This window comes from Lactuca virosa, chromosome 4 (genome assembly GCF_052849685.1).
Source record: "Lactuca virosa cultivar CGN04683 chromosome 4, Lactuca_virosa_CGN04683_v6, whole genome shotgun sequence".
Lineage (NCBI taxonomy): Eukaryota > Viridiplantae > Streptophyta > Magnoliopsida > Asterales > Asteraceae > Lactuca > Lactuca virosa.
Genome location: NC_136429.1, coordinates 243,646,115 through 244,222,830, shown reverse-complemented (window position 1 = coordinate 244,222,830; position 576,716 = coordinate 243,646,115). Strand labels below are relative to the sequence as shown.

Sequence of the window (576,716 nt, the reverse complement as noted above, 5' to 3'; positions counted from 1 at the left end):
TATATATATATATATATATATATATATATATATATATATATATATATATATATATATAATTTATTGTGTTCTAACTAATTATTGTGTGGATGTAAGGATGAATATGAACCAATCATTTTAGATATTTTGAAAAAATGATTTATATATAATATTATATTAAAGGAAAATAGAATAATACCATTTAATTAAAAAAGAGCAATATTATACATTTGCATTGCCTTAAAATTAGGAAACACAAATTTATAAAAAAAAATATTTCGGATTTTAAAGGATATTTAATTATCTTAATTTTAAATTCTGATTTTCTTTAATTAATTCAATTTATATAATTCTAACATAATTTTTTATCATACCCGATTTTATTATGTCTGAATGACATTCTTTTATAATGATATTCTATGAAAATGCAAACCGTAAACAAATAAAAGAGTATTACTTCTCGATGAATAACAAATTTTTGAATACAAGTTTAGTTTTTTCTGTCACATTCTTAAAAAATAAAAAACTTTATATTCAATTCTACGATAATGAAACACTCACTAATATAAAAACAAACATAATTTATAGATCATTCTACAAGAATATACCATTACATATAGTTTTATCATTCTATTGTATATTGTTCTGCCAGAATATAATGATGAATAGTTCTTTCTTTGGTGACCATTGTTCATCTCCATTACACACATCATCATCCAACCTTGGTGTCCTTGATCACCATGTTCCCTTCACGCATTCTATGAGAATAACTTCTATGAAATCAAATTATGTAATAATAATATTCTGTCAGAATGTTTTTTTTATAATAGATAATAAAACCAGCTTTAGTAATTCTAATAGAATGCATACCACATGGTCAGATACAATACTTTCTACCATAATATAATACTTTCTACAAATAACTAAATTCTAATAGAAGAATACATTGGCTGCAGAATATTCTTAAAGAACAGAACCCTTGTTGATGAAATGCAACACACAGAGAAAGAAAAAAGGAGTTGATGGTACCCAAATCAAAAATCCTAAAATTTTAGAGCTGAATTTATCAATAAAACCCACAGATCAAACAAAAATCAGAATAAGAAATAGAATAAACAGAAATTTTGATGAACCTTGAGAGTCTTATGATGCAACAATAATTCAATAACATTTCTATGTAGATGAAGGGCATCCCTAGAAATAAAGTGCAATTACAAACACAAAAATCTAATCAAACAAACAACAAATAACGTGTCGACTAACCTTTTAACCAAAAAGACTATACTAGATTTTCTATTAATACAAATTTTCTCAGTAGGAATCAACGAAACAAAATTCACTAGAAATTTAACATGTAGAAACCAATAACCCTAATGCTAAAACTGATCAAAATACCAAATTTACCCTAAACTAAAGATCAGTTAAACAAAAGAGCATGACTAAAAGCATAGAGAGAAACTACAAAAAATCAAAGATATCATAAAATACCCAATTCTTATTAACGACTATCAGAAATTCATGATCTTTAAACGAAACGATTTCAGAAAATCGAAGATTTCAGAAAATAAGATAAGACAAACTTACCGAAAGTCCTTTGTAGAAGACATTGCTGGAGGTGGAAGAGGACGTTAGTGATCCATGCTCCAAATCTAGTGAGCTATAAATAATCAAACAAAACTCCAAAAAGTAATAATTTCAATGGATAAATAATTTAAAAGCATCCACATGATAAGAAAAGTACTGATTTTTGTTACGTCCAAAATCAAAGAGTAAACAAAATACTTGCACTGATTTTGATTAATGCTAAAAATAACCTACGAGTAAATAAAATACATCTAAAATAGATAACTAGATAAAAGAAAGGAGGTTAATTGATGATTATTCCTAACCTTTATCATAGTGGTATGCTGAAATTGCCTGTGTGTACTAAAATTATGGAATAATAGCCAAAGTGGCTGGGGTATGCAACAAAATCTCAGAGAGATCTCGATGATGATGAAGGTCAATCAACAATTTGATGGTGGTAGAATCGCCACTTGCTGCTGATTTGGTCGACAAAGATGACCACCAAGCACAAAGAAGTCGGAACAAACTTGTATGCAAAAGGTCCACATGGTCGAGTGTTTCTGATCTTATTATCAGGGTTGGGGAAATAAGCCTAATTCTCTTGCGGTGGGGTAGAATAGCAAACGAAGGAAGCTGGCGAATTCTTTGTCGGCAGACTATGAGGTGGAGATTATGACGATGCAGTAGGTGATTTGTAGGGTTTTAAACTAAATTCTATTCAAACCGGATATTAAATGTTTTCAATATTTACTAAAACTAAAAAGAGCAGAGATTACTATTATACCCTTTAAATTATTTATTAAATATTTAATTTTTAAAATTTTTTTGATTGATCCACAATTTATCCTACATTCACACAACAGATAGTTAGAATAAATGGACCTACATCTCTCTCTCTCTCTCTTTCTACATATATATATATATATATATATATATATATATATATATATATATATATATATATATATATATATATATATATATAGGTAGGTTCCGTTGAGATTCAAAATAAAATAGATATCTTCAGATTCAACCTCAGCCACATATTTCATATCTGCCGTTCTAAACTCTGGCGTACTGGCGTGGAGGGTCCGTTATAATCATAAATGATTATATAGCGTCGTCCGTTCCTTTCTCCTCCACCACCACAATTGTCACCGCCACCACCACTACCACCACCTCTGCCACCAGCTGACCCCACCACTGACACCTCCACCACTTATACCACCGCCACATCTGCCACCACCACCTCTTATGCCACCAACTGTCATAATAATATATGAGTACTCAATCTGTGAACATACATATATGTATAATCATTGATCGCAACCCATTGCAGTCAAAGGGTTGTGTACAACTTTGGAATGAGATACAATGCGATTCTCGGAAGTATTTCTATTGTGATTCTTAGAGTGGTGTAGCTTGGTTCCGATGGGATGTTATTTGGTGTTGGATCCGATGGGTTATTTGTTGTTGGGATTGGACGTGAAAGCCACTACTAGATCCGAACGACTTCAGAACAATTGCGATTGCGATTCTCGGAAGCCATATGCGAATCTTAGAAGTCAATTGCGAATGTCGGAAGTCTGCTGTGATCCTAGGATGTAAAAGTTGCTTGGTGGGATCTATGGGTCAATGGGAATGCTAGATAACTTGGAAAGGAAGATTCTAGATTGAATATTCCAGATTCTACTTTATTTTTAGAAATGATTTTCTTTTATTTTATTTTTATCATTTAATAAGTAGTTTCTTTTTATTTCATATTGTAACGTTCTATTTTCACAAAAAAAAAATTCATTTTTATTAAGCTAAACCTTCCCAATTATGAATTCATTGTAAGAAAACCATTTATTCTCGATTACATTGTTTGATAATCAGTGTATTATATTAAGCGCGGAATCCTCAATGTTGTTGATGAGTGTGTACAATATCGCCTTCGCCTTTCCATAGTCACCGATGATACCTGAAACAATAAACAACTGAGTAAGCATAAAGCTTAGTGAGTTTCCCCCAAAATACCCCATACGATAAACATACAAGCATGCATAACGACCCATAACCTCCCGGTTGGAATGCCCAAGCCCAATTAGTCCTCGGACTGGAATGCCAACATGCAACAGGTCCAATAAGCCATCAGGCTGGAATACCCACAGTTTGTTGGCCTACCGCCTCAACCCAACCGCTCTTCCCGAGCCTCCATGCCTACGACTTACAACCGGCCAACACCGAGTATCTTGGCCTATAGCATAAAGTAGGACCGCCTCAACCCACTACTACCAATCAAGGATGAAGTAGGCACATAATATAGGCAAACAAAAATCATACATCTCACTACCGCCTACTAGTCCTCACACAACATACTGTCTCGCTACCAGCTAACCTCCATGAAATGTGTAACCATAAGTAATCAGTAGTGAGATAGCCATTTGAACATATGATCCTACTCTAGAGCTATAACCAAACAAGGAACATGCAAGAAAGCCTAGATCAAGAGTTCTCAAGCTATTCTACATGACTACATACATCCCCCAGGGCACTCCACTGGATGATAACCAGTCTAGTACGAGTAGTCATACAGATCTACAGATCACTACCGCATAGCAACATCCTATATATCAGGATACAAATCTAACAGATCACTATAGCATAGCAATATCCTGAATACCAAGATACAGATCTAACAAATCACTACAACATAGCAACATCCTAAATACCAGGATACAGATCTAACAGATGACTACAACATAACAACATCTCAAACACCAGGATACATATCTAACAGATCACTACAACATAGCAACATCCTAAATACTAGGATACAGATCTAACAGATCACTACAACACAACAACATACCATATACCAACAATCCAAGGAATGCATAACCGTATATACTCATAGGTGAGATAGACACCCGGAGATGTGATCCTACTCTAGAGCCATAACCAAACAAGGAACAGGCAAGAAAGCCCAGATCAAGAGTCCTCAGTCTATCCAACCTGACTACATGCAATCCCTATGGAATCCTTCTACTAAAAGATAACCAAAACTAGTGGGCCGACAGTGGTGCCTTCGACCCACGAGTACAATGAGGCAAAAAACTCACCAGAATCGAAGAACCTTGAAACACTGTGATATGCTCCTTTTTGCACTGCTTGCTCCCGTGAATCAACTAACACCAGAACCAGATAAAATCTTCATCAATAGCCCCAAATCCTCAAGTTTGACCCAATGTCAAACTTGGTAAAAAAGTCAACGATCAACGGAAGTCAACAAAATTCAAAATCCAAGGCAGTTGAGTACGCCCATCATACGCAGCCTGATACCACTCCTTCATTAAACACTTAATCCCGTAAGGACTTTTCACCCACACTCAGATCTAGCCTCAAAACATTGTCTTAAGTCATAAAGTTTCCACCTTTATGACTTTCCATGGCCAGGGAAGGTCCAAAAGTTAAAACCTTAACTTATTAATCCATTAAGACATCACAACTCTTGCATGGAAGGGATAGAAGGACCAAGATCACATTTTTATGGTTCCTAATAGCTCCATAATGGATAAAGTTTCCGACTATATACATTAGAATGGTTCAATTAACCAAGATCTAGTCTTTTAAGCTCAATGGGACTAAAAATGCATCTTTCTTACTTAATCCATTAAGTCCAAGTTTCCAACCTTTATATCTGAATCAAAATGATGTTTAGATGGATAAAGTTTCGAACTTTATCCATAACAAGGTCACAAACTTTCAAGATCTAAACTTCATGCACTAAAGTGAACAAAAGCTCATAACATTCAAAACTAGCTAGATCTAACAAATGCATCATCAAGATTCAAGCTTTATACCTCCAAAAGAAAGATCAAGGTGAACAAGATATGGATCTACAAGCTTCAATGCAACCAACGCTTCTTCAATGAGTTCCTTCTTCTCCAAGGTGCACCAAGAACACTCCAAAGCAGTCAAGAACACCTTATTTTGTTCACAAGGCTCAAACTAGGGTTATGGTTTCAAGGGAGGGTGTTGGAGAGGTGGAGTATGAGAATGGAATGAGTTTAGGGAAGTTAAGGAGCTTAAATAGGGATCAAACCACGAAAATAGGGGTTAGGTTCTGATCGCGTACACCCATCGTACTCAATTTACACCCAATGTACCAGACTAAACCCAAAACCTTCTTAACTTCTAACGGTCATAACTTCTTCGTTTAAACTCCGATTTCGATGATCTTTATATCTACGAAAAGGTATTAAAGAGCCCCACAATATTATCTAAATTTCTTGGACTAATAAATTCTCATACAAAAATCCATATTTCAAGCAAGAACCTAGCTATGACTTTTCACGTTCTACCCTTCGGCCCAAAACACAATTCAAAGATTTAGATCTCATAACCATCATTGCCTCATTCCAAAAGGTCTAAACATTACCTCCTTAAGGCCTAAAGCCTTTACGCAATCGACTTCCGGGCCACGACCGTGAAATAAGAAATGACAGGATATAGGATGTTACAAATATTTTCCTTTTTGTAAGCATCTGTAAGGCTATAAATAGTCCCATCGTTGAACACTACTGATACAAATGATTGAAGTTAAATTTTGAACGTTTGTTCTTGTTTTCTTGAATTATTGTATATAATTCGGATTGTCATCATTTTTAGGTATGCATTTCTCATTCGTGACTCGATTTCAAGCCAATAGGTCTTGGCTTGTCGTCACATATCATTTGACGGATGATTTCCTAATCTTGATAAGAATTCAAGTTAATAGGTCTTAACTTATGTTCACCCGATATTCAATCTATAGGTCTAGGTTGTCTATCAAATCTATCATTTTTTGTTATTTTCTTTTTGTTCTTGTTCTTGTTCTTATTTTCCGATGCATTCATAAAATCAGAAAATCCAAAAAGAAATCAACACCCCCCCTCCGTACACGTATCAATATATATATATATATATATATATATATATATATATATATATATACACACACACACACACACACACACTAATCGTTTACTTGCGCCAAGCGATAGGTGTACATTGTTCTTTTAGAAATTAGTTTCTAGAGGCAATTATATATATATATATATATATATATATATATATATATATATATATTGCGTAAATAGTTGACTACATCTAAACAATTATCAATAGTGTAATGCTAGCATAAATATAATCAATAAGAATTAAAAATGAAAAGTTAAGATATATTATAAATGTATATGAACACATGATTGATTGTACATTATTAATCATTTAACACTTTTTTATACACCACATTTGATGTATGACTTCACTCATGTTAAATTGTTAATCAAGTTTCTCTAATACATTTGTATTGACACGTAATATTCCTCTGATTAATTTCAAATAAAGTTGGTCATGCGAGAAAATCGATTATGAAACATAAATACCTACCTAATATCATAAATTAATATTATGATAAATAATTTATTATTTATTTTTTTATTTTAGAATTTAAGGGTCTTGACTCAAATAAAAGTGATAGATGATAAAGAAGAGTATGTCATGATCGTCATTTTATGTGTATTTAACTCTAGTATTTATGTTGGATAGATGAGCCGAGAGTCATCAAAATTTATTTATAACTTAAAAAATAAATAATGAATTTTCACAAAATTATTGACTTTTACTTTAGTAATATTGTTTTGTAATAATATGTAATATATTAAAAGTATTAAGTACATATACGATTAAAAATTATCAAATCTGCAAAACAAATTTGACATTACCCAATTTGCCATATAAGTTTTTAGGTCGATAAGCCACCTTTTTTAATTAGTTTTTAAGTAACTTTGTGTAATATAATTAGAAATTTTATTAAAAAGTCTACCTTAATATATATATATATATATATATATATATATATATATATATATATATATATATATATATAGGGTCCGGTTCCGGTGAGTACTCTCTTTTCGGTGAGGACTCGTGAGTACACCTTAAAAAATTAAAAAAAAAATACAAATCATAAAATCGAGCATAGTACTGTATCCGGGAGAAAAAAAATTGAAATTTTTTTTTGCATCTTTAAAATTGAATCATGGATCATAAAAATGATCTATGCTTCAATTTTAATGATCCAATTTTTTTTACAATTTTTTTCTCTCTGATGTAATACGATGCTCGATTTTATGATTTGTATTTTTTTTCAATTTTTTTAAGGTGTCTTCACGAGTCCTCACTTTAAAAAGAGTAGTCACCCGATCTTATCTCTTTCTCTCTCTCTCTCTCTCTATATATATATATATATATATATATATATATATATATATATATATATATAACCGTCATTACGCACAATGAAACTACAGGAATTCCAACTACATGTGTCCACAACGCTTGATAAATTTTTTTTTTGTTAGAAACATTAGGCTTATCGTTTATCTCTTTATACTACTAATAGTTTGACCTGTTGTTGTTGCTTTTGGCTGAATCCCTAGCTAGCTCTTGGAGTGTGAATTGCATGAATTAGGCAAGTACCGAGAAAAAAAAATGCAATTATACAAAATAACATTAAAGTGGAAAAGAATTGTTATTTAACTCACAAAGCTCAGACTGAAAAACTGTTTAGGTATGTGTGAGCTATATAGACAACCTTAAACTTGCATTATCGAAATGTTTACCAGGTTCCTTGTTAAATTGGATGCAATAGTTATAAGATTTAATTTTTGATACACATACCAAACAATAGCAAACGTACAATAGGTAAAGTTAAAAAAAAATGCTATATTTGGGTATTCAAAAAGAAAAATACGATTATTTGAATATTTTTGTATTTATTTTTATTTATTTCATTTTTCTTATTAATTTGAAGTACAAGACTATAATTGGGTATATAAAAATGAAAAGTACTTTGTTGTTCTAGAATTTAATCTAAATCTAAATAAATTGGGGTGGTGTACCTAGTCGGATTGTAGTGTAGTAAAGTACCTACTAGTTTTAAATTTATATCCTAACTAACTTAACTAACTAATATGCACCCAGGCAGTGTACCTAGTCGGATTGTAGTGTAGTAAAGTAAGTTGGGGTCGAACACAGGGAACATATTTAATTAACTAAAATAATTACTTTAAATTAATCTAAAATCAAACAATAATTTAAAAGGTTTTTATCTGATTTTGCAAGTTCAGACAAACTTAATTACTAAACAAAGGTTCAATCAATTACTAAAAGCACTCCCGTTTAGCTCGAATCCACTTCTTTTTTATGGTTAGCTAACAATTATAGATTATCAAAGTTGGTTACCTAATATTATATTATTTGTAATTTAAGTCCAAATTTACTAATATTTAACTAATTCATGTAAAACTATGCATTGTCACACACAATCAAACACAAAATCAGTTATGGATTATGAATAGGCTATGTAAGATTTATTATGCAAATATAATTATGGTCATAATTTATGTTCTCCAGCATAGCTAAATTCAATTACTTTAATCACTTATCTAAGATTGGGTCGATACTAGCTCTAGCAATTTAATATTCACTAAATCACTAGGTGTCAAGTTCATGTAATTTAATAATCACTAAGTTACACAAAACATTAATTCAAGCAACTAAACAACCAAATATTAGCATGCTAGGTATTAACAATAAAACACAAGCACAATACCAACAATTCAAATCCATAATTAATTAAACTAATCCATAAGTTGAAGCTTCATCTAGCTAAACAGGAGTAGCTAAATTCAGCTACTCATGGTAGAAATCAAACACAAAAACTCAATAGAGATAAATCTAAACATGATCAAACCGAATAAATTGATGTTTTCGTCTAGATCTCTTCAAATCTTGAGCTCCAATCGTTTCCTCCTCTTCTAAGGGTTTTCCAGAGGTTATTTTTCGTAATGCTTCTCCAGAAAGTCACCTCCAAGTCTCTCAATTCGTCATAATGTTCGGATATATATACTTACCTAAAATCTGGCCACCACGACGTGGTAATGGCACCACGTCGTAGTCCTCGTGTTTATCTAGTATTCTCCAAGCCAACGTCAAAAATCACGAAGATTCCATTCACCACGTCGTGGTGAGATCACCACGTCGTGGTGGTTATAAATCCGACTTTTCTCAAAACTTGAAAGTCGTCCAAAATTGTGTCTAGTTTTCAGATCATTTTGAATCACCTTAATCGGAGTTACGAGTCATGAGATATGGTCAAAATACTGACGAGGGGTCAAACTGTCCAACAACATCTTTCTTGTGTCTTCTTCTTGTCTAAGCTCGTATTTTCCTGCTTCCAGCTTCCATATTGCTCCCGAGAATGACTATATGCTACATAACAGATATTAAGCATAATAAGTACCTTTTTTCTATAATAAGCATAAATATAGCATAAAATATTAAGATATGATGTAAAATATATATATAGATATGCACATATCAAAATACCCCATACTTATCTTTTGCTTGCCCTCAAGCAAAACTAATTAATTTTAATTCAAACCTTCATCACCACCATCATATAGAACAAGCCATTTTGAACTCAGCCATTATACCAAGACCTCAATGCGCATATTTGTGTCTAAAATCCTAACAACTTCCCAATCCTAAATACTCACAATCCTTATGAACTTTCACCCCTTAGCTTATACGAAACTCATTTCTGCAACCCTCCGAATCAATCCTCAGAAATCTTTCTTAACCTCAATGTATTTTTGGTTAAGCTACCCAATCATACATAATCTAGAAATTACAACTTTAGAGACCAAATTGAAGCTCTTGGAATTCTTCACTTCTTTGATATTTGATCTTTGATTTCTTTGAATTCACCACCTTTATGATTTTCGGTGTCTTCAACTTTTTGAATTTCTTCAGAATTTTTGATCTTTGATCTTCATATTTTATACTTTGAATGCTCCAAAAAAATTTCAACTTTTTCACTTTTTGGTAATTTCTCTCCTTTTTACATGTAACTCACTTTTTTTCACTCAAAACCTACATGCTTAAGCTAGGGAGCTTAACTTCAACCTTTATTGGTTAGAGGTATTAGTCTAAGTGCAATGACTACATAAGCTCTCCTGGATAGATTTTAGGTACAGACTGCAAAACATATTATGCCATATAAACTACCAGATTACCTTTCATATCTCATGACTTTTCACTAAGACTTAGGAAGCCACAAATATACTATAACATATGTTGGCTCAATTAAACATTTACGCTCGTATTAGATCACCTCATATAATACTAGCAACTTAAGTTAAAACTATTACTAGATTCAATTTTTTAGATTATTATTTCAAATCTATTAAATTTTTTCTAAATTTTAAATTTTAATTTTTTTAGCAATTTACTTAAAAAATTTCTAGCAATTTACTTTTTCGACCCCCTACCCCACACTTATTACATACAATGCACTCATTATATGCAAAAAAAATAATAATAATATAAAGCAATAAAAAGGAGAAAAATGAACAGACTCCCCTGGGGTAGTTGTGGCGAGATCGATTCGGAACGTGTGTGGAAAACTTGAACATCTTGATTATGTGACTGGAACTTGGACTTCATCGATATGTGTGAATGTGCCGAAAAAATGTGAATCAACAACTTGAATCTTCAAAAAGTGTGGTGCATACGCCACATTGTAAAGTTGAAAGAGTAGAATAAAAACGCCATTTTTACTGCTCTCGACGTGGTAAGAATGGGCACGACGTGGTGTCGAAGTAAATCGATTTCTGAATCTTGATGGCATCGAGCTCATGACGTGAGGAGTGAAGGCTCACTTCGTGAGAACTGGGTCTTCACAGATTGCAATTGTGCAATAATTTTTCTATCCAAGTGAAATGAAATTGAACTTCTTAACGGATTAAGACTCTTCTAAAACCTCTATTTTTCTGGACCCTCTCTTTCTCTAATCTCTTTTCGCACACGAAATTCACTCCACACTTATCAAAAATTATGGGCTTCGATTCTTATCTCTAACGCTCACGACTTCTTTCTCTTGACATTCTAATAATTCTGCGAACAAAACAAACCATTGGTTGTAACAAGAAAACAAACATCTACCATCCGGTTACATGTCTTTTAAAACAAAATAAAAATAAAAATAAACACACAGATTAAACACACCAAAAATAAACTAAGAAAATAAAAAATAAAAATAAAAGGATATAAATTCTTCACACATCGGGTTGCCTCCCGATAAGCGCTTCTTTTTGTGCAAGTCTTGAGCTGGACTCCCAACTTAATAAATTGTCAATCCGCTCGTTATTAATCCACGCGTTTCATCGAATACTCTCTTCATACCAACTTGTAAAATTTGACCTCTCGTTTCAATTTGTGGCCAAACCAGCGAGCATCTATTTAGTCCAAGAAAATTAAAAACGATGGGGACCGGTTGGTCGCTTGTCAGAAAAGGATCGTTCTTCAAAACCTTCTTCAAATATGGAACTTTCACCCCATGCATTGAAACAAAAAACCGAACTATCATGAGCTCGTGTCGTAGTAATGATCATATCATGACGTTGTTCTTGAAAGACTAGTTGTCCTCGTGTTTATCCCGTCGTGGTCCTCGTGTTTATCCCGTATTCTCCAAGCCAGCGTCAAAAATCGCGAAGATTCCATTCACCACGTCGTGGTGGTTAGAAATCCGACTTTTCTCAAAACACAAAAGTCGTCCGAAATTGTGTCTAGTTTTCAGATCATTTTGAATCACCTTAATCAGAGTTACGAGTAATGAGATATGGTCAAAATACTGATGAGGGGTCAAGCTGTCCAGCAACATCTTTCTTGTGTCTTCTTGTCTAAGCTCGTATTTTCCTGCTTCCAGCTTCCATATTGCTCCCGAGAATGTCTATATGATACATAACAGATATTAAGCATAATAATTACATTTTGTTCTTTAATAAACATAAATATAGCATAAAATATTAAGATATGATGTAAAATATATATGTAGATATGCACATATCAGCTGTGAACCACTTCTATAAGCAAATACCGTAGAAAACAGCCCACAAAAATACCACTTGCCCACTTTTTTCTTATTCCATAGATACACATACACACGTACATAAATATGCACACATGGATACACAAGATACACACAAACACAAACCTTATTATCTGCACATATAATGGTGTTTTTTTCAAGGTTTTCGCGGTTGATTCGTTCCAGATTTTGGAACCTAGTAGAAAATCGAACATTTTAGAATGAGATATGGCGACAAAATACATTAAATTAAACACTTATTTGGGGGGGGGGGTGAGGTGATATGTTGTGTTAGTTCATTGTGGTGAACAACGCAGGGAGGCGGATGTTAGGGCTTTTGTTGTCGTGAAGGTGGTGATGTGAAGATCGTTTAAATCCACGTTCTTAGCAAAGGAGACCACACCTAAACCCCTAAAACGTTGTGGAGAACATGAAAACCACACTCAAGGAAAAAAGCAGAGTATAAGATAGAATGACGAGGGAGACCAAGAGAGCGAAGTGTACTTTGTTTCTTTATACATAAGTGACGATGGTGATGTTGGGTTTTAATTATATAAGCTCATACTTTGACTAAGTCTACCAGTTCAAATTATCAATAATCGTTTAACTTTAACTAAAAATCGGGAATGTCGAGATGTTGCGTAAGTCAAGATAGTCAAATATTGTTTTCTAAATCTAATCTTTGGACTACTTAACAATATCTCCTTATATCATGGAATTTTTTGACCTTTTCCTTTGTTGACCGGATAAGATTCACTATTTTTTAAATGCATAAAGTGATTGTAAATATTTTACTAAATGCTTGTACGACTTAATTTTTAGCGTTTGACAAAATATATATATTAAGGTATCTACCCTAACTAATAAAAGAATAGTTTTATGTCCACATGTCTTCATATGGTTAACCCAATTTTTGTTATGTCCACGTGTCTTCATGTGGCTAACTCAATTTTTTGTTTTCCCACTTAAATATATTAGACCTCCATCTATACTCGGATTCCATTTAATTTTTCTTAAAATCAGCCTTCAAAATCAAAGACTATTATTGTAATCCCAATAAATCAGGTATTATCTTCTTTCAGTTTTGAATCAGATAGCGTAGTCCGTTGATTTCATATGGACCTCCATCGCTATCGATTTCAAGAGTATTCTCATTGATTCATCTCTCCCGTTCCCAATTTTTGAGACATCAACCTTCATTTGGTATGTTTTTCAATCCTCTTTGAAATTTCTCCATTCAATTTTTTTGTATCATCCTCTTTCTCTCAATGTAATCGACAGTGACCTAATACCTAAATCAGTCTCCAGTTCTTTAACCTCGAAAATCTATGACGCCACCAACACTTGAACAAGTAAGCATTTTCCTATCATTTTTTTGTTTGCTTATGGTTTCTTTTTATTGCTTCTATTCAATATAAAAGACCGAGACATTTTATATTTTTAAACTCTTCTTGTTTGATTTTACATGTTCTAGTTTTGATTTTGTTCCCATCATCGCTCCAAAGCCCTAAGAATTTTACAAGTATGTACTCATTAATTCTATTTTTGATTTTTGTTATCTCGGATTTGCTTAAAACATGTTTTCTTTTATATATTTTTTTAATTTCTCTCTTATTTGCTCAAGATCTTTAATTATTTGACATTTATGGTATTCATTTTTAGGTGTGTGTGTGTAATCATGGTTTTTGAAACTTGGAAGTGCATTTCAAGTTTTTTAGTTTCTTCATAATCTGTTTCCCATAACCCAAATATTTTGTTCTATTTTTTCATTGTTCATCGACCTAGTCTGATTCATGGGAAGTTGCTAGACCGAGATGTCTACAAGTTGTGAGTATGTTTGTAACATCCCAAAATTCAAGACCAAAAATTTCGTTTTTAATTACGTGATTATAAAACCAATAGTCTGAAAACATTCATAATGTCATTCCATTTCAAAACCAATATGTCAATAATCAAAACATGTCATGATAAAACAACATCAGAGTATAACTCCCAAAGATCTCATGTGCGGAAATCATGGTGTGATGCGCTGCGATCATGCCGGCTCCTTTTCCTTTCGAAGAAGAAGTAACTGAAGCCAAAACTGAAAACCGTAAGCAAGAAGTTTAGTGAGTTCCCCCATCATACCACATACCATACATACATAACAACCAAGCATATCTGGGTGCTTGTAGCCCCTTCGATCTATTTCAACCGGTACTAGGTATATTTCAAATCCGTTGTTCTCTTTCAACCGGTACTGGGTATGTCTCAACCCCTTCGGTCTCTTTCAACCGGTACTGGGTATGTCTCAACCCCTTCGGTCTCTTTCAACCGGTACTGCCGAGCATATGTGGGTGCTGGCCTACCCCTTCGGTCTCTTTCAACCGGTTACGAGGTCTATTTCACCCATACCACTACCACATAATATCCTCGCCTATAAGCACATAAATCACATACTGCCTAGCATATCTGGGTGTTGGCCTACCCCTTCGGTCTCTTTCGACTAGTTACAGGGTCTACTTTACCCCCTACCATTACCACGTAATAACATAGAATACAAGCACATAAATCTCAACAGATAATGGCAAACCAGACAATTATCACAGCGACAATCATCTCTACTGTAAACAACTACTAGTGGGCCGGCATTGGTGCCTTCGACCCACTTATACAGGGAAGGTAACTCACCTCACACTGTTGAAGTCCCGCGGATAAAACTCTAGCTGCTGGATGACAGATTCCCGGACTGTCAACATCAAAACAACACCCAATTAATAATTGGGTTCCAATACATAACTATAAGTCCATATTTGGGGTAAAAATTCTACTTTACCCCGAACCTAGCTTGATTCAAATCCAAAGCCCAAACTCACACTCCAAAGGCCCAAAAGTCAAACAATGAACCAAAGCCCAACATATGGCCCAATTTTCCAAATTGGGCCCAAACCCTTCACATGAGCCTCGCCCTAAAGCCCATCTAAATTCCTTAGTCCATATACTTGTTATTAGTTGGCCCATCAAGAATCTAAACATCTAGTCCCAACTCAAAACCCAACACAATTAGGGTTTTCACATAAAATGACGATTAGTGTTAATTAGAAACACTTAACCCATTAAGGACTTAATCCATTAAGTCCATCATTCTACTAGGTCAATCATACAATGTGATCAGGCTTAATTCATAATTCCAATCCAATGGTCCAAAATGCGGGTCCCGACAATTCCAAGACCAACATATCCAAAATTAGGGTTTTCTAAACCCTAATTAGGGTTTCCAACCCAATCGCGTGCCAATCAGTCCATTGGTTAAGTTTTTAGGTTAATTAATGTTAATTAAGTCGGGCACCACCCACTACCACCTTGGGTAGTGGTGGTCAACGGCGGCTCACGGCGGCGGCCACCACCTCGTGGTGGTGGTTATGATTTTAGTCTAAAATATGTTCAAGCATCCCAAATAACAATCACACACACAAATGCACACAACCACCTAAGGTGGCGGCAGAATGGCGGCGTGAGGTGGCAGCCACCACCTCACGGTGGTGGTGACGGGTTGTTTCCTTGAATAATCTAGCCAAAACAAAACATTGTACAACATAATAACCAAAAGAAATACACGCGCAATATAACACACACACACACGCTCAACCACCCTTGTGGCGGCGATGGTGGTCGGAGGTGATAGCCACCACGGTGGTGGTGGAGGCTTTTCTCATAAAGTCCGGCCAAGCAAACAAACGTACGGCATGCACACTAGTAGCTGAAGCACACACACCCGCCTTAGCTCGAAATTTGAACATAGCCACCCACCTGGTGGCGTACGGCGACGGCAGCGACGAGGCCCAACAACAACAAGTTCGACCGGTCTCCTCATGACCACAGTATCGGCTCACACTCTCGCCTTCGTCGACAGTGAGAGTAATGGAGGTGATGCGTCATTAGAAAGAAAGGGAAGAAAGAGGAACGATCGAAACAGCAACAACGACAGCAACCCGACCAACTGTGGCTCCGTTTTCAACAGAAGCGGCACAGCGGCAGCTGAAGGTGAGAAACCGACAACATCTGAAGGTTGCCCGCTATCCCTCGTCGGTCTGCGTATCTCCGGTCGTAGTAGATGTCGTCGGTGATCTTTGCTGGTTGGAAAACGATAGACTAGGGGTGGTGGCGGCTGGTGTACTCCAAGTGGCGGCTGAAAGAACTTCTTAGGGTTATGGTTACGGACAAAGGTGACGGGTTATATGCACCCGTCCAATCTCAAACATTTGTCCATATTGACGCTTTCAACCCCTCCCTCTCTTTTCCTTTCAATTTAAATCCAATATCTACCAAACACCCCCTGCCTTCTGAAAATCTATACAAAACCAATCCGGATTTACACTTTTAATCCCCAAAATCTCAATTATGACATATTCAGTCCTTCGTTCTCTAACCACTACCATCAAAATCCCCATTTTACTCTTTAGTCCTTGCTTCCCACAATTTATTACAATTCAAGTCCAAATATTACAGTGAAGATCCCAATTTCCAGAAATTATGTCATTTAGCTCCTTATGACTAACACTGATAATTTACTACAGATTTCGGGTTACTATTCGTTTATTAATTTTTATCCATTTATTCATTTAATAAACAGGATGTTACAACTCTCCCCCACTTAAATTCGATTTCGTCCTCGAAATCATTCCTTACCATTCCTGACACGCCAGACAACTTGAGCAACTCGACCACAGTGCTTAGCATACCACAACCTTCCCAAGGCAACCAGAACCAACCCTCGCAGGGCTCTACGCCACAACGATGAACGAATTTCTCGTGGCATAAACGCATTTACTCAATCTGAAATCTGCAGTCTCGAGATGGCCTGACTCCCTAACAGACCGCTCATACTGAATCATTATTGTTAAATCCAGTCCACTTATCTCCCAATTGACTACTCAACTTTTGGTAACTTGAGGTTCCCACTAGAAATAGAATCACATACCCAATGTCCCTGCAGAACACTTGTACTTGACAGAAGGCTCAGATAATCCTTCGATTAGAAGACTCATCCCTGCAACGGTTAGACTCAGACGAGAGCTGCGCAACAGGGTCAAATCATTTACTCTGAGATTATTTAATCTCGTTGTGAGTGACTTAGCATTACCCAAACAATCAGTTACCCATCCATACATGAAATCCTACAACACGAAAACTATCAAGAACATCTAGGTGTTGGCCTCCCCTTCGGTCTATTTCAATCGGATACTGCCAAGCATATCTGGGTGCTTGACCTACCCCTGCGGTTTATTTCAACCGGATACTGCCAAGCATATCTGGGTGCTCGACCTACCCATTCGGTCTAACCCGACTGGATATTGCCCGAAACACTGGAATTGTCTGAAACAGCATGTTGCCTCCTAGCTGCTTTCCAAAATCCATCGAGACCTCCCTGGTCTCAATTCGTCTACCAGTCATCTAAAATACTGGGTCCCTGCCCGGCTGCTAAGCCAGAGAACATCCCCACAGTCACTGTACGCGACTTCCGAAAGAAATATTCGGCCGGCAATAGCTACCCGAACCCTATCAGCACCAAACGTGGTGCTAAGCTGAACGCTACGGAACCAACTGTAGTCTTACCTCATACCCGGTCTCTCATGACCTATCAATCCGTGACTCTAAACATGTTGTGGCCCTCCCACAATCTTGCAAACAATCCACATTGGCCTAAACCATCCAAAGAAATCCGTGAGCAAGTCATAGGTTCACTGAAGTCTTACAACACTTCCATGCTACCACATCCGCCGCCCACTGTCTTACGACTAATCTATTTATCCGAACACCTTGCAGATTCTAACTCACGCTTGACCCACTCCCAACCGAACTTAAATTTTGATTGGAACCCCAACATGAGTCCCCGAAGCCTGCTATCCGATGCCAAGAAAATGGCGCGAACCAAATGTTTGAAAGTTTTTCGAACTCTCAACTCACCTCAATCTAGATGGCCACTCGCCCGCCTTCCTCCCTGAAGGCTATGTGAAACTCATCCTAGTTTCACACCTATATTTGCTCCTGAATACATGATCGATTCTCCCCCACTTAGATTCGACTAAGTCTTCACGGCACATGAGAATTGAAGGATTCCCGATCCTTCTTACCCTCTAAATCCAACTATTAACAACCTGTGCTTACCAATGCTAGCAATCAATTACCAGTTAAACCCTAAGATCGTCCATCCTCTGAAATCTTGAAGATTACTCTTGAAATCTAGTCTAGTCCGATACCTCAACCCACCTCTCATGACACTATACCAACTCCTTGAGTTCCCATGCTGGCGACTAGAAGCCTTAACCTTTACTCTTGCTGAAGAATCCTTGCAGAACCACTGAACTCTAATCGAACACAACCCATGCGAAAATACAATTCCCTTGGAACATCCAATGGTCAATCAACCTATGCGACTAACACCAGTATCTTTCTGCTACCGCCCCTCTCCTAGAAACGGTAGTTCTAGAACCTAGAAGTTCTCCCATAGGCCACCGCTGATTATACCACAACAGATGATGAAACCACTATACCCCATCGATACAAGAGGACTAGCTCGATGAAGCTAACCACAGACCTTCCATATAATACCCCTGAGCCGACTTCGACCATAACCCATGATAACACTGAACACTCTCAATCCGCAAAGAGGGAAACAACCTTTTACTAACCCCTAATAATTCACGGTATGCAATTGGCATATGACATCTCTTGAAAATATAATCCCAAACATAAGCAGAGAAATAACCCAAATATACATTTACCCCATCCGATGCAAGATTCTAGAATAACATACATACTGATAAAACCATGAAGAAAGCAATATACAACATCCTCGCAATGCCGCCTGCTGGAGTCTTGACCTCCTCTGTCTGACACGGAAAAGCCTGACTCCTTTCTGCTAGGCTCCTACCCTACCCTCTCGTCCATCCATGATCCTCAAAGTAGCCAGAGCAGGCGTGCTCACTGCTCCTCCCCTCAACATCGGACAGTCGGCCTCCTCGTGGCCCGCCTGATCGCAGAGGAAACATAACAAGCTTACCCCATGAGGACAATCCCTGCTAACATGACCAAACCTGCCAAACTTGTAGCAGCCCAAACCTCTGGAACAACAAGTCCCCTCGTGCAGTTTCCCTCATGTGCTGCACAGGTTTCGGCCATGCTGGCCTTTCATGCGCTGGTCAGAAATCTTGGGTCTCTTCCCGGGACCCTCCAATGTATGTACCTGATCTAATCCCCCCTCTTACCAATGTGCTCCAAATCTATCTCCCACTTATAGGCTCTAGTAGTCATATCATTTAGGGCCTCGCACCCCGAAATACTCACGAACTCCCTGATAACATTCGCAGCATATCATGATTCCTCACTTTCTTCATCTACTCATCTGCTGTATACTGTGGTACCGACAAAGTCCTCTCCCGAGACTTAGCAGTGACCTCTGCCACAGTCTCAGTAGTCTGGAGGACACCCATAAGCTCTCGCGCCAACTGCTGTACCCCAATTGCTGGTGAAAACTCCGATAGAAACCCGGTCGAAAAATCATCCCATGACACAGCATCAACCGCATCATCACCCAACTCACTACCAATCTCTTCCCACCAATCACATGCCTGGTCCTTCAACATGTAGGAAGCATATCTGACCTTCACCTCCTTGGGGCAGAAAATCGTCCTAAACGTGTTAGCCATATCCGCTAACCACCTCCTGCTGAGAATGGGGTCCCCAACCCCATGATAGTCTGGAGCTCCACAAGCTCGGAACTCCCGAAACGTCATCACGCGCGTCCCTATTATAGTCATCACCTCATAGCGAAATGCGCTCATCCTGTCATAGACAAACATAGATCCAAGGTTTTCTAGGGTTGCATGTACACTTAGGAGTGTTAGAATGCTCAAAACCCATCAGTGGTATCAGAGCCTAGGCTTGTTTGTTTGATAGTTGATGCAAAATTGTGGAAAAAACTTGTTTTTATGCATTCTGAAGCATGAACTCGCCAAGTCCATGGGGGGACTCGACGAGTCCATGAGTAAACTCATCCTACTCGTCGAGTAGGTTCTTGCACTCGACGAGTAGGAGCCCCTGAGTGCAGTTTTTCGAGTTTTGCTGCTGGAAATGGACTAGAAACATTACCGTAAACTGTTTTGGTGTTTTAAAACATGTTTTAGATGGTGTAATGATTGTTCTAATCCATTTACAATGGCTAATATCAAAATTACATGATTATATGTGTTCATATGTTCTTGAAATTTTGATATGATTATTCATGTTCTTATGAGTTCTTGATAGATCATAGGAATTACTTGTTTAATGCTGAATTCATGATCTTTATGTGTTTTAATGGAGTCCATAACTTGTCCTCAAGTTATGGATAACCAAAAGTCACTTTGTATTAAATCCATTAAAAGAACACATAAGTTACAAAAATGAAGAGTCTTCATTTTAATAACTCATAAGTTATGAATTGAAAGGTTTTGTAAAGTTACAAAACTTGCCCTCAAGTTTTGGAACATGTAAAGTCATCTAGTAAACTTTAGTTCCAACCCCTAGAATTTTAAAAGTTAAAATTCAACACTTATACTTTATAATATTAAAATATATATATATATATATATATATATATATATATATATATATATATATATATATATATATATATAATGACAGCTTAATGGGTGTCCACTCTTACCCACCGATTCCTTGGCAGGTGGAGGGTCGTTAGCCGAACGGGTAGGACAATGACTTAAAATTTTCATTAAAAGTATAATGATTATTATAAAGTAACTAAATGTTTTTATAAATTCCCAATCTTAGTTACTTTAGGAAAATGTGAATAAGGTGCTAACCCACGGAATTACACTTTGCACTTTGATTAAGTCGTTAGTGGAGCGTGTGTGGTTAACCGGCACACTAACTTGGACTTAACAAGGTAGGCAAAGGGTGACTTAAGGTTTTTCATAGGTCGATGGAGCACGTGTGGTTAACCGGCACATCGATTAAGTGAAAAACATTAAGGGTACCAAGTAATTTGCATGGTTACTTCACACCTTGTTTTGTGATCCTCGGTATCCCAGTCACAAAACATGAAGGGCACACTCGAGATTGAAACATGCCATTGAAAAGTTCAATGAATCTCAAAAGAATCTAGGAGTTTCTAAAAACCTAATACTTATATATTTCGTTTTTCATGGTGGAAATTGGTGAATCGTCATTCACCTACCTTTCAAATATGTTTTAGCTTAGATTACGGCATCCCTCTTCTAAGTTATAATATATTGTGATTGGATCCTAGCCTTAATATTACATTTGGGTGTTTTATTAAGGATTATCTTTATATCTAAACTAAACTTGTTTTTTCTTCTTTTCAGATGTCTTCCAACAATGCTGCTTCTGGCTCAAACCCTACCGGCTCCTTCTCTCTCATGAACCTTTGTGGGAGAGTCATATTTGATGGATCCAACTTTACAGATTGGATCAGGAACATCAGGATGGTCACTCGGTATGAGAACAAATAATATGTTCTCGACAAGGAGCTTAAGGTACCCGAGCCGACTGCTAATCCTGAGGAGTTTGCTGAATATGAGGCACATCAAATAGATGCTACCAAAGTGGCATGCATCATGATGGCCACTATTACAGTCGAGCTCCAAAAGTCCTATGAGTACTACTATCCTTTTGAGATGCACCAGGATTTGATGGACCGCTACCATCAGAGTGCTCGTCAAGAGCGATATGAAATCATCTCCTCTATCATAACAACCCGAATGAAAGATGGTGAACCCATCACGGGCCACATGCAGAAAATGCAGAGGTATGTGGACCGTTTGATGAAGTTGAATGTGAACTTCCTTGAGGAGTTAGCAATAGATATCATTTTGCACTCCTTACCATCGTGTTATGATCAATTCCGCATGACATACCACATGAACAAGGAAGAAGTCACCCTCAGCAAACTTCAAGGACTCTTGAAGACCGCCAAAAGTGGTCTTAAAGGTAAGTCGGTTGTTACCACTCCTAATCCTACTCCAAACTCCGCACCTGTCCTGGCAATCGGGAAAGGTAGTGGGAAAAAGAGGAAGAACCCTTCGAAGGGTACCAAGGGTAAGACCCTTGATGGCTCCTCTACAAGTGGAACCAAGAAAGGTTTCGTTACTCCTTCTTCTGATCCAAAAGAGGCTGAATGCTTCTATTGCCATGAAAAGGCGCACTGGAAGCGGAACTGCCCAAAGTACCAGCAAGAGTTGAAGGATGGGAAAGTAAAACCCAACCATGCAGGTATTTACACTATATTATCTAATAACCCAGCCTACTCTAACTCTTGGGTCCTTGATACCGGCTGTGGTATTCATATTTGTTCTGATTTGCAGGGACTAAGAAGAAGTGAGAATGTGGAGCATGGAAAGATAAACTTGATCATGGGAAATAGGAAAGTTGTCACCAAGATTGGAGTTTATTCTTTATTGCTAAGTAGTGGGTTTACTTTAGATTTGAATAAATGTTGTTACTCGCCTGAAATGGCAAGAAATATTATTTCCTTTCATGCTTTGTACAAACAAGGGTTTACCTTTTCTTTTGATAATGAAGTTGGTGGAATAAATGCTTTCTTTAATAATGTGTTTTATTTTAAAGCATTACCTTGTGATGGTGTGTATGAAGCTGTATCTATTGTAGATAACTTAGGAAATAATATGTTATGTATTGATTCTACAAATGATAATAACTTGGATAAAGCATCATTATGGCATTGTCGTCTTGGACATGTAAGCAAGAAACGCATAGGCCAACTCCAAAAGGATGGAGTCTTGGAGTCATTTGACCTAAAGTCAGATGATAGTTGTGAATCATGCTTACTTGGAAAAATGAAAAAGTTACCCTTCACAGGTTCGTGTGCTAGGGGTGAAGGTTTGGTGGATCTAGTATACACAGATGTGTGTGGACCCTTCAAAACTGCCACAAGGGATGCTAATCGTTATTATGTGACTTTTACAGATGATTATAGTAGATATGGATATGTCTACTTAATTAAGCATAAGTCAGAGACTTTCGAAAGGTTTAAAGAGTTTAAACAGGAAGTCGAGAATCAATTGGGTAGGAACATTAAGATGCTTCGATCCGATCGAGGTGGTGAGTATCTTAGTACAGAGTTCCTCGACTATCTTAGGGAATGTGGGACTGTCTCACAATTGACACCTCCCAGGACACCACAGTTGAATGGTGTAGCTGAGAGGCGTAATCGAACCTTGTTGGACATGGTTCGTTCCATGATGAGTCGAGCTTCGCTACCAATCTCATTCTGGGGATATGCCTTAGAGACTGCCGCCTATATCCTTAATCTGGTCCCTACAAAGAAGGTTGCCAAAAGACCTCACGAGATGTGGAGTGGAAAAGTTCCTAATCTATCCCACATCAAGATTTGGGGTTGCGAAGCTTTCGTGAGACGCGAGACTCATGATAAGCTTGAACCTCGAAGTGAGAGGTGTATTTTCATCGGCTACCCACATAAATCCTTTGGTTACCTCTTCTACAGACCTAGTAAGAATGTGGTCTTTGTAGCAAGGAGGGGTGTCTTTCGAGAGAGAGAGAGAGAGAGTTCGTAAGCCAAGGAAACAGTGGGAGGCAAATTGACCTTGAAGAAATTCAAGAGTCAAGTGGTGAAGGAACCTCAAACCCTAGCAGTCAACTTCAGGAGGAAACTCATGTTGATCCAATTGACAAGTCTGTGCCTCTGAGGCGTTCCACAAGGGTTAGGAATGCACCTGAGCACTACTATGGTTTCCATATTACTGCGGAAGGTGAGACACTTATCAGTGATGAGACACTGGTAAGTCTGGATGAACCTAACAGCTATGCGGAAGCCATGGCAGGCCCCGAGTCTGCTAAATGGAAAGAGGCAATAGACAACGAGATATAGTCCATGTATGACAATCAAGTTTGGAACTTGGTTGACAATGTACCAGGTCGTAAGACAGTTGGGTGCAAATGGATCTTCAAGAAGAAGACCGACATGGATGGTAATGTACACACTTATAAGGCGCGACTGGTTGCAAAGGGCTTTTCTCAAACTCCAGGAGTTGATTATGATGAGACCTTTTCACCAGTAGCTAAGATTAAGTCTATTAGGGTATTGTTAGCCATTGCTGCATTTCATGACTATGAAATATGGTAAACGGATGTCAAAACCGCTTTCCTTAATGGGAAGTTGGTTGAGGATGTTTACATGAGTCAGCCTGAGGGTTTTGTTAGTACAGAGAACCCTAATAGAGTGTGTAAGCTTGAGAAATCCATCTATGGATTGAAACAAGCACATCGTAGATGGAATCTTTGTTTCGATGAGAAAGTCAAAGAGTTTGGCTTTTCGAGGAGTGAAGATGAATCTTATGTATATGTCAAGGCTAGTGGGAGTATAATTAGCTTTTTGGTACTGTATGTGGATGATATACTACTCATAGGAAATGACATCCCAACCTTGCAGGAAGTGAAGTCCTGGCTTGGGAAGTGTTTCGCTATGAAAGACCTAGGAGAAGCTGCCTATATTCTAGGGATAAGGATTCTGAGAGACCGGAGTAAAAGACTAATTGGACTTAGTCAGAGTATCTACTTGGACAAGGTGCTGAAGAGGTTCAGCATGCAAGATTCCAAGAAAGGAGAGTTACCCATCCAGAGTAACGCCATATTGAGTAAAACTCAGAGTCCGAGTACAGAGGCTGAGATAGCTGAGATGAGTCGAGTACCTTATGCTTCTGTTTTAGGCTCGATCATGTATGCTATGACTTGTACTCGTCCTGATGTGACCTTTGCCTTGAGCATGGTCAGCAGATATCAGGGGAACCCTGGCAAGGCTCGCTGGACTGCGGTAAAGAACATTCTCAAGTACCTGCGGAGGACTAAGGACTGGGTCCTTACCCTTGGTGGGAGTGATGACTTGAGAGTTGTAGGGTATAGTGATGCTAGCTTCCAGACTTATAGGGATAATTTCCGCTCTCAGTCGGTTGGGTCTTTACCTTAAACAGAGGAGCAATTACTTGGAAAAGTTCCAAGTAGGAGACAGTGGCTGATTCAACTTGCGAATCAGAGTATATAGCGGCAAGCGAGGCAGCAAAGGAGGCAATATGGCTGAAGAACTTCATTGGAGACCTTGGAGTAGTACCAGCTATAAAGGAGCCTATGAAAATTTTCTGTGATAGTGAAAGTGTAGTTGCATTAGCCAAGGAACCAAGGGATCACGGGAGATCCAGACACATTGACAGAAAATAACGTTTCATCAGACATCGAATAGATGAAGGACTCCTCGTGGAAAAGTGGGTATCATCGGATGAGAACCCAGAAGATCCCCTCACGAAGGGACTGAGTAGGGCAAGCATCTCCAACACGCAAGGAGCATAGGGCTGAAGGATGATATTAGTTTTAGTAGTTAGATAGCCTTGAAATTTTTAAAGTGTAATTGACATTTGATGATGAATAAAAGTTGTGTTTATTTATGAGTAAAGTGTTGCTATCTTCTGTCAATCGTTTACTATTATTTCTTTTGCATGTTTTGACTTCCAGAATATTTATGTTGTGTTTTGTCACACCCTAAAACCGGAACGGCGGAATCGTTCGGGGGTGGAGGACGTCATGTACAGTATCACAACAATGCATAGTAGTAAACAAGCAACAACATCATCCATCGCATTAATAATATAATTTAATACAAGTGTGTTCTGTCAAGTTTAATAGACACCAAAAATATAAATCAAAATGAAAGATGAGTCTTGAACGAGCTCCATCTTCTAAAAACCTGGCATCGGTAGCTGTCTACTGGTGACCTGAGAATACAAGTTATTTTGAAAGGGAGTATCAGCTTTAAAGCTGGTGAGATCATAAGTATTTTAGTTTCTGTGTTTGTATGAAAGTGTTTGTAAGTATGTGACGTGTAAGTTTGTAAACGTTTGTGTGAGTTTGTAAAATGTTTGAATCTCCTAGAAAACCGTATGTTTTACTACTAAAAGTAGCCTTCTACCAAGGCATCAAGTGTTTGTATGTGTGTCTCTTGTAAGAGTATGTATTTTCCCAAATCTGACTATCATTAACCAAAAATATAGTTTTTACATTACCGTTCATTGTGTGAAGATCACAAAGTGAATGCAATGGGAAAATAAAATAGTACTGTAGTGTTGTATTAAGTGACTACTGCTGTACTAACTACCTTAAACCAATTGTTATTTAAAGTATCATGTGATCGGCCTGTACCATACTACCGACTAGTAACACGACGATGTAAGACGTCGGAAGGAATGACGTTTGGCACCCGTAGACTTGCAAGTCCCACTGTAGCGAGCAGCAAGGTGTAGGATAGTCAATCCAGTATAGATCTATACACAAACTCAACGCTCTCCATTTAAGGAGATTCTGGATACAAAACGAGCCATGACAGGTGATGCCATGCCCTGTTACGTGGCTCACATAACTGTGTAATATACTTGTATATGTATTGTATGTACTAGTTGTATTGTGTGTTCTCTCCTTGTCTAGTATGTATGTATGTTCTCTCTGCTTTTCACAATAGTATGTTCCCTAGTATAATGTATAGTATGTACTAGCTGTATTGTAATGTATAGTGTGTACTAGCTGTATTGTAATGTATAGTATGTACTAGCTGTATTGTGTGTTCTCTCTCTGTCTATTATGTATGTATGAACTGATTCCTTGTATGTTTCATTGTTCTAGTAATAGTATTAGTAACTTTCTAAACTATGCCTATTATAGTTTATGTGACAACCGTCAATTTTGGCCAAGTCAAAGTTAACTAAAGTCAACAAGTCAAACCGGTCAACTCATCTAACCCTTGTATATTAGGGTTTCCATTATGTTCTTATCGAACAACTCGCAATCTTAATACAAAGTATCATTTGGAATTTTCACATGTTCGGAAACTCTAAACCCTAATCAGGGCAAGTGATGAAACTACTCGATAAAACATTATTCCTTAACCCTCGAGGGCATATAACAATCATAACAAGACTTAACGAGGTTTACAAACCTTGAATTACGGAGCCAAACACTCAAAAAGGTCACAAAAGAAGTCTCTCCCAATCTCTTCCACTCTAACTCTCCCAAATCTCTCTCTGTATGAGAAATCTCTCCAAGAATGTGAAATCTCTCCCAAATCTCTCTCTGTATGAGAAATCTCTCCAAGAAGGTGAAATCTCTCCCAAATCTCTCTCTGTATGAGAAATCTCTCCAAGAATGTGAAATCTCTCCCAAATCTCTCTCTGTATGAGAAATCTCTCCAAGAATGTGAAATCTCTCCCAAATCTCTCTCTGTATGAGAAATCTCTCCAAGAATGTGAAATCTCTCCCAAATCTCTCCTAGTATGTGAAATCTCTCCAAGTATGTCAAATCTCTCCCAAATCTCTCTCAAAACCTCTTTTGATCTTTTTGTAATCATTTGGGGCATCCCGACACTTGACTTGGTGAAAAACCATGCGAAACGGGAAGATACCTTGGAAAATAGCCTCTTAGGGCTGAAGTCCCTCTATAGGGACCAAACCCTCCTTGAGCCGAAGCCCAAGAACCCAGATCGGAGTCTCCTTGAGTAGCCGCAGCCATCAAGCCGCAGCCATCAAGCCGCAGCCATCTAGCCGCAACCATCGGACTTGGAGCGCCGCATCCGAACTCCTCCTGAGGAGCCGCCTGCGGTACCTGCTCGGACCGCAGTCCCTTTTCCTTTCGGATCCACTTCAGCGACCAAACCCCACTTCGGACCTAAGGCTGTTAAGACCGGAATCACCCTCCTGACTTCGGATTTGCCACTTTCCACCCGGTTTTCGACCACGACTCCGTTTTAAGCCCGTTTTTAATTATTTTAACGAGAGATTTTCACCCAAACTTATATTTTGACATATAAGACCCCATATATTCATAAATTCAGCATATTTTTAGGGAAAACATTATTTAAGAATAAAATCTATTAAGTAAGATCTTGAGGTAGAGTGTTGACTTTACTTTAATTTATGACACAAGTAACCACCTATACCCACTCCATGACCAGCCATTGTCCTCCCCACCATACCTAGTCACTTCCTTGTACTTTTCCATCAATCTCCAGCCATTCCCACGTCCTAAGAGCTGGACAACCCACCCTCTCTCCTCACACTTCCTTCATTCTCTCATTTTTCCTCCAAGGATCACACTCCAAATTCTCTCACCATTCTCTCTCAATTTTGAGACTTCCAAGGCTGATCACCAAGCTTTCTTCCACTCTTGGTAAGTATAATTCATTCTTCTTATGATTATTACACATCCTTCTACTTAAAATCATAGGAATCTTACACAAACATCGTCACCTTCATGTTAGGTTCTCGATTCATCAAGGCATCTTCTAAGTGTTCTTGAGTTGAACACTTCTCTTCTCCAACATCCATCCTCTAAGAACACATAAGGTGAGTTCATACCCCCATCTTTTCATGTTTTTCTTAAGTTTTAAGGGGGGGGGGGGGGGGAATACAAGTTAAAACACCAAGAACACAACTAAACTCATTTAACACCCTTCATCAGAAACGTTCAACTCTATTCACGGACTGTTTTGGTCAACTTAAACATTTTAGTTTTCAAAACTGTATTAGGTGAAAATAGTTCAGGTTCATACCTTTAAAATGACTATTTGCATATCTCCATACGATGTTTCTACGATTTATGATGATTTTTACAAAACTGCCTATCATTTCAGAAACAAATTCGGACCAGTCTGTGAATATGAACATTTTAACACAAGTTAAAGACTTGTAAAAATCATAATAAAAATTATGAATAAACTAGACACATTTTGTGAACTCTCAGAATTTACGGAATCAGTTTTTGACTTCGTATGATTTTTCTAGGATTTTTCTAAAACAGTGTAGAAAGGTAAAAATCTAGATAACAGCTTATAACTTTCATCACACTTTGTAACTTGTTGAGCAAAGTGTTAATAGTTGAAGATTTCATATTTTACATGTGTTTCTTGTTGTGGTATATTTATATAACAGAAAATACTCACTGAATTGTAAGAATCCTCCATTATTACCATTAGTACTAAAATAAGGCATGATAACACATAGTTATATTTTGCTATACATTTGACTTACATAGAAAAGGGTCCTTATACATCACAAACAAACATGCTAGAACTATAATAGGTATAGTTTGGGTTCACTACCACTACCACCGTTTGATAAACTATAATATGCATAATTCAGGTTCACTATTACTACCACTATTTGGTGAATTATGATATGTATAGTTTATGTTCACCACCACTACCACTATTTGATAAACTATAATATGCATAATTCATGATCACTATCACTACCACTATTTGGTGAATTATGATATATATAGTTTATGTCCACTACCACCACTTGATGAATTATGATAAGCATAGTCTCGGTCTTTGGTTTTTAAGACTACATTCTATCTAGCATTGTTAGTTTTCAGCCATAATTACTAAGTGTATATGCTAGAGTTATATAGAATTTAGTCATGATCGACTTAGAATTGGTGGGTCCGGTTTATTTCCTGTTCCTTGTTTGGTTGTGGGCCTAGGGCAGACCCATTACATTCGACGGTCTATTTAACTTAAATTTTATATAGCTTATATACACTTAGAGATTATAGAAGGAAACTATAGGAAATTCTAGGATGCACTATTTATTAATATAGAAACTTACGACTCACTCTTTAAGGAAAATATCAGATTTTCTTTGGAAATAGATCTCTATTAAAAATACATTACGTCTAGAATTGTTAGGCTTCAGTTATAATTGCTAAGTGTATATGCTAGAGTTATATAAGAATCTAGTCACAATCGACTTAGAATTGGTGGGCCCGCCTCATCTCCTGTTCCTTGTTTGGTTGTGGACCTAGGGCAGACCCATTATATTCAATGGTTTATTTAACTTAAATCTTATATAACTTATATTCGCTGGGCGATTATAGAAGGAATCTATGGGTCTTTCTAGGGTTCATTATCACATAACATAGGAACATTCTTTTCACACTTAACTAAGAAAATATTGGATTTTCTGGAAATCAAACTCTATCGCTTTTACAAGGAAAACAGTTTCTTCCTCAAACAAAACTCTTATGAACTCACCAACTTAATTGTTGACACTTTTTCAAAACTACTTGTATTCTCAGGAAATCAGTGAAACAGGAAAACATCAGCACTTTGAGGATGGGACGTTAAATCGTCAAACAGTTTATTTTGGCATCCTAATGTAATTGATTTTGAAACATGTAAACATATACTATGGTGTAACCTTTTCAATTATATTTATGATGGTTGTATTTACTTTGAGCACTATTATACTCGTTGTTGTGATACTTTACATGAAGTCCTCCACCCCCGGACGTTTCCGCCATCCTTGGTTTGGGGGTGTGACAGTTTACTAGTAATGTTGTTTGTATGTACGAACATGTTTGTATGCCTTTGATACCCAAAGGTATTGAATAGAAAGAAGGAACTTTTATATCTATATATATATACATGATATATAACTAGAATTCAAACGACCTTCGGACAAACAACCGATACCCTAAGTCCACAACCAAACGAGGAACAGGAGGTAGGGTGAGCTATCAGTCCTAAGTCCTTTCAATCCTACTTATATAACTATATCTATATAGATACACAATTAAAAGAATATAAGTTTAAAAGAGTTTAATAAAAGTATTTGACATGTAAAAGAGTTTGTAAAACAGTTTGAAGTAGTTTGTTTGATAACTCAGTTTGAAAAGTAAGAAATCCACTTGTTTGGTAGTTATTAATCACATGTGATTGATATAATAACTATAGTAGTTCAACTTGTATTTCCCCCCATAAAAGCATTTAAAATCATTTAAAAGGTTGATTAAGGGGTATGAACTCACCTGTAGTGAGTGGTTTGGATGAACGGATGTTATAGGATGCTAAGTGTCAAGTGAAGACTTGAGCACACACAAGGATCCTAGTTAACATATAATAACACATATATGTATCCAATTAGTCATTAAACAACTAATTAACCAAGTTAATACATCCTAGGACATGAAAAACACTTGATTCAAGTGCTATAAGTACCAAGGATTGCATCTAAGGGTTGTAGGGCTTGGCTTTTGAGTTTATGGTCTAAGGGTAAACTCTTTTGGAGTTTACGGTTTTGGGTTTACGGTCCCAATGGGTTTACGGCCGTAAACCCATGGTAACTTCTACCATTTTGTGTTTTAAGGTCTTATAAGTCATAAAGAAGCATCCTAACTTCAAGTCTAAGCCTTAGGAAGTGATTGTGGCACAATTGCACCAACCTATAGAGTTTACGGCCCATGGACCATTTCTCCATGAGTTTATGGCCGTAAACTCTAATGGTTCTTGGTCTTTTTGATGTTTAAGGTCCTAAACACTTCCAGGATGTGATCTAGACTAGTATCCAAGGCTTGGTAAGGGACTAGGGCTCACAATGGCCCTTTCATTAGGGTTTACGGTCCAAGAACATGTCTTGACCATAAACACCTTTGATCTTGTGTTTCTTTGTGATTTCTAGTTGATTAAGATGTGAAACAAGCCTTATAACACACTAGGGTAAGAGTACTTACAATATAGGAGCTTGTAAGGGTGTTTAAAGTCCAAGAACACTAGTGTGTGTTCTTGGTGTTCTTGGTGGAATGAAGAACACTTGAAGATCTACACAAATGGAATGATTTCATGGATGAAATCATGTAAGATCACTAGTTTAAGGAAGATATCAACTAATTAAGGCAAGAAACACTTACAAAGTTGAAGATCAAGAAGGAAAATCGGATGATACTTGAGAGGATTTTGATGTTCTAGTCTTGAAAATGTGAAAAAGTGATAAAAATGACTAAGTGTCATATTTATACTCCTTAGAGTTTATGGCCGTAAACACCATGTTTGGTCCGTAAACTCCAAACTCCAAACTCCTGGAGTTTTGAGACTTTATTGATGCACAATAAACCCTAGGGTATCCTTTCTCCAGTTATCTGTTGAAGTACTAAGCTTTAAAACACTCAAACTGACTCCAAAAAGCTTAAAAGTTAGCAGAAACAATTATGACTTCTATTGAAGTGAGTGGTTGTACAGAATAGAAATTTCGGGTTGTCACATGTTTTACATATTATTCAAATTATCCACAGTCGGTCATATGTTGGAAGTAGATATGAATTAAGACTGTCATGAGTTGGTTGTAGAGGTCTAAGATGTTAGACATGGCCTCAACACTCATGAGTGCTCATAAGTTCTGAGTATTGGATTCAACCCACACTCGCTGGTATCTCTTCATGGAATTTATCTCGAGTGATCGCGATACGGTAATATCATATAAGTCTTCAAACCTAGAGATATGACTTGTTGTCTATGAGTTGGTTATGCATTGATCGTGCGAAAACGCATTGGTAACTCGATGTTATAAAACGTGCCTTTGTGTGTGATTTAACAAGTAGTAGAACAAGCATATGAGTCGAAGTTTATCTGTTCCTTATTGGATTAGAAGCGATATCTGGGCCCCTCGATGATTTTGTTTTGACCTATGTATCGGGCCCGGCCAGAACTAAGTTGATGTGTTCAATTAAGTTCTATGTCAAACAAATCGGAAATCGGGAAACAAACTGCTGGACAATAAGTAATGCATTGTTCCATGTATTTGTCCGGCTGATATCTAGAACAGAGAATTGTATGATCACTTATCTTAATGGCGTATCATCATCTTCTCAGTTTCGAAAGACCTTGAAAAGAGCTACGATTGCTGATCGGTTCCTGAAGTCATACTTGCAGTTATAGTTATTAGACTTATCAAAGTGGGAGACTGTTGGATAAGGTGTCTAAGTCCATAACTATTTCTGGTATGTACTTGACCCTACCTGGCATGGTCCATTTGGGTTGCATGACATCATGCAATTGGATAGACTAAAATGAGAGAAATAACACTTATGGTTTATTAATATATTATAAGTTCTAATATATTAATAATATTATTTAATTAGTATTGATCAAGAATTAATCTAGAATTAATTAAGTGATCAAAAAGGAGACTAATTAAATATATGGGTTGATTGTGTAAATCATCCATACTTGTATAGTGGGCTAGATGCTCCATGGATTATCTAGTTGGGCTAAGGTCCATAGGATGCTCCATGGGAGTTACAAACCCATGGGTCATGGAAATGAAGAGCCATGTTACATTAGGGTTTACATGGTGTAACCCTAATGCAACATAATATATAAGCATACTTATAGCAACCAAAATCGGCTACACTAGTGAGACAAGAGGGCAAGGCCGATTTCAAGTGTTATACAATTCTCTCAAAGTTTAATCCAAGAGCATTTGGTGTTATGTGAAACATTTGAGGCATCACACTTGAGGTGCTAGGCTCTCAAGGTTTTCAAGGAATCAAATCAACTACAAGGTATGTAATTCTAGCCATCTTTTATGTTTAAAGTTCCCCATGTATGCTAGATAGGATTATGAACCTTGGAAAAAGTATTTTGCATGTATTCTAGACAAACATAGATCCAAGGTTTTCTACGGTTTCATGTACACTTAGGGGTGTTAGAATGCTCAAAACCCATCAATAACAACCATTCGAATACTCATCCAATATCGAGGGATCACACACAGTACAAGTTTCTTGGTCTTATCGCAGCCATTCTTGAATCGAGTATGGATCCTCTGCTTTCAGTAGTACGGGCCTATACTACCTTCCACATCTATCTGTACTTTCCTCAAGAATTGCCTTGACTCCACCAAGTTCCTTTCACTAATACCGCTCCCAACACTAATCTCATCCTAGGCTTACCCTAGGGTAATCTCCGACCCACTCTTCACCATCAGCTGCATAAGAAGCCCCTCCTAACTCTCCCTAACTAGCTCGCGAATACCATTACATATTACTAAGACCAGATAATTCTTCGAATGAGAGGTCCTACCCTACAACGGTTGGACTCAGACGAGAGCTGCAAAATAAGGCTAGACCAAACCTTCTAAAGTTATTTAGTCCTTGTAATATGTAACTTAACGTATTCGTTTACTAGTTAATTAAAGATAACTATAACTCCTAAAAGCACAAAGTAACCATCATTCGAGTATTGAGTAACCAAACCAGGCATATCCTAAAGATGCCATCATATCACTGACTAATCAGTACTAGCATGTAGTTCAATAAGCACATAGAGTATGCATACAAGGCATCCTTCCTAGATCCTTAGCCCTAATCTAACATGCAGTTCACACATTCACACTTCATATCATAATATAACATGTATAGGTATCTTGGGGAAAACCTACTTGAGCCCGGCCGATTGCATGTATCACACTCCTTGTTCTTTATAAAACCCTTAATCTCAATTTTAGAAAAACTATTATTTTTTTTCTTGTAAAAATCTCTCCAACCCTCGATTTGAGTCCAGACACCCCCGAAGGTGTGTCCGAATCCCTCAAACCAAGGCTCTGGTACCAACTTGTAACATCCCAAAATTCAAGACCAAAAATTTCATTTTTAATTAAGTAATTATAAAACCAATAGTCTGAAAACATTCATAATGTCATTCCATTTCAAAACCAATATGTCAATAATCAAAACATGTCATGATAAAACAACATCAGAGTATAACTCCCAAAGATCTCATGTGCGGAAATCATGGTGTGATGCGCTGTGATAATGTCGGCTCATTTCGTTTCGAAGAAGAAGTACCTGAAACCAAAACTGAAAACCGTAAGCACAAAGCTTAGTGAGTTCCCCCATCATACCACATACCATACATACATAACAACGAATCATATATGGGTGTTTGCAGCCCCTTCGGTCTATTTCAATCGGTACTAGGTATATTTCAACCCCTTTGGTCTCTTTCAACCGGTACTGGGTATGTCTCAACCCCTTCGGTCTCTTTCAACCTGTAATAGGTATGTCTCAATCCCTTCGGTCTCTTTCAACCGGCACTAGGTATGTCTCAACCCCTTCGGTCTCTTTCAACCGGTTATGGGGTCTATTTCACCCCTACCACTACTACATAATATCCTAGCATAGAAGCACATAAATCACATACTGCCTAGCATATATGGGTGCTGGCCTACCCCTTCGGCATCTTTCGACCGGTTACGGGGTCTACTTCACCCCTACCACTACCACGTAATAACATAGCATACAAGCACATAAATCTCAATAGATAGTGGCAAACCAGACAATTATCACAAAGACAATCATCTCTACTGTAAACAACTACTAGTGGGCCGACATTGGTGCCTTCGACCCACTCATACAGGGAAGGTAACTCACCTCACATTGCTGAAGTCCCGCAGACAAAACTCTAGCTGTTGGATGACAGATTCCCGAACTGTCAACATCAAAACAACACCCAATTAATAATTGGGTTCCAATACATAACCATAAGTCCATACTTGGGGTAAAAAGGATACTTTACCCCGAACCTAGCTTGATGCAAATCCAAAGCCCCAACTCACTCTCCAAAGGCCCAAAATTCAAACAATGAACCAAAGCCCAACATATGGCACAATTTTCCAAATTGGGCCTAAACCCTTCACATGGGCCTTACCCTAAAGCCCATCCAAATTCCTTATTCCATATACTTTTTATTAGTTGGCCCATCAAGAATCCAAACATCTAGGCCCAACAGAAAGGCCCAACTCAAAACTCAAAACAATTAGGGTTTTCACATAAAATGACGATTAGTGTTAATTAGAAACACTTAACCCATTAAGTCCATCATTCTACTAGGTCAATCATACAATGTGATCGGGCATAATTCATAATTCAAATCCAATGGTCCAAAATGCGGGTCCCGACAATTCCAAGACAAACAAATCCAAAATTTGGGTTTTCTAAACCCTAATTAGGGTTTCCAACCCAATCGCGTGCCAATCAGTCCATTTGTTAAGTTTTTAGGTTAATTAATGTTAATTAAGTCAGTCACCACCCACTACCACCTCGGGTAGTGGTGGTCAACGGCAGCTCACGGCGGTGGCCACCACCTCGTGGTGGTGTTTATGATTTTAGTCTAAAATATATTCAAGCATCCCAAATAACAATCACACACACAAATGAACACAGCCACCCAAGGTGGCGGCTGGTGGCGGCAGAAGGGCAGCGTGTGGTGGTGGTGACGTGTTGTTTCCTTGAATAATCCGGCCAAAACAATACATTGTACAACATAATAACCAAAAGAAACACACGCAAAATATAACACACACACACACGCTCAGCCATCCTTGTGGCGGCAGGCGGTGGTCAGAGGTGATAGCCACCACCTCATGGTGGTGGTGGTGGCTTTTCTCATGAAGTTCGGCCAAGAAAACACACGTACGACATGCAGACTAGTAGCAGAAGCACACACACCCACCTTAGCTCGAACTCTGAACATAGCCACCCACCTGGTGGCGTATGGCGACGGCAGCGACGAGACCTAACAACAGCAAGTTCGACCGGTCTCCCCACGACCACAGTATCGGCTCGACCTCTCGCCTTCGCCGACAATGAGAGTAGCGGCGGTGATGCGTTAGTAGAAAGAAAGGGAAGAAAAGGGAATGATCGGAACATCAACAACAACAGCCACACGTCCAACTGTGGCTCCGTCTTCAACAGAAGCGGCGCAACGGCGGCTGAAGGTGAGAACCCGACAACATCCGAAGGTCGCCCCCTATCCTTCGTCGGTCTCGGTATCTCCGGTCGTAGTAGATGCTGTCGATGATCTTTGCTGGTCAGAAAACGAGACAAAAGGGGTGGTGGCGGCTGGTGTACTCCAAGTAGCGGCTGAAAGAACTTCTTAGGGTTAGGGTTATGGGCAAAGGTGACGGGTTATATGCACCCGTCCAATCTCAAACATTTGTCCATATTGACGCTTTCAGCCCCTCCCTCTCTTTTCCTTTCAATTTAAATCTAATATCTACCAAACACCCCTGCCTTCTGAAAATCTTTACAAAACCAATCTGGATTTACACTTTTAATCCCCAAAATCTCAATTATGACATATTTAGCCCTTCCTTCTCTAATCATTACCATCTAAATCCCCATTTTACTCTTTAGCCCAAGCTTCCCACAATTTATTACAATTCAAGTCCAAATAGTTTAATAAAGATCCTAATTTCCAGAAATTATGTCATTTAGCTCCTTACGACTAACACTGATAACTTACTACGGATTTAGGGCTACTATTCGTTTATTAATTTTTATCCATTTATTTAATAAACGGGATGTTACAATGTTGCTTCCTTTGAATTTTTTGGTTGTCTTGTTTTAAGAATTGATATGATTTAAATTAAGATGTTTATAATTTTTTGATACTGCACTCTAAGTGTTTGATAAAATGTCCACGAGAATTGATGTATTAAAATAAAATCTCTCTTTTCTTCACTGGAGCTTTTTTTTATATTTTGGAAATTTGTGTGTGTTACATAGATATGTGAGGTTCATGGCCAAAAACTGACAATATATACAAACTCAGGCATTTTTGTGATAAAATTTGTGTTTTGTTCCTAAAATTTTGTAGTTTCAAATAAAGTTGATTGACTTTTACCAATTATTTTTAAGGATTTTATGCATATACCCTTGTATTAAACTTATAAGGGATTTTATATACTTAATTATGTTTGCATCTAGACTATAACATGTGTATAAAAATATTTAACAGTGATATAACTTTTTTACCTAGAAGCTATATAATAAAAACTTGCATTCATTATTGGACATAATGAGAAATCAAGTAACTATTCCTTTTAATCTGGTTGAAGGAGATGAAGTTAAATAAATATGTGAAACCATGAGTAAGAGCAGATCTTGTAACAGAGTCACCATTCTTCAACTTTGTGCAGACATGAAAAGATGATGAAATTTTGCGTGGGGATGGAATTGTTCTTTGGGTATGCGTTTTCACTTCCATCTTTTTCGAAATCAAATAATTTGGGAATTTTTCTAACATGTCATAATTTATTTTGATTTATAGTTTGTGTTTGACTTTGACACACTACAGCTAAAAAAGTACAAAAGATAGGTTCTATTAAGAATTGAATGTGTAAACAAATATACTTGGATAATATGAATATTTTTGTGTGGTTCCATTGAGATTTAAAAAAAAATAAAGATCTTGAGATTCAAGCTCAACAACATATTTCTCATATGCCGCTTTAGCACTCAGATGTATCGGCGTGGTGGGAGAATTATATTCGTAAATGATTATGTTGCGTTACCGTTCCTTTTTCTCCCGCCACCTTCCCTACGCCACTACCGCTACCACCACCACCACCACCACCACCTCTACAATTGCCACCTCTTCCACCACCACCCATCTGTCACTAACTACCATAATCATATATGATTAATTACTTTGTGCACAAACATATATGTATAATCATTTATGATTAGGCATATCCCGCCACGTCGATACATTGGAGCGTCAAAGCGGCAGATGAGAAGTATGTAACTAAGGTTAAACCTCAAGATCTCTATTCTTTTCAGAATCTCAAATAAACTGTCATATATATATATATATATATATATATATATATATATATATATATATATATATATATATATATATATATATATATATATATATATATATATATATATATATAGACACACACACACACACTTAGTAAGATACTGAATTTTATTCATATTCAATTCATTAGGCCAACATGAAACTAAGAAAGATAGATGTGCCTAAGGTGTACGCAAACTATGCATGCTAAACGAAGAGGATAGTGAAGGTTTGTATCGATCGGATATACTTCAAGTGTGAATAACAAACGTAAAACTAATCTAAGCAAAATAATAAACAGAAAGTAAATAACAAAGAAATTCTCCAAATTATTCTTTCACCAAGAAAGACTTTTGTCTTCACTAAGAAGACGGGTTTGTTATAAAGACAATTGACACAAAGCCACGATCACAACATTAGGGTTCGCCCTAATGTTGTATATATACTAATCTGCACATGTATATCCCCTGATTGAAGGGATTACGTCTAATCTATACTAAGAACCGATCTTATCACAAATATATCGGATTTGTGATCTATTCTATACTTATCTATATCATTACCTAATATACAAAAGATTACAATCAGATAACTGAACTGTAAAATGACGCTAATAAGCTTGATTCGTTGGTGCTATAGATGTAGTAGACGTTGATGCTAATCTATCAGCGTGTCGTGTGTTTGACTCATCAGCTCATAAGGTGTGACCTTACAATCTCCTTCTATCTGAAGATGTCAAAACTAAACTTATTTTGTATATAAGCGGAATGATTTTGGCTCGTGCTCTCCCTGAGAGTAAGTATGAAATCTTGACTCTTGTAGTTTTAACAAATGCTCCCCATGAGAAGATGAATGCCTTATCAAACATTTATGAATTGCAGCAGATGACGGACGAATAGATAGTGACCTTGAGCTGAGCTGAGAACGTTGGCATCAGCTTGACTCGACTCCCCCTGAGAATGTGCTTTTTTGTAGTTCTAGTAGCGAGATTTTCAGCTTTACCAAGATTTTCTCCCCCTTTTTGACATCAGTAGCTAACGTCGAGCAAAATAGAGTTTCAACTTGTAGTCTAGTAAGATTGTGATGTCTCCTAATAGCATGGGCTTAAGCTACCATTTACTGACATAGTTTTGCGAGATCTCATCAGTGTGTGGTTTCATATGTTGAATCATAAATCTCTTTTATTATAAGAAAAAGGGCAAGAGTGGAAATGTGCGTGTAGTATATCACAGACAATAATATACCCATCGTCATAGATTTTTCAAACCCTCATCAGTGTATGACATATTACACAAAATCATAAAGTTTTAAAGAAGAATATCAGGGCAGGAATAGGTTAGTGCATGTGATAGCCTACGGTACATAGACTAACCATCGACACAAAGTTTCAAACTTTCATGAGTGTGAGGTATATCATAGTGAATCGTTAAGCTTTATTAAGAAAATAAAGGAGAGAATGGATTGTTTCATTCACGCTGAGGTGAAATCAGCGTGAATCATTAACAGTTTAACACATCAACAAGAAGTTGTTTAAAGCTTCCGTATCATAGAGTAAGTTGCAATATAGAATCAAAGATTCACCGTGAATTCATAATGGTACCATGTGGTACCTCAAACTTGGAGGTCAGGGAGATAAACAACTCTTTGTCATTTAAGGACCAGACAAGTAACTCTTACGCTCATGACTATGCAATCAAGGTAAGCCATTGGGTTATGCTGAATGTTTCAGCAAAACATGAGACTTAATGCATACGGCAAGCATGCTTCCAGGGACAAGGTCAGGTAAAGATGATTAAATTAAAAATAAACACCTCAGCCTTTTTATCAATATTTTTTTATTTAGATCAGGAAATCTCACTTTGAGAGTTTATACAATGCTATACAATCATCGTGAGAAGGTGAGTCAATGTTCTCAGCAGATGGTCTCGCTGATGAGAAACTTAGAGAAATTTTGTCACATATAACAGCATGCTTCTAGGTACGATGATGTTTCAAAATTTGCATACTAGGCTCAAAATTGCCACCATCGGATTCCTTTTCAAAATAGTACAAAAGAATAAACAATATAAGAATACTAACAACAAAGTTAGTCAAACAAGAAAATAGTTTAAACAGTGAAATATGTGCAGCCTTTTCAGAAAGGTGATAAAGACTCGTTCCATCAAATCTTTGGAATTGAATGGTCATTAATGCACTTTTATTTTCCGAGATATCTACCACTTGAAATTTCAGTTATAAAAGAGAACAAACAAGACTAACCATATCACACAAAAACAACACAATATCACAAGTGACGTAGCCTTTTATTATTGAAGCATTACAGAATGATTCCAAGCTTCATGTTCATTAGGAGCAAGAGAATAAATGAAGATCAGTCTTTGTAACCAATGAGTTAACTGGCTCGAATCCATAAAACCATCATGTCTTCAAGATCAACATGAGGGCATTCGAGGTTTTATAGGATCATGAGTAATTAGATGAAAACAAAACTTACTGCATTGATGGTTGCTCTTCGCATCCATAATAGTGAGTGAAGGAGAAAGAAAGTATCCTCAAGAAGAAGAGGACATGATGCCACTCTTTTTCATAACACCAAGAGCATTGAGATCTTTCATGAAAGCTCCAGTCCTTACAAATTCTGAAGCAAGAAGATGCAGATAAATCTTAGATAGGCTTGAAAGAAAATACATGTAAATACCAAATGTAAGATTTTGCATTCATAATAAAAGAAACACTTGTTTTTTGAGTTTTGCATAAGATAGAAAATAAGTAAGACATTGAAAGCACACCAAGATCTCTGTTCAAACTCTTTTAGTCTAATGCCTTGATGAAGATGTCATCCAACTGATCAGTAGATGGAATATAGAACAATTCCACTTTTCCCTTTTGAACTATGTCCCCGATGAAATAATGATCGACGTCGATGTGCTTTATCATGGAATGTTGCACTGGATTTTATATCATTTGAACGGCACTGGTGTTATCACAGCAGATGGGTGTCTTCGAGAAGTTTAGACCATAATCCAAGAGTTGATTCTAAATCCATAGAGTATGAGCACAACACCTTCCAACGGTAACATATTCAACCTCAACAGTATAACAAGCCACTGATGTCTGCTTTTTGCTGAACCAGCTTACCAATCTATTTCAAAGCATTTGAGCTCCTTTTGAAGTGCTTTTATGATCAATACCATACCCGCCAGGATCGAAGTTAGTGTATCCCACCAGCTTGAACTCAGAGTCATGAGGATACCATAACCCAAGATTGGGTGTATGTTTTAAGTACCAAAAAATCCTTTTGACAGCGTGACGATGAGATTCCTTAGGACTGGCTTGATAGTAAGCACATGATATGGTGTCAAACATAATGTCAAGGTGACTGGCTGTAAGATAGAGTAGAGAGCCTATCATTCCTTGGAACAGAGTTGCATTCACATCAATGCCACTTGGATCAGTGCCAATAGATGTCGTTGATGAAGACATTAGAGTCTTTGTCGGTTTGCAACCAGAGAAACCATACTTCTTCAGCATATCTGCAATATATTTAGCTTGACAAACAAAAATACCATCAATTACTTGTTTGAACTGCAAGCCCAAAAAGAAAGTTTATTCACCCATCATGCTCATCTCGAATTTCTTGTCCATGACCTCGGTGAATTCTAAACTTAGATTTTCATCAGTGGATCCGAAGATGATATCGACCACATACACTTCAGCAAGAATGATATGAGATCCTGATTGCTTTATGAACAAAGTTTTATCTATCTTTCCTCATTTGTATCCACTTGAGAGAAGATACATTGACAACGCGTCATACCATGCCCTAGGAGCTTGCTTTAAGCCATAGACAGCTTTATCAAGACGACACACATGATCTAGAAACTCTTCATTTTCAAACCCTGGAGGTTGTTTTAGAAAGACTTCTTCTTGAAGATCTCCATATAGAAAGGCACTCTTGATGTCCATTTGGTAGACTTTGAAGTTTTTGAAAGAGGCAAAATCTAGAAACAGAAGAATTACTTCAACTCTTGCAACTAGAGCAAATGTTTCATCATAGTCTAACCCTTCAAGCTGACAAAAACCTTGAGCTACAAGCCTAGCTTTATTTCTTATGACAATGCCATTTTCATCCATTTTGTTCCTGAAAACCCAACGAGTTCCAATGATAGTCTTTCCTTGAGATTTAGGAACAAGAGTCCACACACGATGACGTTCGAAATCATTTAGCTCATCCTGCATGGTCTTAATCCAGTCAGCTTCGTTCAAGGCATCAATAATATTCTTTGGTTTGATAATTGAGACGAAGTTTACAAACATGCAGAAGTTGTTGATGACTCGGCTACAAGTGAGAATCCCAAAATTTACATCTCCAATGATTTGAGATTCACGATGATCTCGAAGGATTCTTGGATTAGAACTTTCATTTTTATTGCTATGGGCAGAGACATCCTAATTTGATGATTCAGCTTCTTCAGGGACAACAGGCCGATCTTTAGAGATAAGTTGAGAACTGATTAATTGATCAACATTGGTAATAATGGGATCAACGTCATTTGACAAGAGCTCAGGAACATGGTCTGAAGGATTATAAGTAAGTTCATTCAGAATTGACGAGGGGTGATCAAATCGATCATGAATGAATGAGTCCTCATCAAAGGTGACATGAATTGTTTCTTCAACAATTTGCCTTGAAAGATTAAATACTATGAAAGCCTTGGATACACTGGAGTATCCTAGGAACACTCCTTCATCAACTTTAGCCTCAAACTTTGAAAACTGATCTCTTTGATTCAAGATGTAACAAACACATCAAAACACATGAAAAATAAGAGATGTCTGGTTTCCTTCCTTTTAGTAGCTCATAAGTAGTTTTCTCATGACGTTTAACAATAATAGATTGGTTTTGGGTATAACACGCTGTATTGACAGTTTCAGCCCAAAATGACAATAAAAGTCCAGCTTCAACAACCATAGTTCTTCTAGGTTCAATGAGAGCTCTATTTCTTCTTTCTGCAATACCATTTTGTTGGGGAGTTCTAACTGCCGAAAAGTTCTAAGAGATTCCTGAGACTGCGCAAAAATCTTCTAGAGAGGAGTTTCTAAATTGAGTTCCATGATCACTACGTAATTGCTTTACCTTGTGATCATAGAGGACTTCCCACTACTTAATGAGAGAAATGATTTCATCAGCGACATGACTATTCTTTCTTAAAAAGACTACCCACGTAAACCATGAGAATTCATCCACAATGACAAGATTATAATTATTCCCAGCTCTTGACTTAATTGGAACTGGTCCAAAAAGGTCCATATGAAGGAGATGAAGAGGTTTGATGATTGAAGAGCAGGACTTTGGCTTGAACGAAGACTTGGTTTTCTTCCCTTTTTCACACGCTGAGCAAGTTTGTCCTTGGCAAATTGCATCTTAGGAATTCCTCTCACAAGCTGATTCCTTGCAATCCTTGAGATGTTCTTGAAGTTCGGATGTGATAGCTTTTTGTACCACATCCAATTTAGATGAGAATGATCACGAGAGAAAAAGCAACGATGAAGAGAGTTGTCAGAAGAAAACATATCCAGAACATAAATGTCATTTTGTCGATTTGCAGTAAGAACAGTGATGCTTGTTTGATCAACAACTTTTCCTTCTCACTTGTTAAAGAGAACTTCATAGCCAGAGTCACACAGTTGACGGATAGAAATGAGATTATGTTGAAGACCTTTTACATAAGAGACATTCTTGAAAACAACATAATTGCACTTGGTGTATCCATATCCCTTTGAAGCTCCCTTGCCATTATCTCCATTTATAACTGCCGGACCATCCTTCTTTATGAAATCTTCTAGGAGAGACTTGAATCATGTCATATGTCTTGAGCAGCCGCTGTCTAGATACCAAAAATACTCTTTACCCTGAAACTAAGATGTACAATAAGTCCCAAAAAAATGTACACTAGATATACACTGAAAATACATGACCCGTTTGCAAAGGATCACTAAGAAAAGATGTTATAACAATCATCAGGGAGAAAGTTCAACAAGTTTTCCTTTTTTATCAACTTATCATTTTGAGTCATGATATTATCAGCGCGAACAATGTTCTTTTCAAAAGTGCACTCTCTGACTTTGTGAGGGATGTCACCACATCGATAATATACTTTCACTTCAGGATTCTTTCCTTTAGCATTAGATTTTGATTTCTTTTCAACTGTTGAATCTGAAGAACTTTGATTATTTGAATTAAGAGTTCTTGATTTAGTTCTAGAATAAGGAATGTTATCAATGGTATGCTCATATACTACCTTTTCATGAGACTCATGATCCTTTGAAGAGTTATCAGGAGTAGAAGGCTTTGATTGATCTTCAGGTTCAGAATTGCTAACTGAGCATTGAGGAAACATGCTAAGAATTTCATTTACAAAATTAACTTCACCATTACATATAGGAAACTTTAGCAAAATCTTAGTTGAGGGAAGAACATATTGTCGATGAGAAGGTTGGAGAGAAGGATCAATGGCAGATAATTTAGAAACACATTTAGTAATGCCATTAGAATCAGTAGAGCAGTGAGTATTGATTAAAGTTTGATTTATAAAATAAAAACGCACAAATCTACTCTTAAAGTCTTATTTTAAGTCGCCAGCTTTATAAAATATTTTTTTAGTTTGGTTAAAGAAACAACACCTTCTATATCACCTCCAAGAATTTTCTTATACTAATCTGGAATCTGAGCATTAATGATTCTTGTGACATTAAAGTGAGAGGACGCCCAATAATTCAAAATAAGTTGAGTGCGATTAGCATGATCAACAACTTTTTTTTGGTGTGAAGAAAATTATTAAACAAGCCGATGGTGATCTCACTTTCAAAAGAGAATAGAAAGTGTACTGACTCTGACTGCTATCTACGATGCGATCAGGGGGAATAGCGCAAGGGCTTAAGTCCTCGATTCAAATCCTATCTTTTTTTTGGTATGCCTCCACGAGCAAGGAGCGAATGACAAAGATATATAATAAAATCATGGATTCCTTTTTGGTTTCATTTTAAGTCCTTCTTATTTTTGTCGTCCTATCTGATAGAGCGGGCAATGCTTAAATTATTTTTTTTCATATTTGGGGTTGACGCCGAGAAAGACTAAAGACGGGAGAGCACGCACAGACATCCTCGGGAAATCACTAATGAACTACGCCATCCCTGACACTTATGCGGTGAGATACCAACCATGGTTAGCGAGATACAAGTGTTTTACTTTTTTAAAACAGATAGAGATTTTTCTAGAGAGGAGAGTTTTTCTTTGAGAATATTTAGCTCAAGACTAAGAGAAGATTTTTCTTTATTTGAGATCAATAAATCGAAACGTAATAGATCAATGGTCTCATCTTTTTCGATATTATCAATAAAGGAAAGATTAACATGATTTTTGACCTGATATGCTAACGTATCGTCTCATTCTGACTTGAGGTCTTTAGCAGTGTGAGGAGAATCAGCGTTAAGGATCCCAACACAGTCATGTGAAGTGTCAATGTGAGATTCAACAATCTGAGCCATGAGACACTTAACTTCATCGTATGAAGAGTTTTCCTTTTCAAAAGCGGATGATAGAGTCGTCATCATCTCTTGAGCAGTTGAGCAGTTTTGGAACAAACGATGGACATAAAAAGGGAGTGGGTTTCCAATAGCAATTCTAGCCTTTACATCGAGATTCAACATCCTTTTCTCTTCCTTGTTATAACCGGGAACAGATTTCCTTTTCAGCTTACTACCAGATGCACCATCATTAGATGATTGATGCATAGCAACTATGGGACCTCTGTTGACGATGTCGAGCATATTGAAATCCATGAACTCTAAAACTTCCATGGCCTTTTATTTCCAATCAGAGAAGTTGTGTTTGTCAAACGGATGGATCTTGTTATAGACAGTTGACTTTGGAATGAAAGAAGTCGACATGATTACTTAAGTGTATCACAAGCCCGCTCTGATACCAATTGAAGGTTTGTATCAATCAGATACACTTCAAGTATGAATAACAAACGTAAAACTAATCTAAGAAAGATAATAAACAGAAAGTAAATAACACAGATGTTGCACCCCCAAACCAGAACGGCAGAAACGTCTGGGGGCGGATGGAGTGACTTCATGTATAGTATCATAACAACTGAATAGTAATGAAACATAGCAACACAAAATTCATAAAATGATAACACAAGATTACATTGTTTACAACACTTTGTTTGTTCAAAAGTTAAATATAAATAATTGAGATGTAGATAAACATGAGATGACGACGCCGACCCTCAGGAGGGGTTGAGTACCTGTCTACGGGGTTCCTGAGAATACAAGTGATTTTGTAAAGTGTCAACAATTAAGTTGGTGAGTTCATAAGCATTTTTGCATAAAAGGGGTTTATAACTGTTTTTGCGAAAAGATGGTTTCGTATAGTTCCAGAAAATCCGATATTTTCTGAAGTATAAACTGAAATCGTAAGTAATTCCTTTGTATCTTTTCCTTATAAAGTAATAAAGTATCTTTCCAGAAAATCCAGTATTTTCTTAATATGAACTGAAGTTGAAAGTAATTCCTTTGTAGCTTTTCCTTGTAAAGTAATAATGTATATTTCCAGAAAATCCAATATTTTCTTAAAGGTGAACCGGGTCTTAAACCCTAAGACCAAGATGGAAGTGAATATCATACATAAAATAGTTTATAATTTCATTTCTTTCAATAAAAATAATGTAGTATAAGCTTCCCGTAAACCAAAATCATTTTGTTAATCCATACGTGAGTCGCTATAACCATGCTTGATACAACTAAATGCCTGTCATGACGTTCTTCAGGCGTCAGTTTCGGTAAGATATATGTCACCCTAGACTGGCCCCGTCTAGCTGTAGCGAACAGCTCAGGTGTGGGGGTGTCAACCGCGTATATATCTATACACAATTACACCGCTCTCCCTCCAGGAGACTCTGGTTATAACTACAGGACTTACGGTGTACACTAGGTAGGTACGACGAAGGGAAGTCTCACAAGAGCATTAACAGATTTATGTGAACTATGACTCCTTTTACTTGCAAAATAAGATAATTATACCTTTAAATAATTATATGTATCTTCGGAAGGTGCGATTTGTGACTTCCAAAGTACACTAAATATAGTTTATCTTGTTTGTTTGAAACTATTTATATAATCTTTTATATAAATATAAATGTGTATTCTAGTATGAAAATATGAAATCAAAACATAATAATTTGGGGTTAAAACCCACTAGATTTTCCAAATATAACCATATTTTGTTATTAAAGCTATCTTTCGTAAAAGTTTCCAAAAACCATGTACTTTTACAACCATAAATTTTCTTATGATTTCATAACATAAGTATGTTTGTTTTAATAATATGCATATCACAAATATTTAAACCAAAACTAGTAATAATCCATAACTTGTGCAAATAATATTGTATCTTTAACATAAAGGTGAAAACATGTAATTATTTGTGGGATAAACAAAGTTTTACTTGTATTCCCCCCTAAAACATGGAAAAGCTTGAAAATATGTGGGTATGAACTCACCTTGAGTGGTTGATGTGTGTAGTTTGAAGTAGTGAGATGAAGATTTCGAGCCTAGGATCTTAGATGGAGATGATGAACTTTCTTGGAGATGGCTTTATCCTAAGCGTTTAACACATTTTAATGTAAATAGACTGAAATCAACATAAAATGTATAAATTTACCAGGAATCTTGAAAATACTTACAAAGATCTAAGGATGTCTTGAAACAGTTTTGAACTTGCAAACTTGGAAAGTTTGCTCTTGAGAGGAAATGAGGTTTTAATGGAAGTTTAATATTGCAAATAAGGAAGATCCTAAGTGTGATTTTGTTTATTATAAAGAAAGGTGGTGATAGGACATTTACTTGGAAGTATGGAGGTTAAAGCATAGATATATGATGGGTAATACGTGGGTTGCTGTGATTGTGTTGGAAATGGGGGATTACATTAAGTCATAAAGTCAAACCCTCTTATCTACTTTATTTGGCCAAATCACTTTATGATTTAAAATAATATCTTTATAAATTTTAAATATTATTTTATGTAAATATGTTTTAAATATTCAAATTTGGCATAAAATATGGGTTTAAGGGGTCTAGGTTATGAAAAATACGAGTTTGGTGGGATTCCCGATGTCAAAATCTCTTAAAATGAAGAGAAGGTCCGAAATGGACAAAAATACGGAGTGGACTCCTGAATCTGCGAGGGTCCGAAGTGGGTCAGGAAGTTCTGGATTCAATCAGAAGCTTCCGCAATGGCTGGTGCTTCCGAGAGGTTTCGGTTCCGGAGTGCCTTCTTCCGAGATGCGAAGGAATCCGGGTGCGAGATGGTTCCATGGCTGATCCTTTCGGAGTGATGCGAAGCTTTCCGAAGTCAGAAGTTCCGGATCAGCAAATGTACGGAGCGAGATTGTCCGAGTGAGAGGGTCCGAAGTCAACTCAAAAGGTTCCGAAATAGGAGGTGTTCCGGACCAAGAAGAGGGGCTCCAAGAATAAATAGTGTATTCCGAAATGGGCTTGTTCTTTTGAGTTTTCTCCTTCCGTTTTGAGCTGTTTTTTACTAAGGGAGAGATTGGGTGGTACGGGCGTTTATGAAAAGTTGAGAGAGATTTGGGATACATAGAGAGATTGGGGAGAGATTTGAGATAGAGAGAGATATTTAGGAGAGATTTGAGATAAAGAGAGATATTTGGGAGAGATTTGAGATAGAGAGATATATTTGGGAGAGATTTGAGATAGAGAGAGATATTTGGGAGAGATTTGAGATAGAGAGAGATATTTGGGAGAGATTTGAGGTAGAGAGATATATATATACTTTGTTTTATAATTGTAAGACATACATCAGGAAACAAAGTTCTAAACCTTAATGTATTAGTACAAGTCGAGATTCAATCCATGTATGTTGTTATTTGGTTTTTAATATGCTTCGCGCTTACCACCCTCAATAGTGAGAATCACTATTGGAATAGTGTCCAAGGTCATTAACTATTAGTCATATTTCTAATAATAACAGGGTCCTTTTGGGTTGCCCTCAAGACCCAAATTGAGTAGAATAAATAAAGGAGAAATTGGTTTATTAATTATTATGGTTAATAATTAATTAGAAACTAATTGGAAATATATTTTGGAAATATATATTGGAAATTAATTAACAGTTTAATTAATTAAAGGGTTGAATGTTGATTAATCGATAGTTGGTTAATCAGGAATGTTCAAGAACCTTATGGAATTAGGGTTGGATGAAAATCACTCCATCCCACATGGGAAAGGAGTGAAATTTCGTGGTTAGGCCTCCATCCCACATGGGAAGGAGTACTAAACCCTAGGAGGCATCCAAGGCTATAAATAGGGCCTTAGGGATTTCATTCCTCCTTGCACCTTGGCTTGAAGTTTCGTCATCCCTTCTTCCTCCCCCTCTTAGGGACGATTTCTAACCCCTTTGGGTTTGTGAAATTGACCATTCTCCTAGTTATTTTTATTCCACTCTTTGGTGTCATTGGGTGTGATACCATTAGAGGGATTCTGGTTTGGATCCTTTCATCCAAGCAACTTCATGGAAGTTCAAGATCTCAAGCATGGAGATCAAGGGCTACATAAGAGGTATGTTTTCTTACTTATGTTTTAGTTTTCTAGGGTTGATGTAATTAGCATGAAGCCATAGATCCATAGGTTGCATGTACACTTAGGTATATCGTTGTTTCGATTTTTCCGCTACCTAGTTTTAGAGTGTATTTGATGCGTAGAAAACCCAACAGTGGTATCAGAGCCATTGGTTCATGATTATGTTCACCCTAGATCCATGTTTTCTATAAAACTTTGTTTGAAATTGAATGGTAGAAGGATTATTGAAAAATTCGTAATTGATAATACCTTAGTCGCAGCTCACGACGTGAGAGCTTAGAGCTCACGACGTGAGCTCAGCAGAATTAGGGTTTTCAGATTTTTTCCATTTTTCAAATATGAAGCTTTATCAAATATGGATAATTACCAAATTTTAAAATGTTTTAAATCTGGAAATTGATAAATATTATTTAAATGTTTTATTTGAATTTGAATATTTATTAATAGATAAATATTGTTTAAATATGTTTATTTGAATTTGAATATTTATGTGTTTATTTGAATTTGAATATTTATTAATAGATAAATATTGTTTAAATATGTTTATTTGAATTTGAATATTTATGTGTTTATTTGAATTTGAATATTTATTAATAGATAAATATTGTTTAAATATGTTTATTTGAATTTGAATATTTATGTGTTTATTTGAATTTGAATATTTATCTATTATTTAAATAGTGAATTTAAATATTTAATATTATTTATAAAAGAGATTTATAAATTTGAATATTACCCCCTTCTGATTTATTAATTGTTACATTGCGTCCTCGCAATTAACTAGAATTAATAATAGACAACTAAATTTAAAGAGTTTTAAATTTACCCCTTATATTTATATATATTAGAATTGTGTCTATTATATGTATAAGAAAGTTACAACATGCGCCCTCGCGTGTTTAAATATTGACATTGTCAGTCTTACATCGACTAGGCTCACCCGTTCTAATGTAGGGGTTTAAGGAGGTCTCTTTGATTCCTAATGAGGTCGGTTTTTAATATGCTTCGCGCTTACCACCCTCACCGCCCAATTGCATTTTGTGAATGGAGTTACCGATAGGGTTTGATAGTGATAATGGTCAATCTAAAAGTATTTTAAATACAAGTATAAAACAAAATCCCGTTTTATTAATAGAATGTGAGTTTATATTATCCATGAAAATTGCACATTCTCTTTATATTATGTTGATGGAGCTCGTGTGGTTAACCGGCACATCAATATACGGTATAGTTGAGAATGATATGGAACTCGCAAGAGTCGGGGACCATGCGATTTTGCAAGGTTAATTCTCAATCTATTTAATGTGAATTTTATGTTATCCATAAAAGTTGCACATTCTCTTTATAACTTGTTGATGGAGCTCGCGTGGTTAACCGGCACGTCAATTGGAGAGTATAAGTAGAGAATGATGTGGAACTCGCGAATCTCAAGCGTAACTTGAGCCGGGGACCATGCGGTTTTGTATGGTCGATTCACCATCTGTTCAATGATCCGCGGCGACCCCGTCATTGAATTTGAGATGAACATAATTCGAGATTAACATGCCATTGATAGTCAATGAATCTCAAAGATCTAGGAATTTCGTGGTGATCGAAATTGGCAAAGGGCTTTGCCTACCTAAATAACTTTATGGTGTGTTTACGGCATCCCTTTACACATCATGGAGCCAAATATGGATCCTAGCCTTAAAAAATAATTTTATTTAGGGTGATTATTTTCTAAGGATAAGTAAAACAAACTATAATGGAATTTGTTATTGAATGATGTCTATAACCTTTTCCACTAAAATCTACTGCTATAAAACCTTTGAAAGGATTAGCTATGAGGATGATCAATCTTGTCAAATTCGTAGTTTGGGAGTAGTTCTCATAAACGAAAAGAAAGATCATGCCTTTGTTAAAGCTATTCCTTAGTTACTTCAAACATTGCATTCTAAAGTGTTAGAAAGAGCAATTGTCAAATGTACGTTGTAAAATGACATATTGAAGTAAAATGGAATTTCCTTGAGTTAGGAGTTGACTAGGATTAATCGACTAGCTGACATGTACATATAATCAATTCATTTTGATTTTGATATGAACAACTTGGAATGACAATGAAGGAGTTGTGGAGCATGTTAAAGTTTCCTTTTGGAATTAACATGGCAGTCATAGAAACTCAAACTTCAAAACACTCCCATATTTTACTATCATTAATAGAAGTGTCAAGAAGAAGAAAGCCAATTGCACACGGTTTAAAAGGCGATTAGTGTGGGTATACCTAATCTAGGCCCTAATACCTAGGACAAAGGAAGGCTTATTCTAAGACATGTTCTGATAGTTGCTCGTTTCCAAAACAAGAAAAGGACTAAGAAATCAAACTTGCCCAAATGTATATTTGAGGTGAAAGGACTGGAACATGAAGAAGTTAAATTTGATCATGGATCACGAGCCCGTGCTACTTTCCATTGGACCAAAAGATAACTAGTTCTTTCATGTTTGTTATTCAAAAAAAATATATGAATTTATAATGCCATCAAAACATTACTTCTAAACCTTGACTATTTTACTGAGGATTAGTACTGACATTTGCAAGAATGTGCAGTTACTAAAATGAAGTAAGAAGACTAGAACATGGAGAAGATAATTTGATCATGAATGCCAAGCCCTTGCTACATTCATGGGATCAAATGACAATTCTCCTCAAGAGTTTAGTCTATGGTAATATAACTAAAATTTTTTATACTATAATTCATGAGATAGTTCTGACTTATTTAAATGTAGAGCATTCTAACATGTTAAAAGAAAGTCATGAAATCTATGAAGCTAGTATAGTAGCAATCGTTCAAAATTGATTCGAACATTTAAATAAGGTGTATTATTGTGAATATATGTTGATGTTAGTTCAACTAATGGATCGTTCAGAATGACCACAATATGTACTGATTCAAATACATCCAAAGTTTTGGGTGAAATGTATTTGTGGAATCATAGTCTTGGATACATAAACGAGAAATGCATTACCAAGTATCCAGTTGGATCGGATTTTGGATAGCATTTGACCTCGAGTCTCATGATAAATGCAAATCTTGTTTATCAAGATAGATGATGAATGTTTCACTGGTTGATGTGAGTATCTGTTGGAATTAGTTTACACTAATGGACCGTTCAGATTAATCGCAATACATGGTGATACCAACTTCGTATGAATGTGAGTCTGAAACCTTTCAGGTGTTCAGAGCTCTCATAAAGTGAAGTTGAGAATCAATTGGGCAATAGGATGAGAGACTCATAGTGAGAATCTCAGTGCAAACTTTATCGATCATCTAAGTAATTGTGAAAGAGTTTCATGATCTGTCTCCTCCCAAAACACTGCCACTAGGAAGTGTTAGTTGGATAGAGAAACAAATCGTTCATTGATTTTGTACTAGATGAGTCGCACTGTATTTGCTAAGAAATCGTGGATTGTACCATGAATAGTGTTACAAGAAGTCCTTTGGTCTTGTGCCAACTAAGTAGGTTCTTGAAACACTCTATGGTATATGAAGTGGGATTCTACCCTCACTGCCATATATGGAAGTCAACGATTATGAGGCTTACGCTCGTCGTGAAGCGCTCGACAATCTAGGACTTTGAATAGAGATGTGTTATCCTCGTTGGAGAACTCATCAAGCATTTTGGATAATTGTTTAAGAATCCTTCTAAGAACAAAGTGTATGTTGCTCGAAGGGCACTCTTCCATGAGAGGGAGCTGATTTCCAAAAGGGCTAGTGGGAGCCACATTGATCTTGATAAGATTCGAGATCCAACCAACGAAGAGCCTAAAGTTGGACATAACATTCAATTTGGAACTGAAAGAGCTATTAAGGAAACTGACAAATTTCCATTTTTCCTTATAGATCTGATAGAAGACGTCATGGACCTAGTTATATAAGAGTTTATATTGCTAAGGTATTTGAGTCACTGGTAGATAGCAATCAGAGTGTAGCTATCGGAAGCTATGGTAGGCCCTAAAGGCAACAATATAGAAAGAGGAATTGGAAAGCAAGATTCAATCCATGTATGTTGTTATTTGGTAGACCTAGCACTTGACCTTAACCGTTAGGTGCAAGCGGATCTTCAAGTAGAGACAATCATGGATAGGAACAAACACATAATTAAATCAAGATAGGTTTTGAAAGATGTGTAAGCTTAACAAGTTCATTTATGGACCGAAATAAGCATCTCGCAAGATGGATCATTATTTCAATGAGAAAGTTCAAAGTGTATGAATTTCGAGAAATAAAGATGAGCCATACATATGTCAAAGCTAGTGGGAGTAATTGGAATCTTTGTTTCAATGAGAAAAGTTCAAGGAGTTTGAATTTCGAGAAACATAGATGAGCCATACATATGTCAAAGCTAGTGGGAGTAATTGGAATCTTTGTTTCAATGAGAAAAGTTCAAGGAGTTTGAATTTCGAGAAACATAGATAAGCCATATATATGTCAGTTAGTGGGAGCACTGTAGTCACCCTTGTATTGTACATAGACAATGTACGATTTATAGGAAACTATATTCTAACTTAGCAGGTGTAAAAGCTTGGCTTGGTATGAGAACTGTTTCGCTATGATATACATGGGAGATACAAGACACGTGCATAATAAGGATCTATGGAGATAGATCAAAGTGATTCATTGGATTAAGCCAAAGTACATTGAATGTTGAGGAAACTCGACATGCAAAACTCAAAAAGGAGTTTAGGCTGGCATGAAATTGAGCAAATGCTAATATCCTAGTTCTACTATTGAGCTAAAGCAAATGAGTCGTGTCCCACATGCTTCTGCTATGGGATCGATCATAAATGCCATGACATGTACTTGATCTAATGACTCGTATGCCTTGAGCATGACAAGTTTGATTAGATCAATTTGGCAAGAATCAATGAATCAAGATCAAGAACATTCTTAAGTGTCCTTGGGGGACAGAAGAGATGATCTTGATAGTATGGAAGAGATCATTGTAAGAGTTACATTGATGCTAAGTTCCGCACTAATAAAGGCATTTCCGTTCGCAGTCGGAATTCGTGCTTTTACTGAATGGTGATATATTAGCTTGAAAGAGTACCAGGTAATACACCATAGTGGATTTAACATACTTAGAGTATATTGCAGTTGGTTAAATTGCAAAGTGGACAATGTGACTGAAAGAGATTCATTAGTGACATCTTTATTGAAATTCAATCATTGATGGTCCTTATGAAGTTTCTTGTGACTTTGGGTGAACTTACCTCGAGTATGGATCCCAAGTCACACGAGCTCACATGAAACATACTCAGTAAGTACCAACACATTTGATAGTGATTCAAATGTAAAGACATCATAGTCAATGATTCATATCGAAAGATAGTCTTGTCGATCCATTCCATAAGCCAATGTCATTGACCATGCCTGACAGTCAGACAAAGTTTAGAGGCATTAGATTTGTAAATGAATTGGCTTAAACACTCTTAGTTTGGTTTGTTTTAAAAACCCGAGAACTTTAAGCGGTATAAGTTTAATTTGATTTGGCGATTATTAAGTGGTGATCTTAATATATGATGGAGTTCGGTCATTTCAATGAGCTTATCACTGCGTTCTCACTTTTGCATGTTTGGAACCCACTTCCCGAGTATTAATTTACTCAAACGTCCACAGTCGGTCATACTCTTGGAAGTAAGTAGTGATTCAAGACTGTCATGAGTATTGGTGGATTGTTCATATTGATTAGACATAGCATAGTGATTGCGCTAACACTCATGAGTGCTTAATAGAGATTTAAGTATTGGACCAACCCACGCTTAGAGATTACTTCATGGATTCAGTCACAAGTAATTCTAAGACGATAATATCTTCTATTCTTCAAACCTAGATACATGTGGGGTTTTTCTCTATGATTCTGTTATGCATTGGTCTACTCCAACGCTAACCGTAACTGGTAGTTATAAAGGGTATGTCCACGTGTGACATGATGAAATAAAAAAAACTATGTGGTCGAAGTTTATTCGTTCCTTCTGCCTCAATAGGAGAAGCGATATCTATGGGCCCCTCGATGATTTGGTGCTGACATCTAAAGTGCTTGGCCGAGCCCTGACTGGAATTGATGTGTTCGATTTAGTAGTCAGATGCATTCGTCACAAATCTATATCGGGAAACATAATTTTGAATTTTAAGATTGACCATTATCCATGTCTCGAATTCATACAGATATCATAGAATGAAGGGATAGTTGATCACTTATCTAAGGGCTGAATCTTGATTAGATCAAGAGTTCGGTAGTTGCATTGGATGGCTAACTCTCTGTTGATTATTGAGAAATATTGGTCCTCATATAGTTGATAACTTGTCCAAGTGGGAGACTATTGGAATAGTGTCCAAGGTCATTAACTATTAGTCATATTTCTAATAATAGCAGGGTCCTTTTGGGTTGCCCTCAAGACCCAAATTGAGTAGAATAAATAAAGGAGAAATTGGTTTATTAATTATTATGGTTAATAATTAATTAGAAACTAATTGGAAATATATTTTGGAAATATATATTGGAAATTAATTAACAGTTTAATTAATTAAAGGGTTGAATGTTGATTAATCGATAGTTGGTTAATCAGGAATGTTCCAGAACCTTATGGAATTAGGGTTGGATGAAAATCACTCCATCCCACATGGGAAAGGAGTGAAATTTTGTGGTTAGGCCTCCATCCCACATGGGAAGGAGTACTAAACCCTAGGAGGCATCCAAGGCTATAAATAGGGCCTTAGGGATTTCATTCCTCCTTGCACCTTGGCTTGAAGTTTCACCATCCCTTCTTCCTCCCCCTCTTAGGGACGATTTCTAACCCCTTTGGGTTTGTGAAATTGACCCTTCTCCTAGTTATTTTTATTCCACTCTTTGGTGTCATTGGGTGTGATACCATTAGAGGGATTCTGGTTTGGATCCTTTCATCCAAGCAACTTCATGGAGGTTCAAGATCTCAAGCATGGAGATCAAGGGCTACATAAGAGGTATGTTTTCTTACTTATGTTTTAGTTTTCTAGGGTTGATGTAATTAGCATGAAGCCATAGATCTATAGGTTGCATGTACACTTAGGTATATCGTTGTTTCGATTTTTCCGCTACCTAGTTTTTGAGTGTATTTGATGCGTAGAAAACCCAACAGAGTTGACCATTTGACTTGTTGACTTTGTTTGACCTAAAATTTTGACGGTTGTCACAACAAAAGTTCTCCAAATTGTTCTTTCACCAAGAAAGAGTTTTGTCTTCACCAAGAAGACGGGTTTGTCAAAAAGACGATTAACATAAAGACACGATCAAAACATTAGGGTTTGCCCTAATGTTGTATATATATACTAATCTATACATGTATATCCCTTGATTGAAGGGATTGCGTCTAATCTATACTAAGAACCGATCTTATCACAAAGATACTAGATCTGTGATCTATTCTATACTTATCTATATCATCACCTAATATATAAAAGATTACAATCGGATAACTAAACTGTAAGTTGACGCTGATAAGCTTGATACGCTGGCGCTATAGATGTAGTAAACGTTGACGTTGATCTATCACTGTGTAGTGTGTTTGAATCATCAGATCATAAGGTGTGACCTTACAGAGAGATGTTCGCAATAACTATCACACGAAAAGATGAATCCTCTCTCTAAAAGGGCCTGTCACTTTATGAATACCTTATTGTCTTAGTCTTTCAACTTCACTAACTTTACGGGCTTGCTGCCTTTTTAAAGTAGAAACTAAGCGCTTGAAAAGTGCACTAAGAATGGCTGCTTTTGGTTGCCTTTATATGGAATAATCCACCAATAGCAGAAGATCTTATTACCGTACATACAAGTGTCTTCTAGTTCTTACGAAGACTATTTCTTACCAATCAAGTAGTACAACATCTATCTCTTACATTTTACTCCGCTTATCTTATAGCCCGACACAACAGGTCACCTTTTTAGTTCTGTAAATAGAAGAAAGTATTAGATAAGGAGTAGCTTAGTGAGTCCTCGCTGACCTAAGAGATTTCGATCACCTACCAGGTCTTTTCTTTGGTAGGTAACATAGCCAAATCATATTATCATATTTGATTACGAAGGAAGGAACTCGACAAAAGATCGATCTGTAATAAAGGCTGACTTATCCATGGGTTCGTTGACAAAACCGTCATATGAATGGAGACCTTTCAATAGAGAGGAGACGAACTGATCAATGAGAAAGAGTCCCTACTCATTACAAAGGAATACACCACAAGTTTGAACTACACTCATGTCTCTCCCACATTAATTTGACCACCAGACTAGAGCTATGTAACATGTTGAAGAAGACCTCCAAACTAAGAGTTCGGTCAGTACAAGAGACTACTTTGTCTCCTCAGAATAAGAATAGTACTGCTCTTTCGCCGACTGATCTCGTTGATCAAACTGGTAGGGAACCTGTCACATTAGAGGTGACAATAAGAGGTTTCCTCTAATCACTACGATGAGCTGGTGCCTATTTTAGTAGACTCGTCTATGAATATTCATGAAAACGTGAATGCATTTTTCATAGCTTGTGGTCCTCCTTTGATTTTGGCTTCAATTGGATGAATCTATCATGTCAAGGTCAACGTACATGGCAGCAAGGATGGTGCATCACCTATTTCGTGTTCTCGCTTGGAAGTCAAAATGAAGATGCCTTCTACCTACTGTATTGGAACTTAGACCAGACATTCTACCTTTGTTGAATCAGAACCAATAACACTGCATTATGCTCGAATAGTTGAGCGGTCAGCTGCCCTTTTGGGCATAAATATAGATTCATTCTTCATCCTTGGTCTAGCCTCACAACCCTTCGCGGGTTGGTAAGAATTCAGTCTTATTTGGTAAGACGAATTTTCACAAAGAAAAGAGAGTGATCGCCCCAACCAATAAAGACCATAATTACATAGATAACTGCTCCTCCCATTCTCCATCTTTAAGGATTTAAGGCGGACTATATGGCGGTTGGAAATAAATATGACCTCATCTTATAGATAGTGTTAGTGAGAGCCATTTTAGTACCCTCCCCATGTTGACATTTTTTGTAGATAGAATCTTAAATGAGTGGAAACAAGCAACCTTACTAAGCTAAGAAAGTTTGTAGGTTCCCATTTTGTCGATTGGATCGGTGCGGAAGATATTACCAAGAAGACAATCGTGTATGAACATGATGAACAAGATATGTGAGTAAAACTGTAGTGAATAGATAGAGAGATATAAAATATTACAAGAACACTCATGGGTTGGGAGAGAGATAACTCTCCCTTGGTGGGAGAGATCCCACCACACTCTCTCTAAACTAAATGTCTACATAGTGAACACTAATGAAATAAAATGACTATCACATCCACTTTGTATACTAGTGGAGGGAATATGCTTTTCATACAAGGGAATATTCTAACCTAATAAACACTCAACATTGTAGAGCATTTTCATGCTCCAACAATCTCCCCCTAAATGCTCGGAAATGGTGAGGGTAAAGCAGTGATAAAAGGTAGAACATTCGACGGGCAGGTCTGGAAAATCTGGTGGTGAAGCGTCTCGGAAATGCTGAAGTTGTCGTGATCTCGGAATCTGGCAATGGAATCTCTATCATCAAAGAACATACACAGAAACCCCAATCTCTGAATAAAAGTATGAAATCCCAATCTTCGAATGTGATTAGTCCCCAACAACTAATCATGTTCACAGTCTCCCCCTCGACTGTAGAACCGAAGAGCACAATGTCGAATCACACAACGTCTTCAATATTCCGAAATCGAATGATAATGCACCAAATAATCTCTGAAGAATAAACTGCTGAAAATGTGAAGCATCCAAAAATAAAGTCTGAATGATAAATAATGTAAATCCGAAGACATGGTCTAGCAATGCCAAAAATTTGATCCGAAGATCAAAAATAAGTGCCACGCCGCATCGCCAAAATAATATTGTCTTCAAAATATCGCAAATCCAAACTCGAGCAATCATAAGATCTGAACCGGATGCAAATACAAATGAGACATCCCAAAATGTAGAGTCTGAAGATAAATAATCATAATCCGAAGAACATCAAGTAATGCCAAATATTTGATCTGTAAAGATCAAAAATCGGTGCCACATCACACTACTAAATGAATCTTCGTCTTCAAATGTCTTTAACGTCAAAACTCCAATAATAAACCAGAATGGATGCTCATGATTCTCCCCCTATTTTTGATCGACCATGCATTAATGATCAAAAATAATCATGAAACCGGGCAAGAGAATATGTCGGATATGATGGAGCATCGCACGCTCCCCCTTGATGTGAGCATCTACCCGTAAAAACGAGGATATTATTCTCGGTCATGAGTAGACTTGGTGATGTATTTCCGAACTGAACAAACACTGTAGAATATGTATAATAAACCCATTGCTGAAGAATCATAATGCTGAACCGAAGTGATGTTGAAAACCGAAATGCAAACCCGAACTCCCAAATAATGGTCTGAGACCATATGTAAATAGTCCGAAGGGAGTAAAAATGCGAACATCGGAAATGATTAGTCTCTGAAGTACATAAATATGAGGCGGAAAATGCGAGTTGCTCGGTAGAGGTGAGACACAAATAATAATCTCTGAACCAACCGTGTCTCCACTCATAATCAGCAAGAAAAATGAAGTCATGAACCATGAGGCTAAAATTGGTGTTTAAAAAAATAATTGGTTTTAATAATAAAAAAATTGGTTTTAATAAAAATAATTGATATTAAAAAAATAATTGGTTTTAAATAAAAAGAAATTGGTTTTAATAAAAAATAAATTGGTATTAAAAAAATAATTGGTTTTAATAAAAAAAAGGTTTTAAACAAAAAAAAATAATAAATAAATAAAATAAATGAAATTGATTAAAAATGGATCCAAATAAAATGTTGTATTCTCTGAAATGGTGTTTGGCGTTCCACCATCTCTCTTTGAACACATTAAGCTGTGTAAATCTGCCAAAGAGATTTGGAGCACTCTTCAAGATTTGATCGGTGGTTTTGAAAATATGAAAGACAAGCGTCTGACATCTGTTGTAAACGAGTTTGACACCTTTACAACAACTCATGGTGAATCAGTTGCCTCAACCTCCAATCGATACCGAATCGTAGTCAACAATATGACTGCTCATGGGATTGTCCGAAATCCTTTGGAGTACAATCTCAAGTTCATAAATAGCCTTGGTAAAGGATGGGGAAACGTGAAGTCTTGTCTTCAAAGCAATGGATCTGTAAATAAGTTGAAGCTTTATCAACTCTTTGATGAACTACAAGGTCATGAATCGAACGTTGCTCAGACATTAAGAGAACTCTCCGGAGGTCCCATTGCTCTTGTCAGTTCCTTTGAACCATCTGTACCAAACCCATCCATCTCAGACCCTCTCAAATCCATTGTTCTACCTGTTCAACCATCCTTACCTATCATATCCACTCAAAGCTATCCTATTGATGGTACTCTTGATTCCGAAGTCCTGGACTCTGAACTCCGTTTTCAGCAGGGGTTCGCACTGCTCTCTATGAAATACAAACGTCCATTCAATCCATCTCATAAACCCTATCATAATCGTTTTCATGCTCCTCATCAAAACAATCCTTAACCTTACTCTCCGCAACAACAAACCTCTTCGAAAAAGCCACCAGTCTACAAACCAAACATCTCTAAACCCAACTCCACTCCGGAACCTCAGCAGATTCCGAAATTAGACAAACCAAAAATTGTGTGTCATAAGTGTGGACATACAAACCATTTTGCAAAGGATTGTATGGCTGATATTCCACAAAAACCAAAAATCAAGGATTCTGCTTACTATGTCCGAAAAGCACAAGAGATGGCTGAAAGTGAAAAGGCATTTGTCACTACTGTGTCTAGAGATGTGGAAGGATATTGTTCATCCGGGGATGATGATGATATGACTAATGGAAGAAACATGTGTTTGATGGAGAGACAAACCATTGAGTGTGATGAAGGCTATTGGTCCTCAGTGTCAGAAGATGAAGATGAAGAAAATGTTGCTGAACCAAACTACTGCTACATGGCCACCAACGACCCACCAGGTCGAAGCATCGTGCCACAGCTAACATCTATGATTACTGATAATAATTTTGATATGACTCTTTGTGAATCTTATCTGACCCAGATCCAAACAGATATGAACGCCATCTATAGAGCCTATGAGTCAGCCATAGAAGCCAGTGAGAAGAAGGACTGTGAATTGAGTCTTCTTAGGTTACGTTTCGAGGATAAGAAATTAAAAATAGCATCTTTAGAGTGAGAACTGAACCTGTTACTTCTGAGTTTGTATGGGCATCGTTAGATGATATCGTTGAAACTACAAGCAATGTCTCCTCTGATTCTTGTGAATCAAATTCTTTGGTAACCTCAAAAACAACCTTGGTGCCTATCAAGCCCAAGTTTGGCAATCCTTCAAATGGACAAACTTCCAAGTCAACATCTAACCAAAGGAAGAAACCCTTCTTGAACCGAAAAGATGTCATTAGTCCTAAACAAGAAGCCAAAAACGCTCTCAAAAAGGAAGTTAAGTCAAGACAAAATTCTAGATTCCTTGAGAACTCCAAAATGAGTGTATCTCGGAATTATCATTCTTCAACTCCCAATCGAAACTCCTTCACACCCACTAAGATTCTCAAGAGGCCTTCCAATCCTCCTACTCCTATAGAACAAAAGAAAGTGGCCAGTCCCATCCTAAAAAAGGCTAGTGTGACCACCACATCTGTCCAAAACAACTTACCTCAGACTGTTTCACCCGTTTTCATTGCTAAAGCTGATGGCTCAATTTTTAAACCTCAATCGACAAAACCAAACGTGTCATCAATCAAAGCTAAAAGTGTTAAGAAAACAATTTTTCCAAAATCTTCAAAACAAAACCTTGTTTGGAAAGTTAAAACACACAAAGATGTGACAACTCCGGAAGATACAGTAGTCACGACTACTCCGGAAGTTCAAACTCTGAAGAAAGTTGTTTCAAACTTTCATGTCATTGAGTATGACTACTAGATAAATGAAAGGACCATGACCTTCTGTTTGTTTCCTAAGGGATCTAGGAACAAATCTTCCAAACCATCTGTCTCTCAAAAGTCACTAATAAAACCCATGACTCGTGCCTTTGTCCCAAAACCTAACTTGGAGCCTAAAACTCCACATCTCACTAATTTTTGCAGGCACTTTGTGCTTCGGAGCAAGAGACAATATGGTATATTGATAGTGCTTGCTCCATGCACATGATGGGGCATAAAGACTTTCTGCGAGATCTCAAACTTTCTCCAAATGCTGGTTACGTGACATATGGCAACAACTCCAACTCATAAATTCGTGGTTATGGAATCCTCATCAACAGAAACTTCTCTATTTCAAATGTAGCCTACGTAGCTGACCTGAAGCATAACCTGGTAAGTGTAGCTCAACTTACCGACTCAAATCGGCGCGTTGAGTTTTTCAAGAAACATAGCTATGTAATCACTGAAGACAGAAAAGAATGCTTGATTAAGTCAAATCGCAACAAGAACATGTACACGCTCGACATCAACATGATCATAGGCAAACCTCAACTGTGCCTTCTTTCCAAAGCTATTCCTGACGTCAGCTGGTTATGGCACCGAAGGCTTCTCATCTGAACTTTCTCTACATGAATGATCTTGTGTCTGGTGAAATGGTGAGAGGACTACCGCTCCTCAAGTTCGAAAATGATCACTTGTTTGTTGCATGTGAGTGTGGTAAGCAGTCAAAGAAGGGTCATTCTGTCATCATTGAAAAATCAATCTCAGGACCATTGGAACTTCTTCACATTGACTTATGTGGACCCTCAACTGTAGAGAGTCTTCATCACAAGAAATACATCCTTGTGATTGTTGATGACTTTACAAGGTTCACTTGGGTCTTCTTCCTTAGGCTGAAGCTGAAACAGCCTCTGAACTCATCAATTTCTTCAAAGGAATATAAGTTCTCATCAAGCTTCCGGTTAGAAGAATCCGAAGTGATAATGGTTCGGAATTCACCAATGGAACCATTGAGAAATTCCTCACTGAGAAAGGAATTGATCACAACTTCTCTGCTCCTTACACTCCACAACAGAACGGTGTTGTCGAAAAACGCAACAGAACACTTGTTGAAGCTGCTCGATCTATGCTCAACTTTGCAAATCTTCCACTGTATCTTTGGGCTGAAGCTGTCTCTACGACATGTTTTACTCAGAATAGAAGCATCATCAATCGACGCCTCAACATGACACCGTATGAAGCCATGAATGGTCGAAAGCCTAGCATCTCTTTTCTTCACGTCTTTGGATGTCGATGCTTCATAAAAAACAATCGTGATCAGCTTACAAAGTTTCAACCCAAAGCCGATGAAGCAATTTTTCTTGGTTAATTTGCAAAATCCAAGGCATATCGAGTACTTAATCGTCGTACTCGAGTTATAGAAGAAAGCTTTGATGTGACCTTTGATAACAATTTCGTTCGGAATTCTGACCCAACTCATGTTACAACTCACATCATGGAGTCCGATGCTCCAGCACCAGAATGTCCAAACCTACAAACAATATTTGAAGTTGACTTTGAAACACTCTTCAGACCCTCATAAACAGCTCTTGATTTAGAATCTCAATCAAAACCAACCACATCCGAAGCTCCGGTCTCCCAAAACATCTCCGGTCCTACTCTTAGTCTTCCTCCATTTGATTCTGAACCGTTTCAACCTTCTCAGGTTGAGGGGGAGAATGGTCACTCTTCCCTCGAATCAAATGTGGATGGATTTCAAGATGCAGTTGCTGATTTTGATGACTCCAATCCTATCAACATCGATGATGATGCAAACTTCTTTGAATTCCCACCTGAAGATGACGTCAACCTATCCGGATCAGAAGTTCAGGGGGAGCATCATCCAAATGTTCATACTATTCAGGGGGAGCAATACAGCCCCATTGTTGATATTGGATCGTCTGCTTCACAAGAACTTCCAACGTTACATGTTTGGACCAAGGATCATCCTCCGAATCAAGTTATCGGAAACTTAAACGTTGGTGTACAAACTCGCTCTGCCACAAGTGTTCAAAACGAATGTCATTTCTCAGCATTTATTTCAATGGTTGAACCCAAATCCATCAAAGAAGCACTTGAACATGCTGATTGGATTACAGCCATGCAAGAAGAATTGGCAGAATTTGATAGAAATGAAGTCTGGACTCTCGTCCCTCCTCCTCAGAATCATCCCCTTGTTGGTACTAGATGGGTGTTTCGAAATATGTTAGATGATGTAGTAGTTATCATTTGAAACAAAGCAAGATTGGTAGCTAAAGGATTTACACAGATTGAAGGGCTTGACTACGATGATACCTTTTCTCCTATTGCATGTCTTGAAGCTATCATAATCTTTCTTGCTTATGCTGCTCATAAAGGCTTCAAGGTGTACCAAATGGATGTCAAAAGCGCTTTTCTAAATGGTGAACTTGATACTGAAGTATATGTCACACCCCCAAACCAGAACGGCAGAAACGTTCGGGGGCGGAGGACGTCATGCTCAGTATCATAACCATAGTGAAGAAAGTAAACACAACCATCATAAATATAATTTAAAAGGTTACATCGTTTCAAAAGTACATGTTTCCAAATAAATTACATATGATGTCAAAATATAGCAAAAGAATCTACGCCTTAGCGTCTTGACTTCAGAAATCTTAAGATTACCTGTTTTACTGATTATCTGAGAATACTAGTTGTTTTGAAAAAGTGTATCAGCATAAAGCTGGTGAGTTCATAAGCAAATTTAAGAATGAAAAATGAATGGTGTTCCTTTTTGTTTGTTACAAGTTTGTTTCCAGAAAATCCAATATTTTCTAAAAGGTTTGTTGTAGTCTTAACGGAACCAAGACTTAGTTCATGTAAGTAAATCATCATACTCATGTGTGTGGTTTTATATTTAAATAAAACTCTTTAAATTCCCGTGAACTGAGTATTTTGTTAATTTCTCATGTGAGTTGTTATAACCATGCTAAAACTCGAAGACCTCGTATTCGACATTCTTCAGGCGTCGGAATGTTATGACACTTGTCACCACAGACCTGCCGGTCTAGCTATTGCAAGCAGCTTAGGTGCGGGTTTGTCAGACCCAATATAGATCTATACACAACTATCACGCTCTCCCTCCAGGGGATTCCGATTATAACTACAGGACTTAACTGTGGTACTAAAGAGTACCCCGAAGGAGAATGTCTCACAAATTTATTTATTAACAAGTTCACGTAATGCGTAATGAAATACTTGTTTTGTAAGTCGATTGAGTTGTTGTTTTCCTTGTCAAACGAAGTTCTCAAACTATACCTATTATAGTTTATCAAAAGTATTGTGTGTTTGAATGAAACCTTGTTATGCATGCCTTTGTATTTCCATAAAATGACATTTAAAATACTAAGTGTAAATCATACACACCTTGCTCAGCATGTTACAAGGTGTGAATAACTCTTAAACATGTATTTGACAGTTTTACCCTTAACGGTCACTGTTTTAGAATATTTATAGAAAAATCATCGTAAGTCGAAAACTGAATCCGTAAACTCTGAGTATTTGGAAAAAGAGTGTACTATATTCATAAATTTTCCTATAATTTTTGGTGGTCTCAAAACAGGGTGGAGATATTCATCTTCACAACCTGGACTACATGCATATTAAATAGTTTTGAAAAATATTAAGTTTAAGTTGGGTAAAACAGTTCGTGAACAAGTCACAACTTTTCTGTTGTAAGCTGTCAAGTTAAGTTTCAAATATGTTTTGGTGTTTTAGCTTGTATTCCCCCCCTCCCCCCCTCTGAAAACTAAAGAAAACGGGAAAATGTATGGGTATGAACTCACCTTGAGTGATTTCTTGAAGAATGGAAGGTTGAAGACAAGGAGTATCAAGTCAAGAACACTTGATGAACACGTGAAAGCATGGATGATCCTAAGAACGATTTTCGGTGTTAAGATATGAGTCGATGATCCAAGAGTGTTATGAAATTATGGAATAACACTTGAGTTTAGATGGAATACTTACCAAAAAGTGCAGTAGTAGCTCAAGAACACTTTCACAAAGTGGTGGGAAGTAGAGAGAAAATGAGGCTCTTTTGGTGTTTTGAGAAATGTAAGTGTTTGAAATGATCAAGTAAGCCAAGAAATCCTCCAGGGATTTCTATATATATTGAAGGTTGCTGGAGCAACTTGTAAGTTTGAAGTGATGTTTGCCTTGGTTTGTGTGATGTGGATAAGGTTGGCTAATGAGAGGATGGCACATGGAGGCAAGTGGGCACACTTGACCCACTTGTGGGGTAGAATACTCCTCTTATTATAAAATACTGATTTTTAATTAATAATCCTTGAAAAATAAATAAAATATGAGTTTTGGGGGTTAAAAATGGTAAAAATATGAATTTGGTGAAAAAAATCCCGTCAAAAACGTCAAAAACGGGCTTAGGAGGCGAAAGTAGTAAAAAATCGGACATTATGGACCGAATCTGCGAGGTTCGGCTCTTGGAGGTGCTGAGGACCGAAGGCAGGGAAGGAACCGAGAGAAGGGAGAAGGGACTGAAGGTGGGGGTCTCGGTCCGAAGTGGCGAGGGAAGCGAAATAGACCGAGCCCTCGGTCTATTTCGGTTGTATCAGGGCTCGGTTCGGCTGCATGCATGTTCGGTCTACTGAGCTTCGGTCCGAGAAGGTGGGTTCGGTTCTGACAAGTTCGCTTCTGACAAGTTCGGCTCTAATAGGAGGGTTCGGCTCCTAAGGGGTTCGGTTCCTAAGAGGTTCGGTTCCTAAGAAGGGTTTCGGCCCTAATTAGCTGTTTTTCGATATAACTCTCCGTTTCAAGCGGTTTTTGGCCAAGTTAAGGGTCGGGATGACTATAAAAAGTTGAGAGAGATTTGGGAGAGATTTCACATAATTATACTTGGAGAGATTTGGGAGAGATTTCACATACTTGGAGAGATTTCACATACTTGGAGAGATTTGGGAGAGATTTCACATACTTGGAGAGATTTCACATACTTGGAGAGATTTGGGATATATTTCATATACTTGGAGAGATTTGGGAGAGATTTCACATACGTGGAGAGATTTGGGAGAGATTTCACATACTTGGAGAGATTTGGGAGAGATTTCACATACTTGGTGAGATTTTACATACTTGGAGAGATTCGGGAGAGATTTCACATACTTGGAGAGATTTGGGAGAGATTTAATCTTAGCCATTATTATCGTATAATCTCGTAATGCAAGGTTCGTGAACCCCGTTATGCTTCGTTTATGATTGTTTTAAGTCCCTGAAAGGGTCCTTATTCGTGTTTTGATGCGTTTAACTCCCTTTTTAGGGTTTTTACATGGCTAAATACATAGATTCTTTGAGACACTTGAATTCTTGACATACAAATACACATTTTTATACATAGAATAACTTTTAGCATACAAGTACTAATTAAGTTTGACCGGTTTGACTTTGACTTATTGACTTTGACTTTGACTTGAGTTTGACGGTTGTCACAGTATATCTTCAACAACCTCCCGCTTTTGTCAACCTATCATATCCTAACCACTGCTACAAACTCCGGAAAGCTGTCTATGGCCTTAAGCAAGCTCCTCGCGCATGGTACGAGACCCTCACTGACTTTCTCAAGCGTTCAGGCTGTCAAAGAGGAATTCTAGATCCCACTCTGTATAGTAGATCAAATGGAAAACATCTCATGCTGGTCCAAACTTATGTCGAATATATCATTTTCGGATCCACCGATTCTTCAATGGTTGCTGACTTTGCTAAGTTAATGGTCAGTAGGTTTCAAATGAGTATGAATCATGAATTAAGCTTCATTCTTGGTCTCCACGTCAAACAGACCAACAGAGGAATTTTCATTCACCAAGAGAAGTACATTTCGGAACTCCTCAAAGAGTACTCAATGGACACTTGTGCCTCAGCCAAGGTACCAATGGGTTTCGGACACAAGATCTTTTCGGATCCTTCAGGTGTAGCAGTCGATGAAAAGAAGTATAGAGGAATGATTGGATCCGTACTATATCTCACAGCAAGTCGTCCGGACATTATGTTTTCTACATGTTTGTGTGCTAGATTTCAAGTCAATCCAAAGATGTCTCATCTTTTGGTTGTTAAGCAAATATTCTGATACCTCAAAGGTACAAAGAATCTCGGAATCTGGTACCCAACAAATGAGAGTTTCCTACTTCAAGCATATTCAGATTCAAACTAAGGTGGTCTGCAATTGGACAGAAAAAGCACATATGGTGGTTGTCAATTTTTAGGTGGTCGATTAGTTAGTTGATCATCCAAGAAGCAGAACTGTATTGCACTCTCTACAGCCGAAGCAGAATACATTGCTGCTGCCAGCTGTACTTCTCGAGTTCTCTGGATGAAGTCTCAACTTTTGGATTATGGTTAACGCTTTCAATGCATCCCGATCTATTGAGATCTCAAAGTGCAATTACGATATCGCATAATCCAAATCAGCACTCCATGAAGAAGCACATTGATATACGGTACCATTTTATAAAAGATTATGTCTTAAACGGTAATATTGAACTCATTTTTGTTCCATCTAAAGATGAAATTGCTGATGTTTTTACTAAGGCATTAGACGAAACCAAGTTCAATGGTTTTCTGAACAAAAATGGGTATGATGATTCCTGATCCTCAATTCTTTCAGGAGGCATGTACTCTCTGATATCAACTTCAGTAAGTATAGTTGGTTCCAAAACAAAATCTTTTTACATTTCAGAACTATTGCCTCTCGGAATAATCAGGATCATTTTATGTATTTTTATCTAATCACCACTTGAGTTTAAGTTGTACAGCTCCCAAGTCTTTTGAAGTTCAAAGACCAATAGTCACATGTGTCTCAGTCTTGTCTCGGAACTTACTTCATAAAGTGTCTCCGGAATTCAATTCCGGAACGGTAAGGATTTCTCCAGATCTTTTGCTCCGAAATTTTAATTTATTTTAAAAAGACTTTGACTCCGGAATTTTCAAAATCTTTGCTCCAGAATGTTTCTTCATTTTGTTCCGGAACTCTTTTCTTTAAATTTTTTCATTTCGGAATGATGTCTCAAAACTTTCTCCGGAATTTTTTAAAGTATTTTGCTCCGGAATTCTAAAGTTTTTGGCTCCGGAACCTCAAATCCTTCAACAGAATCTCAAAGTTTCTCTCCGGATTTTTTTTATTTCAAAAGCATTCCGGACCTCTTTTTTACAAGATCGCCCTGTTCCGGAATACTACCCTCCAGTTCTCAAACTATCCGCAATCAATCATCCGGAAGTTCAAAGGTTTTTAAGGTGATACTTTTTCAAACGGTTACTTTTAAAAATGCTTATCGTGTTCCTTGAAATCCGTGCCACGTTTGCACGTCCTTTAAAGTAAACATCCCATCGTCGTTTGACGATTTCTATTCATCACTTCATTCCATAGAAACCTTTCATTATCATGAGTCAACTCATCCCCAAAACGACAACATAATAAATGCGACCCATTTCCATTTCGGATCCTCAACATTACCCTTTCTAACCCGATCTGTTTCCATCACCTATATAAGCCTTGTTAAACCCCCAATTATCCCTTTACGCGCTCAAACTATCCAAAACCCCCAAATTTCTTCTGTGTTCTTGAGTTCTTCAAGCATTCATCTCACCTGCAACAATGACGTCTCCTTCATCTCCTCCAAAAGTCGATCAAACTGCTCCTTCAACAAATAAACCTGTTACTAAGAAGAAATCATCCAAAGGATCGGCATCTTCAATGTCGACTGAACCATTCCTCAGAGATACCACACAACTTTTCTCCGTAAATCCCATGGATTTCGATGAACCTATACGAGTGATGATTGAGTTCATTGCTCATCATCCAATCTCCATTTCCCTCACTAAAATCCCAGAACCATCTCTTCCACTCTCTCTTTTGCATACAACGTTTTCACGAATTAAGATCCAAGATGGGGTTCAAGAAACCAAAATCACCGGTGACAGAATCATGCCTATCTACAAATCAACGTTTCTCAAGGCTATAGGCGTCAAAGAAAACCCCAAGGGTTTTAAAGTTCAATAACCAACCAACGAAGAATTTCAAAAATTCTTGAATCACATCGGCTACGATCAGGAGTACAAAGCTAAAGAATTCAAGAAGTCGGTGGTATCAGGTCTCTGGACCGTGTTGATGCATTTTGTCATCCGAGGATTGTCCGACAAGCATGGTGGTACAAACACATTGAGCAAAGATTGGCTGTATGTGGTATACAACATCTTCTCCGAACGCAACGATACTGTAGATCATCCTGAGGTTCTTTAGCAAGATTTCCGAAAATTTGCCATCAAACGGAAGAGCAATGAGATTTCAAGCCCTAGGTTTTGGGCCCTGACGATCCAAGAGCTTTACAGAGAAAGGTCCGAACCAATCCCAGTTTCTACAATTCCAAAAGAGGTATATGTTTCTTTTAAAACTGTTAAACATTACCGCATTCCGGACCAATCTTCTTTTGGACCTGTAAGACGTCTACCGGAACATATGTTGACCTTAATACCTTCCAGATCAATTTATTTGAAACACCACCTGGAGACTTCGGTTGTGTTCGACCCAACACAACCTGCCCCATTCCCCGTTGAGCCTATTCCGGAAGAGGCCAATCCCACTGTGTCCGGAGGAAAAATAAAAAATTATGCCAAAAGGAAGACTTCTCCATCTAAGTCAAAGCCTAAAAAGAGAACCAAAGTCATCTCTTCCTCTCAATAGGAAGGAGCTCATGACATTCAGGCTGACTCTGGCCGACCGAACACCCCACCTACCCACTCTTTTGAAGTACCCTTCGGAGTTTCAATAGCACATGCACCCACTCACGGGGAGTCTACACAAAAACCACCCTCACCTTCCCAAAAAGGTGTTGTAGGTGTTGAACAAAGTTCCTTGCCCCCCAGGAACACACTCACGTGTCACTTTTGATATCCCTGTTCCTTCATCACAACCACGGTCTGAAACCCTTGTTCCAGACCCCAAGCATTCCGAGGCTGGAGTAGTCCCTCCAACCTCAGGTGCCTCAACTGGTCTGATACGCGGTAAGGGTACATGACGACCAGGCGTTAATGATCCTTTGTGGGAATATTTTTTTAACAGGGCACATTCGAGGCATCCGGAACTCACTCGATCTCAAGTTGAAGCTACCCTGATCGCAATAAGGAACAAAGCCATTCAAAGCAATCAGCCCTATGTTGCTCCCTCAGACGATGTTACATATCTCGAGTTCACTTCCGGAGAAACTACCAAGACTCCACCTCATGCTTCCGTTCATTCCACTTCGGATGACGAACTTTCCGAAGAAGTGCTACTGACCGACGATGGTGCAAATGTTGCTGATACTCATGTGCTTCCTTCTGTTCGTTTTCACTCCAAGCCATCCTCATCCAAGTCTGCTTTCTATTTCGGATCCTCCTCATCTACTCATGACAATGACTCCGAATCCACTCAGAAACTTCATGATGATGTTGCTACCAACAAACCTGGTCCTTTGGTTACTCCAGTCAATCCGGATTCTCACAAAAACAAGCCTCATCATTCCAATTCAGACACCGGATCTTCCGCAGGAAACTACATTGATCCGTTTGCTCTTATTGACATCCAAACCAATGTATCAGACACCAAGAAGAAGGTCGATACCCTTGAAGCTTCCGTAACAGAGCTTAACTCCAAGATTGATGAGAAAGTCTCCGGACTGGATTCAAAGCTAGATGTCATCCTTCAATCATTGTCCGAAGCCAATAAGTCCGGACCCACGGTTGCTGAACGTCAAGCTCAACTCGACCATCTTATCTCTCTCCAGCTCAAACACACCATAGAAGAGGTTGAACAAAAGTATGATGCCTCTGTTGATCATTACTTGGATACCATTACACAGATGCTGAAGGTTCATTATGACCTAGTTGCTGCCACCAATGACCTGATCAAGAAAACTCATGTTCGTCATGAGAAACAGATTCAGCGACTGGAGAAAAAGATCCGGAAGAAGGACAAAATGAACCTGATTATGCAATAAATTCTCCTTAATCTTCTCCGAGCCTGCTGGAACATTGTGGATGTTCCGAACAATAAGTTCGATGAGATGATCTCTATTCTCTCCAACTTGTTCAACCACCTCAAAGCCCAGGCCCCCACTGTTGAAGCATATGACACTCTCACCCTTCAACTCAACACCAGCTTTCAGAAGGTGTTTGAGAAATTTTCTGATTTGAAGGAGTCTATTGCACTTGCACCAGTTGTCAAGCCTACCGTTGCAAGAGAGGGAGAAGGTCCAAGTCAACCATGGAAAACTGCCTCGGAATATAAGCTCTGAGATGAAGATGAAAATTCTGATGATGAAGTCCAAGTTCTTTCCGGACTTCTAGGAAATGATGATGATGATGATGGAAGTGATGAAGAGGAAGTTGAGTATGTCACCAACGCTATAGTTGGACTCTAAGCTCCAAAGAAATTTCCTGCCAAGGTGCTTGCGGAGGAAGAGAACAAAATCTAGTCCGCAATCTCATGGCCATCCACTCTGTCGGATGTGTTTCAAAGAAGTATTCAAATAGCCAACGCTCAAACCATGTTAATGGTTGACACTTTCCGGGCCACACCATCCATGTTGCCTCTAATTCCTGCTCCAAGGATTTCTTCGATTGATGAAGGTTCTCCCTCTCTGGACTCCCGATGACATTCCGAAAGAACCTCTTGAAACTTCTCCTCCAAAATTCTCCATTGATGAAAACATGAAGCATGTCATCTCGGTTCTCAACAAAGATAAGGGTAAGAAGCCCATCACGGAAAGTCATCAAGCCCACTACTCCGGTCCTCCACCAAAGCAAAAATTTGGATGGTCTCAGGAGGAGATCAACAAAGCCCTAGAGGATAGCATCCGGATCCAGGAACTTAAAGATAATCCTGATTCGATGAGAGGTATCTCTCCTCTATGTCGAGAAGGAGTCCTTCATGATTCGGACATAGTACCCTTCATGTACTATGACATTCCTACCAACGATTCGGAACAACTTGATCTGCCTCTCTCTCTCTCCGTACAACAAGTTCTACATCAAGTTTGCTCCTCTCCACCCCAATGACAATCCGGATACGATCATCCAGACTGAGAGTGAAAGACTAAAAACCTTTTATTCCAAGAATGCCCAACCTCAAAAGGAAGTGTGGACAAGGAAGAGGATAACAACTATTTCTGGGTTCAGAAGGAAAATCTTGACAAAATTTGAACTTAACTGCACACTGTTTCGATATCACATCATCCGTAACAAACCAGTATACCGCACCATTACTGATGCTGATTTCCCTGCAATCAATCCGAACGACATTCTGACCATTGCTGCTCATCTCCGGAGTCTCCAAAAAGATGATATCAGCATGGGTGCTTATCATGCAGCCTTAAGTTTCCTTAAGGATTATGTTGCCGAATTTTGTCGATGCGACTATGAGTTGGCACACCTGTTCGGAACTGAAAGCTTTCTTGCCAAAATCGACTACGTGCTACCAGAAGTCGAGCTGCTAGCAGAAGGACCCATTGATGATCCGGTTCTAGGGTTTGTTTACAAAACAAAGAAGACAAACAAGAAGGACTTCTTTCGAGTCCTTGACAAACACCTAGTTCCTACTAGGGCTCCTCAAAAGTTTATTAGCCGTGCATCCAGGTTTGATGCTCCTGAACATGTGAAAGCAAAGTTTGTGAGTCAATTGCGATGGTATATCGAAGTCAGAGATTGGTTGTTCAGAGTGTAAGGGTCGAAGACCTGTTGTAATATGTCGAAGAATTAAGTTTATTTTACAAGGCATATATGTAACGAAGCTTAGATGTTTAGTCCTTGTAATTTTTTGTGTGCTTTCATGTTTCCTATAAATAGGAACATTACTTAGAGTTAGATAAGAGTCTTTTGTATGAACTTGTCTACATAATCTCTGTAATAGTTGAAAGCATAATAGAGCTGAAACCAGATCATATTTACATCGTGTGTTCAATCTATATTGGTATAACTCTGATTTGATTCGTACTTGATTCTACACTTCATCAGTTGGTATCAGAGCAAGAATCATGATCTGAGATCTAATTTTCACTCTGATTCAAAAGGTTTTTGAATCAAATTTCTGGTTCAAAAAGTTCTGCACCTTTTGACGTGAAAAAGTGTTCTAGATCTTCAGTTGTGATTTGATTCTGCAACTGATTTGTTGAATCGAGTATTCTACTTGATATTTCTATTCAATTCAGCAATTTGCTTTCAAATTCACTTTGATTTCTCAAAAATTCTCAAAAATCTTCTTCCGTACATGAATGGCGAACTTCAATCTCAACTCGATGACTTCATACTCTCATCTGCTAGGATCTTCAACTAAGATTCCTATGCTCATTCCGGAATACTATGATCAGTGGTCTGATCGTATGCAAGAGTACTTGAATGGAATCGATGAAGAACTTTGGTCTTTCATCTCAGGGAATGTTACTCTTCCGACGAATCTTCAACCAATTGGATCGTCGTCTGGTACTACGAGTGTGGAAGATCAAACTGTTCGAATGAAGAAACTTGAAAAACAATGCATAAGGGAGTTACGTGGTGCATTGCCTCTAGTTGTGTATAACTATGTCAGAAGTTGTACAACTGCAAAAGACATCTGGAATAGTCTCAAGGAAAAGTTTCAAGGTAGCAAGAAGACGAAAATCAATCCAGTTAAGCACTGTTTGATTGAATTGAAGGATTTCAAGCAAAAAGATGGTGAAACGATTGAAAGTTACTATGACAGGCTGAACGAGCTGATTTACAAATGCAATCATTATGGAATCATGAGGTCTGCCATGGAATTCAATCTCACCTTTGTTAGGGGACTCCGTAAAGAATGGAGGAGCGTTAGCATGATGGTGAAAAATCAACAGAGTTTCGATACATCTTCGTGAATGATTTGTACAATCAACTGAAAACTCACGAAAGTGAAGTGAACGAAATGGCAGAAGAGTCGAAGCTTAGTATGGGAGGTCCATTAGCACTTGTCTCTAAAGTGTATGAAAAGGAAGCAATCGAAAAAGATGATTCTGATGATGAAGAGGGGTTTATCATGAATTCGGATGATGAGGCAATAACTTCTTATTCAAACAACCGAGTCAAAACGTTTTTCAAGAAATCGTTTAATCCAAAGGTGAAGCAAAGTGAGGGAAAAGGAAGTTTTGTGAACAAGGCTGCAGGAGAAGAGACGAAGAAGTATAAGAAGAATGATGGGAGGGGTGCTGAGGAGAAGAAAGAGAAGAAACTGAAAGGAGATTTTGGTATGGATTGTCATTATTGCAATGGAGCAAATCATCTAGCAAATGATTGCATGCTTCGAAAGAAGGATGAGAAAAAGAATAGATTAAAGGATGAAGCGTATTATATGGGCAGATTCGAAGAGGTGCGTACGAAGGCGAAAAAATTCTCTTTGGTGGCTCAAGGTAAACAGGAGAATGATGGCACATATCAAATTTGGTCTCCGGGCTCCGATGATGAAGAAATGTGTAATCCTACGCATGGAGCCATGTATGCGAAGCTGGAGGAAGATTCAGACGAAGAGGTAACGGGCCGATGCTTTGTGTCAAAGTCTGCTGATAAGTCTCCAATGACAACTAAGGTACGTAATATTATTCAATCTTTCAATATTCCTTTGAGTGCATATGATTCTGAAATTGTTGCTTTTGATGATACTGTTGCTTATTTTGATAATTTGGTTGTTTCTGCTAGCAATGAAGCTAAGAAATTAAGCAATCAGTTGTTAGAGACACAGAAGAAGTTAGATTCGAAAGTTGTCAAGATAGAATGTTTAGAATTGCAAATAACAAACATTATGTGTGATCGAGATTCGTTGTCTAGTGATGTAAAACTCTTATTAGCTCTACGAAATATCTACTGCAATTCTGCTAAACGTCTATATGGCAAGTTAACTGCATTCCATCATTCGTTTGAAATTAGCAAGGAACAACATAGGAAATTATTACCTTTTCTAGCATATGAGAGAGCGAAGGTTGATAATATTTCGTATGATTGTGAGAAAAAAATTGTTGAGTTTGACAAAATTCTTGATGATAGATATGCTTATGGAATTGTCAAAATTGACGAATGTCTTGATTCAAATGAATTAGTTAGAATTGTGAATGATACTTTGACAAAATCAGAACAAATCAAAATTTTGAAAAAGACTGAGAATTCAACATCTGATTCTCAATCCAATTTTGCCGATATTGAAGATAAATCTAACAATATTAGCGAAATTAGTGAAATTGAGGATGTTGATTGTTCTTAGTTGTCTGTCATTAATGTTACATCAAAATCTAAAGGAAAAGAAAAACTTAAGGATTTGATGGTTAAGATTGACACTGACAAACCTTCAACTTCGAAAGTTTGCGATTCCGAGTTTGTGGATATACGAGACAGTCAAACGGATAGCAGTGATGATGAAAATGATGAAGACGATTCGCACACAAAGGTCTCATCAAACAAAGATTTGAAAGAAACTGAAATTCCGCGTGTTGTTGTTTATCAAGTGTTTGGAAACACTGACAACTTCGATAAAGTGTTGTCTAAAAAAGGAGCCCATTATTTGGAAACAAATCAAGTGGTGTATCCAAATTTCAAGTGTACTGATAATGTTGTATTTCCAAATCAAGTGTTTGTCACTACTGGAAATTATGAGAACATTAAACCAGAATTCAACAAAATGGTCGAAGATGACAACAAGAAAACAACAGACGAAGGATTCTTCTCAAATCAAAGCACTGTCAAAAATAATCTAACAAAGAATTCATATGTTTTTCAAAGACAAAAACCACAACGCAAATGGGTTGAAAAATTGAAAATTGTGAAAGAAGTTACAAAAGAGGTTGTTGTGGACAATGAAACTGTTGTCAAATTAAATTCCAAAGAATTTAAAGAACAAATTGACAAGTTTTCAAAAGAAAATGCAATTTCAAAAAGACAAGCTCGAAAGAAGATTTTTTTGGCAAACCGTGGAGTTTCGAAAACAACAAAATGGTTTGACATTGAAAACAACTGAAAACACAAAGACTAAATCTGTTGAGAACAAGTCTTCTCATTCAGAAATTCATTCGGATCAAAAGATAAATCGTGCTCAAACAAATAAAACTAAATCTGAATTTTATCCAAAAATAAATCTTCGAAAGTTCAAAATCAACCATCAACACAACGATTTTCTTCTAATCAACAAACAAGGTTTTCTCAAAAACAAAAATTTCAAAATCGATTTTCTCAAAATATAAGTGTTGGAAACAATGATGGAAGTCGATACGCAATGGCATTTCGACCTAAATCAAATATTGATTTCTTCCCACAAAAACCGAATTTTCCAAATCCTACAGGTTTCTGTTCCCAAACTAACAAAGACTTATGTTTCTGTTCCTTTAAATAATGATGTGGACTTAATTGATAGTCTCAAAACTAAAGTTTGTGATTGGGTTAAAAGTTCTTCATTTCATTCTGTTTTCAAAACTAATTTCCAAGGACCCAAACAGCCTTGGGTACCTAAATTCTTTCATTGATTGCAGGTATTATGTGACGAGCAATATGATGAGAAATGGTATATCGATAGTGGTTGCTCACGTCACATGACTGGACGAAAAGAAAATCTGAGAGATTTTCGAAGCATGGAAAATGCAGGAGTTGTGAAGTTCGGCAATAATCACAAGTCCCAGGTGAAAGGATATGGCAAAGTCACGAATGGAAAGTTCACTGTTAATTGTGTTGCTTATGTCGAAGGTCTTCAACATAACTTGATAAGTGTTTCACAACTTGTTGTGGGCACTGGCAATCAAGTGGTGTTTAACGAAGAAGGCATCATCATTTCGAATGTTGAAACTAACGAAATTTTGCTCAAGTCCAAACGACATGGTGACATGTTTACTCTTGATATCAAACCAATCATCAGCAAACCCTCAGTGTGCTTACTTTCGAAAGCTTCCTCCGACATCAGCTGGCTATGGCATCGACGTTTATCGCATTTAAACTTTCGAAATTTGAACAAATTGGTTGTTGATGATCTTGTTCGAGGTTTACCTGTACTAAAGTTTGACAATGATACCTTGTGTGCAGCTTGTGAACAAGGGAAACAACACAGGAAAGGACATCCAATTGTGATAGATTCGAAAATTGTGGAACCGTTGGAACTTCTTCACATTGACCTTTGTGGACCATCAACTGTTGAAACTCTCAACAAGAAACGGTACATTTTGGTTATTGTTGATGATTTTTCACGATTTACTTGGGTATATTTTCTCAGGTTAAAATCTGAGGTTGCTCAAACAATGATCGAGTTTATAAAGAAGATTGAGATAATTCTGCAGAAAAATGTTCGAAAGATCAAAAGTGATAATGGATCTGAGTTTAAGAACAAAGTGTTGGATTCGTACTTAACCGAAAAAGGAACTTCGCATAACTTCTCTTCGCCCTATACACCTCAGCAAAATGGTGTCGTTGAAAGACGAAATAGGTCACTTTGCGAAGCAGCGAGAACTATGTTGACATATGCGAATCTTCCTCAATATCTATGGGCTGAAGCAGTTTCGACAACATGTTTCACTCAAAATCGATCTTTCATTCATCGTCGATTCAATATCACTCCGTATGAACTCGTCAATAACCGAAAACCTAATGTCAAATTCTTTCATGTTTTTGGTTGCAGGTGTTTTGTAATGAATCTTAAAGATAGCCTTTCAAAATTTCAAGCTAAGGCTGACGAAGGCATATTTTTGGGATATTCGCACAATTCGGTTGCATACAGAGTGTTAAATAAGCGCACACGAAAAGTCGAAGAGACATTCAATCTTACTTTTGATGATTATTATGTCAAACAAGTTGAAAAGCAATTTGAACAAAAACCAATTATTAATGAATCATCTGATGAAACTGAAGAATCAAATTCATCTGACTTTGATTATGATTTAATTTTTGGTATTCCTGACAGGGCTGTGGATGCTGAAGTTCATGCGAATGATAATCATCACTCTGAATCTTCGAAGCATACTGATGACTTAGAAATTCCTCAAACTATTGTAGATGTTAATTCAACAACGAATTCTCCAGGAGTTGGCGAAAGTATGCATAATAATCCAGTGGAGGGAGAGCACTTGGATTCGAATACTCTGGTTGAGGGGGAGCATTCTTTCGAGGGGAAGAATGGGAGAATGGATGAAGTTGTTGAGGGGGGGCATCTAGTTGAGGGGGAGCATCTAGTTGAGGGGGAGCATAAAAATGATAATCATGTTGAGGAGGAACATGAAGAAACTGATACAATAAATATTAATCAAAATGATGATTTTCATGATCTAAATGATAATGTTTCTGTTGTAGGATCTGAAAATGAAGAGATGTACGAAGATGCACCTTTGGAATTTGATCCGGCATATCCACCGTTAGAGAAATGGACAAGGACTCATCTGAAAGATCAAGTCATTGGGAATCCTCAAGATGGAGTATTAACAAGAGCTCAAATTCGTGCAAAGAATGAGGTATTAAATACTCATCGAGAATTTTGCATGTTCAATGTTTTCATCTCGAAAATTGAACCAAAAACAGTTAAGGTTGCAATGGAACACTCAGATTGGGTTGTTGCAACGCAATCTGAACTGGCTGAATTCCATAGGAACAAGGTATGGAGATTAATTCCAAAACATGAAAATGTTTCGATTGTCGGGTTAAAATGGATTTTCAAAAACAAAACCGACAAGGATGGAAATATTGTACGAAATAAAGCACGACTAGTTGTAAAAGGATATTCGCAACAAGAAGGGATTGATTATGAAGAAACCTTTGCCCCTGTCGTAAGACTTGAGGCTGTTCGAATATTTTTAGCTTATGCAGCACATAAGGATTTCGATGTCTATCAAATGGATGTGAAATGTGCTTTTCTCAATGGTGAACTTGAAGAAACTGTTTACGTTGAACAACCTCCAGGTTTCGTAAATAAAATGCATCCTGATCATGTGTACATTTTAGATAAAGCAGTTTATGGGTTAAAACAAGCACCAAGAGCATGGTATGTGTGACAACCGTCAAAATTCGAGTCGGTTCTAGATTTGAATAAACTTAGTTGCACATATAGGCATGACACATAATAGACTTAGTAACTAGAAGCTAAGTTATAACCTACTAGAAACTTGGAAACAAGTAGGATCGGATGATAGTGTACTTAGATTTCACATTGATATGTGAATTCTACTACTACTTAACTGTAGTGACTATCCATATTTGGGTCACTCTTTGACTCAAACACCTTTTCATGAATCATATACACACATTATGCACTTGACCTAGCAGTAGAAATTAGGTTGGAGCCTCATAGAAACTTAAGTCAGAGTTGAAAACTATGACTAGTATACTTGATTCCTCAATTTCGTTTGAATCTCGAAACTACTACATAGAATGCCAATAAACCGATAAAATAAGTTACAAATATTATTTATAACTATAAAAGAGTTATAATACCATAAGATAAATTGAAGTCTCAAAGATTCTATTGGTTTTGATATCTAAAGATTTATTAATTCTCAAAACCCTAAAACCTAAATTTTATAAAATTTGACATCAAGAATTCTATAAAAATAGTTATGAAACTCATAATATTATCCTAAAACAATTAAATTCAGGGAAATATAATCAAGGAAAATAAAATTTAACTCATTAACATTTACCCTTAATTTATAAATCAAAAATCAAGGTTTTATGAATAAAAAATTGATTTTAGTGCACATTTTATATAAAAATTGAGATATTTTATAAAAGAACTTAAATTTTATAAAAGAAAATAAATGAGAAAGGGGTATTATACTAAAAAAATTCAGATCCCTCTCTCCCCATATCTCTCTCTCACACTCTCATTCTCCAACACACACACATCTCTCTTCTTTCTCTCTCTAGAAAACTCTCTCTACCTTCTCTCTAATTTTTCTCTCCAAACACCACTCCATTCTCTCTTCCTCCCTCTAAGAACCATGAAATTTCCAGAAAACAAACCCAAGAACACTCCTCAAACTTGAAATCTTCATCATCTTGTGGTATTCTTGAAGGTAAAATCGATTTCTACTTCACTTTTCCTTCAAGTTTTGCTCTTTTTCTTACACTTTCTCCTTCTTCATCTTCTTCAAACTTGTTTTATTTTTGTTAAAATAGTTTTTAGAACATGATGGATGTGTTTTAACACCATGCATGTATGATAAACAAGGTTGCATGTTCATGATCTTAGTGCAAAAATCGATTTTAAGGATTAAAACATCAAACTCAAGTTAAGAGTTTTTGAGAAACAAAATTTTGTTCATAAATGCATGTATACATTTTGATAAGTTTTAATCTTTTGATCTCTGGAAACATGACTAAAATATGAGTTTATCATGATATATTTAAAATACTTCAAAAGACTTACTCAAGGAAATGATGAAAACTCACTTTTCTAACCAATCATCATGCATGCAATCTGCCAGATTTCTTTACCTGACTTTAAACTGTCATATCTCACTCATTTCTTAACCAAAATTCGTGATTCTTTTTCTGCAATATAATATTTTGAGTTAGCTTTCAAACTCATCTGACCTCACTGGAAAATTCCAATATTTCGAGTTTTACCAATTTTTACAAAACTGTTGCTCAAACAGCACTTTCCTTATGAACATTTGTTTTGTGTTGCATGTTCAAAGGACTTATTCATCACTAAAAGTCATTCAAAAATTATTTTGAACTCTTAATATCATGTATTAATAGGTACAAAAAGATCTTGATTCAAAAGTCTTTGTAACATGTTGCAAAAATTGTCATAGTAACATCAATAGTCTTTACATAAATCACAAGAACCAAGTTTTCTCTATAATTTATTGAGCCTTTAGGCATGGTTTTCAACATCAAAAATACGAAAACAATTTTTTATTGTTATTAAATTGTATGAAGATGCATTCTGGAAATTTTCAGCTCAATATATATTTTCTTTATTTTTATATGAAAATAATAAGAAAATAGAGTGTTAAATCATATAAAATACTTACACTAGTAAATAAGTTCTGGAAAAATTCTTGGATGATCCTTTAAGTTAATAAACATTCCCCATGAAGTTTCAATGACTTTTGTTACTGTTTAGTATGGTTTTTACTTTTCTTTTTATTTAGCTCTAATAAATCATAAAACCACTTTATGGAATGTGGAAATATTATTTCTTATTTTTCACAGCTTGTACCCTGCATTTAAGACTCAGAAAAATATTTTGGGAATTTTTCAAAATGTATATCTATTTTTCCATGATTTTTGTGTTTATAATGGATTAAAAACAGGAAAAATAGTTTTACTCATCCAAAATTAATAAAAATTTTCCAGAAACTCTTATAATATGTTAGGATGATAAATAAAAATTTTGATGATTTTTATCTTCTGTATGCTATTTTTCTTCTATTTTCCCAAGATTTAATACACTTAAATGTACAAAAATCATAAAAATTGTGTTAAACTTTTTGAAAACACATATTAATAATTTTCCCAGATTATGTACACTGTAAAACAGTTACACAAAAATTATAAGAATTTTTCATGATAATTTACTATTTTTCCATGATTTTATGATTATTCAAGGAATTAAATGGTGAAAAATAGTTAGACAAATCAAAAATTCAAGAAAATTTATCTTAAGGTCTTTGACTTCAATTAAAACTGAAATACAAAGTTTGGGAAATTTAGAACTAAATTGATTTAGTTTTTGAATATTTAATCATTAGAACACTTCTTAAAATGTTAAATATTAACATTTCAATAATGAGAATTTTCCACTTAAATTGTTATATAACAATTGATCCATTGAAATTTAATTTTCACAGAAAAATGTTTGTAACTTATCAATATTAAATTTTGACACAATATTGGCATAATTCTATTGTAGAAGTAAGTATACTAGTATTAGATTTCGATTAGAGACTCACTAGCGAATACCATTATTGTAGGAATCGGTAGTGGTACTCGTGGAACGTAGTTCAAGGCACGATTTGCATCATCTAAATGCATTGTGAGTATTCACGCACTCCCTTATTTTCGGTTTTTATGTTTTGGGGTGGAAAAGCATGTCCTAAACTATTTATGTTCGTTATATTTAGTTGACTCGTATAAACTTGATTACTATATTTTGCATATTGTGAGTATTCACGCACTCCCCTATTTTCAGTTTTTTTTTTACGTTTTGGGGTGGAAAAGCATGTCCCGAAAAACTATTATTTGAATGTTGTATTTAAATTGATTTGTATCAAACATGATTGCTATTTTATTGCTATGTCTCTCTATGTATGTCTATGCAACACGGAACATGAGAACTTATCGTACTAAGGCCCTTCCCTTATCTCTAACCATTAACTCTTTGAGCCAATGGTCATTATGGATAACGCTATTAGGAATTGACAACTCCTCACTCGCCCTATTGCTGGAGTGCATGATACCATATTCATCTATGGAACGATAACCATAGATCTTGATAGGGCTTTAGTCATAGGTTTGGTTGAGACTCATTGTTTGCTCATACACATACAAACTCGTTTCTCGTTATAGCAATAAACTTGTTATTAATTATAGCAATGAACTTTGTTTCTCATTACAACAACGAACTTTTATTACTGAAAACTTATATACATGTTTTAGCAATGAAATTGTTTGCTCATTGTAGCAACGAAATTGATTGCTCATTTTAAGCAATGAAACTTGTTTACTCGTTTGAGTAACGAACTTTATCTTCCATGAGAATATGAATGTTGCATCTTATTTGGGCAACATACTTTATCTCTCATGATGACAAAGAACTCTGTTTTTTTTTTACAAACTTATTTACTCATTTTAACAATATACTTTTATTATTGGAAACTTTTATCAAAACTTTGATTTCAATTCATGGAACCAATATTATTTTGTTTATTTGTGAGTACTCACCAACTATTTTTATAGTTGACGCTCGTTTTACATGCTTTTTTCAGGAATCATCGAGTAAGTGGCACTTAGGGACACTTCACTTTTAGGAGCATTCGCATGTGTTGTATTTCAATTTACATTGTAATTTCTTTTAAAAGTTGTTCAAACCCATTGTAAAATTGTAATGATTTTTAATACTATGGTTGGTGTAGTCTTTTAACTTTTTCTATGAAACCCTTTATACTGCCACGCCTCGTGTTTTCGCTTTAGCGGGGTGTGACAGTATGCAACTCATACCAGTTTCTTAAAACAGTCGAAATTTAAACAAGGATCAGTTGATCCCACATTATTTCGAAAGAAAGTTGGGAATCATCTAATTCTTGTTCAAATTTAGGGTGACGATATTATTATTGGCTCTACTGACCCTGCTTTGTCTAGTGAATTCGAAAATTTGATGAAAAGCCAATTCGAAATGAGCATGATGGGTAAAATAAATAATTTTCTTGGCTTAAACATTCATCAAAGCAGAGAAGGCATTTTCATCAATCAGGAAAAGTATACAAGGAATTTTCTTGAAATATTTGGAATGACAAATAGCACGAAGCTAAGAGTACCAATGGCAGTTGGAACAAGGCTATCCCCTTTCGTTAGAAACGCCTGCGGTTGATCTTACCTTATACAGGAGCATGATAGGTTCATTGCTTTATCTTACTGAATGTAGACCTGATATCATGTTTTCTGTATGTAATTGTGCTAGGTATCAAGCAAATCCACGAGAACCACATTTAATTGCTGCGAAGAATATCTTTCGTTATCTAAAGGGAACAATTTCGTTAGGATTGTGGTATCCTTCGAAAATAGGATTTTTCATTCAGGCATTTTCAGATGCAGATCTAGGAGGATGTACTTTGGATCGAAAAAGCACAAGTGGTGGTTGTCAATTTTTGGATGGAAAGTTGGTTAGTTGGCAGTCGAAGAAGCAGACGTGTGTTTCGATTTCTACTGCTGAAGCTGAATATGTTGCAGCTGCTACTTGTACTTCACAAATTATTTGGATTCAGAGTCAGTTGAGAGATTATGCTGTTAATATGAAAAAGATTTCATTGTATTGTGATTCACAAAGTGCTATACGCATTTGACATAATCCAGTACTGTAAGGGTCGAAGACCTGTTGTAATATGTCGAAGACCTAAGTTTATTTTACAAGGCATTTATGTAACGAAGCGTACTTGTTTTAGTCCTTGTAATTTTTTGTGTGCTTTCATGTTTCCTATAAATAGGGACATTACTTAGAGTTAGATAAGAGTCTTTCTATGAACTTGTCTATTTTCTCTCTGTAACATTGAAAGCATAATAGAGCTGAAACCAGATCATATTTACATCGTGTGTTCAATCTATATTCTGATTACTCTGATTTGATTCATACTTGATTCCACACTTCATCAATTGGTATCAGAGCAGGAATCATGATCTGAGATCTAATTTTCACTCTGTTTCAAAAGGTTTTTGAATCAAATTTCTGGTTCAAAAAGTTCCGTATCTTTTGACTTGAAAAAGCTTTTAGATCTTCAGTTGTGATTTGATTCTGCAAATGATTTGTTGAATCGAGTATTCTACTTCATATTTCTGATCAATTCAGGAATTTGCTTTCAAATTCTCTTTGATTTCTCAAAAAATTTATTCCGAACATCAATGGCGAACTTCAATCTCAACTCGATGACTTCATACTCTCATCTGCTAGGATCTTCAACTAAGATTCCTATGCTCATTCCTAAATACTATGATCAGTGGTCTGATCGTATGCAGGATTACTTGAATGGACTCGATGAAGAGCGTTGGTCTTGCATCTAAGTGAATGTTACTCTTCCGACGAACCTTCAACCAATTGGATCATCATCTTGTACTACGAGTGTGGAAAATCAAACTGATCGAATGAAGAAACTTGAAAAACGATGCATAAGGGAGTTACGTGGTGCATTGCCTCCAGTTGTGTATAACTATGTCAGAAGTAGTACAACTGCAAAGGACATCTGGAATACTCTCAAAGAAAAGTTTCAAGGCAGCGAGAAGACGAAAATCAATTCAGTTAAGCAATGTTTGATTGAATTGAAGGATTTCAAGCAAAAAGACGGTGAAATGATTGAAAGTTACTATGATAGGCTGAACGAGCTGATTTACAAATGTAATCGTTATGGAATCACGAGGTCTTCGATGGAATTCAATCTCACCTTTGTTATGGGACTCCGTAAAGAATGGAGGAGTGTTAGCATGATGGTGAAAAATCAACAGAGTTTCGACACATCTTCTTTGAATGATTTGTACAATCAACTGAAAACTCATGAAAGTGAAGTGAATGAAATGGCAGAAGAGTCGAAGCTTAGTCTGGGAGGTCGATTAGCACTTGTCTCTAAAGTGTCTGAAAAGGAAACAGTCGAAAAAGATGATTCTGATGATGAAGAGGGGTTTCTCATGAATTCGGATGATGAGGCAATTGCTTTTTACTCAAACAACTGAGTCAAAAAGTTTTTCAAGAAACCGTTTAATTCAAAGATGAAACAAAGTGAGGGAAAAGGAAGTTTCGTGAACAAGGTTGCAGGAGAAGAGAAGAAGAAGTATGAGAAGAATGATGCGAAGGGTGCTGAGGAGAAGAAAGAGAAGAAATTGAAAGGAGATTCTGGTATGGATTGTCATTATTGAAATGGAGCCAATCATCTAGCAAATGTTTGCATTCTTCGAAAGAAAGGTGAGAAAAAGAATAGAGTGAAGGATGAGGCAAATTATGTGGAGAGGTTGGAGGAAGTGCGTACAAAGGCGAAAAATTTGTCTTTGGTGGCTCAAGGTGAACAGGAGAATGATGGCACATATCAAATCTGGTCTTCGGGCTCCGATGATGAGGAAATGCGTAATCTTACGCATGGGGCCATGTATGCGAAGCTGGAGGAAGATTCAGACGAAGAGCTCAAGGGTCGTTGCTTTGTGTCAAAGTCTGGTGATAAGTCTCCAATGACAACAAAGGTACGTAATATTCTTCAATCTTTCAATATTTTTTTAAGTGCATATGATTCTGAAATTGTTGCTTTTGATGATACTGTTGCTTATTTGGATAATTTGGTTGTTTTGCTAACAATGAAGCTAAGAAATTAAGCAATCAGTTGTTAGAGACACAGAAGAAGTTAGATTTGAAAGTTGTCAAGATAGAATGTTTAGAATTGCAAATAACAAACATAATGTGTGATAAAGATTCGTTATCTAGTGATGTAAAACTTATGTTAGCTCAACGAAATATCTACTGCAATTCTGCAAAACGTCTATATGGAAAATCAACTGCATTGCATCATTCGAGTGATATTAGCAAGGAATAACATAGGAAATTATTACCTTTTTTAGCATATGAGAGAGCGAAGGTTGATAATATTTCGTATGATTGTGAGAAAAATATTGCTGAGTTTGACAAAATTCTTGATGATAGATATACTTATGGAATTGTCAAAATTGACGAATGTCTTGATTCAAATGAATTAGTTAACATTGTGAATGATACTTTGACAAAATCAGAACAAATCAAAATTTTGAAAAAGACTGAGAATTCAACATCTGATTCTCAATCCAATTTTGCCGATATTGAAGATAACTCTGACAATATTAGTGAAATTAGTGAAATTGAGGATGTTGATTGTTCTCAGTTGTCTGTCATTAATATTGCATCAAAATCTAAAGGAAAAGAAAGACTTAAGGATTTGATGGTTAAGATTGACACTGACAAACCTTCAACTTCGAAAGTTTGTGATTCTGAGTTTGTGGATATCCGATATAGTCAAACGGATAGCAGTGATGATGAAAATGATGAAGACGATTCGCACACAAAGGTCTCATCAAACAAAGATTTGAAAGAAACTGAAATTCCGCGTGTTGTTGTTGATCAAGTGTTTGGAAACACTGACAACTTCGATAAAGTGTTGTCTGAAAAAAGAGCCCATTATTTGGAAACAAATCAAGTGGTGTATCCAAATTTCAAGTGTACTGATGATGTTGTTTTTCCAAATCAAGTGTTTGTTACCACTGGAAATGTTGAGAACATTAAACCAGAATTCAACAAAATTGTCGAAGATGAAAACAAAAAAACAACAAACGAAGGGTTCTTTTCAAATCAAAGCACAATCGAAAACAATCTCACAAAGAATTCATATGTTTTTCAAAGACAAAAACCACAATGCAAATGGATTGAAAAATCGAAAATTGTGAAAGAAGTTGCAAAAGAGGTTGTTGTGGAAAATGAAACAATTGTCAAATTAAATTCCAAAGAATTTAAAGAACAAATTGACAAGTTTTCAAAAGAAAATGAAATTTCAAAAAGACAAGCTCGAAAGAAAATTTTTGGCAAACCATGGAGCTTCAAAAACAACAAAATGTTTTGACATTGAAAACAACTGAAAACATAAAGACTAAATCTGTAAAGAACAAGTCTTCTCATTCAGAAATTCATTCAGATCAAAGGATAAATCCCGCTAAAACATATAAAGCTAAATCTGAAATTCATCTAAAAACAAATTCTTCAAAAGTTTCAAACTCATCATTTTCAAAAGATAACAAACATACCTCAAAGAATGTTCAAAATTAACCATCACAACAACAATTTGCTTCTAATCAACAAACAAGGTTTTCTCAAAAACAAAAATCTCCAAATCGATTTTCTCAAAATCGAAGTGTTGGAAACAATGATGGAAGTCGATACGCCATGGCATTTCGACCTAAATCAAATGTTGATTTCTTCCCTCAAAAACCGAATTTTCCAAATCCTACAGGAAAACAAACCTTAAAATTTTCGTACACAAAAGGGTTGTCTCGTGACAAAAGCATCGATCATTGGCTTGAAGGAAAAGGACGAAAATATCAATCAAGGAAATATTCTCAACAACAAATTCACGAAGCCTATGAGACTTATGTGAATACTTCGTCAACTGAAAGCTCAACTTCAAAAGATTCGAATGTTTCGGTAAAAACTTGGCAACCGGTTTCGAGAGAAAAACATGATCATACACAATCTAAAAATACGAAGGCATGTGTCAGTGACAATCCCAAACTAACAAAGACTTATGTTTCTGTTCCTTTAAATAATGATGTGGACTTAATTGATAGTCTCAAAACTAAAGTTTGTGATAGGGTTAAAAGTTCTTCATTTCATTCTGTTTTCAAAACTAATTTCCAAGGACCCAAACAACCTTGGGTACCTAAATTCTTTCATTAATCGCAGGTACTATGTGACGAGAAATATGATGAAAAATGGTATAACGATAGTGGTTGCTCACGTCACATGACAGGATGAAAGGAAAATCTGAGAGATTTTCGAAGCTTGGAAAATGCAGGAGTTGTGAAGTTTGGCAATAATCACAAGTGCCAAGTGAAAGGTTATGGCAAAGTCACGAATGGAAAGTTCACTGTTAATCGTGTTTCTTATGTCGAAGGTCTTCAACATAACTTGATAAGTGTTTCACAACTTGTTGTGGGCACTGGAAATCAAGTGGTGTTTAACGAAGAAGGCAGTATGATTTCGAATGTTGAAACTAATGAAGTTTTGCTCAAGTCTAAACGACATGGTGACATGTTTACTCTTGATATCAAACCAATCATCGACAAACCCTCAGTGTGCTTACTTTCGAAAGCTTCCTCTGATATCAGCTGGTTATGGCATCGACGTTTATCACATCCAAACTTTCGAAAAATGAATAAATTGGTTGTTGATGATCTTGTTCGAGGTTTACCTGTACTAAAATTTGGCAATGATACTTTATGTGCAGCTTGTGAGCAAGGGAAACAACACAGGAAAGGACATCCAATTGTGATAGATTCGAAAATTGTGGAACCGTTAGAACTTCTTCACATTGACCTTTGTGGACCATCGACTGTTGAAACTCTCAACAAGAAACGGTACATTTTGGTTATTGTTGATGATTTTTCATGATTTACTTGGGTATATTTTCTCAGGTTAAAATATGAGGTTGCTCAAACAATGATCGAGTTTATAAAGAAGATTGAGATGAGTTTGAAGAAAAATGTTCGAAAGATCAAAAGTGATAATGGATCTGAGTTTAAGAACAAAGTGTTGGATTCGTACTTAACAGAAAAAGGAATTTCGCATAACTTCTCTTCGCCATATATACCTCAGCAAAATGGTGTTGTTGAAAGACGAAATAGGTCACTTTGCGAAGCAGCGAGAACTATGTTGACATATGCGAATCTTCCTCAATATCTATGGGCTGAAGCAGTTTCGACATAAATAACCGAAAACCTAATGTCAAATTCTTTCATGTTTTTGGTTGCAGGTTTTTTATAATGAATCTTAAAGATAGTCTTTCAAAATTTCAAGCTAAAGCTGACGAAGGCATATTTTTGGGATATTCGCACAATTCGGTTGCATACAGAGTGTTAATAAGCGAACAAGAAAAGTCGAAGAGACATTCAATCTTACTTTCGATGATTACTATGTCAAACAAGGTGAAAAGCAATTTGAACAAAAACCAATTATTAATGAATCATCTGATGAAACTGAAGAATCAAATTCATCTGACTTTGATTATGATTTAATTTTTGGTATTCCTGACAGGGCTGTGGATGCTGAAGTTCATGCAAATGATAATCATCACTCTGAATCTTCGAAGCATAATGATGACTTGGACATTCCTCAAAATATTGTAGATGTTAATTCAACAACAAATTCTCCAGGAGATGGCGAAAGTATGCATAATAATCCAGTGGAAGGAGAGCACTTGGATTCGAATACTCTGGTTGAGGAGGAGCATTATTTCGAGGGGGAGAATGGGAGAATGGATGAAGTTGTTGAGGGGGAGCATCAAAATGATAATCGTGTTGAGGAGGAAAATGATACAATAAATTTTAATCAAAACGATGATTTTCATGATCTAAATGATGATATTTCTGTTGCAGGATCTGAAAATGAAGAGATGTACAAAGATGCACCTTTGGAATTTGATCCGGCATATCCACCATTAGAGAAATGGACAAAGACTCATCCGATAGATCAAGTCATTGGGAATCCTCAAGATGGAGTACTAACAAGAGCTCAGATTCGTGCAAAGAATGAGGTATTAAATACTCATCAAGAATTTTGCATGTTCAATGTTTTCATCTCGAAAATAGAACCAAAAACAGTTAAGGTTGCAATGGAACACTCAGATTGGGTTGGTCCAATGCAATCTGAACTGGCTGAATTCGATAGAAACAAGGTTTGGCGATTAATTCCTAAACCTGAAAATGTTTCGATTGTCGGGTTAAAATGGATTTTCAAAAACAAAACCGACAAAGATGGAAATATTGTACAAATAAAGCACGTCTAGTTGTAAAGGGATATTCGCAACAAGAAGGGATTGATTATGAAGAAACCTTTGCCCCTGTCGCAAGACTCGAGGCTGTTCGAATATTTCTAGCTTATGCAACTCATAAGGATTTCGATGTATATCAAATGGATGTGAAATGTGCTTTTCTCAATGGTGAACTTGAAGAAACTGTTTACGTTGAACAACCTCCAGGTTTCATTAATGAAATGCATCCTGATCATGTGTACATTTTAGATAAAGCAGTTTATGGGTTAAAACAAGCACCAAGATTATGGTATGCAACTCTTACCAATTTCTTAAAACAGTCAAAATTTAAACAAGGATCAGTTGACCCCACATTATTTCGAAAGAAAGTTGGGAATCATCTAATGCTTGTTCAAATTTATGTTGACGATATTATTTTTGGTTCTACTGACCCTGCTTTGTCTAGTGAATTTGAAAATTTGATGAAAAGCCAATTCGAAATGTGCATGATGGGTAAAATCAATAATTTTCTTGGCTTAAACATTCATCAAAGCAAAGAAGGCATTTTCATCAATCAGGAAAAGTATACAAGGAATTTGCTCAAAATATTTGGAATGAAAAATAGCACGAAGCTAAGAGTACCAATGGCTGTTGGAACAAGGCTAGCCCCTTTCGTTAGAAACGCCTGCGGTTGATCTTACCTTATACAGGAGCATGATAGGTTCATTACTTTATCTTACTGCAAGTAGACCTGATATCATGTTTTCTGTATGTAATTGTGCTAGGTATCAAGCAAATCCACGAGAACCACATTTAATTGCTGTGAAGAATATCTTTCGTTATCTCAAGGGAACAATTTCGTTAGGATTGTGGTATCCTTCGAAAACAGGGTTTTTCATTCAGGCATTTTCAAATGCAGATCTTGGAGGGTGTACTTTGGATCGAAAAAGCACAAGTGGTGGTTGTCAATTTTTAGATGGAAAGTTGGTTAGTTGGCAGTCGAAGAAACAGATGTGTGTTTCAATTTCTACAGCTGAAGCTGAATACGGTGCAGCTGTTGCTTGTACATCTCAAATTATTTGGATTCAAAGTCAGTTGAGAGATTATGCCGTGAATATGAAAAAGATTCCATTGTATTGTGATTCACAAAGTGTTATACGCATTTGTCATAATCCAGTACAACATTCGAAAACAAAACATATTGCTCTTCGTTATCACTTTATCAAAGATCATGTGGAAGATGGCAATATAGAAGTCCATTTTGTAAAAACAACGGATAAGCTTGCTGATGTTTTTACAAAGCTTTGGATGAAAAATCTTTTGTTCGAATTTTGACAGGATTGGGAATGATCGAAGCAAGTTCAGTTCCAGGAATGATATTGCATGTATAACAACGAAGTGTTATATAAAAATGTCGATTCAGAGGTCATCATGATTCATTCAGAGGCTGATAGTATTAACCATTCAGTGGTTACTGTTCATAGTCAACGCTTCGACATGCTTCAACTTCGTTACATTGAGCATTTTGGTTTGGTGTAACTCTTTTCGTTAGATTTCCAAATTTCTTTTGTATCTTAGTTTTATTTTCGAAAAACCAAAAACTACAAAAAGATTTTATCTTTGTTTTGTCATTTTATTTTCGAAAAACCAAAAACTACAAAAAGATTTTTTGATTGGTCATTTTATTTTCGAAAAATAACAAAATCCAAAAAGATTTTCTTTTGTTTGTTAATTGTTTCTTTTAAAGAAAAATCAAAAACATCAAAAAGATTTTTGTTATTTTGTTCTTTATCTTTTGTGTGTACAGATTTCACGAAGGCAATACAAGGGTCATGCTTATGTTTCTCTGGGAAGGTACAATTTCGACAACTTTGTACTAGTTAGATTGTCCCTAGAAGCATGTTGGAGCATGTCGACCCAAGCCTCCATAGACTCAATGTGTGTTTATGAAAGCCTTAATGAAATTTTTCTTACGAAAATATCTTCCCAAGTCAGGCTTATATTCACATTAGTCGAATGAGCTACCTTACTCTTCTCAAATGAGTTGAGTTGTCTGTTTGGTCCAATCATAACAGAGGTACAAGTGTTTTCGTCAACCAATCTTTTTCATCACCAAATTTCTTACACTTGCACACACGAAGACATATGTCCAAAAGATCTTTGATTCAACCAATGAAGATTTAGACATATCTAAATTTTGTGTTAATGATCTGACATCATGAGGCCGTGATGAAAGTGAAACCCAACATTCTATCTTCGTAAGGAATTGACGGAGAACTATGTTCCAGTTTTGACGAAACATTTGTTTCAGTACCACTTTTCGAAACTCCAAATCATATTCATTTCTTATGAGTAATCTTGATCAAACTATCGAAGCCCACGATGTTTGTTACCCAACAGGATTTAGTATTAATTTTTTCATGAATATGATTTCCGTGTGAGTTTCATTTGCTTTCGAAGTCAATTTCAAAATAATTCAAAGCATACTTGTCACTGACTACACCGGTTAAACAAGTAATTTGGGTTACAATTACTCACCTTATGTTAAGGTTGATATGTAACGAAATTGTAAACTACCCATGAAGCCTTATAAAATAAGCCCTTCGATACTTCTCTATAAGTATTCGATTGAAATTCACGGGAACATACACAAGCAGTTGATTATCTCTCTTGATGATTAACGAAGTAACCTTTGCCTGGGGTTTATTTGCTTTTGTGTCAAATTGAATTGACATCACCTATCCAAATTTTTGTTTAATTGTTTCTTATCTTATCTTTGGATCACTACACTCACGAAATCCTTGAGGTTCTGAGTAATACCAACTCATGCTGATGATTTCAAACATCTGGCATATGACTTCGCTTTTTATCCCAAAAGTGAACGAGCCTTACTTTCATCCGAAGATCAGTGACAGTTACAATTCAATTGAGATATATAATCAGACTGTTTGAAAAGACGTTTTGTATTCAGTCCAGGTTTCTAGGTGATGTGACAGCTACTTTTTGACGCATGGCTACTTTATCGGCAGTATGGTGCGAGATTGAAGGTGCCACGTCGGATCTCATTTAATGCCAATCCCGCTTCAAATTCAAACACTAGGGTTACATATAAAAAGGGGAATCAAAGCGTGTTCTTAGTTTACGCTTCCAAAAGAAAAATTCCTACTTTCTCTGAAACTTTCCGATTGTTCTTCAAAGCTTTCAAAAACCCTAATCATGGCCAATTCTGCTGAAGTTGTTGTTCAATCCCAAAACACAGAAGACATAACTTCCCAACCAATCATGAAGATTCAAGGAACAAACTATCACGTTGAAGATAATGTTTCTTTATACCCAGATGAATTGAAGATGTTGGTAGTCTCCTTGAAGAGTTCTGTTCTTTCCACTGCCATGTTCAATTCGTTTTCAGTTCCTCTTTCATGGCTTTCTCAAGCAGGATCCACTGCTACGTACAGCAAAGCAATGGATATCATCACTTTTCAACTGGTGAATGATAAGAAGATTCGATTGTCCAAGAACATTTTCTGTCAAATTCTTGATATCCCAAATTCTCCAATCTATACTGATCTTTCATCTGCACAAATCATCCATATGTTCAATGAGATGGGTTATCAACCCCCACTCACCAAGATCAATGATTTTAAGAAATCAGGACTTCCAACTGTTTGGAATTTTCTCTTTGGAATCTTTTTACGCTGCTTGACTGGTCGCAGTGTAGGGTTGGACAAAGGTCGAATGGAGGTGTATGCAATGGTGGCAGGGTTGTATTATGACATTACTGTGGATTATTCTACCCAACTATGGAAGGAATTTCAAAAGACTGTCGAAAACACGAATGTCGTTCAACGAATTCCGTGTGCTAGGTATTGGAGTTTAATCCTTCGATAATTTTATGCTAAAGAGGGGATTGAGGTGCCTACTGATGAGGAGACTGCTGAGTTCATAAAGTATCAATTTTCGAAGGAGGTTTCGAATGATGTTGAGATATTTACACACATTGCAAGAATTCCATATGCAATGTTACAAAGGGTTGATCCAACGAATTTGGTTCTAATGGAGTACTTAGAAACAATCAATCCGGATGATGGCTCTGGGAAGTTGTTACCAAAAGAAACAGCTGGTCCTTCGAAGAAGTCTTGTAATTCGAAGAAGGATGTAACAATTACTCCTGAGAAACCAGTACAAGAGCCAAAGAAAACGAAATCACCAAAACAGACGAACCAGATGCACAAGTTTCGACTGTTGTGGTTGAACCGGTGGAGCCTGTTGCTGATACTCAAGAAAAGGAGACAATGCCTTCAAAATCAGGCATTTTACGAAGAGTTAAGAAAAAGTCTCGACGATCACGAAAGCTTTCTGATGGTTCATTCAAGTTTCTTCGATGGTTCGTAAACCATATTTGAATCACCAGGGAATTCTCATTCGAGAGGTTCCAGCTCATGTTTCTCCTTCTTCCAAGAAACGAAGAGCTGAAGATGTTGCAGCACATATTTCGAAGAAGAAGCTGAAGAAAAGAAAGTTGGTTCTTCAAGCAGAATCATCCGAAGGGGAGAAAGTTCCTGAAACTCCTGAAGCTACAATTCTTTAATCAACTTCTATTCCTGAGAAGACGACGGTCACACCACCCGAAGTTTCGTTAACTGAATCAATTCTTGACGTGGTTCAAAACTTCAGACATCAATACACACGTATCCGATATGGATGTAAATGTCAATATGGGTGAAGGAAATACGAATAAAGAACTTGTTGTTTCGACTCAATGTATTCCTGCATCCTCTGCTACATTTGTTTCTTTACCACCATTCATCATCCCTATATTGAACACTACAAACTCACCCACCTTTAAAACCATACTCACCCAACCCATCACTACATTGTTCTCATCGCAAACCACTGATCCACTTCAAACTACTGAAGATACTGATGTTGACGAAGGGGGTTTTGGGGGAACGTTTGAAGAGATGAAATTTGACGAAGAAGAAGAAACTTACCCCGACAACATGTTAATGACAATGAAGCAATTCAAGATTTTGAATAAGAAGATGAATTCTATTATTCAATCTCAAGCTGACATGGGGGGAATTCAATCTCTTTCGAGTTTGGAATTGGATGTTATGCTTAAAGCATTCGAAGCCAGAATGGTTAACAAAGTGTCTGGAATGCTTCAAGATTCTGAGTCTAAAATCTTGGAGAAGGTGGATCAAAGTGATAAGTGTAACGAACTGCGGGTGAAGTCTCAGTCTTCGAACTTTGTGAGTGAAGTTAAAGACTTACGAAGGGTGGCTAAAGAAAGACATGTCTTATTCATTAAAGATGTGAAGCAAGTTCGTGAAGATGTCAATCTCAAGCTTCAAGAACTTCGTGAAGACATGGTCAAAGAGATTTCTAGTGCTAAACAAGACTATGCATCTCTAAATCAAAAAGTGGATGTTATTTGTGAGGATGTCACAAAATATGTCAAGTTGTATGAAGGCTTGAGTCCTCAAGTTACTCAAATTTCAACAGATAACAGTCGAAGCTTTGTGCATCTTACTTCTTTGTTGAATGAGTTAAAAGATTTGTCTACCACACCTGTTGCCTTTTCGATAATAACTCCAGAATTCTTGTCTCAGAAGTTTTCTCAGTTCGAGGCTGTGTTGCACAAACAGTTAGCACCATTATCCAAGTTCTCCAGTTTGCTACCAACAGATGCCCCACCTGTTGTCACAGGGGTGCAAGGGGGAGAGAAGAAGGTTGGTAATGCGAAAGTTAGTGAAGGTTCGCATGAAACTGTGAAAACTGTTGGGAATATTTTTCAAACAACAATTCCAGTGTCAAAGCCAATTATCTCAACTGCTGGCCCTATTACTTCGACAGTTGTGACAACAATGCCAATTTCAACGAAGCCAATTCCAAGACCAATTTCTAAAGGGATTGTGATTGGGGAAGGTGGCAGCAGTTCGAAGCCCAAGGAAGTTGTTGATAATTCCTCAGTCAAAGACAAAGGCAAAACAATCTTTGTTGAAAAGTCGAAAGAAGAAAAAAAAGCTGAAACTGATGCTGAGCTTGAGAAATTGAGGGTTGTACAACGCATTTTAAGTCTTCGTGCAAGTGACCCACCTGGAATGAACAAGGGTGATCCTGAAAAGCATTAAAACTATGAAACAATCGAAGCTAAAGTTGCATATAACCATATATATGCTTTTGAGAAGAATCTGAAGCAGAGCTATGCAGTTGTAAATACGGATATGAGACAACTGGATTTCCCAATCAACGAAATGATGTTCATCATGGCTCAGTACAAAATTGCTGAGAAGTTCGACAATGATGATGATTACACATACATGAAGCTCAGATTTCATGTTGTGTTAGGGAAGCTTCCAGAGGAGATTTGGTCACTGGTGAAGATCAAGAAGGTGATCAGTATTCAAAAGGATGTTCTTTTCGAAGACATGATGCAGAACCTTCGATTTTACGTTGCAAGGGCAAATGGTCAGGAGTGTAATTTCTCGATTGCTGATTTTCCATTAATGAACTTGTATGACCTTATACAAGTTGCATTACTTCTGAAAGACAAAGATGCTTCGTATCTTCGAGAGACTGATCCAAAAGTGTTTCGTCTTGGTCTAGCTCACATCAAAATATTCATAGATAACTACTATGAGTGTTTGGCCCTAAAAGATGTGGAGTTAGCTACTGTGAAGGGGTTGGAAGCTAAAGTACCCATGGAACCAACGAAGACTCAACCTAAGTTGAAAAAGTATGATGATGGGGAAATTTGTTTGAACCCTTTTGGCATGGTCTTCGCAGGAAAAGACAAAAATGGAAAAGCTATGAGATTCTTGTTCCAGGCTTGTGAAGTGGAGAGATACACAATGTCCCAGTATACGAACTTCATTGTTCGTATGAATAGCTGCAAGAAGAATAACGAAGGGGACAAGAAGGAATTGAAGAAGATCATTTCTTGGTATTCTGAAATTCGAAGAGTGATGTTGTATGCTATACAGATTCTTTTGAACTGAAGATGGTCGACATGATTACAAAGGGGGAGAATGTAAGGGTCAAAGACCTGTTGTAATATGTCGAAGACCTAAGTTTATTTTACAAGGCATTTATGTAACGAAGCGTACTTATTTTAGTCCTTGTATTTTTTTTTGTGTGCTTTCATGTTTCCTATGAATAGGGACATTACTTAGAGTTAGATAAGAGTCTTTGTATGAACTTGTCTATTTTCTCTCTGTAATATTGAAAGCATAATAGAGCTGAAACCAGATCATATTTACATCGTGTGTTCAATCTATATTCTGATTACTCTGATTTGATTCATACTTGATTCCACACTTCATCAAGTACAACATTCGAAAACAAAACATATATCTTTTCGTTATCATTTTATCAAAGATCATGTGGAAGATGGCAATATAGAAGTCCATTTTGCAAAAACAACGGATCAACTTGTTGGTATTTTTACAAAAGCTTTGGATGAAAAATCATTTGTTCGAATTTTGACAGGATTGGGAATGATCGAAGCAAGTTCAGTTACAGGAATGATTTCGAATGTATAACAACGAAGTGTTATATAAATATGACAATTCAGAGGTCATCATGATTCATTCAGAGGCTGATAGTATTAACCATTCAGAGGTTACTGTTCATAGTCAACGCTTCGACATGCTTCGTCTTCGTTACATTGAGCATTTTGGTTTGGAGTAACACTGTTCGTTAGATTTCCAAATTTCTTTTGTATCTTAGTTTTATTTTCGAAAAATCAAAAACTACAAAAAGATTTTATTTCTGTTTTGTCATTTTATTTTCGAAAAATCAAAAACTACAAAAAGATTTTATTTCTGTTTTGTCATTTTATTTTCGAAAAATCACAAAATCCAAAAAGATTTTTTTTGTTAATTGTTTCTTTTAGAAAAATCAAAAATATCAAAAAGATTTTTGTTATTTTGTTCTTTATTTTTTGTATGTACATATTTCACGAAGATTATACAAGGGTCATGCTTATGTTTCTCTGGGAAGGTACAATTTCGACAACTTTGTACTAGTTAGACTGTCCCTAGAAGCATGTTGCAGCATGTTGACCCAAGCCTCCATAGACTCAATGTGTGTTTATGAAAGCCTTAATGAAATTTTTCATACGAACATTTCTTCCCAAGTTAGGCTTATATTCACATTAGTCAAATGAGCTACCTTACTCTTCTCAAATGAGTTAAGAGTTGTCTGTTTGGTCCAATGATAACAGAGGTACAAGTGTTTTCGAGAATCAATCTTTTTCATCACCAAATTTCTTACACTTTCACACACGAAGACATATGTCCAAGAGATCTTTGATTCAACCCATCAAGATTTAGACATGTCAAAATTCTGTCTTAATGATCTGACATCATGAGGCCGTGATGAAAGTGAAACCCAACATTTTATCTTCATAAGGAATTGACGGGGAACTATGTTCCAGTTTTGACGAAACATATGTTTCAGTACCACTTTTCGAAACTCCAAATCATATTCATTCCATATGAGTGGTCTTGATCAAACTATCGAAGCCCACGATGTTTGTTACCCAACAGGATTCAATATCAATTTTTTTATGAATATGATTTCCGTGTGAGTTTCATTTGCTTTCGAAGTCACTTTCAAAATAATTCAAAGCATACTTGTCACTGACTACACCGGTCAAACAAGTAATTTCGGTTACAATTACTCACCTTATGTTTAGGTTGATATGTAACGAAATTGTAAACTACCCATGAAGCCTTATAAAAGAAGCCCTTCGATACTTCTCTATAAGTATTCGGTTGTAATTCACAGGAACATACACAAGCAGTTGGTTATCTCTCTTGATAATTAACGAAGTAACCTTTGCCTGGGGTTTATCTGCTTTTGTGTCGAATTTTTTTTATGACATCACAGATCCAAATTTTTGTTAATTTGCTTCTTATCTTTTCTTTGGCACACTGCACTCACGAAATCCTTGAGGTTCTGAGTAATACCAACTCAGGCTGATGATTTCAAACATCTGGCACATGACTTCGCTTTTTATCCCAAAAGTGAAAGAGCCTTACCTCCATCCAAAGATTGGTGACGGTTACAATTCAATTGAGATAAACGATCAGACTGTTTGAAAAGACGTTCTGTATTCAGTCCGGGATTCTAGGTGATGTGACAGCTACTTTTTGACGCATGGCTACTTTATCGGCAGAATGGTGCGAGATTCAAGGTGCCACGTCGGATCTCATTTAATGAAAGTCCCGCTTCAAATTCAAACACTAGGGTTACATATAAAAGGGGAATCAAAGGGTTATATCACTTTACGCTTTCAAACGTAAAATTCCCAACTTTTCTCTGAAAATTTCCGATTGTTCTTCAAAGCTTCAACAAATCCTAATCATGGCCAATTCTGGTGATGTCATTGTTCAATCAGAAAACACTGAAGATGTTACTTCCTAACCAATAATGAAGATTCAAGGCACGAACTATCAAGTTGAAGATGATGTTTCTCTTTATCCATACGAATTGAAGATGTTGGTAGTTGCATTGAAAAGCTCTGTTCTTTCAACTGCCATGTTCAATTCCTTTGCAGTTCCACTTTCATGGCTTTCACAAGCAGGATCCTGTGACAACCCGAAATTTCTATCTCGTACAGCACTTAAACTCAATCAAATTCAGGCTTGTATCTGCTATCTTCTAACACTATTTAGAGTCTATTTGAGTGTTCTAATCCTAGTACATCCAAGGAATTAGTGATAGGAAGTGTCTGTTGAAGTTCAAACCATCAATCAAGCCATAAACCCCTTTCATGAGGAGTTTACGGCCAGGACACATGAGTTTACGACCATAAACTCATGGTGGCCGTAAACTCTTGGCTATATATGTGATACTTGGCCATTTTTCAACACTTTTACCATTCATAACTCAAGAACTCAATTTTTGCTCTCAACTATCATCAAGTTCTTCACTTAAATCTTCAAAAATTTAAGTGTTTCCATCCCTTGATTAGTGATACATCTTCTTAACTAGCATAACCCATTGATTCCATCCATTAACATCATCTTTTGGGTTAGATCTTCAAGAACACACACTAGTGTTTTGGGCCGAAATCAACCTTTTTAGCTTCTATATCGTAAGTATCACTTCCCTATGCTCGATATCTAGTTGAAACACATGTTAAACACCTTGAAAACGTCCATTTCCCCAAGAACAATAGGTGTTTACGGCCTAGAGCATCTCCCTTGGCCGTAAACCCTAGTTAGAGGTGCACATGAACCATAAATCCTTCCTAAGGCTTGGTCTTGAGTCTAGAACACTTCCTTGTAGTTTGTAAGACCTTCGAACACCTTTTGGCACAAATCATCATGAGTTTACGGCCGTAAACTCATGAGGCTGTAAACCCTATGGCCGTGAACTCCTAAGGCCGTAAACACTTGGCCGCAAACACCAAGTGTAGCCGTAAACTCCCCTTATACACAATCATTTTTGATTTATACCTTTCCAATAAAGTGTATCCTAGTCCCTAAGGTGTTTCCCCTACCCGATTTGTTGTATAAATACTAATTACATACTTATATGGGTCATTATATGCTAATTAGGATCCTTGTTTGTGCTCAAGTCTTCACTTGACACTTAGCATTCTATACCACTCTTTCATCCGAACTACTCACTACAGGTGAGTTCATACCCCCTTAACTTACCTTTTAAATGATTTTAAATGCTTTTATGGGAGGGGATACAAGTTGAACTATTATAGTTATTATATCAATCACATGTGATTAATATCTATCAAACAAGTGGATTTCTTATATTTCAAACTATGTTATCAATCAAACTGCTTCAAATCGTATTATAAACTCTTTTACATGTTAAATTCTTTCTATTAAACTCTTTCAAATATATACTTTGTCAAAATCATATCTATATAGGTATAGTTATATAAATAGGGTTGAAAGGACTTAGGACTGATAACTCGCCTTACTTCCTGTTCCTTGTTTGGTTGTGGACTTAGGGTATCGGTTGTTTGTCCGAAGGTCGTTTGAATCTTAATTATATATTATGTTTATGTATATAGATATAAAAGTTCATCCTTCAATTCAATACCTTTGGGTAGCAAAGGTGTGCAAACATGTTCATTCATACAAACAACATTGCTAGTAAACTATAATAGGTATAGTTTAGGAAGTTACTAATACTATTACAAGAACAATGAAACATACAAAGAGTCAGTTCATACATGAGTCAATACTCACTATAAAGAGAAACAGACAGAGAATACTATAACAAGAAACAATACTCACTATAAAGAGAAACAGATAGAGCATACTATAACGAGAATCAATACATACTACACACAATACACTAGAGAACATACTACATACTAGACAGAGAGAACATACACTACACTAGTACATACTATACAAATACAAGAATACTATAATATTAATGTGACATACTACTTCATGGCTCGGCATATACTGCTGTGTCACGTTTTGTACCCAGAGTCTCCTGGAGGGAGAGCGTGAATTTGTGTATAGATCTATACGGGACTGACCCTCCTACACCTTGCTGCTAGCTATAGTGGGACCTGCAGGTCTGCGGGTGACGAATGTCATATCATTTCGACATCTCGAACGTCGTGTATTACTGGTCGATCAAGTATGGTTACAATCATATCACATTTTACCTTAATTAATTAACAAGTTAAAGGTAGTTAGTACATTGTTAGTTACCTAGATAAAACTACAGTACATCTTTATTTTCCCAATTCATTCACATTGTGATCTTCTCACATAAACGGTAATGAGAAACTATATTTTGGTAATGATAGTCATACTTTGGGAAAACTCACACTTTTACAAAAGAACAAACATAGAGAACAGTTGAGTCTTGGTAGAAGACTACTTTAGTAGAAAATATAGGATTTTCTAGGAAGTTTACATACATTTACATCAAACACTTACAAACTTTTACATCAAACATTTACAAATACATTCTTCAAACTTATGCAAACAATGACACTAAAATACTTATGAACTCACCAGATTTAATGCTGATCTACGCTTTCAAAATAACTTGTATTCTCAGGTCGCCAGTAGACTGGTACCGATGGCCAGGTTTTGAGAAGACGGAGCACATTCAAGACTCATCTTTTATTTTGATTATACATTTTGGTGTCTTATAAACTTCAGAACACACTTGTATTAAAATTATTACTATTAATGCAATGGATGATGTTGTTGCTTGTTTACTATTATGCATTGTTGTGATACTGTACATGACGTCCTCCGCCCCCGAACGTTTCCGCCGTTTCGGTTTTGGGGTGTGACAGATTGGTATCAGAGCATTGTTTATAGTGAATTGAGTATATCAACCCATAAAAGATATACAACTATAAACACAACGGGATTAAAATACTCTGACCAAGAGTTTATACTTTTAAATAATAAAATATTTAACCTAAGTATACATACCTACATTCATACTAAAATCAGTGTCACTAGGACAGAACAAAAGTATTACGATTGGTGGACGTCACAAGTAGACTTGGGGACATATAATCGGATTTGGGAGTGATATAGCCTGATCAACTATATCTTTCCTAGAAGTGACTAGCATGTGTCCAGGATTGTTTGTGATGTTGCAGCAAGTCTAAAAACTTACCATCACTACTACAATGAAAACATTAGAACAGAACATAAACTTAAAATACAATAGGAGTATTTTGTGTTACTATAATTACTTATGTGCAAACTAAAAAGATCTTTATTAGTATGTTAATAGTTGCGGAGTGGATACGCTAAGGTTATATGTGACTAAGATGTTATAGACTTAGAATCCGTGATCTTTGCTTTACTTCATGTTCCTTGTTTGGTTGTGGACTTAGAGTTAGGGTCACTTATTCGAAGGTTTATCCTGTCTTGGTTACATATGACTGGTATGCACTACGCAAATGTTGGAGTAACTGGTAAGGATCATCTTATAATTATCTTAATTAGTTAGTCTGTTAATTATTTCTTTTACCCCTTTTCTCGCTTAGATAACATGGTTGGATTCCATATCCCCGAAGACCCGTACTTTCCCAACCAAGGCGACGGAGGATGGCTCGATGTTGAGCCCGAAGAGGAACCTGCAATTCCACTAGATGATGACCTTGCTGAGAACTTCCTAGAGGATTCTGACTCCGAGCCCGAAGTCAACGATCAACCCCTGGTGGCTCAAAACCCAAACCCAAACCCTCGTCCGGCTTTTCAAGGCCCGACACCTCTGTGGGTAACAAACTTGAACCGATGGAGTCAAGAACAGGGTCAACCCATGCCATACAATGGGGACCAAAGTTTCTATAACCTGAGCGAGGGAGGCTCGGCAGACAGGGTCCTGCCTATCCTGGTCCGTAGGGTTGCTCGTAATGATGAGCAGGGTAGGGCGGCCATCAACCGAATTATGGAGGTTGATGCCGATACGGGAGTCAATACCGTACGCATCCGCCAGCTGGAGTCTGCTCATGCAAGAGCTCAGAACCAGAATGCGGCCCTGCAGAGAGAACTTACTGCAACCCTGTGACAACCCGAAATTTTCATTTGTTCAAACTCTACAGTCAAGCACTACAAATAATAGTCAAATTCATTTCAGTACATTTTTGGCTGGACTTAAGTCCGTTTGGGTGTTTTTATTTTAATTTCGTCAAACGAATAAATAAAAGGAAGTATCGTTATGAGTGAGGTGTAACAATTTAACATTTTAACACCTTAACAAGGTGTTTACGGCCAAACTTGGGGAGTTTGGGCCGCAAACTCCCTCTTGACCATGAACTCATGCTTAAGGCATGAGTTTACCCTTATTCCCTCACTTCCTCACTTTACACCTTCAAGTTCAAGAACACCCACCACTTTTCTCTCAAGTATCATCACACACTTCTTCCAAATCCTCCAAAATGTAAGTTCTTCTTCACTTGTTTCGTTGTTATAACACCTTATCTAGTGTTTATACATCATTTCATCCATGAATCCTTCATTTTTACTTAGATCTTCAAGTGTTCTTCAAAACACCAAGAACACACACTAGTGTTCTTGGCCCTTAAACACTCTTACAAGCTCCTTATAAGTAAGTACACTCTTCCTAACTAGTTACTTGCTTAGAATACTTGCTAAATCATTGAAGAACATCAAAAACCCTCAAGAACACTTGTGTTTACGGTCAAGGGATATCCTTGAACCGTAAACACCATCAAGTGGTGTTTAAGTGCCCCTAACACCTTCTAAGGCTTGGATATTGGACTAGAACCTTGCATGCATGAGCTAGAAACCCCAAATCACGAAATGGTTGGCGTAACCATGAGTTTACGGCCATAAACTCATGGGTTTAATACCGTAAACTCAAGGGTTTACGACCGTAAACTCCTAAGAGTGGTCCAAGGACCGTAAACTCCTAAGATGAGCCCTTTTGTGCCCTAAACCTTTCCTAAGCCTTTGATTCAAACCTAGAACACTTCCTTGAGGGGTATAAGGCCTTAAATCACACAATGGTACCATTTACCATGAGTTTACGGCCGTAAACTCATGGGGGTTTTGACCAAAAACCGTAAACTCATGTATTGGTGCCAAATGGGAGGTAAACTCCAATGTGAGTCCATACTCTCCTTAGATACAACCCTTTAGCACTCCTAGCACTTGAAACAAAGTGTTTTCCATGTATTAGAGTGTCTTTACTTGATTAATTAGTTATTAAATGACTAATTAGATGCATTTATGTATCACTACATGTTACATAGGATCCGTGTGTGTGTTCAAGTCCTCACTTGACACCTAGCATCCTACCCGGCACTTCCATCCAAACCACTCACTGCAGGTGAGTTCATACCCCTGAATTAACCTTTTAAATGATTTTAAATGCTTTTATGGGGGGGAATACAAGTTGATAATTTCTAGTTATTGCTCTAATTATATGTGATTAATAACTAGAACAAACAGGAAGATTTGCTACTACTTTCAAATTGCTATCAAACTTATGGATTTTCAAGCTTTCCAACCTTTTATTAAACTCTTATGATGCTAAAACAGTTTTCAAACTATTTTATACTTGCAATATTTTCAAATCCATATCTACACCAGTATATCTATATAAGTAAGACTTGAAGGACCTAGGACTGATAGCTCACCTTATTTCCTGTTCCTTGTTTGCTTGTGGACTTAGGGTACCCTATTATTTGTCCGAATGTCGTTTAATTCCTAGTTATATATCATGTATATATGTGTTGGATATAAAAGCTTTCACTTCAATTCAGTACCTTTGTGAAACAAAGGCATCCAAACAACCTTACTATTTAACTATTATAGGTATAGTTAAGGGATTACTACTCACTACTACTATTACAACGACCCATACAAGAGTCAATACATTTATGAGCCACTACAAAAGTACTACATTGAGTAAGAGAAAATACTATACACTATACAAGAGAACATACTATACACTATACAAGAGAACATACTATACACTATACAAGAGAGCATACTATACACTATACAAACATTAAACACTAAAACAGAATGTGACATACTACTTTTCGATACGACACTTCATTGTGCTATCACCGTGTAACCAGAGTCTCCTGGAGGGAGAGTGGGCATTATGTGTATAGATCTATACGGGACAGACACTCCCACATCCCGACTGCTAGCTACAGACCGAGCCGACTAGGCCCAGGGGTGACAAAATGTCACCATACTACGTGTGACCTGGAGGGTCATCAGTTATTCAGCCATCGATCAGCATGGTTACATACGAGTTCACATTCAAACCTTAAATTAACTAAATAAGGATTTAAGGCAAAAATGGACTTTTCGAGGCGTATCGCCTGGAGTCTACATATTTCTACTTTGGACTTTTCGAGGCGTATCGCCTGGAGTCTACATATTTCTACTTTGGACTTTTCGAGGCGTACCGCCTGGAGTCTACATATTACTACTATAGACTTTTCAAGGCGTATTGTTCATTCAGTACCACCTGGAGTCTGTATTTCATTACTTTGTGACTTTGTCACATACTCGTTTCAGTAAACTATATTTTTATACTAATAGTTTTTACTAGGGAAAAACCTTACATTTACTAGAGGATAATTATACAAACACTCGGGTCTTGGTAGAAGACTACCTTTTTACTGGAAAACATAGGGTTTTCTAGGGAGTATACTATTTCCAAAACATTTGAAATCAATCACTACACTACATTGTTACTAACATTTTTATACAAGCAATGACACTAACTACTTATGAACTCACCAGCTTTATGCTGATACTCGCTTTCAAAATAACTTGTATTCTCAGGTCATTAGTAGACAGGTACAGATGAAGCTTTTGAGAAGATGGAGCATATACAAGACTCATCTTTTATTTTGATTATACTTTTGGTGTCTTACAAACTATACAGAACACGATTGTATTACAATTATTATATTAATGCAATGGATGTTGTTGCTTGTCTTTACTATTATGCATTGTTATGATACTGTACATGACGTCCTCCACCCCAGAACGTTTCCGCCGTTCTCGGTTTTGGGGTGTGACAAACCCAAGCCGAGGTCAGGGAACTTCGAGCTAGGCAGGCGGCATCTGAAAGGCGCATGAGGGACATGGAGCGCCGTCTGTCAGAATCAAGGACTCGTCCTAGTAGTTCTCGTCGCAAATAGAGCCTACTCAACCTTCTCTTTTGGATATAAATTAGGACTATGTAAAAACTCTAGTTTTAGTTTCCTGTCAATGTTAAGACCTTGAACTTTCGATAGATAGGTCTTTATTCTATCAAATTTTTCTCATCTTGGTTTGATGTAAGACCTACTTTTAGGTCATTTTTCCCGAACTTGTTACATCTGTAATACCAGTATTATTGAAAAATATCTAATCTCACGGAAATTAATATCCAAATGCTTTCATCTTTCTAGTACTAGAATTCTATCCAATCATACTTTCGTTTGTGTTGTTGGGCTATGGAGAGTTAGTCCATGAGTCACTCTCATCATGCTCTCTATTAAATTCTTATCAATATCGTCATCTTTGTGATCTTATAGCTACAAGATGCCTCCACGCAGAGTAACGAGGCGCACTGCTCGTAATCAAACTCCATCCCCTCCTCCTCAATACAACCCAGCAGTTATCCAAGATGCTGTAAATGCGGCTGTTACTGCAGCTCTAGCACAATTCACCACCACCGGTACTAGCGGGAGTGGGACCAATGTGCCTCCCACCCCAGTTGAAACTCCGGTGCGCTCTAAGGAGTGCTTATATAAGGATTTCACCAGCTGCAAACCCAGGGCCTTCAATGGAACTGGCGGAATCATTGCCCTCTCGCAATGGTTCGAGAAGACGGAGTCAATCTTTGAGATCTGCTCCTGTCCGGAAGGGAGCAAGGTAAAATTTGCCGCTTGCACCTTCGCGGACCGAGCTCTGACTTGGTGGAACAGCCATGTCAAGTCACTATTACTTATAGTGGCAAATGCCATCGGCTGGGAAGCTCTTAAGGAGCTTATGATCGAAGAATACTGCCCGAGGGGCAAAGTTCAAAAATTAGAGCAGGAGCTCTGGAGCCTAACCATGAAGGGCTCCAACATAATCTCCTACACTGCCAGATTCAGCGATCTGGTAGCGCTATGTCCGAGAATGGTCCCTTCTGAGACCAAGAAGGCGGAGAGGTATATCTGGGGGCTGGTGCCTCCATTTCAGGGGAACGTCCTAGCTTCCAACCCCACTACCTTCGATAGTGCCAAGCGATTGGCACAAAGGCTCATTGACCATGGGGTCCAAACCCCGTCAGCAACAACAACCCTAGCCATCTCAGAACCCTCCAAAGCCGCCGACAACAAGAGGAAATTATGGGATGACAAGAAGAAGCAAAAATCTGCCAAAAAGCAGCAGGTCGTAGCTGTTCACGCTGCGATAGCACCTGCCGGTGCTGCACCGGTAAAGCAGTACGCGGAAAACTTGCCGAAGTGCAATAAATGCAACTTCCACCACAATGGACCCTGCCGTGAAATGCAGTGCTCTAACTGCAACAGGAAGGGGCACACTGCCCATTTCTGCAAGGCTCCGGCAAAGCCAATTACCCTAGTCCCCGGCGCCGGTGTGGGTCAGGCTTGCTACGGTTGTGGCAAGGTGGACCACTACAAGAGGAACTTCCCGAAGGCAGGGAATGCCGGCGGAGTGGGAAGAGTTTTGGCTATAGGCCACGAGGAAGCGGTTGCCGACCCTACAGTGGTCACTGGTACGTTTCTCCTCGATAACTCTTATGCATGCATTCTGTTTGATAGCGGAGCAGAGAGGAGTTTCGTGAACCAGAAATTTTCTCACTTACTTAAGAATAAATCGCATGCACTTAAAGAACCGTCTACAGTAGAAATGGCTAATGGGAAGACAGAGAGTACTAGCTGCATATACTTAGGATGTACACTAACATTAGATAGCCATTTATTTCCAATCGACCTCATATCGGTCTCAATTAAAAATTTCGACGTCATAATCGGCATGGATTGGTTGAGTTCTCATCGTGCCGACATCATGTGTTACGAAAAGGCTGTTCGCCTTAATCTACCATCTAGCGAAACTCTAGTAATCTACATCGACAAACCTGACACCAACCTTCGCCTCATCTCGAGCATTCAAGCTCATAAATTCTTGCGAAAGGAATGTCGCGCATTCCTTGCTCATGTTGTCGATGTGAGCCAAGAGACAAAAGACATTAAGAACATTCCAGTAGTACGCGATTTTCCCGACATCTTTCCAGAAGAACTCCCAGGATTACCTCCGCAACGTCAAGTCGAGTTTAGAATCGACTTAGTTCCAGGGGCTACCCCAGTAGCCAAATCGCCCTATCATCTAGCATCAGCTGAGATGCAGGAGCTATCCAGTCAACTTAACGAATTGCTCAGCAAGGGCTTCATTAGGCCAAGCTTCTCACCCTGGGGAGCACCGGTCTTGTTCGTCAAGAAGAAAGACGGATCGTTCCGTATGTGCATCGACTACAGGGAACTTAACAAGTTAACCGTCAAGAATCGTTACCCTCTGTCTCGCATAGACGATTTGTTCGACCAACTGCAAGGGGCAAATTTCTTCTCAAAGATTGACCTGAGATCCGGGTATCACCAATTACGAGTGTTGTGAGAGGATGTTCCGAAGACAGCCTTCCGAACTCGTTATGGACACTACGAGTTTGTAGTGATGCCGTTCGGATTGACCAATGCGCCCGCAGTATTCATGGATTTAATGAATAGGGTGTGCCTTCCTTACTTGGGTCAGTTCGTCATTGTCTTCATCGATGACATACTTATCTACTCTCGTAGTAAGGAGGAGCATAGTCAACATCTGTTTCAGGTCTTGGAAACACTGCGATCAGAGAAGCTCTATGCGAAGTTCTCGAAATGCGAATTTTGGATCCGAAGCGTCGAATTCTTAAGGCACGTGGTTAGCGAAGAGGGAATACACGTGGACCCTTCCAAAGTTAAAGCCATTGAGAACTGGTCAACACCGAAGATGCCTATAGAAATTCGTCAATTTCTAGGCCTCGCTGGCTACTATCGCAGGTTCATTCAGAATTTCTCGCGGATTGCGAAAACGCTTACGACATTGACCCAGAAGGGTGTGGCCTTCGACTGGGAAGAGAAGCAAGAGAAAGCGTTCCAAACGCTAAAGAGAGCCTTATGCACCGCACCGATACTGTCCCTCCCTAATGGGATAGAAGACTTCATGGTCTATTGCGATGCGTCCAATCAAGGGCTCGGCTGTGTTCTGATGCAACGAGGTAAGGTCATAGCCTATGCCTCAAGGAAGCTGAAGACACACGAGGTCAACTACACCACACACGATCTTGAGTTAGGAGCAGTAGTGTTTCCTCTGAAGATCTGGAGACACTACCTGTATGGTACAAAAAGCACTATCTTTACAGACCACAAAAGCCTACAACATATATTCGACTAGAAGGAGCTCAACATGAGACAACGACGATGGGTCGAGCTACTCAGTGATTACGAATGCGAAATTTGTTATCATCCCGACAAGGCCAACGTAGTAGCTGACGCCCTAAGTCAGAAAGAATACTCTGGTCGTAGAGTCAAATCATTGACTATGACTATCCATTCACACTTGTCCACACAAATGAAGGAAGCTAAGCTCGAAGCTTTGAAACCTGATAATGTGGCGAGTGAATCCCTGAGAGGGATGGATAAGAACTTGGTGGTCAAGGGTGGCAGAGCCTTATATCTCGTGGATCGGATCTGGACACCGAAACACGGTGGTTTCAGAGACTTGGTCATGACCGAAGCTCACAACACTCGATATTCCGTCCACCCAGGTTCAGATAAGATGTATCTGGATATTAAAAAGTTATACTGGTGGCCTAACATGAAAGCAGAGATTGCTACCTTCGTGAGTAAATGCCTTACTTGCGCCAAGGTTAAGGTCGAATACCAGAAACCATCAGGTTTACTTCAGCAACCGGAGATACCTGAATGGAAGTGGGAGCGGATCACGATGGACTTCATAACCAAATTGCCCAAGACAACGGGTGGTCTCGATACCATTTGGGTGATCGTAGACAGGTTAACAAAGTCCGCACACTTCCTGCCTATCAAAGAGACTGACAAGATGGAGAAACTAACAAGAACATACATCAGGGAGATCGTACGACTGCATGGTGTTCCCATATCCATTATCTCTAACAGGGATAGTAGATTCACTTCGAGGTTCTGGCAGTCGCTATAAAGTTCCCTAGGAACTAGGTTGGATATGAGTACAGCCTACCATCCACAGACAGACGGACAAAGTGAGAGGACTATTCAAACTTTGGAAGATATGTTGCGAGCCTGCGTGATAGACTTTGGAAAGGCATGGGATACTTATTTACCCCTTGTCGAGTTTTCCTACAACAATAGTTATCACACAAGCATAAAGGCTGCTCCATTTGAAGCCCTCTATGGTCGTAAGTGCAGATCCCCTCTGTGTTGGGCTGAGGTGGGCGACACACAGTTAGCTAAAGGACGAGTTCCAGACAGCACTCTCACAGGTCCGGAAATCATTCGGGAAAGGACAGAGAAGATCGTTCAGATTCGTGACCGATTGAAAGCCTCTAGAGACCGACAGAAAAGCTATGTAGACAAGCGAAGGAAACCGTTGGAATTCCAGGTAGGCGACCGTGTTCTATTGAAGGTCTCACCCTGGAAGGGCTTGATACGCTTCGGAAAGCGTGGAAAGCTAAATCCAAGATACATAGGGCCTTTTGAGATTATCGCTAGAATCGGCCCTATAGCTTACGAACTCAAACTACCTCGCGAACTTAGTAACGTACATTCTACTTTCCACATCTCGAACTTGAAAAAGTGTTTGTCCGACGAGACTCTTGTAATCCCACTCGACGAGATCGAGATCAACGAGAGCCTCAACTTCGTGGAAGAACCTGTAGAGATCATGGACCGAGAGATCAAGCAAACGAAGCAAATTCGTATCCCGATAGTGAAGGTTCGCTGGAACGCCAAGCGAGAACCTGAATTCACTTGGGAGCGCGAGGATCAAATGAAACTGAAATCTCCTCATCTTTTTGTTTAGTTATTTGTAATAGCTTATTTGTTAAACTCTAATTTCGGGACGAAATTCTCTCTAACGGAGGGATGATGTGACAACCCGAAATTTCTATCTCGTACAACACTTAAACTCAATCAAAGTCAGGCTCGTATCTGCTATCTTCTAGCACTATTGAGAGTCTATTTGAGTGTTCTAATCCTAGTACATCCAAGGAATGAGTGATAGGAAGTGTCTGTTGAAGTTCACACCATTAATCAAGCCATAAACCCCTTTCATGAGGAGTTTACGGCCAGGACACATGAGTTTACGGCCATAAACTCATGGTGGCCGTAAACTCTTGGCTATATATGTGATACTTGGCCATTTTTCAACACTTTTACCACTCATAACTCAAGAACTCGGTTTTTGCTCCCAACTATCATCAAGTTCTTCACTTAAATCTTCAAAAATGTAAGTGTTTCCATCCCTTGATTAGTGATACATCTTCTTAACTAGCATAACCCATTGATTCCATCCATTAACATCATCTTTTGGGTTAGATCTTCAAGAACACCAAGAACACACACTAGTGTTTTGGGCCGAAATCAACCTTTTTAGCTTCTATATCGTAAGTATCACTTCCCTATGCTCGATATCTAGTTGAAACGCATGTTAAACACCTTGAAAACGTCCATTTCCCCAAGAACAATAGGTGTTTACGGCCAAGAGCATCTCCCTTGGCCATAAACCCTAGTTAGAGGTGCACATGAACCATAAATCCTTCCTAAGGCTTGGTCTTGAGTCTAGAACACTTCCTTGTGGTTTGTAAGACCTTCCAACACCTTTTGGCACAAATCATCATGAGTTTACGGCCATAAACTCGTGAGGCTGTAAACCCTATGGCCGTGAACTCCTAAGGGCGTAAACACTTGGCCGCAAACACCAAGTGTAGCCGTAAACTCCCCTTATACACAATCATTTGTGATTTATACCTTTCCAATCAAGTGTATCCTAGTCCCTAAGGTGTTTCCCCTACCCGATTTGTTGTATAAATACTAATTACATACTTATATGGGTCATTATATGCTAATTAGGATCCGTGTTTGTGCTCAAGTCTTCACTTGACACTTAGCATCCTATACCACTCTTTCATCCGAACTACTCACTACAGGTGAGTTCATACCCCCTTAACTTATCTTTTAAATGATTTTAAATGCTTTTATAGGGGGGAATACAAGTTGAACTACTATAGTTATTATATCAATCACATGTGATTAATAACTATCAAACAAGTGGATTTCTTATATTTCAAACTATGTTATCAATCAAACTGCTTCAAATCGTTTTATAAACTCTTTTACATGTTAAATTCTTTCTATTAAACTCTTTCAAATATATACTTTGTCAAAATCATATCTATATAGATATAATTATATAAGTAGGGTTGAAAGGACTTAGGACTGATAACTCGCCTTACTTCCTGTTCCTTGTTTGGTTGTGGACTTAGGGTATCGGTTGTTTGTCCGAAGGTCGTTTGAATCTTCATTATATATTATGTGTATGTATATAGATATAAAAGTTCATCCTTCAATTCAATACCTTTGGGTAGCAAAGGTGTACAAACATGTTCATTTATACAAACAACATTGCTAGTAAACTATAATATTAGGAAGTTACTAATACTATTACTAGAACAATGAAACATACAAAGAGTCAGTTCATACATGAGTCAATACTCATTATAAAGAGAAACAGACAAAGAATACTATAACGAGAATCAATACATACTACACACTATACACTAGAGAACATACTACATACTAGACAGAGAGAACATACACTACACTAGTACATACTATACAAATACAAGAATACTATAATATTAATGTGAGATACTACTTCATGGCTCGGCATATACTGTTGTGTCACGTTTTGTACCCAGAGTCTCCGGGAGGGAGAGCGTGAATTTGTGTATAGATCGATACGGGACTGACCCTCCTACACCTTGCTGCTAGCTACAGTGGGACCTGCAGGTCTGTGGGTGACGAATGTCATATCATTTCGACGTCTCGAACGTCGTGTATTACTGGTCGATCAAGTATGGTTACAATCATATCACATTTTACCTTAATTAACTAACAAGTTAAAGGTAGTTAGTACATTAGTAGTTACCTAGATAAAACTACAGTACATCTTTATTTTCCCAATTCATTGACATTGTGATCTTCTCACATAAACGGTAATGAGAAACTATATTTTGGTAATGATAGTCATACTTTGGGAAAACTGATACTTTTACAAAAAAACAAACATAGAGAACAGTTGAGTCTTGGTAGAAGACTACTTTAGTAGAAAATATAGGATTTTCTAGGAAGTTTACATACATTTACATCAAACACTTACAAACTTTTACATCAAACATTTACAAATACATTCTTCAAACTTATGCAAACAATGACACTAAAATACTTATGAACTCACCAGTTTTAATGTTGATCTACGCTTTCAAAATAACTTGTATTCTCAGGTCGCCAGTAGACAGGTACCGATGGCCAGGTTTTGAGAAGACGGAGCACATTCAAGACTCATCTTTTATTTTAATTATACATTTTGGTGTCTTATAAACTTCAGAACACACTTGTATTAAAATTATTACTATTAATGCAAAGGATGATGTTGTTGCTTGTTTACTATTATGCATTGTTGTGATATTGTACATGACGTCCTCCGCCCCCGAACGTTTCTGCCGTTTCGGTTTTGGGATGTGACAGATCCACTGCTATTTACAGCAAAGCAATGGATATCATCACTTTTCAACTGGTGAATGAAAAGAAGATCCGATTGTCCAAGAAGATTTTTTGTTAGATTATTGATATCCCTAATTCTCCAATCTATACTGATCTTTCTTCTGCACAAGTCATCCACATGTTTAATGAGATGGTTCATCAACCCCCACTCACCAAGATCAGTGATTTCAAGAAGTATGGACTTCCGACTGTTTGGAATTTTCTCTTCGGCATCTTTCTACGCTGCTTGACTGGTCGCAGTGTTGGCTTGGATAAAGGTCGAATGGAGGTTTATGCAATGGTAACTGGTGTGTACTATGATATCACTGTGGATTATTCTACATAGTTGTGGAAGGAATTTCAGAAGAGTGTAGAAAACACGAATGTTGTTCAAGGAATTTCGTGTGCAAGGTATTGGAGTTTAATTCTTCGATATTTCTATGCCAAAGAAGGAATTGAGGTGCCTACTGATGAGGAGACAGCTGAATTCATGAAGTATCAATTTCCAAAGGAGGTTACTGATGATGTTGAAATGTTTACACACATTGCAAGAATTCCAGATGCAATGTTACAGCGTGTTGATCCAACAAACTTGGTTCTTATGGAGTATTTAGAAACAATCAATCCTGATGATGGCTCTGCGAAGTTGTTGCCAAAAGAAACAGTTGGTCCTTCGAAGAAGTCACGCAAATCAAAGAAGGATGCAACAATTACTCCTAAGAAACCTGTTTAGGAGCCAAAGAAAAAGAAATCACCACCAAAACAGACGAAGCCAGAAGCACAAGTTTCGACTGTTGTGGTTGAGCCGGTCGAGCCTGTTATTGATGACCTAGAAAAGGAAACAATCCCATCAAAATCAGGTATTTTTCGAAGAATTAAGAAAAAGTCTCGTAGATCACGAAAGCTTTCAGATGGTTCGTTTAAGTCTTCTTCTTCTATGGTTCGTAAACCATATCTGAATCACCAAGGAATTCTCATTCGTGAGGTTCCAGCTCCTGTTTCTCCTTCATCCAAGAAACGAAGACCTGAAGATGTTGCTACACATATTTCCAAGAAGAAGTTAAAGAAAAGAAAGATGGTTCTTCAAGCGGAATCATCCGAAGGGGAGAAAGTTCCTGAAACACCTGAAGCTACTATTCTCCAATCAACATCTATTCCTGAGCAGACTAAGGTCACACCACCTGAAGTTTCGTTAACCGAATCAGTTATTGAAGAGGTTCGAACTTCAGACATCAATACACATGTATCTGACACGGATGTAAATGTCACTATGGGTGAAGGAAATTCGAATACAGAAATTGTTGTTTCCACTCAAGGTATTCCTGCATCTTCTGATACTTTTGTTTCATTACCTTCATTCATTGTTCCTATTTCGAACACTACCAATTCACCCACTTTTGAAACCATTCTCACCCAACCCATCACTACTTTGTTCTCATCGCAAACCACTGATCCACTTCAATCTACGGAGGATACTGATATTGAAGAAGGGGGTTTTGGAGGAACATTTGAAGAGATGGAATTTGATGAAGAAGAAGAAACTTTCCCCAATAATATGTTAATGACGATGAAGCAATTTAAGATTTTGAATAAGAAGATGAATTCAATTATTCAGTCTCAAGCTGATATGGGGGGAAGTCAATCTATTTCAAGTTTGGAACTTGATGTTATGCTCAAAGCATTCAAAGCCCGGATGGTTAGTAAAGTGTCTGGAATGCTTCAAAATTCTGAATCTAAAATCTTGGAGAAGGTTGATCAAAATGATAAGTGTAATGAATTACAAGTGAAGTCTCAATCTTCGAATTTTGTAAGTGAAGTTCAATATTTACGAAGGGTGGCTAAAGAACGACATGTCTTGTTTATTAAAGATGTGAAGCAAGTACGCGAAGATGTCAACCTAAATCTTCAAGAACTTCGTGAAGATATGATCAAAGAGATTGCTAGTGCTCAGCAAGATTATGCATCTCTCAATCAAAAAATAGATATTATTTGTGAGGCTGTCACAAAGTATGTCAAGCTGTATGAAAGCTTGAGTCCTCAAGTAACTCAACTTTCTACGGATAACAGTCGAAGCTTTGTGGAGCTTACCTCTTTGTTAAAAGAGTTGAAAGACTTGTCTACCACACCTGTTTCCTCTTCGATCATAACCTCAGAATTCTTATCTCAAAAGTTTTCTCAATTCGAGGTTGTGTTGCATAAACAGTTGGCTCCGTTATCCAAGTTTTCAAGTCTTCTACCAACAGATTCCCCACCTGTTGTCACAGGGGTGCAAGGGGGAGAAAAGAAGGTTGGTAATGCGAAAGTTGGTGAGGTTTCGCATGAAGCTGTGAAAACTGTTGGGAAGGTTTTTCAAACAACAATTCCATTATCAAAGCCAATTATCTCAACTATTGGGCCTGTTACTTCAACAGTTGTTACAACAATGCCAATTTCCACGAAGCCAATTCCAAGACCAATTTCTAAAGGAATTATGATTGGGGAAGGTGGTAGTAGTTCGAAGCCCAAAGAAGTTGTTGATAGTTCCTCGGTTAAAGATAAAGGGAAAACAATTTTGGTCGAAAAATCGAAAGAGGAGAAGAAAGCTGAAACTGAAGCTGAGCTAGAGAAATTAAGAGTAGTTCAAAGCATTTTAAGTCTTTCTGCAAATGATCCACCTAGAATAAACAAGGGTGATCATGCGAAGCATTACAACTACGAAACAATTGAAGCAAAAGTTGCATATAATCATATGTATGCTTTTAAGAAGAAGCCGAAGCAAAGCTATGCTGTTGTTAATTCTGATTTGAAACAACTGGATTTCCCGGTGAATGAAATGATGTTCATCATGGCTCAGTACAAGATTGCTGAGAAATTTGATAATGATGATGATTACACATACATGAAGCTCAGGTTTCATGTTGTGCTAGGGAAACTTCCAGAGGAAATATGGTCACTTGTGAAGATAAAGAAGGTGATCAGTATTAAGAAGGATGTTCTGTTCGAGAACATGATGTAGAACCTTCGTTTTTACGTTGCAAGGGCGAATGGTCAGGAATGTAATTTCTCTATAGCTGATTTTCCATTAATGAACTTGTATGATCTTATACAAGTTGCATTACTTTTGAAAGATAAAGATGCTTCGTATCTTCGAGAGACTGATCCAGAAGTTTTTCCTCTTGGTCTTGCCCACATCAAAATATTCATAGATAACTACTATGAGTGTTTGGCCCTAACAGATGTGGAGTTAGCAACTACGAAGGGGTTGGAAGTGAAAGTACCCATGGAACCAACAAAGACTCAACCTGAGTTAAAGAAGTATGCTGATGGGGAGATATGCTTGAAGCCATTTGGCATGGTCTTCGCAGGGAAGGACAAAAATGGAAAAGCCAAGAGATTCTTATTCCAAGCATGCGAAGTGGAGAGATACACAACGTCCCAGTATACGAACTGTATTGTTCGTATGAATAGCTGCAAGAAGAATAACGAAGGGGACAAGAAAGAGTTGAAGAAGATTATTTCTTGGTACTCTGAAATCTGAAGGGTGATGTTGTATGCTATACATATTCTTTTGAACTGAAGATGGTCGACATTATTACAAAGGGGGAGAATGTAAGGGTCGAAGACCTGTTGTAATATGCCGAAGACTTAAGTTTATTTTACAAGGCATATATTTAACTAAGCTTAGATGTTTAGTCCTTGTAATTTTTTGTGTGCTTTCATGTTTCCTATAAATAGGAACATTACTTAGAGTTAGATAAGAGTCTTTTGTATGAACTTGTCTACATACTCTCTGTAATAGTTGAAAGTATAATAGAGCTGAAACCAGATCATATTTACATCGTGTGTTCAATCTATATTGGTATAACTCTGATTTGATTCGTACTTGATTCTATACTTCATCACAGAGCTTACACGTTCATCAAGGAAGAAGCAAACTGAGCTGACCGGATTGATAAGTTCACTTAGGGGGGATTGTTGGAACCTGAAAGTGAACCTCTAGCAATCTCTAACCTATTGAAGTTCCGAATTCAGTCTCAGTTCCGAAACAGAATTTGGTGCGAAGTGAGTATGCAGTCCGGAACAATAGTTTAAGTCCGGAAGAGAAGTGAAGATTGTGTGTTAGTGTTCCGAAGCAAATGAAGGCATTCCGGAATGGATGTTATGTCCGGAATGTTAACTTGTCTGAATCAATGTTTTGTCCAGCTATATTAATTGTATTTGTCACTTAGCTCAATTTAACTTGTCATAGGACTTAGTCTCTTTTTTCAAACACGGATAATCAAAGTGTTAGAAGTAACTCTATTATCCTTTCCTACGTATGTAATCAGTTAGTACGATGTATCATGTTCTCCTATTTATAGGAGCATTCAATGTTGAATCAAGTGACAGATTGTTAACAAACATATCTAGCAATATTTTAGTTTACTTCACTTTCTAAATTATTCTCTCAAACGTTCTTCTTGTTCTTCATTTATTGTCTTTACCTTGATCATTATCTTCACTCTTCATTAATATCTTGAATACTTTGTTGATTTCATTAACTCAGACTTAACTGGTCTTGCCAGACTTGACTGGAACATTCCTTAGCAAGAAGACATTGATCTTAAGCATTAACTCAAGGTTTGAGTTTTCAAACCTTGTCCCTGCGCATCAGATCGTTTGTTCTCACAAAGTTGCTTGTTGAGTAAGGTCGACTCTCTTCGAATGCTTGGGCACTTCTTTCTCATATCGATCATTCAATATCATTGAGGTTTTCTTCGCTTTCCGTTTTCATATAGGAGTGTTAGTGCACCACCTTATGTTTTCTTCGCTTGCTCTATAGTATGAGCCTCATACAAAGTCGCACCCCTTTAATATGATGATGATGGGCCACCCTCTTTTCTTTTCTGCACCAATTCTTATTCACTAAATTACTACTACATCTTTTTTGGGTTATGTAGCTATGTTGGTAGAGGGAGGAATGCATGCATTAAGATTTAAAACTCGTCGTGTACTTGAAGGAAATATTTGGAAACAGAAACTTACAATAAATCAACCTTCATTCCTCTAAGATTGATGAACAAGACGATATCTAGTAAGAGAATGATTTATTCTAAAAAAATTGAATAGTTACATCCAATTACAAACTACACGGAAAAGAAATCCAATTTCGGTCCAATCTCCAGTTCGAATTCTATGGGTTTCCCAGTGTGGTGCCAGGTGTTTCATTATGGTTATCTTCCACATAAGTTTGATTATGTTTTTATATCTTCTTTGCCTCCAAATGAGGGCAACCTCTTTCTTTTTTTATTTTATCTCTCGAGTGGCCTTCTTACTCGGCATGAAGGCCCTCTCTTCTATTTTTTAAAAAATTGACTTCCCTACCACTTTGGCCTTCGTGATTGGTCCTGCTTTTCGAGCACTCATCACTCCGGAGGCAAGCGCCTCCCTAGCGTATTGGGTAAGTCTGTCGGGTAGTAAAATCATACATTCTAATTTTGGTTCTGATGGATTGTCAAACTCAAACTCCTAAACTTAGGATTCATTCATCGATCCCAGGGGTGGATATATTCTTATTTATTTAAATAGTTGAGAGACCACAAAATAGGGTGAAAAAAATTGAAATCCCTTCTTTTAAGTTCCTCCCAAATACATGGCCTACATACCCGACACAACATTCCTGGAAAACAAATAACTCGAGGGTCCCGAGGATAATTGTTCATTCAATCTTGTAAACTAACTGAGTCTAAAATTAGAGAAAGAGATACGAACAAAACAGATTACCCAATCGATGAAAGAACGTGAAACCATTTTTCAATATAGGTATGAGAAAGGGTTGGAGGTAGTGAAGTAGGTGAAGTAGTTAGATTTTACGAGTAGTTCCCACCACTTCTAGATGTGATTCCAAGAGCCTAACAAGAATGAATACCACACAGAAAAGTCAAGACAAGGCTCCCTAATGGAATGTTTAATCGATCCATTCTGAATTGACCAAATTGGCACAAATTTGTAACATGGGAAAACCATATAAAACACAACCTATTTGAAAAACATGTTGACCTACCAATTGTAGAAGCAGGATTTTTGGAATGAAATAAGCACTTAAATAATATAATTTAAGTGTACCATCTTGTTTCTCATTTCGAGGAAAAGGTGTTGGGTTTTTTAAGAAACTATGCACTAGATCATGGCAACAGAAGCATTCAAAAATTATATTAATTGTACATGCACCCTATGATCTAAGTTTTGCTAACATAGCAACATACTTTAAAACTAGCATAAGAAGATAAAGGTAGAGGGATTCATATAATAACCTTTAGATAATTTGATTGCCTTGTATACTTGAACTCTTGATGCTCTTTGTTGCTTCTTGGAAGATTGGTACCCAAAGTAGAGTACCTCTAATGTTTCACACCCAAAACCAAGAACCCTAGAAACTAAGAGAGACATGAGAGAGAGATAGAGGTGAGAAACAAAATTCTTAGACTCTTAGGAGGGAGGAGAGGGACAAAAATATCAGCTACCCATGACCCCTTTATATATTTGTGGTGGTAGTAAGGTAATCATGATTTGAATCAATTAAATAATCAGATTTAATCATGATTCAAATCGCTGCCTTATTTGTTACTTGGATTAATTATGGAACCCTTAAGGGAGGCTCCAAAACCATCCACCGCCTATGCGCTTCCAGAATGTTCTGTTTGTTCAACTATTGAATAATTAACATTCAGCCCATGACATCTATATGAAAGACCAGGATCTGGCCCCTGGCAACTGTATGGAAGACCGGGATTTGGCCCTCGGCAGGAGATTACTTGTAAAACTATGGTTTGTCCCATAGCACTAACAAATTTAAGTTTGGTATGTGGTACTTTGGCGAAACTCACAAAGCTTTTTCTTAAAGTTTATATTTGTGGTTTCAGGTACTTACGGTACTAAGGGGAAGGCCCCGACGTGATTACACAGTATTCTCTCCCCACTATTTTCCATACTTTTGATATTGTACTCTGATGATTTGACATTATTGTTATATGATGGTTTTGGAACAATGTGATGATTGTAACTCTTGTTTTAAAATGAAAAATTTTATCCTGGTTTTTAGGTCGTTACAAGTTGGTATCAGAGCCTTGGTTTGAGGGATTCGGGCACACTTTCGGGTGTATCAGAACTCAAGCTGAGGAAATGATAATCTTTTCAAAAGAAAAAGAATTTTAATTTTGGAAAATATTCTTCTAAGAAAAAGGGGAATGCAATGTGTGTAATCATCCGAGCTCAAGTAAGTGTTTCACAAGTTACCTATACTTATGTATTATGATTATTATGCTTGATATGTGAACTACATGCTAGATTAGGGCTAAGGATACCTTCAAGAATCATATGATAGAACTACCTGATTTGTGTGATGCCTTGTAGCTAGATAGAACTTGATGCCATGTATTACTTGGAATTTATATCGGCTCAGTTATTTGCTATGTGTATGATTTCAAAGTTGTATATGGTTAGGATTGTATAGCCCTAGAATGATAAATTTAGTCTCATTTCCTATTCATTGTTTGGTTGTGGACTTAGGGTATAATCTTCATTCAAAAGTCTATGCGATCCTATTTTGTGTACAACTTGCATGCATAGCGCAACCAACGGTGTTGATTGAGGTTCTTGGTACTGTTAGTGGTGATGGTTGAGAGTTCCTAGAAGAGTCTAGGATATGTATGTTGTATAGCTTAGGTTCGTTCTTGGTTGTAGTGTGGTAACTTAGAGGAATCAGATTTGACCTTGTGGAAGGTATAGGTAGGTGTGGAAGGTAGTATCAGGCCCGTACTACTGGAAGCATAGGACCTATACCTAAGACAAGTGCAAATCTGTAGATTCTAAGGGTACTTGTGTGTTGCGAGTTTCCCTCAAGTGTTTGCTACTTGTTTATATCTTGTGTTTCAAATTGAGGATGGTGGTCACTCGTTTGGGATTGGGAGGTACCGGTTCTGTCTTTGGATCGGGTTCAGGTTATGGCTCTAGCTTAGAACCAATTGATGAGAGGCTGCGTGATCTTATTGATGGGTTTTAGGTACAACAAATAAACTAGAAAACAATTCCTAAGTTCACATGCAACCTACTTTGGATCTATGTTTTAACTATTGAACATACAACTTTGAATTGCAAAACAAGAACCCTAGAGGAGAGAGGCTAATCTCGAAATTAACAAACTAGGGTTTAGGGTTTACATACCTTTCAATTGTTATAGCAAACAATTGATATTCCCTTGATCTTGATCTTGATCTTCTTGGAAGCTTTAGCACCACAAGTGTAATGCCTCTAATGGAATCACACCCAAACTAGCAAGAAGGAAAGTAGAAGAGAGAGGGGAGAGGAATTATGCAAAATCTCGGCCTTAGGGTTTCTTCAAAAGAAAGAGTGCCCAAAAACATGAACCAGGAGGCTCCTTATATAGCTGAGGGATCTAGGGTTTAAGGGAAACCCTAGTTATCCTTTGCTTAGGGCCTAAGCAAACCCAAGGGCCTTATCCAAGACCCTATGGACGAAATTATTAGGGTTTCCCCTAAAGATTTCGTCCACCCTCTTCCAAGGGGGTTCTAGAGCCTTCCACTCAACTATTAGATAATTACAAACTAGTCCCTGTACCTTATAATTAATTCTTTTAACCCCAAAATCAATTCTGATTAATTTCTGGCTAACAATTAATTAAACATAATGATTTCTAATTAATATGTTAATCCATTAACATATTAATAAATCATTTATATATATATTAATTTATTAATCTTATAAATTAATATCTCTCCTTTCATAATTTCCTTGTCCAGTTGCTAGGTTGAGGGCAACCCAAAAGGACTGTGCTGCTGTCAATTCAAGTACATACCAATTATAGTTATGGGCTTAGACACCTAATCCAACAGTCTCCCACTTGGATAAGTCTGTAACTATAATTGCTAGTATGCCTTCTAAATTTGACCAGCAAATTGTAGCTTCCAAAAGCTGCTGCCGAATTCTGACCCAGTCAGTTACGTGTCCTAAGATAAGTGATCATATAATCCTTCGTTCTGCTGGATATCCCTAGACATAAGACATGGAATGTAATCAATCTCTTTGTCCAGAATCTATGTTTCCCGATTCCTGATTTGTGATGATGTAGGACTTCTAATCGAACACATCAATTTAGTCCTGGCTGGGCCCAGCACATAAGTCAACACCAAATCATCGAGGGGCCCACAGATATCGCTTTTCCTGTTAAGGCAAAAGGAACGAATAAACGTTGACTCATATGCTGGTATCTTTTACTCATCAAATTATACATGACAATACGTTTTATAACACCAAGTTACTGATGCGGTTTCGTATCACCAATGTATTACCGACTTTGTAAATTACAACTCATATACCTTCGTTTCAAAATTATAAGATATTATCGTCTCAGTATTACTCGTGATGAATTCCATGAAGTGATACTCTGAGCGAGGGTTTATCCAATACTCAAATCTCAATTTCTGAGTACTCATGAACATTGCAGCAATTCTATTGCCATGTCTATCCTTAGACAATCTGCAATCCAATTCATGACAGTCTTAATTCACTACTTACTTCCAAGAGTACGAGCGACTGTGGAGTTTGAATGATCTCATTATTCAGGAAGTAAAACATGCAAAAATGAAACACAATAATAAACAATTGACAAAAGGTAGTAGCCAAACTTATAAATAATACTTTATTATTTAATCACCAAAAGTCAATTACATTTACTTTGTTACAAGTTTCAAAAACTAATCTAACTACTAAAACTAATATCATCTTTCAGTCCTATGCTCCGAGCATGCTGAATATGCTTAGCCCTACTCAGACCCTTTGTGAGGGGATCTGCTGGGTTATCTTCAGATGACACCCTCTTTACTATAAGATGGCCTTCTTCAACTCTATGTCTAATGAAATGGTACTTTCTGTCGATATGTCTGGTCTTACCATGATCTCTCGGTTCCTTTGTCAAGGCAACCGCTCCTTCATTATCGCAGAACAGTTCCATAGGCTCCTGGATGGTTGGAACAACTCCGAGATCCCCGATGAAGTTCCTCAACCAAGCTGCTTCTTTCGACGCTTCACTTGCTGCAATGTACTCTGATTCACAAGTAGAATCAGCCACCGTATTTTGCTTAGAACTCTTCCAAGTAACTGCTCCTCCATTCAGTAAAAATACCCAGCCCGACTGAGAACGGAAGTTATCTCTATCCGTCTGAAAGCTGGCATCACTGTAACCATCTACTCTCAAAGTATCACTGCCACCAAGCACAAGGACCCAGTCCTTTGTCCTTCGCAAATACTTGAGTATATTCTTAACTGCTATCCAATGAGCTCTACCTGGGTTTCCCTGATAGCGACTAACCATGCTCAAAGCAAATGCCACATCAGGGCGAGTACATGTCATAGCGTACATGATCGATCCGACAGCGGAAGCATAAGGTACACGACTCATGTCATCTATTTCAACATCTGTACTCGGGCATTGAGTCTTACTCAATTTGGTATTGCTCTGGATAGGTAGCTCTCCCTTCTTGGAATTTTCCATACTAAACCTCTTTAGTACCTTATCCAAGTATGTGCTCTGACTAAGTCCAATTAGTTTCTTCTTTCTATCTCTCAATATTCTAATCCCAAGAATATAGGCAGCTTCTCCAAGGTCTTTCATGGCAAAACACTTTCCAAGCCAAGACTTAACTTCTTTTAAGGTTGGAACGTCGTTACCAATGAGTAATATGTCATCGACATACAACACCAGAAAAGTTACTATACTCCCACTAGCCTTGATATACACACAGAACTCATCTTCACTTCTAGAGAAACCAAATTCTTTGACTTTCTCATGGAAGCAAAGATTCCAACTGCCAGATGCTTGTTTCAATCCATAAATGGATTTCTCAAGCTTGCACACTCTATTGGGGAACTTTGCATCAACAAAACCCTCTGGCTGACTCATGTAAACATCTTCAGCCAACTTCCCATTAAGGAAAGCAGTTTTGACATCCATCTGCCAGATTTCATAATCATGAAAGGCAGCTATGGCGAGCAATATCCTAATAGATTTAATCTTAGCCACTGGCGAGAAGGTCTCATCATAGTCAACCCCTGGGGTTTGAGTGAAACCTTTTGCAACCAGTCGAGCCTTGAATGTGTGTACATTTCCATCTATGTCTGTCTTCTTCTTGAAGATCCATTTGCACCCAACTGTCTTGCGACCTGGTGCACTATCAACCAAATTCCAAACTTGGTTGTCATACATGGACTTAATCTCGCTGTCCATTGCCTCTTTCCACTTGGAAGCCTCTGGGCCTGCCATTGCTTCCTTATAAGTGACTGGTTCATCAAAGTTTACCAGTGTTCTGTCACTTATGAATGTGTCACCATCTGAAGTAATATGAAAACCATACAACTCAGGTGGCACACTCACCCTAGTGGATCTTCTAAGAGGTAATGAGTTATCAATTGGTTCAATAGGAACTGTTTCCTCTGGTTGAGTGCTAGTGTCATCTAAGGTTCCTTCATTGGCTGACTCTTGAATTTCTTCAAGGTCAATAATGCTCCCACTGTCCTCTTTGAATATGAGCTCTCTTTCAAGAAAGACTCCTCTTCGTGCTACAAAGACCACGTTCTCACTAGGCCTGTAGAACAAATATCCAAAAGACTGCTTTGGGTAACCAATGAAAACACATTTCTCACTTCTAGCTGCTAGCTTGTCGTGAGTCTCTCGTCTTACGAAAGCTTTACAACCCCAGACTTTAACATGTGCTAACGAGGGAACTTTCCCTGTCCACATTTCGTGAGGTGTTTTGGCAACCTTCTTTGTAGGGACAAGATTGAGGATGTGGGCGGCTGTCTCTAAGGCATACCCCCAGAAGTGAATGGGAAGCGAAGCCCGACTCATCATAGAACGAACCATGTCTAACAAGGTTCGATTGTGCCTCTCAGCTACACCATTTAACTGTGGTGTCCTAGGAGGAGTCAATTGTGAGACTATCCCACATTCTTTCAGATAGTCGTTAAACTCGATACTAAGATACTCCCCGCCTCTATCGGATCTAAGTATCTTTATCTTTCTGCCCAATTGATTTTCGACTTCATGTTTAAACTCTTTGAACTTTTCAAAAATTTCTGACTTATGCTTGATCAAGTAGATATATCCATATCTGCTATAATCGTCAGTGAAAGTCACATAGAATCGATTAGCATCTCTTGTAGTTGATCTGAAGGGCCCACACACATCTGTGTGTATGAGATCCAACAGACCTTCACCTCTTTCACAAGACCCTGTGAATGGTGATTTTGTCATCTTTCCCAAAAGACAAGATTCACACATATCATCTGACTTTAGGTCAAATGATTCCAACACTCCATCCTTTTGGAGTTGGGCTATGCGTTTCTTGTTAATGTGTCCAAGACGACAATGCCACAAGCATGCCTTGTCTACACTATTAGACAAGTCAATATTAAGTACACTATTTCCTAAGCTATCAACACAAGTCACTGTTTCATACACACCATTACAAGGCAAAGCTTCAAACATAAAAACACCATTCTTATAAACAGAAATTGAACCATTCAAATCATTAAAAGAATATGTAAAACCTTGTCTGAACAATGCATGAAATGAAATAATGTTTCTCGTCATCTCAGACGAATAGCAACAATTTATTAAATCTAATCTAACATCATTACTAAGCAGAAGCTGATAAACTCCGATCTTGGTTACTGGTGAAGACTTTCTGTTTCCCATGATCAGGTTTATCCTTCCTCGCTCTATCTCCTCACTTTCCTTTAGACCCTGCAAATCAGAACAGATATGAAAACCACATCCTGTGTCAAGGACCCATGAACGAGAAGATAATGAGTTATTAGTAGAAATAGTGTAAATACCTGCCGAAGATGGCTTCACTTTGCCATCCTTGATATCTTGCAGATATTGTGGGCAAGATCTCTTCCAATGCCCTTTTTGGTTGCAGTAAAAGCAAACTGCCTCTTTTGGATCAGAAACATGGGGAGTGGAACCATTGGACTTAGCCTTTGGGCCATTACTAGATGACCCAGCTTGAGCCTTGCTCTTCCAGTTTTGCTTGGGAGGACCTTTCCTCTTTTTCCCCTTTCCCTGTCCAATAGCCAAAACAGGGGCACTAGCAGGTGTGGAGGGTATACTTTTACCCTTCATCCCTGCCTCAGCTGTCTGCAACAAGTTGTGCAATTGGGCCAAGGTCTGCTCAGTATTGTTCAAATGGTAAGTTAGAATAAACTGACCATAACATTCAGGAAGTGAGTTCAAGACCATGTCAATGGCCAATTCCTCATCAAAGTGAATATTGAGCTTGACCAAACGCTCTATGTAGCGTTGCATTCTTTGCACATGTGACACAACCGACTCCCCATTTTTCATCTTGCAAGCCATGAGTGACTTGACTACTTCGAACTTTTCTTGACGAGCTCGCTTATGGTACTTTTCCATAAGGTCCTTGTTCATCTCGAAAGGCCAGTAGTCCTCATAGTACCTCTGCAGTTCTGGGGACATAGTTGCCACCATGATGCATGCCACTTTGGTAGCATCATCGTAATGTTTCTTGTAGGCAGCAAGATCTTCAGGAGTAGCTTCATTCTCATCAAGCTCTTTGAGCTCCTTTTCAAGAACATATTCTTTGTTCTCGAAACGAAGAGCCATCTTGATGTTGCGCATCCAATCGTTATAGTTTGAGCCATCCATAACGACTTTGGAGCATATATTGAGCAAGGAGAAGTTCTGGTTGGAGGAGGATGAAGCAGAAGTGTTTCCAGGAGTAGACATCTAAAAGAAAGAAAGTTTTAGTTAGATTTCAAGATACCTTAATAGAATAACCCAAAGATATAATATCAAGGTTAGGATCCAACTATGAAGATTCACAACTTAGAAATGGGATGCCGAGATCCAAGTGCAAATTTCATAAAGGTAGGTGAATGACGATTCACCAATTCCACCATTAGACGAAACAAACGAAGTGAAATTCCTAATTCTTTTGAGATACATTGAAACTATTCAATGGCATGTTTTAATCTCAGATTATGCTCTTCTATTTGTGACTGGGATGCCGAGGATCAGAAACAAGATGTGAATAACCATGCAAATGTGCTTGGTAACCTCATTGTCTTTATCATTAACTATTGATGTGCTGGTAAACCACACACGCTCCATCAAAATGACAATTATGAGATACCCATTACTACTCTTTATTAGTGCCTTTTAGTGTGCTGGTTAACCACACACGCTCCACTAACGACCAATAAAGCATAATGTGCAATTTCATGGATTAGCATACTTTTCACATTTTTCCTAAAGTAACTAGAGTTGGGATTTTGAAAATAATGTTCTAGTACTTTCTTTAATATCATTATACTTTTAATGAGAAGTAGTTGTCCTATCAAATCCGTTCTGCTAACGACCCTCCACTAATCAAGGAAGCGGTGGGTGAGAGTGGACACCCATTCAACTACCATTTTATAGGCAGTTTCCTTATACCCCCCTTATAGATTAGCTTCGTGAATGAGGCATACTAGCGATTTGACTGACCATGTTCTTATACATATATAATATTAAACTTTTAATTATAATATATATATAAGGTGTGTTTTAAAACATTTTAAAACTTTAAGGGTTTATAAATTTCGAAATTTAAGCTATTAAATTTAAATTTAAATAAACCAATTAACTAGATTTAATATTTATCTTTTAATTAACTATTAATCAAATTATTAAATCTTGTAAGGATTATCTAATCAATTAATTTAATCCTAATCCTTATCCCTCTAATTTCGAAAAATAGGGTAAGGATAATTATCCAATTAATCTAATTAAGTAACAATTATCCAAAAACAAGAAACCCTAAAACTTCTAAGCAAATTTCGAAATTTACAAGGGAGGAGGCTAGGGTTTTCAAAACCCTAACCCTAATTTCGATTAGGGTTCTTTGGAGGCTAGGGTTTTCGAAAAAACCCTTTGATCCAAAACCCTAGAAATCAAAAGATTGGCCTTTAGGGTTTAATAGCTATAAACCCTAATTTGCAATTCAACAATTGTAGCAATTCAATTTAAAACAACAATGGCTCTGATACCACTGATGGGTTTTAGGTACAACAAATAAACTAGAAAACAATTCCTAAGTTCACATGCAACCTACTTTGGATCTATGTTTTAACTATTGAACATACAACTTTGAATTGCAAAACAAGAACCCTAGAGGAGAGAGGCTAATCTCGAAATTAACAAACTAGGGTTTAGGGTTTACATACCTTTCAATTGTTATAGCAAACAATTGATATTCCCTTGATCTTGATCTTGATCTTCTTGGAAGCTTTAGCACCACAAGTGTAATGCCTCTAATGGAATCACACCCAAACTAGCAAGAAGGAAAGTAGAAGAGAGAGGGGAGAGGAATTATGCAAAATCTCGGCCTTAGGGTTTCTTCAAAAGAAAGAGTGCCTAAAAACATGAACCAGGAGGCTCCTTATATAGCTGAGGGATCTAGGGTTTAAGGGAAACCCTAGTTATCCTTTGCTTAGGGCCTAAGCAAACCCAAGGGCCTTATCCAAGACCCTATGGACGAAATTATTAGGGTTTCCCCTAAAGATTTCGTCCACCCTCTTCCAAGGGGGTTCTAGAGCCTTCCACTCAACTATTAGATAATTGCAAACTAGTCCCTGTACCTTATAATTAATTCTTTTAACCCCAAAATCAATTCTGATTAATTTCTGGCTAACAATTAATTAAACATAATGATTTCTAATTAATATGTTAATCCATTAACATATTAATAAATCATTTATATATATATTAATTTATTAATCTTATAAATTAATATCTCTCCTTTCATAATTTCCTTGTCCAGTTGCTAGGTTGAGGGCAACCCAAAAGGACTGTGCTGCTGTCAATTCAAGTACATACCAATTATAGTTATGGGCTTAGACACCTAATCCAACACTTATTACAGCCGATTTTACTCGGGGAATTCTTGATGCTACCCCCGTGATATTTGGTACCATCAAGGAGGGGATTTTGGAGCTCATGGAGGAGCGGCTCAGGTCTTTTCGAGCCGATATTGTTGCAGGGCAGATTGGGGGTGCAAACTCCCTCATTTCGGAAGTCCAAGGTGTGTGGAGCTCATGAGTTTTTTGGGGTTAAGGACCCCATCGCTAGTCGTCGTTGGATCACTGACATGGAGAATGCTCAGCATACGAGCTTTTTCCCCGAGGGGGCAAAAGTGGGATTCGCGTCTTGTTTGCTGAGGGATAAAGCGCAGGAATGGTGGGAGGAGGTTACCCGAGCGGTAGGGACGGACGCAATGGCTGTGATGACATGGGAGGACTTTGTTCAGAGGTTTCATAGGGAGTTTGCACCAGCTATCGAGGTGCAGCAGCTGACGAGGGAGTTTCAGGACCTTCACCATACTACAGAGACCGTGGCAGAGATTACCGCCAAATTCAGGGAGAGATCATTATTGGTCCTGCAATACGCTGCGGATGAGGAGATGAGGAACACGAGGTATCATGATATGCTGAGGGATGATATTCAGGAGTTTGTGATCTTCTCGGGGTGTAAGACCCTGAATTATATGATCGAGAAGGCACGCGAGCGGGAGATTGAGTTGGAGCTCTGGACGAAGCGGAAGTCGGAGTAGGTTCACACATTCGTGGGTCAAGCTAAGAGACCCAAGACCTCTGATACCCACGCCAAAGGCCAGCAGGGCCAGGGCCTTTGCGCCAAGTGCGGCAAGCCGCATAGTGACGCTTGTTGGCCAGTAGGTTCATGATGTTTCAGCTGTGGCCAGTCGGGTCACGAGAGCAGGGATTGCCCCAAGAGGGCTTTGGTTTTCTTTCATTTCAATCAGATTGTCCCTAAAAAGGCCGATTGTCTGATATTGTCTGGGGGAGCAGTGGTGGTGCCTGTGCCAGCCACCTTGAGGATTACTGATGGCCGCCAGGGTAAGATGGAGGCTCCTGTGGTGAAGAGCAGGGCTTTTCAGCTGACCATCGATGAGGCTCATGCAACGTCGGATGTAGTTACTAGTATGTGTTCTAACCCTATCTTTTATTGCTTTCCTTGTTTCTGCTTATGTTTATTATGATCTTGTATAGGGACCTTTTTTGTCAACGGTCTATCTGCTCATGTTCTGTTCGATTCGAGGGCAACCCGATCCTTCGTATCTCTTGCGCTCAACAAGAAGTTTTGAGACACTCCGGGGACTTTGGATTCCCCTCTAGAGGTGGAGATTACGGATAAACATACCGTGAGTTCTTCGAGGGTTTTCCGTGGGTGTGTCCTGAACATGTTTAGTGAGAGGTTCTCTATTGATTTGGTACTGATTCTCTTGAGAGGATCAAAGGTTATCATCGGGATGGATTTGTTGGTCCCCAATGGGGCTGTGATTGCTTGCGAGCGGTAGCTGGTGAGAGTTCGAACCCCAAGTGGGGGAGAACTGGTTATTACTGGCGAGAGATCTTCGCATAAGCCAACTCTCTGTTCAGCTGCGAGGGCCAGGAGATATCTGCAGCAGGGTTGTTCTGGGTTCTTAGCTTATGTTTATGACACGCAGATTGAAGGAAAGACAGAGTTGAGCAGGGTACCCATTGTGCGGGATTTTCCTGTTGTCTTTCCCGAGGAGTTGCCCGGAGTGCCTCCCGAGAGGCAGGTCGAGTTTCGGATTTATTTGGTACCGGGTGCGGCTCCGATAGCCAAGGCATCATATCGCCTGGCACCACCTGATATGTAGGAGTTGTTCACGTAGCTGCAGGAGCTGCTAGACAATGGTTTTATTCTTCCGAGTAGTTCTCCGTAGGGAGCACCGATCCTATTTGTGAAGAAGAAGGAAGGTTCGCACAGTATGTGCATTGACTATCGAGATTTGAACAAGCTAATGGTGAAGAACCGTTACCCACTCCCGAGGATTGACGATTTGTTTGACCAGATTCAAGGTGCATCTTAGTTTTCCAAGATTGATTTGCGGTCAGGGTACGACCAGATGAGAGTCAAAGATGAGGATGTGCAGAAGACAACCTTCAAGACTCGTTATGGTTATTACGAGTTTGTGGTGATGCCTTTCGGGCCCACCAATGCACCATCAGCGTTCATGGATCTCATGAACCGGGTCTGCAGGCCGATGTTGGATCGGTCTGTGATTGTTTTCATTGATGATACCCTAGTCTACTCTAAGACCAAGGAGCAACACGAGTAGCATTTGCAAGAGGTGTTGGAGACCCTGAGGAGGGAGAGACTTTATTCCAAATTCTCCAAATGTGATTTTTGGTTGCGCGAGGTGCAATTTCTGGGGCACATCGTCAACCAAAAAGGAATCTTGGTCGACCTGGCCAAGATCGAGGCTGTGACGCATTGGGAGGTCCCGAGGATCGCATCGGATATTCAGATTTTCTTAGGTCTCACGGGATATTATAGGAGATTTATCCAAGACTTCTCCCAGACTGTTGTGTCATTGACCCGTTTAACAAAGAAGAATGTGACCTTTCGGTGGGGGCCGGATCAGTAGTTAGATTTTGAGACACTGAAGCAGAGATTGTGTGAGGCCCTGATTCTTGCGCTTCCTGAGGGTTTGGATGAGTTTGTGGTTTACTGTGACGCCTCTATCTCGGGTTGGGAGTTGTTCTTATGTAGAGGGGTCACATGATTACTTACGCTTCAAGGCAGTTGAAGCCTCATGAGGCGAACTACCCCACACATGATTTGGAGTTGGGGTCGTAGTTTGTGCCGTCAAGATATAGAGGCACTATTTGTATGGGGTCCGGTGTACTATCTACACCGACCGCAAGAGTTTGAGATATTTGATGGACCAGCCGAATCTGAATATGAGGCAGCAGAGATGGTTGGATGTGGTAAAGGATTATGATTGTGAGATCATGTACCACCTTGGGAAGGCCAATGTGGTGGTTGATGCTTTGAGCCGAAAGACGATGAGTACTCCTACAAGAGATGTTTGCTTGAGGATGATTGTTACCTCGCCTCTGTTAGATTTGATCAAGGAAGCTCAAGTGGAGGGTTTGAAAAAGGAGAATTGGAAGGTCGAGCGGATCAGGGGGAAAATTCCCTTGTTTTTCAAGGACAGTCGTGGATTGTTGACTCAGTGTGGTAGATTTTGGGTCCCGGCATCAGGTGGGTTGAGGTAGACGGTACTGGAGGATGCGCATAAGTCAAAGTTTTCTATCCATCCAGGGGCCACGAAGATGTACAGGGATTTGAGGTTGAGTTATTGGTATCCATGTATGAAAAGGGAGATAGCTTGGTTTGTTGAGTGATGTCTGACTTGCAGGAAAGTCAAGGCCAAGCATCAGAGACCCCACGGAAAGTGCAATCGTTACCCATTCTCATGTGGAAGTGGGAGGATATCACTATGGATTTCAACACAAAATTGCGTAGGACGGCACGTGGTGTTGATTCTATTTAGGTCATTGTGGACAGATTGACCAAGAGTGCGCCTTTTATCCCGATTGCCGAGAGCATATCCATAGATAAGGTAGCAAACATTTATGTCCGGGAGGTGGTAGTTCGGCATGGAGTTCCAGTTTCGGTGGACTCGGACCGGGATGTTCGTTTCACGTCCAGGTTTTGGAGAAAGTTTCATGAGGAGTTGGGTACTCAATTGCATTTCAGCACAACATACCACCCTCAGACTGATGGCCAGAGCGAGCGGACGATCTAGACGCTCGAGGATATGCTTCGGGCTTATGTGTTAGATTTTGGAGGGAGTTGGGATACTTACCTTCCACTGGCCAAATTCTCCTACAACAACAGTTATCATGCTAGTATTGACCAACCATCATTTGAGATGTTGTGTGGGAGGAGGTACAGGATCTCGGTTGTTGGGGCGAGGTTGGTCATCGGGTCATGGGAAGCATCGAAGTGGTGCTTAAGACCACGAAGCTGATTCAACAGGTACACGACAGGTTGCGGATCGCGCAGAGCCGACGGAAGATTTATGTTGATTGACGTCTTCGGACCTTGAGTTTCAGGTAGGGGACTTGGTGTTGTTGAAGGTGTCACCTTGGAAAGGTTTCATCCGGTTTCGGAAGCGGGGCCCCCGGTTTATTGGTCCTTTCAAGATTACTGCCCGAGTGGGCAGGGTTGCATACCGGATGGATTTTCCTGATGAGCTCAGTCAGATCCATAATACTTTCCACGTGTCTCAGTTGCGGAAATGTGTAGCCGATGTGTGACATCCCCATTTTCACGGCCAGAAAAGACTGATTTTTTTATGCTTGTTTAAAAATCAGAGTATCCTTTTTGAAAGATGGTATTGTGGAATTTGTTCCCAGCGAACATGATAAACATGTTATCAAAGCATTTCCAAAAAAATGTATTTTTATTTAAAACATTGGGATGTCATCGTCAATACAGAACCATAACCATAACGAAATATTACAAGCATTACAGTAATTAAACTAGTGACCTAATACTCCTTGAATCTCTCAGCAGAATGTATCTTTCATATAGCCACCTGTGATACAATAAACTGAGTGGGTCAGGTTGGGAAACCTGGCAAGTACATAGGGTTTTCAACCCACAATAATATAATTATTATGTTTAATCATCAAAAAACTAACCCAATTTCCCATCCCCATTATCTTCTTTATTCTTAAGGATCTACCCTAAGAATCATATATTCTTCTTTTATTTATTCCTAAGGATTGTCCTAAGGAATAGGCACGAAGTCCATCGCTGCCAGGGTTTATCCAACAGACACTAAGTCTATAGTTTTCGATGTTATCTATTAGGCACAACTGCCAGTGTTCATTTGTAAGGCACTAAGTCCATAGCTACCAGGGTTTCTAGAGTACATCTGGTGAACACGTCGTTCACAAACACCTACAGGTTGCGAGCCTGCTAGCGTTCCACTGGATTGTCTAGAATAGTCTGTGGTCATTATCTATACTTTGATAGATGACTGGATCATCGTTAAAGTTAAGGCTTCTCATCATCTTTCACCTCTCATCATCTATATCATCTGATATCTCTCATCATTCATCTACCCATCTTTACCCAATATATTTATAGATATAAAAATACATATACAATTTAAATCACGTAAAAAATGTATTATCGTTCATCTAGCATAGATATCAGGAAAATATATAATAAGCACAGATAGCATGTATTAATATTAAAATATTTCATATCTATGTGTAAGATGAAAGTAATTATGCACTCACTTGTTAAAGTGACGACTCGTAATTCGGGTTGCGCTTCGCTTCTAACAATTGTCTTTTCCTTTGACGAAACCTAGTATCATTATCACTAAGTCTTAGTCTATTATTTATTGCGATGAATTATTACTCTAGATTCATCATTAACTCAAAGTATACTTCAAGATCTATCCAGTAAGGAAAAACCAGGTAGAATTATATCGGAGGTAGGGTCCGTTTGGTATACGAAGTATATTGTTTGAAAATCCCACTTTAAACACCTCACTAAATCACAATCTAGACATCATCCCCGTAAGTAGACCAATTAGTATAACGACTTGGAATCACTGATAAATCTTGTTTGTAGGTTTATAATAACGATAATGAACTTAAACATAAGTTATACTTAAAGTATGGTAAGCATAACTCAACTTACAGGGGGGTTTAGCGAGGAATTGGGCTCTGTGTGGGCAGAACTTCTGAGCCGAAAGCTCTTCTTCTCGGGGTCTTCTAGCGCTCCGGGACTCGCTTCTAACACCTAGTAGGTGCTAGGGGAAATAATAGAGGGTTCGGGGGTGTTTGGGAGAGAATGGGTTAGAAAAGTGTGAGAAAATGAGTGATTTGCGCCTTCTACTTATAGGATGTGAGAAGGTCGTACGTTGGGTGTACTTCAGCATTACGTTGGGCATAATGTGGCCACATGTCATCATCTGGTGGCAAGCCGTGGGGAAGAAGGTGCACCCAGATCGTGCCACGTGTCACTCGCTAGTTACTCCAAAAACTAATTATCTTCTAAAATCTGTAACTTTAGCATACGAGCTCCATTTTTGACGTTCTTTATATCCAAACATAGGTATCGATGGGATCGACAACTTTTGTTTAGACTCTGTCGGCTAATTTTGATATTATTTTTAAAGTTATATTTTAACAGGCTTAGACAGTTAAAGTCCATTAAAAATTCATAACTTTGTCATTCGACGTCCGTTTTCGACTGTCTTTATATTGTTGAGCTCCTATTTACGAGATCTTTAATTCTCATTTAGGTTGTATCGGCTAAAAATCGATCGATCTAAAATTCGATTTCCGGGCTGTGTATTGCTACGCTACATCTTAGAAAATTCATAACTTCTTCAAATGAAGTCAGATTTGGACGTTCTCTATATGCACGCTCTCGTTTTAATGTCTACTATGAATTTCGTTTAGATTTCTAAGGCTAAAAAGTATTTCGTCCAAAATTCACTTTTTACGTTATGCGGAGCCATGTCGGTTTAATCGCAAAACTTCGACGGGTCATAATTTCTTCGTTATAAGTCAGATGTCAGCGTTCTTTATATTTACGGAATCCTTGTGACATATACTATAACTTTGGTTAAGATTGTTTACTATAAATAATCTTCTATCAAAAAGTCATTTTTAACACTTATTGTCTCTAAATTGACTAGCCCGAATCTGCGAGCGTCACACGATGATTCAACAGTGATCTCGCTGGATGATATTCACATGGATGAGCCCCTGTATTACGTGGAGAGGTCGATTGTGATTCTCGACAAGAAAACTAAGACTCTGTGCAATAAGGTGGTGAATCTGGTGAATGTGCAATGGCAGCACCGAAAGGGCTCTGAGTGGACGTGAGTGCCAGAAGGCGAGATGAGGGAGCACTACCCAGACTTTTTTGCATCAGGGGACTTCAAGGACGAAGTCTAATTCAAGTGGGGGAGATTTGTAACATTCGATTCCATGTATGTTCTTGTTTGGTCCTTTAAGTTTGAAATTCTTTGTGAAATGGTCCCTCGTATGTTGGGCGTACGTTTGGTATGCTTAGCGTACATGCGCATTTCGAGTCGTGGAACTTAACCACGTACGTTGGGTGTACGTGGTGTACGCGGGGGGTACGGCAACCAAGACTAAACCGTAATTTTTAGGGAATGAGCCCTATTTAAACATCATTATGGCCTTTGGAAACTTACCCTCATCAACCTCCACTATTCATTATGTCCCATTTAACCCTCGTTCATCCTTTTGAGTGTTCTTCAGTTTTGAAGTGACTTTGTGGCATTCTTGGTGTGTATTCAAGAAGAAGGAACATGGAGACCAAGCATTTGTTGAGGTTGGGTTTCTAGATCCAGAGTCTTCGTCAACTTTAGGAGCTATAGAAGGTATAAAGTTCTTACCTTGATGATTCATTTGATAGTTAGGGTTTAGGGCTTGTTCATGAGCTTTATTTTGTTCCATGGGTTCTCTTTGTGAGTTTGGGCAACTCCAGGAGTTAGAGGTGTTAGATCTCAATCCCTTTGTTGTTATAGATGGATAAAAATGTCATCTTGATGGTTCATATGAGTCCATGCATGAATTTGAGTCCTTAAAATGAGCTTTGATGGATAAAAATGGATATTGGGTTCCATTAAGACATGCTAAGGGTTAAAGTTGCCAACTTTATGTATTAGAACCCTAAAATGGACGAGATCTGAAAGTTAGACTTAATGGTTGAACGGATTAAGAACTTATTGTCTTAAGGTGGCAAGCAGCCCAGTACGTCGGGAGTACCAAGGGGTACGTTGTGCGTACTGGTGGGTGGTCGAGTACACAAAGCGTAAAACGCGTACGTCGAGCGTAAGCCTCGCAGAGGCTTTTCCTTGGGCTTTTGGTCTTTGGTTGGGCTTTGGACTTTTGGGCATTAGTTAGGTTTTGGGCCTTAGACTGTTTGATTTGTGAGTGGGTCATAGGATTTTGTTAGTAAGCCTTAAGTTGCTTGAGTTGGGCCTTTTTGGGCCTTGGGGTCCATTATTGTGTATTGGGCCAAGTTTGTTTAGGCCCATTGTGGGAAGGATAAAATGGGCCTTTATCTTAGGAGGTATGGATTTGGGATTTAGGCCCAAGGTTATGGTTTATAATCTATTTTGATTAGGGTGATTTGTTTGTGTTAAGTGTGGGATCTTCCGGTTCGGTAGTCGAGCATTTAGTTATTTATCAGCGGACTGAGGTGTGTTTTCTCATTGTATCAATGAGTCGAAGGCACCAAGGCCAGCCCATTATTGTGATATAGGGTGTTAGCTATATTTGTGATATGTGTATGAAATACTAGGATTTGGCCCCTGGCAACTGTATGAAAGACCAGGATATGGCCCCTGGCATCTGTATGAAAGACCAGGATTTGGCCCCTGGCAACTGTATGGAAGAGCGGGATTTGGCCCTTGGCAGGAGATTACTTATAAGACTATGGTTTGACCCATAGCACTAACTGATTTATGTTTGGTATGTGGTACTTTGGGGAAACTCACTAAGCTTTTGCTTACAGTTTATATTTGTGGTTTCAGGTACTTCCGGTACTAAGGAGAAGGGCCCGACGTGATGTCACAACATTCTCTCCCCACTGTTTTCCTCACTTTTGATATTATACTCTGATAATTTGACATTATTGTTAAGTGATGGTTTTAGAACAATGTGATGATTAAATGAAAAATTTTATCCTGGTTTTTGGGTCATTAGATGACAATTGCTGCTACTAAAGATCCTTTAGGAAGAATCCCTCGAGATCATTATCTAAAGATTAGGAAGTGAGGATAACGGGAACGGGTAACTGGTTTATTTGTTTGCTGAAAAAAAATATATAATTAAAGATTATAATATTGTGGGTTGAAACCCCATTTACTCACTAGGTTTTCCAACCTGACACACTCAATTTCTTTGTATCACATGTAGCAGTACAAAGATACATGAATGATGAGAGATTCAAGGAGATGTAGACTGATAGTCTAAGAATAATGTAAGGCATGTTTATGCTTATGTTTTGTATCAATTATGACATCCCAAGATTTTATAAATCAATGAAAAAAAATTCTTCGGAAATACTTTTACGTTTTAAAATCCACACCGTTATGGGGCTAAAGTAGGGCAAATCCACACCGTTGGCTATGTGTATTGAGTACATAGGTTGATTCGGATTCGCCATTTTTAAGTTTTAAAATTTAAGAGAGACAATGATATATATGAAGAAATTTTATCATGTAGGCATAAAAATGAAAAGAACACCCATGTGTTCTTGAACAATGATAACCTGGGCATGTGGATTCAAAAGACAACCACTTAGGCTCTGATAACAATTGTGAGAATATAAAACCGAACAACAATGAAACTAATAAGTAAGGTCCTAGTATCAGTCTGAAATAATCCAGTCGAAGACCTGAAAATCAACTTAGTATTTAATGTAGAAAATAAATACGAGTAATAAATAAGAATAATCAGAATGTTTGAAGAGAAAATTATTGATAGTATTCAATATGCTTGAAAAAGGAACATTACAATGAAGTCTTACTAGCCTATATAATGACACATTTGTACATTCTTTTAACCAAAGGAACAAAAAGAGGAATACTAGTAACAGTACTCTGACAAAAAGATATTGTTGATCTTGTTCCTAAATCTACTACAAACTAAAAGACAAAATACAACTTCATTGCTCGGATAAACACTTTCTCAGACGAACAAACACCTCGGATAAAAAGCTTCCCGAATTACACATAACTTCGGAGCCCACACTAAGCTCGGATGGTTGGTCACTTCTTGTACTATCAATTCGTCCTCTGATTATTATATTATTATATATTAGTTTTAAAACTACTGTATTTCCTACGATTACCATTTTCACTTTATTTATGTTTTGTGTAATATTTGAAGTAATGCTAAATGTGACGGTGCATGAAAGTAATATATCCCACATCGGTTCATTTAAGAAAGAAAACAAGGGTGAGACTTATTATAACAAAGACATAACTCAAGAATAATGGAAGAGAAAATTAGTTTCCTTTCGGTTCTTATAATCAAGGGATACAACCGATTTAATTAGTAATTACAATGAACTAGAATTTGGCATTTGATTTGAAGTTATTTTTTTAGGTTTAGAAGGTTTGTATGATTTACAAGAAGACCACATGCAAACCTAAAAATCTCATTGGGAGCATCCACAAAGTGATCTCCACAACTTGTAGATGTTCAATTGACTTTCATTAATGGAAGGAACATCCTTGATGACCCTTTTATGGTAATGAAGTATGCAATTATTGGGGTAAAAAAAAACAACAGCAAAATGCCATTACATTGAAAGGCGACTTTGACAAAACATTTAACTCTAAATTGCGAATTTTGTAACTTAGCTATGGCTTAAATGGGCTTTCGCTTAGGGGTGAGCATGGTGCGGTTTTAGGGCCAAACTGAACCGCAAACCGCAAGGTGCGGTTTTTGGCCGTTGGGTGCGGTTTTTCCATGGTTCGGTTTTGCGGTTTTTAAGTGCGGTTTCGGTTTGTAACGGTTCGGTGTCGGTTTTAAACCGAGTCAAACATATGGTGCAGTTTTTTATGTTCACTGGTATGATTTTTTTTTAACCGTGGTGTTCATGTGAAGATTTATGATTGTATGACAAGCTATCATTTCGTTTCCTTACATTTATAAGCTGTAATTTTGAGTTTTTTATGTTGTTTACTTGATCACTTCATTTGCAACCTATATTCCCAAACTCATTTTTTTATTCAATTTGTGGTTAGAAGTTACAAACTTGCAAGTTGTAGCTCACATAGTGTTTATACTTTACACATAATCATTAAGTCACAAACACGAAGTGACAAACTCACATATTAAATGTAATACCTAATTATTAATTACCGTCAAGTTCAATATATAATATATGTATAAATTAGAGTTGATTAGTTTTTTAAATAATATGTATAATTGTATAATATAAATTAGTGATTTGTTTTATTGTTAATAAGCTTGCGGTGCGGTTCGGTTTTGGTGGTCCGGTTTCTAGATAAAAACCGAACCGCACCAATAAATTCGGTTTTTCTAAAAAATAAAATCTGCACCATCGGTTTTTGCATCGGTTTCGGTTTTTCGGTTGCGGTTTTTACGGTTTTTCTTTTATCGGTTCGGTTTTTGCTCACCCCTACTTTCGCTCATCATGGAGAGAGTGTAAATACGGTTGATTCACCTTCATGCGAACTTCTGTGTCGCTTAGTGGATCCCGGAAAAATGAAACTTAATGCTATAAGTATCCACCATTTTTTTCCAATTCCACACCCTGATTTGATTTTTTTTGTCTTTTGTTGTTTTTTCCCTATTTTGTTTTTTTGTTGTTTTTAGTTCTTTTTTATTTATTTATTTATTATTATTATTATTATTATTATTATTATTATTATTCGATAACCATATAAAATTCGGACGACATTATAAAATTCGAACGGCTATATAAAACGGAACAAAAGCAAAGTTTGTCTTTATGTATCACAAATATTAATTAATTCGGTATTACATTTGTGTGGTGTGTTATGCAGATTGAAAGCATTAAGTTGAACAATTATATACCCATGCTGCCGAATATTCTGATTTGTATCTACGGAGAAGTCTGGACAAAACATCAGACATTGGATATACTCTTTGTAATCAAACATTACATAATGGTTAGGGTGAATTGCAATTTATCAATAGACGATAATCAAACATTACATAATGGTTAGGGTGAATTGCAATTTATAAAATAAAGACAAACTTTGTTTTTGTTCCATTTTATATAACCGTTCGAATTTTAAAATGTTGTCCGAGTTTTATATGGTTATTGAAATTTATAATAATAATAATAATAATAATAACAACAACAAGATTAATAAGATATAAAATAAAAGAAAACAAAAAGGAAAACAAAAAGGAAAGAAACAAAAAAACAAAAAGGGAAAAAAACAAAAAAAATGATGTGAAATCAAAATCAAAAGTAAATGATTGATTAGATTGATAGAAGGAGAAATAAAATTGATTAAGAGGTACCTAAAATTCTAAAATTAATTGTCACTCTCAATTTTCCTTTTTATGATTGTTATGGAAATTTTAGATGAGACTTATGCCAAAAACTAGCTCTCTTAGAATGTTCTATAGAATCTGGACACCTTGCTAGGGCCCACAATCTCACATTTATTGCATGTCGATGATCTTATGATCTTATCTTCCTTGGTAGTCACTATCAAATTTCCAAAATCTTGCTACAATTCTACAGTGCTTTCAGTTTGTCTTGGTGTTGAAGGTGTTGGCTCGAATTTATACAATTCTTTCTTGACATGTCGTTCATTCTTAATTCTTATTTATATATCTTGGGCTCACTATTGGGCCAATACGACGCTTACAAAGAATTGGAATCCAATTATCAATAAATTTAATTCCAATCACTTTTCATGAAAAACAAAAGTTCTTTCCTTCGGTAATAACTTTAATCAAATCAGTTTTTGGAAGCCTATCATTTATCAAACCACTATTTCTCACTCTTTAAATTAAGTTATTGTTGAAGCGTTGAATCTATCATCAAGAACAACTTTACATAAAGTAAAAGTCAGGTGAAGAAAAAGTCAACCACCATGAGAGGTATTAACTATTAACAATGGCAACAAACCTTATGTAACTATTTCTCATATAATCAAATCAACTTCACGATTCCATCCACTGAGAAGGTGGAGAGCTTGTTTTCGTCTTCTCTGGACCTGCAAAGTTCCATTTCTACCCCTTATCAAAACATAAACCACAATTGCAAATTTCCATATTTGCCCCTTGGAAATATGTAAAACTTTATATATATATATATATAAAAAGACGTGAATACCATGAATTCCACGCATTTCAACTTCTCGCAGTTCTTGAACAAGTGCACAGCAACAACACATGATATGTGACAGAAAGTCATCACACCACCCACCCTATTGAACACAACAAAAAAAATCCAAATTTAAATAAATAAATAAATAAATTTAACTTTCTACAAAAACTGAAAAAAGAATCCACACTTAAGGGATGTATCCTTTTGACTTAATGGACTTAATTGGTTAAACCCTTAACATTTTCCTCCCGACTCCTCATGAATATGATGAAAACTGTGTTGTTGGAATGTAAGGGTAAAATGGTCATTTTAGGTCTGGAAAAGGGTACCGTGATATTGAGAGTCATCCGAAGCTTCCTCCTAATGCAAGAGGTATAGCAACAGCATGATAATATTAGAGAATAAGCCATCAGCTCATTGCAGGCTTCTCCTGAAGCTGTTCAATTATTGACAGATAGATATAGTCATAAATTAATAATATATAATTAGGGCACAAAAAACTTTTAGTATTTTTTAAATTCATAAAGAATCTTACTCATGTGCCTGTTTGTCGCCACTGATGCAATCTTTGAAAATGTCCCACATGGAAAGAAGAATGTCTTCATACCTACATAAATTTTTATTTTTATTTTTATTTTTAAATTCTTAAAGTATATTGCTATACAGATGGAAAAATGTTAAGAATTGAGAACATAAACATATTACATACACATCTTAGGCTCTGAACAACAGCCAAGTAGATCTGAATGCCATTCTTGATGCCCATATGATGTGCTTCTGCAACACCACTTACTACTTAGTATTATCATAAATGACCATTTTACCCTTACATTCCAAAAAACAAATTTAACTTGTAAGGAGTCAGAAAGAGAAAGAAAACCAACCTTGAAGTTGAGTGTGGCTTTGTATTTGTAATTGTATCACTCTCATCTTGAACTTGTTTATTGGTGTTAACATTTGGATATTGAGGCTCTGTTTCATGTTGAGAATTTGAAGCAACAACTTGAGTGACCTCAATCAGATGTTGAATTACTTCACATTGGCCTACATCTAAGTTAGCTTGTGATCTTTGTAGTTCCATATGAAGCTTTTCATTTTCTTTCTGGATAACTTCCTTGAAAGGCAAATTTGGGTAGCTACAAGAAAGTGTTTTCTTCAAAACAACAGTATCAGTATGTGAAGGGTCAGGCTTCATGATAACATCTTGCACTTTTCTATCTTCATCATCCAATGTGTATTCCCTTTGATCCATTTCAATATACTCCAATCTTTCCTGAAAGAAAACAAGTCAAAACAAGATTTGATAATCTTTAGAACAAGATGAAGTTAAGTTTATATACCCTGACTCGAGCATTATCAACAAGAGTGATGAGTGGGATAATCTTTAAGTATCGATCAATCTCATTTTGTGCTTTTCTGAATTGATAAACAATGTTCCATCCCATTGCAAGTAAGTAGAGATAGCTTCGATCTTGACAACTGTTGACTAAAATGTAGGATCTTCTCAATGCATCTTCAAGTTGTTCTAAAGGCTCGCATGTTTCTGGATACCTTTTGAGTTCAGTAATCTTGAGTTGTTGAAGAAGATTTCCAATCAACTTCAAATGCATTGCAAATTGTTTGCAGTTCTTCTTGTGTAAACGAGCTGTATTTGCAGCTTGGACAATCATCCCTATTAGCTTCACTGCATCTAAACCTGTTAGTTGGGCCACATTTGCAATCTCTCCAAAATGCTCCCATGCTGCAGCCATTCTTCACACTAATTCCCAAAACCCTAAATGTCTTCACTTGTTATGTTTCTCAGATAGGTTCAATTATTTCTTTTTTAGAAACTTCAAAGGATCTTCGAGAAATGGAATTGAATTCAAAGATCCTCAATAGTAGAATCTGGTAAAGATTGAAATTAATCAATATTTAAATGCGAAATGATAGTGAAAAGGAAATTAGAGACACGAGATCTTAGAGATTCTCTGTTAGCTTTCGCTTTCTTTATCTGATAAAACGAAGGATTGATTAAAAGAGGAACAAATGGTAAAAATACGATCAACATATATCGGAAATTTACAGTCTTCAACTGGAACGAAATTGAGAATAAATAAGTAGATCAAAAAAAAAAAAACATGATAAATTATTATATAAAAAACAGCGCATAATTAGTAAACAGAAGAATTTTTCAGATTCACTTGAAGTTGACCTTAATCGCAACAGATGCAATTTGAAAGAACAGTAGTCAGTAGTCATGCATATTAGTCTGTATTCACTGACAAAAACACACGCAAGAGTGTAAAGAAAATAGAAAAACTGAAATGTTCGATAGATATGGATTTTTACCTTTGGTGTTCAGTCTTTTAGGGTTCATTGAGAAATTTGCTAGCTTTTTTTGCTGGATACAATAAGTGCAGTTGTTCGGTGAGCATTGATGCAGAAACAATGACTAAGCATTTATTTGCTGGATTGGTTGGTCAGAATACAGACGAATTACGTCGTCGTCTTCTTCTGCCTGATGATAGATTTTCTGAGCATTTCTGGAAGAAATTGAACCTTTTATTTCTCTCTCTCTCTCTCTAAAACAATTGGAGTTGGGTTCGGTGTTGTTTGTCTCTGCTCTAGCAATGTGTGTGAGAGAGAGAGAGAATAGAAACAGTGACACAGAAGCAAAGTTGTATAATATGGGATTAGATAGTTTTGTCTATTTGACAAAATTGTATTTCCATTCCCCTAACAATTTGTTATATTGTATATGGAAGACATATCTAATGGAAATAGTTACAATCAACCCTTTATATATCTAAAATTAGGTTTTAGTATTTTTTTTCAATTGTTTTTAAAGTATTTGACAAATAGGAAAATAACTTAAGTAAATTATAGATCAAATCAAACACTCATGTTTTAAACAAATGTATAAACTAAAATGAAAATATGTCTAATGCTTTGAATTTAGTTATTGTGTAATATGATATAATGATTTGAGTAAGGTTTTTTCAAGAAATCTAAATAATGGTAATATCCGATTTATCCAACAATGTTGTGGGGAAATGTCTTTACATTTGGTCAAGATTGACGCAAGATAACAAGGTTTCAACACAACTAAAACTAATCATTTTTGGTGCAATTTTATTAGAAATGTAAATGAGTAAGGAGTAGATGTGTGTATAAGGAAGTATGCTTTTCTACCGATAAAGAGTTTCAGTTATCTAGGTTCTATGATTCATAAGGAAGGAGATAGAGATTGAGGCAAAAGTCACCCATCGAATAAAAAGGGATCAGTTAAAGTGGAGGAAAATATATAAATTTTCTCAGAGTAAGAATGTTTTATTTTTCAAATGTGATTATTTTAAATCTAATGAATCTAAATAATATAAAAATCAAAACTACTAGTCATATAAATTTGATTATTGGGACATAGTTCACAATAATTACAATGCACATATAGACACTCATTTTGCTGTAGATAGAGTTCATAAAAGATAATAGCTCGTTATATAATTTTCTTCTAAGATTAACTATGAATGAGAAGAAACAAAGGTTGCTAAAACTAAATGCCTTTTTTGCTATAGACTACAAAACTTTGCTTCAATACCTTTTATCTTTAATCTTGAATACATCCCCTTTTAATTACACATACATTTTCATAAAGAAAATGCCCCTTAATATATATATATATATATATATATATATATATATATATATATATATATATATATATATATATATATATATAAAATAATGATGAAATAGATTTTGCACAATATAATTATGACGAAATAAAATTTATATAAATATCTTGCAAAACTAAGTATAATTTAGGTATAAAAGTAATGATTAAATTAAATTAAGGATGCAAAGTTGATTTACAAAACAACCTATCTTGAAATAAAATGAAAATCTATATAATTTTCTAGACATTTAAATAAAGATAATCAAAATAAAATAAAATCATCATGTGAAACAACAATACATAATCACATACAGGCTTAGATATAAAAAATGGGTTTAGGGCTTAGATATCAAAAAATTGTGTTGGGACTATAAGGAGCATATATCTATCAAAAACTATAACCATCATTCAGGAATATTTACAGAAAAATGTGCTTTTATTTTTACCTCAAATGGAGAAAGAGAGAAATATAGTTCTCACTCTACAAGTAACTTTCTAAAGAGAGAGACATGAACGAGACCAGCGCTCGTCTTTCTGTGATGGAGGATGATGGCGAGAAGAGGAAAATGGTGGCGGCGCAATGCCAACGGTGGGTTGGATGAGGCGATTCATATGAGAAGACGGTGGGAGCGGGAAGACGGCTCATTTTCTTTGAATTTTCGTCTTTTTAACTTCTAACTTTTGCAACTTTTTCAATTCTTTTTATCTCTTTGTTGCGATCTTTTCTCCTATTTTGTCTCTTTCCAACTATGTATACGTAACTTAGAAAAATTATTTATTCTAAAATCTTCTTGGTCAAAGGATATCCAATGATCAGATTAATGTTATGTAATTTTGGATGGATACACCTAACCAAGATAATATATGTAATAGCCCAAATTGCATATGAATCCCCAAAAAAAAGCGATCAAACAAAAAACCATAACAAAAATATTATAAGTAGACAAGTTGGAGGGGGCTAAGCACTAGCCTCCCTACTGCCTTCGTCACTGACCATAAGAACTATCATTGAACAAATGTTCAAGATATCCAACATGCATGTTGCACCTTCTATAAGTTCTTTTTGAAATCTCATCATATTGCCCATAACATTGTTGGATCAACCGGCTTTGCCGTTATTTAGATTTTTTGATTAAATCTTACTCGAATCATCGTATCAAGTTACACAATAACAAAACCCAAAGCATTAAACATATTCTCATTAATTTTAGTTTATACATTTGGTTATTAAGTTATATAACTACTTTTCAAATATCTTAAAAACAAATTGAAAAAGAACTATAAAACCTTTAAAAAAAAATAGACCGTACTTTGAAAAAAAACTTAAGATGTTTTGATTACAAGGTGATTCCATAACTACATGCATGCGGACCTTCCATCGTAATAATGAAAGGAAAAGATGAGAGAGGATCACTTTGCCTTACCCCTTTCTTGATAGCAAACTCTTTCGTTGGGGAACCATTGACAAGAACCGAAGCTCTACCCGATTTAAGATAGCCACCAATCCAATTTCTCTAACGCCTACCAAAATTCATTTGTTCCATGATAGAATCAAGATAATCTCAATTAAGAGAATCACAAGTTTTGTCGAGATCCATTTTAAAAAGAATAGATTATACTTTCTCCTTTATTGCCAAGTTATACACGTCATCGATAATAAATGAGCTATCAAGGATACCACACTCTTCAACATAATTTGATTGCTTGTGACTGACCATGTATATGATATTTTTAAGGAGGTTTGCAAGAAGTTTGGAAAAAAAAATTAACAAAACACCCTTTAAGACTGATCGGTCGATATTCCTTCAATGAGGTTGGATCCCTAAATTTAGGGATAAGAGAAATAAAAGAGGTGTTACAGCCTATGATCATCTCACCATTTTCTTCAAAATACTTAATTTCCTTGAAGAGATCCATATGAAATATATTCTGAAAATACTTTAAAAACTTGAAAGTAATATTGTCTGACCCAAGAGATTTGTCAGATGAACAAGACCAAACCGCATTTTTGACCTCCTCAAGTGTGAAATCATACTCCATAAGAGTTTTATCTTCATTCAAGAGTTTTTTAATTTTTTTTCATTTGAAAGTTTTGGCCTAGTAACCCTACCCCTGAGTTATCAAACTTAGAGGCAAAGAATCTCCAAACTTCGGATTTGATATTGTTTGGATCGATATACCAATTTCCGTTCACCAATAAACCATCCATTCTAGTCCTCCTTTTATTTCCATTGATAATGCCATGGAAATCCTTTGAATTTTTGTCTCCATCGATATCCAACTTCAATCTAGACTTTAGTTTAAGATCAATACAACAAATATTTTCAAGCTCTACAAGTTTTGATTGCCAATTTTTCGGTTGAATCTTTCCAGTGAGGAGAGAGATCTATCTTCTGCAATTAACTCGAGCTTGTCAATTTTTTACTTTAGGTCAGCAACTTCCTTTTGTTCGATGGCTTATTTTTCTCGTCTCTAATCTTTAATAGCATTTTTTGTAACATCTGTCACTTGAGGTAATAATCATTTAATATTTCTTTAATTAATTGTTGGGCTAAGAATTTTATAGATGGATTATTGAGTGGACCATTAGTAAGTGGGCCGTGTAGTTGGGCTGCCCAGAAGACGTACATTGGGCGTAAGCTTGGCGTACGCGGGGCGTAGAGGAGCATTGGATTCGGGGGGCACATGCACGTATACGCAACGTACCAAGGAGTATGCGCAGCGTACATGAGCTGACTCCAAACCCTAATTTTTAGGGTTTAAGCCATATAAATAGAACATTATGACTCACACCCTAGCCTCCTTACCATCCTCTCAACCTCAGAAACCCTAGATAGCCTCTCTTTCCTCATTCTTGTGTGTGTTGGGCCTTGTGAAGCTTGTTTAGGAGATTTAGAGCTTGGAAGAAGAAAAGAGGAGTTGGAGAAGAAGAACTTGAGTATCTTTAGCTCAAGGATCCGAGTTTACATCACCATTTGTCACTCATTGGAGGTATAAAGCTTCCAACTTTCCTCATGAATGCTTAGATCTATGTTTATAGAGTTTTGGACCTTTTTAGGTCCAAAAAACAGATTTTTATGGTTCAACTTCGTATCTAGGCTTAGGGTTGCCACCCTTGGTGCTAAATGTGTCCCATTAGCAGTAAAGTTTCGATCTTTGAGGTCCTTTTGTGACCATGCATGAGATCTAGCCATTTCCATGGAAGTTAGTTATTATATTCCAAGTTTGGGTCCATTTGGTGGGTTGCAAGCCACCAAGTAATCAAATTTATGAGTTAATACATGCTAAGGGACTCAAATCTATAATATGGGCTTAAGGACTTAACTGAATAAGCACTTTTGAAGTTTATGGCTTAACAGGGTAGTACGTTGGGCGTAGAAGCCAATACGCGCAGCGTACAAACCATGCAGCAGTAAGCTTAGCTTACAGAGGAGTACACCCAGCGTACTCTCAGGTTTTGGGCTTTGCGACGTTTTGGCCTCGGTTTGGGCCAATCTTTGGACTTAGCAGTTAATGGGCCTTACTAGGCCATCATAAATCAGATAATGGACCTAGGACATGTTTGGGCTTAAGGGAAGGCCCATTTGAGGAGTTGGGCCCAATTTAGAAAATTAGGCCATTAGTGGGCCTTTAGTGGCCCATTAGTGGGCCATTAGTGGCTTGGAGAGATTAGATGGAATTGGGCCTAGGTTAAGGTTCAAATTAGACCAAGGGGTAAAGTGGTCATTTTACCCTAAGAAGGATTATGGATTTTGACTAAGTGTTGTTATGATAATGATAGTCGGAGAGTCGTTGGAGCAGCCACTAGAGATTCCTCACTGTAAGATTCAACATTCAGCTTTACGAGGTGAGCTTTCCTCCAATAGGAACGGGTCGAAGGCACCAATGCCGACCCGTTTATGTATGTTAGCATATGCCGGATTTAGGTCCGATGTCGGGGTTAACCCGATGTAGGTATGCTTGTATTATTGATGCCTTCGTGATTCTTGCATTTGTTTGTTTATATGTTACGGGCTTTGGTCCGATGTCGGGGCAAGTGCGAAGAATGTTTAGCTTATATGTTATGTTTATATGTTCCGAGCTTTGGTCCGATGTCGGGGCAAGCCCGAGGAATGTTTATATGTTTATGTTATGTGTTTATGTTATGTGTTTATGCTATATGCTTGTTGATATGTGATATGTATACCGGGCGGGGCTCGATGTCGGGCGGGGCCTGATGTAGCGGGCAAGGCCCAATGTATGTTATTATGTGATTATGTGTATGGTATGTGGTAATTTGGGGAGACTCACTAAGCTTCGTGCTTACAATTTTCACTTTTGGTTTCAGGTACTTCCACTAGTAAGGGGAAGAGCTCGGGATGACTGCATTGCAAACACCACAACGTTTAGCCTGGGATAATTTACTCTGATATTTGAATATGTGATTTTGATACAGCATTTTGATATGATGTTTTGAGATACTATCACCTATGTTTTATGAGATGATTTGGTTTACTATGGTTTTATTTATAAATTAAAATGAAATTTTTGGACCGTATTTTTAGGATGTTTCATTTTTACTGCCTTAGTATCTCCCTAAATATTACATCTTTGTTTCTACGATGGAAAGTTTTCAACCAAGTCTTAGACACCAAATTAGTAATACAATTCATAGATAACCAAGAATTGTAGAACCTGAAAGGACACAGATCAAAGTCTTTATAGCAACCAAGAAAATTTAACTAGAATGTGATCAGATTCCTCCCTCGGAAGGGGTAAGATTGTGGCAATAGACTAAATTGCTATAAAATCGCTGCATGAGAGGAATCTGCTTAATTTGCTTAATTTTCTGCCATCAACACTAATCCGTGTAAATTTTCTTCCTCCCATGTTTTGTTCATTAAGATCAACATTTTGAATAAAGTTATTAAGTAATCTCCAGTTCGATTCATAGTAAAAAGAAGAGAACTTGTCATCACTGCTACACACTTCATTAAAATCTCCCATGAACATCCAAATATCTTAAATTGAATTTTTCAATGCCAAAAGTCATTACCAAAGGTTATTTCTTTCTGTGGGGTTATTAGGTGCATAAACATTCACTAAGTTAACCATTGAATCTACTCCCATCCATGGACCATAAATAGAGATATAATGTTGCGATATCGAGACATTGAATATCTTAAAGATGCTATTGTCCCAAATACAAAAGATTCCTCCGAATTGCCCATTTGAGTCAACATGTTTGACGTTAAAATTGTTCCATTCCTAAAATTCATGCACCGATAAGTCATCGATGTTCGTCAATTTTGTTTCTTGTATACTCACAAAGTTGATTTGATGTTTAGATTTAATTTTCCTAATCTTCTCATTTTTCACAAGGTCACCTACGCATCTAATATTGTAAGTCAAAATATTCAGTGGGGAAGATTTAGACCTGCTTCACCTGAAATTTCCATTCTAAACACTTCATACATCCCATCCAGTTGAAACCCGATTGAGTTCTCAATCTCCATAGCTTTAATCACATTCGTTATAGTTGAATTAGCTAAATTGATGGGACTTAGAGAGTGATCCGAGATAATTGAGTTTGAGGATTGTCTAGCACCTGAATTGTAGGACTTCTATCTATTTTCGTTGAGGATTCTCTCACAATATCTTTAAGCTCCATTTGAAAGTTGAAACTGATTTGCTCTTCGAATGTGAGATTTTTAGAGATTTGTGATTTTTTGAATGTGTTGGAGGTTTTTGACTTCTATCTTTCACATTGTGATGATCTAATGACTTTTGATTACAAATTAATTTCGAGAAACATGAAATATGATGTTGGGTTTATGTTAAAAAATAGTCTATAAAAACTACGAGTTTAGCAACGGAAATTTTTTAAAGAATATCATAAAACTAGTTTTATTCCCAAACAAAGGAACATCATGCACGACTTAGAAAGATTAAAACACACCCATATGGGGTTAAAGAAATAACAACCTTTATGGTTCTTTGAGTCATCAAGGGGAGGATAGAAATATGATGAAGAAGGCAAAGATCCAAAGTAGAATCTCTCTTTTTATATCCACTGACAAGTCACCAAACCACTTTAAGAGGCTAGTCTTCATTTGTAGTTAGTTGTTCTTAAGCCTTACAGAACTTATACCAAATAAGTTCTTAAAGTAAGAAGCAACTAAAGAACTCAAAAGCTCCTAAAAATTTGCAAGAGAGAAGAGAAGGAGGACCACAAAAGGCTATGGCTTTTAGGAGTGAATAGGTGATGAAGAACTAGACTTTCTCTTAACACATGAACTCTTATATATTTTCATACATGTGGTGAACTCTTATATACTTTCATGCATGTGGTGAAGTCTATACTTTCATTAAATGTACGAGCCATACTTTGTAAGAAGGTATGGGTGAAAGACCAAGTCAAACAAACAACAACCCCACTCCATATAGGAGTTCACTGCAACAAGGGGGTGATGGGATGTTTAATTTGTCTTTAACTCAAGATCATAACTAACACAAATCTTCTTACATTTAAATGAATTACTAATGGTTCAAAATAAATGTACATGACAGTGGTGCCATTCATAAACATCCAATTCCTAATATCTCAAACCTACAATTGATGTGTAAGGTAAGTTATCATTTATCCTTTTGTAACAAACATCATGTGAACATGAGATATAAATCACAATCTATCTCATTTGGTGTTTAACTTTTTAATAAGGCGCCTTAGATGTCTAACTTTCAACATATAAGAGGAACAAATCCCGTCCCAACTACATACGTCTTTCGTATGGTTTATAATAATAGCCTTTATAACTGAATGGTCAAATAATATCATTTGACTACATTGAAGTATAGAATTCCCCACACTTAAGTCCTAAATATGTATCTCATATATTAAAGATACAAAGATATTACCTTTATCTAGTATCATTAACGACATCGATCTATGAAATGATCTTGAATAGGCCATATCCAATACTTGTTTTCTAGCAAGTACCTATAAACCTGGTTACAACGCTTTGTTAACCAATCCAATTTATATTAGTCTTACTTCATTACTGCTCCCACAAGAATGACCGATTATGGATTTAAGAGTGACTAAATCATTCAAGAACTAAAAATGTTAATATAGAACACAATAAGTATTTAATGAAAATATCATATTCCATTTATATCACAATCATTACAATAGTTGATGTTTTACAATGTTCCAACATTCAATACTAAAACAAAGATAAAATCCAATCACTAGAATATTGAAGTCCCATGTCTCTAGTATGACCTGCATGTTTAGCTTGTAGAAGGGACTTCGTGAATGGTTCCGCCAAATTTTGATCAGTATGTACTTTGTGAATACTGATTTCACCTCTTTCAACTTCATCTCAGATGTGGTTGAACCTTTAATTAATGTGTATGGTATTTTGATGTGATATGGGTTCCTTGGCCAAGGTAATTGCACCCTCATTGTCCCAAAAGATCTCTAAGAGTTCCTAAATAGAAGGAATAACACTTAGATCTCCAATGCTTTCTTCATTTAAGCAGCCACCTTTTGCAGTTTCTGAAGCAGAAATATATTTTGAGTCTATAGTGAACTGCACTACAACACTCTGCTTGGAACACTTCCATGATACACCACTCCTTTTGATAATAAAGACATATCCTTATTGTGACTTACAATCATATCGATCTGTTTGGAAGGAAGCATCGGTGTAACACTTTACACTTAGATCGTCTTCCACACCTCCATAGACGAGGAACATATATTTAGTTCTTTGTAAGTACTTCAAATGTTCTTCACATGCATCCAGTGAATCTCTCCGGGGTTTTGTTGGTACCTGCTCTTCATGCTCAAAGAACACGATGCATCAGTTCTAGTACAATGCATGTCATACATGATGTATCCGACTGCCGAAGCATAAGGTACACCATTCATTTTCGCTACTTCAACCCTTGTGCTAGGACATAGAGTTGAACTCAATATTGTGACATGCTCCATTAGAACAAACCCTCTATTAGAGTGTTTGTAACGCCCCGTTCCTGGTATGCATTTAAAACATTATTTTTTCTTTTTATTTTAGAAGCTACTCGACGAGTTAGTGGCCCTAACTCGTCGAGTAGCAGCGAGTTAGCACGCGCAGTAGGCGTGGCGACTCGACGAGTCCATATTCCTGACTCGGCGAGTCCGCCAGTCTGGATGAAGCCCTAATTTTAGGGAGTGTACCCTATTTAAACACCATTATAGCCCCAAACCAGCCTCCTTCACCTCTCAGAGACTTATTCCCGAAACCCTAGCCTCCTTGAAGTGTGTGTGAGTGATTTTTTCCCTTGTGAAGGAATCTTGGTGTATTGTTGAGCAAGAAGAAGAAGGAGAAGGTAGAAGAACTCAAGGAAGAAGAAGTAGATCCAGATTATACTCCTCTTTGGCCATCCTTTCTGGTAATAAAGCTTTCATCTTGGTTATTGTATTGCTAGATCTAGTTTGTCCCCAAATTGATGGTTTTGAGCTCAAAAACCCCAAATCCCTAGTGATGAAGCTTTGTAATCAAGCCATATCTCGGATCTAGCCTCTCTTGAGTTCCAGGAGCTCAAGAAGGCCACCTTTTGGCAGCCATGGCCTTGTTCTAGACAAGTAACCCCTATTATAGCCAAGTTTGAGTGTTATTGCTTCATTGCATCATAGATACACGTAAAGTTAGCAACTTTACGTGTTCAGATTGTCCCAGAAACCCAGATCTATGAATTGGATGCACTGAAACTGATTAGAATCGACTGAATAGAAACTGCATGTAAAGGACTCGGCGAGTCGTTCTTCGAACTCGGCGAGTCCGGTCGCGAGTCTTAGATTCCCTGTTCAGTAGTAGCGAGTCCGTTAGTGAGTGAAGTAAAGACTCAGTGAGTTAAGACATGAATCTGAGTGTAGAGAGACTCGGAGAGTCTACGCCCTGACTCGACGAGTCCAAGGCAATCTCCTTACCCGTAAGAATAGACTCGACGAGTTGTTCATACAACTCGGCGAGTCGGATGAAGGTTGGCAGGATATCAGTAAAGAAGGAGAACTCGTCGAGTTTTGGTTAAACTCGACGAGTAGAGTCGGGAAGGGGAGTAGAAGGAAAGATAGGGACTCGACGAGTTGGCGGCCCAACTCGGCGAGTCAGGTCAACGGATTGTTGACTTTGACCAGGGGGTAAAATAGTCATTTTACCCTAAGATTAGCTATCAGTGTCTGATTAAGTGTCTTTTGGGAATTGTAGCCGGGGAGTTACCGGAGCAGCAGTCAGACAGTTCCCGAGCAGCATTTCAGCAGCCAGCCTTACGAGGTGAGTTTTTCCTTCCAGTAGGAACGGGTCTACGGCCACAATGCCGGCCCGTTTAGTTAGCAGTAGTTCTGGACTACAGTCCGATGCAGTAGTTCAGTATGCTTGGTGTCTTTGTGATACAGGCATGGTATGTGTTATGTGTTCCGGACTATGGTCCGATGCAGTATGCAGTATATGTGTTCATATTATATGCTATGATTATGTTATGCTATGTTTAGTCAGTTCCGGACTTCGGTCCGATGCAGTTCCGGACTTCGGTCCGATGCAGTGGGAAAGGCCCTAGTTAGTTCCGGACTTCGGTCCGATGCAGTGGGCAAGGCCCTAGTCAGTTCCGGACTTCGGTCTGATGCAGTGGGCGAGGCCCAGTATGTGCTTTATATGTTATTGTATGGTATGTGGTAGTTTAGGGGAGCTCACTAAGCTTCGTGCTTACAGTTTCAGTTTTGGTTTCAGGTACTTCAGCTAGCAAAGGGAAGGGCTTGGGATGATGGCATGGCACACACCACAGATTTAGCCTGGGAGTTAGACTCTGATATTTTGATATGATCTTGACACTAGTTTCGATTTGATAAATTTATTATGACATTTTGAGATACACGATTCATGGTTTTATCTTTTAATAATTGATATTATGGTTTAGTAAAGTTTTCAAACAAAATTTTTTGGGATGTTACAAGTTGGTATCAGAGTCTTGGTTTGAGTGATTCGGGCACACTTTCGGGTGTGTCTGAACTCAAACTAAGGAAGTGGTATAGAGTTTTCAAAAGAAAAGAGTTTTAGAAAAGCAAAAAGAATTTTAGAAAGAAAAGAACTTTGAAAAGAAAAAAAAGGGTGTGGTGCATGCAATCAGCCGAGCTCAAGTAAGTACACCCAAATTATCCATACAAGTTTATGCTATGTTATGATTATCAACTTTATTAGAACAGCATGCTAGATTAGGACTAAGGATCCAGGAAGGATGCCTTATGTGCCTGTTATATGTGTTTCAACTCTATGAAAATTGCATGCTAGTATAGAATTGTCAGTATGATAGCCAGAGTAGTATATGCTTGATTATGTGTACTCGATGCTCGAATGCTGCTTGCTTTGTGATTTTAGGAATCTTAGTTATCTTTCACTAACTAGTAAATGAATATGTTACGTTACATATTGTGAGGATTAAATAATTTTAGAAGGTTAGGTCTAGCTCTATTGCGCAGCTCTTGTCTGAGTCCAACCGTTGTAGGGTAGGATCTCTCATTTGAAGAATGATCTAGTCTTAGTGATATGTAATAGTACTCACGAGCTCGTTAGGGGGAGGTAGTCGGGACTTCTTGTGAAGCTGATAGCGGAGAATGGGTTGGTGATTACCCTAGGGCAAGCCTAGGATGAGAGTAGCAGAGAGCAGTGGTAGTAGAAGGGACTTGGTGGAGTCAAGGTAGTTCTTGAGGAAAGTACGGATAGATGTGGAAGGTAGTATAGGCCCGTACTACTGAAAGCAGAGGATCCGTACTCGAATCAAGGAAGGCTGAGATGAGAGCAGGAAACTTGTAGTAGTAGTGATCCCTCGAGATATATCTGTATTCCTGACCTTGTGTTTTCAGAATGGTGGGTTTACGCCCTAGACCAGCAGTTGGCAGTTCAGGTGCCGGTGAGGGATCGGGATCAGGCTCGGGGGCCGAGCATTTGGATGAGCAGACTAGGGAGTTTCTCTCCTCAGAGGTTACTCGCATCATACTCGAGCAGACTCCTATGATCTTCGGTTCGATCAAGGAGGGTATTTTGGAGCTGATGGACGAAAAGTTGAGCACATTCCGTGCTGAGGTGGCGGCCATGATAGGGTCGCGCACCCTCACTTTCAGGGAGTTCATAGCATGTGGAGCTCCTGGCTACCATGGGGCGCGGGATCCCATTGCGAGTACCAGGTGGTTGGCGGATGTCGCCAATGCATTCCGCACCAGCAGATGTTCCGAGGGGGACAAGGTCAGACTAGCATCCTGTCTCCTGAAGGACAGGGCACGAGATTGGTGGGAGAAGATCAAACATGTCATGGGAGATGACGCAGCTCTCGAGGCGATGAACTGGACCGATTTCACTACCAGGTTCAGAGCCGAGTTTGCACCGGTTATCGAGGTGCAGCAGTTAGTGAGGGAGTTTCAGGATCTTACTCAGACTACTGAGACTGTGGAGGAGATTACCGCCAAGTTCAGGGAGAGGGCTCTTCTCGTTCCTCAGTATGCGGCTGATGAGGAGATGAAGAAGGCTCGTTATCATGAGATGTTGAGGAGTGATATCAGACAGTTTGTAAGCCGGTCCAGCTGTAAAACGCTGGATGACATGATTGCGAGGGCTCGTGAGAGAGAGATAGATTTGGAGATGGAGAAGAAGAGGAAGCCAGAGGCGGCATCTGGCACAGGGAGTTTGGGCAAAAAGCCCAAGGTATCGGATCACAGATCCAAAGGACAGCAGAGCCACAGTAGGTGTGGCAAGTGTGGGAGATTGCACGATGGGGCGTGCAAGGCAGGGATCTCCGGCTGCTACAAGTGCGGTCGGACCGGGCATATGAGTAGAGATTGTACAACCACCACCACCACCACAGCAGCTGATCTGATTTGCTTCCATTGCAATCAGAGGGGACATAAAAAGTCCCAGTGCCCGAGTTTAGCAGCAGCAGGGAAGGTGGCAGCACCTGCCCCTGCTACTTTGAGGATTACAGACGACCGCCAGGGTCGGACTGAGGCGCCAGTGGCGAAGAGTGGAGCTTTCCAGATGACAGCAGAGGAGGCGCGGGCGACTCCTGATGTGGCGACGGGTATGTATTTTCCTCTTATCTCTGTATTTAATATTGATTATTTCTCATGATTATGTGTTTGTATATATGGTCGTTCTTAGTGAACGACATTTCAGCTACAATATTGTTTGATTCGGGGGCCACCCGATCGTTTGTCTCGCTTGCGCTTAGCAAGCGGTTTAGCAGAGCTCCGGGGGAGCTGTACAGTCCACTTGAGGTTGAGATAGATGATGACAGGACCGTCAGGGTCGCGAGGGTACATAGGGGGTGTTCGCTGTGATTATTTGATGAGCAATTTTCAGTAGACCTGGTTCCTATTCCCCTGCGAGGGAATAAGGTCATAGTGGGTATGCATTGGTTGAGCCCCAATGGGGCAGTGATTGATTGTGAACTGCAGTTAGTGAAGGTTCGCACTCCTAGTGGGGGAGAATTAGTGATTCAGGGCGAGAGGCCACATCGCGGACCGATTCTGTGTTCAGCAGCGAGAGCGAGGCGCTACTTTCAGCAGGGTTGCGCGGGGTACGTCGCCTATGTTTTAGATGCCCGGGATAAGGGCAAGGCGACAGTTGACGATGTACCGGTAGTACGCGAGTACCCGTATGTATTTCCAGAGGAATTGCGTGGGATACCTCCTGAGAGACAGGTTGAGTTCAGGATTGACCTGGTTCCTGGTGTGGCTCCAATAGCCAAGGCACCATACCGGTTGGCTCCTCCCGAGATGCAGGAGTTGTCTACGCAACTGCAGGAGCTGCTAGATGTCACACCCCGAAACCGTGATGGCGGAAACGTTCCGGGGTGGAGGACGTCATGTATAGCATCACAACCAATGTATAATAGCAATCATAGCAAAGCAACCATTACAATGAAAACTTAAATAAAAATGTTTAAGTCAATTTGGAAATCGTCTGGAACTTGTTTGAATTACATCATATAATTTGTATGAATATAAACATTAAACTCTTATTGCTGCCACTCCTCAAAAAAAACCCAACAGGTACCTGTCTACTGATTTCCTGAGAATACAAGCAGTTTGAAAATATCAGCAAAAAGCTGGTGAGTTCATAAGCAGTAATTTGTAATGGAAACTTGTTGATGAGCTAGCCGAAATGTTTGTATAGTTTCAAGAAAATCCGATATTTTCTTTAGTGAAAATGTAGCGTTATCGATTACGTATAAAACCATGAATGTTCGTTACTGAAAACTGTAGTGATATGCAAAAATACTACTTCATGTGACTAGCTAAAGCTAATCATGAAGTATAAATATTTTGTATGTAAAGCCATAGCATAATTGGTTCTGTTTGAAAACCCTAGCTTGGCCAGTATACGTAGTGTGTTTTAGTTCTATTTAGTATAAATAAAACCGTTGAAGAGTGTCATATTGTAAACTAAAGGTGATTTATACATAATGTGAGTCGTATAACCATGCTTGATATGACTAGAGACCTTTCCAACGTTCTTCAGGCGTCGCGCTAAATGACATTTGTCACCCTGGGCATGCCTGGCCAACTGTAGCTAGCAGTTCGGGTATGGGATTGTCAGTCCCGAATAGATCTATTCACAAATTTCACGCTCTCCCTCCAGTAGACTCTGGTTATACTATGATAGGATTTATCCCTGTACACCTAAGGGTACAGTAGTGAAGTAGCGCCTCACAGTATCGTACAATCTAGTTTACATGTAGTGTAGTAGCGTTCTACTGTAGTGAAAATCCGAATGTATACTGTTTGTAGTGATAATTACAGTTATGAAAACGCGATAAAGTAGTGATGCAAACTGTAAACTATTTTTGTCTTAGTGCATACGTTTAGTAGTGAAAGTTTCTATACTTGTTATGTTTAGAAAAATCCCAAACTATACCGATTATAGTTTGCATGCAAAACGTAGTGATTAGCGAGTCCGGAAAAACCATGCAAGTTTAGTGAAAACGTCCCTTATGCTCAACACAGTACAAAAGGGTTAAAGTATGAGAATTTCATGAGTTTTGAAAACATTTATGTTTAGCTTGTATTCCCCCCCTGAAAACATTAAAAATACGGAAAATGTAGGGGTATGAACTCACCTCGGGTGATTTGAATGAAGGATCGATACGGAATGCGGGATGTTCAAGTGAAGCCTTGAACACGATTTGATCCTAATCAACAAGTAATGACACATAAAGGAGTCAAATGATGGTATTTCACCACTAGATGTGATGAAGAACTACTCTAAGAACTTGGGACTACTTGCACTAAGTGTTAGGACCTCAAAGGATTGCATGAGGGAGGTGTATGGCCACCTTAAAGGTGTGTACGGCCATGGGTGTGCGGCCCAATGGGTGTGCGGCCGTACACTCATGATGGAAGGTGCCTTTGAGGTGTTTTCAAGGTCCATACTTGCATCCATGAAGTGTCCTAAGCCCATACTTGGTTGTAGTACAAGTTTAGGGTCTTAGAAATGGGTTTGTGGTCCTATGGTGTGTGTGTATCGTCGCACAAATGTGTGTGCTACTGCACAGGGGAGTGTGCTACCTCACACAGGAGTGTATGGCCGCACACAGGAGTGTGTGGCCATACACAGGAGTGTGCTGCCGCACACAGGAATGTGCTGCCGCACACATGAGTGTGTGGTCGCACTCCTTCAAAGAGATGAAGAACATGACGGGACTTTCATGATTCAAGGCCTAGATCAAGAGGTTCTTCATGCACAGCAAGTTAAGGGATGGATTACTCATGTTTTTTACGCCGTGGGAGGATTTGTGGTTGAAGAAGCTTGAGAGAAATGGTGTTGTGTGCTGCTAAGGTGTTAAAAGAATGAAAGGGAAGGGGTCTACCCTTTATATAGGAGTGTGAGCGCTGTCAAAAGTGAGTGTGCTGCTAGGAGGTGTGTGTGCGGCCGCACACCCATGTGTACGGCCGTATACTCCCTCCAAAGGTGTGTATGGCCTTGTTTTGACAGTATACGACTTGCTGACTCATTCCTAGACTCAACCTTGGTCATGCTCAAGCTTAGAATCACTTAAACGAACCCTTGAATAGTACTAGAAATCGACAAAACAAGTTGAATATTGATTGAATTGATTAATTGTACAAGATTGAAGTTCCGGGTTGTCACATAATCCCCCCGTTAGAGGGAATTTCGTCCCGAAATTCAAGGATAAAGTACAATCATGAAATTGGAAAGAGATGGGGGTACTTTTGCTTCATTGAATCCTCACGCTCCCAAGTGAATTCAGGACCCCGCTTGGCATTCCAGCGGACCTTCACTATCGGGATGCGACTCTGTTTTGTACGCTTGACTTCCCGATCCATGATTTCGACAGGTTCTTCCACGAAGTGTAGACCCTCGTCCAATTCGATCTCGTCGAGAGGAATCACAAGTGTCTCATCGGATAGACACTTCTTTAGGTTCGACACGTGGAAGACAGGATGGATGTTGTTGAGCTCTCGAGGTAACTGGAGGTTGTATGCTACGGGACCGATCCTAGCAAGGATCTCGAATGGTCCAACGTACCTTGGGTTTAGCTTTCCACGTTTTCCGAAACGTATCATGCCTTTCCAGGGCGAGACCTTCAGAAGGACGCGGTCACCGACCTGGAATTCCAAGGGTTTTCGTCGTTTATCGGCGTAGCTCTTTTGTCTATCTCGTGAGGCTTTCAGTCGTTCTCGGATTTGCACGACCTTTTTAGTCGTCTCTCGGATAATCTCGGGACCAATGAGAGTGCTGTCGGGGACTTGACCATTGACTAGCTGCATGTCACCCACTTCAGCCCAGCACAGAGGGGATCTGCACTCGCGGCCATAGAGGGCTTCAAACGGCGCAGCCTTGATGCTGGTATGGTAGCTGTTGTTGTAGGAAAATTCGACCAAAGGAAGATGAGTGTCCCATGACGCGCCGAAGTCGATGACGCAGGCTCTCAACATATCTTCCAATGTCTAAATTGTTCTCTCACTATGTCCATCAGTCTGCGGATGATAAGCCGTGCTCATATCCAATTTAGTTCCAAGAGCCTTCTGTAGTGATTTCCAGAATCTTGAGGTAAACCTGCTATCTCGGTCGGAGATAATAGATACATGTACCCCATGAAGGCGAACTATCTCTTGAATGTAGGTTCGTGTGAGTCTCTATATCTTGAAGTTTTCTTTGATTGGCAGGAAGTGGGCGGACTTCGTCAACCGATCGACGATTACCCAGATGGCATCGTGCCCACTTGGAGATCTGGGTAATTTGGTGATAAAATCCATGGTTATCCTTTCCCACTTCCACTCAGGTATTTCTGGCTGCTGAAGTAAACCTGAGGGCTTCTGATATTCCACCTTCACCTTGGCGCAAGTCAAACACTTGCCCACGAAGGTTGCAATCTCCGCTTTCATGTTTGGCCACCAATAGAGCTGTTTGAGATCCAGATACATCTTATCTGAACCGGGGTGAACGGAGTATTTCGTCTTGTGAGCCTCATTCATGACAACCTCTCTGTACCCGCCAAACTTTGGGGTCCAGATCCGGTTCATGAAATAGTACACTCCGTCTCCCTTAACCTCTAAGTTCTTGTCCATTCCCCGCAATGCTTCATCCGCCACTTTCTCTGGTTTCAAGGCTTCCAGCTGAGACTCCTTGATTTGCACGGATAAATGGGAATGGATAGTCATGGTCAGTGCCTTCACTCTACGACCTGAGTACTCTTTTCGGCTGAGGGCATCGGCCACCACATTGGCCTTGCCGGGATGGTAGCGGATTTCACACTCGTAATCACTGAGTAGCTCAACCCATCGTCGTTGCCTCATGTTTAGCTCCTTCTGGTCGAAGATATGCTGCAAACTTTTATGGTCAGTGAAGATAGTGCACTTGGTTCCATAGAGATAGTGTCTCCAGATTTTCAATGCAAAGACCATTGCTCCAACTCTAGATCGTGAGTTGTGTAATTGACCTCGTGTGTTTTCAACTGCCTCGAGGCATAGGCGATGACCTTTCCTCGCTGCATGAGCACACAGCCTAGGCCCTGATTTGATGCATCACAATAGACCATGAAGTCTTCCTTCCCTTCGGGCAGAGACAAGATAGGTGCGCTGCATAGGGTCTGTTTTAAGGTTTGGAACGAAGTGTCTTGCTTCTCATTCCAACAGAAAGGTACGCCTTTCTGAGTCAGAGTGGTTAAGGGTTTGGCGATTTTTGAGAAATTCTGGATAAATCTGCGATAATAGCCAGCGAGACCCAAGAATTGACGAATTTCTGTGGGTGTCTTTGGTGCTGACTAGTTCTCTATCGCTTTGATTTTGGAAGGGTCCACGTGAATGCCTTCCTTGCTTACCACGTGACCTAGGAAGGTTACTTTTCGAATCCAAAATTCGCACTTGGATAATTTCGCGTAAAGTTTTCTCCGCCCTTAAAGTTTCCAACACCAATCTCAAGTGTTGTTTATGATCGTTCTCACTCTGTGAATAGGCAAGTATATCGTCGATGAACACGATCACGAACTTGTCTAGGAAAGGGCGGCACACCCGATTCATCAGGTCCATGAATACTGCCGGTGCGTTGGTTAGACCAAAGGGCATCACTACAAACTCGTAGTGTCCATAGCGAGTTCGGAATGCTGTTTTGGGCACATCATTCTCCTGAACTCGCAACTGATGGTACCCTGATCTTAGATCGATCTTTGAGAAATAACTGGCTCCCTGAAGTTGGTCGAAGAGATCGTCGATTCTGGGTAAGGGATATCGGTTCTTGATGGTAAGCTTGTTCAGCTCTCGGTAGTCGATACACATCCGGAAAGATCCGTCTTTCTTCTTCACGAATAAGATCGGAGCTCCCCAGGGTGAGGAACTCGGCCTTATGAATCCTTTGCGGATCAGCTCATTGAGCTGGCTGGATAATTCCTGCATTTCCGCTGGCGCTAAGCGGTAAGGAGATTTAGCTACATGAGTAGCTCCGGGGATTAAGTCGATACGAAACTCGACTTGGCGCTCGGGAGGGATTCCTGGGAGATCTTCGGGAAAAACATCAGGAAAGTTACAGACTTCGGGGATGCTCTCGAGGTATCTAACTTTTTGCGTTTCATCGACAACATGAGCTAGGAATGCATGACACTCCTTCCGCAGGTACTTCTGAGCTTTGATGCACGAAATGATACGGGGGTTCGAACTGAGCTTATCACCATAAATCATAATGGTTTCGCCAGAGGGAAGATTGAGACGTATAGCCTTCTCGAAGCAAAGAATATCAGCACGATTGGGACTCAACCAATCCATGCTGATAATGACATCGAAGCTCTTGATGGACACAGGCATAAGGTCGATGGGAAAGGAGTAATTGTCTAGGGTAAGAGTACAGCCTATGAATATGTCGTTGGTGCTCTCCTTCTTTCTGTTAGCCATCTCGATGGTAAATGTTTCGGTTAAAGGTTGGGATTGACATTTGATTAGATGTTTGAATGCATGACTAACAAAACTCCTCTCCGCACCAGAATAGAAAAGAATGCATGCATAAGAGTTGTCAAGGAGGAACGTACCCGTAACAACGGTAGGATCAGCGACCGCTTCATTCTGGCCCATCGCCAAAACTCTCCCTGTATTGCCACCAGTCGTTGCCTTGGGGCAGTTTCTCCTGAAATGCCCAACCTCTCCACATCCATAACAAGCTTGACTAACACCTGCTCCCGTAGTCTGGTTGGTTGGTTGGGTTGGCACCTTGCAGTATCGAGCTGTGTGACCCTTCTTCCCACAGCTGTTGCAACTCAACTCACGGCAGGGTCCGTGATGATGGAAGTTACACTTGTTGCACAAAGGTAGTTTCCCAGCATAAACACCGGTAGGAGTTTGGGTGGTTGGAACAGTAGCTGGTGCAGCAGCAGGAGCAGTAACAACATGAACTTCCACTATTTGTTGTTTCATGGAGGGCTCCTGCGAAGACTGACCCTTGCGTTTGTTCCATGATTTCTTCTTCTTCCCACCACTTTCCTTCTGTGGCTCAGAAACAGCTGCCACTTCGTCTAGATCAACCCCATTATCGATCAGAATTTGTGCCAGATCCTTGGCGCTCTCAAATGTAGTCGGTCTAGCAGCCAAGACATTTCCCTTTGTGGGTTGTGTCAGCCCCCAGATGTACCTCTCGATTTTCTTGCTTTCCGGGGTGACCATTCCCGGACACAGAAGTGCCAGATCATAGAATCTAGCAGTGTAAGCAGCAATGTCAGAACCCTTCATCTTCAAGTTCCAAAGTTCGTGCTCCAACTTTTGCACCTCGCCCCTCGGGCAGTATTCAGCCACCATAAGTTCCTTCAGTCTTTCCCAACCCATGGAATTAGCCACTGGCAGGGTTAGGGTTTTGACTCGACCATTCCACCAGGTCAAAGCTCTGTCAGTGAAGGTGCAGGCGGCGAACTTCACCTTGTTGGCTTCGGAACAGGCGCAAATTTCGAAGATGGATTCGATCTTCTCGAACCATCGAGTCAGAGCGATGACTCCTCCGTTTCCGTCGAAGGACTTGGGTTTCGTGGTCATGAAGTCCTTGTAGGAACATTCCTTTTGTTGTCCCTGACTTCTATCTTGTCTTTGTGGGTCGGTTCCACCTCCAGCCCCACCAGAGTTCACTTGTGCCATTGCTGCAGTTACAGCGGCGGTAACTGCTGCCTGGAACATGACGGGGTCGAACTGGGGTGGTGGTGGTGGCGAAATGTCGTTCCTTCGGTTGGGTCTTGGTCGAGGAGGCATCTTCTTCTCGAAACAATCAGGAAGAAGAGGATGGTAAGTCCTCAAGATATATGAAACAAAATATATCTCATCCTGATAAACAAGTGTTCTACCAAGCGATAAGCAAGAAAGGTTACTAACGTAACTAAGTTATCGCTACGAAATAGATAGGTAGTAACACTAAGAATGAATCTCCTCACTGAATTTGGCTCTAGCGAAATACTCCTATAGTATTTTCTAGTGAATGTTTTTGGTAAGTTTTAGGCCTGCTGTAACACCACCGTCACTCCCAAGCACATGTTGGTCATGTTTTGACTGAATATAGTTGATCAGGCTATATTCACCCGAAACATGATTACATAAGTACCCAGGTTTGACCGCAGTGTCCCAACATCCAAATACTTTTTATGTTGTTCCACTAATGACACGAATTCTGTTAGGTATGCATGCTCGTATACTTTTATAAAAATACTTATATTTTTGAAAGTATACTTTTAGTGTAGAGCACTTAGGCTTCTTTAGTGTTTATAGTTGTATACCATGTAAGTTTCGGTATACTAGTTCGCTATAAACAAGGGCTCTGATACCAATCTGTCACACCCCGAAACCGTGATGGCGGAAACGTTCTGGGGTGGAGGACGTCATGTATAGCATCACAACCAATGTATAATAGCAATCATAGCAACGCAACCATTACAATGAAAACTTAAATAAAAATGTTTAAGTCAATTTGGAAATTGTCTGGAACTTGTTTGAATTACATCATATAATTTGTATGAATATAAACATTAAACTCTTATTGCCGCCACTCCTCAAAAAAAACCCAGCACGTACCTGTCTACTGATTTCCTGAGAATACAAGCAGTTTGAAAATATCAGCATAAAGCTGGTGAGTTCGTAAGCAGTAATTTGTAATGGAAACTTGTTGATGAGCTAGCCGAAATGTTTGTATAGTTTCAAGAAAATCCGATATTTTCTTTAGTGAAAATGTAGCGTTATCGATTACGTATAAAACCATGAATGTTCGTTACTGAAAACTGTAGTGATATGCGAAAATACTACCTCATGTGACTAGCTAAAGCTAATCATGAAGTATAAATATTTTGTATGTAAAGCCATAACATAATTGGTTTTGTTTGAAAACCCTGGCTTGGCCAGTATACGTAGTGTGTTTTAGTTCTATTTAGTATAAATAAAACCGTTGAAGAGTGTCAGATTGTAAACTAAAGGTGATTTATACATAATGTGAGTCGTATAACCATGCTTGATATGACTAGAGACCTTTCCAACGTTCTTCAGGCGTCGCGCTAAATGACATTTGTCACCCTGGGCATGCCTGCCCAACTGTAGCTAGCAGTTCGGATGTGGGATTGTCAGTCCCGAATAGATCTACTCATAAATCTCACGCTCTCCCTCCAGGAGACTCTGGTTATACTATGATAGGATTTATCCCTGTACACCTAAGGGTACAGTAGTGAAGTAGCGCCTCACAGTATCGTACAATCTAGTTTACATGTAGTGTAGTAGCGTTCTACCGTAGTGAAAATCCGAATGTATACTGTTTGTAGTGATAATTACAGTTATGAAAACGCGATAAAGTAGTGACGCAAACTGTAAACTATTTCTGTCTTAGTGCATACGTTTAGTAGTGAAAGTTGCTATACTTGTTATGTTTAGAAAAATCCCAAACTATACCGATTATAGTTTGCATGTAAAACGTAGTGATTAGCGAGTCCGGAAAAACCATGCAAGTTTAGTGAAAACGTCCCTTATGCTCAACACAGTACAAAAGGGTTAAAGTATGAGAATTTCATGAGTTTTGAAAACATTTATGTTTAGCTTGTATTCCCCCCTGAAAACATTAAAAATACGAAAAATGTAGGGGTATGAACTCACCTCGGGTGATTTGAATGAAGGGTCGATACGGAATGCGGGATGTTCAAGTGAAGCCTTGAACACGATTTGATCCTAATCAACAAGTAATGACACATAAAGGAGTCAAATGATGGTATTTCACCACTAGATGTGATGAAGAACCACTCTAAGAACTTGGGACTACTTGCACTAAGTGTTAGGACCTCAACGGATTGCATGAGGGAGGTGTATGGCCACCTTAAAGGTGTGTACGACCATGGGTGTGCGGCCCAATGGGTGTGCAGCCGTACACTCATGATGGAAGGTGCCTTTGAGGTGTTTTCAAGGTCCATACTTACATCCATGAAGTGTCCTAAGCCCATACTTGGTTGTAGTACAAGTTTAGGGTCTTAGAAATGGGTTTGTGGTCCTATGGTGTGTGTGTATGGTCGCACAAATGTGTGTGCTGCTGCACAAGGGAGTGTGCTGCCGCACACAGGAGTGTGTGGCCGTACACAGGAGTGTTCTGCCGCACACATGAGTGTCTGGTCGCACTCCTTCAAAGAGATGAAGAACATGACGGGACTTTCATGATTCAAGGCCTAGATCAAGAGGTTTTTCATGCACAACAAGTTAAGGGATGGATTACTCACGTTTTTGAAGCCTTGGGAGGGTTTGTGGTTGAAGAAGCTTGAGAGAAATGGTGTTGTGTGCTGCTAAGGTGTTAAAGGAATGAAAGGGAAGGGGTCTACCCTTTATATAGGAGTGTGAGCACTGTCAAAAGTGAGTGTGCTTCCAGGAGGTGTGTGTGCGGCCGCACACCCATGTGTACGGACGTACACTCCCTCCAAAGGTGTGTATGGCCTTGTTTTGACAGTATACGAATTGCTGACTCATTCCTAGACTCAACCTTGGTCATGCTCAAGCTTAGAATCACTTAAACGAACCCTTGAATAGTACTAGAAATCGACAAAACAAGTTGAATATTGATTGAATTGATTAATTGTACAAGATTGAAGTTCCGGGTTGTCACACTAGACAAGGGGTTTATCAGACCGAGCAGTTCACCATGGGGAGCCCTGATCTTGTTTGTGAAGAAGAAGGACGGCTCACACCATATGTGTATAGATTACCGGGAGTTGAACAAGGTAACGGTGAAGAACCGTTACCCACTTCCGAGGATAGATGACTTGTTTTATCAGCTCCAGGGAGCATCTTGGTTCTCCAAGATTGATTTGCACTCCGGTTATCATCAGATGCGGGTCAGAGGTGAGGACGTACAAAAGACCGCTTTTAGGACCCGCTATGGTCATTATGAGTTCGTGGTGATGCCATTTGGGCTCACCAATGCACCAGCCGCGTTCATGGATCTCATGAACCGCGTATGCAGACCGATGTTAGATCGGTTTGTGATAGTGTTCATCGATGACATCTTGGTCTATTCCAAGACTCAGGAGCAACACGAGGAGCACCTGAGGGAGGTGCTAGAGACATTGAGGAGGGAGAAACTTTTTGCAAAGTTGTCCAAGTGTTAGTTCTGGTTGCGCGAGGTGCAGTTCCTTGGACACCTCGTCAACCAGAAGGGTATACTAGTAGATCCGGCCAAGATAGAGGCCGTGATGCAGTGGGAGGTCCCGAGGTCTCCATCTGAGATTCGGAGCTTCCTAGGTTTGGCAGGGTACTACAGGAGATTCATCCAGGATTTCTCCAAGATAGCAGTTCCGCTCACTCGACTGACCAGGAAGTCGGTGGCATTTCGCTGGGGGCCTGAGCAACAGGCAACATTTGAGACCCTCAGGCAGAGATTGTGCGAGGCACCGATTCTTACCCTGCCAGAGGGAGTGGATGACTTCGTAGTCTACTGTGACGCTTCGATCACAGGTATGGGAGCAGTGTTGATGCAGCGAGGGCATGTGATAGCGTATGCCTCTAGACAGTTGAAGCCTCACGAGGCTAACTATCCGACGCACGATTTAGAGCTGGGGTCAGTGGTGTTCGCCCTCAAGATTTGGAGGCATTACCTCTATGGGGTCCGTTGTACCATTTACACGGATCACAAGAGTCTGAGGTACCTTATGGATCAGCCGAATCAAAACATGAGGCAGCGTCGGTGGTTAGATGTGGTTAAGGACTATGATTGTGAGATCCTTTATCATCCGGGCAAGGCCAACTTAGTGGCCGATGCCCTGAGCCGTAAGGCGATGACGGCCCCGATCAGAGATATATGTCTGAGGATGACAGTGATTACTCCATTATTGGAGCATATTAGAGAGGCACGGGTTGAGGGCCTAAAAGAGGAAAGACATAAGTGCAAGAGGATCGTGGGCTGAGTAGCTTTTTTCGATTATGACAGTCGAGGATTGTTGACCCTTCATGGGAGAGTTTGGGTGCCATACTGGGGAGGAGTACGACAGGTGTTGATGGATGAGGCTCACAAGTCTCGGTTCTCCATCCACCCAGGGGCGACGAAGATGTACAGAGATCTTCGACCCGATTATTGGTGGCCCTGCATGAAGCGGACGTAGCTTGGTACGTGGAGAGATGCCTGGCCTGCAGGAAGGTCAAGGCAGAGCACCAGAGACCCCACGGCAAGATGTAGCCATTAGACATTCCCGTGTGGAAATGGGAGGATATCACTATGGATTTTGTTACTAAGCTTCCAAGGACTGCACGTGGAGTTGATTCGATTTGGGTCATAGTGGATCGGTTGACCAAGAGCGCGCATTTCGTACCGATCCAGGAGAGCGTATTGGCCGAGAAGTTAGCTGATATTTATGTGCGAGAGGTTGTGGCACGTCATGGAGTGCCTATTTCAGTAGTATCAGATCGAGACGTCCGGTTTACTTCCAGGTTTTGGAAGCGGTTCCATGACGAGATGGGGACTCGTCTCTTTTTCAGCACCGCTTTCCACCCTCAAACGGACGGGCAGAGCGAGGGGACGATTCAGACTCTCGAGGACATGCTTCGGGCATGTGTCCTAGATTTTGGTGGCAGTTGGGATACGTACCTTCCATTAGCGGAATTTTCGTATAACAACAGTTACCACTCCAGTATAGACCGGCCTCCCTTTGAGATGCTCTATGGGAGGAAGTGTAGGACCCCAATCTGTTGGGTCGAGGTCGGTCAGAGAGTCATGGGGAGCACTGAGGTGGTGCTTAAGAACACAGAGTTGATACAGCAGGTCCGTAGCCGGATCCAGACTGCTCAGAGTCGGCAGAAGAGTTACGCCGATAGGAGGCATTTTGATTTGGAGTTCCAGGTAGGTGATATGGTCCTCCTAAAAGTGTCACCCTGGAAGGGTGTCATCAGGTTCTGGAAGAGGGGCAAGCTGGGCCCCAGATTCATTGGTCCCCTTAGGGTTTTGGCCCGGGTGGGTCGGGTTGCTTATCGGTTAGATCTTCCAGCAGAGCTTAGCCAGATCCACAACACTTTCCATGTGTCTCAGTTACGGAAGTGTTTGGTGGATGAGTCAGCAGTTGTACCGTTGGAGGATATTCAGGTTGACAGCAGCCTGAATTACATCGAGAGACCAGTTGCGATCTTGGATCGGAAGACGAAGACCTTGAGCAACAAGGTGGTTCAGCTAGTGAAGGTGCAGTGGCAGCATCGGAAGGGTTCGGAATGGACATGGGAGACCGAGGAGGAGATGAGGGAGCATTATCCGGAGTTATTTTCAGATTCAGTAGCAGCAGACTTCGAGGACGAAGTCTGAGATAAGTGGGGGAGAGTTGTAACGCCCCGTTCCTGTTATGCATTTAAAACATTATTTTTTCTTTTTATTTTAGAGGCTACTCGACGAGTCAGTGGCCCTAACTCGTCGAGTAGCAGCGAGTTAGCACGTGGAGTAGGCGTGGCGACTTGACGATTCCATATTCCGGACTCGGCGAGTCCGCCAGTCTGGATGAAGCCCTAATTTTAGGGAGTGTACCCTATTTAAACACCATTATAGCCCCAAACCAGCCTCCTTCACCTCTCAGAGACTTATTCCCGAAACCCTAGCCTCCTTGAAGTGTGTGTGAATGGTTTTTGCCCTTGTGAAGGAATCTTGGTGCATTGTTGAGCAAGAAGAAGAAGGAGAAGGTAGAAGAACTCAAGGAAGAAGAAGTAGATCCAGATTATACTCCTCTTTGGCCATCCTTTCTGGTAATAAAGCTTTCATCTTGGTTATTGTATTGCTAGATCTAGTTTGTCCCCAAATTGATGGTTTTGAGCTCAAAAACCCCAAATCCCTAGTGATGAAGCTTTGTAATCAAGCCATATCTCGGATCTAGCCTCTCTTGAGTTCCAGGAGCTCAAGAAGGCCACCTTTTGGCATCCATGGCCTTGTTCTAGACAAGTAACCCCCATTATAGCCAAGTTTGAGTGTTATTGCTTCATTGCATCATAGATACACGTAAAGTTAGCAACTTTACGTGTTCAGATTGTCCCAGAAACCCAGATCTATGAATTGGATGCACTGAAACTGATTAGAATCGACTGAATAGAAACTGCATGCAAAGGACTCGGCGAGTTGTTCTTCGGACTCGGCGAGTCCGGTCGCGAGTCTTAGATTCCCTGTTCAGTAGTAGCAAGTCCGTTAGTGAGTGGAGTAAAGACTCAGTGAGTTAAGACATGGATCTGAGTGTAGAGGGACTCATCGAGTCTATGCCCTGACTCGGCGAGTCTAAGGCAATCTCCTTACCCGTAAGAACAGACTCGACGAGTTGTTCATACAACTCGGCGAGTCGGATGAAGGTTGGCAGGATATCAGTAAAGAAGGAGAACTCGTCGAGTTTTGGTTAAACTCGACGAGTAGAGTCGGGAAGGGGAGTAGAAGGAAAGATAGGGACTCGACGAGTTGGCGGCCCAACTCGGCGAGTCAGGTCAATGGATTGTTGACTTTGACCAGGGGGTAAAATAGTCATTTTACCCTAAGATTAGCTATCAGTGTCTGATTAAGTGTCTTTTGGGAATTGTAGCCGGGGAGTTACCGGAGCAGCAGTCAGACACTTCCCGAGCAGCATTTCAGCAGCCAGCCTTACGAGGTGAGTTTTTCCTTCCAGTAGGAACGGGTCTACGGCCACAATGCCGGCCTGTTTAGTTAGCAGTAGTTCCGGACTACAGTCTGATGCAATAGTTCAGTATGCTTGTTGTCTTTGTGATACAGGCATGGTATGTGTTATGTGTTCCGGACTATGGTCCGATGTAGTATGCAGTATATGTGTTCATATTATATGCTATGATTATGGTATGTTATGTTCAGTCAGTTCCGGACTTCGGTCCGATGCAGTTCCGGACTTCGGTCTGATGCAATGGGCAAGGCCCTAGTTAGTTCCGGACTTCGGTCTGATGCAGTGGGCAAGGCCCTAGTCAGTTCCGGACTTCAGTCTGATGCAGTGGGTAAGACCCTAGTCAGTTCCGGACTTCGGTCTGATGCAGTGGGCAAGGCCCTAGTCAGTTCCGGACTTCGGTTCGATGCAGTGGGCGAGGCCCAGTATGTGCTTTATATGTTATTGTATGGTATGTGGTAGTTTGGGGGAGCTTACTAAGCTTCGTGCTTACAGTTTCAGTTTTGGTTTCAGGTACTTCAGCTAGCAAAGGGAAGGGCTCGGGATGATGGCATGGAACACACCACAGATTTAGTCTGGGAGTTAGACTCCGATATTTTGATATGATCTTGACACTAGTTTCGATTTGATAAATTTATTATGACATTTTGAGATACACGATTCATGGTTTTATCTTTTAATAATTGATATTATGGTTTAGTAAAGTTTTCAAACAAAAATTTTTGGGTTGTATTTTTGGGATGTTACAGTGTTCCATTATGAAACGTTTTAAGACTTTGTCAACGTATGTACTTTGACTTAAACATATTAATCATTTTGATCTATCTCTATAGATCTTTATACCAAGAATATAAGTTGTCACTCCTATATCTTTCACTGATAAACACTTTCCAAGCCAAGACTTAACACCTTGCAAAGTTGAAATGTGGTTTCCCATGATAAGTATGTCATCTACATTTAAGACTAGGAAGGTCACCGTGCTCCCACTAGTTTTCTTATAAACACAAGATTCATATTCATTTTTTTTATGAAACCATACTTTGTGATTTTATCATCGAAACGATGATTCCAATTATGAGATGCGTTGTTTAACCCATAAATGCATCTCTTGAGATTACACACTTTATTAGAATGCTTTAGATCGACAAAACCTTCATATTGAACCATGTAGACATCTTCTTTCAAGCTTCCATTCAGAAAAATATTTTTGACATCCATTTGACATATCTCATAGTCATAATATGTTGCTATGGAAAATATTAGCCTAATAGAGAAAAGGTTTCATCATAGTCAACTCCATAAGTTTGAGTGAAGCCTTTTTCAACAAGTCTTACTTTAATTGTGTGTAAATTTCCATCCATTTCAATCTTTTTATTTAAGACCCACTTACTCTCAACAGTATTAACATGAGGAGGAAGTTCAACCAAGTCCCAAACTTGATTTTCATACAAGGATTTTATCTTAGTGTTCGTGGCTTCAAGCCATTTGTCAAATTTAGAATCTGTCATAGCATTTTGATAGCTGATGGGTACATCAGAATCCATAAAAAAACATGTATCAATGAGAAATCCATGTCTCTTAGGTTCATGATGAACTCTATCAAATCTACGAACGCCTTGTGTTTGATAAGGTGCATGAATAACTATTTCTTCATTCTTGAAAATTTCTTGTTGAGTACTAGTGCCAACTTAAGTTCACCACCTTGTGGTTCTAGATCTTCTTCAAGTTCCATGTGCCTCCCACTTGCTTCATCCATTAGAAAGTTTTTTTTTCTAAGAATTCATCTCTTCGTGAAATAAAGATCTTATTCTCACTAGGGATGTAGAAATAATTTCCTAAATAATCTTTAGGTTATCCTAAAAGTATGCATTTAGTAGATATTGGTTCGAGGTTTCTTGAAGCTTCTTGTCTAACATAAGCTTCACAACCCCAAACCCCTAAATCTGATAAGGATGGAGCTTTTCATTTCCATAACTCATAAAGTGTTTTATCTACCTTTTTTAGTTGGAGCCATATTTAAAATATGAGTGGCGGTGAGTAAGGCATAACTCCAAAATGATAAAGGAAGAGTACTTCGACTCATCATAGATCAAACCATATCAAGTAAGGTCTGATTCCTCTTCTCAGAAACACCATTATACTAAGGTGTTCTAGGTGGAATAAGTTGTGAGATATTCTCACGAATTCTAAGATGATCCTGGAACTCTTGGCTCAAGTATTCACCTCCTCTATCAAAAGGAAGGATTTTAACTATCTTGTTGAGTTGATTCTCAACTTCACTTTGAAACAATTTGAAATTTCAAATGCTTCATGCTTATGTTTGATTAAGAACACATAACTAAAACGACTAAAGTTATTAGTGAAGGTGATGTGGCATCTTTCACCTTATCTAGTCATAGTTTTGAAGGACCACATACATCAATATGTATGATTCCTAACTAATCACTTGACCTTTCACTCAACTCGGAGAAAGAGGACTTTGTCATCTTTCCACACAACAAAGATTCACATACATCAAATGATTCATCATCTCTTGCCTTCAAAAGTCCATTCTTTTGAAGTTCGGATATGCTCTTCTTGTTAATATGTCCAAGAAGAAAATGACATAGATATTTTTGGTTTACATATTCCTTGATCCTTTTGGTGATTGCATGATAAATGGAATTATTATTTGAGGAACAATCAAGGTTTAATTCATAAACTCCATTAATAGGCCTAGCCTCAAAATAGAATATTCCATTAAAAAAGGAGTGAATATTATCATCAACGATATGATAAGTAAAACCAAATTGTTTTAAACATGGAACTAGAATAATATGTCACACCCCAAAACCGGAACGGCGGAAACGTTCTCGGGTGGAGGATGTCATGTTTAGTATCACAAGACATGCATCATAGTAAGCAAGTAATAAACAACCATTTCATTAGAAAAAAAGTGTTTACAAAGTATGATTCACACAATATAGAATACATAGCAAATAACAAAAAGACATGAAGCTACTGCTCCATCTTCTGAATTCCCAAAGCGCGTACCTGTTTACTGGTCTCCTGAGAATACAAGTTATTTTGAAAGCGTAGATCAGCATTTAAGTTGTAGTAAGTTGTAGTAAGTTCTGTTTAGAAAAGTTTGCCTGTTCCTCCAGAAAATCCTATATTTCCTGCTTTGATGAAAGATAAGTAAAAACGACTCAACAATCCTTTCTATGAGTATTAAATGACTACAAGTTATATAAAACTCAGAGTAAACAAACAATCGGTTGTGTGTATCTGCCCTAAGCCCACAACCAAACAAGGAACAGGAAATGAGGCGGAAGGCACACATCCCATTGTTTGTTAGATCATTGTTGTATATAACCCTGGCGTATTCACTTGGTACTCACGGAGTTAACTATAATAGTTCCTTTAGTTTGATGAAAAGATTCCTTAAGAAAACCCTTATTTCTTATAGTAAAAATGGTAACCACAGTAGTTCCTTCTATAATCACTTAGTTTATACTAGCTATATATAATCTAATATCGAACAGATAGTTAGTTGTGTGAATCTGCCCTAAGCCCACAACCAAACAAGGAACAGGGAATGAGGCGGAAAGCACACATCCAACTACCTATCGGATATTAATTATATATAATTCTGATGTATAAACTAGGGTATTATAGAATTAACCACCTAAGGTCCTTTAAGTTATACTGGTTTAATAAAATGGATTAAACCCTTTACTGGTAAGTTTCTAGTTTTGTATACCAAAAGTTCTTGTTTGAAAAGTACGTTTGTGTAAGAAAACGATGCATTGAATTAGTGTCCTATGACCTGGCCCATACCTGATACCCCTTATGATTACTTGGTGTATATGGAAACATATATATATCTAAGATCGGATAGATAGTAGGTTGGGTGAATCTGCCCTAAGCCCACAACCAAACAAGGAACAGGAAATGAAGCGGAAAGCACACATCCTACTACCTTTCGGATCCGATTAATATATATCCCTGAATGCATACACTAAGGAATCATAAAGTTAGCATTATAGGCCCCATTCTACTGAATGTACTAGACTCGACTGCTCTGTGTGTCGGTTGTAAAATGTAAGTTTTCCCTAGTTATAACTATCTTGACTTGAAAATAGTTTGTATTAACTTTCAAGTGGAACTGTCACAATATGAAAGTAATAGGAAAATATAAGTACTCAGTTGTCTTATGAACTGACATCCTGCGGTACTGTTTACCTTTAACTTATTAGTTTAATTAAGGTAAAATGTGATATTATTGTATCCATGCTTGATTTGACTTAGTATAACACGATGTTCGAGACGTCGAAACGATATGATATTCGTCACCCGTACACCTGTAGGTCCCACTGTAGCTAGCAGCAAGGTGTGGGATGGTCAATCATGTATAGATCTATACACAAATTCACGCTCTCCCTTCGTGAGACTCTGGTACAAAACATGCAACAACAATGTATGTCGCGCCATGAAGTAGTATCTCACATTATAGTTATAGTATCTTAGTAAGTTCGTTCTATTATAGTATCTTAGTATCTTCTTGTTATAGTATCTTAGTATCTTCTCGCTATAGTATCTTAGTATGTTCTCGTTATAGTATCTTAGTATGTTCTTTTTATAGTATCTTAGTATCCCCTCGTTATAGTATCTTAGTATTCTCTAGCATCTAGCATCTTAGTATCTTCTAGTTATAGTATGAACTGAACCCCTAAACTATACCCCTTATAGTTTACTAGTAATTTACTTAAACTGTTGTTGAAAAGACTCATTTTTCTACTAAGTTATGCTTGTACTTTAAAAACGGAGTTTTGTTAAACTATAAAGTAACATAACTTTAAAAGAGTTTTTGAAATGTTTTGACTACTTATAAATAACATAAGCAATCCTTTAAAAATGTTTATAACAAACAATTACACAATTAACACTGTGTTCAACTTGTATTCCACCCCTTAAAATCATTTAAAACAGTTTAAAAGATTCATTATATGGGTATGAACTCACCTTGTGTGGGTGATTCAAACGAATATGCGCGTAACCATGAGAAGTTCCACAAATGAAGTCCCGAGACTTAACGAGTCCTAAATTACATATAATGGCATATATTGACATAAATATAGTGTTTAGAAGCAACCAAATGCAAGGAAACACCTTAAGGGACTAGGAAACACTTTGACCAAGTGTTGGAATCACATATGATTCACTTAAAGGGAGTGTACGACCACTTTGAGGAGTGTGCGGCCATGGGTGTGCGGCCAGGGAGTGTGCGACCACACACTCATGGTAATGAGTGCACAAAAACGTTTTCCAATGGTAGGGAGGCTTGTAGGACTAATGCTCATCAAGTGTTGAAGCTAGAAAGGCACTTTGGAGGCCCTTAAGCACTAAACAAAGGGGTGTACGGCCACATGGAGTGTGTGCGGCCGCACACACCTTGATGAACATGGTTTGGACGTTTTATAAGGCTCATATTTAGTAAGTAACAAGCTTAGGGAATGGTACTTACAATATAGAAGCCTTTAGGGGTGTTTTGAGGGTGTTTGGAGGGTGTTTGAGGGGTGTACGGCCACACCTGTGTGTGCGGCCGCACAAACCATATGTTCTTGAGTTTTGGGCATTTTCTAAGACTAAATCAAGTGTACTAAACAAGATTCAAGCATTGGGAAAGAGTACTTACGATCCGGAGGCTCGAGAAGGCTCAAAATCACCAAGAACAAGTGTGTGTTCTTGGTGTAATGGATGAAGATTTGAAGATCTAGCCAAAACATGATTTCAAATGGATGAAATCAAAGAGTGTTACTAGTTTATGAAGATTAACAACAAATCTAAGGAAGAACACTTACAAACTCGAAGATCTAGGCTGCAAATCGTATGATAGTTGAGAGAGAAATCGAGTTCTAGGCATGGGAGTGTGAATAGGGATGAATGAAGGCTAATTCCCTCCTTTATACACGATAGTGTGCTGCCAGGAGAGGGGTGTGCGGCCGCACACCCAGTGTGCGGCCGTACACTCCTGATGTTGGAGTGTAAGGCTCGATTTTGGTGCTAGAAGTTTACGCGATCCATTCCTATGCTCAATGCTTGAATGTACTGAGTTTTGAACCTTTAAGCAGACTCTAAACGAGGCTAAATGATAGCAAAAATGAGTCTGACACTCAGTTGAGTTTACTGGCTGGCTTTACAAGGTAAAAATTTAAAAAATTTCGGGTTGTCACATCATCCCCCCGTTAGATGGAATTTCGTCCCGAAATTAGCTTTCTTAGCCGTACTACAGGGGTTGCATTCCTCTGATTGGCGGAATACCCACTCGTAGACCTGGCAACTTTGCCCTACTGTTCATGATAGGATTCATACTCGGTCCATCTATCATTACCTCATATATACAAGTCGTATATAACTAGGATTAGTTAGACGCTCGGATGTGCGTCTCTGCCCCAGGTCCACAACCAAGCAAGGAACAGGAGATAGGGCGGAAGCACACATACTAGATCTGCGTAATGATAATCATATACCACCCTCGCGTATACACTAAATAGTGATAGGTGGGTTGTATTCGTCCTTAGCCTTTGTGCTCGAACTTGGTCTGCTGGACGAGTCGTATTTCGGAAAGGTTTGTGGAACATACGACGGTAAGGTTTCGGAAGACAAAGTACTCTTCACACAAGTACTTCGGGGTTTAGAATACGAAAGACAAAACTGAGGTTTAGGTCGGACCGTCGTTACGAATAACGAAAGTTTCGCGAACTTGACGGTCGAGGCGATAGGAACATATGAACTTAGTATGGTGAGGACCACCCCAACTCATGACGAATGATAGTAACGGACTCTTTACTGAACAAAGTTTTGGCCGATTTGAAAGAAACGTTTGTTATACGATGATGTATTTCCCTAGTGTGCTCAAAAATGTACTCTTTGTAAACGTTCTAGTGCTTTCTGTTTTCCTCTTGTTGTTAACACTTCTATGTATCGTACCGCGATGTGCGCGTACATACCGCGAAAGTGCTTTGGTAACTAGTATTGATACTTTAAACTACGATCCTCCTTGGTACCACTACGATCGCCTGAAATATACAAGTTATGAATAGTTAAGATGAATTGGACGGTCGACTGAGTAACTCTGCCTCAAATCCACAACCAAACAAGTATTAGGAATTAAGGCGGAATCACTCACTCTAAGTCTGCAAAATCTTAGCTATGCACAACCCTTAATGTACATACTAAGCCATCATAGCTTCTCAGAACGGATCCCTTAGTTCTCTTGAATACCGTGACTTATTTCAATAAGTGAGTTATTATAATTACTTTTAAGTGTTATCCCCAAGTTTTAATCTCATATAACTATAATTAATTTTTCAAAGTAATTACTAAGTCGAAAAATGTACCGCTGCTCGCTGGCGACTCCGAGGTCGATTCTCCTGCGGTGATCATCAGAATTCGTCCATCGGCTCCTGAGTTCTTTGTTATCGGGCAGTCCTCCTAGTAATGTCCATACTCACCACAGCTATAGTAGGCTTGGTTTTCTTCAACTCCGGGAACTTGGGAGATCGGTTGAGCCGGTGCCCTGCTGAAACGGACTGTGTGTCCCTTTCTGTGGCAGTTCAGGCACTGCATTACCCGGCATACTATAGTGTGGTGATAGTTGCACTTACCACACTTCGGGAGGGTTTCAACATATCGACTGGCAGGTGCTGGAGCAGCAGGTGTTGTGGCGGCGTACATAGTACTCGTTTGTTCCTCCTGCGGGGGTTCCCGTGTTGTTCGCTTCTTCTTCCTCTTGTTCCCCGACTTCGGTTTATAGTCCTCTTCCCTTGATGACTCGGGAATGGGGACTTCCACACCATGGCGGACTCCGTGGTCGATGAGTCTCTAGGCCAAGCGTTTGGCACTATCGAATGTGGCTGGGTTAGAAGACAGCACATCTCCTTGGATCGGGGCAGATAGACCCCAAATGTATCTTTCTATCTTCTTGCTCTCTGGGGTAACCATCCCGGGGCATAGTGCTGCTAGATCGTTGAACCGATCAGTGTAGGCCGCTATGTCTGAGCCGACCATCTTTAGCTCCCATAGTTCTTGTTCCAGCTTTTGAACTTCGCCTAAGGGGCAGTATTCTTCCATCATTAACTCTTTTAGGTTCTCCCAACCTATTGAGTTAGCCACTGATAGGGTCAGTGACTTGACATGGTTGTTCCACCATGTCAGGGCTCTGTCAGAGAAGGTGCCGACAGCAAACTTCACTTTGCTCCCTTCTGGGCACGAACAGATTTCGAAGACCGACTCTGTTTTCTCGAACCATCGCATCAGAGCGATGACTCCACCATTTCCATCGAAGGAATTGGGTTTGCAGTTCATGAAGTCTTTATACGAACACTCCCTTGGGTGTTCGTGAGTAGCTCCAGGGTTGGTTAAGTGGGTACCGCTACCAGATCCGAGGGTACCACTTTCGCCGAAGTGAGCTAGAGCAGTTGCCACTGCGGAGGATATCGCCGCTTGAAGAGCAGCAGGATCGAATTGTGGCGGTGGAGTTGGAGTTATCGGAGTAGTGGGTCTGTTTGATCTGCGAGGAGGCATCTTGCTAAAAGAATGCAAAGATGAGATGGGATAAGTCTAAAGCAGTGGACATAAGCCGAAAGCTGAAAATACAAGGTTATCCTAATTCTGAGTGTATCGGGTCCCGACTTCCACAGGGTTCTAGAAACAATTCATAAAAGAGTCTATACCAGATAAACTTTATGAATTTGGAATGGCTATCCTCGAATGAATATCTGATACCTGAATAACTGTTACCAGCTGCATGTAAGAAAATAATCCTAACACATAATGTGAGCAGTGTTTCCACTAACTCATTAAGTTAACAAGATTATTATTTATTAATGTGACGCATAAGACGTTTTGGTTACTTCGGTTGATCCTTCTTTGAAAGCTTCTCATGAACTTGCTCTTGTTCCTCCTGATTCTTCTGTTGTCAACTATGAGGAAGTGGTTACATCTATCTGGGTTTGTCGTGCGAGAATGGAAGTGACTAAAGAATCTATGAGGTTTAAGTGAAACATTATGGGGTGATCCTTACAGAGTCCTCCTATAATCGCACAATGTATACAAGTTGTATATAATTCAAGATTAAATAGACCTTCGAATAAGTGATCCTACTCCAAAACCACAACCAAACAAGGAACAGGTAGTGAAGCGTAGATCACAAATTCTAAGTCTATAAAATCTCAATTATATATAACCTTGCGAGTATACATTGTAAGATCATAGACCTATCTGTAAGGGTCTTTTAAGTTATCACATAAGTTATTTGTATAGTGCCTAAAATACTCCTATAGTATTTTAATGTAATGTACTTGGTATGTTTTAAACTTTTTATCGCGTTATAGTATCATAGAATACTCCTATAGTATTCTAACTCTATGTACTTGATCTAGTATTCTCTTGACTAGTATTAGGTAAGTTTTAAGACCGTTGCAACACCACATCACTCCCAAACACATGTCGGTCACATCTCGAATGAATATAGTTGATCAGGCTATATTGATCCTAGCTATGATTACATAACTATCTAGGTTTGACCATAGTGTTCAACCTTTAACTTCTTCTGTTCTGTTCTTCTTGTGATACTTGTTCTAGTATGTATATATGTATAAGCAAGTATGTATACTTTTATAAGGTATACTTATATACGGCCACAATGCTCGCGCAGATTATCAGCAGCTTCGTTCAAGGTGAGTTACCTTCCAGTAGCGGTGGGTATACGGCCACAATGCCGGCCCACCAGTAGGAGTTGTATGTTAGGTGATCGTCTTTGTGATATCATCTAGGTTTGCTACTACCTGATATGTTGTATGCTGGCATGACATGTTATATGTGATAGTAGTAGAGTTTGGTTGTTAGGACCGAAGGGTAGGTCAGGCGCCCCAGATATGTCTGACAGTATGTGATGATATGTTTATATGCTGGCATGATATGTTATATGTGATAGTGGTAGTAGGAGGGGAATAGTCCCCATGTTCGGTTGTTAGGACCGAAGGGTAGTTCGGACACCCCAGATATGTCTGATAGTATGTTTATGTTATGATATATGTGATAGTAGCAGTAGGGGGTAGAATAGTCCCCGAGAGTCGGTTGTTAGGACCGACGGGTAGGTCAGCACCCCAGAATGGCTTGACACGGGTAGGTCGGCACCCCAGAATGACCGTACCGGGTAGGTCGGCACCCCAGAATGGTCGTACCGGGTAGGTCGGGCACCCCAGAATTGCTCGGCACTATGTATGCTATTTGATTGTATGGTATGTGGTACGATTGGGGGAACTCACTAAGCTTCGTGCTTACAGTTTTCAGTTTTGTTTCAGGTACCTCTTCAGCAAAGGGGAAGGAGCCGGCGCGGTAGCTGCACATCATACACACACTGGATTCCGCATTATGAGATTTCTTGGGATTGTACTCCGACATTGTTACTACTTTTACGATATGATTTTCAGACATGAGATTATGGTTTTTACGAAATGATATGACTTCATGATATTTTCTTATGAATGTTTTCTAAGTCGTTATATAAAAATCAAAATTTTTGGACTCGAAAAATGGGATGTTACAAGTTGGTATTAGAGCCCTGGTTTGAGGGATTCGGACACACCCTCGGGGGTGTCCGGACTCAAATCGAGGGATTAAAAGCTTTTACAAGAAAATGGCTTTCTAAAAGATAAGTTAAAGGAGTTTTGAGAAAGAACGAAGTGTGTGATGTGCGCGACCGGCCGAGCTCAAGTAAGTATTCCCCAAAGTACCCATACAAGTTTATGTTATGATTATCAGTTTAGTAGAACAGCATGCTAGATTAGGACTAAGGATCTAGGAGGATGCCTTATGTGCCTGTATATATGTATGAGCCTTATGAATGCCGTGCTAGTATAGATTCCTGAGTAGAGGATAGAGCAATATATTTGGATTATGTGGTTAGGTTTTCTTTCGTCGAAATGCTACTTGCTTTGTGCTTTGTGGGACTCTGAGTGATGGGAGTTAGCCATTAGGTGAATACGTTAAGTCACATGTGATCAGGGTTGAATAATCTCAGAGTGCTGGAATTGGACCTATTGCGCAGCTCTCGTTTGAGTCTAACCGTTGTAGGGACGGATCCCTTACTCGAAGGATTATCCGAGCCTCGTCGCATGTGATGGTGTTCAGGTAGCGGCTAATTGGCATCATGAGAATACCTTTAGTAGCTGAGGACTGAGTTTGGATTAGTGATTACCCTAGGGCAAGCCTAGGAAGAGAATAGCAGCTATTAGTGCCAGTAGAAGGGACTTGGTGGAGTCAAGGCAGTTCTTGATGAAAGTACGGATAGATGTGGAAGGTAGTATGGGCCCGTACTACCGGAAGCAGAGGATCCGTACTTGAATCGAGGAAGGCTGAGGCAAGACCAGGGAACTTGTGATAGATGTGATCCCTCTAGATGTATCAGTATCACTGACGGTTGTCATTATGTATTGCAGAATGGTGGTACTACGTCCGAGGCCAGCATTTGGCAGCTCAGGAGAGGGATCGGGTTCGGGTTCAGGTTCCGAATGTTGGATAAGGTGTCTAAGTCCATAACTTATTTGGTATATACTTGACCCGACCCGGCATGGTCCATTTGGGTTGCACTTCACCCAAACTAGTTATGGATAATTTTATGAGAGTTGTATACTTACGATTTATTAATATATTATAAGTTATAATATATTAATATAAAGTCATGTTACTTAATTAGTTTTAATCTTGAATTAATTATGAATTAATTTAGTGATTAAAAGGAAGACTAATTAAATCATGGGCTATTATATTTATATGGTGTGGGCTAACACTCATTTGGAATGGGCTAAGCTTATATGGAAGTCCATGGATGATCCATGGAGCTTTTACCCATGGATCCTTGGAAGAGGAAAAGACATGGGTTATTAGGGTTTCACCCTAACCATGTACACTATATAAACAAGCTTATGTTGCATGAAAAAGACACTAATGTGTGTGTAAGTGTGGTGGCCAAAATCAAGAGTTAGAATACTCTCTCATATATTTTCCAAGTTTGTGGTGATTTGTGATTTCCATTTGAGGCATTCACATTATTGGTGCTTGGCTCTCAAACTTCAAGGAATCAACAATCAACAAAAGGTATGTAATTCATCTAGTTCTTTTATGGTTAAAAGTACCCCATGCCATGCTAGATAGGTTATAAACCTTGGAAAATAATATTTTGCATGTATCTTAGACAAACATAGATCCAAGGTTTAATAGGGTTGCATGTACACTTAGGAAGTGTTAGAATGCTCAAAACCCAACAGTGGTATCAGAGCCTAGGCTTGTTTGTTTGATACTTGATGCAAAATAGTGAAAAAAGTCGAATTTTTGGCTGTCTGCCTGATGAACTCGCCGAGTCCATGGGGGGACTCGCCGAGTTCATGTGTAAACTCATCCTACTCGACGAGTAGGTTCGTGCACTCGGCGAGTAGGAGCCTCAGAATGCAGGTTTTCGACTTTTGCTGCTGGAAATGGACTAGAAACATTACCCTAAACTGTTTTGGTGTTTTAAAACTTGTTTTAGTTGGTGTAATGGTTGTTCTAATCCATTTACAATAGCTTATATCAAAATTTCATGCTTTGTGTGTGTTCATATAATTCTTGAAACTTTGATGATCATGTTCATGTTCTTATGAATTTAGAAGATGATAGGAATTATTTGCTGAATTGTTTAGGATTAATTCTTGATCATTTATGTGTTTTAATGGAGTCCATAATTTGTCCTCAAGTTATGGATATCCAAAGGTCACTTCTTTTAAACACACACTTAAAACACATAAGTTACATGGAAATGAAGAGTCTTCATTTTTATGAATCTTTAATTCATAAGTAATGAAATGAAAAGTTTTGAATAGTTTCAAAACTTGTCCTCAAGTTTTGGAATTTGTAAAGTTACACACACTTTAATATACTTTAATTCCAAACCCTTAGAGTTTTAAAAGTTAAAATTCAACCCTTATACTATTTATAACATTAATGGTTAATTATTATATATATGTATAAGAGTAAGTCGTCTTACCGCTAGTACGCCTCATTCACGAAGCCAGTCTATAAGGTGGGTATAAGGTTGTTGCCTATAAAATGGCAACTTAATGGGTGTCCACTCTCACCCACCGCTTGCTTGACTGGTGGAGGGTCGTTAGCCGAACGGGTAGGACAAGGACTTATAAATTCTCATTAAAAGTATGATGAATAGTATAAAGTAACTAAACCTTTTATAAATTCCCAATCTTAGTTACTTTAGGAAAATGTGAATATGGTGCTAACCCATGAAATTCACACTTTGTACCTTACCAAGTCGTTGGTGGAGCGTGTGTGGTTAACCGGCACACTAACTTGGACTAGTAAGGATCACGAAGGGTGACTTAATGTTTATCATAGATCGGTGGAGCGTGTGTGGTTAACCGGCACATTGATTAGGTGATAATATTAAGGGTACCAAGTGAATTTGCATGGTTATTCACACCTTGTTTTGTGATCCTCGGCATCCCAGTCACAAAACTTGAAGGGCACAATCGAGATTGAAACATGCCATTGAAAAGTTCAATGAATCTCAAAGGAATCTAGGAATTTCAAAACCAATTAAACCTAATAATTCATTTCGTTTTCATGGTGGAAATTGGTGAATCGTCATTCACCTACCTTCAAATATATTATAGCTTAGATTACGGCATCCCTCTTCTAAGTTATAATATATTGTGTTGGATCCTAGCCTTAATATTACATTTGGGTGTATTATTAAGGATTCGATATATCTAATCTAAACTTGTTTTCTTCTTTTCAGATGTCTTCCGACAACAAAGCTTCGGGCTCTAACCCTACTGGCTCCTTTTCCCTCATGAACCTTTGTGGGAGGGTCATCTTTGATGGTTCCAACTTCATGGATTGGATCCGGAACATCAGGATGGTTACTCGTTACGAGGAAAAGGAATATGTCCTCGATAAGCAGCTAAAGGAGCTTGATGAGTCCACTGCTACTCCTGAGGAGGTCGCTGAGTATCAGGCACATGAAAGAGATGCCACCAAGGTGGCATGCATCATGATGGCCACCATGACAGCTGAACTCCAAAAGTCCTATGAGGACTATTACCCTTTTGAGATGCATCAGGATCTGATGGAAAGGTACCATCAGAGTGCTCGTCAAGAGCGGTATGAAATAATCTCCTCCATGATCACTACCCGTATGAAGGATAGCGAACCAATCACGAGCCACATGCAGAAAATGCAAAGGTATGTGGACCGGCTAATGAAACTGAATGTGAACTTCCCTGAGGAGTTGGCAATTGATATCATTTTGCACTCCTTGACATGGTGTTATGATCAATTTCGTATGACATACCACATGAACAAGGAGGAAGTCACACTCAGTAAGCTTCAAGGACTTCTGAAGACTGCCGAAAGTGGTCTTAAGAGTAAGTCGGTTGCTACTCCTACTCCTACTACTACCCCTGTTTTGGCTATCGGGCAAGGCAAAGGGAAAAAGAGGAAGCACCCTTCGAAGGCTACCAAGGGAAAGTCCCTTGAAGGCTCCTCATCTGGAACCAAAGGTTGTTCTATCACTCCTTCTGCCATCCCTAAGGATGTTGAATGCTTCTACTGTCAAAATAAGGGGCACTGGAAGCGAAACTGCCCAAAGTACTTGCAAGATGTCAAGGATGGGAAAGTGAAATCATCCCATGCAGGTATTTACACTATATTGTCTAATAACTCACCATATTCTAATTCTTGGGTTCTTGATACAGGTTGTGGTATTCACATCTGTTGTGACTTGCAGGGCCTAAGAAGAAGTGAGGATGTGGAGCACGGAAAGATAAACTTAATCATGGGGAACAAGAAGGTTGCACCTGTTACCAAGATTGGAGTTTATACTTTGTTGCTAGATAGTGGGTTAAAGTTAGATTTGAATAAATGTGTGTACTCGTCTGAAATGGCGAGGAATATTATTTCCTTTCATGCTTTGTACAAACAAGGTTTTACCTTTTCATTTGATAATGAAGTTGGTAGTATTAATGCTTTCTTTAATAATATTCTTTATTTTAAAGCATTACCTTGTAATGGTGTGTATGAAGCTGTATCGGTTGTAGATAATTTAGGGAATAATGTATTATGTATTGATTCTTCTACTAGCTTAGATAAAGCATCTTTGTGGCATTGTCGTCTTGGACATGTAAGCAAGAAACGGATAGGCCAGCTCCAAAAGGATGGAGTCTTGGAGTCGTTCAACCTCAAGTCGGATGATAGTTGTGAGTCTTGTCTACTTGGAAAAATGACAAAATCACCCTTCACTGGTATTTGTGCAAGGGGTGAGGGTTTGTTGGACCTTATACATACTGATGTAAGTGGACCATTCAAAACCGCCACAAGGGATGCTAATCGCTATTATGTGACTTTTATTGATGATTTAAGTAGATATGGTTATGTCTACTTAATCAAACATAAGTCAGAAACTTTTGAAAGGTTTAAAGAGTTTAAACAGGAAGTAGAAAATCAATTGGGCAGGAACATTAAGATGCTTCGATCCGATCGAGGTGGTGAGTATCTTAGTACTGAGTTCCTCGACTATCTTAAGGAGTGTGGGATTGTCTCACAATTGACACCTCCCAGGACACCACAGCTGAATGGTGTAGCTGAGAGGCGCAATCGAACTTTGTTGGACGTGGTTCGCTCTATGATGAGTCGAGCTTCGCTACCAATCTCTTTTTAGGGGTATGCCTTAGAGACTGCCGCCCACATCCTTAATCTAGTCCCTACAAAGAAGGTTGCCAAAACACCTCATGAAATGTGGACTGGGAAAGTTCCCAATTTGGACCACATCAAAATTTGGGGTTGCGAGGCTTTCATGAGGCGCGAGACTCATGACAAGCTCGAACCTCGAAGTGAAAGGTGTATTTTCATCGGCTATCCACAAAAATCCTTTGGTTACCTCTTCTACAGACCCAACGAGAATGTGGTCTTTGTGGCTAGGAGAGGGGTCTTTCGAGAGAGAGAATTTATAAGCCAAAGAGACAGTGGGAGGCAAATTGACCTTGAAGAAATTCAAGACTCAATTGGTGAAGGAACCTCAGACACTAGCAATCAACTTGAGGAGGAAATTCATGTTGATCCAGCTGACGAATCTATACTTCCGAGGCGTTCCACAAGGGTTAGGAACACACCTGAGTTTTATTATGGATTTCATATTACTACGGAAGGTGATACATTTATCAGTGACAGTACACTGGTAAATCTGGATGAACCTAACAGTGTTAAGGAAGCCATGGCAGGCCCAGAGTCTGCTAAATGGAAGGAGGCTATGGACAGCGAGATACAGTCCATGTATGACAATCAAGTTTGGAACTTGGTTGACAATGTACCAGGCCGTAAGACAGTCGGGTGCAAATGGATCTTCAAGAAGAAGACCGACATGGATGGGAAGGTGCACACTTATAAGGCTCGACTGGTTGCGAAGGGGTTTACTCAGACTCAGGGTATTGATTATGATGAAACCTTTTCACCAGTAGCAAAGATTAAGTCTATTAGGGTTATGCTAGCCATTGTTGCATTTCATGATTATGAAATATGGCAAATGGATGTCAAAACCGCTCTCCTTAACGGAAAGTTGGCTGAGGATGTTTACATGAATCAGCCAAAAGGTTTTGTCAGTGCAGAGTACCCCAATAGAGTGTGCAAGCTTGAGAAATCCATTTATGGATTGAAACAAGCATCTCGAAGTTGGAATCTTTGTTTCGATGAGAAGGTCAAAGAGTTTGGTTTCTCAAGAAATGAAGATGAGTCCTGCGTGTATGTCAGAGCTAGTGGGAGTATAGTTAGTTTTTTGGTACTGTATGTGGATGACATACTACTCATAGGAAATGACATCCCAACCTTGCAGGAGGTTAAGTCCTGGCTTGGGAAGTGCTTTGCTATGAAGGACCTTGGAGAAGCTACCTATATCCTAGGGATAAGGATATTAAGAGAAAGGAGTAAAAGACTAATTGGACTTAGTCAGAGTATCTACTTGGATAAGGTGTTGAAAAGGTTCAACATGCAGAATTCCAAGAAAGGAGAATTACCGATCCAAAGCAATGCCAAACTGAGCAAGGCTCAGAGCCCGAGTACAGAAGATGAGATAGCTGAGATGAGTCGATTACCTTATTCTTCCGCTGTTGGTTTGATCATGTATGCTATGACTTGTACTCGTCCTGATGTGGCCTTCGCTTTGAGCATGGTCAGCAGATATCAGGGGAACCCTGGCAAGGCTCATTGGACTGCGGTAAAGAATATTCTCAAGTACCTGCGGAGGACTAAGGATTGGATCCTTACCCTTGGTGGGAGTGATGACTTGAGAGTAGTAGGGTATAGTGATGCTAGCTTTCAGACTGATAGGGATAACTTTCGCTCTCAGTCGGGCTGGGTCTTTACCTTAAATGGAGGGGCAATCACTTGGAAGAGTTCCAAACAGGAGACTGTAGCTGATTCGACTTGTGAATCAGAGTACATAGCAGCGAGTGGAGCGGCAAAGGAGGCGATATGGCTAAGGAACTTCATCGGAGACCTTGGAGTTGTACCAGCTATTAAGGAGCCTATGGAGATTTTCTGTGACAGCAATAGTGCGGTTGCCTTAGCCAAGGAACCAAGAGATCATGGCAGATCCCGACACATTGACAGAAAATATCACTTCATAAGACACAAGATAGAAGAGGGACTCCTCGTGGCAAAGAGGGTATCGTCATATGAGAACCCTGCAGATCCCCTTACGAAGGGACTGCCGAGGGTGAAGCATTTGCAGCATGCGAGGCGCATCGGGCTGAGGGACGATATTAGTTTTACAGATTAGATAGCCTTTTCTGAAACTTGTAAAATGTATTCGACGTTTGATGATGAATAAAATTTGTGATTTATTTATGAGTAAAGTGTTACTATCATTGTCAATTATTTACTATTATTTCAGTTTTGCATGTTTTGACTTCCAGAATAATTAATTTATTCAAACCTCCACAATCGGTCATACGTCGGAAGTAGGTATGAATCAAGATTGTCATGAATTGGGTTTGTAGATGGCTAAAGGTGTTTAGACATAGCAATGGTTGCTACAACGTTCATGAGTGCTCATAAGTTATGAGTATTGGAATAAACCCACGCTCACTTGTATCACTTCATGGAATTTATCTCGAGTGATCGTGAGACGGTAATATCATATAAGTCTTCAAACCTAGAGATATGAGTTGTTACCTATGAGTTGGTTGTGCATTGATTGCACGTAAACGCATCAGTAACTTGATGTTATAAAACGTGCCTTTGTGTGCAATTCAATAAGTAGTAGAACAAGCATATGAGTCGAAGTTTTTCTGTTCCTTCTAGAAATAGAAGCGATATCTGGGCCCCTCGATGATTTTGTGTTGACCCATGTACCGGGCCTGGTCAGAACTAAATTGATGTGTTCAGTTAAGTTCTTTGTCAAACAAATCGGAAAATCGAGAAACAACTGCTAGACAATAAGTAAGACATTGTTCCATGTATTTGTCCGGCTGATATCATGAGAGCAGAGGATTATATGATCACTTATCTAAAATGGCGCTTCATAGTTCACAAGAGTTTTCGAGAGCTACGATTGCCGGTTGGTTCCTGAAGTAATATAGGCAAATACAGTTATTAGACTTATCCAAGTGGGAGTCTGTTGGATAAGGTGTCTAAGTCCATAACTTATTTGGTATATACTTAACCCGACCCGGCATGGTCCATTTGGGTTGCACTTCACCCGAACTAGTTATGGATAATTTTATGAGAGTTGTATACTTACGATTTATTAATATATTATAAGTTATAATATATTAATATAAAGTCATGTTACTTAATTAGTTTTAATCTTGAATTAATTATGAATTAATTTAGTGATTAAAAGGAAGACTAATTAAATCATGGGCTATTATATTTATATGGTGTGGGCTAACACTCATTTGGAATGGGCTAAGCTTATATGGAAGTCCATGGATGATCCATGGAGCTTTTACCCATGGATCCTTGGAAGAGGAAAAGACATGGGTTATTAGGGTTTCACCCTAACCATGTACACTATATAAACAAGCTTATGTTGCATGAAAAAGACACTAATGTGTGTGTAAGTGTGGTGGCCAAAATCAAGAGTTAGAATACTCTCTCATACATTTTCCAAGTTTGTGGTGATTTGTGATTTCCATTTGAGGCATTCACATTATTGGTGCTTGGCTCTCAAACTTCAAGGAATCAACAATCAACAAAAGGTATGTAATTCATCTAGTTCTTTTATGGTTAAAAGTACCCCATGCCATGCTAGATAGGTTATAAACCTTGGAAAATAATATTTTGCATGTATCTTAGACAAACATAGATCCAAGGTTTAATAGGGTTGCATGTACACTTAGGAAGTGTTAGAATGCTCAAAACCCAACACCGAACCGGTGGATGAGAGGCTACGCGAGTTCATCGCGTCCGACATCACTAGAGGCATCCTTGATGCGACCACGGTCATCTTTGGGTCGATCAAGGAAGGGATTGTTGAGCTGATGGAGGATCGCCTCCGGGCGTTCAGGAGCGACATGGCGAACAACCAGTCACGATCACACACACTGTCCTTTAAGGACTTCAGGGGCAGTGGTGCGCTGGATTTCCATGGGGCGAAGGACCCCATTGCGGCCAGGCGATGGATTGCAGACATTGAGTCTGCACAGTTGACTAGCTTCTGCCTCGAGGGGTCGAAGGTGAGATATGCAGCAGGGTGTTTGAGAGACAGGGCCAGAGATTGGTGGGATTCGGTTGGTGACTCTCTGGGAGCCTCGGCTGTTGAGGCTATGACATGGCAGGATTTTGTGACCCGTTTCAGGGCTGAGTTCGCACCTGTGGTGGAGCTTCAGGAGTTGGCCAGGGAGTTACTGGATATGAGACAGACGACTGAGACAGTGGCGGAGATCACCGCCAAGTTCCGGGAGAGGGCGTTATTGGTGCCCCAGTATGCGGGAGATGAGGACATGAGGAGGACCCGCTACCATGACATGTTACGAGCTGATATTCGGGAGCATGTTAGTTTTTCAGCTTGTCCTACCCTGGATTCCATGATTGCCAGGGCAAAGGAAAGGGGATTGATCTGGAGCACATCCGGAAGAGGAAGGTAGAGGAGGGGCATGTGATTGGGGCTTCGGGGAAGAAGCCCAAGGGATCAGATGGTAGGCTGAAAGGCCAGTCAGGACAGGGCCGCTGCAGGAAATGCGGTAGGCCACACGAGGGGGCATGTAGGTTGGGATCGTCGGGCTGCTACAAGTGCGGCAAGACGGGGCATTTCAACATGGATTGTACCGCCCCTGCACCCACTATTCAGACGTCCGAGTTGTTGTGTTTCCACTGTAACCAGAGGGGCCATAAGAAGGCCAATTGCCCCCAGTTGACAGCAGCAGCGCCAGTGAAGGTGCCAGCCCTAGCGACCCTGCGGATCACTGATGGCCGGCACGGCAAGTCAGAGGCTCCAGCGGTGAGGACCCGGGCCTTCCAGTTGACTACCGAGGAGGCACGCGCCGCACCCGATGTGGTGACGGGTATGATTTTTTCCCTCTGATTTATTTATTTGATGCTTATGATATTGATATGTGCTCTGTGTATATGTTTAGGATCGTTCCATGTGAACGGTATCCCAGTACAGGTGTTGTTTGACTCAGGTGCCACTCGATCTTTTGTTTCCCTTGCACTTAGCAAGAGGTTTCCTGAGTCTTCGGGCATGTTGGATTGCCCTTTAGAGGTAGAGATTGCCGATGACCGATCAGTGCGAGCATCAGTAGTTTTCAGAGATTGCGTACTGAGGTTATTTGAGGAGCGCTAACTGGTAGACTTGGTTCCCATTTCCGTTGCGTGGGAACAAGGTGATTATAGGCATGGACTGGTTGAGCCCTAATGGGGCGATGATAGATTGCGCACAACAGCTAGTGCGAGTCAGGTCCCCAGGTGGGGGAGAGTTAGTGATCCACGACGAGAGGCCACAGCGTGGACCCACAGTGTGTTCAGCAGCAAGGGCTAGGCGCTACCTACAACAGGGCTGCGTCGGGTATGTCGTGTATGTTATGGATACCCGGGAGGCGGGTAAGGCGACGGTGAGCGAGGTTCCAGTGGTGCGAGACTACGCGGATGTGTTCCCAGAGGAGCTTCCTGGGATACCTCCGGAGCGACAGGTGGAGTTCAGGATTGACTTAGTCCCTGGTGCGGCTCCGATAGCCAAGGCACCATATCGGTTGGCTCCTCCCGAGATGCAGGAGTTGTCTACCCAGCTGCAGGAGCTGCTAGACAAGGGTTTTATCAGGCCGAGCAGTTCGCCTTGGGGAGCCCCGATCCTATTTGTCAAGAAGAAGGACGGGTCGCATCGCATGTGCATAGACTACCAGGAGCTGAACAAGGTAACGGTGAAGAATCGTTACCCACTCCCGAGGATTGACGCCCTCTTTGAACAGTTGCAGGGAGCATCTTGGTTCTCCAAGATCGATTTGCGCTCGGGTTATCACCAGATGAGGGTCAGAGAGGAGGATAGGCAGAAGACTGCGTTTCGGACTCGCTATGGCCACTACGAGTTCGTGGTGATGCCCTTTGGGCTCACCAATGCTCCTGCCGCGTTCATGGACCTCATGAACCGCGTGTGTAGACCGATGTTGGATCGGTCCGTGATAGTTTTCATTGATGACATCTTGGTCTATTCCAAGACGCAGGAGCAGCATAAGGAGCATCTGCGAGAGGTTTTGGATACTTTGAGGAGAGAGAGCTTGTACGCCAAGTTCTTCAAGTCTGAGTTTTGGTTGCGCGAGGTGCAGTTTCTTGGGCACCTTGTCAACCAGAACGGTATTCTGGTCGACCCGGCCAAGGTGGAGGCCGTGATGAGATGGGAGGTTCCAAAGTCTCCATCTGAGATTCGGAGTTTCCTGGGATTAGCCGGCTACTATCGGAGATTCATCTAGGATTTCTCCAAGATAGCCGTACCCTTGACGCGGCTGACGAAGAAGGCCGTAGTCTTTCATTGGGGGCCTGAGCACCAGGCATCGTTTGAGACACTGAGACAGAGATTGTGTGAGGCGCCAATCTTGGCCCTGCCAGAGGGCGTAGAGGATTTTGTGGTGTACTGCGACGCGTCTATTACGGGTTTGGGCGCAGTACTGATGCAGAGAGGACATGTCATCGCCTACGCTTCGAGGCAGCTGAATCCTCACGAGGCGAACTATCCGACGCATGATTTGGAATTGGGGGCTGTTGTGTTCGCCCTCAAGATTTGGCGTCATTACCTTTATGGGGTCCGTTGTAGCATTTATACGGACCACAAGATTTTGAGGTACCTCATGGATCAGCCGAATCTGAACATGAGGCAGCGCCGGTGGCTACATGTGGTGAAGGATTACGACTGTGAGATCCTTTACCACCCAGGGAAGGCCAATGTGGTGGCCGATGCGTTTAGCCGTAAGGCAGCACCGATCAGAGATATTTGCATGCGGATGACAGTAGTGACTCCACTGTTGGAACAGATCCGGGAGGCCCAGCAGGAGGCTATGAAGGAGGAACATCGGAAGAGTGAGCGTATAGTAGGGCAGGTTTCCTCCTTCGACTATGATAGCCGAGGGTTATTGACTCTTCACCGTAGGGTGTGGGTCCCCTATCATGGAGGCGTGCGCCAGACATTGGTGGAGGAGGCGCACAAATCCAGGTTTTCTATCCATCCCGGAGCGACGAAGATGTATAGAGATCTTCGTCTTGACTATTGGTGGCCCTGCATGAAGCGGGATGTAGCATGGTATGTGGAGCGGTGCTTGACCTGCAGGAAGGTCAAGGCCGAGCACCAGAGGCCACACGGCAAGATGCAGTCGTTGGATATTCCCCAGTGGAAGTGGGAAGATATTACCATGGATTTCATCACCAAACTTCCCAGGACAGCGTGGGGAGTGGATTCCATCTGGGTCATTGTGGATCGGTTGACCAAGAGTGCCCATTTCATACCGATCCAGGAGAGTATCTCGGCCGAGAAGTTGGCTGACATCTACATTTGAGAGGTGGTGGCTCGACACGGAGTGCCAGTCTCCGTGATTTCTGACAGGGATGTACGGTTCACTTCCAGGTTCTGGAAGAAATTCCATGACGAGTTGGGTACTCGTCTGCACTTTAGCACTGCATTTCATCCGCAGACAGATGGCCAGAGCGAGCGGACCATCCAGACTTTGGAGGATATGCTGCGGGCGTGTGTGTTAGATTTCGGTGGTAGTTGGTATGCTTACCTCCCATTGGCTGAGTTCTCGTACAACAACAACTAACACGCGAGTATTGACCGTCCTCCCTTCGAGATGTTATACGGGAGGAAGTGCAGGACCCCGATATGTTGAGGTGAGGTTGGCCAGAGGGTCATGGGGAGCACCGAAGTGGTGCTCAAGACGACAGAGAGGATTCAGCAGGCTCGGAGCAAACTTCAGACTGCTCAAAGTCGGCAGAAAAGTTATGCCGACAAGCGCCGATCAGACCTGGAGTTTCAGGTCGGGGATATGGTTCTCCTGAAGGTGTCGCCATGGAAAGGCGTCATATAGGCTGGAAGGTGTCCATTGGACCCTTCAGGGTTATAGCCCGGGTGGGCAAGGTGGCATATAGGCTGGACCTGCCAGCCGAACTCAGTCAGATTCATAGCACCTTTCACGTCTCCCAGTTACGGAAATGTTTGGCGGACGATTCGGCAGTGGTACCATTAGAGGAAATTCAGGTCGATGACAGCCTGAATTACATCGAGCGGCCTGTAGCGATTCTCGACCGGAAGTCGAAGGATCTGAGGAACAAGAGGGTCGAGCTGGTAAAGGTGCAATGGCAGCACCGAAAGGGCTCAGAATGGACTTGGGAGCCGGTGGATGAGATGATGGAGCATTACCCAGAGCTTTTCCAGGAACGAGCAGCAGACTTCGAGGACGAAGTCTAAAATAAGTGGGGGAGATTTGTAGCACCTGGTTCCTAGTATGTATTTTATTTAAGTATTTTGCATTTTTGGCCTGGGACTCGGCGAGTTGAAGGACGAACTCGTTGAGTAGAAACGGATTTGATTCGGGATTTAAATGACGGACTCGTCGAGTCGGCTTCAGACTCGACGAGTAGGCTCTGACTGGACAAAACCCTAATCTAAGGGTTTGCACCCTATTTAAACATCTCATTCAGCCACCCTTCGTCCCTATTGCTTCCAGGAAACCCCCATAGCAAACCCTAGCCATTTGTATAAAGAGCTAAGGCATTTGTGGTGCTTTTTGGTGATTTTGAACTCAAAGGAGAAGGAAAAGCCTAGAGGAATCAAGAGGAGACCAAGGGAGTTCAAGTTTGTGCACCATTTGCAGTTCACAGAAGGTATAAGGTCGATACCTTGCTTGTTCTTTTGCTAGATCCCTTTTTGGGGAGATTTAGGGATTTTATAAGCCATTCTTGGTAACCAACCATGATTGCAAGCATGGTTGGGGGTTGAGGCTTCGGATCTAGGTCCAGGGAGGAATTACAAGGCAGAAAGGGGCTACTTTTGCACCCATGGAAGCCCCCATGCAACCCAAGAGTCTCTTTTAGAGCCTTTTAGACTCAAAGTCCCATGCATGCATGTAAAGTTCGTAACTTTACATGCTAGATCGAGTTTAGGGACCTAGATCTATCATTTGGACAAGAGTTGTACACACAGAAATCGAAGAAATAAGACTTGGATTGTATCGACTCGGTGAGTCGTTCTTGGGACTCGACGAGTCCGAGGTTAGACTCCCCTTTTTTGTTATGGGTCAAGGAGACCCAGTGGAGTGCTGGAAAGGTTTTAGAGGGTCCGGAGGAGTGACCCCAACGTATTTGGGATAAGCCATAGTCCTGGAGTTCATAGGACTCGGCGAGTACATGAACAAACTCGGCGAGTCCAAGGCAATCTCCCAACTCTTGAGGATGAACCCGACGAGTTGTTCATACAACTCGTCGAGTCAGATGAAGGTTCATCCGGGGTTGTTCTAGAAGAATAACTCGTCGAGTCGTTGCCAAACTCGACGAGTAGAGACGTAAATAAGGACAGATGAAAGGATAGGGACTCGACGAGTTGGCGGCCCAACTCGGCGAGTTGAGTCAACTGGAAGTTGACTTTGACTTTGTCTTGGACTTGGTAAGGGGTAAAATGGTCATTTTACCCTGAGAATAGATATCAGACTCTGACTAAGTGTTTTGTGGGGATTATAGTCGGAGGATTTCCGGAGCAGCAGCAGACAGAGATTTTCCCCGCGCAGATTATCAGCAGCTTCGTTCAAGGTGAGTTACCTTCCAGTAGCGGTGGGTATACGGCCACAATGCCGGCCTACCAGTAGGAGTTGTATGTTAGGTGATCGTCTTTGTGATATCATCTAGGTTTGCTACTACCTGATATGTTGTATGCTGGCATGACATGTTATATGTGATAGTAGTAGAGTTCGGTTGTTAGGACCGATGGGTAGGTCAGGCGCCCCAGATATGTCTGACAGTATGTGATGATATGTTTATATGCTGGCATGATATGTTATATGTGATAGTGGTATTAGGAGGGGAATAGTCCCCATGTTCGGTTGTTAGGACCGAAGGGTAGTTCGGACACCCCAGATATGTCTGATAGTATGTTTATGTTATGATATATGTGATAGTAGCAGTAGGGGGTGGAATAGTCCCCGAGGGTCGGTTGTTAGGACCGACAGGTAGGTCAGCACCCCATAATGGCTTGACACGGGTAGGTTGGCACCCCAGAATGACCGTACCGGGTAGGTCGGCACCCCAGAATGGTCGTACCGGGTAGGTCGGGCACCCCAGAATTGCTCGACACTATGTATGCTATATGATTGTATGGTATGTGGTACGATTGGAGGAACTCACTAAGCTTCGTGCTTACAGTTTTCAGTTTTGTTTCAGGTACCTCTTCAGCAAAAGGGAAGGAGCCGGCGCGGTAGTTGCACATCATACACACACTGGATTCCGCATTATGAGATTTCTTGGGATTGTACTCTGACATTGTTACTACTTTTACGATATGATTTTCAGACATGAGATTATGGTTTTTACGAAATGATATGACTTCATGATATTTTCTTATGAATGTTTTCTAAGTCGTTATATAATAATCAAAATTTTTGGACTCGAAAAATGGGATGTTACATTGGGAGTGTGAATAGGGATGAATGAAGGCTAAGTCCCTCCTTTATACACGAGAGTGTGCTGCCAGGAGAGGAGTGTGCGGCTGCACGCCCAGTGTGCGGCTGCACGCCCAGTGTGCGGCCGTACATTCCTGATGTTGGAGTGTAAGGCTCGATTTTGGTGCTAGAAGTTTACGCGATCCATTCCTATGCTCAATGTTTGAATGTACTGAGCTTTGAACCTTTAAGCGGACTCTAAACGAGGCTAAATGATAGCAAAAATGAGTCTGACACTCAGTTGAGTTTACTGGCTGGCTTTACAAGGAAAAAATTTAAAAAGTTTCGGGTTGTCACATAATATTTCTAGTTAAAATTGGAATCAATCATATCTTTTTTAATTTTAAATACATGTCATTTGGTAAACATAATTCAAAATCTCCTAGCACTTGGACTGCAACTTTTGCTCCATTGCCGACATGTAGTACCATTTCGCCTGCTTTTAGTTTCTTACTCATTCTTAACCCCTGCAATGAATTACAAATATGAGTTCTACAAACAGTATCAAATACTCAAGTGTTAGATGAAAAAAGGTAAATAATCTCATTTCAATCATGAAAATGGATATACTTGAAGTGCCTTCATCGGCAGTGGCGGAGGCAGTAGGGGGTTAGTCTATGCTTAGCGCCCTCCAACTTGTCTACTAATAATATTTTTGTTATGGGTGTTTGTTTGATCGCTTTCCTTTTTTGGGATTCATATGTAATTTGGGTTATTACATTCATTCTCTTGGTTAGGTGTATCCATCCAAAGTTACATAACATTAATCTAATCCTTGGATATCATTTGACCATGAAGATTTTAGAAGAAATAATTTTTCTAAGTTACGTATACACAGTTGGCAAGAGACAAAATAGGAGAAAAGATCGCAACCAATAAATAAAAAGAATTGAAAAAGTTGCAAAAGTTAGAAATTAAAAAGACGAAAATTCAAAGAAAACAAGTCGTCTTCTCGCTCCCACCGTGTTCTCGGATGAATCGCCTCACCCAACCCACTGTTGGCATTGCGCCGTCGGCATTTTCCTCTTCTCTCTATCAGCCTCCATCACAGAAAGACTAGCGCCGGTTTCCTTCATGTCTCTCTCTTTCATAAAGTTAGTTTTAGAGTGAGCATCATATCTCTCTTTTTCTCCATTTGAGGTAAAAGTGAAAACACGTTTTTCTGTAAATATTCGCGAATGATGGTTATAGTTTTTGATATATGTGTTTCTTATAGTCCCAACACCATTTTTTTGATATTTGAGCCCTAAAACCATTTTTATATCTGAGCCTTGTATAGTCTTATGTGTTGTTGTTTCACATGATGATTTTATTTTATTTTAATTGTCTTTATTTAAATGTCAAGAAAGTTATATAGACTGTCATTTTATTTCAAGATATGTTTTTTTGTAAATCAACTTTGCATCCTTAATTTAATTTAATCATTACTTTTCTACCTAAATTATACTTTTTTTGCAAGATATTTATATAAAATTTAATTTCGTCATAATTATTGTGCAAAATCTACTTTGTTGTATTTGAACAGTTTTCGGGATGCATTATGGTTGGCATACATATTACTATTTAGATACGTTTTTTAATGGGATACATTCACTTGCTTATATTGTCACAAAAAAAACACTATTTTCCATTGTGCTTAAATTAAAGATAACAACCAAAAAAAATATTAACATGCCTATTATTACGCTGTGATGTAACCCCCCTTATTCTTAATTCACGATGTGATGTAAGCCCCCCTTATTCTTAATTTTTGGTTCCACCCCTGTTCCCCGACCTTCTTTGTTTTCAACCTAGCAAGATATGTAGGACAATTTCTTTTCCAGTGGCCAATGGTGCCACACTCAAAGCAGACATCTTCTTTTGCTACCTTTTCCTTCTTCTTTGGCGGTGGGGCTTGTGGAACCTTTTTTCCCTTTGCTCTTTTCAGCTTGTGGCTTGCCCTTAAAGTTCTTTCCTTTGTTTTTCTTGATCTACCCTTCACAAATCATCAGCACTTGAGGGGTTTTCTTGGGAATGTTCTTATTAGTTTTCAACATCGAGTGCAAATCTGAAATAGGTTTTCCCCACCCCATTCATATTGTAGTTCATAATGAAGGAATAATAAGACTTTGGTATTGAGTTTATAATTAAATATGGGGCTAAGTATTGTGGATATAGTGAGCCAAATGTCTCCAAGTGATCTATGTAGCTCTTCATTTTCAGAACATGTGTGCTCACATTTCCAGTTCCTCCATTCTACAACTATGAAGGGATCGAACAGTTTCAAACCTCCCGGTCCTTGATTGTTGATTGGACATCTCCTTTAGATGTTCAATCATTTCATAAGCATCATGATGTTCCAATTCCCACTAAAGATATGGAACCATGGTGGCAAGCATTAGGCATGTAACATCGATTGTGTCATCATTATGCTTAATCCATGTGTCATGAGTAGCCTTAAGAGTGGGAATGGATTCTTCCGCAAGTTGACCCTCAAGAACATAATATTTATTTTCTTATTTTAGTACGATTCTCGAGTTGCAGTGTGAATCCCAAAAGTTGGAATGACCCATATTTTCTTTGTCCAAAACAGATCGAATGCTCATGGGGTAATGGTGATGTGTTACAGTTGTAGGTGGAGCCATCTACAAATTTACAAAGTTTTATTTAGTATTTATTTCTTGTAAAATCAGTATCCTTATGTTTCTAAAAACATTAATTTTTAAAGCCTAAAACAAGTTGCAAATAAATAAATGGTTATGTGTCCTTTTTCCCATTCATTTATTCCAACAAGGTAAATATCTATTTATTAATTACACCAATTGTAATTCCTAGATATATCAGGTCTATAAATAACTCTTTAGTTAATAGAATCGTTGGATCCCATCTATGCCCCATTCCTCTTTTGCTTATGTGACCTTTATCACAAAAGATTTTCCAATCAAGTCACCCACATAGAGAAACTTGTGTAATCAGCCTATAACTAGTTATAGGAATCGTGTTAGGCCATAAAAAGATAATACAAGGGGTTAGGTGACATTTTTCCCACAAGCATTATACAAGTGATGTGTTAATGTTTCTAAAGTTAGATGACTTAGACTTGCCTTTTGAAAGGGATTTTAGTTTTTATAATTCTAATAAAAAAACATGTAAAGATTTAAAGTTTGGGTATCTTATCTTTTATAAAACTTTCTTTTATTACTAAGATTTAAAGTTTGGTTAAGTTACAAAATCTCTATTTTAAACTTCAAAATTTAATATTTTTTAAAACTTTCCGTAATTAAGATTTTTACAAAAAAAACAAAACAAAATGTTTTTATTTTAAAACAGTAGTTTTATACATCTTATGTTTACAAGTTTAATATTAAAAAAAAAACTCAATGTGATGTTATTTTTGTCCAAAATATTGTTTAAGCATATAAAATCAAAATTAACAACCACACATAATATTAACATAAATTTAAACAACACAAGGATGCATTAAGACATAAAATAAGCCATGTACTAGTGACACTTTTGTGACAATGAGCCATCACAAAAGTGCCAAGTCCGTTCCTAAAAGGACAAATGAACCAAATCTTCAAAGTGTTTCTTCTTGTCCTCCCGCATGCTTTGACAACCCTTTGTAGCAATTCTTCAAGTTTTTTTATAAAGGTTATAAAGCTCTTATAAATAACACATGCTTTGACAACCCTTTGTAGCAATTCTTCAAGTTTTTTTATGAAGGTTATAAAGCTCTTATAAATATCACCTCCTAACCATGGGTAATAACTGGTTGCTCCAAAATGGCTATCATCTTCATCTTGTTACATTTTATATAGAATAAACTAGTCTAATACTACTCCGTTACTTTACAAAATAATAAAATGAAAACTAAACTATTTATTACATATCATATGAATAAAGAATATTACAACCATTTTTAATAAGTCAACATAAAAAAACACAAATGGTCCATGGCTTGTTTATGCACTCTAAAATACATATTACATACAAAACAACCTTTGTTTTTCTAAGACAACTTTAGCGACAAAATATGCATGTAAAATTTTGTCACAAAAATAATAACTATAGAGTTTTCATAGAAAACATGAATGATCTTTTTTTAACAAAAAACAAGTGTAACATCCCGGAAATACTAAGTAAAAATTCTTATTTTAGATCAACCAAAACACCAATCATTCATTCCAAAACCCATAAAAGTATGATAATGTATAAATAGTTATCATAGTACAAATCGTATCATCAAATGTGAAACACTGTTGGATGCAATGCAATCACGTCAAGCTCTTTCCCTTGGAACCGAAAGTACCTGAAAAACATATTAAACATAAACCGTAAGCACAAAGCTTAGTGATTTCCCAAAATACCACATACCATAAATACATATCAGCATAAGGCTATAACGAGTGTATTTCGCCCGCGGGTTTATTTCACCACTGAGTCCCTTCCGCCTTAATTGGTATTTTTCCACCGAACGAGCCTATTTCACCCTAGAGTCCCTTCTGACTCAATCGGTGTTTTTCAACCGAGCGGGTCTATTTCACCCTCACATACATATAACATTCAGGCATACATGCATACATCAAGAGTCACAAAAACATCAAGCACATATAACACCTAGTGTCCTCGAGTATAGTGAGAAGACTCACCTCAATTGATAACAAATAATTCCCACACACGATCTGTTGGTCCAAGAATCTCCTCACACTATATATATCAAAACCAACTCTAATTAAGAATTAGGGTAATAATCATAATAAATGGTCTAATACATACCTTCTCTTTCTAGGGTAAAATATCATTTTACCCTTCTAAGACTAGACCCCACCCAACTTGACCTAGTGCTCAAAATGACCAAACACACCTTCTAGTCGTATGCCACACGTACTCTAGCTCTATTTCATGTGTAGAGCCTTCTCACAGAAAACGGGGCAGGGCTACGCTATGCGTTGCGTACTCCGAGGTTAAGCCCTGCATAAACCCACTATTTCCAAAATCCATGATTAAGTCCTTAATACCTAAAGACTAAACGTCCAACTCACAGATCTTAATCTAATGGATGTGTTAACTGATAAAGTCATCGACTTTAAGATTTTTCATCGCCTAATGGAGCATATAATCAACCCCTAGATCCAAAATACACTCAAAGTCTAAGATCTCATGCATGGAAGAATGTGAGTGTCCAAGTTCCTATTTTTATGACTATACACTTCCATAAATGGCTAGAATTGGTGCTCAAGAGTTCTGGAGTAGCTCATACACACAAGAATCAAACCATGGGACCAAAAATATGCAAATATTTAAGCTAACCTAGATCTAAACCAAGGAATCATAAAGGTTCAAGCTTTATACCTTCTGAGGCTTGCAAATGGGATGAAAGTTCTAGATCTTCAAGCTTCAAGCTCACCAATCCACAATGATAGACTTCTTCTTCTTCAGTATGCACTAAAACACACAAAAGAGGCTCACACAAGCAAGCCAAAGATTAGGGTTTCGAAATACTGTTTGGGGAGAGTGGAGGTTGAGCATGAAGAGGCCTCAAGGGACTTAAGGTGTTTAACTAGGGGCTCAACCCTAAAAATTATGATTTTAGGTTCAGCGTGAGTACGCCCTGCGTAGGGCATGAAGTCCCCGCATCCTTCTTTAATGATCTACGCCACATGTACACATCATGTACGTCCTGCGTAAGGGCCATTTTGCAAATAATTTAATACTTTAAGCTGAAAATGAAAATACATGGAAAACGGGTGTTACACCAACCTATCCATATTTTCCAAAAACCACGATTATTCAAATAATCAAATAATCTAACTAAAACTGAAAGTAGGCTATGATACCAATTGTTGAGTTTATATTCAAAAATAGTCTATAAAAACTACGAGTTTAGCAATGGAAGCATTTTAAATAATATCATAAAACTAGATTTATTCCCAAACAAAGGATCATCATTCAAGACTTAAAAAGATTAAAACACATCCATAGGGAGTTAAAAAAATAACAATCTTTGTAGTTCTTTGAGTTCTCAAGGGGAAGCTAGAAAGTTAATGAAGAAGGCAATTATTCAAAGTAGAATCTCTCTATGTGTATCCACTAACAAGTCACCAAACCACTTTAAGAGGCTAGTCTTCACTTATAGTAAGTTGTTCTTAAGCCTCAAAGAACGTATACCAAATAAGTTCTTAAAGGAAGAAGCAACTAAAGCACTCGAAAGTTACCAACAATTTGCAAGAGAGAAGAGAGGGGAGAACACTAAAGAAATCTTAGGCTAAAAGAGAAAGAATTTAAGAGAGAATCGTTCGAAGATGTGAAGAATGAAGTGAGCTGAAGGCAGCTTTATATAGACCAAATTGACATGTGTGTCACGCATAGATCAGGTGTGCGCCGCGTATCTGGTCGGAAGAAGGTGACGTGTCGCTTTCTGCGTGGTGTCACGTGTCACATTCTGGGTAGTGTGTCAGTGCGCGCTGCGCATGTTGTCTGTGCGCGCGGCTGCGCGCAAAATTTTATGTTTTCTTAGAAAATTCATAACTTGCTCATACAAGCTCCATTTTCTTTATATCCATGCGTAGCTATCAACGAGATCTACAACTTTCATTTAGATTCTGTTAGATAATTTTGACTTTATTTTTAAAGTTTTATATTTAACAGGCTTAGACTGTTAAAGTCCGTTAAAAATTCATAACTATCTCTTTCGACCTCCATTCTCGACTGTCTTTATATTGTCGGATTCCTATTAGCGAGATCTTCAATTCTTGTTTAGATTGTTGCGGCTAACAATCAACCAATCTAAAAGTCGATATCAGTGTTGCACACTGTTACGCTGGAACTTAGAAAAATCATAACTTCTTCTTACGAAGTCAGATTTGGACGGTCTCTATATGCATGGCCTTAGTTTAATGACTGCTACGACTTTCATTTAGGTTACTTAGGCTAATAAGCAACCTATCTCCGATTCATTATTTACGATACGGTGACTGATCGTGAAACTTCAGAAGTCTATAACTTCTGCGTATGAAGTTGGATTTGAGTATGCTTTATTTGTACGGGATTCATATCGCAACTCCTGTATTTTCCATCAAGATTATTTGTCCTAAATAATCTTCTATGAAGATTGCCAATTCGTTGTTTATCATAAATTACTAAAATGGATTGATAATACGTAGTCTGTAATGCGCACAACTAATGGGAATCCTAATCGAGGATTTAAATTTTGATTATTTTTTTTGTCTAGTCTGAAGGTGTGGGTGTTAAATATATTATTAGAAAATTTCATTTATGGCCCTACCAATGGTCTCTTTTACTTCATTATCTTGGGTACTATTGTTAAATAAAACTGGCCTTCGTTCCTTTAAAGTAGACAAAAGCCCAATATCCTCCATTTCAGGCCCATTTCCGATCATCGATCCATTATTAACATTTAACATCCCATTTTCATTAGGTTGGAGGGTGTGGTGCCACTCTTACCACACTTCCTTCACTACACATAGGCGTTGTGTCATTTTTTTTTACCAAAAAAGTGGTTCTTTTCCACACACACTAGGTGTGGCTCCACACTTTTTTTAACAATTTAATTTAAATAAAGCATTGGTGGGCTGATTCATGATTTCTCTAAAATATATCTTCGTGATCCCCGTTGTGAACTTTTGGCTTCATTATCGCATAAAGCGTCATAAGTTTTATGCGCTATTTGAGCAACATTGACGATAAATTCAAGCATAAATTGAAATTTTTCAGAAGACGAAGATAATGAAATTTTCTATTGATTTTGAGAGAAATAGATATAGAAAGATAGAAGAATTGTAATTAGTTTTGATAAAATAAAGGTTGTGAGGTTTTATTTATAGGTAAAAAAATAATATTTTCAAAACTTTTGACCGCTTAAACATGGGAATAAGTGAAAGTAGAGTAAAAGAAGAGAGTGAAGGTGTGGCAGAAGTCTACCTCCTGCGGCCAAACCGTGCAGGATACCGCTGGGTGGGCGCCGTGTTCCCTTATTATCGTGGCAAAAGGTGCAGCCAAACCGCACCCACACCCTTTGGTCTTAGGTATATCACGTTCCTCCAGTTTTGAATCCACCGAATGTCTGTTGGAATATCCGAATATGAATAAATTATAGAAACGTTCGACACATTCTTCAACACTGATTCATTTTTGATGTATATACCCTCAGAATTTTTGCCAACATCGGACCTGTAGTGACTAGGGGTGTAAGTGAGTTGAGCTAATCGTGAGCTACTCGAGATCGACTTGTTAAAAACTCGACTCGAGCTCGAGTTAAATGAGCCCGAGCCGACCTTGAGCTCAACATAAGGCTCATTTATTAAATGTGCTCGAGCTCGAGCTTCTGTTACCAAGTTTGATCAGGCTCGCAAACCTAAATGGGCACACACACACACAGACACACACACACACACACAAACACATACACACACACACACACATATATATATATATATATATATATATATATATATATATATATATATATATATATATATATATATATATATATAGAGAGAGAGAGAGAGAGGGAGAGAGAGAGCTAGGTTCAAGTATTCTAACTAATTATTGTGCGGATGTGTGGACAATGTTATTCTATGAAAATTACTAAGAGAATAAGTTGTTTAGCAATGCGAATACGTTCAACCTTACAAAAAATATCGTCATTTTCATGCATTCTCGCTAATTATTATTTATTTTTGTTCTCACACATCGTTTTTCACTCATTTTCATTCTGAGAGAATACGACCCAATAAACAGTCTAACAACATTCTAAAAGAAATGAGACTAATAATAATAAGTGTATAATAACCTTATAGACGATTTAATTAGTGAAAATGTGTGTTAATGACATTATTTATGTAAGATTGAACGTATTTATATAATCAAACAACATATTTTCTTTATCATTCTTAAAGAATAGCATTGTCCATACGTCCGCACAATAATTAGTTAGAATAGAATAACCTAAGCCTATATATATATATATATATATATATATATATATATATATATATATATAAGTATAGAATTTTTATTTTTATTTTATATATTACATTCTACTAATAAAGTTAAACTTTTATTTTAATATATTTTGATCGGCCCATCCATTTTTTTTCAATTCAATTTCTAGAGCATACCTTCACACGCATAACATCTAGCCATCTATGGTTTTGTATTGAGTAGTGAAGTTGCATAAATGAAGATTCGTTTATTTTTAGTCTTTTTTTTAATTTGGGAGTTTAACTACTATTTTTTGTAATTTGAGTGTTTACTATTTATGTTCTTATCATTGGTTATATTTTATAGACATTAAACCATTGGAAATATGGAGTGTATGTTCTAATGTTGGATTATTCACTTGAATGTATGATAAACAAACAAATGAGCTCATAAACGAGCTCGAGTCGAGCCTAGGCTCGCATAAAAAACAAAACAAGTCTGATCTGAGCCGAGCTTGAGTATTTTATTTTTCCCATGAGCCGAGCATGAGCTTTGAAACTAGGCTCGAAACGAGTCGAGCTTGAGCTCAAGCCCAAATGAATATAAGCGAGCTCAAGCCGAGCTTGGGTGTGTTCGGGCTCGGCTCAGCTCATTTACACCCTTAGTAGTGACGACAACCACCGTTCACCTCTCCGAAGATATTATTTCTTCCTTCTTTTGGTCACGCTGTGGATTACTTACTAGATCTTCCTCTTGCACATTGTTAAAATCAAAGTCATTAGACTTGTTTTTGTAATCATCTGAATCATCTTCAGATTGTGTTTCTACTTTCGGATTGCAAATGAAGGAACCCATCCGTCTCTATCTTCCTTAACACTCAATCTGAATTTCTTATCTCGCCAAACGACATCGACTATTATATTCAACTGGCTATCAGTTTTTGCTAGAATGCACACCCTCCCAAATGAAACATTAGCAGTTTCTATTGGGTATCCACAAGGAACTAGGATACGACCCAATTTGCTTGCAAAACCATATAAAAAAATTAGGGATAATCCAAACTGACCTTGTAGTTTAATAGTGTAATGGATCCCATTTACCGATTTACGTAGCAATGCAAACCATGACATCTAGTAATCCTTTTTATTATTTAGAAACTTGTCTGCTTTAAACGTATCCTTGAAGTCCATTAGGATAGTTAATCCACCAAGGTACCTGATGCAACTATTAATCAATATATATTCTATATCTCTCTAATTTTATAAATGAAAAGAAATTAGATAAGTTTTCAAAATCCTTCATCTTATCTACAAGACAACTTTTTAACCAGTTTTGTGAACGGGGTTGAATACTCAAAGGAACAACTATTGAGGTAGTATTGTTCTATACCTTATTGACCATCGATATTCCTCATTCTTTTTTACTTTGATGTAAAATTTACATGTCCGTCTTCATCATGCCCCTTTTATTTCTATCAAACTTCACCACATTTACATTAAGCACTAAATTCCCCATTTTGAATCCACAAAGTTTCCTTTCCATGTCTTCACTATTAGATATGTTTATAAATCTTGCAAAACCAAAGTTTGCGCCTTGCCTATCCTTTTTCTTGGAAATATAAGCATCTATCAATCTCCATGTTATCGTAATACCCTCCACAAATATACTTCTTTCCACATATCTGCTATGTTAACATAAAAGGAAGTGGTAATACTTCTAAGTTCCATATGATATCTCTCTTTGCCTTGATACTCTGGTTTACTTTGATGGTAGACCTCTGTCCATCCTTGATCTTCATATGGGTCGCCTGAGTCTCTATATATTGTATTTCTAGTGTTGGTGAATAATAAAATTGCTTGTATCTTAGTAAGTGGTCTACAAGGTCCTTACTCAAAAAGTGTGCCACCTCAGTACCACATCAACTTCACTATTTCCTTACTAGTCGTTGTAACGACCCAAAAATCCTTCTGTTAATGATGTTAGCTTTCTATTACTCAAAGAAACATTCATGTGAAAGATTTTAGTTTTATGATTCTAAAATGGAATAAATTAAATAAAAAAATATATTTAACTAATATCGAAAAGATGTAATTTATATTTAAAGGGTATATAATTTAATAAGTTGGGTTTGTGAACAATAGGATTAATATAATCCATTTAATTGGCTTAAATGATGTTGAGGGGATAAAGTGTCAATAAAATAAACCTAATATCTTAAATTATCTAGGGTTGGGGTAAATATGGTTCAAGGTTGGAAGTTTAGGGACCAATTGCAAAAAATTATACATACTCCCCACGAAGCCCATCTAGCGGGTTTAAGGAGGTCATGTATTATCTTCATGTGGCCTAATCGTACACATCAAGGTCTCTTCCCACCTATTCTTGGGTTGACGCTACATCAATGGTAACAAAAGAAAGTGTCAAGATTTGTAGTATTGGTGACCTTGTAGTATTGGTATGTCTTGATTCTTTGTTCCTATTGAGTTCTTGTCCCAATTACATGTTGAATCTGTAGAAGTTATGAGTTGAATTGCTTCTCATTTGTTGACTAATCTCGTTCTTATTCATCTCAATTCTTATGGATTCTCATATGGCCGGATTTCCAGCCATATTGGATGTGTTCTTTGCTATTTATTTATGTAAAAATTCCTTTTGAAAACACTTCATTATTTGTTAGAATTGGTTACAATCTTGGAGTCAGATGTTTTCTTTTGTTGCAAGAATTCATGCTTTTGTTATCTTCAATTCCAGTGAGTATTTTAAGTAAAAATACCATGTTTTGAACCATCCAAAAAGTTCTTCAAAAAACTCCCTAAGTATCTTGATATGTGGCTTAATGGTAGAGGAAACCAAAACCTTATTGGTGTTTTCTCTTTTAACAATGTACTTTGTTTTTCCCTTAAAAGCAATGTACTTTGAGTCATGGTTTGTGATTGAAATTGTCCTTTTGACTCCTTGACATGTTGCTATTGTTAAGAACTCAATTTCCATCTTTATAGTCGTTTTTTGTTGTGGCTTAATGGGTTAAGTTGTCAATTAGCCCTTAAAACTCAAAGCTGGGAATTGTAGGAAAATATCTATTCTGCCCATGTTTTATAAAATAATATAAAAAAAATCATCGGGAGTCGGATTTAGGATCTGTAAACTCTCAAATTTAAAGTTTGAGTCTAGTTTGTCCCTGATTTTCCCAGGACTTGATGTTGTCTCTAACCAAGATGAAAATTGTCTTCTTCACTAACTGGTTAGAAATTAGTTGCACTGATATGCAGAATTCTAAAATTCATAGAACATTCTAGAAAATTCTAGAGAAAAGGTATTGTAACTTTTGCAGGCTTTGGTTGTGCTAAAGTGGCTTTGAACAGGCTGTTGTTTCGGGTCAAAATATGAGAACTTGGCCTAGTAACTAGTTTACATGTTTGGGGTATAGAATAGCTATATTTGATCTTGTATACTTATAGTAATCTCTTTATTTGCCTTATATTATGGGAAAGCTTAATACCTCAGGTACTACAAGAATTGAAGTGTGGAAAGGGTGCTTTTTGACAAAGGTGAGTCATTTCATGTGTGGTTTAAGCACTAGTTTGGAAGGATAACATGCATCTATACTTGTGTTCTTGTCTATTGATGTTATGTGAAGTTAGAAACTGAATGTCAAGGGTAAAATATAAGTTGGACATGTAATGTTATTGATGATGTAACTAAACTTAGGAATCTCTTGTATGCTAGAGTTCTTAAACTAGTCATTTGGTGCAATTTGAGAGGGTTAGGTCCATGTTAGAAGTGAGGACTCTTGTGTGGTTATTATGATGATATGCATGTTATACTTCTATTTTGTCATTTTTTATTGAGACTAGGATATTCATGCTAGAAGTTGTTTATTGGAAGGTGTATCTGATTACATGTTACCACATGATGATATGTACATTTATGTTGATATTGTTGGATATAGTGTCTAAGTCCATAATTTTATTTGGTATGTACTTGACCCGACCCGACATGGTCCATTTGGGTTGCATGGCATTGCAATACTTGGATAGACAAAATGAGAGAAAGTACACTTGTGATTATTAATATATTATAAGTTCTAATATATTAATAATAGTATTATTTAATTAGTATTGATCAAGTAGTAATCTAGTATTAATTTGGTGATCAAAGTGAGACTAATTAAATATATAGGGTTGATTATGACAATCATCAATTCTTTTATGGTGGATTAATGATCCATGGTTTATGGGTTTGGTTATAACCATATGGAGCTCCATGGATAGTCCATGGGAGTTACAAACCCATGGGTCATGAGAAATGAAGAGTCATGACAATTAGGGTTTACATTTGTAACTCCTAATTATGACACATCATAAAAGAAACCCTATAGCATGCAAAATCGGCACTAGAGTATTCTTGTGAGGGCATAGCCGATTTTGAAGTGTAGAAGTATTCTTTCTAGTTATTCCAAGGTTGTAGTGTTGTGTGAAGCATTTGAGGCACAACATTTGGGGTGTTAGGCTCACAAAGTCTTCAAGGAATCCAAGCAACAACGAGGTATGTATTTCTACTAGTTTTTATGTTTTATATATTCCCCATGCCATGCTAGTTAGGAAATAACCTTGAAAAATAAATTTGCATGTATATAGAGAAAACATAGATTCAAGGTTATTAGGGTTGCATGTACACTTAGGAAGTGTTAGAATGCTCAAAACCCATCAGTGGTATCAGAGCCTAGGATTGTTTTCTGTATACTTGATGCAAAACTGCTTAAAAATCGAAAATTCTGCACTCTGACGACTGGACTCGCCGAGTTCATGGGGAGGACTCGCTGAGTCCATGAACAAATTCGTCCTACTCGTCGAGTAGGATCATGCACTCGACGAGTAGGAGCGTGCTGGGCAGTTTTTTTTTCGTGTTTTGTTGCTAGAAATGGATTAAAATCATTATCCCAATTTGTTTTGGACTTGTAAAATCTGTTTTTCAAAATGATAATGATTATGTTAACCCATTTTACATGACTTTTATTAATTTTCAAGTATTGTATATGTTTATATGATTTCTTGAAATTGCTTGACATGAATTTGTGTTCTTATGAGTTTTTAGAAGATCATAGGAATTATGTGTAACCTCCATGTGTGTTTAATTCATGATCTTAATGGCAATGATGGTGTCCATAACTTGTCCTCAAGTTGTGGATAACCAAAAGTCACTTCTTTAAATTGTGATTAAAGAACTAAAGAGGTTTCATAAAATGAAGAGTCTTCATTTTTATGAACCATTAAAACTCATAAGTTACAAATTGAAGAGACCTGGAATAGTTTCAATTCTTGCCCTCAAGTTTTGGAATTTGAAGAGTCTTACTCTTTAATACTTTAATTCCAAATTAAACCTTAGATTTTTAAAAAGTTTAAAAAATCAACACTTATACTATTATTATAATTTTATTATATAGATATGTATAAGAATATGTCATTCTTACCGTTAGTAGGCCTCATTCACGAAGCCGGTCTATAAGGGGGGTATAAGGTTGTTGCCTATAAAATGGTGACTTAATGGGTGTCCACTCTCACCCACCGCTTCCTTGATCTGTGGATGGTCGTTAGCCGAACGGGTAGGATACGACTTTAAATGCTCATTAAAAGTATAATGAATTATAAAGTAACTATACATTATAAATTCCCAATCTTAGTTACTTTAGGAAAATGTGAAATTGGTGCTAGCCCATAAAATTACACTTTGTACCTTACCAAGTCGTTAGTGGAGCGTGTGTGGTTAACCGGCACACTAACATGGACTAGTAAGAGTGGCAAATGGTAACTTGACTTTATTATAGATCGGTGGAGCGTGTGTGGTTAACCGGCACATCGATTAGGTAATATTGTTGAGGGTACCAAGTCAATTTGTATGGTTATTCACACCTTGTTTGTGATCCTCGGCATCCCAGTCACAAACTTGAGAGGGCACAATCGAGATTCAAACATGCCATTGAAAGTTCAATGTATCTCAAAAGATCTATGAGTTTCAAATCCAATTAAAACTTAATTATATTTCGTTTTTCATGGTGGAAATTGGTAAATCGTCATTTACCTACCTTTAACTATTTTATAATTTGGATTACGGCATCCCTCTTCCAGTTATAAATAGGTTATTGGGTCCTAGCCTTAATATTTCATATTGGGTGTTATATTAAGGACTTTAAATCAACTAACTTGAATTTCTCCCATTATAGATGTCTAGTTTAGACAGCTATGGTCTTCCCAAATCTTTAGGAAAAAGCTTCCTAATGAAGATGATATCCCAAATGGCAACCAAGGTGAAAGATCAATCCCTTTGTTGAGCATTAGTGGGATTGGAAATCATACTTCACTTCCTCCACCTCCTCCAATAAATCTCCCTATCCCACAAGTTTCAAGACCTGATAAGTTCTAAGTCACTCAATCCCTATTGGCAAACAAAGTCTATATGTGCTTAGGTCTTGGAGATTAAGTCACATATTGACAAGCCGGGAGAGTCGGGTGTCGAAGTCTCAAGGTAGCTGGATGTTGACTTGGTCACTCCTTGATGACAGATCACGACATGACCCTTAATGATCTTACATATTTGCTTGATGATGCTGAATCAACAATGATTTGGGGCATTGGTAAAGCAAAATTTGATTGGAAGATCAACTTCCCAAACTTCCATGGACATTGACAATGGTAACATTGGAAGTCCAGAAAAACTTTTTCTTCCCAATTGAAAGGGATTGGCCATAGTCAACTCGGTTGACCAAATGGTAAAGAGAAAGGCTAAGTCTGTGTACCGTTTCCAAAGAGTCCATATGTTTCTGTTGCCAAAGGAAGGGCATTGGTTGCGAAGCTGCCAAATTTACCTAAAAGTCCATAAGGATAGTAAAGTCAAATGTTTGACTCTGCTTTAGGTAAAGTCCATTATCTAACTTTATTAAGTTTCTATTCTGAGATTCTTATTGCATGATGTGACTGGGTCACATATTGATGTTTTAAGAATCAAAGAAGAGTGAAGAAACTTAAAGGAAGTATATGCTGATTCTGATCGTGAAGATGGATTTCGATCGCATGGTTCGGTGATCAGAATTTTGAGTTGTTACTTAAAAGTTATCATATATTTCTTAGGAATAGATAACAACAAGTTTTCCATATGGATTGTAAGGATAAGTTTTCCGCAAAGTTTTAAAAATAAAAGAAAATGGTTTTGATTTTATTTTAAGTATCCTTACAATGGCATTTGTGAAAAAGGTTGTTGCTTATATGTTTCCATTGATAAGCAATATGGGTAAATGGATTTGATTCTTTCATTAGTGGTAGTGTCATAATTTACCAAATAAGGAAAGATTCTCATCACCCAAGTTTCAATTGGATAGAAACTTGGAATCATGCAAGTTGTATTGTGTGATGAATGAGATATTTCATCTTTGGTAAATTAAGACTAATTCCTTGTTCACATTCGCATGTGAGTCAAGCGAAGGACTAAAGGATCGGGTACATTAAGTTGTGCACCAGTCAGGTCCACCACAAAGGTAGATAAGATTATTCGTTATGATTTACTAAATTTTAGTAAATATGGTTATGCTTACGAGTTTAAGTGTAATTCTGAAACATTGGAAAAGTTTCAATGTATGGCAGAATGAATAAGAAGAATCAAATAAGGCAGAAAGATAAAAGTTTCTCCAATCTGAAAGAGATGGGAGAGTACTTGTGTATTTTGTTTTATGATTATCTTAGTGATTATGGAACCATATCACAATTGATCCTCTAAGGACACCTTAGTGTGTTTGTTGCCTGAGGAGAGGAATCGTGAATTGTTGAAATGGTTTAATCAAAAGATAATTCATACTTCGTTCCAAAAACAAATCCTGGAGTAATACTCCAAGATTGTAACTTGAGTGACATAGTCTTTAGAAGGTTCATAACACTTGTCAAATGTAAGGTAAGATGTTTCCTATTCTTGGACATTTGAGATTGGTAAGTTGTGATGTTTTGGATAAAACAAAGACCAGCTAAGACCAATAGTGAGAAGTGTTGAACTTGATAAGAATCCGCACTAGCTTTTGAATATTTGTATTGTCAATAAATGGTTCTTGACAAAGAGAAGTCTTATATGTCAAGAGGACAGTGGGAGTCTAAAAGATTCTGAAATAGTTTCAAAAACTAATCAAGAGTTTTGTTAATCACTATCCCACGACTCGAGGTTTGTAACCTATCGTGTTGACATATTCTTATTTCTGTGTCTATTCCAGTTAAAAGTTGATTATGCTTGTGAGTTCTATGAGTTCTCAATTGTTTTCATAACAACCCGGAAGCAATGGTGGGCATTGTGCTACCAGGTGGCAATAAATTAAGATTGAACAAGTTCAGTCTATATGAGTTTGGATTTGTCACTAACCTTGTCTTGTGATTATGGTTATGACAAACTCACATGGATAGGAACACATACACCATAAAAATCTAAGTGTCATAAGGTTTCTCTTCGATTCATGAAAATGATGGTAAGGAAACTCTTTCACTAAGTAGATTTTGAGTAGATAGCAATTGTGAGAATGACAAAAGGTCTAAACATTATGATTACGGCATCCCTCTTCATAATTGTTTAGACACACAAGTGAGCTATCTAAGGAAAGGAGTATGGTTTTGATAAAGTCTTATCAAAGAAATTGCGTATCAGAAATCTGAACTTTGGTAGAAAAGTCAATAAAGTGTTGGTTTCTAAAAGTCCAGCTGATCTCTGGATACATGTCAAAGCTAGTAGGAGCATAAGTGTTATGCTAGTAAGATAATAATCATTATGCTAGTGGGAGGATGATGTTAATTATAGAAAACAAAAGTTTCAATTCGCCTTGAAAAAGTTGTTTTGCTATAATTAAGGGAGAGGATTTTGTACTTCACTCCAATTCTACAAGCTTAGATTGAGAATTTAATCTACTTTAGTCAAGAATATATATGAATGTTATGCTGGAATGGTTCAACATAAGGAAATTCTATATATGTTGCGTTCTCAAAATTCGATTATGATTACGGCATCCCTCTTCATAGTTCGAATTATGAAAACATGGCAAATAAAAAAAATTATAGCATAAATCATGTCCCATATGCTTTGGGTATAGGTTTGATTACATGTGCTATAATATTCATCCATTCTAAATTTTCCAAATGCCTAGGGCATTAAGATGGAAAAAGGAATAGAACTGGAAATGACTAAAATGATTAAGCAAAGTTGTCGAGGACAATCTGAGGTTTACCAAAGATTGGTTGCTCATGGACAATTAGAAGTATAGAGTAAGGACCATATTGACATATTTTGAAAAGAGGCAACTCTTGTTCATAAGTGATGGTCAAAATGGTAATATGGAATTGTCTCCATAGGTGGAAGTTATTTTTTGAATCTGTGTAAGATTAAAGAACTTAATGCTAAGAAGGATGTTCAAAGGAATGTACTTTGAATTTGAGACTTCATTTCCATGGAATTGTTTTCCATTGGAATACTTTTTAATGTCTGTTGCCAAGTCTTTGTGACTTCTGTGTATAGTCATTACAAGGGGATCATTGCATATAAGTTTAGAATCTAACAGATTACAGTAAATGGCAAGAGTTTGGTATTCTTGCATTTACAACGAGGATTGGAATTGTGAAATGAGCATCATTGGAATATTGTCAATTGATCTATGTGTAAACATAGTATGCATACTTGGAGTATGGCATAATTGTTGTTTGGAAAAACATAGTGTACATGCTTGGAGCATGGGACAACTAATGTTTTAATTCAAGCATAAAGTTGATTAATCGAAACATAAATAATGAGTAATCAATATGGTGCTTAAATAAAAGGTGTTTTTATTTACACTCAAAGTGTTGGGGCCATATAAGATTAGTATTATTCTTGTGTTTCACTTTGCATGTTTTGACTTCCAGAATAATTATGTTATGGTATATATCATATTATTCAAACCATCCACAGTCAGTCATATGTTGGAAGTAGATATGAATCAAGACTGTCATGAATTTGGCTTGTATGATTTGTCTAAAGTGCTTTAGACAATGCAATGGTTGCTACAACATTCATGAGTACTCATAAGGGCTGAGTATTGGATACAACCCACGCTCACTTGCATCACTTCATGGAATTTATCTCGAATGATCGTGAGACGGTAATATCATATAAATCTTCAAACCTAGAGATATGAGTTGTTGACTATGAGTTGGTTATTCATTGATTGTACGAAAACGCATTGGTAACTCGATGTTATAAAACTGCCTTTGTGAATAATTCAACAAGTAGTTAGTACAAGCATATCAGTCGAAGTTTATCTGTTCCTTCTAGAAATAGAAGTGATATATGGGCCCCTCGATGATTTGGTTTTGACTTATGTATCGGGCCTGGTCAGAACCTAATTGATGTGTTCAATTTAGCTCTATGTCGAAACAAATCAGAGATCGAGAAACAAATGCTGGACAATAAGTAAGACCATGTTCCATGTGTTTGTCCGGCTGATATCATGAGAACAGAGGATTATATGATCACTTATCTTAAATGGCATATCATCATCATCTCAGTTCCGAGAGACTTTGAAAGAGCTACGATTGCTAGTCGGATTTTGAAGTCATATTTGCAAATATAGTTATTAGACTTATCCAAGTGGGAGACTGTTGGATGTAGTGTCTAAGTCCATAACTTTATTTGGTATGTACTTGACCCGACCCGGCATGGTCCATTTGGGTTGCATGGCATTGCAATACTTGGATAGACAAAATGAGATAAAGTATACTTGTGATTATTAATATATTATAAGTTCTAATATATTAATAATAGTATTATTTAATTAGTATTGATCAAGTATTAATCTAGTATTAATTTGGTGATCAAAGTGAGACTAATTAAATATATAGGGTTGATTATGACAATCACCAATTCTTTTATGGTGGATTAATGATCCATGGTTTATGGGTTTGGTTATAACCATATGGAGCTCCATGGATAGTCCATGGGAGTTACAAACCCATGGGTCATGAGAAATGAAGAGTCATGAAAATTAGGGTTTACATTTGTAACTCCTAATTATGACACATTATAAAAGAAACCCTATAGCATGCAAAATCGGCACTAGAGTATTCTTGTGAGGGCATAGCCGATTTTGAAGTGTAGAAGTATTCTCTCTAGTTATTCCAAGGTTGTAGTGTTGTGTGAAGCATTTGAGGCACAACATTTGGGGTGCTAGGCTCACAAAGTCTTGAAGGAATCCAAGCAACAACAAGGTATGTATTTCTACTAGTTTTTATGTTTTATATATTCCCCATGCCATGCTAGTTAGGAAATAACCTTGAAAAAGAAATTTGCATGTATATAGAGAAAACATAGATTCAAGGTTATTAGGGTTGCATGTACACTTAGGAAGTGTTAGAATGCTCAAAACCCATCAGATATACCTTTGATGTGTGATTGGAAGATGTAGTATGCCATGGATTAACTATAATAATAATTCAGTAGCATGATTACATAATGGTATTGGTGAGGTGTGTGTTTTGCCCATGTGAGAGAATTAATTAATTATTTAATTAATTAAAATAAAAGGGGAATACACATAGCGGGATGAAAATGGTAGTAACCTAACTTAGGTATATGCCCTTACGAGATATCACAATGGAAGGATATAGTTGGAGGAGAAAGCACTTAAGCTAAGTCGACACCGAATGATTTTCTAGTTGACCATTTCGAGAGATGGTTTTGGTGCACTTATTGTAAGAGAGCTGGAGTGATGCATGGCTACTCGGAGACGTCGGATCAAGCATCATTTTTAGGTGTAGGTATGCTCATGAAGGTACCGAATACCACCCTCGAATGCCAATGCATCGTGCTCGTACATGCGAATTCGGAGTAGTGAAGGAGGAGAACCAGGGACAGTGTTACAGGTGGGAGTCATGCCCCATTTGGTGCACTGGGTCTCCAAGTCACGTTAGTAGCAAACGGGGTCATTATTTGGGGAGTTTTAGCCATGTAACAGACCTAGTTAGCGAGGGACATTAATAGTAATTAAGGCTAAGCAAATAAACTATTAATTACTATGATGAAAGAATATATGGATTAATGTATACATGTATATATTAATAATTATTGATATATATTGTATGGATTGATGTGATTACATGACTTGACATAGTGTAGGTGTATGTTTTGTTTCCATGCTTATGTGCTTGAGATTGACTCACTGCGTTGATGCTGACACTTGTTTTTTTGCCTGTTATTGTGGATTTTTCATTGGTACATGTAGCTTGATATTGATGGCCTGGTGAGGTTGAGATCTTTTGGGTAGCTATAGTCTTTTGATTAGTAGTGATGATACCAGTTTAAGACTTCATGTGATGTTTCATTTACACTTGGTTTTGATACTTGTTTTGGTTGGGTTTTACAACTTTGGATTTTGACGGATTATTTTTGAAAGATTTTCTAAGTGACATTGGTGATATTTTATTAATAAGACTTCCACTAACGATTTCTGATATAAATTGGTTAAAAAAAAAGAAAATTTTTGGGTAAAAAATCACGGTGTTACAGTCGTTACTCATATTAGGAAATACTCGCCATTCTACATCATCTATAAAATTTCATTTTTTATCTATTTTAATTACATAATTTTAATAAAAAAAACATAACATTATTTAAAACAAAATTTTTATCAGACCAAATAAAAATTACATTACTATATTGAAAATGAAAAAAGCCTCACCGTACTCATCCTCATCGATATGGTTGTGCTACCTTATATAAATGTGCTCCGTCAAATCTTTTAGAAGATTGTTGTGGATTTTTGAGTTTTGTATTTCAAAAGTCTCATCTGGTATTCAGGGCTACCAACTTGTCTTTTTATAGGTGGGTGAAGTACATCATTCAGGGCTACCCTTATCTTTTATTACCATATTATGCAAAATGACACGATCAATAATTACCTGATTTATTTTTCTCTAACATGTGATCGTATGGGGTGTTTTATTATGTTAATTTCTTCTCGAGCTCACCAAATTCTTGTTCAACATCCTTCATTGCTGATTATTGTGCTAACTTGAATAGTTTTATTTTTCATCTTATAGTTGTGTATGTTATAACAAATGCAACATACCCCAGATATATCCGATCTCCAAGGTAATACCCAAACTTGTATTCATTTCCATTCACAGCATACGAAAAATCAGGTGCTTTAGCCTACAGAAGGTCATTGAATATCAACGATGCACCTAGCACATTTAGGTCATTGTTTGGCATTGTCATGCCAACGAATGCATGCCAAAACCATGCATTGTTTGTAACACTCCAATTCAAGTATTACCATAGTAGCCCTTGAAGTTTTAACTATTTCATATTAAGTCCCTTAAGTACGCTGGACATACTTTCTGAGTACGCTTAACGTACCGTGCATAAATGATCGTGGAGGGCCAGCACGTACGTTGGGCGTACCAAGAGTACGCGGGGCGTACGTAACGGATGTCCAAACCCTAATTTTCGGACTTGAGGCCTGTATAATCATCATTATCTCATTTGAGCTCCACCCTAATCAGGCTCCTTCACCTTCAAACATCCCTAAAAACCCTAGAATCATTAGAGAGTGTGTTTTGAGCTTAAGGAGTGCATTTGTGGCCATTTTAGTGTCCATTCAAGAAGGAGGAGTTGCTAAGCAAGCTTAGAGTGATATTGGGCTTCAAGAATTTGCATCTAGTTCACCTTGAAGAGCTTATGGAGGTATAAAGATTTGATATTGCAACCTTATTCACTAGATCTAGCTAGGGTTTTCTATTTTGTCCCTTTAGTTGGTTTTGGACCTCCTCTTGAGAGTTGAGCAACTCCAGAGGCTGAAATGGTTAGATCTGAAGTCATTTGGTCCATTCATAGCATAAAAATGAAGTCTTGATGGGTGTTTTGACCTCATGCATGGATTAAGACCCTTGGAAAGGTCTTCATGGGTTGTTGGGAACATATGGAACATGCAAATGCATAAAGTTGCCAACTTTATGCCCTAGGACGTCTTAATGAGCTCAGATCTGATTATTGGACATTAGAAAATCGAGTATTAAGCACTTAATGGAAGAAATTGCTTAATGTGTTAGTACGTTGGGCGTAACTTAGCGTACGCAGCGCGTACCAGGGTGGTACGCTAAGCGTACGCACAACAGATGGACTTGGACTTGTTTTGGGCTTGTAAGCTTTTGGGCCTTGATTAGTCATTGGGCCTGGTCACGTTTTAAATTGATAGGCCAACTTATCTGTTTTGGGCCATTGTTTCTATGGTTGGGGTTTATTGGGCCATGAGGCCCATTAATGATATTGGACATGGACTTTGGGCCCATTAGCAAAGGAAGATTTTTGGGCCATTGTGAAATGACTTGGGGTTTGGATTCTTCAATTGGATTGTGTTTAGTCCTAACCTTGAGTAATGTTATTATTATTCAGCACATGTGGTTACAGACTGTTAGGAGAGCAGCTTTCGGATTCAGCAGACAAAGATGAGTATTCTCACCGTACCAATGGGTCTACGGCACCAAGGCCGGCCCATTTTATGATATGTGGTACACTAGTTGTAGTAGAGATATGTGGTATGATAGTTAGCTTTATGCTAAGTGGTATGCTAGTGATTATGTATGTTATTGCATGGAAGACCCCGCGGGAGCCCGTGGCAATTGGATTTAAGACCATGTGGGGGAGCCCGTGGCATTCTTAGGTAAATACCATGTGGGGGAGCCCATGGCATGCTGGTATAAGACCCTGGGGGGAGCCCACGAAATCCGTATATGTTTATGTATGTGTTAGGTAGTATGATAGATACATCTATGATATATGATATGTTAGTTGATTATATATGTGATTTGCATGGAAGACCCCGGGGGAGCCCGTGGCAGTTGGATATAAGACCATGTGGGGGAGCCCATGGAATTCCTAGGCAAAGACCATGGGGGGAGCCCATGGCATGAAGGTATAAGACCCTGGGGGGAGCCCCCGTGGGGTATGCTCTGGGGGGCTCACTAAGCATTAGCTTACAATTTGTGGATTTGTTTCAGGTACATCTGATCCCAATGGCAAGGGCAAGTCTTGATGGCGCGGCGTGCACTCTCACTCGAGCATTTTATGGGACACTCTGATATTTTGAAATAAGTTGTATTTGATATGGGTTTTGAAAACAATTGTAATTGGATTTCGTGGATGATGGAAATGTGTTTTGGTTAATTAAAAATGAAAATTTTCTTTTGAATAATTGGGTCGTTACATTGTTTCGCACTACTGCTTCTAGCATTATAGCCGACACTCCATGATCACCCCTTATGAATTTACCTGAGCATGCATTCAAGCATTTTTCCCACTCCAAATGTGTACAATCAATGCTACCAATCGTTCCTAAGAAACCGTGTGTAGCTTGATGTACAACGTACAACTATTGAACATCACTTATTATATGCTTCTGCAAATATATTTCACTGTATTTGTCTATTAAACACTCACAAAAGGTGTGTACACATTCTCGAACGGTTCTATCAGACATCTTTAAATACCCATCTTGTGCATCGACAGCGTTGCCATATACCAAAATCCTAATTTTTGTTGTACGCTTTTGTACATGACTAAAGCATTGTCTACCTCTAGCATCCCATATCCATTGAATCTATTCGTAGTTAGCTTCTAAATCATTCATTATACGCATGAATAAGCTTCTATTGATACAGAAACGACGTTTGAACTGAGTATTGTCGTATAGAAAATCAACGACAAAGTAATCACATACCAAAATTATGTCTGCAACCTCACGATTCATGTTGATTGAATTCCTAGTCCTATTTATGGCGTTTGAACTTTCATATTCTTGAACCATCAATGTAACTGCCGCTTCCAGCAATGAGTGGAAAAACATATCATCGTCATCGGATGAAGATGAAGATGACGAATTGTTCATTGTAACGTCCCAAAAATCACAACTAAAAATTTTCATTTTTAGTTATATAAAAACATAGGTTTCCAAGAGACAAATCAGAAAATCATAAGTATCATAATACAATCATCCCAAAATCAGAGTATCAAATCATGCGGAAATCATGAAAACTGTCGAGGTGAGTGTACAGTCAAGCCTTCGCCTTCCTGCGATCATCTGAAGTACCTAAAACGCATTTAAAACCACAAATGTAAGCACGAAGCTTTGTGAGTTTCCCCAAAATACCACATACAATATGTATACCATAGAACATAACTGTAACGTGTCCGTAATAGTTCCAAGTCCGGATTGACTTTATCAGGTCCATATCAACCCTAGGTTCGTATCAACCCTGATTCTTTATTGACTTTGAGTCCATATCGACTCTATCGGGTCCATGTCAACCCACATGCACATAACATACAAGCATACAACAAGAGTCACGCAAACAACAAGCCCAAAACGACACCTAGTGTCCTATAATATAGTGAGAAGACTCACCTCACATATAATAGCTAAGCACCACAGCTCTCGCACAATGCAAACTGGTACTATGAAACACCTACTCAACAATAAGGAAGTACTCTCAGTCTATACCCTAAAACCCTTACGTTGACCAAAAGTCAACTATGATCAAAAGTCAACGATCAAAGTCCACTTCAATAGGTCTCCACGTCATGACCACCCATAGGTCATGTCGTGTTCACTCCATGAAAAAACAGTAGGGCCATCCCCCAATCACCACGTCATGACGACCTAAATGTCACGTCGTGGGAAATGGGTTCCCACAACTTAACAAATTCAACTCTTAATCTATTAAGCCACTCATTCTAACTTTCTAGAAACCTTCCTAGAGCCTAATATATTACAAAGATCGGTGCTTTTCACTCATGCATGTCCAATGCAAGTCTAAAGCTCAACTTAGGTGAAAATTGGAAGAAAAAGCACCAAAATCTCATGCATGGAGTCCAATCCACCATCAAACTTTAGATCTGAGACTTTTGTTTATTAAAGGACCACAATGATCCATAAAGTTGCTAACTTTATGGATTCCATGCTTTCAATTCAACTTATACATGGAGAAAAGTGGGTAAAACCTAGATCTAGCATGCTTAAATGAGAAAGACAAGAACTTAAGGACTTATGAGGGTCCAAAAACAACACAAGATAGTAAGGAGGAGGCTTGGTTGCTGAAACAATGCACCAAAGGGACGTTCTTCTTCAACAAAGAGCTACAAACCACCAAAAGAGCTCTCAATATCAACAATAGAGGTTAGGTTTCTTTAGGGAAGATAGGGAGGTGATGGAGGTTGAGGGTATGCAAACCCTAGCCCCATCACTTCCCTTAAATATGGTGCAAAACACAGAATTAGGGTTAACCCCCAGGTGGTCGTCACATCGTGACTACATACTTGTGACATCGTGACCCATAGGTAACTGGATCGTCCCGGCGGGGTTGCTCTAACTCAGATGGCCCTGAGAAGCGTAGCACTCCGGTAACGGATCCTTTTGCAGGTGAAGGGGCAGAGCGTTCCCCGGTATCTCTTGGCAATAGTTTACCTTTCTAATGTTGTACCTTGATGAGTGGGAGAGGTAGCCGAATTAGGATATCACTACTGGCACAGACTGCGCCGGAAGTTGCGATCCTAAAATGAACTAGAACAATGAACCACCCATTACCAAATTAGACTCCTAGTTTAGTTAACATCGGCTTATCTGTCAGTCATTTTGGTTCTGTCGCTCAGTTGATTGAAGGAATTCAGACGAAATGTCCACGGTCTGGTGTTGGAGGGAGAGACAAAATTCATCTCATCGCATGGGAGAAGGCTCTCCGAAGCTTCGATTTGCAGGCTTGGGCTGGAGCTCTAGCTAGTTGGACTATAAGCTAGTTATTCCGGTCTACTTGTTGGGCAGGCTGGCCCTCCTTCATCCCTTCGTTCCAATCCATCCATACTACTATGGGAACCCGTACTAATTGCCCTTGCACTAATACCGATAAGGGGAGCATCGGTCAGAAGATAAGGGGAAAAATCGCACATACTTCTATACAGGGGAAGGACCTTATAATTATAAGAAATGAAAGATTTCAAAAAAGTCAGCCTATAAGAAGAAACCGAAGCTACTAAGCCTGGAATTAATCGCTCTCTATGTAAGTTCCTCTTTAGCAATAAGCCCTGTGAAAGAAAGATGGATATGTGCTTCTGTATCGATGGTGTAACGCCTAGTTCCTGGTATGCATTTAACTTTATTATTTTATTCATTTTGGAAGGGCTACTCGACGAGTTGGTGGCCGTAACTCGTCGAATAGAAGGCAGAATATGCGCGGGTTTTAAGTGAGCTACTCGACGAGTCGAAGCCCTGACTCGACGAGTAGGACAGGCTGGATGAAACCCTAATCTTTAGGTCTTGCACCCTATTTAAGTATCATATCTGGCCTCCATCCCAGCCTCCATCACCTCCAAACCCTAATCTCGAAACCATAATTAACCTTGAGTGATCTTGACCTATTTCTTGCCATTTTGTGATTTAAAGATAGAAGAAGGAAGCAAAAGCTTGGAGTTGCAGAAGGAGGGTCGAAGATCCAGAGCTAAGGAATCATTTTTGTCTTGATTGAGGTATAAAGCTTATACCTTGCCTGCTATTCACTTAGATCTCCTTCTTAGCTTGTATGTTGTCATTTTTGGACCATTTCCAAGGTTATTATGAGATTTGAACTCTTGTGGATGAAAGGACTTCAGATCTGGGAACTCTTGAGCTTTAGAAGCTCAAAGTTGCCACCTTTATTCAGCCCTGGCTCTATTCTTTGACTTAGACCTCCATGTTAGCTTGTAATGGGTGTTTTAGCTTCATAACACCATGCATGCACGAAAAGTTAGCAACTTTACGTGTAATTCTAGTCCAAGGAGTCCAGATCTACAAGTTAGAGGCATTGGAATAGATTAGAATCGACTGAATGGATATGTCACAAGGAGGACTCGACGAGTTGTTCTTGGACTCGGCGAGTAGGGTTGTGAACCCTTAACCATTTACTGGTTGTGAGTGAAACTATTGAGTTTAGGAGATGACTCTGTGAGTTGGATAAGTTTAGGACTCAGAAGCTGAAGAACTCGACAAGTCCAAGGAGGGACTCGACGAGTTAAAGTCGATATGTCCCAATGTTATGACAAAAAGAACTCGACGAATCTGGGAAGGGACTCGATGAGTTGACTTAGTTCACCACGGGTCTGAGTTGTTCATGAACTCGTTGAGTTAGGAGATGACTCGATGAGTGGGGTTGACTGGGAGTTGACCTTGACTTTGACTTTGACTAAGTATTATTGTGATATTGATAGTCGGGGAGTCGTTGGAGAAGCTATCAGATATTCCTCACCGCGAGTTTTTGCAGACAGCTTTGCGAGGTGAGTTTTCTCCTCTAGGAATGGGTCTAAGGCACCAAGGCCGGCCCGTTTAGATAGTAGTAGTTCCAGACCACGGTCTGATGTCGGGCGGGGCCCGAAGTAGGTTTATATGTTTTTTGGATTTAGATCCGATGTCGGGGCGGTCCCGAGGAATGATTGTATGCTTGATGTCTTTGTGATTCTTGCATGTGTTTGCTATGTGTTATGTGTTCCGGGCTTAGGTCCGATGCCGAGGCAAGCCCGAGGAATGCCTCGGGACTATCTTATGATAGTATGTTCCGGACTCCGGTCCGATGCCAGGGCGGTTCTCAAGGAATGTTAGTATGTTTCCGGATTTAGGTCCGATGTCGGGCGGGGCCCGAGGAATGTTTACATGCTAGGGTTATGTGCTTATGTTATATGTTTGTTGATATGTATATGTATCCCGAGATCTACTCGATGTCGGGCGGGGCCCGATGCTGAATAGGGTTCGATGCCGGGAAAGCCGATGCCGAGCTTGACTCGATGTAGCAGGGGCGGGGCCCAAGATATGTTATGTGATATGTGTATGGTATGTGGTAGTTGGGGATACTCACTAAGCTTCTTGCTTACAGTTTTCAGTTTTGGTTTCAGGTACTTCCACTAGCAAGGGGAAGGGCTCGGGATGATCGCATGACACACACCACAGTTCAGCCTGGGATTGTTTAGACTCTGATATTTTTCTCACATGATTTGATACAACATTTGACATGATGTTTCGAGATACATGATTTATGTTTTTATTTATGATGATGGATGACTTATGGTTTTATTATAAATGGTTTTAAAAAGAAATTTTTGTTCTATATTTTTGGGATGTTACAAGTTGGTATCAGAGCCTTGGTTTGAGGGATTCAGACATACTTTCGGGCGTGTCTGAACTCAAACTAAGGACATGGTATGAAAATTTTCAAAAGAAAATCATTTTTACAAAAGAATTTTGAAAAGAGAAAAAGGGTGTGGTGCATGCAATCAGCCGAGCTCAAGTAAGTACTCCTAAATTACCCATACAAGTTATGTTATGTTTATGATAATTGCATGCTAGATTAGGACTAAGGATCTAGGAAGGATGCCTTATGTGCCTATTATATGTGTATCAGCTTCATGAGAATTGCATGCTAGTTTAGGGCTAAGGATCTAGGAAGGATGCCTTAGCCCTTATGTGCCAGTTATACGTATCTCAGCTTTATGAACCGCATGCTAGTACAGATTAGTCAGTGATGGCCTAAATGTGATATGCTTGATTATGTGTACTCGATGCTCGAATGCTGCTTGCTTTGTGCTTTTAGGAGTTCTAGTTATCTCTTACTAACTAGTAAATGAATATGTTAAGTTACATATTGCAAGGATTAAATAATTTCAGAAGGTTAGGTCTAGCTCTATTGCGCAGCTCTTGTTTGAGTCCAACCGTTGTAGGGTAGGATCTCTCATTCGAAGAATTATCTAGTCTTAATGATATGTAATAGTATTCACGAGCTAGTTAGGGGGAGATAGCAGGGATTTCTTATGTAGCTGATAGCGGAGAGTGGGTTGGTGATTACCCAAGGGCAAGCCTAGGATGAGTTTAGCATGAGATCAGCAGTAGTAGTAGAAGGGACTTGGTGGAGTCGAGGCAGTTCTTGAGGAAAGTACGGATAGACGTGGAAGGTAGTATGGGCCCGTACTACTGAAAGCAGAGGATCCGTACTCGAATCAAAGAAGGCTGAGATGAATCCAGGAAACTTGTAGTATGTTAGATCCCTCGAGATATGATGAGTATACTGATGTTTGTTACAGTGTATTTTCAGCATGGCGATGCTACGCACTAGGCCGATTGGCACTTCAGGCACTGGTGAGGGATCAAGCTCGGGCTCTAGATCCGAGTAGATGTATGAGCAGACGAGGGAGTTTATTTCATCTGAGATCACGCACGACATTTTAGAGCAGACTCCTGTGATCTTTGGTTCGGTCAAGGAGGGTATTTTGGAGCTTCTGGATGAGAAGCTGAGTGAGTTTCGTACGGAGGTGGCGACCATGATGGGGTCACGCACACTGACTTTCCGGGAGTTCAGGGCGTGCGGAGCTCCCGACTATCATGGGGCTCGGGACCTCATTGCTAGCAGCAGGTGGTTGGCTGATGTCACCAACGCGTTCCGCACCAGCAGATGTCCCGAGGGGGAAAAGGTTAGACTTGCGTCCTGTCTTCTGAAGGACAAGGAACGTGACTGGTGGGAGGAGGTTGGGAGAGCCATTGGGGATGATACATTGCTAGATGCTATGACCTGGAGTGATTACTCGGCCAGGTTCAGGGCCGAGTTTGCACCTGTGATTGAGGTGCAATAGCTAGCGAGGGAGTTCCAGGATCTTGAGTAGACGACTGAGACTGTGGCGGAGATCACTGCCAAGTTTAAGGAGAGGGCCCTTCTTGTTCTGCAGTACGTGGCAGACGAGGAGATGAAAAAGGCCCAATATCACGAGATGTTGAGGAGCGACATACGACAGTTTGTGAGCCGTTCCAACTGCAAGACGCTGGAAGATATGATTGCGAGAGCTCGGGAAAGGGAGCTAGAATTAGAGATGGAGAGGAAGAGGAAACCCGAGGGGGTACAGACAGCAAGTGCAGGTAAGAAGCCCAAGGTATCAGATCACAGATCGAGGAGCCAGCAGGGCCGCAGCCGGTGTGACAAGTGCGGCAAGATGCATGAGGGTGCGTGCAGGGCGGGGAGTTCGGGCTACTTCAAGTGCGGCCGAACTGGTCATAAGAGTAGGGATTGTACAGCTACCACCACCACTACAGCAGTTTCAGATCTGATTTGCTTCCATTGCAATCAGAGGGGCCACAAAAAGGCCCATGTCCAAGTCTGGCAGCAGCAGGACAGGTGGCGGCACCCGCACCTTCCACATTGAGGATTACAGATGGCCGTCTGGGCCGGGCGGAGGGGCCCACAACGAGGAGCGGGGCTTTTCAGATTACGGCTGAGGAGGCACGTGCAGCTCCCGATGTTGTGACTGGTATGTTTTCTTTCCTTATCTCTTTATTTATATTGATTTTCGCTCATGTTTATGTGTTTTATTATAGGATCGTTCTTATTGAACGGTATATCTGCTTTGGTACTGTTTGCTTCGGGGGCTACCCGATCTTTTGTGTCGATCGCTCTTAGCAAGCGATTCGTTGGAGCTCCGGGGGAGCTAGAGTGTCCTTTGGACGTCGAGATAGCAGATGATAGGACGGTACGGGTCGCGAGGGTTTACCGCGGATGTACGCTACATTTGTTTGATGAGCAGTTTTCAGTGGACCTGGTTCCTATTCCCCTGAGAGGGAATAAGGTTATAGTTGGTATAGACTGGTTCAGCCCCAATGAGGCAGTGATTGAATGCGAGCAGCAGCTAATGAGGGTTCAGACTCCTACTAGGGGAGGGTTAGTGATTCAGGTTGAGAGGCCGCAACATGGGTTGACTCTATGTTGAGCAGCGAGAGCTAGGCGCTACCTTTAGCAGGGGTGCGTAAGTTATATCGCCTATGTTATGGATACCCGGGATACGGGTAAGGTGACAGTGGATGATGTACCGGTAGTGCGAGAGTACCCGAACTTATTCCCGGAGGATCTGCCAGGGGTACCTCCGGAGAGGCAGGTCGAGTTCAGGAATGACCTAGTTCCTGGTGCGGCTCCGATAGCCAAGGCACCGTATCGGTTGGCTCCTACCGAGATGCAGGAGTTGTCTACGTAGCTGCAGGAGCGGGTCGCATCGCATGTGTATTGACTACCGGGAGCTGAACAAGGTAACGGTGAAGAACCGTTACCCACTCCCGAGGATAGATGATTTGTTTGATCAGCTTCAGGGAGCATCTTGGTTCTTCAAGATTGATCTACGGTCAGGTTACCACCAGATGCGAGTCAGGGACGAGGATGTCCAGAAGACAGCTTTTAGGACTCGCTATGGGCACTATGAGTTCGTGGTGATGCCGTTCGGGCTCACCAATGCTCCAGCCGCGTTCATGGACCTCATGAACCGAGTGTACAGACCGATGCTGGATCGGTCTGTGATTGTTTTCATCGATGATATCTTGGTATATTCCAACACCAGAAGCAGCATGAGGAGCACCTGAGGGAGGTGCTGGAGACACTGAGGAGGGAGAGACTTTTTGCAAAGTTCTCCAAGTGTGAATTATTGTGCGAGGTGCAGTTTCTGGGGCATCTCGTCAACCAGAAGGGTATTCTGGTTGATCTGACCAAGATAGAGGTCGTGATGCAGTGGGAGGTTCCGAGGTGTTCAACTGAGATTCGGAGTTTTCTTGGTCTAGCGGGTTATTACAGGAGATTCATCCAGGATTTCTCCAACATCACCGTTCCCTTGACCCGACTGACCAAGAAGTCAGTGACATTCCGTTGGGGGCCTGAGTAGCAGGCAGCCTTCGAGACTCTCAGATAGTGGTTGTGCGAGGCACCGATTTTGACTCTAACCGAGGAAGTAGATGACTTCGTGGTGTACTGTGATGCGTCAATTACGGGTATGGGTGCAGTTCTGATGCAGAGGGGTCATGTGATAGCTTACGCGTCGAGGCAGCTGAATCCTCACGAGGCTAACTATCCGACGCACGATTTAGAGTTAGGGGTTGTGGTGTTCGCCCTCAAGATTTGGCGGCATTACCTCTACGGGGTTCGTTGTACCATTTACACGGACAACAAAAGTTTGAGGTACCTCATGGATCAGCCGAATCTGAACATGAGGCAACGTCGGTGGTTAGATGTGGTAAATGATTATGATTGTGAGATCCTTTATCACCCGGGCAAGACCAATGTGGTGGCCGACGCCTTGAGCCGCAAGGCGGTAGCGGCTCCGATTAGAGACATATGTCTGAGGATGACAGTGATCACTCCACTGCTGGAGCAGATTAGAGAGGCGCAGGTTGAGGGCCTGAAGGAAGAGTGCCAGAAGTGTGAGAGGATTGTAGGCTGGATGGTCTCGTTCGATTATGATAGCCGAGGATTGCTGACCCTGCATGGGAGGGTCTGGGTTTCGTACTGGGGCGGAGTCCGGCAGGTTCTGATGGATGAGGCCTATAAGTCGAGGTTCTCCATCCATCCCGGGGCGACGAAGATGTACCGAGATCTTCACCCTGATTATTGGTGGCCGTGCATGAAGCGGGACGTAGCGTGGTATGTGGAGAGGTGCTCAGAAAGGTCAAGGCTGAGCACCAGAGACCACACGACAAGATGCAGCCGTTGGACATTCCCATGTGGAAATGGGAGGATATCACCATGGATTTCATTACCAAGCTTCCCAGGACCGCACGTGGAGTAAATTCGATATGGGTCATCGTGGATCGGTTGACCAAGAGCGCTCATTTTATCCCAATCCAGGAGAGTATATCGGCCGAGAAGTTGGCCGGGATATATGTGCGTGAGATAGTGGCACGACATGGGGTGCCTGTCTCGGTGGTGTCAGACCGAGATGTCTATTTCACTTCCAGATTTTGGAAGCGGTTTCACGAGGAGATGGGTACTCGTCTCCAGTTCAGTACCGCTTTCCACCCTCAGACAGACGGACAGAGCGAGAGGACGATACAGACTCTCGAGGACATGCTACGTGCATGTGTTTTGGATTTCGGTGGCAGTTGGGATACGTATCTTCCGTTAGTGGAATTTTCGTATAACAACAGTTACCACGCCAGCATAGACCGACCTCCCTTCGAGATGCTTTATGGGAGGAAGTGCAGGACCCCAAACTATTGGGGTGAGGTCGGTCAGAGAGTTATGGGGAGTACTGAAGTGGTACTCAAGACTACAGAGCGGATCCGACAGGTCTGGAGCAGGCTCCAGACTGCTCAGAGTCGGCAGAAGAGCTACGCCGACAAGAGGGGTTCAGATTTAGAGTTCCAGGTGGGCGACATGGTCCTCCTGAAGGTGTCACCTTGGAAAGGTGTCATTCGGTTCCGGAAACGGGGCAAGTTGGGCCCCAGGTACATTGGTCCGTTTAGGGTATTGGCCCGGGTAGGTCGGGTTGCTTACCGGTTACACCTTCTAGCAGAGCTTAGCCAGATCCACAACACCTTCCATGTTTCTCAGTTGCGGAAGTGCTTAGTGGATGATTCAACAGTGGTACCCTTTGAGGATATTCAGGTTGATGACAGCCTTAACTACATCGAGCGACCTGTAGCTATCCTTGACAGGAAGTCGAAGGATTTGAGTAACAAGAGAGTGGAGTTGGTAAAGGTGCAATGGCAGCACCGCAAGGGTTCGGAGTGGACTTGGGAGCCCGAGGAGGAGATGATGGAGCACTACCTAGAGTTGTTTTCAGAGGCAGCAGACTTCGAGGACGAAGTCTAAGACAAGTGGGGGAGAATTGTAACGCCTGGTTCCTAGTATGCATTTAACTTTATTATTTTATTCATTTTGGAAGGGCTACTCGACGAGTTGGTGGCCCTAACTTGTCGAGTAGAAGGCAAAATATGTACGGGTTTTAAGTGAGCTACTCGACGAGTCGAAGCCCTGACTCGACGAGTAGGACAGGCTGGATGAAACCCTAATCTTTAGGGCTTGCACCCTATTTAAGCATCATATCTGGCCTCCATCCCAGACTCCATCACCTTCAAACCCTAATCTCGAAACCCTAATCAACCTTGAGTGATCTTGAGCTATTTCTTGCCATTTTTGTGATTTAAAGATAGAAGAAGGAAGCACAAGCTTGGAGTTGCAGAAGGAGGGTCGAAGATCCAGAGCTAAGGAATCATTTATGTCTTGATTGAGGTATAAAGCTTATACCTTGCCTGCTATTCACTTAGATCTCCTTCTTAGCTTGTATGTTGTCATTTTTGGACCATTTCCAAGGTTATTATGAGATGAACTCTTGTGGATGAAAGGACTTCAGATCTGGGCACTCTTGAGCTTTAAAAGCTCAAAGTTGCCACCTTTATTCAGCCATGGATCTATTCTATGACTTAGACCTCCATGTTTGCTTGTAATGGGTGTTTTAGCTTCATAACACCATGAATGCACGTAAAGTTAGCAACTTTACGTGTAATTCTAGTCCAAGGAGTCCAGATCTACAAGTTAGAGGCATTGGAATGGATTAGAATCGACTGAATGGATATGTCACAAGGAGGACTCGACGAGTTGTTCTTGGACTCGGCGAGTAGGGTCGTGAACCCTTAACCCTTTTTCTGGTTGTGAGTGAAACCATTGAGTTTAGGAGATGACTCCGTGAATTGGACAAGTTTAGGACTCGAAAGCTGAAGAACTCGACGAGTCCAAGGAAGGACTCGATGAGTTAAAGTCGATATGTCCTGATGTTATAACAGAAAGAACTCGACGGGTCTGGGAAGGGACTCGACGAATTGACTTAGTTGACCACGGGTCTGAGTTGTTCATGAACTCGCCGAGTTAGGAGATGACTCGACGAGTTGGGGTTGAGTGGGAGTTAACCTTGACATTGACTTTGACCAGGATGTTGACTTTGACCAGAGGTAAAATGGTCATTTTACCCTGAGCAGGATTATCAGATTTTGACTTGGTATTATTGTGATATTGATAGTCGGGGAGTCGTTGGAGCAGCTATCAGATTTTCCTCACCGCGATTTTTTGCAGACAGCTTTGCGAGGTGAGTTTTCTCCTGTAGGAACGGGTCTAAGGCACCAAGGCCAGCCCGTTTAGATAGTAGTAGTTCCAGACCACGGTCCCGAGGAATGATTGTATGATTGTATGCTTAATGTCTTTGTGATTATTGCATGTGTTTGCTATGTGTTATGTGTTCCGGGCTTAGGTCCAATGTCGGGGCAAGCCCGAGGAATGCCTAGTTAATATGTTATGATAGTATGTTCCGGACTCCGGTCCGATGCCGGGACGGTTCCCGAGGAATGTTAGTATGTTTCCGGATTTAGGTCCGATGTCGGGCAGGGCCCGAGGAATGTTTACATGCTAGGGTTATGTGCTTATGTTATATGTTTGTTGATATATATATATATATATATATATATATATATATATATATATGCTGAGATCTACTCGATGTCGGACGGGGCTCAATGTCGGGCGGGGCCCGATGCTGAATAGGGTTCGATGCCGGGCGGGGCCCGATGCCGAGCTTGACTCGATGTAGCAGGGGCAGGGCCCAAGATATGTTATGTGATATGTGTATGGTATATGGTAGTTATGGAGACTCACTAAGCTTCGTGCTTTCAGTTTTTAGTTTTGGTTTCAGGTACTTCCACTAGCAAGGGGAAGGGCTCGGGATGATCGCATGGCACACACCATAGTTCAGTCTGGGATTGTTTAGACTCTGATTTTTTTCTCACAAGATTTGATACAATATTTGACATGATGTTTCGAGATACATGATTTATGTTTTTCTTTATGATGATGGATGAATTATGGTTTTATTATAAATGGTTTTAAAAAGAAATTTTTGGTATGTATTTTTGGGATGTTACAGATGTTCACGTCGTGAGGCTTCCTTCCTCAGTGATCATCTTAAAATCTAAGATTTTACATTTAACTGAACCAAAAATACAAATGAATTGATTACCTGAATTGGGTGTTACATTCATTCTTTTTAGATGTTTGGTGAATGAATAATTTTGTATAGAGAAATAAAATTGAGTGATTGTAGTGTATGAATTAAGTGGTATTTGTAGAATAGTATTTAATAGTTTTTTAAAAATAATCCCAGCGTCTATATAATCAGTCAATAGACTCTTAATCTTTTTTTGTGAAGCCTCGTAGAACCCATCACACTACTACACAATTACGAGACATGGAAGTTGTGTTCTAGCTACACTTACGCATGACTTGGCCTTGCCAAGTCATCTCACGAGCAAGTCACTTGACCATTTAGTATTGCCTTAATATTGTAGTAGCATTATGAACTTCACTAAAACTGAATATGAATTCATCACTTTCGGTGTTTCACATGAATGTAATTAATTTCTTCTAGTTTTAAGAAACGATAAAATAATTTTATAAAATATTGAATGTACAGAACATAACAAGTTGGTATAAACCTTTTTAATCTACATTAAAACACACATGATATTGAAACTCATTTAATCGAACCAATTTAATGATTCTGGTTTTATTTCTTAAGCTTGAGTAATAGAACTTTGCGTCTACTTGGTGATCATATCTATTTTATTTTTTGTCCTATGTTCTCCCTTCAGGGTGAAGATTGTAGTCATGTGTTTGTAAAACGTGAAGTGACTAATTAGATATGGGGTAATGTTCTCAAGTGGCTAGATTTTCCATTTTTGTTGTTCGAAAATGTATTAGAGTTGTTACTTTGGGTGAAGGCGTTGAGTTTGAAAAAGAAGAAATAAAAACTATGATAGAGGTTATTTGTATTACGGTCATTTGGGTGTTATGACAATATTAGAACAGAATCTTTTTCCAAACTTTCAAGATGAGAAAGTCATATTTTTGAAAATATCGTTATAGATACTTTTAATTGGTTTTCTAATAGAAAGAGTACAAACAAAATTTCTTGGATTTAATGGTTGCCAAATCCCACTTATGTATGACATGTGTAATTGTCATTTCTTGCTAGCTTCTAATAGTGATTTATATAAAATCCAAATCCAGTTGTTATAAAAAACCTTGCTAGAGAAAAGATGGCTACAACTTATATTTATTTGTGTATTATAGTGTTATTTTTATTTTTTCTATTATATAATACTTTAATTCCTTTTTATTGTATCAATCTATTACTAAAAAAATCAGTTATAGTATTTTATTTTCAACAATCTTAGTATTAAAACATTAAACCTTACAATTTTGTTTAGTTATAGTGATGAAAGTTTGTTTTATATAGATAATATCATTATATTTGAATAGATATTTAAAACTCCATTGCTCATTATAAAATATAAAAATGTAATATAATAACCAAGCCGATAGAAACATCTATATGTTTTTATATTTAAAGTTTTAAAATTAATCAAACACAATACGAAATTGTATTTTAGTGAAGAGCTGAAGGCAGAAGGCCTAAAGGCCGGAATTCACCATTGAAAAATGGGTTTAATAAGTCCTAATTTACTAAAATGCTACATTGGGCGTAGCCTTATTTTAACCGGGCCTAAAATTTATAGGTTTACGAATTTGAGCAAATGTAATAATGATCAAAGGCTTAAAGCGGATTATCATTTCTTAGGTGTATTCTGCAAAACTAGTTGCTATTAGTAACTAATAGCGGATAGCTGTAGCTAGTAACGGATAACTACGGATAACTGATAGCATTTTGTTAAAAAACTAGGTGTAAAACTCATGTATTATATGAGTTCATTTAAAATAAAAATTAAATATGAAATTCTAAACATTTAAAAGTTTGAAAGAAAAATATTGAATTATTAAACTTAATGTGTTTTTTTTCATTTTTAAATTTAAACAAATAATTTATATAAATAAAGAAAGAAAATAATGAGGTTTTAATTTAGAAATTTTAAAATTAAAAGGAAAGTCAATTAATGAAATTGATATGCATTTATTATTACATTTATTGTTATTATTATTACATTTAAATATTATGTGGAATATGATAAAATGAAAAAAACCACAAAATGTCATGTGGAAAAATTTTAATTGAAAATAACCACAAAATGACATGTGACCAAATCAATGAGAGTGAGACATGTGGCAAAAAGATTTTCATTTATTATTTACTATGTTATAACTAGTGGAAACCACGGTTGGTATGTATAAAATTATTATATAGACAAAAAAGAGTACTAAATGTCAACAAAAGGATATACTAAGTATTTATATATCTTCTCGATTCAAAATTTTAGATATACATGTTTGGGTTTCATTAGCTTCTAATGATATGTAGGTCTCAGATGAAATTTATTGGAAAAAAAAGTGTTTTTGGATTATAAAAATAATATCTCAAAGTCTAATGAACATATAATTTAATAATTATGTTATTTTACAATTCTTAGTATAAATAAATTAACGTTTTTATATAGTTGTTTGTACCATGTAATCTTATTGAAGACATGCAAGCTTGCTACTTGTTTGTTTTTGTTTAGTTCAATGGTTGGCCACAAAAGAAATGTAAAAGTACTACAAAAAAAAACTCAACTAATAGTTTTCAAACATTGTTAATATTTGGGTTTTAGTTTATTCTGTTTAGTTTAATAGGATTTTTAACAATTTCAATTTAGCATAATTAAACAAATAAAGTTTATTTTAACCAACCTAATAATGTGATGATTGTTTAAAAACCAAGTAACTATTAAAATACAACAATCGTAATATGAAAGTTGGATGATATATTTGATAAATATGAAATAGAGTAAAGTTCTGAATCAAAAAGAAAACTGGAATTTTAATGGTGTTATAGAGTAATATGAAAGTTGGATGTTATATTATACAAATAGACGAAAGAGCGTTGTTATTTCTTACATTTAACAAAATGTATAAAGTTCTGAAGTAGAAAGGAAAAAGGATACATTTTAAGTGTACATCTCAGGAACTTTCAAGTAATCAGAAATAAGGCAATGCTGATTCATAAACTACAATAAATTATGCATAATTATAAGGAAAATTTTCTCAATAGTTCTCGAATTCTTTTGCAGAAAATGAAAGCTTCTTTATCATCTCACTTTATTCATTTTGTTAGACAAAAGTTAGTATTGACCATCACCTTGGCTATACAACATTCCTGTTTCTTCAGCCAACCTTTTCTTTTATCATGTCTTCCAAAATGCCAATATTTTTTTCTATCTTTGTCCCCTTACCACCACCAAGAACAATAATGGACTTTGGTTCATTGGATAGGCTTGAAAAAAAGACACAATAAATCTATCATGCCACTTATCAAATTAAGCATTCTGACTCTTTTGCTTTTAACTACATAGTTACCATTTTCCTCCTTCCTGTATTAGATTTTTTATAACAATATTTCCATAGTTGAAATACTTCCCTCCAACTTTAATCCAACAACATTTAAACCAAAATATAAAAAAACTTTCAATAAAAAAATCTAATTTTTCAGCAAACGTGATTATTTACCAAACTACCCTTTGCTCTCTTAATCATATGTATAAAATAAATTTATGAAAAGAGAAGAGACCGTAAAAAATACCACACACTTGAGCCAAAGATTTTGAACATAGATATTTAATGTCATCCACCATAGTTTGCATAACAATATTCGTCCCCAAGACATTTTCCTGTTCGTTTATTAATAATGTTGGTTGCAACAACACATGAAAAATATTATTTACAGCCTCATGAAGAAACTTTTTTAAAGAAACTATCTCATAAGTAATATTTCATACCATTTTAGTGTTTTGTGGAAAGACCATATAGATTAAAAATAATTATATAAAATAAAGTGGCAGGTCAAGCTACCTTATTAGTCCCAAAAGAATTGGCAACCGTATGGGTAGCTAATAGATTTGTGCATTGTGCACACAACACCAAATTGTCTTGTCTTCTGTCATTATAGATGACAGTGAGATTAATTGAATCCACATGAACCACACTACAAAACCCATGTAATTAAGGTTGTTGAAAAAAAAACTATGGTTTAATTATAAAAAACTAAATGTAAAAAGTAGCAATGTACTATACGAAAAATGTTTCATTTCCTATTACTACAACATTAGTGATTCAAAGAGACAATATCTTGAAATTCCCATCACCCTTTGAGAAGTTATAGTTAATGATAAACATTAACTAACGACAATTTAAACATTATTTAACCAGACGTGGTAAATAGTGAAGAGAAATGTTAGTTTTTCCTTGATATAAAGACATAAACAAAAGCGGGCAAGAGGAGGAGTCTACTTTGCTGTGTTTTACTATCTGTAAAATGACCTGAACAAAAAATAATAATGAATATCCATACACACAATATCTAAATACTAACCAAACACAGCTTCCAATAGCAAAGTCTGCACAATGATACACACAAAAGTTCTCATGGGCATTTTATCAAACACATACAATGCAATATGTAAGGAGAAAGGTCTAAAATAGCATCAAACACATACAACCATATATATAATTTTTTGACATCTTTTATATGAAATAATGAAATCGATTATATGAAATAAAAAAATCATTTATACCGATAGAAATCAAAACATATATAATCAGAAGATCAAAAACTTACCAGTTGTAGATGAACACAGCTTCCAAGAGCACACACATGATGGTGACGATAAGGAGCAGTGAATAGAAATCAAAACATATATAAGTAGGAGGTGGAATTGCAATCGACATTAAGCAAATTAATTTTGTCCCAATTCTGGGATTTTCGTAATCGACTTACAAATTTTCGCTGATTTGTCGTCAGGAAACTATGAAAAATGTGAGCGGAATTTTGATTAGTATATGCGAAGTCACATAATTTGTATTATCTGTATTATCTATATTTAAATGCAGGTAAATTTGTAACATTAAAACTGATTTACTGATTTTTAGGACCTGATTATGAAATCAAATCGTATTGTTGTATTTACACGTTGAATTTTAGAAGCTCAAGAGGCAGACACGTGGCAGTTAAATAATTTGACACATGACAGTAGGAAATTCAACCTATTTATTTATTAGAAAGAGAGATGAGAGTAGATGATGTCAAACCCGATGTTTTCAAAGTTTGATTTACATTAAGGAGGTCCGATGTTCCCTCCTCTCCTTTGCCAATATTCTTACGTTATGTTGCCCCATAATCATGCACCATATTCGAGCCCAAGTCTACTCCATCCACAATTTTCCTTTTAATTTTTGCATAAGTTTTAATTTTTGTTAAGGATAGTTCATTTCCCATCTATTTTACAACCTTGTTTTATTTGTTTTCTATATTTTGTTTGGGGGAAAATTACATTTTTACAACTTTGCTTTCTAGGATTTGTTTCAACAAAAGTGGTGTTTTTTTTTCTTTATTTTTTTTAACTTTTTTTTAATTATTCATTTTATGCATGTTTTGTAAGATTTGTTTTTTCATTTTTATGAATTAATTTTTTTTCCTGATATATATATTTTTTTCAAATATTTATTTTCATGTATATATGGTTGTAAAAATGTAATTTTTTTTACATGTTTGCTTTCACAAACTAGAAGTGAACTCTTATGTAGAGGTGGAAAAAAACCGACACGACACGAAATCAACATGTTTGAATAAGACATTTCAGCTCGTTTCAAATAAATGGGTTGCCACGACACGACATGAAAATTAAACGAGTAAGGTTAGGGTTAAGGATTTCAACTCGAATATGACTCAAAAATATCCGTTTATTTATATACAAATTTTTTGAATTCTTTAAATATACTAGAAAGATTCAAAACCAAAACGAAAACCAAAAGTAAATGAAAACCTTTGGATTGAAATGTTTTGTAATGTTGAAATGACTTAGTTGTCTAGATCAATACTTCATTTTTAATTTTTTTTCGTTTCCTCGTAAACTACACAGTCCTTTTGTAACGTCCCAAAAATCATAATAAAATTTTCATTTTTAAAACACAATTCCATAAATCCATAAGTTACCAAAACATTGTTCATAAATCATAATAAGTCAAAGTATCGAATCAGGGTATCAATCAACATAAATTGCGGGATGATGTATACAATCACGTCTTCGCTTTTCCACGCTCATCAGAAGTACCTGAAACATTGAAATCCAAACTGTAATCCATAGCTTAGTGAGCTTCCCAAAATACCCCACACCACAAACAAATAAGATACAATACAAGCATGCATATAGGGTTTGTTGTTCCTTGACCTCAACCCAATCATACTGGGTTTTTTGGTTTACAACACAGAGCATTAAAACCTCAACCCAAACGTCCAAGGTTTGTAGGCACGTGACCTTAACCCAACAATCCAGATTTGTTGGCACGTGACCTTGACCTTAGCATATCGGGTTTGTTGACCTCCAGTCTCAACCCAACCATACCGGGTTTGTTGGCACGTGCCCTCAACCCAACCATCCATATGTCGACATATACACAGACAAATCACACATAGAACTATCATAACAATCGTACATCTTAGGATACATAAACTCAGTAAATTGGTTGGTCTTGGTGCCTTAGACCTATTGGCATAGTGAGAGAACTCACCTCTCAATCCGAACAAAAGCTGAATAAATCTCGGCTCCAAATACTGGCTCCACCCGTCACCTATTATTCAAATCATTTCTCAATTTAAATTTAATATCAAAATACCCAAAATACCCTTTGGTAAAAATTGGTCAAATTATGGTGAAAGTCAACAAACCGGCTGAGTCAACCCAGCCGAGTACGATGGGCGTTCCCAGCTGAACGCGGGGCGTACTCAGACGTTGACCAAATATGGGGGCTTGACCGTGCATGCGCAACGTACCACTTGGTATGCCCATCATACGCAGTTGGATTCCTTTTTAACTTATTAATGGATTAATACTTAAGCCCTTACGTCCAATTTACAGATCTAATCCCCAAATGTTGTCCTTGACCATAAAGTTTCCAACTTTATGGTCTTACATGGCTATTAAGTGCTAAATAATAAAAACCCCAACATCTTAAGCCATTAAGACAACCATACTCATGCATGGGGAAGAACTAAGAGCCAAGATCATATTTTTATGATTCTAGACATAGAAAAACGTCCAAAAGGACAACCCAAATAGGACTGTTCACTATTCAGATAAAACCGAATTATCCAATTGGACAATTTGGATTGGACTATTTGGTTCGGATATTCGGATTTTTGGATTGGTTTTCAAGAAAAACCGAATTATTATTTTGGATTTCGGATTGGTTTTGGTTTATAAAATAAGAACCAATAGTCCAAAAAAACCGAATAAACATTTATTATTTGTCTATTTATATTATATATCTATAGTTATTTATTAATTGTGTAATTTATTTTTTCAAATAGGAACGTTTCACCCGATAAAAAACATTAATACGTATTTTCACTCAAAAGTTTTTTATCTATAAAATATTTAACTATAATATATCTTCTTATTAGTTGTTTATAAATTTCAAATCACAACTAAGTAATTTGTTTTTGCTTCTTGTGTAAAGTTTAGTAATATTATAATTATTTGTCGTTTTAAAATGTTTCGGTTTTTGAAAACCGAATTATAAAAACCGATCCAACCGAATTGTAATTGGATCGGATCGGATCGGATTTAAATTTAGTTTGGACTATTCGTATCCATGTTTTGAAAACCGAAATCAATTTGGATTCACTTGATTGGATCAGATCAAACCGATCCATCGAAACGAACACCCCTAAACCCAAAAGTTCTATAGCATGCCATGCACAAAAAGGTTATAACTTGGGGACAAAAGCTCATAATATCATCATAAAGACAAGATTTATCAAGTTAATCACCAAGGTATGAACTTTATACCTTCTAGAGGTTGAGAATGATGCAAGACTTCCAGATCCAAGCTTGCTTCTAGCTTCCAAGCTTCACCACCACCTTCTTCTTCCTTTGAAATACACAAAAACACACTCTCAAGCTTCAAAATGCAACAATGGGGCTACGGTTTGAAAGGGGGAACGTTTCTTGTGATGGAGTCTGGAAGTGGGATGGGGAATAGGGCTTAAGGTTCAATATATAGGGTCTAAATCCTAAAGATTAGGGTTTATGTCCAGACAGAGTACGCCCAACATACTTTCCAAAATGCATCGTTTCACCTAACGGCCCCTTACGCCCAACGTACCATCCAGGTACGCCCCACGTAAGGGCCAAAGTTGCAAAAATTACCAAAAATAAGGGTGGAAAGGGAAACTTACCAGGATTCATGCGTAACACCTTTTGACCAATCTCTCATCCTCACTATCTAGTCTTCCACCTCCCCAGCTCATACTATTTTCATTTATTTGTTATCTGAACTTGCTATGACTTTAAATATTCCGCCTCCCAACTATTAATTTTTCCTTTTCACCTACATACCTCCTACTATTTCAACATGTTTAGTGTTTCAACCTCACATGACACAACATATTTCAAGGTATACATTTAACACGAAACCCGAAACGAACTCAAAACGCAAATAAATTGGTTGACACGACACAACACGTTAATTAAACGGGTCAGATTATGGTCAAACACTTTCAACCCGTTTACTGTTTCGACACGATACAAACCCGTATGACACGACATGATTACCATGTCTACTCTTATGTATTATTAAGCCTAATCATTTTGTAAAGAATGTTTTGCCTATTATATATACATAAATTTTCATAATCTTACGTGAAATGAGACTCGTACCTCTGATTCATTAAAAGGAATTACAAGAAACGTTAGATGGATTCTTACTTTTAACAATATTTTTATAAAAAATCAACATAATTTAGGTTTTTATTCAATTCAAGATCAAATTTTATATCAAAGAGGCTCATTGATCGATAATAACCCAATTATAACTTCAGGGGAAATAGACTTATCAGGGTAAATACCTTTTCGTTTTGTTCACATTGGCGTACCATTGTGTTTTTATACACATCTAGGTAACGAACTTGTTGGAAGTGTTTACATATGACCATAATGACCGACTGTAGCAAGTTAAAGTCGGTCATAATGGTCATATTTGAACACTTTCAACAAGTTCGTTACCTAGATATCTACAAAGATAAATTACTTAGATGTGAACAAAAAGAAAAGCTAATTACCCTGATAAGTCAATTTTTCTTTTTATTAAGGTGATCGATCATAATATTTGCAATATTAATAAATTCAGTTAAATTTTCATATAACAATATTTATGATCATTTAAATTGGCCATGACATGTTGAAAGCCATTTTTGGTAGCATAATTATCAAATAGCTCTTCGCTCTCTCTCTCTCTCTCTCTATATATATATATATATATATATATATATATATGCTTAGATTATTGTATTTAGAATAATTATTGTGTGGATGTAGGAATGATTATGGACCAATCATTTTTATTAATTTAAGAAAGTGGTTTGTGTATATTATTAAATTAAAGAAAAAATAATAATTGCATAAATTACACTATAAGGGTAGTTTAGTCAATTAATCCAGATTTAAAAAAGGAAAATTACGGACTTTAAGGAATAATAGAATCTATTTATTTTAAAAATCTGATTTTAGGGATTATAATTCTCCTAATCGGCCATTATATCGGAATATGTTTATCAACATATTGAAAAACATCAAATATTCTTGAATCATAAAAGAATATATATTCTGATAGAATATATATTTTGATTGGACGAATTTCTTGAAGAATAATTTTTTTTGGATACAAGTTAAAATTTTCATTACATTCTTAGAAAATAAAAAGTTTATGTATTATTCTATGATAATGTTACACTCATTAATAACAAACAAACACAATATATAAATTATTCTACTAGAATATACAATTGCATATAGTCTTATCATTATATTGTAGATTATTCTAGCATAATATAATGATAAACAATTCATTCTTTTTGGAAGATCGGTGACCATTGTTCATCTTCATCTCACACACTGTCATCCAACCTTCAAGCACTTGATCATCATGTTCCCTTCACGTATACTATAAGAATAACTGTCATAAAATCGAATTATGTAAGAATAAAATTATGTGAGAATGCTTTTATAAGACAAATAATAAACCAAATTTTAATAATTTTGAGCGAATGTATATTTCCCCAAAAATTATCAACTCCAACTCTTTCAAAATTTTATTATCTAATAAATAATTCAGCTAGTTTATTCTGAAAGAATTATACCTTGGTGCAAGCCTATTTGACCGGTTGATATCCTTCTACAGAAATGTGTATTCTTGCTTGGTTACATACCTATTTCACTAATATTTCACCTCAAATCATTGTAAAAAACAAGACGAAGGCTTACCTGCCATCTGTAATAAAGAAAAGGTCCAGAAGTTTTCCATCTGGGGTTGTCACTTTAACTCTCTAAATTGCTAGATCAAGATCACACAATACTATCGTCACATCAACAGTAAAAGTTTTAATTGGGTCAGAATAAGAACATGAAAATACTTGCAGGATCAGAACATGAAATACGAGAAATCTTACCATGTATCAACCTTATTCGATTTAGGGAGAAAACTTTCAAGAGATAAAGTGGAGGTGATTTGGAAGAATCAGAATCAGAGAAGTGATTGAGATAAAATGTAGGTAAACTTGAAGGGAAACAAGATAAAAACCGATTTTTATTTTTCCCAGTCGACCCTCATCGAGCATAGTCGTGGGACTACTCATAAGACTACATAACCCATCAACCATACTTCTCAACAAGACAATGACATTGGTACCCCTGAAGATGACACATCAAAACCCATCAACATTTCTTCTAACCAAGAAATGACAATTTTACCCCTAAAGACCTCATTCCTTCAAAACCCATCAACAATCCTTCGAATCAAGAAAATAATGTAATTTCATCTGTTACCCCTGAAGAATCTTTAGTTTCAGAATGTGGGACAGAACTTTCCATCACATCTACACTCAATTCACCCGATCCATCCGAACTTGAAACCAAGAAAAGATTCCAAAGTTTTAAATCAAGAAATCGATGCATAAATGGTGATAATATTGAAGAACACAACAATTTTGTTGACAGATTGAGAAACTTATGTAAGATTCTAAAGTCCCAGAAGACTCACCATCTGAAGTCGACATTAAAATTAATCTGGAACCCAATTCCAAAATTATGATTTTGTCTATCAGATTATGGAGTCATTATCTCCAAGAAGCCACATAACAGCTCCAGAATCACAAGGGACACCAAACAGTTAACTCTCAACCAACACAAAGAAAAGTACTACTAAAAACGTATCAAGTCAAAAACGAAAGTCTTGATCAACTAGTAAAAAGTCAACCATTGACTCGGGTAGTTCAAAATTGGAGAATCAACCGAAGGAAACCAAACCGGGGAAACGGAGGAATTCGTTTGGGTCATCAAAACCTAACAATTCCAATCATGAAGGGAATAGCTATTACCGAGTTACATGCAAGCAACGAAATCAGCAAGAGTAAAAGCAATTGCGAATGGGTCACTAAGGTCACGCCCTGATGTTCAAGATAAATAGATTTATTTAAAAAAGAGACATTCGTTACCTAGTAATGGGAGAACAAGATTTCAACACAATCAAGCATCCATGATAAAATCCATTTTAACTAAAATCGACAGAACATGAACTTAAATCTTAGCAGCGAGAATTTGGGAGAAAGAAAGTAACTTAAAATTCCGACCACCACAGGTAACATAGAGTCCGAACTGAAGTATATGAAGCGGCAGCAGTGCAGACAACATGAACCACTACAACATGTGATAGCGGTGGGAGTCGCTAGGAAGAAATAGATGACGAATGTGTGGGCAGATGATGATGAACGTGATGAAGATATCCGGTGAAAGGTTCAATAGTATATAGGGTTTTGAAATTGATATTCCTAAATTAAAGGGATATTAATTGATTTATATATTTACCATAATTAATTAAATGTAAGATTACATAATTACCCTTTTAAAATGATTGGCCTACAATCATTCCTACGTCCACACAATAGTTAGTTAGAATACTTGAACCTACCTCTCTCTCTCTCTCTCTCTCTCTATATATATATATATATATATATATATATATATATATATATATATATATATATATATATATATATGACATGAGTAGTTCTATCGATGTAGATAAAAGCTACTTCTATTTTTGTATTTTAAATTCTTGTAATAGATGGAGCAAATTTCATTGAAGATGGTGTTCTTCTTCATATTATTGGTCTCCATCTCAGGTACTTTTAGTCTCTGGTAAATTTTAATTTTTATATTTAATATCTTAAACAATAAAATTCTATAAAATAATGATGTGTTTTTGTTGCAACGTCATCTTATGTCGTCGGGTCTTGGTGCTGGATCTGGACTGGAGATCCTGAGGTGGTGTTTTTAGCGAGTCTCCAACATGATACTTGTCAAACCCCCGAACCAGACTGCTGAAAACGTCCGAGGGCTTGTGCGTGACTTCATCTTGTAATATCATCACAATGTATATAATTGAAACAAGACAACACCATCATCATACATATCAAAATACAACCAACATTGTTTTCATCAAGTATAGTATCATAAATTACATGTCCAAAATATTCAATGTATGATGATAACAAAATATAACAAATTCCACACTTCTTGCTTACCTTTCCGCTTAACGATTCCCTGAGAATACAAGTTATTTTGAAAACGTCAACATATATAATGTTGGTGAGTTCATAAGCATATTTGAATGAAAAGTTTTGTATTGTTCGTAAAACACCAAAAAATCCGATATTTTCTGAAAAATGGTTTGAAAGTGATGTATCAAAATCAAGTATTAATGCATGTGTGTTTTCTGTTTTTGGAAGGTATATAAAAATGTAATCCGGATAAAACCCTGTATTTTTGTTGTAAGTAGAAGGTATAGTTTAATTGTATATTTCCCCAGAAAATCCTATATTTTCTGTTTATAAGAGTATCGTGGTCTCAAAACCCTAAGACCGAATATCAATGTATGCATGTGTTTGTATCAACAAGATTCTATATGTATTCCGTAAAATTATGATGGAGAGGATCTCTATGTGAGCCGTTTTAACCATACTTGATTACGAAGAATTCTCCTGTCGTGGCGCTATCAGGCGCCGTCTTGTTTTTGGTAAGGTTTGTCACCCTAGACTGGCCTAGCCTAGCTGTAGCGAGCAGCTCAGGTGTGGGGTGTCGCCCCGTATAGATCTATACACAAACTCTCGCTCTCCCTCCAGGAGACTCTGGTTATAACTACAGGCTACGATTGTACACTCGAGAGGTGTCAACCGATAAGTCTCACTAGCATCCTTAACTGAGTTTACGCGAATATTGTATCATGTTATGCATAATGTCTTTCCGAGTACGTTTTATGTTTGAAAAGTCCAACGAGTATGTATGTGAATGTACGAAACCCAACAGACATGTAGGAGGACCACTAAGGCCCAATAAACATGTAATGTATAGTTTAGGCCCCACAAGCATGTAAATGGGCCATTAAGGCCGAATAAACATGAAATGCATAATCCAGGCCCAATAATCATGTAAATGGTTCACTAAGGCCCAATAACATGGATTGTAAGGGTTAGGCCCAATAAACATGCAATCGATGAATTTATTGAGTTTGTTATTACGTTGTTTTTTTTAGCTTGATTTTTTCTTTCTAAAATGACAATAAGAGGCCCATTTTTTTGTAATAACTTTACATTTTTAGCCCTATTAAGATAAAAATGACATTTTCGGCCCAAGTTTTGTAAAAATAACATTTTAGGCCCAAATTCATATTAAGTGACAATTTCAGCCCATAAAAACGTAAAATTTATTTTTTTTGTCCAAATTTGTATAAAATGACAATTTATTACATAAAAACCATAAATTTATAATTTAAGCCCAAAGATATCGTGAGGGCCCACATTAAGGCCCATTATACAAAATTTTACACTTTTGGCCCTTTTTAAAACTGTGATTATCATAAAGAACCACTTTTATGTATTTATGACTCTTTTAGTCCATGCAAAACCGTAAATTTCATAAAACTCTATTCTTTTTGTTTATTTGTCAAAAATGGTCCCTGTACAAGATTTTGTTTAGTTTTTCAACATTCTTAACATGTTTAACACTTTCATCTTTATGGTAAGTTGTGTACAGTGTTTTAGTTCACATATATTGTCGAGATCTATGAAGTTCTTCACATAATCACAACATATAACTTAGAAAACACACATAAACATGCACAAATACATAGATCTAACACATAGCAACTTGTATCCTCCCCCAAAACATAGTAAAACCGAAAAACAAGGGGTATAAACTCACCTTGAGGTTTGGATTCGGTTTTTGGTGAGAAGATGAGAAGATTTCGGCCCTAGCAAACTCCTTGAGGAAGTTTTCGAACTTAGATGGTCCTAGCAAGCTAGAACACGAAATGAACCTAAGTAAGGAAGAGTTCTCAACATAAAATGGAGAGTAGGTGTTTGTGTATGATAACAACTTACCAAGAGTGTGAAAAACTTGATGAAAGCCTCATGAAAACACCCACCAAAATCACGAAATTTTGAGGAGAAGAGGGGCGTTCTTGAGAGAGTTTTTGAGAGATTTTGAAAGAAGAATGAAGGTGGTGAGGGGTGTGTTCGTCCGAGAGTGATAAGAAGAGAGAGAAGGAAGTTGATTTGTGGTTATTACATGATGGTCTAAGAAAATCCTAGCCTAGATTACCATTAAACAAAGATTAGGTGGCAAGCTTACCATTTACTTGATTTCTCCATTCTTTTTTTTTACCAATATGTATATATATATATATATATATATATATGTGTGTGTGTGTGTGTGTGTGTGGGCCGAGAATGGGCTAGGAGAAAAGAAGTGAGAAGATTTGGGCCCTTTCTTGTCTTATTTCGGGTTTATGAGGCCCAAAATAAATATTTTTCGGCCCATTGGGCCTTTATGGAAGTTCACGGCCCAATAAAACCCAAGGGAGTAGTTTACGGCCCATTAGGGCCAATGAAATCATTTATGGCCCAACATGGCCCATTAGAGATTATATGAACTATTCTAGGCCCATATGACCCAAAATGTTTTAGTTTCATGAATGTGGTTTAAATTAGAGCCCAATTAGGGTTCCTTGGCCCAAAATAGTCAAATTGAAAGTTTATTGGTCCATTAGGCCCAATAAGAGGATCGTAGTCCATATTAACTTGAGCTGGGATTTCTAGGGTTTTCAATCCATATGAGATGTATTGTATTAGGTTTTGAACATAAATCAAGAGTTTGTATTCAAATGGATGGTTTTGATTGAGCATAGAGTATGATTTTCACTTAGAGTACATGCCTTACAATAAATGATGTTTACATGAGAATAGAATTTCCTAGCTAAAAATGCTAGTTGTGACATCATCCCCCCGTTAGAGGGAATTTCGTCCCGAAATTCTTTCGAAAGGTAGGATCATGAATGAGAGAATAACTGAGGGTACTTCTGCTTCATCTGGTCTTCATGTTCCCATGTGAATTCTGGTCCACGCTTGGCGTTCCATCGAACTTTCACTATCGGAATGCGGCTTTGCTTCGTACGCTTCACTTCTCGGTCCATAAGCTCGACTGGTTCCTCGAAGAACAGGAGATTCTCGTTTATTTCGATTTCTTCTAGAGGAATGACAAGAGTTTCATCCGATAAACACTTTTTCAAATTCGAGATGTGGAACACGGGGTGTACATTGCTGAGCTCTGAAGGTAGCTGCAACTTATAAGCTACCAGACCAATTCGGGCGAGGATCTCGAACGACCCGATGTACCGTGGGTTCAGTTTTCCCCGTTTCCCAAAACAGATCATTCCTTTCCAGTGAGAGACTTTCAATAGCACCCGATCACTGACTTGGAATTCCAGAGGCTTTCGCCGTTTGTCAGCATAGCTCTTTTGTCGGTCTCGTGATGCTTGAAGTCGGACTTTGATTTGGATCATATTTTCGGTCGTTTCTCGAATGATTTCTGGCCCTGTGAGAGCGCTGTCTGGTGATTGTCCTTTTGCTAGTTGGGTGTCACCCACCTCAGCCCAGCATAGAGGCGATCTGCATTTACGACCATATAAAGCCTCAAAAGGAGCAACCTTGATGCTAATGTGATAACTGTTGTTGTATGAGAATTCAACCAAAGGCAGGTGGGTATCCCATGACTTGAAGAAATCAATCACACAGGCTCGGTGCATGTCTTCGAGTGTTTGGATGGTTCGTTCGCTTTGGCTATTGGTTTGAGGGTGGTAAGCAGTGCTCATGTCTAGTTGTGTTCTCATTGCCTTCTGAAGTGACTGTCAAAATCGTGAAGTAAACCTACTATCTCGATCCTAGATAATAGACACTGGCACCCCATGAAGTCTTACGATCTCCTTGATGTAGATTCGCGTTAACCTTTCCATCTTGTAAGATTCTTTTATTGGCAGGAAATGAGCAGATTTTGTTAACCTATCGACGATTACCCAGATAACATCCAATCCGTCTGTCGTCTTAGGTAATTTGGTCACGAAGTCCATAGTAATCCTTTCCCATTTCCACTCGGGTATTACTGGCTGTTGAAATAGTCCCGAGGGCTTTTGGTATTCCACTTTCACCTTGGTGCAAGTGAGACACTTGCCCACGTAAGTGGCAATATCTGCCTTCATATTTGACCACCAATATTGTTGGTTAATATCCAAGTACATCTTACCTGAACCTGGATGGACGGAATATCGCGTCTTGTGAGCCTCGTTCAAGATTATTTCTCTAAATTCGCCGAGTTTAGGGACCCAGACTCTATTAATGAAGTAGTAAATTCCGTCCTCCTTGGTTTCCAAGTTCTTATCCATCCCACGCAGTGTTTCAGTTGCGACATTCTCCGACTTCAATGCATCTGTTTGGGCTTCCATGATTTGTGATGTTAGGTGGGATTGGATGGTTATTGATAAGGTTTTTACCCGACGACCTGAGTATTCTTTTCTGCTCAGGGCATCGGCTACCACATTAGCCTTGCCTGGGTGGTACTTAATCTCGCACTCGTAATCATTTAGCAGCTCAACCCATCTTCGCTACCTCATGTTTAACTCCTTTTGGTTTAGAATGTGCTGGAGGCTTTTGTGATCGGTGAAGATGGTGCACTTTGTACCGTAGAGGTAGTGCCTCCAAATCTTTAGGGCGAAGACCACAACTCCCAGCTCGAGATCATGAGTGGTGTAATTTACTTCATGCGTCTTTAATTGCCTGGATGCGTAAGCTATCACCTTCCCACGCTGCATGAGGACACAGCCTAACCCTTGATTCGAAGCATCACAGTAGACTACGAAATCTTCGGTTCCCTCCGGTAAGGATAACACTGGTGCACAACAAAGGGCTCGCTTCAGTGATTGGAAGGCGGCCTCTTGCTTTTCCGTCCAGTTGAAAGACACACCCTTTTGTGTCAAGGCGGTGAGAAGTTTGGCTATCTTAGAAAAATTCCGGATAAACCTTCGGTAGTGGCCTGCGAGACACAAGAATTGACGGATTTCTGTTGGGGTTCTCGGGATCGCCCAGCCTTAAATGGCCTTTATCTTGGAAGGATCTACGTGAATCCCCTCCTCGCTGACTACGTGGCCCAAAAAGTTTACACTGCGGATCCAGAATTCGTATTTGGAGAGCTTCACATATAATCTTTCAGCTCTTAGGGTTTCCAAGATTTGACGGAGATGTTGACCCTGCTCTTCTTTGCTCCGAGAGTAGATAAGAACATCGTCGATGAAGACAATCACAAATTTATCAAGGAATGGGCGGCAGACTCGATTCATGAGGTCCATAAATACAACGGGGGCATTTGTTAGACCGAAGGGCATCACGACGAATTCGTAATGACCGTACCGAGTTCGAAAGGCAGTTTTTGGAACATCTTCTTCCCGAACTCGGAGTTGATGATAACCGGATCTCAGATCTATTTTTGAGAAATAACAAGCTCCTTAAAGCTGGTCAAATAGATCGTCAATTCGAGGCTGTGGGTATCGATTTTTGACAGTGAGCTTGTTTAATTCTCTATAGTCGATGCACATTCTGAAGGATCCGTCCTTTTTCTTGACAAACAAGACCGGAGCTCCCCAAGGTGAGAAGCTTGGTCGGATGAATCCCTTGCTCCACAGCTCGCTTAGTTGGCTGGATAACTCCTGCATTTCGGCGAGAGCTCACATGTAGGGTGACTTGGCAATTGATGTGGCTCCTGGTATTAGGCCGATTCGGAATTCGACCTGTCTTTCTGGGGGTATTCCCGGAAGATCTTCTGGAAACACATCCGAGAAGTCACATGCCACCGGAATGTTTTGAACGTTTACTTCTTCCTTGGTCTTATCTACTACGTGAGCGAGGAATGCACAGTTCTTCTTGTGTAGACATTTTTGTGCTTTGATGCACGAGATAAGACGAAGATTGGCGCAAGGTTTATCACCATAGATTATTAGGGTTTCGTGATTGGGGAGATGAAGGCAAACGGCCTTCTCGCAACACATAATATCGGCATGGTGGGGGCTTAACCAATCCATGCCGATTATCACATCAAAACTCCTAATGTTTACTGGCATCAAATCTATTTGAAAAGAGTGATTGTTCAGTGTTAATGTGCACCCTACATAGACATCTTTGTTTGTTTCAGTTTTCCCATTAGCCATTTCCACCGTGAAGGCTTCGTTGAGCTTCTGGGGTTGTTGATTTAGTAAGTGTTTGAATTTATTACTAACAAAAATTCACTCCGCCCCACTATCTAATAAGATGCATGCGTATGTGTTGTTAAGTAGGAACGTAGCAGTAACAATGGCTGGGTCCTGAACTGCTTCACCTTGACCCAATGCCAATAACCTTCCTGATGTTCCTGCCCCCTGGTTGTTTGCTTTGGGGCAGTCGCGCTTGGAATGACCTGTTCCTCCGCACCCATAGCAGGTGTAACTGGCCCCAGCATTGTTGTTGTTACTGTTGTTGCGATTGTTGTTGTTGTTGTTGTTCGACTGTTGGTTCTGTTGAGGATGAGTTCTACAGTATCTTGCAGCATGACCCTTTTGGTTGCAGCTTATGCAGTGCATCTCTCTGCATTCTCCGTGATGGTGGAAATTGCATTTACTGCACTTGGGTAGGGTCCCTGAGTACTGTTTGGGAGCATTTGGTGTGGATGAGGCTGGAGCATGTGGTGTTGTGGTAGCTTGAGTAGTAGCATGGACAACCACAGTTTGTTGTTTCTTTGATGGTTCTGAGTTTTGTCTTCCCTTCTTCTTCTTGTTTTTCCCCTTCTTGTTATCACCTTCTTTCTTAACTTCCGCTTCCCCTGCTTTGGCACCCTTTTTGTTTCCTTGATCGTACAGTTTCTTGGCTAGTCTCTTTGCACTGTCATACGTGGTCGGGTTTGCTGCTATCACATTCCCTTGGATTGGCGCAGTCAATCCTCAGATAAATCTTTCGATCTTCTTCCCTTCAGATGTGATCATTCCTGGGCACAAGAGAGACAGTTCACTAAACCTGGATATATAAGTATCGATGTCAGAGTTTTGAACCGTGAGGTTCCACAGCTCTTGCTCCATTTTCTGGATTTCTCCCCTTGGACAGTATTCAGCCAACAACATTTCCTTAAGCTCCTACCACAGCATAACGTTCGCCACCGGGAGTGTTATGGCCTCTACGTGACCATTCCAACAAGAGAGAGCTTGCTCAACAAATGTACAGGCCGCAAACTTGACCTTGCACCCTTCCGGACATCTGCATATCTCAAACACTGATTCCACATTTTCTACCCATCTTTTCAGGGTTATTACGCCTCCCGTCCCATTGAAGGTTCGAGGCTTCACGTTTGTGAAGTCCTTGTAGGTGCAGGTTCTTGTGGGTCCGTGATTTGTTCCCTGATTTGTGCTTCCGGTTCCCTGTCCGTTACCTTCACCATTGTTTCCGTTGCGAATTTGTGCCAGTGCTGCGGTGACCGCAGCTGACACTGCCGCTTGAAATGCGACTGAGTTTATTTCTGGCGGCGTCAGTGTCGTGTTGTTTCCGTGGTTTGGTCTTTGAGGCATCTTTCTGTCATAGAACGGAAAGATGTGGAGTATCCAATGTATTTGGTTTCACGATCTCTTGGTTATAGCACAGTGTTAGTGATTCGGTTGTGTATAAGTGAGTGAATGCATACAATCATCATGATAAAATATATAGCCGTTTTCATTAATGATAATCTTTTGAGTACATGGAAATTTGCCTATATAAGGCATACAATACATGCAGTGAAATAAAATTCGACAGAGTAACGACTCCATGAGTAGTGTAGTCACTTAATCATGTAGTCAGTATTACATATGGTAATGCATAGATAAAATCATGACAATAGTACATGAACATGTACTAGTTGCGACGGGGTGGGTCTGGTGGTGCTGACAACGAGGTAGATGCGCCCTGAAGTCTAGCCAGGTGGTGCTCGACGTCTCGAAGCCGGGCTTCCAAAGCTGTCTGGCTCCCCTGGTAGTTCCTGACTACCTCGTGGGTCATCCTCTCCGTGCGCTCCATTGCGGTTCTCATGGCCACCATCTGGCCAGCGGTTGCCTGCGCCTGCTCGCCGATATCGCGTGTCCTCCTCACTATCACAGACAAGTCTCGGTCGGCGGGTCCACCGTGACTCAAGTCGTATTAGTCCCAATACATACCAAATGGGGGTCGCACCCCTTGCTGGCGGCTCCATCTCCAGAGGTCATGTGCCCATGGGGGCGTAGGGCCATTGGGGCCCATCCTATATGGGGGCACCCTGGCCATGTATGGAGGATTGATGACTTCGGACCCCGTGTCCGAGTCATCTGTGTCGCTGCCCTCTGCCTCCTCCGCGTCTCAGTCGGCTACCGGTTCTGCCGGTCCTTCCATGGGCTCCTCTTCAGGCTCTTCTTCTGGTTCTTCCTCGGGTTCTAACCATCTGCCATTTCGCTGATTGGGGAAATAGGGATCTACAGGATGATGAAATCCGACCATAGTGTCTGCACGAGGGGGTGAGAGACGTTGTAAAAATGTATGCATATTGTATTCCCAAAATACTCCTATAGTATTTTTTTTTAATTGTTTAAGTTTGAGTTCATTTGAAGTTTTGGATACGAGGAAAGCCTCTAGATCCATTTCCCGCCATGATTACTCCCAAACACATGTTGGTCATATTTTGAATAAATATAGTTGATGTGACAACCCAAAAAAAAAATTAAATTTTTCCCTTGCAAAGCCCAGCCAGTCAACTCTGTTGAGTGTCAGACTCATTTCTGCTATCATTTAGCCCCGTTTGGAGTCCGTTTAAAGGTTCAAAGCTCAGTACATTCCAACATTGAGCATAGGAATGGATCGCGTAAACTTCTAGCACCAAAATCGAGCCTTACACTCCAACATCAGGAGTGTACGGCCACACACTGGGTGTGCGGCCGCACACCCCTCTCCTGGCAGCACACTCACGTGTACAAAGGAGGGGTTTAGCCTTCATTCATCCCTTTTCACTCTCCAAGGCTTAGAACTCGATTTCTCTCTCAACTATCATCCGATTTTCAGCCTAGATCTTCAAGAATGTAAGTGTTCTTCACTTGATTTGTTGTTAATCCTTCCAAACTAGTACCACCCTTTGATTTCATCCATTGGAAATCATGTTTTGAGTAGATCTTCAAATCTTCATCCATTTCACCAAGAACACCAAGAACACACACTTGTTCTTGGTGATTTTGAGCCTTCTCGAGCTTCCGGATCGTAAGTACTCTTCCCTTATGCTCGAATCTTGTTAAGAACACTAGATTAAGCCCTTAGAAATGCCCAGAACTCAAGAACACATGGTGTGTGCGGCCGCACACACTCATGTGGCCGTACACCCCTCAAACACCCCTCAAAACACCCTTCAAACACCCCTAAAGGCTTCCATATTGTAAGTACCATCCCCTAAGCTTGTTACTTACTAGATATGAGCCTTAGAAAACGTCCAAACCATGTTCATCAAGGAGTGTGCGGCCGCACACACTCCATGTGGCCGTACACCCCTTTGTTTCGTGCTTAAGGGCCTCCAAAGTGCCTTTCTAGCTTCACCACTTGTTGAACAATCGTCCCACAAGCCTCCCTACCTTTGGAAAACACTTTTGTGCACTCATTACCATGAGTGTGCGGCTGCACACTCCCTGGCCGCACACCCATGGCCGCACACTCCCTCAAGTGGCCGTACACTCCCTTAAATTGAATCACATGCGATTCCAACACTTGGTTAAAGTGTTTCCTAGTCCTGTGAGGTATTTCTTTGCATTTGGTTGCTTCTAAACACTATATTTATGTCAATACATGCCATTATATGTCATTTAGGATTCGTTAAGTCTCGGGACTTCACTCGTGGAACTTCTCATCCTTACACGCATATCCGTCGAATCACCCACATCAGGTGAGTTCATACCCCGTAATGAATCTTTTAACTGTTTTAAATGTTTTAAGGGGGGAATACAAGTTGAACACAATCATAATTGTGTAATTGTTTGTTATACACATTTTCAAAAGGATTACTTATGTCTTTTATGAGTGATCAAAACATTTCAAAAACTCTTTTAAAGTTATGTTACTTTATAGTTTTACCAACACTCCGTTTTTTTAGAGTACAAGCATAACTTAGTAGATAAAAGAGTGTTTTCAATAACAGTTCAAGGAAAACATTAGTAAACTATAATAGGTATAGTTTAGGAAGACACTACTCTTTACTTCTAGTACAATGAAGCATACAAAGAGTCAGTTCATACATGAGTCAGAACACACTATTTTGAGAAACATTTCACACTATACACTATACAAAGAGAATATACTACGCACTAGTACAGAAAGAACATTACTACACTATGACTTACTATACAAACACTGTTATACGATAAATTAATGTGACACACTATTTAAGGATACAACGACACTATGTTGTATCAATTTGTAACCAGAGTCTCCTTGAGGGAGAGCGGGCATCTTGTGTATAGATCTATACGGGACAGACACTCCCACACTCTGACTGCTAGCTACAGTCCCAGCCGATAAGGCCAAGGGGTGACAAATGTCACCTCACTACATATGACACCGGAGGGTCATATTTTATTCAGTCGTCGATCAGCATGGTTACATACGAGTTCACATTAAAACCTTTAATTTACTAATTTGGGATTAAAGGCTACTTTAGACTCCCCGAGGTGTATTGTCCATTTAATACTACCTGGAGTCTGTATTTTACTACTTTAGACTCCCCGAGGTGTATTGTACATTTAATACTACCTGCAGTCTGTATTTTATTACTTTATAGCCAACAGTGTCACTGCTGAGGAAAAACATTATTTTCCCTATTACATTTACTTTGTGATCTTCTCACATATACATTAATGTATAAACTATATTTAGTTAATGAGAGTCTCACTTGGGAAAATACATACTCATACAAGAAACATACATACATAACATTTGATGCCTTGGTAGAAGGCTACATTTAGTAGAAAGGACCATAATGCTAATCTTATGATTCCTTAATGTATACATCAAAGGATACATATATATCAATAGGATCCGACAGGTAATAGGATGTGTGCTCTCTGCTTCATTTCCTGTTCCTTGTTTGGTTGTGGCCTTGGAGCAGATTCACCCAGCCTATTATCTATTCGATCCTAGATATATATGTTCAGTATACATTGAGTCATCATAGGGGTACCAGGTATGGGTCAAGTCATAGGACACAGAGTCAATGCACAGTTTTCTAGTACGAAACATACTATACGAATCATAACGTTTGGTTTACAAAGCTAGAAACTTACCAGTTAAGGGTTTAATCCATTTTATTAAACCAGGATAAATTCAAGGACCTTAAGTGGATAGCTCTATAATACCTTAGATTATACATCATAGTTATATATAATTAATAACCGATAGATAGTTGGATGTGTGCCTTCCGCCTCATTTCCTGTTCCTTGTTTGGTTGTGGGCTTAGGGCAGATCCACACAATTAACTATATGTTCGGTATTAGATTATATATAACTAGTATAAACCAAGTGATTATAAAAGGAACCACTGTGGTTACTATTTTATTATAAGAAATAAGAGTTTTCTTAAAGAATCTTTCTTCAAATATAAAAGAACTATTACAGTTAACTCCGTGAGTACCAAGGGAATACACCAGGGTTATATACAACAAGGATCCAACAACCAATGGGATGTGTGTTTTCCGGCTCATTTCCTGTTCCTTGTTTGGTTGTGGGCTTAGGGCAGATACACACAATCGATTGTTTGTTTATTCTGGGTTTTATATAACTTGTATCCATTTAATACTCATAGAAAGGACTGTTGAGTTATTTTTACTTATCTTTCATCAAAGCAGGAAATATAGGATTTCCTGGAGGAACATGCAAACTTTTCTATACAGAACTTACTACAATTTTCTACAACTTTCTACAAACTTTCTTACTAATACTACATCACTAAAATCTTATGAACTCACGAGCTTAATTGCTGATCAACTCTTTCAAATAACTTGTATTCTCAGGAGCCTAGTAGACAGGTACTCGCACTGGGATTCGAAAGATGGAGCAGTATAGCTTCAAGTCTTGTTATTATTTGCTTATGTATTCTATGTGTTGTGAACACACACTTTGTAAACACTTTCTTTCTAATGAAATGGTTGTTCATTACTTTGCTTACTATGATGCATGTCTTGTGATACTAAACATGACGTCCTCCACCCCAGAACGTTTCCGCCGTTCCGGTTTTGAGGTGTGACAGATTGGTGTCACAGAATTGTTTATAGTGAACAAAGTATATCAACCGATAAAAGATATACAACTATAAATACAATGGGGCTTAAGTGCTCTGGATAATGGTATAGTTCAGGAGTATAACGATAAGTTATAAAAATATACCTACTTGCTATACATGTACATACTAGACCAAGTATCACAAGGAGAACAGAACTAAAGTATTTAAAGGTTGGACACTGTCGTCAAACCTGAACAGTTATGTAAGCATAGCTAGGATCAATATAGCCTGATCAACTATATTCATTCGAGATGTGACCGACATGTGTTTAGGAGTGACGTGGTGTTGCAACAATCTTAAAACTTACCGAATACTAAGTCAAGGGAATACTAGAACAAGTACATTTGAGTTAGAATACTATAGGAGTATTCTATGATACTATAACGCGATAACAAGTTTGAAACACACTAAGTACATTACATTAAAATACTATAGGAGTATTTTAGGCACTATATAAACAACTTATGTGATAACTTAAAAGACCCTTACGGATAGGTCTATAATCCTACAGTGTATACTTCCAAGGTTATATATAATTGGGAATCTATAGACTTAGAATCTGTGATCTACGCTCCACTACCTGTTCCTTGTTTGGTTGTGGTTTTGGAGTAGGATCACTTATTCGAAGGTCTATTTAATCCTGAATTATATACAACTTGTATACATTGTGCAATTGTAGGAGGACACTGTAAGGATCACCCCATAATATTTCATTTAATCTCATAGATTCTTTAGTCACTTCCATTCTCGCACGTCAAACCCAGATGGATGTAACCACTTCCTCATAAGTAGACAACAGAAGAGTCAAGGAGAAAAAAGAGCAAGTTCATGAGGAGTTTTCAAAGAAGGATCAACCGAAGTAACCAAAACGTCTTATGTGTCACACTAATAAATAATAATCTTGGTTAACTTAATGAGCGAGTGGAAACACTGCTCACATTATGTGTTAGGATTATTTTCTTACATACAGCTAGCAACAGTTATTCAGGTAACAAATATTCATTCGAGGATAGCCATTTCAAATTCATAGAGTTTATTTGGTATAGACTCTTTTATGAATTATTTCTAGTACCCTGTGGAAGTCAGGACCCGATACACTCAGAACTGGAATAACCTTGTCTTTTCAGCTTTCGGCTTGTGTCCACTGCTATAGACTTATTCCATCTCATCTTTGTATTCTTTTACTAAAGATGCCTCCTCGCAAATCGAACAGACGCACTATTCCGATAACTCCAACTCAACCGCCACTACCCCCGCCACAGTTCAACCTAGCTGCTTTTCAGGCAGCGGTAACGGCAGCAACGACAGCCGCCCTAACCCAACTTAGCGCAAGTGGTATCAGTGGATCTGGTGGCGGTGCTCACCTAAACAACCATGGAGATACCCACGAATGCCCGCGGGAATTTACGTATAAAGACTTCATGAAATGCAAACCCAATTCCTTCGATGGAAATGGTGGAGTCATCGCTCTGATGCAATGGTTCGAGAGAACAGAGTCGATTTTCGAGATCTGTTCGTGCCCCGAAGGGAGCAAAGTGAAGTTTGCTGACTGCACCTTCTTTGGCAGAGCCTTAACATGGTGGAATGGCCATGTTAAGTCACTGACATTATCAGTGGAAAACTCTATGGGCTGGGAAAACTTGAAGGAAAGGATGATGAGAGAGTACTGCTCAAGGGGCAAAGTACAAAAGCTGGAACAAGAACTATGGGAACTAAAGATGGTTGGCTAAGACATAGTGGCCTACACTGACATGTTTAGCGACCTGGCAGCACTGTGCCCCGGGATGGTTACCCCGGAGAGCAAGAAGATAGAAAGATACATCAGAGGTCTGACTGCCCCGACCCGAGGTAATGTGTTGTCTTCTAACCCAGCCACATTCGATAGTGCCAAACGCCTGGCCCAACTACTCATCGACCATGAAGTCCACCATGGCGTAGAAGTCTCGGTTCCCGAGCCACCGAGGGAAGAGGACTATGGACAGAAGTCGGGGAACAAGAGGAAGGAGAAGCAAACAACGCAGTACACCCCGCAGGAGGAACGAACGAATACTATGTACACCGCCACAACACTTGCTACTCCAGCACCTGCCAGTCGATATGCTGGAACCCTTCCGAAGTGTGGGAAGTGCAATTATCACCACACCGGAGTATGCCGAAAAATGCAATGTCTGAACTGCCACAGAAAAGGACACACAGTTCGTTTCTGCAGGGCACCGGCTCAACCGATCTCCCAAGTCCCCGGAGTTGAAGAAAACCAAGCCTGATATGGCTGTGGTGAGACTGGACACTACCAGGAGGACTGCCCGATAACAAAGAACTCAGGAGCGGATGGACGAATTCTGATGATCACCGCAGGAGAATCGACCTCGGAGTCGCCTTCGAGCAGCGGTACGTTTTCGACCTAGTAAATGCTTTGAAAAATTAAATTACATTTATATAAGATTAAAGCTTGGGGATAACACTTAAAAGTAATTATAATAACTCACTCATAGGAACAAGTCACAGTATTCAAGAGAACTAAAGGATCCGTTTAGAGAAGCTATGATGGCTGAACATATACATCAGGGTTGTGCATAACTAAGATGTTGCAGACTTAGAGTGAGTAATTCCGCATTAATTCCCGTTCCTTGTTAGGTTGTGGATTTGAGGCAGAGTTACTCAGTCGACCGTCTTATTCACCTTAAATATGCATAACTTGTATATGACAGGCGATCGTAGTGGTACCGAGGAGGATCATGATATAAAGTATCATCACCAACTATCAAAACACTTTCAATTGTATGTACTCGCTCATCGCGATACGATACGTAGAAGTGTTAACATCTAGGGGGAAAACAGAAAGCACTAGAACATTTACTAAGAGTACATTTTCGAACACACTAAGAGTACACTACCGAACACACTAAGAGTACACTATTGAACACACTACCGAACACACTAAGAGTACACTATCGAACACACTAAGAGTACACTACCGAAAGCGCTAAAAGTACATAGTCGAGCACACTAAGAGTACATTTTCGAGCACGCTAGGGATACATCATCGTATAACATACATTTCCTTCCAATCGGCCAAACTCTATCCAGCAAAGAGTCCGTTACTATCATTCATCATGAATTGGCGTGGTCCTCACCATACTAAGTTCATATGTTTCTATCGCCTCGATCGTCAAGTTCTCGAAACCTTCGTCATTCGTATCAGCTATCCGACCTAAACCTCAGTTTTATCTTTCGTATTCTAAAAACCCCGAAGTACTCATGCGAAGAGTACTTTGTCCTCTGAAACCTTATCGTCAGATGTCCGCAGACCGTCACAAAATACCACTCGCCCACCAGACCAAGTTCGAGCAGAGAGGCTATGGACGAATACAGCCCACATGTCACTATTCAGTGTATACGCGAGGGCGGTATATGATTATGATTACGCAGATTTAGTATGTGTGTTTCCGCCCTATCTCCTGTTCCTTGTTTGGTTGTGGACCTGGGGCAGAGTCGCACATCCGACAGTCTTACTAATCCTAATTATATACGACTTGTATACACGAGGTAATGATAGATGGACCAAGTACGAATCCTATCATGAACACCGGGGCAAAGTTGCCAGGTCTACGAGTAGGTATTCTGCAAATCAGAGGAGCGTAACCCCAGTAGTACTGTAAGAAAGCTAATTTCGGGACCAAATTCCATCTAACGGGGGGATGATGTGACAACCCAAATTTTTTTTTTTAAATTTTTGCCTTGCAAAGCCCAGCCAGTCAACTCCTCTGAGTGTCAGACTCATTTCTGCTATCATTTAGCCCTGTTTGGAGTCCGTTTAAAGGTTCAAAGCTCAGTACATTCCAGCATTGAGCATAGGAATGGATCGCGTAAACTTCTAGCACCAAAATCGAGCCTTACACTCCAACATCAGGAGTGTACGGCCACACACTGGGTGTGCGGCCGCACACCCCTCTCCTGGCAGCACACTCACGTGTACAAAGGAGGGGTTTAGCCTTCATTCATCCCTTTTCACTCTCCAAGGCTTAGAACTCGATTTCTCTCTCAATTATCATCCGAGTTTCAGCCTAGATCTTCAAGAATGTAATTGTTCTTCACTTCATTTGTTGTTAATCCTTCCAAACTAGTAACACCCTTTGATTTCATCCATTGGAAATCATGTTTTGAGTAGATCTTCAAATCTTCATCCATTTCACCAAGAACACCAAGAACACACACTTGTTCTTGGTGATTTTGAGCCTTCTCGAGCTTCCGGATCGTACGTACTCTTCCCTTATGCTCGAATCTTGTTAAGAACACTAGATTAAGCCCTTAGAAATGCCCAGAAGTCAAGAACACATGGTGTGTGCGGCCACACACACTCATGTGGCCGTACACCCCTCAAACACCCCTCAAAACACCCTTCAAACACCCCTAAAGGCTTCCATATTGTAAGTACCATCCCCTAAGCTTGTTACTTACTAGATATGAGCCTTAGAAAACGTCCAAACCATGTTCATCAAGGAGTTTGCGGCCGCACACACTCCATGTTGCCGTACACCCTTTTGTTTAGTGCTTAAGGGCCTCCAAAGTGCCTTTCTAGCTTCACCACTTGTTGAACAATCGTCCCACAAGCCTCCCTACCTTTGGAAAACACTTTTGTGCACTCATTACCATGAGTGTGCGGCTGCACACTCCCTGGCCGCACACCCATGGCCGCACACTCCCTCAAGTGGCCGTACACTCCCTTAAATTGAATCACATGCGATTCCAACACTTGGTCAAAGTGTTTCCTAGTCCCGTGAGGTATTTCTTTGCATTTGGTTGCTTCTAAACACTATATTTATGTCAATACATGCCATTATATGTCATTTAGGATTCGTTAAGTCTCGGGACTTCACTCGTGGAACTTCTCATCCTTACACGCATATCCGTCGAATCACCCACATCAGGTGAGTTCATACCCCGTAATGAATCTTTTAACAGTTTTAAATGTTTTAAGGGGGGGGATACAAGTTGAACACAATGATAATTGTGTAATTGTTTGTTATAAACATTTTCAAAAGGATTACATATGTCTTTTATGAGTGATCAAAACATTTCAAAAACTCTTTTAAAGTTATGTTACTTTATAGTTTTACCAAAACTCCGTTTTTTTAGAGTACAAGCATAACTTAGTAGATAAAAGAGTCTTTTCAATATCAGTTCAAGGAAAACATTAGTAAACTATAATAGGTATAGTTTAGGAAGACACTACTCTTTACTTCTAGTACAATGAAGCATACAAAGAGTCAGTTCATACATGAGTCAGAACACACTATTTTGAGAAACATTTCACACTATACACTATACAAAGAGAATATACTACGCACTAGTACAGAAAGAACATTACTACACTATGACTTACTATACAAACACTGTTATACGATAAATTAATGTGACACACTATTTAAGGATAAAACGACACTGTGTTGTATCAATTTGTAACCAGAGTCTCCTGGAGGGAGAGCGGGCATCTTGTGTATAGATCTATACGGGACAGACACTCCCACACCCTGACTGCTAGCTACAGTCCCAGCCGATAAGGCCAAGGGGTGACAAATGTCACCTCACTACATATGACACCGGAGGGTCATCTTTTATTCAGTCGTCGATCAGCATGGTTACATACGAGTTCACATTAAAACCTTTAATTTACTAATTTGGGATTAAAGGCTACTTTAGACTCCCCGAGGTGTATTGTCCATTTAATACTACCTGGAGTCTGTATTTTACTACTTTAGACTCCCCGAGGTGTATTGTACATTTAATACTACCTGTAGTCTGTATTTTATTACTTTATAGCCAACAGTGTCACTGCTGAGGAAAAACATTATTTTCCCTATTACATTTACTTTGTGATCTTCTCATATATACATTAATGTATAAACTATATTTAGTTAATGAGAGTCTCACTTGGGAAAATACACACTCATACAAGAAACATACATACATAACATTTGATGCCTTGGTAGAAGGCTACGTTTAGTAGAAAGGACCATAATGCTAATCTTATGATTCCTTAATGTATACATCAAAGGATACATATATATCAGTAGGATCCGACATGTAATTGGATGTGTGCTCTCCGCTTTATTTCCTGTTCCTTGTTTGGTTGTGGGCTTGGAGCAGATTCACCCAGCCTATTATCTATTTGATCCTAGATATATATGTCCAGTATACATTGAGTCATCATAGGGGTACCAGGTATGGGTCAAGTCATGAGACACAGAGTCAATGCATAGTTTTCTAGTACGAAACATACTATACGAATCATAACGTTTGGTTTACAAAGCTAGAAACTTACCAGTTAAGGGTTTAATCCATTTTATTAAGCCAGGATAACTTCAAGGACCTTAAGTGGATAGCTCTATAATACCTTAGATTATACATCAGAGTTATATATAATTAATAACCGATAGATAGTTGGATGTGTGCCTTCCGCCTCATTTCCTGTTCCTTGTTTGGTTGTGGGCTTAGGGCAGATCCACACAATTAACTATCTGTTCGGTATTAGATTATATATAACTAGTATAAACCAAGTGATTATAAAAGGAACCATTGTGGTTACTATTTTATTATAAGAAATATGAGTTTTCTTAAAGAATCTTTCTTCAAATATAAAGGAACTATTACAGTTAACTCCGTGAGTACCAAGGGAATACAACAGGGTTATATACAACAAGGATCCAACAACCAATGGGATGTGTGTTTTCCGGCTCATTTCCTGTTCCTTGTTTGGTTGTGGGCTTAGGGCAGATACACACAATCGATTGTTTGTTTATTCTGGGTTTTATATAAGTTGTATCCATTTAATACTCATAGAAAGGACTGTTGAGTCATTTTTACTTATCTTTCATCAAAGCAGGAAATATAGGATTTCCTGGAGGAATAGGCAAACTTTTCTAAACAGAACTTACTACAATTTTCTATAACTTTCTACAAACTTTCTTACTAATACTACATCACCAAAAACCTTATGAACTCACGAGCTTAATTGCTGATCAACTCTTTCAAATAACTTGTATTCTCAGGAGCCTAGTAGACAGGTACTCGCACTGGGATTCGAAAGATGGAGTAGTATAGCTTCAAGTCTTGTTATTATTTGCTTATGTATTCTATGTGTTGTGAACACACACTTTGTAAACACTTTCTTTCTAATGAAATGGTTGTTCATTACTTTGCTTACTATGATGCATGTCTTGTGATACTAAACATGACGTCCTCCACCCCAGAACGTTTCCGCCGTTCCGGTTTTGGGGTGTGACAGTTGATCAGGCTACAATTATCCCCAATATGACTACATAACTGTCCGGGTTTAATCACAATGTTGCATTTCCTCCAGAGACTTTTAGTGTTATAGTTTTAATGTACACCTAGGTATTCGTTTTATTCAGAGTGCTTTAGTCCCATTGTATTTATAGTTGCATATCAAGTATGATTAGATATGTCAGTTCACTATAAACAATGCTCTGATACCAATCTGTCACACCACCGAACCAGACGGCGGAAAACGTTCGGGGGCTTGTGCGTGACTTCATCTTGTAATATCATCACAATGTATATAATTGAAACAAGACAACACCATCATCATACATATCAAAATACAACCAACATTGTTTTCATCAAGTATAGTATCATAAATTACATGTCCAAAATATTCAATGTATGATGATAATAAAATATAACAAATTCCACACTTCTTGTTGACCTTTCCGCTTAACGATTCCCTGAGAATACAAGTTATTTTGAAAACGTCAACATATACAATGTTGGTGGGTTCATAAGCATATTTGAATGAAAAGTTTTGTATTATTCGTAAAACACCAGAAAATCCGATATTTTCTGAAAACTGGTTTGAAAGTGATGTATCAAAATCAAGTATTAATGCATGTGTGTTTTCTGTTTTTGGAAGGTATATACAAATGTAATCCGGATAAAACCCTGTATTTTTGTTGTAAGTAAAAGGTATAGTTTAATTGTATATTTCCCCAGAAAATCCTATATTTTCTGTTTATAAGAGTATCGTGGTCTCAAAACCCTAAGACCGAATATCAGTGTATGCATGTGTTTGTATCAACAAGATTCTATATGTATTCCGTAAAATTATGATGGAGAGGATCTCTATGTGAGCCGTTTTAACCATACTTGATTACGAAGAATTCGCCTGTCGTGGCGCTATCAGGCGTCGTCTTGTTTTTGGTAAGGTTTGTCACCCTAGACTGGTCTAGCCTAGCTGTAGCGAACAACTCAGGTGTGGGGTGTCACCCCGTATAGATCTATACACAAACTCTCGCTCTCCCTCCAGGAGACTCTGGTTATAACTACAGGCTACGATTGTACGCTCGAGAGGTGTCAACCGACGTGTCTCATTAGCATCCTTAACTGAGTTTACACGAATATTGTATCATGTTATGTATAATGTCTTTCCGAGTACGTTTTATGTTTGAAAAGTCCAACGAGTATATATGTGAATGTACGAAGCCCAACAGACATGTAAGAGGACCACTAAGGCCCAATAAACATGTAATGTATACTTTAGGCCCCAAAAGCATGTAAATGGGCCACTAAGGCCCAATAAACATGAAATGCATAATCTAGACCCAATAATCATGTAAATGGGTCACTAAGGCCCAATAACATGGATTGTAAGGGTTATGCCCAATAAACATGCAATCGATGAATTTATTGCGTTTGTTATTACGTTGTTTGTTTTAGCTTGATTTTTTTCTAAAATGACAATAAGAGGCCCATTTTTTTGTAATGATGACATTTTTAGTCCACTTTGGTTAAAACAACATTTTTGGCCCATTATATTAAAAATTGTCATATTCGGCCCATATATATAAATTAATGTTTTCGGCCCATTATTATAAACATTTACATTTTCGACCTAGTTATATATATAACTTTACATTTTTAGCCCTATTAAGATAAAAATGACATTTACGGCCCAAGTTTTGTAAAAATAACATTTTAGGCCCAAATTCAAATAAAGTGACAATTTAAGCCCATAAAAACGTAAAATTTCATTTTTTGGCCCAAATTTGTGTAAAATGACAATTTATTCCATAAAAACCATAAATTTCCAATTTAAGCCCAAACAAACCGTGAAGGCCCACATTAAGGCCCAATATACAAAATTTTACACTTTTGGCCCTTTTTAAAACTGGGATTATCATAAAGAACCACTTTTATGTATATATGACCCTTTTAGTCCATGCAAAACCGTAAATTTCATAAAACTCTATTCTTTTTGTTTATTTGTCAAAAATGGTCCCATTACAATATTTTGTTTAGTTTTTCAACATTCTTAACATGTTTAACACTTTCATCTTTATGGTAAGTTATGTAAAGTGTTTTAGTTCACATATATTGTCGATATCTATGAAGTTCTTCACATAATCACAACATATAACTTAGAAAACACACATAAACATGCACAAATACATAGATCTAACACATAGCAACTTGTATCCTTCCCCAAAACATAGTAAAACCGAAAAACAAGGGGTATGAACTCACCTTGAGGTTTGGATTCGGTTTTTGGTGAGAAGATGAGAAGATTTCGGCCCTAGCAAACTCCTTGAGGAAGCTTTCGAACTTAGATGGTCCTAGCAAGCTAGAACACGAAATGAACCTAAGTAAGGAAGAGTTCTCAACATAAAATGGAGAGTAGGTGTTTGTGTATGATAACAACTTACCAAGAGTGTGAAAAACTTGATGAAAGCCTCTTGAAAACACCCACCAAAATCACGAAATTTTGAGGAGAAGAGGGGCGTTCTTGAGAGAGTTTTTGAGAGATTTTGAAAGAAGAATGAAGGTGGTGAGGGGTGTGTTCGTCCGAGAGTGATAAGAAGAGAGAGAAGGAAGTTGATTTGTGGTTATTACATGATGGTCTAAGAAAATCCTAGCCTAGATTACCATTAAACAAAGATTAGGTGGCAAGCTTACCATTTACTTGATTTCTCCATTCTTTTTTTTACCAATATGTATATATATATATATATATATATATATATATATATATATATATATATATGTGTGTGTGTGTGTGTGTGTGTGTGTGGGCCGAGAATGGGCTAGGAGAAAAGAAGTGAGAAGATTTGGGCCCTTTCTTGTCTTATTTCGGGTTTATGAGGCCCAAAATAAAATATTTTTCGGCCCATTGGGCCTTTATGGAAGTTCACGACCCAATGAAACCCAAGGGAGTAGTTTACAGCCCATTAGGGCCAATGAAATCATTTATGGCCCAACATGGCCCATTAGAGATTATATGAACTATTCGGCCCATATGGCCCAAAATGTTTTAGTTTCACGAATGTGGTTTCAATTAGAGCGCAAATAGGGTTCCTTGGCCCAAAATGGTCAAATTGAAAGTTTATTGGTCTATTAGGCCCAATAAGAGGATCCTAGTCCATATTAACTTGAGCTGAGATTTCTTGGGTTTTCAATCCATATGAGATGTATTGTATTAGGTTTTGAACTTAAATCAAGAGTTTGTATTCAAATGGATGGTTTTGATTGAGCATAGAGTATGATTTTCACTTAGAGTACATGCCTTACAATAAATGATGTTTACATGAGAATAGAATTTCCTAGCTAAAAATGCTAGTTGTGACAATACCTAACTGTCATCACATTGCAAAGTCTTTAAAACCGCTCCAGAGACCGTACCCCAGGAGCAGGATGCTAGGTGGGGCTGCTAGGCAGTGCAGGCTGGCTGGCTTACTGAAGGGTTAACAGTTTCTTTCCCTATCAAATCTTGAGTTTTTTTACCAAACCGTATATTTTAAAAAGATATTTACCAAAATAGTATGGTTTTAAAAATATTAACCTTTTAGGTTAAATTTTATACCGAAATCAAAACTAGAATGTAAAATAAAAAAAAAAATTTGAATTATCAGAGTAATTGCCTCTTCGTTTTGTTCATATCTAGATAACTTAATTTTTTGTGTGCACATCTTGATAACGAATTTGTTGGAAATGTTCACATATGACCATTATGACCGGTTATAATTTGATACAACCGATTAAAATGGTCATCTGTAAATACTTCGAACAAATTCTTTATCTAAATATGTACAAAAAAATGAAGTTGTAAGATGCGAACAAAACGAAAAGATAACTTTTCTAAAAAATCTATTTTCGAATTTCAAATCATGTTTTATCCCCTCCATTCACTTAAAAAAAAAAAATTCAAACACATATATACCTACCCGTTCACATAAAAATACACCAAAAAATTATAAATACATAGAAAATAAGCCATAAACCAGCCAAAAATAATTCACTTTCTCAAATCGTTTCTTATGTGTGTGAGTTATTATTAACAGAAAGAAAAAGACAACGAACCCTTACCCCCATAAAACCCTGTGCTCTACCCTACCCCTACCCCCACCCCCTCCACCCTTGCCTCTTACCCCTACCAGTACCCACCCTCTCCTCCGAACCCATTTTCAAGAATGCCCTAAAACTACTCTCAATCACCACCGCCACCGCAAGAACACCATCACAATGTCATATAACGCTACCCACCGGCGAAACCTATCAGTTCCCACCCCTCAAACAGCCATAGATCCCACCACCGCAAACCACCACCCACCTCCCTCAACCACTATCCAGGATATATCCACTCACTTCTCAAGATTATACTTGAATCACAAAGCTCGATCCTTTTCAAAACCCTCCATTCACCCTCAAGCTGAGTTCACCGTCTCCCACCGCCTCGGCCTCGCCGCCGCATCTTTGACCAAATCGCAGAGTCAAAGAACCAGAGGAAACCCGCATTTTATTAACGAGGAGCATCAGGAAGAAAGCATCAAGAAAGCCATTGTAATTAGCAACAACGAACCCAGGAAGAATGTAAATTTATTGCCAGGAAATCAAGAAAAGATGAGGAAATTACAACAAGGGTATGGGATAAAGATGCAATCTTTGCCATTATTTGGATTCGATAGGGGCAAAAGAAGATCATTTGGGTGTAGCTCGAAGGGGGAACTAGCCGATTTCTTGATCTTTAATGGCGTCAAAGTGGTGTCTGCTGACATGCCTCCATTCATGCAAATTCATGCTGTGGATATAACAAGAAAGACGTATGATAGCTTGGAAAAATTCGCTGCAAAGACGCTTGCTTCGACTCTCAAAAAGGTAAACGATTAAAGCTTTTATGACTCTTAATTTCTTACTAATTATGCACAAATATTTTGTGTTTTTTGGCGGGGTTATTACCAATTATTGTCATGATTTTGATGTTTCTTTATTGTTACATATTTTAACTGATTTATGGTGACATGCCCTACACATTAATTAATCTGTTGAGCTATTATCTAATTTTTTTCAATTCTTTTTAATGATTTTGGGTCGAGTTATTTGAACCCAAAAAATGTATATATTGTCCAATAAATTATTTGATTAATTATACGTAAATGTTATTTGTATATGATACCAGGAATAATTAACGAATCTTCATTATTTGGTTTATTTCTTTGTTTTCATAAAATAAAAGGTTTATTGTAAAAAATGAACACACTTGTATTATTTATCAAATCAAGCATACATGGTTTTTAATCATTTATGTCACAAACCATCATTTATTTTCTTTTTATGTAAAATTTAGCCATGTCAATGTAACAAACTTACTGATTTACTATTTACCTGAAATAATTAAAAAGTTAGATTCATTATCTTAAATGGTGAAAACTGAAAAGTTATAGTATGCAGATTGATAAATACTACAAAGAATGTTCTTTTTTTTACATTTAGCCCTAAATAATAGATTATTATATAACCTTTTTTGTAGTTTTGGCTAAATTATTTCTAGTTTTCACATGTATTTCAAAATTACATGTGTTGGATCCATCGTCCATTATCCAACAATCATATCTTACCAATTGTAGCATTTATGGTTGAATGAAAATTAAATGACTTGACCAAATGGATAAAAACAGTAACATCATTTTAATTTTTTTTATATATATATATTTCTTACATAGCAATCATTAATGGATAAAAACAGTAACATCATAAAAATTGTACCAACTCCAGTTGGAAAGTGACTTCCCATTATTGACTGACATGAATAGAGAATTGACACTGGCAAAAACAATTTAGCATATGATTCCTATTACATCTTATCATCTCAGTAACTTATTTATTTTTGTAATGAAAATTATTTAACATTTTTACTTGCTTATAATTATTTTTTGTTTTATGTATTAAAAGACACAAAAATTATTGGTCATTTTAGAATCGCTAATAATTCTTAATGTTATTTTGCAGGAGTTCGATGAGATTTATGGACCAGCATGGCATTGTATTGTTGGGTTGAATTTTGGGTCATTTGTGACACATTCAGTGGGTGGATTCTTGTATTTCTCCATAGATCAGAAGCTATATGTTCTCTTGTTCAAGACTTCAGTTCAAAGAGCACATTGACTAAAAACTTGACCTAAAAATATTATATAATTCGTATCAATGAACAAGCTGACAACTGCTTTTTCCCCTGGGTATAATTAGGTTGGGGAAAAGGTGAAGTGTCCTACCCCTTATGTAACCTGCCTTGTACATTCATTATATGCTTGAGAAATTATTCCCAATGCAAATAAGTGCAACCACTTGTTAAAATGAGTTGTACCTTATGCATCATGACTAGTATCTTATGGATTAATTGTTGTACTTTGGTTTTGAAGTAGAGGGTACCAAAGGCGAACGTCGATGGTTGTTCATGGTTTTTCATTGGTTGATTATGCCTTTAGCTCATGAAATAGTTAGCGTTGGTAAGATATTACAGGTTTGTTTTTCTTGTAGAACGCTTATATTTTTATTTCACAATATCTATTAATGTTGTATGATTGTGTTTTTATTTTCTTTGAACGACTGAAATATATTAAGGCTAGCAACGCATTAAAAAAACGTCACACAAACATTACAAGATGGGAAAGAAAGGGGTATTACACCACACAAACCAATCTATTAAATGAAATTTCGATCTATGTTTTATCCATTTAAAAGAGCTAAGTCGTATGTCATCTGTTGTTTTCAAAGGAAAACTTTTCAACTTTTTGAACATGTTGAGATACCAAAAAAAAACTGCATAAATCAAAAGCCCATCTAAGCTTGGAGGTTGGAGCCCATTTTCTCAACCCATTATCTCCACCTTTGACATGAGATTGGCACTATTGGCTGGCAAACCTGGAAGCAGACCCGATCAATTGCTCCACCACCTCCACATAACCTTCGCATAATAACAATCAAAGAAAAGATGATCCACATCATCCTCAACATTCAAGAAAAAAGGACAAAGGGGAGACATCAAATTATCAAAACCACGCCTCTCGCTATAATATTCTTGTTGACATGGATTTTATCCAAGAATAACCTACAAGGAAAACAACTACCTTGATAGGAAATCCAGTTCACCCACATAAACTGAAAAGTAAGATTCCCCACATACCTATCTACTTTTGCTAACACCTCATGCAACGAATGAACTGAAAAAAGACTTGAGGCATTACATTTCCATCTCCTGGAATCACAGGCAACAAACAAGCTAATTACAATAATTTCATTGTACATCTCCACCAACGACTCAGCTTCTATCCCCCTTCTTAACTGCCTCGACAATTGCTTTGAAAGCAATTGGAACCCTTACATGTAATATGTCACAAACCAATAGTTTTTGTTCACCTCAATGCGATAAAGTTCCATAAACAAATCTTTAAGGATCAACCTGTCACACCATTTGTCTTTCCAAAAGTGACTACTCTTTCCATCACCCAAATGTCTCACCATTAAATCTTAAAGATTGACTCCCCAGTCTCTAGCTAACATCCTCTATGATCTTTGAAATAGTATTCCAAATACCAGGAATGGAGACCTTAACCAAAGGCTTCCTGTCAATGCCAGAAAGCTTATACCAAACTTTGATACATCTGGACCATAGGCCATTATATCCCTTTTTAAGTCCCCAATGACATTTGACCAAAAGTGAAACACTGTGATTTTTCATCTCATTTTTTTAAAAGCATTATTTAACAGATTTAGACAACGGAAGTCTTATTTATTATATTGAAAACATGAACAATATTACTTTAAAAAACAAACCATTTGCAAAACGGTTCCAAAACCAAGTACAAATGAAACATCACAACAAGTATCAAACTGATATCATCTCTAAATAACATAACAATAACTACCCAAAAGTCCTAACCTCACCAGGCCATCAATATCAAGCTACCTGTACCAACGCAAGGCCACAACAACCAAAGAAACAAGTGTCAGCATCAGCACAGTGAGTCAATCACAATCACATGTATAGGAAAATAAACCTACTTCATACAAGATGTTTAGTCATGCAATCTAATCGTGTCAATCAAAATTCATCTCTTATTATATATATATATATATATATATATATATATATATATATATATATATATATATATATATATATATATATATATATATATATATATATATATATATATATATAGACACACACACACACATATATATTGCATATCTTATTCTGGATATTCTTTCCTCGCAATAATTATTTTATTATGTTCATCGCTATAATTACTTTTAATGTCCCTCGTTACATGGGTCTAAAACATTGCTAAAATCCTCAAAGAAAGACCTGGTTAGCTAATAACGTGACCTGACGACTCAGTGCACAAAATAAGGTATGAATCCCACCTGTAACACTGTCCCTGGTTTTCCGTGTTCACTACTCCGACTTTGAGTAGCCAACATCACTCCAGTCCCCGTACACCAAGTACACCAGAACCATGTTTCAAAATGGTTACCTAGAAAACCACTCGACATCGATTTGGCTTAAGCTCTTTCCTCCAACGCTATCCTTCCACCACGATATCCAATAGGGCACACACTTAAGTTTAGGTTTCTACCTTTTTACCCCCGCTATATGTATTCCCCTTTATTTTAATTAATTTTATAATTAATTAATCCACTTATATGGGGCATACACACACCTCTTCCACATACATCTTTGCCAATTTCTCAAACTTCTCATTCTCCTTGGTTGCCAAAAAAGTGGGTGCTTTTCGTCAACCGGTCCACATTTATCCAAATCATATCATTGCCTTGCGACGTTGTCGATAATTTTCTGACGAAATCCATCGTGATCTTATCCTATTTCCACTAGGGATTCTCTGATTGCTATAATTCACCATAGGGTTGATGTGATCAACATTGACTTGAGCATAAGTCACACACTCCGACACGTATTTTGTTATCTCCTACTTCATAACTGGCAACCAATAATTGGCTTTCGGGTCTCGCTACATCTTTGTCATGCCTGGGTGGATCGAATACTTCAATCTATGTGTGTCTCATAATAGTGTGTCATGAACAACACCCACCTTAAGGACCCATAGTTGCCCTTGAAAGATCCTAAGTCGCCGACTATCTTCCACCAAAATTGCTTGCTACTTGACCATTATCTCACCCTTCACATGGTCTTCTTTCAAACCCTCAGCCCGAGCAACCCGTAACTGCTCAAATATACTCGAAACCACAACCAATACCATAGACTTCAGGTGACAAGACACCCTCGGTTCCTTACGACTCAGAGCATCAACTACCACATTTGATTTCCCTGGATGATAACTAATCTCTCAATCGTAACCTGCAAGCCACTCTACCCATCTTCGTTTTCTCATATTCAATTCTTTTTATTCTGAATATGCTGAAAGCTCTTATGATTAGTATATAATTGAGTGCAAATACATCAACTGCGAACTCCAAATCATGCACTGAGTAATTTAGCTCACAGAGTTGCACCTGATGATACCCTGAATGTAAATCTATCTTCGAAAAGTGACTAGATCTCTATAAATGATCAAGGAGATCATCGATCCTCAGGTGTGGGTATTTATTCTTCACATTCACCTTATTCAATTCATGGTAGTCAATACACATTCACATAGAGCCATCCTTTTTCTTCACAAATAGGACCGGTGCTCCCCAAGGTGAGGAACTCGGTCTGATGAAACCCCGCTCTAATAACTCATGCAACTAAGACCACATCTCCTTCATCTCTGATGGAGCTAACCAATATGGCGCCTTGGCTACCGAAGCCGCGCCAGGAATGAGATTGATATGGAACTCTACCTCCCTTGGTGGCGGTAAACTAGGCAACTAATCAGGAAAAATATCACTAAATTCCATAACCACCTCAATGTCGGGAAGATCCATTATCTTCCTTGCGCTCTCGATCTCATGAACCCAATAAGACGTTACATCCCTTTGCCAGGAACTTACGTGCCTTCATCGCATAAATAATCGGCATAGACCCCAAAGATTTTTGCCCATGAGTAATAATATTTCCTCCCTCAGCAAGTTTATCAAACAAACTTCTCAAAACAAAGGATCTTAGCCCGATTGGCAGGCAACAAATCCATACCAAGGACAACGTCGAAAATTTTGATCCTTATCGGAATCAGAGTCAGATAAAAGGTGTGACCAGAGATTACGATCGAACGCCCATCTAATTTCTCCCGCACCATAACAGAATTCCTTATTAATGCATAACTCAATGGACTATGAGGAATCACAAATCGAGCATAAAAGACGATAACACATAAAGGTCTACCATTCCTACCTCCATTCCACCTATGAGTACCGTCCACCAGGTCCTCGGGTTTCCTTGTGGTTCTTCTAGTCCCAAACATATATCTTGTGCTTATGATAGTACGGGCCCAATACTAACATTCACACCTACATATGTTTTCTTCGGGCATTACCATGAAGTTTCCTTTCTCCTCGGTTTAGGTTAGAGGCTTGTATACCTATTTCATTTTCCAACTTCCATACCATGCTTGAACTCTTAGAATAAATAGAGGTTCTCTTTCTACTCCGACATTGACCAAAGATAAGCCAATAGCTTGGAAATCTTCCTGAATCCATGCATTCCAAGCATCACCCTAAGATGATCCTCCATTTCACCGATACGCGCAACACCAATCGAGCTATGAATTTTTTGGGATAACTGATCTTTTCGGTCACAAGCAACTTCACACATTGGAAATGCAACCTGCCTCAATACTTTTTGGTAATTTAGACCACTTCTTGTCACTCCTCGATTGTTGTTCCTTAGGGATGGAACCATTTTCTTAAATGTTGAGTGATATTAACGACTACTGGGTCCGCAAGAAAGAAGAGAGGATGTTTCAATATCGAAAAGAGTAAGAAACCTAAGGCATATAACAAATAACATAAAACTCTCAGCACACCCCCACCCTTTAAAATCCTAAAGCACCTAATTGATTCAGTATACATGTGAGTATGAACACCGAACTCTGTATTCAGGTTACTCACAACATGGCTTTGATACCAACTTGTAACACCGTGATTTTCACCTCATTTTTTTATTTTAAAAGTATCATTTAACAGATTTAGGTAACACGAGTCTTATTTATTGTATTGAAAACATCACCAGTATTACTTTAAAAAAAACCATCAAAATTTAAAGTTGCAAGTTGGTACGAAAACAAGTACCAAAACCAAGTATAAATAAAACATCACACCAAGTCTCAAACTGGTATCATCTCTAAATAACGTAATAAGAACTACCCAAAAGTCCTAACCTCACCAGGCCATCAATATCAAGCTATCTATGCCAATGCAAAGCAAAAACAACAAGCAAGGAAACAAATGTTAGCATCAACACAATGATTCGATTCTAAGCACATGGATCGGAAAATAAACATACTTCATACAAGATGTTTAGTCATGCAATCTAATCGTGTCAATAACATTATATAAGCATGCTTGTATATTACTATTATTATAATTATTATTCCAAGGCATATTACATCTCACTTCAACAATAAAGGTTTACTCTCAAAATTACCACATAGCATCATTATACCTTTTAACAACTAACTTCTAGCATGCAATTTCTAATTTCATGCAAGTATGAAAAGAATAGAAATATAACATGCAAATCACTACATTTTAACAATATGAATACACCTCACTACTAGCATGACCTGAACACTCTCTTTTTGCATCAAATAATTAATTTAAGAATTCTAGCATACAAAATGTAACATCCATTCCATGTATGAATCAACTTTTTTATGTATTATCTTTAAATTGGGTAGCCACGACATGGTGGAATCCATCACCACGACATGGAAGAATATTTTGGAGCGTGGGATTTAAATGGCCCGCCACGACGTTGAAGGGTTTTGAGCACTATAACAATCCTATGGTGCATATATTACAACCCTAAATGCTTTGGATCTAAGTTTTCTCAAGTTATACATGCATTTTCATTTTTGTCCAAAGCATGAACTCTAACAAGCATACAATTGGAGATATACAACATAAAAGCTAGTTAGATGATTACCTCTTATAGTAGCTTGTAGTTCTTGATCTTTCAAGAGCTTAGTACCTCAAATGAAATACCTCAAATAAGTTACAAACACCAAATGCAAATGGAGGCTTATGAGAGAGGTTAGGAATCACCAAAAATCGGCTAGGGTTTGCTTCTAAGAAGTGTTGGCCGATTTTTAGAAGGCTAGGGGTTACTTTTATAGTGTGGAATCCTTAGGGTTTCTTACATAAAACCCTAATTCACTTAAACCTTTAAGTATTGCAATGATCCATATAAAAATCCCTTTGGACTTAATCTTTATGGACTCTCATATAGATTTAGTCCATCCCTAATCATGGATCATTAGCCCAAACTATAAGTATCACTGATTTACTTAATCAGTCACTGTAAATTTTTAATCAGTCTCTTTTGATCACTAAATTAATTCCAAATTAATTCTTGATCAATACCAATTAAATAATATGATTTCTCAATTAATATATTATACTTATAATATATTAATAAATCACAAATAACCTCTTTCTCAAATATCCATCCTATCAAATTGCTATGGTGAAGGCAACCCAAATGGACCATGCTACTATCGGGTCAAGTACATACCAACTATAGTTATGGGCTTAGACACCTAATCCAACAGGCGTGGCCTTAGGTGCCACAGTGTGGCAAAAGTTTTTAGTGAAAAACCCCAATTTCGGGCTTTAGGCCCTATATAAAGAACATTAAGGCCAGGGTTTCGTGATCATTCAACCTCCATGTCTTGATGTCATTTGAGTGGTGGGATCTCATAAAGTTTGCAACTTTATGAATCTCTAGGGCAAATAGAGTAATTGGTGTATTGGATTTGAATTATGAATGAGTTTTGGTGTCATGCATGGAGGTTTGGTCATTAAACCCTAGTTTTTGACCTAAAATGGAAAGGACATACATTAGACATGCATGTACATAAAGTCATGATTTTTAGGGTTTATTAGGAGTATGAAGTCATTCTGGAAACTTTGGAGGTGCAACTCTAAGGATTGGGTGCTTAATGAGAGTCTTGATGCATTATGTTGTCCGTAGGAGTTAGGGTTTGGGATCTTGACTTATTAAGGGGTCTTGAGGAATAAAGTAGGAAACTTTATCCATCAAGACTACGAGAAAGACTAGATCTGAGATTTGGAGCTCTTGAGGTTGGAGAAAAATGACTTAATGGTTTAAGCTGCCCAAATCAGTCCTCATGGCATGGCTTAGGTTGCCACGGCATGGCGACTAGGTCGAGACCCGTCTGTTCTATCGATTAGCAGCCACGACGTGGCAACTAGCTGAAGTTGACTTTGAATTTGACCATTGACCGTTGAATTTGACCAAGTTTGACTTAGGGGATTTTTGGGTATTTTTGGCTGAAGTTTGAGTATAGGTAATTGTTTGTTGTATAGGTGACCTGTAGAGTTGGCATTTGGAGCAACATACTTTATTTTTCTATCTTTCAGACTGTGAGGTGAGTTTTCCTCACTGTGCTTATGGGTTGAAGGCAGCAATGCCGGCCCACTGGATTATGTATCCTGGTATATTGGATTGATGTTATGCCGAGTATGTGTTAGATTGGTAAGTCTGTATGATTACTTGTGTTCACCGAGTATGCGTTAGATTAGTAGATAAGTATGATTACCTGTGTTGCTGGTTATTATTGTATATGTTGATATGTTATGGTTGTTGGGTTGAGGCGGTCCTGATTTGAGCTGAAGTCCAAGATACCCAGGACGTTCTGGATAAACTTAAGGCCTACAAGGCGGTCCATTCATGCCGAAGGCCCGGAGAGCGGTCCAGATAGGTTGTATGCCCTGTGAGGCGGTACAGTCAGGTTGAAGGCTCATTTATGCATGTTGTTATCTGTCATGGTTGTGTGTGGTACTTTTGGGGGAACTCACTAAGCTTTTGCTTACAGTTTAAGTTTTATGTTTCAGGTACTTCAGATGATCGGGGGAAAGCAAAGATGTGATCGTACACATCCTTTGGTAGTATGTTTTGTAGATGTTATGATACATTGATTTTGGAACATTTGTACTTGATCTTGGGTTTTTATGAATTGGGTTGATTGAAAACAATGATGTATCTTTAATTAACAATGGAAAATTTTAATTGTGATTTTGGGATGTTACAAGCTGGTATCAGAGCCCTGGTTTGATAGAATTGGATGATCATTCGTGTGAATCCAGACTCAAACTAAGGATCTATTAGAATTTTCAAAATGATTTTTCAAAAAATTGTTTTCAAAAGTAACCAAGGAAGGATGAGATGTGTACGATTAGCCGGAGCAAGAAAGTATACCCCAAGTTACCCACACTGTTATTTGTTTATGATGTTTATGATACAGCTGCATGCTAGTGATAGGCTAAGAATCTTCAGGAATTGCATGATAGAATTTCTTGATGTACGATGCATGATAGTTTAGGAGAGCTTCTTATATGTTAGATGAAATTGACAGCATTACTGTAGTTGCTTAGTGTGTGCATCATATTGTACATAACTAAGATTCTATAGCATGAGAATGTTTGGTTTAGCTTTATTTCCTGTTCTTTGTTTGGTTGTGGGATTAGGGTAGAATCAAGTATTTAACTGTCTATGAGATCCAGTGTTATGTATGATTAGCATGCACGAGCGGCTGTAGGGTTGGTGGAAGTTTCATGAGTGAGTATGGGTGTAGCATGCTATTAGAGGAATGGTTAGCCACTCCCGAGAGAGTGAATATAGGATGAATGTATATCATAGTTATGGGTTTGTTTTAGGGTAGTCTATGATGATCCGTTGAGACAAATACAGGTAGGTGTGGAAGGTAGTATGGTCCCGTACTACTGGAAACATAGGACCCGTACACGTAGCAAGGAAGTCACAAACCCCGAGGGTTTAGACTCTCTGTGATGGTGGTAACAGTATAATTGTGGATTTTTCATATATTTTTGGTTCATTTTTAGTATGGTGTTCACGAGAGGCCGATGAGGAGGTTCAGTGCAGTACGAGGACTTCAGCAACACGAAGCCCCAGAGTTTGATGGGGTCAAGGACCCGATTATGGCTATACGATGGATTTATGATGTGGAGGGCTGATTCTTCACCTGTTCTAGTCCGGAGGTCTGGAAGGTTAGGTGCGCCCTGAACCATCTTCAACTGGACGCGAAGGACTGGTGGAACTTGGTGACCGGTTCTTATACTCTGAAACAGAAGACTGCTATTACTTAGGAGCAGTTCTTGAAGATGTTTTGCATGAGATATGTTCCCCTGGTTGAGAGGGCGAGATTGGCTCAGGAGTACCTGGATTTCAGACAGACGACGAGGACGGTGATGGAGATCACCAAGATGTTCACTGAGAGGGATCTATTATGTCCTGAGTTTGCTGCTTCGGAGCAGGCCCAAATGACGCGATACTTGAGCATGTTCAAGACTGATATTCGACAATTTGTGTCTCCCCAGCGTTATAGTACCCTCGATGAGCTTCATGATGCTACAACGAGGCGAGAGATTGAGATAGAGACCCAAATGAGGGAGTAGAGGCAGGCTCCCATTCAGTCACAGCCTGCAACCAAGCGGTTCAATCCCGTTGATGCACGATATAAAGGACAGAGGGGCCGCACTTGTGGAAAGTGTGGCAAGGTTCATGCGGTTATTTTTCGATCTTCTTCTGGATGCCACAAGTGTGGAAATGAGTGACATTATGCGAGTTATTATCTCTAGCAGGCCCCAGTACCGAGCACCAGCATTTTTTACCATTGTGATCAGGTGGGCCATATGAAGGCCCAGTGTCCTTTGTTTGCTGCCAGACCTATGCAGGCTCTAGCCCTGGCCACTTCGAGGATCATTGATGGATGCCAGGGAAGGGCGGAGCCCCTGAGGGCTTGAGGTCGTGCTTTCTAGCTCAAAGAAAAGGAGGCCATGACAGCGCCAAACGTCGTTACTGGTAGGTTTTCATTTATTATTCTGTCAAATTATTTTATGGTATGCTTATGTTTATGATTCTGCTAGGTACCTTCTTAGTGAATTCCTTGTCTGCTCTTGTGCTTTGTGACTCGGGTGCGAGTCAGTCCTTTGTGTCTTAATCCTTAAGTAGGAGTAATAATGTGTCTCTTGGAGAGTTAGAGTGTTTGTTGCGAGTTTCCATCACCAACGAGTACGGGAGTTCTATATCTAGCATTTTTTGGGATTGCGTTTTGGAGATTTTCGGGGTGTCTTACCCGAATGATCTGATCCCTATCATTATGGGGGATGTGTACATGATAGTAAGGATGGACTGGTTGAGTAGATTTGGTGCAATGATTGACCGTGAGGGTCAGCGGGTGGTAGTTTGGACCCAAGTGGGGGAGATCTGGTTATTTATGGAGAAGGTAACAGGGTTGGATCAGCCTTTTGTTCTGCTGCCAGGGCTTGGCAGTATCTACAACATGGATGTATGGGTTACCTCACGTATGTCGTTGACACTCGGGTCGGAAAGGAGGCCTTGGTTTCGGATGTGCCCGTAGTTAGAGAGTTCCCAGATGTGTTTCCAGAGAAATTACCTAGTGTGCCTCCTAAGAGGCAGGTTGAGTTTAAGATTGATTTGGTTCATGGCACGTCCCTGATTGCTAAGGCACCATACATAATAGCACCACCAGAGATGTAGGATTTGTCCTCTCAGCTTCAGGAGCTGTCGTGGAAGCAGTTTATCAAACCGAGTAGTTCACCTTGAGGAGCGCCAATTTTATTTGTGAAGAAGAAGGATGGGTCCCACCACATGTGTATTGATTATCAAGAGTTGAACAAGTTTACAGTGAAGAACCGTTACCCACTTCCACGGATTGATGACCTTTTCGATCAACTGCAGGATGCATCTTGGTTCTCTAAGATCTATTTGAGGTCAATGTTTCAAAATCGTTATGGTAATTATGAGTTCTTGGTGATGTCGTTTGGGCTCACCAATGCGCCTGCAACATTTATGGATTTGATGAATCAAGTGTGTAGGCTGATGCTCGATCGATCATCTATTGTTTTCATCAATTATATCTTGGTCTATTCCAAGACCAAGGAGCAATATGAGGAGCAACTTCGGGAGCTTATAGGAGTTTTGAGGCGGGAACGGTTATATGCCAAGTTCTCGAAGTGTGAGTTTTGGTTACAGGAGGTCCAGTTCTTGGGACACCTCGTGAACCAGAATGGGATTTTGGTCAACCCGACCAAGATTCATGCTGTTATGCAGTGAGAGGTCCCGAAGACCCCCTCGAAGATCAGGAGTTTTCTGGGTTTAGCCGGGTATTATCAGAGATTTATTCAGGATTTCTACAAGGTCGTTGTACCCCTCACTCATATGAAAAGGAAGGGCGTGGATTTTTACAGGGGGCCTGAGTAGCATGCTGCATTCGAGACGCTGAGGTAGAAGTTATGTGAGGCCCCAATATTGACTCTTCTCGAGGGTGTTGAGGATTTTGTTGTATATTGTGATGCATCCATCACCAGTTTGGGGGCAGTACTCATTCAGAGAGGGAGGGTATTGCTTATGCTTCCAAGAAGCTGAATGCGCATGAGGTTCGGTATCCGACACATGATCTAGAGTTGGGGTCGGTGGTGGTTGCCCTCAAGATTTGGTGGCACTATCTGTATGGGGTCCGATGTACCATCTACACGGATCACAAGAGTTTGAGATATCTCATGGATCAGTTGAATCTAAATATTAGACAATGTAGGTGGCTTGACGTGGTCAAGGATTATGACTGCGAGATTTTGTACCACCCGGGGAAAGCGAACATGGTCGCTGATGCTTTGAGCCACAAGTCGGCTAGTTCTTCTGTTAGGAGCGTATGTATGAGGATTTCGACCAATTCTCTACTTCTGGATTTGATTAGGGAGGCTCAGGCCGAGGGAGTCAAGAAGGAGAATTGGAAACAGGAGCAAATCATGGGTGAGATTGACAGGTTTTCTACCAATGGTCGTGGATTATTGACCCGATGTGGTCGGGTTTGGGTGCCAGATTTTGGTGGGATTAGGCGGACCGTGTTGTAGGAGACACATAATTCTAGATTTTTGATACACCCTAGAACCACCAAGATGTATCAGGATTTGAGACTTAGTGTTTGGTGGCCGTTTATGAAGAGGGAGATAGCGTGGTATGTTGAGAGGTGCTTGACTTGTCGGATGGTCAAGGCCGAGCACCAGAGGCCGCATGGCAAGCTTCAGCCTTTGGATGTTCCCATATGGAAATAGGAACAAATCACCATGGATTTGATCACCAAGTTACCTCGTATGGCTAAGGGATTTGATGCGATATGGATAATAGTGGACTGTCTGACCAAGAGTTCTGACTTTCTATTTATTTGGGAGAGCTCCTCGGCCGAGAAATTGGCCGACATTTATGCAAGCGGGATTTTTGCTCGACATGGTGTTCCGGTTTCTATTGTATCTGATCGATATGTTCGGTTCACTTCTCGATTTTGGCAGAGGTTTGACGAGGAATTGGGTATGAAATTGCAGTTTAGCACGTCTTGTCATCCACAGACGGATGACCAGAGTGGGAGGACCATCCAGACGCTCGAAGAAATGTTGCAAGCCTATGTGATCGATTTCGGTGGGAGTTGGGACTCCTACCTTTGTAACGCCCGCAGATTCGGGCTAGTCAATTTATAATAAATAATCTCAACCAAGTTATAGTATACGTCACAAGGGTTCCGTACATATAAAGAACACCGAAATCCGAGTTATAATGAAGAAGTTATGACCTATCGAAGGCTCCGAGAAAAAGAGCTTGTCGGCTCAGAAGCTCTGCTCCAGCGGAACCCGGTTTTTAGCAAAACCCGTTGTAAGTGAGATACGCCTACCCTACTTTAAATATAACTTATATTTAAATATAATATCGTTATTATGAACATATAAAAAAGATTTATCAGTGATTCAAAGTAATTATACTGATTGATCTACTTATGGGGATGATGTATAGGTTGTGATTTAGTGAGGTGTTTAAAGTGGGATTTCCAAACAGTATACTTCGTATACCAAACGAACCCTACCACCGATATGATCCTACCTGGTTGTTCCTTACTTGATAGATCATGAAGTAGACTCTGAGTTAATGATTAATCTAGACTAATACTTAGTCGCAATAAGTATTAGACTAAAATCTAGTGGTAATAATACTAGGTTTCGTCGTAGGAAATTATTTTTAAGAAGCGAAGCGCTGTCTGAGTTCGGAATCACCACCTTAACAAGTGAGTGCATAGTCCCTTTCATGAACATGATTTTACTACAAGTATTGATTAAAGTATTAAATATATGTTTATGTGTGAAATATTTGATGTTGCCTGAAATATGTGTAAAAGAGCATACCTGCTAATATATGATGACATAGGATAAAAAGTAAACCTAAATTAATTATGAGGAATATTGGGTAGTATCTTCTTATGAGTACGAGTGTGATATACACGGAGAATAGAACTTTAAATTATGTCATTGATCCGGGAGCAAGGATTAGACATAGTCATTTGTCCCTAGTCCGAGAGTATCGATTGGGCACAATCATTTGTCATTAATCCGAGAGCATAGATTAAGCCAAAGTCAGTTGTCCTTAGTCCGAGAGTATGGATAGGACATAGTTATTTGTCATTAATCCGAGAGTATGGATTTAGACAGAGACAATTGTCCCTAGTCTGAGAGTATGGAATGGGCGTAATTATTGATCCGAGAGCATGGATTAGATCCGAGAGTATGGATTAAGTAAAAAGGTAAATTTTAGATCCGAGAGAATGGACAGTGTCGTTGAGAGGATTGACGGGGTGGGGTAAGAGTTGTTTATACATGGTGAAATTGTATACTTGCGAGTTCTAATATATATATATATATATATATATATATATATATATATATATATATATATATATATATATATATATATGTATATGATATAACATTGTGGGATTGAAATCCCTATGTACTCACCAGGTTTCCCAACCTGAACCACTCAGTTTATTTGTATCACAGGTGTCGATATGAAGCTACATTACACTGAGAGATTAAGGAGATGTAGATTAGTAGTGTAAATGAATGTAAGGTCTGTTTATGCTTATGTTCTGTATTGATGATGAAATCCCAACGTTTTAAAAGGAATAAAATACATTTCTTCGGAAATGCTTTGATTACATATTTATCATGTTTTTCTGGGAACAAATTCCGTAACATATTTCTTTAAAAGATACTCTGATTTTCAAAATAAAGCATAAACAAATCGGTCTTTTCTGGCCGTAAAAATGGGGATGTCACAGTTGGTATTAGAGCATTAGTTTAAGCGAACTAGGAATAAGGATTTATTTCTAGACTTAAACTTAGAATGCTAAGCAATGATTGTGAGTTGAGTGTGTCTAATATATTTTAGGTAGTACACCTGAATAGACACAAGCACTAGCTTATTTAGGGAAGATGCCTAACATGCTTTTATGTGCTAAATGATTTGTGATGCTTTATGATACTATCGTTTAATCGGATCTATGGTCTGTTGCCGACCGGATCTGGAAATTTTATGTGTTCAGATTTCTAAATGGTAATTACGGTATTAGAACTGGCATGTAACTTTTCGGAGTGATAGGGAGATTTACACGTCGATCGTAAATAAAATATTTCCTATCTTAATTCTCGTCATTACACACCAAACATCTGATTTGGTGTATAGATCAAAATGGCAAGGACCCGAAGTGGAGTTGGAAACGTGAATGGAAACAAGAATCAACAACCTCAGCCCCAAGTGATTGAGAAAGTACCTGTAGTAGCAGCTGCACCTGAGCCAATCACGATGGCCGGAGTGAAAACGATGATCCAAATGATGTTGGATCGTCAAATGGAAGAAACAAGTCGTTTGCTTCAACAAAATCAGGATGAACCTACGGTGCCTGTTGAACAGCCCGAGCTGAATGAAGAGTTGTCAGAGGCGGGAAATTACAGTTGTACGGTGAGTCAAGTTGGACCCTGAGTAGTCAAGAGAAACGACCCGGACAGAAGGATTGACAGGGATGGGCGCATGTATAAGAATTTCTTGGGTTACAAGCCACCAAGTCTTTCTAGAAGCCCGAAGCCTGTAGAGATCATGGACTGGATCTCCGATATGGAAATGGTATTTGAAAGCTGTAACTGCAGCGATAAACAAAAAACCATATTTGCAGTTAGACAACTAAAGACCGGAGTTTTAAGTTGGTGGAAGTTGTTAGGAGATACAATGCCACGGGGAGAAGCCCTGAGGATGTCTTGGGAAGCATTCATGGAGCATTTAAAATTGCAATACTGCTCCGAAATAGATCTGATAGACCTAAACAACGAGTTTCCGAACCTAGGGAATTGGAAGATGAGTGTGGACGAGTATTCCACCGCATTCACCGAGAAGATGAAGCTATTTCCCTACTTGGTGCCTACTGAACTCTCCAAGATAGATATGTTTACTAATGGGTTGCCAATAGAATTTGGTGCAACAGTAAAAATGACAACTACCTTGAAGACAGCCGTTAGAGTAGCCAAGAATGTGGAGATCCAACTTAAGGAAAAGGGTTTGGAAAGAGCTGAGGTAGGCGAGAATAGGAACATTGAGGGATCCTCAAGATCCGAAAAGAGAAATAAGTTCCTAAAGACTGACCCCAATGACAAGATATATGGGGATAGTAATGAAGAAAGGTGGTGTCACAAATGCAGAAGGAAACACACCGGGAGATGTCCTAAAGAGGTAACCTGCTTCAAATGCGGGAGGACTGGTCACTATGCCCACGAATGCACAACCCAGAGAGAAATCTGCTTTAAGTGCTGTGGATAAGGACACTTCAAGCAAGACTACCTGAATAAGGAAGGGGCTACAAAGCAAAATGTGCCACCAAAGTCGAAGGCAAGAGCATTCCATATGATCATTGACGAAGCAGCTGACAATGCAAGGAATCAGGAGTGAGGACCGATATCCGAAGATCAAGTTATGAAGTAGCCATGTGGATGGTATCATGTGGCGTAGCTTATTAGAAGCATAATATAGGATGAATGTTAACATCTATGTAATCGTTTCAAGAATTAATATAAACTTTGGTTATGTTATCTGATGTGTTAAGTTGCTATATGATTTTCTTGAATGGTGACTTGGAAAACTGCGAGACAATACTTGGCACGAGTATGAGTAGGTGTGGATGGTAGTAGAGGCCTATACTACGGAAGCACATGACTCACACTTGGATCAAGGAAAGTCACAAGGTTACCAAGGCGCTAGTAATTGATTCCGTTTTGTTCATGTATGTCGTTACCAGCGTTTCGGTAATGACTAAGAAGATGATTATTATTCCAACCCTAGTGGTCGTATCATGTTGAGTCCGACTAAGATGAGTATGTTACATGGTTCAGAGAACCAAGATCAATGTAGCATCTGACTTAAGACAAAATATTGATGTGAAAGATAATTGAAGCGATCAATAGAAGTATCGCGAATAACCGTTAAAGTAAGAAGCTTGTAGCTAGAAGTTCTACATGCTAGAATGTGATTATATCGCATTAGAATATGAAGGAAGGTATATTTTGTTCTGGAATTTGACTCTAAAAGACCTGATTCTAAGCGTTGTATCATACGATGAGATGTCATTAGAACGTGACCCATCGGTCTATTGTGGTAATCAAAGAACTTATCCTAAGTTTATAAGAAGAAAAAGGAGTCTCCAATAAAAATCGATATTGTGACATAAAGGTCATGATTAAGAGTCTAACATGAGACAGAGAGCGGGTGCAATATCGAGCACCGCTTGCAGTAAAGAGGACCAAGAGTTAGATACACATTCGAAGGAACATAGAAGTTACGATTATTACCTAGGATGAAGAGATAACGTATGGAATCATTATACAACCCTGTTTTGTTGATGATTCCGCGACGTAATCATTCTAAGGGGGAGATAATTGTAACATCCGCAGATTCGGGCTAGTCAATTTAGAGACAATGAGTGTCAAAAATGACTTTTTGATGGAATATTATTTATAATAAATAATCTCAACCAAGTTATAGTATATGTCACAAGGGTTCCGTACATATAAAGAACGCCAAAATCCGAGTTATAACGAAGAAGTTATGACATGTCGAAATTTTACGGTTAAATCGGCACGACACCGCGTAACGTAAAAAGTGAATTTTTGATAAACTACTTTTTAGACTTAGAGATCTAAATGAAAGTTTTATTATACGTCAAAACGAGAGTTTGCATAAAAATAACGTCCAATTCTGACTTCGTATGAGGAAGTTATGAATTTTCTAAGATTTGGCATAACAGTGTGTAGTCAGGAATTCGAATTTTAGATCGGTCGATTTTTAGCCAAAATAATCTAAACGAGAAATGAATATATTGTTAATAGGGTTTCAATGATAAAAAGAAAGTTGAAAATGGAGCTCGTATGCGAAAGATATGGACGAAACTTAGTCCCTACTCTTCGAGCACGGCGAATTCGATACGGTTTTGTAAATCTGAGATAGAAAGAGAATTAACCGACGAGGTCTAAATGAAAGTTGTAGTACTCGTAAATACCAACGTGTGGATATAAATAACTTTGATAATAGAGCTTGTATGTTAAAGATATGGACGAAACTTAGTCCCTACTCTTTGAGCGCGATAAATTCGATACAATTTTGTAAATCGGAGATAGAATAAGAATTAGCTGACGGGGTCTAAATGAAAGTTGTAGTACTTGTAAATACCGATACGTTGATATAAAGAATGTAGAAAACAGATCTCATACACGGACGATACGGACGAAACTTAGGGCCTACTCTATGATAAAACCCCTATTAATAAAGGATGAATTCCTCATATTTTCTTCACACCATAAGCCTTTCTTTCTCTCTCTAACTTCTCTGATATTTGCAAACTTAGCTATATTTTTAGTATAGATTTATATCATTTATTAGCTAATTATTTACATTTTATGGACAAAAGGTACTTAATATTATTCAAATTATATTTTCAGTCCAGAAGGGAAGCTCGGAAGCAAAAGGAAACAGGAGTCACGATCGAAAGCTCGGGAATGGAAGAAAGAAGGAAAATGCTTAATTCTGAAGCTACTCGGTGAGTAGGGACGACTACTCGACGAGTACATACGAAGGTTCACGAAGAAATACGAGAAGTCATTGCCGCATACGGATTCAACAAAGGGACTCGACGAGTCGGTGGGCTACTCGACGAGTAGCCCCTATTTTGAGATATCTATAAATAGAAGCCACAAATCTGAATGAAGGGCTCTCTAGCTTTTGGAGAACTTACTTGGCGACTAAGGAACTTGCTGGAGATCAGAAGAACGTGTGAAGAACCCTAATCTCAAAAGAATAAGGCAATCTAGTTAATTTTCTACTTTACCTTTGAATAGAATGATGTTTGGTTTATTTAGATTCGTTCTTAGGTTTTCATATACTGAAATCATGAACTAAATTAGTTAGTTTCTGTTTAGGAAGACGAATTTGCTCCTATGATTTGATACACTCTCTTTTGATTAATTATTAATTGGTGATTTTGTTAACTTAAGCTTGTTAAAGACCCTTATGCATTAACCATAACTATTTTCTGTTAATTGCTAAGTAATTAAGTTGCATGAACATCTCTTGATTGCTTATCTCATATAAATTTATGTGAACACATTGCTATATGCCTAGGAATAATGAATATGAAACTAGGATTAACTAGAGAATTGGTAAATTAATGTGTGAGCTTGATTGATACACCATCAACAAGAGGTTAGTTGAATCACCAATTCAATTAGCTAATTACAAGTCTTATTTAATCCGAATAATTGAACTAGGAGGTTTATTAGTTTAAACACTTGATCACTTCTTAAATTAATCTATTTCTTAAGGATTGGTAATAACGAATGTGAATCTAATCACCATAATCGGTAACCAATAACAATTAATCTATTACATTAACATAAAAATTAACCATAGGAGTAAATGAGTTGAACCTAAACAGAAACCCTTTTGATCATTGAATTTAGTTGTTTTTACGTGTTTTCAGCTATTAGATTGATTAGTTAAGTTTTAGTTTAAGTTTCTAGTCTTGTAAAACTAGAGAAAACCCTAATTTTATTACTTGTCTTTTAGATAATATTAGTTATTAGTTTTAATTTTCCGTTCCCTGAGTTCGATACCCTACTTATTTAGCCATACCACAACTGATAGGTCCACTGCCTTTTGTGTGTTAATTTATAATTAAAAGTAGGTTTAAAACTAGTTGAGTTTACACACATCAAGTTTTTGGCGCCGTTGCCGGGGAACGGTTCAAAAATTAATTCTAATTTCTAGTTTTATCGATCCTTTGTATGAGATTTATCTTGCACAAAGTTATTTCTTAGGTAATTTAGTAATTAGGATAAGTTTTAATAGTTTTTCGTTTTCAGAAGTTAGTAAGTAATTTTTCTGTTTCTGCGCTGAACTCGCCGAGTGCAATCGAAGCAACTCGGCGAGTCCGTGACTGCTACACAGTTTCATATTTTATTTTATTTTTGTTCTTTTTACGCGTTTTTCTTGTTTTGTTTGCAGGCATTACATGACCAGAGGATTCAACACACCCCTGGTTCCTCCACTTGAAGACCCAGAATCAGCTTTGAGGAAAAACAAAGGCAAGGAGGTTGAAAGCTCTAATACGCCTAAGAAGTCACCTTTGACGAGCTTGAAAACGGTTTTTGGGAAGAAAAAGAACAAGAAGCCAGGAGAGACCAACAGTCGAAAGAGCGAAGAAAGCAAGTTAGAGAATATTGAAGATAATCCAAAAAAAGCCGAGTTCGAATACGACTACGAAACCGAATACGAAGAAGAAAGCGACTTTGAAGGCGAACTAGCTAATCCCATGGCTAACATCGATGAAGTTCCCATGGGAGAATGGAAGAAGAGAATACGTGACGATACCGGCCCGAGACTTGTGCAACCCGCAATTCCCGCTACTGCCACTTTCGAACTAAAGGGCCACATACTTGCTCAACTCAAGGAAATTCCCTTCTACGAAAAAGACCACGAAGATGCCTATAAACACTTGGATGAAGTCAACGATGTAGCTGATTATTTTAATGTTCCCAATGTGCCTCACGAAACCCAGCTGCTTCATATGCTTCCAGTTACATTCAAAGGTGCTGCAAAGGATTGGCTCAAGTCACTCCCTCCCGGATCCATCACTACATGGGCTAAGATGAAAGAAGAATTTATTGACCAGTTTTGCCGACCTTCGAAAATAGCCAAGTTGAAGAAAGATATTGCCAACTTTGAACAACAAGCTGGAGAGTCCCTTTATGAGGCATGGGAGAGATACAAAAGTCTACTAAGGAATTGCCCACATCATGATCTTAATAGCCAACAAGAAGTCTCCATTTTCTATGATGGAGTCAATGTAACAACTAGGAAGCTCCTTGACTCGCAAGGACCCCTCACAAAGAAGGCACCCCCGGTAATCAAAGAACTAATTGAAGAATTCTCTAAGCACTCTAAAGAATACCATAACCCAAGGAATGACTTGACTCGAGGGGCGGTGAATTCCATTATCGATGACATGGCAGCAATGATGGCAAAGTTGGAAAGCATGGACCGAAGAATGACTAAGATGGACCAATCCATCCATGCTATTAGGGTAGGATGTGAAAACTGTAGAGGGCCTCACCTTACAAAAGATTGTGATCTTGATGAGAATGGGAACCGGAAGGTACAAGTGTGCTATTCAAGTGGTGATAGGTTTGATGATAATTGGCGAAAACCAAGAAAAGAATGGCTACCATATGATGAGTACAAAAAGACAAAGGAAGAAAAGTATAAGCAAAAAGATAGAGGCTTTTACCAAAAGGAGGAACCGGTACATGAAAAGAAATCAGATTTGGAAGACATGCTTACAAGATTCGTAGCCGCATCCGAGAAACGACACAATGATACCGATGCTACACTTAAAGATCAACAAAATATGTTGAGAGAACACCAACTTATGATGAAAGATGAACAAGCTTTGCTTAGGAATCAGCAAGCATCTATTCTCAACATAGAAAAGCAGCTGGGGCAACTTGTACAACAAGTGAATGAGAGAAGACCGGGTGGACTTCCGAGCAATACCGAAAGTAACACGAAAGGTGCACATATAAACATTGTCACAACTAGGAGTGGGAAGATTATAACCCCTCTGACTCCTATTCAGCATGAAGATCCTAAACTAGTGCAAGAGGATAAAGAGAAGCATGCAGAAACACAGATTCCCGACTCGACTCGCCGAGTCGACGGTATGGACTCGACGAGTTCACCAGCTGAACAGAAAATCCAGCCTCCGGTTAATCCACATCAGCCTCCACTTCCCTTTCCGGTTCGAGCTAGACAAGAAAAAAATGAAGTAGACTACCAGAAGTTTCTGGAACACATAAAGGCTCTTCAGATCAATATGCCATTCATAGAAGCAGTTGCACAAATGCCAAAATATGCAAAATTCCTCAAAGAGCTGCTAACTAATAGGAAAAAGATGGAAGAAGTAAAGAAGGTGGTCCTAAATGAGAACTGTTCAGCCGCTATGTTGAACAAACTTCCAAAGAAGAAAGGTGATCCGGGAAGCTTAACATTGCCCTACCAATTTGGAAACTTAGCTACCATTTACGCATTGGCTGATTCAGGGGCAAGTGTAAATCTCATGCCTTACTCGTTTTTCAAAAAGTTAGATCTTCCAGAGCCAAGGCCCATTCGTATGGCAATTCACCTAGCAAACAAGACGGTTACATTCCCTAGGGGAATATGTGAAAATCTCTTGGTGAAAGTGGACAAGTTCGTGTTCCCCATGGACTTTATAGTTTTAGACATGGAAGCGGATCCCCAAGTCCCGATCATACTCGGAAGACCTTTTCTTAATACGGCAAGTGCTATCGTCGACATGCGAGATTCTAAACTTACCCTTCGGGTAGGAGACGAATCAGTCACTTTTGGAGTTGATCAAGCCATGAAGCATGCAAGGAGTAGTGACGACACGAAATTTTCGATAGACATGTTGGAAGGATTATTGGAAGATTGGAATGAAGATGAGCCAAACAAGTCCACCGTCACATTTGAAGAAGAATTTGATGCTGAAAGGGACCTGCTGGAAATAGAGAGACTACTCGAGGAAGCTGATTATAACTATCTGATTAGAAATGGAGAAAACTCGACTCGCCGAGTAGCCTCGACCGACTCGGCGAGTTCATTCGAAGAACCCCGAACAATCGCGAATTTTGCCCCGGACTCGACGAGTTCCCTCACTGGACTCGACGTGTTCAGCATTCAGAACACGAAAACTGAGCTTAAAGCACTACCAGATCACTTGGAGTACGCATTTCTTGAAGATGGCCAGCAAAAACCTGTAATTATAGCTGCTGATTTGGCCAAACATGAGAAAGAAAGCCTTGTGGGTGTACTAAAAAAGAGGCAAGGTGCTATAGCATGGAAGATAACCGACATCAAGGGAATTAGTCCGGCCTATTGTTCCCACAAAATCAACTTAGAGGATGGATCAAAAGCTGTAGTACAACGCCAAAGAAGACTCAACCCGAACATGCAAGAAGTTGTGAAAAAGGAGGTGGTGAAACTATTAGATGCCATAATCATTTATTCGATCTCCGATAGCCCATGGGTGAGTCCGGTCCAAGTGGTTCCAAAGAAGGGAGGTATGACGGTAGTGGCTAATGAAAATAACGAATTAACTCCAACAAGGACGGTAACCGGGTGACGTGTTTGCATCGACTATAGGAAGCTAAATGAAGCCACATGCAAGGATCACTTTCCATTGCCATTCATCGACCAAATGCTCGAGAGGCTTTTTGGTCATCTATATTATTGTTTTCTCGATGGGTTTTCGAGGTACTTTCAAATTCCAATCGACCCACAAGACCAAGAGAAGACCACTTTTACATGCCCGAGTGGAACATTTGCATATAGACGCATGCCTTTTGGGTTATGCAATGCACCTGCTACTTTCCAAAGGTGCATGATGGCTATCTTTCATGATATGATCGAAAAGTTTATGGAGGTTTTTATGGAGGACTTCTCGGTTTTCGGGTCCTCTTTTGAAGATTGCTTGTCCAACTTGGATCTAATGCTAGCAAGATGTGAGAAGACCAACCTTGTTCTCAATTGGGAGAAGTGTCATTTTATGGTGAAGGAAGGAATTGTGTTGGGTCACAAGATCTCAAAGAAGGGGATAGAGGTGGATAGAGCAAAGGTTGATACGATAGCCAATTTACCACCTCCAACAAATGTCAAGGGGGTAAGAAGCTTTCTAGGCCATGCGGGCTTTTATCGCCGATTTATTAAAGATTTTTCAAAGATTGCTAGGCCCTTGACTCAATTACTCTTGAAGGATGCCCCATTTGATTTTTCCAAGGAGTGTCATGTGGCATTTCATTTGCTAAAGGAAAGATTAACCACTACTCCTATCATGATAGCACCAAATTGGAATCTTCCTTTCGAGCTAATGTGTGATGCTAGTGATTATGCTGTGGGTGCTGTTTTAGGGCAAAGGGTTGATAAACATTTTCAACCAATCTACTACGCAAGCAAGACATTGAATCCTACCCAAGAGAACTACACTACTACCGAGAAGGAGCTGTTAGCAGTGGTATACGCTTTTGACAAGTTCCGGCCATACTTAGTTTTATCCAAGACAATCGTTTTTACCGATCACTCCGCGTTGAAGTATCTATTTGCCAAGCAAGATGCGAAGCCTAGATTGATACGTTGGGTCCTACTTCTACAAGAGTTCGATATCGAAATACGCGATAAAAAGGGGATGGAAAACGTAGCTGCCGATCACTTATCAAGACTAGAGAACCCACTTTTGGAGGAGTTAGAAGAAGATAAAATTAGGGATGATTTTCCCGATGAGTATATCTTGGTATTAGCAGGAGAAGTGCCATGGTATGTGGATATAGCAAATTATTTAGCAACCAAATATATCCCAAAAGATTTGACTCGCCAACAAAAGAAGAAATTCTTTTCAGAAATTAAATACTACTTTTGGGACGAGCCATACCTTTTCCGAAGTTGCGCAGACGGAATGATAAGAAGATGTGTATTCGGGAAGGAAAGTCAAGAAATTTTGGCACACTGCCATAGCAGACCCGCCGGAGGACATCATGGAGCACATTACACAGCTAAAAAGATTTTTGATATTGGATTTTATTTGCCTACAATTTTTAAGGATGCTGCTCAATATGTCAAGGATTGTGACTCATGCCAAAGAGCGGGGAATATATCATCCCGAAATGAAATGCCCCAACATAGCATCCAAGTGTGTGAAATATTTGATGTGTGGGGGATTGACTTCATGGGACCCTTTCCCATGTCTAAAGGGAATAAATATATCTTGATGGCGGTTGATTACGTGTCTAAATGGGCGGAGGCACAAGCATTACCCACTGATGATGCTCGGGTGGTGGTACGATTTTAAAGAAAATATTCTCAAGATTTGGAGTTCCTAAAGCTCTCATTAGTGACCGGGGCACTCACTTTTCAAATGATCAATTGACCAAAGTATTGAAGAGATATGGGGTGCAACATAGGTTCTCAACATCATATCATCCACAAACAAGTGGCCAAACCGAGGTAACAAATAGGGCGTTAAAAAGAATTTTAGAGAGATCGGTTGGAGGAAATGGGAAGGAATGGTCGGAAAAATTAGATGATGTGCTTTGGGCCTTCCGAACAGCTTTTAAGACACCTATTGGTACTACACCATATAGGTTAGTCTATGGAAAAAATTGCCACTTACCTGTTGAAATAGAGCACAAGGCTTATTGGGCATTAAAGGTATGCAATTTTGATTTGGCTGAACTTAGAACTAACCGGTTAATGCAAATGAATGCCTTGGAAGAGCTTAGGAATGAATCCTACACTAGTTCCTTGGTCTACAAAGAAAAGACCAAGAATTGGCATGATAAAAGATTGAAGGGTAGTAAAGACTTTAAAGAGGGACAAAAGGTGTTACTCTTCAATTCAAGGTTCAAACTTTTTCCGGGCAAGTTGAAGACACGATGGGATGGTCCATTTATAGTAAAGCAAGTTTTTCCACATGGGGCGGTTGAGCTTATATCAAGAGACGTAATTCCTTTCAAGGTTAATGGTCATAGAGTGAAGAAATATGAAGAAGAAGTTCCAAAAGATGAAGGACTTGAAGAAGGGCTGCTTCTGGGAGGCACTACAGAACCTTAGAGTGGAACAAAGTCCAGCTAAAGACTCTTCAAAAAGAAGCGCTTCCGGGAGGCAACCCGATTTTAGAGTTTGCTTTTCTTTCCTTTATTTCTCATTTTTATTTTTCTTAGGATCTGTTTTTTTTATCAATCTTTTTCTTATGTGCTCATGATGATTGCTTGAGGACAAGCAAAGCTCAAATGTGGGGTGGTGGCATTTTTCAAAATTTTTATGGTACTCGTCGAGTCCATACTCTTACTCGGCGAGCCCGTTCAATAAATCCCGATTAAACGCGAAATCGCGTTGCTACTAAGCGAGTCCACGTTTTTACCAGATTTTTTTTTTACATTCTATAAAGGGGGGGGGGGGGTTTACCCTAATTGCAAAACATTTACAGCAAACTTCCAGCCGCCATCCCTACACGACGAGCGACTCTCTCCCAAGCTTCCATCTTGATTCTTCCTTTCTCTTGCAAATCCAACTCAAAGGTAACTATTTTTCACTCTTAATCTGTTAAAAGCTTCAATCTTTGGTAAGTTATGCCCTTAATTGCTGCAAAATCCCCAATTTGACTAAACTTGGATTTTAGGGTTTTGAGTTTTTGTTAAATTAGGACGTTTTAGTCAAAATTTCTTGAATGGTTACGACCCCAGGACATACCGAACAAAACCCTTGGGGTAATTTACACAATTGGCTGATTTATTCCACCAAACAGGTCTGGACTTGCAAGGTTCGTTCTACTCGTCGAGTCTGTTCGTGGACTCGGCGAGTCCATGCTGCAGGTGGCCAGAATCTGACAACTTTTATTTTCCTGTGCTTGTTGGTTGTTTTCTTGGTTGTGCTGTGCAGGAAATATGTCCAGGAGGGGGCAAACTTCACGAGGGGGCAGTCATGGGAACTTTACATGGCTTGATTTTCCTCAAATAACTTCAAAATCTTCACTTGCGTGTGTAAAAACCAAGTTGGAGGCATTGAAACGCAAGGAGATCTACGTTCCTAATGAACTAGATTGGACATGGATAGGACAAGCTGGGTTGGAGGAAGAGCTGAACCGTTATTTGATCAAATCTGTTGAAGTTAATGGGGGTAACAATAGTTTGTGACGGGTGGGCTCGATTATTCAAGCTTCAGGAACCCGTGTATCAAGAGTTGTGCTGGGAGTTCTTTGCCACCATTTCCTTCCGCGGTGGTAATGACTACTACAGCCCGAATGTTATTTCATTTTACCTTGGAGGAGAACCGCGTCAGTGCAGCATGGCAGAGTTGGCATGGAGACTTGGTATTTATGATCAACATGTGATAATGTCTGAAACTTTTGAATCTTTCTTGGAGCAATGCCATAAAGACTTGCCCGAAGAAGTGGTTGCATCAACTTGGTGGACCACAATTGCAAACCGGGTTTACATTCCTTCATCCGCCCAAGAGGGGAGCATCCGTTCCCCGATTCATCGCTTGATACATCGTCTGATCGCTAGTTCTATTAACATGCGAAAGGATGACGATAAAGTCCCTACTCTAGATATTTTCTACATGTGGAGTATTATCACTCCCAATGTCTTTTGTAATTTGCCATATTGTATGGCGAAATATTTAGCGGAAGGGGCAGTTAAGGAGCGGGTCACTTCAAAGATTAACGGGGGCATGTTTGTCACAAGGCTTGCAAGGACTTATGGTATTTTGGACCAACAAGAGGCACGAGCATTGACAATGGTTCCTAGTCCTCCCTTTAGCACAACATTAGTCAGGAGGGCTAGGATTATTGAAGATTTTGGTGGGGGGCACATTTCTATCCCCAATGATGATGAACCATTAGTGCCGGAGGAGCCAGGAAGACGGGTGAGGCAAAGGAGAGCGCAAGTCCGGGAAGATCCACCGGTTATTCCGGTGGTTGAAGAGTTACCAATGGATTGGTACAACGTTGAGTTGAGGAGGTACCAAGACGAAATTGGGAGAGGCGTGAACTATGTTAACGAGTCATTTGTTTATTTATTTGAGCAAATGAATTTCGTACCAAGGCCGGGACCCAGATTTCCATATGTGTCAAGTTGGGACGAAAGGATGCAAGCAAGGAGGAGCCAAGCTGGAGGGAGTGGGCTGCAAGGAGATGAAGAGGAAGATGAAGATTGAAGTTTGATTTTGTTTAATTTGGATGTTTTAAAAACAATTTGTTTTGTTTGTTTTTGTTTGGTTGTCTGGAACTCTAAACTTTTAGGACGTTAAGTAGGAATTTGCTTTTATCACTTGTGGTTGCTCTTATTTTCAGATTAAGGCTAGGATGCATGCGAGAGTTTCAAGTGTGAAGGCGAGAGTAAGGGACAAGCTAGAAGAATATGAGCTATTTTTGAGTTTAAGGTTGAGTCCGTTGTCAAGAGAGGGTTTAAGAGTGTTGCTAATTAAAGATAGATGAAGGGAAGACACTAAATTATTATACCAAACCACGACAGAAACAGACTCAAAAGCAGAAGAAACAGATATCAGTCAGCGATGTACTCGCCGAGTGCATATTTTGGGCTCGGCGAGTCCGCTTGGAAAGTCACGATTTATCTGCTAAAAAGCCTTTTGCTCGTCGAGCAACCGTCTTTACTCGGCGAGTCACTCGATATTTCACAATCAACATTTGGCTTTTGACCATATTTGAAAGGGGTTTACTCATGTTCTTTCAAAACTATTTCCCGAAGATTTTCAAGACTATTTTCCTGCATATTTGGAGCTGTACCACATAAGATTTGACACCCAAGGCATGGATGAGCTGTTCCCATGTCTAAAGTCAGCTGAAGATGGAGCTAAATTGAAGAATATCAACCTCGCGACTACTATCCCAGGGGAGTTTGTTCCAATTCCTTCTTTATTTTATTGTTCTTTATCATGCATAATATGCAATGGGACATTACATAAATTAAGTGTGGGGTAGGGGGTTGGTTATATTAGTTAAATTAGTAAGATTAGAATCCTAATTTTAGGTATAATTTTTTTTGTGCATACAAATTGCTAGGACTTAATTTAGAAATTTGGTAAAAAGCAATTAGGATTTTATGCTAGTGTTACATTTGATGATTGTATGAAGACCCAAATGTTTAGTTGAGCCTATACACGTTCTAGTGCATTTGTGGCCCCCTTTATTCTAGTGAAATCATGGGACAAAAACACAACCTTGCTTAGTTTGAAGGATGCAATATGTTTAGCATCGTATGCTTGAAATGTATCCAGGAAAACTATTATCCTTAACCAATAAAGGTTGAAGTTGAGCGCCCCTGCTTAAGCATGTAGGGCTTTGAGTGAAAAAAAAGTGAGTTACATGTAAAAAAAAAGAGAGAGAAAATTACAAGAAAAGTTTGAAGAATTTTGGAGCAGTCAAAGTAGAGATCAAAAGATCAAAATTCTAAAGAAGATCAAAGTTGAAGATACCAAAAAAAAATCAAAAAGTTGGTGAAATCAAAGAAATGAAAGACAAATTATCAAAGAAGTGAAGAATTCTAAATAGTTCCATATTGGTATTGGAAAAATTGTAATTTTTTAGATTATGTGTGCTTGGGTTGCTCAACCAAAAATACATTGAGGTTAGAAGGTTTTCTGCGGATGGATTCGGAGGATGCATAAAATGAGCATTGTTCGGAAAAAGTGGGCGAGTGTTTATGAGGATTGTGAGTATTTAGAATTAGGGGGGGGGGGTCCTTAGGAAAAATTTTAGACACAAATGCATGCGTTGCGGTCTTGGCATAATGGTTGGGTTCAATTGGGATTGTCTTATGTGATGCTAGTATGTTTAAAATTCAGTTTTGCTTGGGGGCAAGCAAAAGTCAAGTGTGGGGTATTTTGATATTTGCAAACTTAGCTATATTTTTAGTATAGATTTATATCATTTATTAGCTAATTATTTACATTTTATGGACAAAAGGTACTTAATATTATTCAAATTATATTTTCAGTCCAGAAGGGAAGCTCGGAAGCAAAAGGAAACAGGACTCACGATCGAAAGCTCGGGAATGGAAGAAAGAAGGAAAATGCTTAATTCTGAAGCTACTCGGTGAGTAGGGACGACTACTCGACGAGTACATACGAAGGTTCGTGAAGAAATACGAGAAGTCCTTGCCGCATACGGATTCAACAAAGGGACTCGACGAGTCGGTGGGCTACTCGACGAGTAGCCCCTGTTTTTAGATATCTATAAATAGAAGCCACAAATCCGAATGAAGGGCTCTCTGGCTTTTGGAGAACTTACTTGGCGACTAAGAAACTTGCTGGAGATCAGAAGAACGTGTGAAGAACCCTAATCTCAAAAGAATAAGGCAATCTAGTTAATTTTCTACTTTACCTTTGAATCGAATGATGTTTGGTTTATTTAGATTCGTTCTTACGTTTTCATATACTAAAATCATGAACTAAATTAGTTAGTTTCTGTTTAGGAAGACGAATTTGCTCCTATGGTTTGATACACTCTCTTTTGATTAATTGTTAATTGGTGATTTTGTTAACTTAAGCTTTTTAAAGACTCTTATGCATTAACCATAACTATTTTCTGTTAATTGCTAAGTAATTAAGTTGCATGGACATCTCTTGATTGCTTATCTCATATAAATTTATGTGAACACATTGCTATATGCCTAGGAATAATGAATATGAAACTAGGATTAACTAGAGAATGGGTAAATTAATGTATGAGCTTGATTGATACACCATCAAAAAGAGGTTAGTTGAATCACCAATTCAATTAGCTAATTACAAGTCTTATTTAATCCGAATAATTGAACTAGGAGGTTTATTAGTTTAGACACTTGATCACTGCTTAAATTAATCTATTTCCTAAGGATTGGTAATAACGAATGTGAATCTAATCACAATAATCGGTAACCAATAACAATTAATCTATTACATTAACATAAAAATTAACCATAGGAGTAAATGAGTTGAACCTAAACAAAAACCCTTTTGATCACTGAATTTAGTTGTTTTTACGTGTTTTCAGCTATTAGATTGATTAGTTAAGTTTTAGTTTAAGTTTCTAGTCTTGTAAAACTAGAGAAAACCCTAATTTTATTACTTGTCTTTTAGATAATATTAGTTATTAGTTTTATTCCGTTCCCTGAGTTCGATACCCTACTTATTTAGCCATACCACAATTGATAGGTCCACTACCTTTTGTGTGTTAATTTATAATTAAAAGTAGGTTTAAAACTAGTTGAGTTTACACACATCATTCTCTATAGACTCCCAAAACCCCTCTAAATCCCTAGTAACCTTAAGGTGCTAGAGGAAAGCCCCAGAGCGCCCGAAGGCTCCGAGAAAAAGAGCTTTTCGGCTCAGAAGCTCTGCTCCAGCGGAACCCCATTTTTAACAAAACCCGCTGTAAGTGAGATACGCCTACCCTACTTTAAATATAGCTTATATTTAAATATAATATCGTTCTTATGAACCTATAAAAAAGATTTATCAGTGATTCAAAGTCGTTATACTGATTGATCTACTTATGGGGATGATGTCTAGACTGTGATTTAGTGAGGTGTTTAAAGTGGGATTTCCAAACAGTTTACTTCGTATACCAAACGGACCCTACCTCCGATACGATCCTATCTGGTTGTTCCTTACTTGATAGATCATGAAGTAGATTCTGAGTTAATGATGAATCTAGACTAATAATTAGTCGCAATAAATATTAGACTAAAATCTAGTGGTAATAATACTAGGTTTCGTTGAAGGAAATTATTTTTAAGAAGCGAAGCGCTGTCTGAATTCGGAATCACCACCTTAACAAGTGAGTGCATAGTCTCTTTCATGAATATGATTTTACTACAAGTATTGATTGAAGTATTAAATATATTTTTATGTGTGAAATATTTGATGTTTCCTGAAATACGTGTTAAAGAGCATACCTGATAATATATGATGATTTAGGATAAAGAGTAAACCTAAATTAATTATGAGGAATATTGGGTAGTATCTTCTTGTGAGTACGAGTGAGATATACACGGAGAATAGAACTTTAACTTATGTCATTGATCCGGGAGCATGGATTAGACATAGTCATTCGTCCCTAGTCCGAGAGTATTGATTGGGCACAATCATTTGCCATTAATTCGGGAGCATGGATTAAGACATAGTCAGTTGTCCTTAGTCCGAGAGTATGGATAGGACATAGTTATTTGTCATTAATCCGGGAGTATGGATTTAGACATAGACAATTCTCCCTAGTCCGAGAGTATGGAATGGGCACAGTGTTGATCCGAGAGCATGGATTAGATCCGGGAGTATGGATTAAGTAAAAAGGTAAATTTTAGGTCCGAGAGTATGGACAGTTTTGTTGAGAGGATTGACGGGGTGGGGTAAGAGTTGTTTATACATGGTGAAATTGTATACTTGCGATAACTAATATATATATATATATATATATATATATATATATATATATATATATATATATATATATATATATATATATGATATAACATTGTGGGATTGAAATCCCTATGTACTCATCAGGTTTCCCAACCTGACCCACTCAACTTATTTGTATCACAGGTGTTGATATGAAGCTACATTACACTGAGAGATTAAGGAGATGTAGATCACTAGTGTAAATGAATGTAAGGTCTGTTTATGCTTATTTTTTGTATTGACGATGACATCCCAACGTTTTAAAAATAGTAAAATACATTTCTTCGGAAATGCTTTGATAACATATTTATCATGTTTTTCTGGGAACAAATTCCGCAACATATTTCTTTAAAAGATACTCTCATTTTCAAAATAAAGCATAAAGAAATCGGTCTTTTCGGGTCGTAAAAATGGGGATGTCACAACCTTCCCCTGGCTAAGTTTTCTTACAAAAACAACTATCACTCCAGTATCGGTGTGCCGCCATTTGATATTATCTATGGGAGGAAGTGTCGTACCCCAGTCTGTTGGGGAAAGGTCGATCACAGGGTCATGGGAAAGACCGAGGTAGTTCTTTAGACGACAAAACTTATTCAACATGTCAGGTGGAGGTTGCAGACAGCTCAGAGTCGGTAAAAGAGTTATGCTGACAGACATCGATCTGAGTTGGAGTTCAAGATTGGCAACATGGTTTTACTGCCGGTATCACCCTGGAAGGGTGTAATACGCTTCAGGAAGAGAGGCAAGTTGGGGGACTAATAAATTGGGCTGTTTCGAGTGATTTCCAGAGTTGGCAAGGTAGACTATTGACTAGATCTGACTGAGGAGCTCAGTCAGATTCATAAAACCTTTCACGTTTCTCAGCTACGGAAGTGTGTAACTGATGATTCAGCAGTGGTTCCTTTAGATGATATTCAAGTTGATGATCGCCTGAACTATGTTGAGAGGCTGCTGGCAATTTTGGATAGGAAGGTGAAGGCCTTGCGCGATAAGGTGGTTCCACTGGTCAAAGTTCAGTGGCAGCATCAGAAAGGTTCTGAATGGACTTAGGAGTCTGAGGCAGAGATGCGAGAGCACTGCCCTGAGTTATTTGTAGCTGAGGACTTCGAGGAAGAAGTCTAATTCAAGTGGGGGAGAATTGTAATATTCATTCCAGGTATGAATCAACTTTTTTATGTATTAACTTAAAATCGGGTGGCCACGAGTGGTGGAGCATCACCATGGCGTGGCAAAATGTTTTGGACCGCATGATTTAAATGGACCACTACGACATGGCAGGAGTTTTTAGTGAAAAACCATAATTTTGCGCTTTAGGCCAAATATAAAGAACATTAAGGCTAGGGTTTCATGATCATTCAACCTTCATCTCCCTCTTAAACTCAGAAACCCTAACCCTAGCCTCCATTAAAGCTGTGAGCTCATTCTTGGTGCTTTTTGGTGATTTTTGAAGGAGAAGGAAGCCCTTGTATAGTAGTTACTTGGAAAACACCTTTTTCTTCAACTAGCACATCTCCTAGACCTTGGTGAGTGTCCAAGATCCAACCTTTTCCTTGCCATGTTACTAGATCTCTTGATTTTGTCCCTTTTCTTGATGTGTTGATGGATTTGAGTGGTGGGATCTCATAAAGTTTGCAACTTTATGAATCTCCGAGTCAAATAGAGTAATTGGTGTCTTGGATCTGAATTATGAATGAGTTTTGGTGTCATGCATGGAGTTTTGGTCATTAAACCCTAGTTTTTGACCCAAAATGGAAAGGACATGCATTGGACATGCATGTCCATATAGCCACGATCTTTAGGGTTTATTAGGAGTATGAAGTCGTTCTGGAAACTTTGGAGGTGCAACTCTAAGGATAGGTGCTTAATGAGAGTCTTGATGCATTATGTTTTCCTTAAATGTTGGGGTTTAGGATCTTGACTTATTGAGGGGTCTTGAGGAATAAAGTAGGAAAATTTATCCATCAAGGGCATAGGAAAGACCAGATCTGAGCTTTGGAGCTCTTGAGGTTGGGGAAAAATAACTTAATGGTTTAAGCTGTCCAGATAAGTCCCCATGGCGTGGCTTAGGTTGCCACGGTGTGGCGACTGGGTCGAGACCCATCTGTTTTGTCTACTAGCAGCCACAGCGTGGCCAAGGATGGCCACAACGTAGCGGCTAGCTGGAGTTGACTTTAACTTTAAGCATTGACCGTTGACTTTGACTAAGTTTGACTTAGGGGCATTTTGAGTATTTTGAGCTGAATTTTGAGTATAGGCGACAGTTTGTTGTACATCCTACCTTCCACATCTCTAACTTGAAAAAGTGCCTATCCGACGAGACTCTTATAATCCCACTCGACGAGATCGAGATTAGTGAGAGCCTCAACTTCGTGGAAGAAGCTGTAGAGATCATGGACCGAGAGGTCAAACGAACAAAACAAAGCCGCATCCCAATCGTGAAGGTTCGCTGGAACGCCAAGCGAGGACCGGAATTCACATGGGAGCGCGAGGATCAAATGAAACTTAAATATCCTCATCTCTTTACTTAGTTATTTGTAATAACTTAGTTGCTTAAACTCTAATTTCAGGACGAAATTCCCTCTAACGGGGGGATGATGTGACAACCCGAAATTTTCATTTGTATAATCTCTACAGTCAACCACTTCAAATAATAATCAAATACATTTCAGTACATTTTTGGCCGGTTTAAAGTCCGTTTGGGTGTTTTTATTTTTAAATTCGTCAAACGAATAAATAAAAGGAAGTATCGTTATGAATGATGTGTAACAAATAAATCAAACAACACCCTAGCTAGGTGTTTATGGCCAAACAAGAGGAGTTTGGGCCGTAAACTCCTTTTTACCAAGAACTCATGCATATAGCATGAGTTTACCCACTATTCCCTCACTTTACACTTCCAAACTCAAGAACACCACCCTTTTTCTCTCAAGTATCATCACACTTTTCTTCAAATCCGCCAAAAATGTAAGTGTTTCCTTCCAAGATTCGTTCATACAACACTTTATCTAGTGTTTATACATCATTTCATCCATGGATTCTTGATTTTTACTTAGATCTTCAAGTGTTCTTCAAAACACTAAGAACACACACTAGTGTTTTTGGGCCCTAAACACTCTTACAAGCTTCCTATAATTAAGTACACTCCTCCTATATAGTTATTTGCTTAGGATACTTGTTAATCCATTGGAAGAGCATCAAAATCCCCAAGAACATATGTGTTTACGGTCAAGGGATCTCCTTGAACCGTAAACACCATCAAGTGGTGTTTTGGTGCCCCTAACACCTTCTATGGCTTGGATAAAAGACTAGAACCTTGCATGCAAGAGCTAGAAACACCAAAACACGAAATGGTTGGAGTAACCATGAGTTTAAGGCCGTAAACTCATGGGTTTACGACCGTAAAATCAAGGGTTTACGACCGTAAACTCTCCAAGGTGGTCCAAGGACCGTAAACTCCAAAGAAGGTCCATTTCGAGCCCTAACCACTTCCTAAGCCTTTGATTCAAACTTAGAACACTTCCTTGTGAAGTATAAGACCTTAAATCACACAAATGTACCAATTACCATGAGTTTACGGCCGTAAACTCATGGGGGAAATGGTCCAGAAACCGTAAACACATATAGGGTTTCCAAATGAGGAGTAAACTCCAAAGTGAGGCCATACTCTCCTTAGATGCAACCCTTTAGCACTCCTAGCACTTAAAACAAAGTGTTTCCATGTATTAGGAGGTCTTTACTTGATTAATTAGTTGTTAAATGACTAATTAGATACATTTATGTATCACTACATGTTACATAGGATCCGTGTGTGTGTTCAAGTCCTCACTTGACACCTAGCATCCTACCCGGCACTTCCATCCAATCCACTCACTGCAGGTGAGTTCATACCCCTTAATTAACCTTTTAAATGATTTTAAATGCTTTTATGGGGGGGAATACAAGTTGAACAATTTCTAGTTATGATATTAATCACATGTGATTAATAAGTAGAATAAACAGAAAGATTTACTACTACTTTCAAATTGCTATCAAACTTAGGGATTTTCAAGCTTTCAAACCTTTTATTAAACTCTTATGATGCTAAGACAGTTTCCATACTCTTTTATACTTGTAATACTTTCAAATCCATATCTACACCAGTATATTTATATAAGTAAGACTTGAAGGACTTAGGACTGATAGCTCACCTTATTTCTTGTTCCTTGTTTGGTTGTGGACTTAGGGTATCCTGTTATTTGTCCGAGTGTCGTTGAATTCTTAGTTATATATCATATATATATATATATATATATATATATATATATATATATATATATATATATATGTGTGTGTTGGATATAAAATCTTTCATTTCAGTTCAGTACCTTTGTGTAACAAAGGCATCCAAACAACCTTACTATTTAACTATAATAGGTATAGTTAAGGGATTACTACTCACTACTACTATTACAACGACCCATACAAGAGTCAGTACATTTATGAGTCACTACATAAGTACTACATTGAGTAAGAGAACATACTATACACTATACAAACATTAAATACTAAAACAGAATGTGACATACTACTTCTCGATACGACACTTCATTGTGCTATCACCGTGTAACCAGAGTCTCCTGGAGGGAGAGCGGGCATCATGTGTATAGATCTATACGGGACAGACACTCCCACATCCCGACTGCTAGCTACTAGGCCCATGGATAACAAAATGTCACCATACTACGTGTGACCTGGAGGGTCATCAGTTATTCAGCCGTCGATCAGTATGGTTACATACGAGTTCACATTCAAACCTTAAATTAACCAAAATAAGGATTTAAGGCAAAATTAGTCTTTTCGAGGCGTATCGCCTGGAGTCTACATATTTCTACTTTGGACTTTTCGAGGCGTATCGCCTGGAGTCTACATATTACTACTATAGACTTTTCGAGGCGTATTGTTCATTCAGTACCACCTGGAGTCTGTATTTTATTACTTTGTGACTTTGTCACATACTAGTTTCAATAAACTATATTTTTATACTGATAGTTTTCACTAGGGAAAAACCCTAACATTTACAAAAGGACAATTATACAAACACTCGGGTCTTGCTAGAAGACTACCTCTTTACTGGAAAACATAGGGCTTTCTAGGGAGTATACTATTTTCAAAACTTTGGAAACTGATCACTACACTACATTGTTATTAACATTTTATACAAGAAATCATACTAAATACTTATGAACTCACCAGCTTTATACTGACAGTCGCTTTCAAAATAACTTGTATTCTCAAGTCATCAGTAGACAGGTACAGATGAAGCTTTTGGGAAGATGGAGCACATACAAGACTCATCTTTTATTTTGATTATACTTTTGGTGTCTTACAAACTATTTAGAACACGCTTGTATTACAATTATTATATTAATGCAATGGATGTTGTTGCTTGTCTTTACTATTATGCATTGTTGTGATACTGTACATGACGTCCTCCACCCCAGAACGTTTCCGCCGTTCTTGGTTGTGGGGTGTGACAGATTGGTATCAGAGCACTGTTTATAGTGAATCAAGTATATCAACCCATAAAAGATGTACGAACTATAAACACATCGGGATTAAAACACTCTGACCAAGAATATATACTTTTAAATAATAAAATATTTAACTAAGTATATATATATATATATATACATATATATATATATATATATATATATATATATATATATATATATATATATATATTATTCATACCAGGGTCAGTATCATACTAGAACAGATAAAAAGTATTATGATTGTTGAACATCACAATTAGGTTTAGAGACATATAGTCAAACCTAAGGGGATATAGCCTGATCAACTATATTTTCTGAGGGGTGACTAACATGTGCCTAAGAATGATTGTAATGTTGCAACAAGTCTAAAAACTTACCAACACTAACACAACGAGAACATTAGAACAGAATACTATAGGAGTATTCTGCATTACTATAGGTTACATGTGTGAGAACTAAAAAGGTCGTTACTAGTAGGGCAATAGTTGCTAAGTGGATACTCTACGGTTACATGTGACTAAGGCGCTATAGACTTAGAATCTGTGATCTTTGCTTTACTTCCTGTTCCTTGTTTGGTTGTGGATTTAGAGTTAGGGTCACTTATTCGAAGGTCTATCCTGTTTCGATTGCATGTAATTGGTATGCACTATGCAAGTATTGAATCAACTAATAATGATCGTCTTATAAGTATCTCAGATTAGTACGTCTATTAACTATTCTTTCCCCTATTCTCGTATAGATAGCATGGCTGGCTTCCATCTTCCCGGCGATCCGTACTATCCAAACCAAGGCATTGGAAGATGGCTTGATGAAGAGCCAGAAGATGATCACCCGATCCCTTTGGATGATCACCGTGCAGAAGGCTTTTCGGATAGCTCCGACTCTGAACCAGAAGTCAGCAACCTAACCCCAGTAGCTCCAAACCCCAACCCCCGTCTGGCATTTCAAGGTCCCACTCCCATGTGGGCAACAACCTTGAATCGATGGAGTGATGAGCAGGGTCAGCCCGTACCTTTCAACGGAGACCGAAGCTTTTACAATATAAGCAAGGGAGGTTCAGCTGACCGTGTCCTACCCATCATGGTCCGTAGGATTGCTAGGAACGTCGAGCAAGGTCATGCAGCCATCGAGCGAGTAGTGGGAATTGACGCCAACTCTGGCCTTAACACTGTCCGTATTCGCCAACTCGAAGAAGCTATGGATAGGACTAGGAGGACCAATGAGGCTCTGCAGCAACAATTAGCCGCATCCCTGTCACACCCCCAAACCAAGGATGGCGGAAACGTCTGGGGGTGGAGGACTTCATGTATAGTATCACAAAAACGAGTATAATAGTGCTCAAAGTAAAAACAACCATCATAAATAATTGAAAGGGTTACACCAAAGTATATGTTTACACGATTCAAATCAATTACATCATGATGACAAAATGAACTATTTGACGATTTATCGTCCCATCCTCAAAATGTTGTTGATTTTTCTGTTTCACTGATTTCCTGAGAATACAAGTAGTTTTGAAAAAGTGTCAACAATTAAGTTGGTGAGTTCATAAGCTTTTGAAAGTAAGAGTTTAAAAGCCGTTCTTTGTAATGAGTTGTATGTTACCAAGAAAATCCAATATTTTCCTTATAAAAACGATATGTAGTCTTAAAACCCAAACTGGATGTGCGTGTGAGTTTTGTGTTATGTGATCTCAAGTACCGAGACCGAAAGTGTACAAGTGAAATCTATATTTATTGTTATTAAATGTGGTTTTAAATCAACATAAAAACCCCTTTTGATTTATAAAATCCCTTATACTTTAAGTTTTGTTAACTCCCTATGTGAGTCACTATAACTATACTAAGATTAACCGGTACTTTGTAATGTACCCCTTTTTGTATAAACCCGGTACTTTGTACTCGTACCCCATTTATATGAAGACCCGGTACTTTGTAATGTACCCCTTTTTGTATAAACCCAGTACTTTGTATTCGTACCCCATTTATATGAAGACCCGGTACTTTGTAATGTACCCCTTTTTGTATAAACCCGGTACTTTGTATTCGTACCCCATCTATATGAAGACCCGATACTTTGTAATGTACCCCTTTCTATATAAACCCAGTACTTTGTATTCGTACCCCATTTATATGAAGACCCGGTACTTTGTAATGTACCTCTTTTTGTATAAACCCGGTACTTTGTATTCGTACCCCATTTATATGAAGACCCGGTACTTTGTAATGTACCCCTTTTTGTATAAACCCGGTACTTTGTATTCGTACCCCATTTATATGAAGACCCGGTACTTTGTAATCTACCCCTTTCTATATAAACCCAATACTTTGTATTCGTACCCCATTTATATGAAGACCCGGTACTTTGTAATGTACCCCTTTTTGTATAAACCCGGTACTTTGTATTCGTACCCCATTTATATGAAGACCCGGTACTTTGTAATGTATCCCTTTTTGTATAAACCCGGTACTTTGTATTTGTACCCCATTTCGTATGAAAACCTTTTGTAATGTAAATGAACATAAACTATACCTATTATAGCTTATCAAAATGTTTGTAATGTATATGCGACCTAACTATACCTATTATAGTGTAGTATGTTTGTTTGTGGTGTATAAGAACCCCTTTTATGAAAATACACTAGTGCTATGAATCCATAAACTACGCTTATTATAGCTTATTATATATGTTCGAAATGAATGAAAGATCTTATCATGAATGACTAAATTTTAGTTTATGATAATAAACTAACAAGAAATTACATTCAATATTTAGCACGTATCGTTATACACTTTGCTCAACATAATATAAAGTGTTATGAAAGATATAAGCTGTTAACTAGTTTTTTAAGCTTTCTGCACTGTTTTAGAAAAATCATAGAAAAATCATACGAAGTCGAAAACTAAATCCGTAAATTCTGAGAGTTCATAAAATGTGTCTAGTTTATTCATAATTTTTATTATGATTTTTAGAAGTCTTTAACTTGTGTGAAAATGTTCATATTCACAGACTGGTCCGGATTTGTTTCTGAAATGATAGACGGTTTTGTAAAACTCACCATAAATCATAGAAAAATCATATGGTGATGTGCAAGTAGTCATTTTAAAGGTATGAAACTGAACTATTTGCACCTAATACAGTTTTGAGAACTAAAATGCTTAAGTTTACCAAAACAGTCCGTGAATGGAGTTGAACTTTTCTGATGAAGGCTGTTAAATGAGTTTAGTTGTGTTCTTGTGTTTTAACTTGTATTCCCCCCCTTAAAACTTAAGAAAAACATAAAAACATAGGGGTATGAACTCACCTTGAGTGATTTCAGTAGATGGATGATGGAGAAAAGAAGTGCTCAACTCAAGAACACTTGGGAGGTGCTTGAATATTCGAAGATCTAACACAAATATGACGATATTTGTGTAAACAATCTATGATTGGAGTAGACTGAAGTGTAATAATCATAAGGATGATGAAGATACTTACCAAAAGTAGAAGGAAAGCCTTGGAAAATGCCTTGGAAATCTCGAAATTGAGAGAGAAGAGTTAGAGAGAAAAGTTGAGTTTGATCTTTGGTGAAATGAGAGCAAGTAAGTGAGAATGAGGAGAGAGGATGAGTGTCCAGCTCTAAGAACGTGGGAATAACTTGTGAGAGAGGGAAAAAGTACAAGGAAGTGACAAGGTATGGTGGGGAGGTGTGGCTGGTCATAGAGTGGGTGTGGGTGGTTGCTTGTGTCATAAACTAAGGAAAAGTCAACACTCCACCTCTTGTACTTCACCCACTAAATCTTGGATAAGATTTATCCCCAAAAACGTGATTAATTAATAAATATGGGGCCTTATATGTTAAAATAAAGTTTTGGGTGAAAATCCCGCGTTAAAATAATTAAAATCGGGCTTAGAACGCAAAACTAGTCGAAAACCGGGAAGAAAATGGCAACCTGGGAGACCTCTCGGTGCTAGGCCGAGGTTCGGTCCCAAGGCTGTTGGGCCCGAATGCGAGATAAGGCGAAAGGAGTAAGAAGCGAAATGGACCGAAAGGCTTAGGAGCGAAGGCGAAGGTAAAGTTCGGTCCGAGAGGCTTCGGGTTCGGGTCAGGGGAGGTTCGGGTCCGAGAGGTAGGTTCGGTTCTCAGCAGGCTTCGGTCCGAGAAGGTTCGGTTCCAAGAGGTTTCGGGTCCTAAGAGGAGTTTCGGTTCCTAAGAGGAGTTTCGGCTCCTTAAGTCCGTTTTTCGCGTAGACTTCCGTTTTTGGGCTGTTTTCGCCAAATTCGAGGGTCGGGATGCCCCGAGTGATTATAAAAAGTTGAGAGAGATTTTGAGAGAGATTTGGAAGAGATTTCACATACTTGGAGAGATTTGGCATTCAGAGAGAGATTTGGGAGAGATTTGACATTTTTGGAGAGATTTCTTTTGTGACCTTTTTGAGTGTTTGGCTTCGCAACGCAAGGTTCTTACACTCTGTTAAGCCTTGTTATGAATGTTATACGCTCCCGAGAGTTAAGGAATAATGTTTTATCGAGTAGAGTCATCACTTACCCTGATTAGGGTTTAGAATTTCCGAACACGTGAAAACTCTAAGTGATAATTTGTATGAGGATTGCGAGTTGTACAATAAGAAACATAATGGAAACCCTAATGTACAAGGGTTAGATAAGTTGACCGGTTTGACTTGTTGACTTTAGTTGACTTTGACTTGGCCAAAAATTGACGGTTGTCACATCATCCCCCGTTAGAAAGAATTTCGTCCCGAAATTAGAATTTAGGCAAGGAGTAGGCATGAATAATCGAGCCAAGAAGTGGGGATACTTCCTAATCGATTGATTCTCGCGCTCCCAAGTGAATCCACGTCCTTGGTTGGTATTCCAGCGCTTCACCAATGGGAAGCGGCGTTGCTTTTTCCGTTTGACCTGACAGTTCTTGCAGCTCGGTAGAGGGTTAGACTGTTGGGCGATCTGGTTACTGGAGTCGTACCGGGTTCTAAGTTTGTTCGTATTACGATGCGATTACTCGTAGTCTCGGGCAGTCTCCGTCCTAAAGTTCATATTAGAAATCATACATGGTTCATCAATCCCAGTCTCGTGTATACGAGTCATATATAATTAAGATTGAAAAGGTAGTCAAATAAATGATTCTTCTTTAAGCTCACATCCCAACGAGGAAAAGAAGTAAAAGGGGAATCATTAATTCTAAACCTGTAGAACCTTGATTATATACCACCCTTGTGTATACATTCTTCAGCGATAGATCAACCGTACGGGTCTTTGGATTGAACTTGACGTATTGCCCGAGTGGTACTTCGGGGAGGTTTGTTGAGGTTTCTTCGGAAAGGATAAGAAACCTGAGGTACTCTACGCATGAGTACTTCGGAGTTCTGGAATGACGGCTTCGCTAGAAAGATGATTTCGGAGGAAGAGATTTACGCACAAAACTGGTATTGTGAGGATCGGATGGTCTCCAGTTGTATGATAAAAATCAGAGTCACTTGGAAATAAAGGCACTAAATTTGATCATAAAGGCGTTACAGACAAAACACAACAGTGCAACTGTCAACAGAGTTACAGTATTATAGATTTACTACAAGACTATTGCTGCGAACTAGGTATACTACAAAAGACAAGTATACGCAGCACGAGGATCCCTTAACTGACGAGATCTCGCAAAAGATAAGACTCAAGTTGCACTAGTTTTTAGACAGTTTGGAAAGCATACAAAATACAGCTGATGGGAAGCGTTCCTATACTATAGTAGGGTCCTTTGTTGTTCTGGGGTCAAACTCCTCCTGATCCCCCCGTCACCCTTCTCTGTTGGGCAGTCCCTTTTGAAATGTCCCACTACACCACATAGATGGCATATCCGAGAAATTTCGACCTTGGTGGTTGAAGTAATGTGTTGGATCCGAGCCCTGTAGTAATTGATGGTGTGTCCCTTTTTATTGCAGTTTAAGCACTGAATTACTCGACAAGGTCCATGATGGTGATAGTTGCATTTGCTGCACTCTGGGAGGTTCCCAGCATACGGTCTGGCCGGGTTAGGGATAACTGGGATGCCAGTAGGGATGACAGTAGGAGGTACAGATGTCGTGGCCTTGAAGGCTGCCACAGGTTGTTGTCTTTTGTTCGCCCCTTAGGGTGCTTTGCCTTTACCCCTTTTCCTGAACCTTTGTCTGTTATTCTTGGGCTTGAGATTTGGAGTGTTGTGGCAGTTCGTTACTTGTGGGTGTACTTGGTTGTCACTTGGATTGGAATCATTGATACCCATTCCGCTAACATTTGCATTGTTAGCGTTAAGGTGAGTCAGAACAGCTGTCACGGCAGCTGAGACTGCAGCTTGAAAGGTAGCTGCATCGATATGAAGGGTAGGGGTTTCGTTGTTCGGCTGACTATTTCCGTATGGCGACATGATTCTGTAACATGGGAAGAAAATGAATTCGTGAGCGATTATGGTTGAACCTAGATGTATTTAGATCGTACATGCAAAGAGTAGAAATAAGTTCTCGAGAGTTTGACCTACATCCCTATGATGTAGTCCTAGTAAAGAATAGAAGTAGTTCACATAATGGTCTCAAGACGTTTAACGTTCGAACAGGGGGGTTCAACACGAGGACTTCCCAGGGGGTCACCCATCCTAGTACTACTCTCGCCCAAGCACGCTTAACTGCGGAGTTCTGATGGGATCTGGTGCATTAGTGCTGGTATGATCGCAGCCCTGACAGAGAATTGGGAATGATCCCTGAGCTAAATTACCCTAGTCCAACAACTTGACTAGAGTGGGTTTCAAATAGACTCCTATGATAGTATGATGGAAGTATTTGAACAAAGAGTGACACAGAATTTAGCCGACTGATAATATCATTGATGTTTAAGATGTAACAGGCTTGGGAAAATTGACCTTGTAGAGGGTCTTACATCACATCCGGAGTAGGAAAGTTTTGGCCGCCTAAAGGCCTAACTAAAAGTACCTACAATACAAGATAGATTCATAGAAAATGCCACATAGGACATAGATAGGAAAAACAATTCCTTTTTAACAGGGAAGGAAAGTAAGGCATCTACTACTGGCGGCGGTCATCCCTCTGGTGAACCCTCAGTTTAGCCAGTTGCCGCTCCATATCAAGCATGTGCCTTTCGTACACCCTCTGGCGTACTCGGAGTCCTATCACTTCTGCTCGTGTTTCAGCCTTGGAGCAGGGTTTCATGGTCTCTCTCAGATCTTTCACGAGTATGCTCAAGGCGATTGGTGCGGATTGTATGCATTCTTGCATTTGCATCAACCTCTGCGATACGATGGAGAGCTGTTCTGCCCTGAATCTCGTTTCGGGCAACTCTACGGACCAGAATTGGAAGAATTCTGTCTGCTGAGCTTCCTTCGCTTATGTTGTAGAAGCTTCGGTCTCCATTAAACGGCATAGGTTGGTCTTGCTCTTCGCTCCAGGTTTCCAAGCACTCTACCCAAGGAGGTGTCGGGCCTTGAAAAGCCGGACGAGGGTTAGGATTCGGAACAAGAGCCATCGGGGGTAGGTTCTCCACTTCAGGTTCGGAGTCAGAATCATTAGCAAAGCCTTCAGCTTGGTGACCATCCACAGGGATTGGGTGATCATTCTTTGGCTCCTCTAAGAGCCATCCAGCATTGTCGTGGTTGGGGTAGTACGGGTCGTCGTGGGGATGGAATCCAGCCATGATTTCCACGCGAGAAAAGGGAATATAAGAAATAACTAAGTAGACGTACTAATTAGATAATTATAAGATGATCTTTATCAGATACTTCAATACTTGTTTAGTGCATACTAGTTATATGTATTCGGGACAGGATAGACCTTCGAATAAGCGACCCTAACTCTAAGTCCACAACCCAACAAGGAACAGGAAGTAAAGCAAAGATCCACAGATTCTAAGTCTATGACGTCCTGGATACATATAATTTTAATGTATCCACTAAGCAATTATTGACCTATTGATAAAAATCTATTTAGTTCTTAGATAAGTAATTATAGTAACACCAAATACCCCTATGGTATTTCATTGTGGTAGTGTTGGTAAGTTTTTAGACTTGTTGCCACATCACAGCCATTCTTGGGCATATGCTAATCACTCCTCGGACCAACAGAGTTGATCAGTCTATGCCATTCCCAGGACTGACCATACATCCCCAAGCTTACTTGCGATATTCAACAATCGTAATACTTTTGTTCTTGTCATTGTGACACTGATTTTAGTATGAATGCAGGCACGTATACTTTATTCTAGAAAAACTATTTATTTTCTAAAAGTATAATCTTTAGAAAAATGTTCGAATCAGAGACTTTTAGTCCCAATTGTGTTTATAGTTTGTATATCTTATGTGGTTTGATATACTTAATTCACTATAAACCGTGCTCTGATACCAATCTGTCACACCCCAAACCAAGGATGGCGGAAACGTCCAGGGGTGGAGGACTTCATGTATAGTATCACAACAACGAGTATAATAGTGCTCAAAGTAAAAACAACCATCATAAATAATTGAAAGGGTTACACCAAAGTATATGTTTACACGATTCAAATCAATTACATCATGATGACAAAATGAACTATTTGACGATTTATCGTCCCATCCTCAAAATGCTGTTGGTTTTCCTGTTTCACTGATTTCCTGAGAATACAAGTAGTTTTGAAAAAGTGTCAACAATTAAGTTGGTGAGTTCATAAGCTTTTGAAAGTAAGAGTTTAAAAGCCGTTCTTTGTAATGAGTTGTATGTTACCAAGAAAATCCAATATTTTCCTTATAAAAACGATATGTAGTCTTAAAACCCAAACTGGATGTGCGTGTGAGTTTTGTGTTATGTGATCTCAAGTACCGAGACCGAAAGTGTACATGTGAAATCTATATTTATTGTTATTAAAGGTGGTTTTAAATCAACATAAAAACCCCTTTTGATTTATAAAATCCCTTATACTTTAAGTTTTGTTAACTCCCTATGTGAGTCACTATAACTATACTAAGATTAACCGGTACTTTGTAATGTACCCCTTTTTGTATAAACCCGGTACTTTGTATTCGTACCCCATTTATATGAAGACCCAGTACTTTGTAATGTACCCCTTTTTGTATAAACCCAGTACTTTGTATTCGTACCCCATTTATATGAAGACCCGGTACTTTGTAATGTACCCCTTTTTGTATAAACCCGGTACTTTGTATTCGCACCCCATCTATATGAAGACCCGATACTTTGTAATGTACCCCATTCTGTATAAACCCAGTACTTTGTATTCGTACCCCATTTATATGAAGACCCGATACTTTGTAATGTACCCCTTTTTGTATAAACCCGATACTTTGTATTCGTACCCCATTTATATGAAGACCCGGTACTTTGTAATGTACCCCTTTTTGTATAAACCCGATACTTTGTATTCGTACCCCATTTATATGAAGACCCGGTACTTTGTAATGTACCCCTTTCTGTATAAACCCAGTACTTTGTATTCGTACCCCATTTATATGAAGACCCGGTACTTTGTAATGTACCCCTTTTTGTATAAACCCGGTACTTTGTATTCGTACCCCATTTATATGAAGACCCGGTACTTTGTAATGTACCCCTTTTTGTATAAACCCGGTACTTTATATTTGTACCCCATTTTGTATGAAAACCTTTTGTAATGTAAATGAACATAAACTATACCTATTATAGCTTATCAAAATGTTTGTAATGTATATGCGACCTAACTATACCTATTATAGTGTAGTATGTTTGTTTGTGGTGTATAAGAACCCCTTTTATGAAAATACACTAGTGCTATGAATCCATAAACTACGCTTATTATAGCTTATTATATATGTTCGAAATGAATGAAAGATCTTATCATGAATGACTAAATTTTAGTTTATGATAATAAACTAACAAGAAATTACATTCAATATTTAGCACGTATCGTTATACACTTTGCTCAACATAATACAAAGTGTTATGAAAGATATAAGCTGTTAACTAGTTTTTTAAGCTTTGTGCACTGTTTTAGAAAAATCATAGAAAAATCATACGAAGTCGAAAACTAAATCCGTAAATTCTGAGAGTTCATAAAATGTGTCTAGTATTCATAATTTTTATTATGATTTTTAGAAGACTTTAACTTGTGTGAAAATGTTCATATTCACAGACTGGTCCGGATTTGTTTATGAAATGATAGACGGTTTTGTAAAACTCACCATAAATCATAGAAAAATCGTATGGTAATGTGCAAGTAGTCATTTTAAAGGTATGAAACTGAACTATTTGAACCTAATACAGTTTTGAGAACTAAAATGCTTAAGTTTACCAAAACAGTCTGTGAATGGAGTTGAACTTTTCTGATGAAGGCTGTTAAATGAGTTTAGTTGTGTTCTTGTGTTTTAACTTGTATTCCCCCCTTAAAACTTAAGAAAAACATAAAAAGATAGGGGTATGAACTCACCTTGAGTGATTTCAGTAGATGGATGATGGAGAAAAGAAGTGCTCAACTAAAGAACACTTGGGAGGTGCTTGAAGATTCGAAGATCTAACACAAATATGACGATATTTGTGTAAGCAATCTATGATTGGAGTAGACTGAAGTGTAATAATCATAAGGATGATGAAGATACTTACCGAAAGTAGAAGGAAAGCCTTGGAAAATGCCTTGGAAATCTCGAAATTGAGAGAGAAGAGTTAGAGAGAAAAGTTGAGTTTGATCTTTGGTGAAATGAGAGCAAGTGAGTGAGAATGAGGAGAGAGGATGAGTGTCCAGCTCTAAGAACGTGGGAATAACTTGTGAGAGATGGAAAAAGTACAAGGAAGTGACAAGGTATGGTGGGGAGGTGTGGCTGGTCATAGAGTGGGTGTGGGTGGTTGCTTGTGTCATAAACTAAGGAAAAGTCAACACTCCACCTCTTGTACTTCACCCACTAAATCTTGGATAAGATTTATCCCCAAAAACGTGATTAATTAATAAATATGGGGCCTTATATGTTAAAATAAAGTTTTGGGTGAAAATCCCGCGTTAAAATAATTAAAATCGGGCTTAGAACGCAAAACTAGTCGAAAACCGGGAAGAAAATGGCAACCTGCGAGACCTCTCGGTGCTAGGCCGAGGTTCGGTCCCAAGGCTGTTGGGCCCGAATGCGAGATAAGGCGAAAGGAGTAAGAAGCGAAACGGACCGAAAGGCTTAGGAGCGAAGGCGAAGGTAAAGTTCGGTCCGAGAGGCTTCGGGTTCGGGTCAGGCGAGGTTCGGGTCCGAGAGGCAGGTTCGGTTCTCAGCAGGCTTCGGTACGAGAAGGTTCGGTTCCAAGAGGTTTCGGGTCCTAAGAGGAGTTTCGGTTCCTAAGAGGAGTTTCGGCTCCTTAAGTCCGTTTTTCGCGTAGACTTCCGTTTTTGGGCTGTTTTCGCCAAATTCGAGGGTCGGGATGCCCCGAGTGATTATAAAAAGTTGAGAGAGATTTTGAGAGAGATTTGGGAGAGATTTCACATACTTGGAGAGATTTGGCATTCAGAGAGAGATTTGGGAGAGATTTGACATTTTTGGAGAGATTTCTTTTGTGACCTTTTTGAGTGTTTGGCTTCGCAACGCAAGGTTCTTACACTCTGTTAAGCCTTGTTATGAATGTTATACGCTCCCAAGAGTTAAGGAATAATGTTTTATCGAGTAGAGTCATCACTTACCCTGATTAGGGTTTAGAATTTCCGAACACGTGAAAACTCTAAGTGATAATTTGTATGAGGATTGCGAGTTGTACAATAAGAAACATAATGGAAACCCTAATGTACAAGGGTTAGATAAGTTGACCGGTTTGACTTGTTGACTTTAGTTGACTTTGACTTGGCCAAAAATTGACGGTTGTCACAATCCCGAGCCGAAGTCATGGAACTCCGAGTGCGTCAGAGAACTCATGAACGACATCTTCAGGAAGTTGTACGTCAACTGGCCAACCTGAGGGTTCGCCCAAGGGTTACCCGTCGCCAGTAGGAGATGTCAACTCATCCTTCTCTTTTGATTAAGGAATAGCCTTTTTCCTTTCTATGCACTGTAGAGCACTTGTCTGTAAACACTCCTAACTCTGAAAGTACCCTAACTAAACTTCTAGGCTGCCAACATTTTCCCTTATGGTTTGATGTAAGACCTACTGTTAGGTCATTTTCCCGAACTCATTTTACATCATTAATACCAGTAATCTTGGCAGTTATCTAATATAGTGAAAAGTTCCTACTCTTGTGTTTTTCCTACTCTATTGATATGCTTCTATCTAACAATTGGACTATGGCGATTTAGTCCATGAAACACTCTCATCATACTTACAGTCGATACTTACTATTGTCATCATTTTCATGAAATTTCAGTAAAAGATGCTGGCTCGTCCTCGTCCGACCAGGGGCAGACCTGCAACTCAAACTCCACCACCACCACCACCCCCTCCGCAGCAATTCGATGCAGTGATGTTCCAGACAGCTGTGACCGCAGCTGTGACCGCCGCCATGGCCCAAGTAAACTCTGGCGGTGTTAGTGGAACGGGTACTGGCACTAACTCTAGCCATGGTGAAATCCATCCACGTGCACGAGAGTGCACTTATGAAGATTTCATCAGCTGCAAACCTACATACTTCAACGGAACCGGAGGGATCCTTGCACTGTACCAATGGATCGAAAGAACAGAAGCAATCTTCGAGATGTCCTCGTGCCCTGAAGGAAGCAAGATAAAGTTTGCTGCTTGCACCTTCACCCAAAGGGCTCTGACGTGGTGGAATGGCCATGTCAAATCACTCTTATTGGTAGCAGCCAACGCCATGGGCTGGGACACACTGAAGGACCTTCTGACAAGGGAGTACTGCCCGAGGGGCGAAATTCAGAAGCTTGAGGAAGAACTCTAGAACCTTAAAATGCAAGGTTCCGACATAGTGTCTTATACAGCCAGGTTCTGCGACCTGGTGGCTCTATGTCCTAACATGGTTCCCACCGAAAGCAAGAAAATTGAAAGATACATTTGGGGTCTGGTACCCCCATATCGAGGGAATGTTCTAGCCTCACACCCTGCGACCTTTGATAGTGCCAAGGAATTGGCCCAAAGGCTCATCGATCACAAAACTCCTTCTACTCCATCAACAACCACAACAACTACCCCCACATCAACCAAGACATCTGACAACAAAAGGAAGCGGGGAGACCGAAAGAAGGGCAAATCAGCTCAGCCCTCTTTCAAGAACCAACAGACTGTGGCTGTCCATGCTGCCACTACCCCTGCTGCCCCTGTACCAGCTAAAACTTATGTAGGAAGCCTACCCAAGTGCACCAAGTGCTCCTTCCATCACAACGGCCCCTGCCCTGAAATGGACTGCACAAATTGCGACCGGAAGGGCCTGTTGGGTTTTGAGCATTCTAACACTCCTATGGTGTACATGCAACCCTATAAACCTTGGATCTATGTTTTCTCTATTATACATGCAAATATTAACTATTCCAAGGTTTCATCCTAACTAGCATATTATGAAGCACCTATACTACAAAGATCTAGTTAGATGACATACCTTTTGATGTAGCTTGATGTCTTCAAGCTTTAAGAGCTTAGCCCCAATAGTGTGGAATCCTCAAATGGAATCACAAATCACCAAAACACCTTGGAAGAACTTGAGAGAATATGTATGCACACTAAAATCGGCCCACTCTTATTTTCACACACTTGTCCCAATTTTGTGAGCCAAGGACGCCTTTATATATTATGGAGGATTAGGGTTACATCCATGTAAACCCTAATACCCATGACCTTTCATTTACATAGGATCGATGGGTTAAAAGCTCCATGGACCATCCATGAAAGCTTAGCCCAACCTAAATGGACTTGGCCCATTCCATATATATAAGAGTCCATATTTAATTAGTTCTTTTTGATCACTTAATTAATTCTTAATTAATTCTTGATCAATACTAATTAAATAATATGATTCCATATTAATATATTAGAACTTATAATATATTAATATAAATCATAAATATACTATTCTCAAAAGACTATCCATATAAATTGTGCCGGTGAAGTGCAACCCAAATGGACCATGCCGGGTCGGGTCAAGTACATACCAAATATAGTTATGGACTTAGACATTAATCCAACAGTCTCCCACTTGGATAAGTCTAAAACTATTATTGAGTATGACTTCAAAACCTAACTGGCAATCGTAGCTCTTAAAGCCACTGTCGAACTCTGACCTTGTCAATGACTTGTCCATTAGATAAGGGATCATATATTCCTCCATTCTAGATATCATATGGACTGAGACATGGATTATAATCATTCTCTCTGTCCATTTGTTGTTTCCCGATTTTCGATTTATGATGACTGACTGATTGAACAAATCAAATCAGTCCGGGCTTGGCCAAGCACTCACATGTGTCATCGCTAAATCATTGAGGGGCCCACAGATATCGCTTTTATCTCGAAGGTAAAAGGAATGGATAAACTTCGACTCATATGGCTTGTTCTACTACTTGTTGAATCATACACAAAGGCATGTTTTATAACATCGAGTTACCAAATGCGTTTTCGTGCAATCAATGTATAACCAACTCATAGTAACAACTCATATCTCTAGGTTTGAAGAATATAAGATATTATCGTCTCATGATCACTCGTGATAAAATCCATGAAGTGATTCAAATGAGCGCGGGTTGAATCCAATACTCAGAACTTATGAGCACTCATGAGTGTTGTAGCACCACTTTGTCCACCAACTTGGACCTCTACAAACCAACCCATGACAGTCTTGATTCATATCTACTTCCAACATATGACCGACTGTGGATGGTTTGAATAACTTAATCATTCAGGAAGAGCGACTTAGTTATTCTGGAAGTCAAAACATGCAAAGTGAAACACAAGAATAAATGAATCAAATATGGTATCAAACCCTATAAATATAAATAAACACTTTTATTTATCACCATACTAATTACTCATTATTCATTGTTTCGGTTTTATCAACTTTATACTTGAATTAAAAACACTAGTTGTCCCATGCTCCAAGCATGTACACTATGTTTTTCTTAAACAATAGCTTTGCCATACACCAAGTATGCACTCTATGTTTGTCTATGATCCTTACTTTGTGAAATTAACCAATTGAACATAATTTCAATGATTCTAATTTCACACTCCCAAATCCTTATCGAAAAATGTGAGAATTTCAAATTCCTATCATTTATCGAAATCTGTTTAGATTTTAAACTTATATGCACTGACCCTCCTGTAATGAATATGTACAAAGTCACAAAGACTTGTCAACAGTCATTATAAGGTATTCCAATGGAGATCAACTCCATGGAAACTAAGTCTCACATTCAAAGTACATTGCTTTGGACATGCTTCTTGCATTAAGTTTTCTAATCTTACACAAATAACTTCCACCAATGGAGACAACTCCATATTCTCATTTTGACTATCACTTCTGAATAAGAGATGCCTCTTTTCAGAATATGTCAATATGGTCCTTCCAAAATTAGCACTATACTTCCAACTGTCCCTGAGCAACCAATCTTTGGTAAACCTCAGATTGTCCTCGACAATTGCTTAATCATTTTAGTCATATCCAATTCTAGACCTTTTCCCTTCTTAATGCCTCTGGGCATTTGGAAAAATTTAGAAATGACAAATATTATAGCACATGCAATCGATCCTGTACCCAAAGAAAATGGTACACGATTCATGATGTCTCACATAAAGACATGATTCTAGACCAGTCTTTTGCTACAATATTTTTATTTGCCATATTTTCAAAATTTGACTATGAAGAGGGATGCCGTAATCATAATCGAATTTTGAGAACACAATATATAGAAGTTCCTTAAGTTGAACCAATCCAACATGAAATTCATATGTAATCATAATCGAATTTTGAGAACGCAATATATAGAATTTCCTTAAGTTGAACCAATCCAACATGAAATTCATATATATATTCTTGACTAAAGATGATTAAGGTCTCAATCTAAGCCTTTAGAACTGAAATGAAGTATATCCTCTCCCTTAATTATAGCAAAACAACTTTTTCAATCCCTGCAGCCTCACGAATTGAACTTTTGTTTTCTATAATTAACATTGCTAACTTGCAACACTAACAATAATTATCATGCTCCCACTAACATGATGATTATTAGCATAACACTTATGCTCCCACTAGCTTTGACATGTACTCAAAAATCAGTTGGACTTCTAGAAATCAATACTTTATTGACTTTCTTACCAAAGTTCAGATTTCTGATACGAGATGCTTTGATAAAACTTTATCAAAATCATACACCTTTCCTTAGATAGCATGCATGTGTGTCTAAACAATTTCAGAACTATGAAAAGGGATGCCGTAATCATAGTCTCAATTGTTTAGACCTTTTGCCATCTACTTCAAATCTACTTGGTGGAAGTGTTTCCTCACCATCATTTTCATGAATCGGAGAGAAACCTTATGACCCTTAGATTTTATGGTGTATGTGTTCTTATCCATGTGAATCGTCAAAACCATAGTCACAAGACAAGGATAATGACAAATCCAAACTCATATGGACTGAACTTATGTAATCTTAACTTCTTGCCACCTGGCAGTACAGGGTCTGCCATTGCTTCCAAGTTGTTATGCAACCAATTGAGAACTTTCAGAACTCCGATGCAAAGCCAACTTTAACTGGAATGGGCACAGAATATGTCAACACGATAGGTTATAAACCTCAAGTCGTGTGCTAGTGAAGAACCTCAGGTTTTATTCTTGATTAGTTCTTGAAATTCTTTTTAGAATCTTTAAGACTCCCACTATCCTCTTGACATATAAGACTATCTTGCCAAATATTCAAGAGATAGTGCGGATTCTTTATCAAGACAAACACTTCACACAATTGGCCTTAGTTGGTCTTTGTTTTATCCAAAACATCACAACTTACCAATTTCAAATGTACAAGAGTAGGACACTTTTACTCTTACATTTGACAAGTGTTTTAAACCTTTCTTTAAGATATGTCACTCAAGTTACAATCTTGGAGTATGACTCTAAGAATTGTTTTGGAACGAAGTATGACTCATCTTCCTGATCTAACCATTTCAACAATTCATGACTCCACTTCTTAGTCATAAGAATGCACTAAGATGACCTTTAGAAGACTAATTGTGATATGATTTCTAAATCATTAAGATGATCACAAACATGATACTAAAGTACTCTCCCATCTTTTCAGATTTGAGAAACTTTTATCTTTCTGCCTAATTTGATTCTTCCCATTCGTTCTGCCATACATTGAGACTTTTCCAATGTTTCAGAATTATACTTAAACTTGTAAGTATAACCATATTTACTAAGCTTTAGTAAATCAAATAGTCTTAACGAGCTTTGTTGTGGACATGACCAGTGCATAAGAATGTGTACTCGATCCCTTTAGTCCTTCACTTGACTCACACATCCATGTGAACAAGTAATTAGTCTTGATTTTCCAATGCTTGAAAGTTCTCATTCATCATACTATTCAACTTGCATGATTCCAAGTTTCGGTCCAATTCAAAACTTGGGTGATGAGGAACTTTCCTGATTTGGTAAATTTAGACACTACCACAAATGAAAGAATCAAATCCATTTTCCAATATTGCTGTCAGTGGAATCATATAAGCAACAATTTTCCACAAATGCCATTGTAAGGATACTTCAAATAAATAAAATTAAACAATTTTCTTTTATTTTAAAACATTGCGGAAAAACTTATCCTTACAATCCACATGGAAAATTGTTGTTATCTATTCCTTAGCAATATATCATAACTTCTTAAGCAACTGCTCAAAATTCTGATGCGATCGAAATCCACCTTCGCGATCAGAATCAGCATATACTTCCTTTAAGATTTCTCTCTATTCTTTGATTCTTAAAACATCAACATGTGACCCAGTCACATCATGTAATGAGGATCTCAGAATAGAACTTAACAGAGTTAGATAATGGGCTCTACCTGATGTAGAGTCAAACTTATTGACTTTAACATCCTTAGGTAAATTTGGCAGCTTTGCAATCAACGCCCCTTCCTTTGGCAAAATAAACATATGGACCCTTTGGTAATGGGACTATCTCAGACTTAGCCTTTCTCTTTACCATTTGGTCAACCGGGTTGACTATGGCCAATCCCTTTCCATTGGGAAGAGAATGCTTTTTCTGGATTTCCAGTGTCACCATTATCACTGTCCATAAAGTTTTGGGAAGTTGATCTTCTAATCAAATTTGCTTTACTATCGTTCCAAATCATTGCTGATTCAGCAGCACCAAGCAAATAGATATGATCATTAAGGTTCATGTCATATTCTGTTTCATAGTAGTCCCAAAGGAACTCACTATGTGACTTAGAAAGTGATTGAACATCCAACTTTCTCAAGACTTTGACACCCAACTCTCCCGGCTTGTCAATATGTGACTTCATCTCTAAGATGTGATCACACATAGACCTTGCTTGCCATTAGGGCTTGAGTGACCTTGAACTTGTGGGTTAGGGAGAATAATTGGAGGAGGTGGAGGAAGAGAAGTATGACTTCCATGAGCCAAACTCGGGAAGTCATATTCATTAGGAAAGCTTGGTTTGGGAAGATCATTGTTGTCTAAACCAGACATCAACAATGGGAGAAATTCACGTAAAGTTGATTTAAGTCCTTAATATAACACCCAATATGATATATTAAGGCTAGGACCCAACAAACTATTTTATAACTTGGAAGAGGGATGCCGTAATCCAAGCTATAAAATATTTGAAGGTAGGTGAATGACGATTCACCAATTTCCACCAAGATAAACGAAATGTATTATAAGGTTTTAATTGGTTTTGAAAATCCTAGATTCTTTTGAGATTCATTGAACTTTTCAATGGCATGTTTCAATCTCGAGTGTGCCCTTCAGGTTTTGTGACTGGGATGCCGAGGATCACAAAATAAGGTGTGAAGTAACCAAGCAAATATATTTGGTACCCTTAATATTTACCCCTCAATCGATGTGCCGGTTAACCACATACGCTCCAACGATACTATGATAAACATTAAGTTACCCTTTGCCTACCTTGTTAAGTCCAGGTTAGTGTGCCGGTTAACCACACACGCTCCACTAACAGCTTAAACAAAGTGCAAAGTGTAATTTCATGGATTAGCACCTTATTCACATTTTCCTAAGTAACTAAGATTGTGAATTTATAAGTGTTTAGTTACTTAGTATTTATCATTATACTTATAATGAAGGGAGAATTATAGTCCTTGTCCTACCTGTTCGGCTAACGACCCTCCACCGGTCAAGGAAGGGTGAGTGAGAGTGGACACCCATTAAACTGTCATTTTATAGGCAGTAGCCTTATACCCCCCCTTATAGACCGGCTTCGTGAATGAGGCCTAGTAATGGTAAGACGACTTGCTCTTATACATATAATATATTAAACTTTTAATATTATAATAGTATAAGGGTGTATTTTAGACATTTAAAATACTTGGTGGTTTAATCTATTAATTAAACTAGACTTTTAATTTAATTAAACTCAAACCATATATTTATGGATTAATAATACTCTTTTAATTAAACGCTTTAATTAACTATTAATAAAGTCTATAAGAGTTAATTTGAACTATTCAACAAAACATCATAGTTCCAATTATTAAACTCAAAATTAAAACCATTTAATTAATTGTTTAAGTTATGAACCCAAGAGTTTTAGAATTCAATTCTTTTTTTCATAAAAAACTTTTCTCAAATTCCAAAACTTGAGGGCAAGTTTTATAATTCTTGAAAACCTTTGGATTCCATTACTTATGGAATTAATGGTGTTTTATGATGAAACTTTCCATGTTCCATAACTTAAGAACAAGTTATGGAATTCTTTAAAACATTAACACCAAATTTTGTAACTCCATAAAAACTTTGAATCAAATTTTTTTTTTAAAAAAAACTTTCATATCCATAACTTATGGAAGTTTCAAAAACCCTTAAGATCACAACTTTAAAAAAAACTTTTGAGCTCCAAAATTTTATGACAAAATATGCAACTCCTTAAAACATTTAGATCAAACTTTTAAAACTAATAAAATAATCATATCATTTTATCTTTTACTAAATTTGACCTAATTCAACTCATATAACAAATGATTCAAATTTTACAAATAATTCGTTTTTCACAAAACAAGTAATTATCTTAAAATTTGACAAACGTCATTTTTTTTCCTTTTTTTTTCAACTTGAAAATAAAACATTTGCATCAATATAACAGAAAACAACCCATGTCTCTGATACCACTGTTGGGTTTTGAGCATTCTAACACTCCTATGGTGTACATGCAACCCTATAAACCTTGGATCTATGTTTTCTCTATTATACATGCAAATATTAACTATTCCAAGGTTTCATCCTAACTAGCATATTATGAAGCACCTATACTACAAAGTTCTAGTTAGATGACATACCTTTTGATGTAGCTTGATGTCTTCAAGCTTTAAGAGCTTAGCCCCAATAGTGTGGAAGCCTCAAATGGAATCACAAATCACCAAAACACCTTGGAAGAACTTGAGAGAATATGTATGCACACTAAAATCGGCCCACTCTTATTTTCACACACTTGTCCCAATTTTGTGAGCCAAGGACCCCTTTATATATTATGGAGGATTAGCGTTACATCCATGTAAACCCTAATACCCATGACCTTTCATTTACATAGGATCCATGGGTTAAAAGCTCCATGGACCATCCATGAAAGCTTAGCCCAACCTAAATGAACTTGGCCCATTCCATATATATAAGAGTCCATATTTAATTAGTTCTTTTTGATCACTTAATTAATTCTAAATTAATTCTTGATCAATACTAATTAAATAATATGATTCCATATTAATATATTAGAACTTATAATATATTAATATAAATCATAAATATACTATTCTCAAAAGACTATCCATATAAACTGTGCCGGTGAAGTGCAACCCAAATGGACCATGCCGGGTCGGGTCAAGTACATACCAAATATAGTTATGGACTTAGACATTAATCCAACAGGGCCATACCGCCCGGTTTTGCAGATCTCAACCCAAGCCCATCACTCAGGTTCCCAGTGCCGGAGTGAGTCAAGCCTGCGGCGAGACATGACACTTCAAAAGAAACTGTCCGAAGGCTGGGAATTCAGGAGGAATAGAAAGACTACTTGCTATTGGCCACAATGAAGCCATGGCAGACCCCAGAGTAGTCACGGGTACGTTCCTTCTCGATAACTCTTATGCTTGTATCCTATTTGATAGTGGGGCAGAGAGGAGCTTCGTAAACCAAAACTTTAAACACTTACTTAAACAATCACCGCAAACACTAAAAGAAACCTTCGTCGTAGAAATGGCTAACGGTAAGACAGAGTGTTCTAAAGAGATTTTCATAGGCTGTACCCTCACACTAGATAATCATTCATTCCCAATCAACCTCATACCAGTATCGATCAAGAGTTTCGATGTCATCGTGGGCATGGACTGGTTGAGTCTCCATCGTACTGATATACTGTGTTTCGACAAAGCCATCCGTCTAAACCTACCAAGTAACGAAACCTTGATGATCTATGGAGACAAACCTAGTACGAGCCTTCGTATCATCTCAAGTATTCAAGCCCAGAAGTAATTACGTAAGGAATATCCTGCATTCCTTGCACACGTCGTCGACACGAGCCAGAAAACGAAAGACCTAAAAGACCTCCCTATAGTACGCGATTTTCCCGACGTCTTTCCGGAAGAACTCCCGGGATTACCCCCGCAACGTCAAGTCAAGTTCCGAATCGACTTAATTCCAGGAGCGAACCCCATAGCCAAATCACCCTATGGTCTAGCACCTGCTGAGATGCAAGAACTATCCGGTCAACTTAACGAACTGCTCAGCAAGGGCTTTATAAGACCAAGCTTCTCACCCTGGGGAGCACCGGTCTTGTTCGTGAAGAAGAAAGACGGATCGTTCCATATGTGCATCGACTACAGGGAACTCAACAAGCTCACAGTCAAGAATCGTTATCCCCTTCCTCGCATAAACGATTTATTCGACCAGCTGCAAGGGGCGAGCTACTTTTCTAAAATTGATCTGAGGTCCGGGTATCATCGGTTACGAGTGGTGGAGGAGGATGTATCGAAGACAGCCTTCCAAACTCGTTACGGACACTACGAGTTCGTGGTGATGCCATTCAGATTGGCCAATGCGCCCGCAGTATTCATGGACTTGATGAATAGAGTATGCCGTCCTTACTTGGATCAGTTCGTCATCGTCTTCATTGATGATATACTTATCTACTCTCGAAGTAAGGAGGAGCATAGTGATCATTTGCAACAAGTCCTGGAGACTTTGCGATCAGAGAAGCTCTATGCGAAGTTCTCTAAATGCGAATTTTGGATCCGAAGAGTCGAATTCTTAGGACACGTGGTTAGTGAAGAAGGAATCCACGTGGACCCATCCAAAATTAAGGCCATTGAGAACTGGTCAGCACCGAAGACGCCTACAGAAATTCGCCAATTTCTAGGCCTCGCTGGCTACTACCGCAGGTTCATACAGAACTTCTCTCGAATTGCGAAACCCCTTACAACATTTACCCAGAAAGGCGTGGCCTTTGACTTGGAAGAGAAACAAGAGAAGGCATTTCAAACCATGAAAACGAGCCTTGTGCACCGCACCGATACTGTCCCTCCCCGAAGGGATAGAAGACTTCGTGTTATACTGCGATGCATCCAACCAAGGGCTCGGCTGTGTTCAGATGCAACGAGGTAAGGTCATCGCCTACGCCTCAAGACAGCTAAAGACACATGAGGTCAACTACACCACCCACGATCTCGAATTAGGAGCAGTTGTATTCGCCCTAAAGATCTGGAGACACTACATGTATGGTACGAAGAGCACTATCTTTACAGACCACAAAAGCCTGCAACACATATTCAACCAGAAGGAGCTCAATATGAGACAACGACGGTGGGTCGAGCTACTCAATGACTACGAATGTGAAATTCGTTATCATCCGGTTAAAGCCAACGTGGTAGCAGACGCCCTAAGTCGGAAAGAATATTCTGGCCGAAGAGTCAAGTCATTGACCATGACTATCCATTCGCATCTACCCGCACGACTTAAGGAGGCTCAGCTCGAAGCCTTAAAACCTGAAAATGTGGCGGGGGAATCCCTGCGTGGAATGGATATGAACTTGGAAGTCAAGGGTGACGGAGCCTTATACCTCATGGACCGGATCTGGACACCGAAACACGGTGGCTTCAGAGACCTGGTCATGAAGGAAGCGCACAACACTCGATATTCCGTCCACCCAGGCTCAGATAAGATGTATCTGGATCTCAAGAAATCATACTGGTGGCCTAACATGAAAGCAGAGATTGATACCTTCGTGAGTAAATTCCTTACTTGCGCCAAGGTCAAGGTCGAATACCAGAAACCATCAGGTCTACTCCAGCAACCGGAGATACCTGAATGGAAGTGGGAGCGGATCACTATGGATTTCATAACCAAGTTACCCAAGACAATGGGTGGACTTGATACCATATGGGTCATAGTCGACAGATTGACCAAGTCCTCACACTTCCTACCCATCAAATAAACCGACAAAATAGAGAAGCTCACGAGAACATACATTAGGGAGATCGTACGACTGCATGGTGTTCCTATGTCTATTATCTCCGGTAGGGATAGTAGATTCACCTCGAGATTCTGGCAGTCCCTACAAAGCTCCCTAGAAATGAGGCTGGACATGAGTACAGCCTACCATCCACAGACCGACGGACAAAGTGAGAGAACTATCCAAACCTTGGAGGATATGCTGCGAGCCTGTGTGATCGACTTTGGGAAGGGGTGGGATACCCACTTACCTCTCGTCGAATTCTCTTACAACAACAGTTATCATACGAGCATCAAGGCTGCTCCATTTGAAGCCCTCTATGGTCGGAAGTGCAGATCGCCTCTGTGCTGGGCTGAGGTGGGTGACACTCAGTTAGCTAAAGGACGAGTCCCTGACAGCACTCTCACGGGTCCGGAGATCATTCGGGAAACGACAGAGAAGATCGTTCAGATTCATGAACGATTGAAAGCCTCTAGAGACCGATAGAAAAGCTACACAGACAAACGGAGGAAACCCTTGGAGTTCCAGGTTGGAGACCGAGTCCTTTTGAAAGTCTCACCCTGGAAGGGCCTGATACGCTTCGGAAAGCGTGGAAAGCTAAATCCAAGATACATTGGGCCTTTTGAGATTCGCGCTAGAATCGGCCCCGTAGCTTACAAACTCAATCTACCCCGCAAACTCAGTAACGTACATCCTACCTTCCACGTGTCTAACTTGAAAAAGTGCCTATCCGACGAGACTCTTATAATCCCACTCGACGAGATCGAGATTAGCGAGAGCCTCAACTTCGTGGAAGAACCTGTAGAGATCATGGACCGAGAGGTCAAACGAACGAAACAGAGCCGCATCCCAATCGTGAAGGTTCGCTGGAACGCCAAGCGAGGACCGGAATTCACATGGGAGCGCGAGGATCAAATGAAACTTAAATATCCTCATCTCTTTACTTAGTTATTTGTAATAACTTAGTTGCTTAAACTCTAATTTCGGGACGAAATTCCCTCTAACGGGGGGATGATGTGGCAACCCGAAATTTTCATTTGTATAATCTCTACTGTCAACCACTTCAAATAATAATCAAATACATTTCAGTACATTTTTGGCCGGTTTAAAGTCCGTTTGGGTGTTTTTATTTTTAAATTCGTCAAACGAATAAATAAAAGGAAGTATCGTTATGAATGATGTGTAACAAATAAATCAAACACCACCCTAGCTAGGTGTTTATGGCCAAACAAGAGGAGTTTGGGCCCGTAAAATCCTTATTACCAAGAACTCATGCATATAGCGTGAGTTTACCCACTATTCCCTCACTTTACACTTCCAAACTCAAGAACACCACCCTTTTTCTCTCAAGTATCATCACACTTTTCTTCAAATCCGCCAAAAATGTAAGTGTTTCCATATCTACACCAGTATATTTATATAAGTAAGACTTGAAGGACTTAGGACTGATAGCTCACCTTATTTCTTGTTCCTTGTTTGGTTGTGGACTTAGGGTATCCTGTTATTTGTCCAAGTGTCATTGAATTCTTAGTTATATATCATATATATATATATATATATATATATATATATATATATATATGTGTTGGATATAAAAGCTTTCATTTCAGTTCAGTACCTTTGTGTAATAAAGGCATCCAAACAACCTTACTATTTAACTATAATAGGTATAGTTAAGGGATTACTACTCACTACTACTATTACAACGACCCATACAAGAGTCAGTACATTTATGAGTCACTACATAAGTACTACATTGAGTAAGAGAACATACTATACACTATACAAACATTAAATACTAAAACAGAATGTGACATACTACTTCTCGATATGACACTTCATTGTGCTATCACCGTGTAACCAGAGTCTCCTGGAGGGAGAGCGGGCATCATGTGTATAGATCTATACGGGACAGACACTCCCACATCCCGACTGCTAGCTACTAGGCCCAGGGATGACAAAATGTCACCATACTACGTGTGACCTGGAGGGTCATCAGTTATTCAGCCGTCGATCAGCATGGTTACATACGAGTTCACATTCAAACCTTAAATTAACTAAATAAGGATTTAAGGCAAAATTAGACTTTTCGAGGTGTATCGCCTGGAGTCTACATATTTCTACTTTGGACTTTTCGAGGCGTATCGCCTGGAGTGTACATATTACTACTATAGAATTTTCGAGGCGTATTGTTCATTCATTACTTTGTGACTTTGTCACATACTCGTTTCAGTAAACTATATTTTTATACTGATAGTTTTCACCAGGGAAAAGCCCTTACATTTACAAAAGGACAATTATACAAACACTCGGGTCTTGCTAGAAGACTACCTCTTTACTGGAAAACATAGGGCTTTCTAGGGAGTATACTATTTTCAAAACTTTGGAAACCGATCACTACACTACATTGTTATTAACATTTTAACATACTTGGTAGAAGACTACCTTTTTACTGGAAAACATAGGGCTTTCTAGGGAGTATACTATTTACAAAACATTTGAAATCAATTACTACACTACATTGTTATTAACATTTTTATACAAGCAATGACACTAAATACTTATGAACTCACCAGCTTTATGCTGATACTCGCTTTCAAAATAACTTGTATTCTCAGGTCATCAGTAGACAGGTACAGATGAAGCTTTTGGGAAGTTGGAGCACATACAAGACTCATCTTTTATTTTGATTATACTTTTGGTGTCTTACAAACTATTCAGAACACGCTTGTATTACACTTATTATATTAATGCAATGGATGTTGTTGCTTGTCTTTACTATTATGCATTGTTGTGATACTGTACATGACGTCCTCCACCCCAGAACGTTTCCGCCGTTCTTAGTTTTGGGGTGTGACAGTTGCTATCTATCTTGGTTGTGTGTGGTACTTTGGGGTTACTCACTAACCTTTTTCTTACAATTTATGTTTTATGTTTCAGGTACTTTAGATGATCAGGGGAAAAGCAAAGGCGTGATCGTACACATCCTTTGGTGATATGTTTTGGAAATGTTATGATACATCGTTTTTGGAACATTTGTACTTGGTTTTGGGTTTTTTTGACTTGGTCAGATTGAAAACAATGATTTCTCTTTAATTAAAAATGGAAAAATTTTATTGTGATTTTGGGATGTTACACGAAAGGTCTGTTAAATCAATTGTTACTGCAAATACTTCACAATTTCATATTGCATACATCTCATATTATCAGATTATAGCATCAACCAAAATCAGTTACACCTAACATATGTACAAGAGCATGTAATTTTCCCATACTTCTGCCTAAACAACCATAAGAATTGACTAACCTATTTTCCAAGATGTGTGGGACTATGAACAGAGGAGAGGCGCCTTCAAGCAAGAAATCTAACATCCCTAAAAAATTACACCAAGTCACATCAAAAGATAACACAAAAAGTTGAAATAGTTATGTCTAGACAAAACCATGTCGTGGTGAGGAAGATTCCACATCGTGGTCCGAGCCTCAGTCACGGTTAGAACCGATCAACTCTCACCTCCATGTCGTGGTGGCTTTATAACCACGTGGTGGCGTCACTGAAATTTAGAAATCCAAAATCTATTGAATGTCTTCTCTTGTTCGGTTTGGTTCGATCAAATCCTCTTTTAGGATGATCTTAACCCCTCTAGACCATACCTAAGTGTCCATAATAGCTAGGACAAGAATTTGACCAACCAACACACCTAAACCATAGATTTTTGGCATCATCCAAGGTTTTTTATTGTGTATGGTTTGAAGAACAACAAGATAATAGTAAAATGTTCTTACCTTCTGGAAAATCCACAAGTCGTTCAATGGAGGTGTCGAAAGGTTCGATATATGCCATACGATTTCGATGCGTGGAGTAATTCCTTGCTTGATGTCGAACACGACTTCACTTTGTATCTCAATGTCGAAGGTACCTTCGATGTCGATTGTTGATCTCGGAGTCGAATACCTTGGGGACAAATGGGTTTATTGGAGTTGAATGCTGGCTGTTCGTTGTGTACTGGATCGAACTGGAGAAGAAAACAAAACCTTTCAATTCGAGTCCCTACAATTTCAGTAATGTGACAAAATTTACCCTGTTTCGAAATGGGGGGTAAATTTTTTTAGAAGAATGACGAATTTTCATTTTGCATCACTGAAGTTTTAGCGAAATGGCAGAATTTACCCAGTTTCGCAATTGGGCTAAAAGTTCTGAGAAATGGGAAAATTTATGTATCGAGTCCCTGCAGTTTATACGAATTGACACTTTATGCCCAGTTTCGCAATTGGGGTAAAGTTTTGCAATTGAAAGCTATTTTGGAACAACGGGTCCCTGCAGAATTCTGATATTGACAGTTTTTACCTGGATTTTAGAAATTCTTGCAACTCTGTGACAACCCGAAATTTCTAACTTATACATTCTTCATTTTATTAAAGTTAGTCTCGTTTCGCTATTTTGTAATGAAGTTTTGGGTCTATATGAGTGCTTGAGGCTTAGTATAACCTTGATATGAGTCTTAGGAAGGGTGAGAATGTGTGTAGCATCACTAAAACGAGCCAAACACACCCAACAAGGTGTGTGCGGCCGCACACCCGAGTGTGCGGCCAGCTAGCCGCACACAACCAACCGTACACCCTCCTAGCCTCACACTCCAACCTATATAAAGGACCATAAGTCAACCATACACCCTTTTTCACACTCCTTCAAAGCTAGAGCATTTTCTCTCAAGAATTCTTCAAGTTTTCCACTCCAATCATCAAAACAAGTAAGTAAACATCCTTAGATCATTACTACAACACATTTGAAAGCCTTTTCCTTGAGTTTGATCCATGAAATCATAATTCTAGATGATCTTCATGTGTGTACGGCCGCACACACATCATGTGTGACCGCACACACATCTTTTGGTCCTAAAATGGGCTTAAACACCCATCCAAGCTTAGCATCGACCAAAACACCTTCTTAGGACCATCACAAGGCCTTGGAAAATCGATTTGGACACAAATGTATGGGAGTGTACGGCCGCACACACCTGGCCGCACACGCCATGTGCAACCGCGCACACCCTTTTAAGGGTCCAAGGTGGCCACAAACTCCCAATCCGGCTAAGCAATGGTCAAAACACCTTCACTAGAACATCCCAAAGGCTTGGAACCACGTTTTTGAAACACTCCATAGTGAGTGTGCAGCCGTACACAGGTTTGGCCGCACACTCTGGCCGCACACACACAAAATCCATGCTTTTGTGGCCTTACACTCCAATATAAGGCCATACACTCCTTATGTGCAACCTTATAAGTTGGTAACACCTAACTCTGAGTGCTTTTATGTCATTAAGACATGTCCCTATCACCATTAGTGATTATATATACTAATGTATTCACATATATGTAATTATATGTTAAATAGGATTCGTTTGTGCTCGAGACTCCATTTGACAGCCAACAATCCTATATCGAACTTCAATCCAAACCACTCACTGCAGGTGAGTTCATACCCCTGAATTAACCTTTTAAATGATTTTAAATGCTTTAATGGGGGGGGGGGAGAATACAAGTTGAACACTTCTATTTATTGCTTTAATCACATGTGATTAATAACTAGAACAAACAGGAAGATTTGCTACTACTTTCAAATTGCAATCAAACTTATGGATTTTCAAGCTTTCCAACTTTCTATTAACTCTTATGATGTTAAAACAGTTTTCAAACTCTTTTATACTTGCAATATTTTCACATCCATATCTACACCAGTATATTTATATAAGTAAGACTTGAAGGACTTAGGACTGATAGCTCACCTTATTTCATGTTCCTCGTCTGATTGTGGACCTAGGGTACCCTGTTATTTGCCCGAATGTCGTTTAATTCTTAGTTATATATCATGTATATATGTGTTGGATATAAAGGCTTTTCACTTCAGTTCAGTACCTTTGTGTAACAAAGGCATCCAAACAACCTTACTATTTAACTATTATAGGTATAGTTAAGGGACTACTACTCACTACTATTATTACAACGACCCATACAAGAGTCAATACATTTATGAGTCACTACTTAAGTACTACATTGAGTAAGAGGACATACTATACACTATACGAGAGAACATACTATACACTATACAAGCGAACATACTATACACTATACAAACATTAAATACTAAAACAGAATGTGACATATTACTTCTCGATACGACACTTCATTGTGCTATCACCGTGTAACCAGAGTCTCCTGGAGGGAGAGCGGGCATTATGTGTATAGATCTATATGGGACAGACACTCCCACATCCTGACTGCTAGCTACAGTCCGAGCCGTTAAGGCCCAGGGGTGACAAAATGTCACCATACTACATGTGACCTGGAGGGTCATCAATTATTCAGCCGTCGATCAGCATGGTTACATACGAGTTCACATTCAAACCTTAAATTAACTAAATAAGGATTTAAGGCAAAAATGGACTTTTCGAGGCGTACCGCCTGGAGTCTACATATTTCTTCTTTGGACTTTTCGAGGCGTACCGCCTGGAGTCTACATATTTCTACTTTGGACTTTTCGAGGCGTACCGCCTGGAGTCTACATATTTCTACTTGGGACTTTTCGAGGTGTATCGCCTGGAGTCTACATATTCTACTTAGGACTTTTTGAGGCATACCGCCTGGAGTCTGCATATTTTTACCTTAGGCTTTTCGAGGCGTATTGTTCATTCAGTACCACCTGGAGTCTGTATTTTCATTACTTCGTGACTTTGTCACATACTCGTTTCAGTAAACTATATTTTTATACTAATAGTTTTCACTGGGGAAAAACCCTTACATTTACGAAAGAACAAACACACAACCAATCGAGTCTTGGTAGAAGACTACTTTTTACTAGGAAACATAGGGTTTTCTAGGGAGTATACTATTTCATAAACATTTGAAATCAATTACTACACTACATTGTTACTAACATTTTTATACAAGCAATGACACTAAATACTTATGAACTCACCAGTTTTATGCTGATACTCGCTTTCAAAATAACTTGTATTCTCAGGTCATCAGTAGACAGGTACAGATGAAGCTTTTGAGAAGATGGAGAACATACAAGACTCATCTTTTATTTTGATTATACTTTTGGTGTCTTACAAACTATACAGAACACGCTTGTAATACAATTATTATATTAATGCAATGGATGTTGTTGCTTGTTTTTACTATTATGCATTGTTATGATACTGTACATGACGTCCTCCACCCCAGAACGTTTCCGCCGTTCTTGGTTTTGGGGTGTGACAGATTGGTATTAGAGCACTGTTTATAGTGAATCAAGTATATCAACCCATAAAAGATATACGAACTATAAACACATCGGGATTAAAACACTCTGACCAAGAATATATACTTTTAAATAATAAAATATTTAACTAAGTATATATATACATTTATCCATACTAGTGTCAGTATCATACTAGAACAGAACAAAAGTATTATGATTGTTGGACATCACAATTACGCTTAGAGACATATAGTCAAACCTAAGGGGATATAGTCTGATCAACTATATTTTCTGAGGAGTAAGTAGCGTGTGCCTAAGAATAATTGTAGTGTTGCAACAAGTCTAAAAACTTATCAACACTACTACAACAAGAACATTAGAACAGAATATTATAGGAGTATTATGGTTTACCCTAATTACTTATGTGCAAACAAAAAGGATCTTCATCAGTACGTCTATTAACTATTCTTTCCCCATTTTCGCGTAAATACTATGGCTGACTTAAGGGTTCACCCAAGGGGTGCCCGTCGCCAGTAGAGGATTATCTACTCATCCTTTCCCTTCTCAAAAGAATAGCCTTTCACATTCAGTATCTCTGTTTTACTTGTTTGTAAACATTCATAACTTTGAAAGTACTCTAACTAGACTACTAAACTGCCAACATTTTCCTTTATGGTTTGATGTAAGACCTACTGTTAGGTCACTTTTCCTGAATTCATTTTACATCATTAATACCAGTAATATTGGCAGTTGTCTAATCTATGGGAAAGTCTGTGCTTTTGTATTTCCCCTACTCTATTGTTATGACTCTATCCGATATTTGGACTATGGCGAATTAGTCTATGGAACCCACTCTCATCATACTCACAATCGGTTCTTACTATTATCATCATCTCTATCAATTTTCAGTAAAAGATGTCGCCTCGTCCTCATCCGACCAGGGGCAGACCTGCAACACAAACTCCACCATCACCACCCCCTCCGCAGCAGTTTGATGCGGTGATGTTCCAGGCAGCTGTGACCGCAGCGGTGACCGCCGCCATGGCCCAAGTAAGCTCTGGGGGCGTTAATGGAACGGGGACTGGTACCAACTCTAGCCATGGTGAAATCCATCCACGTGCACGGGAGTGTACTTATAAAGATTTCATCAGCTGCAAACCTACATACTTCAACGGAACCGGAGGGATCCTTGCGTTGTCCCAATGGATCGAAAGAACAGAAGCAATCTTCGAGATGTGCTCGTGCCCTGAGGGAAGCAAGATAAAATTTGCTGCTTTCACCTTCACCCAAAGGGCCTTGACATGGTGGAATGGCCATGTCAAATCACTCTCACTACTAACAGCCAACGCCATGGGCTGGGACACACTGAAGGACCTTCTGACACGGGAGTACTGCCCGAGTGGCGAAATTCAGAAACTCGAGGAGGAACTCTGGAATCTCAACATGCAGGGTTCCGACATAGTGGCTTATACAGCCAGGTTCTGCGACATGGTGGCTCTATGTCCTAACATGGTTCCCACCGAAAGCAAGAAAATTGAAAGATACATCTGGGGTTTGGTACCCCCATATCGAGGGAACGTTCTAGCCTTACACCCTGCGACCTTTGAAAGTGCCAAGGAATTGGCCCAAAGGCTCATCGATCACAAGGTTCCTTCTACCCCATCAACAACTATAACCACTACCACAACACCAACCCACGCAACCGACAACAAAAGGAAGCGTGGGGATCGAAGGAAGGGCAAATCACATCAATCCTCTCCCAAGAACCAACAGACGGTGGCTGTCCATGGTTCCACTACTCCTGTTGCCCCTGTACTAGCCAAAACATATGCAGGGAACCTACCAAAGTGCACTAAGTGCTCTTTCCATCACAAGGGCCCCTGCCGGGAAATGCACTGCACCAATTGCGACCGGAAGGGCCATACCGTCCGGTTTTGCAGAGCACCTCCCAAACCTATCACCCAGGTCCCTAGTGCAGGAGTAAGCCAGGCCTGCTACAGGTGCGGCGAGACATGACATTTCAAAAGAAACTGTCCGAAAGCTGGAAACGCGGGAGGAACTGGAAGAATACTTGCTATGGGCCACAATGAAGCCGTAGCAGACCCCACGGTAGTCACGGGTACGTTCCTTCTCGATAACTCTTATGCTTGTATCCTATTCGATAGTGGGGCGGAAAGAAGCTTCGTAAACCAAAAATTTAAACACCTTCTTAAACAATCACCGCAAACACTAAAAGAAACCTTCGTCGTAGAAATGGCTAACGGCAAGACAGAGAATTCTAACGAGATTTACATAGGTTGTTCCCTCACGCTAGATAATCATTCGTTCCCAATCAACCTCATACCAATAGTTATCCAGAGTTTCGACGTCAACATAGGCATGTACTGGCTGAGTCTTTATCGTTCCGACATTCTGTGCTTCGAGAAAGCAGTCCGCCTGAATCTACCGAATAACGAAACCTTGTTGATCTATGGAGACAAACCTAGTACGAGTCTTCGTATCATCTCGAGTATTCAAGCCCAGAAGTACTTGCGTAAGGAATATCGTGCATTCCTGGCGCATGTTGTAGATACGAGCCAGAAACCAAAAGACCTAAAAGACCTCCCCGTAGTACGTGACTTCCCCGACGTCTTTCCGGAAGAACTCCCGGGTTTACCCCCACAACGTCAAATCGAATTCCGAATCGACTTAATCCCAGGAGCTACCCCCGTAGCCAAATCGCCCTACCGTCTAGCACCTTCCGAGATGCAAGAACTGTCCGGCCAACTTAACGAACTACTCAGCAAAGGCTTTATAAGACCAAGCTTCTCACCCTGGGGAGCTCCGGTCTTGTTCGTCAAGATGAAGGACGGATCGTTCCGTATGTGCATCGATTACAGGGAACTCAACAAGCTTACAGTCAAGAATCGTTACCCTCTTCCTCGCATCGACGATTTATTTGACCAGCTGCAAGGGGCGAGCTACTTTTCCAAGATTGATCTGAGGTCCGGGTATCACCAGTTACGAGTGCTTGAGGAGGATGTTCCGAAGACAGCCTTCCGAACTCGTTACGGATACTACGAGTTCGTAGTGATGTCTTTCGGATTGACCAATGCGCCCGCGGTATTCATGGACTTAATGAATAGGGCATGCCGTCCTTACTTGGATCAGTTCGTCATCGTTTTCATCGATGACATACTTATCTACTCTCGAAGTAAGGAGGAACATAGCGATCATTTACGACAAGTCCTAGGAACCTTACGATCGGAGAAGCTTTATGCGAAGTTCTCTAAATGCGAATTTTGGATCCGAAGAGTCGAATTCTTAGGACACGTGGTTAGCGAAGAGGGAATCCACGTGGACCTCTCCAAAATTAAAGCCATTGAGAACTGGTCAGCACCAAAGACAACTACAAAAATTCGTCAATTTCTAGGCCTCGCTGGCTACTACCGCAGGTTCATTCAAAACTACTCTCGAATCGCGAAACCTCTTACGACATTAACCCAGAAAGGCGTGACCTTTGACTGGGAAGGGAAGCAAGAGAAGGCATTCCAAACGCTGAAGCGAGCCTTGTGCACCGCACCGATACTGTCCCTCCCCGAAGGAACAGAAGACTTCGTGGTCTATTGCGATGCGTCAAATCAAGGACTCGGTTGTGTTCTGATGCAACGAGGAAAGGTCATAGCCTATGCCTCAAGACAGCTGAAGGCACATGAGGTCAACTACACCACACACGATCTCGAATTAGGAGCGGTTGTATTCACCCTAAAGATCTGGAGACACTACCTGTATGGTACGAAGAACACTATCTTTACAGACCACAAAAGCCTACAACACATATTCAACCAGAAGGAGCTCAATATGAGACAATGACGGTGGGTAGAACTACTCAATGACTACGAATGCGAAATTCGTTATCATCCGGGTAAAGCCAACGTAGTAGCAGACGCCCTAAGTCGGAAAGAATATTCCGGTCGAAGAGTCAAGTCATTAACAATGACTATCCATTCGCATCTATCCTCACAAATTAAGGAGGCTCAGCTCGAAGCCTTAAAACCTGAAAATGTGACGGGAGAATCCCTGCATGGAATGGATAAAAACTTAGAAGTCAAGGGTGACGGAGCCTTATATCTCATGGACCGGATCTGGACACCGCGACACGGTGGCTTCAGAGACTTGGTCATGAAGGAAGCACACAACACTCGATATTCCGTCCACCCGGGTTCAGATAAGATGTATCTAGATCTTAAAAAGTCGTACTGGTGGCCTAACATGAAAGCTGAGATTGCTACCTTCGTAAGTAAATGCCTTACTTGCGCTAAGGTCAAGGTCGAATACTAGAAACCGTCAGGTCTACTCCAGCAACCGGAGATACCTGAATAGAAGTGGGAGCGGATCACTATGGACTTCATAACCAAACTACCCAAGACAACGAGTGGGCTTGATACCATTTGGGTCATCGTCGACAGATTGACCAAGTCCGCACACTTCCTACCCATCAAAGAAACTGACAAAATGGAGAAACTCACAAGAACCTACATTAGGGAGATCGTACGACTGCATGGTGTTCCTATATCTATTATCTCCGATAGAGATAGTAGATTCACTTCGAGGTTCTGGTAGTCACTACAAAGCTCCTTAGGAACGAGGCTGGACATGAGTACATCCTACCATCCACAGACCGATGGACAAAGTGAGAGGACTATCTAAACCTTAGAAGATATGTTGCGAGCCTGTGTGATCGACTTTGGGAAGGCGTGGGATACCCACTTACCCCTTGTCGAATTCTCTTACAACAACAGTTATCACACGAGCATCAAGGCTGCTCCATTTGAAGCCCTCTATGGCCGGAAGTGCAGATCCCCTCTATGCTGGGCTGAGGTGGGTGACACTCAATTAGCTAAAGGACGAGTTCCTGACAGCACTCTCACGGGTCCGGAGATCATTCGGGAAACGACAGAGAAGATCGTTCAAATACGTGAACAATTGAAAGCCTCTAGAGACCGATAGAAAAGCTACACAGACAAACGAAGGAAACCATTGGAATTCTAGGTGGGAGACCGGGTCCTTTTGAAAGTGTCACCCTGGAAGGGCTTGATACGCTTCGGAAAGCGTGGAAAGCTAAATCCAAGATACATAGGGCCTTTCGAGATTCTTGCTAGAATCAGCCCCGTAGCTTACAAACTCAATCTACCCCACGAACTCAGTAATGTACATCCCACCTTCCACGTCTCGAACTTGAAAAAGCGCCTATCCGACGAGACTCTTGTAATCCCCTTCGACGATATCGAGATCAACGAGAGCCTTACCTTTGTGGAAGAACCTGTAGAAATCATGGACCGATAGGTCAAGCGAACGAAACAAAGCCGCATCCCGATCGTGAAGGTCCGCTGGAACGCCAAACGAGGACCGGAATTGAAATTGGAGCGCGAGGATCAAATGAAACTTAAATATCCTCACCTTTTTACTTAGTTATTTGTAATAACTTAGTTGCTTGAACTCTAATTTCGGGACGAAATTCCCTCTAACGGGGGGATGATGTGACAACCCGAAATTTCTAACTTATACATTCTTCATTTTATTAAAGTTAGCCTCGTTTCGCTATTTTGTAATGAAGTTTTGGGTCTATATGAGTGCTTGAGGCTTAGTATAACCTTGATATGAGTCTTAGGAAGGGTGAGAATGTGTGTAGCATCACTAAAACGAGCCAAACACACCCAACAAGGTGTATACGGCCGCACACCCGAGTGTGCGGCCAGCCAGCCGCACACAGCCAACCGCACACCCTCCTAGCCTCACACTCCAACCTATATAAAGGACCCTAAGTCAACCATACACCCTTTTTCACACTCCTTCAAAGCTAGAGCATTTTCTCTCAAGAATTCTTCAAGTTTTCCACTCCAATCATCAAAACAAGTAAGTAAACATCCTTAGATCATTACTACAACACATTTGAAAGCCTTTTCCTTGAGTTTGATCCATGAAATCATCATTCTAGATGATCTTCATGTGTGTACGGCCGTATACACATCATGTGTGACCGCACACACATCTTTTGGTCCTAAAATGGGCTTAAACACCCATCCAAGCTTAGCATCGACCAAAACACCTTCTTAGGACCATCACAAGGCCTTGGAAAGTCGATTTGGACACATTTGTATGGGAGTGTACGGCCGCACACACCTGGCCGCACACGCCATGTGCAACCGCACACACCCTTTTAAGGGTCCAAGGTGGCCACAAACTCCCAATCCGGCTAAGCAATGGTCAAAACACCTTCACTAGAACATCCCAAAGGCTTGTAACCACGTTCTTGACACACTCCATAGTGAGTGTGCGGCCGCACACAGGTTTGGCCGCACACTCTGGCCGCACACACACAAAATCCATGCTTTTGTGGCCTTACACTCCAATATAGGGCCATACACTCCTTATGTGCAACCTTATGAGTTGGTAACACCTAACTCTGAGTGTTTTTATGTCATTAATACATGTCCCTATCACCATTAGTGGTTATATATACTAATTTATTCACATATATGTAATTATATGTTAAATAGGATTCGTTTGTGCTCGAGACTCCATTTGACACCCAACAATCCTATATCGAACTTCCATCCAAACCACTCACTGCAGGTGAGTTCATACCCCTGAATTAACCTTTTAAATGATTTTAAATGCTTTAATGGGGGGGGGGGGGAATACAAGTTGAACACTTCTATTTATTGCTTTAATCACATGTGATTAATAACTAGAACGAACAGGAAGATTTGCTACAACTTTCAAATTGCTATCAAACTTATGGATTTTCAAGCTTTCCAACTTTCTATTAACTCTTATGATGCTAAAACAGTTTTCAAACTCTTTTATACTTGCAATATTTTCATATCCATATCTACACCAGTATATTTATATAAGTAAGACTTGAAGGACATAGGACTGATAGCTCACCTTATTTCCTGTTCCTTGTCTGGTTGTGGACCTAGGGTACCCTGTTATTTGTCCGAATATCGTTTAATTCTTAGTTATATATCATGTATATATGTGTTGGATATAAAGGCTTTTCACTTCAGTTCAGTACCTTTGTGTAACAAAGGCATCCAAACAACCTTACTATTGAACTATTATAGGTATAGTTAAGGGACTACTACTCACTACTATTATTACAACGACCCATACAAGAGTCAATACATTTATGAGTCACTACTTAAGTACTACATTGAGTAAGAGGACATACTATACACTATACGAGAGAACATACTATACACTATACAAGAGAACATACTATACACTATACAAACATTAAATACTAAAACAGAATGTGACATATTACTTCTCGATACGACACTTTATTGTGCTATCACCGTGTAACCAGAGTCTCCTGGAGGGAGAGCGGGCATTATCTGTATAGATCTATACGGGACAGACACTCCCACATCCTGACTGCTAGCTACGGTCCGAGCCGTTAAGGCCCAGGGGTGACAAAATGTCACCATACTACATGTGACCTGGAGGGTCATCAGTTATTCAGCCGTCGATCAGCATGGTTACATACGAGTTCACATTCAAACCTTAAATTAACTAAATAAGGATTTAAGGAAAAAATGGACTTTTCGAGGCGTACCGCCTGGAGTCTACATATTTCTACTTTGGACTTTTCGAGGGGTACCGCCTGGAGTCTACATATTTCTACTTTGGACTTTTCGAGGCGTACCGCCTGGAGTCTACATATTTCTACTTGGGACTTTTCGAGGCGTATCGCCTGGAGTCTACATATTCTACTTAGGACTTTTCGAGGCGTACCGCCTGGAGTCTGCATATTTTTACCTTAGGCTTTTCGAGGCGTATTGTTCATTCAGTACCACCTGGAGTCTGTATTTTCATTACTTCGTGACTTTGTCACATACTCATTTCAGTAAACTATATTTTTATACTAATAGTTTTCACTGGGGAAAAACCCTTACATTTACAAAAGAACAAACACACAACCAATCGGGTCTTGGTAGAAGACTACTTTTTACTAGGAAACATAGGGTTTTCTAGGGAGTATACTATTTCCAAAACATTTGAAATCAATTACTACACTACATTGTTACTAACGTTTTTATACAAGCAATGACACTAAATACTTATGAACTCACCAGCTTTATGCTGATACTCGCTTTCAAAATAACTTGTATTCTCAGGTCATCAGTAGACAGGTACAGATGAAGCTTTTGAGAAGATGGAGCACATACAAGACTCATCTTTTATTTTGATTATACTCTTGGTATCTTACAAACTATACAGAACACGCTTGTAATACAATTATTATATTAATGCAATGGATGTTGTTGCTTGTTTTTACTATTATGCATTGTTATGATACTGTACATGACGTCCTCCACCCCAGAACGTTTCCGCCGTTCTAGGTTTTGAGGTGTGACAAACTCTCACCCAAAAGTCGAAAATTTTCACAAAAATTGGAAATTTTTCATGACTTTTTCGTGATTGTTTTTCGTGGTTGCATTTTTGGCACACATCGAGGGGGAGATTCGTTAAGTTTATTCCTCGAGCGTTTCTCGTCCTTTGTGGGTTTTATAATCACTTGTTGATTATAAAAATGGGAGAATGAAGAAATTGTATTCAAAGCTTCTCGGGTATTCATTTGCGGATTTGAAGACCTGTGTTACTTCGAGGGGGAGTTGGTCTTGATCGCGTGAGCTCATTTGGAAACTGAAGCCGGACATCCAATACTAACTTTAAGGGGGAGAATGTTAGGGTGCAAAGTTCTCCTTGGATTTGGAGTGTAGGCTTACCCTCTTGTATGTGTAAATGGGTTGAGTCTTTCCTATGATTAGGAAGTGAGTGACTCCCATTATGGAAGAACTTGTAAGACCTATTTTATGAGTGTTACTTTAGTGAGAGAAAAACATACCCACTTGTACACTTACTATTCTAGTGGAGCTGAAACATGATTATTTACTCTTGGTGTTCTTGATGCTTGCATGATTCACTAGATCTTTTCAATTCCGCACATGTCATCATGATCAGGATCACTACACTTCTCAAGGTTTTACACCTTTCATTAGATAACATATGTGTGTGTTCAAACCTTTTCAGAACTTATAACCATATGTCTTGAAGGTTCAAACAATTCCTTGCCATTTCTCACAATTCGAACTATGAAAAGGGATGTCATAATCATATTGTGAATTTGAGAATGCAATTATCACAACTACTAACCATAATGATATTTATCAGATCTTTAAAATCCACTAGAGAAAGTGTTTCACCATAATCATATTTTAGAGCGAAACCTTTTGCCACCAAGATTTTTATGGTGAACATGTTCCCATCCATGTGAATCTATCATTTCCAACCAACAATCATCAGACAAGGTTTATGACAAAATCAAATTCAGATTTAGCTCTCATAGACAGAACTTTGCTTATTCTTAATTTCTTGCCATCTGGTAGCACAAGGGCCTACTAGTGCTTCCATGTTGTTAAGAAGCTCACCCATATTGATCAATGTACTTTAACTGACCAATTTACTCTGCCTTTTGTAGTCAAATGAGAACCATAGAACTCATAAGAATTGTCAACTCAACTGGAAAGTGCACAGAAACAAGAATGTGTCAACTTAACACGATAGGTTATCAACCTCAGGTCGTGTGCTAGTGGTAACTAAAAGGTTCATTGTCGATTGACTCATTAAACTTTTCAAGATCAATAAGACTCCCACTGACTTCTTGACATATAAGTTTCTCTCTCAAGGGACATTCATTGACGAGCAAAAACAAATATTCAAAAGTTAGTGTGGATTTTCAATAAGAAACACTTCATGGAATTGACCTTAGTTCATTCTTTGTGTTAACCAAAACATCACAACTTAAATTCTAAATGTGCTAGAGTAAGAAAATACTATTGCTCCACATTTCATGATGTGTTATAAACCTACTTAGTATGAAATAAGCTTCAAGATATGATGTGTAGTAACTAGAGAATGGCTCTAAAACTTGATTGGTAAACGAAGTGTGACTCATCTTTTGATTTGAACCATTTCAACAATATTTGATTCCTCTTCTTAATCAAACAATTACACTAAGATGTTCTTCGAGGATCAACTGAGATATAGTTCCACAATCATTAAGATGATCACAAAACACGATACTAAAGTACTCTCCTTTCCTTTCAAATTGGAGAAACCTTTATCTTTCTGCCTAACAGATTCTTCTTATTTGTCCTGTCACTCTTTGAAAAAACTTTTTCAAAATGTTAGAGTTATGATTAATCTTATAAACACAACCATATTTACTGAATCATCAGTAAATCATGATGAATAGAATTTTCATCCTTTGTGGCAGATTTGAATCGTCCATATCAATAGACTAAATTCATTAGTCCTTCACTTTGAATCACATAAAACATGTGATAAATGAATTAGTCATAATCTTCCAAAGATAAAGATTCTCATACGTCACACAATTTGAATTGTATGACTCCAATTTGTCAATGTATGATTTCATTTCCGTAACATAAAATTTCCATCTCGATGCTTGCATGCCAATAGGGATTGAGTAGTTTCACATCTTTCAGCTCGTGACATGGGGAGAGTCATTGGACGAGGAGGAGGAGGTAGATTTGGAGAAGCATGATATCCATTTCCACCATTGCTCAAAGAAGGGAAAATAATTTCACCTTGATCAGAATGTGGAAGATCATCTTCACAAGGAAGAGGAAAACCACTTCCCAAAGAATGAGGAAGACCATTGTTGTCTTGACTCGACATCTATAATAGGAGAAAATAGAATTCAAGTTATTTGATTTTAATCGTTAATTATTAACCCATAAATTTAAATTAAGTCTAGGACCCATATTTTCGATTCTAACTTTGAAGAGGGATTCCGTAATCAAATTCGAATCTATTTTAGGTAGGTAAGGCTTTTACTAGTTTCAGTCTTGTGAAACTCCTAAATATTTTGAGATTCATTGAATCTAATCAATGGCATGTTTAATATCGACTATGCTCTCACTTTTGTGACTGAGATGCCGAGGATCACAAACGAGATGTAAATAACCATGCAAATTGGTGTGGTACTCTCGATTTCATTTAGCATCTCGTTTTAATGTGCCGGTTAGACATACACGCTGAATTAATCAATCATAATTTTCAAGACACCCATTACCACTCTTTATTAGTCCCCCATTAGTGTGCCGGTTAACCACACACGCTCCACTAATGACTTATAAAGTGTAATGTGCAATTTCATGGATTAGCATACAAATTCACTTTTTTCCTAGAGTAACTAAGAGTGGGATTATGTAAGGGTAAATAGAGTTGTAATTAGTCGAAGGATTTCATGTCTTCGAATGTACTGAGTCTTCGTATCTTATGTAATCTATTTTACAAGGGCATTGTATTCGAAGCTTAACGCATAGTCCTTAGTATATTTTTTGTACGCTTTCCTCTCCTATAAATAGGAGTGTTTACTAGAGTCATAAAGATGAGTCTTTACAGAATTGACATTGGTACTCTGTAAAACTTAAGAGCGTAATAGAGTTGAAACAAGATAATATTTACATCTGTGTTCAAATCTCGCAATCCTACTTTGATCATTAAACTCTGATTCATTTCATACTCGATTCATTGTTTCATCAATTGGTATCAGAGCAGGAATCATATCTCTGATCTGATTTTCATCTTTTCAAAAGTTTTTAAATCAACGTTTTGGTTTAAGAAATTCCGCACTTTTTGAAAGTGAAAAATTCATTGGATCTAAGTCTGTGATTCGATTCTGCACTTGAATCATTAAATCGAGTGTTCTGCTAGTGATTCTGATTTGAATCATATAGGTTGTTGTCAAATTCTCAAAGTTTCTTCAAAAATTCTCAAGGATTTATTCCGTACATCAATGGCGTCTTTCAATCTTAATTCCATGACTTCATTCTCTCATCTTCTAGGATCATCCACCAAAATTCCTATGCTAATTCCTGAGTATTACGATCAATGGGTTGATCATATGTAGGATTATCTCAACGGATTGGATGAAGAACTGTGGAATTGCATTTCTGGCAATCTCAATCCACCAACGAATGTTCAACCAATTGGATCATCTTCTGGAAAATCTGAAGTTGAGAATCAGTCTGATCGTCTGAAAAAGCTAGAGAAGAGATGCATAAGAGAGCTAAGAGGTGCTTTGCCTCCAGTTGTTTACAACTATGTGAGGAGTTGTACAACTTCAAAGGAGATCTGGAACATTCTCAAGGAGAAATTTCAGGGGAGTGAGAAAACAAAAGTTAACTCAGTGAAGCAATGCTTAGTGGAACTGAAGGACTTCAGACAGAAAGATGGTGAAACGATTGAAGATTACTATGATCGTCTAAATGAATTAATCTATCGATGCAATCGATATGGTATCACCAGATCAGCCATGGAGTTCAATTTAATTTTTGTTATGGGTCTTCGTAAGGAGTGGCATAGTGTGAGCATGATGGTTAAGAATCAACAGAGCTTTGATACGTCAACTTTGAATGACTTGTACAATCAGCTGAAGTCTCATGAAAGCAAAGTGAACGAAATTACTGAAGAATCGAAGGCAAGTTTGGGAGGTCCACTAGCTTTGGTTTCGAAGATCTCTGAAAGGGAAGCTGAGAAAGATGTTTCAGATGAAGACGACGGGTTCATCATGAATTCAGATGATGAGGCGATTGCTTTCTATTCAAACAATCGTGTGAAAAAGTTCTTCAAAAAGCCATTCAATCCGAAGGCAATGTCATCTGAGACAAAAGGGAATTTTATGAGTAAAAGTGTTGGGGATGAGAAGAAAAAGGAAGAGAAGAAAGATACGAAGTTTGTTGAGGGAAAAACAGAGAAGAAGTTAAAGGGAGATGGTGGGATTGATTGTCATTATTGCAACGGGGCTAATCATTTAGCTAATGATTGCATGCTGAGGAAGAAAGATGAGAAAAAGAATAAGACGAAGGATGAAGCGTACTATGTGGAAAAGTTGGAGGAGGTGCGTGCGAAGGCAAAGAATCTTTCATTAGTTGCTCATGGTGAACAAGAAGAAGATGGAACTTATCAAATTTGGTCATCAGGATCAGATGATGAGGAGATGCGAAATCCAACCCATGGAGCAATGTTTGCAAAGATGGAAGAAGAATCAGCTGACGAGGCATACGAAGTTTATGGGAGATGCTTCGTATCAAAAGCCGCTGGCAAATCTCCGATTACCACAAAGGTACGTAATATTCTTGAATCTTTCAATATTCCAATACATGCTTATAATTCTGAATTAGTATCTTTCGATGATACTGTTACTTATTTTGATTCAATTGTGGTATCTGCTAGCAATGAGGCTAAGAAGCTGTCTATGCAGTTGCTAGAGACACAGAAGAAACTAGATTCGAAAATTACTAAGATAGATTGTTTAGAACTTCAAATAACTAATATCATGGTTGATAGGGATAACTTGTCTAGTGAATCTAAACTGTTGTTAGCTCAGAGGAACATTTACTGTAATTCGGCTAAAAGATTGTATCGGAAATTAACTAAACTACATCATTCGTGCGAAATCAGTAAAGAACAACATAGAAAATTGCTGCCATTTTTAGCTTATGAAAGAGCTACGGTAGATAGCATTTCGTATGATTGTGAAAAAGAAATAGCTGATTTTAACAAAGTTCCGAATGATAAGTATAGATATGGAATAGTCAAAGTAGATGAATGTCTTGATTCAACTGAATTGGTTAAAATTGTAAATGATACTTTGACTAAGTCTGAAAAAATTCACATCTTGAAAAAGACTGAGAATTCAACATCTGATTCTCAATCTAATTTTGCTGATATTGAGGATAATTCTGACAATATTAGTGAAATAAGTGATATTGAGGATGTTGATTGTTCTCAGTTGTCTATTATAAATGTTGCATCATCATTTAAAGGAAAAGAAAAAGGTAAGGATTTGTTGGTTGAGATTGACACTGATCAACCCTCAACTTCGAAAGTTTGTGATGAGGACTTTGTGGAAGTCAGAGACAGCCAAACAGATGATAGTGATGATGAGAAAGAAGAGAAACGAACGAAGAAAAAGGTAGTTACAAAGGAAAAAGAAATTCCTAGTATAGTTGTTGAAAAAGTGTATGGAGATACACAAAAGTTCGAAAAAGTGCTGACTGAACAAGGTGCTCATTACCTAGAAGCGAATACGGTGGTTTACCCGATCTTCAAGTTTACTGATGATGTTGTTTTTCCAAACCAAGTCTTCGTAACTACTGGAAATGTTGAAAATATCAAACCCGAATTAAAGAAGTTAGTTGAGGAGGATAATTCAAAAACAACTGATGAAGGCTTTTTCGCAAATCAAAACACAATTGAAAACAACTTAACAAAGAATTCGTATGTGTTTCAACGACAAAAACCATAAAGCCAATGGGTTGAAAAATCAAAAATTGAAAAAGAGAATACAAAACATGTTGAAAAGGAAAATGAAAAAGTTGTCAAACTAAACTCTAAGGAATTTAAAGATCAAATTGACAAATTTTCGAAGGAAAACAACATTTCAAAACGACAAGCAAGAAAGAAAGTTTTTTGGCAAAATGTTGAGTCTCAAAAGATGTCTGAGTCACAATCAACCAAAAATGTTTTCAAAGCTAAAAATTCCTCTTTTTCAACAAAAACCCAACATTCATCTCAATCAACTCATACAAGGTCTGAAGTGAATAAGCAACCTAAATTTTCGAAAGTTTCTGACACTAACAAATCAAAAGCATTTTCAAATAAATCTAATTCAAATCAACAAGTCTTTCAACATCAACATTTTAAATCAACTGTTGATACATCATATGATCATTCTTCTCTAACAAATCCCAAAGTTAATTTTGTTCCTCAAAAGCCAAATTTTCCTAATCATACGAAGAAACAAACACTAAAGGCTTCGCATGAAAAAGGCATAATTTCAAGGAAAAATATAGATCACTGGCTCGAAGGACGAGGAAAAGTTTATCAATCCAATAAATACTTAGAAAAACAAATCAACGAAGCTTATGAAAAGTATGCCAATACTTCTTCGAATGGAAGTTCATCCTCAAAAGATTCGAACATCTCCATCAAATCTTGGAGATCAGTCACAAAAGCGAAGACAGTTCCGTCTCAAACTCAAAATGCGAAGGGTAAAGTCAGTGTACATACGAAACCAACAAAATCTTATGTTTCGGTTGCTACAAATGATGATGTGAACATTATAGTCTCAAAACTAAAGTTTGTGACTGGGTCAAAAATTATTCATTTAATTCCATGTTGCAATCTAATTTCCATGGACCCAAAAAGTCTTGGGTACCTAAATTTTTCCACTGATTGTAGGTACTATGTGACGAGCAATATGATAACAAGTGGTACATTGATAGTGGTTGCTCTCGTCACATGACTGGGAAGAAGAAAAATTTACGAGATTTTCGAAGTCTCAAAAATGCTGGAGTAGTAAAATTTGGGAACAATCAAAAATGTCAAGTCAAAGGATATGGAAAGATCACAAATGGACAATTCACAGTGAATCGTGTTGCATATATTGAAGGTCTCCAACATAACTTGATAAGTGTTTCTCAACTTGTTGTGGGCACTGGCAATCAAGTTCTCTTTAACGAAGAAGGAAGTATTATTTCGAATGTCAACACAAATGAAGTGTTACTCAAATCCAAAAGGAAAGGTGACATGTTCACTCTGGAAATCAATCCTATTGTAGGCAAACCTGCAGTATTCCTTCTTTTGAAAGCCACATCTGATCTAAGCTGGCTATGGCATCGAAGACTTTCACATCTCAACTTTCGAAACATAAATAAACTGGTTGTAGAAGATCTGGTAAGAGGTTTACCTGTACTTAAATTTGATAATGATTCTTTATGTGCAGCTTGTGAAGTTGGCAAGCAACATAAACAAGGTCATCCAATTACAATAGATTCGAAAGTTGTTGCACCTCTGGAGCTTTTGCATATTGATTTGTGTGGTCCTTCGACTGTTTCAACTCTCAACAAGAAATGATACACTTTTGTTATTGTTGAGGATTTTTCCAGATTTACGTGGGTTTATTTTCTCAGGCTTAAATCCGAAGTTGCAAAAATCATGATTGATTTTATCAAAAAGATGGAAACAACATTAAAGAAGATTGTTCGAAAAATCAAGAGTGATCATGGAACTGAATTTAAGAACAATGTTCTTGATTCATTTTGGTGGACAAAGGGATTTCGCATAATTTTTCATCTCCTTACACACCACAACAAAATGGTGTTGTAGAACGAAGGAATCGCTCACTGTGCGAAGCAGCAAGAACTATGTTGGCATATGCGAATTTACCTCAATATCTTTGGGCTGAGGCAATATCCACTGCATGTTTTACTCAGAACAGATCTTTCATACACAGGCGTTTTAATATTACACCATACGAAATTCTGAATAATCGTAAACCTAATGTGAAATTCTTTCATGTTTTCGGATGTAGGTGTTTTATTATGAATCTCAAGGATCATCTTTCGAAATTTCAAGCAAAAGCTGATGAAGGGATTTTTCTTGGCTATTCGCACAATTCTGTCGCATATCGTGTGTTAAATAAGCGAACACGAAAAGTGGAAGAAACTTTCAATCTCACATTCGATGATTACTATGTTAAACAAAATAAGCATAAATTTACAATTCATCCAATTTTACAAGAAACACAAGTTGAAATTGAATCTTTACAAATGGATGATATTGATTATGATTTGATTTTTGGAATTTCAGATCATGAAGTTGATGCTGAAATTCATGCTCCTGATAATCACATACCAGAGTTTGCGAAGTTTACTGATGACTCACCATCAATTTCTCAAGAAGGCGAAAGTATGCAAAATAATCAAGTGGAGGGGGAGCACTTGGATTCGAATACTTTAAATGACGAAGTGCATTCTTTCGAGGGGGAGAAAGAAAAATTGAATGCTGATGTTGAGGGGGAGCATAATGTTGAGGGGGAGCATATAGAAAATATTGAAAATAATAATGATTTTGATGATGTTTGTTTGATTGCAGGTTCTAAGAATGATGATATATAAGAAGTTGCACCTTTGGAATTTGATCCAGCATATCCACCAATGGAAAAATGGACAAAAAATCATCCGAAGGATCAAGTAATTGGGAATCCACAAGAGGGAGTTTTAACAAGAGCTCAAATACGTGCAAAGAATGAGGTATTGAATACTCATCAAGAATTTTGCATGTTCAATGTTTTCATATCTAAAATTGAACCAAAAACAATTAAGGTTGCAATGGAACACTCAGATTGGGTTGTTGCAATGCAATCCAAATTGTCTGAATTCGAACGAAACAAGGTTTGGAGATTAATTCCTAAACTTGAAAATGTTTCGATTGTCGGGTTAAAATGGATTTTCAAAAATAAAACTGACAAAGATGGAAACATTGTTCGAAACAAAGCTAGACTTGTTGTTAAAGGATATTCACAACAAGAAGGAATCGACTATGAAGAAACGTTTGCCCCTGTCGCAAGACTCGAGGCTGTTCGAATATTTCTGGCTTATGCAGCTCATAAAGATTTTGATGTTTATCAAATGGATGTGAAGTGTGCATTTTTAAATGGAGAGCTTGAAGAGACTGTTTATGTGGAACAACCCCCAGGTTTTATTAACGAAGAATATCCACATCATGTTTATATTTTAGATAAGGCAGTTTATGGTTTAAAACAAGCACCAAGAGCATGGTATGCCACTCTTACTTCGTTTTTGAAACAATCTAAATTTAAACAAGGATCTGTTGACCCCACATTATTTCGAAAGAAAGTTGGGAATCATCTAATGCTTGTTCAAATTTATGTTGATGATATTATTTTTGGCTCAACTGACCCTGCTTTATCTAAAGAATTCGAAGATTTGATGAAAAGTAAGTTCGAAATGAGCATGATGGGCAAAATCAATAATTTTCTTGGATTGAATATTCGTCAAAACAGAGAAGGGATTTTCATCAATCAAGAAAAATATAAGAAGAATCTGCTCGAAAAATTTGGATTGACGAATAGCACAAAGTTACGAGTTCCAATGGCAACGGGCATAAAGTTAACACCATCATTAGATAAACCTGTAGTTGACATAACTTTATATAGGAGCATGATTGGTTCATTACTTTATCTTACAACAAGTAGACCTGACATCATGTTTTCTGTGTGTAATTGTGCTAGGTATCAGTCTAATCCACGAGAACCACATCTCATTGCTGTGAAAAATATCTTTCGTTATCTTAAAGGAACAATTTCGTTAGGATTGTGGTATCCTTCGAAAACTGGGTTCTTTGTACAAGCATATTCGGATGCAGACTTGGGTGGTTGTAATCTTGATCGAAAAAGTACAAGTGGTGGATGTCAATTACTTGATGGCAAATTAGTGAGCTGGCAATCGAAAAAGCAAACATGTGTATCAATCTCAACAGCTGAAGCAGAATATGTGGCTGCTGCTGCTTGCACTTCACAAATAATATGGATTCAAAGACAATTACGTGATTATGCAATTAATATGAAAAAGATTCCATTATATTGTGATTCTCAAAGTGCAATAAGAATTTGTCATAATCCTGTGCAGCATTCGAAGACTAAACATATAGCTCTTCGTTACCAGTTCATCAAGGATCACGTGGAGGAAGGAAATATTGAAGTACATTTTGTGAAAACAACTGATCAGTTAGCTGATATTTTCACGAAGGCATTAGATGAAAAATCTCTTGTGCGAATTATAGAAGGACTTGGAATGATCGATGGAAATTCAGTTCCATGCGAAAAAGAAGAATGATGGGTGACAAAGCATGAATCAGAGGCGCTGAATAAAAGATAACGCAAAGTCATTCAGCATTCAGCGGTTACTGTTCATAGTCAACGCTTCGACCCCTTCGAATTCGCATGTTTGTCACTTATTTTAAGGGTTGATTCAGTGGTTACTGTTCATAGTCAACGCTTCGACCTCTTCGAATTCGTATATTAATCACTTTTCAGGGGATGATAAAATTTCGTGTTTTTGCAACAAGTACAGTATTTTCTTATTTTTGAAAAATCAACACCCCAAAAAGATTTTCTTTTGTTGTGTCATTTAATTTTTCGAAAAATCAACACTCCAAAAAGATTTTCTTTTGTTTTGTCATTTAAATTTTCGAAAATTCAAAAATCCAAAAAGATTTTCATTTGTTTTTGTTCTCTCATTTCATTCTCGAAAATCCAAAAATCCAAAAAGATTTTAGCTTGTTCTGTCTTTATTTTCGAAAAATCAAAACAACAAAAATATTTTGATTCTTACTTCTTTTTAGTATTTTGTTGCAGATTATCATGACGATACAGAGGGGACTTTGCATGCAGTATTAGGGTCAGGTAAATTTTTTCGTATGAATTGATCAATATTTTTCGCATTTTGAACTAGTTAAGTTGTCCCTAGAAGCATGCTATTGCATGTTGTCCAAAAGCCTCAAATGACTCAATGTGTGTGTACGAAAGCCTTAATGAAATTCTTCATACGAAAATTTCTTCCCAATCAGGCTTGGATTCACATTAGTCTCCTGAGCTACCTGACTCTTCTCATATGAGTAAAGAGTTTACTGTTTTGTCCAAATATAACAGAGGTACACTTCGTGTCTTCACCAATCTTTTTCATCTAAAATTTCTTTCACAATCACACACAAAGACATATGTCCGAGAGGTCTCTGATCAAACCAATCGAGACTTAGACATATCAACAATCTGTGTTAATGATCTTACATCATGAGACCGTAATGAAAGTGAAACCCAAATCTCTTACAAATTAAGGAATTGACGGGGAGCTATGTTCCAGATTTTACGAAACATTTGTTTCAGTACCTAGTTTCAAAACTCCAAATCATATTTATTTCATATGAGTGATCTTGATCAAACATTCGAAACCCACGATGTTTGTTACCCAACAAGATCCAGCACAAATTTTTTTTCATGAATATTATTTCCGTGTGAGTTTACTTTGAATTCCAAAGTTACTTTAAACATTTTTCAAAACACACTTGTCACTGACTACACTGGTCAAACAAGTAATTTTTGTTACAATTACTCACCTTATGTTAAGGCTGATATGTAACGAAATTTATTAAGCCACCTATGTAGCCTTACAAAAGATGCCCTTCGAAACTTCTCTATAAGTTTTCGATTGTAATTCATGGGAACATACACAAGCTGTTGATCATCTCTCTTGATGATTAACGAAGCAACCTTTGCCCGGGGTTTAACTGCATTCGTGTCAAATTAAATTTTTGACATCACAAAATCCCAAAATTTTTATTTCATTGTTTCTTGTCTAACTCTCTTTGGAACACTGCACTCACGAAATCCTTGAGGTTCTGAGTAATACCAACCCAGGCTGATAATTTCGAACTTCTGGCGTATGACTTCGCTTTTCAACCCAAAAGTGAAAGAGCCTTGCTTCCATACGAAGAATCATAACGGTTACAAATCATCTTGGGGATAACAATACAGGCTGTCTGTATATGACGTATGGTATTCTGTCCGGTTCTCTAGGAGATGTGACAGTTCCTTTTTGACGCATGGCTACTTTTACGCAGTAATGGTCCGATTTTCAAGGTGCCACGTCGGATCTCATTAAATGCATCCCGCTTCAAATTCAAAAATCAGGGTTACATATAAAAGGGGATTCAAGGGTTACTTTTCAATTTACGCGATCAAAACAAACAACTTTCTAAATTCTCTGTTCATCATCATCCTCAAACCCTAACAATGGTGACTTCTGCTCATGTCGATTCTCATACCACTGAAGATGCCTCTTCATTACCATTAATGTGTTGGATTAATGTCTAAGTCCATAACTATATTTGGTATGTACTTGACCCGACCCGGCATGGTCCATTTGGGTTGCACTTCACCGGCACAATTTATATGGATAGTCTTTTGAGAATAGTATATTTATGATTTATATTAATATATTATAAGTTCTAACATATTAATATGGAATCATATTATTTAATTAATATTGATCAAGAATTAATTTAGAATTAATTAAGTGATCAAAAAGAACTAATTAAATATGGACTCTTATATATATGGAATGGGCCAAGTTCATTTAGGTTGGGCTAAGCTTTCATGGATGGTCCACGGAGCTTTTAACCCATGGATCCTATGTAAATGAAAGGTCATGGGTATTAGGGTTTACATGGATGTAACCCTAATCCTCCATAATATATAAAGGGGTCCTTGGCTCACAAAATTGGCACAAGTGTGTGAAAATAAGAGTGGGCCGATTTTAGTGTGCATACATATTCTCTCAAGTTCTTCCAAGGTGTTTTGGTGATTTGTGATTCCATTTGAGGCTTCCACACTATTGGGGCTAAGCTCTTAAAGCTTGAAGACATCAAGCTACATCAAAAGGTATGTCATCTAACTAGAACTTTGTAGTATAGGTGCTTCATAATATGCTAGTTAGGATGAAACCTTGGAATAGTTAATATTTGCATGTATAATACAGAAAACATAGATCCAAGGTTTATAGGGTTGCATGTACACAATAGGAGTGTTAGAATGCTCAAAACTCAACAGTGGTATCAGAGCCATGGGTTGTTTTCTGTTATATTGATGCAAATGTTTTATTTTCAAGTTGAAAAAAAAAGAAAAAAAAAACATGACGTTTGTCAAATTTTAAGATAATTACTTGTTTTGTGAAAAACTAATTATTTGTAAAATTTGAATCATTTGTTATATGAGTTGAATTATGTCAAATTTAGTAAAAGATAAAATGATATGATTATTTTATTAGTTTTAAAAGTTTGATCTAAATGTTTTAAGGAGTTACATATTTTGTCATAAAATTTTGGAGCTCAAAAGTTTTTTTTAAAGTTGTGATCTTAAGGGTTTTTGAAACTTCCATAAGTTATGGATATGAAAGTTTTTTTTTAAAAAAAAAAATTTGATTCAAAGTTTTTATGGAGTTACAAAATTTGGTGTTAATGTTTTAAAGAATTCCATAACTTGTTCTTAAATTATGGAACATGGAAAGTTTCATCATAAAACACCATTAATTCCATAAGTTATGGAATCCAAAGGTTTTCAAGAATTACAAAACTTGCCCTCAAGTTTTGGAATTTGAGAAAAGTTTTTTATGAAAAAAAGAATTGAATTCTAAAACTCTTGGGTTCATAACTTAAACAATTAATTAAATGGTTTTAATTTTGAGTTTAATAATTGTAATTATGATGTTTTGTTGAATAGTTCAAATTAACTCTTATGGACTTTATTAATAGTTAATTAAAGCGTTTAATTAAAAGAGTATTATTAATCCATAAATATATGGTTTGAGTTTAATTAAATTAAAAGTCTAGTTTAATTAATAGATTAAACCACCAAGTATTTTAAATGTCTAAAATACACCCTTATACTATTATAATATTAAAAGTTTAATATATTATATGTATAAGAGCAAGTCGTCTTACCATTAGTAGGCCTCATTCACGAAGCCGGTCTATAAGGGGGATATAAGGTTACTGCCTATAAAATGGCAGTTTAATGGGTGTCCACTCTCACTCACCGCTTCCTTGACCGATGGAGGGTCGTTAGCCGAACAGGTAGGACAAGGACTATAATTCTCCCTTCATTATAAGTATAATGATAAATACTAAGTAACTAAACACTTATAAATTCCCAATCTTAGTTACTTAGGAAAATGTGAATAAGGTGCTAATCCATGAAATTACACTTTGCACTTTGTTTAAGCTGTTAGTGGAGCGTGTGTGGTTAACCGGCACACTAACCTGGACTTAACAAGGTAGGCAAAGGGTAACTTAATGTTTATCATAGTATCGTTGGAGCGTGTGTGGTTAACCGGCACATCGATTGAGGGGTAAATATTAAGGGTACCAAGTATATTTGCATGGTTACTTCACACCTTGTTTTGTGATCCTCGGCATCCCAGTCACAAAACCTGAAGGGCACACTCGAGATTGAAACATGCCATTGAAAAGTTCAATGAATCTCAAAAGAATCTAGGAGTTTCAAAACCAATTAAAACCTAATAATACATTTTGTTTATCTTGGTGGAAATTGGTGAATCGTCATTCACCTACCTTCAAATATTTTATAGCTTGGATTACGGCATCCCTCTTCCAAGTTATAAAATAGTTTGTTGGGTCCTAGCCTTAATATATCATATAGGGTGTTATATTAAGGACTTAAATCAACTTTACGTGAATTTCTCCCATTGTTGATGTCTGGTTTACACAACAATGATCTTCCCAAACCAAGTTTTCCTAATGAATATGACTTCCCAAGTTTGGCTCATGGAAGTCATACTTCTCTTCCTCCACCTCCTCCAATTATTCTCCCTAACCCACAAGTTCAAGGTCACTCAAGCCCTAATGGCAAGCAAGGTCTATGTGTGATCACATCTTAGAGATGAAGCCACATATTGACAAGCCGGGAGAGTTGGGTGTCAAAGTCTTGAGAAAGTTGGATGTTCAATCACTTTCTAAGTCACATAGTGAGTTCCTTTGGGACTACTATGAAACAGACTATGACATGAACCTTAATGATCATATCTATTTGCTTGGTGCTGCTGAATCAGCAATGATTTGGAACGATAGTAAAGCAAATTTGATTAGAAGATCAACTTCCCAAAAACTTTATGGACAGTGACAATGGTGACACTGGAAATCCAGAAAAAGCATTCTCTTCCGAATGGATAGGGATTGGCCATAGTTAACCCGGTTGACCAAATGGTAAAGAGAAAGGCTAAGTCTGAGATAGTCCCATTACCAAAGGGTCCATATGTTTATTTTGCCAAAGGAAGGGGCGTTGATTGCAAAGCTGCCAAATTTACCTAAGGATGTTAAAGTCAATAAGTTTGACTCTACATCAGGTAGAGCCCATTATCTAACTCTGTTAAGTTCTATTCTGAGATCCTCATTACATGATGTGACTGGGTCACATGTTGATTTTTTAAGAATCAAAGAATAGAGAGAAATCTTAAAGGAAGTATATGCTGATTCTGATCGCGAAGGTGGATTTCGATCGCATCAGAATTTTGAGCCGTTGCTTAAGAAGTTATGATATATTGCTAAGGAATAGATAACAACAATTTTCCATGTGGATTGTAAGGATAAGTTTTTCCGCAAAGTTTTAAAATAAAAGAAAATTGTTTAATTTTATTTATTTGAAGTATCCTTAGAATGGCATTTGTGGAAAATTGTTGCTTATTTGATTCCACTGACAGCAATATTGGAAAATGGATTTGATTCTTTCATTTGTGGTAGTGTCTAAATTTACCAAATCAGGAAAGTTCCTCATCACCCAAGTTTCAATTAGACCGAAACTTGGAATCATGCAAGTTGAATAGTATGATGAATGAGAACTTTCAAGCATTGGAAAATCAAGACTAATTACTTGTTCACATGGATGTGTGAGTCAAGTGAAGGACTAAAGGGATCGAGTACACATTCTTGTGCACTGGTCATGTCCACCACAAAGCTCGTTAAGACTATTAGATTTACTAAAGTTTAGTAAATATGGTTATACTTACAAGTTTAAGTATAATTCTGAAACATTGGAAAAGTCTCAATGTATGGCAGAACGAATGGGAAGAATCAAATTAGGCAGAAAGATAAAAGTTTCTCAAATCAGAAAAGATGGGAGAGTACTTTAGTATCATGTTTGTGATCATCTTAATGATTTAGAAATCATATCACAATTAGTCCTCTAAAGGTCATCTTAGTGCATTCTTATGACTAAGAAGAGGAGTCATGAATTGTTAAAATGGTTAGATCAGGAAGATGAGTCATACTTCGTTCCAAAACAATTCTTAGAGTCATACTCCAAGATTGTAACTTGAGTGACATATCTTAAAGAAAGGTTTAAAACACTTGTCAAATGTAAGAGTAAAAGTGTCATACTCTTGTACATTTGAAATTGGGAAGTTGTGATGTTTTGGATAAAACAAAGACCAACTAAGGCCAATTGTGTGAAGTGTTTGTCTTGATAAAGAATCTGCACTATCTCTTGAATATTTGGCAAGATAGTCTTATATGTCAAGAGGATAGTGGGAGTCTTAAAGATCCTAAAAAGAATTTCAAGAACTAATCAAGAATAAAACCTAAGGTTCTTCACTAGCACACGACTTGAGGTTTATAACCTATCGTGTTGACATATTCTGTGCCCATTCCAGTTAAAGTTGGCTTTGCATAGGAGTTCTGAAAGTTCTCAATAGGTTGCATAACAACTTGGAAGCAATGGCAGACCCTGTACTGCCATGTGGCAAGAAGTTAAGATTGCATAAGTTCAGTCCATATGAGTTTGGATTTGTCATTATCCTTGTCTTGTGACTATGGTTTTGACGATTCACATGGATAAGAACACATACACCATAAAATCTAAGGGTCATAAGGTTTCTCTCCGATTCATGAAAATTATGGTGAGGAAACACTTCCACCAAGTAGATTTGAAGCAGATGGCAAAAGGTCTAAACAATTGAGACTATGATTACGGCATCCCTTTTCATAGTTCTGAAATTGTTTAGACACACAAGCATGCTATCTAAGGGAAGGTGTTTGATTTTGATAAAGTTTTATCAAAGCATCTCGTATCAAAAATCTGAACTTTGGTAAGAAAGTCAATAAAGTATTGATTTCTAGAAGTCCAGCTGATTTCTGAGTACATGTCAAAGCTAGTGGGAGCATAAGTGTTATGCTAATAATCATCATGTTAGTGGGAGCATGATAATTATTGTTAGTGTTGCAAGTTAGCAATGTTAATTATAGAAAACAAAAGTTTCAATTCGTGAGGCTGCAGGGATTGAAAAAGTTGTTTTGCTATAATTAAGGGAGAGGATATACTTCATTTCAGTTCTAAAGGCTTAGATTGAGACCTTAATCATCTTTAGTCAAGAATATATATATATGAATTTCATGTTGGATTGGTTCAACTTAAGGAAATTCTAAATATTGCGTTCGCAAAATTCGATTATGATTATGGCATCCCTCTTCATAGTCAAATTTTGAAAACATGGCAAATAAAAATATTGTAGCAAAAGACTGGTCTAGAATCATGTCTTTATGTGAGACATCATGAATCGTGTACCATTTGCTTTGGGTACAGGATCGATTTCATGTGCTATAATATTTGTCATTTCTAAATTTTTCCAAATGCCCAGAGGCATTAAGAAGAGAAAAGGTCTAGAATTGGATATGACTAAAATGATTAAGCAATTGTCGAGGACAATCTAAGGTTTACCAAAGATTGGTTGCTTAGGGACAGTTGGAAGTATAGTGCTAATTTTGGAAGGACCATATTGACATATTCTGAAAAGAGGCATCTCTTATTCAGAAGTGATAGTCAAAATGAGAATATGGAGTTGTCTCCATAGGTGGAAGTTATCTGTGTAAGATTAGAAAACTTAATGCAAGAAGCATGTCCAAAGCAATGTACTTTGAATATGAGACTTAGTTTCCATGGAGTTTATCTCCATTGGAATACCTTATAATGACTGTTGACAAGTCTTTGTGACTTTGTACATATTCATTACAGGAGGGTCGGTGCATATAAGTTTAAAATCTAAACATATTTCGATTAGTGATAGGAATTTGAAATTGTCACATTTTTCGATAAGGATTTGGGAGTGTGAAATTAGAATCATTGAAATTATGTTCAATTGGTTTATTTCACAAAGTAAGGATCATAGACAAACATAGAGTGCATACTTGGTGTATCGCAAAGCTATTGTTTAAGAAAAACATAGTGTACATGCTTGGAGCATGGGACAACTAGTGTTTTTAATTCAAGTATAAAGTTGATAAAACCGAAACAATGAATAATGAGTAATCAGTATGGTGATAAATAAAAGTGTTTATTTATATTCATAGGGTTTGATACCATATTTGATTCATTTATTCTTGTGTTTCACTTTGCATGTTTTGACTTCCAGAATAACTAAGTCACTCTTCCTGAATGATTAAGTTATTCAAACCATCCACAGTCGGTCATATGTTGGAAGTAGATATGAATCAAGACTGTCATGGGTTGGCTTGTAGAGGTCCAAGTTGGTGGACAAAGTTGTGCTACAACACTCATGAGTGCTCATAAGTTCTGAGTATTGGATTCAACCCGCGCTCATTTGAATCACTTCATGGATTTTATCACGAGTGATCGTGAGACGATAATATCTTATATTCTTCGAACCTAGAGATATGAGTTGTTACTATGAGTTTGTTGTACATTGATTGCACGAAAATGCATTCGGTAACTCGATGTTATAAAACGTGCCTTTGTGTATAATTCAACAAGTAGTAGAACAAGCCATATGAGTCGAAGTTTATCTATTCCTTTTACCTTCAGGATAAAAGCGATATCTGTGGGCCCCTCGATGATTTAGTGATGACACATGTGAGTGCTTGGCCAAGCCAGGACTGATTTGATTTGTTCAATCAGTCAGTCGTCATAAATTGAAAATCGGGAAACAACAAATGGACAGAGAGAATGATTATAATCCATGTCTCAGTCCATATGATATCTAGAATGGAGTAATATATGATCCCTTATCTAATGGACAAGTCATTGACAAGGTCAGAGTTCGACAGCGGCTTTAAGAGCTACGATTGCCAGTTAGGTTTTGAAGTCATACTCAATAATAGTTTTAGACTTATCCAAGTGGGAGACTGTTGGATTAATATCTAAGTCCATAACTATATTTAGTATGTACTTGACCCGACCCGGCATGGTCCATTTGGGTTGCACTTCACCGGCACAATTTATATGGATAGTCTTTTGAGAATAGTATATTTATGATTTATATTAATATATTATAAGCTCTAATATATTAATATGGAATCATATTATTTAATTAGTATTGATCAAGAATTAATTTAGAATTAATTAAGTGATCAAAAAGAACTAATTAAATATGGACTCTTATATATATGGAATGGGCCAACTTTATTTAGATTGGGCTAAGCTTTCATGGATGGTCCATGGAGCTTTTAACCCATGGATCCTATGTAAATGAAAGGTCATGGGTATTAGGGTTTACATGGATGTAACCCTAATCCTCCATAATATATAAAGGGGTCTTTGGCTCACAAAATTGGCACAAGTGTGTGAAAATAAGAGTGTGCCGATTTTAGTGTGCATACATATTCTCTCAAGTTCTTCCAAGGTGTTTTGGTGATTTGTGATTCCATTTGAGGCTTCCACACTATTGGGGCTAAGCTCTTAAAGCTTGAAGACATCAAGCTACATCAAAAGGTATGTCATCTAACTAGAACTTTGTAGTATAGGTGCTTCATAATATGCTAGTTAGGATGAAACCTTGGAATAGTTAATATTTGCATGCATAATAGAGAAAACATAGATCCAAGGTTTATAGGGTTGCATGTACACCATAGGAGTGTTAGAATGCTCAAAACCCAACATAATGAAGATTCAAGCAACAAACTACTATCTGGAGGGTGAAGTTTCTCAGTACCCAAAAGAACTGAAGATGCTACTCGTTGCTTTAAAGAATTCTGTCCTGTCAAAGGCAATGTTTAATTCTTTCTCGGTTCCATTATCCTTGCTTTCACAAGCAGGATCAACTGCAACCTACAACAAAGCCTCTGATATGATTACTTTTCATCTTGTGAACGACAAAAAGGTCAGGTTATCCAAGAAAATTTTCTGTCAAATTCTTGATATCCCGAATACGCCTCCATATATTGCTGTTACTTTTCCCCAAATTGTTCACATGTTCAATGAGATGGGTTATCAGCCACCATTGTCCAAGATAAGTGATTTTAAAAAGTCTGGTCTTCCACGACTCTGGAATTTCTTATTTGGAATCTTTCTAAGGTGTTTAACTGGGCGTTCTGCTGGTCTGGATAAAGGAAGGATGGAAGTATATGCCATGGTAGCTGGTATATATTATGATCTTCAAGTAGATTATTCTACTCAACTATGGAAGGAATTTCAAAAAGGAGTAGAACACACGAATGCCACTCACGGTATTTCGTGTGCAAGATACTGGAGTCCGATTTTGCAACATTTTTACAATAAGGAAGGAATTTTGGTGCCAAATGATGAAGAAAGAGCAGTTTTCCAACCATACCACTATCCGAAGGATGTCACCGATAATGCTGATATTTTTCCATCAGTTGCTAGAATTCCAGATGCTATGCTTAAAAGAGTTGATCCTTCGAACTCTGTCTTGGTGGCATATTTGCAGACCATCGATTCTACAATTGAAACTGGCAAACTCCTGGATATCGATGAAACAAAATCCAAGAAGTCGAAGAATACTGAAACTGAATCAAAATCTTCGAAATCTCCGAAGAAGAAGCCTGTGGTTGTTGAAGTATCTGTTGCTGAGACCCAAGTGATTGAGCCTATCATTACAGAAACTCAAGAGAATGTCAATATTCCTTCGAAGACTGGAATGTTTCGAAGGATCAAAATGAAGTCTACCCATAAACGCAAGTCTCCTACACCACAAATGATTCGAAAACCCCAAATTACACATCAAGGTGTGTTAATTAGAGAGGTGCCAGCACCGGTTTCTCCAGTGTCCAAGAAACGAATGGCTGAGGATATGGCCAAAAGGTTGTCAAAGAAAAGGAAGAAGAAGACCCGAAAGCTGGTGATTTCTACTGAGTCGACTGAAGATGATAATGAACAAATTTCTGAAACTCCTGATCCAACTATTCATGATCAGATTTCGACTCCTGAGCAAACACACATTGTACTACCCGAAGATTCGATTACCAAGTCAGTTTCTGAGGCGGTTCGAACTTCAGACATCCCTGCACACGTATCTGATACGGATGCAAATGTTGATATGGGTGAAGACAGTTCGAAAAATGCAGCTTCAGGTCATACTACCTCTACTTTTGAACATATTGTTTCGTTACCATTATCCACTATTCCTCTCACATCAATCACACATTCCCCAACATTCGCACATATTCTTGATCAACCTTTCATTTCCATCTTTTCTTCACAATCTACTGATCCGCTAAAACCTACTTCACCTGTCGATGATACAATGATGCTGGAGGATGAAACTGATAACGAAGGTTTTGGAGGAACTTTTGAAGATCTAAAGTTTAATGAAGAAGAAGAAAATTTTCCAGATCATATGTTGATGACAATGAAGCAGTACAAAATTTTGAATACGAAGATGATGGAATCACGGATAATCAGCAAAGTCTCTGGAATAGTGAAAGATTCCGAGTCTGTTATTTTGGAGAAAGTTGACTACACTGATCAGAATAACAAACTTCGTGTTAAATCTCAACGATGTGATTTTATGGGTGAGGTCAAGGATCTGAAAAGCACAACAAAAGAACGGCATGTTCTTTTTGTTCAAGAAGTTAAGAAGGTACGCGAAGATGTCAACATGCAAATTCGTGAACTTCGTGAAGACATGCAGAAAGAAGTTCAAAGTGTTCAACAAGGTTATAATTCAATCCATCAGAAGGTTGACATTATTTGTGACGCTGTCACCAAATATGTCAAAATGTACGAAAGCATGAGTCCTCAACTTACTCATCTTTCTGAATTGGAGAACAAGAATTTTGGTGAGTTGCTTGTTTTGTTAAAAGAGTTGAAGGAGTTGTTTGTGAAACTAGTATGCACTTCGGTTATCACTCCAGAATTTTTATCTCAAAAATTCATCCAGTTCGAAGCTATTCTTCACAAACAATTATCTCCTCTTACTCGCATTTCAAGTCTTCTTCCAACAGTATCAGATGCCCACCTGCTTTCACAGGGGTGCAAGGGGGAGAAAAGATAGATGAATCTAAGAAGACTGGTGAAGAAGTAAAGGCGAGTAAAGAAGATTCGAAGGTGGTGGGAAAAGTGTTTCATTCGAAGATCCCAACTACAAAGCCGGTTATTGTATCTGCTGGTTCAGTTACTCCAACTGTGGTCACAACGATTCCGATGACCAGATCAGTTATTAAAGGTATTGTGATTGGAGAAGCTGTTGGAAGTGCTTCGAATCCAAAGATTGTGGTGGGAGAGTCTGAGTCTAAAGATAAAGGTAAAGCCAAGATCATAGAAAAGACTAAGGAAGAAAAGAAGGCTGAAGTGGATGCGGAGTTGGAAAAGATGAGGCTTATTCAAAGTGTTATGGCTCTTCGTGCACAAGATCCAGTGGGTATGGAAAAAGGAGATCCTTCGAAGCAATACAACTATGAAACAATTGAGGCAAAAGTCATGTTTGATCATATGTATTCATTCGAAAAGGTGCCAAAACAGAGTTATGTGGTTACAAACACTGATACAAGTCAGCTTGACTTTCCTGTAAATGAAATGATGTTCATCATGCCTCAGTTTAAAGTAGAAATTATGTGTAAAGACAAAGAAGAAGGGAAGAATATAAAAATTCATTTTCATTCAGTGTTGGCGAAAGCACCTGAAGAAGTCTGGTCACTGTTAAAAATCAAGAAAGTTATAAGCATAAAAAGAGACATGGTTTTCGAAAATGTTATTCAGAATCTCAAATACACAGTGATCAGATCAAATGGAAAAGTTTATGAGTTTACCATTGCTGATTTTCCGATAATGAACTTGTATGATCGTATACAAGTTGCATTAATCCTGAAAGACAAGTCATTCTCCTTTCTACAAGAATCAGAGCCAGATGTTTTTCAACTTGGAGTCAAACACATCAAGATCTTTATTTGAAATTATTTTGAGTGTCTTGCTCAAACTGATGTGGAATTGGCTACTGCGAAAGGTATTGAAATTACTGCACGAATGGCTCCTACGAAGAAACAAGCAGATCTGAAGAAATATGAAGATGGTGAAATCTGCTTAAAACCATTGGGGATTGTCTTCGCAGGAAAAGACAAAGCTGGTAGAGCAAAACGATTCTTGTTCCAAACATGCGAAGTGGAGAGATATGCAACTTCTCAGTATACGAACTTAAATGTTCGTATGAACCAATGCAGGAAGAATAATGAAGGAGACAAGAAGGAGATTAAGAAGGTCATTTCATGGTACACGGAGATACGAAGAGTGATGATGTATTCAATTCAACTGCTTACAAGTTGAAGCCTTCGACTTTGATTACAAAGGGGGAGATTGTAAGGGTAAATAGAGTTGTAATTAGTCGAAGGATTTCATGTCTTCGAATGTACTGAGTCTTCGTATCTTATGTAATCTATTTTACTAGGGCATTGTATTCGAAGCTTAACGGATAGTCCTTGGCATATTTTTTGTACGCTTTCCTCTCCTATAAATAGGAGTGTTTACTAGAGTCATAAAGATGAGTCTTTACAGAATTGACATTGGTACTCTGTAAAACTTAAGAGCGTAATAGAGCTGAAACAAGATCATATTTACATTTGTGTTCAAATCTCGCAATCCTAATTTGATCATTAAACTCTGATTCATTTCATACTCGATTCATTGTTTCATCAGATTAAAAAAAAAATTTAGTTACTTTATATCATTATACTTTTAATGAGATTAATTGTCCTATCAAACCCGTTCGGCTAACGACCCTCCACAATAGAAGAGAGTGGTGAGTACGATTGGATACCCAATGGCGGTCATTTTATAGGCCACTTCCTTAAACTCCCCTTATAGTATGGCTTCGTGAATGAGGCGTACTAACAGTTTGACTGAATTTTCTTATACATATAATATATATTTAAACTTTTAATAATATACATACTATAAAGTGTATTTTAAAACATTTTAAAATAGCAAGGGTTTAATCTTTTAATAAACTAAACTTTTAGTTTAATTAAATTTAAACCATTTATGGATTTATTAATTATCTTTTAATTAATCATTTAATTAAATTAATAATAAGATCCATAATAATGTATTTTAAACTTTTCAAAATATAGGGTTATATTTTTAAATTTTCAAAATTAATATTCAATTAATTGAATTAAAAATAAACCAATCATGAATTCAAGATAAGAATATCCAATTACTTAGATAATTATTCAGTTTTACTTAATCAAAACATTATTTAAGGTAATTATCCTAATCAATTCATGATATAAGCATAAAATCTGATTTTTGTGGATCTGACTGTCCAACACGCCGTGGTAAACAATCACCACGCCCTGTTTGGACGATTTCACAGGCCAAAACGTCGTGGTGGAACAACACCACGCCGTGTTTGCGGAACAGAATGAAGATTTTATTTGCAACTTCTTGTTCAAGTTCAACCATTGTATCAATTCAGTAGAAAACTAAATCTACGCTTTGATACCACTGATGGGAATTATGCAAAACATATAAATCCTATGTGTGCATGCAACCCTAAAAATTATTAATAATTTCTCTAACTAAACATACAACTTGAACAACAAAATAGAAACCCTCGAACACTAGTATATAATAAAAAAATACACAATTAGGGTTATAAGAATCATACCTTGATTGTTATATAGTAATAACAATGTAAATCCTTGTGTTGTTGAAGCCTTGAGAGTAAGCGTCACAAATGTCACGCCTCTAATGGTTCACACCCAACACTAGCAAAGGAAGATGATTGAGAAGTGAGAAGAGAGGCTCCAAAAATTCGGCTAGGTCTTCTAAAAACCGGTGGCCAAAAATTCTAGGGTTAAAATCCTATTTATAGTGCAGTCAGGAAAACCCTACATCAGCCCAAATCCAAGATCAACTTAATGTGGGTAATTATCCACCTTCCTGTTTATCCACCTAGGACAATTCTAGAAGCCCTTAAGCTTCAAGAAGCCGTCCAACCTATATGGATGGTTCTAGATTGCCTCTTGCTCAACTATTGAACAATTGCACTTCAGTCCCTACACTTTTAGTTAATTCATTTAATCCCAAAATTAATTCCAATTAAATTATGATTAAATGTTAATTAATTATTACTATTTATAAATTATAATTAATATATTATTTTCATAATATATTAAAAAATTATTTATTTCAATAATAAATCAAAACTCTTTCTCCAAATTTCATCTTGTCTAGTTGCTAGTCTCGAGGGCAACCCAAAAGGATTGTGCTACTATCAATTTAAGTATATACCAATTATAGTTATGAGCTTAGACACCTAATCCAACATCAGGTACATCCAGTTCGAAGAGGAAGGGCCTGACCTGATCGCACCACATCACCCTATGTTTTCTGCATTTAGTGATTTTGGGAATTTGTACTCTGATAACATGTTACTATGATACTCTTTTGCGTATTTTGATGTTAGTGTCGTGGGATTTGAATGAAAATAAAAAAAAAATTTATCCATAATTTTGAGATGTTACAAGTTGGTATATGAGCCTTGGTTTGAGGGATTCGGGCATACTCTTGGGTATGCATGGCCTCAAATCGAGGGTTTGGTAGGTTTTTCATAAAAAGAAACATTTTAATCTAAGGATTCTTAATAAAAGACAAGGGGTGTGATGCGTGCAATCAGCCGAGCTCAAGTAAGTCTTCCCAAAATACTCATACAACGTATATTTTATGCTATGATAAGAAAAACTACTTGCTAGATTAGAGGCTAAGGATCTGCCCAAAATTGCATGATAGAATTGTTGGGTTTTGAGCATTCTAACACTTCCTAAGTGTACATGCAACCCTATTAAACCTTGGATCTATGTTTGTCTAAGATACATGCAAAATATTATTTTCCAAGGTTTATAACCTATCTAGCATGGCATGGGGTACTTTTAAACATAAAAGAACTAGATGAGTTACATACCTTTTGTTGATTGTTGATTCCTTGGAGTTTGAGAGCCAAGCACCAATAATGTGAATGCCTCAAATGGAAATCACAAATCACCACAAACTTGGAAAATGTATGAGAGAGTATACTAACTCTTGATTTTGGCCACCACACTTACACACATACTAGTGTCTTTTTCATGCAACATAAGCTTGTTTATATAGTGTACATGGTTAGGGTGAAACCTTAATAACCCATGTCTTTTCCTCTTCCAAGGATCCATGGGTTAAAAGCTCCATGGATCATCCATGGACTTCCATATAAGCTTAGCCCATTAACAAATGAGCATTAGCCCACACCATATAAATACAATAGCCCATGATTTAATTAGTCTTCCTTTTAATCACTAAATCAATTCATAATTAATTCAAGATTAAAACTAATTAAATAACATGACTTTATAGTAATATATTATAACTTATAATATATTAATAAATCGTAAGTATACAATTCTCATAAAATTATCCATAAACAGTTTGGGTGAAGTGCAACCCAAATGGACCATGCCGGGTCGGGTCAAGTATATACCAAATAAGTTATGGACTTAGACACCTTATCCAACAGTCTCCCACTTGGATAAGTCTAATAACTGTATTTGCGTATGTTACTTCAGGAACCAACCAGCAATCGTAGCTCTCGAAAACTCTGTTGAACTATGAAGCGCCATTTTAGATAAGTGATCATATAATCCTCTGTTCTCATGATATCAGCCGGACAAATACATGGAACAACGTCGTACTTATTGTCCAGCAGTTTGTTTCCCGATTTTGCGATTTGTTTGACAAAGAACTAAATTGAACACATCAATTAGGTTCTGACCGGGCCCGGTACATAGGTCAAAACAAAATCATCGAGGGGCCCAGATATCGCTTCTAATCCTCCAAGGACTAGAAGGAACAGATAAACTTCGACTCATATACTTGTTTCTACTACTTGTTGAATTATACACAAAGGCACGTTTTATAACATCAAGTTACTGATGCGTTTACGTGCAATCAATGCACAACCAACTCATAGGTAACAACTCATATCTCTAGGTTTGAAGACTTATATGATATTACCGTCTCACGATCACTCGAGATAAATTCCATGAAGTGATGCAAGTGAGCGTGGGTTGAATCCAATACTCATAACTTATGAGCACTCATGAGTGTTGTAGCCATGTCCAACATCTTAGACCTCTACAACCAACTCATGACAGTCTTGATTCATATCTACTTCCAACATATGACCGACTGTGGATGGTTTGAATAACTTAATCATTCGGAAAGTATAACCTACTTATTATGGAAGTCAAAACATGCAAAGTGAAACACAATAATAATCGAATCCAATATAGTCTCAGAACCCTTTTGAATATAAATAAAACCACCTTTTATTTATCACCATATTGATTACATATTATTCATTGTATAATGTTTCAAATAATCAACTTAATACTTGAACAAAAACAACAGTCGTCCCATGCTCCTAGCATGTACACTTTGTTTTTCTAAACAATAGTTATGCCATACTCCAAGTATGCACACTATGTTTGTCTATGATCTTTACTTTGTGAAATAGATCAATTGAACATGATTCCAATGATGCTCATTTCACAATCCCAAATCCTTATTGTAAATGTAAGAATTCCTAATTCCTACCATTTACCAAAAAACTGTTAGATTTTAAACTTATATGCACTGATCCTCTCGTAATGATTATGCACAAGGTCACCAAAACCTTGTCATCAGTCATTACAGAGGATTCCAAAGGAGATCAACTCTATGGAAACGAAGTATCATATTCAAAGTACATTGCTTTGAACATCCTTCTTGCATAAAAGTTTCTAACTTTCTCATAGATTCTTAATATCCAACTCCCAATATGGAAAATTTCCATGTTCCTGTTTTGATTATCATATCTGAACAAGAGCTACCTCTTTTCAGAATATATCCATATGGTCCTTCCAAAATTTAACACTATACTTCCAACTGTCCCCGAGCAACCAATCTTTGGTGAACCTTAGATTGTCCTCGACAATTGCTTAATCACTTTAGTCATATCCAATTCTAGACTTTTCCCTTCTTAATGCCCTAAGCATTTGGAAAATTTAGAAAGGATAAATATTATAGCACATGTGACCGATCCTATATCCGAAGCATATGAGACACGATTCATGATGTCTCACATAAAGACCTGATACTAGATCAGTCTTTTGCTACAATATTTTTTATTTGCCATGTTTTCAAAAATCGACTATGAAGAGGGATGTCGTAATCATAATCGAATTTGAGAACGCAATATATATAGAATTTCCTTATGTTGAACCATTCCAACATAAAATTCATATATATATCCTTGACTAAAGATGATTAAAAACTCAATCTAAGCTTTTAGAATTGAAATGAAGTATAATTTCCTCTCCCTTAATTATAGCAAAACAACTTTTTCAACCCCTACAACATTACGAATTGAAACTTTTGTTTTTCTATAATTAACATTGCTAACTTGCAACACTAAACATAATAATCATGCTCCCACTAACATGATGATTATCAGCATAACACTTATGCTCCCACTAGCTCTGACATATTTCCAGAAATCAGCTAGACTTCTGAAATTTAGATTCGTACACCCTTTCTTAGATAGCTCACATGTGTGTCTAAACAATATCCAGAACTATGAAAAGGGATGCCGTAATCATAGTCTTAATTGTTTAGACCTTTGCCATTTCTCACAAGTCCATGTTAGTGTGCCGGTTAACCACACACGCTCCATTAACGACTTTGAGAATGCAAACATCACAATTGCTATCTACTTAAAATCTTCTTAGTGAAAGCATTTCCTCACCATCATTTTCATGAATCGGAGAGAAACCTTATGACACTTAGATTTTATGGTGTATGAGTTCCTATCCATGTGAATTTGTCAAAACCATAATCGCAAGACAAGGTTAGTAACAAATTCAGCCTTACATGGATTGAACTTGTTCAATCTTAATTTCTTGTCATCTGGTAGCACAAGGCCCACCAATGCTTCCAAGCTGTTATGCACACAGTTTAGAACTAACAAAACTCATATGCATAGTCAACTTAATAGGAACAGACACAGAAACAAGAATTATGTCAACTTAATAGGTTGCAAACCTTAAGTCGTGTGCTAGTGATAAAACTCAGGTTTTACTCTTGATATCTTGAAATCCTTTCAGGATCTTAAAGACTCCCACTGTCCTCTTGACATATAAGTTTCCCTAGTCAAGAACCATTCCTTGACAAAAAAAATATTCAAGGGATAGTGCAGATTCTTATTAAGATAAACACTTCACACAATTGGTCTTAATTGGTCTTTGTCTCATTCAAGACATCACAACTTACCAATTTCAAATGTACAGGAGTAGAAAACATTTTACACTACATTTGATAAGTGTTTTAAACCTTACTTTATGTCACTCAATGTTACAATCTTGGATTATGACTCTAAGAGTTGTTTTGGAACGAAGTATGATCCATCTTCTTGATTTTAACCATTCCAACAATTCATGACCCCTCATCTTAGTCATAACAATGCACTAAGATGTCCTTAGAGTATGAATTTGTGATATGGTTTCATAATCATTAAGATGATCATAAAACCATGTATGATCCATCTTCTTGATTTTAACCATTCCAACAATTCATGACCCCTCATCTTAGTCATAACAATGCACTAAGATGTCCTTAGAGTATGAATTTGTGATATGGTTTCATAATCATTAAGATGATCATAAAAACATGATACTAAAGTACTCTCCCATCTTTTCAGATTTGAGAAACTTTTATCTTTCTGCCAAATTTGATTCTTCTCATCCGTTCTGCCATACATTGAAACTTTTCCAATGTTACAGAATTATACTTAACCTTATAAGTATAACCATATTTACTAATCTTTAGTAAATCATGACGAATTGATCTTTGTGGTGGACCTTGACCAGCACACACCCAGTGTACCTAATTCCTTAGTCCTTCAATTGACTCACATATGCACGTGATCAATGAATTAGTCTCAATTTTACAAAGATGAGAATTCTCATTCATCATACAATATAACTTGTATGATTCCAAGTTTCTGTCTAACTGAAGCTTGGGTGATGAGAACCTTTACTCATTTGGTAAATTCAGACACTACCATATATGAGAGAATCAAACTCATATTTCCAATATTGCTAGAAACATACAAACATCAATTTCCATAAATGCCATTGTAAGGGGATATAATAAACAAAACTTTTATTTCTTTATTAAAATGCGGAAAAATATTCCTTACAATGCATCTTCAAATGAAAACTATGATATTACATATTTCCTAGCAATCTATCATAACTTTTAAGTAGTAGCTCAAAAATTCGATCCTCGAACCATGCGATAGAAATCCATCTTCGTGATCAGATTCAGCACACTCTTATTTTAACCTTCCTTTTGCTCGATCCTGCTAAACATCAAGATGCAACCTAGTCACATCATGTAATAAGAATCAACAATTAGGAATTTTAACAAAGTTAGATTGTGGACTTACCTGAAGCCGAGTCAAACATTTTGTCTATACTTGCTTTCAACCATTTCAGGTATTCAGGGCAGCTTCGCTTCCAATGTCCCTTCTCATGACAATAAAAACATATAGACTCTTTGGGAATGGTACACGAGACAATCACAGACTTAGCCTTTCCCTTTACCTTTTGGTCAACCGGGTTGACCAAGGCCGATCCCCTTCCATTGGGATGAGAAAGCTTTTCTGGACTTCCAATGTTACCATTCTCCATGTCCATGGAAGTTTGAGAAATAGATTTTCCATCAATATTTGCTTGACCATTGCGCCAAATCATTGCTGATTCAGCAGCAACAAGCAAATAAGAAAGATCTATTAGGGTTATGTCGGGATTTGTCATATGGTAGTCTTTAATAAACTCACCATACGACTCAGGAAGTGACTGAAGAACCCAGTCAACAGCGAACTTCATTGAAATAACAGCACCCAACATTCTCAACCTGTCTATGTGTGACTTCATTCCTAAGACATGAGTGCACACAGGTCTTCCATCTTTATGTTTCATTTCTAGTAGAGCTTGAGTGACCTTGAACCTTTCAAGTCTTCGGGCTTGTGGGTCAGGGAGAATAAATGGAGGAGGTGGAGGGAGTGAAGCATGATGTTGAGGGACATCATCTTCAAGAGGAAAGCTTGTTCCAAGCGATTTGGGAAGATCATAGTTGTCTGAACCAGACATCTACAATGGGAGAAAATCAAGTTAGTTGATTCAAGTCCTTAATATAACACCCAATATGAAATATTAAGGCTAGGACCCAACACAATATTTTATAACTTGGAAGAGGGATGCCGTAATCCAAGCTATAAAATATTTGAAGGTAGGTGAATGACGATTCACCAATTTCCACCATGAAAAACGAAATAATTTATTAGGTTTTAATTGGATTTGAAACTCCTAGATCTTTTGAGATTCATTGAACTTTTCAATGGCATGTTTCAATCTCGATTGTGCCCTTCAGGTTTTGTGACTGGGATGCCGAGGATCACACAACAAGGTGTGAATAACCATGCAAACTAACTTGGTACCCTTAATATTATCACCTAATCGATGTGCCGGTTAACCACACTCGCTCCACCGATCTATGATAAACATTAAGTCACCCTTCGTGATCCTTACTAGTCCAAGTTAGTGTGCCGGTTAACCACACACGCTCCACCAACGACTTGGTAAGGTACAAAGTGTGAATTTCATGGGTTAGCACCATATTCACATTTTCCTAAAGTAACTAAGATTGGGAATTTATAAAAGGTTTCGTTACTTTATAATATTCATTATACTTTTAATGAGAATTTAAAGTCATTGTCCTACCCGTTCGGCTAACGACCCTCCACCGATCAAGGAAGCGGTGGGTGAGAATGGACACCCATTAAGTTGCCATTTTATAGGCAACAACCTTATACCCCCCTTATAGACCGGCTTCGTGAATGAGGCCTACTAACGGTAAAACGACTTGATCTTATACATATATATAATAATTAACCATTAATGTTATAAATAGTATAAGGGTTGAATTTTAACTTTTAAAACTCTAAGGGTTTGGAATTAAAGTTTATTAAAGTGTGTGAAACTTTACAAATTCCAAAACTTGAGGGCAAGTTTTGTAACTATCCAAAACTTTTCATTTCATAACTTATGAATTAAAGGTTCATAAAAATGAAGACTCTTCATTTTATGTAACTTATGTGTTTTAAGTGTGTGTTTAAAAGAAGTGACCTTTGGATATCCACAACTTGAGGACAAATTATGGACTCCATTAAAACACATAATTGATCAAGAATTAATCCTAAACAATTCAGCAAATAATTCCTATCATCTTCTAAATTCATAAGAACATGAACATGATCATCAAAGTTTCAAGAATTATATGAACACATACAAAGCATGAAATTTTGATATAAGCTATTGTAAATGGATTAGAACTACCATTACACCAACTAAAACAAGTTTTAAAACACCAAAAACAGTTTAGGGTAATGTTTCTAGTCCATTTCCAGCAGCAAAAGTCGAAAAACTGCATTCTGAGGCTCATACTCGCCGAGTGCACGAACCTACTCGGCGAGTAGGATGAGTTTACACATGAACTCCGCGAGTCCCCCCATGGACTCGGCGAGTTCATCAGTCAGACAGCAAAAAATCGACTTTTTATCACTATTTTGCATCAAGTATCAAACAAACAAGCCTAGGCTCTGATACCACTGTTGGGTTTTGAGCATTCTAACACTTCCTAAGTGTACATGCAACCCTATTAAACCTTGGATCTATGTTTGTCTAATATACATGCAAAATATTATTTTCCAAGGTTTATAACCTATCTAGCATGGCATGGGGTACTTTTAAACATAAAAGAACTAGATGAGTTACACACCTTTTGTTGATTGTTGATTCCTTGGAGTTTGAGAGCCAAGCACCAATAATGTGAATGCCTCAAATGGAAATCACAAATCACCACAAACTTGGAAAATGTATGAGAGAGTATACTAACTCTTGATTTTGGCCACCACACTTACACACACACTAGTGTCTTTTTCATGCAACATAAGCTTGTTTATATAGTGTACATGGTTAGGGTGAAACCCTAATAACCCATGTCTTTTCCTCTTCCAAGGATCCATGGGTTAAAAGCTCCATGGATCATCCATGGACTTCCATATAAGCTTAGCCCATTAACAAATGAGCATTAGCCCACACCATATAAATACAATAGCCCATGATTTAATTAGTCTTCCTTTTAATCACTAAATCAATTCATAATTAATTCAAGATTAAAACTAATTAAATAACATGACTTTATATTAATATATTATAACTTATAATATATTAATAAATCGTAAGTATACAATTCTCATAAAATTATCCATAAACAGTTTGGGTGAAGTGCAACCCAAATGGACCATGCCGGGTCGGGTCAAGTATATACCAAATAAGTTATGGACTTAGACACCTTATCCAACAACAATGCTAGGAGAGATGCCTTTATGTGCCTATCTGTATGAGCTTTTAGATTTGCATGCTAGTATCAGATCAGTTACTTGTTAGAATGACTTGTATAGGGTATGTTTTGAGTTGAATTGTCAGATGCTCGAATGTTGCATGCTTTGTGCTTTAAAAAATTCTTTTGGTACTAGCTAACTAGTGGATGAATGCATTGGGTTACATATTATTGTGATTGGATAATTTTAGAAGGATAGGTTTAACTCTATTGTGCAGCTCTTGTTTGAGTCTAACCGTTGTAGTGTGGGACCTGTCATTCGAAGAATTATCTAGTACTAGTAGAATGTAATTTTGTTCATGAAATAGTTAGTTAGTATTTTTATAAGTTCCTTCTACAGCTGATAGCAGAGAAGGGTGAGGAAGGGAGTCTTAGGGAGTCCTTGTGCGATGCTTTAGTGCGTAGGATGTCTTATAGTTGAGAAATGTATCAGTTGGGAGGAATGACCTTGAGGAGTCGGGGTAGTCCTTGAGAAGGGTATATATAGGTGTGGAAGGTAGTATTGTGACCGTACTACTGCAAGCACAAGATTTATACCCAATACCAGGAAGACCACGATGAATCTAGGGAAATCGGGAGTGTGAACCTTCTTGTGTGTTTGCTAATCATTTATATGGTCATGTTTCAGTATGGTGGTGACAGGTCACTAAGTAGGAGGTTAAGGATCTGGATCTGGTTCGGGCACGGGCACCGAACCGATTGACAAGGGATTATGCGAGTTCATTACGTCAGAGATTACTAGAGGCATCCTTAATGTGACCTCGATGATGTTCGGTTCGATCAAGGAGGGTAACATGGAGTTGATGGATGATCGTCTTCGGATCTTCAGGGGTGATTTGGCTGCTATCCAGTCGGGGGCCCACAGACTCTTCTTCAAGGATTTCAGGGGATGTGGGGCACCAAAATTCTTTGGGGTGAAGGACCCCATCGCATACAGGAATTGGATAGGCGACATTGAGTGTGCTCAGATGACCAGCTTTTGCCCCGAGGGGTTGAAGGTCATGTTCGCCACAAGATGTTTGAGGGAGCGAGCCCGAGATTGGTGGGAGGAGGTCGGCTATGCTTTGGGAGCCCCGACTATTCAGGCCATGACCTCGCCAGATTTTGTGACCCGGTTTTGGGCAGAGTTTTCACCTGCTATTGAGGTGCAACAGTTAGCCAGGGAGTTTATTGAAACGAGGAAGACGACTGAGACTGTGGCGGAGATCACCGCCAAGTATAAAGAGAGGGCATTGTTGGTACCCCAGTTTGCAGCTAATGAGGAGATGATGAAGACCCGATACCATGATATGTCGAGATTCGACATCAGGGATTGCGTTCAGTAAGAGGTTTGTTGGAGCTCCGAGTGAGTTGGATAGCCCCTTAGAGGTTGAGATTGCGGATGACCGATATGTCCGAGCATCGTGGGTTCATTAGGATTGTGTTCTAGAGATGTTTAGCAAGCGGTAACCGATCGATTTGGTTCCCATTCCTTTGCGTGGGAACAAGGTCATAATGGGGATCGATCTACTGAGCCCCAATGGGGCGGTGATTGATTGTGAGTGCAGCTGGTACGTGTTCAGACCCCAAGTGGGGGGGGGGAGTTGGTGGTCCATGGGGAGGGTGCTCAGTGCGGGTTGGTCCTATGCTTAGCCGCTAGGTCCAGACACTATCTTCATCAGGGTAGTTCCAGTTCCGTCGCCTATGTTACGGATACCCGAGAGAAGGGTAAGGCGTCAATTGATGATGTGCCGATTGTGCGGGAGTACCAGGATGTGTTTCCGGAGGATTTGCCTGGGGTGCCTCAGGAGAGGCATCTGGAGATCCGGATTGACTTGGTTCCTGGTGCGGCACCAATAGCTAAAGCACCATATCGGTAAGCTCCACCAGAGATGCAGGAATTGTCTACACAGTTGCATGAGTTGTTAGACAAGGTATTAATCCAACCAAGTTATTCACCATAGATGAACCGATCCTATTTGTGAAGAAGAAGGATGGGTCGCATCGGTTGTGTATTGACTACCGGGAGCTGAATAAATTAACGATGAAGAACCGTTATCCACTCTTGAGGATTGATTACTTGTTTGACCAGCTTTAGGGTGCATCTTGGTCTTCCAAGATTGATCTACGTTCGAGTAATCATCAGATGAGGTTCGGAGAGGAAAACGTGCAGAAGATGGCCTTTTAGACTCGTTATGGTCATTACGAGTTCATGATGATGCCCTTCAGGCTCACCAATGCTCCAGCTGCGTTCATGGACCTCATAAACAACGTGTGCCGACCGATATTGGATCGGTCTGTGATTGTATTCATCGATGACATGCTAGTATATTCCAAGACCTAGGAGTTGCATGAAGAGCACTTAAGGGAGGTGTTGGGGACCCTGAGGAGGGAGAGACTGTATGAAAAGTTCTCCAAGTATGACTTCTAGTTGCGTAAGGTGCAGTTCCTGGGGAACCTTTTCAACCAGAATGGTATTTTGGTCGATCCGGAAAGGTCGAGGCCGTGATGAGATGGGAGGTTCTGAGGTCTCCTATTGAGGTTCGGAGTTTCCTTGGGTTGGCAGGATATTACCAGAGGTTTATTCAGGATTTCTCCAAGATAGTGATTCCCTTGACATGACTGACGATGAAGACTACCACTTTTCGTTGGGGGCCTGAGCAGCATGCAGCGTTTCAGAACCTGAGACAGATATTATGTGAGGCGCCGATTCTGACCCTGCCATAGGGTATTGAGGATTTTGTGGTTTATTGCGACGCGTCTATCACAAGATTAGGCGCGGTATTGATGCAGAAGGGTCGTGTTATTGCATACGCTTTGAGGCAGCTGAAACCTCTTGAGGCGAACTATCTGACGCATGATTTGGATATGGGGGCTGTGGTTTTCACCGTGAAGATTTGGCGACATTACCTCTATAGGGTCCGTTGTACTATTTACATGGATCACAAGAACATGAGTTAGTTGATGGATCAGCCGAATCTGAATATGAGGCAGTGTCGGTGGTTGGATGTGGCGATGCTCATAGCCTCAAGGTGTTCGCGGCTCCGATCAGGCATATTTGTCTGAGGATGACAATGATTACTCTGCATTTGGAGCAGATTTGAGAGGCACATATTGAGGCTATGAAAGGAGAGCACCGGAAAAGTGAGCGCATAGTGGGTCATGTGGCTTCCTTTGATCATGATAGCCGAGGGTTATTGAATCTCCATCGGAGAGTATGGGTTCCGTATTGGGGTGGTGTGTGTCAGATTCTAATGGAAGAGGCACACAAGTCGACATTAGCCATTCATCCCAAGGCGACAAACATTTATAGGGATCTTCGTCCTGATTATTGGTGGCACTACATGAAGCAGGATGTAGCTTGGTATGTGGAGAGGTGCTTGACTTGCAGGAAAGTCAAGGCCAAGCATCAGCGACCTCACAACAAGATGCAACCGTTAGATATTCCCGTTTGGAAATGGGAGGAGATTACCATGGAATTCAGTAAGAAGTTGCCTCGGACTACGCGCGGAGTGGAATCGATTTGGGTCATCTTGGATCGATTGACCAAGAGCATGCATTTTATCCCGATTCAGGAGAGTATCTCTATGAAGAAGTTGGCTGAGCTATACGTAAGGGAGGTCGTAGCATGACATGGGGTGCTAGTTTCTGATAGGGACGTCCGCTTTACTTCTAGATTTTGGAAGAGGTTCCATGACGAGTTGGGTACTCGTCTTCATTTCAATACGGTTTTCCACCCGCAGACCGACGGTCAGAGCGAGTGGACTATTCAGCTCTTGGAGGATATGCTGCGGGCGTGTGTTTTGGATTTCGGCGGGAGTTGGGATATGTATCTCCCTTTGGATGAGTTTTCGTATAACAACAGTTATCACGCCAACATCGATCGAACTCCTTTTGAGATGCTCTATAGGAGGAAATGCAACACCCTAATATGTTGGGGTGAGGTTGGCCAGGGAGTCATGGGGAGTACCGAGGTAGTACTCAAGACCACTGAGTTGATTCAGCAGGTTCATAGCAGACTTCAAACAGCTCAGAGTCGGCAGAAGAGCTATGCCGACAAGTGCCGACCAAACTTGGAATTTCAGATTGGGGATATGGTTCTCCTGAAGGTGTCACCTTGGAAAGGTGTCATCCGATTCAGGAAGTGGGGCAAGCTGGTCCCCAGGTATATCGGTCTTTTTAGGGTTATAGCCTGGGTGGGCAGGGTAGCGTATCTATTTGATCTTTCGGAGGAGCTCAGTTAGATTCACAGTACTTTTTATGTCTCGGAGCTGCATAAATGTTTGGTTGATGATTCCGCAGTGGTTCTATTGGAGGACATGTAGGTGGACGACCGCCTGAACTACATTGAGAGACCAGTAGCGATCCTATACAGGAAGACAAAGACCTTGAGGAACAAGGTGGTTGAGTTGGTTAAGGTGCAGTGGCAGCACCACAAGGGCTTAGAATGGACGTGGGAGCCGGATGACGAGATGAGCGAGCCCTTTTTACCTTTAGTCAAGAATAGGGTTTGGACCTTTGAGTTGGAGTGTGGCCAAATTTCTAATTAGGGTTTTATGCTTGTGTGTTGGGAAGAGGTTTTCGCGAGTCATCCGCCGAGTGTGATTTGATATCTTCATTCTGAGATGAGTCTTCCTTCGCAGTATCCATGGGTCAAAAGCACCAATGTCAGCCCACTAGTTTATGATGTACTATGATGATTGTCTTTGTGACAATTGTCGGTTATGCCTGTATTTGCTTGATGACTTTGTGATTTTTGTTATGATATTATGTGGTAGTAGTATGGGTGAAATAGACCCGGTATCCGGTTGAAATAGACCGATGGGGATTGCAAGCACCCAGATTTGCTTGATAGTATCCAGTTTAAATATATCGAAAGGGTAGGAAGCACCCAGATATGCTTGATAGTATCCGGTTGAAATAGACCGAAGGGGCAGACAAGCACCCAGATATGCTTGGAAGTATGTTTGTTTAGTATTTGGTATTTTAGGGGAACTCACTAAGCTTTGCGCTTATAGTTTTCAGTTTATATTTCAGGTACTTCCCGTTCGATGGGGAAGGGCTCTGCCTGATCACACTGCATCACTCTATGTTTTCTGCATTTAGTGATTTTGGGAATTTGTACTCAGATAACATGTAATTATGATACTCTTTTGCATATTTTGATATTAGTGTGATGTGATTTGAATGAAACTAAAAACAAAATTTTATCCGTATTTTTGAGATGTTATAAGTTGGTATCAGAGCCTTGGTTTGAGGGATTCGGACATACTCTCGGGTATGCCTGGACTCAAAGGGTTTGGTAGGTTTTACGTCAAAAGAAACATTTTAATATAAGGATTCTTAATAAAAGACAAGGGGTGTGATGCGTGCAATCAGCCGAGCTCAAGTAAGTCTTCCCAAAATACTCATACAACGTATATGTTTTATGCTATGATAAGAAAAATTGCTTGCTAGATTAGATGCTAAGGATCTGCTCAGAATTGCATGATAGAACACTAGGAGATATGACTTTATGTGCCTATATGTGTGAGCTTTTAGATTTGCATGCCAGTATCAGATCAGTTACTTGTTAGAATTGCCTGTATAGGGTATGTTTTGAGTTGAATTCCCCGATGCTTGAATGTCGCATGCTTTGTACTTTAGGAAATTCTGTTGGTACTACTAACTAGTGGATGAATGCGTTGGGTTAAATATCATTGTCATTGGATAATTTTAGAAGTATAGGTTTAACTCTATTGCGAAACTCTTGTTTGAGTCCAACCGTTGTAGTGTGGGACCTATCATTTGAAGAATTATCTAGTACTGGTAGTATGTAATTGTGTTCATGCAGTAGGTAGGTAGTATTTGTAGAATTTCCTTCTGTAGCAGATAACAGAGAGGGGTGAGGAAGGGAGTCCCTTTGAGATGCTTTAGTGTGTAGGACGCCTTATACTTGAGAAATGTATCAGTTGGGAGGAGTGACTTGGAGGAGTCGGGGTAGTCCTTGAGGAGGTTATAAATAGGTGTGGAAGGTAGTATTGGGCCCGTACTACTAAAAGCATAGGGTTTATACCTAAGACCAGGAAGACCACGATGAATCTAGAGAACTCGGGAGTGTGAACCTTCTCGTGTGTTTGCTAATCGTTTATATGGTCATGTTTCAGTATGGTGGTGACATGTCACAGAGTAGTAAGTTCAGGATCTGGATCTGGTTCGGGCCCGGGCACCGAACCGATTGATAGGGGATTATACGAGTTCATTGCATCAGAGTTTACTAGAGACATCCTTTATGCGACCCCGGTGATGTTCGGGTCGATCAAGGAGGGTAACATGGAGCTGATGGAGGATCTCCTTCGGATCTACAGGGCCGATTTGGCTGCTAGCCAGTCGGGGGCCCGCACACTCTTCTTCAAGGATTTCAGGGGATGTGGGGCACCAGAATTCTTTGGGGTGAACGACCCCATCGCATCCGGGCGTTGGATATCTGACACTGAGTGTGCTCAGATGACGAGCTTCTACCCCGAGGGGTTGAAGGTCATGTTCGCCGCAGGATGTTTGAGGGAGCGAGCCCGAGATTGGTTGGAGGAGGTCTGCTATGCTTTGGGAGCCCCGACTATTGAGGCTATGACCTGGCCAGATTTTTTGACCCAATTTCTGGCAGATTTTACACTTGTTGTTGAGGTGTAACAATTAGCCATGGAGTTTCTGTTGGGTTAGGTGTCTAAGCCCATAACTATAATTGGTATGTACTTGACCCGAGAGTAACATGGTCCATTTGGGTTGCATATCATCAGGCCAATTTGTTAGGATGGACTTTTGAGAAGAGGTTATTTATGGTTTATTAATATATTATAAGTTCTAATATATTAATATGAAATCATATGATTTAATTAGTAATGATCAAGAATTAGTTTGGAATTAATTTAGTGATCAAAAGAGACTAATTAAATCAATGGGGATTAATTGTGTAAATTAGTTATATTTATATGTTGGGCTTATGATCCATGTTGGACTAAGTTTATGTATGGATACATAAAGAGTTGGGCCACATGAACCGTGGATCATAAACCCATGGGTATGGGTATAGGGTTAACCCATGACCTTTGGAATCCCACATATAAATATGTTACTCAATAGCCAAAATCACTACTCATGTATTCATGGAGATTATGAACGATTTTGGTGACTAGGATTCTCTCTCAAAATATCATCCTTTGTCCATGGTGTGTTGTGATTCCATTTGAGGCATTCACACTATTGGTGCTAAGTTCTTAAAGGACAAATACATCAAGGATAGCAAGCTACATAAAGAGGTAAACTCCTAACTAGTATTTTATGTTGTTTATATCATTTGTATGCTAGTTGTAGGCTTAAAGCTTTGGAAACAGTATTGCATGTATAATTAGAAAAAACATAGATCTAAAGATTTTAGGGTTATATGTGCACCATAGGATGTTGTAGTATACTAAAACCCATCAGTGGTATTAGAGTCATGGGTTGTTTTCTAATATACTTGATGTTTTATCAGTTTTCAAAGTGGAAAAATCGAAATTTTTGCCTTCTGCCCAGTGAACTCGCTGAGTCCACTGGGTGGCTCGCCGAGTAGCATGCATTTTGCCTTGGACTCGTCGAGTCCAGTATGGGGCTCAACGAGTTGGCAGTCCAGACAACAAAATTTCGAGTTTTTTTGCCTGTTTTGGATTAGAATCATTACCACAAAATGTTTTTGTTCATAAAATTTGATTTTGTTGTTATGGTAATGATATTTCTCTTCCAATTAATATATAATTATCAAAGTTTCGAGACTTGTATTAGTTTATATGATTAGGCTAATTTCTTAAAATTTGTTTGATATGAATTATCTTAATTTATGAGTTTGTTTTTGATCAATAGAAAGTTGTATCATGATAGTTATTGTTCAAAGTTTGATCTAAAATGTTCTTGATATGAGTTTTGTAACTTGTCCTCAAGTTACATGAAAAGTCTCATTCAAGAATTTTAAAACTCATAAAGTTCCATAGGTTATGAAAATGAAGAGTCTTATTTTCTTAAATGATTTTAAAGTCTTCCATAACTTGTCCTCAAGTTATGGAACTTGAACAGTTTTTCCATTAAACCACTTTAAACTCATAAGTTATGGAATCCAAAGGTTTTTGAAAAAGTTCAAAACTTGCCCTCAAGTTTTGGAATTTGTAAAGTCCCCCCCCCCCCATGAATACTTTAGATCCAAACCTTAGAATTTTAAAAGTTTAAAATTCAACCCTTATACTATTATAATATTATAGGTTTAATATTTATATATATGTATAAGAGTAAAATCAGTCTTACCGTTAGTAGGCCTCATTCACGAAGCCGGTCTATAAGGGGGGTATAAGGTTACTGCCTATAAAATGGCAGTTTAATTGGTGACGACTCTCACCCACCGCTCCCTTGACTGGTGGAGGGTCGTTAGCCGAACGGGTAGGATAGGACACTAATTCCCCCTTCATTAAAAGTATAATGATAAATATAAAGTAACTAAACTTTTATTAAATTCCTAATCTTATTTATTTAGGAAAATGTGAATTTGGTGCTAACCCATGAAATTGCACTTTGCACCTTGTTAAGTCGTTAGTGGAGCGTGTATGGTTAACCGGCACACTAATCTGGGACTGACAGTGCGTGGCAAAGGGTAGCTTGATGTTAATCATAGGTCAATGGAGCATGTGTGGTTAACCGGCACATTGATTATGTGGTTGTAACATTGAGTGTACCAAGCCAATTTGCATGGTTATTCACACATTGTTTGTGATCCTCGGCATCCCAGTCACAAACTTGAAGGGCACAATCGAGATTTAAACATGACATTAAATTGTTCAATGAATCTCAAAGGATCTAGGAATTTCAATTCACTTAAAACCTAAAGTCCCTTTTCGTTTTTTGTGGTGGAAGTTGGAAAATCATCATTTACCGACCTTCAAATATTTTGAAAAAGGATTACGGCATCCCTCTTCCGAATTGTAAAGTATTGGGTTGGGTCCTAGCCTTAATATTTCATTTGGGTGTTATATTAAGGACTAAAATCAACTAAACTTGAATTTATCCCTCATAAATGTCTAAGTTCAGACAACCATGGTCTTCCCGAATCTTTTGAAAAAAAAAACTTTCTTTATAAAGATGGTTTTCCACAAGGCAATCAAGGTGAAAGATTAATCCCTTCTTTGTGCTTTAGTGGAACTTCACTTCCTTCACCTCCTCCAATAATTCTCCCTAACCCACAAGTTCTAGGTCACTCAGAGCCCTATTGGCAGGATGGAAAGTCTATATGTGCTCACGACTTGGAGATGAAGTTACATATTGACAAGTTGGGAGAGTTGGGTGTCGAAGTCTCGAGGAAGTTGACTGTTGACTGGGTTCTTCAATCACTTTCCGAGTCATATAGTGAGTTCATTAAGGACTACTATGTGACAGACCACGACATAACCCTTAATGATCTTACCTATTTGCTTGTTGCTGCTGAATCAACAATGATTTGGAGCACTTGTAAAGAAAATTTGATAGGAAGATCTACTTCCCAAACTTATATGGACATTGACAATGGAAACATTGGAAGTCCAGAAAAGTCTTCTCTTCCCAATGGAAAAGGGATCGACCATAGTCAACCCGGTTGACCAAATGGTAAAGAGAAAGGCTAAGTCTGAGATAGTCTCGTGTACGATTACTAAAGTGTCCATATGTTTCTATTGCCAAAAGAAGGGGCATTGGTTGCGAAGCTTCCTTTATTACCTGAAAGTTCACTAGGATGGTAAAAGCAAAAAAAATTAACTATGCTTCAGGTAAAGTCCACTATCTAACTCGATTAAGTTCCTATTTGGAGATTCTTGATACATGATGTAATGTAATTACATTTTGATGTTTTGAAGAATCGAAGAAATGAAAGGAAGCTTAAAGTACGAGTATACTGAGTCTGATCGTAAAGATATGGATTTCGATCGCATGGTTCGATGATCAGATCTGTGAGCTGCTGCTTAAGAGTTGTGATAGATTGCTTAGGAATAGATAAAAACATATTTTCACTTGTATTTGCATTGTAAGGATAAGTTTTCCGCAATTTTTACAAATAAAGAAAATTTTGAAATTTATCTTATTTTTTAAAATTTCATTACAATGGCTTTTGTGAAAAATTATTGTTTATATGACTCCATTGATAGCAAAATTAGGAAAATGGATTTGATTCTTTCGTTTGTGGTAGTGTCGAGAATTTACCAAATAAGGAAAGATTCCCATCACCCAAGTTTTAGTTGGATAGAAACTTGGAATCATGCAACGTGTATTGTGTGATGAATGAGAACCTTCATCTTTGGGAAATTAAGACTAATTCTTTGTTCACATGTGTATGTGAGTCAAGTGAAGAACTAGGGGATTGGATACACTGGGTGTGCGCTGGTCAGGTCCACCACAGAGAACGATAAGACTATTCGTCATCATTTACTAAAGTATAGTAAATATGGTTATACTTACAAGTTTAAGTATAATTCTGAAACATTGGAAAAGTTTCAATGTATGGCAGAACGAATGAGAAGAATCAAAATTGGGCAGAAAGATAAAAGTTTCTCCAATCTGAAAAGATGGGAGAGTACTTGAGTATCGTGTTTTATGATCATCTTAATGATTATGAAAACCATGTCACAATTGATCCTCTAAGAATATCTTAGTGCATTTGTATGGCTAAGAAAAGGAATCGTGAATTGTTGAAATGGTTAAATCAAGAAGATGAGTCACACTTCGTTCCAAAACAAGTCTTAGAGTCATACTCCAAGATTGTGCATTGAGTGACATAATCTTAAGAAATGTTTATAACACTCATCAAATGTAGAGTTAAATGTTTTTATTCTTGTACATTTGAAATTGGTAAGTTGTGATGTCGTGGTAAAGACAAAGACCAACTAAGATCAATTGTGTGAAGTGTTTATCTTGATAAGAATCCGCGCTAACTCTTGAATATTTGGTTCTTGACAGAGAATCTTATATGTCAAGAGGTTAGTGGGATTCTTAAAGATCTTGACAAGTTTCAAGAATTAATCAAGAAGAAAACCTATTGTTAAACACTAGCACACGACTTGAGGTTTGTAACTTATCGTGTTGACACATTCTTGTTTCTATGCCCATTCCAGTTAAAGTTGACTATGCATATGAGTTCTATGAGTTCTCAGTTGTTTGCATAACAACCTTGGAAGCGATGGTAGGCCCTTGTGCTGCCAAGTGGCAAGAAATTAAGATTGAACAAGTTCAGTCCATATGGGTTTTGATTTGTCACTAACTGTGTCTTGTGATTATGGTTATGACAAATATTCACATGGATAGAAACACATACACCATAAAAATCTAAGTGTCATAAGGTTTCTCTCCAATTCATGAAAATGATTGTGAGGAAACGCTTTTACTAAGTAGATTTTAAGGAGATAGTAGTTATGATATTTGCATTCTCAAATTTGATTATGATTACGGCATACCTTTTTATAATTTGAATTGTGAGGAATGGCAAAAAAGTCTAAACATTTGAGACTTATTGTTGTAAGTTCTTAAATTGTTTAGACACACATGTGAGCTATCTAAGGAAAGGTGTATGAGTTTTAGAAGCCTAGATAAAGTCTTATCAAAGCATATCGTATCAGAAATCTGAACTTTGGTAATGAAAGTCAATAAGTATTGATTTCTAGAAGTCCAACTAATTTCAGGGTACATGTCAAAGCTAGTGGGAGCATAAATGTTATGCTAGTAAAAGTAATGATTATTATGCTAGTGGGAGAATAATCAATTATGATGAATGTTGCAAGTTAGCAATGTTAATTGTATAAAACAAAAGTTTAAATTCTCAAGTTTCAGGGTTTGAAAGGTTGTTTTACTATAATTAAGGGAGAGGAATTCATTCAACATAAGGAAATTCTATATATGGATGTGTTAATTGCGTTCTCAATATTCTACTATGATTACGGCATCGCTTTTCATAATTCGAATGATGAGAACATGGCAAATAGAAATATTATAGCAAAAGACTAGTCAAGTATCATGTCTTTATGTAAGATATCATGAATCGTGTCCTATATGCTTCAGTATAGGATCGATTGCATGTGCTATAATATTCATCCGTTCTAATTTTCCGAATGCCTGGGGCATTAAGACAGAAAAAGGTCTAGAACCGGATATGACTAAAATGGTTAAGCAATTGTCGAGGACAATCTTAGGTTTACCAAAGATTGGTTGCTCATGGACAGTTGGAAGTATATTTTGAATTTTGGAAAGGACCATATTGACATACTCTGAGAAAAGGTAACTCTTGTTCAGAAGTGATGGTCAAAATGGGAATATGGAAATGTTTCCATAAGTGGAAGTTATTCTTTAAATCTATGTAAAGATTAGAAAACTTAATGCAAGAAGGATGTTCAAAGGAATGTACTTTGAATTTGATACTTCGTTTCCATGGAATTGCTCTTCATTGGAATACTTTGTAATGTCAGATGTTAAGTCTCCGTGACTTTTGGTACCTAGACATTACAAAGGAATCATTGCATGATAGTTTAGAATCTAACACATTCTGGCAGTGACAAGAATTTGGAATTCTTACACTAGTGATAAAGATTTCGAATTGTGAAATAAGTTTCATTGAATATGTGTTCAATTGATCTATTTCACAAAGTAAGGACCATAGACAAACATAGTGTGCATGCTTGGAGCATGACATAGCTATTGTTTTAATTCAAGTATTAAGTTGATTATTTGAAACATTATACAATGAATAATGAGTAATCAATATGACTCAAAAGGTTTTGGGCCATATAGGATTAGTATTATTATTGTGTTTCACTTTGCAGGTTTTGACTTCCCGAATAACTAGGTTATTCAAACCATCCACAGTCGATCATACTTTGGAAGTAAGTATTGAGCCAAGACTGTCATGAATGGGTCTGTAGTTTGTCTAGGACAAGGTGCCTGCAGTGTTCATGAGTACTCCTGGAATAAATTTCGAGTATTGGATTCAACCCACGCTCATTTGAATCACTTCATGGATTTTATCACGAGTGATCATGAGACGATAATATCTTATATTCTTCAAACGGAGAGGTATGAGTTGCAGTTTACAAGTCGGTTGCACATTGATGATATGTAAACGCACCTGTAACTCGGTATTATAAAACATATCATTGTGTGTGATTTTATGAGTAGATAGAGCAAATATATGAGTCAAAGTTTATCCATTCCTTTTACTCTTGGAGGGATAAAATCGATATCTGTGGGCCCCTCGATGATTTAGTGATGACACCGTAAGTGCTCGGCCGACCCTGGACTGATTTGATTTGTTCAATTAGGCGGTCGTCATAAATCGGAAATCGGGAAACAACAGATGGACAAAGAGAATGATTATAATCCATGTCTCATTCCATATGATACCTTGTAGAATGGAGGAATATATGATCCCTTATCTAATGGACGTGTCATTGACTGGGTCAGAGTTTGACAGCGGCTTTTAAGAGCTACGATTGCTTGTCGGGATTTTGTAGTCGTACTTGCAATAATAGTTATTAGACTTATCCAAGTGGGAGACTGTTGGATTAGGTGTCTAAGCCCATAACTATAATTGGTATGTACTTGACCCGAGAGTAGCATGGTCTATTTGGGTTGCATATCATCAGGACAATTGGTTAGGATGGACTTTTGAGAAGAGGTTATTTATGGTTTATTAATATATTATAAGTTCTAATATATTAATATGAGATCATATGATTTAATTAGTATTGATCAAGAATTAGTTTGGAATTAATTTAGTGATTAAAAGAGACTAATTAAATCAATGGGGACTAATTGTGTAAATTAGTTATATTTATATGTTGGGCTTATGATCCATGTTGGACTAAGTTTATGTATGGATACATAAAGAGTTGGGCCACATGAACCATGGCTCATAAACCCATGCGTATAGGATTAGGGTTAACCCATGACCTTTGGAATCCCATATATAAATATGTTACTCCATAACCAAAATCACTACTCATGTATTCTTGGAGATTATGGACGATTTTGGTGGCTAGGATTCTCTCTCAAAATGTCATCCTTTGTCCATGGTGTGTTGTGATTCCATTTGAGGCATTCACACTATTGGTGCTAAGTTCTTAAAGGCCAAAATACATCAAGGATAGCAAGCTACATAAAGAGGTAAACTCCTAACTAGTATTTTATGTTTTTTATATCATTTGTATGCTAGTTGTAGGCTTAAAGCTTTGGAAAAAATATTGCATGTATAATCAGAGAAAACATAGATCCAAAGCTTTTAGGGTTGTATGTGCACCATAGGATGTTGTAGTATACTAAAACCCATCAGTTTCTTGACATGAGGCAGACGACTGAGACTATGGCTGAGATCACCACCAAGTCAGAGAGAGGGCATTATTGGTACTACAATATGCAACTGATGAGGAGATAAGGAAGACCCAATACCATGATATGTTGAGATCTGACATCAGGGAGTTCGTTATTTTTTCTGCCTGACCGACTCTAGATGATATTGTATCCAGAGCGCGGGAGCGAGAGATTGATCTGGAGCACATATGGAAGAGGAAGGCGGAGCCTGGGTAGATAGTTGGGGTTTCAGCAAAGAAACCCAAGGGTTTTGACTGTAGGTCGAAGGGCCAGTAGGGTCGCGACCGTTGTGGCAAATGCAGCAGGTCGCATGATGCGGTTTGCAGAGCGGGTGGTTCGGGCTGCTACAAGTGCGACAAGACAGGGCACTTTAGCAAGGATTGCACCGCTTCTATCACCACCACACATTCCTCAGACCTGACTTGCTCTCATTGAAATCACAGGGGTCACAAGTAGGCGGACCAGTAGCATCACCTGCTCCAGCGACCCTACAGATTACAGATGGCCACCAGGGGAAGGAGGATGCGCCTGTTGTGAGGAGCAGGACCATTCACCTGACTGACTAGGAGGCGTGTGCTACACCTGATGTGGTGACGGGTATGTCTTTTCTCCTTAACTCTTTATTTATGTTGATTTTTCTGCTTATATTTGTGTGTTTTGTATTAGGATCGTTCCTTGTAAGTGGCATCTTTGCTTTGATATTGTTTGATTCGGGGGCTACGCAATCTTTCGTGTCTCTTGTGCTCAACAAGAGGTTTGTTGGAGCTCCGAGTGAGCTGGCTCATCCCTTAGAGGTTGAGATTGTATATGATCGATTTGTCCGAGTATCGAGGGTTCATAGGGATTGTGTTCTAGAGATGTTTAGCGAGCGGTATCCGATCGACTTGGTTCCCATTCCTTTGCACGAGAACAAGGTCATAGTGGGGATGGATTGCCTGAGCCCCAATGGGGAGGTGCTGATTGTGAGCGCCAGCTGGTACGTGTTCGGACCCCAAGTGGGGGAGAGTTGGTGGTCCATGGGGAGGGCGCTCAGCGCGGGCCGGTCCTATTCTCAGCTTCTAGGGCCAGACGTTATCTTCATTAGGGTTGTTCTGGTTTCGTCGCCTATGTTACGGATAACCGGGATAAGGGTAAGGCATCAGTTGATGACGTGTCTATTGTGCGGGAGTACCCGGATGTGTTTCCGGAGGATTTTCCTAGGGTGCCTCTGGAGAGGCATGTGGAGTTCCGGATTGACTTGGTTCCTGGTGCGGCTCCGATAGCCAAAGCACCATATCGGTTAGTTCCACCAGAGATGCAGGAGTTGTCTGCATAGCTGCATGAGCTGTTAGACAAGGGATTCATCCGACTGAGTAGTTCACAATGGGGTGCACCGATCCTGTTTGTGAAGAAGAAGGATGGGTCACATCAAATGTGTATTGACTACCGGGAGCTGAATATGCTAACGGTGAAGAACCGTTATCCATTCTCGAGGATTGATGACTTGTTTGACCAGCTTCAGGGTGCGTCTTGGTTTTCCAAGATTGATCTACATTCGGGTTATCATCAGATGAGGTTCAGAGAGGACGACGTGCAGAAGACGGCCTTCCGGACTCGTATGGTCATTACGAGTTCGTGGTGATGCCCTTCGGGCTCACCAATGCTACAGTTGTGTTCATGGACCTCATGAACTGTGTGTGCCAACCGATGTTGGATCGGTTTGTGATTATATTCATCGATGACATCCTAGTTCCGCAGTGGTTCCATTAGAGGACATTCAAGTGGACGACCGCCTGAACTACATTGAGAGACCAGTAGTGATCCTCGACAGGAAGACAAAGACCTTGAGGAACAAGGTGGTAGCAGCACCACAAGGGCTCAGAATAGATGTGGGAGTCGAAGGACGAGATGGGGGAGCATTACCCAAAGTTATTTCCGGCAGTGGACTTCGAGAACAAAGTCTGATTCAAGTGGGGTAGAATTCTAGCACCCGAGTCGCCAGGTATGATTTATTGTTTCATTCTATGTTTAATTCAAATAGAAGGTGATGGTGGATTGCAAGTACGCTGAGAGTACACTCAGTACGTACAACGTACTCATTGCATGCGCATCATCGGGGGATCCTCGATGTACGTTGGGCGTACCCATACGTACGTTGGGCGTAATCGAGCCAGGGGCAAACCCTAATTTTTAGGGTTTGCACCCTATTTAAAGACCTTAAGTCCCTCAAGTCCTCTACCCTCTCAACATCCACTACCCTTTTAATGCGAATCTCGAACCCTAGCCTCCTTGTGTGCATTTTGAGCTTGCCTTGAGTGTTTGTGGTGTTCTTTGGTGGTTTTGAAGGAGAATGAAGTTTGGGAGGAAGAAAATGAGAAGAAGGAGCTTGTAGATCCAGAGCTTGTGCACCATTTCCAGCCTAGTGAAGGTATAAAGTTTGAACCTTGATCATTACAAGCTTAGATCTAGGTTTAGGGTAGAAAATGACATCTTTTGGTCCCATAGTTTGGTTTCTTGGAGTATGAGCAACTCCAGGACATTTGAGCTGTCCTTTTGGACTCTTGGGAGTGTTTTGAGTCATAAAAATCGGATCTTGGTGGTTAAGACTCAACCATGCAATTTTTAGTAACCATCCAAGTGAGTTAATGGACTTAATTCATGGTTTGAACCCCATCCATGCATGTAAGAGCATAAAGTTTGCAACTTTATGGTTTAAGACGTTATTTTGAGCTTGGATCTAAGTTTTGGACATAATGACCGAAGGGATTAAGACTTGGAAATGAGTATGGGCTGATTGGACAGTACGTTGGGCGTACTCTAGAGTACATTGTGTGTACTGGGTCAGTGCCCCAATTCCGGTTGGTCATCAGCGTACGCTGGGCATACGAGCCATGTACGTCGTGCGTACGCAGTCTGTGGGCTTAGATAATTTTGGGCTCGATTTGTGTTGGGCCTTTTGGACTTGTTTAAGTTGGGCCTCAGACCCACCTGATGGTAGCAGGTCATTTTTGGGCTTAAGGCCATGTTGGGCCTTAGAGGCCTTGTAGTTCGGCTTGGATGCCTTTTTGGGCTTTTTGTGGATTTGGGCCTTAAGGGGGAGGGAGGCCCATTAAGGTAGGAATAAAGGAGCCCTTTTTACCTTAAGTCAAGAACTAGGGTTTGGACCTTTGAGTTTGAGTATGGCCTAATTTCTAATTAGGGTTTTATGTTTGTGCGTTAAGAAGAGATTTTCGCGAGTCATCTGCCGAGTGCGATTTGATATCTTTAGTCTGAGGTGAGTCTTCCTTCGCAGTATCTGTGGGTCAAAGGCACCAATGTCGATCCACTAGTTTATGATGTAGTGTGATGATTGTCTTCGTGACAATTTTCAGTTATGCATGTATGCCTGTATTTGCTTGATGACTCTATGATTTCTGTTATGATATTATGTGGTAGTAGTAGAGGGTAAAATAGACTCGACATCTGGTTGAAATAGACCAAAGGGGATTGCAAGCACCCAGATATGCATGATAGTATCCGGTTGAAATAGACCGAAGGGGTAGACAAGCACCCAGATATGCTTTATAGTATCCGGTTGAAATAGACCGAAGGGGAAGGCAAGCACCCAGATATGCTTGGCAATATGTTTGTTTAGTATGTGGTATTTTGGGGGAACTCACTAAGCTTTGTGCTTACATTTTTCAGTTTATATTTCAGGTACTTCCAGTTCGAAGGGGAAGGGACCGACCTGATCGCACCGCATCACTCTATGTTTTCCGCATTTAGTGATTTTGGGAATTGGGTTAATGTCACAGAAGTCCTTAAATTTGCAGGAAATTGTCGGTTTTACCCAAACTTAAACTTTAGGGTCGTTAATGCCTCAAACTTGGATAAATTTTGTCATTTTTGCCCTTTTATCCGGTTTAGAACTTCTCAGCCAGTCGTCGGATCCAACTGGGATGCTTACTAGGCAATAAACACTAACATGGGGCTGACAAAGCAAGTCATGTCATCGTTGCTCCTTTACTTCAAAAATAATAAGCTGGCAGAATAAAACGAGCTGCCTAGATTCAAACTCCGATCTCCTAAAAAACATTACAACGACTTTCCAACCAAGCAACACAAGATTACACGTTTTATATTCCAATTTATTATATATAATGTATGTTAACCGATCCAAATCCTTTACTTATTATTATTATTATTATTATTATTATTATTGGTATATGGATTTAAGAAAAACATATTTTTTTTATACATACAACTATGAAAATACCATATAAAAATTTATTTATTTTTACATGTATAAAAACATATTTGTTTCGTATTTAAACTATAAAAACTTAATTAAACGTATGCATACATACTCAGATAAGGTTTTTATATATTTTTATAAATAATATTTTTTAAAATGGATACGTATTTCTATTTAAATAAAGTGTTTATTTTTTGACTTTTTTATATGAATACAAAATATTTTTATATGTACAAATAGCATTCTTATACATATTTTAACACATAAAAACATTTTTATACATATAAAAACATTTTTTACATATAAAAATATAAAAATATGTTTTTATACATATTTATATGTATATTTTATGTATAAAGGTGTTTTTAGCATATTTGTATGTATGTATTATATAAAAAAAACGTTTTTATGGGTATAAAAAATAAATATTTATATGGTATTTTTATGTTTATATGTATATAATATTTTTTTATTTAATATATATATATATATATATATATATATATATATATATATATATATATATATATATACTAACTATGTATAAATAATTTATTATACAGAATAAATCGGTTTTTTAAATGCATAATAATAATAATAATAATAATAATAATAATAATAAATATAAGCATTTTATATATAGATATATTAATGCGTAAATATATACATGAAATCATTCTTGGCTTGTTGGTAAGTCGATTCCTTTGTGTGTGATACATTCGCCTTACCATTTTCTGTTTTAGAGCAAATAATTTTTTTCTTGTCCAACTACCAAGCTGACGTGGAATGCCACGTCAGCAATTACCAGGAAACATCTACTTGTCATTCTGTGGTCACCAGAAAACCTGCGGAATGACAAAATTTGTCAATGTTTGAGGCATTAACGAACCTAAAATCCAACTTTGGGTAAAACCAGTGTTGTAAAACTCGCCGAGTTGGCCGAGTACTCCATACTCAGCCCCTTACCGAGGCGAGTTACAAAATCCAAATACTCCCCGATTAAGGGCTGTTTGGCAGGGTCTGAATTTTTAAGATCTGAATTTTTAAGATGTTTGAATTTCTAAGAGGATCTGAATTTTTAAGATCTGAATTTATAACATACTGTTTGGTTGGAACATCTGAATAAATCTGAATTGCTATGCTGAATGATAAAAATGACCATTTTACCATTCTGTACAACTTTTTTTTTATTTCAATAAAAGATAATTGAACAAACTCTTTGAATAATTATAAAATATATATATAACCACAATACATAATCCAAATCAAACAAAAATATTTTCAAACCACCAAATAATACTAAAATTCAAATAAAATCCAAACCTAAATATTTTCAAACACGACACAAAAACTATTCTAATTTGTTCTTTCTAAAATTAAATGAACCCTATCCTTCCGTTTTGATGCCTTTCCTATCTTGGATTTCTTCATGTGTGAGATTCGTTGCATATGATCAGCATCAATCCTTGAAGCAATCATATAGCCTTCTGCAACACGAATTGGATGAGTTAGGTTCCAACCATAATGAAAAACTACAATTGATATAAGACATATCCATGTTACATCATGTAGAACAAAAGACCAATCAATCAAACCCTAATAAACAATTACAAGTAAAAGAAATCATGAAAAAAAAATAAAGAAATCACTACATCTTCTTCTCCCCTACAACTCTAATGTATGTAAATATTACATCTCAATTTCATGATTTTAGCATATAAACAGACAATTTCATCAGATGTAAAGGAGATAAACAAACAATTTCAGCAAACAAACAATTTTAGCAGCTAAACAACCAATTTTATCAAAAAAAAGGAAGAACATATCACATACCTGAAGAGGCGCATGAACTTTGATTTGCGAGGATGCAATAGGACTTTTCACAAACAGTTGGCGGGTATAAGAGCTGGAATGAGTGAACTCCTAGGAAATTGACTGCGTAATTACAAAATTGATTGAATGGAACTTTGGATTCCATAATCTAGAATAAGAAATGCAAATAAAAACGAGAGGGAATGAAAAATCACACAGAGGTGGTGGAGGGGTTCATTTCCACACTCGACGATTTTGAAATTTGAATCACATGACTTTCGGGAGAAAAAAAACTTACCACAGTCGGTGAATTTGAGGAAGCTGCAGGGGTTCATTACCAGTGGAAATGGCGGCGCAAGTAAAGGCGGTGGTCGGCTGATGGAGTCGATTTTAGGGAGGTCGATGACAGAGGAGGTCGTAGGAGGAGATCAACGCTCCACAGGGTCGGAAGTGGGAGGAGACGGAAGAGAAGATATGAAGGTGGGTGTTTTGTTTTGGAGGCGGGCATATCAGCAGCGCATGAGGGTAAAAGAGGGAAGGACGCGTGATTTTTTTTCAGATACGGGCCAAAGTCTAAAACTTTAAGAGGCTTTTAGAAAATTAAGAGGCTTTTATTCCTATGCTACCCAACACTCTTAATCTGAAAATTAAGAGTTTGCCTCTTAATTTGTCAATTAAGAGGCTACCAAACAGCCACTAACCCTTACTGAAGCGAGCAGTGTTGTAAAACTTGGCCAACTCGATGATTAATATGTATAATATACTTAATGATTTATTATTTAACACATACATGTGATTATTACTACATATATATATATATATATATATATATATATATATATATATATCTTAAATTTTCAGTAATTATTCACGAACTGAGACCACTGTATATTTTTTAGTTTTATTTTATTCACGTGTATCTAATTTTGTTATATATTTCAATCAAATTATGATTTTAACTTATTATTTTGACATATATAATTTTCTTAAAAATATTTGTACATAAATTACTGAATCCGAGTACTCCCCGGGTACTCCCGAGTACTCTCAAGTACTCTCTACTCGGTAGTCGGGCGAACAGGTACCGAGTAGCAAGTTCTACAACCACAGGTAAAACTGACAATTTTCTACAAATTTAAGGACTTTTGTGACATATGATCCTCTTTTTCCTATTTTGATATTAGTGTCATGTGATTTGAATGAAACTAAAAACAATATTTTATCCGTTTTTTTGGGATGTTATACAAATCAAGCAGATCTAAAGCTCACTACCGCATAGCAACATCCTATATACCATGATACAGATCTAACGGATCACTACTGCATAACAACATCCTATATAGCTAGATACATATCTAGCAGATCACCACATCATAACAATATCCTATATACCAAGATACATAACCTAGTGGGTCGGCCTTGGTGCCTTTGACCCACAGTACAATGAGGAAAACTCACCTCTCAGTTTGAACAGATAACTGAATAGGTCACTACTCCGAATATCAGCTCAACCAGTCACATATACATCAAATAGTGACAAAGCTCATATACAACTCAAAATACCCAAAATACCCTTAGGTTAAACTTGGTCAAATCCTGGTCAAAGTAAAAAGTCAGCCGAGTTGACTCAATTGAGTACGCCCAACGTACTCAGCTTGTACACTTAGCGTACTTAAGGTCTAGAAATGGGGCTCTCGTTGCGTACGCGCGATGTACGCTCGTGTACGCCCAATGTATGTTGGCTGAATGAAATACTTCCGTTTAAGGGCTTATTCCATTAAGTGTTTTCGTCCAAATGCAGATCTAGCCCCCAAATATCATCTTAAGCCATAAAGTTTCCAACTTTATGACTTTGCGTCGCTAGGAAGTTCTCAATACAAAAGGCCCTAACTTCTTAACCCATCAAGACATTATAACCCATGCATGGAAGGAAACTAATGACCAAGATTATATTTTTATGGTTCCTAATAACTCCATAATGGATAAAGTTTCCAACTTTACCCATTAGAATGGTCCAAGCAACCAAGATCTAGTCTTTTAAGTTCCAAAGGGACCAAAAGTGCATCTTACTTAATCCATTAATTCCAAGTTTTCAATCTTTAGATCCAAATCAAAATGATATTTAGATGGATAAAGTTTCCAACTTTATCTATTACAAGGTTACAAACTTTCAAGATCTAAACTTTATGCACTAAAGTGACCAAAAGCTCATAACATCCAAAACTAGCTAGATCTAATAAATGCATCATCAAGATTCAAGCTTTATACCTCTAAAAGATAGATCAAAGTGAACAAAGTTTGGATCTACAAGCTCCAATGCAACAAACACTTACACAATGAGGCTCAAACTAGGGTCAGGGTTTCAAGGGAGGACCAAGAACACTCCAAAGCACCTTCAAAGCACTTAAAAGCAACAAACACCAAGAACACTCCAAAGCACTTAAAAGCACCTTCTTTTGCTAATAAGGCTCAAACTAGGGTCAGGGTTTCAAGGGAGGACATTGGAGAGGTGGAGCTGAGAATGGAAAGGGTTTGGGGAAGTTAAGGAGCTTAAATAGGGCTCAAAACCCTGAAATTGTGGTTTAGGTTCTTGTCAAGTACGCCCAACGTACTCCTGGTACGGCGAGCGTACCAGGCTGACCCTCGACGATCCGTCTTGGCCTGGTACACCCAGCGTACTCCCCGTACGCCCATCGTACTCGGCGTAACCCAAAACCTTCCTAACTTCAAATTGTCATAACTTCTTTGTTCCAACTCCTTTTTCGACGATCTTTATATCCACGGAAAGGTATTGAAGAGCCCCACAATATTATCTAGATATCTTAGACTAAAAACTGCTCAAACAAAAATCCATATTTAATGCAAGACCCCATCCTATGACTTTCCCTTTTCTACCCTTGGGCCCCGAAACATAATTCAAAGGTTAAGATCTCGCATCCATCATTGCCTCCATCCAAAGGTCCATACATTACCTCCTTGAGACCCAAAGCCTTTACACAATCAACTTCTTGCCCACGGCCCTGAAATAAGGAATGACAGGAAACAAGATCTTACAGTATATGATGAAAAATTTATTATTTTTTTTCTAACATTCTAACAATTTATTATTTGTTTACTAACATTCAGATATGGATTCTTGAGACTTTTCTTGTGAACAGTTTGTTTGGTACCTGAAAAGAGAATGTGATCCTTCGGCTGTTGCATGGTCAAAACTGAGGCCTTTACAAAAGACTCAATGTAACCAGTTTTTACAAATCAACGATGCATGCTTACTTAATTGTTTAAATATTTTTTTTATAATTTATGTTTATTTTTAATTTTATAATTTTGTTTTATAATCTTGTTAGCAGGATATATTATAATGTTATTTGATGTTTATTTATTTCTAACCTTTTTGGTAGCTTTACATCCCAATCAATATACGAATTGTTCGCTGGTTTTTGGATGCTATGAATTTAAAGACATTTCAAATGACAATATACGATGGTCATTAGAAGAGCGGCCACTTTTCAAAAACCGAGGATTGGTTTATCGGTATGTGAGTCCGCATCCACAGACTGCTAGTGGGTATGAACTACTGAGGTACCGAACCAAGTGATTCAATCTCACTTAAGTGTTTCAACATGACCCTCGAAAAGGCGCCACAAGTACAACAACATATTGACAGTAAAGAGGATTATGGGGTGTTTTTGTGTTGGTTCCTAGAAGTGTTGATCACCGAAAGTCGTATTCTATAAAGGGTAAAACCGGTCTATGGGTTATGTCATATCATAAACAACTGGCATAATTTTTTTGGGGTACAAGGACAAAGATGATTGGAACATTGTAATCTTAAAACAAATCCCATTAGTAAATATATTTATTTGGTTTTTGTTGACTTTAAGATTACCGGTTGCATTTGAGATATTATATAAACAAAACTTCTAAAAAAAATCAAAACAAACACATTTACACAAATAACAATACAAATAAACAAAAAAAAGTTATGGAATCTTATTCCGGTGTTCCAGAGGTCTGTCTAGAATGAGGTATTCCGGAGAAAATGGTTCTTTTACCAAAAAAAAGAAAAGAATAATTCGGTCATTTTTTTCAAAAATATCATTTATATGGGTTAGTTTATTCAATTTCTCAAAAAAGAATTACTTAAAACAATGATTAATACTTGAAATAATAATAATAATCAAAAACGAAAAATGGTTTATTAAGTTAACAAACTAACCATTAAGATAATTAATTTTAACAAAAGATCAACATCACATTTAACTTTATCGAGGTGCAAACTTTGATTAGAGGATCATTAAAAAAAATATGATTTTTAAAAATATTTGTATAAATCAATAAAACATACTAACCGATTTTTATAGATATATAGGCAGAGACTATTGAGTTGATGTCGTTTTCAATATATATATATATATATATATATATATATATATATATATATATATATATTGTTATGAATTAAGCGTAATTAATGTAACTATAAATCAAACCAAACTAGTAAACTTTGATAAGAACTTTAATTGAGAAGAAAGAATATTTAGAGAGAATATGAAAGTTATATCTCTTATAACTTTGGTGTGTTTCATTCTTTACAATGGAGGGGTATTTATACTACAAAATTACTAACATATAATTGTAACTAGTTAGAAATGTTGACAAATTTACCATGCACCAATTATTATGTCATCCACCAATTATTTACAACACCACCAATTATTTACAACACTCCCCCTTGGATGACATCATTTTAGCATTCAACTTTGACGTACTGCCTCATTAAAAACCTTGCTAAAGAAAACCCAGTGGGAAAAAAACTTTAGCGAAGGGAAAAAGAGTGCAGTGTATAGTTGACTCCCCCTTATTTACACATCTGTCACATTATATTCTATGCACATGCCGCATTCCGCTGCCATGTACATGTTTCCTGAAGATTGCAGTAGGAAGTGCCTTCGTAAAAAGGTCTGCTGCATTGTTACTGGATTGAACATATTTGATTTCAACTTGATGGTTCTTTATAAGCTCTTGAGTGTACTCAAAAAACTTTGGAGGTATATGTTTTGTCTTGTCGCTCTTGATATATCCCTCTTTCATTTGAGTGACACATGCTGAGTTATCTTCATAAATTAAAGTTGGACATATATCTTTTTCAAGTCCACATGAAGTTAAAACTAGTTGTGTCATCGATCTTAACCATGTACATTCTCTACTAGCTTCATTTAGTGCAATTACTTCAGCATGATTTGAGGATGTGGCAACAAGTGTTTGCTTTTGAGAACGCCAGGAAATTGCAGTACCTCCATTCATGAATAAATATCCAGTTTGAGATCTAGCTTTATGAGGATCAGACAAATAACCTGCATCTGCATAACCAATTAAGCCTTGTTTTTAATTGTTAGGGTAAAATAACCCTAAATCACTAGTTCCTCGAAGGTATCGAAAAATATGTTTGATTCCATTCCAATGTCTTTTTGTTGGGGCTGAACTAAATCTTGCTAGCAAGTTTACAGCGAAAGAAATGCCAGGTCTAGTATAATTGGTAAGATACATAAGAGCTCCAATTGCATTTAGATATGGTACTTCTGAACCAAGGACTTCTTCATTTTCTTTGCATGGACGAAGTGGATCCTTGTCAATATTTAATGATCTAACAACCATTGGAGTGCTTAAAGGATTTGCATTTTCCATATTGAAACGTTTCAAGACTCTTTCTGTGTAATTTGATTGATGCACAAGTATTCCGTTAGGCATATGCTCAATCTGTAAACCAAGACAATATTTGGTTTTTCCAAGATCTTTCATTTCAAATTCTTTCTTTAAAAGTTCAATCACTTCAAGGATTTCTTTATTCGTTCCAATGATGTTTAGATCATCAACATAGACTGCTATGATCACATATCCAGATGTTGTTTTCTTAATAAATACACATGGATAAATAGTGTTATTTTTATAACATTTACTTGTCAAATAACCGCTTAAACGATTGTACCACATGCGCCCAGATTGCTTTAACCCATACAAAGATCTTTGTAATTTTATAGAATACATTTCTTTGGGTTTTGCACTTAACGCTTCAGGCATTTTAAATCCTTCAGGGATTTTCATATAGATATCACTATCAAGTGATCCATACAAGTAAGCTGTAACAACATCCATAAGACGCATCTCTAAATTTTTAGATACTGCCAAGCTGATTAAATATCTGAAAGTGGTTGCATCCATTACCGGTGAATAAGTTTCTTCATAATCAATTCCAGGTCTTTGAGAGAAACCTTGAGCAACAAGCCTGGCCTTGTATCTTACAATTTCGTCTTTCTCATTTCTTTTTCGTACGAAGATCCATCTATATCCTAATGGTTTCACAACTTCAGGTGTGAGGATAATGTTCCCAAAAACCTTTCTCTTGTTAAGAGAATTTAATTCAACTTGCATAGCTTCCTTCCATTTAGCCCAATCATTTCTTCTTTGACATTCAATGACAGATTGTGGTTCGGGATCATCATTCATAATATCACATGCAGCTGAATAAGAAAATATTGCACCTATATTGTCAGTTTCATTTTGGTCACATATTCTATTTGTCTGACCATAATTTAATGCATCATCCTCCTTTCCTGAGGGAATTTGAATAATTCCTGTTTCTCCAGGAACACTTTCATCGTGATCTAGTGCATTTTATGCTCCTCTTCTTTTTCGTGGGTTCTTATCCTTAGAACCAAATGGCCTTCCACGCTTCAGGCGTGTTTTAGACTCTTGAGTGACTTTATCATCAGATTGTCCATGTGGAATGTTAATTCGAGCTGGAACATTGACAGCTGGTATATATGATTTAGTCACCCTTTTTGTGTCAGTAAATGCATCAGGTAATTGATTTGCCATTTCTTGGAAATGTATTATCTTTTGAACTTCCATGTCACATTGCTTTGTGTGAGGGTCAAGATATGATAAAGTAGGCTCATGCCATGACACATCCTTTTCCAGAATCTTCTTTTCTCCACCTAATGATGGGAAATTTACCTCATCAAATTGACAATCTGCTAGGCGTGCTGTGAAAACATCACCTGTTAATGGTTCAAGATATCTTATAATAGAGACTGACTCATAACCAACATATATTCCCAACCTTCTTTGAGGACCTATTTTTGTCCGTTGAGGTGGTGCAATAGCGACATATACTGTACACCCAAAAATTCTCAAATGGGATATATTTGGCTCTTGACCGAAAGCAAGTTGTAGTGGAGAATATACATGATATGAACTTCGTCTCATACGTATCAATGATCCAGCATGTAAGATTGCATGGCCCCAAACAGAAACAGGAAGTTTGGTCCTCATTATCAATGGTCTAGCTATTAGCTGGAGACGTTTAATCAGTGATTCAGCTAAACCATTTTGTGTGTGTACATGAGCAACTGGATGCTCAACAACAATTCCTACAGACATACAATAGTCATTAAATGCTTGTGAAGTAAATTCACCATCATTATCAAGTCTCACTCTTTTGATAGTATAATCAGGGAAATGTGCCCTTAATTTAATAATTTGGGCAAGAAACTTTGCAAATGCCATATTACGAGTTAATAATAGGCAAACATGAGACCATTTGCTGGATGCATCTATTAAGACCATAAAGTATCTAAATGGTCCAGATGGTGGGTGAATCGGTCCACATATATCACCTTGAATTCTTTCTAGAAATCTAGGTGACTCCCTTTCAACTTTCATTGGAGAGTGTTTTATAATTAACTTTCCAAGGGAACAAGATGTACATGGTTTTATGCTATTGGATTGAGGGAACTTTTGGTCCTTCAATGGATGCCCATGTGTATTCTCAATTATCCTTCACATCATTGTTAATCCTGCGTGGCCCAACCTATCATGCCATAAACTGAATGTCCCAGGATCACAATGTTTTCCTTCAACTACCATATTTGATTCAATCATATGTATATATGTATAATGCAGACCGGAATCAAGTGTTGGTAGTTTTTCAAGCACATGGTTTGTGTCTATAATATACATATATTTCTTATTTTCAATGGTCACAGTTTTTGTGTCATATCCTTTGAAATATATGTCATTGAAACTTAATAAGTTTCTATTAGACATTGGAGAAAATAAGGCATTTTCTATACAAAAGCTTGTACCATTTGGTAATATAAAATGGGCTTTCCAGGTTCCCTCTATCAAGTCTGCAGGACCTGATATTGTATGTATGACTGTTTTTGTTGGTACTAATTCTGAAAAATATTTCTTTGACTTCAGAATAGTATGTGTACTACCACTATCTGCTATACAAAGATCTCCAATCTTTTCTTGGTGTTGTGCTCCAGTTGGACTCATATTAAACTTCACACATAAAAGGAATAATAAGTGAATAAACATAATCATAATTATTATTAAAAAGAAAGTTCATTTATTGTAGGAAAGACATTACATGAAAAACAAACGAAAGAAAAACAGTTTTACTAGAACAATAATAGATTTTTTTTAGTTTATGTCTTCCATGACATTACAGAAATCAGCAACATTTAGCGGAGTGAATTCAACATTATCAATGAGGTTTGCTTCTTTTCCTTTTCCTTTAATGGACTCTTGATAAAGTTGACAAAAATGTGCAGGTGTGCGACAGGTCCTTGACCAATGGCATGTGCTACCACATCTATAACATGAACCATCAGATTTTTGTGATGTCCCAGTGTCATGCCTTGCCACTTTGGCCTTATCTTATGTGTGGACATTGTTTCTTTGTGAATATTGGTAATTATTTCTTTTCTGGCCACGACCACGATTATTACCTTGTCCACGACCAGAATTATGGTTCTGATTATGGCTTTGGTTTCGATTAAAATAGCCACGGCCTCGCCCTCGACCACAACATTGCCCTCGTCCATGTGTATTGTTTCGATGACCATCAATATTTGTAGCATTTGCTTCAGGAAGTGCTACTGATCCCGTTGGACGAGATTCATGGTTTTTCATTAAGAGTTCATTGTTTTGCTCTGCAACGAGCAGACATGCATTCAGTTTAGAATATCTTGTGAACTTTTGCATCCGATATTGTTGCATCAAAGTAATGTTTGTTGCATGAAATGTTGAGTAAGTTTTCTCCAACATATCTTCATCAGTAACCTCTTGTCCACAATGCTTGAGTTGTCAACATATTTTGAACAAAGCTGAGTTGTATTCATTTACTTACTTGAAGTCTTGAAACCTTAGTGTTCTCCATTCATCTCTAGCATTTGGAAATATAACTTCCTTTTGATGATCAAATCTTTCTTTCAAAAGATTCCAGAGAATACTTGGATCAGTAACATCAAGATATTCAAATCTCAACATTTCATCAATATGCTTACGAAGGAAAACTTGTGCTTTTGCTTTGTCTTGTGCCAAGCAATTATTAAATTCATATATAGTATTTGAGATACCCATGGATTCAAGATGCATTTTTACATCTATCATCCATGACACATAGTTTTTCCCACTAATTTCAAGTGCTGCAAACTCGAGCTTTGCAATATTGGACATAATGTAACTATAAATTTTAAGCAAAATAAAAATTAAAATTAAAATCCATTTATTTCAATAAATATTACACAAAAAAGAAGCTGTAAAACTAACATTGCATACAAGCCTAAAAGCAGATGAAATTCCATATTATCTTCGATGTTAAGGATTGGGATGAAAAGTAACATGACTATTATAGTCATGATTATCACAAAAGGATGAATCATATTGAAGCTTGATTTCTTGAAATTGATTTATTTGATAGAAGAGAGAAATATTTGTTGTGGGTAAAATAAGCAGGGTAAAGATGTTTATTTATGGTAAAAATATATAGCCATTGTTTTTGCTGTTTATAACCGTTGCATATATATTCCCGTTGTGTATATATGTATATGTATTTTATAAATCATATAATAAGACTTATAACTAATACATAACTTTACTAATTAGAAACATAAATAAATATTAGTAAATGTTTAAATAAAATTATGAAGAGTATCTAAAATATAAATAAACATTGACATGTATAAATAAATATAATTTAAATGTTAGTATGCACAAATAAAAGTTAGTAGCATAATATAAATGTTAGTATGCATAAATAAAAGTTAGTCGCATAATGTAAATGTTAGTTTGCATAAATAAAAATTAATTGCATAATGTAAATGTTAGTATAAAAATTAGAATACATAAAGAAATGTTAGTATAAGAAATAAAAATTGTTAGTAGTCCATAATGTCCATAATGTCCATAATGTATAAGTTTCATTAATTCATTAGTATTATTATTATTTTAATATGATTGAAGTTTTTATAATTAATAGTGTTTTTAATAAGAAATACATACCTTGATTAAGATAGATATGATTTTCCACTAGTTTAATAACCTTGATTAGAGCTTTCGTGCTGATAACGTGTTATGAATTAAGCGTAATTAATGTAACTATAAATCAAACCAAACTAGTAAACTTTGATAAGAACTTTAATTGAGAAGAAAGAATATTTAGAGAGAATATGAAAGTTATATCTCTTATAACTTTGGTGTGTTTCATTCTTTACAATGGAGGGGTATTTATACTACAAATTTTACTAACATATAATTGTAACTAGTTAGAAATGTTGACAAATTTACCATTCACCAATTATTATGTCATCCACCAATTATTTACAACATATATATATATATATATATATATATATATATATATATATATATATATATATATATATATATAGAGAGAGAGAGAGTCAAGATCAAATAAGAAGGAAATTTTTGGTAGGAAGGTAAGAAGTTTTTTTTCTATATATTTTTTTCGCGAACAAACAAAATGAATCATTAGATGATTCATTTGTAAGATGATTCACAAGAAAAAATTCTCAAAAAAAACATCTCGATGATTCATTTATACAATGATTTTGTTGTTATTCACTAAAATTGTCATAAAACTGAATTTTTTCTTAATTTACTTAAAAATGAATCATAAAGATGTTTTTTTGGGAATTTTTTTTTGAGAATCATCTTACAAATGAATCATCTAGTGATTCATTTATTTTGTTCGTCAAAAAAATATGTAGAAAAAAAACTTCTTACCTTGCTACCAAAAAAAATTTCTTACCGGATCTATATATATATATATATATATATATATATATATATATATATATATATATATATATATATATATATATATATATATAGGAAGGATGATTTGAGAACTCATAGTTTCCCGAGAACCCGAGAACTAATTTTAAGCCATTAGATCAAAAAAAAGAATGGTCAAGATGCAAGGTGGCGTTTTTGTAAATAAGTTATTGATTAAAAAGAAAAGGGCATCATAATTAAACACAAGAGGGGTACTTAGATAATTTCCTAAAAATCTGATAAACTAAATTTGCAACCCTTCTCTCTCTCTCTCTCTCTCTCTCTCTCTCTCTCTCTCTCTCTCTCTCTCTCTCTAACCCGCGATCTATAATCCTCCCCCGCATCGAGCTTCTTCTCCGGTGTTTCCCCGCATCAACCTCTTCTCTAGTGGTGGATCGTCTTCGGTGTCATATAATCTCTACCTCCTTTGTCGATGAATCGTTCATATAATATGTCGCTTTCTCCCAAAATCAACATCAATGATGTCCATATCTGAAATTAACCACCATTCCTTCCTCGACCTCTTGTCTCCGACCGATTTTGAATGCACGAATTTCGCGTCTCCAAAATTTCGTCTGGATATGGAGTTAATCATCATTCATTTAACGTTTTCCCGTCTCCAATGAAGTCCTTCAAAATAATCGGTATGATTTCATCATCCTAGTTATATTAACAAGGTTATGCTCTTGATAATTCGTTTTAGGGCAAAAAAAATTATTCCAGATTGATCATTGGTTATAGGACAATGAAGAGTTTTTGGTTACTTCTTTACGTCCGTTTTTTGTTAAACCTAAAAGTGCTTTCGAAGTTTTGTTGATAAACCTAATTATGTACAGCTTTTTATGTCTGGATTTGGCTTTGGGTTTTTGGGTGAACTGTGGTTGTTCGATCCAGGACGATTTTGAGGGGTTTGTGGTTGTTGTTTTATATTAATTATGTACTTCATATTTTATCTTAATTTTCTGCAGCTTTTGGGGAAAAGGGAAAAGCTATGTCGTCCCTTAGTAGAGAGCTTGTGTTTTTAATACTTCGGTTTTTAGATGAAGAGAAGTTTAAGGAGACTGTTCACAGGTAAGGGTTTATGAATTTGTTAACTTGTTTCTGTTTCCCCTTTTTCTTTTACATCTCTGCTGCTAAATTCATGCATACAATTTAAAGAAAAACTTATTTTGTTTGTTTAATTCTTTATGTTAGAGCAAGAATCAGGCTTTTTCTTCAACATTTGTTACTTTGGAGAAATGGTGACAAATGACGAGTGGGATGAGGTGGAAAAGTATCCTTCAGGATTCACAAAAGTGGATGATAACAGATATTCAATGAAGATCTTCTTTGAGATACGAAAGCAGAAGTACCTAGAAGCTCTAGATAAGTATGTTGTATAATTTTTTTATTAAAATTCGGTTCTTTCATTACTTTGGCATTTATTTGGCTAGTGGTTAATTTTTATGCAATACAAACCAGAAATAGAATTAATAGCAGACAAGGCCAAAAACTTTCATTTCTTGAAATGATGTGTAAATTCATAACATTTATGTAATATGCAGGAAGGATCGTGCTAAAGCTGTTGAAATTCTAGTGAAAGACTTGAAGGTGTTTTCAACTTTTAATGAAGATCTTTTTAACGAAATCACACAGCTTTTGACTCTTGAGAATTTCAGGTATGGAAGAGTTCCTCTTTCTATATCTTTTATAGAACTTTGTTGGTTTCTAATAAAAAAAAATACATTATGTACAGGGACAATGAGCAATTATCAAAATATGGAAACACAAAGTCAGCCAAAGGTATAATGTTGGGTGAGCTTAAAAAGTTGATTGAAGCAAATCCTCTGTTTCGTGATAAGCTAAACTTTCCAACTTTAAAAAACTCAAGATTGTGAACACTTATCAATCAAAGGTTCAAATATTCATATTCATATTTATATCTCGGTATCTGGGGTTGACTTTTCTTGACCATTTTGACATTTCTTTTTTGTTTTCTAGTCTGAATTTGCAACATCAACTATGCAAAAACCCAAACATATTTTTTACTGAAAGCTCGAATTGCTTCAACTTTTTATGATAACCTCCACATAGAGGAAGAGTAACTGTGGGGCTAAATCCGACATTTCTCTCCTTCAGGTTTGTGCTTGGTTTCAGCATTTTCTATTTTTTTTAATATTTTGTTCTTTTCTTCATTACTAGTTCATTACCAGAAAAGATAATATCATTATTTACAGTTGATACTCTACTTTTATTTTCATGGCATGTCTTATTTTGGTCAAATGTGACAATAACATTTCAGGATCCATCATACCTGGTAACCATTCTATTCATTTATAATACCTTTAATGTTGCAATTGCAAAAATCCTAAAACTTGTAATTACATTTTTTATAAACCTAGAAAAATTCTATGGGGTTTTCTTTATTTTACTTGTTTATGGTTCATCATTGAATTCTTGTGATTCACATATGAATTACATGTGATTCACATGTAAATCACATATGAATTACATGTGATTCACATGTAAATAACATGTAATTCACATATGAATTACATGTGATTCACATGTAAATCACATATGAATCACATGTGATACACATGTAAATGACATGTAATTCACATATGAATTACATGTGATTCACATGTAATCACAAGTTATTCATATGTAAATCACATGTTATTCACATATGAATCACATTTAATTCATATATGAATGATATGTGATTCACGTGTAATTCACATATGAATTACATATGATTCACATGTAAATCACATGTTATTCACATGTAAATCACATGTTATTCACATATGAATTTCATGTGATTCAGATGTAAATCACATGTTATTCATATATGAATTTCATGTGATTCACATGTAAATCAAATGTTATTCACGTGTAAATCACATGTGATTCACATATGAATCACATGTAATTCATATATGAATTAAATGTAATTCATATATGAATTACATGTGATTCACATGTAAATCACATGTAATTCACATATGAATTACATATGATTCACATGTAAATCACATATGTATTTTTGTGAGTGTTTTTGCATCAATCAGATTATTTTTAATTTTCTTGTAGATTTGAAAGAAATTGTGGTGAATATTGAAGAGGTGGAAAATGATAAATTGAAGAAAATATGGAAATATTGAGACGAAGACATGAAAATGCTTTGAAATTTTGTAGCATTTTTTTGTTTTTTATATTTTATATTGTATCGAATAAAATACTTATTGTATTGTGTTTATAGTATATGAAATATGCATATATGCAGTTGTAAAAATATGCATAAATGTACCAAAAATGTTGATTTTTTTGGTTAAAAAAATATAGTATTTTTTAAATATTCCAGTTTTTTTATTGATTTTTAAATGTTTTTAAAAAAATGCAGTTTTTTTTTAAAAAAAATATTTTTTTCAATTTTTTTTCATGTTTTCTATAAAAAACTAAAAAATCTGCAATTTTTTTAAAAAAAACTGAAAAATACAATTTAAAAAAAAACTGAAAAATACTATTTTTTAAAAAATCAACAAAAAACTGAAATATTTTTTTTCAAAAATTCATGTTTTCTTTAATAAAATTTAAAAATCTGCACATAAAAAAAACTGAAACAAAATACTTTATTTAAAAAAATCCGAAAATTTGATTTATTATGTAATTTTTTAGACATTTCTATTAATATGTAGAGTAACAAAAAATTAAACATTAAATGAAATCGATAAGATTACGATCATGCCCTTAATGAATTAGTTTTGATCTAACGCTCCACTTTTAGTTCTCGGGTTCTCGGGAAACTATGAGTTCTCAACCGATCTCAACCCTATATATATATATATATATATATATATATATATATATATATATATATATATATATATATATATATATATATATATATATATATATATATAGCTTCAATTGAGAAAAAAATTAAGAACGAGGGAATGAATCTAGGTCATTAATTTAGAATATACCGTTTAAGTGTTCCAGCGTACCGGGATGATGAAATAGATTTTATTCATATATAAATAAGTATATACCTATTCATATATGAATACATATTCACATTGACGGTGATAAGGGGGCAAAATGGTTTGTGCACAAGACCCATATTTTAATGGGCCCATTTTTTTACCAATATTTTGTGTAATCAAATTTTGATTCAGATTCACGCCCAAATGCTAAGCTCCAGATTCCATACGTCCAGCGGTCCTGGGGGCCTAGACCCACTCCTGATAATTGATTATTGATCAATGGTCAGTCCACCACGATTTGACGATTCGATCAGCGAGGTACAACGACCCATGTAGAGCGAAGATTCAAGTTTTCTGTCGAGTTTCGATCATTCAGATTTCAGAAACCAGAAGGCAAATGTGGTATATTATCAGTCCATTGTTTCACCTTTCTTGTTTTCTTTCTGTCCCAGCCGATCTTTGACTCATGCTAGCTGTTAGATTGTTCATTGAATCATTGATATCACTTATCAGAAACTAAATGTTGAATCAGATTATATATTATCATTCGATTACTTATTTACTTATCAGAAATTAAATTAGATTGTTCATTGAATCATTGTTCCACCTTTAAGTTGATCATTATTCATTGAATTAGGTGATATATTATCAAAAATCAGAATCTTATCAGATTATAGTTAGTTTTTTAGTTCTCTAAATGTTGAATTTGAATCAAAGTAATATATTATCATTTATCAGAAACTGAATGTTAAAGAAAAAGATAATGATGTTGCAATTGCAAGTGAAGCAAGTCACTAGCAGAAAAAGAACTTAATGACTTTGAATTTTTGGTAACAACTATTATCTGGTATCAAGTATTAAACCAGGTGAATATTGTGAGGAAAATGTTACAATCAAAAGATCTGCATCTTGATAATGCTATTAAAGAAATAAACATATAGATTGAGTACTGCAAGGATTATAGAGAAATTGGTTATTCAAAGTGATTGTTGAAGCTAAGGAGATTGCTATTGAAATGAGTATGTCACACCCCAGAACTGGAACCGCGGAAACGTTCTGGGGTGGAGGACGTCATGTTTAGTATCACAAGACATGCATCATAGTAATCAAAGTAATAAACAACCATTTCATTAGAAAGAAAGTGTTTACAAAGTATGTGATTCACATAATATAGAATACATAGCAAATAACAAAAAGACATGAAGCTATACTGCTCCATCTTCTGAATCCCAGTGCACGAACCTGTCTACTGGTCTCCTGAGAATACAAGTTATTTTGAAAGCGTAGATCAACATTTAAGCTGGTGAGTTCATAAGATTTTAGTGATGTAATGTAAGTTGTAAGAAAGTTGTAGAAAGTTATAGTAAGTTGTAGTAAGTTCTGTTTAGAAAAGTTTACATGTTCCTCCAGAAAATCCTATATTTCCTGCTTTGATGAAAGATAAGTAAAAATGACTCTACAGTCCTTTCTATGAGTATTAAATGAATACAAGTTATACAAAACCCAAAGTAAACAAACAATCGGTTGTGTGTATCCGCCCTAAGCCCACAACCAAACAAGGAACAGGAAATGAGGCGGAAGACACACATCCCATTGTTTGTTAGATCATCGTTGTATATAACCCTGGCGTATTCACTTGGTACTCACGGAGTTAACTGTAATAGTTCCTTTATATTTGATGAAAAGATTCTTTAAGAAAGCCCTTATTTCTTATAATAAAAGTGGTAACCACAGTAGTTCCTTCTATAATTACTTAGTTTATACTAGCTATATATAATCTAATATCGAACAGATAGTTAATTGTGTGTATCTGCCCTAAGCCCACAACCAAACAAGGAACAGGAAATGAGGCGGAAGGCACACATCCAACTACCTATCGGGTATTAATTATATATAACCCTGATGTATAAACTAAGGTATTATAGAATTAACCACCTAAGGTCCTTTAAGTTTATACTGGTTTAATAAAATGGATTAAACCCTTTACTGGTAAGTTTCTAGTTTTGTATACCAAAAGTTCTTTGTTTGAAAAGTATGATTTGTACTAGAAAACGGTGCATTGAATTAGTGTCCTATGACCTGGCCCATACCCGGTACCCCTTATGATTACTTGGTGTACACGGAACATATATATAGTTAAGATCGGATAGATAGTAGGCTGTGTGAATCTGCTCTAAGCCCACAACCAAACAAGGAACATGAAATGAAGCGGAAAGCAGACATCCTACTACCTGTCGGACCCGATTAATATATATATATATATATATATATATATATATATATATATATATATCCCTGAATGCATACACTAAGGAATCATAAAGTTAGCATTATAGCCCCCATTTCTACTGAATGTACTAGACTCGACTGTTTTGTTTGTTGTTTGTAAAATGTAAGTTTTCCGTAGTTTATAACTATCTTGACTCGAAAAAGTTTGCATTAACTTTCAAGTGGAACTGTCACAAAATGAAAGTAATGGGAAATTATAAGTACATAGTTGTCTTTTGAATTGACATCCTGCAGTACTGATTACCTTAAAACATGTTTGTTTAATTAAGGTCATAATGTGATGAATAGTCCCCATACTATACACTCTCCCTGCAAGAGATTCTGGGAACCAAACGCGACTTCAACAAACTTGTTGCTGAGCCGTGAAGTAGGCTCACATTAAAGTTATATGATCATGTACACCCAATTTTACTATCACCTTTTGTTTAGAACAATGAGTTAGTGACTCATTGGTATAATTAGATCTTGTAGTTGTTCTATGCTATAGCATCTTAGTATGTTCGTTCTGTTATAGTATCTTATTATATCTCTCTGAAGTATTGTATCTACCTCCCTGTTTCTCTTTATGTTATCGTGTATTATATCTACCTCCCTGTTTCTCTTTATGTTATGTTCTAGCATCTAGTATGAACTGAACCTCTAAACTATACCCCTTATAGTTTAATAGTATTTGACTTGAACTGTTATTGAAAAGACTCATTTTACTACTAAGTTATGCTTGTACTTTAAAAACGGAGTTTTGTTAAACTATAAAGTGACATAACTTTAAAAGAGTTTTTGAAATGTTTTGATCACTTATAAAAGACATAAGCAATCTTTTGAAAAATGTTTATAACAAACAATTACACATTTATCATTGTGTTCAACTTGTATTCCCCCCCCCCTTAAAAGCATTTAAAACAGTTAAAAGATTCATTATAGGGGTATGAACTCACCTTATGTGGGTGATTCAAACGAATATGCGCGTAAGGATGAGAAGTTCCACGAATGAAGTCCCGAGACACAAACGAGTCCAAAATGACATATATGGCATGTATTGGCATGAATATAGTGTTTATAAACAACTATATGAAAGGAAACACCCCTAGGGACTTGGACTAGGTGATGGAATCAAATGTGATTCATCATAGGGATGTTTATGGCCAAGAAATGGTGTTTACGTCCATGGGTTTACGGCCATGGAGCTTTAGGCTGTAAACTCATGGTAAAAGGTGCATAAGAGAGTGTTTGAATGCTTGGGAAGCTTGAGGGACTATTGCTCTACAAGAGGATGAGCAAAACCAACTTTCTAAGAGGTGTTGAGGTGTTTACGGCCACACCAAAAGTGTATGGCCGTAAACTCTCCAAATGGTGTCATTTTGGGTCTTAAAGGCAAGGGGTTTCAAAGGTTCAAGTGTTCTAATGGTTAGCAAGGGTGTAGAAGTGTTTAAGGCTCAAAACATGACAAATACAAGGGTTTACGGCCAAGGGAGATGCTCTTTGGCCGTAAACTGTCATTGATGTTGAGTTTGGTGATGTTTCAAGGCTATGATCTAGTGTTTAACATGGCTAACTAGAAGATAGATGGAATACTCACACTTTTGAGGGATTTTGATGAGTTTGTGGCCACCAAGAACAAGTGTGTGCTCTTGGTGAATGATGAAGATCTAGCAAAAAGTTGATTTCCATGGATGAAATCAAAGAGTGATTCATGAGTAAGAAGGATAACAACAACTAGAGGGAAGAATCACTTACTTTTTGGAAGATCGGGAATGAAAATCTCGATGGTACTCGATAGAGAATGGAAGTGTTCTTGAGTTGAAAGTGTGAGAATGAAGGAAAAGTGAAGGAATTGAGACTATAAGGGGGAGTTTACGGCCAGCCTTGAGTTTACGGCCGTAAACTCATGTGTCTTGGACGTGAACTTCTTTTTGGTGGTATTAAGGCTTGAATGTTGCACAGTGTCTCTAGTAGGTACATTCTAACACTCATTCGTTAAGTGTACTAGGCTTAAAAGCCAATAGAATGACCCTTAACAAGGCTATAAGACAATAATTTTTCGGGTTGTCACATCATCCCCCCGTTAGATGGAATTTCGTCCCGAAATTAGCTTTCTTAGCAGTACTACTGGAGTTGCGCTCCTCTGATTGGCAGAATACCCACTCGTAGACCTGGCAACTTTTCCCTACTGTTCATGATAGGATTCATACTTGGTCCATCTATCATTACCTCGTGTATACCAGTCGTATATAATTAGGATTAGTAAGACGTTCGAATGTGCGACTCTGCCCCAGGTCCACAACCAAACAAGGAACAGGAGATAGGGCGGAAACACACATATTAGATCTGCGTAATCATAATCATATACTACCCTCGCGTATAAACTTAATAGTGATAGGTGGGCTGTATTCGTCCTTAGCCTCTGTGCTTGAACTTGGTCTGCTGGACGAGTGGTATTTGGAAAGTCTACGGACATACGACAACAAGGCTTCGGAGGACAAAGTACTCCTCGCACGAGTACTTCGGGGTTTAGAATACGAAAGACAAAACTGAGGTCTGGGTCGGACTGTTGTTAAGAATGACGAAGGTTTCGTGAACTTGACGGTCGAGGCGATAGAAACATATGAACTTACTATGGTGAGGACCACGCCAACTCATGACGAATGATAGAAACGGACTCTTTACTGAACAAAGTTTGGCCGATTTGAAAGAAATGTATGTTATACGATGATGTACTTCCCTAGTGTGCTCGAAAATATACTCTTTGTAAATGTTCTAGTGCCTTCTGTTTTCCTCTTGTTGCTAACACTTCTGCGTATCGTACCGCGATGTGCGCGTACACACCGCGAAAGTGCTTTGTTATCTAGTATCGATACTTTAACTATGATCCTCCTTGGTACCACTACGATCGCCTGGAATATACAAGTTATGAATAATTAAGATAAATTGGACGGTTGACTGAATAACTCTGCCTCAAATCCACAACCAAACAAGGAACAGGAATTAAGGCGGAATCACTCACTCTATGTCTGCAAAATCTTCGCTATGCACAACCCAAATGTACATACTAAGCCATCATAGCTTCTCAGAACGGACCTCTTAGTTCCTTTTGAATATTGTGACTTATTTCAATAAGTGAGTTATTATAATTACTTTTAAGTGTTATCCCCAAGTTTTAATCTTATATAAATATAAGTTAATTTTCATAGTAATTACTATTTCGAAAACGTACCGTTGCTCGTTGATGATTCTGGGGTTGATTCTCCTGCGGGGATCATTAGAATTCGACCATCCGCTCTTGAGTTCCTTGTTATCAGGCAGTCCTCCTGGTAGTGTCCATTCTCACCACAGCCATAGCAGGCTTGGTTTTCTTCAACTCCGGGGACTTGGGAGATCGGTTGTGCCGGTGCCCTACAGAAACGGACTGTGTGTCCCTTTCTGTGGCAGTTCAGACACTGCATTTCCTGGCATACTCCGGTGTGGTGATAGTTGCACTTTCCACACTTCGGGAGGGTTCCAGAATATCGACTGGCAGGTGCTGGAGCAGCAGGTGTTGTAGCGGCGTACATAGTACTCGTTCGTTCCTCCTGCGGGGTGTCCTGTGTTGTTCGCTTCTTCTTCCTCTTGTTCCCCGGCTTCCGTTTATAGTCCTCTCCCTTTGATGGCTCGGGAACGGGGACTTCTATGCCATGGCGGACTCCGTGGTCAATGAGTCGCTGGGCCAGGCGTTTAGCACTATCGAATGTCGCTGGGTTAGAAGACAGTACATCTCCTTGGATCGGTGTAAGGGTCGAAATGTTGTAATTAGTCGAAGTATGTTTTGTACCCTTCGAACATTTTTGTAATCTATTTTACTAGGGAATTGTATTCGAAGCTTAACGCATAGTCCTTAGTTTATTTTTTGTACGCTTTCCTCTCCTATAAATAGGAGGGTTTACTAGAGTCAGAAACACGAGTCTTTACAGAATTGACATTTGTACTCTGTAAAACTTGAGAGCGTAATAGAGCTGAAACAAGATCATATTTACATCTGTGTTCAAATTTCACAATTCTACTTTGATCATTAAACTCTGACTCATTTCATACTCGATTCATTGTTTTATCAATTGGTATCAGAGCAGGAATCATATCTCTGATCTGATTTTCATCTTTTCAAAAGTTTTTAAATCAACTTTTTGGTTTAAGAAATTCCGCACTTTTTAGAAAGTGAAAAATTCATTGGATCTAAGTCAGTGATTTGATTCTGCACTTGAATCATTGAATCGAGTGTTTTGCTAGTGATTCTGATTTGAATCATATAGTTTGTTGTCAAATTCTCAAAGTTTCTTCAAAAATTCTCAAGGATTTATTCCGTACATCAATGGCGTCTTTCAATCTTAATTCCATGACTTCATTTTCTCATCTTCTAGGATCATCCACCAAAATTCCTATGCTAATCCCTGAGTATTACGATCAATGGGCTGATCGTATGTAGAATTATCTCAACGGATTGGATGAAGAACTGTGGAATTGCATTTCTGGCAATCTCAATCCACCAACGAATGTTCAACCAATCGGATCATCTTCTGGAAGTTCTGAAGTTGAGAATCAGTCTGATCGTTTGAAAAAGCTAGAGAAGAGATGCATAAGAGAGCTAAGAGGTGCTTTGCCTCCAGTTGTTTACAACTATGTGAGGAGTTGTACAACTGCAAAGGAGATCTGGAACATTCTCAAGGAGAAATTTCAGGGGAGTGAGAAGACAAAAGTTAACTCTGTGAAGCAATGCTTAGTGGAACTGAAGGACTTCAGACAGAAAGATGGTGAAACGATTGAAGTTTACTATGATCGTCTTAATGAATTAATCTATCGATGCAATCGATATGGTATCACCAGATCAGCCATGGAGTTCAATTTAATTTTTGTTATGGGTCTTCGTAAGGAGTGGCGTAGTGTGAGCATGATGGTTAAGAATCAACAGAGCTTTGATACGTCAACTTTGAATGACTTGTACAATCAGCTGAAGTCTCATGAAAGCGAAGTGAATGAAATTGCTGAAGAATCGAAGGCAAGTTTGGGAGGTCCACTAGCTTTGGTTTCGAAGATCTCTGAAAGGGAAGCTGAGAAAGATGTTTCAGATGAAGACGAAGGGTTCATCATGAATTCAGATGATGAGGTGATTGCTTTCTATTCAAACAATCGTGTGAAAAAGTTCTTCAAAAAGCCATTCAATCCGAAGGCAAAGTCATCTGAGACAAAAGGGAATTTTATGAGTAAAAGTGCTGGGGATGAGAAGAAGAAGGAAGAGAAGAAAGATACGAAGTTTGTTGAGGGAAAAACAGAGAAGAAGTTAAAGGGAGATGTTGTGATTGATTGTCATTATTGCAATGGGGCTAATCATTTAGCTAATGATTACATGCTCAGGAAGAAAAATGAGAAAAATAATAAGACGAAGGATGAAGCGTACTATGTGGAAAAGTTGGAGGAGGTGCGTGCGAAGGCAAAGAATCTTTCATTAGTTGCTCGTGGTGAACAAGAAGAAGATGGAACTTATCAAATTTGGTCATCTGGATCAGATGATGAGGAGATGCGAAATCCAACCCACGGAGCAATGTTTACAAAGATGGAAGAAGAATCAGATGAGGAGGCATACGAAGTTCATGGGAGATGCTTCGTATCAAAATCCGCTGACAAATCTCCGATGACCACGAAGGTACGTAATATTCTTGAATCTTTCAATATTCCAATACATGCTTATAATTCTGAATTAGTATCTTTCGATGAAACTGTTACTTATTTTGATTTAATTGTGGTATCTGCTAGCAATGAGGCTAAGAAGTTGTCTATGCAGTTGCTAGAGACACAGAAGAAACTAGATTCGAAAATTACTAAGATAGATTGTTTAGAACTTCAAATAACTAATATCATGGTTGATAGGGATAACTTGTCTAGTGAATCTAAACTGTTGTTAGCCCATAGGAACATTTACTGTAATTCGGCTAAAAGATTGTATGGGAAATTAACTGAACTACATCATTCGTGCGAAATCAGTAAAGAACAACATAGAAAATTGCTGCCATTTTTAGCTTATGAAAGAGCTACGGTAGATAACATTTCGTATGATTGTGAAAAAGAAATAGTTGATTTTAACAAAGTTCCGAATTATAAGTATAGATATGGAATAGTCAAAGTAGATGAATGTCTTGATTCAACTGAATTGGTTAAAATTGTAAATGATACTTTGACTAAGTCTGAACAAATTCACATTTTGAAAAAGACTGAGAATTCAACATCTGATTCTCAATCTAATTTTGCTGATATTGAGGATAATTCTGACAATATTAGTGAAATCAGTGATATTGAGGATGTTGATTGTTCTCAGTTGTCTATTATAAATGTTGCATCATCATTTAAAGGAAAAGAAAAAGGTAAGGATTTGTTGGTTGAGATTGACACTGATCAACCCTCAACTTCGAAAGTTTGTGATGTGGACTTTGTGGAAGTCAGAGACAGCCAAACAGATGATAGTGATGATGAGAAAGAAGATAAACAAACGAAGAAAAAGGAAGTTACAAAGGAAAAATAAATTCCTCGTATAGCTGTTGACCAAGTGTATGGAGATACACAAAAGTTCGAAAAAGTGCTGACTGAACAAGGTGCTCATTACCTAGAAGCGAATACGGTGGTTTACCCGATTTTCAAGTGTACTGATGATGTTGTTTTTCCAAACCAAGTCTTTGTAACTACTGGAAATGTTGAAAATATCAAACCCGAATTAAAGAAGTTAGTTGAGGAGGATAATTCAAAAACAACTGATGAAGGCTTTTTCGCAAATCAAAACACAATTGAAAACAACTTAACAAAGAATTTGTATGTATTTCAACGACAAAAACCGCAAAGCCAATGGGTTGAAAAATCAAAAATTGAAAAAGAGAATACAAAACATGTTGAAAAGGAAAATGAAAAAGTTGTCAAATTAAACTCTAAGGAATTTCAAGATCAAATTGACAAATTTTCGAAGGAAAACAACATTTCAAAACGACAAGCAAGAAAGAAAATATTTTGTCAAAATGTTGAGTCTCAAAAGATGTCTGAATCACAATCAACCAAAAATGTTTTCAAAGCTAAAAATTCCTCTTTTTCAACAAAAACTCAACATTCATCTCAATCAACTCATACAAGGTCTGAAGTGAATAAGCAACCAAAGTTATCGAACGTTTCTGACACTAACAAATCAAGAGCATTTTCAAATAAATCTAATTCAAATCAACTAGTCATTCAAAATCAACATTTTAAAAATCCCAAAGTTAATTTTGTTCCTCAAAAGCCAAATTTTCCTAATCATACGAAGAAACAAACACTAAAGGCTTCGCATGAAAAAGGCATAGCTTCAAGGAAAAATATAGATCACTGGCTCGATGGACGAGGAAAAGTTTATCAATCCAACAAATACACAGAAAAACAAATCAACGAAGCTTATGAAAAGTATGTCAATACTTCTTCGAATGGAAGTTCATCCTCAAAAGATTCGAACATCTCCATCAAAGCTTGGAGACCAGTCTCAAAAGCGAAGACAGTTCAGTCACAAACTCAAAATGCGAAGAGTAAAGTCAGTGTACATCCGAAACCAACAAAATCTTATGTTTTGGTTCCTACAAATGATGATGTGGACATTATTGATAGTCTCAAAACTAAAGTTTGTGACTGTGTCAAAAATTCTTCATTTAATTCCATGTTGAAATCTAATTTCCAAGGACCCAAAAAGTCTTGGGTACCTAAATTTTTCCACTGATTGTAGGTACTATGTGACGAGCAATATGATAACAAGTGGTACATTAATAGTGGTTGCTCTCGTCACATGACTGGGAAGAAGGAAAATTTACGAGATTTTCGAAGTCTCAAAAATGCTGGAGTAGTAAAATTTGGGAACAATAAAAAATGTCAAGTTATAGGATATGGAAAGATCACAAATGGACAATTCACAGTGAATCGTGTTGCATATGTTGAAGGTCTCCAACATAACTTTATAAGTGTTTCTCAACTTGTTGTGGGAACTGGCAATCAAGTTCTCTTTAACGAAGAAGGAAGTATTATTTCGAATGTCAACACAAACGAAGTGTTACTGAAATCCAAAAGGAAAGGTGACATGTTCACTCTGGACATCAATCCTATTGTAGGCAAACCTGCTGTATGTCTTCTTTCGAAAGCCACATCTGATCTAAGCTGGCTATGGTATCGAAGACTTTCACATCTCAACTTTCGAAACATCAATAAACCTGTACTTAAATTTGATAATGACTCTTTATGTGCAGCTTGTGAAGTTGGCAAGCAACATAAACAAGGTCATCCAATTACGATAAATTCGAAAACTGTTGCACCTCTGGAGCTTTTACATATTGATTTGTGTGGTCCTTCGACTGTTTCAACTCTCAACAAGAAACGATACATTTTAGTTATTGTTGATGATTTTTCCAGATTCACATGGGTTTATTTTCTCAGGCTTAAATCCGAAGTTGCACAAATCATGAATGATTTTATCAAAAAGATGGAAACAACATTAAAGAAGATTGTTCGAAAAATCAAGAGTGATCATGGAACTGAATTTAAGAACAATGTTCTTGATTCATTTTTGGTGGACAAAGGGATTTCGCATAATTTTTCATCTCCATACACACCACAACAAAATGGTGTTGTAGAACGAAGGAATCGCTCACTGTGCGAAGCAGCAAGAACCATGTTGGCATATGCGAATTTACCTCAATATCTTTGGGCTGAGGCAATATCCACTGCATGTTTTACTCAGAACAGATCTTTCATACACAGGCGTTTTAATATTACACCATATGAAATTCTGAATAATCGTAAACCTAATGTGAAATTCTTTCATGTTTTCGGATGTAGGTGCTTTATTGTGAATCTCAAGGATCATCTTTCGAAATTTCAAGCAAAAGCTGATGAAGGGATTTTTCTTGGATATTCGCACAATTCTGTCGCATATCGTGTGTTAAATAAGCGAACACGAAAAGTGGAAGAAACTTTCAATCTCACAATCGATGATTACTATGTTAAACAAAATGAGCATAAATTTGCACATCATCCAATTTTACAAGACACACAAGTTGAAACTGAATCTTTGCAAATGGATGATATTGATTATGATTTGATTTTTGGAATTTCAGATCATGCAGTCGATGCTGAAATTCATGCTCCTGATAATCACATACCCGAATTTGCAAAGTTTACTGATGAATCAACATTAGAAATAAACAAAAATATACAAAACAATCCAGTGGAGGGGGAGCACTTGGATTCGAATACATTAGATAATGACGAGCATTCTTTCGAGGGGGAGAAAGAAACATTAAATGATGATGTTGAGGGGGAGCATAATGTTGAGGGGGAGCATATAGAAAATATTGAAAATAATAATGATTTTGATGATGTTTGTTCGATTGCAGGTTCTGAGAATGATGATATATACGAAGATGCTCATTTGGAATTTGATCCAGCATATCCACCAATGGAAAAATGGACAAGAGATCATCCGAAGGATCAAGTAATTGGGAATCCACAAGAGGGAGTTTTAACAAGAGCTCAACTTCGTGCAAAGAATGAGGTATTGAATACTCATCAAGAATTTTGCATGTTCAATGTTTTCATATCTAAAATTGAACCAAAAACAGTTAAGATTGCAATGGAACACTCAGATTGGGTTGTTGTAATGCAATCTCAATTGTCTGAATTCGAACGAAACAAGGTTTGGAGATTAATTCCTAAACCTGAAAATGTTTCGATTGTCGGGTTAAAATGAATTTACAAAAATAAAACCGATAAAGATGGAAATATTGTTCGAAACAAAGCCAGACTTGTTGTCAAAGGATATTCACAACAAGAAGGAATCGACTATGAAGAAACTTTTGCCCCTGTCGCAAGACTCGAGGCGGTTCGTATATTTCTGGCTTATGCAGCTCACAAGGACTTTAATGTTTATCAAATGGGCGTGAAGTGTGCATTTCTAAATTGAGAGCTTGAAGAAACAGTATACGTAGAACAACCCCCAGGTTTCATTAACGAAGAATTTCCAAATCATGTTTATATTTTAGATAAGGCAGTTTATGGTTTGAAACAAGCACCACGGGCATGGTATGCAACTCTAACTTCATTTTTAAAACAATCTAAATTTAAACAAGGATCTGTTGATCCCACATTATTTCGAAAGAAAGTGGGGAATCATCTAATGCTTGTTCAAATTTATGTTGATGATATTATTTTTGGCTCAACTGACCCTGCTTTGTCTAGAGAATTCGAAGATTTGATGAAGAGTAAGTTCGAAATGAGCATGATGGGAAAAATCAATAATTTTCTTGGTTTGAATATTCGTCAAAACAGAGAAGGAATTTTTATCAATCAAGAAAAATATACGAAGAATTTGCTAGAAAAGTTTGGATTGACGAATAGCACGAAGTTACGAGTTCCAATGGCAACGGACAGCAAGCTAACACCGTTGTTGGATAAACCTACTGTTGACATAACTTTATATAGAAGCATGATTGGTTCATTACTTTATCTCACATCTAGTAGACCTGACATCATGTTTTCTGTGTGTAATTGTGCTAGGTATCAGTCTAATCCACGAGAACCACATCTCACTGCTGTGAAGAATATCTTTCGTTATCTTAAAGGAACAATTTCGTTAGGATTGTGGTATCCTTCGAAAACTGGGTTCTTTGTACAAGCATATTCGGATGCAGACTTGGGTGGATGTAATCTTGATCGAAAAAGCACAAGTGGAGGATGTCAATTTCTTGATGGCAAATTGGTGAGCTGGCAGTCGAAAAAGAAAAATATCAATTTGAACAGCTGAAGCAGAATATGTGGCTGCTGCTGCTTGCACTTCGCAAATAATATGGATTCAAAGTCAATTGCGTGATTTTGCAATAAATATGAAAAAGATTCTGTTATATTGTGATTCTCAAAGTGCAATACGAATTTGTTATAATCCTGTGCAGCATTCGAAAACTAAACATATAGCTCTTCGTTATCATTTCATTAAAGATCACGTGGAGGATGGAAATATTGAAGTACATTTCGTGAAAACAATTGATCAGTTAGCTGATATATTCACGAAACCTTTAGATGAAAAATCCCTTGTGAGAATAATAGAAGGGCTTGGAATGATTGATGGAAATTCTGTCCCATGCGAAAAAGGAGAATGATGGTTGACAAGGAATAAATCAGAGGCGCTGAATAAAAGATAAAGCAAAGTCATTCAACATTCAGCGGTTACGGTTCATAGTCAACGCTTCGACCCCTTCGAATTCGCACATTTATCACTTCTTTTAAGGGTTGATTCTGAGGTTACGGTTCATAGTCAACGCTTCGACCCCTTCGAATTCGTACATTTGTCAATGATAAAGGAATGACAAAATTTCGTGTGTTTGCAACAAGTACAGTATTTTTTTATTTTCGAAAATTTCAAAAATTCAAAAAGATTTCCTTTTATTTTTATCATTTACTTTTCGAAAATTTCAAAAATCCAAAAAGATTTTCTTTTATTTTTGTCATTTACTTTTCGAAAATTTCAAAAATCCAAAAAGATTTTCTTTTGTTTTCTCATTCAATTTACGAAAATTTCCAAAAATACAAAAAGATTTTCGTTTATTTTGTCTTTATTTTCGAAAAATTCAAAACAACAAAAATATTTTAAATCTTACTTCTCATTAGTATTTTGTTGCAGATTATCATGACGATACAAAAAGGGATTATGCTTGCAATTCTAGGGTCAGGTACATTTTTTTTCGTATGAATCGATCAATATTTTTCGCATTTTGAACTAGTTAAGTTGTCCCTAGAAGCATGTTGCTGCGTGTTGACCAAAGCCTCTATGACTCAATGTGTATGTACGAAAGCCTTAATGAAATTATTCATACGAAGATTTCTTCCCAATCAGGCTTATATTCACATTAGTCTCTGAGCTACCTTACTCTTCTCAAAATGAGTTAAGAGTTTACTGTTTGGTCCAAAAATAACAGAGGTACACTTTGTGTCTTCACCAATCTTTTTCATCTAAAATTTCTTTCACAATCACACACAAAGACATATGTCCGAGAGGTCTCTGATCAAACCCATCGAGACTTATATATATCAAAACTCTGTGTTTATGATCTGACATCATGAGACTGTGATGAAAGTGAAACCCAATTTTCATTCACTTTTAAGGAATTGACGGGGAACTCAGTTCCAGATTGTCACGAAACTTTTATTTCTGTACCAAAATTCGAAACTCCAAATCATATTCATTTCGAATGAGTGGTCTTGATCAAACATTCGAAACCCACGATGTTTGTTACCCAACAAGATCCAGCATATAAATTTTTTTCATGAATATGATTTCCGTGTGAGTTTACTTCGAATCTCAAAGTTATTTTAAACATTTTTCAAAACACACTTGTCATTGACTACACTGGTCAAACAATTTCTGTTACAACTACTCACCTTATGTTAAGGCTGATATGTAACGAAATTTATTAAGCCACCTATGTAGCCTTACAAAAGATGCCCTTCGAAACTTCTCTACAAGTTTTCGATTGTAATTCACGGGAACATACACAAGCTGTTGATCATCTCTCTTGATGATTAACGAAGCAACCTTTGCCTGGGGTTTAACTGCATTCGTGTCAAATTAAATTTTTGACATCACAAATTCCCAAAATTTTTTATTTCATTGTTTCTTGTCTAACTTTCTTTGGAACACTGCACTCACGAAATCCTTGAGGTTCTGAGTAACACCAACTCAGGCTGATGATTTCAAACTTCTGGCGTATGACTTCGCTTTTCAACCCAAAAGTGAAAGAGCCTTTCTTCCATACGAAGAGTCATAACGGTTACAAATCATCTTGGGGATAGCAATACAGGCTGTCTACATATGACGTATGGTATTCTGTCCGGTTCTCAAGGAGATGTAACAGTTCCTTTTTGACGCATGACTACTTTTACACAGTAATGGTCCGATTTTCAAGGTGCCACGTCAGATCTCATTAAATGCATCCCGCTTCAAATTCAAACTTCAGGGTTACATATAAAAATGGGATTCAAGGGTTCATTGTCCGTTTACGCGATCAAAAAGCAAATTTCCTAATATTCTCTGTTCATCATCCTCTTCAAACCCTAACAATGGCGACTTCAGCTCATATTGATCCTTCCACTGAAGATATTTCATCTGCACCAGTAATGAAGATTCAATCTACTAACTATTATGTGGATGGTGAAGTTTCTCAATACCCAGAAGAATTGAAGATGCTCATCGTTGCTTTGAAGCACTCTGTTTTATCTTGGGCGATGTTCAATTCTTTTTCTGTTCCATTATCCTGGCTTTCTCAAGCAGGATCCACTGCGACTTACAACAAAGCATCTGATACGATCACTTTCCATCTAGTGAACGACAAAAAGGTTAGACTATCCAAGAAACTCTTCTGCCAGATTCTTGATATTCCGAATTCGCCTCCTTATGTTGATTTCACATTCCCTCAAATTGTCTATATGTTTAATGAGATGGGATATCAGCCACCATTGTCCAAAATAAGTGATTTTAAGAAATCTGGTCTTCCAAGACTGTGGAATTTCTTATTTGGTATTTTTCTACGCTGTTTAACCGGGAGAACAGTTGGTTTAGACAAAGGAAGAATGGAGGTGTATGCAATGGTTGCAGGTCTATACTACGATCTTCAAGTGGACTATTCTACACAATTATGGAAGGAATTCCAAAAGGGTGTAGAACATACGAATGCCCTTCATGGTATTTCGTGTGCAAGATATTGGAGCCCGATTCTGCAATATTTTTATAATAAGGAAGGGAGTTTGGTACCAAATGACGAAGAAAAGGTTGCTTTTCAATCATACAATTATCCGAAGGAAGTTGTAGATAATGCTGATGATTTCCCAACTGTGGCTCGAATTCCAAATGCGATGCTCAAAAGGGTTGATCCTACGAATTCTGTTTTGGTGGCATATTTGCAAACCATTGATTCTTCCGTTCAGACTGGGATTTTGTTGCCTAGGGAAGAAAAGAAGTCTGATCCTGCTTCATCTGAAAAGAAAACCAAGGATTCGAAATCCTCGAAGTCTCCAAAGAAAAAGCCTGAAACTGGTGAAGTATCTATTGATGAGACCTAAGTGATTGAGCCTATCATTGCAGAAACTCAAGAGAATGTCATTATTCCTTCAAAGACTGGAATGTTTAGAAGAATTAAAATGAAGTCTTCTCACAAACGTAAGTCTCCTACACAAAATGTGGTTCGAAAACCTCAAATCACTCATCAAGGGGTGTTAATTAAAGAGGTGCCAGCACTGGTTTCTCCAGTGTCCAAGAAACGAAGGGCTGAGGATATTGCCAAACGTTTGACCAAGAAGAAAAAGAGGAAGACTCGAAAGCTGGTGATTTCTACTGAATCAACTGAAGACGATGACGAACGAATTCCTGAAACTCCTATTTATGCTCAGACTTCGACTCCTGAGAAAATACTCATCATTCCACCCGAAGATTCGATTGCCAAATCAGTTCCTGAGGAGGTTCAAACTTCAGGCATCCCTGCACACGTATCTGATACAGATGCAAATGTCAGTATGGGTGAAGGAGGTTCGAAACTTGAAACTCAAGCTCTTGTTACTTTTGCTCCTTTCGAACATATTGTTTCTTCATCACCATCTATTATCCCCATCACATCAACCACAGATTCACCTACATTCGAACACATTATCAATCAACCATTCACTTCAATTTTCTCTTCTAAATCTACTGATCCACCCAAACCAACTTCACCTATTCAAGAAACCATTGAAATGGAGACTGAGACTGATAATGAGGGGTTTGGTGGTACATTTGAAGAATTGGAGTTTCACGAAGAGGAAGAGGAATTTCCTGATCATATGCTGATGACCATGAAGCAGTATAAAATTCTGAATCAGAAATTGAATTCCATAATTCAATCTCAAGCCGATCTTGGAGGTGGTTCATTTGTTTCTAGTTTGGAGATTGATTCTATGCTCAAGATGTTCGAAGCCAGAATGGTGAGCAAAGTATCGGGGATGATTAAATATTCTGAATCTCGAGTCTTGGTGAAAGTTGATCTCAATGATCAAAACACTGAAATTCGACTCAATTCTCAAAGTTCGAAATTTGCTAGTGATTTGAAAGAGTTGAAGAATGTAGCAAAGGAACGACATGTGCTTTTTGTTCAAGATGTGAAGAAAGTACGAGAGGATGTCAACTTGCAGATTCACGAACTTCGTGACGATATGAAAAGAGAAATCGCTACGGCTCAACAAGACTATGCTTCCTTGCATCAAAAAGTTGATATAATTTGTGACGCTGTCACCAAATTTGTCAAGTTGTATGAAAATTTGAGTCCTCAAATTTCTCAAATTTCAACAACAGAAAGTGCGAATTTTGACGAAGTAATTTCACTACTCAAGGAATTAAAGGAACTTTCTGTAAAGCCGGTTTCGTCTCCACTGATGACTCCTGAATTTTTGTCTCAGAAGTTTATCCAATTCGAAGCCATTCTTAACAAACAACTTGCTCCTCTCTTTCGCATATCAAGTCTTCTTCCAACCACAAATGCCCCACCTGCTATCACAGGGGTGCAAGGGGGAGAAAGGAAACCCAGTGAGTCGAAGACTAGTGGAGAAGATGCGAAAGTGGTGGGAAAAGTCTTTTCTTCGAAAATCCCAACAACAAAGCCAGTAATAGTTTCGGCTGGGATGGTGACTTCTACAGTTGTAACTGTTGGATTAATGTCTAAGTCCATAACTATATTTGGTATGTACTTAACCCGACCCGGCATGGTCCATTTGGGTTGCACTTCATCGGCACAATTTATATGGATAGTCTTTTGAGAATAGTATATTTATGATTTCTATTAATATATTATAAGTTCTCATATATTAATATGGAATCATATTATTTAATTAGTATTGATCAAGAATTAATTTAGAATTAATTAAGTGATCAAAAAGAACTAATTAAATATGGACTCTTATATATATGGAATGGGCCAAGTTTATTTAGGTTGGGCTAAGCTTTCATGGATGGTCCATGGAGCTTTTAACCCATGGATCCTATGTAAATGAAAGGTCATGGGTATTAGGGTTTACATGGATGTAACCCTAATCCTCCATAATATATAAAGGGGTCCTTGGCTCACAAAATTGGCACAAGTGTGTGAAAATAAGAATGGGCCGATTTTAGTGTGCATACATATTCTCTCAAGTTCTTCCAAGGTGTTTTGGTGATTTGTGATTCCATTTGAGGCTTCCACACTATTGGGGTTAAGCTCTTAAAGCTTGAAGACATCAAGCTACATCAAAAGGTATGTCATCTAACTAGAACTTTGTAGTATAGGTGCTTCATAATATGCTAGTTAGGATGAAACCTTGGAATAGTTAATATTTGCATGTATAATAGAGAAAACATAGATCCAAGGTTTATAGGGTTGCATGTACACCATAGGAGTGTTAGAATGCTCAAAACCCAACAGTGGTATCAGAGCCATGGGTTGTTTTCTGTTATATTGATGCAAATGTTTTATTTTCAAGTTGAAAAAAAAAAGGAAAAAAAACATGACGTTTGTCAAATTTTAAGATAATTACTTGTTTTGTGAAAAACTAATTATTTGTAAAATTTGAATCATTTGTTATATGAGTTGAATTAGGTCAAATTTAGTAAAAGATAAAATGATATGATTATTTTATTAGTTTTAAAAGTTTGATCTAAATGTTTTAAGGAGTTACATATTTTGTCATAAAATTTTGGAGCTCAAAAGTTTTTTTTAAAGTTGTGATCTTAAGGGTTTTTGAAACTTCCATAACTTATGGATATGAAAGTTTTTTTTTAAAAAAAAAAATTTGATTCAAAGTTTTATGGAGTTACAAAATTTGGTGTTAATGTTTTAAAGAATTCCATAACTTGTTCTTAAGTTATGGAACATGGAAAGTTTCATCATAAAACACCATTAATTCCATAAGTTATGGAATCCAAAGGTTTTCAAGAATTACAAAACTTGCCCTCAAGTTTTGGAATTTGAGAAAAGTTTTTTATGAAAAAAAAGAATTGAATTCTATAACTCTTGGGTTCATAACTTAAACAGTTAATTAAATGGTTTTAATTTTGAGTTTAATAATTGGAATTATGATGTTTTGTTGAATAGTTCAAATTAATTCTTATGGACTTTATTAATAGTTAATTAAAGCGTTTAATTAAAAGAGTATTATTAATCCATAAATATATGGTTTGAGTTTAATTAAATTCAAAGTCTAGTTTAATTAATAGATTAAACCACCAAGTATTTTAAATGTCTAAAATACACCCTTATACTATTATAATATTAAAAGTTTAATATATTATATGTATAAGAGCAAGTCGTCTTACCATTAGTAAGCCTCATTCACGAAGCCGCTCTATAAGGGGGGTATAAGGTTACTGCCTATAAAATGGCAGTTTAATGGGTGTCCACTCTCACTCACCGCTTCCTTGACCGGTGGAGGGTCGTTAGTCGAACAGGTAGGACAAGGACTATAATTCTCCCTTCATTATAAGTATAATGATAAATACTAAGTAACTAAACACTTATAAATTCCCAATCTTAGTTACTTAGGAAAATGTGAATAAGGTGCTAATCCATGAAATTACACTTTGCACTTTGTTTAAGCTGTTAGTGGAGCGTGTGTGGTTAACCGGCACACTAACCTGGACTTAACAAGGTAGGCAAAGGGTAACTTAATGTTTATCATAGTATCGTTGGAGCGTGTGTGGTTAACCGGCACATCGATTGAGGGGTAAATATTAAGGGTACCAAGTATATTTGCATGGTTACTTCACACCTTGTTTTGTGATCCTCGGCATCCCAGTCACAAAACCTGAAGGGCACACTCGAGATTGAAACATGCCATTGAAAAGTTCAATGAATCTCAAAAGAATCTAGGAGTTTCAAAACCAATTAAAACCTAATAATACATTTCGTTTATCTTGGTGGAAATTGGTGAATCGTCATTCACCTACCTTCAAATATTTTATAGCTTGGATTACGGCATCCCTCTTCCAAGTTATAAAATAGTTTGTTGGGTCCTAGCCTTAATATATCATATTGGGTGTTATATTAAGGACTTAAATCAACTTTACGTGAATTTCTCCCATTATTGATGTCTGGTTTAGACAACAATGATCTTCCCAAACCAAGCTTTCCTAATGAATATGACTTCTCGAGTTTGGCTCATGGAAGTCATACTTCTATTCCTCCACCTCCTCCAATTATTCACCCTAACCCACAAGTTCAAGGTCTCTCAAGCCCTAATGGCAAGCAAGGTCTATGTGTGATCACATCTTAGAGATGAAGTCACATATTGACAAGCCGGGAGAGTTGGGTGTCAAAGTCTTGAGAAAGTTGGATGTTCAATCACTTTCTAAGTCACATAGTGAGTTCCTTTGGGACTACTATAAAACAGACTATGACATGAACTTTAATGATCATATCTATTTGCTTGGTGCTGCTGAATCAGCAATGATTTGGAACGATGGTAAAGCAAATTTGATTAGAAGATCAACTTCCCAAAAAGTTTATGGACAGTGACAATGGTGACACTGGAAATCCAGAAAAAGCATTCTCTTCCCAATGGAAAGGGATTGGCCATAGTCAACCCGGTTGACCAAATGGTAAAGAGAAAGGCTAAGTCTGAGATAGTCCCATTACCAAAGGGTCCATATGTTTATTTTGCCAAAGGAAGGGGCGTTGATTGCAAAGCTGCCAAATTTACCTAAGGATGTTAAAGTCAATAAGTTTGACTCTACATCAGGTAGAGCCCATTATCTAACTCTGTTAAGTTCTATTCTGAGATCCTCATTACATGATGTGACTGGGTCACATGTTGATGTTTTAAGAATCAAAGAATAGAGAGAAATCTTAAAGGAAGTATATGCTGATTCTGATCGCGAAGGTGGATTTCGATCGCATCAGAATTTTGAGAGTTGCTTAAGAAGTTATGATATATTGCTAAGGAATAGATAACAACAATTTTCCATGTGGATTGTAAGGATAAGTTTTTCCGCAAAGTTTTAAAATAAAAGAAAATTGTTTAATTTTATTTATTTGAAGTATCCTTACAATGGCATTTGTGGAAAATTGTTGCTTATATGATTCCACTGACAGCAATATTGGAAAATGGATTTGATTCTTTCATTTGTGGTAGTGTCTAAATTTACCAAATCAGGAAAGTTCCTCATCGCCCAAGTTTCAATTGGACCGAAACTTGGAATCATGCAAGTTGAATAGTATGATGAATGAGAACTTTCAAGCATTGGAAAATCAAGACTAATTACTTGTTCACATGGATGTGTGAGTCAAGTGAAGGACTAAAGGGATCGAGTACACATTCTTGTGCACTGGTCATGTCCACCACAAAGCTCGTTAAGACTATTTGATTTACTAAAGTTTAGTAAATATGGTTATACTTACAAGTTTAAGTATAATTCTGAAACATTGGAAAAGTCTCAATGTATGGCAGAACGAATGGGAAGAATCAACTTAGGCAGAAAGATAAAAGTTTCTCAAATCTGAAAAGATGGAAGAGTACTTTAGTATCATGTTTGTGATCATCTTAATGATTTAGAAATCATATCACAATTAGTCCTCTAAAGGTCATCTTAGTGCATTCTTATGACTAAGAAGAGGAGTCATGAATTGTTGAAATGGTTAGATCAGGAAGATGAGTCATACTTCGTTCCAAAACAATTCTTAGAGTCATACTCCAAGATTGTAACTTGAGTAACATATCTTAAAGAAAGGTTTAAAACACTTGTCAAATGTAAGAATAAAAGTGTCCTACTCTTGTACATTTGAAATTGGTAAGTTGTGATGTTTTGGATAAAACAAAGACCAACTAAGGCCAATTGTGTGAAGTGTTTGTCTTGATAAAGAATCCGCACTATCTCTTGAATATTTGGCAAGATAGTCTTATATGTCAAGAGGATAGTGGGAGTCTTAAAGATCCTAAAAAGAATTTCAATAACTAATCAAGAATAAAACCTGAGGTTCTTCACTAGCACACGACTTGAGGTTTATAACCTATCGTGTTGACATATTCTGTGCCCATTCCAGTTAAAGTTGGCTTTGCATAGGAGTTATGAAAGTTCTCAATTGGTTGTATAACAACTTGGAAGCAATGGCAGGCCCTGTACTGCCAGGTGGCAAGAAGTTAAGATTGCATAAGTTCAGTCCATATGAGTTTGGATTTGTCATTATCCTTGTCTTGTGACTATGGTTTTGACGATTCACATGGATAAGAACACATACACCATAAAATCTAAGGGTCATAAGGTTTCTCTCCGATTCATGAAAATGATGGTGAGGAAACACTTCCACCAAGTAGATTTGAAGCAGATGGCAAAAGGTCTAAACAATTGAGACTATGATTACGACATCCCTTTTCATAGTTCTGAAATTGTTTAGACACACATGCATGCTATCTAAGGAAAGGTGTATGATTTTGATAAAGTTTTATCAAAGCATCTCGTATCAGAAATCTGAACTTTGGTAAGAAAGTCAATAAAGTATTGATTTCTAGAAGTCCAGCTGATTTCTGAGTACATGTCAAAGCTAGTGGGAGCATAAGTGTTATGCTAATAATCATCATGTTAGTGGGAGCATCATAATTATTGTTAGTGTTGCAAGTTAGCAATGTTAATTATAGAAAACAAAAGTTTCAATTCGTGAGGCTGCAGGGATTGAAAAAGTTGTTTTGCTATAATTAAGGGAGAGGATATACTTCATTTCAGTTCTAAAGGCTTAGATTGAGACCTTAATCATCTTTAGTCAAGAATATATATATGAATTTCATGTTGGATTGGTTCAACTTAAGGAAATTCTATATATTGCGTTCTCAAAATTCGATTATGATTACGGCATCCCTCTTCATAGTCAAATTTTGAAAACATGGCAAATAAAAATATTGTAGCAAAAGACTGGTCTAGAATCATGTCTTTATGTGAGACATCATGAATCGTGTACCATTTGCTTTGGGTACAGGATCGATTGCATGTGCTATAATATTTTTCATTTCTAAATTTTTCCAAATGCCCAGAGGCATTAAGAAGGGAAAAGGTCTAGAATTGGATATGACTAAAATGATTAAGCAATTGTCGAGGACAATCTGAGGTTTACCAAAGATTGGTTGCTCAGGGACAGTTGGAAGTATATTGCTAATTTTGGAAGGACCATATTGACATATTCTGAAAAGAGGCATCTCTTATTCAGAAGTGATAGTCAAAATGAGAATATGGAGTTGTCTCCATAGGTGGAAGTTATCTGTGTAAGATTAGAAAACTTAATGCAAGAAGCATGTCCAAAGCAATGTACTTTGAATATGAGACTTAGTTTCCATGGAGTTGATCTCCATTGGAATACCTTATAATGACTGTTGACAAGTCTTTGTGACTTTGTACATATTCATTACAGGAGGGTCAGTGCATATAAGTTTAAAATCTAAACAGATTTCGATAAATGATAGGAATTTGAAATTGTCACATTTTTCGATAAGGATTTGTGAGTGTGAAATTAGAATCATTGAAATTATGTTCAATTGGTTTATTTCACAAAGTAAGGATCATAGACAAACATAGAGTGCATACTTGGTGTATGGCAAAGCTATTGTTTAAGAAAAACATAGTGTACATGCTTGGAGCATGGGACAACTAGTGTTTTTAATTCAAGCATAAAGTTGATAAAACCGAAACAATGAATAATGAGTAATCAGTATGGTGATAAATAAAAGTGTTTATTTATATTCATAGGGTTTGATACCATATTTGATTCATTTATTCTTGTGTTTCACTTTGCATGTTTTGACTTCCAGAATAACTAAGTCGCTCTTCCTGAATGATTAAGTTATTCAAACCATCCACAGTCGGTCATATGTTGGAAGTAGATATGAATCAAGACTGTCATGGGTTGGTTTGTAGAGGTCCAAGTTGGTGGACAAAGTGGTGCTACAACACTCATGAGTGCTCATAAGTTCTGAGTATTGGATTCAACCCGCGCTCATTTGAATCACTTCATGGATTTTATCACGAGTGATCATGAGACGATAATATCTTATATTCTTCAAACCTAGAGATATGAGTTGTTACTATGAGTTGGTTATACATTGATTGCACAAAAACGCATTTGGTAACTCGATGTTATAAAACGTGCCTTTGTGTATGATTCAACAAGTAGTAGAACAAGCCATATGAGTCAAAGTTTATCCATTCCTTTTACCTTCAGGATAAAAGCGATATCTGTGGGTCCCTTGATGATTTAGCGATGACACATGTGAGTGCTTGGCCAAGCCAGGACTGATTTGATTTGTTCAATCAGTCAGTCATCATAAATCGAAAATCGGGAAACAACAAATGGACAGAGAGAATGATTATAATCCATGTCTCAGTCCATATGATATCTAGAATGGAGGAATATATGATCCCTTATCTAATGGACAAGTCATTGACAAGGTCAAAGTTCGACAGCGGCTTTAAGAGCTACGATTGCCAGTTAGGTTTTGAAGTCATACTCAATAATAGTTTTAGACATGTCCAAGTGGGAGACTGTTGGATTAATGTCTAAGTCCATAACTATATTTGGTATGTACTTGACCCGACCCGGCATGGTCCATTTGGGTTGCACTTCACCGGCACAATTTATATGGATAGTCTTTTGAGAATAGTATATTTATGATTTATATTAATATATTATAAGTTCTAATATATTAATATGGAATCATATTATTTAATTAGTATTGATCAAGAATTAATTTAGAATTAATTAAGTGATAAAAAAGAACTAATTAAATATGGACTCTTATATATATGGAATGGGCCAAGTTTATTTAGGTTGGGCTAAGCTTTCATGGATGGTCCATGGAGCTTTTAACCCATGGATCCTATGTAAATGAAAGGTCATGGGTATTAGGGTTTACATGGATGTAACCCTAATCCTCCATAATATATAAAGGGGTCCTTGGCTCACAAAATTGGCACAAGTGTGTGAAAATAAGAGTGGGCCGATTTTAGTGTGCATACATATTCTCTCAAGTTCTTCCAAGGTGTTTTGGTGATTTGTGATTCCATTTGAGACTTCCACACTATTGGGACTAAGCTCTTAAAGCTTGAAGACATCAAGCTACATCAAAAGGTATGTCATCTAACTAGAACTTTGTAGTATAGGTGCTTCATAATATGCTAGTTAGGATGAAACCTTGGAATAGTTAATATTTGCATGTATAATAGAGAAAACATAGATCCAAGGTTTATAGGGTTGCATGTACACAATAGGAGTGTTAGAATGCTCAAAACCCAACAGTAACAACATTACCCATTACAAGAACTTTTTCGAAAGGGATTGTAATTGGTAAATCTTTGGAGACTGGTGGAAGTGGTTCAATTCCAAAAGAGATAATTGATAATCCAGCATTGAAAGACAAGGGGGAATCGATTGTTGTCGAAAAGTCGAAGGAAGAAAAGAAGGTTGAAGCTGAAGCTGAGATCGAAAAGCTCATAATCGTTCAAAGTATAATGGCTCAGCGAGCAAGTTATCCAAAGGGAATGGATAAAGTGGATCCAACGAAACACTATAACTATGAAACAATCGAAGCCAAGGTTGCATTCAATCACAGGTATTCGTTTGAAAAGAAACCGAAGCAGAGTTACCTGGTCACGAATACTGATGCAAGCCAGCTGGATTTCCCAATAAATGAAATGATGTTTATCATGCCTCAGTTCAAGGCAGAAGGGAATTTTAAAAACAAGGATGAAGGGACACACATGAAAATTCGTTTTCATGCTGTTCTAGGAAAAGCCCCTGAGGATGTTTGGTCTTTGATCAAAATCAAGAAGGTGATAAGTATGAAAAAGGATGTGGTTTTCAAAAACACAGTCCAAAATTTTAAATATGTGGTTGCCAGGGCAGATGGAAAAATTTGCGAATTCACTGTTGTAGATTTTCCATTAATGAACTTGTATGATCTTATACAAGTTGCATTACTTTTGAAAGATAAATCCTTTTCATTCCTTCAAAACACAGAACCAGAAGAATTCAAGATTGGAGTTGCTCACATCAAAATCTTCATCGAAAATTACTATGAGTGTTTGGCAATGACTGATGTGGATTTAGCAACAGCTAAAGGAATGGAAATAACTGCTCCAATGGCTCCTTCGAAGACTCAGGCTGATTTGAAGAAGTATGCTGATGGTGAAATTTGCCTAAAGCCTTTTGGATTAGTCTTCGCAGGAAAAGACAAAGCTGGAAAAGCAAAAAGGTTTTTATTCCAGGCAAGTGAAGTGGAGAGATACACTACGTCTCAATATACGAACTTAATTGTTCGTATGAATCACTGCAAGAAGAACAATGAAGGAGATAAGAAAGAGTTGAAGAAAATTATCTCTTGGTACATAGAGATTCGAAGGGTGTTGCTGTATTCCATCAAACTTCTTACAAACTGAAGACTTCGACTATGATTACAAAGGGGGAGATTGTAAGGGTCGAAATGTTGTAATTAGTCGAAGTATGTTTTGTACCCTTCGAACATTTTTGTAATCTATTTTACTAGGGCATTGTATTTGAAGCTTAACGCATAGTCCTTAGTTTATTTTTTGTACGCTTTCCTCTCCTATAAATAGGAGTGTTTACTAGAGTCAGAAACACGAGTCTTTACATAATTGACATTTGTACTCTGTAAAACTTGAGAGCGTAATAGAGCTGAAACAAGATCATATTTACATCTGTGTTCAAATCTCATAATTCTACTTTGATCATTAAACTCTGACTCATTTCATACTCGATTCATTGTTTTATCAATCGGGGTAGATAGACCCCAGATGTATCTTTCTATCTTCTTGCTCTCCAGGGTAACCATCCTGGGGCATAGTGCTGCTAGGTCGCTGAACCGGTCAGTGTAGGTCACTATGTCGGAGCCGACCATCGTGAGCTCCCATAGTTCTTGTTCCAGATTTTAAACTTCTCCCAACGGGCAGTATTCTTCCAGCATCAACTCTTTTAGGTTCTCCCAACCTATTGAGTTAGCCACTGATAGGGTCAGTGACTTAACATGGCTGTTCCACCATGTTAGGGCTCTGTCAGAGAAGGTGCAGGCAGCAAACTTCACTTTGCTCCCTTCTGGGCTCGAACAGATTGCGAAGACCGAATCTGTTTTCTCGAACCATCACATCAGAGCGATGACTCCACCATTTCCATTAAAGGAATTGGGCTTGTAGTTCATGAAGTCTTTATACGAACACTCCCTTGGGTGTTCGTGAGTAACTGCGGGGTTGGTTAGGTGGATACCGCTACCAGATCCGAAGGTACCACTTTCGCCGAAATGAGCTAGAGCAGTTGCCACTGCGGAGGATATCACCGCTTGAAGAGCAGCAGGATCGAATTGCGGCGGTGGAGTTGGAGTTATCGGAGTAGCGCGTCTATTTGATCTGTGAGGAGGCATCTTTGCTAAACGAATACAAAGATGAGACGGAATAAGTCTAAAGCAATGGACACAAGCTGAAAGCTGAAAAGACAAGGTTATCCTAGTTCAGAGTGTATCGGGTCCTGACTTCCACAGGGTTCTGGAAACAATTCATAAAAGAGTCTATACCTAATAAACTTTATGAATTTGGAATGGCTATCCTCGAATGAATATCTGTTACCTGATTAACTGTTACTGGCTGCATGTAAGAAAATAATCCTAACACATAATGTGAGTAGTGTTTCCACTAACTCATTAAGTTAACAAGATTATTATTTATTAGCGTGACGCATAAGAAGATTTGGGTTACTTCGGTTGATCCTTCTTTGAAAACTTCTCATGAACTTGCTCTTGTTCCTCCTGGACTCTTCTTTTGTCTACTATGAGGAAGTGGTTACATCTATCTGGGTTTGTCGTGCGAGAATGGAAGTGACTAAAGAATCTATGAGATTTAAGTGAAACATTATGGGGTGATCCTTACAGATTCCTCCTATAATTGCACAATGTATACAAGTTGTATATAATTCAAGATTAAATAGACCTTCGAATAAGTGATCCTACTCCAAAACCACAACCAAACAAGGAACAGGTAGTGAAGCATAGATCACAAATTCTAAGTCTATAAAATCTCAATTATATATAACCTTGGGAGTATACACTGCAATATTATAGACCTATCCGTAAGGGTCTTTTAAGTTATCACATAAGTTATTTATATGGTGCCTAAAATACTCCTATAGTATTTTAATGTAATCTACTTGGTATGTTTTAAACTTGTTATCGCGTTATAGTATCATAGAATACTCCTATAGTATTCTAACTCTATGTACTTGATCTAGTATTCTCTTGACTAGTATTAGGTAAGTTTTAAGACCGTTGCAAGACCACATCACTCCCAAACACATGTCGGTCACATCTCGAATGAATATAGTTGATCAGGCTATATTGATTCTAGCTATGATTACATAACTGTCCTGGTTTGACCATAGTATTCAACCTTTAACTTCTTCTGTTCTGTTCTTCTCGTGATACTTGTTCTAGTATGTATATATGTATAAGCAAGTATGTATACTTTTATAAGGTATCATTATATATTTAAAATATATTCTTATCCAGAGCACTTCGGCCCCATTGTATTTAGAGTTGTATATCTTTTATCGGTTGATATACTTAGTTCACTATAAACAATGCTCTGATACCAATCTGTCACACCCCAAAACCGGAACGGCGGAAACGTTCTGGGGTGGAGGACGTCATGTTTAGTATCACAAGACATGCATCATAGTAATCAAAGTAATAAACAACCATTTCATTAGAAAGAAAGTTTTTACAAAGTATGTGATTCGCATAATATAGAATACATAGAAAATAACAAAAAGACATGAAGCTATACTGCTCCATCTTCTGAATCCCAGTGCACGAACCTGTCTACTGGTCTCCTGAGAATACAAGTTATTTTGAAAGCGTAGATCAGCATTTAAGCTGGTGAGTTCATAAGATTTTAGTGATGTAATGTATGTTGTAAGAAAGTTGTAGAAAGTTGTAGTAAGTTGTAGTAAGTTCTGTTTAGAAAAGTTTTCCTGTTCCTCCAGAAAATCCAATATTTCCTGCTTTGATGAAAGATAAGTAAAAATGACTCTATAGTCCTTTCTATGAGTATTAAATGAATACAAGTTATATAAAACCCAGAGTAAACAAACAATCGGTTGTGTGTATCTGCCCTAAGCCCACAACCAAACAAGGAACAGGAAATGAGGCGGAAGACACACATCCCATTGTTTGTTAGATCATCGTTGTATATAACCCTGACGTATTCACTTGGTACTCATGGAGTTAACTGTAATAGTTCCTTTATATTTGATGAAAAGATTCTTTAAGAAAACCCTTATTTCTTATAATAAAAATGGTAACCATAGTAGTTCCTTCTATAATTACTTAGTTTATACTAGCTATATATAATCTAATATCGAACAGATAGTTAATTGTGGGCCCACAACCAAACAAGGAACATGAAATGAGGCGGAAGACACACATCCAACTACCTATCGGGTATTAATTATATATAACCCTGATGTATAAAATAAGGTATTATAGAATTAACCACCTAAGGTCCTTTAAGTTTATACTGGTTTAATAAAATGGATTAAACCCTTTACTGGTAAGTTTCTAGTTTTGTATACCAAAAGTTCTTTGTTTGAAAAGTATGATTTGTACTAGAAAACGGTGCATTGAATTAGTGTCCTATGACCTGGCCCATACCCGGTACCCCTTATGATTACTTGGTGTACACGGAACATATATATAGTTAAGATCGGATAGATAGTAGGCTCGGTGAATCTGCTCTAAGCCCACAACCAAACAAGGAACAGGAAATGAAGCGGAAAGCACACATCCTACTACCTGTCGGACCCAATTAATATATATCCCTAAATGCATACACTAAGGAATCATAAAGTTAGCATTATAGGCCCCCTTTCTACTGAATGTACTAGACTCGACTGTTCTGTTTGTCGTTTGTAAAATGTAAGTTTTACCTAGTTTATAACTATCTTGACTCGAAAATAGTTTGCATTAACTTTCAAGTGGAACTGTCACATAATGAAAGTAATGGGAAATTATAAGTACGCAGTTGTCTTTTGAATTGACCTCCTGCAGTACTGATTACCTTAAAACATGTTTGTTTAATTAAGGTCATAATATGATGAATAGTCCCCGTACTATACGCTCTCCCTGCAAGAGATTCTGGGAACCAAACGTGACTTCAGCAAACCTATTGCTGAGCCATGAAGTAGGCTCACATTAAAGTTATATGATCATGTATACCCAATTTTACTATCACCTTTTGTTTAGAACAATGAGTTAGTGATTCATTGGTATAGTTAGATCTTGTAGTTGTTCTATGCTATATCATCTTAGTATGTTCGTTCTGTTATAGTATCTTAGTATGTCTCTCTGAAGTATTGTATCTACCACCCTGTTTCTCTTTATGTTATCATGTATTGTATCTACCTCCCTGTTTCTCTTTATGTTATGTTCTAGCATCTAGTATGAACTGAACCTCTAAACTATACCCCTTATAGTTTACTAGTATTTGACTTGAACTGTTATTCAAAAGACTCATTTTACTACTAAGTTATGCTTGTACTTTAAAAACGGAGTTTTGTTAAACTATAAAGTGACATAACTTTAAAAGAGTTTTTGAAATGTTTTGATCACTTATAAAAGACATAAGCAATCTTTTGAAAAATGTTTATAACAAACAATTACACAATTATCATTGTGTTCAACTTGTATTCCCCCCTTAAAAGCATTTAAAACAGTTAAAAGATTCATTATAGGGGTATGAACTCACCTTATGTGGGTGATTCAAACAAATATGCGCGTAAGGATGAGAAGTTCCACGAATGAAGTCCCGAGACACAAACGAGTCCTAAATGACATATATGGCATGCACTGGCATGAATATAGTGTTTATAAGCAACTATATGAAAGGAAACACCCCTAGGGACTTGGACTAGGTGATGGAATCACATGTGATTCATCATAAGGATGTTTATGGCCAAGAAATGGTGTTTACGGCCATGGGTTTACGGCCATGGAGCTTTGGGCTGTAAACTCATGGTAAAAGGTGCATAAGAGGGTGTTTGAATGCTTGGGAAGCTTGAGGGACTATTGCTCTACAAGAGGATGAGCAAAACCAACTTTCTAAGAGGTGTTGAGGTGTTTAGGCCACACCAAAAGTGTATGGCCGTAAACTCTCCAAATGGTGTCATTTTGGGTCTTAAAGGCAAGGGGTTTCAAAGGTTCAAGTGTTCTAATGGTTAGCAAGGGTCTAGATGTGTTTAAGGCTCAAAACATAACAAATACAAGGGTTTACGGCCAAGGGAGATGCTCTTTGGCCGTAAACTCTCATTGATGTTGAGTTTGGTGATGTTTCAAGGCTATGATCTAGTGTTTAACATGGCTAACTAGAAGATAGATGGAATACTTACACTTTTGAGGGCGTTTGATGAGTTTGCGGCCACCAAGAACAAGTGTGTGTTCTTGGTGTTCTTGGTGAATGATGAAGATCTAGCAAAAAGTTGATTTCCATGGATGAAATCAAAGAGTGATTCATGAGTAAGAAGGATAACAACAATTAGAGGGAAGAATCACTTACTTTTTGGAAGATCGGGAATGAAAATCTCGATGGTACTTGAGAGAGAATTGAAGTGTTCTTGAGTTGAAAGTGTGAGAATGAAGGAAAAGTGAAGGAATTGAGACTATAAGGGGGATTTTACGGCCAACCTTGAGTTTACGGCCGTAAACTCATGTGTCTTGCCCGTGAACTCCTTTTTGGTGGTCTTAAGGCTTGAATGTTGCACAGTGTCTCTAGCAGGTACATTCTAACACTCATTCCTTAAGTGTACTAGGCTTTAAACCCAACCGAATGACCCTTAACAAGGCTAGAAGACAATAATTTTTCGGGTTGTCACAGAGTACTGATCCAATATTTCAACAAAAACGTTTAATTCAAAGGAATATTTTTTATGAGAGTTCAAGTAGTGAAGAGGTTTCATTTACAACTGAACAAAATTTCAGAGTTAGTTATTTCTATACAATGTTGACCAAGCTAGTGTTTTCTCTTGAGACAAGATTTGAACAATTCAAAGAGTATGAAAAATTATTTGGTTTTTTATTTCCACATAAGTTGAGGGGAATTGAAGATAAAGGTCTTAAGTTGTCTTATCGTCTTCTTGAAAAAGCACTCAAGTTTGAAGAACGATCGGATTTTGATGTCGATGAACTTTATTTAGGGTTGAAATTATTTGCAACATTGGAAACAAGTGAATTTAGCAACCCTATACATGTTTTGAAGTATTTGAAAGAACTTGATTATTTCCCAAATGCAAGCATTGTATATAGAATATTGTTGACTATTTCAGTAACAGTGACATCCGAAGAAAGGAGTTTCTCGAAATTGAAGTTTTTGAAATCTTACTTACGCTCCATATTGACCCAAAAAAGACTTAGCAGTTTGGCGATAAAATCTATCGAGAACGAAATCTTAAAAAGTATAAACTATGAAGAGTTCAACAACCAATTTGCTATCAAGAATGCTAGGATAGCTTCACGGGTCTTCGGTTAGCTGTTACGATATGTAATTACTCATTAAAATACTATGATTTTGCTATCTTTATTTCTATAAAGTTAATAGTTGTATTTAAAAAAAACTTTTAGTTTATATAATTTAGTTCGTTACACATTAAAGCCTAATGGCCTTTTTTTCCTGCTCGTCCTAAGCATTTGAATCCTCAGGATCGACCATGCGTATTCATATATGAATAACTATATACTTAATTCATTTATATATATATATATATATATATATATATATATATATATATATATATATATATATATATATATATATATATGAATACATAATAAAGTGTATTCATATATCAATAAGTATGTGTATGTTAACAAGTGATTATTCATATATGAATATAACAGTTGGTGACGGAGGTGGTAGCGATGGTAGGGGTAGCGTGGCGGTTGAAGTGGTGGTAGAGGTGGTGTGTGTATATAATTTTAGATATTTATAATATTTATATTAATTTAATATAAAAGTTATTATTTGACAGTTAATAACATAAACATAATTATTTTTAATAATATATACTTAGAGAATATTTTAAATACATAAACTATTCAACATAACATTGTTATGCAGAAAATTGTGTAGTTTGTATTTGATTATGATTAATTGAATGCATATTAACTTTCCGGGAATTAATTCCAAATTAAAGTTACAACTATAAAAGTGATCTCATATGCCAAGTAGATCATTAGCGCTTTAATTTATTTATTTTTGTTCTTTTTACCTTTGAAGTCCGATTTTATATTCAACGTTTTGCTTTCATTATCAAATGATAAAACTACATTATACATAAGCACATAGAAAATCAATACAACGGATGGAAATAGTTAAACCAAAATTAGGAAATGGTCGCTCATCAAAATGTCGCCAATATGTTAAGAACATGCATAAGTAATTAAGCAAAAGAACTCCATTAAAGGCCATTTGATCAGGGAAATTGCCAATCTGGGAATGATTCATATGATACTTTCTAGAGACCTAATTTGCTCAATTTCAAGAAGTGTTTGTTAGGCAAGAATGGTCCTTACCACTTACACAACACAAAAGAGACCTATTCCGTATTTTTTATCATTAGTGCACTTAAGGGTGCTACATTAGTGCACTTAAGGGTGCTACATTAGAAAGGTTTTGATAGGAGCTTCAAACTACAAATCGGTTTGGTACTGTGGGGTCGCTAGTTCTAACTTGTACCCATTCCGTATTTTTTATCTTTTCTATTTTTATATCATTTTTTATTTTATACCTACATAATGTTGATAATTGTTTTACTGTAAAGTTGCATTTTGTGATCTTATAAATAATTACTCTTGATTTCCTTAAACTTCCAATTCGAATTGCGTAAAGTATGCAACGAATTTTGTCTAATTTGGAAAACAGAAACACTGTATAACACTTATTTAGGAGATAAAAATATATGAGCTTATGTAGTTTTCCATAAAACTCAAGTAAATCACTTCCTCATTGTTTAAAATTCATATCTTAATTGTTTATTTTTTTCATTAACTTTACAACCATTTAGTAAAAACCTTTTATATTTTCATTTGCGAATATACACTCCAACGACTTCATAAATCCATTTCAAGCCGATGTGTTATTTCTAATGCATTAGTTTTTTTTATGTATAATTCATAGTCTATCGCATCTAAACCACACCTTATAGGTAATGAACCTGATCGAGTATAATATAGTTTTGATAAGCAAGGGTTTCGAACTCAATGGGAATAATAGTGAATTAACATTAGAATATTTGATTATAGGTTATACAAAATAAAAAAATAAAAAAAATAAAAAAATGGGGTTATTTATTATAAAAGCTCAATCAAATCAACAACTAAACTAACTAGATAAACTGACCGGAAACGAATCACTTAAGGTACTTTGGTTTAGATTAGATTACATCTCAAAATCATGGTTAATTACTCAAGTGCAACGGATATTCATTCATTATTCACCGATTTCTAATATGACTAGCATCATGATTAGACTACTAATCCTAATGAATCTAGAAACGTTTAATTTCATCATCATGCCATTAATTATCCATAAATTCATTGTTGGGTTCGTATTAAGCAAGATTTGATCTTTATTAATCCTAATGATCATAGAAATTAAACCATGCATAGAATGAACATCTACTCATGCACACACATTAAAAGTTCATCAGTTTATTTTCCTAACCCTGGGTTATGATCAAACTCTAGTCATAATTACCAATGATCATGGACAACTATGATTCAAATTAACACAGTAAAAAAGGTCATCTAAGTCTATTAATTTAGAAATAGGGAATCAAGTAGCAACTTTAATACATATGGATCTTTCAATCAAACTTGAAAAAAATAATTTAAACAAGAATAAACAATCCAAATAGCAATTTAATCCATAATCTCAATGATTCATCTAATCATAAACGGAAATCGGAGGGTTTTAACACCCTAATTCAGAAAGTAAAACACATATAGAAACAATTGGAATGTTAATCGTGGACAGAAAAGTAAACCAACTGATTCCTAACACGAATCTACTCTCGAATCCTTCAGATGTTCCCTCCATATCAGCTTAACGGTTCTCCGACCGCCTTCTAGACCAACAAAACGGTTATTTTGGGTTTTAGACCAACAAAACGATGTGGAAAACTTGTGTAACACCAGTCAAAATAGGTCAATAGACAATCACATGTGATTATACCAATCATGTAATGTGATTTTGTAAACTAGTAAGGTGATAAACATACTATGTAGTTCATGATAAAATCTAATACAAATATAAACTTTCTTTATGATACAACTCAAAGTATACTTCCATACGATTCAAAAAAATAGAGAACGTCTAAATCTGACTTCGTGTTAAGAAGTTATGACAAATTCTAACGCCATGGATCCTTATAACTAGAGGAATTTAAAATAGGCTTAGAATTATCTATTGGAATCTATTAGAGAGTTGTAGTACTCGGAATTACCTACGCGTGCATATAAAGAACGTCAAAAACGGAGTTCGTATGCAAAAGTCACGACCTTCCGAAGTTGCAGCTGTCTGAGAGCATGACACGTGGCAGGAAACCCTAGCTGTCTGGATTCACGACGTGAACCTTAAATTCACGACGTGAAAGCAGTCCAGGACACATTTCGGGGCTAGAAAACACGTGCGAAGTCTACAGGAGTGAGGTGTTGAATCCTCAGGACGTGAACATAAAAGACACGACGTGAATCTAGAATCGTGACACCTTCCGAAGCTAGGATGCAAATACCAAGTCTACGAGATGATGTAGCTTAGATTCACGACGTAAACCTTAATTCCACGACGTGAATTTGTCTTGGACAGCATATAAATAGCAAGTCCGACCTCTTCTCTTCTTACACCTGAACTTCTTTCTCCTCTCTCCTTTGCTGAAGCCATCTTGCATCCCGAGCCCGGTGATCGCGAACCGCTGACCGTTTCTGCTTAGATTACATAAAATCACGCTACTAGGGTGAGTTTCACGGCCCCACTTTCTAATATTTTCGAGGGAAAACGCATGCTAAATATTGTATATACGTTACTATTATGTCTATATGATGGTATATTAGTATCAACGTAGATAGTTATATTAACCGGGATATAGTTGTTCTAAATATAATATTTTGAATATATACAACTATTATCAACTTGTTAGCATGTTCTTGAACTAATGTAGATCTTGAGTTATACTTAGGATTCTATATATATGTTGTGTGCGATATAGTTCCGAAGTTATATTCGGAAGTTCTATATGTTAAAAAGTATGTTGCTATTATTGGTCTCATGTTAAGATAAAACTTGGTATGTTCAATATTGTTATTGATGGTTTTATGTTCAGATAAAACCTGATTTTTCCTCAAGTTATAGTTGTTGTACTGCCTAAAGTAATATGAACTTAGGAGTAATGTTTAAAGGCATAGTCTAATAACTTAGGGTTTTATACATGAAAATGCTTTTGTTGTTAGAGCTATAGGAAGCCGATAAAGTCTACATGAGTTATTGTGTTCATCATCTAAGATTGGGGATCTTAGTGAAAGTCCTCTGACCTGTAACCGTTAATCCCGTGTGAGCGAGGAAGTCGTGTATGAATAATATACAGGTTGACAACCCCACTCGTGGTTGCTAGCTACAACCCAACTTAAGCGAGTGACGAACTGTCCTTTTATTTGTTGTTCCGACGTCGATGAAGCGTGCGGTATTAAGTATATGTTGTGGAAATCCTCATGGAAATCATGAGTGGGCTGTCCTCATGTAAAACATGAGTGGGATCTATCAGAGGCATTGTATGTCATAGCAGCGGTTACAGACTCATGGTAGCAAATTGTTAGAAACATTATACTTTGTCGTTATACAAGTATAAATGTTAAGTATAAGTTTCCCCATACTTATACCCTAGGTTCAAGGAACGTTTAGGTATAACACTTATTTGATAAGTAGACTATTATACCTAATATATATACTAAATGTCGGAGCGTCAAAATGATACTTTCAAAAACTAAACTTTTGAACTTAGAAAAAGTATTATTTTCATATGGAGTCAAAACCTGTGAACTCACCAACTTTATGTTGACGTATTTTAAAATGCATGTGTTTTCAGGAACTTGAAAAGCTGGTATGTATTCAAACAGGAGAAGTTTTACTATTATCTTCCTGTTCTTTAAGAAGAATGCCATAGTCGGATATTATGTAATAAATACTAGGAAAACAATAATGTAACTTTCAATCATCAATAAAGGTATGTATTTTCTTTAGTACTGTTCAGTGTATGTTGTATAACTGTGATACGAAGAATGACGTTACACCACTTGGTGTTTCCGCCGACGGCTGGGGTGTGACAAAATTGGTATCATATCTATTAAGTATAGTGAACTAGTACTTTCTTAGGAAAGTGTGTCTATCGTTTAGGGCTTACTCTATTAGGTTTAGGTATATCCCTTAGCCTACATTAAAAAGTATTATTAATTATCCTACTGAATGACTACTTACGGGAGCGGTGACAGGATAGACATGTCGATTTGGGTTGTTGGATTCCAGAACGGCTATATGCTAAAATGATCCTGCCCTTTCGACTGTCCTGACTGGCCGGAGCCTTATCAGATAGACCTGAAGTAACAAACAATAATTAAAGTGTGAATACAATAAATAAGAATATAGAGTCATATATAAAGACTCAGACCCGCGATGAGAATGCACCTTAAATACCCGGAATGTTTTTGATCTCAAGGATTTAGATCAAATATTCCAACTAAAGTTTATATGTGCGTAGATCCTATCACAACTAGGTGTAGGTGCGCAACTACATTTTATTATGATCAGATCATATGAACTATTTAATTTGGGAGTAATATTTGATAGACTAAACTCTTGGTGATCCAAAATGTATAGGAATTCGACATGGCACATTCACGAGAATGGATAATCATCAAGGATACGGATGAAGAAGAGGAAGTTTCATTCCCCATGTTGGTAGGCGATCCTTACTACCCTATAAATCCAACCACCTTTCATCCAATACCTTCTGACGATGGAGCACCTTTACCTTCCAACGAATGGGAAGAAAGTGAACCAATTGAAGAGAGAGAACCAATGGAGGAGACAGAATCGGTGGCATCATCTTTACCACCAATGAACACTCTTTACCGTCAAGTTCCAGGAGGAGCGAAGATGAAACGCATGGCACGTAAATCCATACCAATATGGAAAAGGATTAAGAAGAATCAGAAGGCCACATTTTCAGGAAGCCATAGAGTTCAAGATGAACCTGCACGGATAGCACAAACCGTTGATAGTGTTGGATTAATGTCTAAGTCCATAACTATATTTGGTATGTACTTGACCCGACCCGGCATGGTCCATTTGGGTTGCACTTCACCGGCACAATTTATATGGATAGTCTTTTGAGAATAGTATATTTATGATTTATATTAATATATTATAAGTTCTAATATATTAATATGGAATCATATTATTTAATTAGTATTGATCAAGAATTAATTTAGAATTAATTAAGTGATCAAAAAGAACTAATTAAATATGGACTCTTATATATATGGAATGGGCCAAGTTCATTTAGGTTGGGCTAAGCTTTCATGGATGGTCCATGGAGCTTTTAACCCATGGATCCTATGTAAATGAAAGGTCATGGGTATTAGGGTTTACATGGATGTAACCCTAATCCTCCATAATATATAAAGGGGTCCTTGGCTCACAAAATTGACACAAGTGTGTGAAAAAAAGTGTGGGCCGATTTTAGTGAGCATACATATTCTCTCAAGTTCTTCCAAGGTGTTTTGGTGATTTGTGATTCCACTTGAGGCTTCCACACTATTGAGGCTAAGCTCTTAAAGTTCAAGACTTCAAGCAACATCAAAGGTATGTCATCTAACTAGAACTTTGTAGTATAGTTGGTTCATAATATGCTAGTTAGGATGAAACCTTGGAATATTGATTATTTGCATGTATAATAGAGAAAACATAGATCCAAGGTTTATAGGGTTGCATGTACACCATATGAGTGTTACAATGCTCAAAACCCAACAGTGGTATCAGAGCCATGTGTTGTTTTCTGTTATATTGATGCAAATGTTTTATTTTCAAAGTTGGAAAAAAAAGAAAAAAAACATGACGTTTGTCAAATTTGAAGATAATTACTTGTTTTTGTGAAAAACTAATTATTTGTAAAATTTGAATCATTTGTTATATGAGTTGAATTAGGTCAAATTTAGTAAAAGATAAAATGATATGATTATTTTATTAGTTTTAAAAGTTTGATCTAAAGAGTTTTTTGAAACCTCCATAAGTTATGGATATGAAAAGGTTTTTAAAAAAATTGATTCAAAGTTTTTTATGGAGTTACAAAACTTGGTCTTAATGTTTTAAAGAATTCCATAACTTGTTCTTAAGTTATGGAACATGAAAAGTTTCATCATAAAACAAGTATTTAACTCCATAAGTTATGGAATCCAAAATTTTTCAAGAGTTACAAAACTTGCCCTCAAGTTTTGGAATTTGGAAAAAGTTTTTTTATGATTAAAAAAAAAATTTGAATTCTAAAACTCTTGGGTTCATAACTTAAACAATTAATTAAATGGTTTTAATTTTGAATTTAATAATTGGAATTATGATGTTTTTGTTGAATAATTCAATTAACTCTTATGGACTTTATTAATAGTTAATTAAAGCGTTTAATTAAAAGAGTATTATTAATCCATAAATATATGGTTTGAGTTTAATTAAATTAAAAGTCTAGTTTAATTAATAGATTAAACCACCAAGTATTTTAAATGTCTAAAATACACCCTTATACTATTATAATATTAAAATTTTAATATATTATATGTATAAGAGCAAGTCGTCTTACCATTAGTAGGCCTCATTCACGAAGCCGGTCTATAAGGGGGGTATAAGGTTACTGCCTATAAAATGGCAGTTTAATGGGTGTCCACTCTCACTCACTGCTTCCTTGACCGGTGGAGGGTCGTTAGCCGAACAGGTAGGACAAGGACTATAATTCTCCCTTCATTATAAGTATAATGATAAATACTAAGTAACTAAACACTTATAAATTTCCAATCTTAGTTACTTAGGAAAATGTGAATAAGGTGCTAATCCATGAAATTACACTTTGCACTTTGTTTAAGCTGTTAGTGGAGCGTGTGTGGTTAACCGGCACACTAACCTGGACTTAACAAGGTAGGCAAAGGGTAACTTAATGTTTATCATAGTATCGTTGGAGCGTGTGTGGTTAACCGGCACATCGATTGAGGGGTAAATATTAAGGGTACCAAGTATATCTGCATGGTTACTTCACACCTTGTTTTGTGATCCTCGGCATCCCAGTCACAAAACCTGAAGGGCACACTCGAGATTGAAACATGTCATTGAAAATTTCAATGAATCTCAAAAGAATCTAGGAGTTTCAAAACCAATTAAAACCTAATAATACATTTCGTTTATCTTGGTGGAAATTGGTGAATCGTCATTCACCTACCTTCAAATATTTTATAGCTTGGATTACGGCATCCCTCTTCCAAGTTATAAAATAGTTTGTTGGGTCCTAGCCTTAATATATCATATTGGGTGTTATATTAAGGACTTAAATCAACTTTACGTGAATTTCTCCCATTGTTGATGTCTGGTTTAGACAACAATGATCTTCCCAAACCAAGCTTTCCTAATGAATATGACTTCCCGAGTTTGGCTCATGGAAGTCATACTTCTCTTCCTCCACCTCCTGCAATTATTCTCCCTAACCCACAAGTTCAAGGTCACTCAAGCCCTAATGGCAAGCAAGGTCTATGTGTGATCACATCTTAGAGATGAAGTCACATATTGACAAGCCGGGAGAGTTGGGTGTCAAAGTCTTGAGAAAGTTGGATGTTCAATCACTTTCTAAGTCACATAGTGAGTTCCTTTGGGACTACTATGAAACAGACTATGACATGAACCTTAATGATCATATCTATTTGCTTGGTACTGCTGAATCAGCAATGATTTGGAACGATAGTAAAGCAAATTTGATTAGAAGATCAACTTCCCAAAAACTTTATGGACAGTGACAATGGTGACACTGGAAATCCAGAAAAAAACATTCTCTTCCCAATGGAAAGGGATTGGCCATAGTCAACCCGGTTGACCAAATGGTAAAGAGAAAGGCTAAGTCTGAGATAGTCCCATTACCAAAGGGTCCATATGTTTATTTTGCCAAAGGAAGGGGCGTTGATTGCAAAGCTGCCAAATTTACCTAAGGATGTTAAAGTCAATAAGTTTGACTCTACATCAGGTAGAGCCCATTATCTAACTCTGTTAAGTTCTATTCTGAGATCCTCATTACATGATGTGACTGGGTCACATGTTGATGTTTTAAGAATCAAAGAATAGAGAGAAATCTTAAAGGAAGTATATGCTGATTCTGATCGCGAAGGTGGATTTCGATCACATCAGAATTTTGAGCAGTTGCTTAAGAAGTTATGATATATTGCTAAGGAATAGATAACAATAATTTTCCATGTGGATTGTAAGGATAAGTTTTTCCGCAAAGTTTTAAAATAAAAGAAAATTGTTTAATTTTATTTATTTGAAGTATCCTTACAATGGCATTTGTGGAAAATTGTTGCTTATATGATTCCACTGACAGCAATATTGGAAAATGGATTTGATTCTTTCATTTGTGGTAGTGTCTAAATTTACCAAATCAGGAAAGTTCCTCATCGCCCAAGTTTCAATTGGACCGAAACTTGGAATCATGCAAGTTGAATAGTATGATGAATGAGAACTTTCAAGCATTGGAAAATCAAGACTAATTACTTGTTCACATGGATGTGTGAGTCAAGTGAAGGACTAAAGGGATCGAGTACACATTCTTGTGCACTGGTCATGTCCACCACAAAGCTCGTTAAGACTATTTGATTTACTAAAGTTTAGTAAATATGGTTATACTTACAAGTTTAAGTATAATTCTGAAACATTGGAAAAGTCTCAATGTATAGCAGAACGAATGGGAAGAATCAAATTAGGCAGAAAGATAAAAGTTTCTCAAATCTGAAAAGATGGGAGAGTACTTTAGTATCATGTTTGTGATCATCTTAATGATTTAGAAATCATATCACAATTAGTCCTCTAAAGGTCATCTTAGTGCATTCTTATGACTAAGAAGAGGAGTCATGAATTGTTGAAATGGTTAGATCAGGAAGATGAGTCATACTTCGTTCCAAAACAATTCTTAGAGTCATACTCCAAGATTGTAACTTGAGTGACATATTTTAAAGAAAGGTTTAAAACACTTGTCAAATGTAAGTGTAAAAGTGTCCTACTCTTGTACATTTGAAATTGGTAAGTTGTGATGTTTTGGATAAAACAAAGACCAACTAAGGCCAATTATGTGAAGTGTTTGTCTTGATAAAGAATCTGCACTATCTCTTGAATATTTGGCAAGATAGTCTTATATGTCAAGAGGATAGTGGGAGTCTTAAAGATCCTAAAAAGAATTTCAATAACTAATCAAGAATAAAACCTGAGGTTCTTCACTAGCACACGACTTGAGGTTTATAACCTATCGTGTTGACATATTCTGTGCCCATTCCAGTTAAAGTTGGCTTTGCATAGGAGTTCTGAAAGTTCTTAATTGGTTGCATAACAACTTGGAAGCAATGGCAGGCCCTGTACTGCCAGGTGGCAAGAAGTTAAGATTGCATAAGTTCAGTCCATATGAGTTTGGATTTGTCATTATCCTTGTCTTGTGACTATGGTTTTGACGATTCACATGGATAAGAACACATACACCATAAAATCTAAGGGTCATAAGGTTTCTCTCCGATTCATGAAAATGATGGTGAGGAAACACTTCCACCAAGTAGATTTGAAGCAGATGGCAAAAGGTCTAAACAATTGAGACTATGATTACGACATCCCTTTTCATAGTTCTGAAATTGTTTAGACACACATGCATGCTATCTAAGGAAAGGTGTATGGTTTTGATAAAGTTTTATCAAAGCATCTCGTATCAGAAATCTGAACTTTGGTAAGAAAGTCAATAAAGTATTGATTTCTAGAAGTCCAGCTGATTTCTGAGTACATGTCAAAGCTAGTGGGAGCATAAGTGTTATGCTAATAATCATCATGTTAGTGGGAGCATGATAATTATTGTTAGTGTTGCAAGTTAGCAATGTTAATTATAGAAAACAAGAGTTTCAATTCGTGAGGATGCAGGGATTGAAAAAGTTGTTTTGCTATAATTAAGGGAGAGGATATACTTCATTTCAGTTCTAAAGGCTTAGATTGAGACCTTAATCATCTTTAGTCAAGAATATATATATGAATTTCATGTTGGATTGGTTCAACTTAAGGAAATTCTATATATTGCGTTCTCAAAATTCGATTATGATTACGGCATCCCTCTTCATAGTCAAATTTTGAAAACATGGCAAATAAAAATATTGTAGCAAAAGACTGGTCTAGAATCATGTCTTTATGTGAGACATCATGAATCGTGTACCATTTGCTTTGGGTACAGGATCGATTGCATGTGCTATAATATTTGTCATTTCTAAATTTTTCCAAATGCCCAGAGGCATTAAGAAGGGAAAAGGTCTAGAATTGGATATGACTAAAATGATTAAGCAATTGTCGAGGACAATCTGAGGTTTACCAAAGAATGGTTGCTCAGGGACAGTTGGAAGTATAGTGCTAATTTTGGAAGGACCATATTGACATATTCTGAAAAGAGGCATCTCTTATTCAGAAGTGATAGTCAAAATGAGAATATGGAGTTGTCTCCATAGGTGGAAGTTATCAGTGTAAGATTAGAAAACTTAATACAAGAAGCATGTCCAAAGCAATGTACTTTGAATATGAGACTTAGTTTCCATGGAGTTGATCTCCATTGGAATACCTTATAATGACTGTTGACAAGTCTTTGTGACTTTGTACATATTCATTACAGGAGGGTCAGGCATATAAGTTTAAAATCTAAACAGATTTCGATAAATGATAGGAATTTGAAATTCTCACATTTTTTTATAAGGATTTGGAAGTGTGAAATTAGAATCATTGAAATTATGTTCAATTGGTTTATTTCACAAAGTAAGGATCATAGACAAACATAGAGTGCATACTTGGTGTATGGCAAAACTATTGTTTATGAAAAACATAGTGTACATGCTTGGAGCATGGGACAACTAGTGTTTTTTAAAAGTGTTTATTTATATTCATAGGGTTTGATACCATATTTGATTCATTTATTCTTGTGTTTCACTTTGCATGTTTTGACTTCCAGAATAACTAAGTCGCTCTTCCTGAATGATTAAGTTATTCAAACCATCCACAGTCGGTCATATGTTGGAAGTAGATATGAATCAAGACTGTCATGGGTTGGTTTGTAGAGGTCCAAGTTGGTGGACAAAGTGGTGCTACAACACTCATGAGTGCTCATAAGTTCTGAGTATTGGATTCAACCCGCGCTCATTTGAATCACTTCATGGATTTTATCACGAGTGATCGTGAGACGATAATATCTTATATTCTTCAAACCTAGAGATATGAGTTGTTACTATGAGTTGGTTATACATTGATTGCACGAAAACGCATTTGGTAACTCGATGTTATAAAACGTGACTTTGTGTATGATTCAACAAGTAGTAGAACAAGCCATATGAGTCGAAGTTTATCCATTCCTTTTACCTTCGGGATAAAAGCGATATCTGTGGGCCCCTCGATGATTTAGCGATGACACATGTGAGTGCTTGGCCAAGCCAGGACTGATTTGATTTGTTCAATCAGTCAGTCATCATAAATCGAAAATCGGGAAACAACAAATGGACAGAGAGAATGATTATAATCCATGTCTCAGTCCATATGATATCTAGAATGGAGGAATATATGATCCTTTATCTAATGGACAAGTCATTGACAAGGTCAGAGTTCGACAGCGGCTTTAAGAGCTACGATTGCCAGTTAGGTTTTGAAGTCATACTCAATAATAGTTTTAGACTTATCCAAGTGGGAGACTGTTGGATTAATGTCTAAGTCCATAACTATATTTGGTATGTACTTGACCCGACCCGGCATGGTCCATTTGGGTTGCACTTCACCGGCACAATTTATATGGATAGTCTTTTGAGAATAGTATATTTATGATTTATATTAATATATTATAAGTTCTAATATATTAATATGGAATCATATTATTTAATTAGTATTGATCAAGAATTAATTTAGAATTAATTAAGTGATCAAAAAGAACTAATTAAATATGGACTCTTATATATATGGAATGGGCCAAGTTCATTTAGGTTGGGCTAAGCTTTCATGGATGGTTCATGGAGCTTTTAACCCATCGATCCTATGTAAATGAAAGGTCATGGGTATTAGGGTTTACATGGATGTAACCCTAATCCTCCATAATATATAAAGGGGTCCTTGGCTCACAAAATTGACACAAGTGTGTGAAAAAAAGTGTGGGCCGATTTTAGTGAGCATGCATATTCTCTCAAGTTCTTCTAAGGTGTTTTGGTGATTTGTGATTCCACTTGAGGCTTCCACACTATTGGGGCTAAGCTCTTAAAGTTCAAGACTTCAAGCAACATCAAAGGTATGTCATCTAACTAGAACTTTGTAGTATAGTTGCTTCATAATATGCTAGTTAGGATGAAACCTTGGAATATTGATTATTTGCATGTATAATAGAGAAAACATAGATCCAAGGTTTATAGGGTTGCATGTACACCATAGGAGTGTTAGAATGCTCAAAACCCAACAGATAGGTGGGTGACAGAAGAAAGTGCTGCTAAGATATATGAGACTGGTCAATCATCTCGACCACATCCCCCACATTCTTCTGAAGTTAACACTTTATCTCAATTGTTTGAGAAAAGTGTGAAAATTGAAGATAAGATGGAAATTGTTGAAGGAAGGGCTACTCATTTCTACGGAAGAGTACGAAGGCTAGAAGAACAAAGGACGTGAGATCATGAATCGGTGATGGATGTCCATCATCATATAAATTTTGCTTATAACGACATGATTACTCACGATGCAAGGATTGCAGAGTTAGAGCTCTACAATCAAACCTCAAGAAATGAAGAACGCATAGGAACTCTTGAGCAGAGAACCCAAGCACTTTAGGAGCAAGTGGTTAATGTCACTGACATGCTAGGTCATCACTTAGGTTTCTAGTAGATAAGCTAAAACTAGTGGTTGTGTAAATAGAAAAATCAGACTAGTTAAGGCAAGAAGAGTAAAGTTTATAGCAAGGATGTATAAAACCTTGCAAATTTTGCAATGTTTATAGAAACGTTTCTCTTATAAGCCTAAATAAACTGATGTAACTACTGGTAATAATATGAAGCATATATTACAGTAATCATTATGTTATCCATTATGTTTTACACTTTGAAGAATAATTGAAGTATTTAGTACTTGTGTATTAAATGACTAACAAAACTCATAAAATTCTTATTAGTTATAATAGGAACTAAACAAAATTCCTAGCAGGAGTAGTGCTCGGCTAAACCTTAACCAACGATCATCACCACAACAACAACCACCAGAACCAAACCCCCCAATAAGTACAGCAGAACTTGAAGAAATCATAGCTCAAAGAATTGTTGTGGCTCTATCTAATGTCACAAGAGGTGGAGTTAGAAATGAAGGCAATGTAGGGACCGCTAGAATGTGTACCTACAAAGACTTTATGAATTGCAGGCCAAAGAGCTTTCATGGAAATGAAGGGGTTGTTAATTTGACCAGATGGATTGAAAAGACAGAGTCCGTCTTTCAAATAAGCTTCTGTCCAGACGATTGTAAAGTACGATTTGCAGTATGTACTTTCGCTGATGCAGCACTTACATGGTGGAACAGCCATGTGAATACAATGGGAATTGATACTACAAATTCCATGAAATGGGAAGAGATAAAGATGATGCTAGTAGAGGAGTATTGTCCTAGGGAGGAAATACATAAGCTGGAACAAGAATTGTGGACCCTAACCATGAAGGGTTCAGAGATAAAAGCTTATACCGCTAGATTTAATGATCTTGCAGTAATGTGTCCAGCACTTGTAACCTCTGAATATAAGAAAATTGAGCGATATATCTGGGGTTTAGCATCGCAAATCAAAGGCATGGTGATCGCATCAAAGCCTACAACCTATGACATCACTAAGAGAATAGCTCATCAGCTAACCCTCACAGAGATCCAAGGAACAATAGTGGTCTCAAAGGCCGAGTCTCGCAAATCTGGAACAAACAAGTGCAAGTTTAATGGGAAGAACCCCAGACAATCATCTGATAAAACACAAGAAGTGGCAACCAATTATGCAGCCACAACAACAATACCCATACAACCGAGACAGTATGATGGAAAATTTCCATGGTGCAGTCAGTGTAACCGTCATCACCTAGGTGACTGTTTTGTTTGCACGAAGTGCAAGAAGAAGGGGCATACTGCTAGTCACTGCAGGAGCACAACACCTGCTACAGTCAATCAGCAAACAAATACTAGAACAGGCAATGATGAAGGAAGAAAGTGTTTTGAGTGTGACGAGGTTGGACACATCAAGAGAGAATGTCCAAAGTTAAGGAATCAAGGAGGCATAGGGCGTGGCAGGGCATTCCTGATCGGAAGCAGAGAAGCTATACAGGACCCTTCGGTCGTATCTAGTACGTTTCTCATAGATAATTTATATGCTACCATACTCTTCGACTCTGGAGCAGATAGAAGTTTTATAACTCCGACGTTTAGAAAATTGTTAAGTCATGAGTCTAGCAAATTAAAAGAAATCTATGAAGTAGAACTCGCTAACGGTCAAACCGAGAAAACACATGAAATCCTAGAAAATTGTCTGTTAACTCTTAATAACTACCTTTTTCACGTCAACCTCATGCCAATGCCTATCGGTAGTTTTGCTGTCATAATTGGCATGGATTGGTTATCTTCACACCACGCCGAAATTTTATGTTATGAGAAAGCTATACGACTACCCTTACCAAACGACAAAGCCCTGATTATCTATGGTGATAAATCTAGGAAGAACCTCAAAGTCATCTCTTGTACCAAGACCCAGAGATATCTACATAAGAAATGTAGCGCATTCTTAGCCCACATTGTAGATAAGAAGAAAAAGACAAAAGAAATCAAGGACATACCTCAAGTATGTGATTTCCCTTACGTGTTTCCTGAAGATCTACCTGGAATACCTCCCGTCCGACAAGTCGAATTCGAATCGAATTAATTCCAGGAGCAGCACCAGTAGCAAAATCTCCTTATCGGTTGGCTCCATCCTAAATGCAAGAATTGTCTAGCCAACTACAAGAACTTCTTGACAAAGGCTTTATCCGACCAAGTTTTTCACCTTGGGGAGCACCAATCTTGTTTGTCAAGAAGAAGGACGGATCCTTTCGAATGTGTATTGATTATCGGGAGCTGAATAAGCTAACGATCAAGAATCGTTACCCGCTTCCAAGAATTGATGATCTATTCGATCAACTGCAAGGATCCAGCTACTACTCAAAGATAGATCTTAGATCAGGATACCATCAACTCAGAGTACAAGAAAATGATATTCCAAAAACAGCGTTTAGAACTCGTTATGGTCATTAGGAGTTCTTAGTTATATCTTTTGGATTGACCAATTCCCCAGCAGTGTTTATGGATCTCATGAATCGTGTTTGTAAACCATACTTGGATAAATTCGTGATCGTATTTATCGATGATATATTGATATATTCACGAACCAAGGAAGAACATGGTCAACACTTGCAAATAATCTTGGAGCTACTGAGAAAAGAAAAGTTGTATGCCAAATTCTCCAAATGTGAGTTTTAGATTAGAGAAGTACAATTTTTAGGTCATGTAGTTAGCAATGAAGGAATTCATGTTGACCCATCCAAAGTTGAAGCAATTAGGAATTGGGAAGCACCAAAGACGCCAACAGAAGTGCGTCAATTCCTAGGACTTGCTGGCTATTACCGTAGATTCATAGAGAATTTCTCCAAAATAGCCAAGCCGCTTACAACACTAACCCAGAAGGATACGAAGTTTAACTGGGAAGACAAACAAGAAGCTGCTTTTCAGAAACTGAAGCAAATGTTGTGTAGTGCACCAATCCTATCCCTTCCAGATGGGACAGAAGATTTCGTCGTATACTGCGACGCATCAAATCAATGATTGGGATGTGTGTTGATGCAAAGAGGAAAAGTTATCGCCTACGCATCACGACAACTTATGGTGCATGAGAATAATTACACTACCCATGATCTTGAATTGGGAGGTGTAGTTTTTGCACTAAAAAATCTGGAGACATTACTTATACGGCACTAAGTGTACTATTTTTACCGACCACAAGAGTCTCCAGCACATCTTCAACCAAAAAAATCTTAATATGAGACAACGAAGATGGGTTGAATTGTTGAATGATTACGAATGTGATATTCGTTATCATCCCGGAGAGGCAAACGTGGTAGTAGATGCCTTGAGCCGGAAAGAATATATTAAACCCCGTCGGGTACGAGCATTAACTATAACTATCCATTCTAACTTTACCGCACATATTAGAGAAGCTCAAATTGAGGCTCTAAAAGAAGAAAACATCAAGAATGAAGCTTTGTGAGGAATGGAAAAGCAACTTATACAAAAAGATGACGGAACGCGACACTTTATGAACCGAATTTGGACGCCTAAGTTCGGTGGAGTCAGGGACTTGGTATTAGAAGAAGCCCACAAGTCCAAATATTTCGTGCATCCAGGCTCTGACAAAATGTACTTAGATTTAAAAGTACATTATTGGTGGCCAAACATGAAGGCATAAATTGCTACTTATGTGAGCAATTGCTTTACTTGTTCTAGAGTAAAGGCAGAACATCAAAAGTCTTCAGGTTTACTTCAACAACCGGAAATACCTGAATGGAAATGGGAGCAGATATCAATGGACTTCATCACTAAGTTACCTAAAACTCCTAGTGGGTTCGATACTATCTAGGTAATAGTCGATAGATTGACTAAGTCCGCCCATTTCTTACCAATTAAGGAGAATGACAAGATGGAGAAGTTGACTAGAGTTTTTCTTAAGGAAATTGTCAGATTACATGAAGTTCCAAATTCTATTATTTCTGACCGAGAAAGTAGATTCACTTCACGATTTTGGCAATCTTTACAAAAATCCTTAGGAACACGTCTAGATATGAGTACAACTTACCATCCACGGACTGATGGTCAGAGTGAGAGAACCATTCAGACTTTAGAAGATATGCTCCGAGCCTGTGTAATAGATTTTGGAAATGAGTGGGATACTCATTTACCGTTAATTGAGTTTTCCTACAACAATAGTCAGCACACCAGCATCAAGGCTGCACCGTTTGAGGCTCTTTATGGACGAAAATGTCGTTCCCCAATATGTTGGGCAGAAGTTGGAGATACGCAAATGGCCAGAGAACGTATAGGTAATACCTTACGTACCGGACCAGAAATAATTCACTAGACAACTGAAAAGATAGTGCAAATTAAGGATCGATTAAAGGTTGCACGTGATCGTCAAAAGAGCTATGCTGACGTTAGACGTAAGCCTTTAGAATTCCAAGTTGGAGATAGAGTAATGTTGAAGGTTTCTCCTTGGAAAGGCGTAATTCGATTCGGGAAGCAAGGCAAACTAAACCCACGGTATATAGGACCTTTTGAAATTCTAGAAAGAATTGGTTCTGTCGTATACCAACTCGAGTTGCCTCAAGAACTAAGTAATGTGCACGATGTTTTTCACGTATCAAATCTCAAAAGATGTCTATCCGATGACACTCTTGTTATACCTCTTGATGAGATACAAGTCAATACTAAACTCAACTTTGTAGAAGAACCAGTCGAGATCATGGATCGAGAAGTTAAACGATTAAAGCAAAGTCGTATTCCCATAGTGAAAGTTCGATGGAACTCTTTACGAGGACCTGAATTTACTTCGGAACGTGAAGATCAAATGAAAGAAAAATACCCCAACTGTTTGACAAAACCCCATCTATAAGATAAATTTCGGGACAAAATAATTCTAACGGGGGAAGAATGTAACACCAGTCAAAATAGGTCAATAGACAATCACATGTGATTATACCAATCATGTAATGTGATTTTGTAAACTAGTAAGGTGATAAAAATACTATGTAGTTCATGATAAATTCAAATACAAATATAAACTTTCTATATGATACAACTCAAAGTATACGTCCATACGATTCCAAAAATATAGAGAACGTCTAAATCTGACTTCGCGTGAAGAAGTTATGACAAATTCTAACGCCATAGATCCTTATAACTATATGAATTTAAAATAGGCTTAGAATTAGCTATTGGAATCTATTATAGAGTTGTAGTACTCGGAATTACCTACGCGTGCATATAAAGAATGTCAAAAACGGAGTTCGTATGCAAAAGTTACGACCTTCCGAAGTTGCAGCTTTCTGAGAGCATGACACGTGGCAGGAAACCCTAGCTGTCTGAGAGCATGACACGTGGCAGGAAAGTCCTCTACCTATAACCGTTAATCCCATGTGAGCGAGGAAGTCGTGTATGAATAATATACGGGTTGACAACCCCACTCGTGATTGCTAGCTACAACCCAACTTAAGCGAGTGACGAACTGTCCTTTTATTTGTTGTTCCGACGTGGATGAAGCGTGCGGTATTAAGTATATGTTGTATAAATCCTCATGGAAATCATGAGTGGGCTGTCCTCATGTAAAACATGATTGGGATCTATCAGAGGCATTGTGTGTCACAGCAGCGGTTACAGACTCATGGTAGCAAATTGTTAGAAACATTATACTTTGTCGTTATACAAGTATAAATGTTAAGTATAACTTTCCCCATACTTATACCCTAGGTTCAAGGAACGTTTAGGTATAACACTTATTTGATAAGTAGACTATTATACCTAATATATATGCTAAATGTCGGAGCGTCAAAATGATACTTTCAAAAACTAAACTTTTGAACTTAGAAAAAGTATTATTTTCATATGGAGTCAAAACCTGTGAACTCACCAACTTTATGTTGACGTATTTTAAAATGCATGTGTTTTCAGGAACTTCAAAAGCTGGTATGTATTCAAACAGGAGAAGTTTTACTATTATCTTCTTATTCTTTAAGAAGTATGCCATAGTCAGATATTATGTAATAAATACTAGGAAAACAATAATGTAAATTTCAATCATCAATAAAGGTATGCATTTTCTTTAGTATTGTTCAGTGTATGTTATATAACTGTGATACGAAAAATGACGTTACACCACCCGGATTTTCCGCCGACGGCTAGGGGTGTGACAACTTGTCACGTCGTGGGAGCTGTTTTCTTCGTGTCCACGAAAATTTCCGATTTGCCACGCCGTGGAAACGCTTTTCCACGGCATGGGAACTGGGAATCTGCATTTTGTGAGCTGACTTAGTACGTTGGGCGTAGTTATGGTATGTCGGGTGTACCATGGTGAAACTTGGACACAAGGCTTTTCTCCTGGTACGATGGGCGTACATATGGTTCACTGGGCGTACCTGAGCTAGAGACAAACCCTAAATTTTAGGGTTTGGACCCTATTTATGCACCTTATGCCCCAAGGTTTCTCTCATTACCAACCTCCATTATCCCCAAAGCATTGTCTCGAAACCCTAATCCTTTTTTTAGAGAATTTGAGCCTTTGTGTGTGTTTTGGTGTGTGTTGGTGCATCTTGAAGAAGAAGAAGAACTCATTAGAAGAGTATTAGTTTGCTTGGAGCTTGAAGATCCAACAATCTCTTCACCTTGGTAAGCTTCTGGAGGTATAAATCTTCAAATTTTATGACTCCTTAGCTTAGATCTAGATTTGGGATTTTATTTGGTATGTTTTGGTCCCTTGGTTTGGTTGTTGTGAGTAGAAGTTACTCCACAACTTGTATTGGTCATTTCTTGGTATTTATGGAGTTGTAGAATCATAAAAATGGCATCTTGAAGGGTTAAGCTCAACTATGAATGAATTGATGGTCTTAATATGAAGTTATAGTGTTAGAAATGCATGTTGTGCCTCTTTGAGCCATGAAAAGGCATCAAGTTGATGACTTTATCATGTATGACATTTTCCTTGAGCTAGATATGTATTTTGGACGTTTGGACTTAAGCATTAAGTGCTTAATGTGAGTATTAGCATTCTGAGGAGTACGCGGGGCGTACAAAGAGGTACGCTTAGCGTAGTGCTTTCGAGCCCCATTTTCCCTTATGCTGAAAAAGCTTGTCCGCAGGGCGTAACTGGTGGTATGCGGGCCATACTCATCAGAATCCTTCTTAGGCCATTTCTTGGGCTTTAGGTCTTTTGGGCTTGGGTCATGACTTGTTGGACCTGGGGTAGGAAAGGTAAAAGGCACTTTTACCCTTTATGAGAGGATTGAGATTGGACTTTAGTTGTGGCTATTACCCTGATTATTTATTAGAGTTGTTTTGAATGTCTTCAGTTAAGGAGCCATCATAGTAGCAGCCTGTGAGTACGTGTCTGTGCATTATTTGATTAAGATGAGTCTTCTCACAGTGGTTGGCGGGTCGAAGGCACCAATGCCGGCCCATTTATTATTGTTATCAGAATGTTAGTTGTCTGTGTGACTCTTGCATGTATTGTATATGTATGCATGTATACCGGGCAGGGTCTGATGAATGTGTTGGGCGGGCCCCATCACATGTTATTGACAGATCTGTACTGGGTGGGGCCCAATGTTGGGCGAGGCCTGATGGATGTAGGTAGAGACCCATTGTATGTTTGGTATGAGGTATTTTGGGGGGAACTCACTAAGCTTTGTGCTTACGGTTTAAGTTTTCTTTCAGGTACATCCGGTTCGAATGGGAAAGTACCGGTTTGATTGCAGCGCGTCCACCCATGTTTTCGCACATTTATGATATTAGGATTATACTATGATAATTGTTTTTACTTTGACATATTTCTGGATGATTGATGTGAATATTTGATGGTTTTGGGTTGAATTAAAAATGAAATTTTTACCTATGACTTTTGGGATGTTACACATGCTACAGTTGTTGATTAAATAACTTGCATGTAAGAAGTGGTTTGTGAAATCAAAAACTTTCGGGACCCGTCAGGCTATTTCATTTGTTTTCATTGCACCATTAACTAATAGAACAATAGTTGCCCAACTAGCCAATAATAGAAAGAGTTTGGTGTTCCACTTAACCACCGCAATACATCTTGTTATACAACACCTCGAGGATTGAGTTGGACCAAATCACCCAAGTAGTAAACTAAACAAGTCAAGAATTCCCTAATTGCTTGTAATCTCAAAAACCATGCAAAAAGATAAACCAAACAATGCGTATGATCGTGAATTCCTGTACATAACAACAAAAACCTTCCCGACAAGTGACATGTTATCAAAGAAAATAAAATTAAAACTAAAAATGCAAAAAAACAAATAATCAAATAATCAAATAAACTAAATTAATTGAAAATCGTTCCACGACAACAGCGTCAAAAACTTTGATGTGGTATTTCTAATGCACTAGTTTTTTTTATGTGTAATTCATAGTCTATCACATCTAAACCACACCTTACAGGTAATGAACCTAATCGAGTATAGTATAGTTTTGATAAGCAAGAGTTTCGAACTCAAGGAGAATGATAGTGAATTAACATTAGAATATTTGATTATAGGTTATACAAAATAAAAAAAGCAGAGATTGGGGTTTTTTATTATAAAAGCTCAATTTAATCAACAACTAAACTAACTAGATAAAATGATTGGAAACGAATCACTTCGGGTACTTTGGTTTAGATTAGATCACATCTCAGAATCATGGTTAATTACTCAAGTGTAATGGATATTCATTCATTATTCACCTATTCCTAATATGACTAGCATCATGATCAGAGTACTACTAATCCTAATGAATTTAAAGACTCTTAATTTCATCGCCATGTAATTACGCATAACATCATTGTTGGATTCGTATTAAGCAAGATTTGATCTTTATAAATCCTAATTGTCATAGAAATTAAATCATGCATAGAATAATAATCTACTCATGCACACATATTAAAGTTCATCACTTTATTATCCTAACCCTAGGTTGTGATCAAACTCTAGTAATAATTACCAATGATCATGGACAACTATGATTTAAATTAACATAGTCAAAATGGTCATCTAAACTCTATTAATTTAGAAATAGGGGATAAAGTAGCCACTTTAATACATTTGGATCTTTCAATCAAACTTGACAAAATAATTTAAACAAGAATAAACAATCCAAATAGCAATTTAATCCATAATCTCAATGATTCATCTAATCATAAATGCAAATCGAAGGGTCTTAACACCATAATTCAGAAAGTAAAGCACATATAGAAACAATTTGAACACTAATCATGATCAGAAAGGTAAACCGAATGATTCCTGACATGAATCTACTCTCGAATCCTTTAGATGTTCGCTCCAAATCTGCTTAACGGTCCTCCGACCACCTTCTAAACCCTCAAAACGGCTATTCTGGGGTTTATAATCGTAGGGAACAAATTAGGGTTGAAGATATGTCATTAGGTTTAATTTTTGGCTCTAATTATGGGTTTCAACATGGCCATGACGTGGAAAAGACTTACCACGCCGTGGGAGCTAATTTCTCCGTGTCCACGATATTTTCTGATTTTCCAAGCCGTGGAAATGCTTTGCCACGGCGTGGGAACTGGGAATCAACATTTTTCTTAAAAACAAAAGCTTTGTGCAATTTTATCTAGTTTCAAGAACATCTTGAATCTCGTTAAGTGGAGTTACGAGTCATGAGATATGGTAAAAATACTAACGAGCAGTCAAGATGTCCAACAACATCATTTTTGTGTCTTTTTCAGCTCCTTTCTCCTCCTTTTTTATCCCAACTCTCATTTTATCTGTAATTGAACATTTAAAAGAATATTAAGTATCATATATCTTAAAATATAACATTTTAATCAAATAAATTAAGATAATAGCCTAAAATATATAGTTAAATAAGGTCATATCAAAATACCCCACACTATTCTTTTGTTTGTCCCCAAGCAAAATTGATTTTATTATCATTATACCATTACATCAAAACCTCAGCAACCAACATCACACAAGAAAATCCATTTTGAGCTCATCCATTACATTGAAATCGCAATACATGTATTTGTGTCTATTGATTCCGAAATACTTCCCCAATCCTAAATACTTATAATTCTCATAAACACTTCCCATGTATTTTGAACAACATTCATTTTTGGTATTCCTACCATCTTTTCCTTTTTATTTACCCCCTTTCGTTTCAAAATTTATTGCCAAATTCCAAGTGACTTAACTTTAAAAAGAAAAATACTATATAATATAATCGTCCTAAAATGTAACTACATTTTTACTGCAACTTTATATTTTTGTGGAACTTTTTCTCTTTTTTCACTTATATTTTTTTTTTCAAATTTTCAAATTTTTTATCTTTTCTCAAGCTTTCAACTTTCAACTTTCACACATAATGAAACCAAATAACTTTTAACTTTATATTAATACTATAACTCGTGATTTTCTAAGAGATTCATTAGAGTACTCAAAATCCCTTAGGTCACTAATGGGATCCATGGCTTTCTATGAAACCCCTTTAAATGATATTTCTTCCCATCCATCCAAGCTTTTATAAATAGGTGGATAGATACATAACATATCCCCAGGGGGAATACTCATCGAGTGACAAAGTGTAACATCCCAAAAATTACTAAGTAAAAATTCATTTTAAAAACTAACAGAAACGTCATTCTATCATTTCAAAACCCATCAAAATGTGGTAATGTATAAAATAGTTATCAGAGTACAAATCATGTCATAAAATGCGGAATGTTGGTGGATGCGGTGTGATCATGTCGGGCCCTTCCTATTCGAACTGGAAGTACTTGAAACCATAAACATAAAACTGTAAGCACAAAGCTTAGTGAGTTCCCTCAAAATACTCCATACCGTACATATATAACAGTTCAAAACTAAATTGGGTTTATTTCACCCCCCCCCTTCGGTCTCTTTCAACTGGTATTGGCTCTATTTCACCCCTTTCGTCTCCTTCAACCGGTATTTGGTCTATTTCACCCCTACAGCTAAGCATATAATCATATCAGCAAGAGTCACAAAGACAACCAGCACATCAGGTATAATAGTAAGTGTCACAAAGAGCACTATCATCCTACAAACATAATACAGTGGGCTGGAATTGGTGCCTTCGACCCACGAGTATAGTGAAGAGACTCTCCTATCAAACGATGATCAACTGCAACTGCTACTACTGCTGCAAACACAAATGCTACCAGTCACCTATACAGCCATATAAAGTACACCCTTAGCTTTTCTTCCAAGACTAGGGGTTGACCAAAAGTCAATGCAAGTCAAAAGGTCAAAGTCAACGGTAAAATTTGACCCTTCATGTCGTGGCCATCCTTGTCGTGGCCTTCAAACGACAAGACAACCTAGGCCACGCCGTGGGCACTAGGTTTAACATGTTTTAATGGATTAGGTCGAATCCTCTAATACTAAAGGTTCCAAAGTCCAGATATGATCATTTCTAATGTCCAAATAGATAAAAAGTTTCCACCTTTATCCCTTGAGACCCACCAAGAGGTCTAGATCTCAAGTCTAAGGTCCAAAAGGCTAAAAATGACGAGAACTCAACCATTAAGCACTTAATCCCGAAAGTCCTTAGTTCAACTTTTCCAGAATGCTTCTAGGACTCCTAATGGTCCATAAAAATCCAAACTTTATGGACATGCATGATTCGTGCATGTCCATCTTCAAACTAGGCCAAAAGGGCACAAAATGACCCAAAATCCATGCATGGTTCCCCTCTTACTACAAAGGTCCATATCCATGACACATGACATTTAAGGGACATAGAGAAACCATAAAGTTGTAATCTTTATCTCTTAATGTTACTCACAACACTCCAAAAAGGACCAATCATGCTCCAAAACCTAAATCTATGAAGAAGAACACAAAAAGGTTGAAGCTTGAGGACTGACATGGAGTCCAGAAGATGCACACCAAAGGGGGAAAGGATCACTTGTTGAACCAAGCACTAAATCTTCTTCTTCTTCTTTCAAAACTACCATACGATCACTAAAATGAGCACAAGAGCACCAGTGAGGATTAGGGTTAGGGTTTATGGGTTTGAGAGTGATGGAGGTTGAAGATGGGCAATCCTAGCCTCCCCATTTTCCTTTAAATACCAAAAAATTAGGGTTATAACGACACAGGGTCGCCACATCGTGGCCAATAGATGCTAAGTCGTGGTGATCATTAAATGATCCGGGAATCTTCCAGCATTGCCATGTTGTGGGATGCATTCACCACGACGTGGTCACTTCAATAGTTTAAATGAAATTAGAATTAAATACCTCCATGAATCCAGATGTTACACAAAGGCCATAGATTGATCCCACTCTTGAGCTTTTCATATATAACTAGACTTAACAACATAAAAAAGTAAACAAATCAAATTAGAAAATTAACTCGCTTTGTTTTAACAGAAAGGACCCATGAGATAAACTAGTCACTGGTAAGCTTTTTATTATGTCTAGGTATTCACAAAGCAAAACTTATTATGTCCCTCAAACTACACAAGGTTGTGTTTTCGTCTCATGATTTTACTAGGATAGGGAAACCACAAATACACTAACACATATATTGGCTCAACTAAACATCGAAGCTCGCATCGAATCATCCCATACAACACTAGCAACTTAAGTCCGAACACAATAATACAAAAAAAATTTAAATTTCACTAGATTTGTAAATTAGACCATTGTTTCAAGTCTATATTTGTTTTCAAAATTTTCAGTCTAGCAATTATTTTTCAATACATCAATTTTTTTAAAATCTAGCCTGCTTGTATTCCTTTTTCGATCCCATATACCCCCACACTTAAATTATACAATGCCCTCATTGTATATAATAACAACTAAAGCATATAAAATAAAAAAAGGGAGAAAATGAACGAATTTGCCTTGGGTATATAGTTGCGAGAGAGAAATTGACTGTAGTGGGTTGCTTCGAAAGGTGCACTGGAATGATGATGCTTCTGATTATGCCAAAAACTGAAAACTAGATCTGCTGCTTCTAAATGTTTCAAAAAATAAAACCAATAGCACGGACTTTTGAAATTTGGTGCAAAAGGTTGCAAAATAATGCAATGAATAGTGACCACGACGTGGGAAAGTGTCGACCACGTCGTGGCGTCGAGTGAGGAAAATTCTGAATTACAATCAAGAACATCGCCATGTCGTGGGAAAGTGTCAACCACGTCATGGCAGCCGATGTGATACTTCTGATTCATGTTGTAACAAAGCTCCACGGCGTACGAACAAATATTCCATGCCTTGGAAATCAATGAAGTCATAACTGCCACTCTTAAAACATATGGCTCGTGGGGTGTATAATTCCTTCTTCTAATCTTAATAATGCTACATAAGAATTCTAATAATAATCACTCACGAACTCGACGTGAACTCCAAACTTATTAAAAGTCTTGGTTCTCTATTATCAACTTCAAACCCTCTCGGCTTTTCTATCGTTACAAAACCACACTCAACCCTAATTGTTGGAATTATTGAAAGAATTCGAAGGGAATTTTTTTTGCAAAGATCTAAAACAACAAGAGCATCAACATGGAAAACAAAATTAAACAAACTAAAAAAATTCACACAAAAATAACTAAAAAGGATATCACGATCACTCGTCTTCGTCGGAATCATGCTGTAACGCCCGATTTTTAAGTAAATTTCTTAAATATAAAGTGTTTATTGATTTTGTGAGTTGGCCTAGTACGCTGGGGGTAATGATGGTACATTGGGTGTACCATGGCGAAACTTGGACATGGGGCTTTCCTCCTGGTATGTTGGGTGTATATATGGTTGAAGATCCAGCACTCTCTTCACCTTGAAGAAGAAGAACGCATTAGAGGAGGAATAGTTTGCTTGGAGCTTTAAGATCCAGCACTCTCTTCACCTTGGTAAGCTTCTGGAGGTATAAAGCTTCAAATTTTATGACTCCTTAGCTTAGATCTAGATTTAGGATTTTATTTGGTATGTTTTGGTCCCTTGGTTTGGTTGTTGTGAGTACAAGTTACTCCAGAACTTGTATTGGTCATTTCTTGGTATTTATGGAGTTGTAGAATCATAAAAATGGCATCTTGAAGGGTTAAGCTCAACCATGCATGAAATGATGGTCTTAATATGAATTTAGAGTGTTCGAAATGCATGTTGGGCCTCTTTGAGCCATGCAAAGGCATCAAGTTGATAGATTTATGTAACATCCCAACTCCCAGGTATAAATTTGAATTGTTTTATATTCATTTTGACAGGGCAACTCGATGAGTTGGAGGCCACAACTCGCCGAGTATAGATTGACATAGCCGCGTGGATTTTAGAGTCAACTCGACGAGTTGGAGGACCCAACTCGACGAGAAGGAGTTGAGCGTGAAAACCCTAATTTTCAAGGTTTGCACCCTATTTAAAGGACCTTAAGTCCTTTACCCTGCCTCCCTCATCACTTTATCACCATGAGAGAAACCCTAATCGAGCTATCTTCCACTGTGAGAGAGAGTGAGGCTAAAAGAGTGTGTTTTGGTGCATTCTTTGAAGGAACTTGAGGAGTAAAAGGCTTGGAACGAGAAGGAGTCTTTGGATCTGGCATCCATTCAATGTTTATGACCATTTGGAGGTAAAAAGCCATTACCTTGATCACTTGGTTGCTAGATCTCTCCATTAGGGAGTTTATGGACATTTTTAGCATTTCTTGAGTCATTAATAGTTATGAGCTTACCACGAAGCTAAGGCTTCAGATCTGGACATTATTAGGCCCTTTAGGCCTAAAGACTCAAGCTTTATCAAGCTTTGGCCGATTTCCATGCCTTAAACCCTTTGTTGAGCTTGTTTTTGCAAACTTCGCCCTAGATGCCATGCATGGACGTAAAGATTGTAGATTTACGTGGTATTTCAGCCTTAGAAGGCTAGATATAGAGTTTGGGGCTTTAGTCTCGCTAAAAAGCGTCTGAATGAGTGATTGGGTTGAAGGAACTCGACGAGTTGGTGAGACAACTCGGCGAGTTGAGTTGGATTTTTCTAGATCTTTCTGAGAACAGAAGAAACTCGACGAGACGCATAGATGCACTCGCCGAGTTGGGTCAACATGGATTGTTGTCTTGAGCGTTGACTTCCGTTGATTTTTAGGGTTTGGTCAAGATATGGACTTTGGAGACCATGGAGGGGTAAAATGGTCTTTTACCCTTTTCTAGAATTAGTAAAGGGTGTTAGCTTTGTTGGGTTTTGAGCATTCTAACACTCCTATGGTGTACATGAAACCCCATAAACCTTGGATCTATGTTTTCTCTATTATACATGCAAATATTAACTATTCCAAGGTTTCATGCTAACTAGCATATTATAAAGCACCTATACTACAAAGTTCTAGTTAGATGACATACCTTTTGATGTAGCTTGATGTCTTCAAGCTTTAAGAGCTTAGCCCCAATAGTGTGGAAGCCTCAAATGGAATCACAAATCACCAAAACACCTTGGAAGAACTTGAGAGAATATGTATGCAGACTAAAATCGGCCCACTCTTATTTTCACACACTTGTGCCAATTTTGTGAGCCAAGGACCCCTTTATATATTATGGAGGATTAGGATTACATCCATGTAAACCCTAATACCCATGACCTTTCATTTACATAGGATCCATGGGTTAAAAGCTCCATGGACCATCCATGAAAGCTTAGCCCAACCTAAATGAACTTGGCCCATTCCATATATATAAGAGTCTATATTTAATTAGCTCTTTTTGATCACTTAATTAATTCTAAATTAATTCTTGATCAATACTAATTAAATAATATGATTCCATAATAATATATTAGAACTTATAATATATTAATATAAATCATAAATATACTATTCTCAAAAGACTATCCATATAAATTGTGCCGGTGAAGTGCAACCCAAATGGACCATGCCGGGTCGGGTCAAGTACATACCAAATATAGTTATGGACTTAGACATTAATCCAACAAGCTTAACATCTTTAGATTTGTTGTTATAAATTGTTAATTAGAGATGATTATGATATATGTAGGCAGAGTCTAGACCGACCGTTGAGTACGAGACATACTTGCTTTACCAACAAGGTGAGTCTTCTCACTATACTTACCTTAGTGGTACTACTGTGCGACCGGAGGGTCTTGCCTGAGTTATTGACCAGAGGGTCTTATGTGCTTATACTGAGTTATGTGATATGTTATGCATTCTGTCTTTGTGATTTATGTTGTATATTATTTTGTGCCTTATTGAGTTAGGACCAGAGGGTCCAAACCAAGCTGTGAGACTGGAGGGTCCTCACTGAGATACATGACTGGAGGGTCCAGCCCGAGCTGTGAGACCGGAGGGTCCTCACTGAGACACATGACCGGAGGGTCCTTGTTGAGATATAGCCATGGGAGGCTAATTATTGTGTGTGGTATTTTGGGGAACCCACTAAGCTTTATGCTTACAGTGTTGTGTGAAATGTGTTTCAAGTACATCTCAGGATCGCGGGAAGGTGTCGGCATGATTGTACACACCAGCTAGTTGATTGTGTTTTTGGAGGATTATGGGATAATGTTAAACAAGTTATTGTTTTGTGTTTGGAACAATTTACAAAGTTTGGTTTTGAGAAGTGTTAACTGTGTTTTGTGTGAATTTAAAAATGAAAATTTTATTTTAGAATTTAGAGTGTTACACTTTATCGTTTAAGACATTTCCCTTGAGCCAGATCTATGTTTTGGACGTTTGGACTTAAGCATTAAGTGTTTATGTGATTATTATCATTCTGAGGAGTACGCGGGGTGTACAAAGGGGTACGCTCATCGCAATCCTTTTGAGCCCTATTTTCCCGTATACTGAAAAAACTTGTACACGCGGTGTAACTGGTGGTACGTGGTGCATACTCACCAAAACCCTTTTTGGGCCATTTCTTGGGATTTAGGTCTTTTGGGCTTGGGTCATGGCTTGTTAGGCCTAGGGTAGGAAGCGTAAAAGGGTCTTTTACCCTTTATGAGAGGATTGAGATTGGACTTTAGTTAAGGCTATTACCATGATTATTTATTAGAGTTAGTTTGAATGTGTTAAGTTGAGGAGCCATCATAGCAGCATCTTGTGAGTGTGTGTGTGTGTGTGTATGTGCATCATTTGATTGAGGTGAGTCGTTTTCGCAGTGTTTGGCAAGTCGAAGGCACCAATGTCGGCCCATTGATTATTGTTATTAGAATGTTAGTTTTCTGTGTAACTCTTGCATGTATTGTATGTGTTTGCATGTTCACTGGGGGGGGTGATGAGTGTGTTGGGCGGGGCCCATCACTTGTTATTGACAGATCCGTACTGGGCGGAGCCCAATTTCGGGCGAGGCCCGATGGATGTAGGGAGAGGCCCGTTATATGTATGGTATTTTGGAGTGAAATCACTAAGCTTTGTGCTTACGGTTTAAGTTTTGTTTCAGGTACTTCCGGTTCGAAGGGGAAGGGCCCGACTTCATCGCAACGCATCCACCCATGTTTCCACGCATTTATGATATTAGCATTGTACTCTGATAACTGTTTTTACTTTGACATATTTGTGGATTATTGATATGGATATTTGATGGTTTTGGGTTGAATTTAAAATGAAATTTTTACCTATGATTTTTAGGATGTTACACATGCTACAATTTTTGATTAAATTCCTTGCATACAATAAATGGTTTGTGAAAACAAAAACTTTCGGGACCCGTCAGGCTATTTGCTTTGTTTTCATTGCACCATTAACAAATAAAGAGTTGACCCAACTAGTCAAGAATAGAAAGAGTTTGGTATTCCACTTAACCACCGCGATACGTCTTGCTATAGTACGCCTTGAGGATTGAGTTGGACCAAATCACCAAAGTATTAGACTAAACAAGTCAGGAGTTCCCTAATTGCTTGCAATCTCGAAAACCATGCAAAAAGATAAACCAAACAATGTGTATGATCACGAATTTCTGCATATATCAACAAAAACCATCCCGACAAGTGACAAGTTATCAAAGAAATTAAAAATAAAACTAAAAATGCAAAAAACTAATAACGAATAACCAAATAAACTAAATTAAGTGAAAAATGTTCCACGACAACGGCGCCAAAAACTTTGATGTGTTATTTAAAATCCACTAGTTTTTTTATGTATATTTACTAGTCTATCGCATCTAAACCACACCTTACAGACAATGAACCTGATCGTGTATGTATAGTTTTGATAAGCAAGGGTTTCGAACTCAAGGGGAACGGTAGTGAATTAAAATTACAATATTTGATTATAAGTTATATAAAATAAAAGAAAGCATAAAAGGGGGGTTTTGCTTATAAAAACTCAATTAAATCAACAACTAAACTAAATAGATAAATTGACTGGAAACGAATCACTTCAAGTACTTTGGTTTAGATTGAATTACATCTCAAAATCATGGTTAATTCCTCAAGTGTAATGGATATTTATTCATTATTCACCATTTACTAATATGACTAGCATCATGATTAGACTACTAATCCTAATGAATTTAAAGACTCTTAATTTGGTCAAGATGCCATTCATTATCCATAAATTCATTGTTGAGTTCGTATTAAGCAAGAGTTGATATTTATTACTCCTAATGATCATAGGAATTAAATCATGCATAGAATTATCTTCTACTCATACACACACATAAAAGTTCATCACTTTATTATCCTAACCCTAGGTTATGATCAAACTCTAGTCATAATTACCAATGATCATGGACAACTATGATTCAAATTAACACAATCAGAATGGTTATCTAAACTCCATTGATTCAGAAATAGGGAATAAAGTAGCCATCTTTAACATATATGGATCTTTCAATCAAACTTGAAAAAATAATTTAAACAAGAATAAACAATCAAAATAGAAATTTAATCCATAATCTCAATGATTCATATAATCATATACACAAAGCAAAGAGTTTTAACACCCTAATTTAAAAAGTAAAACACATATAGAAACTATTGGAATGCTAATCACAGTTAGAAAAGTAAACCGATTGATTCCTAACATTAATCCGCTCTAGGATCCTTCAGATCTTCGCTCCATATCAGCTTAATGGCTCTCTGACCCCCTTCTAGACCCTCAAAATGGCTCTTATGGGGTTGATAATCGTTGGGACCGAATTAGGGATGAAGATATGTCATTAGGGTTAATTTGCAACTCTATTTATGGGTTTCAGCAACACCATGAGGTGGAAAAAGACTTGCCACGCCGTGGGAGCTGTTTTCTTCGCGTCCATGAAACTTTCCTATTTTGTCACATCGTGGAAACACTTTGTTGCGACGTCGGAACTGGGAATCAACATTTTTTCTCAAAAACAAAATTTGACCAAAATTTTGTCTAGTTTCTAGAACATCTTGAATCTCATCAATCGAAAATATGAGTCATGAGATATGGTCAAAACATTGACGGGGTGTCAAGCTGTCCAACAATATCCTTTTGTGTCTTTTTTAGCTCATTTCTCCTCCTTTTACATCCGAGCTCTCATTTTATCTGTAATTGAACATTTCAAAGCATATTAAGTATCATATATCTTAAAATATAAAATTTTAATCAAATATATTAATATAATGGCCTAAAATATATAGTTAAAGAAGCCCATATCACAACCTTCTTCATATTTAATATATATTTCCATAGACAACTGGGTATATAAGAGCTATATACGGTTCTTTGTTTTGGAGAAAATAACTTATCAGGATAATTACTTTTTATTTTGTTCACATTTGGTTAAAAAAATTTGTACATATTTGATCATTTAGCTTGTTAAATGTGTTTACATATTCACATTGTTATTGGCTATCTCAAGTGACAATGGTAACATGTGAACACGTTTAACAAGTTTAATGGTTAAATATGTTAAAAAAAACATATGTTTTCAAAATGTGAACACAACGAAAATGTAATTACCTAGATAAGCGTTATTTTTAAATATTGATTATTCATCCTATTTATAGCCTTTTGATTTTTAAATATTGATTATTCATCCTATTGATAGCCTTTTCTATTATTTTTCTAAGCGTTATTTTTAAATATTGATTATTCATCCTATTTATAGCCTTTTGATTTGACAAATCAATTTTCTACTAAATTATTTTTAAAAAAACTTGATATCATAAATATTACTTAATCGTTGATCAATTCTAAATTTTTCTTCTTAATTAATAAATATATTTTTATTTTTGGGAAATTATTTATATCGCCCTTTATATATTTTTTCTTTTTAATCATATGCAATATTTTTAATGTAAATAATATCTAACAAAAATATTAAATAATTTAAATATGTAACAATAAGTATGTAGGTTATTTAAAAAAATATAAATAAAATATTACATAAAAAATAGAAAACAAAAAAAATGTAATGTAAATATTTTAAAATTATTACAACTTTTTTATACTTTTTAATTAGATTTTTTATACTTTTTAATTTTTTTAATACAATGTTCTAAACTTATATTTAACGAAAGTATTTTAAAATGTTATAAAAAATATAAAAACAAAATTATATAGTATAAACGTCCTGATATATTGCATTTCAACCAATGTATTCTTAATGAAAGTTGTAGTAGTCGTAATTACGCACCCGTGAGTATATAGAACGCCTAAATCTGACTTCGTATGAGGAAGTTATGATTTTTCAAAGTTTCGCGTCGATACAATATATCAGTATGCGACACAGAAATTGAAATGAAGATCGATTTATTATTAGCCAAAAAAATCTAAATGAAAGTTTATGTCCTCGTAAATATGAATTTGTCGATATAGAGAGTGCCTACTAAGAGGGTGCGGAGCCCTCCAATTATAAAGTCTATAAATAGCTAGTCGAGCACTCTTCTTTTCTTGCACATTTTCCAACCAAATTGTAACATCCCGATGTTAAGGTACTTCTAAGTTTAGACTCTATAATTTTATAATGTTGCATTTTTGGTCCCTAAGTTAAGAAAGGGTGGAAAAGGGCCCAAAGTGGCATTTTGGTGAAAGTTGGGTTGGGATGAGTACGTCGTGCATACGTGTGTGTACGCTAAGCGTACTAAGGGGCGCTGTAGTGCGCTGGGCGTACACTTCGTACGCAGGGCGTACATGGTATGCATGCAAACCCTAATTTTAGGGCTTTGGCTCATATTTAAGCAACCTTATGGACTCATATCCTCTTCTTACCCAGCGTCCATCTGTGATATCGACCCTCAAGCAACCCTAGAGCAAGAGAGAGCAAATTTTGACCCTTTAAGAAAGTTTTGGAGTAGTTTTGAAGAGAGAAGAAGGTGGTGAGAAGATCTTGGAGTTGAGAGCACATTGGATCTAGGATTTCTTCTTGGTTTGCAACATCTTGAAGGTATAAAGCTTACATCTTTACCACCCTATCTTGTAGATCTAGGTTTTTGCTCTTTAAGTCACCTTTTTGGTCCCAAAATGATGATTCATGAACATAGCATGTTCTTGACCCATTAAGTTGTCCTTTCAGACCCTTGGAAGGGTCTTGAGTCATAAAAATGGATTCCAAGTGGTTGGTTTTGCTCCATGCATCATTTAGAAGGTCTTAATGGATTAAGAAGTTGAGTTAAGCTCTTAATGGACATGCAAAGTCATAAAGTTGGAAACTTGATGACTCTTGTGGATGTTTTAGCCATGGATCTGAAAAATGGACGTGAGTGCTTAAGCCATTAAGCACTTATTAAGTTTTGAAGCTTCTGGGAGTACGCCCCGCGTACTTGGCGTACACCCTGCGTACGAGTTCAACCACCCCAATGGTGGTCAACATGCGAGTACGCCCAACGTACCTTCAGAGTACGCCTCGCATACTCACTCTGAGTTGACTCGACTCAGTTGACTCGGTTGACTTAGTTGGTTTGACCAGTTTGACTTTGACTTTGACCAAGTTTGACCTTAAGGGTATTTTGGGATTTTAATTGAGATTGGTCATTTGGTTGGAGTAGGTTTCGGTTAGAGCTGAGATTCAGAGTCAAGACCTCATCAGCTTTTGTCCAGTCCGTGAGGTGAGTTTTCCTCACTGTAGTTACAGGTCGAAGGAACCAAGGCCGGCCCATTGGTTTGATATCCTGCTATTCACTGATATGCTGAGTATGGAATAGATATGCATGATTATGCTAGCCTGGTATATCTGTAGGAATACCTGTGATTCTGTCTGCATAATTATATGTATATGTTTGTTATCTGTTATATGTCGACATATTGTGGTGGATTGAGGTTGTATTGCTTTGTGTGGTAGCCAACAAACCCTGGAGCATTCCAGATATGAGCCGAGGGTCGGATAGGTCATGTCAGGATCATATTGGGGGCTTAGGAGTATTCCATATACTAGCTGAGGACCGGGTGGTATGCCAGACTCATACTGAGGGCTTGATGGTACTTCAGTCGGATGACTGATTTGGTTAGGGAGCAAGCCATACATAAGTTGTGGGCCTGAGGGCAAGCCAGACTTATGTTGTGAGCTCATAGGTAATCCAGTATTTTAGCTGTGGACCCAGTACATGTTATTGTATATGTTATCTATTTATGTGTTGGTACTTTGGGGGAACTCACTAAACGTTGGCTTACAGTTTTGGGTTATGTTACAGGTACTTCAGATGACCGCGGGGAGGCGAAGACGTGACCGTACACATCCTCTTGTTTTTGACTTATGATTTTGGAAGACTTTGATGTTAGGAAAATGTTTTGAAAACTATGATTTGTAAACAATTTATGAATTAGGTTGATTTTAAAAGTTTAAACTTCTTGTGATTTTTATAGGTGTTACACAAATTCTCTCTCAAACTCATTCCCAAACACTCGGGATCCAACTCTTTGACTCTCGAAAATCTTAGCGAAGCGTTGCGGCATTGGAAGGCCCAATGAAATGAAGTATTCAGAGTCAAAGTTTTGCCCATGAACTCTCCGGTTTTTCGTTATAAAACCTGTAAGTTAAGCTATACTTTCTACACTTTAAGTGTAACTTATATTTATGTTCGTAGACATTATTATGGACCTATAAATATGATTTATCAATAACTAAAGTTATAATACTTATTGATCTACTTACGGGAGTGATGTCTACGCGAGAAGTAGTGAGGTGTTTAAAGTGGATTTTCCAAACAGTATACTTTGTATACCAAATGGATCTTACCTCCAATATGGTCTTACATGGTCATTCCTTGTCTGATAGAACGTGAAGTATTGATTGGGATTAGTGAGTAATATAATTTCTACCAGATTGCCATAAGTATTAATAAGTTATAGTATTATAGGTTAATATTTGTTAGACGCATTACCCGCTAGTTGGATCGTTGGTTGGATAGCTGATTGTCGTCTGAGAAATTGCGCAGGTGAGTTTTTTCACTATACTTTACACTTCAATATGTATGCTTGTGTGTTGGGATGTAGTTAGGGTATAGTATGATGCTAGGTTGTATTATACTGTGAGTATAGTAGACTTATCAGTCTGTTACTTGTAATGTTGTATGTTTATCTGTGTATGCCAATATGTTAGGATAAGGGTTAAGGCTTTCCAGCTTTGTGTGGAAGGCCAAGATGTGGGCGTTCCAGCTTTATGTTGAAGGCCAAGGGGTGAGTTGATGACAAGATCAACATTAAGAATTGTGAGTCTAGACACTCACAAGGCGAGTTGACGATAAGATCAACTAAAGTGTTGTGAGCCTAGATACTCGATATTTGTATTTATAATGTTGTATATGGTATTTTGGGGAACATACCAAGCTTTTTGCTTACCCAGATGATTAAAAATGATTGTATGTACTTCTTTATATCAAGAAAAGGGCGGGGCTTGACTGTACACGCGCATTGGCGTCATGTTTTAGTTTTTTTGCTTGTTTTATTTTATACTCTAAATTGGATAGGTTGACAATTGATTGGCAAACAATGGTTTTCGTTATGAATAAATGAATCTTTGAATGAGATGATGTCCTATAAAAATGAAAAAATTGTTATGAAAATTGGGACGTTTCACTAAACGTGAACAAAAAAAAAGTAATTACCCTAATAAATCATTTTTCCCAACTCTTTGTGAACCATGTCCTTTCATACGTTCTATTTAATTTCTTCTACATGTAGTAGCTTCTGTATCATAAAAAAAACAATTGAAAACAATAATACGATAAATTTTGTGAAAATAGTTTTGTGATTAAAAAGTGTTAATAGAGATTCGTTAATCTAATTATGCGTCGAAAAATTTCAAATGAAAGAACAGAGGTAGTTTGATTTCAGCACAGTGGCGGAGCCATGAATTTTCATACAGGGTACAAAGTTTTTCAAGATTCAAAATAGTAAATGCAAAGAGTTTCTTAATATTTAAAGTCGTAAATAGAATATATATATATATATATATATATATATATATATATATATATATATATATTGTTAGGGCCAAGATCCTCAATACTATCCACGATCCTGGATCTTAAAGGAGTCTTTGGATCCCGAACATATATCAGGATCCTGAACAACACCATTATTATTTCCTACCAAGTTTAACGGATATATTTCTTGTTTATTTCTCACATGTGCAGAAATGGTCAACATAAGACTCATTATCAATGAAGAAACGTTCCAACCATACTTAAAACCCAGGAATGCCAAGTCAAATCACATTGCAAATACTAGTTCAATAGGATCCCGAAAATACCATACTTTTAGTTACATAACATAGACTAAAAATACACTTGTAAATAACACACAACGTTCACAATCTTCATACACCTTAGACACCTTAAGCTACCGAAACACTTGTATTCGTATCTTCATCATTTTTCTATAATTTTCATCCAAATCAATAAAATCAAACAAGGCAGGTGGTTATTATCACCTCCTAAGGTTTATGTCAGAGATCCTATCAAGGATCAAGGGCTTTCCTTGTAAACCACTTGTTAAACATTGTTCTAATTTCGTTAATCAATTCAACCATAACACCACATCCTCTCATGCAATTTGGCTGATCTTCATTTGGTTGATTTTTGACCAAAACAATGTGGCGCCCACCGTGGGGTTCATAATTCTTGAAAACCATGTATACACAACCAACTTTATCTTCTTTCTCTATTCCTCCCATTTCTTCAAAGACTTTTCCACCACCTCCAAGAAGACCCCTCGGTAAGAGGAAAACCCCAGATATCTCTAAAAAGAACACCTCTCCGATCATCAGCCATGGGAATCCAGGATTCCTGGGATTCCAGGATCCTCCTGTTCCGATCTTTAACAACGAACTCTTCTCTATGGTGAAGATGGTAAAGCATTAAATGAATCAACAACATGAGGACAACAGAACATTGCTCAAAGAAATGGAAAGAATAAGAGCAGAGATCCACAAACCGAGTGAAACAACACCTTCGATTTTCCAACCAATGATCCTCGATTTTGACAGCGCGGGATCCCTAAGGAATCATAGAGATACTACAACCTAGACACCTGCTGATGCTTTAACTTGGGGAGCAATCCCAAATAATCAAACCCATGTGATACAAGATCCTAACAAAACCTTCACTACCCTTAACAACAAAGACACTTGTAACTTATTAAATAATAAAGCATTTAATACTAACTATCAGGATCTTGATGCAGGTATAAGTCCTATCATGGCTAGGGAACTTCAACAACTGAGACAGATGATATTGAGCGTACCAGGAATAGTCCAACCTATACCAGAAGCATCCATCATAAGCCACATGATCTCGAGATTTGCTCATGTGATAGCCGATACTGAAGTTCCAAAATGATTCCAAACTCCCAGCATGAAACCCTACGATGGAACTACGGATCCTGAAGAACATGTAACACACTATAGTGAAATGATGAAGATCATTCCCATCCCATTACACCTAAAAGAGGCTTGTTTATGCATAGGTTTTGGTTCAAACCTCACAGGATCAACCTTGGAATGGCTCTGCAATGTTCCTCCTTATTTCATTACTTCTTTTGCTCATTTAGTTAATCTTTTTAATAACCAGTTTTCTTGTAGCATGGCATTCGAAAGGATCACTAGTGATCTTTATCGAGTAGTCCAGGATCCTAAGGAATCACTTAGAGATTTCATAAGCAGGTTTGGCAAGGAAGCGCTAAACATTCCTGATATTGACATGGCCACTACTGTGGAGGCTTTTAAGATCCTATAAATCAAAACCATGTTCCAAACCTGATTATCATAAGGTTAATCCCATTGAAGATGAAAGAGAAGATGATGAATTCCCCAGGATCACTGACTATTGTTTTTTGGTGGATGTTTCAGGATTAATCTTTGCCATGCATGATCTTGGAGAAAAAGCAAGGTGGCCAAGGAAAATAGACAAATTGAGTGGTTGGAGTTACGAATCTAAATGGTGTGCATGCTACGATGATTTTGGCCACATCAGTGAGGATTACATAGCCCTCGGGGAGGAGATTAGCTATCTCCTAAGCAAAGGACATCTTAAAGAGATCCTAGGAAGACGAAAAGAAAGATCGAAGGAAAAGGAGCGGGATCCTACGAAGATCCTAGAAAAACGAGGATCCCCTCCTTTGGACGCCAAGGTAATTAATGTTATCTCTGGGGTTTCTGATATTTGTGGAACTTTTTACTCTGCAGTAAAAAGACTCGCCAAGTTATCCAAAACAACAATCGAAGAATGACCCTGGAAGAACACATCAATAACAGGCGAGAAAGAAATCACCTTCGATGAACAAGATATCCAGGATCCTCATCATGATGAATTGGTGATAACTCTCTATATTGCCAATCACTTTGTCAGGATGATCATGGTGGATGGAGGATCATCGGTGAATATCATACTCTTAGATGCTCTGACTAAGAACGAACATCCCAAAATCCGAGATAATCAAGAGATCCTTAGTACTATTAGGATTTAACGGGGAAACAAAGCATATTATTGGAGAGATCAAGCTACTCGTCTACACTAAAGGGATAAATTCTATGCAACACTTTTGTGTTATTGATGCTTTGTTTTCCTACAATGTTATATTAGGTAGGCCCTAGATCCATGACATGAAAGTGGTTCCATCGATGTATAACACCGTAAATTTTCAAACAAAAATTTCATTTTTAAATCACATAATTCCCCTTTAACAAATTTTACAAACCCCCCCCCCCCCCCCCCCAAAGTGTCAAATCATCAAAAACACAAATCCATAATTGTTTGAATAAAAATCCAGGATCCTCATAACTCCGTCTCGTGTGTACAATCAAGTCGGCGCCTTCCTGCGATCCTGAGTAGTACCTGAAACACATATCACATAACACGGTAAGCACAAAGCTTAGCGAGTTCCCCAAAGTACCACACACATCTCCTTAGCCTCTCATGGCTATATCTCAATAAAGACCCTCCGGTCAATGTGTCTCAGTGAAGACCCTCCGGTCCCGTAACTCGGGTTGGACCCTCCGGTCCTAACTCAATGAAACTCAGAATAATACACAACATAAATCACAAAGACATAATGCAGGATATCACAATAATCAATAATAGCATACAAGATCCCCGGTTACATAAAGTTACCACTCATGGTAAGTATAGTGAGAAGACTCACCTCGTAAGCAAGCAAGTAAACCTCGTACCCCTCGAACGGTCTATTCCCCGCCTACATGTCATAATCATCTCTAATTAACACTTATAACCACAAATCTAAATAAATTCAGTCAAACTCTCTCTCTCTAACTCTTGGAATGGGTAAAAGACCATTTTACCCCTCCATGATCTCCATAATCCAAGTCTTGACCAAACCCTAAAAGTCAACAGAAGTCAACACTTGAGTCAACAGTCCCTGTTGACCCAACTTGGCGAGTGCACCTATGTGACTCGTCGAGTTCCTTCTGTCCTCAGAAGAATCGGGAAAGTCCAACTGAACTCATCGAGTTATCTCGTCAACTCGTCGAGTTGTAGCACGTCCAGCCTATCGGGGGAAAACCCTCACTGACTCGTCGAGTTGGCTCATGCACTCGTCGAGTCCCCCATGACAAATTCTCATTCAGTCGATTCTAAGCAGAAATATTGTCCCAAACTCTAGATCTAACTTCCCACGGCTGAAGTACCAGGTAAAGCTGCAAGCTTTATGTCCATGCATGGCACCTAGGGCTCGAAATGCCAAAACAAGCTCTATTATAGGGTTTAATGCATAAAGGCTTGCCTCTAGCTTGATAAAGCTTGGATCTTTGGGCTCATGGGACCTCAATATGTCCAGATCTAGAGTCTCAACTCCAAGACAAGCTCATAACACTTTACAACTCAAAGAAGGATGGGAAAAAGGCCCCAAACTCCCTAAAAAGGAGATCTAACTAAACAATAAGCAAGATAGTGACGTTTTACCTTCAAAAAGAAGCTAAGAATGAGTGAACACCGGATCCAGAAGCTCCTTCTCATCCAAGGTCTCTTGCTCTTCAACTCTCCTCCAAGAATGCACTAAAACCCACAATATTAGTCTCTCTTTCCCTCACACAAGGTTACTGCTCGATTAGGGTTTCTCACAGTGTAGTAGGGTGACAAGGGTGGCGGAAATGAGGGCTTAAGGTCCTTTAAATAGGATACAAACCCAGAAAATTAGGGTTTCCTCACACAGCTCTTACTCGTCGAGTCGGTGTCCTCCGACTCGTCGAGTAGACTCTAAAAATCTCGCGGCCATAATAGTCTCTACTTGTCGAGTTGGTGCTCCCAACTCGTCGAGTTGCCCTGTTAAGAAGAAATAAAATAATTAAATATCATGCCTGGGAGTCGGGATGTTACAATTCTCCCCCACTAGAATCAGACTTCGCCATCGAAGTCATCCTCCGGAAACTACTCGGGGTACTGCTCTCGCATCTCGGACTCCGGCTCCCAAGTACACTCGGATCCCTTGCGATGATGCCACTGAACCTGAACCAAGGGCACCTCTTTATTCCTCAAGACCTTGACTTTCCTATCCAAGATCGTTATCGGCCTCTCAATGTAGTTCAGGCTCGCATCCACCTGAATTTCCTCTAAAGGGACCACTACCGTCTCATCGACTACACACTTCCTCAGTTGGGACACGTGGAAGGTGTTATGAATCTGACTCAACTCTACAGGCATCTCTAACCGATACACTACATTCCCCACTCGAGTAGTCACTCTGAAAGGACCAATGTATCTAGGGCCCATCTTGACCCGCTTCCTGAATCGAATCACCCCTTTCCATGGGGACACCTTCAGGAGGACAACATCTCCGACCTGGAACTCTAACTCGGATCGTCACCGGTCTGCGTAACTCTTCTAACGACTCTGGGCCGTCAGTAACCTCTGTTTGACCTGTTGGATCTGCTCTGTCGTCTGGAGCACTATCTCAGCGCTCCCCATCACTCTCTGCCCTAGATCTCCCCAACAAATGGGAATCCGGCATCTCCTCCCGTATAAGAGCTCGAAGGCAGGCATACAGATACTGGAATGATGGTTGTTGTTGTAAGAAAACCCAGCCAAGGGCAAGTAAGTGTCCCAACTTCAACCGAAGTCCATAACACATGCACGTAGCATGTACTTAAGCGTCTGAATCGTCCGCTCGCTCTGCCCATCTATATGTGGGTGATATGCGGTACTGATGTGCAACCGGGTACCCAACTCCTCATGAAATATCTTCCAAAACCTGGAAGTAAGATGCACATCCCGATCTGACACTATCGATGTCGGCACTCCATGCCGTGCCACCACCTCTTGCACGTAGATCTCGGCTAATTTCTCTACAGAAGAGCTCTCACTGATAGCCAGGAAGTGAGCACTCTTCGTCAGCCGGTCTACAATCCCCCATATCGCGTCGACACCTCGCGCAGTCCTCGAAAATTTGGTGATAAAATCCATGGAAATCTGTTCCCACTTCCACTGGGGAATCTCTAGAGGATGAAACGGGCCATGTGGACGTTGGTGCTCCGCCTTGACCTGACGACATGTCAAGCACCTCACAACTACCCATGCTACATCTCTCTTCATGCAGGGCTACAAATAATCCCTCTTCAAATCCAAATACATCTTGGTGGCTCCCTGATGGATCGAGAATATCGACCTATGGGCCACCTCCATCAAAATACGTTGAGCTCCGCCTGTATAAGCCACCCACACCCGCCGTCGGAAAGTCATAAGCCCACGACTATCGGTCTCAAACTCAGAAATCTACCCAATCACCCGCTCTCTCTTATGGTTCTCTGGTCTCATGGCCACCACTTGGGCTTCTCGAATGGTATCTAAGACTGGAGTCATCACCATCATCCTCATGCATACGTATCGGATCGGAGCACTTACTGCTCTGCGACTCAGGGCATTGGCTACCACATTAGCCTTGCATGGGTGATACAAGATCTCACAGTCGTATTCCTTCACTACATCCAACCATCTTCACTGTCTCATATTCAGGTTGGGCTGATCCATAAGGTACTTCAGGCTCTTATGGTCTGTGTATATGGTACACCAGACACCATAGAGATAGTGGCGCCAGATGTTGAGGGCGAACACCACCGCCCCTAACTCTAAATCGTGGGTGGGATACCTCGTCTCATGAGGCTTAAACTGCCTCGATGCATATGCTATCACATGTCCCCTCTGCATCAGCACGACACCCATCCCTGATATAGATGCATCATAATATACTACGAAGTCCTCCAGTCCCTCAAGAAGGGCCAACACCGGGGCTTCGCACAATCTCTGGCGAAGAGTCTCGAATGAGGCCTGCTGCTCGGGCCCCCAGACAAAAGTAACACCCCACCTGGTCAATCTGGTAAGAGGAACAACAATCTTGGAGAAATCCCTAATAAATCTCCGGCAGTAGCCTGCCAGGCCAAGAAAACTCCTGATCTTGGATGGGGACCTCGGCACCTCCCATCGCATAACTGCCTCAATCTTGGCTGGGTCGACCAAGATCCCATTCTAATTAACGAGATGCCCTAGGAGTTGGACTTCTCGTAACCAGAAATCACACTTATAGAATTTGGCATAAAGCCTCTCCATCCTCAATACCCCAAGAATCTCCCTAAGATGCTCCTCGTGCAGCTCTCTGGACCTCGAGTACACCAAAATGCCGTCGATGAACACGATCACCGACCCGTCCAACATGGTCCTGTACGCCCGGTTCATGAGATACATGAACGCTGCCGGTGCATTGGTGAGTCTGAAAGGCATCACCACAAACTCGTAGTGCCAATAACGAGTTCTAAAGGCTGTCTTCTGGATATCCTCCTCGCAAACTCTCATCTGATGATACCCAGATCTCAAATCAATCTTGGAAAACCAAGACGCCCCTTGCAACTGATCGAATAAATCATTGATCCTCGGTAGTGGGTAACGGTTCTTGACCGTCAGCTTGTTCAATTCCCGGTAATCGATGCACATTCGATGGGAACCATCTTTTTTCTTGACAAAAAGGGTCGGTGCTCCCCACAGTGAGCTACTCGGTCTGATAAAACCCTTCCCCAGCAGCTCCTGGAACTGCGAGGATAACTCCTGCATCTCAGGCGGCACAAGGCGATAAGGTTCCTTGGCAATAGGCATCGCACCCGGAACTCCACCTGCCTCTCGGGAGGCACACCTGAGAATTCCTCGGGGAAAACGTCCGGGAAATCGCACACTATCGGAACCTCGGAGGTAGAACTTGGCCTCTTAGTGGCAACTCTCGTATCCGTCACATAAGCTAAATATCCCATACATCCCTGCTGTAAACTCTGTCTCGCCCTAGCAGCAGAGCAGAAAGCTGATCTAGATCTGGTCCACTCGCCATACACAGTAAGCACTCCCCCACTAGGGTCTCGAATAGTCACCAACTGATGCTCGCAGTCAATCACAGCTCCAAAACGGCTCAACCAATCCATGCCCACTATGACACAGACATCACTCATCGGTATCGGCACCAGATCTATAGGAAACTCAACACTGAAAATCTCTAACACACATCCCCGAAACACATCAGTGGCAAAAACTGCATGCTCGTCGGCTATAGAAACCTTCAGATGTCGACTCAAGGCCTCGTGTCTGACACGAATGTGTCGATTAAAGGATAACTACACGAAGGATCGACTCGCAACAAAGTCAAATAACACCAAAGCAGGCACAGAACTCACAAGAAAAGTACCTATTAACAACACAATATAAGCATAAACAAATCTCAAAATAACATGAATAAAGAAAATACGTACCAGCCACGACATCAGGTGCTGCGAGGACCTCCTCCGCTGTCAGCTGGAATGCTCTCCCACTAGCTCTCGGGGTCTCGGCCTTCGCTGGCCGGATATCAGTTGTACGCAAGGCAACGGGAGCGGAAGCCTGAACTGATCTCTGAGTAAGCTGAGGACACTCGGCCTTTCGGTGGCCCGTCTGATTGCAATGGAAATAGACCGAGAATCCCTTGGGGCAGTCCTTAGCCATATGCCCCTCCTTGCCACATTTGTAGCAAATACCCGATCGACAAGACCCCTCTGGCTCTTGCCACACTTGCCACAAGTGCGGCCCTTTTGGCCTCCCACTCTCGCATCAGCGGGCTTAGCCCGCTTCGTCGTAGGCTACGACTGCACTGGTCTCCGGTCTCTCCCCTGAGACTCCCCCTCCTCCCTAGCCTGTAACTCTAACTCAATATCCCTCCTCCTGGCATTGGTCTGAACCTCAGCTAATGTCCGGGAAGACGAGTTCGCCACGAACTCCTGTATATCCCTCCTCGGTATGCTCAGATATTGGCTCACACGTTCCTACTCCGAAGACACGTGCTCAGGGAAAAACAATGCCCTCTCATGGAACATCCTTGTGATCTCGTTCACAATTTTTGTCTTCTGCTTGAGAGACAGAAACTCCTGGGCTAACCGTTCCCTGTCCACCTGGGGAACATACTCATCTCGGAATAACTGTGTAAACCTCTCCCATGTCACTGCAGCTTGATCTCCAGGAGTAAAGCTAGTAGTCATGAACTTCCACCAGTCCTTCGCTCCCAAGCGAAGCTGGTTCAGCGCAAATCGAACTCTCTGGTGATCTGGGCATGAACACGTATAGAAACATCCCTCAATGTCAGAGATCCATCTCATGGCAGCAATCAGATCCTGTGTCCCGTCAAACTCTGGTGGCTTCGTGTTGCTGAATTCTCGGAACAACAACGAGTCACCTCCATGTGGCCTAGCACCGGCTAGGGCTGCGGTGGCTGCAGCTGCAGCAGCCTCAGTAACAGCAGCATAGCGCGCATCAAATGTCTCAATCAACATGGTCTTAATAGACCCAAACATCTCTGGTATGGCCTCTCAAATAGCTGCGACCACCTCCTCATGAATGATCCTGCGGATCTCCACGTCACCGGTACCACTGCTTCCCTCGGGGTTGTGGCGTGTACCCACCATAATGTCTCTGAAACACAACACGAAAAATCATCAGAGACTTGTTCGAGCATAATCACACTCGATTCCCATCCCTACATGCTCCTTAGCATCCTAAGATTCTTACTTGGGTCGCATACAGATCCGGTGCTTTCAGTAGTACGTGCCCAATACTACCTTCCACACCAACCTGTAGTCGTCCCAAGTCCTCCTCTTAGGACCCTAATTCATAGTACTCTATCCCTCACGGATATCACTACTCTCTCGGTAGATTCCGCAATGCTCATCTAGGTATCTCTCCTAGATTACTCAAAACTCTTTCTAAAGATTCCTGCTATGTTTCTCCTTACTCATTACACACATAGCAAATAGCAGATAAAAATCAATCAATAGCATACCCTAGGCTAAGGCATCATGAATCAGGCAACCCTAGCCCTAATTTCTGAAGTACCTACCCTATCCTCTAGCATGCAGCTCTAATATCTCACAAATATCTCATAATATAAATAAATAACGGTATTTTGGGAAATCACCGCTTGGGCTCTGGCTGATTGTACACACTGCTCCATCTCGTTTTCTCTTTAAAACTCTTACTCGTTTTAGAAAAATCATTTCTTTTAGAACAAATTTCTCAAATCCTCAGTTTGAGTTCAGACATACCCGAGAGTACATCCGAATCTCTCAAACCAAGGCTCTGATACCAACTTGTTACACAGTAAATTTTCAAACAATTTTTTCATTTTTAAATCACATAATTCCCCTTTAACAAATTTCACAAAAACCCCAAAGTGTCAAATCATCAAAAACACAAATCCATAATTGTTTGAATAAAAATCTGGGATCCTCATAACTCCGTCTCGTGTGTACAATCAAGCCGACACCTTCCCGCGATCCTGAGAAGTACCTGAAACACATATCACATAACACGGTAATAAAAAACCTTAGTGAGTTCCCCAAAGTACCACACACATCTCCTTAGCATCTCATGGCTATATCTCAATAAAGACCCTTCAGTCAATGTGTCTCAGTGAAGACCCTCCGGTCCCATAACTCGGGTTGGACCCTCCGGTCCTAACTCAATGAAACTCAGAATAATACAAAACATAAATCACAAAGACATAATGCAGGATATCACAATACTCAATAATAGCATACAAGACCCTCCGGTCACACAAAGTTACCACTCATGGTAAGTATAGTGAGAAGACTCACCTCGTAAGCAAGCAAGCAAACCCCGTACCCCTCGAACGGTCTAATCCCCGCATACATGTCATAATCATCTCTAATTAACATTTATAACCACAACTCTAAATAAATTCGGTCAAACTCTCTCTCTCTAACTTTTGGAATGGGTAAAAGACCATTTTACCCCTCCATGGTCTCCATAATCCAAGTCTTGACCAAACCCTAAAAGTCAATAGAAGTCAACACTCGAGTCAACAATCTCTGTTGACCCAACTCGGCGAGTGCACCTACGTGACTCGTCGAGTTCCTCCTGTCCTCATAAGAATCGGGAAACTCCAACTCAACTCGTCGAGTTGTCTCGTTAACTCGCTGAGTTGTAGTGTGTCCAGCCTATCAGGGGAAAACCCTCACTGACTCGTCGATTTGGCTCATGCACTCGTCGAGTCCCCCTTGACAAATTCTCATTCAGTTGATTCTAAGCAGAAATATTGTCCCAAACTCTAGATCTAACTTCCCAAGGCTGAAGTACCACGTAAAGCTGCAAGATTTATGTCCATGCATGGCACCTAGGGCTCGAAATGCCAAAACAAGCTCTATTATAGGGTTTAATGCATAAAGGCTTGCCTCTAGCTTGATAAAGCTTGGATCTTTGGGCTCATGGGACCTCAATATGTCCAGATCTAGAGTCTCAACTCCAAGACAATCTCATAACACTTTAGAACTCAAAGAAGGATGGGAAAAAGGCCCTAAGCTCCCTAAAAACGAGATCTAACTAAATAATGAGCAAGATAGTGACTTTTTACCTTCAAACAGAAGCTAAGAATGAGTGAACACCAGATCCAGAAGCTCCTTCTCGTCCAAGGTCTCTTGCTCTTCAACTCTCCTCCAAGAATGCACTAAAACCCACAATATTAGCCTCTCTTTCCCTCACACAAGGTTATAACTCGATTAGGGTTTCTCACAGTGTAGTAGGGTGACAAGGGTGGCCGAAATGAGGGCTTAAGGTCCTTTAAATAGGACACAAACCCAGAAAATTAGGTTTTCCTCACACAACTCCTACTCGTCGAGTTGGGGTCCTCCGACTCGTCGAGTAGACTCTAAAAATCATGCGGCCATAATAGTCTCTACTCGGCGAGTTGTTGCTCCCTAACTCGTCGAGTTTCCCTGTCAAGAAGAAATAAAATAATTAAATATCATACTTGGGAGTCGGGATGTTACACAGTGTACCATCAATGCGTGAAGATGACTACCCCTTGGGGGACAGTGAAGATCATCGGTGATCATCAAGAATCCAAAGAATGCTACAAGACCTCGATGAAGCCTTCCTTAACACCAAGAAAAGCATAGCAATTAAAGCAGGGGGCACGAGACTTACTAGAAGCGAATGAGAAATATATAAAAGAAGTGCCCCTAGACCTTGAGGATCCTAACGCCAAGGTACTCATAGGATCCTCAATACTAGAAGACATCGAAAATGACCTAGTTATATTCCTAAAAGAAAGAAGGAAAACCTTCGCATGGAAACATGAAGACATAACAAATATAGATAAATATATTATAACTCATAAATAACATTGATCCTTCTTTCAAACTCATACATCAAAAAATAAGGAAGTTTGCACCCAAAAGGAACCTGATCATTAAAAAGGAAATGGAAAAACTTCTCAAAACAGGGATGATCAAGGAAGTCAAATTCCCAAGGTGACTGGCCAATATGGTCATAGTGCAGAAGAAGAATGGTAAATGGCGAGTGTGTATGTGGACTACACGGATCTTAACAAGGTCTATCCTAAGGATCATTTCCTTTTTCCACACATAGAATCAATGATAGTTGCCACGACATGCCATAAACTATTAACATTCATGGATACCTCAGCAGGGTTCCAACAATTTCAAATGGAACCATCTAATCAAGAGGACACCGCCTTCATAACTCCCACAGGAATATATTGTTATACTGTTATACCATTAATCTTAAAAATGCAGGTGCAACATATCTGAGACCGGTGAGTCGGATACTCAAGGACAAACTGGGGGACACCATGGAAGTCTACATAGATGACTTGGTGGTCAAGTCCAAAAAAGCTGAAGATCACCTTAGGGATATTAAAGAAGCCTTTAATATACTAGATATATACAACATGAAGCTGAACCGGTCTAAATGTCACTTTGGAATGAAGGCAAGCAAATTCCTTGGTTATGTGGTCACCAAGAGGGGAATAGAAGCGAGTCCTGGCCAAGGATCTTCAAATGGGGAACCACTCCTCCTATATCTTTTAGTATCTTCGAATGATGTAAGTGTTGTTTTGGCCAAGAATCTTGACGGTGAACAACATCCTGTTTACTATGTAAGTAAAAGTCTCTTGGATCCTAAAACCAGATACCCTCACCTTGAAAAACTATACTTGCACCAGTTACAAATTCTACCAAATTAAGACATTATTTTGAAACTCATACTATACATGTCAAAACTCACTATCCTTTTAAGAATGCCATGAGAAAACCAGAAATGTCATGCAGAATGACTAAGTGGCCAGTGAAGTTCATCACATATGAAATCAAATATGAGCCAAGATCCTCAACAAAGTCACAGGCATTAGCAGATTTTATGGGTGATTTTAGTGATGATATACAACTTGAGGTAGAGTTAGAAATTCAATGACGTGAAAAAGAAGAAAACATGGGGGAATGGATAATCTTTACAGATTGAGCATCCAACTGGAGAGGAGCAGGCCTTGGGATCATACTAAATTTGCCACAGGGGGACATCCTACCCCATGCAGTTAGTTGTGAATTCCATGCAACTAACAATGAAGCAGAGTATGAAGCATTGATCATGGGGCTACAACTATATGTCGATTCATTATTAATAACTAACCACTTTAACGGATTCTATGTAGTTAAAGGCGAAATACTAGCACTATACCTTCAAATTCTTAAAAAAAAAAAATTAGCCTCCGAATTTGAAGTTTTTAGTATAGATCAAGTATCTAGAGAAGATAACACTGAGGCAGACGAATTAGCTGACTTGGAGTCTTCCCTCAGGATCCCGCAAGAGAACAGGATCCCAATAACCTACATAATGATCCTGGAAAAAGAAGATCCCTCTAGGAGACCAGAAGACCCCGACGACCATGATCAGACGGCCAACATAGCAGTAATCGGATGCCTAATTCCTTGATCCTCTGACCAGGATCCCAATGTTCAGGATCCTGATCCAAACAATCAGGATCCTCAGAGACATTTGAGATCCTGGACACAACCCATCATAGAGTATCTCAAGAATGGTATAATCCCAAAAGTAATAAAGTGTTCAAGGTGAGGATCTGACACTTTGTGATGATCCATGGAGTATTATACAAGAAATCCATAATAGGTCCAGATCTAAGATCAAGAAGCCATGGAAGTTCTAAAAGACATACATGAAGGGGATTGTGGCAACCACACTGGGGGTAGATCCTTGTGTTCTAAAGTTTTAAGAACAGGATACTATTAGCCAACCATGAAGAAATATGCCTTCCTACATGCTAAGAAGTGTGGTTCTTTTCTCATTGATTCAGAAGCAAGAATGGGGGCACATTGGCTAGCCACCCTAGAAGGAAGCATCTTGCCAAGATCCTGAAATGTTATACACCTTGAAGTATACTTTATGTAAGTCGATTTAGTCGCAATTCATCACAACCGAGTCGAGGTACATACCTACTCCTTACCCTCATTTCCTTTCTTTGTTTGTTTTTATTCTAATAACACTACTGACTTAAGCATCAGAGGGATGTTAGCCAAGCTAACGGCCACCCCAAGCTAACGTTTGCAACATACATAAACTAAAGGATCTTAACCACTACGAATAGAAACTGATCATCTTTCCTCCGATTAAGGGTACTTAATCCCCTCTAAGGTTTAAAGAGTTAATAACCTCTTTCATCCGTGTTTGGGTTTCCACGCCCTGCTTGGACGCACGATATCTTACTATGGGATGTGAGTAAGGGTATCATTTCATGATTTAGTGACTTGGCAACCCTCTTATTTCCGAACATATGTTAAGATCCTAAGGTTTAAAGAGTTAATGACCTCTTTCTCACGAGTTTAGATTTCTACACCTCACTTGGACACACAATATCTAATTTTGGGATGTGAATAAGGGGATCATTGCACGCTTTAGTGACTTGGCAACCCTCTTATTTCTGAACGTATGTTAAGATCCTAAAGTATAATCTACGGTTTATCACATTATCATGTTATCTTACGATTTGGTATCTGCCCCATTTATTATGGGATTTTCCCCAGTTATTATCTAAAGTGGGATTTTCCCCAGTTATTATCTTGAGTGAGATTTTCCCCACTTGTTATCTAAAGCTGGGATTTTCCCCAGTTATTATCTGAAGTTGGGATTTTCCCCAGTTATTATCTAAAGTTGGGATTTTCCCTAGTTATTATCTAAAGTTGGGATTTCCCTAGTATAATATAAGTTTGGATCTTCCCCAGTATAATCTAAGTTGGGATATTCCCGAGTATTTTCACTAGTATTTCTTAAGTTGGGATCTTCTCCAATATTTCTTAAGTTGGGATTTTCCCTAGTAAAACTCTAATTTGGGATCTTCCCTAGTGAACTACTATATGGGATCTTTCCCAATATTACCTGAGATGAGAATTTTCCCAGTAAATTCTAAAGTTGGGGTCATCTCCCAAAAACATATTCGGAAGAACTCTCTTCAATATGATAAAACCTATCCAAAGTAATGTTCAGAGAGATGACCAAAAGATCAATTGGAGTTTAAGATGACATCAGGTTCTATCTATCCTTACACCTAAAATTATCATTTTTCTTTAAAAAGGTTTTGCAACAACTTTCAAGAATTTTTAAATAAAATTTAAGAATCTAGGATATTATAGGATCCCAATTAAATGGTTATTTATTTCAGATTATTAAGATCCTAATAGTTTATATAAACTCTAAACTTCTTAGGATCTTAATTATCCGAAAAGCTTTTGAAAAATTCATTATCCTATTTCTACAACCAAAGCAACCACACAACAAAAGAGAAAAATAAAGCATAAAAATTAAAAGGGTTTGCCCTCCAACCCAACAAAAGAAAATATTGTTTTACATACCAAAAAATTAAAATTGTTTTAAAAATTAATCAAACCTAATTCAAGGTTTGATCACCCCCAACCGGGGTATCCTCTGTCTCCTTTTTCTCTTCCTCCCTTCTCTTCTTCTTCTTCTCTGCAGTATCATGAATGGCATTAATGTGCCCACCAATCAATTTGGCCATAACTTCATGCCAACCAGCCGCATTCCAAGATCCTGTGTTCACCACATCCTTCGCTAACTTAATCTTCGTCTCCCAGATGGCTTTGGAGGCACTACTCTTAACATCAACAACCACTTGCTTGATCTCCAAGGAGTGCTCCAAGAGGATATCTTCTCCTTCTTGGCCAAGAGTTGACCACTAGACATGGCCTCATGAAGTTCCGAGAGGGAGAAGCGAGTGCTAGAATGTGTAGCCTTGGATCCTAAAAATTGCAAAGAACCCTTATCGATTCGAGATCCCCGAAATGAAAAAAGTAAAAAGAAGGATCCTTACTAGTAGACATCACAGCAGTGGTGAAAGAACCTTCTTGGAAGCTGGAATGGTCAAACTTGCAAGATATTTCAGCCTCAGGCAAAGCGAGAAAGCTTTCAGTCTTCTCTTTAGTATCTTCAGCAGCTGAAACAACTTCCTCGAACATAAAATCTGCGTCAAAACAAACAAAATAAGGAAGTTTGCATTTCAGGATCATTATCATATTTTAATAAAATCCTACAATTTTAACCCATTTTATTGGCAGGAGATCGTCGTTGGATAAAGTTGTGTTTCACAAGGAAAAACCTTTCTTTCCAGGCACCATCTTTTTGTTTTCAAAATTAAATGTGATTTGTTGATTTTGACTTTGAGCAAGAAATGAGAAGATCCAAAAGTTTGAAGATCATAAACATTAGCCAATTCAGGTAACACTATGTCAATGTTTTTAGACTGATTCATCCGATCGATCCAAAAAAAAGATCCTCTAGATCACATGCATATTTTGAGAATAAGAAATTTTTGTAACTTAGAAGAACTCAGAGATGATGCCAGAAAAAGGGTAAGTTAAGCCCAAGGAGAAAGGATATTGAAGAAAACAAACCCAAGTAGGAATGACGAATCCAGGTTTGGGCTTAGCATCAAAAGGCTTGAAAATAACGTCGACAGGAAAAGCTCCGGTTGATTTCAAGGACTCGGTGTCGTTATCATCCGAACATCAGCTCCCCTCGTAAGGCAGAATCTTTTGATCGAGGAAGTCCTCATCAGGAAGAGTAGGGGTGCTCGATCAAGAACGGAGTGCCTTTTTACCTATGATCATCAAGCAAGAAAAATGCGAAGAAAGGAACAAGAAATTTACCTTCAAGATAATCGATAACGCTTGAAAGAGAGCTAAAATAAGTAATAGAAGATCGATAACTATGAGACCCTATTATTGCAGATCGCAGAGGATAGAGAATAGATTTGACAACATAATCATATTTTTGAATGGATACAATTCTATTCGTTAGAGTTTGAATTTCAAATCCTTTATTTCCAATTAATTAAATTATACACTTTAAATACTTAAAAGTAATTCAAATATTTTGCAGGTATAATTTAGGGGCAATTGTTAGGGTTAAGATCCTCAATCCTATCCTGAATCCTGGATCTCAAAGATATCTAAGGATCCTTAAACCTATCTAGGATCCTGGATCTTAAAGGAGTCTCAGGATCCCGAACATACATCAGGATCCTGAACATCGCCATTTGATGAATCAAAGAATCAAGTATGAAACAAATCAGAGTATGAAATCAATTAAGAATGCGAGATTGAACACCAGATGTAAATATGATCTTGTTTCAGCTCTATTACGCTTTCGAATGTTTACGCTTTCGAATGTTTACAGAGAATAAAGACAGGTCTGTAAAAACTCTTATCTAACTCTAGTAAATATCCCTATTTATAGGGAACTGAAAGCGTACAAAAAATATACTAAGGCATAGACACTAACGCTTCGAATAAAAGCGCCTTAGTAAAATACATTACAAGACATTCAAAGATTACAGAATACAATTCGACTTATTACAATAATTCGACCCTTACAATCTCCCCCTTTGTAGTGAAAGTCGAACTACTTAATTTGTAAGAAGCTGGATGGAATACAGCATTACTCTTCGAATCTCCGTGTACCAGGAGATTATCTTCTTCAGCTCTTTCTTATCTCCTTCATCGTTCTTCTTACAGTGATTCATACGAACAATTAAATTTGTATATTGAGACGTTGAATACCTTTCCACTTCGCATGCCTGGAACAAGAAACGTTTTGCTTTACCAGCCTTGTCTTTTCCTACGAAGACCATTCCAAAAGGCTTCAGGAAAATTTCACCATCAGCATACTTCTTCAATTATGCCTGAGTCTTCGTAGGAGCCATCAGAGCTTTAATTTCCATACCTTTAGCCGTAGCTAACTCCACATCCGTAAGAGTCAAGCACTCATAGTAATTTTCGATGAAAATCTTGATGTGAGCAACCCCGAGCTTGAATTCATCAGGTTCTGTGTTTTGAAGGTATGAAAATGATTTGTCTTTTAAAATTAATGCAACTTGTATAAGATCATACAAGTTCATTAATGGAAAATCTGCAACAGTAAACTCACAAATATTTCCATTTGCCCTGGCAACCACATACTTGAAATTTTGGACTGTGTTTTCGAATACCACATCCTTTTTCATACTGATCACTTTCTTGATTTTAATCAATGACCACACTTCCTCAGGGGCTTTTGCAAGAACAGCATGAAAATGAATTTTCATGTGTGTACCTTCATCCTTTTCTTTAAAATTTCCTTCTGCTTTGAACGGAGGCATGATGAACATCATTTCGTTTATTGGAAAATCCAGCTGGCTTGCATCAGTATTCGTGACCAAATAACTTTGTTTTGGTTTCTTCTCAAACGAATACATGTGATTATACGCTACCTTGGCCTCAATTGTTTCGTAATTGTAGTGTTTGGATGGATCACCTTTGTCCATTCCCTTCGGATCACCAGCACGCTGAGCCATAATGCTTTGAATCAACCTTAATTTTTCAATTTCAGCTTCTGCTTCAGCCTTCTTTTCTTCTTTCGACTTTTCCACAACAATCAATTTCCCTTTATCTTTCAAGGCTGAAGTATCAATTACTTCTTTTGGTTTCAAACCACTCTCACCAGTCTCTGTAGTTTTACCAATTACAATTCCTTTCGAAATAGGACTTGTAATAGGTAACGTTGTAACGACTGTTGAAGTAACCATCCCAGCAGAAACTATAACTGGCTTTGTTGTTGGGATCTTTGAAGGAAATACCTTTCCTACAACTTTCGCATCTTCATCACTCGCCTTCGATTCACCAGTTTTTCTTTCTCCCCCTTGCACCCCTGTGAAAATAGGTGGGGCATATGTTGTTGGAAGAAGGCTTGTAATGCGAAATATAGGAGCGAGTTGCTTGTTGAGAAGTGTTTCGAATTGTATGAATTTTTGTGATAAAAATTCAGGAGTAATTAGGGAAGAAGAAACCGGCTTGACTGACAGATCTTTTAACTCTTTTAACAAAGTGATCACTTCCAAAAAGTTGTCACTTTCGGATGTTGAAAGTTGAGTTAGCTTTGGACTCAAATTTTCATACAATTTAACAAATCGTGTGACCGCATCACAAATGATATCAACCTTTTGATTCAGAGAAGCATCATCTTGTTGAAAAGTTCCAATTTCTTTTTGCATGTCTTCGCGGAGTTCACGAATTTGCAAATTGACATCCTCCCTTACTTTCTTCACTTCTTGAACAAAAAGAACATGCAGTTCTTTTGTGACATTCTTCAATTCTTTCACATCACTGGTAAACTTTGAATTTTGAGAATTGATCCGAAGTTCATTATTTTGATCATTATGATCAACCTTCTCCAAAACTCGAGATTCAGAGTCTTTAATCATCCCCGATACTTTACTGACAATTCTAGCTTCGAACATTTTCAACAATGAATCAACCTCCAAACTTGAAACAGTCGAACCACCCCCCAGATTAGCTTGAGATTGAATTATAGAATTCAACTTCTGATTCAGAATTTTAAATTGTTTCATGGTCAGCAGCATATGATCTGGAAACGCCTCTTCCTCTTCATGAAATTCTAATTCTTCAAACGTACCTCCAAACCCCTCAGTATCAGTTTCTGTCTCCATAAAAATGTTTTCTTGAACATTCGAATTCGGTTTGGGTGTGTCAGTGGATTGAGAAGAAAAAATAGAAGTGAATGGTTGATTGATAATGTTTTCGAATGTAGGAGAATCAGTGGTTGAAGTAGTGGGAATAATGGATGGTGGTAAAGAAACAATACTTTCGAAGGGAACAGAAGTAGATTGACCTTGATCTTCATTCTTCGCATCTCCGTCACCCATATTGACATTTGCATCCGTATCAGATACGTTTGTAGGGATGCCTGAAGTTCGTACCGCCTCAAAAACTGATTTAGCAACCGAATCTTTGGGTGGTATGACGACTGTCTGCTCAGGAGTTGAATTTCCTGCGTGAGAAGTTAACTCTGGTGTTTCTCGAATTCTTTCACCATCATCTTTTGTTGACTCGGTAGAAATCATGAGTTTTTGGATCTTCTTCTTCTTCTTCTTTGACAAATGTTTTGCCATATCCTTAGCCCTTCGTTTCTTGGACACCGGAGAAACAGGTGCTGGCACCTCTCTAATTAAAACACCTTGATGAGTGATTTGAGGTTTTCGAACCACTTTATTTGTAGGAGACTTGCTTTTATGGGTTGACTTCATTTTGATTCTTCGAAACATACCAGTCTTTGAAGGAATGACTACATGCTCTTGTGCTTCTTCAATAATAGGCTCAATCAGTTGAGTCTCAGCAACAGACACTTCAACTATTTCAGGCTTCTTCTTTGGAGATTTCGAAGATTTTAACTCTGTTTCAGTCTTCTTCGTCTTCTTGGATTTCTTATCATCTCTTCCCAATAGTATGCCAGTTTCGATTGTAGAATCAATGGTCTTCAAATATGCCACCAAGACAGAATTCGAAGGATCAACTCTTTTAAGCATTGCATCGGGAATACGAGCAACTGATGGAAAAACTTCAGCACTATCTGTGACATCCTTCGGATAGTGGTACGATTGAAAAACGGCTTTTTCTTCATCATTGGGTACCAAAATCCCTTCCTTGTTGTAAAAGTATTGCAAAATCAAGCTCCAGTATCTTGCACACGAAATACCATGAATAGCATTCGTGTGTTCTACACCCTTTTGGAATTCCTTCCATAATTGTGTAGAATAATCCACTTGAAGATCATAATAGATTCCAGCAACCATTGCATAAACCTCCATTCTTCCTTTATGAAGACCAACTGTTCTCCCAGTTAAACATCTTATAAAAATTCCAAATAAGAAATTCCATAGTCATGGAAGACCAGATTTCTTAAAATCACTGATCTTTGATAGTGGAGGCTGATATCCCATCTCATTAAACATATTGACAATTTGAGGAAATGTGAAAGCAACATATGGAGCTGAATTCGGAATTTCAAGAATTTGAAAAAAGAGTTTCTTGGATATCCTGACCTTTTTTTCGTTCACCAGATGAAAAGTAATCGTATCAGAAGCTTTGTTGTAAGTAGCAGTTGATCCTGCTTGAGAAAGCCGGGACATTGGAACAGAGAATGAACTGAACATCGCCTTAGACAAAATAGAGTTCTTCAAGGCAACGAGTAGCATCTTCAATTCTTCCGGGTATTGAGAAACATCACCCTCCAAGTGATAGTTTGTTGCTTGAATCTTCATTATTGGTAATGAAGAGGCATCTTCAGTGGTATGAGAATCAACATGAACAGAAGTCGCCATTGTTAGGGTTTGAAGATTTTGAAGATCAGAGAATTTGGGAATTTTTCTTTTTGATCGCGTAAACTGATAATGAACCCTTGAATCCCCTTTTATATGTAACCCTGAAGTTTGAATTTAAAGCGGGATAGGTATTTAATGATATCCGACGTGGCATCTTGAAAATCGGACCATTACTGAGTAAAAGTAGCCATGCGTCAAAAAGTAGCTGTCACATCTCCTTGAAAATCGGACAGAATACCATACGTCATTTATAGACAGCCTTTATTGTTATCCCCAAGATGATTGTAACCGTCAGAACCCTTCGTATGGAAGCAAGGCTCTTTCACTTTTGGGATGAAAAGCGAAGTCATATGCCAGATGTTTGAAATCATCAGCCTGAGTTGGTATTACTCAGAACCTCAAGGATTTCGTGAGTGTAGTGTTCCAAACAATGTAGACAAGAAACAAAGATAAGAAAAATTTGGGATATTGTGATGTCAAAATTTCAATTTGACACAAAAGCAGATGAAATCCCGGGCAAAGATTGCTTTGTTAATCATTTAGAAAAATGATCAACAGCTTGTGTAGGTTCCCGTGAATTACAATCGAGTACTTGTTGATAAGTATCGAAGTGTTTCTTTTATAATGCTTCGTGGGTAGGAAAAAATTTCGTTACATATCATCCTAAACATAAGGTGAGAAATTGTAACAGAAATTACTTGTTTAACCAGTGTAGTCAGTGACAAGTGTGTTTTGAAAAATTTTAAGTGACATGGACTTTCGAATGAAACTCACACGGAAATCATATTCAAGAAAAAAAAATTTGTGCTGGATCTTATTGGGTAACAAACATCATGGTTTTCGAATGTTTGATTCATACGAAAAAAAATGTACCTGACCCTAGAACTGCAAGCATAATCCACTTTATATCTTCATGATGTTCTGCAACAAAATACTAAAAAGAAATAAGATTCAAAATATTTTTGTTGTTTTGAATTTTTCGAAAGTAGAGACAGAACAAACAAAAATCTTTTTGGTTTTTTTTTTAGTTTTCAAAAATTAAATGACAAAACAAAAGAAAATCTTTTTGAATTTTTGATTTTTCGAAAATTGAATGACAGAACAAAAGAAAATCTTTTTGGATTTTTGATTTTTCGAAAATTGAATGACAAAACAAAAGAAAATCTTTTTGGATTTTTGATTTTTCGAAAATTAAATGACAGAACAAAAGAAAATCTTTTTGGATTTTTGATTTTTCGAAAATTGAATGACAAAACAAAAGAATATCTTTTTGGATTTTTGATTTTTCGAAAATTAAAAATAAACTGTAATTATTGCAAAAATACGAAATTTTATCATCCCTTTCTAAGTGACAAATGTACGAATTCGAAGGGGTCGAAGCATTGACTATGAATAGTAACCTCTGAATCAACCCTTAAAATAAGTGACAAATTTACGAATTCGAAGGGGTCGAAGCGTTGACTATGAACAGTAACCTCTGAATGCTGACGGATATTGCTTTGTCTTTCATTCAGCGCCGCTGAATCATTCCTGGTCATTCATCATTCGCCTTTTTCACATGGAACAGAATTTTCATCGATCATTCCAAGTCCTTCTATAATTTTCATAAGGGATTTTTCATCTAAAGGTTTCGTAAAAATATCAGCTAACTGATCAGTTGTTTTCACGAAATGTACTTCAATATTCCCATCCTCCACGTGATCCTTGATGAAATGATAACGAAGTGCTATATGTTTAGTTTTCGAATGCTGCACAGGATTATGACAAATTCTTATTGCACTTTGAGAATCACAATATAATGGAATCTTTTTCATATTGATTGCATAATTACGCAATTGACTTTGAATCCATATAATTTGTGAAGTGCAAGCAGCAGCAGCCACATATTCTGCTTCAGCTGTTGAAATGGATACACATGTTTGCTTTTTCGATTGCCAGCTCACCAAATTTGCCATCTAGAAATTGACATCCATCACTTGTGCTTTTTCATCAAGATTACACCCACCCAAGTCTGCATCCGAATATGCTTGTACAAAGAACCCAGTTTTCGAAGGATACCACAATCCTAACGAAATTGTTCCTTTAAGATAATGAAATATATTCTTCACAGCAGTGAGATGTGGTTCTCGTGGATTAGACTGATACCTTGCACAATTACACACAGAAAACATGATATCAGGTCTACTTGCTGTAAGATATAGTAATGAACTAATCATGCTCCTATAAAGAGTTATGTCAACTGCAGGTTTATCTAACGAAGGTGTCAACTTTATGCCAGTTGCCATTGGAACTCGTAACTTTGTGCTATTCGTCAATCCAAACTTTTCTATCAGATTCTTCGTATATTTTTCTTGATTAATAAAAATTCCTTCTCTGCTTTGACGAATATTCAAACCAAGAAAATTATTGATTTTTTCCATCATGCTCATTTCGAACTTACTTTTCATCAAATCTTCGAATTCTCTAGATAAAGCAGGGTCAGTTGAGCCAAAAATAATATCATCAACATAAATTTGAACAAGCATTAGATGATCCCCAACTTTCTTTCGAAATAATGTGGGATCAACAGATCCTTGTTTAAATTTGGATTGTTTCAAAAATGAAGTAAGAGTTGCATACCATGCTCGTGGTGCTTGTTTCAAACCATAAACTGCCTTATCTAAAATATAAACATGATTTGGAAATTCCTCATTAATAAAACCTGGGGGTTGTTCCACATAAACTGTTTCTTCAAGCTCTCCATTTAAAAATGCACACTTTACGTCCATTTGATAAACATCAAAGTCTTTGTGTAACATCCATAAAAAATTGAGCCAAATTAAAACATTTTTATTTCATTCAAAAACCATTAAGTTCACACATATTGTTTTCAAAATAGTTTAAACATCAGAGTATCCCCAGAACCATATCACATAAATCATAAAACATGAGGAGCGGTACGATCACGCCTTCGCCTTGCCACGATCTCCTGAAGTACCTGAAACAATACACTGAAACTGTAAGCCCGAAAGCTTAGTGAGTTACCCCCAAAATACCAACCACACATAAACATACTCTTAACATATCACAAATAGAACAGCCATGCACATCGGGTCTACTGTGTGACTGGTCCGCCCGCACCGGGCCTTCAGTCCACCTGGTCCACCCTCCGAGTCCAGCCATGTACATCGAGTCTACAGTGTGATTGGTCCGCCCGCACCGGGCCTTCAATCCACCTGGTCCACTCTCTGAGTCTACAGTATGACTGGTCCGCCCACACCGGGCCTTCAGTCGGCCTGGTCCACTCTCCGAGCCTCGGCACGTCTGGTCCGCCCTCTTGGGGCCTTCAGCCTATCCGGACCGCTCGTTGGGCCTTCGGAATATCCGGTCCGCCCTGGGTATGTTGGCTTACAGCACAAAGCAGGACCCGCCTCAACCCATCCCCCGTCAAACAACCATGTGCACATAAAACAATTCATCACATAACAAATCCTTAACCAGACTATCAGTCTAACAGATCACATAGCATATCAACATCCTAACCTGGATTCCGACCTAACCGGTCACTAGCATAGCATTACCCTATATACCGGGTACCGACCTTAACCAGGTCACTAACATAACATCATCCTAAATACCAGGATGCAGATCTAGCAAAGCCATAACATAACAACAATACCCGGATTTCCATCCGATAAAGGGCCGGCCTTGGTGCCGTAGACCCTGTCGATATAGTGAGGATAACTCACCTGCAATTGCCGACTGGAAAGATAAGACCAAGCTGCTCCGACCACCGACACGATCTTCACCACAGAACACTTCCAAAGAACCAATTCCATAAATACCCTTGAAGGTCAAAGTCAAAGTCCAGGCCAAAGTCAAACTTCCTGACTAACCCTACTCGCCGAGTCAACCCGTTGACTCGTCGAGTCCTTATACTCTGAAAACTCTTAGAGCACGACTCAACTCGCCGAGTCCACCCAAGACTCGTCGAGTCCAACGATCTCCGAGTCCCATCCTGTCCAACTCACTGATTCACCCCTCGACTCACTGATCTGCGTCTTAACCATAAGAGGTTTGGGGTTCTGTGACCTGACTCGCCGAGTCCAAGAACAGACTCGCCGAGTCCAAGGCAATCTTCAACAGACTCGCCGAGCTGTTCTTCCAACTCGCCGAGTCCATGCGCATGTTCATACAACTCGTCGAGTACACCCATGTGACTCGCCGAGTCTCTTCAGTTCTCAATCCATACAAAGGCTTTTTGAGCCATGCAGGGGCTCCAATCCATAGATCCACTCTTCTACAGCCTAACCCTCACATAAAGTTGCAAACTTTACATGAAACCAAGGAGATATAGGCCCAAAACACACTAGGGCTTGGGTTTTAGAAAAAGGGGCTTCATCAACAACTCAAAGACTAAAGCTTTATGACATCCTAGGCCATCATGAGTCTAGATCTGGAGTAGCAACCTCAGATCTAACTCTAAATCCGAAATAGATCTCAAAACAAGCTAAAGAACTCCCAAAACAACCACCAAGGATGAACCAAAAAGGAAATAGCTTAAGATAAGGGCTCCTTACCTCAGAGATGTGCCCAAAACTGATATAAATCCCAGATCTTTACAAGCCCCTTGATGCTAGCTTCCAATTTATCAAGCTCCTTCCACCAATTTCCTCTTCCAAGCCCCAATCTCCTTAACAATGAAGCCTCACACGAAATTAGGGTTTTCTGGAACTCTCTGAGGGTTTAGGAGGCTGGAAGAGGGACATAAAGTCCTTTAATGAGGGTGCAAACCCTAAGATTAGGGTTTTCTCATTCCAGCACCAACTCGTCGAGTCCAAGCCTCCGACTCGGCGAGTTGGTCACTTAATTCACGATCCAAACCCGCTCCGACTCGGCGAGTAAGCGTACCTACTCGTCGAGTCCCTTCCTTTATTTACACTTAGCACCCTTCACTTCTTGTTCTGAACTTGGGATGTTACACTTTGTGAGCTGCATAAGCCAGAAATATACGAACCGCCTCGAGTCTTGCGACAGGGGCAAAAGTTTCTTCATAGTCGATTCCTTCTTGTTGTGAATATCCTTTAACAACAAGTCTGGCTTTGTTTTGAACAATATTTCCATCTTTTTCAGTTTTATTTTTAAAAATCCATTTTAACCCAACAATCGAAACATTTTCAGGTTTAGGAATTAATCTCCAAACCTTGTTTCGTTCAAATTCAGACAATTCAGATTGCATTGCAACAACCCAATCTGAGTGTTCCATTGCAACCTTAACTGTTTTTGATTCAATTTTAGAGATGAAAACATTGAACATGCAAAATTCTTGATGAGTATTCAATACCTCATTCTTTGCACAAACTTGAGATCTTGTTAAAACACCCTCTTGTGGATTCCCAATCACTTGATTCTTCGGATGATTTCTTGTCCATTTTTCCATTGGCGGATATGCTGGATCAAATTCCAAAGGTGTATCTTCGTATATATCTTCATTCTCTGAACCTGCAATCGAACAAACATCATCAAAATCATTATTATTCTCAATGTTTTCTAAAGGCTCCCCCTCAACATTATGCTCCCTCTCAACATCATGCTCCCCCTCAACATTAGCATTCACTCTTCCATTCTCCCCCTCGAAAGAATGTTCTTCCTCAACTAGAGTATTTGAATCCAATTGCTCCCCCTCCACTGGATTGTTTTGCATACTTTTGCCTTTCTCTGGAGAAGTTGATGTTGAATCGTCAGTAAGCTTCGTTAGTTCAGAGAAATGATTATCATTTGCATTTATTTCAGCATCAACAGCATGATCTGAAATTCCAAAAATTAAATCATAATCAATATCTAAGGTTTGTGAGGATTCAGATTCATCTTCTATGTTTTTCAGAATAGGATGATTTTCAAACTGCAATGTAGTTTGTTTAATGTAGTAATCATCAAATGTAAGGTTAAAAGTTTCTTCAACTTTTCGTGTACTTTTCTTCAACACACGATATGCGACTGAATTATGCGAATATCCCAAGAAAATCCCTTCATCTTCTTTAGCTTGAAATTTCGTAAGATTATCCTTGAGATTCATAATGAAGCACCTGCATCCGAAAACATGAAAAAATTTGACGTTAGGTTTTCGATTGTTGAGAATTTCATATGGAGTAATGTTAAAACGACGATGAATGAAAGATCTGTTTTGAGTGAAACATGCGGTGGATATTGCTTCAGCCCAAAGGTATTGTGGAACATTCGCATATGCCAACATAGTCCTTGCCGCTTCGCATAGAGACCTATTTCTTCGTTCAACAACACCATTTTCTTGTGGTGTGTATGGAGATGAAAAGTTATGCGAAATTCCTTTGTCCACCAAAAATGAATCAAGGACCTTGTTCTTAAATTCAGTTCCATGATCACTCTTAATTTTTCGAACAATCTTCTTCAATGTTGTTTCCATTTTTTTGATAAAGTCAATCATGATTTGTGCAACTTCGGATTTAAGCCTGAGAAAATAAACCCACGTAAATCTGGAAAAGTCATCAACAATAACTAAAATGTACCTTTTCTTGTTGAGAGTTGAAACGGTTGAAGGACCACACAAATCAATATGTAAGAGCTCCAAAGGTGCAACAATTTTCAAATCAATCGTAACTGGATGACCTTGTTTATGTTGCTTTCCAACTTCACAAGCTGCACATAAAGAATTATTGTCAAATTTAAGTACAGGTAAACCTCTGACCAAATCTTGTACCACTAGTTTATTGATGTTTCGAAAATTGAGATGAGAGAGTCTTCGATGCCAAAGTCAACTTAAGTCTGATGTTGCTTTCGAAAGAAGACATATAGCAGGTTTCCCTACTATCGGATTGATGTCCAAAGTGAACATGTCACCTTTCCTTTTGGATTTCAGTAACACTTCTTTTGTGTTGACATTCGAAATAACACGTCCTTCTTCGTTAAAAAGAACTTGATTGCCAGTGCTCACAACAAGTTGGGAAACACTTATCAAGTTATGTTGAAGACCTTCAACATACGCCACACGATTCACTGTGAATTGTCCGTTCGTGATCTTCCCATATCCTTTGACTTGACATTTTTTAGACTTCGAAAATCACGAAAATTCTCCTTCTTCCCAGTCATGTGACAAGAGCAACCACTATCGATGTACCATTTATTATCATATTGCTCGTCACATAGTACCTACAATCAATGGAAACATTTAGGTACCCAAGGCTTTTTGGGTCCTTAGAAATTAGATTTCAATTTCGAATCAAATGAAGAACTTTTAACCCAATCACAAACTTTGGTTTTGAGACTATCAATTAAGTTACATCTTCATTTAAAGGAAACGAAACATAAGTTTTTGATGGTTTCAATTGTTCACTGACATTACCCTTCGAATTCTGAGTTTGTGAATGAACATTCTTTGCTTTTATTACTGGTTTCCAAGCTTTGACTGATATGTTCGAATCCTTAGAAGATGAACTGCCGTTTGATGAAGTATTCACATACTTCTCATAAGCTTCGTGAATTTGCTCCTTTGAAAATGTATTCGACTGTTACATCTTTCCTTTGCCTTCAAGCCAATGATCAATGTTCTTCCTTGAAGTCATTCCTTTTTCTCGTGAAATTTTCATAGTTTCTTTCTTCGTTTGATTTGGAAAATTTGGCTTTTGAGGAACAAAATCAACTTTTGGATTTGTTATAAAAGATTGAGCATATGATGTATCAACTGTTGATTTAAAATGTTGACGTTGAAGAAATTTTTGATTTGGATTTGAGTTATTTGAAAATTTTCTTGGAATATTAGTTTCTGAAACTTTCGAAAACCTTGGTTGTTTATTCACTTCAGACTTTGAATGATTTGATTGAGATGAATGTTGAGGTTTTGTTGAAAAAGAGGAAATTTTAGCTTTAAAAACATTTTTGGGTGATTGTGATTCAGACATCTTTTGAGACTCAACATTTTGCCAAAATATTTTCTTTCTTGCTTGTCTTTTTGAAATGTTGTTTTCTTTCGAAAATCTGTCAATTTGATCTTGAATTCCTTGGTGTTTAGTTTGACAACTTTTTCATTTTCCTTTATAACTTGTTTTGAATTCTCTTTTTCAATTTTTGATTTTTCAACCCATTTTCTTTGTGGTTTTTGATGTTGAAACACGTACGAATTCTTTGTTAAGTTGTTTTCAACTGTGCTTTGATTTGCGAAAAAACTTTCATTAGTTGTTTTTGAATTATCCTCCTCAACTAATTTCTTTAATTCTGGTTTGATATTCTCAACATTTCCAGTTGTTACGAAAACTTGATTTGGAAAAATGACATCATCTGTACACTTGAAATTTGGATAAACCACAATATTTGTTTCAAGGTAATGTTCACCTTTTTCAGTCTTTACTTGTTCGAACTTTTGTGTATCACCATACACCTGATCAACCACTATTCGTGGAGTTTCTTCTTCCTTTGAAGATTTCTTTTCCTTTGAAATTTTCTCTTCATTTTCATCATCGCTATCATCAGTTTGACAGTCTTTGATATCCACGAAGTTCATATCACAAACTTTCGAAGTTGAAGGTATATCAATTTCTTTCTGAACCATCAAATCCTTAACTATTTCTTTTCCTTTAAATGTAGATGCAACATTAACAACAGACAACTGGGAACAATCAACATCCTCAAGTTCACTAATTTCACTAATATTGTCAGAATTATCTTCAATATCAGCAAAATTAGATTGAGAATCAGATGTTGAATTCTCAGTCTTTTTCAAAATTTGAATTTGTTCAGATTTAGTCAAAGTATCATTCACTATTTTAACTAATTCATTCACATCAAGACATTCATCAATTTTGACAATTCCATATTTATATCTATCATCAGGAACTTTGTCAATATCAGCTATAATTTGCTCACAATCATACGAAATATTATCTACCTTAGCTCTTTCGTATGCTAGAAAAGGTAGTAACTTTCTATGTTGCTCTTTACTTATTTCACATGAATGATGTAAATCAGTTAATTTTCCATAAAGTCTTTTAGCAGCATTACAATAAATGTTTCTTTGTGCTAGCAAAAGTTTGACATCACTTGATAAAGTATCCCTATCACACATAATATTTGTTATTTGTAATTCCAAACAATCAATTTTACTTATTTTCATTTCTAATCGCTTTTTGGTCTCTAACAACTCCATTGACAACTTGTTGGCCTCATTGCTAGCAGACACAAAAATTGAATCAAAATAAGTAACCGTCTCATCAAAAGATATTAGTTCAGAATCATAAGCATGTGTAGGAATATTGAAAGATTCGAGAATTTTACGTACCTTTGTTGTCATTGGTGATTTGTCTGCTGTCTTGGATACGAAGCATCGTCCTTTCACTTCGAATTCCTCGTCATCTGAGTCCTCCTCCATTTTTGCATACATTGCTCCATGTGTTGGATTCCTCATTTCTTCATCATCTGATCCGGATGACCATATTTGATACGTTCCATCTTCATCCTCATGTTCACCTTTTGCAACCAATGACAAGTTTTTGGCTTTTGCACGAACCTCCTCAAGCTTCTCTGCATAATACGCCTCATCTTTAACTTTATTTTTCCTCTCATCCTTCTTTCGAAGCATACAATCATTCGCAAGATGATTAGCTCCGTTGCAATAATGACAATCTACACCAGCATCACCTTTCAGCTTTTTCTCGATTTTTCCTTCAGACATTTTCGAATCTTTCTTCTCAATTTTCTTTTTCTCCTCAACAGCAGTTTTACTCACAGCATTTCCTTTTACCTCAGCAAGCTTAGTCTTCGGATTGAACGGCTTTTTGAAAAACTTCTTAACACGATTATTCGAGTAAAAAGCTATCGCCTCGTCATCCGAATTCATGATGAATCCTTCTTCTTCCTCAGAATCACCATTTTCAGCTTCTTTCTCAGATATCTTTGACACAAGTGCCAATGGACCTCCCAAATTCAGCTTCGTCTCCTCAGCAATTTCATTTACCTCAGTTTCGTGTGTCTTCAACTGATTGTACAAATCATTGAGAGTTGATGTATCAAAACTTTGTTGATTCTTCACCATCATACTTACGCTTCTCCATTCTTTTCGAAGACCCATCACAAAAATGAGATTGAATTCCACTGAAGTCATGGTAATTCCATAGCGATTACAACGATAGATTAACTCGTTCAGTCGATCATAGTACACTTCAATTGTTTCACCTTCTTTTTGTCTGAAATCTTTCAGCTCAACCAAACATTGTTTGACTGAATTGATTTTAGTCTTCTCACTTCCTTGAAACTTATCTTTCAGATTGTTCCAGATCTCCTTTGCAGTTGTACAACTCCTTACATAATTGTACACAACTGGAGGTAAAGCTCCTCGCAATTCTCTTATACACCTCTTCTCCAGTTTCTTCAGACGATCAGTTTGATTATCAACAACAGAACTTGTAGTAGATGAACCAATTTCTTGAACAGTCACTGGAACATTAACATTTCCAGTGATACATGACCATAATTCTTCATCAAGACCATTCAGATAATCCTGCATACGATCAGCCCACTGATCATAGTATTCAGGGATTAGCATTGGAATTTTGGTTGATGATCCTAACAAATGAGAAAACGAGGTCATCGAATTGAGATTGAAACTCGCCATTGTTGTACGGAAGTTGATTTTGAAAATTCTTAAGAAGATTTGGAAATTTGAAAACAAACTAGTTGAATCAACCCGAAATTGCTAGAAGAACACTCGATTCAACAATTCAAATGCAGAATCAAATCACAGACTAAGATCTAGACAAATTTTTCACGATCAAAAAGTGCGGAAACTTTCAAACCAAAAATTTGATTCAAAAACTTTTTGAATGGACGAAAATCAGATCTCAGATGTGATTCCTGCTCTGATACCAATTGATGAATCAAAGAATCAAGTATAAAACAAATCAGAGTATGAAATCAATTAAGAATGCGATATTGAACACCAGATGTAAATATGATCTTGTTTCAGCTCTATTACGCTTTCGAATGTTTACAGAGAATAAAGACAGGTCTGTAAAAACTCTTATCTAACTCTAGTAAATATCCCTATTTATAGGGAACTGAAAGCGTACAAAAAATATACTAAGGCATAGACACTAACGCTTCGAATAAAAGCGCCTTAGCAAAATACATTACAAGACATTCGAAGAGTACAGAATACAATTCAACTTATTACAATAATTCGACCCTTACACCATTATTATTTCCTACCAAGTTTAACGGCTATATTTCTTGTTTATTTCTCACATGTGCAGAAATGGTCAACATAAGACTCATTATCAACGAAGAAATGTTCCAACCAAGCTTAAATCCCGGGAATACCAAGTCAAAGCATGTTGTATATACCAGTTCAACAAGATCTCGGATATATCGGACTTTTAGTTACTTAACCTAGACTATAAATACACTTGTAAATGACACACAACGTGCACAATCTTCATACACCTTAGACACCTTAAGCTACTGAAACACTTGTATCCATATCTTCATCACTTTTCTATAATTTTCATCCAAATCAATAAAATCAAACAATGTAGGTGATTATTATCACCTCCCAAGGTTTTATGCTGGAGATCCTATCAAGGAACAAGGACTTTCCTTGTAAACCACTTGTGCAACATTGTTCTAATTTCGTTAATCACTTCAACCACAACACCACAGCCTCTCATACAATTTGGTTGTTCTTCATTTGGTTGATTTTTGCCCAAAACACGCACTCACACACACACACACATATATACACACACACACACCCACACACACACACACACATATATATATATATATATATATATATATATATATATATATATATATATATATATATATATATATATATATATATATATATATATATATATATATAATTTAAGCAAAAGTTACAATTAAATCCACCTGGTCGCTATGTCTTGAAATCTTCAATAATATCCTAATCAAGAACTTATATAAACACATCCTTCTCAATACAAGTGACTAAACAATCGTTTAAAACTTGATCATCCATGATATTCTGCAACTTATTCTCTTTACACTCTATGTAGTAACCAGAAAATATATATTTTATGTAGTTATCCTATTTTAGACATTAAAAACATTGTATAATCCCTTTCGGTAGGGTACAAAAACATAGAGCATATTTACAAATATATATATATATATATATATATATATATATATATATATATATATATATATATATATATATATATATATATATATTGTTTTGGTCAAAAATTACACAAGTGCTAATCAACCAAATTGAATGAGAGGCTGTGATGTTCAGATTGTGTAATAGCAGGTGGTAAAGAAAGTGACACAATGGTTTACAAGGAAAGCCCTTGATCCTTACTAGGATCTCCGGCATAAACCTTGGGAGGTGATAATGATCACCTGCCTTGATGATTTTATTGATATAAAATGAAGATTACAGTGATTTTTTAGTAAGAATAAGTAAGGAATTTCATAGAGTAAGCTTAAGATAAAGAACGGTGTGGTGTGTGCATATTACAAGTGTCAATTTATAGTCTAATCTAGCCAACAAGATGTCCGATATTTTCGGGATCCTCTATGATCAGCTTCATGAACGTTATTTGACCAAGTATTTCGGGTCTTTAGCATAGTTGAGATGATTTTTCGTAGAGATTTTGTCTTCCCTTAACTACTTCTGCACACATGTAAGTTATAGATAAAATATGACCATTATAAATATTGATAAAAATAATAACGGTAATTAGTTGGGATCCTGATGTTGTTGAGGATCCTGGATATTTGAGGATCCTTAATATAGTAAGGATCCTGGTCCCAACAATTGCCCCCAAGTTATTCCTGAAAATGTAGGGGTTAGTTCCGTAAGTATTAAAGGAATAACTTAAAGTAAATAGGTAAAAAGAATTTGAATTTAATCTTTAAGGGATAAGTCTTATCTTAATTGAGATAATCGAGAAATGGTCAAATCATCTTCGTCATCCTTTCCTAGCTATAAATGAGGGCTTTTGGTAACTCCTCTTTTTACTTTTCCAAGTAGCCATCATCTCGTTGTGAAGGCAATCCTTTTTTCCTTTCATTCGTTCTTCTGTTGTTTTGATTTTCCTTGTCATGGCTAAGAAGATTAGTCGTTCTCGAGCTGGCATTGTTATTCCTTCCGAGAACGATTTTAACGATCAAGGAATCTTAACCTATGACGAGGTTTGTTCTTTTGACAATGAAGACACGGAATTGTTGAAAGCCATCGGGGCTTTCCCTTCTGACATGGTTTTTTGTCCTTTCGAGGCTACCATCCAACGTAGGTTTTTTTCCTAAATATCCATTTACTCTAGGTCTGGCTTATCCTTTTACTAGTATTGTTCGTGATTTCTTTTTGTGTACCTAAATCTCCTATATCCAAACTACGCCTGTGGTTTGGAGGATCCTCTTTTGGATTGATCTCCTGAATTAGTCCAAAAATATGGACATTAGATTACCTGAGTTGGTCTCTATCTATGATCTTTCTACTTTTGGTTCTTATCGTTTCCTGTTAAGAGTTAAGACAAATAAACCCCACCTCATTCTGAAATCTAAACAAAACGATGATGCTTGGAAAGAAAAATATTTCTTCGTGAGGCGCGATTCGATTCCTGAAGGGGATTTCCTACCAAGATCATGGGTTAAAAAGGGTAGGAAACAAATTTAGATATCAAGGATCCTGAAATTTACTTCCCTTATTTTGTTTGTTTTGATGCAGCGTTTAGGTTTGAGGAGCTAATTCCTGCCGCTGGCGATTCTGAGGACAAGATATCCAAATTCCTCACACTTCCTGCAGTGGAGAGGTCGTTCAGGCTTGAATATTCCAGTCTTCAATAGGGTTCCTCCACTACTGCTTCTATGGCCACTAGTAACATTATTTTTCTTGGATATGTCTTTTCATAGGATCCTGACTTGATAGGGATCTCTGGCAGGTTCTAAGACTACCCGGTCCAAGGCCCGCTTTGGTTTGGCAGATCTAGAAGATGATATGACCAGTGGTTCAATCAAAGCTAAACAGGAAAAAGGTGCCATTCTCTCTCCTCTTAAGAGATCTCATATAGATCTTACGGTTAAGGCTTCAGGATCTCGAAAATGAAAGACTTCTGAGGCTGTAGATTTCGGCTTAGAGAACCTCAGCATCGAGGATACTCTCGGGAAGCTATCTTCATTTTCTCAAGCTGTAATAATTGGCACTATTCATATTAATTTATCATACCTGTTATTTTTCATGTTGATGTTTATGTATCTTCCAGGTCTTCGCTCATGTTTCTCATGTTACCAACGACCTCAGGGTGTGTGTTGATAAAGCCGAGATTTTTCTAAAAGAGTAGGAGAAGACATGGAGGGTCACCAACAAGGATCTTCTCCAAAGGGTGGAGTTGTTGAGCAAGCAGAAAGTCGAAAAGGAAGAAGATCATCTGGTGGATCTCGAGGAGGTGATTGTTGATGCCAAGACGTGCGCTGCAATAGCTATTCTGCAGGCCAAGATCAAGCTGGCTGAGGATCTGGAAAATGTGAGTTCCTGGGACCTGGAAGGATGGCGTGAGGCGTTGGCTAAGCTGATCGATAAGCCTGTTGTCGCCAATCGGGATCTTGTGTTGATGTTGAACGTAGGGGGGAGAAGGAGGTCACGGCCGATGATGACCAGACTAAGGTCTAGTCCTGCAAAAAAATTGGTTTGAGTAGTTTTTTCTTTTGTTAGTGATGTAAGACAATTAACCTTTTGTCTGTGTTGATATGCAACTCTTTTTTCTTTTGGATGATATGGTAGCATTTTCCTTTTACATCTCCCTTATGGTTTTTCTGCATGGCCGATTGTCTTCGATTTTCTCTTTAAGCTTCATGAGTCTTTGAATTTTAGAATTTACTTAGGATAAATTCCAACTTAGGAGAGAACTTTGGTTCAATGTTGGGAAGGAGGCCCCTTACTAACGAGGGTCGATGAGGATCCTTAAAGGCGAGGATCCTTACCGTCAGAGATCCTTCAAAATAAATATCTTGGATCTTGTAAGGGAAATTTCTCCTTAGGATAATCCTGTTTGGATTATAGACCTAGACAAAATAGATAACATGTCAATGTTATATTCTGGGGAGGATCCCTACTTGAGATATAATTCATTGGGTAGGTAACATGAAAATGTTACAATCTGACCGGATTTTCTGGGGAACATTCCCAACGTGTGACAACATGAAGATGTTATAGGTCTTGTGTAATTTCTGGGGGAAAATCCCAATCTTTGATAACATGAAAATGTTATAAGCCGTAAGTAGTTACTGGGGTAAAATCCCGATAACATGAAGTTGTTATAAGCCTTAAGTAGTTACTGGGGTAAAATCCCGATAACATGAAAATGTTATAAACCTAGAGTAATCACTGGGGTAGGATCCCGATTTCTGGATAACATGAAAATGTTATAAACCTTAAGGATCCCAACTTGTGTTCAAAGATAAGAGGGTTTCCAAGCCACTGAATCGTGAAATGATCCCCTTATATGTATCCCACAGTTAGATAACATGAGTCCAAGCGAGGTGTATAAGCCTTAGTCCGTGTGAAAGATGTAATTAACTCTTTAAACCTTAGAGGGGATTAAGTACCCTTAGGTGTGGGAGAGATGATCAGTCTCTAGCTTGTGTACATGATAGTTTAGGGATTATATTGTTAAATATAATGGGGTTTACCAAGTATTGGGATCTTTATGTGTCAAGATCCTTGTGCTTCGGGGTGTTCAAACTTAAGGATCGAGACATTCCGGGATCTCCGATTGTGAGGATCCCGATGTTTCAGGATCTCCACTCTTGAGAATCCTTAACTATATGTCGTTCTACATCGCAAATGTTAGCTAAGGGTGGGCATTAGTCTAGCTAACGCCCCTCTGATGCTTAAGTTAGTAATGTGTTCGAGGAGAAAATCAGCAATAATAAAAGTTTTAAGGTAAAGGACACGTGTACCTTGGTTTTGTTGTGGATAATTTGATTCTACTTACATGTAGTATGCTTTAAGGTGTATGGCATTCCAGGATCTTGGCATAACTTCTTCTTCGAGTGTTGCTAGCCAGTATGCTCCTTTTCCTGCTTCAGCATCTACAAGATATGGTCCTTCCCATTTGGGAGCCAATTTTCCTGCACTAGGATCCTTGGTGTTTTGGAATGTTTTCCTAAATACCAAGCCTCCTATTTGAAACCTTCTGACCCTTATATTCCTATTGTAATCCTTGGTGACTCTTTGTTGATGATCAGCAATGCATATTTTGGCAAGATCCCTAAGCTAGTCAATAGTGTCAAGATCCTGTGCTAGGATCATGTAATTATTCTCTTGGTCTTGCAGCAAGTATCTTGTCGTCGGGATCACTAATTCAGTAGGGATTACTGCTTCTATCCCAAACACCAAGGAATAGGGGGTCTGACATGTGGCTATTTTGGAAGTGGTTCTATTTGCCGATAAAACGAAAGGAAGTTCTTCTGCCCGTCTTCCCTTCTTTTTGTCCAGCCTTTGCTTCAAATTGTTAACTATGATTTTGTTGTTGGACTCCGCTTGACCATTAGCTTGGGGATGAACATGAGTGGACATTATCATTTTGATCCCCCAGCTTGTGCAAAAGTCTCTTGTTCTTTTGCTAATAAATTGGGATCCATTGTCGCATATGATTTCAGTCGGGATCCCGAACCTGGTCAAGGTATTACGTTTAATAAATGATACTACCTCTTTGTCTCTCACGTGGACGAAGTCTTCACCTTTGATCCGTTTGGAGAAGTAATCAGTCATCACCGACATGAAGACTTTTCCTCCTGGGGATACTGGCAATTTTCCTACAATATCCATCCCCCATTTCATGAATGGCCATGGGGAGATAATAGGATGTAGAGGTTCTGCCGGTTGGTGCAGGATGTTGTTGTGTCTTTGGCAAGCATCACGTTTTTAAGCATGTAGAAAGGAGTCTTTCTTCATGGTTGGCCAGTAGTATCCTGTTCTCAGTATTTTGGAGCATAAGGATCTACCCCCGGTGTGATTGCCACAATCTCCTTCGTGTATATCTTTTAAGACTTCTGCAGCTTCAGGATCTTCCAAGCATTCTAGGTATGGACCTGCCATAGATTTTTTGTAAAGTTTACCTTGGATTAACATGAATCTTGAGACTCTCGTCCTGAATGCTCTTTCACTTTTTTCTCCTGTCGGGATTGTGCCATTTTGGAGATATTCCATAATGGTTTGGGTCCATAATCGTGGACTTCTTTGAGGATCTTGTTCGTCGGGATCCCTTTGAGGAAGGATCCTAGGGTCAGGATCTTCAATAGCTGTTATGCTTGTCAGACACTTAGGATCTTCTGACTTGTCAAAGAGGGTTTCTATGGCTGGGGTTATTAAGTGAGTTATAGGAATCTTTGTCACTGGTGGGATCCTAAATTGGCTAATGCATATGCTTCTGTGTTTTCCTCTCTGGGAACTTGGTTTAGGCTAAAGTTTTCGAAATCATAAGCTAGTTTTTTGAGGATCTCTAGGTATATTGCTAGTTTTTCACCTTTCACTGCATAAGATCCATTGTAGTGATTGGTTAGTAATAAAGAATCAATAAATACCTGAAGATCCTTGATTTGAAGGTCATTAGATAATTTTAGTCCCATGATGAGTGCTTCCTATTCTGCTTCGTTGTTGGTAGTGTTGAATTCACAACTAACTGCCTCGGGTATGATGTCCCCATGTGGCGACTTTAGTATGATCCCTAGGCCTGTTGCTTTTTGATTTGAAGCTCCATCTGTGAACAGCGTCCATCTTCCCAAGTGTTCATCTTCTAGGAGTCGCTTGACTTCCATGTCTACTTCGTTTTGTAGATCATCACTAAAGTCAGCCACAAAGTCCGCTAATGCTTGTGATTTTATGGCGGATATTGGTTCGTATCTGATGTCAAATGTACTTAACTTCACCGACCATTTTGCCATCCTTCCTGACATTTCTGGTTTTCTCATGACATTCTTGATAGGATAGTTAGTTTTTACATTTATAGTGTGTGTTTCAAAGTAGGGTCTTAATTTGGTAGAAGCAGTTACTAAGGCAAGAATTAATTTTTCGAGATGAGAGTACCTGGTTTCATGATCCAGGAGACTTTTACTTACATAGTATAAAGGATGTTGCTCCCCGTTAAGATCCTTGACCAGAACGACACTTATCGCGTTTGAGGATACTGAGAGGTAGAGAATAACTGGTTCTCCATCTATAGGTTTCACTAGTAGTGGAGCAGAGCTTAGATATTTTTTGAGTTCCTGGAAGGCTTTCTCGTGTTCCTCCTTCCACTCAAATTTCTTGTTCTTTTTCAAGATATCGTAAAAGGGCTTGCACCTTTCTGAGGATCTTGAAATGAACCTGTTGAGTGTTTCTACTCTTCCGGTTAGCCTTTGGATGTCCTTTGTTGAAGACGAGGATCTTAATTCCATGATTGATTTTATTTGTTCTGGGCTTGCTTCTATCCCTCTTTTGGTCACCATGTATCCAACGAACTTGCCTGACTTCATTCCAAAGTGACATTTGAGTGGGTTCAGCTTCATATTGTACTCGTCCAGGATGTCAAATGCTCCCTTGAGGTCTCTAAGGTGATCTTCGGCTTTCATCGACTTCACTACCATGTCGTCAATATAAACTTCCATGGTGTCCCACAGTTTATCTTTGAACATCCGATTCACCAATCTTTGATATGCCGCACCTGCATTTTTAAGACCAAAAGGCATTGCGGTGTAACAATATATACTTGTTGGTGTTATGAATGTAGTATCTTATTGGTCTGATGGTTCCATTTGGATTTGTTGGAATCCTTCTGAAGTATCCATGAAGGTCAGGAGTTCATGGCCAGCCGTCGCATATATTATAAAGTCAATATGTGGTAGAGGGAAAGGATCCTTAGGACAATCCTTGTTGATATCCATGTAATCTATATACACTATTCATTTGCCGTTTTTCTTTTGTACGACAACCACGTTAGCTAGCCATCTTGGGAACTTTACTTCCTTGATCATCCCTGTTTTGAGGAGCTTCTCTACTTCCTCTTGGATGATTTGATGCCTTTCGGGTGCAAACTTCCTTCTCTTTTGGTGTATTGGTCTGAAAGAAGGATAAATATTAAGTTTATGAGTAATAATACTCTTGTCTATACCTGTCATATCTTCGTGTTTCCATGTGAATGTCTTGCTTCTGGTTCTTAAGAAATTCAGTAGTTCATGCTCGATCTGCTCAGGCATTAAGGATCCTATGAGGACTTTAGCTTCAGGATCCTCGATACCCAGGGGCACTTCCTTTACGTCTTGTTCTTTTTTCTCTAGAACATGTCATGCCACCTGCCTTAATTGCTATGCTTGTTGGGGTTTAGTCGTAGATTTCATAGAGGTTTTGTAGCATTCTTTCAGTTCTTGTTGATCTTCTAATGTCTTCGATGTCCCCCATGGAGTGGGCATCTTCACACACTGATGGTATGTTGATGGAACCACTTTCATCTTGTTGATCCATGGTCTACCTAGTATCACATTAAGAAGACAGGGTGACAATAATACATAAATTTTGTATGGAGTTTACCCCTTCTATGTATATTGGTAGCTTTATTTCTCCAACTGTGTGTTTTGTTTCCCCATTAAATCCTATGATGACTGAGTATCTTCTGACTATCTCTAATTCTGGGATGTTCATTCTTTTCAGCGCGTCTAGGAGTACGATATTGACTGAGGATCCTCCGTCAACGAGGATCCTTCTGACGAAATGGTTGGCCATGTACAGTGTTATCACGAGTCCGTCATGGTGAGGATCCTGAATTCCTTCCCTGTCAGTCTCGTCAAATGTAATTTCTTTTTCACTGCTAACCATGGTATTCTTTTGTGGCCTATCCTCCTTTTCTGTTTTGGAGACCTTGGCATGTCTTTTAGCCTGAGAATAAGAGGTACCACAGATGTTAGATCCACCTGAGATAACGTTAATTATCTTAGCGTCAGAGGGTGGAGATCCTGGTTTCTCCGAGATCCTGTGATCCTTCTGGCTGTTCTCCTTGGATTTTTCTCTTTTTCTCCCGAGGATCCCTTTGAGGTGTCCTTTGCTAAGGAGGTAGCAGATTTCTTTTGGTAGAGCTATGCAATCCTCCGTCATGTGGCCAAAGTCTTCATGGTAAGCACACCATTTGGACTTGTCTTTCCAAGCGGTGGACTTGTTGTCTCTTTTTGGCCATCTTGCTTTATCTCCAAGATCCTGCATAGAATGAATTACACCTAAAACATCCACAGAAAAACAATATTCAGTGATTTTAGGAAGCTCTTCTTCTTCTTCTCCTCCATCTTCAAGGGCATTAACCCTGTGATGATCCGGTTTGGAATAGGGCTTCGATTTGAAGGATCTTTGAGTCGAGGCTTCGGCCTTCCTATTGGGGTTCTCCTATTGATCCGAAGGGTTGCTTCTCTTCTGGATCTCTCTATCCTCTTTGAGCCTTATGAACCTCAACGCCTGACACCTGACTTCATCCAATCTTTTGCATGGGGTCATCACATGGTCTTCGTAGAAGGGTGAATCATTTCTTAATCCCATTTTAAAAGATTCCAAAGCGGTGGCCATGTTAATGTTGAGGATGCTTAGAGCTTCCCTTCCAAACCTATTAACAAAGTCCCTAAGTTTTTCCTTAGGATCCTGAACCACCCGGTAGAGATCACTAGTGATCTTCTCGAAGGTTTTGCTACAAGAAAACTGGTTATTAAAGATATTGACTAAGTGTGCAAATGAAGTAATAGAGTATGGGGGAACGTTTAGTAGCCATTTGAGGGCTGATCATGTAAGGGTCGAACCAAAGCCTTTGCATAAGCAAGCTTCCTTCAAGTGCCTTGGGATGGGAATGATCTCCATCCTTTCTCTGTATTGGGCTATATGCTCTTCAGGATCTGTAGTCCCATCGTATAGCTTCATGCTGGGAGTTTGGAAGCGCTTAGGAACTTCGGTATCGGCTATCGCAGGAGAAAATCTCGAGATCCTGTGGCTTGTAGGGGATGCTTCTAGTATTGGTTGGACCACTTCGGGTACAATGGAGGTTATTTGTCTTAATTGTTGAAGTTCTCTAGCCATGTTCGGGTTTATTCCTGCATCAACATTAGTGTAGTTGGTATTAATAGTATTATTGTTTAAGAAGTTACTAGAGTCAAGGTTTCTAGGAGTGTTGAAAGACTCATTGGGATCATTGATCACGGATGCTCGGTTGTCCATAGTTGCCCCCCAGGGTGACGCCACAGTGGTAGGAATTGTGTCCTTCTGGCGATTTTCTGAGGATCCTGCATTATTGAAGTCCAGGATCATTGGTTGCACAACTGTGGGCATAGTTTCCTAGGATTTCTGAAATTTTGCCTTCATCCTCTCCATTTCTTTGAGTAGTGCTTTATTCTCCTCCTGTTGTTGGGTCACCTGTTGCATCATTTTCCTCATCATAGTGAAAAGTTTTGTAGTAGTGAATGAGGCAGTCAGATCCTAAAGCCCTGAGGATCCCAAACTTCCTGGACTAGCGATTGTGAGGGTGCTTTTCCTGGAAGTGTCAGGCGTTTTCCTCAGAGTGGGGGGTCCACTCGGAGGAGGTTGTAGGTTTTTGGTTGGAATGGAAGGAGCAGAGGACGAAGAGAGGATCGGTTGTGTAGACATGATTTTTTCGAGGATTTTGAACACCACGGCCCCACGGTGGGCACCAAATTGTTTTGGTCAAAAATTACACAAGTGCTAATCAACCAAATTGAATGAGAGGCTGTGATGTTCATGTTGGGTTTTGAGCATTCTAACACTCCTATGGTGTACATGCAACCCTAGATGCTTTGGATCTATGTTTTCTCTAATATACATGCAAACTTTCATTTTCCAAGGCATCATCCTAACTAGCATACAATGGAGTATCAATACTACAAAATTCTAGTTAGATGACATACCTTTTATTGTAGTTGAAAGCCTTGAACCTTTAAAAGCTTAACACCAATAGTGTGAATGCCTCAAATGGAATCACAACACACCTTTGGACAAAGGATGACTTTTGAGAGAGTATGGTGTACACAAATCGGTTATGGCTCTCAAAGAACACTCTAGTCTATCTAGCACCAATTTCACCAACCAAGGGGTTTCTTCTATAGTGTGGCACAACTAGGGTTACACCATGCAAAACTAGTGTGCATGACTTTCCACATTCCTTAGGATCCATGGGTTTTAACCTCCATGGGGTACCCATGGGTCACCACATGGGTTTAGCCCAACATAAAGATCTATGGATTATAAGCCCGCTTTATAAGAATGAATGATTTACACAATCAATCCCCGTATATTTAATTAGTCTCTTTTGATCACAAAATTAATTCCAAATTAGTTCTTCATCAATACTAATTAAATAATATGATTTCATATTAATATATTAGAACTTATAATATATTAATAAATCTCAAATAACCTCTTCTCAAAAGTCCATCCTATCAAATTGTCTTGGTGATATGCAACCCAAATGGATCATGCTACTCTCGGGTCAAGTACATACAAATTATAATTATGGACTTAGACACTAATCCAACAGTCTCCCACTTGGATAAGTCTAATAACTATTATTGCAAGTACGACTTGAAAACCCACTAGCAATCGTAGCTCTTAAAAGTCGTTGTCGAGCTCTGACCTAGTCAATGACGCGTCCATTAGATAAGGGATCATATATTCCTCCATTCTAGATATCATATGGACTGAGACATGGATTATAATCATTCTCTCTGTTCATCTGTTGTTTCCCGATTTCCGATTTATGACGGCCGACTAATTGAACAAATCAAATCAGTCCAGGCTTGGCCAACCACTTTGGTATGTCATCACTAAATCATCGAGGGGCCCATAGATATCGCTTTTATCCCTCCAAGGGTAAAAGGAATTGATAAACTTCGAATAAAATGATTGCTTGTATTTACTCACCAAATTACACACAACAATATGTTTTATAACACCAAATTACTGGTGCGTTTACATACGTCAATCTGCAACCGACTCGCAACTACAACTCACATGTCTCCATTTCAAGAATACATAAGATATTATCGTCTCACAATCACTCGTGATAAAATCCATGAAGTGATTCAGATGAGCGTGGGTTGAATCCAATACTCGAATCCTATTCCAGGAGTACTCATGAACACTGTGGCAAACTTGTGCTATGACTAAAACACCTCTACAGACCCATTCATGACAGTCTTGCCTCAATAACTACTTCCAAAGTATGATCGACTGTGGATGGTTTGAATAACCTAGTTATTCGGGAAGTCAAAACATGCAAAGTGAAACACAAAAATAATACTAATCCTATATGGCCCAAAAACTTTTGAGTCATATTGATTACTCATTATTCATTGTATAATGTTTCGAATAATCAACTTAATACTTGAATTAAAACAATAGCTATGCCATGCTCCAAGCATGCACACTATGTTTGTCTAAACAATAGTTATGCCATGCTCCAAGCATGCACACTATCTTTGTCTATGGTCCTTATGATGTGTGTGAAACGAACAAGTTTTATTCCTACTTTTTAATGTAAATTAGACACATAAAAGGCAGTGTACCTGTCAATTGGTGGTATAGATCTAGCAAGCAGGGTATCGAACTCAGTGAACGGAAATTAAATTAACTACTAGAATTATCTAAAAACAAATAATAAAGGAAATGGTTTTCTCTCGTTTTACAAGACTAGAAACTTAACTAACACTTAAACTAAGCAATTAACAGCTAATCAAACAAAAATTCAACTAAATTCAATAATTAAGGAGACTTATGTTTAGGTTTGAATCATTTGTTCCTATGGTTGATTTTTATGGCAAGTGCAATGGATTAATTAGCATTGGCTACCGATTAGTGTGATTAGGTTCACGTTCGCTATTACTAATCCTTAGAAAACAAATCAATTCAATCAGTGGCCAGTTGGTTAAATTAATTAATTCCCTAGTTTATTGATTCGGGTTAAGTAAGACTTGTAGTAGCTAATTGAGTCGGTCGTTCAATTAACCTCTTGTTGATGGTTTGTCACACAAGCTCACACATTAACTTACCTATTCCCTAGTTAACCCTAGTTTCACGTTCGCTAAACCTAGGCATATAACAATGTTTTCACATAAATCATATGAGATTAGCAATTAAGAGATGTTCATGCAACTTAATTTACTGGTTAATTAACAGAAAATAGTTGTTGTTAACACATAAGGGTCTTTAACAAGCTTAACAAAACAATATTCACCAAATTAAATTAATCCAACCACAAAAATCAAACCATATTCACAAAATCATCAATCCTAAACAGAAGATATGAGTCTTAGCTTATGACTACAGCAGAAACTAACTCAAAAACGAAATCAATTGCTTCATACATAGCTCAAACAAAATATTAAGTAAAGATTAAACCTCAATTTTCCTTGATTCTCCTCAAAAACGAATGTAGGGTTGATTCTCTAGTTACCAGCACCTCAGCAGCACTTTCAATCGTTGCTTAGCCTCCAAGGGTTCATAAGAAAAAACGGGTATCGATCTCAAAGTCTCTATTTATAGATTTGGGTTGACTCGTCGAGTCCAGGGACCGACTCACCGAGTCCTTCATTAAAAATCCATGTACGGCAAGGACTTTTATGTTCGCGAATGTTCGTCGTGACTCGTCGAGTCAGGAATTGACTCGCCGAGTTCTTCATGATTTTGACTCTTTTTCTTTTTTTCTTCAATTCCATTGCTTCCAATAGCTAGTTTTGCTTCCTTTTGCTTCCGAGCATGTCTTTTAGGCTGAAAATAGAATTCAAACGTAATTAAGCACCTTTTGTTCAATAATCGCAATAAAATAGCCAAAAAGTATTAAGATTCTATGCAAAATATATGATTAAATATGGACATATCACCTTACTTTGTGAAATAGATCAATTGAACATATCTTCAATGAAACTCATTTCACAATTCCAAATCTGTATCACCAGTGTAAGAATTCCAAATTGTTGTCACTGACAGAATGTGTTAGATTCTAAACTATCATGCAATGATTCCTTTATAATGTCTGTGTACCAAAAGTCATGGAGACTTGACCAACGATATTACACAGTATTCCTTTGGAGATTGTTACAAGACAATTCCATGGAAGCGAAGTCTCAAATTCAAATTACATTCCTTTGAACATCCTTCTTGCATAAAAGTTTCTAACCATAGATTCTTAATATCCAACACCCAATATGAATACATTCCATATTTGCCATATGACAACTCATTATTAATATAATACTTTCTATTTATAATAATGTCGATATGGTCCATCTATTACTATACTTCCAACTGCCCTTAAGTGACCAATCCTCGGTGAACCTTAGATTGTCCTTAACAGTGTTTAACCACTTTAGTCATATCCGGTTCTATTTATTTTCCCTCTTAATGCCTTAGGCATTTGGAAAATTAGAACACGAGAATATTATAGCATATATTATAGCATATGCAATCGATCCTATACCCGAAGCATATTGGACACGATTCATAAAGACATGATACTTGATCAGTCTTTTGCTACAATATCTCTATTTGCCATGTTCTCATCATTCGAATTATGAAAAGGGATGTCGTAATCATAGTCGCATTTTGAGAACGCAATTAACACATCCATATATAGAATTTCCTTATGTTGAACCATTCCAACATAACATTCATATATATATTTGACTAAATCTGATTAAAATCTCAATCTAAGCTTTTATATCTGAAATGAAGTATGAACTCCTCTCCCTTAATTATAACAAAACAACTTTTCAAACCCTGCAACTTGCGAATTGAAACTTTTGTTTTCTATAATTAACATTGCTAACTTGCAACATTTTTTCATAATAATTATGCTCCCACTAGCATCATAATTATTATCTTACTTGCATAACACTTATGCTCCCACTAGCTTTGACATGTATTCAGAAATCAGTTGGACTTCTAGAAATCAATACTTATTGACTTTCTTACCAAAGTTCAGATTTCTGATACGAGATGCTTCGATAAGATTTTATCCAGGCTTCTCAAAATCATACACCTTTCCTTAGATAGCTTACATGTGTGTCTAAACAATTTAATAACTTACAACAATAAGTCTCAAATGTTTAGACCTTTGCCATATCTCACAATTCGAATTATGAAAAGGGATTCCGTAATCATAATCAAATTTGAGAATGCAAATATCACAACTGCTATCTACTTAAAATCTACTTAGTGAAAGCGTTTCCTCATAATCATTTTCATGAATTGGAGAGAAACCTTATGACACTTACATTTTATGGTGTATGTGTTCCTATACATGTGAATTTGTCATAACCATAATCATAAGACAAGGTTAGTGACAAATCCAAACTCATATGGACTGAACTTGTTCAATCTTAATTTCTTGCCACATGGCAGCACAAGGGCCTGCCATCGCTTCCAAGTTGCTATGCAAACAACTGAGAACTCATAGAACTCACATACATAGTCAACCAACTGGAATGGCACAGAAACAAGAATATATCAACACGATAGGTTACAAACCTCAAGTCGTGCGCTAGTGTTTAACAATAGGTTTATTTTTGATTAGTTATTGAAACTTGTCAATATCTTTAAGACTTCCACTGACCTCTTGACACATAAGATTCTCTGTCAAAAACCATTCCTTGACAAAACAAATATTTAAGAGTTAGCGCGGATTCTTATCAAGATAAACACTTCACAAAATTGGTCTTAGTTGGTCTTTGTCCTTACCAAGACATCACAACTTACCAATTTCAAATGTACAAGAGTAGAAAACATTTTACTCTACATTTGACAAGTTTTATAAACCTTTCTTAAGATTATGTCACTCAAGGCTCAATCTTGGAGTATGACTCTAAGACTCGATTTGGAACGAAGTATGACTCATCTTTTAGATTTAACCATTTCAACAATTCATGAATCCACTTCTTAGCCATAGAAATGCACTAAGATGACCTTAGGGGATCAATTGTGATATGGTTTTCATAGTTATTAAGATGATCATTAAACACGATACTCAAGTACTCTCCCATCTTTTCAGATTGGAGAAACTTTTATCTTTCTGCCTAATTTGATTCTTTTCATTCGTTCTGCCATACATTGAAACTTTTCCAATGTTCAGAATTATACTTAAACTTGTAAGCATAACCATATTTACTAAACTTTAGTAAATCATGACGAATTGTCTTATCGTTCTTTGTTGTGGACCTGACCAGCGCACACCCAGTGCACCCGATCCCCTAGTCCTTCACTTGACTCACATATACATGTGAACAAGGAATTAGTCTTAATCTCCCAAAGATGAAGGTTCTCATTCATCACACACTACAAGTTGCATGATTCCAAGTTTCTATCCAACTGAAACTTGGGTGATGAGAATCTTTCCTTATTTGGCTAATTCTCGACACTACCACAAACGAAGGAATCAAACTCATATTCCAATATTGCTATCAATGGAAACATATAAGCAGCAAACTTTCACAAATGCCATTGTAAGGAAATTTTAAAAATAAGATAAATTTCAAAAAAAAAGTTTTATTTATAAAAAGTGCGGAAAACTTATCCTTACAATGCAAATACAAGTGAAAATATGTTGTTATCTATTCCTAAGCAATCTATCATAACTCTTAAGCAGCATCTTACAAATCTGATCATCGAACCATGCGATCGAAATCCATTTCTTTGCGATCAGACTCAGTATACTCTTCCTTTAAGCTTCCTTTCATTTCTTCGATTCTTTAAAACATAAAAATGTAATTACATTACATCATGTATTAAGAATCTCCAAATAGAAACTTAATAGAGTTAGACAGTAGACTTACCTGAAGTAGAGTCAAATATTCTAACTTTACCATCCTTGGATCTTTCAGGTAAATATGGCAGCTTCGCAACCAATGCCCCTTCTCTCGGCAATAGAAACATATGGACTCTTTGGGAATGGTGTACACAGGACTATCTCAGACTTAGCCTTTCTCTTTACCATTTGGTCCAACGAATTGACAATGGCCGATCCCTTTCCATTTGGGAAGAGAAAACTTTTCTGGATTTCCAATGTTACCATTGCCAACGTCCATGGAAGTTTGGGAAGTAGATCTTCCAATCAAATTTGCTTTACCAGTTCACCAAACCATTTCTGATTCAGTAGCAACAAGCAAATATGTTAGATCAATAAGGGTCATGTCGTGATCTCCCATATAGTAGTCCTTAAGGGAACCTGCTATATGACTCAGGAAGTGAATGAAGAACCCAGTCAATAGCCAACTTCCTTGAGACGTCGACACCCAACTCTCCCAGCTTGTCAGTATGTAACTTCATCTCCAAGACGTGAGCACATACATACTTTCCTTCCAGCCAATAGGGCTTTGAGTGATCTAGAACTTGTGGGTTAGGGAGAATTATTAGAGGAGGTGGAGGAAGTGAAGTTCCACTACAGCATGAAGAAGGGATTAATCTTTCACCTTGATCGCCTTTTGGAAAAGCATCTTTATAAAGAAAGCTTTTTTCAAAAGGTTCGGGAAGACCATAGTTGTCAGAACTAGACATCTATAAAGGGAGAAATTCAAGTTTAGTTGATTTTAGTCCTTAATATAACACCCAACCTGAAATATTAAGGCTAGGACCCAACACAATATTTTACAATTCGGAAGAGGGATGCCGTAATCCTTTTGCAAAATATTTGAATGTAGGTAAATGACGATTTACCAATTTCCACCACGAAAAACAAAAAGAGACTTTAGGTTTTAAGTGAATTGAAATTCCTAGATCCTTTGAGACTCATTGAACTTTTCAATGGCATGTTTAAATCTCGATTGTGCCCTTCAAGTTTATGACTGGGATGCCGAGGATCACAAACAAGGTGTGAATAACCATGCAAATTAGCTTGGTACACCCAATGTTACAACCACCTAATCAATGTGTCGGTTAACCACACACACTCCATTGATCTATGATTAACATCAAGCTACCCTTTGTCACGCACTGTCAGTCCCAGATTAGTATGCCGGTTAACCACACACACTCCACTAACGACTTAACAAGGTGCAAAGTGCAATTTCATGGGTTAGCACCAAATTCACATTTTCCTAAGTAACTAAGATTGGGAATTTATAAGAGTTTAGTTACTTAGTATTTCATTATACTTTTAATGAGAATTTAAATGTCCTGTCAAACCCGTTCAGCTAACGACCCTCCACCAGTCAAGGAAGCGGTGGGTGAGAATGGACACCCATTAAACTGCCATTTTATAAGTAGTAACCTTATACCCCCTTATAAACCGGCTTCATGAATGAGGTCTACTAACGGTAAGACTGACTTTACTCTTATACATATATATATATATATATATATATATATATATATATTAAACCTATAATATTATAATAGTATAAGGGTAGAATTTTAAACTTTGAAATTCTAGGGTTTGGAATTAAATGTTTCAAAAGTTAGACTTTTTCATTTACAAATTCCAAAACTTGAGGGCAAGTTTTGAACTATTCAAAAACTTTTGGAATCCATAACTTATGAGTTTAATATAGGTTTTAATGAAAACATTCTTGAAAATCCATAACTTGAGAACAAGTTATGGAGTACATAAAAACATTTATGGAAAAAGACTCTTCAAGTTTATAACTTATAAGTTTAATGATCTCTTTAAAAGAAAAACATTTCAATTTCCATAACTTGAGTACAAGTTATGGAATTCATCAACACATTTAGATCATCTATTGTAACTTACAAAAAACTAACAATTTTGTCTATGATCTAAATTAAACTCATAAGAACAAGACAATTCATATCAAACAAATTTCATGTAATTAGCCTAACCACATAAACTAATAAAAAACATGAAACTTTGACAATTATCTTATAAGTTGTATAAGCATCATCATTACCACATCAAAAACAGGTTTATAAGTTCAAAAATAGTTTAGGGTAATGATCCTACTCCAATTCCAGCCTTAGAACTCGAAAATCTGCATTCTGGAGCCCCAACTCGTCGAGTGTATGAATTAACTCGGTGAGTTGGTCAGGTTTGTGAGGGGACTCGGCGAGTTCCCCAGTGCGCTCGGCGAGTCCACTGTCCAGAAAGCAGAAAAATGATTTTTGTAGCTTTTGAAAGCAAGTAGCATCAAGTATATAAGAAAACAACCCTAGGCTCTGATACCACTGTTGTGTTTTGAGCATTTTAACACTCCTATGGTGTACATGCAACCCTAGATGCTTTGGATCTATGTTTTCTCTAGTATACATGCAAACTTTCATTTTCCAAAGCATCATCCTAACTAGCATACAATGGAGTATCTATACTATAAAATTCTAGTTAGATGACATAACTTTTATTGTAGTTGAAAGCCTTGAACCTTTAAGAGCTTAGCACCAATAGTGTGAATGCCTCAAATGGAATCACAACACACCTTTGGACAAAGGATGACTTTTGAGAGAGTATGGTGTACACAAATCAGTTATGGCTCTCCAAGAACACTCTAGTCTATATAGCACCAATTTCACCAACCAAGGGGTTTCTTATATAGTGTGGCACAACTAGGGTTACACCATGCAAACCCTAATGTGCATGACTTTCCACATTCCTTAGGATCCATGGGTTTTAACCTCCATGGAGTACCCATGGGTCACCACATGGGTTTAGCCCAACATAAAGAACTATGGATTATAAGCCCACTTTATAAAAATGAACGATTTATACAATCAATCCTCATATATTTAATTAGTCTCTTTTGATCACAAAATTAATTCTTGATAAGTACTAATTAAATAATATGATTTCATATTAATATATTAGAACTTATACTATATTAATATATCACAAATACCCTCTTCTCAAAAGTCTATCCTATCAAATTGTCTTGGTGATATGCAACCCAACTGGACCATGCTACTCTCGGGTCAAGTACATACCAATTATAGTTATGGACTTAGACACTAATCCAACAGTTCAGATTGTGTAATAGCATGTGGTAAAATAAAGTGACACAATGGTTTACAACGAAAGCCCTTGATCCTTGCTAGGATCTCCGGCATAAAACCTTGGGGTGATAATGATCACCTGCCTTGATGATTTTATTGATTGAAATGAAATGATTACATATAAAATGCAATGAGTATGAGTACAAGTGTTAGCGTTATGCCAAAAAATCGTGTGTTGAGTGATGAATACAAGTGATATATATAGTCTAAAGCTAATAAAAATAACTCCGAAAATTTTGGGATCCATCGAGATCAACTTATAGTCGTTGCTTGACTTGGTCCTCCGGGTCTTTTGCATGGTTATGACGACTTTTTGTTGAGAATATGACTTTGACTGGTTATTTCTGCACATGTGAGAAAGAAAAAAGAATATATAGCCGTTATAATATTTTAAAAAAATATATCAGTCAAAATCCTAGAGTATATTTGGGATCCTGAGATTCGAGGATCCTGGGCTCTTAAGGATCCTTAGACTTGAGGATCTCATAGCAGTTCCGAGATCCTAGCCCTAACAATTGCCCCCAAATTATTCCTGTGAAATATTTTGGAGTTAGTTTGCCAAAAATTCAAAGGGATAATTTAAAAATAATAGATAAGATAAGTTATCGGGTAGGGTAATTTTTGAATTCCAATGGTTAGAATTCTAGCCGTTGGAGTAGGTCACATCATCCTTTTACCCCTTGAAACTTCTACATAAATAGGACTTCCTGTAACTCAGTTTTTCCTTACTCTTTTAGCTCCCACTTTTGACGTTTATTGAATATTATTCGAAGGTACTTTTCTTATTTCCCTTTCTTTTTGTTTTATTTAATTTTCAATCATGGGAAAGAAATCCACTCGATCTCGTGGAATCATCATTGCCATACCCGATGATGATTTCACGGATCAAAAGATTTTTACCTACGAGGAAACTTGCACTTTTACCGACGATGACATTGAGATGTTGAATTCGTCCGGAACTTTTCCTGTTGGCACCATTTTTAGGACCTTTGATGCTAGTATCCAACCCGATTTCATTTCTTCTACCTAGTTCTGTCTTCCCGAGTATCCTTTCACCCTTGGGCTTTCCTATCCTTTCTCCGGGATCGTTTCTGAGTTCTTCGAGATCACTAATATCTCATATATCCAAGCTATGCAAACAATCTAGAGTATCCTCTATTGGATTGATCATTTGAATCGTTTTAGGGATCTTTCCATCGGTCTGAATGAGTTAGCTCATGTTTACAATCTCACAACTTTTGGGAACTCCTGCTTTCTTCTTAGGCTCAATCCCCACAAATCCCATTTTGTTCTAAAAATGAAACAAAACGACGACGCTTGGAAGGAGAAATACTTCTTTGTGAGACGTGATTCGACTCCTGGTGGGTATTCCCTACCGAAGTCTTGGGTTAAAAAGGGTAGGAATAACTTTTCATTGTATTGAGGATCCTGGATTTCACATTTCATTACTTTGTTTGGTGTTTCGCAACTTTCAAGTATGAAGAATTCATTCATATCACTAGGGATACTAAATAGAAGATAGATAAGCTTTTCATTGTTTCTACAGCTGACAGGTCCTTCAAGTTCGATTGCTCTAGTCTCCATGAAGGAAATGGAAGGAATCAAGGAGGAGGATAGAGTCGATTGTGTAGACATGAATTTTTGAGGGATTTTGAACACCACGTCCCCACGGGGGGGGGGGGGGGCGCCAAATTGTTTTGGTCAAAAATCGACTAAGTGGATATCAACCACATTATATGAGAGGCTATGGTGTTGTAGGTGAAGTAATTAACGAAATTAGAACAAGATTACACGAGTGATTTACAAGGAAAGCCCTTGATCCTTGCTATGATCTCCGACATAAAACCTTGGGAGGTGATAATGATCACCTTCCTTGATGATTTTATTGATTGAAATGAAATGATTACAGAGAAAATGTAATGAGTATGAGTACAAGTGCTAGTGTTCTGGAAAAAAATCATGTGTTGTGTGATGAATACAAGTGATATATGTAGACTAAAGCTAATAACAAGAACTCCGAAATTTTCGGGATCCTCCGAGATCAACTTATAGTCGTTGCTTGACTTGGTCCTCCAGGCCTTTTGCATGGTTATGATGACTATTCGTTGAGAATGTGACTTTGACTTGTTATTTCTGCACATGTGAGAAAGACAAAAGAATATATAGTCGTTATTAATATTAAAAAATATCAGTCAGGATCCTAGAGTATATTTGGGATCCTAAGATTCGAGGATCCTGGGCTCTTGAGGATCTCATAGCAGTTCCGAGATCCTAGCCCTAACACACACACATACACACACACACACACACACACACACACACACACATATATATATATATATATATATATATATATATATATATATATATATATATATATATATATGATAATAGAGGTCATTATACTACCACCATATTGATTTGAAACCTACATATTTCTTCATTAATTTGATTTATGATTATTAAGTATTCAAATTAATATGGTATAATATGAAAGGTTTTAAAATTTAATTCTTATTAACGTTTTTACTACTTGTTTTGGTTAAAAAATGAACAATCAATAATCAACCAAATCGTATGTGCGGTTGTGATGTTCGAGGTCAAACAAGTATGAAATAGTAGACAAGGTGACACAATGGTTTACAAGGAAAGCCCTTGATCCTTGCAAGGATCTCCGACACAAAACCTTGGGAGGTGATAATGAACACCTGCCTTGATGATTTTTTTGATGTAAAATGTTAATTCCAGAGATGGATGTGTAAATACCAGTACAAGTATCGTAGATGAGCTAATTTTTGTCTAGTATGTGTAATACAAGTGTTATTTATAGTCTAAATTAAGCAACAAGAAGTCCGATATTCCCGGGATCCTCTAAGATCAGCATAGGAACGTTGTTTGACTTGGTATTCTGGGTCTTAAGCTTAGTTGAGACGATTCTCTATTAAGAATAAGTCTTTCATTGACTAATTCTGCACACGTGTCAATAAGAAATGAGATTATAACCGTTATAGGTGTTAGTAAATAATGATAATAATAATAATAGTCGGGATCCTGAGTGCTCTTTGAGACCCGGGATCCTTAGAGGATTGAGGATCTCGCCCCTAACAATTACCCCCAAATTATTCCAGCGGAATATTAACGTTTGTTTATCCACTATTTAAAGGAATAATTTAAATAATAAATAAATGAGTTAAGAGATTTGGGTTTCAAACCCTAATCAGATAGGATTTATCCGATCAATAGTAATCATCACGCAGTCAAATCATACCCTCTTTCTTCTATCACTAGGTTAAATAGGGGTAATTAGCCGATTTTCTTTATCTTCCCAAAAATTTCTTCTGATCTTTTCCGGTCATCTCCAAAGGTAATTTCTTTTTCCCATCTTCCTTTAGTTTTTATTTACCGATCAAGGGTAAGAAGGCGACTCGTTCTCGTGCCAACATTACCGCTCCTAATGAGGATGACTTTATCGATCAGGGGATCCTGACCTATGATGAGGTTTGTTCCTTTGACGATGAAGACATGCAGTTCCTTAGAAATGGCGGAGCTTTTCCTTCTGAAGTAGTTTTTAGATCCTTTGAAGCTTCCATTCAGCTTGATTATGTTTCGTCTTCTTGGGTATGTTTCCCTGAGTATCCCTTTTCTTTGGGTTTGAAATATCCTTTCTTGGACATTGTTTCTGGGTTTTTTCAAGCCACTTAACTCTCATACATTCAAGTTATGCCCGTTGTCTGGAGGATATTATCTTGGATTGATCGAGTGAATCATACCCATAATCAAAAGATAAGTCTTCCTGATTTGGCTTTTGTTTATGAACTTTCTACATTTGGAAATTCTTGTTTCTTGCTTAAGCTCAAATCTAATCAGTCTCCTCTTATCTTGTAATCGAAACACAATGATGGAGCCTAGAAGGAAAAGTACTTCTTCGTGAGGCGTGATTCTATCATTGGCAAAGATTTTTTGTTCAAAGCTTGGGTCAGAAAGGGTAGGATCTATTTGTTGATTTTGAGGATTCAAGGATTTACTTTTCTTATTTTGCTTGTTCCGATGCAGGTTTCAAGTTCGGAGAAGCTTTTTCCGTTGCTGAAGATACTGAGGATAAGGTCTCGAGTTTCCTTGCTTTACCTGCTGACGTTCGATCGTTCAAGTTCGAGTGCCCTATCCTCCAAGAAGGTTCATCTACTACAGCTTCAATGGCCATCGGTAAGGATCCTTTCTAGTTTATCTATTTGTTTAAGGATCTTGAGCTTATAAGGATCCTTCATAATTTGTAGGATCTAAGGCTACTCGCTCCAGTGCTCGGTTTTCTTTGGCTGATCTTGAGGATGATATGTCTAGCAGCCTGCTTGTTGTGAAGAAGGAAAAGATCCCTCCCTTTCTCCTTCCTAAGAGGACTCAATTTGATCTTGATGTCAAAACCTTTGCATCTCACAAGAGGAAACCCTCTGATGCCTGGAATTTTGAGAATCTTGGAACAGATGAGGCATTAAGGAATCTGATCTCTTTCTCTCAATCCGTAAGAGCTTTTCCCTCTTTTATTTTACTTCTTACTTTTTACTTATCATCATTTTTCTTATGTTGCTAACCACGTCTCCCGTTCTACTTAGGATCTCAAAGTCAAGCTTTCTCAAACCAAGCATGTTTTGAAAGAGCAGGAGGAGATCAACAAGGAGCTCTTGGAAAGGGTAGAGAAGTTGTCCAAAGAAAAAGCTGAGAGGGAGGAGGAACATGTGGCTGAGATGGATGAGATCATAGCTGAGGTGAAGGCTAGTGTCGTGGTGGCTGTTTGGGAGGCGAAGATAAAGCTTTCGTAGGATCTAGGGAACGTGGGATCCTGGAACGTGGCCGGGTGGCGTGAGGCCTTAGCCAAGTTAAATGGCAAGCTTGTGAAAGCCAGTCAGGATCCTATTCCGCAGCCGAAGGAGGGAGGAGAGAAGGATATGACGGAGGTGGCTCCGGGTGACGGTGATCAATCTGCATCTTAAGATTGATTTAGTTTAAAAACAATTTTAATAAATTTGGGCATGTAAGACAATATTTTACTCTCTTTTTTGTAGGTTTGGTGGGCAACCCTTTTAATCTATGGTCGCTTTACATTTCTATCTGCATGGTTGACTGGTTTGATTGACATGTAGTACTAGGATCTTCAAATAATTAGGATCCTAAAAAGTTTAGTTCCTGCAAATAATCTTAGGATATCATTAGGAATCTGATAATTATGAAAGATTAGATTTATCAAGTAATTCTTAAAGTAAAAACATTTTTCAAAAAGTATCAATTTAAAACTTAGAAATCCGATAACCAGGAAATATTATTTGTTCAGGATCCTGAAGAGTTTAGGATCCTCAAACTTTATTTAGAAAAAATTAAAGATTTATCAAAAGTTTAAAACAAGGATAGATAGAACCTGGTTGTTGCCCTTTGAGTTTTTTCTTAAGCTTCATGTCTTTTGTTTCTTCTTTTCCTTAGAAAGGATTCTCAAACTTCAACTTTAGAATTTAGTAGGAATTGATCCCAACTTAGAAAAAACTTAGGATAATGTGAGGGCTAGGATCTCAGAACTACAATCAGGATCCTCAAACCTCAGGATCCCAAACATACTTCAGGATCCTGACTATTATTTTCCAAGTATCTGTAACGGTTATATATTCTATTATCTTTCTCACATGTGCAGAAATAATCAACCAAAGGCTGATTCTCAACTAATAGCCGTCATGACCATGCAAAAGACCCGGAGGACTAAGTCAAGCAACGTCTATGAGTTGATCTCAGAGGATCCCGGAATTTTTGGAGTTCTTGTTATTAGCTTTAGACTATAAAAATCACTTGTATTCATCAAACTACTCACGAGACTTAGCAGAACAACAACACTTGTACTTATACTCTTTACCTTTTCTCTATAATCGACATTTTCAATCAATAAAATCATCAAGACAGGTGATCATTATCACCTCCCAAGGTTTTATGCCAGAGATCCTAGCAATGATCAAGGGTTTCCTTGTAAACAACTTACGTTACTTTAATCAACATTTTATACTTGCATTATTCTGAACATCACAGCCTCTCATTTACTTTGGTCGATCCTTGTTTATTCATTTTTTGACCAAAACAATTTGGCGGCCACCATGGGGTCGTGGTGTTCAAAAACTCTTCCTCGATTCCTCCTATTTCTTCCAAAAACCTTCCACCACCACCAGCTGAAGCTCCCAAGAAAGTCTCAGAAACACCGAAGAAAAACACCTCTCTGGTCGTTACCCCAGGACTCCAGGATCCTTCTGTGTTGATTTCTAACAGCGAAATCTTTGCTATAATAAAGAGACTAGAACGACAAGTCGCCCAGCAGCAGCAGGATAACATGACAATTCTCAAAGAAGTGGAAAGAACGAGGACAAAAATCCACCAGCCTCAGGAGGCAGCGCCCTTGATCTTGCAGCCCAAGATCCTGAACTTTGATAACCCAGGATCCTCAGCGGTTCATTGCAATACATGATCCTCAATACCGACTTCTGTTCCCGCTTGGGGCGCGACTCCGAGAAACCAAGCCCATACGACCCAGGATCCCAACGAAACCTTTGTTACTCCCAATAACAAGGATCATGGTAACCCCGTCAATAATAATATCCTTACTACTAACTCAATGGATCTTGATATGGGTTTAAGCCCGATCATGGCTAAGGAACTATAGCAACTAAGACAAAGGATCTCAAGCGTACCCGGAGTAGTTCAGTCTGTACCGTAAGTATCCCCCACGAGCCACAGGATCTCCAGATTCGTTCCAACGATAGCTGATACAAAAGTCCCGAAGCGCTTTCAGACCCCCAACATGAAGCCTTACGACGGAACTACGGATCATGAGGAGCACGTAGCACAATACAGAGAAAGGATGGAGATCATTCCCATCCCCACTCATTTAAAAGAAGCTCGTATGTTCAAGGGTTTTGGTTCCACCCTCACAGGATCAACTCTAAAATGGCTTCTTAACGTTCCTCCTTATTCGATTACATCATTTGATCATTTGATTAATTTATTTAACAATAAATTTTCTTGTAACATAACATTCGAAAAGATCACTAGTGATCTCTATCGGGTGGTTCAGCATCCTAAGGAATCCCTTAGGACTTTTGTGAACAGGTTTGGCAGGGAAGCTCTAAGTATCCCCAACATCGACATGGCAACTGCAGTTGAAGCCTTTAAAATGGGCTTAAAGAAGGATTATCCCTTCTATGAAGACCTCGTAATGACTCCATGCAAGAGAATGGACGAAGTCAGAAGTAGAGCACTAAGGTTCATCAGGCTTGAATAAGACAAGGAGATCCAAAAGAGGAGCAACCCACCAAGCTCTTATGATCACCCCAATAGGAATGTCGATTTCTCGGCCCAAAGATCCTATAAATCAAAACCTTATTCCAAACCTGACCATCACAGGGTTAATGCCCTTGAAGATGAAGGAGACAAGAAGACTTTCCTAAGATTACTGACTATTGTTTTTATGTGGATATTTCATGTGTAATATTTGCAATGCAGGATCTTGGAGACAAAGCAAGATGGCCAAGAAAAGGAGAAAAATCCACCGCTTGGAAAGACAAGTCCGAATGGTGCGCATATCATGAAGACTTTAGTGACATCACAGAGGATTGCATAACTCTTAGGAAGGATATCAACTATCTCCTATGCAAAGGATACCTCAAAGAAATCCTTGGAAGAAGAAAGGAGAGATCCAAAGAAAAAGACCAGGATCCTCAGAAGATCCTCGACAGACCAGGATCCCCCCTGCCGACGACAAGGTAATCAATGTGATCTCTGGAGGATCTAAAATTTGTGGTACCTCTTACTCTACAACAAAGAGGCACGCCAAGGTATCCAAAACGGAGAAGGAAAAAGGACCACGGAAGAACACATTAATCACAAACAAAAAGGAGATCACCTTTGACGAAGCGGATAGACAAGACATTTAGGATCCTCACCATGATGGATTAGTAATTAATCTCTACATTGCCAACCATTTCGTCAGAAGGATCCTCGTCGATGGAGAATCCTCGGTTAACATCATACTCCTGGACGCATTGAAAAGAATGAACATCCTGAGGTCTGAGATAGTTGCAAGATCCTCAGTGTTGATCGGATTCAGTGGCGAAACCAAGCACACCATCGGCGAGATAAAGCTACCAATCTACATAGAGGGGGTAAACTCTGTACAATATTTTTGTGTAATTGATACATTGTCCTCTTATAATGTCATACTAGGTAGACCATGGATCCACGAAATGAAGGTTGTTCCATCAACGTATCATCAATGCGTAAAGATGCCCACCCCATGGGGGACAGTGAAGATCATAGGAGACCAACAAGAATCCAAGGAATCCTACAAGACTTCGATGAAATCTTCAACGGTACCACGACAAGCATAGCAATTAAGGCAGGGGAACGAGACGTGCTAGAAGCAAGAGAGCAAGATATAAAAGAAGTGTCCCTGAACCTTGAGTATCCTGAAGCCAAAGTTCCTATAGGATCCTCAATGCTTGAACAATTCTAACATGATGTCATAAAGTTCCTCAAGGCTAGAAGCAAGACGTTTGCATGGAAGCATGAGGACATGACAGGTATTGATAGAAGCATAATAACCCACAAACTTAACATTGATCCATCTTTCAGGCCAATACACAAAAAGAGAAGGAATTTCGCACCAGAAAGAAACCAAGTTATACAAGAAGAAATAGAAAAACTTCTCAAAATTGGCATGATCAAGGAGGTGAAATTCCCAAGATGGATAGACAATGTAGTTGTTGTACAAAAGAAGAACGATAAATGGAGAGTGTGTCATGAATTACTAACATTCATGGACGCATCAGCAGGATTCCAACAGATCCAGATGGAACCCTCTGACCAAGAAGACACGACATTTATAACTCCAACAGGTATATATTGTTACACTGCCATGCCATTTGATCTTAAAAATGCAGGTGCAACCTACCAAAGACTGGTCAACAAGATGTTCAAAGAGAAACTAGGGGACACCATGGAAGTCTACATCGATGACATGGTGGTCAAATCCAAAAAAGCTGAGGATCACCTCAAGGATCTTGAAGAAGCCTTCGACATCCTTGACCAATATAACACGAAGCTGAATCCCTCCAAGTGCCACTTTGGGATGAGATTGGGTAAGTTACTGGATACATGGTAACCAAAAGAGGAATCGAAGCAAGCCCGGAGCATATCAAGGCCATCCTTGATCTAAAATCACCATCCTCGAAAAAAGATATTCAGAGACTAACAGGAAGAGTGGCAGCCCTAAACAGGTTCATCTCAAGATCCTTAGACATATGCAAGCCTTTTTACGACATCTTGAAGAAGAACAAAAGATTCGAGTGGACCCAGGAACATGAAGATGCTTTCCGGGAACTTAAAAGATAATTGAGTTCACAACCCCTATTGGTAAAACCATTAGACGTGGAACCACTCCTTTTTTACCTCTCAGTGTCCTCGAACACGGTAAGTGTAGTATTAGCTAAGGATCTCAATGGAGACCAGGATCCCATCTACTATGTAAGTAAAAGTCTCCTGGATCCTAAGACCAGGTATTCCCACCTTGAAAAACTTATACTTGCATTAATAATAGCTTTTACTAAATTAAGACATTATTTTGAAACGCACTCTATTACTTTAAGAACTAACAAACCCATTAAGAGTGTTATGAGAAAACCAGAAATGTCAGGAAGGATGACAAAGTGGTCTGTGAAGATAAGCACATATGACATAAAATATGAACCAAGATCCGCTATAAAGTCCCAAACATTGGAAGATTTTGTGTCTGACTTTAGTGATGATCTAAGAGCCGAAGTCGAAATAGAAGCCAAACAACTTCTAAAAGAAGAGAACATGGGAAGATGGACGTTATTCATAGACGGAGCATCAAACCAAAGAGGAAACAAATTGGGGATCATACTAAAATTGCCACAGGGGGACATCCTACCCCAACCAGTCAGTTGTGAGTTCAATGCCACCAACAACGAAGCAGAATATGATGCAATAATCATGGGACTACAACTAGCCAAAGATCTTCAAATCAAGGATCTTCAGGTATTCGTCGATTCTTTATTATTAACTAACCATTTTAATGGATTCTATGTAGTAAAAGGATAGAAGCTAGCACTATATCTCCAGATCCTCAAAAACCTGGCCTCGGAATTCAAAACATTTAGCCTAAACCTAGTTCCTAGAGAAGACAATGCTGAAGCGATTGTTTTGGCCAATCTAGGATCTTCCCCAAGGATCCTGACAAAAACCAGGATCCCTATAACCCACGTATTGGTGCGTAGAAACTACTAATGTCGCCGCCATCAAAGATCCCAATTCGAGGATTCGGCATCAGGATCCCAACATCAAAGATCCCTCTCCAACCTCAATATCCTAGATCCAACCCATTATGGAGTACCTCCAGAATGGCATGATCCCTAAGGAAGAGAAAAGCGAAAGGGCATTCAGAACAAGGATCTTAAGGTTTGTTATAATCCAAGGTAAGTTATACAAAAGATATATAGCAGGTACATGTTGGATTAATGTCAAAGTCCATAACTATAATTGGTAAGACTTGACCCGACCCGGCATGGTCCATTTGGGTTGCATGGCATCATGCATTTGAATAGACTATAATGAGAGAAATAACACTTAAGGTTTGTTAATATATTATAAGTTATTATATATTAATAAAATTATTTAATTAGTATTGATCAAGAATTAGTTTGGAATTAATTAAGTGATCAAAAGAAGACTAATTAAATATATGGGTTGATTGTGTAAATCACCCATACTTGTATAGTGGGCTAATGCTCCATGGATTGTCAAGTTGGGCTAAAACCCATAAGATACTCCATGGATGCTCCATGGAGTATTTGAACCCATGGATCCAAGGAAATGGAAAGCCATGACAATTAGGGTTTACCCTAATTGTCACTAACTATATAAGCATCTTATTGTTGACAAAATCGGTCACTAGAGTATGAACATGATGGCTAGCTGATTTTCATGAAGTGTGTATGTTCTCTCAAGTTATTCCAAGTGTATTTGGTGTTGTGTGAACCATTTGAGGTGTCACACTTGGGGCACTAGGCACTCAAGCTTCATGAAGTCATTCTACATCAAAGAGGTATGTAATTCTAACTTGATATATTCATATGAATCAATGTTATTATGCTAGTTAGGATGAATACCTTGGAAAGTTCATATTTGCATGTATAATAGAGAAAACATAGATCCAAGGTATTTAGGGTTGCATGTACACTTAGGAGTGTTAGAATGCTCAAAATCCAACAGTGGTATCAGAGCCTAGGCTTGTTTTCTTGTTATACTTGCAAAAATGGCTGAAAAATCGAATTGTGTTGTTGTCTGAACAGCAGACTCGCCGAGTCCATGGAGGGACGCGACGAGTCCATGGCAAAATGCATCCAACTCGTCGAGTTGGTTCATGCACTCGACGAGTTGGACCCCCAGACAACATATATTCGACTGTTTTGGCTGGAATTGGACTAGGAACATTACCCTAAGCTGTTTTGACCTTATAAACTTGTTTTTATATGTGGTAATGTTCATACTAATCCAATTTCAAAGGTAATTGTCAATAGATTCATGTTTTGTATTAGTTTAAGTGTTATGCTAATTACATGAAAAAGTTTGATTCCAATTATCTAGTTCATATGAGTTGCTTAGATTAATAGAAAAGGTTGATTGATTATGTGTCTTTGATCCATTTTAATCTAAGAGTGGATTCTAAAATGTGTTTGTGTAACTTGTCCTCAAGTTACATAAAAAGTCACATTTAAGGTTCTTAAAACTCATAAAAGTTGGCAATGGTTACAAAAATGAAAAGTCTTGTCCTCATTAAATGGTTTTATGACTCCATAACTTGTCCTCAGGTTATGGAGGTTCAAGAGTCACTTCATTTAGTAATAAAATGTGTAACCTTAATTAGTTCCATAAGTTACAAAAATAAAGAAAAGTTACATTCTTTTATTAGTTTAAAGTCTTTCATAACTTGTCCTCAAGTTATGGAACTTGAAGAGTTTTTTAATTAAAACTACTTTAAACACATAAGTTATGGAATTAATTAGTTTTGAATACTTTCAAAACTTTCCCTCAAGTTTTGGAATTTGAAAAGTTTTCTCTAATGAATACTTTAATTCCAAGTTAAGCCCTTAGAATTTTAAAAGTTAAAATTCAACCCTTATACTTTATAATATTATAAGTTAATAATATATATATATATATATATATATATATATATATATATATATGTGTGTGTGTGTGTGTATAAGAGCAAGTCAGTCTTACCATTAGTAGGCCTCATTCACAAAGCCGGTCTATAAGGGGGGTATAAGGTTGTTGCCTATAAAATGGCAGCTTAATGGGTGTCCACTCTCACCCACCACTTCCTTGACTGGTGGAGGGTCGTTAGCCGAACAGGTAGGACAAGGACTATAATTCTCCCTTCATTAAAAGTATTAATGATAAATACTAAGTAACTAAACCTTTTATTAATTCCCAATCTTAGTTACTTAGGAAAATGTGAATAAGGTGCTAATCCATGAAATTACACTTTGCACTTTGTATAAACCGTTAGTGGAGCTCGTGTGGTTAACCGGCACACTAACATGGATTTAACAAGGTGGGCAAAGGGTAACTTAATATTTATCATAGTATCGGTGGAGCTCGTGTGGTTAACCGGCACATCGATTGAGGGGTAAATATTAAGGGTACCAAGTATATTTGCATGGTTACTTCACACCTTGTTTTGTGATCCTCGGCATCCCAGTCACAAAACCTGAAGGGCACACCCGAGATTGAAACATGTCATTAAACAGTTCAATGAATCTCAAAAGATCTAGGAGTTTCAAATCCAATTAAAAACCTAATAAATTATTTCGTTTATCTTGGTGGAAATTGGTGAATCGTCATTCACCTACCTTCAAATATTTTATAGCTTGGATTACGGCATCCCTCTTCCAAGTTATAAAAGTATTGTGTTGGGTCCTAGCCTTAATATCTCATATTGGGTGTTATATTAAGGACTTTAAATCAACTATCTTGAATATCTCCCAAAAGATGTCTAGCTCAGACATCTATGATCTTCCCAAATCTCTTGGAACTTTACTTCCTCCACCTCCTCCAATTATTCTCCCTAACCCACAAGTTCAAGGTCACTCAAGCCCTAATGGCAAGCAAGGTCTATGTGTGATCACATCTTAGAGATGAAGTCACATATTGACAATCCGGGAGAGTTGGGTGTCAAAGTCTTGAGAAAGTTGGATGTTCAATCACTTTTTAAGTCACATAGTGAGTTCCTTTGGGACTACTATGAAACAGACTATGACATGAACCTTAATGATCATATCTATTTGTTTGGTGCTGCTGAATCAGCAATGATTTGGAACGATAGTAAAGCAAATTTGATCAGAAGATCAACTTCCCAAAAACTTTATGGACAGTGACAATGGTGACATTGGAAATCCAGAAAAAGCATTCTCTTCCTAATGGAAAGGGATTGGCCATAGTCAACCCGGTTGACCAAATGGTAAAGAGAAAGGCTAAGTCTGAGATAGTCCCATTACCAAAGGGTCCATATGTTTATTTTGCCAAAGGAAGGGGCGTTGATTGCAAAGCTGCCAAATTTACCTAAGGATGTTAAAGTCAATAAGTTTGACTCTACATCAGGTAGAGCCCATTATCTAACTCTGTTAAGTTTCTATTTTGAGATTCTTGTTACATGATGTGACTGGGTCACATATTGATGTTTTAAGAATCAAAGAAATGTGAAGAAACTTAAAGGAAGTATATGCTGATTCTGATCGCGAAGATAGATTTCAATCGTATGGTTCGATGATCGGAATTTTTGAGCTACTGCTTAAGAGTTGTGATAGATTGCTTAGGATTAGATAACAACATAGTTTTCATATGCATTTGTATTGTAAGGATATGTTTTTCCGCAAAGTTTAAAATAAAAGAAAAAAGTTTTGATTTTATTTATTTTAAGTATCCTTACAATGGCATTTGTGAAAAATTGTTGGTTATATGATTCCAGTAATAGCAATATTGGAAAATGGATTTGATTCTTTCAAATTGTGGTAGTGTCTAAATTTACCAAATAAGGAAAGACTCTCATCAACCAAGTTTCAAATTGGACCGAAACTTGGAATCATACAAGTTGTATAGTATGATGAATGAGAACCTTCAGCTTTGGAAAAATTAAGACTAATTCCTTGTTCACATGTATATGTGAGTCAAGTGAAGGACTAAAGGGATCGAGTACACATTCTTGTGCACTGGTCAAGTCCACCACAAAGATTGATAAGACTATTCGTCATGATTTACTAAAGTTTAGTAAATATGGTTATACTTATAAGTTTAAGTATAATTCTGAAGCATTGGAAAAGTCTCGATGTATGGCAGAACGAATGAGAAGAATCAAATTAGGCAGACAGATAAAAGTTTCTCAAATCTGAAAAGATGGGAGAGTACTTTAGTATCATGTTTTGTGATCATCTTAATGATTAAAGAACCACATCACAATTGGTCTTCTAAGGACATCTTAGTGCATTCTTATGACTAAGAAGAGGAGTCATGAATTGTTGAAATGGTTAAATCAAGAAGATGAATCATACTTCGTTTCAAAAACAAGTCTTAGAGTCATACTCCAAGACTGTAAGTTGAGTGACATATCTTAAAGAAAGGTTAAAACACTTGTCAAATGTAAGAGTAAAAGTGTCCTACTCTTGTACATTTGAAATTGGTAAGTTGTGATGTTTTGGATAAAACAAAGACCAACTTAGGCCAATTGTGTAAAGTGTTTGTCTTGATAAAGAATCCGCATTATCCCTTGAATATTTGACAAGAGAGTCTTATATGTCAAGAGGACAGTGGGAGTCTTAGAGGTCTTGAAAGTCTCAAGAACTAATCAAGAATAAAACCTAAGGTTCTTCACTAGCACACGACTTGAGGTTTATAACCTATCGTGTTGACATATTATGTGCCCATTCCAATTAAATTTTCTTTGCATAGGAGTTCTGGAAGTTCTCAATTGGTTGCATAACAACTTGGAAGCAATGGCAGGCCCTTGAGCTGCCAGGTGGTAAGAAATTCAGATTGAGTTCAGTCCATATGAGTTTGGATTTGTCATTAACCGTGTCTTGTGATTATGGTTTTGACAGATTCACATGGATAAGAACACATACACCATAAAATCTAAGGGTCATAAGGTTTCCCTCCGATTCATGAAAATGATGGTGAGGAAACACTTCCACCAAGTAGATTTGAAGCAGATGGCAAAACAATTGAGACTATGATTATGGCATCCCTTTTCATAGTTCTGAAATTGTTTAGACACACATGCATGCTATCTAAGGAAAGATGTATGAATTTGATAAAGTTTTATCAAAGCAATCTCGTATCAGAAGTCTGAACTTTGGTAAGAAAGTCAATAAAGTATTGATTTCTAGAAGTCCAGTTGATTTCTGAGTACATGTCAAAGCTAGTGGGAGCATAAGTGTTATGCTAATAATCATCATGTTAGTGGGAGCATGATAATTATGATAAGTATTGCAAGTTAGCAATGTTAATTATAGAGAACAAAAGTTTCAATTCGTGAAGTTACAGGGGTTGAAAAAGTTGTTTTGCTATAATTAAGGGAGAGGATATACTTCATTTCGGTTCTAAAGGCTTAGATTGAGACCTTAATCATCTTTAGTCAAGAATATATATATGAATTTCATGTTGGATTGGTTCAACTTAAGGAAAGATTGGTTGCTCAGGGACAGTTGGAAGTATAGTGCTAATTTTGGAAGGACCATATTGACATATTCTGAAAAGAGGCATCTCTTGTTCAGAAGTGATAGTCAAAATGAGAATATGGAGTTGTCTCCATAGGTGGAAGTTATCTGTGTAAGATTAGAAAACTTAATGCAAGAAGCATGTTCAAAGCAATGTACTTTGAATATGAGACTTAGTTTCCATGGAGTTGAACTCCATTGGAATACCTTATAATGACTGTTGACAAGTCTTTGTGACTTTGTACATATTCATTACAGGAGGGTCAGTGCATATAAGTTTAAAATCTAAACAGATTTCGATAAATGATAGGAATTTGAAATTCTCACATTTTTCGATAAGGATTTGGAAGTGTGAAAAGAGAATCATTGAAAGTATGTTCAATCGATCTAGTTCACAAAGTAAGGATCATAGACAAACATAGAGTGCATACTTGGTGTATGGCAAAGCTATTGTTTAAGAAAAACATAGTGTACATGCTTGGAGCATGGGACAACTAGTGTTTTTAATTCAAGTATAAAGTTGATAAAACCGAAACAATGAATAATGAGTAATCAGTATGGTGATAAATAAAAGTGTTTATTTATATTCATAGGGTTTGATACCATATTTGCTTCATTTATTCTTGTGTTTCTCTTTGCATGTTTTGACTTCCAGAATAACTAAGTCGCTCTTCCTGAATGATTAAGTTATTCAAACCATCCACAGTCGGTCATATGTTGGAAGTAGATATGAATCAAGACTGTCATGAGTTGGCTTGTAGAGGTCCAAGTTGGTGGACAAAGTGGTGCTACAACACTCATGAGTGCTCATAAGTTCTGAGTATTGGATTCAACCCACGCTCATTTGAATCACTTCATGGATTTTATCACGAGTGATCATGAGACGATAATATCTTATATTCTTTAAACCTAGAGATATGAGTTGTTACTATGAGTTGGTTATACATTGATTGCACGAAAACGCATTGGTAACTCGATGTTATAAAACGTGTATTTGTGTATGATTCAACAAGTAGTAGAACAAGCCATATGAGTCGAAGTTTATCCATTCCTTTTACCTTCGGGATAAAAGCGATATATGTGGGCCCCTCGATGATTTAAAGATGATACATGTGAGTGCTTGGCCAATCCAGGACTTATTTGATTTGTTCAATCAGTCAGTCATCATAAATCGAAAATCGGGAAACAACAAATGGACAGAGAGAATGATTGATAATCCATGTCTTAGTCCATATGATATCTAAAATAGAGGAATATATGATCACTTATCTAATGGACAAGTCATTGACAAAGGTCACAGATCATCGGCAAGGTCAGAGTTCGAAGAAAGCTTTTGAGAGCTACGATTGCCAGTCGGTTCTTGAAGTCATACGCAATAATAGTTTTAGACTTATCCAAGTGGGAGACTATTGGATTAATGTCTAAGTCCATAACTATAATTGGTAAGACTTGACCCGACCCGGCATGGTCCATTTGGGTTGCATGGCATCATGCATTTGGATAGACTATAATGAGAGAAATAACACTTAAGGTTTGTTAATATATTATAAGTTATAATATATTAATAAGATTATTTAATTAGTATTGATCAAGAATTAGTTTGGAATTAATTAAGTGATCAAAAGAAGACTAATTAAATATATGGGTTGATTGTGTAAATCACCCATACTTGTATAGTGGGCTAATGCTCCATGGATTGTCAAGTTGGGCTAAAACCCATAAGATACTCCATGGATGCTCCATGGAGTATTTGAACCCATGGATCCAAGGAAATGGAAATCCATGACAATTAGGGTTTACCCTAATTGTCACTAACTATATAAGCATCTTATTGTTGACAAAATCGGTCACTAGAGTATGAACATGAGGGCTAGCCGATTTTCATGAAGTGTGTATGTTCTCTCAAGTTATTCCAAGTGTATTTGGTGTTGTGTGAACCATTTGAGGTGTCACACTTGGGCACTAGGCACTCAAGCTTCATGAAGTCATTCTACATCAAAGAGGTATATAATTCTAACTTGATATATTCATATGAATCAGTGTTATTATGCTAGTTAGGATGAATACCTTGGAAAGTTCATATTTGCATGTATAATAGAGAAAACATAGATCCAAGGTATTTAGGGTTGCATGTACACTTAGGAGTGTTAGAATGCTCAAAATCCAACAGTACATACCTTAGGTGCCTAGAAGATCATGAAGCTGTAGAGGTCCTAAAGGATATACATGAAGGAAATTATGGCAAACACACTGGGGGCATATCCTTATGCTCCAAAGTATTGGGGACGGGATAATACTGGCCAACCATGAAGAAAGATTCCTTCCTTCATGCCCAGAAATGTGATGCTTGTCAAAGACATAGCAACATGTAACTCCCAAATCTGCTTGAGTATCAATCAAATCCAATTGATGGTGCGGAATCCCAATCAATTGGATCAAAATAGAGAAGAAGGAGAAGAAGAATAAGATGAATCTAATGTATTGATGATATGAATGAAGATCCTTACAAGAGATTCACACACACTATTCTTCTCTCTAGTTTCTCTCTTTATCACACCTTGAGTTTCACACACTTAAGCTCCTATAGCCGTACACACACACACTCTCTCTCTAACACACTATATATATGGAACAACCAGTCGTGAACAGGTTCGCGGCCGTGAACCAGTTCATGACCGTGAACACCACCTGGCCGTGAACACACCCAGCCGCAAACACTACATAGACAGTAAACTATTAAAGCCTAGAAAAGTAAAGTATAAACCATATTTTTGACCCAACAATATCTCCCTTGGTTTATAGCTTTCTTTTCTAATTGACCCAACAAACTCCCCCTAAAAATGTGGCTGGCTTTTATTGTTAATCTTCATTTGGAGTTTGGCTTCAGCTTTAATCTTCGATTTCTTCACAGCTTCAAGATGAACTTGATGAATCTTCAATAAATGACTTCATCTTGAGCAGTTGGGCTTTTCTTCAGAATTTGGCATTGAACGCACGTTGGGTGAGGAGGCTTCTTGAAAAGATTCTTGAAAGATAGCGCTTTCAGCTTGAGAATCTTCAGAGAGAATATCAAAGAGAAATAATCTTCTGGATCACTTCGGCAGGTTCATAGATAGCAGCAAATTGATTGAAGAGGCTTCAATGCAATCTATCACATAATCTTCAAGTTCAGCTTCACCTTGCTTCTGGGGATGAAGGATTGAATGTTCAAAGAATAGTCTTCATTTCTTGCTCCTTCGAATGAGAATTCTTCGATGATCACGAACGAAGCCTTGGCTCAGAAAATCTCGATACATTCTCCATGAGTCTCATCTACATCTCAATTCACTTTTTAAGACAAAACAAAACTAAAAGAAAACTTAGCACACAATTTTTTTTTTTTGGATTTTTTATATTTTCTGAAAAAATAAAACAGAAACAAAAATATTTTTGGATTTTTGATTTTTATGAACAAGAAATAAAACAGAATATAACACTATTTTTGGATTTTTAATTTTCTGATTTTTGTTTGATTTTTGAATTTTCTGATTTTTGTTTGATTTTTTCAATTTTTTTTTAATTCTCCCCCTAAATTTGTGCATAGAGGAAAACTATGAACAAATTTAACAAAACCAAAAATACTTGGGATCAAAGTTGTGAGACAGCCTTAACTTGTTTATCAGTACCTTCACCTTCATGAATAAATCTGGTCAATTGTTAGTATTGTGGTCCACTTAAACACGAAGGATATCGACAAATTTTTGCAAATATACCATTTAGCTGACGACGACCACGGGTATTGTTGTCCACTTAAATTAAGCAGCGAGATCTATAGACAACCTCTAAATGGTTCAATTTTAGATGTACTAGAACGTGTTTCCCACTTCCCGATATACCCCGGTAATCAAGAACTTCCAAAGAACTCCTTACTTTGGGTGAGTAAACAATTATTAAGGAGGAATTTAGATTTAGAAATAGGTGCATATGTTGTGTCCCAGGTCGGATCTCTTTCAATCATGCAGAGGGGACAACATATGACTAACAGAGATAGAGGGATTGAGATAATAGGATGCATATGATGTGTCCCAGGTCGGATCTTCCGATCACGCAGAGGGGACAGCATATGGCTAACAGATAGAAATAATTTCATAGATAAGGAGGTGCATAGAAATAGAGTTGCATATGTTGCATTCCAGGTCGGATCTCTTGCAATCACGCAGAGGAAGCAACATATGACTGACAGATAGAAAGCAATAAAATAATTTCCTACAGACCTACTTTATCAAAACCCCCCAGTTACCCTATCAGAACCAAAATTAAGGACATAAGTCCGTACATCAAGGAAAAGTTGAACCGCTGTTCTAGATGCGTATTAATTTAGTGTATCCCATGGGTTCCCGTGTTTATCTCACTACTCAATCTACCCGAGCGTCGTATGGTCAGTCCAAACAATCCTATCTAAATCCACACTGTCAAATACTTCGTGCCTACCGGCATATTGAACATAGAGTCTAGATAATTCAGATTCAGCCCCTTACACTAGTTTAGACTGCCCGTTATCACTTTCTTGATATCACTTCCCAAAACAACACCTACAAACGAAAAACTATAAGAAAGAAAAGATTGTCTTTGAAACGAATCAGTGTAAGAAAAACTCAGGAGTATCAAGAAGAAAACTCAAATCATAAGTCACCAATTGAATTTGCATCCAGAACGTCTGAGAACAGCACGCATAATCTCAGAACAGATCCAAAAATTCTTCATGTCATTAAGCACTGACCCCATGAGTTATCCCTTCCTTTCTTCCTTTCCCGCAAAGGACACATACTCTCAAACAAAGTTCTGAATGTTGTACAGTTGAGAGATGCCTCCTATCATGTGCCTGGAACAGCCACTACCAACAAACCGAAGTCTGATGATATGCCTCCATAGCTGCTCCGACACAGAGCGGGATCAGTTGGTCTTAGGAACCCAGTCCATTTTGAAACTGGGTTGACCTTTTTCATCTACATAAGGTACTCTCTCCCACGACATGTCCTTCTTATCACAAACAGAAGATAAAGAAACGTTAGAAGCATTAGGTGATTTGGGAGATTGAACATTTGGTTCCCATCTGTAATTGGGTTTAACCCATTTCTTGTTCGAGCGGTTGGGTGCCTCGACACTTGATTTTGAGCTTTATGTCGGCCGTTGAGATGACTTTGATCTAGCCGATCTTTGTTTCACTGGAGCATCTCTTGGATTGGTCTTCTTGGTTGGCATTCCCTTCTTGCCTTTGGGATTTGGATTCTTGTCCTTGGGAGTTGAACTCTTGCCCTTCGTGGCATTCCAGTCGCCATTGTCTGAACGTAACCTTGAGGGATTTCTTTTGGAAAATCTCCCTCTTGGTGCGTTCTGCCAGCCATGTGCGTAGTAGGGAACGTATGCACGATTTGGACAATGTAGGGCAATGTGTCCAGGTGTTCCACAATGAAAACATGTCTTTTTCTTCACTGGGAAGTTGTTTCTTCCTGCCCCTGGTGGCGTGCTCTTGCCTCTTTTCTGGTTGTTCCCACAAGCACACTTGCAGCAAGTCGTCGGTTTCGCTTGTTTTGGTGGCTTGTATTTTCCAACAGCAGGTTTAGAAGTAACTGAGTTAGAAGCAGCAGATTCAGAGTTCAAGGAGTCATTGGTTTGACAGTCAACATAATTTGCAGCACTAGAATTAGTTCTGTTCTCCTTGTCCTCATCCTCTACTACTTTACCTGCACATGAAGTAGAAGCATCAGAAACATTCACCTTAATAACCTCAGTAGGCCCAGATGGTTCAGTCTTAACTGAAGCTAGTTCAGTCTTAACTGAAGTTGGTTCAGGGAGTGGGCCAAACTGAGCAGGTGTGTCTTCCTCGTTGGTCTCAAGGGGTGGTTATAGTTGTCATTAAAGGGAGGTGGAACACTGTGGTACCCAAGACCCTTATTTTGATTATCTTTAAATTTTAATTGTTTTTCAATCATGGATGCAACTACCTCACTTGACACATCATATTTTATGAAATTAAAATCTGTATTTTCAAATTTGTTTTTCAATGTGTCAAGCTCGGCAGTCACATCATCAAAATCTTTCTTAAGATATCTATAATAGACACACTTGTCACTGTACTCTGCCTGTAATTTCCTAAAGTCCTTAGTCTTGGCCTCTAGTTGTTCTTTCAATGGTTTCTGGCCTTTCCTAAGTTGGTACCCCTCATATTTAAGTTCCTCATTTTCTCTTTTTAATAAATCGATTTGTTCACGAAGAAACTTAATAGTAGTTTCACAAGATGGAGTACATGAAACGTCATTGACCGGGAGGGATGTGGAACTCATTTTTATCAAAAGTTCCCTTTGACGGAAAACTCAAAAGTCAACCTTAAAAGTCAAATTTAAAAATTCAAACTTAAAAGTCAAACCGAAAAGCTAAATTTGAAATTTTGAAAGTTAAACGAGAAAGTCAAAGTTTAAAGTCAAAGGTCAAACTTGAAAAGTCAAAGTCAAAATTTGAGGTCAAAGGTCAAAAATAAAAGTCAAAAATTAAAAACTAAAATTTTTGGGTTGAAAATGAAATTTAAAAATAAAAGAAATTGATTTTTGGGCTGAAAGTGTCAAAATTGCGAAATTGGGTTCGAAATGGAGTCCTTTTGAATTAAATCTGGGAGGAATGAAACATGTGGCTTCCTAGTCCAACTGGTAAGGCGCTTGGTTGAAGAGTCAGGGGACCCGGGTTCGATCCCAGGCAACCCCAAAATTTCATTTCCCTTTTTTTTAAGTGTGTGCTGCTTCGCACCAACGCTGCTGATCGAAGACTCGCTGGGCCGAACACATGCTCGGCCAAGGACGAAGCGAGAACCGTGAACGTGCGAGGATGCTGAGCCGTACACTAAGGACCGTGAACTCCGAGGGCCACAAACTATTCTCGCTCGTAAACGAACTTCGGGCCGTGAACCCTTCAACAGTTACGAAAAAAACGACGTTTTTCACCATTTTTGCTCCAAAACTCGATCAAAAACTCATTTTTATCAAAAATATAAAGAACAAGCCCCCCTATTTTGCCAAGATCTATCCAAAAACGCAGAAATCCTTCAAAAATAAGATCAAATACGCTCCAGATCTGCAAAAATTGATTGATACAATCCAAGCTCTGATACTACTTGTAAGTCCCAAATCTGCTTGAGTATCAATCAGATCCAATTGATGGTGCGGAATCCCAATCAGTTGGATCAAAATAGAGAACAAGGAGAAGAATAAGATGAATCTAATGTATTGATGATATGAATGAAGATCCTTAAAAGAGATTCACACACACACTATTCTTCTCTCTAGTTTCTCTCTCTATCACACCTTGAGTTTCACACACTTAAGCTCCTCTAGCCGTACACACTCTCTCTCTCTCTCTCAAACACACTATATATATGGAACAACCAGCCCTGAAAACCACCTGGCCGTGAACACACCCAGCCGCAAACACTACATGGACTGTAAACTATTAAATCCTAGAAAAGTAAAGTATAAACCATATTTTTTACCCAACACAACATCCTGCATCAACCAGCAGAACCTCTACATCTTACCATCTCCCCTTGGCCATTCATGAAATGGGGAATGGATATAGTGCGTAAATTTCTAGTTGCCCCTGTAGGAAAGGTCTTTATGCTAGTGATGACTGACTACATCTCAAAATGGATAGAAGCTAAAGCCTTCGTCCAAGTAAGAGACAAAGAGGTAGTTTCCTTCATCAAACGTAACATCTTGACCAGGTTTGGGATCCATTCCGAAATTATATGCGACAATGGATCCCAATTCAAAAGCAAAAGGACAGGGGAATTTTGCGCAAGTTGGGGAATTGAGATGGTAATGTCTACTCCTATCCACCCTCAAGCCAACGGCCAAGCAGAATCCAGCAACAAAATTTTATTCTACAACTTGAATAAAAGGTTGGATGAAAAGAAAGAAAAAAGGGCAAAAGAACTTCCTTTAGTATTATGGGCAGATAGGACCACTTTCAAGGTAGCTACGAGCCAAACCCCATACTCATTAGTGTTTGGAACGTAAGCAATGATTCCCACTGAAGTGGTGATCCCAACAGCAAGATACCTACTTCAAAACCAAGAAGACAACAACAGGATCTTGACCCAGGATCTTCACACTATAGATGAACTCAAGGATCTTGCCAAAATTCGTATTGCTGCTCATCAACAAAGGATCACCAAGGCGTACAATAAAAATATAAAAGTCAGAAAATTCCAAATAGGAGACTTGGTACTAAGGAAAACATTCCAAAATACCAAGGATCCTAGTACAGGTAAACTGGCACCAAAGTGTGAAGGGCCATACCTTATAGAAGTCGAAGCATGAAAGGGGGCATATTGGTTGGCCACCCTAGATGGAAATATCTTGCCAAGATCCTAGAATTTTGTACATCTCAAAGCCTATTTAATGTAAGTAAGGTTAATCGCTTCCCAACACACTTAAGGTACACATGTTATTTACCTTTTACCCTTTATTTTTATTACTATTTATTCTCTTCAAATGTCATTACTAACTTAAGCATCGGAGGGCGTTAGCTAGGCTAACGCCCACCCCCAGCTAATGTTTGATGCACGCAAGGACTTAAGGATCCTGACCTATAAGGATCTTGACGGTTGAATGCTCAAGGATCCTAACACTTAAGGATCCTGACACTTAAGGATCCTAACCTCTAAGGATCTTGACAGATGAATATTCATTTGCCCAATACACTTTGGTCGATCCTTGTTTATTCATTTTTTGACCAAAACACTTGTGTTGTAGAAGCTTAGAGAGCAAGCACCACAAATGTCGTGCCTCTAGTAGATCACACCCAACACTTGCAAGAGGATGAGAGAGAAGATAGGAGAAGGGAGCTTGAGAATTTCGGCTATCTCTCTAGGTTTATGAGTGGCCGAAAATCCTAAGGGGCAGAGGCTTATTTATAGTGCAGCTAGGATAATCTGAATATAATATTAATATTTCAAATTGGTAATTATCCAGCTCCTTATTTATCCACATGGGGTAATCTAGAAAACCTAGATTATCCATATGAAAATTGTCCACCTCCTTCCCTAGGAAGGTTTTGGAACCTCTTGCTCAACTATTGAACAACTACACTTTAGCCCCTGCACTTTTAATTAATTGTTTTAATCCAAAAATTAATTCCAACTAATTTCTGATTAAATATTACTAGTTCTATTAATATATTATTCTCATAATATATTAACAAATTATTTATTTCAATTTATTAATCAAATACTAAATTCAACCTCTCTCTCCAAAAGTTATCTTGTCTAGTTGTTAGTTTTGAGGGCAGCCCAAAAGGATTGTACTCAAGTATATACCAATTATAGTTATGGTCTTAGACACCTAATCCAACAGTCTCCCACTTGGATAAGTCTAATAACTATAGTTGCCAGTATAACTTCTAAACTGGTCAGCAAATTGTAGCTCTCAAAAGTTGTTGTCGAACTCTAACCCAGTCAGTTACGTGTCCTAAGATAAGTGATCATATAATCCCCTGTTCTGCAAGATATCATGTGGACAAATGACATGGAACTGAATCAATCTCATTGTCCAATACTTTGTTTCCCGATTTCTGATTTGTAATGACAAAGAACTACTAATCGAACACATCAATTTAGTCCTGGCCGGGTCCGCCACTATAAGTCAACACCAAATCGTCGAGGGGCCCAAGATATCGCCTTTTTCCATTAGGGGAAAAGGAACAGATAAACTTTGACTTATATGCTTGTGCTATTTGCTCACCAAATTATGCACAGTAATATGTTTTATAACATCGAGTTACTGATGCGTTTACATATCATCAATGCACAATTGATTTGTAAACCACGACTCATATATCTCCGTTTAAATATTATAAGATATTATTGTCTCAGAATTACTCGTGATAAATTCCATGAAGTAATTATGTGAGTGTGGGTTAATCCAATACTTAAATCTCCATTTTAAAGTACTCATGAATATTGCAGCAAAGTCATTGCTATGTCTAAAACTCTTTAGACAATATACAATCCAGTTCATGACAGTCTTGGTTCATTACTTACTTCCAAAAGTATGATCGAATGTGGCTGTTTGAATAAACGAATTATTCGGAAAGTAAAATATTCAAAATGAAACACAATAACAAATAATTGACAAAAGATAGTAAACAATACTTATAAATAGTTCTCCATTACTTAGTCATCAAGAGTCAATTACATTTACTTTGTTACAAGCTTCTAAATACCTATCTAACTACTAAAACTAATATCCTCTTTCAGACCAATGCTCCTTGCATGCTGGACGTGCTTAATCCTACTCAGACCCTTTGTGAGGGGATCGGCAGGATTCTCTTCTGATGATACCCTCTTCACAACGAGGTGTCCTTCTTCTACTCTATGTCTGATAAAATGGTATTTTCTGTCGATATGTTTTGATCTGCCATTATCTCTTGGCTCCTTTGTCAAGGAAACCGCTCCTTCATTATCACATAAAATATCCATTGGCTCCTTTATGGTTGGCACAACTCCAAGGTCTCCGATGAAGTTCTTCAACCATATAGCCTCCTTCGATGCTTCGCTTGCCGCTATGTACTCTGATTCAAAGGTAGAATCAACCACTATCTCCTGTTTGGAACTTTTCCAAGTTACCGCTCCTCCATTAAGGGTAAACACCCTGCCAGGTTGAGAACAGAAGTTGTCTCTGTCTATCTGAAAGTTGGCGTCACTATACCCAGTTACTTTCAAGTTATCACTGCCACCAAGTACTAGGACCTAGTCCTTAGTTCTTCACAGATATTTGAGAATATTTTTGACCGCTATCCAATGAGCTCTACCCAGATTTCCCTGATATCGACTAACCATGCTCAAAGAAAAAGCCACGTCAGGGCGAGTACATGTCATAGCATACATGATCGATCCAATAGCAGAAGCATATGGAATAATCCTCATTCCTGTTATCTCTGCATCAGTACTCGGACTCTGAGTCTTACTCAGTTTGGTATTACTCTGGATAGGCAGTTCTCCTTTCTTGGAATTCTTCATGCTAAAACATTTTAACACCTTATCCAAGTATGTACTTTGACTAAGTCAAATTAGTCTTTTTCTCCTTTTTCTCAAAATACTTATCCCTAGAATATAGGCAGCCTCTCCCAGATCCTTCATAGCGAAACACTTTCCAAGCCAAGACTTAACTTCTTGCAAAGTTGCAATGTCGTTCCCTATAAGGAGTATGCCATCAACATACAACACCAGGAAGGTTACTATACTCCCACTATATTTGACATATACACAAGATTCATATTCACTTCTAAAGAAGCCAAACTCTTTGACCTTCTCGTCAAAGCAAAGATTCCATCTGCGAGAAGCTTGTTTCAATACATAGATTGATTTCTCAAGCTTACACACTCTATTTAGATACTTTGCATCCACAAAACCCTCTGGCTGACTCATGTAAACATCCTCAGCTAACTTCCCATTAAGGAAGGCGGGTTTGACATCCATCTGCCAAATTTCATAGTCATGAAACGCAACTATGGCCAGCATTACCCTAATAGACTTAATTTTAGCCACTGGTGAGAATGTCTCATCATAATCAACCCTTGGGGTTTGAGTAAATCCCTTCGCAACCAGTAGAGCTTTTAAAGTGTGTACCTTTCCATCCATGTCGGTCTTCTTCTTGAAGATCCATTTGCACCCAACTGTCTTACGACCTGGTACACTGTCAACCAAATTCCAAACTTGGTTGTCATACATGGACTTGATCTTGCTGTCCGTTTCCTCTTTCCATTTGGCAGACTCAAGGTCTGCCATTGCTTCCTTGTAGTTATAAGGTTCATCCAAATTTACCAGTGTACTATCACTGATAAGCGTATCACCATCTGTAGTAATATGAAACCCATAAAAATCAGGTGGAATTCTAACTCTACTGGAACTCCTAAGAGGAAACGACTCGTCAATTGGTTCAACTAGAATTTCTTCCTCAGATTGAGCCCTAGCATTTTCAGAGGTTCCTTCATCGTTTGACTCTTGAATTTCTTCATTAAAAATTGTACTCCCACTGTCCTCTTTGCATATGATTACTCTCTCGCGAAAGACTCTCCTTCGTGCTACGAAGACCACGTTGTCACTAGGTCTGTAGAACAAATATCCAAAGTACTTTTGTGGGTAACCGACAAAAATACATCTCTCACTTCGAGGTTTAAGCTTGTCGTGATTATTTCGTCTAACGAATGATTCACAACTCCAAACCTTGATATGTGCTAACGAGGGAACCTTCCCTGTCCACATCTCGTGAGGTGTTTTGGCAACCTTCTTAGTTGGGACAAGATGAAGAATGTGGGTCGCAGTCTCTAAAGCATACCCCCAGAATGAGATTGGAAGTGAAGCTCGACTCATCATGGAACAAACCATGTCTAACAAGGTTCGATTACGCCTCTCATCCAAACCATTAAGTTGTGGTTTCCTAGGAGGTGTCAATTGTGAAACTATTCCACATTCCTTGAGGTAGTCGTGGAACTCGATACTAAGATACTCACCGCCTCTATCGGATCTAAGCATCTTGATCTTCCTGCCCAATTGATTCTTGACTTCTTGTTTAAACTCTTTGAAATTTTCAAAGGTTTCTGACTTATGCTTGATTAAGTAGATATAGCCATATCTGCTATAATCATCAGTAAACATCACATAGAATTTATTTGCAACCCTTGTGGTGGATCTGAAGGGCCCACACACATATTTTTGTATGAGTTCCAACAATCCTTCACCTCTTTCACTAGAACTAGTGAAAGGTGATTTTGTCATCTTTCCCAGTAAATAAGACTCACATGTATCATCCGACCTTAAGTCAAATGATTCCAACACTCCATCCTTTTGGAGTTGGGCGATGCGTTTCTTGTTAACATGTCCAAGACGACAATGCCACAAGCATGCTTTTTCTATACCATTAGACGAATCAATTTGAAAAACACTATTTCCTAAATTGTCTACAATCATCACAGTTTCATACACACCATCACAAGGTAAAGCTTCAAAATAAAAAAACACCATTTTTAAAAGCAGAAATAGATCCATTCTTGTTATTAAAAGAATATCTAAAACCTTGTTTAAATAAAGCATGAAATGAAATGATGTTTCGTGTCATCTCTGGCGAGTACTTCGGGTAACTTCGTTTCCAATGCCCTTTGTCGTGGCAGTAGAAGCAAGTAGCCTCTTTAGGATCGAAGGCTGGGGGGTGTCAGAACTGGCTTTTCCTTTGGGTCCATTGCTTGATGACCCGGCTTGGGACTTTCCCTTCTAATTCTGCTTTGGAGGACCTTTCCTCTTCTTCCTTTTTCTTTTCCCAATGGCTAAGACTGGAGCAGCAGCAGGGGTGGAGGCAATAATTTTTCCCTACATTCCTGCTTCAACAGTTCGCATGAGGTTTTGAAGTTGAGCCAATGTGGTCTCTTGGTTGTTCAGATGATAAGTCAAGATAAATTGATCATAACAACTGGGCAATGAGTGCAGGACTACATCAATAGCCAATTCCTCATCAAAGTTCACATTGAGATTTAGTAAGCGTTCCACGTATCGTTGCATTCTTTGCACGTGGCTACTGACGGACTCTCCATTTTTCATCTTGCTAGTGATAAGGGACTTTACCAGCTCATACTTTTCTTGACGAGCTCATTGATGGTACTTTCCATCAAGTCCTTGCTCATCTTGTATGGCCAGTAATTCTCGTAGAATCTTTGTAGCTCAGGAGTCATATTCGCCACCATGATGCAAGCAACTACTGTTGCATCATTATAGTGTATCCTATACTCAACTAATTTTGCAGAAGTCGCTTTAGTTTCATCAATCTCGAGAAGTTCCTTTTCGAGCACATACTCCTTGTCCTCGAAACGTAGAGTCATTTTGATGTTGCGCATCCAATCGTTATAATTGGTGTCATCAAAAGTTACCCTTGAGCAGATGTTCAACAATGAGAAGTTGTTGTTGGAGGAGGAGGAACCGGAAGCATCATTTGGAGTAGACATCTGAAAGAGAAGAAGGATAGTTTTGGTTAGAAAAGAATAATCCTCAATATTACACCCAAATGAAATATTAAGGCTAGGATCCAACTAAATAATTCACAACTTAGAAAAGGGGTGTCGTAATCTAATTGTAAATTATATAAAGGTAGGTAAATGACGATATACCAATTTCACCACGAAAACGAAATTTTGAATGAATTAGGTTTTTAATGAAATTCCTAGATCTTTTGAGATTCATTGAACTATTCAATGGCATGTTTAATCTCGATTATGCTCTTCCATTTGTGACTGGGATACCGAGGATCAAAACAAGATGTGAATAACCATGCAAATTAGCTTAGTACTCTCGATGTCATTTATCATCTCATTTTAATGTGTCGGTTAGCCACACACGCTCCATTAATCAATGATAATTTATGAGATACCCATTTCCACTCTTTATTAGTCCATATTAGTGTACCAGTTAACCACACACGCTCCACTAATGACTTATAAATTGCACTGTGTAATTTCATGGGTTAGCATACAAATACACATTTTTCCTAAAGTAACTAAGATTGGGAATTTTATAAAAAAAAATTAGTTACTTTATAATTCATTATACTCATTAATGATAACTATTTTTCCTATCAAACCCATTCGGCTAACGACCCTCCACCAATCAAGGAAGCGGTGGGTGAAAGTGGACACCCATTCAACTACCATTGTATAGGCAGTTTCCTTATACCCCCCTTATAGATCGGCTTCGTGAATGAGGCGTACTAGCGGTTCGACTGACTTAGTTTTATACATATAATAACTATTAAACATTTAAATGTACATATAGTCTAATGTGTATTTTAAACATTTTAAAATACTAGGTTTAATTACTAAATTTCGAAAATTAAAA

General features: G+C 37.9%; 2 protein-coding genes, 1 long non-coding RNA gene and 2 other non-coding genes across 6 annotated transcripts; 1 reads left to right on the top strand and 4 right to left on the bottom strand.

The window, feature by feature from the left end:
• Positions 1–414: 414 nt before the first annotated feature.
• LOC145168783 (uncharacterized) lies at positions 415–2,233 on the bottom strand. 2 transcript variants are annotated; one of them, XR_013742091.1, is made up of 3 exons: positions 1,869–2,233; positions 1,564–1,636; positions 415–752 (listed from the first exon to the last, which is right to left on the bottom strand). It is a non-coding gene; the product is annotated as an uncharacterized LOC145168783 (long non-coding RNA). The 2 variants fall into 2 exon arrangements; XR_013742090.1 differs by lacking the exon at positions 1,869–2,233 and having other exon boundaries at positions 1,564–1,862.
• A 143,456-nt stretch (positions 2,234–145,689) lies between these two features.
• Positions 145,690–148,707, bottom strand: LOC145108155 (protein MID1-COMPLEMENTING ACTIVITY 1-like). Its single transcript, XM_079045153.1, has 8 exons — positions 148,372–148,707; positions 147,381–147,927; positions 146,925–147,313; positions 146,750–146,817; positions 146,576–146,647; positions 146,370–146,476; positions 146,047–146,140; positions 145,690–145,927 (listed from the first exon to the last, which is right to left on the bottom strand). The coding sequence occupies exons 2-8, from the start codon at positions 147,789–147,791 to the stop codon at positions 145,875–145,877; spliced, it is 1,194 nt and encodes a 397-aa protein (XP_078901279.1). The 5' UTR covers positions 147,792–147,927; positions 148,372–148,707; the 3' UTR covers positions 145,690–145,874.
• A 126,805-nt stretch (positions 148,708–275,512) lies between these two features.
• LOC145108154 (uncharacterized) lies at positions 275,513–277,732 on the top strand. The gene is made up of 2 exons (XM_079045152.1): positions 275,513–276,253; positions 277,385–277,732. The coding sequence occupies exons 1-2, from the start codon at positions 275,621–275,623 to the stop codon at positions 277,538–277,540; spliced, it is 789 nt and encodes a 262-aa protein (XP_078901278.1). The 5' UTR covers positions 275,513–275,620; the 3' UTR covers positions 277,541–277,732.
• A 19,940-nt stretch (positions 277,733–297,672) lies between these two features.
• On the bottom strand, positions 297,673–297,779 carry LOC145110163 (small nucleolar RNA R71). Its single transcript, XR_013709543.1, has one exon. It is a non-coding gene; the product is annotated as a small nucleolar RNA R71 (small nucleolar RNA).
• A 23,317-nt stretch (positions 297,780–321,096) lies between these two features.
• On the bottom strand, positions 321,097–321,215 carry LOC145109969 (5S ribosomal RNA). Its single transcript, XR_013709362.1, has one exon. It is a non-coding gene; the product is annotated as a 5S ribosomal RNA (ribosomal RNA).
• Between the last annotated feature and the right edge of the window lie 255,501 nt (positions 321,216–576,716).

Coding starts and splice junctions, on each gene's coding strand:
- LOC145108155 (XM_079045153.1), bottom strand. CDS start 147,791: ATGGCTGCAGCATGGGAGCATTTTGGAGAGATTGCAAATGTGGCCCAA. Junction 146,648..146,749: donor TTGTTCAGAGCCTAAGATGT/GTATGTAATATG, acceptor AAATTTATGTAG/GTATGAAGACATTCTTCTTT. Junction 146,141..146,369: donor GGATGACTCTCAATATCACG/GTACCCTTTTCC, acceptor TGTGTTCAATAG/GGTGGGTGGTGTGATGACTT.
- LOC145108154 (XM_079045152.1), top strand. CDS start 275,621: ATGTCATATAACGCTACCCACCGGCGAAACCTATCAGTTCCCACCCCT. Junction 276,254..277,384: donor TTGCTTCGACTCTCAAAAAG/GTAAACGATTAA, acceptor GTTATTTTGCAG/GAGTTCGATGAGATTTATGG.